The 576,716-nt window shown below is 33.5% G+C and overlaps 6 protein-coding genes and 1 long non-coding RNA gene across 29 annotated transcripts in view; 5 read left to right on the top strand and 2 right to left on the bottom strand.

Moving 5' to 3' along the window:
- lin-28 (protein lin-28 homolog) overlaps nt 1-8,168 on the top strand; it is an 8,996-nt gene extending 828 nt beyond the window's left edge. The window contains exons 2-4 of the mRNA XM_014248311.3: nt 7,042-7,160; nt 7,259-7,552; nt 7,656-8,168. Coding sequence (XP_014103786.3) covers nt 7,042-7,160; nt 7,259-7,552; nt 7,656-7,730 — 488 coding nt within the window. The 3' untranslated portion in view covers nt 7,731-8,168. The remainder of the gene's footprint in view (nt 1-7,041; nt 7,161-7,258; nt 7,553-7,655) is intronic.
- An 85,909-nt stretch (nt 8,169-94,077) lies between these two features.
- Nucleotides 94,078-98,864, bottom strand: Sse (extra spindle pole bodies like 1, separase). 4 transcript variants are annotated; one of them, XM_014248297.3, is made up of 12 exons: nt 98,816-98,864; nt 98,665-98,758; nt 98,399-98,609; nt 98,181-98,341; nt 97,811-98,115; nt 97,437-97,743; nt 97,262-97,356; nt 97,020-97,182; nt 96,755-96,890; nt 95,002-95,169; nt 94,648-94,805; nt 94,080-94,586 (listed from the first exon to the last, which is right to left on the bottom strand). In XM_014248297.3, exons 2-12 carry the CDS (start codon nt 98,732-98,734, stop codon nt 94,408-94,410), a joined length of 1,953 nt encoding a protein of 650 aa, XP_014103772.3. In that variant the 5' UTR covers nt 98,735-98,758; nt 98,816-98,864; the 3' UTR covers nt 94,080-94,407. The 4 variants fall into 4 exon arrangements, with proteins under 4 accessions (XP_014103773.3, XP_036220651.2, XP_014103772.3 ...); XM_014248298.3 differs by lacking the exon at nt 98,816-98,864 and having other exon boundaries at nt 94,078-94,586; nt 97,262-97,353; nt 98,665-98,809; XM_036364758.2 differs by lacking the exon at nt 98,816-98,864 and having other exon boundaries at nt 94,079-94,586; nt 98,399-98,597; nt 98,665-98,809.
- A 26,933-nt stretch (nt 98,865-125,797) lies between these two features.
- Nucleotides 125,798-150,994, top strand: LOC138857670 (uncharacterized). Its single transcript, XM_070111171.1, has 2 exons — nt 125,798-127,565; nt 150,896-150,994. Exons 1-2 carry the CDS (start codon nt 127,500-127,502, stop codon nt 150,992-150,994), a joined length of 165 nt encoding a protein of 54 aa, XP_069967272.1. The 5' UTR covers nt 125,798-127,499.
- Nucleotides 150,995-151,245: 251 nt separating this feature from the next.
- sif (still life) lies at nt 151,246-529,706 on the top strand. 16 transcript variants are annotated; one of them, XM_070111162.1, is made up of 33 exons: nt 151,246-151,352; nt 152,287-152,471; nt 154,499-154,617; nt 167,269-167,440; nt 171,297-171,461; nt 173,281-173,576; nt 174,930-175,303; nt 178,658-179,052; nt 181,437-181,493; nt 181,968-182,142; nt 182,227-182,475; nt 182,620-182,749; nt 344,340-344,485; nt 345,038-345,317; nt 352,571-352,702; nt 378,116-378,298; nt 384,556-384,756; nt 414,724-414,951; nt 429,790-429,976; nt 448,849-448,963; nt 462,464-462,615; nt 468,563-468,720; nt 477,644-477,814; nt 483,057-483,251; nt 490,718-490,826; nt 502,020-502,199; nt 502,963-503,100; nt 503,934-504,091; nt 504,163-504,525; nt 504,611-504,818; nt 505,260-505,488; nt 506,989-507,092; nt 523,552-529,706. In XM_070111162.1, exons 1-33 carry the CDS (start codon nt 151,246-151,248, stop codon nt 523,632-523,634), a joined length of 6,144 nt encoding a protein of 2,047 aa, XP_069967263.1. In that variant the 3' UTR covers nt 523,635-529,706. The 16 variants fall into 16 exon arrangements, with proteins under 16 accessions (XP_069967263.1, XP_069967262.1, XP_069967261.1 ...); XM_070111161.1 differs by having other exon boundaries at nt 152,278-152,471; XM_070111160.1 differs by having other exon boundaries at nt 152,278-152,471; nt 167,242-167,440; nt 477,671-477,814.
- A 1,008-nt stretch (nt 529,707-530,714) lies between these two features.
- Nucleotides 530,715-533,253, bottom strand: DnaJ-1 (DnaJ-like-1). Its single transcript, XM_014229672.3, has 2 exons — nt 533,042-533,253; nt 530,715-532,405 (listed from the first exon to the last, which is right to left on the bottom strand). The coding sequence occupies exon 2, from the start codon at nt 532,367-532,369 to the stop codon at nt 531,332-531,334; it is 1,038 nt and encodes a 345-aa protein (XP_014085147.1). The 5' UTR covers nt 532,370-532,405; nt 533,042-533,253; the 3' UTR covers nt 530,715-531,331.
- An 886-nt stretch (nt 533,254-534,139) lies between these two features.
- On the top strand, nt 534,140-562,053 carry Usp47 (ubiquitin specific protease 47). Of its 5 annotated transcripts, XM_036364768.2 has the most exons (11): nt 544,366-544,692; nt 545,686-545,810; nt 554,965-555,179; nt 555,238-556,979; nt 557,046-557,535; nt 558,279-559,226; nt 559,302-560,294; nt 560,359-560,485; nt 560,555-560,625; nt 560,707-560,840; nt 561,411-562,053. In XM_036364768.2, the coding sequence occupies exons 3-11, from the start codon at nt 554,985-554,987 to the stop codon at nt 561,640-561,642; spliced, it is 4,932 nt and encodes a 1,643-aa protein (XP_036220661.2). In that variant the 5' UTR covers nt 544,366-544,692; nt 545,686-545,810; nt 554,965-554,984; the 3' UTR covers nt 561,643-562,053. The 5 variants fall into 5 exon arrangements, with proteins under 5 accessions (XP_069967270.1, XP_069967271.1, XP_014085114.3 ...); XM_070111169.1 differs by lacking the exons at nt 544,366-544,692; nt 545,686-545,810 and adding an exon at nt 534,140-534,432; XM_070111170.1 differs by lacking the exons at nt 544,366-544,692; nt 545,686-545,810 and adding an exon at nt 534,141-534,447.
- An 8,071-nt stretch (nt 562,054-570,124) lies between these two features.
- On the top strand, nt 570,125-571,174 carry LOC138857790 (uncharacterized). The gene is made up of 2 exons (XR_011396974.1): nt 570,125-570,376; nt 570,450-571,174. It is a non-coding gene; the product is annotated as an uncharacterized lncRNA (long non-coding RNA).
- Nucleotides 571,175-576,716: the final 5,542 nt, after the last annotated feature.

The following is a 576,716-nucleotide window of genomic DNA, read 5'->3' as shown; positions in this document are numbered from 1 at the left end:
TATTTATGCATTTGAATGTTTGTGTGTAAGCACGTCGGGTGGTTTTCCGCGTCAACTGCATTTTAGGGGGTGAGGGTTGAAGCTGCAATTAGCACCATATGCAATATATGGCACCACCCCCATTTTAAAATGGACATATGTGCTTATATAAATGCATATGATGCACCTATGGGTCTAGTGGTGTGATCAGCAGCCCTATTTGTGATCATATATTTCTACTATAGAGTCAGAATGGTATTGTACGTGAAGATATACCAACTTCTTATACTCCGGACAGAGCATAAGTATTAAGTTTGCCACAAAAGTTGTTACACATTTAGCCATGTCCATCTGCCAGAAATTTTACACACGTTCTTTTTCCCAAAATAGCTGCTTATCTGTCGGAATCGCCGATATCGGTCCACTATAGCATGTAGCTGCTATACAAAATGATTTTGATCGTTCATTTTGTATACCAAGTCCGGCTTACTTTATACCGCATATATAGGCCATTATGTGAGTTATCTCAATGAATATTGTAGCGGTTTTTACTAGTAACAATGTATATTTATGCCTAACATTGACTAAATCGGGTATATTTTGCCTTAGCCGCCATATAACTAATATCATGATTTTCGAACATCCGGCTGACTTTACTCCACATACATTAGAGTGGGTGAAAAAAATGCGAATGGGTTTTTTTTTGTGCTTGGTAATCTGAAAAATTGGTTAATAGAAAGGCTCTCCAAGTATGAGCTCTTCATTGTAACGGGAACGTCCTCCGCCTAATGGTTTTCTATTTTTTTTCTTTTTATCGGATATAAAAATTCATATCTCGTTTCCTTGAAACTCAATGCGTAAGTTTTGTCATCACCTTAAAGTATTTCGGCAGCTTTGATTTATGCAAGTTGCAAGAGTATAAAATGGCAGCTATATGCTATAGTAACCAGATCTATGTAATTTGTGCGGAGATTGTTGCTTTGTAAAATAATTTAAGCAAAATTTTGCGCATATATCTTATCAAATAAAAAAGCTTTCCATATAAGGACTTGATATTGATCGTTCAGTTTGTATGACAGCTTTATAATATAGTGCTCCAATATCGGTGGTTCTGATACATGAGCACTTTGAAGCTCTGAAAAGCTCCTGTGCCAAATTTCAGAACTATATCTCAAAAACTGATGGACTATAACGCGTATATACAGACAAACAGAGAGCAGAACATGATTAAATCGGCTCAGCTCGACACGGTGATCATTTATATATATTTTTTTATCGAGTCTTCGACGTTTCTTGCTGTGTGTTACTCTCGCACTTTTACTACTCTTAGTATGAACCGATATCACACACTTTCGTCTATGTAATCAATGTGTACACTATAAAGTCAAGGTTGAGGGTGGACATCACTATCTATTAGCCATATGGGGCCTAGGGAAATTGAGGACCAATTTAACAAACCATAATTTCGATAAGTGTTATATTCAAGTTTTATTTTATTGAAAACTTTTTCTCAGCAACCGACATATTAATGTCAACCAGAAGGACGAAAAACATTACATTGAGTATATGTGAATTAAAGAAAATTGTAGACCGATCCATTGGTAGCAGATAACATTATTTCGTGCTTGGGAAAAGATATTTACTGCATTCCAATCAAAAAACCGAGTTTCGAAAATTATTATATTTAGTGTATAGGAGCTAAGAAATCATATTACATATTTTCGTTATCCAATTTCTGCACAAATTCATATTGAACTGTACAAACCATGCCTGATTAATAAATTCATTATCGTATATTTTCGTCTACTAACGAATTTTCTTCAGATTTTGTACTAGTTGGGAACTATAGAAAAGATATAGCTTGACATCAATATTTTCGTCGGCTATTTATATGCTCGACGCGATTTGCTAACGAAAACTATACATATTTGCTATCTACACTTACATGAAAGTTAACCTGGAAATGAATTAGTTCTGAATCTTAGAATTAATTCATTTTCAGGTGCTGAACCAGTTAGAAAAATTCCTAATACAAGTAGTGTATACATAAACTATTTCCCTGCTAAAGTAGCCTTAAAGTAAAATGTTTCTCTCTCACTTTTAACAGCAACTCAACTCAAGAGTTGTATAAAAATAATTTACGCATCTATAATTAAAGCGGTTGCATGCATAATTCCAGTAGAATTCATGCAAATGAGGAATACCTGCATAGATAAGCGTAACGTCATTGTTACCACCAGCAACAAGACAAGAAAAAAAAAACACAATTAAAACTTATATTTATGTAAATTTACATGGCACAAGGATTTACAGCAGATGCACTGCGAGCAGCCAACCGGTTTCATGCTTTCTAAGATATTTGTAAGGATATACGTATGTAAAGATATAGCAGAATATAAAGTTGGAAGCCAATTCAGGTTTCTTGTAAGATTTCAAATTGTATGGGAAAGGAAAGTGAGTTAGCTGGAATGCTAAACTAATTTATATATGTGTATGTTTGTATGTATGTGGGAAATATTTAAATTTTTGGCTAGGATAAAGCAATAGCCTTCTTAAAGCGGTGTAAAGTGATATCTTCACTGCATCATTCAATATAAATACAGCTATGACTTGCTTATTTCTTAATTAATCGCTGAACAATCAAAACAGTAAGCGTTGCCATGACGGATAAAGAGTAAAAGAAAATAGAGAAACAAATAGAATAATTGCAACACGCGCTGAGAACTTTATTATCCTTTAAATATTTATACTTAAAGGACATGGGATATAAGTAAATATACATACATATATATATACATACATTCATATATCCTTCGAGAAAGAAGTGCGTGGCTGCGAGTATATTAAATGACTGCTGACAATTATGAAATTGACGCAGCGCGGAGGAGTGGTTAATTTCAATAGCAGTGATATGAATAACCAAACAAGAAAGGCGAAACCATGAAAAACGTTTACTTCAGCTACACCGAAGCTATAATACCCTTCACAGGCGCATTTCTTAAAGCATAGAAGAACACAAAAATATTTGTATCTTGATTTTGATCTGTTAATTTCTAGGGCAGTTATATGCTGTAGTGATCCAATCTAAGCAATTTTTCCAGAGATTGTACGATTGAATTGGACAATAAATACTCTGTGCCCAATTTCGTGAATATCTCGACAACTAAAAAAGTTTTCCATACAAGGACTAATTTTTGAATAATCAGAACGATCGATATGCCAAAAACCGAAAGACTTAATATACCCTGTTGAGGGTATAAAACTAACGAAGAATACAGAATCCAATAAGTATTCACGAAAACCGAACGCAAAGAGCGTGTGAATACTTCACTTTACAATTGAATTGTTCTATTACAACAAAAGCGAGAAAAGCAAGTACAAAAATAAAATTCCCATATCTTGAATGAACCTTTTAAAGTATGAGTACTTATTGTATGTGAGTATTTTTAAGTCAGCAAGAAATAAGGCGCCCAAATTGTGGAGTCGTTCACCCGCCCTTTATGTGGGTTAGTAGATAAGATAGGGGTTCCAATATAAAAACACATCGTCATACAGACTCGTACTAACACACATATAAACACGCATACATACAAATATATATTTATACAAGAAATTCACACAAATATTTTTATACGTTTTCCTTCAATGAATGTCATTTGAAATATTTCTGACTGTATGTGTGTATGTATGTAGAGATATTTTTATACTTCAACTTTGAAATATGATATTTACCGTATAAAGCAAACAAAAATATGTCCGAATAATGTATGCGGTTTGTCCAAAGTTTTCATTCATAAAATTTAGTATTTATTGTGCGCGCTACATTTGTATATACACACATATATATGTACAGTGTGTATGTACTCAAACAAATATATAAAGCGCTAACAGATAACAGATTGATTGTGCTGATATGAGGTATTGTACGGACTCTTGTTTTTGTCACAAAAAGTAAAATATTATATTACGAAAAAGTTAATGAAGGCACATTAAATATACCCTTGTGATTTCGAAATTTATACACTACAAAAATTAAAAAATATTTGTTCGATTCATCATCATGTTTTGATCCATCATTAAGTTTATTTGGTGTGCCATCTGATCAAAATTGACTCGGACTGGTTTATAGTTATAAAATGCGCCCGCAAGCCGAATCGATAAAAATTTGCGACTAGTTTAAGCGTTTATGAGATATTCATCGTCAAACATTATTTATAAGCAGGATTGCAAATAATGCATTAGAAAAATAATTGAATTAAATTTTTTATATTTTGCAATCCCAAATACGTGCCAAAAAAATAAAAAAAAAACTTAATCCCACATACCGATTTAAAGATTTGCTTTAAATTTTCCAACATCGGAATTAAAAAATAAAAATTTAATTTTTAATTCAACATTTTTTAATACAAATTCACAACCCTGATTATAAGAAACCATTTTCGGAGAGCAGTAAATTGCCTACAAAACTATGAGTATACCGATTGAGTTATAAAATTCATAAGAAAAAACAAAATTTGCCTTAAAATAATCAAACATCAACCATTAATATCTTTTAAACGCTTACTAACCATCACACTGTTGCCATATGTTTGTTACGTATTTTGATTTAGATCATGATGGTTCATATCTTTCAATCATAATCTTGAAAAACTAGCCTGCATAGCAATAACAAATGGGCAAAGCGAAATTAATAAATCCACTTTTTAAAGTCGTAAGAAATATGCAAGAAACAGTTTTATTTCATTTAAGTAGAGCATTTCTATTGCCATAGCTATCTATTTGCCCTATTTCCACCCTTTCGAAAGCAATTGTTTCCTTCAAACCGGTTGGCAGCTGAAAACTCGCTTGATATGTAAAATCAAAGCTTACGAATCCAAAACATTTCCTTAACTAAGACGAAAGCAACTGAAATACCAAACATTCTCTCCTGTTTATGTGAATATGGAATGTTGCAAGACGAAGCAGTAGCAGCAAGGATTCTTTCTCCTTGCTAAACGTGTTCTATTCAACGAGTAATGTCAGTTAGATCAATGCGGAGATGTCAGGTAGCCGACAGTGGAATACAAAGGTGAAAAATGTGCAAGGATAATACTCGTCGACGCACACAAACAAGCAGCGCCTTTTGCATTTTCGAATTCGCATTGCTGTTGTTATTGTTGTCAGACATATACTTTTACATAATGGGGTACTCAGCTACCTGTATTGCTCCGTATTTGAGGAATATAATTACAAATTTCTTCTATTGTAGTTTTAATTAGCCAACAGTTTTGTTTTGCTCATGCGTTTTGGGTATATTCATATAGTTATACCATCTATATACTTATATATGCATTTATTATTCGTAACAAATAGGAAATCATGTTATTTTGTTGTGAGATACTAAAACATGAACTTCAAGAGTAATGAAATAAAAAAGCAAGTGGTATAAATTCAAAGAACTGGTAATGAAATAAAAAAGCAAGTGGTATAAATTCAAAGAACTGGTATAATTACATAAAGTTAGATAGGAAAAGATTCTATGATTATATAGGAATGTCTAAGCTCCCTCTTAGATTAAATTCTACTATATAATTTTGTTATTATTCTTATATTTAGATTTTTTTTTACAAGAGAGCAGCGGTCAGACATTGTCAGTAGAGCAATAATGAACCGAGGACGACTACTATCAAGTTTAGTAAAAAGAAATCCATTATTTTTTCAATAGATGGCTTTAGTCATATGTACCTCGCGTTGTATAAGTGATATCAGGCCACATTATATGGTCGAAGAAAGCTAAGATTTTGCACAAAAAAATCTTTTCATACAGTTTTGTGCTTGTCTCACTCTGTACGGTTTGAGAGCGGGTCAAAAACGGACACCAGCAAAGAGAGCTTATGCCATATTTCACAGCTTTTCTACGATTAAAACGCAATGCAGGAGGCTGAAAATGTTAAAAGTGAATTTTGGTTTCCTCTATTCCGTTTTTGGTAATTTTGATGTCAAAAATTATTCACGCTCTGCAAGGCCAATTGTCGAAAAATCGATAAAAGAATGAAAATCCACGAGTCCAACCGGTATGTAACACTGCTTCGATTACCTAGGGCCTAAACAATGCACAATAAACGTTTTGGAACCGTTTAAATAAGTTTTGATAGAAACAGAAGCACCATGTATGGGTGCCACACGAGTAAAACCAAAAAAAAGAAAAATAGATCAAGTTTCCATCTGCGAATCGCTGCTGAATCGCAACGAAATCGATCCACTTCTGTTGGGGATGCTTTACTGGTGATGAGAAGTGGATAATTTACGACAACGTCAAACGAAAATGGTCGTGATCGACTAGCGGTAAGCCGGCGCCAGAAGACTAATAATTACTATAAATATCAGAGACAACAATTATGGTCGATTAGAAAACAAGATTCTGTACTCCGAAAATTATTTTGTCTTTTCTAGTGAATGTATAACCGAACTCCGTTGGCTATTTGAAGTCTTATACCGTTGTTTCAGTATCTACTCTGCTTTGCAGCTATTTGTCTATTAAATGTTTGTATTAAAGAAAGTGCTCACGTACATAAAGTGGATATGGTCCTTAGAAATCATCTCTGAATTTAATAGCTCTAAGTTGTCAATAAATCATTAGAATTCCAAATAATTGCAAAGTCACTGTAGCCTGATCTCCACATCTCCCCAATAAGTATTGCGATTCAAGAACTGACTGACTTAATATTAAAACGATGGTTACATAAATTCAAAAATTACTAAACTAAGGATATGTAATTCAAAATGCTTCTAGTCTTTTGCGAGTTTTTGAGAAAACTTTTCGAATTACTTATGTTTGGTAAATCGTAAGTTTTTGTTTGATATTGTAGGTTGATTCCATAATCAAAATATTTGGTAGGTTTATCGAGATAAGAGTTACCAAAGTTCAACTACATTTTTTCCAACCCAGAAAAATGTTGGACCTGTGAATTATAAGATCTTTAACAAAAAGAAACCAATAGACTACGTTCCCCATCCTTGTAAATTAATACTCAATATTTTCCTGAATATATTTTATAGCATACTTTTCCTTTTATCTTTCAGATTCCAATCTGATAGAAACGGGTTGTGTGCGTTATGGCAAGTGCAAGTGGTTTAATGTGGCCAAAGGTTGGGGCTTCGTAACACCACATGATGGCGGACAGGAAGTGTTTGTGCATCAGGTAAATATTCTCAATACCTAACGCTTCTACACATTTCTCTATTAATGCTGTTGCTTTTCATTACCATTCACATTACTACTCTTCGCCAACTGTCACAGAGTGTCATACAAATGTCCGGCTTTCGGTCGCTGGGCGAACAAGAGGAAGTGGAATTCGAGTGCCAACTAACCGAGCGCGGACTGGAGGCTACACGTGTGAGCGGCAGCAAAGGACTCGACTGCACGGGCAGTACCTTCCGACCGCGCACGAAGAAGCGACGACGCGTACGCTGCTATAATTGCGGTAAATTTGCTAATCACATTGCCTCGATGTGCCCGCAGGAACCGCAACCCAAGCGCTGTCATATATGCAAATCCGAAGCGCATTTCTTTGCCGATTGTCCGATGCGGCAGGTGAGTACAGTGCAGAGGCAGCGCGCATGAAAATGCATTTAAAACAACAACAAAAACGTGTTTTAATTAAATTTCTTCCCCCGCCTCACTGTCATTTGCTAAGGAATCAACTGCAAACGATGAGTCGGCGACAATATCTAATGACGACAACAGCCAGTGCGACGATGCAGCGACGTGAGAGTGACAGATGGGCAGTGGCCGTGGGAATGCAATAGAAGGACAAAGAGTTATCTCAACATTTCTCCGATATAGTTGCTCGTCATTGCAATGCGCTTTAATTTACCACCATTCGCCGCCATTTTGAAGTATTTGCTTGGACCAATTGAATGGCTCCTTGGCTGAAGAATGCTTAGTACAAACTTGAAGAACTACTACATTTTTTCATATACAACATAAATTAAGTGAACATTAATGCTTAGTTCAAAAGACATTTTTTATGCAAAAAACTATAAAATTATTATTTATTTTAAGTATCCTTCAGGTATCATATACTATAAATTACTATCGACTTAGTTTTTTTTATATATATAAACGTATATAGATATTATATAATATTTACTTAAGCTAAGACAAGCAAGCATTTGCATGCAATTAAATGGAGAATTACAATGCCATTTTTAAGCGATTTTAAAGAAAACTGTACAACATACTACCTCGTAAATATTTGCTTAATTATATAATTTATGTAATTGTTAGTATATATTTACAAAAACAAAATATTTTTAAAATAAATTTTATGGTACAAAGAATAACTGAAAAATATGTGTTTACGTATACTTAGTCGTGCCATAAATTCTGTTACAAAGCTTACAATGCATAAAACGAGTACAAATAGAAAAATGTGTACCGTTGAAGAAGTTTCAAAACTACAAAATCTACGCTAAAACTTCAAAAGACCCAAGTTACTGCAATGGTTTGGTGGAGGGTCTCCTGTAAAGGTGTTACACCTCTTCACTTCTGTGAAAAAGGGGCCAAAAGTGTACAAGCACGATGTTTTAGAAATTATGGTTCTCTTCGATGGAGAGTATTGGAACTTCCAACAAGATCCGCTCTAGCACACAAGGCAAAAACCAATCAGGAAGGGCTTAAAAGCAATATCCCCGATTTCATAGATGCAGATGTTTGGCCATCTGCATGTCGAAATTTGAATCCGTTGTCAAAACTGTTTGCGCTGCTAATGTTCAATGATCGAACCATTTGAGGACTTGTGTGAAAGCAAAATGTGCTCATTTCGAATAAAACTTTGTACACCGCTCACTAAATATTAACATTATTAAAAAATGTTCTGTAGCATAATTTTTATAACGGCCTGAACTTGTAACAGACATATGGCAGTAGTACATACGTACAGAGTTCATTCATCTTGGCATCAAACTTACGGTATTTTTTAATTACTAATTACTCTTCAGCTGACTAATCACTGATAATGTAATCTGTACTTGTATGATCATAAATTCACTAACTGATTGATTTTTTAGTCACAACAAAGTTTATTATGCGATCTCTAAATATTGTCATCATAACCAAATTTATCACGTGATCACTACCAACTGATAATTTAATCATAAGCAGTTTTCTTATGTAATCGCTCACCTGGTTTACTTATCATGTGATCTCTAACTAACCCATCATGTTATCACCACATGATTAATCATATGATTACCAACTAAATGTCATCAAATTGATCGTGTAACTACTGCCTCACTGGTCTTATCCGTTTTATAATTAGATCACCAAATGTTCAAACATATTATAACAATCTATTTGATCATGTGATCACTAACTAATTTATCATCTAATCATAACATGTTTTATCTTGGATCACTATCTCATTCATAGGGAATCTTATCTTTGCTGATCATGTGATCAGTAATAATCATGTGATTATCAATGCGAATGCCATTGAAGTCTCCAATTTAAATTGATGAAAGGGCTGCATGTATAAATGAATGAGGTATGTAAAATATCACTATCATATATTTAAATGTATTTTCATATCACTCTTTTTTATCAAAGGAAGTATCAACGCTTGTTCTGAGTGAGCAAGCACTGCAAACGAATGCAATTTAACCTCAAAACACAAACCAATTATGATTCCAAAGCCATGCTAAGCTGTCGTACTATTTAAATGAGACTACCGATTTGAAAAAAAATGCTTTTTGTTCGATAAAGTTTAATATCAGTTTTGATTACTGATTAAGGATATAAATCTGAAGATGCTAAGCCACTTGCGAGTCTATACTTAAGACTAAAATTTAGTTAACTTTCCCACTCTCGATCTAGTTGAATAAGTTTCAACACATAAAAGTTAGTATTTTGGTTATGTGAGATCTTGAGAAGCTTTTAACTAACGGAAAATGATAATAATTTATAAACATAAAAGCAGTCAGCATGGCCCATTAGTTTCGACCGTAACAATTCACAAATTGGTATACTAAATCACATAACTAATGTTTACAGTCAAAATTAATAAAAATGTCTTGGTTAAAATAGTCGCTTGAACTATAACACATTTAACATTTACCGCGTATTTTCCTCCGAGCCTCATCATCGCATTGAAATCTTTTGAAATATACTATTATGATTTACCTAGCGGAAAATCTCTCTCCATATAAACACTCTTACTACAACTGCATTTATGTGTCTCTGAATAAACATGTGAACCACTTTTTGCAAGAGGAGAAGTATTTGTCAACATGCACTTAAACTTTTATGAAATACTTAAAACCCCGAACGAACATTTTTATGTCTGAATAGTAGTAAGTGCGGCACAAGGATTTGCAGAAATAACACGTGCCTTCATGTACAGAAGCTTATAGGCAAACATATTTATGTTTGGATTTTATTACACTAACAATTTCACTAACATACATATGAAAAACCTGAAAAATATAATATTCGTGCAGAAAATCGCAACTATTTGAAAACAACTTCATGTGAAACTCTTAACACTAGAGTTGCTACACTTTACACTTCAAAATCTTAAGATTGTTGGTAGATTTTTACAATAATATATCTAAAAGTACAAACATATTTATTTGCAGCAAGTGGTAACGACATCTCAAAAAATATTCTGTAAAACAATTTTTTTAATTTGAAGTTCGAAAATTTTAAAATGACCACAGAGGCTTTCGTTATCCCTACATACACTTATGAAATTAATGGCAGTCACTACAAAAACCATATAAAATCATATATTTAAATTCAAATGATTTTCATAACAGCTTGGTGGATAATTTGGTTTTCTTACTCGGCTTTAAATATTGGCATAAACGGCTTAACCCCGTTGTCTTATCACAATTTAGTTCAAACTAATCGAAGAAAAATACCCAAAAATCCCTCAAAAAACTTTTACTAACCATATCGCACTTTCTACTTATGTCTTATATGTCATCAAAAGGAACTAAACAGCACTTAACTAAAATGTTTTAATAGTTCTTCTAGCCACATTGTTTGATATAATTAATTTTCAAGTCGAATTAAGGTTAAGGTTAATAAGAAAAAAAAGGATATTCTATGAAAATCTTAATTTTTATTTTGATCCATCAGTTTCTATGAGACCGAATTGCTATAGTGATCCGATTCGAACAATTTATTCGAAGTTGGCTGCGGCAGTAATCCAATAAAATTTGGTGAAGATATGTCGTCAAATAAAAAAATTGGCCATACAAGGACTGTTTGTATGACAGCTATATGCTATTGTGATCTAATATTGCCGGTTCCAACAAATGAGTAGCTCCTTTGGGCAGAAGAGGACTTGTGCAAACTTCATATCGGCTCGCTTATTATTTTTATATATACCTTATGCCGTCTCCAAAGTTTTCTTCTAGGTGTTACAAACATCGTGGCAAACCCAGTGCTATTTAAACTACGCATAGTGAGTTATTTCTCTCTCACTGATTCCAAAATTTCTTAGTACACCTCATTCGCAATTCCACTTCCTATTAACTCTTCTGCCATCAAGTAGTTCCTATTTTAAATAAAAAATTATATATCACTTCAAGTAAGGCCATCTATTTTAAATACTAAAAACTATTTTTAGCTTATTAATTGCTTTTTGCTATTAATTATTACAAAAAAATAGATTTCGACACAAATTTATAATCGCCACCTTTCATCGACACTATCAAGCGAATTGAAAGAATTGCAATGCCTTTATACTGGTCCCCAGCTTCACTGGCTTCACTGACCCTATTGCAGCTACGTGATCATGTACTCCTTTACTCATTTTAACATCGCATCGCATACTTTTATCTTATTTCCGCTTCCAATGAACTATTCTAGCGATGGAAAGAAGAGAGCATTCTTTTCTCGTATTCCAATCTTGAGGCTCTCTCTTAAATCTACAAGCTTTCTCTCTCTTTTGAAATGTGTAACTAACATAAATGCGTTTGATCTCTTAATATTCACTGATATAAGTCTACTAAATCATTCTCACTTATGTTACTATATTCCGTAAATTATTTGTTTATACTTTCTATAAATTCATTTTACGCAATTAAATCATATTTCCTTTTATTAAAAAAATTAATGAATTTTTAAACTTTTGTGAGTTAATTATATATGAAACCATTGTTTCAAAGCTATTGATAATTTAGAAAATATATGAAAAGTAGACTGAAGAGAGACATTACACGCAGGTGCTTTAGTAAAAGGAGTTCATTATATTTTGTTTATTAAGAAGCGATTTAATTGTATTGATATTATTATTTTATTTTTCTAACACGTACTGCTTTATGAACTTTAGATTTTATAATAAAAAAAAATTATTTTAAAAACTTACCTTCTATAATCAGACTTTTCTGCCTTATATCCTGGAATGCAAATCGGCGACAATTGTCTATCAACACTATCATAGTCACAACTACTACTAACATTAGGTTGATGCTCTCTCATAAATACTTATTTTTCTCATAAAAGAATATTAGAATGTCTTCGTTCAAAAGATTCCAATTCCAAATTTATTTTCTTTCTGATTTATATCCCACTTCCGCAAACTTTTACTCCGTTTTTTTTTGCACTAATTCTATTTTTCACTTCAAAATAATTTTTCAACATTTATAACTATAAATTTCCAATCTCATTAAGAATACTCCTTTTTATTTATTCCACAATGAACCGTAAGCTTTAATTTATTTTCGCTTCTTATGAGCACTTCTCTCGCACATTTCTTTTATACTGTTTGGACTTCTAAATAATTGAGTCCCTGCTTGTAAAGAGAACATCTGCGTACTCTCATCCTTTTTTATATTTGCCACAAGACTACAAAATTATATGCGGTCAGTACATACTTATATGTATCAATTTCATGATATTTTATATATCTCTTAATCACTTTAAATAATTAGATTTGTAGTTAATAATACTAATAGGTGTATACCTATTAGTTATTTATTTCAGACTTTTTACATTCATTTTTTACAAAAAAAAAAAATTCGTCACAAATTTACAACTGCAAGTTTTCATCGACAATTACAGACTAACTGCAAGTCCTTCAAAAAATGTAAACCTAGTAATTTTCAGTATCACATAAACCAAAGTATATACTAATTTCCATTTATTAACCTACTCTCAGATCATTTGACTCCTTAATCATCAGCGGAATTAATATAATCAATATACCTTACATTATTCAGTCACATACTCATTTATATAAGATTACTCAAACTTTCGCTTTCTTTATTTACATTTATATTTAAAGTTCTGGAAAGTAGTTCTAATTCCAGTTCCGTTTCCTATATCTCACGAGTTCTATAAATAGTAAGAGTGATGGTAGTGAGTGTTAAGAGGGAAAGAAAGCGGAAATATGTTAGAGGCGTTATACAATGAGTACTGAATGAGAGATTGCATAGTTTTAGAATCACTGTATTTATATAATAAGAGATCATAATACTGATCGTATAATAGTAGTGTTGTAAAATGAAGAGAACACTAAGCAAGTGTAAAGGAAACGGAAGAAAATGTACCATATATATTTAAAAAAGAGTATATAATCAGTTTCATTGCGATGTGAGTATTACAAAAATTGCATAAGCAATAAGCGTGCATGTGTATTCTTGGATGTAAAACCAAAGCAGAGAGCGCTGAGTAGTGAGACTGTGTAGGAAGCGGAAATAATTTTAAGGAAATAGGAATAGCGCTGAAATAAGGGAGAGCGAATATGTTCAGGGGTTCTAGAAAATAGGAGTTCAAATGTTTAAATGTCTAGCGACATAACCGCTACTCCTCGATGGCAGTGTTCATCGAAACACGCGGTCTTAATTTTTATATGTAAAATTATTTCAGCAGCATATCGCAGGCGTTGATTCGATCCAGAAGGTTTTTTTGCGTCAAATTATGCGGCACCCAAACACTAAACTTTTTTTTGTATCCAGCCTTCTGCAGATGGTTCAAAATGGTTTGGTGACTAACTCCCATCTCCTGGGCGATGTCACGAGATGCCATATGCCGGTCTAACTCGATGTATTCCATGATTTGATCGGTATTTGTCGTCACAGGTCTTCCGCCGGCTGGCTTATCCATGGTGTCGTTTTCACCGGCTCTGAATCGTCGAAACCATTCCTCCGCGGTTCGAAGTGATAGAGTACCATCCCCCAAAACACCATTAATCTCACGGTGCGTTTCTCTAGCGGATTTGCCTTTAACGAAGGAAAACTTTAAAATAGCGCGAATTTCGGCGTTAGTGAACTCCATGTTTACACGTCTATAACTGTTGAACGCAATATCCAAACTAATCATGCATAGCGTTGTTTTGTAGGTTATGTCAAGACCTTTCAAATTATGTATAGTGTTGCCAGATACGAGCTCTGTAGCGCTTTGTACATAGCCGCGAAATTCAAAAGACAAAAAAGCGGAAGGGAAATAACGGCCAACCTAATATATTATATTGTAACGTATTTAATAAATGTATTAGTGCTTATTAGTAATATTGCGGATAAAAAACGCAGACAGTGTGAAAATATTTGTAAGAAAATAATATATAAGTGTGAAATACTTAAACAAGTTGTTCACATCGGCATACTAGTCTAAAAGGTTTGTAGTTTTGTAGTAAAGACAAACACATTGTAGAAAGCCATACATGCACATGTACAAATATAAGTGTGTAGTAGTATAGCATCAGTTAGGAAAGTGCAAAGAAGAATTGTGTGGTAAATGGATATAAATTTTATTCAGTGTAAGAGCAAATACATGTAAACATATACCATACATATGTATGTATATTTAACTATGGACTCGTTGGATTTAAGACATTAATAACGGATATCTATATAAGTACATACGTATGTACATTAGAGTGGGTTGATTTACATAGAGCCAAAAAAACGGAAAAATCGCATTTTCAGAAAATATTCTACGGATCATTTTGACCAACTTTGCCTAAGAGAATATGGTATGGAGTATATGGGTCCAGAATATATTATATGTAGTTGTCGGATTTTTTTATTTTATTTTCACTGTCATTGTTAAGTATGTGTTAGAGAACAATTCTGCAAAATTATGTGCGTTTAGCTTTTTTATGAAAGGCAGTATACCGAAAAATAAAAAAATATGAAAAATCGGTTGTATGAGAGTTATGTGATATAGTTGTCTGATCTGTCCAATTCCGACATATTGTCGATAGAATATCAAAATGCACCTATATAAATTTCATGAGAACGACGCTCTCTAATATACATGTTTCTCAGAGTGTATGTATATGTTACATACATATAAACTGTTTATGAACTCAATAGCATACAGTGAACAGAGATCTCAGATTTATACTTAAAGGTGTTAATAAGAGCGCACTGCTTTTGAGGGTAAGTTTGTTTTTTCTTTATAAATTTAGAAAAGTAAATATAATAAGTAGTAATAACTTTTAACGTTAAATATATTTCTAATAAATATTAATACACCTCTTTCGGTCAAAAATATATATGTTTTTATGGCTATAATTTCAATAGCTTTGAAACCCATATACCATAGCATATACAATACATATAATTAACATAAAAATGAGCATTTTATAATATAATATGAATAATTTAAGAAAGAGAAATTAAATGAAAATTAAAAAAAAGAAAGATAGATATATGCAATGTTAATAAATATATTTATAATTATTAAAATGGTGTCTAAGCAGCAAGAGCGCCGGTGTGCGCTCATTAAGCGGAGAATATTTTACTGAAAACTTTAGCATTAGAAAGAGCGAGAAAGGAATAGAAGAATTTGTAGGAAGTGAAAATATGTAGCAGGTGTACGGTATAGTTACAAATAGGCATTCTCTTTCACTCTTTACTGTTATCGCCAAAAAAAACAACTGCCGCATGCAATAATACTTATTTTTATTTGATCGTCTCATTATTGATCTTAAAGTGCCATTTCAATTGAAAGTACCAACTCTTTGACTTACTCCAATGTTATTTCAACCTTTTGAGATGTTTTTTTCCCTAATATCTCATTTATAATTGAGTACAAAATCATCCGATACATTGATATCGAATAGTTTGAGTGTCACTGTATTTTGACGAGTTTATGAAAGTTAGCTCTAGTTCCATAAATTTCAATAGGACATTGCATTATACTTGTAGTTAATGTATAAGGTTTGTTTTGTAGTAATGTAGAAAAACGAACAGAACCGCAGGAGAGTACTAGAAATGGAAGTATATCATTTTCAATGAGAGAGAAAGCTACTAACCTTGAGTGCGAATAATTAGGCGATCAAACTGTTTTGTGCACAAAGTACATACATGGCTAATAAAAGAGTTGCACGACACGAAAATAAAATAAGAGAGCACTAAGTAGGAGAGTTTGTAGGAAACGGAAATTAGTTTAAGGTGTACGGTACATTGCTGGAATTAGTGAAGTAAAGCATTTGCAACGATATGAAGATCCGTGAAGCCCTGGGATAATATATGTAAAGAGTATATATGTAAATATAGTCGTGATTTTAGTGCCACTGGTGATTCAATGGTAAAATAAGTAAAAGTTAAGAGTAAGCAAAAGAGAATATATACGTTCTGTCTTAAGTTGAAGCTGACTTACTTGGAAATATAATTAAAGAAAGAGCATTTTGTAAGAGTTAACGGGAAACGGAAATAAATTAATGAAAATAATTTAAAATTTAGCTGGAATGAACGAAGAGTAGCATTTTCAATGGCACTGGAATTTCGTAGCTCAAATAATTATAAACGTTTCACAGTTAGATTGCGGCGTCGCTCAAAAAGGCAAGTCATAATTTTTTTAGTGCGAATATATATTAATTAAAATATTCAAAAAATACATAACAAATAATTTACATAAATATTTTTCGGCGCGTTAGTTGTTATCAGTTGTGGAGAGCGATAAAATTATTTAAATATTACGAAAGGATATAACGCCCATACATACATATTTAAAGCCATTCAAATAGATAAATAGGTTAGTTTTTTAATTTTAAAACTGAAAATAGCACCTTAATTTTAATTTCATTTATAACACTTGAAGTGCATTATATAATATTATATAATGAATACATATATAAACCTTTGCATAGATGTAGCCCTTTCACTATCTTTTATCATCCATTTATTGTATATATAATATAAATATTCGACATTAGCTAACTCGTTTTCAAAACATAAATATAAGCAAGAAAAGCTTTTGGCTTCAAATATTTGCTTATCATATTGACATAAAATCAAAAAAGAGAAAGGTTTCTTCATTTTGAGAGAGTTACACGGGAAATTTAAATTATTTTTTACAAAAAGTTAGGCATGTCAGAATTGGCCGTCTCAACAAGTTTGTCATAGGCACAAAGCGCTTTGTCGACATGTAAGGGTCTATTGATCCGGCTCATAGGAGTTTTGGGTACCACAACGGACCGGCGTTTAAGCTGTCCAAGTGTGATCCTTCTTAGGATCGACCCTCTAACCTAACCTAACCTAACCTAGGCATGTCAGTGTTTTTAAAAGTTGTTACGAACTATTATTTTGATTTTTAGACTGTTGTCATATAACTGAATCATAGATTTCTAAAAAACGTTTAAATTTTTAATAAACTCGTTTTGTTTTCCTATTATAAAGCGAAGTTAAACTTAAAATAAATAAAATAAAAAATGCATGAAACCATTCTCGCGCTTGGTAAACAAAAAAGAATGAGTCTCAAAATATGTAAAATAGAATATAATAAGAACATAATATAATTCAATATATATTGTAGTAATAAAACTTAAATGAGAGAAATTATATTGTTATTTGAAAAGTGCTTAAATTCACAGTTTTATGAAAATTATAAAAACAAGAAAAACGTTAATTTCAGCTACACCAAAACTATAATATCCTTCACAGGTGCAGTTCCTATAGCATAAAAGCGTATGAAAAGATTCTTTATTTTGAGTTTGATCGGCCAGTTTATATGTAAGCTATGTATGGTATATGCTACACTGATCCGATCCGATCAATATCGGAGATTATAGCTTTACCTTGGGTAGTAATCTATGCCAATTTTCGTGAAGATAGTTTGTTAAATAAAAAAGTTGTCCATACAAGGACTTGAATTTTTTCGTAAACTCCGTATGGCAGCTATAAGCTGTAGTGGTTCGACATCGCCGATTTCAGCATCTTGTAGAAAAAAAAACAAACAGCCAGACATCGTTAAATCGATTCAGCTGGTCATTCAGAAAGTTTCCGGAAATTGTAAATAAAACAAAAAATGTTTAATCTTCATCAATATTTATTTTGTCGCCGTCAAAATATGCTCCTTCTGAAGCGATACACATATCAAGGTGGCGATTTCCATTGCAACGAAACATGCCTTGTAGGCGCTGTCCGGAATAGTCTTCAGTTTCCTCTGCGAATTTTCTTTTACAGCCTCAATCGAGTCGAAACGGGTTCCGCGAAGTAGTAACTTGAGTTTCGGAAACAAAAAAAGTCGCAAGGGGCCAAATCCGGTGAATACGGTGGTTGATCGATGGTATTGAACGAATTTTTGATCTTAAAATCGTGCATTATACTCTGTGACAATATGTTGTACATTAAGACCAGCAAGTTTCCGGAAATTGTTTTTTTTTTCGATATTCGCGGTTTGGTTTGTCATGAATACGTTCCAATGGGACAGACGGTCAATAATAAGGTTTGCGCGAAAACATCCGTCGTAAAAGGCCGAAAACTCTCTAGAGTCTTTTTGCAGTTAAAATTTTCTTGGCAAACTCGTTTAGGCTACAGAAATGCCCACACTAAAGTGCAACTGCAATTTTTTTACATTTATGTGTACATTCTTAAACCGTCTTAAAATGTTTTTACTCCAAACTTCATTTACAACAACTTACATAGTGCTAAAACTACTCATAGAAAGTTATTTGGCGTAGGCGAAGTGGCAAAGTGCATTCGCATTGCTTTCTACAACAAACATGCCAACAAACATAACAAAAACATAACAACATTCGTAAAAGATTCGTGAAAACTAAGTGTTTTCTTGCTTTTAAAGCCCATTGCAGGCGTTTTACGAATCTTCAATAGCAAACACTCAACACTCTTCCGCGATTTTATGTGAGTAGTTTTCACTTTTGCAACCACTCATCTGGGTTTTAGTGTTGTTGCAATAGTGAGCGCAACTTCCTTTAACTCCACTCTTAAGAAATGCCCGTCTGGATTAATGCTTTTTTTGCTTTTGCTTGTAATTCTTTTGTTGCTATTGCATCCCATAACTGTTCTGCTATGTGAGACGCTTCGCGCAGCCTATAAATATGCTAGGAATGCCATTTACCCCATCATCGCTACAGCTCATTGTGAAAGCGTTTGTTTGCACTGGTAGTTGTAGGTGTGTGTGAGTGTAAATGTGTGAGGGTTTTGCTCGTGACATGCAGTATCCGTTGACGGATGCATCTGTGACTGCTGCAGCAGCTAAGGCGCGGCTTTAAGTATATTTTATTTTATTTCATTTCGCCTCCACTTATCATTCTGCAGCCTTTTCTTTATCCGTTAGCCGCCATTTCGCAAAGCTCTGCGCTTTGTAATTTATTTCAGCTTACAGTTGCTTTAGAAAACTTCCTTGGAATCTAATTTGTGAAAATGCATTTATTTGCATTACAACTGAAGTGTCACTTAAGGAAGTGAGAGTTATGAGACATAGCGTTTAAGTTGGAGAGGGTGAAAAATGTCTTCTTGATGTATGATTCACATTGCTTAATATTGGAAAATAATATTTTATTTCTATACTTATTTTTATATTCAGTTTGGAAAGTAAAAGTTAGTATGCTATGGCCCGTCAGAAATAGTAATTCTAGGAGGTAATAAATTCATTGAGGATAGGCTACTAAAATTATTTGTTATGAATACAATGTTGTAAATAGAAAATATCAGCTTTGGCGTAGTGTCTCGGAACCATAAGGTTCCGATACTTCCTGCTGTAATTAAATTTTTCATATCATTCCAATTTAATTCGAAGAAAACTTTATAATACAAAGAAAAGCTCGAAATTTAAGTTGTTGTTTGAAAAAAGTTTTAATCTTTAGAACTATAAACTAAACTAGTTTCGAGCTTTTTGAGCTTTGGCGTTAGTATTTACCGACTAAAAGTAGGTTATACAGTAGGTACTGGTTAGAAAAAGGTTAAACCTACATTAATCGGGTTCAGACTGATGATATGAAACGTTTTTTCATCTAGAAATATTTGAGTTTCAGTGCAGCCGGCTTTTGACTTTTCTAAAGGTTTTCTGACATACTTTTAATAAGGCTTTTAGTTGAAGCATTCTCACGCGAATTTGACTAAATCATGTAGCAGTTAAGAAATCAATGGGCAGCAGTAGACTTATTGCAGCCGCTTTCATGATGGTGAGCATTTACTCCGACAGCAGAGCGGCAATAATAACCTTGAGCTCGCTCACTGTGCACCCAAAGTTAGTTAATTGGTGTCTGTTCTCACTATCAACAGCATCAAGCTACTTCATTATTAGACTCGTTAAGGTGCCTGCCCATAGCGGAATCGCTGCAAACTTTACAGGCGAAGAGCTCGCAAGAGAGAATGCAATTTCCTCATTATGGACCTCGCGTGAGCTTTGTAGCTGGTTGTCAACGATCTCGGACAAAGATTGTCAAAATTGTATAAAAGAAGATAAGGTATAAACATCAAGGACTTTTCTCCTCCATTATCCAGATTTAGCCTAAATGGGTTTGAAACATCCCACCAGTCACACTTTCGACGAATCGAAATTGATATTAGGCGCCTCAATAAATTTGTGACAGTCTCAAAGCGACTTGTCGATTTATGAGAGTCTTTATGAACAATACATAGGCATTGTAGGTATCACAATGACCCGACGTTCACAACAGTCCAAGTGAAAGCATTTGTAATTGAATCGAACTGATCTCTGTTTTTGAAACTTAAAAAAAAAAAGGTTTTTGTTTAGTCAAATGAAATGATCAATTGAAAAATCGACGTAAAAGGTAGAGAATATTTAATCCAAAAATAAATATTACATATGTTTCCGAAAATATGATATTTTTAATATCACTGTCTTATAAAATTGCATCTAAATTTTTATCTATGGTCTACTTTTAGGCCTTTTCAACATAAGTCTTTCATTATGCTGTCAGATATATCAACATTCAAAATCATATAAATTATCTACATGATTTGAACACTTTTTGTACTCACTGTTTTTCACTTTACTTAATTTCCTGCCATCCAGCCGGTCTGTGGGCAGCCGCAGTTCTTATCCGACCAGTTACTCCGAATGGTAATTAAGTCCCCTTTAGCGAATTATTCAGCAACAAACTGAGGACACATGTAAAGAGCACTTGGTTTTACGAAGCAACTAATTTTCAATTTGCATTTTTAAATTTAAAATATTCTACTCTCACACACACGCATACCTACATACCAGCATCTTTGCATACAACTCAGTGCATTTGTTCCTTGTCAACCGCATTAATGTGGCTGCTGTGTTGTTGTTGTTGCCGCAGCCGTAATCCTTTGCACTGCACCATCTTAGTGGCATTCCTGTATGAACTTAATATACAACTGAGTGAGCAGTTTTCCATGCATCCACTTACATACACATAAACTTACATACATATGCGAATGCACGCCAAAGAAAATGGAAATACAAATAAATGGAATCGCAGAGCGAAAAATCAGGTCACATAGTTGGCAACGGCATACTTGGCAAAAATTGCTAAAATATAAAATACGAGTGCATATCTTGCACGTTTTCGCGTTAAAAATACACTCACACACACGTACATATGTAGTATATGTATATACGATGTTGCGTGCATATGTGGAGTTGCAAGCAACTGCCGTGCGATGCGTTGAAGCAAAAACAACAACTAATAAAAGTATTCGCCCGAATAAACATAAGAAAACATATATTAAGGAGTATCTATGATTTAAATTGCGTATGCATTGCAAAGCGGTGTTGGAAAATGCAATGCAATTTTTGATTATAAATAGACAATAAAGTTTGGCAAGTATAGTGGTAAGCGCACGGTAGTGGAGTGGAAAATTTCAAGAATGGTGGAAATTCGGATAAATGCGTTGTCATGGTATAAGGACCAAGAAAAAATCTTAAGTTCGATTGCATCGAAGCAATAATACCCTTCACAAATTTAAAAGTTTCACACAAGAATTTAATGTTGATCGATCAGCTTGTATGTATGGCAGCTATACGCTATAGTAGTTCCTTCTAAGCCAGTTATTCGGAGCTTGTAACGTTGCATTAGACAATAATCTGCTGAAAAAGTTTTCCATACAAGGACTTGATTTCGATCGTTCAGTTTGTATCGTCGCTATATGGTATAGTAGTCCGATCTGAACAATTTCTTTGGAGATTACGCAGCTGCTTTGGCCAATAATAAATGCCAAATTTCGTAAAGATAACTCGTTAAATAAAGAAGTTTTCCATACAAGGACATGATTTTGATCGTTCAGTTTGTAAGGTAGCTATATACATATATGCTAAAGTGGTATGATATTTTCGGTTCCAACAAAGGAAGCTTTTTGAGGAGAAAAGGACGTGTACAAAATTAATTTCTCAAAAACTGAGAGACCAGATCGCATATATACAGATTGACAGACGCACGGAGAAACTTCGTGCCAAACTTAATATACCTTGTTCAGGGTATAAAAATTATAGGTTTGGATCGCTATTTAATATTAAGTTGATGTATTGTAAAGTTAAGAATTTTACCTATGAGGGAAACTTAATAACAAATTAGATACTTTTGTACGTCTCGCTCAACTTGAAAATATCTGAAAGACCCTTCACGATATTCAACTTTTAATATTCTTGGTGCAAAAAATTAAAAATTTTATCAGGCTGACGAGACGGCTGAATTCCCCGTAACTGTCTTTTAGTCCGTACCTCTGTCTGTCCGCGAAAGCGTTAACATGAGGGAAAACTGAAATATTTTGATGAAACTTGGAACATACTATATGTTTACTGGCACTCTGAGAAAGTTGGTATTGCAGATGGGCAAATTCGAACAAAACTAAGCTGAGCGCTGCCAAGCCACCGATTAAGATAGAAAATTGTAATTTTGTAGAGGTCATCGAAATAGAAACGGGTATCTATGGTTTTGAATTTTTTTAAAAGTGGGTGTGGCCGCTACCCCATTAGGTTTAATGTACATATACTCCAAAGCTACAATATATCGACCAAAAGTGCCCAGTACAGATATTTTCGAAACCTCTTACGACAGTGTGAAAATAGGTGAAATCGTATATTAACCACGCGCACTTCCCATATAACGAATATGTTGAAAACTACTAAAAGTGCGGTAGCTCACTAGCTAAGATAGTTCTGATTGGCTTTAAAAGAACCAGTGTCAAAATTGGACACCACCCCCCTAGGTAAAATTCTATATATTTTAAGCCATAACTTTTCAAACCCCCCCAACCTCCCATATGTTAATACCTGTGCCTATGTCTACAACTTTTTTTCCAGTAGTTTCCATAAGATTTAAGATTATCTGATGGCAGAATAAGAAAATGTATGTATCAGTTTTGTTTCTTAGGCTCTTTCGAAGAACTTTCGTTCTTCACTCTGTGTAAATTGCGCAGATATTCCAATATCCTCCTTGCCGATTTTGTTTTAATATTAGAAAACATTTTCACTATTCGTAATCTTTTTATGCTTCGTGTTCACAATTCCCTTAAGGTTTCAACAAATAAACTATTATAACTATATTGAATTAAGCCTGTATATAAATTTTATTTAAACTATATGCTTTCTTCCGAGTGGATCAGCTCCGTGCCCAGGTAAAAACTATAATAAAATTTTTTTTCGATATCAGTCATCTATCTTTAGACAAATTCAGAACTCTAATCGTATTTATGACCTCTTGCCTCAACTTCTCAGCTCTTCCCAAGCTTACTGAAACCCTGTAGAATTCTTGACATATCGACATAACCACCAATAATAGCAGCGGAAGCAAATAGTTAGTTTGGATATAAGTATCACTGAAAATTAAGTTCTATCGAAGGAAATTGCGACCGATTGAAGGAGGCTTCAAGCTTTAGGTGCTTTATAGCGTCAACATTTATAATTTTAACATTTTCGAACTGATAATTTTAACAACCGAAACCTCCAAACAGGAGGTCTAACTGTCAAAGATCATCGATCGAATGGCCATCCGGATATGATATAAAACTCACTTTCCCCAACACTAGTTTTCCTACTTGTATTTACATATACTTAAACAAGCTTTGTATATATAGTTGACCTACTGCATTATGACTTCAGTGTGTCTAAACCACCGTTCACTACAAGTGTACTTGTATACACATAAACAACGCATGCGCATGGGTAAACATTCCTACCTTGGCAACTGCACTGCACATAAATACTTAGAATGCTTCAATTGCGGTACGTCCATGTGTCGAACGCGCTGGAAATGTAATAATGCAACTGTCATGGCGATATTAAAAAAGCAATAACTTAACCGGCAACAACAGCTGCTGCAATAACAATAAGTAGGATTATTGCTAAGCAAATATAATATAATGTAATACCATACATGCAAATAAATATATATTTATGCAGATTATAAGTATGTAATAATGTTTTAGAATGCGAAAGGGCTTAAGAAAATAATAATATTCTAGGTTAGTAGTGTTGTGGCAAAGAGGTCGTAAAAGAGATGCCTGACAACCTAGCTGAGACCCAACATTCATCCAACGCATCATTATTGGTGACAAGACGTGGGTTTTTGAATATGACGTCGAAAACGTCCAACGAAAATGGTCGAAACTGATGAAACCCAAAATTCGCTAAAGGCACTGAAGGCACTGAAAGACATCCCAGCCGAGGCTTATAACAAGTGTATTGAAAATTTAATTCAACCATATACTTGTATTGGCTGAGGGACCTTTTTGGATTGTAAGAGATAGCAATGATTTAAATACGTGAAAATGTAGATTTTTTTAAACAGTCTAGGTAAATTTTCATCAAATGATATATATCTTTAGGAGTTTTATAAATCTTCGCTTTTGAAATATATAAAACTTTTTCCGTAACAAATTCGGAACATGTAACTGTGTGTGTGACTTTCAAATACTTACATTTTAGAGTTATTGTGATTCTAGGGTATTGTCTTCCGTAGTAATAATTTGAATGTTCCAGCGTCTAAGTTAGAGTAAATGAGAGAGGGGAAAAAGTTTCGCTGAGTATTTAAGTTATTTTCACTGAAAAACAATTTGGAACAAAACAAAAGCTTTCACCGTGATTCGAAGGAAAATTAGAAATGTACGAGATATTTATTCAGAATTATGGTCTGGAGTGTGTTTCGAATAAACATTGACCATTTTGAAAGCATATGATCCCACGTGGTACTTCATTTCCATTTGCTTCCTTAACAAAAAGTAGAATATATGAAGATATTTTATGATAGCGGTACGACAATGGCTTTAACTTTGTTCCTGATCTATGGAAGTCTACGCTAATGAGCAACAGTTTTTTTGAGTATTACCTTCTCACCTTTTTGAAACCGTGTTCTTTTTGAGATGTAGTTAGGTGACATCTATTGTTTTAAAGTAGTCAATATGTAATTTTTTTACCGAAAAATATCTTTCAACCGTCAACATCGTGAGAAAAAAGTTCTGTAAGTAATCCACCGATAGTTTTTCATTGATTCTGCCGTTTTTTTTCTGTCGTTACTGAACACAGAAAAAGAAGAAGAAGAAATTTGATATTGTAAAACTCAAGCCTTATATGGGAGTACCGGTCCTATAAAATTGATCCAACAAATATGGAATGGAACTAAGGCTTATTATAATCAACTTCATCAACAAATATGATTCAATCTATATAAAGTAGAAATAATTGTACGCAAAATGTAGACATATAGAGTTTTTTTTAGCTCCTGAAATAGAAGATAATATGGATGCCATAACTCTGAGAATATAGAAATAGTTCAGTTTAGCGGATCATTATATATGTTGTGGGCTTAGATACGAGTAATTCGAACTTCGAAAGTGTGCTGAAAAAGATTTAAACGGTGCGTTTCTTCGATCTTGCATCAATAATATATACCTGATGCTTTGGTTCTAAGTATACGTATAGGTTTCTTGATAATTCTCAGAACCTATCTCAGCGTATCATCTTTCGTGGGCGGTAGGACATTTCGCTGTAACAGGGAAAAATATGGTTGTTGATTTATTTATAATGTACTTTGTTGATTCTCTTCCCATTGAATGACTTTATTCACCTAAATTGATTAAAAATGACATTGAAATGTGAAACAAAGTTGCGTTAAGTTTCAGCTGCAGCATCGGGCATTCGGCTAGCCACTGCATTCACCACTCAATAATTCAAAACATTCAACCGCCTAACTTGAAGTTACTTCTGACATTGCACACATGAATTATAAATATTTTACGAATAAAACAATTTATGAATAACAAATATATGCAACACTAAATAAGTACAAAATATAAAATAGAGTGATGCGGTATGAATTTAAAGAAATGCCATAAATAGGAGCACTAAGAAAGTGTGGTGTAACATCAGCATTTGAAGTAGTAATAAAAGTTTAGCGAAATTTTCAGCACTTCAGGGCGTTTGCGCATTGTTTGTAAATAAACGAAAGCGGAAAAGTAAAATGGAATGACATATATTGTAGCGAACAAATGCCAAAGTAGAGCTCATAAGCGAACTGAATAAAGTTATGTCAACCATATACACGTATATACGTTTGTGTGTGTGTATGTGTCTGTGAACTGCCATTCGTTTGTCGTTCACGGAAAAATAGGGCAACAACTCAAATGTCAGTCATGTAGGGCATCCAATAGAAGATTCTAGGGTTTCGTATGCGGCTTTATGTGTGTGTGTGTGTGTGCTTACTATCATAAATGTGCTCCTTGTAGTAGGTGTGCCAACTCCGGCAAAACATATGTCTGTATGTCTGTTTGTATAGTTGTTCATATTTGTGTGTGTATATGTGTGCATGTGCATTACAATGCCAACAACAAGTATAATCAGTGCAACACAAAAGTGACAAAGATGACAGTTGTCGTTGCATTCATAGCTCTTGGCAATGAATGTGCATGTGTTGGTGAATGGTGCATGTGACATGTCCGGAAATTAATGCGAGTGCGAACTTTTAGAATGTGTGAAATTTCTAAAAATAAACGAAAAATCCATAAGCCATAACTGACTTTAAATACATTTTTTCAGATTTTGTGGCTATGAAGAGGATATTTTGTCAAATGTGTTGAGTGAATAAACTTATGGCGTGTCAAAATTTTGATGATAACAATTTGTCTCTAAATTTGTAAACTATTATTCGGTTTAAAAGGAAGGTTCCGAGGTGAACATTTTAAGTTACTGTAAACAACACAAATAGCACACGAGCACTCAAAACGTTCCGAGTATGTATAACTTCAAAAATGTCAAACTTTACGATAAGGTTGGGAGTTGCAAGATTGCAACACTAGGTTTGCTAAATCTCGAAATATAAAAGGCAACCTACGTATCGATGAAACTTCCTGGTAAAAGTGTGCCCTGGTGTCGAAAAAGGTTGAAATCATGTCTATACTTCTTATTGGCTACACATATGTACCAATATGCGATATCCTTTCGGTTGAAATTACAACATATCTATGGGTCAATTTGTGAGTTATCTCAATCAAACTCAGAGAACATATTTTTCTGGCAATAGTATGTGTTGATGCCAAAAAAGTGTAAAATCTGGTAAAAAGTTACCCTCACAGAAGGAGAAAAAATATATTTCTCACTTATATTATATATTGTATATATTGTTATTCAGAATAGCAGTCAATTATGGATTTTAGAATCAACTGATGTATTTAGTTCTATAGTCTTTCAGATCTCAACACCTAACAATAAGATAACACTTAACAGTTTCAGCAGAACTATGATAATCTAAGTGGGGATCACTTTCCAGATCACTCCAGCAATTTTTCAGTCAGACCAATTTTTTTTCTTGCACTTGTTATGTACTCTTTTCTGCATACCTATATATATATATAGATAGTTCTTATTATAGTTTGCCTCTTGTTTATTAGACACATTGCATTTAATGATTTCGCACGTAACTTACCAACTATCGTTAATCCTGCTTCGTTGTCATGGACATCCCTTCGCACACACACACACAAACACATGCATACAAAGGCTAAAGAAGTAAAAATATGAAAATTCTTCATTTTCTACAATTTGCTTTATGAAAAATAATCGAAGAAAGTAGCACAAGTTTAGTGAAATGCTTGTCATCAACGCTGCTTGCAAAGTTTTTGGATTTTTTCTCTCTACAAGAAACTATTCGCTCGTTGCTCGAAGTCATGAATTTCATTAAAAGTTCATTTTCAAATGCACACTTACTTACAGTTACTCATAAAGTGGCCAGTCAACAAAGCTTAAGCCGCCGCGCAAGTATGACAGGGCAAAGACAGTGCCAAGAATTTATAGAAAAGTTAAGCCGAATAGAAGTCCGATTATGAGTTGCGAGAGTAGTTGTTGTAATCTAATTTCATTAATTAAATTTTAGAGCTTAGTTATTTTGCAGTTTTTAAATTAATATTGAAATCAGCAAAAATTTAATTTGAAAGTTGCACGAATTTGTAACAGCAAAAGTGAGTTAATTTGGATGAGTGGGGCGGTTATAATGCAAAGCTTTTTGATTTAATACAAATTTTATTATAATATCTAAGAAAAGTTTAGTAATATTATTTTTTATGGCCAACTGTCATAAAATTGCCATAGAAATAAATGTACCCAATAAAAAATTCTATCCTTTATCAACATGTTGCTTAAACTTTTTGCCTCGCCACAAAAAAAAACTATTAGAAAATTTTGAAAATAATACTTTTATACCTCAAAATTGCCATAGAATTGTTCCCTGAAAAACATTTATATCCTTTATCAACATGTTTCTTAACATTTTTGCATCCCAACATGTTTCTAAACATAAGAAAATTTCATGAAAATACAAATTTTTAAAGCTCAACTCTCATAAATTTCTAGCAGATATGTTCTCCAATAAGCATTGCTACCCTTTATCCACATGTTTCTTAAATTTTTTTGCTTGGCAACATATGTCTAAATAAAATGTTTCAGAAACGCAGACTAAGCAGAAACTAAATGAACTAATTTTAAGAGTCATGAAAGCTTTTACTTAATTCTGCAATTTCAATTTGTAAACGAGGCTGGACAAGGTAGAAGTATTGTAAAAGTAATCAACAGCGACCCTAGACAAGCAAAGGGGATTTTCCAGTAAAACGTTTACCTGCATTTACATAGGTGCTAGTTAAATATTTAAACTCATGCAGATACCCAGTAGGAAAAATTTAGCAGCGATATAAGAACAGAATCATCAGAACCCTCTTAAATAACCTTCTAAGAGGTTTAGTTAGGTTAAGGTAGTATATGTTAGGTCAATTGTGAAGAAGCTGATTCTGAAGTGGCTGACAATTAGAAACAACAATAAACTACAAGTAGAATAATGGAAACCACAGGCTAACCGATACGGCCAATACAGGTTAACTGAAAACTTTGTAGTGCTCAAAAAACGTTGTCACAGGCAAAGAAGCGATAAAAGATAATTACAAAAGAGAATGTTTTAAATGTCTTCGCACTGTATAGGGATCGTCATCCCATGTGAAAGGTGTAGCCTTTAAACCTATCATGGATTACCCCAAGGACTGTTTTTGCATTACTTTGTGGCAAGATTTCAAAAATGGAGCTATGACAGATCAGTTTCTTATTTCCCTGAGTCCAGTATGTCTACGATTTTGTAGCCAACATCAAGTTGTTTGACTCGTCTTCTATTAGCTCGAACTTTACGGGGCCAGAAAATCTGTTTCCATGTTCTGTTGTTTGTTGTCTAAAGCTGTTCGTGCTTCTTTCCATTGGTGACACTTAAAAAAGGTATGAGCTGCAATGTCTAGTGGTTCGTTGTCCTATATACATGCAGAAATTTCTATTTTTCTCATGTTGTACAAATATTTTCGGGAATACCGTCGACAGTAGAGCATCTGTGTTATGTAGTAGTTTACCTTGTCGTGTTTCCTACTGTACTATATCTCTACAGATCTGATTAGTGCAGCGGCAGAGCCAATAATGATCTTAAGAAAAGTAAAATTATTAGGAAACATGCTTTTTCACTCAGTTTGAGGTTACTATATACCGCTACGAGTGAACTGGTCAAAGCTGAACTCCCACAGCGAAGAGAAAACGCAGATTGATCACTAAAAAGATGACACATAATATCTGCATGAGGATCTCAAGTCAGGAAACATTCAGAATGGATTTAAGATAAAAATCGAAAGAACCATGGCGGATCAAGTGCTCAATTTTGCGGTCTAAAAATAAATACGAAGTTAAAAAAGTTAATGAAAAAGTTGGGAAAAGGCGAAAAGTGTGGAAAGAAGAGCTTTTACAGAGCTTGAGAGAAGTTTAGACCCAGATATTACAAATTATCAGGGCCATATAAGGACCCTTTTAGAGACTATTCAATGTAAAGGTCTCATTCGGAGCAGTTTATTTTGCTGTGATGGCAAAGGACGACGAAAAAAGTCTTTATACTGTTTTTTTCTCCAATTCATTATTCTATGCCCTACAGGTTCTAATATCTCTACAAATGTCTTTTCGAGTGAGTGCGTGAATTTTTAAAGTGAACACGTGTCTCTACATAACTGCCACTTAAGGTTAACCAGCTTGCACAAGTTAAGAATATGTGAAAAGACAACAACCAGCGATGTGAGTGGACAATGTCAATAGTACGAGTTTGCCAAGTAAGACAAAACAAAAACACGAAATGACACGTTTCTTGGAGCCAACCATAGCGCCAAAGCGAATTTGAAAATGAGTGCAGAAGTGGAAATGTAATATGCTGTAGCAATCAGGCAATCAAGCGTTCAGGCATTCAAGCATACTGAATGTAAGTAAACGTAACAGAGTTTATTTAAATAGGCATTGATAGCACCAATTGTAGGAAAATAAAAAAGTTGTAGAGAAATAAAATTGATGACATGACAATACAGGGATAGACAGCAATGTTAGACTTCGCAAGAAAGAAGATAGAAAATTGCGAGTTTGTGTAGTTGTTAGAGGTTACGGAAACAACAAAGAATATACACGTCGACATACATTGTAGACTATTGAGAGTAATAGCGCTTTAGTAGTAAATCCTTAGGGGTTTCATCTGATAATTTGCTAATTTTTCGGTGAAAAATGTAACCTATTTTACGTGTCAGTCATTTAAAAAATAAAATGGGTAAAGAGATGAAGATGCCATTTTTTGATTTTGTTACAAATATTACGCGTTCGTAGGTCAGCGTCGGCCATATAGGCTCGTTTGAAAGAGTTGTTTCCCAAGATTGGGTGAGAAGCCGCCGTTTTGTATCAATGTAGTAACATAATATTTTTTATATACTTAAAAACATATTCAAAAAATGCTGAATGGAGAAATTCGATACTTTTTTCCCTACTCTCAGAATAATTTATGAAATTATGACATTATTTTAAGTGGCTCTATAAAATCAACAGCTTAAACTAGGGTAGTCATGCATTCTAGCATAAAATATGGTTTTTATGGAACTAACTATGGAACTTTTGTTGACAAAACAGTTATTAATTAAACGCCGAACTTAAGAAATATTTTGACACTAGCAACATCAATGATTTACTAGAATCGCTGTTTATACTTGATTCACAAGATACCATAAATATTTTCGTTCTCTTCTTAAGTAATGTTAAGTTCACGTTGCGCCATAAACTCGAGTTTAAAATTGTATCTTTATGAAAATCTGTTAAGGGTTCCCTTTAGCGTGTTTAAAAAAATTTGAGTTCTAGTTGTAGAAAATTTTTGTTTGGAGGCAATAAAATGATGTCTCCAAAAATGTACTTTTTAATAAGATTTGAATAAGTTGATAGCTTGATAAACTTCGTGTTTGCGAATTTTTTTTATTCTACAAAATTTTATATTTTTGAGTATTTGTTTTTGTAAGAGAAAGAGAGACAAAAGAAGAAGAGGTCTAAAAGTGTGTAGGCTGATATCAATGGAATATTGGAAAAATCTCGTCCTAATACTGAAGGAAATTTTTTGTGTTGTAGTTGCTTCAGCAAATTTTATTACAAATTTTTATTAGACTTTTTTATTAAGGAAGTACATTTCACTTCATCATATTGTATATAATCTACTAAAGAGACAACCTTTTAGTATTGTTGAAATGATCCAAGTTAGGTCAAATATGTACCGTTTTATTCCATAACTTATTGCTATATTGAAAATAATTTCATAATGCCGCTCTCATAAAAATCCTATTGTCTATTGGGAAAACACTGTGACAGTGAATTTTCATAAGCTTCTATTGAGGCGAATTTGTCAACAGGAAAACTATTCGCCATAGACAAGAACAGATAATTATCTCGCTGTGACAAGTCCAGACTAAAAGATGAATGCATACAAAACTCTTAATAAAGCTTCCGCAGCTACTAGAGAGTCACTCTCGATTGGTGTGGCCTGGATTGTTCTGATGGAATACAATTCCTTTACTATTCTTCTATACGATTGCTAATAGTAGATGATTTTCAGCCAATCCTACTAAACACATAAGAAAACCTTACTGACTACCATCTCCGGCTTGTTCACCGTTTGCGCCGGCTCATCGAGACTCGAGCACGACCGTTTTTCCTGTAGTGTTGTTCTTTTTCTTTTGTTTCCTCTCTCAAGTCTTACCAAAATTGGGTGATGGGTAACTGTTTTTGAAATGCAATCAAATCAAAGCATTTTGACTGGATTGACAAAAAAAAAATACATTTTCAAGTATTTTAATATAATTCTGTATTGTCGCCTTCAAAACAAGTTCAGTGCCTTAAGCGAATGAATTTTCATGGCTTCAATGAACACATGTCGCGTTACTCGAATCGGAGTTTTCAGCTACGAAAACAGAAAAACGTTTCAGAGAGCCAAATCCGGGGTATAAGGGGTCTGAGCCAAAATCACTCGAAATTATGCTAAAATGTGACGGCACATTCAGAACTTTTGGTAAGAGTCTTGCATTGGCACGCTGCATACTCAAAACAATAACTAAAATGTGTTAATATATATCTACATGCTAATATTTCTGTTTTCATTAGAATTATTAGATATATAACTACATTATTTGTTTAATAATTTTTCCGCAAATATGTCCAAATATTATTTATTTACTCTTAAGGGTCACATAAATTATTAAACCCGAACATACTCGCTTATATGTTATATACTAATACAACTATGCATATTTTATGGGCATCCACGTCCCCTTTTAGTTTAATTTGCCACAAGATAAGAAAAACTTGAATTTCATTATTACTTGACTTGAACTTAAATAGAATGATTTAAGACAAAATAGAGAGAAGAAAAGTGAAAAAAGTTTAATAAATCGCTATGAAAAGCAGGTCAACCAGCAAAGTAAGCAGTAAAAAAAGTGTAATCCTTGATGCTGGCGGTCATATAGCATAATGTACACGTGCAACAACAAAATTGCAACAAAAGCAACACTAAAAAGCGGCAACCAGCAAACCAAATAGAAAGGCTACAAAAAAAAAAAATAAATAAAATAAAAGCAACAAAAAATAGAAAAAAAATTAGAAAAAAGAGATATATAATAAATATAATAGCAGCGAGTTCCGTTGACAAATTGCGAGGCCGCTGCGGTTACGAACAATGCAAACGAAGCGAAATGTAGTGAGGACAGCTGGCGCATATTTTATTGCGCGTTTATAGGCGCACAAGCGCACGCACGCACACACACTCACACATACATACAGCAGAACACAATAATTTAGCGGAAAAAATCATAGTAAAATATCTAATATGTAATAAAAATGTGCAGCTCATAAAATATATGAGATATGTGCGCTTGATTGTGTGTGTGTGTGATTATGTATGTGTGTAGCTAGTTGTATCTTGCATTCTCCTTCTTTCATTGTGTGCGCATTGCAATACAGTTTATTTTGCAATGAATTTCTGTCAAGTTTATTTGAGTGGACGTTTGTGTGTGTGTGTGTGTGTGTAAGGCTGCCAGACGCGCGACAGCTGCCACGCTGACCGACCAAATTTTCATTCTACACACATACGCATACATACAAAAACCTGCTGTTATAACTCCTCGAGTTAATTTTTATACCATGAAGTGGCATATTAAGTATGCCACGAAGTTTGTAATACCCAGCAGGAAACGAAGAAGACGCTATAAAATAGTCATGTCCGTGTGTCTGTATATACGTCTTACAGTTTTCGATCTGAAATTTTGCATACGTGCTTTTCTTTTCAAGAAGCTGTTCATTTGTCGGAACCGCCGATATCGGTCTACTATAGCATATAGCTGTCATACACACTGAACGATCTAACTGAAGTCCTTGCATGGAAAACTTTTTTATTTAACCAGTTATCTTCACAGAATGTGGCATGCATTATTTTCCAAAGCAGCGGTACAATCTCCGACGAAAATGTTCAGCTCGAACTACTACTTGTATATCATATAGCTGTCATATAAACTGAACGATCAAAATGAAGTTCTTGTATTGCTACTTTTTCATTTGTGAAGGGTATTTTTTTCGTTTTTTTTTTAACTTTTTTTCAGCAAATTTGTGGCATCCACAAGCATTTATTAACTATACATTACTCTTTCTCGGCAACAATGTACTTGCGCTCTATCTCCCTCTCTCACGCTCTCCGTTCCTGCACGCATTTTAGCACTATCAACAGTTTACATTTGTAGTCAAAATTTGTCTTTCGTTTAAAGACATACACACACACACATAGTATGTCTCTCTGTGTGTCACTGGCTCCAACTGCCAGCTCTTATTGCACTGCAGTCTAAGCCCGTCTTTGTCTGCCGCAAACATACTTAGTTGCCACAGCGGTCGCCACAGCAAAGTTTTGTCAAAGAAATTGAAATAAAACTCTGCTTTATGTCTTTAAGAGTCGCAGTTGCAGCCGTTAGCAGTTGTTGTCCGCAGAATTTATTGCAATATCTACTACAACAACAATAAAATTTGTAAGTAAAGTTCGTAGTAGTCAGAAGAGGGACCGTTGACTGGCGATTAGTTTTTGGCTAGAGTTAATTTATTAGCATGCTGAGGGGTAAATGACATCTGCGGATAAAGAGCTGCTGAAAGATATTTTTGCGCTTACTATATTTTTGGTAGTTGTTGTAGGGAAAATTGTTAAAGTGCAGATAGCTTCGTTGAAATTATTGAATTATTGCTCATCGGCAGATAAAACGGCAAAAGCTGGACAAGACTCAAGGCTGAAGAAATGTACAAGAAGAGCATATATCATGAAGGGACTATTTGTGTTAGAATCTTTTCCATTTCTGGTTGGTAGGAATTAGGTTATGTTGGGGTACATTAATGGGCATTGAGAAGGAAGTAATTTGTAAAGCTAAAAAACTGATGAAAATAGATCTAAAACCCACGGGTATCAAACAAACAAAGATCCTTTATCTCTTCACAAATCTGATATAGCGATTAATTTCGATACCAGCTAGTTCGCTTGAATGGCTAAAGGTATGAGATCCATGATATTTCAAGCTTGGACTTTGAAGAAAGCGTCAGTCCAGAGGGAAGTACCGACATTATATTTCTCCGTCTTCTTCCCAACAGTTTGCCGAATATCTTCCAACTTGCGAGGACGGTATGATAAGTACTTAAGTACTTAGCCTTATCGCCCAATGGCGCCAATTTTCTAAGAAGAATTTAATATATAGTATACGAGTATGTGAAGCACATTTTCGTAGACTGCTGTCAAAATTTCACCGAATCGAACTCACATTTTGGTTTGGCAGCACGTGGACGCGGCCGTCTGCGGGTTTGTGAAAATTGGTTAAAGAGTATTATTGGTCGTTCATTTTGGATGTGAATTCGCTCATTGAAATACAAAAGTGCTTGAAGGTCGAAGTAGCGAAGGCGACCATTAAAAACTGGTTTAACGACTCTCTTTAAGTCTTCGAACTCGGTTTTTGAAAAACCATACCCAGGTAACTCTAAAATAGCTAAAATGGAGGATAATATGTCAAAAGTCCTGAGTCTCATATTGGTAGACCGCCAATTAAAAGTGAATGGATTAGTTGAGATTGTAGGCCTGTCGAAAGACCGCGTGAAATATTGGTTATGAGAAAACAGTCGGCGCGATGAGTTTCCAGTTCCTTACTCCAGACAGCAAGCACAACGTTCGAACCACTTCTCATTGAAGTTTGATGCTGTTTAAGCACAATACGATGGAATTTCTACGTCGTTTCGAAATTATCCACGAAACATGGATCTACCCATGCACACTTAAGGCCAAGGAACAGTCCAAAAAGTCGACTGGAAAAGTGACGACAACAGGTTTTGTTTGGTTGGAACGATCGAAGAGTTGCAGGAAAAATGATCTCGCTCAGTGAAGAGTACTTGTTTTATTTTATCAGGCAACGCACCGGCTCACACCTTATACTATCGCCACTGCGAAATGGTTCTGAACTGTTAAAAGGGTATTCTCCAGGTTGGTTCCACGTGACTACTTTTTGTTTCCAAACTTCACTCGCCGCGCAGAAATTTGATTCGAGTGAGAAGGTCCTCTTCATCACCGAGCCCTACTTTGCAGACTTCCAGAAAACATAGTATTTTTTTTACCGCCAAATGAAATTAACTAATGTTAGAGAAGTTCAGGATAAGAACTTAACTCAAAGTATGAAAATTCCGAAAAAATACTTGGCGAAAAATATTGAAAACTTCGCTTGTCACTGACTAGTACTATAGGGTAGGAAGGAAGAATCAGATGTACTAGAAGATGCGGCGGATTTGTTGGATAGATATTTTATTTAAGCTTTAAGTAGACAAATCTTATAGTAAGTTCTCAAAGTTTTTCCGTACCTTCAGTCGAATCAGACTGCATATCTTCCATGACTACCAATGTTCCAACTTAAAAGGCATTCCTTTTCAATCAACCAATCCATAGTTGAGGAAATAAAACAGCATGGCGAAGTAGAAAATGACTTGGTCAAGCTAAGAACCGCTTTAAACAGATCTAGATAACCGAAACGGAATTGGAGGTTTGTTATTGACCCGGGGAGTGGCCACAAAAGAAGCTAGTGCCGTCATAAGACCACTAATAAGTGCACTACTTCTTTCTTATGAGCTTTACAATTTAATATATTCTTACTTTAATTATAATTTCTGCATACCAGCACATAATGCCGTTATATAACGACTTTCCACATTGTCCTCCGCAGTCACGCAGCAATGCAATATACATATGACATTTATGTGTGTGTGTGTGTGTATGTGCCGCTTTGCATATGATATGTATGTGTGTGGCAGTCATCATTATCGACATTTTGCACAATGCGTTTCTGTGTCGTGTCAAATGTGCAGTCATGGCTCTATGCTCTTTTAACTTTTGGCTTTCACACTCAAACCCATGCCGCAGACCAGCAGCGCCCACATGCAGCTCATGCCTACACGCTAACTCTGCAAGTTTACTAGAGCTGGCTGCGCCCTCATTGCGTTGCCTTTCTGTGCTGATTTTATTTTCAATTTTTTGCTCTTTTGCTATTTTTTTTTTGTTGTTTTCATCCTGTTTGCTGTTCACACCGTAATTCAAGTCAAACGTTTGTTGGTTGCATGACACACTTGGCAGCCGCTGCTGCTCACTGCTGGCTGCTGGCTGAGTTCGCCTGCTTGTGCCGTCGTTCATGCTACATAGACAATATTTTAATTTGCCCCTGCCCTTTTCATTTCCGTTCACATACTTTTTTTCTTGTCATTTGTGTGTTTGTTTGTGTGTGTGCTTTCGCGTTGCTTTCTTTCTCTATCGCTTCGTTGCCACTTTTAACGCATTTTGAGTAGTTTTTATTGTTCTTGTTGTTGTGGTTGGCATTATGCGTTTGCCGTTTTCTTGCTGCAGCCGCCGCCCATTCGGCTTGTTTCTTAATTTGTTCGCCGCAGCGAATGGGGTCACGCGGGCTCAGCATTTGTGGATTATGCTTTATTTTATTCTCTTTTTATTATTATTTTTACTTTTTTTTTTTAATTAGCACGCAAAAATTTTGGCAAGACTGGCAGTGTACTCACTTGCTGGTGTATATTATGTAAAAATTTACATGCACATTTGTAAGCGGAAGGAAGCCTTGGTAGTAAAAAATACATATTCGTGTAGGCGTGTGGATCCCGGATGAACAATTTGCGTGTAATTCTTGGAAACATATAAGTTATGTATATATATAATGCTTAAGTTGACAACTGTTATATACTTAAACGAGTACGAACGAAAGACTTTGCGGAAATATTCCGGAACTCAAATAGGAAATGAAAGCAGACATGGTTAATGACAAAAAACATTTCATAGAGCTTTTCAGTTCGTTATTGACCAAGAATTGAGAGTATTACAGTAGAAGAAATTGTATAATTACGTAGTTTAAAAAAGGGTCTGTTACAATTGATTTGAGCGGCTAATATCAATTTCGGCCATTTAATCAGATTCACCGAAAGTATGACTGGCGAACTCTGTTATTTCTCTAGACTACTTACCTTACTCTATACTGCTTCGAAAACGAGAGAGTTTTAGTCTTACCGTCGGTAGGCCTTGGTGACAATATCCGGTAAGATCTCTTACGATTGCGGCAATAAGAATCTTACTACTTTTGTTTTAGAAGAAAGAGCTACGAATTCATATTGAAAGAAGGAGTCGTGAAACTGTGGAGCTTGCGTTGTCAATTCAGTAATGTTGAGGTTTTACTTGAGACAGCTCCGAAAACACGCTGACTGTAGCAGAAAAGGGGTCTTGGTTCGACTACTATAATACTATATATACTACTATATATATCCTATCGCTTGTCTTATCTTAAGAAATCGTCGGACAAACTTTTTGCATCGTAAAAAAACAGTCTCCAACTCAAACTAAAAGGGTTGGACCAATCTAGGGGAAAAAAAATTATTGGTTCGTTTTGCCCGCGTTATTAAGGTGGCAGACCTAGTGTAACAGCTAAAAAACGTAAATTTTTTGGATATTAAAAAAAAACTTATTTATCGATTGTTTTTTGATTGATTCGAATTTTCTGGGTATATTTATTCATGTTTTCAGAATACAAAGTGAAATTAAAATTAAATATTTCTTGAGTTATATAAGAAATCCGATGGTGCTAAAAAAGCGGTTTCTCCACTATTTCAGTATCTTCTCCGTAAATGAAAACTAAAAATAAAAAAATTTCGTTAAACTAGAAGACATTCTTCGTACAATTTAAAAAAAAAAAAAAAAATTAAAAATTGTAAATTTTTGTCATTTTTGCCCTGCCAAATTTCGATTTTTAATCAGATCAAAAAACCAATAAGTCAATATATGTAAAAATATATACAGAAGAGGCAAAAAAAATCATCCTGTCTTCGAGTTATCACTGCAGCAAATTAGAAAATTGCTGTTTCAAGAAAAACGAGTTTAAAGTTAAACTTATGGAGCTGATTGAATTGAGCGTTAACTTTTAAAAAAGTTGTAACTCAAAAACTATTAGAGATATCGATCTAAAATTTTAGTTTAGGGTTTCTAAAGCTTTATACTATCGACATATGCAAAAATATAATAAATGTTTTTTTCAAAATTCTACATTAGGTGTGCCCATTAAATGCGGGTCAATGTGTCAGTCCGGGTCAAATTTGATCATATAGTATTTTATAATATCTCTATTTTGACGAAAGTTTTAAAAATTCTCGAAATTTTATTACATTTGAGAATTAAAGAACAAGAAATCACAAAATGTATCCACTACTGTCACACTGTAACCTCGAAAGAACACATTTAAAATAGATTTTACAAACCGATTTTACAATTTCGCCTGCTGAGTTTCTTCTAAGCCCCAGCAGCTTTCGGAAATACAATAAAAACTTAAGTATTATCTCCGCATACTAACAAACGAAAACGCACACACTACTAAACCACAAGTGCGCATTAAAACACATACATACAGACGGACAGATTAAAATTGCGTGCAGCACCACATATACAAAAGCAAATGCAAACATACAAACAAAAGCACGGGGTGCGAGTTGATGGCAGGTAACAAAGCGATAATCTCCGCAATCACAGCGAAAGCAGTGCAAGTAAACAAGTAGAAAGGTAAATTAAAGTAAAAAACAAAAAGAAGAAACGGTAAAAAGAAAAGTTGTATAACGGTGGAAAAGGATGCCAAAGTAGTTCAGCTTGTGTTTAGAGAAAGTGAAAAGGGAACTAAGAAGCTTTCAAAAGGGTTAAGGCTAACCGTAAAGGTTAAGGACTTACAATGCCCTCGACAAACAGCCCCACACCGGCACTAAGCTGGTGCGTCGCACAGCCTAAACTGGCTCTAAATACAGTTAGCTGTACGATTTTCGACAGGCAGAGCAATTAGTTGACACACATACATACAAACACAACTCGAGTGTATGTTTGTGCGCTGGAGCGTTACCGCAAACAAAGCACAAGATACCAGTTCGCACAGATAGCGCCAGTAGTTGTCAATGCTTACTCATTCTCGCTTTTCTGCGCCTTTGTTTTGCCACCACTACCACTACAACTACTAGTACCGCTATAATACTATGATATAGCTATGCAGGCTTTTGTGTGCGGGCCACTGCTAGCCGCAAGCCACTCGAGCGGATATTTGTGCACTGCAGTTGCGGTTTTAAAAGTGCGCGTGTGGGTGGCGCGCGGAAGCGTAGCTTGAGCAGGCTCTTTTGTGTACAATTTGGGCTATTGGGTGTTGTATTAGTTGGGGCATTGCATTCGCAAGCTATACAGTTTTTGTCTGTCTATTATTGTTGTTGTTATGTAATTATTTAGTTGCCTACACGAGTCTTTTATGGAATAGTTACATTTTGTTGTAATAAAATTGGTGGCAACATGTAAAATATTTCCTTTAGTTGCTGAAGTTTTCAGTAATTGTTGTATTGGGGGAAATCAAAATGGAGGTCGTCTCTTTATAATTAAGATAAGGGTTTGAAAACACAACGCACACTTATATTAAATTTTGTCTGGCTTAAAGTTGAAGCTCATGATCAAATTTGAATCGAACTGGTAAACAATTATATTTGAAATATTTTAATAAAAATTTTGTTATCTCCTTCAAAATATGCTTTAAATTTGTATACACTTATTATAAGCTCCGGCTGGCATGACCTTCAGCCTTTCAGCAAATTTTGCATCTTTGGTTTCGGCAAATTTTTGATGGGCCATTCGCTAGCTTGTTGGATAGTTTCGATGTCATAGTCGTAAACCTTCGTCACGTTGGCATTATTTTCAATGATTCCATGATTTCATTGGAAATACAAAATTTCAAGTCAAGTCGTTTTAAAAATTTTTTCCTGGTTAAAACCACCTGACAAACTTTTGTCGTCACAAGCAAACAGCTGCCAAATACACACTAATCAATATATGGTGGTCAAACTTCACTAGAAAAAAGATGGAGCAATGTATGAAAAAATTACCGAGTCACATTTGAACAGGTGGGAGGCATTTCTATGTGTTCTTTTATTACTTTTTAGAATATTAAAAACATGACTGAATTGATGGAACGCTTAAAAATTATGTTTTTCTCTGTCCAATTCGCTGTGGTATCGAACTGTTCGAGGCAGTTTTCAAATCAGTTCACGACAGGATTCGGAGATTCAACTATGGCTTTACAGTAACACTATCTATTAAATATTCGATTTTTTTCTGACAATGGTTTGGTTCAAAATTTATCAATTTTTTGCAAGTCCACCATTTTGTGAAAAATTAATGTAGAAGTAAAAACATACGCACTTTACTGGCAAATCTTATGTAGATTAAGATTTCATATTTTATCTTGCTACAGATAGAACTAGTTCCTAGAATCATACGTAGAGGCCATCTTGAATAATGCCATTCTGATGATTTGTCTATTAGATATCAATATAAAATTTGTTTATACACTATAGTACCTGTTTAATTAAGGTTGAAAGAGACAAATTCCATTTATTTTTACATACTATCTGAACAAATTGCCAAATTTTATTATTTTTCAGATCACAAATTTGAAACTTAAATCAAAACATGTTAAACTTTTTTTAGGGACAGATTTAAAAATATTTCTATAGACTTCTAATGATTGAATACTATACGTAAAGTATAAAACAATTTTTGATGCCAGAGACACAGAGATTAAATCTTAAGATATACTCAGTTTCAAAACTCCTTTAATGTACACGCTTTTATAGAGGAAAAATTTCAGAATATGATCAGTTGAGAATTCCGGTTACTATAACTGCTTGGTATAAGAATTAAACTTGGAAATCAGCTATATCCAAAAGCTCTATTAATTTAAAATGTTTAGATACATTTTTTATGCCTCCACGTTTTTTAGTACACCTTTTATGAATTATTTATTAGGCTAGGCTCTTGAATTCTTTTTTTGGCAAATATTTTTTTCAGAATTAATTAAAATACTCAAATATTGAACCGATGTTAATATTAGGCACTTGTTTTTTAACTGTTATATTAATCTATATAAAATATGGAATTTTTTAAATTTTCATGGATACGAAAAATACTTTCAGTATAGACTCTCTGTAATTAGTAATGATATGCCAGTGTGTTTTTTGTAGGTCGCTTTTGAGCATTTTGTTATTTTGGCTAGTGTTCTTTTACCGCTTGCTTACAATATAGTAGGCTCCTAGAAGTTATTCTAAGCATTTATGCCCGTAGTGTTAAACAAATTTAAAAAATTTACTTATTATAGAAAATTAACCTCCTCGCGTTATAAATCGCGTTATAAATCTGTAATATATTCCAAGCAACCAAAGCACAATGTGACTCAAAAAACAAATACTCTACGAAGAACTCTGATTTATTTATTTAATGTTGCGTAAAATTTTGCAAAGGCAAGTAAATGAGACAATAAAATATGTAATAAAATTACGAGTAGAACAAAATCTAAATCTCATACGCTATACGCGCTGATCCCGGGCTCTTGATTAAGTAAACTATTAAATTATTATCACTGATATAAACGGCATTAAATGTAATGACCAAGAAATGTTTATAGGTGGATGGAGGTCAATCTGGATTAATGAAACCATGAACGAACGTGTATATATACATCAGTGCGCGGTACCAGTATTTGTTCCACCTCAGTAGAACGTATTGTTAGTTGAAGTGTTTACGTCAATATCTCCAATTATCTGCAATTAAGTGATGTACCATATGCACGCATGTGTTGATGAATTAAAAGAGAGAGAATGTTGAGAGAAAAGGACTTAGATGTCTAAGCAAATAGTTTTAATATGCAGTAACAGCAGTTCTGAACATATATGTTTTATATATTCATATTCATAGAATATATCTACAAAATCAAGAATATATTTGACCAAAAGACAAAACCTATAACTACAATTATTTTATTAGTACAAATTTGGCAAAACTAGTGTTGCAATCTAGCAACTCAAAACTTTGTCGTAAAGTTTGTTAATTTTGATGTTATATTGATGTAATTTACAGTAACTTAAAATATTCATATCGACCTAAAAATGGAAATAAATCGGGAACATTTTCGCGTGATAATTCTTTACAACTTTCGACGTGGATTAACTCAGCCACAGTGCTATGCAATTGTTTCTATGCAATTTGATAAAAAAAAAAGTATATGCGTTACATACTGAACAACAGGTAGTATGTATATGGAAGCTGGAGAAATTCGTGAACCGGTACGGTATAAAGACTGCCGGAAGTTAGAAATTATTATATTAGCTATATGGGTGGTAAGGGTAATATTATTGAACCGATCTAACTGATCTTATCCATTTTATGCATTATAACATACAATTACAAGAAAAAGATGCTCGCTGAGTTTCATTAAGTTTACAGACTCGCAAGGACCTATTAAATTGAAAATTATAAGATATGAGAAATAGGCGTGATTGTCGTCCGGTTTCGCTCATGTTTACACTGTGATATGGATACAAACAGAAATGTTAGGCACCAAATTTCGTCGATAAAATTCTGATTTATAGGATTTCACCTAAAGGTGGATGATGTCCGGTCCATTGTCCAATTTTGATGCCGGCTCTTTACTTATTAAGTTATCGCAATATTAATTATTTCCAATATCACCGTTAAATGGGGCGTGGAGGTAGTTATCATCTGATTTCACGCATTTATAATTTTAAACATATTCTCTTGTGCAACATGTTGCGATAGTTTAATTATGTTTCTATTTGTGATTCGAAGACACGCCTATAGTGCGAAAATCAGGAGTTAACTGCTTTGCTCTCATTCAAAGCGTAAATACAAACTTGAACTATGGTGTAAAAACAATAGTTATAAAGTTGTGCAACATTTTTAAAGTTGAGCAACATTTATGATATAATGTTGCAGAAACATGTTGCGGCACATAAATACATTTTTTCTTATCAACGCTCATCCAACATTTAAAATATTTCCCATTGTGCGCATGTCCGTTACAACGCTCACAATTCACAAATACTCTCAGTATCAATTGCTCACCAATTTCGAGCACAGCTAACGACTAGTGATAAGGAAGCTTAATAAAGTCACGTGCAATCGAATCCAGTTGGCAGTACAAATAGCGCGCCAGAGATGCCAATAAACTATGGCAACGCAGAAGCCTTTGCACACACGTACATACATAAACAAGTCTTCACATGTGTATGTGTGTATAGGTCTGTATCTATCTATGTATGTATGTGCGATAAGTATGTGTGTGCAATAACCATAATAAAAGGCGGCAAAATAAAACTGGCAACACAAAGGAGACTAAGGAAATCGTAATAACAACAAAAGCAATAGCTACTTACATATATATTGTACATGCTTACAACTGTATAGCTGTATTTTTGTTTGTGTGCATACACAAGAAGACTTACTGAGAAATCGTAAAAGCACAAGGTTGCTGGCACAGCGCGCGTTGCGAGCGCCAGCGAGGATTTTCGCTCAGCTAAGCATCCTAAAGGGATATACGAGGCTAAACCGTTACAGTTGCTATTACCGTTAGCGTTGTTGTTGTTGTTTGTATTTTTGCCTTTTTTTTTTTTGATACATTGCTCATTGTCGACTAAATTTAGGTTTGCAACATTTCCACAAGCTCTCTTGCCATTGAGTTTGGACGGGATATTTTTATCTGAATGTGTGTTTGTATATGTGTGAGGGTATATGTGTTAACAATGGCGACCAGCGCAGCATATTACCGCCTCAAAGCATACTACTATGCACTAAGTGATAGCACAAAGCGAGAGCGGGCGCACAGACCTTTCATATATGGAGAAGGGGCGGGGTGAGGGGGATTTACCGAGGGCCAGCACTGTAACACGCTTGAGGAGAGTCGCGCACGCCAAAGAAGTAAGGCCGTGGCCATGCTTTGCTGAAAGTTACTCATTGATGTTGTTGTTGTTGCTACTATTGTTTTTGTTATTGCTTCTTCTTGATGATTTTCCTACAGGTTTTTGTTGTTGTTGTGTTTACTACTACAGCCATTGTGTTGCTGGCCGTATACGCTTTGTCATAGCAATGGATGCAAGTTGTTGGCGCTGAATCGCGGCAACCATGTGGCTGAGCATCGCCGAGATGTATGGCATGTGGCAGTTGTAGTTTGACTTCGCACGGGAGCTGACAGTGGATCTCGATATAACGAATTTGGTCGACCAAAAGTAAGCGCGCTCCTCCCCGCGCGGATGTTTTTAGTGTGGATAAGAATAATAAAATAAAAAACAAAAACAAAAACAATAAAACTGTTACGATATTTATTTGTGTATAACGGAAATACTAGAAAGCGACAAAATATCACAGGAAGACAGCAAAAGTGTGCGGAAATGCGAAAAATATTTGTGAAATTCGAAAACAAATAAATAAATAAATTTAAAATTAGTTTAAGCGTGTCTAACGGTTTGTGTGTTCGCGCTGTATAACAGTAAATGCTTTAACTGCCAAATAAGTGTCGAAGGAAATCAAGTGCGGCAGTTGAAATTTGAAAATTTAAGCTTTGCAAGGTAATTCACGGAATATGTAGAAAATTTTTATTACAAAATGTGTGAGAGAGCAACAAAAAAAATAATTTGTAATACTAAGAAAATTAAAAAAATAAAACACAGATTAAAAAAAGTTTATAAAAATGCATAATAAACATTAAAAAAAAAATTTGAAAAAAATCACAAAAAAATTTAAAAAAATATCATACAATACATTTTTTTTAAAATATATTAATATTTTTTATTTATTGTAGGTATTTTGAAAAATTTTGTAAAAATAGATTTTGAAATTCTGAATTTTCAAATAAAAAAATATTTATTAAAACAAAAACTATTGGTGGCTATATTACAAGCTTGCAGGGCGTGGTACCTTGCCGATATGTGCGCGCATATGTCTTTATAAATATATCTATTTTTTTTTTGTTGTATGTGAGTGTGTTGAGGTGCCCAAGGTCATTGCAGTTAAATAGGCTGGAACAAATCGTTATTTGTTGCTTAATCAGAGTGTCACTAAAACAAAACAAAAAAAAACAGAAAACAAATTAACGAGGCTGCACAAAGGCGTCACTTGCGCCATATTGGCTGGGAAAAAAATAAAAGATTTAATAATTTTCGTTAGACAAAGGCTACAAAGGGAAAGTGACAAAGGCTACAAAGTTGACATATGCGTGAAAAATATTATGAATAAAATAAACAACAACAAATTTTGGTATAGCAAAGAATGCAGTTTTCATGCGCGATTGTATTTTAAAGTATAATTTGATTAAATGTGACTCATTAACTTATTATAATTTTTGCTCATATAAATATTTATTGGGAATATGATTTTTTTCAACTATTTATTTCTTTTCATAAATAAACATTATTTTTTTATAAATACTTAGTCAAACTGCATAAGCATTTTTCCGTCCGTCTGTCCATGCAACCGATAACTTGAGTAAAAATTAAGATATTTTGATCAAATTTGAGCGTGTCTTGGCACCGAAGGGACGGAAGTGCCCACAAATTCCCGTTAATCGAAAGTCTAAGCTCTATAATAAGATACATTACTGTAAATTGGTTTAAAATATTTGAAAAAATTGGCTTGTCCCTGCTAATAGTCTTAAAGTTATAGCTCACAGATCACGAGATCAAATTTGCTTAAAAAAAAAGTTTCTAGCTCCTTCTCTTACAGTAAAAAAAAGCCTTGGGGAGCACTACTCCGCTACGACAGTTCTGTCGCAGAGAAGACTAAATATGAGCTGCTTGAGGTTCGATTCCACCTCAAACTTTTCGAGTGCTTTAACTACTGTCTCTGGCCGCACGTTGTTGAAGGTCCCCTCGATGTCCAGAAAGATAACCACAGCAAAGTGCTTGTGCATAAGAGCTATTTTCAGCCATGCCACTACACCATGCAAAGCAGTGTCGACCGACCTGCCTTTGATTTAGTCATGCTAAGCTCGTAACTGTTTACTCTGCGGTATTCTACTCCTAATGTACAGATTCATAGGTCTTTCTAACGTTTTCAACAGAAACGAGGAAAGGCTATAGGGTCTGAAAACCTTTGCACTGACGTGAGAGCTTTTACCGGCCTTCGGTATAAACGTAATATGAACCTGTCTCTAGGTCTTCGGGAAATCGTTCAATGTGTAAGAAATCTTAACAAAATTAATATGTTCACTTATATATTATATAGCTTAATGCCAAAAATGTGTGAATAACCCCAGCTCCCATATACCACAAATAATGTTATCGGTTATGAATGTTGAGTCGTTACGTTTTGGATCGTTGCGATCAAATTGCGAGAGTATAAAATTATACATAACTAATTCTTCCTTACTTGTTTATTAAGATTTTTCCGGAAAATATCCCAGGGAAATATGTGCTTCTTCAGAATATATGTATTAGGTTTGACAGAATCAAGTCAGCATTTAAATATATTGCACCGTTCACTAAGTAATTTCGACAGCTGATCTTATTAAATTTTTTCGCAGCCAACTTCACACTTAACCGCTTAACCGTTATATATTTGAACAGCTGATATAGTAAGGCTTGTTTGTGAAGAATTTTCCACAATTTTTGGAATAGTTTTTGTTTGGAAGATGGATGATCGAAAATAGCATTTTCGGCATATTTCACTGTTTTACTATCAAAAAGGTAAAAATGCAGTCCAAGCAAAACGAAAATTATAAATTAATTATAAAATTAGTTTGCAAAGTTTCGTTCCAGCAATGTCTATCTTAAGGATACACCATGCTCTGGAAGGCACCTTGAAACAACTCGAGAGATTGACTTGACTAATTAAATTTGTCTAACGCGACCGTTTGCAAGCACATAAAACGTCTAAGATTAATTTCGAAGCTTGACATATGGGTTTCTCATGTTCTTACAGAACGAAATTTGGAAAAATGTTATATTGTTCCATCAGCATAGTGCGTAACCTCATACAAGTTTGATGACTCACGAAAAGCTTTTGCAGCTGCAGTTGAATGTGTTACCATACCCGTCATATTCTCCAGATTTGCCAACTTCGCACTATTACTTGTTCTGGTCTCTGCAAAATCGCTCAGTTAATTAGAAATATGATCCCAAAACTAAATGAGTAAAACACGAATATATACATGTATAAAATCCTTAATAACAATATCTGAAATGCAAAATTATATATACTATATATCCAAGCACACACATTCAACGGACGCACAGAAACAAACATTCAAAGCCTGGCTTAAGTGATTTGAATTTTCATTTGAATTCTAATATATTATTTTCACTGATTTGATGACCTGCAAAAACTGTAAATATTTGTTATGATTGACCTCAAAATCACAGCATTATTTGTTAAAAGTGATTTATTTCAAAAGCTGCTGTTTTATGGACTTTATGGACTTCTATTCCAACAGCAGATATCACTCAGTATATTACAAGTACTTGTATATAGTAAAATATACCTATTGTTAGCCTTTTAATCAGTGTGTATATTCCATTGTTTAATTTGTTATTTTTATGTGCCTGCTCATTGCACGCTCACACACAAGTCAATATTGCGGTCATTAGGCGCCTAAAATTGTGCTCATCCTTCCGGCAATGTGTAACTAACGCCAACCATCGATAATTTGGCGCTGCGCAAGCAAACACGAGCGTGCACATTGTTTACACACAAAGCGGACAACAAAAAGGGGCGTGTTTGTGTGCACAAACAGTGCGTGTGTACACTTAGAAAAGCTGTGGTTTTTTGCTGCTTGTTTTGGCGTGTGTGTGCGAAAATTTTACAAAAACAAAAAGTTATATAATATGCATGTTATTTCATCTGCATTTATGGCTTATAACTGATAAGTGTTATTTTTTTCTTTCTTTTTTTTTTTTTGCAGCTCCGCAGTTTTGAGGTGAAAATTATGAATAATAATTAATAGCACAAATAAAAATTTATTGCAAGCAGTTAAAAAAAAATATGTTTAATTATTACGAAATATTTAATAAGTTATTAAATAAGAATAAATATTTAATAAAAAGTGCGAAGAATTCAATAATTGTGAGCAAAGTGAAAAAGATCAACAGTCGCGTACTTGTAATTAACAAAACTGCCGCAGAATTTCTCTAAAAAAGTCAACATGTCGTATACGTAATATTATATTTCTACAGCTGTTCATCACTACAACAAATACTATGCAAGCAGAGGCCGCATAAAGTTCGTTAGTTCTAGGGTAAGTAGATTTTATAAAAATTAAATAGATTTACAAAAAAATTTATACGTAGTTTTTCAGCATATATTAACCCAAATCTTCTTCTTCGTATTCTCCAGTACTGTTTGAAGAAATCAGTTTAAGGGTCACACCTAGTGTGGCAACCTAAGAAATTCGAATTTTAGGAATTAAAAAAACTGCTAAACTCAGCGAATACACTTTACAATGCTAAAACTCAAAAATTATTTGAAATATCCATTTTTAATTTTAGTAAGTTATTTTCAAAAGCATAACCTGTAAAAATATGTGCGTACATATATATACTACAATACATACAATGTATTTCGTCTTTGAAAATGAAATATAAATTTCAAAAAACTTTCGTCTACTTCCTTTTTCTCGAACGTAGATAACAAAGTGCCTATCAATGCGTTAGCGTGATGCGGAATGAGACTTCAAAGCTTTAAAAAAAAATAAGAGAAATTACGAAATTTTTTCTTGTTTACGTTTACTTGTAATCTGCTAATGCCACGCAAAGCGTAGCAGCTTGTGTAACTGCAGCAGAGTTGCCACAAAATATAATTAAAATTAAGAAATATTTTTAAAAATAAAAAATCGTTAGAACATTGTAAAGAGCAGTTCCAGATATTAAGTTCAAATAAAATGTAATTTGTAGATGATTTAATTTTTCGCTTTAAATGAGTTTCAAGTTTTACGAAACTTACACTATTTCAGCCTAAATGTAGGCTAAGTTTCTGTTTCACTTTCAAAAAACCGTAATTCAATCATTTTCAACACCTACAATTTGGCTCAAACTTATATTAAGCTAAGGTCCATACCTCTTACTGTGAAGGTATATGTCCTAGCTAAATATTTGTTGCAAATAAACTCGTTTCTTTTAAACCTTTTTTATGGATAAAAGTTATTATATCTACTGGTAATTGATATGATTTAAAGAAAATTCGAAATACTGAAAGTGTGGCAACTCTGCTGAAATACAAAGCAAACGTACAGATTTCCACTCCATAGAAAACAATGACAAACTCCCTCGCTTTGCTACTTGAGTCGCCAGCTGCCCGCTGCCAATAATTTTCGCTCTTTTTTTTATCGAAAAGAGACAGATTAGGTTGGTAATAAGATTGCTGATACGTTTCAAATGATCGAATGCTGGCAACTAAATCTGTATAAAGAAAAACAGCTCGACAAAATAAAAACTAACGTAAATAAATAGAATGAAAATAGTGTAAGACGAACTGTGCAGTGAAAAGAGAACACAACGAGCAAATCAGTGTTAACAAAGGATGAACGAAAAAGTATTCCATTCAAACTTATAAATATATACAATACAGTTAAATGTCGACCTGCTCCGCCCAGCGGCTGAAACGACCCATACAGTTATACCGTTACCTAGGCAATGTTACAAAACCTGCCGTAATCGGTTGATAGAGGGTGGAGGCACACAACACGGAATAGCTTATACGGAGATTGTGTGAAGTGAGCGCACTCGAGATGGAAATTATAGATAAAAGTGGAAAAAAGGAAATGAGTAGATGACAGCCCTAGAGCCTATACTCAAACAAAATATGTGCTGGCGCATGGAATAGACAACGTTCATACCCTAAGCCACAATTATTTTGGAACCATCGCATAGCGGGTGTTTAACAAAAAGTATAACTTTACTGTTATAATTCATGGAAAGCATTCGCAGCACATTTTGGCTTGCGTTTGCTTATTTTCGGTTTTCGGAATGTCTCTCGCGCTAAATTGAATACATATGGAAATTTTTCTATGCAAAAGTCTGTAAAAGTATTCAGCCCTAGCCACAGGAATACCAAGTTACCAGTAGGGTTTTCATTATATTCTTAGAATCCTATTATAAATTTATCATATATTTTTTTGAACTTTTTTTAAATGCTTAGAAATTAATAAATTTAAGTTAGTCCAACTTAAAATTATGTTTACAAATACAATTTCAAAAAAATTTTTTTTGAAACCAGATTGGTTTTGGAATCGATTTGTTTTTTAGAACGAATATTGTTTTGGAGTGAAAAAATATATAATAAAATTGATTGAATAATCAGATATTAATACTAATTAAAGTGGATCTCACGTTTTTAAGACCATACGAGTACACAATTTCTCCTGATATACTTTTTAAATACCTTAGCTCTGTAAACGTTTAAGTTATTGCTTTTGCAAAAACTACAAAAAACTAATTTCGAAAACCGTTATGGCAGCTAGGTTTATGGTTCTCAAATTTGCTTACACCTGACTCAAGCTTTCCACAAATGCAGTAAATTCAGTTTCCGAAGTGATCTGATCTTCGAATTCGAGTCATTTTTGAAGCGTAATTCATTATTTTATTGAACAGTTTCAACATCGTGGTTATAAACCTGCGTGTCAATATTTGACAACGACAATCTGAACTCAAAAAAGGTGGATATGTGATAAATAATATATTTTTTTTAAGAATATTCTCCAATCAACTCATGTGTCTGCATTATAGGTATTCAATTCACTCAAACTTATAAATTAGGTGTGTGACTTTGATAGAGTGTGTCAGTATTAATAAACTATGCTCCTAAATGTAGTCAATATTATGTAAAATATGTGCGTATTTCCGTGTATACCAGTTATTTTATCTCAAAACTATGTTTGTAAATGAGTAATAAAAATAAAAATAGTTAAAATCGAAGTGGTTGGGAAACTACTCATTCTGTTTGCGGTCGGGTCGATTATGAAATAGAATACGCATATTTATTCAAAAAGTGATCTTGGACATGCCCAATTTCGATGAAACGATGTATTGACTTTTAAACTAGACTTCTTCTGCAGGTGACCCTCTCTGGATTCCACTGTTACACGATACCTATACCAAGGATCGGCAATTGTAGTTATTTTCCAATTTTCTAACAAAAAACCGCATCCTTTGTTGAATCCTTTTGAATATTCTTCTTTCGAAATAAATATGGAAAAGCAAAAAAACAACAATTTAGGCGCAAAATAAATTCATAAAAGCACGCACAACAAAAATAAACTCCCCAGCACAATCAGTACGTAAGTTTGTGCCTGATACAAGCATGTGATAATAACTCGCGAGATAACAACAACTCTTGAGATAACAACAAATGCGGATAAAGTCAAGCGAAGCTTGTATGTGGTGCTTTAGTGTTATTTTTGTTGTTTTAGCTTATATATAATATATTTTAACGGATTAGTAGGTGTGCTTGCGTGTGTTTTAACTGCCAACACGCTGCAACGTGTCGACAATCTAAATGAATATATGCAAGCACCGTAGTTTGGGGTATGAGCATGGCCCTCTAGGAAATTCAACAGTTGGTAAATTAAAAAAGAAATATAAAAATATTTATTATTTGAAATATAAGTTGAATATGACAAAATGAGAAAACTTTTAGAAAAAATTAAAAAACGGATATAATAATATCGTTGGAAAAAATATTAATAATGAAACAATAATTTAAAAATAAGCAAAAAAATATTTTTTAATATTATTTTTCTTAATAACAATTATTCTTTAAAGATTATTAATTTGCAGCTTTTATAAAAAAAAAAAGCATAGGCGGAAGAAATATTTATAAAGTTATTTAGAAATAAGAAGTACAGAATAAACTAACACGTCGGAGCAGCGCTGCCAGAATTTTAGAAAAATTAAAAAAAGATACTTAAAAAATTTAATAATGGAAACAGTTTCATGAAAATTTGAGAAGAAATGGAATAAAGAAAAAATCTCTTTCAAATTACTAAAAAAAAACATTAAGTAACAAAATATTTTTTTAAAATTGTTCCGAAAATTCAAGTTGAAAAAATCCTTCAATATGGAAAAAAGATGTTTACTTTGGTTGCAGCGTATTTATAATACACTTTATAAATAAAAAAAGGTTTTCATATACTTGATTTTGATCGATCAGTTTGCCTGACAACTGTACGTTATGCTATAGCGTATCTAAACAATTTTTTTAGGGTTGCCGAATTTCGTGAAGATAGCTTTTCAGATAAAAATTACTCAATACAAGGACTAGTTCAGTTGATTGTATGGCTATACAATAACTGAGCAATTTTTAGGGAGAAAAATTGAATATCCTATTGAGGGATATATAATATTAACATATATTTTGGGAAATTCATATTCATAATTTACGATATTAGCTAAAAAATATCTTTAAAATATGTGAGAGAAGAAAGTTTGATTACAACAAGTGGCTTTTTTCAATTCGCCTGAGAATTCATGAAAACTTAGAAAAATTAAGAAAAAATTAAACAAAAATTTAATAAAATCTTTAATTTTGTGATAAAATTTTTAGATTCTTCAAAAACAAAGCTCCTCAAATAAGTCTCTAAAATATTTTTAAAAATGAAACAAATGTTTTTGATTAAAATTTTATATGAAAAATATAATTTTTTATTATTTCTTCCGAGTAAATATTATACTTTCTTTTAAAAATTCTATCTCACACTTTGAATCTCCTCACTCACTTTCGAAACCATGCAAAGAATATATCACCCTTTCTCTACAAGGTCTGCTCTGTTTATTTTTGCTGTGAGCAAAAGCTATTGCTAAAATGTTACTAGCACTGATTTTTATAATTTGATTATTCCCACAAGTGTATGTATGTATGTATGTGTGTTTGTGAGCATATAGTGTCATCTACACTTGTGTACTTGTAACAAAATACAGTTAAGCGCACAGCTTTGGGGCATTTTAGACAACATCACTGCTCCTCACCGCTAATGCGCTGTACTGGTTTGTGAGTATGTGTGTCAACAGCGCATGTCAGTGAGTGTTAACACTTAAAGGATTAAAGTGTCGACACACAATTTTGTCAATGATGATTTTTTTCGATTTACTTCTTTTTTTTTTGTTTTTTTTTTTGTGTTCAACCATTTCCATTTCCATTTCCATTACTGTTTTGCCGCTTGACCATAAATATTGAAAAATGTGTATGCAACACACATACATATGTAAAGTTATTGTGTTTAATTTACATTCAATCAAATACAGTTACACCGGTTTGTGTGCGCCATATTTGCGGAAGGGCGACTAAAAAATGGCTCGATTTGTGGTTTCCGTTGTAGTAACAATTTGCCCGTTGTTTAAATACCGCACCACAATCTTCATTGAATGCATTGTTTTGGGGCAAAAAAAACACATCACAAATTAATTTCCATTCGCCCTTGAGCAAATACACATAACGGTTTGCGAATTGCCAACCCTCAATAGTTTTCGAGTGTTTACTGTTGTTGATTGTTTGTGCACCGTCAGCACTGGCGGTGTGGTAATTCTCCTATGTACATAAATATGTTACACATATGCACATCTATATATGGGTGTATGCATGTGCCTTTGTATGTGTGTGTTATGTGCGCTACTGCAGTGTGGACAATGTCCGGAAACGGCAGATAAACTGTATATGACGCCAGCGGCAAGGACGCACAAACTATGCCTGTGTCTTTGTTGTAGCATCTACATACTCTATGCCTACTTATTTATATACAGTGGTGGCTGCAATAATGGAAATAGTTAAGAATAAATTGTGGACATGTACTGGGGGAATATTGAAGCATGTTTTTAGTACTGATTGGAATAATTATTTCCTGTAGAAGGTATACGAAGTTTTTAACACCCAGAAGGAAACGCCAGAGACCTTATAAAATAAATACATAAGTGATCAGAATGATGATTTAGCCATGCCCAACTATCTGTATATAAGCGAACTAGTCCGTAAGAGATATCGATCTGAAATTTTACACACGTCCTTTTCTCTATAGGTTAGTTGAAAAATATAATTTGTTATCACTACTTAATTAGCTCTTAAAGAAAAAAGTAATACAAAGAAAATATTTTAGACAAAACTAAAAAATAATAAATAACAATAACTAAACAATTTATTTAATAAATAATTCTTGACCGAAAACAATTTTTGGAACTCGCTTTTAGTCCTAATTTGCTAGTATAACACTCACCCGATCGACCAGCATTTATTTTATTTTAATAATCTCGTGAAAAATACCATTCTCAAAAAAATTTGTAACCTCCAATTTATTTCTAAGAAAAATTAAATCATACTTTCTTTCAAAACAAATTGCACACAGCGCCCTCTATCGTTTTCACCAATCCCCCACTCTAAAACCGTTCCAAAATGGCCATCAACTGAAGCGGGTTGAGATTTTCTAATATAGTCAAGGCACAGTAAATTTAAATTTTAATTTCATTGCACATTTTGAAATATTGGTATGCCATCTGATCAAATTTGTTCCGAACTGACAAGAAAAAAGTAACATTTTCTTTAATATAAAGTCCGAAGCTAATGCCAGTATGCGAACGCTTAATCCAATTTCCCATACACTTGTCACAACCCCGGGAGGGCCTACAGTGTCTTCACCGAATTTTGGTCTTGTTTTTTTTTTTTTTTGGTTTCGGTTCACTTTTGGAGCACCGTTCGCTAGATTGTTGGAAAGTTTCGAGGTCATAGTCATTAAGCCACGTCTCGCCACTAGTAATGATGAGTTTGAAGAATGTAGGCTTCTCAGCTACGCTGCCAAGCATCTCTTTTATAGTATCTTCTCGACGTCGCTTTTGCAAAAGATGCAGGTATCTTAGTACGAATATAGCACTGACACGCTGCATGCTAAAAAGATTGACCACAAAGTGTTAAATCGATCTATAAGAGATGTTGAGAACCTCTGCTATTTTCGTGGGGACGATGATTTTCAAGGTTTCATTAACTATAATGATATCGTCATTAACAGAGGTGGATGGATGACACGCTTAGGTAAAGTTTTCGATGACTTCATGACCTGCACTAAGTACTTTTTGCCACTCAAATACTGTTGTTTGTGATAATGAAGACTCCAAAAAAGCACGTTTGTCATATTTTCAACGTCTCCGTAGCCGTGGTCCTTTTGGAATTACAAAATTTCACGCAAACTCGATGTTCTATTTTGTTTCATGGTAAAAATCGCCGAACAATCTATTCGATCCTGTATGGAAAACTTTTTTATTTGTGAAAACTATCATAGCTTCGATGCAAATGAAGTTAAAGCTCTATTATCTCTATAGCTATTGGATTGCACAATCCTTTCTTTATACATTTGTATGCGCATTTGTGCTCTTTCACGCTCACCACCAGTAGTCGATATTAATTATTATTAAACGGACATCATTTGTAAATATTTACGCCATTCGTAAATCCATTCATTAAGTAAAAGTGACACACACAGACAACCAGAGATGCAAAAGTGAATAAATTTAAAAGTAGATCTCATTTAATTTGACCATAATTGCAATTATATACTTAATCAGAGCGCCAGAAGCCGACATACACACGCACTCACATACATATAAATGTTTATATAGATCGGCTCAGCTCAAATATCCGCACTTCAACACATTGTGCGGCCAACGGTGAAAGTTGTGACAGTTGTTAAGGGCGGTAAGTGAGAAAAAATCCAACGTAATAATGGATGCAATGAAAACAAACGGGATAAATGCCATGGACGACACGGTAATTAATAAATAAAAATTCATATGAAGACGCGCGAATTAAAGAGAGTGAAAAAATCATGTTATGAAAATGCCGGGAGAAATAAATATTGCATGTGCATAACGGTAAACACATGCATTTATGTATGCTCATGCTCATTTATTACAGTAACAGAAGTCATGTACTTCGTATATGTGTGACTGTAATCGTAACTGTATCCTTTGTGTCACATTGTAGGTGGCGCTACTGTTATTATACCGGCTGCTGAAATTATTATTTTTGTTTAATTTTCGGACTTGATTTACAGCAAAAAGTGAAATGGATATAATGAATAAAGAGTGTATAAATATATAAAGTAAATATTATGTGATAAACTGTATTTCAAATAGTAATGAATTGTAATTGAAATGTTAATGCATTTATAGGATTCAATAAATCACACAAAAATTGTTGTCTGAAAGTTGAACTTTTAACCTTCGAACGTAATAAATAATTACTTAAGTAATACAGTTTCAATATGCTTTCAAGGCTAAATATGTTAATACGTATAACGTTATAAAAAAGTATTTTCGAAAAACTGCTCAATCTGCCAGCAAAAAAAAATATTAGAATCTGCGTGTGTACTTCTGTCATGAAATAAGAAAAATTTTAACTTCGGCTGCCCCGCAGCTAGAATAGCGCTATAATGCACATGAGAACACTTCTTGTTGGAACTAAATGCATTACTAAATCTGAAATCATGGTCGCCCAACGTTTTGCATACTGCTCAAAATTGACCCGGACTGGTTCATTTAAACTGTAAACAAAATCATTCGCTGAAGGCACTGAAGGTTGAGTTGAGGCTTTTGAAGGCGATAATAAATATTTATATTGAAATATGTGAAACAGGGTGGAGCGAAATTTTTTTTTTTTTTTACTTACCTGCGGGTAAAATTTGTACATTATAAAAAAAGAAACTTTTTGGAAAAAAATGTTTAACATCTCACTTTTAAAGTATATTTCGAGTTAAAATTTTTTTTTCGTAAAAAAATTTTGACAAAGTTTCTAGAAGCTGTGGTGAGTCCTCTTTCTAGCTAATTAAAAGTTATCAACTTAACAAAATTTTTTGTGGTCATTATTGGAGTTTTAAAAAAAGTCTTTAACGACAACATGCTTTCCTTAAGCGTTTAAATAAATTTTGAGTCAAAAGCCGTCAAATTTTGTATTTTGTATATGAATGTAAAGAGTTTAAACCAAAAAAAAATTTTTTTATTGTCCAAAAATATATTTAACTCGAAATTTACTTTTAAAACGGTCCCTCGATGTTAAACAAAATTTTTTTTTATTTAAAAAATTTTCTTTTTTTATAATCTACAAATGTTGCCCTCAGGCTAAGCAAAAAAACATTTTTTTTTCACTCCACCCTAATGTGAAAGTATATTGTTTTTGTCAGTCCGGTACAAATTGGATCTAGTATTGAATCGACAAGGTGATGGAAAATCTGTTCGAAAATTGTCGGTTCGCCTTCACAAAAAATACAGAGGTTCATCATGAGCCGCTGAAAGGTATGATAATAAAATTTTAATAACTACAGATATTAAATGGCACCTTAAAAATTATGTATTAGATGGCATGGTGTTGATAATACAATTTAGAGAATGGAATATTGTGGTTGGAAATATTGTTTAGAAGAAATCGTGGAAATTGTGCTTTGTGAAAAGGAACTTTCTTTTCACAATTTTCAAAATCACTCGATTACTCTGCTACTAAACAGAACACAGAGCACTACTATTCTGATCTCCTGCGCACTCTAACTCCGTCCTGTATAAGTGAAAGTCATTATATATTTTCTAGAGAGAGATACTTTAGTTTCCATACTGGTTTCGAATACACGGCGATACTGAAAAAAACATTTTTTTCTAATGCTGCAAAAAGTTTTTCTTCATACATTACTTTGACGAAGCAGTACTGATCCATAGCGAGATAGAGAAATTATAAATTGCAAAATCGGGCTACAACTGTTCTAGCCCCCCGCCACCAAATATTTGGACCCCAGTCGATTGCGAACTTTCGAAAATGTTGATCAATTTGTGTAATAACTTTGCTGCTTATACAATATATTGGTGATGGCAAGTGATGTAACTCAATCCAACTCAGAGAGCATCCTTTTCTGTTAATAATTAGTCGTAAAGCCAAAAATCGATAAAAATTAGGTCAATACTTCCACTATCTCCTATATACCTAATACGTAATGTAAGTTGCAAGAATACTTAGCCCTTTATACTTTTTTGTTCATTTCGTTTTTTTTTGTTTTTTGTTTTTTTTTCAGCTTTGAGTTTCTTTTAAAATATAAGAATGGTAAAGAAATAAATAAGTACTTGTAAAAGTAGCCTTTGCTTAAGTTTAAAATTGGTGAGCTCGAAATCGGTTAAAGGATCCCACAAAGTAAAGTCACAGGAGCATACGCTCATAACACAAAAGCAGTATTTTGTTCTTGTAGAGGTTAACACAACGGAGTTTGTGCTGTTGAGTATCATGTAAATAGAAACTTACTGTGTTGCCTGGGGACCGGAGCTATTTAATGATGTTTCGCCCACTATGCACGTGTGGCTAGTGTCTTTGTGGTATCTCTCATAAGCTGTCATATTTATTTAGTGAACTTATTTAAAATTCTTGGCTTTTTGTCTCAAAGAGCATCTAACAAACACTTTATGAATAGTCATTTCGCCTCCAAGTGACAGCATGGCAGCTTGCACTTGTGTTTTTCTCATAAAAAATATAAATTGCATAAACTTACATTTTAGATGACATTCCCTAACTTTTTCCAAATTCATTTATTGCCGTTGCGAATTGACATTTTGTAACATTTCTTTTCATTCCGGTTCCATTTTCAACGGCAACTTTTCACTGTTTGCTTTTACTTCGCTTCACTACATTTAACTTGGCTTGTTTGTTGATTTGCAGCGAGTCATTTGCTTGCTTAACGGCACTACACCCATACACACGCATACACATACAAGTATGTATTGTGTTATAGCTGGTTAGCTGTGAAGGACTCCCACTGGCACGAGTCGAGCAATAAGGCGCAAATAAATTATGACATTCGCTTTTGCTAAATTGAAATTCTATGCGCACCATTAGCAGAAATTTGTCTAATTTGTTGAGATGTTGTAATGCGTCTTCTGTTTTTCTAACTGTTGCTTTGTTAAACTTTGTTGAAGATTTGAAAGCTAAAATTAAGAAAACAGAAATATTTGTTTGAGTCATAATTGGAGACAAAGTTCTGATGCTTCTGTTGGAGTAAATTAAATTGGATAAATTATGAATAGCAGTCATTTAAATAGTCGAATTTTTCATTAAGCATTAGCACTGACTTACTCAGAAGTATTACTGAAAGCGATGCTTAAAATTTGTACAAGAAACCACTAGCTGAGTTTTTTCGAGTAGTAGTTCCACTCTACATTCCTGAGTAATAATTGTCGGCAAAATGCTTAAATTTCTTTAAGTAAGATTTATTTTAAAGTTCAACTCCAGTTTTAAAAACGGCTTCATTTGGCTCGTAATATGTTTGAGTGACTGTTGAGCAACTTCAAGTCCACCTCTTATGATCTGCGAACATTTATTGTGGTATGATATGTTGAACAGCCAAGTACAAATATTTTTTAATAAAAAATTAGTAAAAATTTTGCAGTAACGAAAAATTTATACGGAGACCAAAAAAGAATTAAATGGATTAGTGCGAAGGAATTCTAAAGAAAAAAAAAAACAAAAACAAAAGCAACTACGTACTTCTGAGAATGATATAAATTCAGTTAAATAAAAATATCATTTCGTTCTTTCAGAAAAGAAAACTGAAAAAGAAACCCGGACTATAGTTCCTGTAGATCAATGACGGCATTGTGGTAATCCCAACTCTCGGTCTCGTCATAAAACAGTAGGTTTCTTGAAGGACCAAAGTGGACAGAATTATAAATATTATTCGATTTGTTACTCAATGTTCAGTAATCTGATAGGAGTGATAAAAATTTAACAAAATCTGGTTTATTCATACAAAAAGGAAATTTTATAAATGAAATCATATAAAATACAGGGTGGTTATGTTTCCATTAATGGTTAAAATCTTTCAATCGCCAAGTCCTTTATAATTTCGTCGAAAGTCGGAGATATTATTTTGTTTTCACTTAAATATAACGCAACCTATATATACTTTTCAAAATTGATATAGCAAGGATTCCATATTCGACTTTCGGTTAATTTAATGATAAAACTAAAGGCTTGTTGCCTTCAAAATATCACTTTATTACAAAACAAGAAGTTTAATTTCATTTATTATTGACTGTAAAATGATGTTCATCATTTTATCCCCATCTAATCATTAACTGATTGATCATGTGATCACTAATTGATGATTTAATCATCATATGATTGATCATGTGATAATGCTCATGTGATCCTTACTTGATTCATCATGCAATCATTTTATAATTTATCATATGATCACGAATTGACAATCTAGTGATAACAGTATTAATCATGTGATCATCATCGCCAATATCAGAGTGAAGTCTTGAAGTCAATATACATATATATAGAATATTACTATCATTTACTTATACTTCCTCATCACTCTTTCATATCAAACGAAGTATCAAGCTTTTGCTGAGTGGACAAACAAGGCAATCTAATGCAATCTAACCTAAAAACTCATACCAGTTACGGTTCCAAAGCAATAGTGGTTACTTGAAACACATGGGTGATTTAAAAAAAATCTTAGCTTACTACATGTTCAGATCAAAATTTGTCTGATTAACGATAAAAATAGTTTCCAAGGTTTTGAACTAACTATAATTTAGTTTAATCTATTATTAGTAGAATAAGGTTCAATACACAATAGTTAGTATTTTTTAACTTTCAAATTTTGTTAAAAATTTAGATAAATAAGCAAGGTTTAAACTCGAGTGTATCCGCATATTTTTTTTAATGAAAAATTATATTTATTTCCTTAAACTAACGAGTTCTAGAAAAAAAAGTTTCCTTTTTATCATGATAACTCATACAATTGATGATTTATGCATCAGTGTCGACTAAACGAGTAAACTAAAATATCAAAAATTACTATACATATTATGGTATGTGGAGGCGGGTATAGATCACCGACCGATTTCACTCATTTCCGGCACTAAGACTCTAAAAATATCCAATATTTACGTTCACTCAATTCAAGTTTTATTTCAGTATATTCATTAAAGCTTGATTCAAATATTGTAAAGTGAAAGAAGCCGTTGGAGTCTAAAAATTGTAATCGTTGTATTTTTATTCAAAAAATAATCTTAAGCTCCAAATTTTGTTGAAATTAGTTGAGTAGTCGTTGAGATGTCCTCTTGTTCGGTAAAGTTAATTTTATCAATTTTTTTTAGCAAATTTTCTATATATTAAATTTATATTTGCTTATAATTTAAAAGTTTTCTCCACTGCTGAAGTTTCCCAATGGCACAAAAACCTCGCTAGGCTGAAATATATATTTTTTTAATCAATTTAATCTTCACTTCGATCAGGAAATATTGAATTATTTTTTATATGTATACATCAAATTTATATAAAATGGATTTTAGCATTTTTGTCACCTCTGAATACACGTGATGTGTGTATTTACTGAAAATTGCAGATGCATGGCACCAACATTGCTGCCTATGGAAAATTGTATGACCCACATTTACTTGGCACACGAACAAATTACAATACGACTTTAAAAAGCTTTCCTTTTTTTATTATTATTATTATTTTTTTTTTTTGTTTGTCTTTTTTTGTCAAGTGTTGCATGAGAATTTTTTCGAAATTCACTTTTACTAGGTGAACAGAATCTGCAGAAGCAAAGCTCGATGCGTAACTTTTTCCACAGACGCATCGAGCAGAGAGACAAAAAAGCGACAAGGCGCAACAATATACCAAAGTTTAACCAACATGTAGGAATGTACATATTTATATGAATATACATACATATATGTGTACATGTATGTATAGATATATCCACAAACGACTCTATAAACACCCATACATACACTGCTCTACGTAAATACTGCAGTTTGAAGTAAAAAACTTTGCTTGTGAGAATTTTGTTTTCCAGCTAACACACACATATACATGCATACACACGTATATATGTACATATATAAAATTGAAGGCAGTAAATTCGATTTGGTTACATGCCAACAGCAAAGGTTACGCATACGCACTGTACATCCGTATATGCTTGGCCACAAAAGGAGTAAAAATATGTACATACATACACACATACACTCATGCGCAACTGAAGACATGTGGCTATGAATAAATATATATTCATTATATATGCGCTCTTGTATGTGTATTTTGTATTTTTGGTGAATGTAAGGGAATTTTTCGGTTAAAAAGATTTGCTCTGCTACGAAATTTTTACGTTGTTGCTGTCTTTTCACATGTATTGTGCCATACCTTGGATATGAATGAGATTACAGTAGCGACAGCTGAAACTTGCTGAGCGCCTGGATGAAAAATTTTTATGAAAAAATTCTTAACCACAGGGTGGCATACGCACAAATCTACCAACATGAGAACATACACGCACGCTTATATCTACACTGAACTTATAGGAGACACAAGCTTGCAGCTTCTGACATGGGAGAGTATCTATATATAGTATGTGTTTGCTATGTGTGTGAAATATTGTAAAATGTTGCAATATATTCGCTTGAATGCAAGAAATGTGAATGAATTGTTATGTGGTAGCAGGGAACTGCTTGAAAATCCTTACAAATTTTCTGCTCCAGAAAGCATTGAAATTCAATACTATTACCTGGCTTTTATTTGACGCACATATGCATGTACACATACATATACATATATATATTTTCAATTGGTAGTCATTATAACTACATATTGGTATGGACTACAATCAATGGAGCATACTTATCTACTGAGTTGCTATCTGCCAGCATATCTTCGGCTGAAAGCAAAGACAGCACACACCAAAACTCGTAATTTCTTCCAAGAATTGGCATAATTGAATCATTTGAGTAACATACACCGATGCAGGTATATACAAGTGCCTATCTGCCGCTTCGTTTAAAGGCCTTTGAATTGCCTAATCTGCTTTGCTCGACGTTGCGTATGAGTAACATATACTTGGTATTATATCTCTGTTGTTGTTGCAATTTACGAAGTACAACAAAAGCATTGCTTTTCATGCTTCACTACATCGGTAATCTGCAATGAGATTAAATGCTGCAATTTCTGTGGCAAAAATATATGAGCAAAGAGAAAATCATAAAACGGATGTTTTTGTAATTTTTAATACTGCGGACTTTTTGTTGTAAAAATGTAAGCGCAAATAATTTACTTTTAAAAATTATAAAAAAAAAATTACTCAAGTATTTGAAAATATATTTTTTATCAAGAGGGTTGCTATATTTCTTAAAAACGTTAAAGTGGTATCGAAATGTTTTTCAAAATTATAGAAATATTAAACTAAGAGTAAAAAGTATTATAATCAAGGTTGCCACTTAGTTAGTTAACTAATTAAAAGTTTTCAAAAAAGAAATATTTATAATCTTTATATCGAGGAAAATTTAATGTTCTTAAATTATTTCATAAATTAAGCTTAAAATTTAAATTATTTTAAAATAAATATATTACATTACAAAATGTATTATTATTCACTATACCCTAATTCCGCTTTAAAATATTTCGGTATGCTAAAAGCAAGCATTGGCCACCTATTATAATGTTTTATTTAAAATAAACTAACGCATGCTTTCAAAAGTTTTCGCAATAGTTTCAAAAAACTTTTATAAGGGTTGCCAGCTTTTCAAAAGATATTTTAATAGAAAAATAATAATATTAAATTATTAAAATATATTTAAAAAATTAAAAAAAATAGTTACTACCTTTTTTTGTTGTTTTGATATTTTAAAAATCCTTCTTAATTTACGCGAAATATGCCTATAAATTAAAAAAAATTAAGTACTTTATTTTAAAAAATTCTTTATATTTATTATTGTTGTAAAATTTTTTTAAATTTTTTTCATATATTTTAGATTTATGCAAACACTTACAAAAATAAAAATAAAATATTAATATTTGAAGAAGCTCTTTTTTTACTGTTGTTTTTGTTATTGTTGTTGTAATATTACAAACCATTGCAACATTTAACTCTTTTTCAAAGTATTTATGTAGACAATTTTTGAAAATAAACAATCTTCGAGTCGATATTTCAGCTTTTCTATCGTTGTGTCAAGATCTCTTAATATCAGGGGCTCCCGGTGCTTTTTTAAGGACCGCAGCAATTTAGCATCATCAACAGAGTTCAATATTTGCAATTAGCTAAAATCTAATGGGTCTCCACATTCAACCTTAAGATAACCAAGCGGTGATTTAGTATGAGAGCTTAGATATACCGAGTCTCGAATGAACTAACCAAATAACTACCCAAACAGGCCAGACTACACAAATATTTACATACATGTAATAAACTCAAACTGTAGAATATTACTGCAATCTTTCTTAGTTTTGCATTCTATGCCTTGCTCTGCAATTATTCCCCTTAAAAAGTAATGCATAACTTTAATTAATCCCCGCTTCTCGGTAATATTAAAAATATTTCCAACTTTTCAAAAATTCATAATTTAAATGAAAGTCTTGCAAATTTAATACAAAAAGTATATTTTTCACGCTGCCTACTCCACAACACGTTCTACAAGGCAAACAATGCAGCAAACTGTTCCAGCTCATAAATGCGCGAAGCAATAACAGTAACAGTAAAAAAATTATAGCTGTAAGACTGGCCGTAAGCTACTCAAACAAACGCGCAACTATAAAAGAGAATACGAGTAGAAATTGCGAAAGTTAAACAGAATAAAGTCATCAAAAATCAGTCATGAAAAATGAGACGCCTTTTTATACACTCTCGCGTACAAGTTGCGGCAATGCTGACCCCACCTTTAACTAGCGCTTGATTGCCGGCATCTTGATTGACGCTTTAAGCGCCTCAGTGATTTCGTTTTTTCGGGAGAGGAGATATTACTTTTATATATAATATGTACATATATAAAAATATACATATATACATATATGTATATGAAAGTATATGGATGGAAGCCTATACCCAAGTTATAAATGTTTTCGTGTGAAACTGTTAAATATTTACGCCAAAGCGGCAGCAGAAGACAATTTTAATAACCTAGTTTGTCTACAGGACATAAGTAACTCGAATATTCTCTGCTTACAGCTTACTCTTCTTCTTCAAGCGCCGCCACTCGATCCTAAACTCAACGCTCTGAGATGTTGGCTATAAATTAAGACGGCACTTCTTTCAATTTTCTCTTTTGGAGAATTTAATACTACACATATAACTTAATTATCAAAACTTTAAAGCTTTGCTCGAACAAATCAGAATCGCAGCATGTTACTCTGCGCTAAAGACGCTATTGTATACCTAGTAGTAGTAGTAGCAGAAGAAGAAGGAGCAGCAGAAGCTTTCGCAGTGATTTGGCGAAAACAGAAATTTTAGCGCACCCAAGTATATACTTTGATGAAAGTTTACGTAAAACGAAACATAATAAAGCACACAATGCAATTACATACACAGAAAGTAGCTAAAGTGAGAAGCAAGAGCGGGTAGAAAACACGAACTAAACTCTGTGCTCATTGGCATGTAAGATTCAGCAGTAATTTGCCGCCTGCAGCTGCTGGTAACTTAATTTTGTCGATGCAGTGCGAAAATGCTAAAAACAGAAACGAATCAAATTAAAGGTGGCACGAAGCGAGTGTCAGGAGTATTTCGGGGGAAAACACTTGTAATTGGATGTGATGGTAGCCTGAAAGGCTGGTAAACAAGTTGGGCGCGAACAAAAGCGGCTGGTGGTTCAAATTGCGATTGTGTTGCCATAAAATGTGTCATAAATGTGCGAATGAATAGCGAATGTTGTGAAAGGAAAAGAGTTTGCAAAAGTATTTGGTGAAAAAGTTTGCAACTGAGATTTTTGGCGCAGAGAATAATGTGATATTAAGTGAGACTTGCATTTTGGAGAAAAGTTAGACAAATGTAATGTGTTTAGAAATTTAGCGGAGACAAACAAATATAGAAGTATTTGGATGTAAAGACCACTGAAGATCCTCACTTGCTATTTATATATTTTTTTCCATTTATTAATTAATTCATAAACTTTGATAAAGAATAAAAATATATATTTTTTTTTTATTAACTCACCATTTGACGCGTCCTTGAATGCCTCTATCTACCTTAGAAGTATGAGAAAAAAAATTTTTTTTAACCGCGAAGGTAGACGACCCGCTTAATCAAACATAGTGGCTAGAATTTGACTACTATCATGAGACAGTAAGCATTATACATAAACTTCTTAATAGATGGGGGCGACATAGTGAATGATGACAGCATTCAGTATGCACGGCAACACGCGTAGTAGTAGATATTTACGAGAAAAAACATCTCAAAAAGGTAGTTTTAAATATAAAATATTCCATAAACTATTACATTACGTTAGAAGTGCCTCCGAACTTGACCTCTACTCAAATATATATAAAGTGATGCACTTCCAACCTTTGGCCTCTTGTACCCTTATTTACTGCTTAAACATATAAACATATTTTAATTTCCAAGTCATATCCAAACTCACATCCTTTGCTTGCCAGTTGTTGTGGTGCTGTTTCTTAGACAACATGTCCGCTAATTACATATTCATAACCACAAACACTGTAACAGATGCCTAAATAAATAAGAGCCTGCGTTAACAATATTGAATAACTGCCATTATAAATGTACTGGTTGTGTCAATATTGTTGTACCACATAGAATGCCAGGGAAGCAATGGCAAATGTGCACCAAAACCGTTACAATTAATAGGCATACAAGCACTTAACACTATTGGCACGGCACTTTAAAATTTAGGCGGGGTCCATCCATACATTCAAATGTTACGAATCTGATGCAGCTATTTCAGGCAACCGGAATATTGTGGATGCACTCATACATATTTAATGCGCAAATACCCATCCAAATGCCGCAATATTGCCAAATATGCCGTTGAGTGCCGCACTGTGACCCATCCAGTCAAGCGCATGCATACACACACACACACTCAATCGCTGTCGGGTTTATCGTTTCAGCAAGCCAACAGCATATGGGCCAATGGTTCGGTCGATAGTAGGCCGATTTATTTGTTTGGCCGACGCTATTTCGGAGCAATGCGCATTTTTGCTGAACATTTTGAAAAATATGCCGCGATATCGATGTCTATAATTGAGTAAATGGCAATTCACCTGCATCGTTGTGCACAATTGAATATGCTCGATTTAAGAATAATAATATATTGAAATAAATGGTATTTATATATTTTAAGTTGAATTTGATAAATGTTATGTCATATTTACGAAAAATTTAATTATTTTAGTCATTTTATGAAAACAATAGGTGAAATCGGATAATAGCCACGCCTACACCCATATCATCAAAACTATAATACTTCAAGAGCAGTAAATACTTAATAATAGACTTATCAGTGGGGATAATACAGCACGGTTGTGTTGGTTCAAAGCCTTTAAAATGTGCCTGGCACCACCCTATTCATCGTATCTTCAAAACGGCTTGATCGAATGTCTTGAAATTCGTAGGATAACTCAGGATATATTAAACAAAAATTCTCAAGTTTTCGATTTTTTTATAGCAAAAAAACAAAAAAAATTAATATCTAAAATTTTTTTTTCAAATGTCTACCAAAATCCAATTTTTGGTGTATTCATCTGATAATAGTTCAATTCGTGCATTCAGGCTTTCTGATTAAAACGTCGCTAGCTTTTTTTTTTGTTTCTGATAAGCCAATCTACCAGAATCGTGAAGGAAGTGCAAGCCCAATTTTTCAAGGTGGGGCACTCAGAACACTGTAACTCATGTTCTTCACAATATATTTAGCTTAAAATGTATATCTTTACCATCGATATATATTTTACTGAATAAATAATATACTAAAATAATATACTAAAAGTTTCATCTATTACTGGTCGTAAAAAAAATGTAGAAAAAACAGGGCGTCACATGGGATTACTCCCTTAAGTCAAATCTTATACTCGATCAACTACTCAACCAATTATAACCAAACACTCTCTTGACATCTTTAACTTACAATTTAAATATTAGCGAAAACAGACTATCAGGATTGTATTGATTTCAACATTATTGTATAATGGGCCTGGCAACTCCCACTTTGAGGTGAAACCTCATACACTTTCTATTTAACAAACAATATTAAATACCATCCTAACCTAATACAAGAATTTCTAACGTCCGATCGGTATTTATCGGTGAATATAGATATTTTACTTAACAAATTTAAGTGAACATAATTTTTCAGATAAACTGTAGTTTAGTGGCGATGGGTGAAATAAACCCTCCGTGTCTTATCCCGGCTCATACCTATATGTATAAGTATATTATAGAACATATAAAGATTTTCGTTATTCTGGTTGACTTTATAATATATATGTACCATATGTCGAAAGCTGTATGATTGAGTGAAAATATTTTCTTAAATATGATTTTGTTGAATGCCAAGAGTTGACGAAATCGAATATAATGAATATGGTGATTTTCGACTCTTCGGTTGATATTGTACCGTATATATCGGTCAATATATGGGATATTTTAATGGCATTAAGTGAGCAAGTTATTCTAGATCAAAGAGCATATAGAAGGAAATCGGTTTGGCACCAACCCCTTCTTCGATAATAAAAAATAAAAGTCACTATGCGATAATATGCATGCTACTTTGAACTGAGTTATATAAAATTACGTATAAATTGAGCGAGACTTATTACCACTACAATACACAGAACACTTACTCATATCCCCACAAATTCAACGGCAATTAAATTTTAATTTTTTAACCCCCTCTTATTTTTGGTTGGCCCAATTTGTTTATGTACTACGTGTTAGGTGTAAGCGTTGACAGCTGTCTATTTTGGCGTTTAGAATACGAATGGCCACTGTAATTAATATTTGCTTTTGGTACGAAATTGAAAATCGTGCCACACAATGAGCAGCAATGCGGTTGCATAATTACGCCGGCTGCTGATTCTGAAGTTGCCAGCGAAATTATGCGGTTGAAATTCTGCGACGAGTGCCAGTGAATGCGGTAAAATGCGAATATTGTGAAACTAGTAGCTGCTGGGATGCTAAATTGTGTGCAGACGAGAAATAATTTTAAAGAGGGTGCAATATGGAGAGCATACATATAAGTAGTGTGGTTATGTTGCATGTGCGTTCACAAAAATTATTTTGTTTTTGTTTAAAATTTTTTCCATGAGTAAATCGAGAGTGGTTTGACCTTCAATGTGATGAAATATGTCAGCAAAGAGTATATACAAATATTACGAATTTGATTCAGCTTTAGAATTTGAACTCAGTTGTAACAAATATGTATACATGCATATGTTCCGCCTAAAATAAAGTACTTAACCTTCTACAAGAAGCTTTTATCACACACTGAAGCCGACTACACCAAAAGTAGCTACATATTTTTAAAATACCCCTTGGTGTACTTTTAGGAAAAATCCGCACAAAAACAAAACAGATAAGAGAAAGTTGAAATATGTTACAATGTCTAATATGTATGTATATTTATGTAATCTCCTTTTATCTCATAAATCAACACCTCCAACATGTGTACGGTATCTGAACTCGCTTTGCAACGCTTCAGCCACAAACACAAAGGCAACCCTACACACTTTTGTTCACATCTGATGATTTAACGCCTTGTTGAACTTGTGGAACAGTCAAATGAAAAGTCAGACGCACCTGCGAAATTCGCATTTCAGCTTACAGGCAAATACACACATATGTTTTGGCATACGTGTATATATTAAGTGAATTCGAAAAACAACATAGTAAGTTGTTTTAAGGTGATCTTCAAGATATTTTACGAACAAAAAATTATTTTCTTCAACATATTTATTACAAGAAGCCATAAGTGACATATTATATTATATTATTGGAAATTTTGAGGAAGTTTTATGGGTATATTTTGAAGATAATATCAAAAAAAATATCTTGAAGGTGGCTTTTAGTTTCAGAGATATCGATCTGAAATTTTGCACCCGTCTTTTTCTTACCAAGAACTCGCTTATTTGTCAGAATCGCCGATATCTGACCACTATAGCATATAGCTGCCATACACACTGAACGAACGGAAGACGAGTGCTTGTATGGAAAACTTTTTTATTTGATGAGATATCTTCACGAAATTCGGCAAGAGTTATTCTCTAAAGCAATAATGACATTTCCGAAGAAATTGTTCAGATCTGATAACTATAGCATGTAACTGCCGTAGAAATTGAACAATCAGAATCAAGTTCCTGTAAAGAATCTTTTGTATTTGTGACGGTTACTGTAGCACATACATACACAACTATCTACATAGAAGTGTAAAACTCGATATCTACAAAAGTCTGTATTCATCTCTTCATTTATATCAATCATGACGCCACCAGCCAAGATGTCGTGAAATAAATTGCTTTGCCTGTTCTCATGTAATATGCAAATTTCGTGCTGATATTTTTATTTGCAATTTTAAAGTTGTTGTTTGTGGATTTAGAAATATTCTTACTGGTACCGAAGAAAATTGATGGTTGAGGCAAGCTTGTACACAGTAAATATACTAGGGCTGTTGCTAATATTTTTAGGTTTGCGCTTTACTTGTCTTTGTCAGATACTGTCTGATATTTTTAAATGTTGTTTACAGAAGTTTTAAAAAAGTTTATATTTTAGATGGTGTGGTATAAGAGTGCAAAAGGAAGAGAGAATTTTGACCCATGCAATTAAAATCTCATTAAAGTTTAATCTTTCATCATTAATTCTTAAATATAAATAGCAACCCTCGTATTATGCCTTATCTACTATTAACATAAATCTCTTATCATAAAATTATATGTAGAAATTCATGTTATCATTATTAAAAATTTAGACTAACACCAGAAAACCAGTACATCTTATTTTGAATGTAAAAATTATTTCCCAATTCCAACCCTATACCCTTTTAAAATAACCCTAAATGTAGGCAATATTTTACAATTCTTCCTCATATGCTTTAATTATGCAACGGTTATATTACAGTTTATTATTAACTTACTGACCTCTCCCGTTTATATATTCTTATCACATTGTAAAAGCCTAGAAATTAGATTACAATATTATAAAAGGAAGCCTTTCAACAAGAAAAAGGAAGAAATCAACATTTGAGTTGGTATATTTTCGCTACATAGCACAGCTTTAGGCTATCGAGTAAAGAATGTAATAAAGAACTCAAACTATTCAAACTGTATCCTCTTAGGTAGACCAGAGTCAACATTTTAGTACTTTCATTTTAAAAGCAATTAGATTTACCAAATTGAGTTCATATACCATATGATCAAATATGACCCGGACTGTTAATTTTTTTCCTTGGTGAAAAACTTGGGAAAATCAAAAAAAAACTATCAATTCAGTTTGAGTGCGCAGTTTAAATGGTCCAGTCCGAGTCAAATTTGATCAGATGGTATATACTCCAAAGAATTACCGCAAAAAATCTAAAATTATACAATAATTCCAAGCTATATAACAAGTCTTCAAAAATACACTCGTGAAGGGAATATCTAATAAAAATGCATATGAATACTTTTAAAAAAATTAAATAAACCTAGTTAAGCGCTTATGCCCAAATAATAAAAATATATGCATATATATAAATATGTACACATCTACATGTCATAAAGTAAAATTTCTATGTAGACATATCAATTACAGTCTATACACACATACATATGCATATATGTTTATGTACGTGCTGATTTTTGGTACAAAGCGAAGCTGGTGTAAATTGTCAAGATAAATGTTGCGTATACGCCATGCATGACAAAATCCGAAGGAGAATAAATTAATTCAAAGCATTTGCATACACGTTAAAAAATATGTGTATAAGCACGTCAAATTCTAGCCAGAACATAGCTACACATTTGAATATTTTTCTATCCCTCATGAATTGCCTAGCCAAAGCAGTAATTCCTTTAAATAATAGAGACTGTCGCTTTCTTTTATAAGATAAAAGCGTAATCAACTTAAAGCCGCAAGTCGTGAGTAAAAAGTATAAAAAGCTAAGCATACTTAACTTGGAGAAACATTCAAGCTTAGCTGCTAATGTAAATTTATATGTTTTTAAGTGGCGCAAATTTTCCTTGAAAGTGAAACAATTTCGGTGTATAATAGAAATGCTGCAGTTTATTTTTACAACGCAGTCTAACGAAAAAGTTACTACTGTAAGTTGGTATGGATATAGCTGTGGATGTATGAAAGTCTTCAACCTTTAGAGAAACAATTCTTTCACATTGAAGACAAAGCTTTAAATTTTACACTCAAGATATTACGGTCGGTTGGCATATGAATCGGTACAAAAAATGGACTATGAGCGTAACACCGCCGACATTTATCTAAATCCCTTATGCCAACAACTATTCGACCACATTGAATCAAATTTGATACATAAAATTATTTTAATGGTTTGGAAATGGGAAAAAGTAGAACTAAAATCACGCCTACATACTTCCCATATAACACAATTTTAAACTCCATCTGACTCTTTAATGGTACAGTACACAAATCAAGCACCAATGAAAATGCTCCAAAAGTGTATTCAAGGTGTGGCCGCTTTCATCTAGCAATAGTCGAAATCTATTATAACTTTTAAAGACCCCAGATTCCAAATGTGAGGGCCTCAAGGTATTTGGAATTTATTCCTGATAAAAATGTCTGGTCTGATATTGAAAATGGTTAAAGTCGGTTCAGTGTTCCATCTATGTGATGTATATGGTTTTAATATTCTAGCTGACTTTAAGCATTTATATGCTGGAATATATATAGTTATGTGTATATTAAACACTGATATCTCAAGAACGGTAAACAGGCAACTTACTCAACTTATCAATTAACCCATAACACTGTCAACTCGTATACAACAATTTCATTAAGCACTCGCTATTATACTCCTAGCAATTGCTGTTATTGCGCCTCAATGATTACTGGCATGTACACAAATATAAGTATACATACATATAAATAAGTACATATATACGAGTATGTAAACACTCACACATAAATACATGCAAAATAGACCTCTTAACATTTAAGTGTCCCTTGCGGCCTCGTCTGTTTGGCATTTCGTTACAAATACACACAAACATGCATACATACACATACAGTACAAGTATATATAATACATGCAAGTGTGTGAACATGGGTTGGTGACGCTGTGAATGAGTCCTCTGAACGAAGATCAACATTAACCACAAGTTCACTCGGTGTAATGCGGTTGGAGAATTCGGTTTATTACATTTGTTGTTGGCATCGCATATGTGGAATTACGCAACTGCATATTAACAGATATACAAATTTTGTGTTATGTAAACAATTCCCACAACAGAATCTCATATACCATACATATGTAGGCATATACTTATCGAAGAAATACTGTGTGGAAGCACTTAGGTTAAATAGGTGGCAGTACTGTTTGCTGTTAATGGCATGTGCCCTCTCTAAAATTTGAACATTGTACAACTACAAGCAAATTTTTGTATGAGTAAATTAAAGCAAGTAAGACGGCCTACTAAATTTGAGAATTTACTCAATGAGCGAGAAAGTAATTTCTTAGATAGGTAAGCTTAAATTCCTTTTATTACAAAGAATAGTTGAAATACCCCAATAGTTTTATTGGCTACCTAATATACTTGATATTGGTCTCTATTTACAGATTTCTTGAATAATTTTATATGCAAATCAAGTGCGATATACAAAGGGTATAAAAAGAGCTTTACCTCGATTATGATCCGCAGTTTGAATGGCAGTTATATGCTATAGTGATTCGAATCGACCGATATGTTCGAAGATTATAGACTTGCCTTGGACAATAATCTATGCCAAATTTCGTAAAGTTGTCTCGTCAAACAAAAAAGTTTTCCTTACAAAGACTTGATTTTGATCGGTTAGTTTGTACGACAGCTATATGCTATAATAGTCCGATCTGAACAATATAGTCATAGATTGTAGCGTTGCCTTGAACAATAATCTCTGCCCAATTTCATGACGATATCTCATCAAAGAAAAAAGTTTTCCAAACAAGAATTTGATTTTGATCTGTCAGTTTCTATGGCAGCTATATGAGCAGCTTTTTGTTATCGCTAACAATAAATGAACAAGGCACATTGATTAGTTTTTCCTACTTGTAAATATAAATCATCAAAAAGACAAATATAAGCATTCTGACGCCAAATCAAAAATCGTCGAAATCAGTTCATAAATTTTGCACTTGGCTCCCTATAATGAATGTATATGATCTTCGTTCTACCGTTAGACTTTAACCATATACAATGATAGTATAGTCCTTCATAATCATATATATGGTCGAAATTGGTCTATATGTTTTGCTCTCTGAATATGATCATTTTAATCCTAGTCAATATATAATGCTTGCCGCTCCTTTGTTTGATTTTAAGTTGTGTTGAATACATCGGCTATTATATGGAATATCTTAATGGAAACTAGTGAGTATGCTTTCTCAACATAAAGCAGTGTAATTTCAAAAATGTGTGTTATGTGTAGGTTTGCTTAGCGCTCGTAGCCCTAATATAATATAATGTTCTTTACATTTTCGATAGAATTTATACTACTTCTGTATTAAGCGGCCAATATGTCGTACGTTGAGTAAAATTTCAATAATATTTTGCAAGTTTACTTATTTTAGCATATATTGATGTTGGAAAAAAATGCTCAAAATCGGTGTATTTTTTCTCATAAGCCAATTATAAAGTTTCCGATAATTTTCCCTAGAATTTAATGTAAATTTTTCGAAACTATGTAATAACATGTTAGCTATAGTATAAGCAAGCCAGTGAGTTTCTAATCTTCCACTGTACTCGGAGTTACTTGCTTATATAATATAGGAATTAGCTTGTTGGAAAAGTATGTATATACTAAAGTATGTATAAGTATGTCATATAATCGCCGGTGAAGTGGCAACAAATAACGGTGTAATTTTTTAACTGCCATCAACATTTATTATCCTTGCATGCGTGTATAACCTTATTTATATGTCATACTTTTTATTGATATCGCTTGGTGTGTAATAAATATTTATATGCCAACAGGACTTTCTACAACAATTTAGCATAGTTCACTATTTTTATGAAATATAAGAGAAAACGCTTAAAAAATTAAATGATGTTGGGTGCCAATGTTTTTATTGCAAAGTGTATACGCGACCAGATACATTTACGAGCAGCAACCTTTTAATGAAATTGAAATGTTAAAGTTCACATTATCAAATAGTTAAGTACAGAGAAAGAAAGCAAAAATTTGTTGGTTTAAAAATAATTTATATAATATTATTTTTGATATATATATAAGACCTGTGTAACACCTAAAAACGATTAAAATAATATTAATTTTTATTATAAGAGGAATTAGGGTGTTAAAATGTTTTAAACAATTTTTGTGTCATATTTTACTGTCATGACAACTGACTCAATTAAGCCTGACAACAGTAGCGTTTGCTGTCTTTAATTCTGCCACAACCACAGACACAGTTCACCGCAGCCTCTAAAAACTTATCTATTTTGCTATACAAACATATGGACAAAGTTGCCAATGAGTTGTTTGAGCAGTCATGATTTTTTTGGTTTTTTGTTTTTTAATCTACAAAAGTGGCTAATCGTCATTATTCTTAGGTGATCTTTATTTAGACTTTTATCAAGATTATGTGCTCAAAAGCTGCCTATATCGCGACTTTCATGGATGAGGATCACGCTGATCGTCTTGCTGTCGTTAGCCAACAAGACACTCGACCTAAGTACCTGTATTTCTTAGCCTTAAGGTTATGATCAGACTAATTCCCATTTCCTTAATATATTTAATAACACATTTCCTAACAATATTATATAACTTATTCTCGGCTCAGCTTCCAAACTTTAAAATGGACCCTGTCCTCAGAGTCGGTTAGAAAAATTTTTCCGTAACGGCTGGACCGACCAATTTGAAAATTTCCCAGGAAATTCTTAAAATTATTTGTCAGGAAATTATCGAAGAAATAAGAAAATAACTTCTCTATCCACTCAGAAGTTTAAGGCAGTCGACATTTTGTGTAAAATCAAAATTTTTGACTAGTTTTTGATTATTACATGTATTTATCTATAATAATTATAATATGTTGCTGTGTTTTGATTGGATTTAAGACAATTTTAAGTAGGAAAATCTTCTTCACCGCCATACAACTTTTTTCGGAGATCTTCCTTGAGTTCGGCTACGAGATAAAGAGAATTAAATCTTTTTCAAAATGAATTGCAGATTATTAAAACACGTTACATTTTGTAAATATAAGTTTTTTTATTTATTTATTAAATGATAAAAAACATAAAATACAAGTATATATGTTTGTGATTTGGAAATAATTACTTGACGAGCAATTTTATAAATAAATTTGTATGGCTTGAAGGACGAAGTTTCAAATAAATAAGAAATTCTAGAAATTTGGTATATAATATTTACTCATGGTCTTATAAACGGATCATCGATCGTTTTGCCAAATTTGGAATGAAATAATTTTTTAAGATTTTTGAATTAATGTTTTCTTTAATTATGTACTATAGAGTGAATATTTTTCTTTCTAGCCAAAATGAGTATATTATTATGTATTTCCTTTAAGACTAACTTACTACTAATAAATTTCAATTTTAAATCTGCTTAAGTAATGAAACCGTTTTCTTCTCTTTTTTACAGTTTAACAAGTGCGTTGGGTGTCAAAAAATCCCTATATACATACATATGTAAGTAAGAAGTGGGTGGTTCGGCAACAAATTTCGTTCGCAAATAATTGAATTAATACTTCGAAAGGTAACTAAAGAAAATTGGTGCAATAAATTAAAATTTACAAAAGCGACAAAATACGAGCAACTTAAAAAGCAACAACAACTGCGATACAGCAAGGCGCAAACACACACACATACGTTGCGAAAATCTGGTAAAATAACAAGCGTTGAGCACTCTTGTAAAAAACACGACTATGTTAAAGCGAGTAAGCAACACGCAAACGACAATGTAAAAATAATAAAAAACAACACGAAAAAAATAAAAGAAGAACAACAAGAATATAAAATAAAAGAAAAACTTAAAACGTAAAACGAAAAACAAAGGAATCAACGAAGCAGCGCCAAACGAAGCACAGAGATATTCAGCCAATATAACGGTATATTCATAGTCGGTTTTTCGCGCGTTACAATAATATTTTTAGTACAGTCTGCCGTAAAAATGTGCATATAAAATGCAATCAAACTACAGCGGTGTGTGTAAGCGAAGCAAAAAATGGAAATTATAAATTGTTTTCAAAAACTCGGTTGTTAAATTGAGACAATAAATAACGAAATACTATCGTAGAACATTTATAAATTCTTCAGTAATACAAAATATGTATATATAGATGTATATATTTCAACCTAACCTCAATGTAGTCGCATACAGCGTGTTTAAGTGTGTGTAAATTTAAGTTACTTTGTGTCGACTTTCATTATTTAATTAAATATAACAAACAGAAACTACAACTCTTTCAAAACCAACGGCAGCTTAAATATAAAACAACAACTACAATAACACAAAGGTAAGCAAAATTGAATGTCAAATGCAGTTAAAATAATAGAAAAATTGTAGTAAACAATTTAGATAAACTAAATCGGTATTCTCATATATGTGAGGCGTTCCTATACCGTATATATAGAGTGTGCAAAATTATATGTGAACATTAAGTAACTAAAAAACATAAGAACCGTTACCTTTGGCCGCACCTAGGCTTTAATAACATACCCTTCATTAAAATATCTTTAGCTTGATCGATCAGTTTATATGACAGCTATATGTAATAGTTATCCGATCTTTACAATTTGTTCAGAGATTATAGCGTTGCTTTAGCTAATAATTTGTGCCAAATTTTGTTAAGATACCTTGTCAAATAAAAAAGTTTTCTTTATAAGGAATTGAATTGTCAAATGAGCATCTTCTTTGTGAGAAAAGGACGTGTGCGAAATTTCAGAACGATATCTCAAAAATTGACGGACTAATTAGCGTATATATAGACAGACAAATAAATAGACGAACAAATGGACATGGCTTTATCGGTGCATCTCGTCACGCTGATTATTTATATAAGCATATACTTGTACTTTATAGGGTCTCCGATGTTTCCTTCTGAGTATTATAAACTTTGTGGCAAACTTAATGTACTCTGTTATGGGCATAAAAATAACTGTATTTGAAAAGAATTTAGATTTAAATAAGCGCTTTGCAATTTATTTGCCTTTTCAAGTCCAATATTTCCACTCAGCTTGCTCATGGTTCGAAGTTTGCTAATTTATACTTATTTTTTCAAAAAACATCAAAAGAAAAGAAGTCAGGCGAACTCGAAATTTGAAATCTGGTTGACCAAACAATATATCTCTTTTTGATATCAGACTTCCAGAGTATTTTTATTATAGAAACTTAATAGCATGAATAGCAGTGTGACATGGCGCGCCATCTGTTGGAAACCAGGAGCTATTAAGACCCGTATCGTAATTTTTTTGATTATACGGAGGCGTTTCATTGATCTCGAAAGAGGTTTTCGTTGCCTAAATTTCGCTTATAACTCCTTCAGACAATATGAAAAATATCGAATAACCCAATTTGTTTCATATATATCACCTAACCTTCAATCTACATTTTTATGCAAAAATAATAATGCGACCATGAAGGCAAAAGTTTATAATCGACATTTTTACTCATTGAAATATGTCGCAGACATATATTTGTAGATCGCATTTCAAAGCAAACGAAATCAGCTACTTTACACATATGTACTCATGTGTAATTCCATACTTGACGCTACGTATTAAATGTCGCTATGCCGATATTAGCTTGAAACAGCAAAGCTGTGGAAGAAATAGTGTCAGTGGACTGATTGAAAAAAAATTATACCAACAATTTGCTGTCTTGAATTCTCATAGTAGCAATATCGATTTTGTATTTTGACACACAGACAGAGACACCGCAGAGACACAAATACATACCGCAGCCTCTAAAAAATTATCTATTTCGCTTTACAAACATGTGGACAGAGTTGCCAACAAGTTGTTTAAGCAGTTGCAATTTTTTGTAAAATTTTCAAACAAACAGTATATGGTTTTTGTCATACGATGTTAAAAATGTTGACATTTTTCTGTATCAGAAACTTAATTCTTGGTCAAGCAATAAATTCATAGAATAAACTTCTGTCTAACAGAGATGAATTCTAGAAGAAATAATTTAGGACCTCACGCGAGTTTCATGAAAAAGTTTTCTCAAAAAATGTATATACCAGACATTTAGAGCTGATTTAACATTTGTAGGATCTTTCAGATGGTGAATTATATACATATCCTCATATCATATTTCTACCAGATATCATTCAACCCGTTCTGGTTTGTAACAATACCAATCAAAATTGTATCTGGTTTATATTAGTATCATCAGTATCAAAATACACTGTGAATCTATGTATATCTATATATTATATATATCTGTTTCTAGTCTTTAATATTACATATGCTTCTATATTTTCATAAACTTTTTGTCGATTTAGATCGGACAGATTTTTTTCAAAATTAATTTAGGCATCTTTTGGTTATGATGGACAGCGCTTTAATTTCGAAACAGAAAAAGCTTTCATCATTTTGAGTTTTGTTTAAGTGTGTTATACATTTTATTCACTTTTGTTTTCATCAAGTTTTTGGAAACTTTTCAAACTATAATATCTATAATTCTATTTATTTATACCTAACTGTCTTTTAAATCTACCTCGGCCCTCTTAAGATTATGATAACCAGAGAGATCTATTACCTGGACCGTGTAATAGTCTCTTATGTATTGTGTTGGCTTCTGCTTCTCAAACGTTTATATAACGGAGCTAGATCTACTCTTATGAAGGTAAAATATGTTTATGTTTTTGGTTCATTATGACCCATATTGGCTGGCATTGCTAAGGCAATTTTTTAGATTATGGGTTTTCAATTTATATTTTTAGATGTTTAGTTATAAAACTTGGCTAGATCTCTTGTGTAAGACCTAACCTCAAAAATATTTTTATTTTTAAGTTATATTAATTGAGAAACTATGCAAAATAAATTAGGCATTAAAAATTGCTTTGTTTCGAAGACATATTATTTTAAGTAAATGGCTTGAAAGAAATATTACATTAAAAATAATTAAGTTTGAATTTTTGAAATTCACTATCTACTAATTTTTCTGTTGCTACATTTTATTGGTAATAAAATTCCTGAACAAAATGTACACTAAACAGTACTTGTTATCAAATTTATAACAGATAATATTTAAAATACGAATATTTTTATTTAGTAAACAAAAGCAGCTCATTTCGCATTCGAATGCAACAAAAAAGTGAGATTATAGAATTTTCGAAAAATCTCAAAAAGGTTACCTTACAGAATACAAATATTAAAACAAAGTTGGTAACCTTTATAACGGTATACAAGCGTTATGTGTGGCTGAAATATGCGCATACAAATCAACAATGCAATCACTGCAGATTGAGGCCGAGTAGTAGGCCATACAACACTCAGAGAACCTATGCTGTAGCGAACTGCCATAAATGTATATATGTTTATATATGTATGTAGTGTGTACATGAGTAAATGCGCTTTAACGACACAGCTTTGCTGCAGCCCACTGTGCTCGCAGCAATACAATTTATCGACAATTTGCCATTTTCGCCCATTTACAGCAATTTCAGAATTTCCGAACTTTTTTCGCACCAAATTTTATTTCAACGCTACCAGCGAGCGCGAAAAGTGGGCGCGGAAGCCAACCGCCAGTCGTTCATAGTTGCAGTTGCAACAACGCGGCAGGACAGTGCCGCTAATAGATACTCGAAATAAAAAATGCCGACTTTTAAATGGTACTGAAGGGAAAAATAAATGGAAAAATAAAGAAAAAACAAATGAAAAAAAGGAAGAACATCGGATGGCACTCCGAATCACTGAGGCATACGGAATAGCGTTAAAGCAAGCGCAGTCGGCTGCGTACTCAGGCGTTGAAAATGCTGTGCGCCTGCTGGTCCTGCGCGACTACTCACACATGCGGGGAAGGCGGTAAGAGGATTTTCTGCATGTAAATGTGGTAAAAAAAAGTGCGGTGAAATGGCAATTGAGTAAAACGAATGAGATGTGCCGTCGAGGCTGGTTAAAAACGAAAACAAGAAGAAGCATTCAACTCTTTCGAGGTAATGCAAAAAAATAAGCAGAGGAAAAGCAAAAGGAATGGACCAAAACTGAAGAGGAAAGTGTCAAAACTTTTCTAGGTTTGGAATGTGGATTTGTATTAATAGTTTGAGCTGTATGGGTGTACGTGTGTGTGTGTGTGAAGCTGTCGCATTGCTGCCAAACTTGTTCTTTACGAGCACCTAAAAGTGGACTATCGTCACTAACAATCCCGCATTCTTATTAACATATACTTTATCTACATAGCATACAGCTATACATATAAACATATTATACCTTGTAGGAAAAATAGTTAGAGAACTTATGTACTTCGAATAGAATAATATGTGAAATAAAGTTACGGAAACGAACATTTATCTCGATCTGGATAATTTAATATATGCCAAATTTCGTGAATATACCAGAATAAATATAAAAGTCATACAAAGACCCACTGGTCCTTAGTAATGCCTGATTAAGGTTCAGATTAATTAGAGCTGACGTATTCGTCATTAAGGACGTCAACGGTTTTTGCGAACTTTACGAGCGATTTGGTATCTAATTTTGTTATTGTACTTCATCTAGTCCCTTGAACCTCCGAAGCTTCGAGCTCTAGATAATGCTAAACAGAAGCTTAGACGGTGTTTCAGCATCACTCTCGTGCCTACTTCCCTGCACTTCCTGCAAGTATCGTCGTTACTTATGCCCATCCGGCTCGCATGTGATCCCAGTAGGTTTTGACCTGTCATTGGGGTTGGCCCCTGGTCCTGCAGTCGTTTTGAGACCGTATAAGTAAAAGTAAAAAAATATTGACAATCCTGCATCTCCTTAATGCATTCCATCTCACCCTGATCCGTCTGTCAGCCCTTTCGGAAATTTCTTTCATAATAATGTATGCTAAATTTCGTGAACCTTGTCAAATAAGAAATTTTTACTTACAGCGACTTGAGTTTGATCGATCAGTTTGTATGGCAGTTATATCCTATAGTTATCCGATACGGATCATGACTATGATCACAGAAGGAATGGTCATTACGAACCTTTCGAACCGAGCTCAATGGCGCAATTGCTCTTGACGTCAAAGTGAGATCAAGAACACTTCATTTCTGATCGCCGCCACAAAGGTTTGGAGTTGCCGCTGGTACAGCAAAGAGGTCTCCAGCACATTACCAATAAAATCAAAAAAGTTACTGAACTTTACCGATAATGTTTCTCGGATGATTTATGTACCAACGATCTGAGAATGAGAAAATCGTCATTAAGTACCCTCCAATCCGAGATCAAGATCTCTGCATGCAGTCAAAAAAGTCAGGGAGTTCCCGCGCTTGAATATAAATATTTCATCGCTACCAATAAAACCACAAATTTACTAATTTCTAGCGTAAATTTTCCTAAGATACACGGTCTAAAGTTCACATCCGACCCAGTTATTAAGCTCATTCGCCTGGCCTCTGCCAGAGTCCTTTTCAGCGCAGGTGGCCCCATCTGATCGTCTAACAGCATATAGGCCGAGTCCAACCTGAGTTTTCTGGTGCTGATCATTAGTGGAGATAATGTTCCCATTGCTAAAAAGAAAGAAATTTGGTTTGTGGCTTAAGACAATGTCGGCTTTGTGTCTTCCATGAAGAAGCAAGATACTGGCGGGGACCGCTTTCGTATGCTAGGGATTACTGTAAATGATCCTCATCATCCAGACACCGACCCAGAAGCTCACTAACATCACAATCGGCTCGATCCTCTTAGAATAGCTGAAGACTCACCGTTTGGACCTCACCACCCTTCTCCTCCGGCACAATAAGAGTCTGCAGCTCAGCTGCCCTGGCCTCTATCGGTAAAACTCAGAGATTTTTACTTGCGTTTTAGCCGATAACATCATTCCATGAGGGCCAGTACTGCTATGAAATATATAATATAACCTTCTCACATATGCATGTAAGTATGTATTGGTGTCTACATTCGACACAAATCACCGCAGTGTAATAGGACTTTAACGCTGCCACTTCGTGGTCCATTTAACGGTTACTTAAGTACACACATACAATACATACATACATATGCACCTAGATAGGTATAGGTAAGAAAGTTCAAATGCGCATTGCAAAGTTCGTGTGCGAGATTTATAATATACCAATGTATATTTGTATGTACATATATGTATATATGTGCAGCTGAAATTGACTTGGACGGTCGGCTTCGTGAAATATGATTGAGATTCAAGCGTAATAAAATCAACTGATAATGGCTATTAAATTTGGATTTTCCGTTTGCCTTTTTACTGCACGGATTTACAGAAATGAATATTTTCGCAAGACTTCTTCATTTCCTTCACCACGTGGGAGTATATACACTATATATATATATATATGAGTGTGTGTTCGCGGAGGTATTCGCCAAACGAAACGGAAGGAAACGAGAGAGATTTAATAAAATATAGCTTGTCACAAGCTCAACGCTGAGAGCGTTAACATTTTCAAATTACCGTTAAAAAGTTAAGGATATGCGGTATGAATTTTGCATTTGTGTGCAGTGGAATTCCAGTGGGTCGGCGAATTTATGGCATAAAGTGAACTTAAACGTGCGGCATAAATATGAAAATGTACAAAGGCATTCTAACAGTATCTGTCAGAGATTTTTTTCCTGTGAAACTTGGCGTTAAATTGACATTTTGGTTTAAAAATATATTTTAAAGCTTATTAGACGCCGGCAAGGTAATTTTATATTTTGCTAACTAGTTTCAGTGAAGGCCTAGAAAAATTTAATTAGGGTCTTATATTTAAATGGAAGTTAAAGTAAGCTTAGGTAAATATTGTATGTACACATGTATTTGTACAGTTCAAACAATGTCAATGCGACACATTATGGTGTTTTAGATGAAGTAGCAAGCTATCGAAGAGTTAGACTTCAAGTAACTCTTTAAAAGTAGTTTAACAGAAAGTCGTTGCTTCAATAATTCTGGTTATTTAAAGTGGCTGTGAAAAACCATACAGAGCTATGAGATAACGTCGGGAATATAGAAAATTCGACTATTTATTCAAAGAACAAAGTGTTGAGACCAGTATTTACATAAACAGTAATAAACTTTAGGATCGAAACAATTTTAAATAATTTTTAAAAATAAATAATATGCTTAATTATATGGCAGAGGAGCGTATAACCTCACACAGTTAGCTCTTGAATGTTGGCTACTGGATCGCAAAACGAAATATTGACAAAGCGCTACCATAACAGAATTATCTGTCTATCCAGCAATAACCGGCGTCAAAATTAACTTCTATCTAATAACTTATAGGAGGTTTGAACTTAGGAAAACCAAGCTGATTGATATGCGAGCCCTACAGTGTTATGAAATATCATTTTATAGTGAGTAAAATGTGTTTTACTATGTCACATAGCCGATTGACAATCAATGGATTGAACAAAGATTTCTAATCATAGCTCAAGCTCATGCTTGATATTAAGCATCATTCAAATTTTCAGTAGCATACTCTGGCGGTTCTGAGCAAATCCAATCAATAATTCGGTTTCTTAGCGCGACCAACAGGCAAGCCAGTACTGAGATAGAGCCATCAAGCATTACCAAGGTCTTTTAATACTGAATCGCTTAACCTCAACACCTCAACTTTGTGCCTGAAAAAATGTTTCTGCGGGCAACTCTGCTTCATTACTCTAATGAATGAAAAACAAAACGTGGCTAACCATCAAAGGTGATGCTCTTTATTTGGCACACGACGTAATAATTTTCCATCGTGAGAACGCTCGGCCTTGCAATACCGCGACTGATTGTGAAAACATCGTTCGGAAAGTTTTGCCTTACCCGCCTTATAGCTTAGACCTTGTTAGGGCCTTAGTCTCAGTGATTATCTTCTTTATTGAATGCTCAAGATCTCGATCACCGAGAAAAGAAAAAAGTCGCTGATCTAACCATAAAAGTCGCCTATACTTTATCTAAAAGTGAGGAAGTGTTAAAATAACCAGAGGTTTTAGTAAAAGAAGGAGACTTTTTTTTATAAGAAACCTATATTTTTCAAAGCTTAACCTTTGAAGGCAAAAAAGAGACCAAAGGAACAATTCTGCTTTGAAGGTGTTTATGCGAAGCAAAAACAAATTTTTCTGTGGGAAAAAATATGAAAACGTCGTGCTAAAACTTAAAGTGTGTTTTTTAAATTAAAATATTACTGCTTCAATCTTAAGCTTATCCCCTACAAGCATAAATTAAATACAGGGCTAGGCAGAAATATACTTGTATGTATATCAACGCTTATATATTATATATAAATATACCATATACGCCTCCGCGAGTGTATCATTGTTAACTTAGTGAAGTTAAATTTAATTAATTCATTCATGAGCATGACTACGTTATTACACTTGCACCTATGTATATACACATTTACATTTTAATATATATATATATAATATATATGTATGTACTCTGAAATTAATGCATATAGTCGCAGTTAAAATGGAGTGCCATAAATTTGCATACAACACAGCACAGTTAATCACATTACACTAACAACGGCGGTGTTATCACTTCAACAGCAGCAGCAGCCTAGAAGAGCAAATGTAGGCAACAATAACAAAAACAAAAACAAGAAAAAACGTAACATTCGGTTGTACCGAAGCTATAATACCCTTTACAAACACGAAGGCTCCTTACAAGCACTTGATTCCGATTGTTCAGTTTGTATGACAGCTATATGCTATAGTGATCTGATCTGAACAATTTTTTCGAAGATTACATTGCTGCTTTAGATAATAAGTCGTGCCAAATTTCATGAAGATACCTCGTCAAATGAAAGAGTTTTCCATACGAGCACTTCATTCCGATTGTTCAGTTTGTATGACAGCTATATGCTATAGTGGTCTGATATTGGCCATTCCGACAAATGAGCAGCTTCTTAATGAGAAAAGAACGGGTGCAAAATTTCAGGCAGGCAGACGAACATGGCTAAATCAACTCAGCTCATCATGCTGATCATTTATGAATATATTTTATAGGGTCTCCGACGTTTCCTTCTGGGTGTTACAAACTTCGAGACAAACTTAATATACCCTGTTCATGGTATAACAACAGTATATGCATAAATCTGGTACATGCGTTTTATTTCATTCATTAATTGTACTCTGCTCGTGTCGCATTAAGTGTGCAAATTTGTAAAAAGCTTTAAGAGTTGTAAATGCGACAAGAAACCAGCGCGATAGAAGTCCGGGAGGTGGGTAGATGGCTGCAAGTGTCGGAAAATGTAATAAAGCACAAGAATACAGATGCCAAGGCATTAGTGTATTGACAGCAAATACAAATGCCCCATTTCCCACGTTCATTAGACGCTTAATTCATTTGCATTTGTGAGCGCTGAATATTTGCCGCAGCTGGTGTTGAAGACTCGTATAAATATATGTAGATATGTATGTATGTGCGAGGACATGCTATGGACTAAAGCTGCATGCAATAAATTTATTATCTGCGTTTATAATCTTCTTGCTCGTGTGCGCTAATTTGCTTCAGATAAATACATTTGAATATATTTATATGTATATGCTGGACAGTTCATGGCTTTGCGATAGTGCTGGGGATAATACAATCACATGATCGATGTGGTCGAAGAAGATGGCATTTAAATTGTTTCGTGTTCATCTCGAACCACCCTGTAAGGCAGCAAAATTATTTAATTTTTATTGATGCAAAAATCCGTTATTGATGTCATCTAACTCAAAATATAAAATTTCTTTGCTTCACTGTATTTTTATAATTTCCTTCACTAAAATTATGTTAAAAAATTTTCAAGCAATTTTCGAAATTTATTTCTATGTCAATAAATTATAATTTTTTGTTTACATATGGAGCTAGCAATAAGAAATAATTGCTATTTATCTAAGCATTAATTCCCCGTTTGTTTTCTATCGATTAGTATCATTTAATATCCTAAATGTAGGCAACATTTCATATTCAGTATCTTAGTCATTAGCTAAAAGTACAAATTAAAAAAAACATAGCCTACAATTACGCTCATTGCTTCTTAAAACCTGACAACCTATAAACTAAACTAAACTAACTTTTAAAACTTCACAACTTATAGATACATTTAATTTTCGATAACCTTGGTCTCAAAAAAAAAATTATGGAAAGCACTAATTGCTTAAAATGATACACGTTTATTTAAAAGAAATGTTAAATGTATACTAAAAGCTGTGGTCTGAAAAAGGTGCCATTTATATTGTGGCTCTTTGCATAGTTTTGCTCATATACCGACTTACGACCAGACGGTTGAATCAATTACCAATTTATATATATTGATTTTTTTTAATTGACCGATAGCTTGATACTAAATGTAGGCTACTTACTTCTTCGTTGTGCTTTTAATTCAAAAATGTAACATATGAACAAAACGTTGCCTATATTTAGGCATGTTATTTTATGAAAATTCTTTATACTAATCCTTTAAGAAACGTAGGCAGTCCACAGTTCAAATTGAATGTGAAGATTTTACTCACAGATTTCTTCGATTGCATTGGCGTCATGCAGCATGAGACTTAAAGGGGACAAAATAAATATTCATGAATAAATGAACACTTTCTTAAGAAATAAAAAACTCGCGATACTACTTGAACAAACCATAAGTATTTCGCCGCCTTTGATCCTTGCCAGTTGCAGGTGTATAAAATATTCGGTTACACACGAACTTAGCCCCTCTTTTACTTGTTTTATATATATTCAATATCATTCCTCCAAAAATTATGTAATTTAGCTTTACATTACACTTAAAGCTAAAGTATAGTTTAATATAGCTGCAACTACTTTTTGTTCGTAAATGTTCTTTTAAGCATAATGAAGTCATAACTCACACAACATTAAGTGAGCGAGTGCAGCGCAGCTGGTGTACCTGCCTCTCACAACCAGCCAACCAACTAACGTTAATAAACAAAGAATTACGCACTTAGATAAACGTAAACAGACTGCAATGGCCCGACAGGGATAAAACGAACAAACAAAGTCGAAAAGAGTTCCTGAATAAAAATGTTCAAGAGATTATGAATAAGTTCTTAAATTTCATATAACTACTTATATTCTAACTCGAACTCCTATCCAAGCTTTCTATTCGATTCTGCATTCAGCGCTTTATTCAGCTATTATTCTCTTAAGCTGAATAAATGCTGAAAGCAAGAAAGCATGTTCAACTTCAGCTATAAAGTTAAGTTAAGTGTGTTATGGTCTAGCTGAGCAGATTCTTTGAAAGTTTCAATGCGCACCATGCCTTTCAAGCAGCCGCTATATGGAAAACTTTTTTATTTAAAAAGATAACTTCAGCAATTTTGGCAGGGATTTTTATTTGAGGTAGCACTACAAGCTCCGAACAAATTGTTCAGATCACACCATTATAGCATATAGTCGTCATACAAACTGACAGTTGAAAATCAATATAAAGATCTTTTTATACGCTTTTATGATAATAAATGCTCGTGTGAAGGATGATTTAGCTACGCTGCGACTTAATGTTTTTTGTTATATATATTTTTTTTCAAATCTTATCTAAAATTCTTCTTCGTTAGGCAAAATATGAGAAAAGAAATCCATAAGAAATAACACAAGAAAATTGCTCGAATTTTTTATATTTTAATATTTTAATTTGTTTTATTACTAGAAATTGTTTTACACAAATGCATTTGGTTCCCTTTGAAGTCTGCACACCGCCGATTTCCTACATGGCCGCGATGACACATTTCTTCAGCTGCGTTAATTTTTCAACGCCACGCTCCACAACTGCAATTATTATATGTTTATTAAGATTTATTATTACTACGCTATGCTTTGCTAGTCTCTGTATTTTTTTTTTTTTTTGTTGTGGCAGTTGTTGTTGTTTACCTGTAACTCAGCCAACCGAGAAGCTGTGTATTTTGCAAGCAAAACGTGGTAAATTCCATATGCGGCACTTGAGGCTGCTTTAGTGCAGTTACAAGCACACACACACACATAAATATATATATGATATACTTACACATACATAAATAGCTACATATATACACTAAATGCATATGCATCTATTTATAAGACCCATTCATAAGCTTAATAAGCACTTCATATTAACTGTTGATATTTGCGCGCTGTTAAAGCTTAGCACAACTATTAAATCATAGATTATTCATAAAATGAGTCATTAAGGAAGTAGGGCGATAAACAATAATACTAATAATAATAACAGAATAATTGTTTGAGCGGATTAAAGCTGAGAAAAGCTTCATCATTAAATTGGTAGAGTGGCATATTCATATGAGAAAAATTTAAATTATATAATATATAAAATCAGCTCATTGACTAAAACTAAAAAACTTTAGATGTAAGTAGTAGAACACTTCTGCCAAACACTCAACCAAAAACTCATTGCAAATCAATTTCAATTCGCAAGTAAGTAAAACTCTCTCAAAATAATAACATTTCCAAGTGTATTTCAACTCAAATGACCCCATTCTATGACACGCCAAGGGTGCTGTGAACCAGAAAAAAAGTGAAGCTCTTGATATGTATGAAAGCGAAAAAAGAAAAGAAAAGTGAAATTGAAATTGAAAAGTACGAGCGTTATAGAAATGAGAATGAGTGAGTGAACTCACACACACACACACATACACACCGTCAAGTGAAATCAAAGTTTGAAGCGCATACTCATAACTGTGAAAAGCGAAAAGTTTACCATTTCATTTTATGCAATTTTCCGCTTTTAATACTCGCATTTGTTTACATTTGGCCGAGTGCGGGCATAAAAAGTTTCGCCTAACTTGTGTTATTAATAAATATGTACTCATGTATCAGTGGTAAATGTAAGTTAGAGGCTAGAAATATGCCATTCGCAATATTGCTGATGCGTAGGAAAGTAGAGGAAAACTTGGTTTTGTTGGTCACGGCGTATGAGTGATGTGTTTATTTATATGAGTCGTTTCAAATGACTGTTGGCGGCGAGTAAAGACAAAAATATCTATATTGGCTTTATCTTAACTAATAATACGATATATTTGTTACATTTCATTACAAAATTGCTTAGCTTTAAGTACATGCTTTTGTATGTGTATTTATATTGTATAAAGAACTAAGCTGACCTACTCATATTCCTATAAATTCTTCAATTATAAATTTCATTGATTGCCGTACAATGCTTTTCCAAATCGTTAGACTATGCTTGGAAATATTTGTATAAAAACATGATTTTGACGAAAAAAATTTTGAAATTTGCATCTGATCAAATTTGACCAGGACTGAAAAAGCACTACATTTAAAGTATTTTAACACAAATCTTTATTATCGCCTTCAAAATCGGCTACTGAGCCAACGCTTAACTCAATTTTCCACGCACTTGTTATAAGCCCACGGCTGGTATGACTTTCAGTGCCATCGGCGAATTTTGTTTCTTTCGGTTTCGACTATATTTTGGAGTGACATTCGTTAGATTGTTGAACAGTTTCGACGTCTCGTCATCAGTGATGATGTGTTTGCTGATTGTAAGGTCCTCAGCTACGTTGTCAAGCATCTCTTACGTGACTTGTACTTGACGTCGTTTTTATAAGAGATTCAGGTCTTATGTTACGTGTTTAGAATTGACACGCCTCGTTGAGTTGATCCATAAGAGATGTTGAAGCCGTCTACTATCTCTCTGATGCCAACACGACGATTTCACTGTCTTTTCAGTACTGTTTCTTTAACTGTTTGACGATGTTATCGTCATTAACAGAGGAGAATGAAGAACGCGCATGAAGCATGTTTTCGCTGACTTCACGGCCTTCTCTGTATGCTTTGTGCCACTAAAAAAAAACTTTTGAAAGATTTTTAACAAAGCAGTTGCCGTAATTGCATCGAAAACATAAAACTTACCAGTGCGGTTGGAATTCGATCAAATGGTATTTAGTAATCTTTTAAGGTTCTCGGAACGGAAAAATATTTTTTTTTTACGATTTTTGGCAGTGTGTCAAGTTGTTGGTAATTTATAATATTTTCGCCACTTTAGCCCACTCAACCAAAAAATGATTGTTTTCTTAGAGGCGCATCACTGTTTACTACTATTTCGAAATGAAATTCGTGGAATCATTGATATATTCTCTCATTATTCATGGTTCGATTTTTTGAAGCATCTGCTTTCCACAAGACTTTGGCAACTACGCCAGTGCTACTTTAATGATCGAGAGAAAATATTATTCTTTATACAGACAGATATAAACCGAATAGGGTTAGGACATTGTGTGCCGTCTTCTATTACAGCTTGTCATTACCTAATGTTGTTAGTGGCTTTAGACAAGGCGATTATTGGAGAATGGATTTTGGAAAAATCGACCAGTGGTTCCAGCTCGAAAAAAGTCAAGAAATTTAACCTAACCTAACATTTTGACTTAAAATTGTTGAATTTAACACTTCCATTGGACTTTTACTTGCTTAATAAGCTTCTCCAGGCAAGTAATTGAGTTTTGAATACTTGCCTTTCGACTGAATCATCTATTTATTCACACCTCCATTTTCATCACTAAATAATTGCAAAACTTTAAAAAGTTAAACGCCACAATAAAGCCATTAAAGCTCTACTTTGTTGTTGATACTTTTTTCAAAATCTTTTAAATCGGCGGCATAAACATTGGCTTATATGTCGTTTACAAGCCATTTGCTGCTAGTTGACAAACAATCTAGACCGAAAAAACAAAAACAATGCAAAAGAAAATAAAAACAATGAAAGCAAAAACCGTTGAAAAAATACCATTAACAGCGGCTGCTAGCACAGCATAAAGTGCCAGCGTGTTGCAGACCACAAACCGGAAGTGATTTATAAAGGCGTCCAAAGACTATTGACAAACTCTGCCAAGCGCATTAAAAGGCAAAGCGACCAAACTAAGCTAGTAAGAGCGGAGGAATTGCGCTTTCCCCTTTTAAAGCTCGCGCGAGTCGTGGTCATTTATATTGCAGAAGACTATTTGAAAATTCGGAGAAATATCAGTTTTGGTTGGTAAATGGAATGCAGCTTAAGGAGAAAGGATGAGTGAAAACCAGAAACAAAAACGTTAATTTCGGCTGAACCGAAGATATAGTGCATTTCTTATAACATAAAAGGGTATAAATAGATCTTTAAATTTGATTTTGGTTTGGTCGTTTATATGGCGACTATATGCTATAACGGCAAGATTTGAACAATTTCTTCGGAGATTGTAGCGTTGCTTTGGACAATATTCCTTAACGAATTTCATGATGACAGCTCATCAAATAAAAAAGTTTTCCATACTAAAACTTTATTTTGATCGTTCAGTTTGTATAACAGCTATATGCTATAGAGGTCCGATAATTGGATTAATGCGTTGGTGTATTTGTATGGGTTTGGGACAATTGAAGGCGACAATAAAAATTTGTTTTAAAATACCTGAAAATGTGTTTTTTGTCAGTCCGGTTCAATTTTGATCAGATGGTATAAATAATTTTTTATGCGTTAAAAATATTTTTTTCTGAGCAGAAGTATGATATTTGAAGAATAAATATTATAATTTAATAATAATTTTTTAAGAGTTCAAAATATATTTTTCTGAGAAACAGTATGATTTTTGAACAATAAAATTAGATAAAAAATTTTTTGTCTGAAAGAAAAGTTATTTTTTTCGAGCAAAACTATAAGATAATTAATTATTTCTGAGAAAACCATATTTTTTTTTTCACACACTGCATATATTCTAAGCTTAATTGGTTCTCTTATTATATTTAAACAGCTAAAGTTATATCTAATTGACATGTAGAGGCTTAAATATCTAACGCATGCGCTTTCAAATAATTTAACACAGTTGCAACTTTAACTAAAATCTCCTAATTAGTGCCAAAAAGCTAATAATTTTACATACAACTTACTAAAACTGTGTTGAATACAAACTTATATATACAATATGCAGCTTAAATCTGCCAGCGAGTGCGCAACACAAACACAATTTACATATTTATATAGAACTACTAGTGAGGCAACGGTTGAACATCACAATTCCAAACTGGCAAACCACGACACACGTACGGCACGGTGTTGTAATGTCGGGTTTCATAGCGGCGTTGATGTATGCGCGCCAAAATAGCGCACAAGCTGCCTTGCTGATAGCAGGGAGTGTCAGCGACGGAGGGTAGATCATTTTTATAAGCTGAAAATATTTTATTTTCATACAAATTGTGGCTGTGTGTTTAACTATCAAGTATGCTTACGCTTGATTACACCTTCCTTGAGCCAGCTGCAGCGATCGATGCATTGCCAAGCGTAGACGCTGCTCGATTTGGGCGCTATCCAGCGACTAAGAATTTCTGTGGCAACGCCATCCATATTAGCGTCCAAGCCAGGCATCAGTGTGCCCACCAAAGTGGGGCTGCAAAGCAGAGAATATACATAAATGTAAGTATGTCGAAAAAACAACAACACATCAAGAACAGCAAAAAAAAAAAAACTTTTTTGTAAAAAAAACAAATAATTTGCTGTTGTTGTTGTGTGCACAAAAGTTTTTTAATTAAACCAGCACGGCCTGAACTATTTCTCTGGCCGTCATCATACGGTATACTACTCACCACTTGGCAGCATGGTAATACAAATGCGAACCCACTAATTCGCTGTAGAGGCCATTTGAATGCAAACGTGACGAGTCACAACCGAAAAGGAACACCACACAATCCATTTGTTGACGGGCGATATATTTGCCATTGATATATTGCAAGCCGGAGCCGTGACCAGCGTACCTACACATACACACATACAATACATGCAAAAGAAAGTGGAAGCGTGCAATTAGTCTAATTGAATTTTGATGCAAACACAAAAATCCAAAATTGAAAAACAAAAAAAAAATCGCATGGAATTTTTTAATTTAAATGTTAGTGGCTGATAGAAAAATTTGGCGTTTTTGCTGTAACTAGCAAAAATTAATCAATAGCAGTAAAACAACAAGAAAAAGAGGTAACTTCGGCTCTACCAAAACTAGAATAACCTTCACGGATGCATTTCTTATAGCATAAAAAGATAAATAATAAATAAAAATAAAGATAAATGAAAAAAAAATATATTTATCTTAATATTGATCGGTCAGTTTGTATGGCAGGTATATGCTTTAGAGGTCGGATCTGTACAATTTGTTTGGAGATTATAGCGTTGCCTTAGAAAATAATTTATGCCAAATTCTGTGAAGATATCTTCTTGTGTAAAAAAGTTTTCCATAGAAAGACTTTATTTTTATCGAACAGTTTGTATGGCAGCTATATGCTATTGTGGTCCGATCTGAACAATTTGTTCGGAGATTGTAGCACTAACTTAGATAATAATCTATGTAAAATTTCGTGTTGATATCTTACCAAATAAAAAAGTTTTCCATACAAGAACTGATGATTGTGATCAGTCAGTATATATGGCTACTATATGCTATTGTGTTTCGATCCGAATATTTTGTTCGGAGATTGTAGCGTAGCTTTGGACAATAATTGATGCCAAATTTCGTTAAAATATTTTGTCAAATGAAAAAGTTTCGCATACAAGTACTTGATTCCGATTGTTCAGTTTGTATGACAGCTATATGCTATAGTTGTCCGATATTAGCGATTACGACAAATAAGTAACTTCTTAAGGAGAAAGGAACATGTATTAAAAATCAGAGGCATATCTCAAAAAGTGAGGCCGAAGGAATTCAGTAGGCGCGGTTGTTTTCTCGTTTAGCTTGGCTAACAAGTTTTTAAAAAAATATATTGCGAAATTGGTCGCAGAATTATAACATATATCATAACGAAACCACGCATTGTACAATACAAGAGTAAGGTCGTCTATATAAATGTAATATTAAACTGCTCAAAGATTGATTTTACTGCCGTCATTCGTTAGGGCCTTTTAGTAGTTTCGAAAATGCCGTTATGTGATAGGTGGAATTGAAACTTCCTAGTGTAAAACGCAGCTAAACTTTCGTACTTGGAAGCTTTGAATAACGGGTTTGTGGGCGTGGCAATAGGCTGACTACACCAAGTTACGAACACATTACGTCCAGACCGCGGTCGGACGAATCTTCTCTATTCATTCCAATTAATATAATACTACTTTGCCATATATATTACTGTTACAAATTACTACGATCATTTCCACAGAGTGTATAACATCGCTGACAAATTAAAAGCTTCTTTCGAAATACTTTACAAAAGCATAAAGAACATTTAACGATAATTAGATGAAAGGATTAAAGTTCAGAGACTACCAACTATAAACTCAAAAGTCGATTAACCTCTTTGTGTGTATTAAACTGTAAAGGTAAACGTGCAACATAATTAGCAACACCAAAATGCTTACACATAACAGCTGCGCTTGAAGAAGTCCTTAAGCAGTTCATCCTGTGTTGGCTTCTGTCCGACTTTTCGCTGCCAATGCGGTAGCCAATACTCGAAAAAGGAGCGCATGCGTGTCTCGGTTTTTGGCAAATTGTTATCTACAAAGGCATTAAGCAAGTAAATGGTTGCCACGTGGAGATGGAGATGAAGATTGCATAAAGAGGAAGCGCAAGTAATTAAAATTAATACCGCAATTAATTCGTGGTGAAGTGCAAAAAAAAACGTACCGGGATTCAGCAGGCAACCACCGTCCACAATGTTGACGGGTAAATAACCGCGATGCATACGCTCACCATAGAGACTGTGTAGACGCCAGAGACATTGTAGAGAATTGACACGGCAAAATTCTTGTTGAGTATTTATTTCCTCCCAAAAGAAATGATCAAGACGCTGTAAGCGACAGTAAATAGATTGCGTTAAAGCGCTTAATTTACAAGCATTTTTTTTTTTTTTGGATGAATATACACACCTCATCCACAATTAAAATGACGGGATAGTGATGAGTGGAGGGACCTGTTGGTGCGCCACTATTGTCGCCTTCAGCAATACCTTCAGCGCCTGCTGCTGTTTAGGGAATAAAATTATAAAAATTTAGTAAAAAGTTAGTTACAATGTAACCACAAATGCTTAGTAAAATTGCTTACGCGCATTTTGTAGCTTCAGTAGTAATTTAGCAGCGTTACTCCTTTCGCGTTCGCTGCTGGTGAGCAAAGCGCAAATTGCATGAATTTCGAGTTCAGACAGCGCATCGACATTCATGGCGGTCAAGGAGAGCAATACATGTTCCTTTACTGCCCAGCGATGCTCGTTGCAAAAGTCATCGACACTGGCGAATGCTTGCTTTTGCTGCGTCATTAGCGCATTGGCTTCCGGCGAAGGTCTCATGTACGATTGGCCAGTGAAGAGAAAACTCCAAGGGAAAAAGAAATTCTTCAACTCTTTCAGCACTTGCTGCAATCAAACAAATCATTTATGTATATAGTAAATTGCGCAGTAATATAGCTGTGTTTTTAATTACCGCAATATATTGATCTAATTCCGTCAGCATATCCCAATACAATTTTTTCGATTCTTTTGTGTTGTACTCTTTGGGATCAACATTAATGCATTGCCTAAATTGATTTGCAATATTGGCGTATTTTCGAAAAAGTTCCTTCTGCTCTGGACCGCTAAAGCGCAGGCTAATCGGTGTGGGATATTCAGCACTACGTACATGCCTTAACACAGTTACATAAATGCTCGCATCCAATTCATGAATTTGTGGATAAACTGAATATGTTGTCTCCGTACGCGGGCCTTTACACAATTGCAATATTGTCCACTCTAAATGTTAACAAAATTATAGTTTTCAAAAGCAACTAAACATCTTTGAAAAGTATGCAAAATACCTTTTGGCATTTCTTGACAAATTTCCTCTATTTTCTGCACACCTTTTAAAGGATTTATGATGTTTTGTAAAAAATTGCACGTTGTATTTTGTGATTTGCCATTGGCGCTTGGTTGCTTCCCGTTATATAGTTTTTTCACCACATACTGCATAAACGGATTACTAGAAATATTAAAAAAGTTTATTATAGAATTTACTATTTAATATAATTATTTTCACCTTTTCAAATCTTCTTTTTCCCACTCATTCATTTCACTACATAGTTTATCTGCCAATGTGCGTTTGCTATCGCCCTGCTCATTATTAAACTTCGCTTCAATTTGAAAGTAGCGTTCCTCTGAGGCTTGATATAATGCTCGCACTTGATAAAATATCGAATTCAACAGATTTCCATTATTAAATTCATTTTCTGCTTGATCTAGAAAAAACTCTGTGGAATAAACATGTCATTATTTTCAGTAAGTTTGCAATGCTCAAAATTTCACCTTTGGCGTTTGGCCCTGTATTTACAGCGACATTGTCTTTCAATAAATATTGCACAATATCTTCATCCATTTCCAACTGGTTGTTTATTTGTTGCTTAAAAATACAAGAAATATTACAATCAACAAATACTAACTAAACAATTTAAAATACTTGGCGCCGCACAATTGTAAACAATTGTCAGAATTTGATTTTGACAGATGCACTTTAGCACAGGGTACATGGAATGTTACAAAATAAATTGAATATGCAGGGTGGCACTTCTAAAATTAAAAAAAATGTGCATTGAAATCAAATTTGTTGTGGCGTTTTTTTAGCAGAAATTCTAGTTCCGTAAAAAAACTTTAATTAAAAACTTTCTAGTTAATTAAACAAGTGGGCCTTATCTTATATAGAGTATTAAACAATATCTATTAAGCTCAGACTGAATTGTATTCAACTCTTCCGAACAAACACCCTGCCTTTTTTTCTTTTTATCCAATGCCTTCCAAACTGTTTGTTATATAATAAAAAAAAATCCAATTAGCGTACACACGACCCTGTGTAACGCCGGTTCCGATCAGCTGGTCTAAATGGCGTTAACGCCTCAGCGTTAAATGAAAGTTTTCAAAAATTGTTAAAATCTACTAGAAATTATACTATCTAATTGATTTTTTTTTAATTTAAAGTAAGTGTAACTAAAGACAGTGTTAATATGCGTTATATAACCATCATTTTATGCATATGGAAATATTTGCTTCATACGAAAAGATAATTTTGAGCGCTGAGAACTAATCAACTTCTATGTTTTATCTATAAAGCGTTGCATTAAACTAAGAATTCGCTATGTAATCACGTTTAATTGGCGCTAGCTTTTACACAATCTAAGATTGACCCAGTTTAAAATACTTTTTGTTTTCACGTACCAAGAGCTATATTGGGCACTTCAGTTTTGCGACAGAAATATTTACCGGATACCTACAAACATGCACCAGTACATACAATTTTCAAAAATAATCTACATATTTACATTGCACTGAGACAAAAAAGCGCTGTCGAATGTAAGCTACAAACCTTAACAAATCTTACGACTACTTATTACTTATATATTTTTCTTTTCAGGTAAAATATTTATTACTAGCTTTTACCCGCGGCTTCGCTCGCATCGAATTCATCAAATAAGTACTTCACTTTTTTATTTGGAATTGGCTCGTTCGTTGTCGGATTGATGACTGAAATATTGAAATGATATCCTGATTCACCTTTACTGAAAATTAATGGATACTGCAAAGCGTCATAAAATTTATGAGTATCAGCTACGCGCTTTATCGCATTATCATGTGCTCGTAACACTATGTCTCTAGGTGAGCACGGTTCACCAGTAACCAAAACAGCAACTTCATTGACCATCGGTGCATTATAACGCCTCTCATGTTCACCACGTGGACTTCGATCAGCATGAATGACAACTTTGTAATTATCTAAAGGCCAGTTGTCTATCTCACTTTTAAAAATCTTCACCAAATCATTGTGACTGTGTAACATTCGTTTAATTCGTTTGTAATTTTTAATAATATTTCTCTTTCTACTCAATCTATATACTGGCAACGACGATTTACTTCATTCCCATAAAATACACCTGCAAAAATTTATGCTGATCATTATTTCCTTGAAATAGTGATCCAATTTGATGATATATTTATCATTGTACAGTAGAGGTTGGTGAAAATCCAGGCATTCTTATCACTTTATCAACTCCGAAGGATGTCATTTTAAGCAAGAATTATATTTCCTTATTTTACTTAGAAATCGTTTTAACTCATCTGTGACACTAAACAATAAAGTTTTTAAAGGTTATTCTGGTTCACCAAGTAATGGAAGTGAAACTTTACCAGTGCTGCAGCTTATTCCAGCAGGATGATTAGAATACTCAACTAAAGGATCATATTGAAAACCAGTACCATTAAATACAGACCAATCCTTAGTCATGAAATTTCGACGACGCGTAGTCCTTACTTCTGCATTGTGAATTCTTCTTGCCTGCAATTGTTCTTGCGTTTCCGTCGTTCTTCTAGCTTCCTGCTGCTTAGCGGTTTTTATACATTTTTGTTTTCTTTCATTTTTAAATTTTTCGACAAACAATCATATCTGCCAAACTTTTTTTTTCAAAATTCAAAATTTTTAAATTTATTTTACAAACATATACAATCCTTCAAAATAATTTTTATAATAATCCGTAAAAAATGTATAGATTTTTTAATAAAAAGTATCCTATGTCCATTCTGACACCTCCAAGAGTATGTGTACAAAGTTTCATGATGATCGGTTAAGTAGTTTTTGCGTGAAAGCGTAACAAACAAACGGACTTTCGCATTTATAATATTACTAGCTTTTACCCGCGGCTTCGCTCGCATCGAATCCATCAAATAAATAACTGATATCATTATAGTAGATATGGATCCATATAAAGAATATATTTTATATATATTCCAATTCTTAGTTATGAAATTACGACGACGCGTGGTTCTTACTTCTGCATCATTAATTCTTCTTGCCTGCAATTGTTCTTGCGTTTCCGTTGCTCTTCTAGCTTCCTGCTGCTAAGCTTGTCTTTTCGAACGTACTCGTGCCTGATGAGAAGTTTCAGCTGCTCTCAAAACACGTTGTCGATCTGCTTGCTGTTGCCTTCTCAGCTCTGCTTGAACTTCACATTCTTTATTTCGTGTAACTTTAGCCTTACCCACCGGCGTAGAATTTCTTGACAGCGCCGATTTCCGCTTTCGAGGCATTTTTATATTTAATAAGAGTAACTAATAATATTTGTGTTATTTCTCTGATTTACGTTTTTTATACATTTATGTTTTCTTTCATTTTTAATTTTTTCGACAAACAATCATTTCTGCCAAACTTTGTTTTTTCAATTTCAAAATTTTCAAATATATTTTCCAAACATATATAATCTTCTAAAATTATTTTTTTAATAATCCTTAAAAAATTTATAAATTTTGTAATAAAAAGTATCCTATGTTCATTCTGACACCTCTAAGAGTATATGTACAAAATTTCATGATGATCTGTTAAGTAGTTTTTGCGTGAAAGCTTAACAAACAAACGGACTTTCGCATTTATAATATTATAGTATAGATATAAGTATAGAAGTATAGATTTACAACATTCTGTGAAATTAATAATTAATATTAAGTTCATATTGTTCCGTACATGCCTTATGTACATAATATTCGCACTTCATCACCTAATTGACATTATGGTCCCTTGTGATAATGACGAAGTGTTACTTTTCAGAATCGCCTGTGTGTAGCCACAATGAAGGGTGACGAGGTAAACTTGTAAATCAAATTAATGTGGTGATTTAATGCTAAACATGATTAAAGCTAATCAACTTAAGTGTAAAACAAAAACACCAACAGCGCTGACATGAACCACAACATGACGCTTACCTGTGTTGCAGCATGAAAATCACAAACATACATACATACTCGTACGTACATAAGTACATACACACCTTACTTTTAGTGAGTTTGCAAAATGTGCACAGCTTTGCCGCCCCGAAATGATTTCCCTAAACATAGGGCACTTAACAGCGCCGGCTCGTAGTGCCAAGTACAAAACAGCCAGGTGGTCGCTATCAGCCAACAACAAAACGTATTGTGGCAGCAATCAAGTCATTAATCAAACTAAACACAGGACAATGTTGTTCATTGCATAGTCCGTCCCTCGAAGTTGCGCTGTCTTGCTCGGCTTTGTGTTTCGATGTAGTTTTTTGTTGCTGCTAAGAGCCAATTTACGTTTGCTTAAAGTTGTTGTTGTTGGAAAGTTGTTTTCTAAGCGAACGTAAGCACTTGTAGGGGAAATCGGGAATTGAAGTTGCTTTTTGTTCTTAATGGTCTAATTACGGCACTTGTGGGCGCAAATACTTTTGCACATTTAAAGCAAAACTAAATTATCTTTTAGTATACTAAATTGTTCAAAGCAATAAATAATTTTTATGATTGTTTTATAAAGAGGAATATTTTATTATTAGTTCAGTTCTTTCTGTATCTCTTCATTGTGTAGTTGAATGTGCTTTGTTTAGGTTTAAAATATACACTTAGGTTAGGTTCCCACTCAAGTTTATAATATTCTTTTTGTTTTTGTATTTGAAAATACGAACTTTATAGGTTAGGAAAGAAAATTATAGTTTTTAAATCATAATACTATTAATTATTTTCATTTGGAAGCAGTTCGAAGACTGAAACTTCATAGAGAAAATTGTTTTTATATTTATTTTAAAGCTTATATGTAGGAATTTTTTTAATTGCAGCTATTTAAACATTGTTAAGGAATATATTAGCTATTTTAGCATATATGTATATTTACAAAAATTAAATTGACAAAAAATCAGATTTTAATATTTTAGTTCCCATTTGTATTGAAAATTTTTATTCAGATTTTGAGATCCAAGATGTGATTAAAAATTAAATGAGAATTAAGACTAAGAATTTCAAGATATTTAAATTTTTAGTACCCAAACATCTTGGATTAAAAATTGAAAAAAATATTTTTAAATTTAAAAATTGGAGAAAATATATACATATATGTATGTATTTTAATTTAAAAATTATAGTACAAAATAAAAAATATATATATTAAATTAAAAGCGGTAATTAAAATGGATAAAAAAAGGAAATATTTACATATTTCTAACTGAAACACTAAAATTAACACTAGAACTACGAACCGGTCAAAATGACCCGTTGCAGTATTTATTTATACTATTTCCTCTTTATTCCTATTTAATATTTTACGATAATGTCATGATTTTTATTAATTTTGTGTATAGAATAATATTATAGATTATTTTGTTCTTATGCTTCTAATTTTCAGAGAGAGAGAGACCTATTTGAAATAGGTATATGGTAAATCTTCGTAGTTCTAGTGTTAAAAGGAATTGAAAATATATAAGGACTAAACTAGGTGGACTAAAAGGGAATGAATTCGAAAATAATTTTTCTTTTTTTTGAAATTATGATAATAAGCTTGGGTTGAACATTTTTTGAAAAAATAGTTAAAAAATAAATTTTATTTTCGTTTTTTGGAAATCAAATGTTTTTTTTTTAACGGAAAAAAAATTTTTGATTCCAAGCTTGTAATTAAAAATATTTAGATCCCCAAAAATTTAATAAAATTTTTTTTAGATTTGATCTTATTTTTAATTTAATAATGAAAATTTAAAATTTTATTTTAATTCCTTTGGATTAAAAATTGTAAAAAAATAATTTTATTTCAAAATCGAGAAAATATTTTTTTTTGATTTAAAAAGTTCTTATCACAAGTTTTTAATTAAAAGTGCTTGTGTCCCAAAAATCGAATTACAATTATTTTTTGGATTTAATTTTTTTTTTAAATTTAATAATGAAAATTTTAAATAAATTTTTATTTTCTTGGATTAAAAATTAGTGAAAACAATTTTTTTTTTTTTAAATGTAAATACGAAAACAATTTATTTATTTAACTTTTGATTCTAAGCTTGTATTTAGAAACATTTTTGCTGTTGTTTTTATAAAAAGGATAATTTATAATAATATATGTATATATATGTATCTATAAAAATAAAATTTTAAACCAATTTTTTGAACTCAAATATCTTTTTTTATAAAAACAAAACGGAAAAAAAATTTAATGCCAAGCTTATAATAAAAATAAATTTGATTCGAGACGAACCGGAAAACATTTCTAATTCGATTCTTGTGATCAAAATTGTTTTTTTTTTAATTAAATTTTAATTTTTAAACCGATTTTTCGGATTCCAAATTTTTTATCAATCCGGTATTTGGAAATTTTTAAAAATTATTTTTAATCAAGATTTCGAAATACAAATCAAAAGAAAATGTTCATTCAAATGTTATTTCAATTACAATATTTTTTTCATTTAATATTTGCAACCCTGCTGTCGAACTATATTTACTGTTTTGTTTCTGTGACTTTCAATTAAAAATTTCATATTTTGGCTATAAAGTGCTTATATATTTGTGTCTACATATACATACATATGTATGTTTCTATGTTAGCGCGATTCAATTCAACTTTGAACTCACTCTCCGCAACACTTAGTCGATTGAGCAGAGTTCAGAGTACAGTAATTCTAAATTCGCAGTTCACTGAGCTGTAAGACAAACACACCGATTTATAAAAGCAATTAAAAGTTTAATTAGTATCGGGTGTAACATTACGAAGATTTACGCGTGTTGGTGAGTAGAATGTAGATAAAAATTTGAAATGCTCAGCGCCAAAGTGAACGCGCGAGAAGTCAGCAAATGTGTCAGAAAAAGGTCAAGATAGGATTTGAAAGCACTTGAGTGTATATATATATATGTATATGTATGATACTTTTGTTTTTCGAACCTTTTCTAATTCGGCTTCTTTTACTTTCCTTTGTCTATTGCAGGTAAGCGCGAAATAATGGCTGAACTTTCTATATAGCGATTTTAGCAAGGCGTTCTGAAAGTATGCAAGTAAGTTATCATAATAAAATTAAAGAAACATAGAATACGAGTATATTGCAAAAAATCACGAAGCATGCGATTGCCAACTGGCAGCTTCGTGTCTATGCGCTCCAGCAATTTCCTAAGCCAACCACATTTAGGTTAGGTACGCCCACCAAGCGAAGGCTGTGTGAGGTTTACTCACTTTCGCTGTTTTTTAATAACAATTTATACAAAATATTTTCAAATTCTCACAAAAATATCATTTATGGGTCCCAAGTAAGCCAAATAATATGTAAAAATATACGCTGATAGCACGAGACAAAAGGGTTTGAGCCAAGTTATGTGAAATGGAGACGGCTAAGCCGCAAGAATTTGAAGCATAGACACAAGTACATACCTACCTTTATATATAGATAGCATACCATATATTGTATATACACATTATATATATGTCTTGATATATAGTAGTAAGCCAAACTTTGTTTGCATACAATTTTGCGGCGCTTTGCCATCGGTAAATGCTGGAACGCTTTGCGTTTTTGACTTCGGCCACTTATTTGTATAAACATTGTGTAGAGCGAAAATTTCTTTTATTTTTCTTAACTGGCTGAAGATAACATGCCTTTGCGCAGTAAAGGATTTTCAAGAGATAATACAGCCAAATGTTTTCTCTTCAAGCAATTATTATGTAAATTGAATATGCTCAGGCGATATTAGAATAATTTTGCCCCACTTACATACAGACAGACATATGTATTTATTCCTTGTATATAATATTTTCATAATAAAGTGCTTTCGTAGATTTTTTTTGGCTATTTTGTGGGTTCCTTTAAATGACTTCTTTTATGAACCTTCTCCTCAGCGTTTCAGATTTTGTGTTTCTTCTCGTTGGCTAATGTAATTGAGATGTTGATTCATCAGAATTAATTTTTCGAAGATGGCGTATTTTTATATATTCCCTTCAAGTAAGAAATAATTAAGGCTGAAAAAATTACTGTTAATTTGTAATATTGTTTATACACTGAACAGTTTGTAACACCCAGAAGCAAACGTTGGAGACCCTGTAAAGTACATAACTATACAAGTATAAATTATCATCGTGGCGAGTTGAGTCGATTTAGCCATATCCGTCTGTCCGCCTGTCTGTATAAACGAGAATTAGCCCCTCAGTTTTCGAGATATCGATCTGAAATTCTTCACACGTTCTTTTCACCTAAACAAAAGCTGTTCACTTATCAAAATCGCCGATATCGGACCACTTTAACATATAGCTGCCATATAAACTGACCGATAAAAATCAAATTCTCATATAAAAAACTTTTTTATTTGACGAGCTATCTAAATGAACTTACTCGTGGATTATTTCTTAAGGGAACACTAGAATCTCCGAATAAACTGTTCAGATCGGACGACTAAAGCATATAGCTGCCATGCTGATCGATCCAAATCAAGTCCTTGTATGCAAAAATTTTTCATTAAACAAAATATCCTTACGAAATTTAGCAGAGTTTATTGTCTAAGTCACTGCTACCAGCTCCGAATGTACGGTTCAGATAGGTTCCCTATAGCATATAGAAGTCATACAAATTGACTGATAAAAATCAAGGTAAGAATCTGTGGAGTGTATTATAGCTACGGCTATTAAAGCTGGCTTAAAAAGGGTATACAAGAATTTGAAAGCTTTTCGAACCTAAAAGCTTTACACTTTTAAATCCACAAAAAGCAATATGAAGTAACTGTTATCCACATGAAATGGTAAAATACAATGGAAAATTTGCCAGTCAACGCAAAACGTATTCACCCTGCATTTTGTATACCTACTTGTAGGTCTCAGCTTAAAGCTTTTTATACAAAAGCAACTTTTCAAAACTGTGCTATTCATTTTGTTAGTTCAATGAATTTAAAGCAAACTGTGCGAAAGCGCTTACAAGCTTTTAAGCTTCCGAAATCCTGGCATTTACGTCACATCTGTTTTCAAAAAAAAAAAAACAAAAAAAAGAAAGAAATATGCAGTTCTCCCGAAAGCTTGCCAGCCACTCCTCAGAGCTTTTTCATTCATAAAATTCAGCCGCCCTTAAAGCTTTTTTTGCAACTGCAACATCAATGACGCACTTCTATGCGTATACATATGTATTTGTATGTGTATGAGTATGCAAAGAAAACGCATGTGACCAGCACATGATTTCGCATAAGATAACCACAAACTTAAAGCATAAGGAAAAAACTAAAATTTCAAGGAAATATTTAAAGAAAGTTTAATTGAAAAAAAAACTTTTTTTTTACTTATATCTAATATTTGTGTATTTATTTGTTGTTGTGGATGACTTGCAATCCCCACTAACTGTTGCATGCACACAGATACACACATTTCATACGTCATATCGAAACACTTATATGTACATGTATATTGTGTCATTCATGCTCTGCGCGCTTCGGGTGCTTCTTGTGCTGCTCTGTCTGCTCTTTCTGTGTTCTTCATTTGTTGTCCTCTATCTTTTCGTTGTTTGCGTTAGCTTTCTACATTTAACGTTCGTAGAAGCTCCGGCTTTGAACCACACCCTCTTGATGCCCTAAAAATAATCTGCAAGCAAAACAATTTGTCGTCGTAAGCACTGCATTCAATGCACAACGCTGTCATCTCTGATCCAAGGCATCGTCGACAACTAGCCATGGAGCTTTGTGCAAGAGCTTTCGAATTTCGCACTTCTTGTTTTCTACGAATTTTCCTCAACGCATTTGTGTCTGTTTTGTTTGTGGGTGTTGCATGGTTTGCTGCAGCCGAAGAGCACTCTGGGTTTAGGCATTATTTATGCAGGGAGTATCTTTTCCATGCTATGGGTGCGCCAGCTGCGTGTATTACGCGTAGTTGTTGGGTAAGAAATACGAAAACTTGGTGACAAAATTTATTATTGTATTATTTGGTGTGAGACGTGTACCATTGAAAATTTAGAGAATCCATGGAACTTCTGTTCATTCCAACCGTTGTGCGATCCTGCTTACTGCCTCCTTAATTTTTGTTACCTATCTATGAATTTAGTACCGTTCTTGCTCTACTAAAAGCCCATAAAATTGTAAACTGTAATATAATGTATAACAATATTTATTCAATTTTGAAATCGGAATTATCTTCTCCAATATGTGACAGGTTTTAGCAATTTTTGCCTAATCAAATTCTGGAAAATCCATTGGGCCTTCAATTGGAATGCAATATTAAGAAGAAATTAAAAAATAAGCAAGCTGTAGTTTAGCCAATTATGCCCCTTAGCAAAGGGTGCTAAGAAACATCAGTTTTAGTCAAATGTTACTGCTATCCTCCCCAGCTTTACTGTGGGTTTCTTTATCTCCTCGATAATGACTTTGGAAGTACTCCAACTTCTCTCACCCCATACTTGTCTATAATAAAACAAGTTTCTCTTTTTACAACCAACGCCGCCTATGTACCGATATATTCCCCATTTTATGCCCTTGGGTGTCACTAAGAATGTCAGGGGTAGCATAATATATAAAATATCTCTCCTCAAAATTTAAATCCTTTGTAATTATTGATTTGAAATTTCTTCGATGCAAGACGCCGTAAATCACATGCATGCACTGATAAGTTTAATTTTCAGTGGTCGAATGTATATATTTTAGTAATAGCCTGAAATTTACCAATGCGCGCTAAATTATCTCTAAGATTTTCTCCAATTGAATGCCGTTTCGGGGTTAATACTACATACCATTGTAGCAGAAGAATTCACGATACTTTATTACCCAAGCGTAACTTTCACACAATTACGATCTGGATAATGAAGCACTTCCACCCCACAAGCCATTGAAGCAATCAGCTCTTGCATGTCACCTCGTTGCAAGTCTTCTTAAACCAATATATTTACATACCTTTTTTATGGTCATATTCCATGGAAATACTACGTTTCTTAGACCTACCTGTTCGATAAGTTGTTGTAACAGCTAAAACTGATCGCGTTAGACATGTATGTAGTTATATATATATAATATAAAAATGAATGATAAAAAATCCGGTGGGCTGCAAATGTTTAAAAAGTGGCCTGACCATGCCTCCTGATGTATCAACCAACCTTGCTCAGGACAAAATCCTTTTGGCTCTTCCTCAGACAGTATGAAAATGGGGAAAGTCGAAAACTACTTAATAGCGATAATCAATAAATAAAAACGTCATAAGCATTAAATTTTATAGCCGAGATAGGTTGAGAGAGCTTCATAGGAGTGGGTTCAAAATTAGATGGGCGCGTCCATGCTTACCTTTAGATAAATTTTATATTTCAGGAACTATTTGAAAAATTTCAATGAAAGTTGGTGCATAACAGTATTTCGAAACTCTACTATTACATTGTGAAAATAGGTGATATCGGACTACAACCACGCCTATTATCCATATATCACAAATTCGAATTGGATCTGATGCTTTCACTTTATAATTTGTAAGTCATTGACGTTATCGAAATAAATCTTTACACAAATAGTGTATTTGGGGTATGCAATCGCACATCTAAATTGGTGCATAACTTGTCAAGCTCCAGTTACTCAATATGTGGACTTATGTGTACTTTTTATTGTAAATATCGGTAAATCTGTGAGATTTATTATAGAAATGTCAGTACTTACGCTTACATGAGTAACAGTAACAGCAACGATAACTATTTTTTTCTATTCCTCGAAAAATGCACTTTTTCTTTGAAGAGCGCAATTGTAAATATGCGGTTTCGTTAGCAATACCATATTTTAAGGTTATGTATATGAAATTTATATATATGAATTTTTTAGGTTGTGTATATGCGATTTATATATGATATATGTTTAATAAATATTAACTCCCAAGTTTTTTCGTTTTCTTGACACCGACAATGCATAATTTTCCTTTATTTCTCCTTTACAATTTAAATTGTAGAGTTATGTTCTCTTTTCTCAATATTGGATCGCTAAAACCCTCTATAGTGTAGTCAAGCTCTTTGCACAGCTATCCAGCTATTCCAAGCTCTCGTGAGTTTGTATATCAATTATCATTAGTAAACCAGATATTTCACACGAATACATATACACACACGCCCAGTGACTCTTGGTTGCAGCGCCGTTGTTTACATTAACACAAATCTTTTCTAGCGCACGGCGTTGCCAACAACTTTACACCTACACACGTATGCATGTGACTACCTATGTATGTACTTGTGTGCGTGCTTGTCCGGATGTCAGGATGCCAACAACGAAATGCAGGAGCAAAAAGCGAGAACTTGCGAGACCCTCGAGTTTGCAGCGCTGTCGTGCACACGCCGTGCAACCAAGCCGCAAACCGGGTGAAAAAGCAGAAAAAGCGGCTGCCAACAAGCGCCAAAAACGCCCACGCAAGCACAAAGAAATCCAATGCACGCCAGTCATACAGCCAGCCAGCCAATGTTAGCAACAACCACAATAGCAATAAAAACAACAGTGCTGCTTGTGTGTTGCAAATGTTGCTTGTAGAGGTAGCGCTTATCTGCAGCGACAGCTGAGTGTGTTGCACTACTACATTACATATGTATATGTGTACGAGTATGTATGCTTGCACGTGCATGTAATCGTTTGCTCATTTCATCATCATCTGTACGCCCACTGGTGTTCCGTTCTTTTGACTGAGTTTTCGCATCATTTTCGGTGCAACAAACAATCCCCACCTCCCCTCCCACTCTGCATCGCGTGTGGGTGTGGCAAGCTAGTGCATTCGGCTGCCTGTTTACTTAGAAAAACATTAGCATGCGTGAGCTTTCGCTTGGCGTGGGCGTAGCGACAGAAGCGTTTTGCTTTTAACATAATCTTTGATTTCAAGTTAAAGCGCGAAGTATCAAGTGTCGATGAGCAGAGCGGTGATTTGTGGTTAATAATGGTGTTGTCGGCTAAAAAAAAAACCTGTTCGGCTGCACTAAAGCTCTATTTGCTTATACTATAGCACCAAAAAGAAATTTTTTTTTTGATTTTGATCGATCATTTTGTATGACAGCTATATGCTAGAGCGGTTCGATTTGTACAATATGCTTGAAGGTTATAGGGTTACCTTGCACAATATTTGATGTCAAATTTCGTAGAGATATCTCGTCAAATAAGAAAGTTTTCTATACAACAACTTGATTTGTATCGATCAGTTTGTATGACAGCTATCTGCTCCAGTTATCCGATCTGAACACTTTCTTTGAAGATTGTAGCTCTGCTTTGCATAGTAATTTATATCGAATTTCTTGAAGATATCTTTTCAAATAAAAAAGTTTTTCATACAAAGACTTGATTTTGATGGATCAGTTTGTATGGCAGCTATATCCGATAGAGGGCCGATCGGAACTATTTGTTTGCATATTGTAGCGTTGCTTAAGACAATAATCTATGCCAAATTTCGTGAAGATATCTTTTCAAACAAAAAAGGTATCCAAACAAGAACTTGATTTTAATCGATCACTTTGTTTGGCGATAACGATAATTAAGCAGCTTCTTGGGGGGACAAGTTCGCGTATATACAGACAGACATATAGACGGACATGGCTAACTCGACTCAGTTCATCGCGCTGATCTTTTATGCACATATTTTTTTGATTTTCCGACGTTTGTTTTTTGGATATTACAAGCTTCGTGGAAAGCCTAATATAGGGTTTAATCAAGGCATATTTACAAAAAACTCAAACTTAATGGGAAGAATCCAATTTGCGGTTTGAAGAAACTTACACCTCTTAACTCAACTTAAAAGTAAAACCAAACACACACTTTTTTTAAGAGATCTTTAAACTAAACCCAAAAACCCATATTATCGCACATTTTTTGGCAGCTTAACGCCACCTTTCCAACTTTGACTTGCTGTTGCTGTTGTTGTGTGATGACGTTTTCAAATGGCAAATGTCGTTAGTGTAATCAGCCTTCGTGTGCGTTACAATCGTCAGCATTCCTGCCAGCCCCGTTTCTCTTGACGGCATGCGTTGCGTATGCGTTCGCCAACCGGCAGCCGACACCCGACGTACTGACGTAATGACTCGCCTTGCTATTACGTCAAAATCAGCGATGCACTAAAAAGCTAGCTTTTTCCGGAGTTTTCACTAACATTTCCACTTCCTTACATCGGATTAAGCGATGCATAACGTAAAAGCGCTTAACCGCCGCTACCCTGGTGCTTGTCACTCAGCTGTCGCGATAAACTGTGCGTTAAATGCGTGCATGGGATTAGGGCGACTAATTACAAAAAATTGAAAAAATTCAGTTATTTGTGAATTGTGTCAGAAATAAAAATTTAAAAAAAAATTTTTTTTTTTATGAAATGAATCTATTAGTGACTCATTTGTATTATTTATATTTTGGTTTATTTAACTAAGAAATATGCGGTTTTTGAGATAAAGTACCGAAATTTTACACACATCCACATCCTTTTCTCGCCAAGAAGCTGCTCACTTGTTGAAACGTCCGATATCGAACCGCCATAGCATATAGCTGCTACACAAATTGACCGATCAAATTCAAGATAAATATCTTCCTAAAACATATTTTTTTCTTAATAAGTAATCCTAATCTATCAAACGTAGTTGGAAAGAAGTAGCAGGAAAGATAAAGTTTCGTTGTCCGTAAATGTTTTCAGATTTAGGTATACACATAATTCCTAGGAAGGATATTATAGCTTCGGTGTATGAAATAAGTCAATTAGTCGAATCAGGGTGATATGGAATGCCTTAAGGATATGCTGTATCGCCAAGATCTTATGATAGGGAGCGGGAGGAAAACTAGCCTGCTTTTTATCGCACGGTCTTAAAAGGACAGCAGGACGGTTGTTGGCCTAGTGACAGTTCATAACTTATTGGCTTCACATGCGAGACGTATGGGCATTATTAACGATGACACACGTAGCATGTGCAGGGAAGTAAGCAGGAGAGAGATGCTGAAAGACTTTCTCTGCTTCTCTCCAGTTTTATCTAGAACTTCGCGTAGATATCTAGATGATTCGCAATTTATTTTACTGGATGAACTAACAGAGTTAGATATCAAGTCTCTATTAAACTTCGCAAAAAGCGTTGACGCCCTGCACGACGTTAACTTGAGCTCGTATTATACTGATTACGTTATGTTATGTTATAGCGTGACAGCTGGCCGGTATAGCCTAACAACCAACCAACTTCGTGTCCGCGATATTTACGAGTATATTAAAATCAAGCTAATTAACTCAAATGAGATATCTGTGATATAAATTCAACCAAAGCGACTAAATTTAATATACTGAGAAAATAAGAATCATATTAGGGATGTGAGATTACGACCAAGATCTACTAGACTTGTCCACTTAATTTCATTGAAATATCACACATGTTGACCGATATAAGCGCTTTAAAGTCAGGTGGAAAGCCGTAATACATTTTATAGGGTAAATAAAAAAAATTTTTGGAAAACAAATTTTGGAAAAAAAAATTTTGGAAAAAAAAAATTTGGAAAAAAAAAATTTGGAAAAACAATATGGAAAAAAAATTTTTTTTTACCATCTAAAGGCTTCTTCACTTTTTAAGTAAATTTCGAGTTAAAATTTTTGATAAGTGTTCTAGAAGCTGTGAAGAGTCTTCTTTTTTTGTTTTTTTTTGGAAAAAAATATTGAAAAAAAAATAATTTGTTTTACCATATAGAGGCTTCTTCACTTTTAAAGTAAATTTCGAGTCAAAATTTTTATTTCGTAAAGTCTTCTTTCTGGCCAATTTAAAGTTATCAACTAAAAAAATTGTTTGTGGTCATTATTGGAGTTTTAAAAAAAAGGCTTAAACGACAACATACTTTCCTTAAGCGTTAAAATAAATTTTGATTCAGAAACCGTCAAATTCGGTAACTTTTATATAATGGTGAAGAGTTTAAAAAAAAAAACAAATTTTTTTTGTCCAAAAAAAATTGTAACTCGAAATTTTCTTTAAAAGTTTAAAACTGTGGGTATTATTGAACCGCATTGTTGACACAACAGCTCATTATTATCGGGAATATATTCTCTCTGACTTTTAATTATAATATATTTGCCTCAGATTGATTAATATTATCGCTAAACAAGAAAAAACGTTAACTTCGGTAGCACCAATGCTATAATACCCTTTACAAATGCAAAAGCTCCTTAAGAGAACTTGATTCCAATCTTCCAATTTGTATGGCAGCTATATGATATAGTAATCTGATCTGAACAATTTCTGCAAAAAATTTATTGTTGCCTTAGACAATAACTCATGCCAAATTTTGTGTAGATACCTCGTCAAGTGTAAGAGTTTTCCATACGAGCACTTCATTCCGATTGTTCAGTTTGTATGGCAGCTATATGCTATAATGGTCTGATATCGGTCGTTCCGACAAATGAGCAGCTCCTCAGTGAGAAAAGGATTTTCTGATCGATAGCTTAAAAACTGAGGGACAAGCTTGTATATATACAGACAGACTGACATGGCTAAATCAGCTCAGCTCATCATGCTGATCATTTAGGTATATATTTTATAGGGTCTCCGACGTTTCCTGCTGGGTGTTACAAACTTTGTGGCAAACTTAATATACCCTATACAGGGTATAAAAATTAGCTATAGGCAGCTAAGGCTCATATATTCGGTATATGGAATTTGAAAAGTTATATTCGGATTTTGACAATTTTAAGTCGTGAGATGACATACCTTCGATACAATATTTGTGCAAGGCTTTATTGCAATACAGCTTAATTTATATACTGTAAAGAGAAAGATTCATATGAAATTAAAAGTATGATATATAAGAAGTAGACGTGCTTGTTGTTTGAATTTTTCTCTTTTTTACAATGTAACAGAGGATTGCTGAAAATATGTTATGCGTCAAATTTGGTTGAAATAAATGAAGTAATTCCTGAGCTATAGGTTTTCATCTAAAGGTGCGCCTTGCCACGCCCCTTGTACAATTTTTGGACTGCGTTGTATACAGCTCTTTTGTGTTAGTTTGTATTGTCTTACCAACGGGCATAGGTACAAAGGTTTGGCTGAATGCTAACCTTTAGTGCTAACCAATAAATTTCTTTTCGTGTTGTGAAGAATGGAAATGTATCGACACTTATTGTAGTCTTACCAGCAAACTGATGCCAACATTCAATATTTCGAAAGTGAGATTATTAGTATCAGGATTTTTCTCTTACTCACCGTTAAATTTTCTCTAACTTTCGTTGGTTGCAAAAGTTAAATTTTGACCTTGTTTCACAGTGGAGGAGCGCTTAAGACCACATTGAGTAATTGAGCAAAAAAATTCGCACTTCATTTTCAGACCACACAAACTCAACCTATTTGAGTCTTAGCAAATGTGTGAGTGTGTGTGTGTGTGTAAAAAATGTTAAGGATATTTAACAAAATAAATACAAAATATTGTTGAAGTACAAAAAGAGCCGAATATAATTGAAAATCTGCAAATGAAGCTGCCGGCTCAGCACCCGATTAAAATTAAACTTACAAATAAATATTTGTGTATTTACATGCACAAATGCATATATGTATATGTGTATCTATGTATATATGCCAACCGCACAGATAATTATTGTTGCTTGCATGCTATTTAATTTTGTTAAATGGCAACACCCTTCCAGGTCTTAACTCCGCGCGTGTTGGCTGCTGATGCAGGTGCAATCGAATACACATATGCATGTATGGATAGATGTGTGTATGCATGTATGTATATACATGTGTGAATATGTGCATAAGTGTTTGGTTGAAAATCGAATGAGCTGGAAATTGCTCGGGAGCAGCAGCAGCCCTAAATGCACACACCTCCTGATGTATATAAGCGGATAAAGAAAACTAGCTTACATATGTACACACAAACACATATGTATGTGTAAGTACATATATGTACCGTTATGTGTGCCAGCAGCATTGCTCTTGTTGTTCGTATTATAACTGTTGTTATTGTTATATATGTAAGTAATGTGTGGCAGGTGTGGTCGCATCAAAGTTCATTTCGCAACGCACACACACACACACACAAACACATGTATACATATATATGAGATATAAATGCATGCATGTGTGAGTGTGTATGGACGTGCAGGCAGGCACCATTGTAAACGCTTTGAGTGCAAGAATGCATGCAGAGCATGTCCTTGTAACGATAAAATGGGGTAAATAGCAAAATGCCTGCCAGTGAAGGAATAGTGAAAGAAAAACACGACCACACCGCACCGCACCGAACCGAGAGCGAGAGGAAACGCACGCAAAAGGAAGGAATGATGGCGAAAAATGATAGAAAAGCTAAAATTAAAGTAAAACAACGATGTTGCTGTTGTTGGGAAAAATGCTAGAAAGGCTAAAATTAAAGTAAATAATGATGTTGTTTTTGTAGTTGTAGCGGATTGCGCATTCAAATTCGTGCCAGCAGCTTTCGGTGTTATCAAAAATCGTATGAAAGTTAATTTCGCTAGCCTTATCCCTTGTTTTTGTTGCAATAAAGCGTCGTTATATGCTTGTTGTCAACTTTAAGACACTTAACGGCATTTAAATTTCGTTTGTTTTTGGCTTTTATGCTCGCTACTTTTGCCAAAATTGTATGAAATCAAATGCGCCACGGCGAGTAACTTCATTTTGTGTCAAAGCACACGGCAAAACCACCTCCACCACCTTCTTTGTGCTACGTCAACCCCCATCATGTACCGTTAGGCAGGCAGCACGTTGCGCGTTTTCGTTGACGTTGCTGCTGCCAGCAAAACTTGACGAAGCCATCTGCTCTTTATTGGCTGCTAAAAGAGAATTTGATAGTAAAAACGTCGCTTTGACACTTGTGGCGCATGCGCACGTGGTGCTGCTCGCTCTCTGGCAGCTGTCAGTTGGGATGCTGTGCAAGCTGCAGCTGTGAGTAATTTTCTTCTTTATTCCAACTTTCCCTTTAACGTGCTGCTTTATACCATACATTAGTGTATGTATGTGTGTGTGTGTGCTTGTGTTCGTGCATGTATTTGTATATATGTCAAGCTGTAAGCCGCATGGCACTATTTGACATTTTCTATTTGCCTTAATTTCCCTCTGTTGGTATGTTGGCGACTCTCTCATGAAGTGTGCTTACACACCCACACAACAAAGGCGGCCCTCTAACGAGCTGTGCGCTCCGCTAAGTAAATACTTGTATATGCGAGCTTATTAGTGTTGGTAAATATGCACTTTTAGGGTGGTCCATGTCAATCATTTGTAAAAAGTTTTAAATTTTTTATTTCTTGTAGTTTTTACTAAGAATGCAAAATAATAAGAGTTTCAGGAAGAATTTTCTTTAAAACAGTAAAAGTGAAGTGAGAATGTTGAAATTCTGTTGCAAATTTAGTAAAATATAACAAATTATTATTACGGAATCTATAACTATATATAAAAACTAATTTCAAAACCACATAGCCGATTCCGCTGATAATAATTTCGATTATTCTTTTACATCACCTTTTTTAATTTTTTAATTATAATCATTCTCGTTTAACATTATATATTTTCCAAAAAAATATAGACGAAAAATATCATAAAACTCCTCAAGAATCGTTTAAAAATAGTTATTGTTTTAATACTAATCTTCTTTAATACAAATCTTTTTTTTTCATCTTCAAAATAATCTCCTTTTGATCCAATACAAGCATGCCAATGCTTAATTAATTTTTCTATATTTTATAAGCTTCGGTTTAGCTTATTTTTGGAGCACCATTCTCTATATTGTTGGACTCTTTTGGCGGCATATTCATAAACCCTAGTCTGTTAATCACAGATTATCCTTTTGATGAATTTAGGGTCCTCAGCGTCTCTTTTGTGACCTCTATTCAACGTCGTTTTTGCAAAAGTTCAGGTCTTTTGGTACGAGATTAGCTTTGACCCGCTTCATACCCAAAAAAATAACCAAAATGTGTTGAGTCGATCTATAAAAGATGTTAAGGCCTTTTTCCAACTCTCTGATACCAAAATGATGAGTTTCAAGAACTGTTTCTTTAACCTTTGCGATGTTTTTTTATTATGTTAATAGGCGACAGGCCTGAGGCAAGTTCACGACCTTCACTGAATGCTTTGTGCCTCTCAAAGAATTGTGTACGTGATTAAATAGACTCCGCAAAACACTTCGGCAACATTTTCAACGATGCTGTAGCCGTGATGCGATTAAAAACACAAAACCTCAAATAAACACCTAATCACTTTTTCCCTTAGGAAAAATCGCAGTCAAATCGCAGTAAACAACCAGCTGCAAGAGTCCGAGTTAAATTTGCTCAGCTGGTATTCAATTGTACCTACGTATGAACAAAAATTTCAAAAGCACACGGATGATTTAATGAGAGTTATTGTGTTTTAGATTTTAAATCCCTTTACAAAAAAAAATGTCTAGATGACAGAGATCATAAATCTTGCTTTATCTATATTTCAGTATATTAGGTGTGTGTCTTTGCTAAAGCAATGAGGTAGGATGAAAATAATTGAGAAAAGGTCAATATAGCCAGTATTTATTTGTTATTACAATGTATATTCTTAAAAAAATGTTTGCAAACCTTTAGAAAAATTATTTTCTTTTGGTAAAGCGCCTAGTTGTAGGCAAATTTTTGCTTTTTAATTTCAATTGAAGCTTAGTGTTGCCTACATTTAAAATGAAACTAATAGAAAGTAAATCAAAGACACTAGAAAAAAGACATATTAATGATTTTTCTGTTATTTCAATGGATATTTTTAATAAAAGTTTTTACAAACCGTTGCAAAGTCGTTGCTAAAGCATAGCACCGTATATTAATTGTAGTCCTATTTATATTAGTCTTTTTGTTTTAGAAGGCATCTGTACTGTTTCTTAATAGATCAAATTATCAAAAATTCTCTTGAGTTTCAATTAGTCAAGCTAAAGCATAACTTTAATATTATTATCTTTAACTTATTTTTACTTTCACTTCTCAACAAGCAACCCTAACCTTTACACTCTTTTGTAAATGTGATATACATATAGTTTTGTATCTCTCAAAGCATATTTATTTATATATAGACATGATGTTCGCGATTTTATTGTTGCTTCTGTTTGCATGTAAATTGTGTTAGCATACACCGAGCCATAAATCAACTGCTGGTGGATGGCTCTTCTGCGTAGTTAAATAGTTACTCGTCTAAATAGTGAGCTTACAACAGCATGATTTATATTACTCTAGCAAAATACGTGCATATATACAAAACTTTGTGCTAGTTAAGTTAGGTTGTGATAAGGATTAGGGTTTACTTCGCGCTACAAAAAATCCCAAATAATTCTCTTTTTCAAGGTTTTTTGAAAATATGTTTTGATTGATGTAAACTCGGAGTTAGCTTAGAATTTAAAATAATAGAAATCTCAACAGGTGAATAGCAATCATTACAAATAAATATTATACAACATTCAGTCTTTTTTAAATATTGTTTTCCAACCTTTTCCACTTGCTATATTTAGTGCTAAGCCAGCCAGAGTTCCCGCTCATTTCCAGTTCACGAAACTAACTATGTTGATATCTTCATAAAGATTCTACAACCCCTTATATGAACACTATTCCAAAAGCTCAATAGAACACGCATTATACCCTCTTATGATGACCATCTTAAGATACGTGGGTTGTGATTGTATTTATCGGGAGAGGCTTTATTTCTTAACTTAAATTTTCAGACTGAAATTTTTTCTTATATTGATCTTCCAATTAGTGATTATAATAAGTTAACGAAAGCATAAGTGCGTTGACTGTTTCTGGGACCCAATCAACCCACTTACCCTATACCTATGTTTCGATCTTTCGATCGACTTACTACTTCGCACAGGTTTGAAACTATAAAAAAGAGGATTAATCGACGGAAGGAGGAAGTAGCAGTGGTGTTTAATGCACTAAAGTTAAATAAGTTCAAACAAGAGCATTTTTCTGCAAGAAACTTTGAGACATTAGGAAATAGGTATAATACCCCTAAATGTATTCTTCCGAAAGTCACCATTTTTAACCATTTGATTTTGACGATGAACTAGTGTATTAAAGATCGCAATATATGTCACTTCGAAATATACCAAAAGGATTTTAAAACTGCTCCTAAATATATACCTCCATTACTTAAAATTTTAATTATTCAGCGTTCTAGATAATAGGATATTTTCAATGCAATTTGGCATAGAAATTTTCGATGCAACATATTTAACATTTTGGAAAATTAGAAATATAAATTCTAAAAAAAAAACTCAAAAATAAATGATATTCAATTCGGAACGTATGTAATAGGTATGAAGCTCCTAAATGTATGTTTGACAATTCAATGTTTTCTATGTGAAAAGTGGAACCTAGTATAACTGCTTCTAAATATATACCTCGATTACTTTAATTTGTAATTATTCAGCGTTTCAGACAATATGATATTCTCAAAGCAATTTGGCATAGAAATTTTCAATGTAATATATTAAACCTGAAAGTTAGGCCAAAAGAATAAGTTGAACATTTTGGAAAATATAGAATATAAATTCTACAAAAAAAACTCATAAGTAAACGATATTGAACTCGGAAAGTAATTAATGGGTATGATGCTCTTAAATTTATGCTTTAAAGAGCGTATGTTTGACAATTCAATATTTGCTATGACAAAAGTGGAACTTAGTATAACTGTGACAATTCAACACAATCGATACACTGCTCCTGAACGTATGCTTCACTCATCTTTAAGCAGTCTAGCACAGAAACTTTGGCAGAGAAGTATCAAACTATAGTATAATTGTATTCTAGACCGCGAGAAACTGTAAGAAAAAATTACATTTAATTGCTCCTAAATGTATGCTATGGTGCAAGAGCACAAATGGTGTAAGTTGGAAGCTCCGAGTTTGCTCTACTTGTGAGATTATACTAAGTCGAAGATTAAAGCGATTTGGAGCAACATACTTTTTTTCTTAGAGCTAATTTTTAGCTTAAGAAATGAAAGTGATTTAATAAATGTGATAACACAAAGAATTTTCCTTGTAGGTACACGTATGTATATATTATATCTACCTAATGACCCTGACCAACCGTTAAATTAATGAAAAGAGGTAAAAAATCAATAGCAAATTAAGCAAAATCAATATAAGTAATGTAAAAGTCATTGAAGGCTCGAACTTTATTGAATTAACACCTTCACTCATGCGCAACAACAACAACAAATACATTCAAATACAGCTATAATAACTGGTGCCCTACATTAATTTGAAAAATCATTATAGATAGATGGCTAAAAGTCCCTATTCGCTGCTCATACATATATACATAAACACATACAAACATAAGCTCATACATACACCCTCACATGCATACATACACATGTGAAACGAGAGACAATAGATACCAAGTCGAAAGTAAATTAAAAAACAAAAGCATGGAAAATAGAAAAATAAAAGGGACAAAACGTGCAAACGAAAAGTGCTAATAAAACCGGGATGCTAACGGTAAAAGCAGCCGCCATGGAATATGCCACAACAAAAATGTAAGAGTGTGTGTGCGCTTAGTGCTCCTTTACTTGCAAGCAGGCAACTTTACTTTCACAACAGAAATTTTGCAAGCAAAAAACAAAAGCAACAATAACAAAAAATGACAGAAAAAATAAATGAAAAACAACAACAAGAGCAAAAAAGTGACAAGTGACAGTGTTAATAGGGAACAACTTTCACCAGAGAAATGTGCAAAAAGCTGTGGGAAAAGTGTGTTCTACGTGTGTGTGTGTGTGCGCGAAACTAACGGCAGCAACGTTAAAACAACAAACCCGCACAACAACAATGCCACAACGCCCGCTTACAGGGAGCACAGTAAAAAACAAATAAAATAAAATACACACACACACAAACACACTTACACTTACGCACGGCATGCATACAGGTGCATGTAAACACATGCGCGCAAAAGAACAGCAACAACAACAACAAAAGAAAATATTTATAGAACAGCTACAGGAATGCTGAGGCTGTGTTGTGGCGGAGCAGCTTGACGTCCCAGTCATGGCATCCAATACAATCGAACAACAACAGCAACAACAACTACAATGGCAGCGAATTGAGTGCACTCGCTACAACAAAAATGTAAACACACAGTGCCAGCAAGTGTATTTAGCGAGTGAGAGTTGCTTAAGCAAATTCTCTTTATTTACTTTTTGTTGTTGTTTTTTTGGTTTTGTTCTTGTAATTTCATAATATTCGGAGCGTGATGCATAGGCATTCGATTTTTCGCATAAGCGCGGCGAATTCGCACAACAGCAGCTGGACCAAGTGCTCAGGCCACACACAGAGGCAGCGACGAGCCAGAGTTGGAGCTGCGGTCAAACAATTTCAAAACTTCGAAGGCTTCGGTTGTGTAGCGGTGTTGTTATGCTACTAAGCGAAAGCTGAGCTGTCAAATATAGAGAGCAAGGCATACATATACACAGATATATAGTAAATAAATATAGCTGCATATATATACATACAAACAAATTTATAGGTAAATTAAAGTGAAAAAGTGTGAAAAGGCCAAATTTAAAGTAGAATATTTTAGCAAAAGTGAAATTTAATCAATTTAAAGCAAAAGTGGCAACACCTCGCCTTAGTGCTTGCTTGTGCGTAGTGTGTGTGTTCGTTTGGCAGTCAATATAAATGGAGGCTGTATTTTATTTAATAAAAAGTAAACAACAACACTGCAATGTACAGCATTTTGCAAAATAAACTTTTAAATAAAAAAATTGCGCTCATTTGTGTGTGTTTGTTTGCCTGCAATTTTCGCTTTTAATTAAAAAAGCAAATTAAGGTGTGGTGATTTATGCAACTTCTACGCTGATTCTCTCATGCCACAGCACCTCGCACAGGACGCAAAGAGCTGGTACCCGAAATAAGTGATAAAGAAGCCAGAAGTTGCTTGAAAAATAAATGCTAATTTTTTTTAATGGAAAATAATATCTAAAAGAAAAGTGAAAATATATGAAAAACTTGTGCAATTTGTGTTAAAAAGAAAAAAAAAATGCTTACGAAGTAACTCATATAACAAGAGGGGAGAGCGGAATTGCGCTCTTGCAGCGAGCTGTAGTTTCGTTCAGTTTTGACATTTCCTTGGCAAATACTTTGAAGCAACTGCTGACAAACGTGGAGGTATAAACAATAATAATGAATAAAAAGAAAAATATTAATAGAAACATAGAAATAAAAAAAAATTAAAATACAACATAATAAAAAACAAAGAATAAAAAAAAGAAAAATAAATAAAAATAAAAATTTAACTTTAAAAAAAGATTAAATAAAAGTAATAATTAATCTTAAAATAAATAATATAAAAAATATATGTTTATATACATATGTATATATAAATATAATAATCACTGACGAGCAAATAGAGTGTACAACAAAAAAATAAATCAAAAATATTTAAAAATTATAAAAAAAAAATAAATTATTTCTTAAAAACCAAAATTAATAAAAAGAAAAAAAAAAGAAAATAAAAGGAAAACTAAAAAAATACTGATCGTGTTGGAAATAAGTAAAAATACTGACAATTTTACAGCAAAAGGGTGTGCAACAAAAAAATTAATATAAATAAATAAAAAAACAAAAATGAATTAACATAAAAATTAATTTAAATAAATTAAAATACTGAAAACAAAAAAGTTCGATAAATTGCCAATAAAAATTAAAATACGATTTACGATTGGGGCATTTGAATACATTCGAAACAGTGTATGAAATACATAAAATACTAATTAAATAAATAAAACTAAATAATAAATAAATATAAAGTCTTAAAGCATTTGAAAAAAATTATAAAAAACTAACTAAAATATAATAAAAATAAAATTATAAATCTGAACAATAAATAAAACATTTCAAAAAGTATTAAAAAAAATAAATTTTATTAAAGAAGAAATTTTTAAAAATTAAATAAATTCAATGCATCACTATATAAAAAATAAAAATAATATATATTAAAATATAATATAAAATAATATTTATTTATAAAATAAAAATATAATAAAAAAATAAAAAATTAATATAAAAAAATATAAATAAAAATAATATTAAAAAAATTAAATATTCAAAATAAAATCAAATACAAACAAAATAAAAAATAAACAAATAAAACTTAGTAATAGATAAAATATAAAGATTTTAGAAAAATTAAAAAAATTAAAAATAACTAAATTGTATAATAAAAAAAATTAAAAACAAGCTCATCTTAAAGCATCACTGAAAAAATAAAATAATATTAAAATTGAATAATATAAAATAACACAAAAATAAATTAAAAGAAATAGCTAGTAAAACAAATTTTTATAATTAATAATTTTGCTTTTAAACAAAACCATTGGAAAAATTAATTATATTAAAAAAAATTAAAAAATAATAATAATTGCAAAGCACTCCTGAAAAAAATAAAAATACAATTGAATAATATAAAGTAACACAAAAAAAAAAAATAATAATATTTAATATAAAAACAAATTTTAATAATCAAAATTTTTTAAAAACAGCATTAAAATAAATAAAAAATACAATTGAATAGTAAATAAAACATAAAGGCTAAAAAAATTCCACAACAAACAAAAAAAAAACAACAATTATATAATAAAAATTTAATAAATAAAAAAATTTTCAATACCAAAATCATTTCACAACATCCTGACGACAAAAAAAAAATAAAAATACAAAATAAAATTAAAAATAAATAAATAAAATAGAGTATTAAATAAAACAAAACTTAAAAAATCTAAAACCAAAAAAATTATTTGAAATAAAAAAATTATAAAAAAAAAAACATTTCAAAGTATTGTACTATCACTGATAACAAAAACTCCGAAACAAAAAATATTCTTGAATTCAACACACAACACTTTGTGCGCAGCGCCACATTGTTGTATCGATCGGCAACATTGTAATCATCATTATTATCACCAGCAGCAAAATACAACACACCAACCTCCGAACGTCAACAGTAAAACATCCCCAACTGTGCGTCAATGTTAACAGCGCACAGCTGACGTCGTCGTCGTTGTCAGCGATAGCAACAGCAACAGCACGAGTGTAAAATTTAACAGTTATCCATGCATAAGCATGTATGCGTGCCACAGGGATGCTGACTGTCAGTTTATGTGCTGCTGAGCGCGCACGTGTATTTGTGGCTGTGTGCGTGTGTGTGTGTAAGTAAAAGTGGTGGCCGCATCCGCCGAATCTGCTTTACCGTTCGTTGGAACGCTCAACGTGCGCATTTGTCGTATAGCCGTCGTGCTTACTAGCGGGAGTAGAGAGCTGCTGCTAGCTACGTGGAATTATACAGCAGATAGAAGACAAAAGAAAAAAAAAACATATATTATTGCATACTTTTCAGCGCTATTGTGCAGAAAGTGAGTAGTTGGATAATAAAAGTGCATAAAAAAAGTAGAAAAACATGTCTAAAGCACATAAAAATAGCAAATATTAGCAAAATATAGTGAGAATTGTGAGAAATTTGCTTTTGTTTTGCTTGAAAACAAGTTCGAATTGAAAGAAAATCGTATGTGCTGTGTATTTGTGCAGAGCTATGCGCAAATTTGCTGCAAAGTAATGTCTTTAAGCGTTATATAAAAGAACTATGCGTAGTGTGCTGCGCTAAAGTAGACTAAAAATATATTATAAACGCCTAAAAGTAGACTAAAATATATTTAAAAAAGGTTTGTGGAGTGAATTTTCAAAGTGTACGCCTTTAACTATGCTACAATTATTCTAAGGACGCTTAAATTTAGACTAAAGTACGTCTAAAAGCGTTAAATACGTGACGAGCGTCCTAAAGTATACTACACATTTTAACAACATACCTCAAAGTATGCTAACTTAAATTGGAAACTATTTACTTCGAGTTTTAATGAAACATTTTGCTGGCAAACAAATAACGAAGCGTTTTCCTCGCTTTGGCCAGCTGTATACGCCTGGCGGTATGCTAAAAATACAAATGTAAAGTGTAATCACCTATTTTAAATGAAAAGTAATTGCATATTTCGAGGCGCAGCAAATATTTTCAAGTTTTACGAAGTGAAAATTGCATATAATATGTGGAAATAAATCGAAAGACGTGCAGAAGTGTATAAAATATCTACATATATATGTTATTCAAAGGCAGTCGTTAAAGTTTTCGCATTCGTCGTATTTTCGTGTAACGGCACAACAGTATTGTATATTCGCCTACGTTTGTCTGTTTGACTTTTCTCGCTACAAAAGTCTATTCGGTGCAAGGGACAAAAAAGAAAGCATTAGTTTACTTAGAAAGAAATAATCGAAGAGTGGAAACGCGTGCGAAACAAGCAGCAAATAAAAGAGTTGATGAAAAGTGAAATTTCAGGCAAGAATTAGACAAGTGTGTTGATGACAAGTTACAAACAAATTCCTTAAGAAGCATAGAAAGCACTTATACAGGGTATTTGCCAAGTTGAACCGCAAAAAACTGTTTTTAAGAGAGAAAATATAATTTTTGAGAGCAAAAAAATAATTTTTGATTGAAAAAAACAATAATTTTTGAGATCGTAAAAGTTTTGAAATTGTAGACGATTTGAAAAAACCAAAAATTTTAAACCAAAACTCCTTCAAAAAATTATAAACAAATCACAAATCATCGTAGAAGCAAAATTACAAAACATTGAAAACACCCAAGAAACTTCAGCTGTCGCAGTCGCGTTGGAATATAGCGCAGCAGCAGCAAAAGCAACAACAAATTTAACTAACAAAGGCACTTAACGAAAACCCCAAAAAGCAATTACAATAACACACACCAACGATACGAAAGAGCGTGCCACATTGAAGAGTGCACGTGGAGCAGAAAAAGAGAGAGTTTCTGTAGCAGCAATCGCTTTTTATTTCATCAAAAACGAAAATTAAAATGTAAATTTAACGAAGGAGCAGCATCAATGTGGAACACTTAAAGTGAATGAATAATTTCACACACACACACACACACACATCCACACATATAACTGTAAGCGAATGGTATCAAAATAAACAAAATCTGACAGCTGAGTAGGACAAAGTGACAAAGCGAACTGCACCTGCGACAGACGCGCACACACACACACAGCTGCAACACAGTTGCAAACAGAAGCAAGATTCTTACATTTCGAACAACAAACGGCCGAGTGACACACGTTCTTCGCAATTTTGAATTATTTTTGACTTGTGAAGAGTTGAAAAGTAGTGGCATACACCGTAATATTCTAATAACGAACAAAGGCTACGCAACATTTGTTTGAGTGCTCTAAAGAATTCTTTTTTGAAAGCTTAAAATATCGTTTTTCAAACAGTTCGGCGTCTCCAATTACATATATATATAAATTATCAAAACTAACAAATTACAAAAATAAAAACTTCCACTTGAGACTATATTTGACAAAATCTGCAAGGTTTGCACTATAGTGTAATCTTCAGCGCGTAAGCAAAGCTAATACAACAACAAGATGGGCGCTAAAGAAAGTGTCGAAGCAGCCGCGAAAATGAATGCGGACGGTTGGGGTCACGTAGAGGTAAATAATTTCAAACCAGTTGTTTATATGCTAAACAAATGTGATAAGAGTTTTGCAAATAAGTTGAAAATAATTGAAGAAATATAATTCAAAATCTTAATATTTCAATACTATCTGTTTAGACCTCATACTGTAGCATATTTTTAGGCTATTCGTATGCTTATTATTTCTCAAAAATCACAAATTTGGGACAGTGGTTCATATGAGTGTGGTAAATAAAGGAAAGCTTAAAATATGGTATAGTTCCACCCACACAAACCAAAATCTCCATGAACATAATATATATTTTCTCAAATAAGTTGGTGAACAAAACATAAATTGTAGAATAAATATTTTCTTGCGTAAAATTTTTTTATTAAGATTTTTCAGAACCAACAAAATATTTTTCACAAAATATTTTTCATTGTTTTTCTCTTGATGCTTTATAAAATGACTACTCACTGGTTCGTATTCTGCTACTCGGAGAATTAGCATATACTATAGAAAATCAAAAATGTTTCTAATCACTTTTTTTTTGTATGAATAATATATGGTATATTTCCACTACTTTTCGAAAATAGTTATTCGTATTTTATATAGGTGGTATGTTCAAAAAATAACGGAAATTCGTCTACATTGATGTTGCCGCCTTCAAAATAGTCCCCATGCGTTATTATGCACTTATACCAGCGCTTCGTTCAATCCTCGAAACACTTCTCAAACACAAGATTAACAAATTTTTTTTTTTTGCTTAACCTTAGGTAAAATTTGTAGATTATAAAAATAAAAAAATTTAGGAAAAAAAAATTTTTTTTTGTTTGGTTTGAACTCTTTACATGTATATAAAAATTACCGAATTTGACGGTTTTTGACTCAAAATTTATTTTAACGCTTAAGGAAACCATGTTGTCATTTAAGACTCTTTTTTAAAACTCCAATAATGAACACAAAATTTATTTTTTTTAAGTTGATAACTTCTAATTGGCCAGAAAAAGGACTCTCCACAGCTCCTGAACTATTATCAAAATTTTTAACTCTTAAAAAAAATGTTAACTCGAAATTTACTTTTAAAGTGAGTGGACTCTAGATGTTACACATTTTTTTTTTCATTTACAAAAACTACTTAGCAAAGAACAAAATTTTTTTTTCGCTCCACCCTAATGTATATCAACATAATAAAAAATTTGACAATCGAAATTTAAAATTCAAAAATTCTCGTTATTTTCGAAACACCCCTCGTATCTTAAAACTGTTATAAAAGTAATATTAACTGATATGACTTTGCATAAAAACTACTGTTAACATAATTTTAAGATCTTTTGACAATAGATTTCTATTAAATATTTTTAGAAAGAACTACATCCTAGTAAGTCGTACTAAATTAACGAAAAAACTGCTTTCTATGTCACTATCTATGAGAGCATAAATAATTCGTTTAGCTGTAGATTTATTCCAACTAGAATCGCATCCCTCTAACCTTCTCATACTAAATAGGTTTCAAAAAAGTTTCAAGATATACTTCAATTTTTGTTATTTACATACACAGCGTCTACCAACAGGGATGACGTGATTTTGACAGCTCGTGGCGGAAAGTTGTGTCAGTGTGTTTAGTAGCGCTATTACGCAAATTTATATTCTCCGGAAATCTGAAAAATCATCTTCTCAGATAAGCTAACAATATCGTTAGCATTTCTATATTTTCTATGGTCTCGCTTTTGGCTAAAAACTATTTTTATGGCGAATTTAGAGAGCATGTTGTTTTGGCGGCATAAAAATTTCCGAAGAAGATCTAAAAAAAGGGCCTGAATAATAGCCATTGGCCAGATAATTATTCGGGTTTATTCTAATACCAACTATGTTCGACTATTAGAGAACGGTAAATTTCGTTTCGTGAGTATTGAAACTTGTCTCAATTCAGAAAATAAAAATAAACTCCATTCGATCAATAACTCGAGCAATAAATTAACGGTATCCAATGAGGTGGGATTATGATCTTAGCTTGAAAACTGTTTTTATAATAAAATACGAAGTCTTGAATTCATTGCTAGTCTCGCTGGTAGATTTTTATTTATTTAGGTCTCTAATATTTACAACTCCGGAGTTTTCAAAATATATGTACTTGAAATTTCGCTCACTGTTATCTCTAGCAGTATATTGTATGCAAAAAGATCTAAGTCAGCAACATTGAAAATTTCAGCATCTTCTTTTGAAGTCACTACAAGTAATTTTGCTTCCGCTGCTGCCAGTCTATTTCATTAACTTTGCAGTGGTTGAAAACATAACAAGATCTTACTCCAAAAACAAATTTACTCTTCACATTCATCAATTGTAATTGCATGTTCTACTGCCATAAAACTGTTGCTTAACGCATTGTACATAATGAAATGTATGGCAGTTAGTTTGTAGAAGAGGACATATTTTATGCATGTAAATGCAACTTCCCAAATGGATGTGTCAAAAAGGACGACACATTGCACAAAAACTAATCTGCAACGACAGCATACGACTGCACAAGTTGCGAACTAGAAAAGAAATACGACACAACAGCAGCGCTACATAGCACCGCATAACGGTAATCCAAACAAGCAATTGCAAATGTAACTTTCAGAGCTTTATAGGAATGATGTCAGTTGGAATTGTAGAAAAGCAGCTCGTATGCAGGTGAAAGGCAAAGCCAAAAGAGCAGAGACAACAAAGATGCATTGCCGAAGACACGACACCACCTGAATCTGTGAGTGTCACAGCTAATAACACTCGGATATTTGGCCAAATGCAATGCTGATTGCTTTGAAAGAATTGCAAAGGATGAAACATTATTTACGGTTTGTTAAAGTCGGTAAAAAGTATGTGTGAGTGCGAATGAAATACAAAAGGAATATTAAAGCAGTTACTGTGCTTTAGTGAACAGATTATTGCAGAAACAAGAGGCTTATTGGCAATCAAATTAATTGTAGTGAAGTGATGCCTTTTGAATCAGCTATATCGAGTCTAGTGTTTAATGAAGTGCTAGGAATGTATTGAATAATTTATTTCACTTGTGAATATCCGAAGATAATGTATAGAAAACTTTGGAAGCTATTTTAAGAGTGTGTTTTCTTCAAGTGATCGAGTTCTTTGCCTGTACTTTGCATTTGTGCTACTCATTTACGAGCTCTAATAACCCTTTGCATATGATGATGAGCTAACAAAAGGCGGCACCCTTACATCGGAGTGTGAACGAGGTGGACCCCGGTGGTCCTCCTGCGTTCTAAGATTGGATCTATAGACCTCGCATGAGCTTACCAGGCATTGATCGATGACCAGCTCTTGAACGACTGCGCAACCCGTCCGGTCTAGAGTAGAACGCAGAAGATCCACTTGACTACTTGATGTCAGGAGCTCTGCAATCGTAGGAGTTCTTACGAGCCATTGTCCAATAGGCTTCCAAGCGGTAAAGCAATATATATTATCATACATAAATTGCCAAAGTTGTAAGTAGGAAGTTGTGACAGAAACATTTAAGCACTTTCTTCTCCATTTTCCAGCTTTTGGAAGACTGAAGCTGAAGCATCTTGGCAGTCATACATTACATTTGGCGAGTTAGGAGCGATAGCTGAAACTATTATTAGTCGCCTCAAGAAATTCGTGATCGACTAAGAGCGATTTAAGGTGGTCTTTATTATCAATATATAGGAGTTTTAAGTACCACAAAGGACCGGCGTTCAAGGCTGTTCAAATGTAAATCTCATCTCTCTACAGTTTTCTGGCTAGTTCTCAAGGCTATTTAAAAATAAATATTAAATCTGGATCTTTTAATGTATTTTCTCATTTTGTGTGAAAGATCGAAAGTTTCATCATTTAATTGAAAAACATTACCTAAAAAAAAAATCTTTAGAATCACAAAATTTTATTTGAGTTGCAGGTGCCACGATCATTTTTTAAATGGCCTCTGTTTAAGTATATCTGCACAACAATTTTTTGGCTATGCATAACTCAGTTTGTGTGGACGGTACTAAAAATATGAAAGAGGTCCCAATTTCAAAACATAATACCAATGGACCAAATTAAGCGGTAAATAAGTATCGAGGTTCCAGAGACTGTAATTAAAAGTTAAGAAATATAGTTTGGAAAGACTTCCACCATCTCTAAATAAATATTTTCTTTTAAACAAGTAACTATGCCATCATCTTATTTGAAGCTTTTTTTGAAGCAAAGCAGCCTCATTCATTTATGAACTTGTGAAACATCAAGCTTACAGAGGGACATGATGACTTTTGCCATGTTTTTTTTTTAATAAGAATGTCTTTTGAAAGCAAATTAACGTATTTTGATTCGTGACTGGAGTTGATCTCCCATTTTCTGTATAATACTATCATTAGCTAAGTTTTCAACAACTTTTCGAGCCTCTCAGTGCTTCATATGACTCAAGCATTCGCTTTCACGGGTACAAGCTTTGTAGCTGTAAACTCGAAACATAAAGAAACGTTTTATTTCCCATTATTAAAATATACAGTGCAACTTTTTCCTTAATAAATAATTATTTATATATATCGCATCTGCAGTTTTTTCTATAGATGTGTACCAATAAATATTCTATATTGAATTTTCAAGCTTTATGGCAAATTTTATTTCAAAAATTTCTACATCAGATGCTTTTTTGTTATTAAAACTATAAATATGAATGAAGCTTTCAATTACAGCGACACAATGAAGACACGCCATTTTACCGTTTGCAATTAAATGGAGCGTAAACGTGTAAAAATGGCAAGCAAATGGTTGTGCCATAATTTCATTATATACAGTGGGGTAAATCACATCGCTTGCCAGCAGCAATAGTTCAACTGCACATTTTCATTATTTTTATACGCTAAGCAGGGTAACAGTTTATTACTTAATGAAACAAACCGGTTCCTTAGTTTTCGAGCGAAAAAGAGATCTGAAATTTTTTACACATCCTCACGAATTTTGACATGGTTTATTATCCAAGGCAATGGTGCATTCTCCGAAGAAATTATTCTGATCGGATAACTATAGCATATAGTTGCTATACAAACTAATCGAACAAAATCAAGTTCCCTTAAGGAATATTTTTATGAAGGGTATTTTAGCCATTATACAAGCCTTGTTGTTGTTTTGTGATTTGTGCAGGGGCTGCATTCCCTGAATAATGCGCTCCTTCCGAATGTAGTGCAATCATTTCGACACAATTATAGCAATAAAAGTTTTGTAGCTTCGCACATACACACGTACACACATACAAACACACCAAGTAGTATATTCCAAACGTTGATATTCCTTTCGTACCTTTTGTGGCTTTGGCGGTTTGTTGCAGCACCCACTCCCGCCAACACCGCGGCACGAGCGGAGCTAACAGTTAGCTAGGTTTCAGGCAAAAAAAAAAAACAAGTCGCATAAAAAGTGAAGTGCACAAAGGCAAAAGATTTAAAATGAACGAAACTGGGTCAAAGTACACCGAACCGCTACACGGAGTGCGCCACACAGACTCTCAATGCAGTCGTACTCTCTACATATGTATGTAGATGTGTGTGTGTATTCTCATATTTCCATTCGCGTTGAGGTTATAAAAAATTGCATTTCATTTGTAAAACATTTTGTGGTTGAATTGAGATTTACTATGGCGCAAAGATTGGGGAGTGTGATTTAAAATTAAACGTTGCAAATGCAGTTACTCATGCCTCAGCATATTTGTAGTCGTGTAAAATGCTTTTGAACTTTACTTCGTTTTCATATTTCTCATTTAATTAAACTGCAGTCTTATTTACCTGTCCTCAATAAATTGTATACGCTTGATTCCTTCGTGGCCTTATTAGTAATATTGGCCGGAAGGAACCCTATGAGGTACAGTAAACTGAACCAAATCAATTTGTGTGAAGAGAGAGAGAGAGAGAGAGAGAGAGAGAGTGGAGCAGCTTAGCATCTGGTTTTACAGCATATAAATTTTGATAACTAAATAGTTTAATATACAGTTTGGTTAAAAAATTTCTGCGCTCGAAATAAAAAAAAATACTGTTTTTGGTACAAAATATATTTTTTTATGCATTATAATCTCCCTTAACTTCAATACACTAATTTCAATGATCTTCCAATAATTTTATGCCATCCCTGTAATGAATTTCCGGAAGCTCTGCAAAATACCCGTCTACGGCTGTAAATGCTTCTTCATTCGACGAGAAACGCTTTCCACGAAGGAATTGTTTCAGGTTTCTGAAAAGGTAGTAGTCGCTGGGAGCCACATCTGGTGAATACGGTGGCAGCTCAAGCAATTCGTACATTAATTCGTTGTATTTTGTCGTTGTTTAAAAACCTTTCTGAGCAGGTGCATTGTCTTGATGAAAAATAATTTTTTTGCGCTGCAAACCAGGTCTCACGAATTTTTTCATCCAGCTAATCCGAAAGGCTGCAATAATATGCAGAGTTGCTTGTTAAACCTTTCTGCAAATAATCAATCAACAAAATTCTTTTTGCATTCCAAAAAACTGATGCCAGAACCTTCTTTATTGATTGTTGTGACCTCACCTGCTTTGGAGCTGAACAACCAGCTTAAAGCAAAGCATTAATTGACAGAATGACTTGTAACTTTGCATGTGTTTTCACGACAGATGTACCAACTTGAGAAAAATAAATTTGAAGCCCGTAGTGCTATTTTTTGGTGAGATCCACTAATTTTTTAACTAACCTGTATATTATTCACTCACTTTTTTTAAGGCATTCCAAACCAATCAAATGTGATTATACTTCTCAAGCTTCAAATTTTTATTGATTCCGTTTATGCTCGCAATTTTAATGTTCCAGTCCGGGTCAAATTTGATCAGATTGCATAGTGATATATTATATAAACACTATTTTGACACCAGCGCCTTCTAGCTGATATATTTTTCATGCACACATTTAATTAATTTAAGTTTTCCGAAGAGCTTTAATGTCCGCTCATTTTAGGCCGTGTGAACCAAATATAAACTGAGATGAGGTATTGTTCCTGAAGTTTTGAGAAAAATATGTGCGAATTATATAAGTGAAAAGCTATATATTCATAATAAATTAAATAACCGTTTTTCATCGAACAACAAAGATTGCTGCTGTCTACACCTGCCATGCGCCCTTGAAACTTTGTCAGAATCGTTTTTGCTGTTTTAAAGTAGATCTAACACGTAAATCACCGATATGTTTGGTCCATATATTTTTTGATTTATTAACTTTAGGCTTGATACAAACTAATTTTCTTAATTTCTACACATATTCGTGCGCATGTGCGCATGTTGTGAATATTTAAACATCATTTCGATGGCTTGCGCCAATAAACTTGAGTTTTAGCATTACTATTAAGTTGCTTAAGTACATATTTATGCATACTTAAATACATAACGGTGCATACACACACGCGCACATACATATATTCCTGTAGCTTTCTAGGATAACGAGACCTTCGCCCATGCACGAAAATTATCGCCAATAAAGCTAACAAATGGCGCTGAAGCCCAACAACTCTTTCACCAACGGAAGACACACACACACACACACATACACCTAAAGTTATCTAGCGTATATGTGCACGTACTTACACATTTATTGCATACTTTCACTTATCGCCGTTATTGCTGTTGTTGTGCTTGACGCAAAGCTGGATCAAAAATTGGCACTTTAGACAAATTGCTTGGCCTTTTTCCACTCGAGCTTTTAAACAGACGCGCAAGCATACACTTTTACACTTTCGTGAAAGTTTATATATTTGAGTGTATGAGTGCATGTATATGTTTGTGTATTTGCATCGCATTGAGGCGTGATGTTGTTTATCATCGCCTGTAGCGCATTTTGTCAGCATTCACTTCTCAATTCACCAGCTCATTTGACAGCAGCCCTGAGCTGTGTAGCGCTGCCTATATATAAACATACAAACAAACATGCATTTATACATATACATACAGACAGGCGTGCATATATAAATGTGTATGTATGTGTATGTGTCCACATTGCTTATCAACTTCCTTTCGCTTGATGTGTCACACGAAGAATGGCAATGGCAGCGGTGGCGCAGGCAGCGTTACAGGCAGGGCATAATATGCGCACTCACTCTATGAAATTATATTTTATTCATAACACAATCTACTTCACTCCATTTCACAGCTGCTTCGCACACGACATCGCCGTGGCTTACCCGATTTGCTGCAGCCGTAGCCGTGGCCGTTGCATTGATGGCCGCGCCACGCTCCAGTCATCATATCCTCTTTGCGTTTGGAGCTTTTTGCACTTCAGCATTTAACTGCGCCGCAATTTACTAGTTATCCACATGCATATATATATATATACATATACACACACACACACCTTTATAAAGTCGCTCATACTCTCAAACCAGCGCTAGCCTTGTCGACTTTTTGCCAGCGGCGCAAGGTTATTCCCTTGTTCCGTTGCTGCTAGTTTGGCCGCCTTTACACGTTGGCGTCCCGCTACCCAACGTACCACTCGTCGCCGAAACATTGAAGTGCCGCTTGCTCCGCTTCAAGTTGGCAGTTCGTGACATTAAACTGACATTTTACTACCGCACTTTGCTGCCACCATGCCACCGCTTTTATGGCTATGTCGTACGTAGTAAGGCGTAAAGTCTCGTCGCACACGTGCCTTGCTCGTTGCTTCGTTATGCCTTGGCCTCGTATGCTGCTGCATTTGTGTAATTTTTCACTTTTCTTCCACTTGTTATTGTAATTGTTGCTATTGTATGCATATAAGGGTAGGGTAGTTTGTCGTTTGGTGCGGCTCGTTGTCTTGTAATTAAAGATGGTTGCCAACACGGCTCCATCTTAAGTCATCTTGCGCCACTGTTGCTTCACCTTAAGATTTCAAAGCGTCTTTTTCAGTAAATTCGTTGACATCCGCAAGTCAACGGTTGTCACATTTATAACGGTGATTAAGATTTTAAAAGAAGTTTAAAACTATTGTTGTCACAAATAATCTTACAGTTAGCCTTACAGTAGTGACAGCTGACAGAAAATTTTATTATATAATACTTATTGAGAAATGAGAATGAAAGCAAGAAAAAACGTTAACGTCGGTGGCACCAAAGCTATAAAAATATCCTTCAGACTTGTATTTCTAATAATAACTAAATATATAATATAACTAAATCTGCAAACGCAACTGGCTAACGGTTCGTATCGAACGGCAAACGTTTTGTTATATTTTTTTTTTGTTTCATATAAACCACCTTCAAGTCGTATTTGGGTTACTTAATTAGATCTTGATTTCGACCGGTCTGCATACATGTCAGCTGTATGTTATAGTGGTCCAAACTGAATAATAACTTCGGAGATCTATGCCAAATTTTGTGAGGATTATTATCTTTATTAAATAAAAAAGTTTTCAATATAAAGACCTGATTTTGAACGATCAGTTTGTTTGGCAGTTATAGTAGTCCGATATCGGCAAATCCGACAAATAAGCAGCTTTTAGGGAATAAAAGGACATTTCAATTCAATATCTCGAAAGTTGGCGGACTAGTTCGCGTACATATAAGTACAGATAAATGAAGATGGCTAAATTGACTCAGCTCGTCACGTTGATCATATTATCTATACTACAAGTATAGTGTCTCCGACGTTTTCTGCTGGGTGTTATAAGCGTCGTGGCACACTTAGTATACTCTGTTTAGGGGTATAGTTAACACAAAGCCTCCTTACTTTGCTCCTGACAAGCAGAAGGCCTTGCGAGCCATTGTTTTTACCTTTACTTTAGCTTGTTTAGTAGTTAACAATATACCTTTCTGAGTAATTCGAAGTCCGTATCTGAGTTTTTCATCGTCTAGGCTTCCATTCGGACATATCCTAGCCTGCATATCGTTTTTATCTTATATAATATTGCTTTAAATGTAACTCCAAAGGTCTACTGTTGTCAAGAAAGAGATCGCGGAGATCTGCCCGTTTGTGAATAAAAACTATTACTGTTACCAGTTCGAGCCCTTATAAATATTGTTTGGATTCTATAGCTGCAAATTTTGTATTATCATTCCTGCCTCAAGAAAAGTTATCGATAAAATCATTTGAATGATATCGGGCGTTTAAAATTTTTCGTCGACATTGAACTTTTCTAACTTTTCTGTGGGAGCGACAAAGTTCTGTGATGCATTTTTCAACTTGAAAAAAAGGAAGTTTACCATATTTGATTATAGATTTGAAGTAGAAAATAAACGCGAAGACGTTATATAAGCCATGGTATGGAAAATATATATTTGGTACCTGTTCACGACCAAAAGTAAATAATTTAAACGCTTGATATTTCCTACCGGTCTGGTAAGGCACAATTCAGCGGAAGTAAAATTGTTTAAACATAAAAGAACAATACAACATGATGAAGGGAAATATAATTAAAAGTGCTATTTTGAGCTGTGAAATAGACAGAAAACTATGCATTTTTTTAGCTTACGAAGTGTTAAAATTTTGCAATGAAAAGTAATTGGGAAAATAAACAGATCTTAACAAATAATAACAAAATATTAAATTAAAGTTACTTTTTCACAAATCCGAATGAGAAAAAATTATTTTGTAGAAACCTATTAAAAACAGTCTAATATAGAAAAATATGCGCAATTTTAATCCACAAATTATAAAACCACTGGTTTTGAAATTTAACATCAATTATTTCCTAATGGGCTGCTAATGTTGTATAGAATGGATGTTAAGATTTTTACAAGTTAATAAATTATCATTTGTTTTTGTAAGAATCAAATAAAACCGTAATATTTTTTAGACATTCTATTATTTATAAGTAGCGTTAGCGTAAAACAAAACAACAACAAGAGTAATACAAGCAAAAAAAAATATATGATTCCTAAAATTTAATAATTTTTTATCAGTAAAGGAAAGCCAAAATTATAAATAAATATTTTCTAAAGACTAATTCTTTCTTCCTCGCTTAAATTGATATTTTTTTCATTTCCTGAGGGCCCTAAAAAAACACTTCAAGAAAACAACACAAATAATGCCGCTGAGAATATGTTAAAAATAATAAAGAAGCGTGGGCAGACTGGGCGACCGCAATGCCATGTGCAATCCGACCTAATATAAATTCTAACGGTACTACAAATGCAATATACAAGACAAAATATTAATCCAAATACGAGTCGCGCAGATTATTTTAATTACTTTTATCGAAGCATAAAAGCTAAAAGCATACGCCGAGCAACGGCGCCAGAGTGCTCTCAGCGATCTTGAGCGATCAGTAAAACACGAACCAATTCTTAAGCTAAAAGCAGCAACAATCGCTTTACTATGCACATAGAGTGCACTAACAACGACGCGTAGTGTTGAGCGAGAGCGCAGCGCTGTGCAGGTGTGGGCGCCTACTCAACTCGTAGCATTGAGCGGCGACGAACGAACACCTTGCATCTATGACGACTACAGCAGCGCTTTATCACTAAGAGACCGCACGACCACACAACAGTACTAATCATTTGCATACTCGTACTCGTACTCACACCTTTTCGAGTGGGCCGGCCGGTCCCATTCAACGCCAGCAAGATTTTGATTTTGTGGCAGCTTCAGTTGCACGTCGCGTGTCTCGCGTTTTTCATCGGTTTAGCGGTAATAGCAATGTCCGTCGCAATCAGCTGACGTTATCGCGTAATTCACGCTGTGTTTTTTTGTTGCATCCGTTGTTTTTGTCACAGCATAATTTATGTTTATTTTCGGAAGAGACGCATAGTGTGGGCTTTTGATTCAAATGTGATTTCATTGCATTTGTGATCTGTGAAAGCATTGAATATGATTCGTTGCCAAAGTTATATATATATATTTGTATGTATGTGTGTGCACATGTGTTGAGAAAAAATATTAAAAACAAATATGGTGCAAACAAAAAATTAGCGTCTAGCTGCAACAAGTGCGAAATTGCCAATTTTTTACATTCGTCAAAGTGAACCGGGTGTGAAGAGCGAATATCGCTTATTTATTTATTATTTTTGTATGATTATATATTCAACAAAGGAAAAATTAAAACTATCGAAATAAAAAATTAAATTTTGTGAATTTTGTGAAAATCGAGCATTGAAAGATTTGATCTCGTTGAAATCAGCTGCCAATTTATTGAAGTGCTTCTGTAAATATATGCAACAAAAACAATAAAACATAATAATTTAGGTAAATGGGTTCATTATTTATTATACCCTGAATGGGTGTATTAAGTTTGCCACGAAGTTCGGAGCACCCAGAAGTAACCGAACGTTAAAGTTTATATATAATGAGCTAAGTCCATATTGTCTATCTGAAATTTTGTACACGTTCTTTTCTCGCAAAGAATCTGCTAATTTTCTGTAACCGCCGATTTAGGATCACTATAGCATATAGCTGTCATACAAACTGAACGATCAAAATCCAGTCCTTGTATGGGCAACTTTTTTATTAGACGAGATAAATTTACGAAATTTGTAACCGAATACTGTCTAAGACAACGGTCCAAACTCCGGAGAAGTTCTACAGATCGGAGTGCTATAGAATATAACTACCATACAAATCCAGCGATCAAAATCAACACAAAGATATTTTCATAGCCTCTGAAGGTATAAGAAACGCAGCTGTGAACGTTAATAAAGCTTCGGTGTAGTCTTCGTTTTTTCTTGCTCTTATTTAGTATTATTCCTTATATTTTTGTGTTTGTGATAGATTAGAAACTGTCACATCAACCATTACTGCCCGCTTGTATGACTTTAAATTAGTAGTAAAATGTGTCCTTATTTAAAATGCTTTGGCCATAGTTTTGTATTGGTTGAAGGTGTTAAAATGTCATTTATCTTTAATGAGGTTCGATTCTTGTTCTGAGCAAAATCAAAAGCTTTTTTCAACAGCATATTTCTGTCACGTCACCAGTAATGAATTGTTTAATGAATGTAGGGTCCTCAGCTACGTTGCCAAGCCTCTCTTTTGCCACGTCTACTCGAGATCGTTCCCTCTTTTAATAGCAGTCTAGAAATGACACACTTCATACCCAAAACATTAACCAAAAGTCAATCCATAAGAGATGTTGAGTTTTTCTGCTATCGCTCTGATGCCAACACGACGATTTTTACCACGTTTTCTTTAACTATTGTATATCGTCATTAACAGTGGTAGATGGACGACTTGCATAAGGAAAGGTAGGGTCAAATTTGGTATTTTTATGAGATATTTGGTTGATTGTTTTTTATATTATCGTCCGTAGCGCGATGTTCAGGTAAACCTTCTATAGTATTCAGTAATGGGGGGAGGAGGGAGAGGGTGAATTTGGGACTATTCCTTACGGGTCCGATGCTCTCAGGGGGTTCGATGCTCTAAAACAATTGTCGTCGATTTTTTTCTTCAACAATTCACTGCAATTATGTCCGGATCCCGGATTTCTCTCAATGATCCTGATATTATTGAATAAATAGACTTGAATTATTCCTCCGTCCAGTCGCGCTAATACGCCAGGAATTTTAGTCGTTATTTCATACTCCTCTTCGCTCGTGTTTGTTCGTTTGCCACCAAAGTGTGCTTGGTTGGCTTACAGACAGACGAACATGACTAAATCGGCTCAGCTTGTCACGTTTCCTTCTGGTTGTTACAAACTTCGTGGTGAACTTAATATACCCTATTCAGGGCATAAAAAGAAGCTTTTGATTAATTTTATGTTTTTCTTTTGGTATTGAATTGATTTTTTGTTGGAAGATATTATATATACATATGTACTTTTTAGTAATCCGTGTAAATGACTTTATTTTTTGGTACACATTTATTAATGAAAAAACGTTTTAATCCATTTAATCTCAACATTTGTGTGTATTCATAAATTTTCAAAAAACAAATTCAAAACTATAATAATTTCATTCTTAAGAAATTGCTTTCATAAAAATTGTTAAATAGTTTGTATATCTTCTTTTTTTTTAATATTAGTATTTCATAATTACCTCTGTCTTGTTGAAAAGCGCATCTAAACAATATACAATACATTTATTTCGACATATTTTTCGTCGTTCACCCAAGTCCATCAATTTATGCTTCGCATTACCGAAGACTTCAACAATTTTGCTTATATTATTTTTGGCCATAAACATATTGTTTACTCACATGTTTTCCGCCACACAGATGCCATCAGGCTAATAGGCTACATAAATAACTTTCTGGACCCACGTCTAGATTTCACGTCAGTCATATAAATTATTATTAGAAATCACCAAGTCGCCCCAATATTGAAAGATTTTCATGGAAAACAAAAAGCTGCTAATAAATTTTGTATTTACATGCTCATATATATACTACATACACATACATACACAATGTCTGAGCATAATTGCTATGTCGACACCTTAGTTAGGGCGGACTAAACTATTTCTGTCGCTATGAGAATTTATGTATCTTTATTATTTGTATTGTGAAGAAAAAAAAAATAAAAATTATTTGAAAAGCTCTTTAGCTTTACAACAAAAATTGTTTTTCTCAAAAACTATTGAAAATTACTGAAATTTAAGCTTTTATTACTAACGAACATAATATCCGATAATATACATATGGCTTTGAGTATTCATGTTTATGATCACTTAAGTTTATCGGTCTGTATTTTGCTTCAACATATCCAATCTCTTCTGCAAATTACCAAACGCAAGAGTTCATAACTACTTTACATATAGTATATATGTATATTAGGGCGGGTCAAACAATTTTTTTAAATATTTTTTTCGCTTCGTTCTCTGTTGAATTGAGTAATATACACCTCTAAGAATAGTTCTTCAAGTATGAGCTCTAAATTTGAGCGGAAAGGTTCTCCGTCTAACGGTTTTCGGTTTTTCTCATATGGTGTTATCAATAAAAATAAGTAGGAAGCCAGACATGAAATTTTCTATCCGATAATAAGAAAAACATAAAAAACCGTTTGGCGGAGGAACGTTCCATTACAAGTAAGAGTTCATACTTGGAAAGCCTTTCTTATAGGTGCCTATCAACCAATTTTTCAGAGAAGCGAAAAAAACATTCGTTTTTGTTCCACCCTAATGTAGATACATATATAGCATGCAGAGTTTATTTACTCACTTGCCATGGTCTGCTGGTTAAAGACAAAAGAAAGCAGCGTTGCAAGATTGACGAAGTTAAAAACCTGAGAAAGCATAAAACATAAGCCACAAAATGCGACTTATTAAATTATCAACTAGTTGCTGATTAGGTAACGGTTTCATTACACCACATATTTTTGTTTGTGTAAAGAAGAGAAGCAAATTACATAACTGCAGTGTTTGTTGTATGACCACATATGTATGTATGTATTTTAGCTATATTTCTGATATATTCCCTAACTCAATGTAAAAGGTTTTCAAATAAACGTAATAATACTCAACAACCTAAAAATTATTTGTAAACTCTAAAAGAACATTAGTAAAAGTATTATATAATTTTAAAATTTTCATAAAAAAACTCATCAGCTTACATCTTCGCTTAGCAATCATACTGCTTTATGTTTTATTAGGGTGGGTCAGAAAAAATTAAACTTTTTCACTTTATACTTTGAAAAATGGTTTGGTAGACACCTTAAAAACCTTAACTACACTTGTTTTCAATAAGTGGCAGCTATATTCTCACATATGTTTCAATTTAACTACCGATTATTTCTCGAAAGTTTCTTTAAACTCCCATAATTTGGCAAACATGCGTAATATTGTAAACTTTTATAACATTTGATAAAATTTGTCCCGGACTGACACAAAAATTACATTTTCCCCTTTTTCAATACAAATCTGTATTATCATATTCTTAATATTTTCCTGCACGCCAAAGATTAATGCAATTTTCCATTCACTTGTTATAAACCTGGCTGAATTGGCCTTCAGTGACTTTCAGCTCATTTTTGGAGCACCATTCGATAGATTGTTGTCAGCTACGTTGTCAAGCATCTATTTTTGCTAAATTGTCAGGTCTTTTGACAGGCTTCGTACCCGAAACATTAACCAAAATGTGTTAAGTCGATCCATAAGTGAGTTGATATCCTCTGCATGACGCTTTTTAAGCTTTATTATTTTATTTTATTCGATGTAATCGAATGAGGCAAGTTTTCCATGACTTCGCAACCATTTTTCATTTATTGCAAACACCTTTTTTTGTAGGATTGCTTATGTCAGGCATACCTGTGTCAGCGACAGAAGTTCCGGCAGAATTTCAAATCCATACAATTTAATCCTTATGAATTTATGAAAAATTTTTTTGTCTACGTCAAGGTAAGCTCATCTTCAATTCTTATCGAAATTTCAAAACAAAAAAATATCAAGAACTTGTTTAAACCGTTCATTAGCTGTCAACATTAGTGTCTATAACATTGACTGTTCATAATGTCCAGAACGTTGCAATCTCGACCGTTCGTCCACAAATGGGGAATGTGCTAAAACATGCAACTTGATTCAAATATAATTTTAGTTTTTTTATAGATCTAGAACCTATTTTACAACGAAATCGGTTTGCAGGATTTTTAAATTTGACAGCGTTGTTTACAATTTTGACAGTTCCATGTCGTATACCTAAAAGTATCAAACTTGTGTTTCTCATTAAATAAGAGCACTTGACAACCGTTAGTAAACACAAATTTACAACGCGACTTTATGGCATTATAAGATATTGTCCATATGGTCTAAAGCGTAGATTCTAACAAAAGCTGGGAAAATTATTGAAAGCTTCTGAATTGTGTTTCTGTATAAAATGGTTGTGTTTCTTGTTAATGCTAACTTAAATTTTTGTAAACTTAACTTTTGATGGATTCTTTGTTTCTAGAGAATTTCAGTTTTAATTTAAAATTATTTGTATACCCTGAATCGGAAATATTATAATATATATATTGTATAGATGATCAGCATGACCAGCTGAATGGATTCAGCCATGTCCGTCCGTCTGTCTCTCTGAATATACGCGAACTAGTCCATCAGTTTTTAAGATATCGATCTGAAATTTAGCACACGTCCTTTCCTTCCCAAGAAGCTGCTCATTTATCGGAACCGCCGATATCGGACCACTATAGTCATACAAACTGAATGATCGGAATCGAGTACTTGTATGGAAAATATTTTCATTTATAGACGAGATATTTTTACCAAATTTGGGATTTGTTATAGTCTAAGACAACGTTGCAATATCCGAAGAAATTGTTCAGATCGGACTACTATAGCATATAGCTGCCACACAAATTGAACGATCGGAATCAAGTGCTTCTATGGAAAACTTTTTCGTTTGAGGAGATGTCTTCAAGAAATTCGGCATGGGTTATTGTCTAGTGCAACGGTGCAACCTACGAATTGTTGCAAACGATGTTAACCTTTTTGCTTGTTTTGAGATAAGTTAGATATGGTTTTTTCACTTCCAGTTTAGTTTAACAGTAAGTAGTTAAGTACAAAAATTATGTTGATTTTTTAGAGTAACCTTTTTATGACGTCATACTAGCCATACTCATGGAACGAATTGAGGTTTTAATTTTCTTCCAGCATACAATGAAGTGTCAATCAACTAACTTTTGCCTGATTAAATAGAAATGAATTATTATTATTAAAATTATATTAAAAAGTAAAAATTGATATAAAAAATGATTAAAGATTATTGGCAATATTTCTAGAAATTTAAAATATATTAAGCATTGGCAGGTTAATATTAACTTAAACAATTTTTTTTTTTTATTTATTGCAGAAACATCGATATTTTTAGATATACCTACTTATGCTTACACCACTAACTAATATTTACCTTAAGTGCATACACACACACATTTAGAGTTTTGTAAATAAAGATAGCTGTTAGTTGCATCTCCGAAGATATGGTGTATATCCTTTGACAGTCGGCCGCTGCTTACATGTGTTTATTGCGTTTTAGCATTTTCGTATTTTCTCCTCCTGCAGTCACTGTTGCTTTTCAAGCTTTCAGCGCTCTGCTACGACTTCGCTGCGTTACTAAAAATAGCCAACAAAGGGTGGCATCCTTTCGTGTTTGTATTTCAACGCTTTCGTCCATATGTTAGTGTGTGGTTGTATGTGTGTATAGAATTTTAGGGGGGGAAAATACAGTCGAGAGAATTTTCATTTCCATTTTCGTGCTTATTCGCTTTTATTGATGTGTACGTCGCATGCGGCGAATTTTCCAGCTTCAGATGTTTCCAACAACAATTTTTGGCATATTAATACATACATATATGTACCTATACATACTTAGATATATTTATATGTATGTAAATTTGTGCTTTGCGTTGCATTTGAGCTGGGGTAGGACATTTGACGCGCCGCATTTTATTAGATTTTGCGGTTATTATGATTTTATTTTTCGGAATTCAATGATGTACGCATCAAATGTATACACATACATAGATAGATACATATCTATATATATTTCTGTATAGACCAATATCGATTTTCCTTATTCGCCTGTTGTTATATTTGAGTGCCTGCGAGTCAATTCACCGTTGATTTTGTTGCACGTGCTTCTCGAATGACTTGCCAAATTTTAAGTATATTTTTCATTTTAATCAAAATAGCTCTGAAAATCATATAATAATATATGTTCGACACTACTTTTACCTGCGCAATTGCGTTTTCTAATTTTCTATAACTGTAAATTAGTGCCTAGTGTATTATAATCTTGTTGTAATTTGCAATAAATCTTACAGAAGTGCTCGTAGAATTCAGCTTATTATACGCTGTAGACCTGCTTTTATTGCCAACATAATCAAATCTTCGATTGAAAGTAAATTAAATTCAAGTTGCTTAATTTTTTTTTTTTGGTTTGTGGAAACCATCATAATATGTGTAGACTTTAGGCTATATACAGAGTAAATAATATCGTACTCATTCCAAAATATAAATTTAATAGTAATATTATATTTACCATGAAAGCCTCAATACTCCCAAACGGTCAATTATTGGGAACACATTTTTATAAACTCATTTGCACCAAGAATCTTTTAACTCATTCATTTATTGCTATTTCTACGTGAAAATGTGAAAATATGAAAATTATGGTATTTTTATAAGGTGTAGTCAAAATTAGGTGAAAAAATTATAGTGTATTTGGGGCTTAGAAACGTTAGTTTACCCCAAATATCGCAAAAGAAAAAAATCTTTTAATTTTTCAGATAAATTTTAAGATCATATGAGAAAAATGTTAACACAAAAGCTGTAGATATTTTTATTACCCACAACTTTTCTATTCAACTTTTTTCCATAGCATTTGTAATTTTTCTAGAAATCGACATAAACCGGTTTTTACTCTGAAAAACCTTAACATTATTATTTAACCTTTAGTTTTTTATATACTTTTCTTCTTCCAATGGGTTTGATCCTAATTTTGGTTTTTTTACGCTTTAAATGCTTTAGCGAGTATAATTTGCAGTGTAATTTTCTCCACTTTTAAAAAAGGTGTAAATATATTTAAATAATAAATCTAACAGCAAATATTCTCTTGATTAAGAATGCTTGCTTTTATTCTCCTTCAAAATACCTTATGCCACGTTCTGACAGGTCAAGAGCTGATCAAATGGATTTTGACGTAATTTCTTCGGTGTTCAAACAGACTCAATTTAGTTGAAAAAATTTAGATTATAACATCGAACTAAAATGTATTTGGATTTTGAAGCGAACTGACAAAAAAATACTAAATTTTGTGGCCCTACTGAGCCCATACAAGCATGCTAACGCTCAATTTTCTATAGACTTGTTATAAGCCTCGGCTGGAGTGGTCCTCAAAACACAAATAAAACTAGAAACATTTAAGGTTTTTTTCAACAAACTTCCGCTAACAATCTCAATAATAATAATCGTCTTAAATTTATTTAAATTCACTGTCTGAAAAGCAATTAAGACATGGTCCATTTTGCTTATCTGCTGGACATATTAGCAAAAACTAACACCAGCACATATAGACAGTCTTCTAATGCCTCATCTAACAGCTTCCCTGCATGGCGATAAAAAAAAAACCCACTTTATTATATAAATGTCTTGATGATTTCTCCGTGCGTCTTCGCCGCACCCGCCACCTACACTGCTGCTTTTGAGTCCCGCTTAATACTCGGTAATGTTGTTTTTGTGCGCATCTGCTAAGCTTTCCAAACTACTTGATTGAAGTTGACACTTTAGTTGCGGTTTAATTGTTTGTTGTTGTTGTTGCTGTAGTTAGTATTGTTTTCACAACTAGCGCTGTTGAAGCGTTGACTGCACTTAGGATAAACTTTTTAAAACGCTGCAAAAACATTGAAAATAGAATCGATAATCTTCTTGAATGCATGCGCTCACCCTGCGCCCTTTCTCTGCCTTGCGCTCTCTCACTCTCCCGCTCTCTCTCATGCCCTCTGCATGCCACATTGATTATGTTATTCTATCCGTTGGCGTCTTTGTTACAGCTGACAAAGTAAGAATAATGTGGTTGCCGCGTTCGGAACTTTCCTTCTAATGTTATAAATTGCCACCATAAGTTCAAGAGATTAAACAAAGAAAATAATTTATAGTATTGTTGGTAAGTGTGGGGCTGTACACACATCTAACGCTCAACCAAGCATTTGGAATTGAAAGCTTGCACCACACATGACTGTGTCTGTGCTTTTTTTAAACTTTGCAAAGTTTGTTATTGTCTTTGGCCTGATAACTAATTTCTTTTGTGCGAGATTACTTTGAGTGCTGAATTTTGGCATTAAGACAATAACAGTTGTGGTGCTGGCTAATTGAATGTGGAAATTTGAACGGGATTTTATTTATGGTAGATTTAATTTTATATCCAAAAGATTTTCTAATAATAAAAAAAAGTATTTGTTTGAGAGGCGTGCCGAATATTGGTTAGCGATACTTTTTTTTTAATTAGAAGAATTAATTTAAGATTTTCTTTTAAGACTACTTTTCGAGCTCTTATAATTCACTCTCTCTGAAATGAGCTTTTTGGACCTTCTGAAACTTCCAGTGTTGTCAGGCACAATATGATGTTTCTATTTCTAAAGCTATACATATTTATACATGCTTTATTCTTAAATTCATTAGTAACTGTTGTTATTACCTTTTTGGGTGATTCATGACATTCGAAGATCATGAGCTTGATGAGTCATGAACAAAAGACTGTTTTAGTACTTATTTGCCATAAATTTGAGATGTATGATGTATGATTTCTGAAAAAAACAAATGTGGACAATCCATCGATTGTCTCTCAGAAATGGCTGCTGAAAAGGCAATATTCGACCGAATCAAATACTAAATTACAAACAAATACGAAAAAAAACTGTCCACTTCTTCCTTGGCACTACAACCGTGGGTGGATCTGGGCCTGGAACACAATACTTTGCCAGTTGCTTCTAGCATTGTGAGGCTACGAGAGTTGTGCCCGAGTGCAGACAGGTTACTATGCAGGGTGCCCTGGCTTCCGTTGTCTACCCATGGGTCTCGAATCGAAGGAGCTTTTTGTAATACTCTAAGCACTCTAAGTGCTTTCTCATCTCGGTTAATCTTCGTAAATTTTTCTGCGCCGTATAATAGGACGGAAACGTTGAGAAGCGTATAGAGCGTAATTTTTGTTTGTCGAAAGTGGGATCTGCTTCTTAATTGCCTACTGATCCCAAAGTAGTGCCTAGTTTTGATCCTTTGCGGTAGCAAGGTAAGACAGAGAAGTTTTCTGCGTTGGTGTGATTGAGGAAAATTATCATATAGTCACTTGAGGTTCTAAGTTGGCTTTATGGAACTTTTATTAAACCAGCAAACTTCTAATGAAGTCCAAACTATTTTGGTTTATATATTATATAATATTATATACAATAATAGTTTTAGGATTCACTTCAGTTCTAATTATAGTCTGTGTACATATGAATTGTCAGTATTGCTTGTAGAAGGTAATAAAATTAAGCTCTTAGTCTGTAGACATAAGGTTTTCTGGTCACTAACTGGCGCAGATAAAAGGAGCATTAGCAAATTTTTAGAGTTTCAGGCATCATCTTTTCAAATGAACTTTGTTTTACTTTACATTAATTACTTTGACATTTTGAGCTCCATTCTTCAAGCTCCTTTCTCTTCTTAAGTATATAAAAAAGTTGATGAAAACATTCTACGCCTTTATAAAGAACTTCAAGAAAATTAATAGTGGACAATATGCGAGTATTAGTAACTACTAGTGTATATAAATATAACGGAATTGAAGGAGATGCATTAAAAAAAATAATGACAAAAAACGAGTTGAAAGCGCGCAAGGAAATAGTTAATTTATATAACAATGAATGCTGCAGCATTTCTAACATTTCTGGTAACAATGAAAAATTACAACGACAACAACAAAACGACGTCGACGACAGGCACTTAAGCTAACAAATGACAAACCTATTTACACAGGCTTCTTATGCTTGTACAGCAAGCGGGAATACAAAGAAGAACTTTCAGGGAAAAACTACACTAACTGCAGGCACATAATGGTTAGGAAGAAAGAAAACAGTTAAAGGATGAAAAATCATTGCGCTAATGTTGGAACTACTGCTATATTTAAAATTTTCAAGTTCTTTAAGTAAAATTAGAAGTAGTACTTATATTATTAATGGAGTTTATTAGTTATTGTATAGTGTTTGAACTATTGGCGGAAATATACTTTACTTACATACGTACGAGGCAGAGTGGAGAGATCGTTGCATTTTAAGAAAACTTAATTTTTTTATTAGATAAATTCATTTCATTTTATACAGCTGCCAACGAGAAAGATACACGGTATATCCAACTTTTCAATATGAGAGTTGCCTTTATATTTCGGGATTAGAGAACAAAAACAAATATTGATCAATGAAAAAGTCATTCGGTGCTAAGTCAAATCGTGCTCAAAAATGCAGTTGTTTCAGTCGATGTGTAAGAGCTCGCATTGTCATCATGAAGAGTGATCTGTTTAAGGCTGATCCAATATACTATAAACATACTAATGCATAATCCAATTTTCTATACACTTGTTAAAAGCCTCGACTCGGAAAGCCTTCAGTGTCTTCATCGAATTTTGTTTTTTTTTTCGGTTTCGGCTCATTTTTGGAGGGACACTCGCTAGATTATTGAACAGTTTCGACGTCCTCTTTATAAGCCCACGTCTCGTATCACTACTAATGTGTTAGAGAAATGTAATGTTCTCAGCTACCTGGTCAAGCATCTCTTTTACCACCTCTACTCGATGTCGTGTTTGCTAAAGATTCAGACATTTGGTACGAGTCTAGCACTTATACGCTTCATACCCAAAACTTTAACCAAAATGTGTGAATTCGAACCATAAGAGTTGTCGAGATACTCTGCTAACGCTCGCGAGGATTTTGAATTCAATTCAGAATGTTTTTCTCATTGTATCTTTGTAGAACTATTTAAAATAAAATATATTTTATTAAATTTGCATATTACTTCTTTTCAGCGCGGTAGTCGTTATCACGCTCATCGTCACAACCAACGTTCGCAGTCCTTAAATCGCGGTCAAGCGCTTTCACAGGCAGATGTAAGCGGAATGTGGTGACATCGGGGTGCCTCAGGTAAAGGTAAGTATTTCGCAATGAAAAAAACGGAATTTATGAAAATATTAATGGACAATAAAAAACCGGAAATATTTAGGATACAGGGTGACACTAAAATTTTGATTTTTTTATTGGCTTTAAGTTTTGTGTCTTTTGTTTGTTTCTGTGAAATATGTGTAAAAATAGTGAACAAAAACTAACGGCATTTCTTTTTGCAGCTGCTGGAGGTCAGGGTGGTTGTGCCAGCTGCGCCATGGGTAACAAGTTGAGCTGCTCCTGTGCGCCATTGATGCGCAAGGCGTACCGTTATGAGGACTCACCATGGCAGACATCACGTCGGCGTGACGGACATTTATTAAGGTAAATAAATAATTTGATTTCTTCAATATATACAACAAACATAAATGAATAGAAGTTTTAAAATTTTGTTATATAATTTTTTCACTTTTTACAAGTATAATAAAAAAGTACAACAATTGTCAAGCCAAAATTAATTTCTTTGTATATTTTCCTTCTTTCTTTTATCTCTTTCCTTTACGCCGGTTTATTTTTCCTGTGGTCTCCTCTATTCTCTACCAACGTCCACCGCTCTCCACAACCAACTAATCGACACCAACAATCGACTACAAAAACAACAACAAACAAACAAACAAATTGCAACCAAAAAATAACAACAAAATGTGCTAATTGAAAAAAATTATATTTAAAAACATATATTATTTATAAAAAAAAATTATACTTCTTTGAAATTTGGAAACCTTTCAATATGAATTAAAAAAATATATATTTTTATTGTACCATTATAATATGAATATAAATATTTTTGCTTCAAATCTTTATTTACACAAAATAATTTTTCACTATAAAATTATATTACTATTTTATTAAAAAATTTTCAAACAAAATATTTACATACAAATATCAAAATATGGAATAATTGTCAAAAAATCAACAACCAACAAAAAAAACTTTGCAACAATTACAAATCCAACAAACCTACAACAACTATTACAATAAACAACAACAACGTCCTGTCTTCCTTTCGTACTTTTCGTACTTGGTTTTCGCATTTTTTGTATATTTGTGTGAAAATTGCAACAACAAACATTATTCCAAATATCTACTTCCTACTTACACAACAACAACAACAACTGTTTGAATATGCATATGTAAATGGAAAATATATATATACATATATATATATATAAATATATAAATCTTATTCAATGCTTATATATAATATCGCTTGCAATAATATTCAATAAATGTGGTTAACCTGCGCCAGTTCATTCAGGTTGTGGGCTGAGGTATTTCATGTTTCGGCTAGCGGTGCCGGTACCGTTAAATGGCAACAAGTATCTGAAGATTTGGTTCCTGTTAATATAACCTGCATCCAGGATTCACCAGAATGCGTATTTCATATAACGGCATACAATAGTCAGGTGGACAAAATATTGGACGTACGACTTGTGCAGCCAGGTGAGTAAAATTTCATTTTAGAATTGTAAAAAATATTTGAAATTATTTTTATTGTTAATAAATTTAATAATGTAAAATCGCCATTTAGTAGAGTAGGTTTGGTATTTTTGAACTATCTCTGCACTTACCTTTGGCATAGGTCGAAACATAGAGGAAACATTGCAGAGTGAGTTTTCTGTAAGAAGCACTCCCTCAAGCATCGTTTTAGACTAATGGATCACTCTAGAATTTTTCGAGCAGAGTCGGCTGCCATTAAGGTAGCAATAGATTTATTGTTCAGCCACTTTCAGAGAGCTGAACATTCACTCTAACTGCAGATCGGCACTACTAGCTCACTGTGCGTTCAAAATTAGTCAATAAGTGTCTGTGCTCACAATCGATAGCATCAAGAAACTTTATTATCAGACTCGCGCATGAGTACCTGGTCATAGCAGAATCGCTGAAAACTGCAAGCCAATGAGCTCGTAAGAGCGTGCAACCTTGTACCAATTACAACGGTTTGGGAACGTTGTCTACTTGCGTTCTAGCGCTGGACATCTGCACTTCGTTTGTACTTAGCAGGTGCTGGTCAACAATCCGAAGTCTTAGGAGTTCTTACTGATCATTGTCTAATAAATGTAATGCGGTAAGGCTTAAAAATTGTTCGGATGCTAACTGCCATAGTTACATATATAGAGGAAGGGGAGGTATCTTCGGCGAACCTGACGAAAAAGTCAGAATGAATATTAGCAGTCTCAATAATTAACAAATTTGTGGCAGGCTCAAAGCGCTCTTTTCATTTTTGACAGTCTTGATCGAGTTTCGATCAATATTTAAGTGTACTTCGGTATCACAATGGACCAGCATTCTCAGCTGTTCAAGTGAGATTGGTTTTTGAATTGATCACTTTAACCTAATAAAATCTATTCGGTATTTATCTTAGTCAACAATCAAACATGTGAAAACTTACGGTCCTGGTAATGCATAGCCTTTACCTGCTTCAAAAACTTTCAAAAGGAATAGCACTTTTTTGGTTTATTTAGTATCATGTAGGAGAGAGTTCATGCTTTCCAATACCTTGATTTACCAAATTAATGTTCTCGGTTCCAAAGTCGAGATAGATTCCCTCAATTGTTTCATTCCTTGGAATCCATACAGTTACGGCGGTTAAGGCAGAGCGGAACGAAACATCTGGCAGGATTCCCCATGCACTATAGGCCCGCGGAATGCTAAGCTCTTCGTACTCCTTCATATATTTCGCATATTATTCTATATATCTAAAAAAGGCGGTACTCTCCATGATTTACTGTACTTTTTCACTTGGTGTTCGCATATCAAATTCTCTTAATATGGAGGTAATTACAAAAGCTCGAGTTGGTTCTATTGCTTTACAAGACTAGAAATTATTGCTAGAAAGATTCATCGATGAGAAATGGCTTCAAATAAGAGTGCGGTATCAAATATAGTTCACACGAAGGGAGCCAAAATGTCAAGTCTCAGCACCCTTTATAATATTGAAATATGCCAAAACTTTCATATTATTTAATCACTCGAAGGTTTTCGGTATATTATTTGCAGAAAAACCTAACTCTATGAAGGATTTATTATGGATATGACGGTTTAGACTTTTCCTTGCAATTTTATACAAACTTCCGGCAAAGCTCGCTTGATTTTTATTATAAAATCTTAATTGTAATTTTAACCTGTACCGGGTATAGTAAGTTTGCGACGAAGTTTCTAACATCCACAAGGCAACGTCCAAGACCCTTTTAAATATATACATATATAAATGATCAGCATGACGTGCTGAGTCGATTTAGCCAAATCCGTCTGTCTCGTATAGCGGCCATACAAGCTGACCTATCAAAATTAAGTTGTTTTATGGAATCTTTTGTGTTTGTGAAGGGTATTTATTGTTGCATCGAAGTTAACGTTGTTTTTGTCTACTTTTTATTTTATTCTTGACTTCTTGTAAACTTTATAAACTTACAAGTATTTGCATTTTATATTTACCAAATACCATAAATATTCCTCTCACTTTCTTTCAGGCACACGCATTGGTCAAGCATCAGAATGCTTTGTTTACTGGAAGGATCCAATGACCAATGATACATGGGGTCTCAATTTCACTTCACCCATTGATGCAAAACAATTCCGAGAATGTTGTGTAAGTATTCTCATGCGGATTAGCAAGGCCAACAAATGCAACAAAAGCGAACTGTTTGTATGTCAAAATGCATACGAGATTATTTAAGCCATTTTGCATAAGCACGTGCTCAAATACACAGAGATATATGTATGTAAACTTGTATATTACGAGGGTGGACGAAAAATAATCGTAATTTAATGTATGCTTTTGTTGTATCACTCATTCAGTTTGATTTGAACACACACATTCTTTCGGTGGTCATGTAGCCCAGTTTTGAAGATAAAAATTCCTAGTATCAGGCTTTTTTAAAAACCCCAAATACTTGTAGAAGCTTTAACAGTATATACTTGTATTGTAGCCTGGTATGGAATTTTCAATCTTTTTTTTAAACTTACTCTTCGATTATTGGGTAAAAAATTAAAAATTTGAGACCCCTGACTTTTCATATACTTCTAAAAAACTATTCTTCCCTTCACAAACTCATTACCGATCACTAAAGTTTATCGTATATCGAGCTATTTATTGTGAACATTATTCATGAACATGGAGTTTTTAAAACAAATCTCAATTAACTCGATTTAAGCCAAAGTTAACATACAATCTTGTGGCGATTCGTACAATTGAAATCTCCTGATTCCCTTGCTGACTTTTTTGACATTTTTTTATAAACAAATAATCTTATACACGAGTTTATTGTCCATATCTGTGCTTAACATTGAACACTCTAATACAATCATAATGTTTCTTGAAATAAAGCTTTCCTTTAACTCGACTTAAACACCACTTTTTGGTGTTTATCAACACTGATTTAGAATTTCTTTTCTGCACGTATGAAACTCTTGAGTTCCCTTTGGGAGCAACAACAATTTTTCATAAACTCTAAAACTTAAATTTCATCCATATTGTGTTTTTGAATTCAAAATCTCCCAGAAGCATAGAGTTTATAATGCGAGGATTATTGTTTAACTCGTTCCAAATAGCAATTTTTGGTGTTTATGCATTTACAACCCACTTATGAATAAAAGCATTGTTGCTTAATAGTTTTTCATAAAGGTGAAAACTTAAACTCGAGTTAGTTGTTCATATTTGTGTTCAAAATTGCACGCTGCATAAGAATGGAGTTTATCAAATAAATGTGCTGCTATTAATATTTTTCAATTTGTAGCATTTTTTTATAAACTCGAAACCTTAAACACGAGTTTATCTTTCATATCTGTATCTAGAACGCTAGTGGAGCTGACTAAAACAAAGGTTACCTTTAACTCTGTGTAAACACGATTTTTTGTTGAACGAATTAAAAATTTCTGAGTTTCCAAAGTGAACTCTTAAGAGTTTTTCATAAACTCAATAGCTTAAATTACACCCAAATTTGAGTTTAGAATTTAGAACCTCTCACAAGCGAGGGGCTTATAAAATAAGAGTTCTCCTTTAACTCGATCCAAATACCACCTCTTGGTGTTTATCTACATACAATACATTTAGTGATAACATCATTGTTTTTTGTTTAAATGTAAAGCCTTTAACTCGAGTTAAAGGCTCATATTAGTGTTTAGTGTTGTTGAGCACTACACAAAAATGGGGTTTGTAAAAATACAATTGTACTTGTATTAGGTTCGAAACTAATTTCCTTAATATTCTATGCTAAATTGAAATAATTTATTTTAATATTTTTTACATGTCAAGCTATTTATTATAATTTTGAAACAAGTTCAAATAACATTAAAAAAAATTTTTTTTTTCATTTAAAAACTTCACTCGTACCATTATTTTTCGACCGACTGTACATATATTTTACATATGCGTATCACTGCTTATGCAACTTGGCGACGGCAGCAACAGTCCGAAATGCTGATGATGTTTGCTTTGCTTTTACGTGTGTCCGACAAGGTTCAGTGCAAAATCGAAAAACCAAAAAACCAAAAAAAAAAAAATTAAAAAAATTAAATCCAAAAGTAGATTAAAAGCTAAAGCAAAATTAAAAAAAAAGAAAATACTAAAAACTAAATTAACAAAATCAATGCAAAATCAGTTATGTTTAATCAATTGTGATTGAGATTTTATTAATCGAGACGTGATTGAGTGAATTGGAAGATTATAAAACATTTTGTTTTTCTTAAATCAAACAGCATTGAATAGAAATTGAAGAGATTAGTTGAATTTTAATTAATTTAACAAATATATGAACTTATATAATCCTATCATAATATCTATAATGGCTAAGTGGTTGTTAACCGTAATCTTGAGTTGTTCATTGAATCATTGTCATTTCTTTGAAGTATATATATATACATTCGAAACATATATATTATATATACGAAGTACATATTTACATGCGTATATATGTATATGTTTATTTGCTTAAGTACTAACTTAAATCATATGTATTTCATGCCGTAGCTATGTACTATATTGTCGTATCCTTTCATGCATTCCTCACTCATCGATTTAATTTAGCATTGCCACATTTTCAATATGTTCATATAACTATAGATTCATTAACGCTGCTTTCTGCATTGTAATTAGTAATACTGTGGAGTTCATCGATGTTAAGATAGTTATGTGCAAGTACAAATTAATTGATGGCAAATAATAATAGACGGAGATTAATTTGTGGGTTAGTTATGTTAGGTTATGTTGATTGTCCCTCTCCACGTTACTTAAGATGCTTTGGATTAAGATTTTCAAATGAATTTGAACTTAATGTAGCTCAATTTCGATTCTTTACTCAATTTTGTTTAATTCTTCTTAAAAAACTCTATTGAAATTATTTAATAATTATTTAATTTTTCAAATAATTCTTAATGTGTATAAAAATAAAACAGTTCTTTAAGATTTTGAGAAAGATCTTGCACTACTCAACCGCATAGATGTGAGTTTCTGCGTATTCATAACCTCTAGGTATGAAAAAATTATTACATCTCCGGTGAGATACCAACTGATCAAATTTGACCCGTACTGAAATCTTTATTATCCCATTTCTAATAGGCTTCTGAGCCAATTCAAGTTTGTCCAGTTCTAATCCAATTTTCCATACGCTTGTTATGAGCATCGGTTGGAATGATCTTCAGTGCCTTCAGCGAGTTTTTTTCGGTTTGGGCTCATTTCCTGAGCGCCATTCTCTAGATCATTAGACAGTTTTGACGTCATATTCATAAATCTACTACTCTCGGCGTCGTTTTTGCAAAAGATGCCGGTCTTTAGATACGAGTATAGCATTGACACGCTTTATGTCAAAAATATTAACCAAAATGTGTTGAGTCGATCTATAAGCAATGTCGACATCCTTTGCTGTATCTCTGATGCTGACACGTCGATTTTCAAGCTTCCTTTCTCCTTACATTATTTAATCTTTTCGATGTTATCTACATTTACAGAGGTGAATAGAAGACTCGCAAGTTTTCAATGACTTCACGACCTCCACTGAATGCTTTGTGCCACCCAAATCTTGTGCTTGCGATTAAGTTATTTCCTTAAAACACTTTTGCAATATTTTCAACGATTTCATAGCCTTGATTCTATTGGAAACATAAAATTTGAAGCAAACTTGTCGTGAAGTCATTTTGACTTCAAGTATTCTTACCTTACTTATATCTTTACGTCACTCTCATATTCTTACCGTTCTTCTTCAGAGATTTTTTTGGTATATAGAATGAAAATTTGAGGATCTGTTCGAACAGTTATTTTTGAGAGATACTAAATTTCTCGGTATATAGAATAAATTGAGGTTAAGTTCCTTGTAGATGAAGTACTCTATGAAAATATTCTATCCCTTCTCAAGTTTTGCACAGAAACAAGCTCTATTTGCAATTGCTTGCAAAAGTTTTGACTACAATTTAAGTCTTTTTTTTTTATAGATCTTCAATATAATTCTTCTCAAACCGATGTAATAATCCACAGCTGTTGCTTAACTCATTTGAATATTTGCCTCACTAAAATCGCTTGATTTGTAATACGCCAAAAAAAATTGAACGCTATTAAAGATCATGTTACTTATATATGCATAACTAATTAATCAACGCTTAATCATTACTTGATTAATCATTATATGTGTATTTTTTCTTTTATTTTCAACATTTTCAGGTATCTTACATTGTAAAGAAATACGTTAGTATAACTCCATGTAACTTAACTTTCGCTTTGACTCCACTTTTGTTGTGAATTTTCCTTTTATGTGTAATCGTATTTTGTTTTTGGTAATCATTCCTGATTTCTTTTTCACCTGCGAAAATATTCTATTACTCAACCTTTTCAACCTACCAAGAAAAGGAACTGTGTCATTGCGGTTTAGTATACACATTGGTAAAATACTGTTATCTTTCTTTGTGCTTAATTTTCAAATATCATCTCTTTTGAGTTCCTTTGTTGTACTAACTAGTAATCTGGCATGTTAATTACTTGATATCCAACTGTTTCATACACCCATTTAAACATTACCTAGAAAGCACTTTTTCGATGTGTTCAAAAGCGTCCAGTCGTAGGGTTCAAATTTTCGTTGCAATGAAGGTCCACTAAAAATCAATATATATTTTAAAGAGTGTAGTCTATTTTTTTTCTTTTATTTTGGTTAGATTTTTGTTAATCAAAAAACTAATTTTTAATTGTTAAAAAAAGCCTTAAAAATGCTGAAATTCAAAATTTTCGTATACAATTTTTAGTCGAGTATTCACTTCACACATTTTTTGCAGTTTTCAGTACCTGCCTAATACATATGAAAAATTCTGAACTTCAAAAATTTTCAAATATACATTTATTGTGTAATCAGTACCTCCCTAATACATATAAACAAATTTTGAAATGTTAAAATTTTAAAAATTAAAATTTTTTTTTTTGTTAGTATTCAGTACAATTGAGTTCAGTTGCAAATAAAAAATTCTAACTTTCGCAACTTTCGAATATAATTTTTTTCATGTATTCAGTATTTTCCCAATTCATATAAAACGTATTTCCGTAATCAAAATATAAAATAATTGTACATATATCTTAAAATATGGCAACCACCCCGCCCTCTAACGCACTATATTCTAAATTACACTCAATCGTTGCCTCTCAGTAGCGCTCCATTGTATCTTTGCGCCTCCCTTTTCGTACATTCAGCTCCCCAGATACATATATTTCGACTTCAATGTATTGTACCCATTCACTTAGTGTTCTCTTCTTTTTTCTAATCGTCAATAATTTCTCATTGTCACATTTGTATTTTAGTCTTTCGTATTTTGTATGTTAATTGCTGCCAATAATAACTTCTCACACTTTCACTCACGTTATGTTGAAGCCGATTAATAATATAAAATATGATTGTATTATATTATATGTAAATAACAGCCTGTTTTGTTCTTTGTAAATAAAAATTTTTTCGAAAATGAATAAACACTAAATTATTTATATTTATATTGTATTCTTTCATTCTTTTTTCTCTTCTCCTTTCATCATTTTCGTACATTGATATGAACTAAAACCAAAAAAATTTTAATCCTCATTCATATTCATTTACTTTACGCTAAAAAAAATTCACTAAACATTTTTTACCCAAAATTCGTTTCACTCGTCTCACAATCACGCTCACTCACTCGCTCTCGCCCCAACTCGTTCACTCACCTTACTCGTTCTTGCGCTCTATATATATTATATATATATGAAAAAAAACCTTTTTTCTACTAATATATCTATTTTTTCCTAAAAAACAATGTTGATTAATGTATATAAATTTTAATATATAAATGTACTAAATAAATAAATAAATATATATATATATATATATGTATATAATTTTATTTATATATTTATATATATTACTCACGTATCTATTATATAACATAACACTTTTCAACAATCGTTTGCATTTTACGGTAACGCGTCGGTAAACTTACAAAATCCAAAAAACTAAAAAAAATTTTTTTGTTTAAATTTTTGAAAAATTTTATAAATTATATAAAAAATAAAAAATAAAAATTATTTAAAAAAATGTTTAAAAATTACAAAAATGAAAAATTAATTGCAAACCTAATTTTTGCAATTTCTTGCATAAAAATCAATTATTTTTATATTAAAATCCCTTCCGCCGTCGCTGTTATGCATTGTGCAATGAAATGCAAAAGAAAAATGCAAAACGATTTAAAACAATCGCACGCATCCTTTACTACAATACCCTCTCCTATCCCATACATCCTATGCCCGATGACGAGCCCTGAGGTTCGGCTGTTGCTGCCAGTCAGTCGCTCGATTCGCTCAATGTGTGTTGTCACACACACACCTATTCTACTCATAATAATTCCCTTCCGTTTTTTTGAATACAAACCAGCAATCAAAAAGCACTGGCGGTTTTGTTAAATATAATATTACATAATAACAAAAACAACTAACTAAATGGCAAATTAAAAAGTTAATATATAATATATGTTTAAATAAATGAACGAAATAAATAAATAATTATAACATGCTTTAAAAATTAAAAAGCTAATAGCTTAGAGTTCGAAGCTTTTATTACAATAAATCAAATCAACAAAACACCAAACAGCAATTTCAACACCAACACAATAACAACAATTACAGTTAAACAGAAAATAAGTATTTTTTCATGTCAAATATGTGGGTATTTAAGTAGGTCTGCAGTGCCGGATAAGCCTCGTAAAAGCATTTTGTTTTCTTCAACGAAAACCACTTACAATCCTATGAAAGCTTCTAAGTTTTTTTTTGTATTATTAGTTTTATCAGTATCCACCGAAATTTGAGAAAAAGTAAAAGTAATTCGTTTTTTCTACCGAAAACTACAAGTAGTTACCATCGTGTGCAAGCTTCAAAGCTTTTTTATGGAATACCCCTTTTTCCAGTATCCAGCAGGATTTAAAAATAAAAATTAATAAAAGTACTTCGTTTTTTTTGCCGAGAGCTATGTACTATCATTTACCACAAAAATTTCCTAGTTTTTTCCTGGAATCACAGTTTTTAAGTTTTAAACGAGATTTGAAGCTTTCAAGTTTTTTTTTTCTGGAATACCAGTTTTTGCAGTATCCACCAGGATTTAAACACTTGCACGTTCTAAAAAAGCCTTAGATATAAATTCAATATTGAATATTTTTTTACTATTTTCTGAGATCGAAATCGCATCCCCAATCGTTAGTTACAATACAATGAGCATTACTGGTGTTAACTGAGTACAAATCATAGCTGAATATTACTAAAATCTGTGAACAAGTCGCCTGCACCAACGATAACCTTCTCAATGTTCCTAGTAGATCCACAAAACTCGTCTTTTAAAGCCATTGAATGCATTGCGTCTTTAAACCAATAAGAGATACTCTACTCGCAGATAACTAAAGAAGTCAAATATCACTAGGTTTGACCCGAAAACGTTTCAATTCGACAGAACCAGACTAAAGTTCTACGTTATATTATTCCTGAAAAGCTTGGTTGGAAGTTGCTCTCAAAGGCTTTTGTTTCCGATTTAGTCTATTCAATACAGTAACCTTTCAAATATTTTTAAAATTTTTGTGGACTGTAATGGGTATATTAGTGGTTTGGAACTTGGCTTTCGAAACTACCTAAACAAAAGACGATTTTAGTTTCGGTAATTTTGCATTAAAAAACTATCTTGTTTTTTAGAAATCCTTAAAAATTCCCTAAAAGTTAAACTTCTTAAAGATTTCGTAAAAATTATATGAAATTTATGTATTCTCCACAGGTCATAATACCAATATCCTGAGTCTGTGTTTGCATGTAAAGAACGAGAATAACGTTTGACTTTGGTTATCAATGACACTAAGTCAATTCTTGCTCAGATTGATTTGGAAACGATTTATTTAACCCATAAATATCAGATATCTTGTATATTTTGACGTATTTCTGAATTGGATGCCTCGACTTAGGCACCTCTCTTTTTAGTAATTGAATTTAATACTTTACAATCACACTTTTACGAAAGCACGAAAATAGAAAAATAAACTCACACTTGCTTTTGAGGAGTTGTGTAGAGATGTTTGAGATACATATATTCTGCTTTCTCCTGAAACAAATTTAGTCCACATTAGATCAATAAACTTATGTCATCCCCGGTAATTAATTTTGAAAATAAATACAGTCTTCAAAACTTGTTGGTGCTATATATGTTACCAAAGGCGTCTTTCTCACGAATAAATATATATTAACGACTAGGCGATAATAATTAAAATTAAAATAACTATTGTTCCCCTGTGGTTAACCCGGCACTGTTAGCATAAATTTCCGAATTTTCTGGAATATATTTCTCTATGAAATTCAGCATACTTGTATAGATTAGGGTAACAGTTACTACTTACAAAAATTTAATAACACATCGACATACATATATATACATACGTATATATATATAAAAGTAGTCATGCGTATTAATACTTACATAATACATACAAACATAAGGTAATTTAAAATGAAAGAAGTGAGTTTTCTAAAGTAAAGCTAGAAAAAATCATGAGTTAGGAAAATAAGAGAGTAACTCCGAAATATTCAGGAATGAAAGCAAAGTTAACATAACATGAAATAGAAGAGCAAACATATATTTTTGTAAAAGAAATTTAATAACGTAACTATTTATTTTTAGATCAAAAATCACAGAAAATTTCCAAATTCAAAATATTCAGATCATAAAATATATACATATTATACATATAAAATATATTTTCATAAGCGGTTAGTTGAGGTTAAGATAAATGTGAAATATTGTTTAAAGTATGAAGTATAATTCTATATATTTAGTTAGTGTATAGCTAAGGTAACATCAAAAATATAAGCTTCCAAAAATAAATATAGTTACACATGGGTGGTTGATAGATATTACTATATAAATATTTTTTGAATTAACAAACAGCAGTAAACAATAACTTACAAAGTTACTGAAGAGAAAAAGGTGCTTCCTTAGAAATATACATAGGTAGATTATGTGAAAAGGGTATTTAAAACTGGGTCTGATGTTGTGTGTTTGCTATGACATGAATAATTGCTTGCGTTTTTCAATGCTTGTATTGCTTATAAGACACGTGTAGATCAAATTTCAATATTGAAAAAAAAAAATCTATTAAATGGCTGCAGTAACTATATTCATAGTTCGAGGTCCTCACTTGGTCAATTTTGAAAATTCCTTTGCGTTATTAGAGCTGTACTTAAGTTAAAACATTGTGTTTTAGCATACTTTTTAAATGTATGTTGTTCTCATAAAAATTTTATAGCAAGCGTCATTAAGCTTGTATTTTGTTTAAATGAGGGTTAATACATGCTTAAAATTGACAAACGTCAATTCCATATTCTGCATTATTTGTTATTGAGGAATATGCCTGATAATTTTACGGTTTGACCGCCAATTTGACTTCCCATGTGTCCGTAACAAATTCTATTATTTGAAAGCTCTTTAGCGTCATCGTTTTCCAAGACCCTTATCCTCATTTTCCTAGTATAAAGATAAAATATTATTGAATGATGATGCATTCCAGATATCAAAAAGGATTAATCTATTTTTGCCTGATAATTAAAAAATTTTCTAAGAAATCGAATTAAGCAGATATTCCAAATAATCTCAATTAAGCAGTAAAATAGATTTTTTGAATTGTGAAGAGGGAAAGGGGAAAGTTTCAGCGCAAATGTAGGCAACAGCAAAATAAACAGTATAATTGATTTTTGAATTGTGAATATAACGGAATGGGGAAAATTTCAGCCCAAATGTAGGCAACAGCAAAGATTAAAATTAATAAATATGAGATATCAGTAAACTGTCTATTTCATATTTAAAAATGCAATAAATTATGAGGTATACTTAGAAATATCGTTGTAGTAATAATATATATAAAAGTACTTAATTTAAAGGCATTATTAAAATTTACATTACAGCCCGAAAGTAGGCAACAGAAAAAAATATAAGAAAATAGTTATATCAACGTGATTGGGTTAGTCAAGTGACTTTTCAATATTAACTAAATTATAAAACAATGCAATTAATTCAAAGAGAAAACCAAAAACGAAAGCAGCAATGATTTCACAAGCTTTTGAATATATTGTTAACAAGTAAGGGTTCATTTTAAGTGAGTTATAAAAATGTAGTGCAGTGCAGAGTTTATGTTTGGAATAAAAAGTTAAATATATAATAAATACATATATTATATATAATAAAGTAAAGTAGTTTTAAAAATTAAAATTAAAAAAAAAACTGAAAAAAATACATAGTTCAAAAAATTAAATTGTTCTAAAAATTAAAATTTAAAATAAAAAAATATTTTTGGTAAAATAGTCTGTCGCTTATCTTATCTGACTATCTATTCGGGTTTCTATCTTACGTATATACAAACGCACATACTATACATATATGTAGTTCAACTTTGTTTATCTAGTACGGGTTTCAACTACAAGATGCGTTTATCTGCAAAAAAAGTTTCTTCAAATGAAATTTATATAAAATTTAAGTAAGTAGTTAGTCAAAAAAATAATTTAGCCGTCACAAATTGCACTAAATGTAATAAATTACGACTATATGTATACTGTACTACCTACTACAACATTTCAAACTATTTTTCTCTCTCGATTATTAATTCGAAAGAAATTTCACGAAAATTAAAACTATGAAATGCACATTTACGAATTTATTTTTGATTAGAAAAACAATAGCTAGCAAAAAAGTAGAACATATTAAATATAGGCAAGGTCTAAGAAACTAGTATAGCTGCGCCACCCTTACTATTATCCTTGAAGGACTCTTAGCAACTTAATTTTGAAAATGTTCGTTGACTAAAACAGTGGAAAAATTATTTTTAATATAGTTTCAATAATATATGTAATTAAGAAGCATATTTATAGGCGTCATTTGGTAGTAAATACTGATATATTACCTACCATCTGATCAAATTTGAACCGGACTGTAAAAAAACTACATTTTATAGTATTTTAATACAAATCTTTATTATCACTTACAAAATAGTATCCTGACCCAAGTATGACAACTTAATCCTATTTTCTATATACTTGTTATAATCCTCGGACGGGATAGCCTTCAATGCCTTCAGTGAATTTAGGTTTTCTTCTGTTTTGATACATTTTTGGAGCGCCATTCGCTAGATTGTGGGACAGTTTCGACGTCGTATTCATAAACCCAAGTTTCGTCATCAGTTTTGAAGCGCTTGATGAACGTAAGGTTCTCAGCTCCATTGTCAAGCAGCTCGATTGCGACTACTCAACGTCGCTTTTGCAAAAAATTGCAAAAAGAAATTAAACAAAAGTTGTTGAGTAGGTTCATGATAAATGCTGAGATCCCCTGCTAGCTCTGTGATGCCGACACGCCGATTTTCAAGTTCCGTAATTTTAACAATAAAACACAGAATTTCAATGAAACTCGTTGTTTTTTTTTAATTTTTTACTATATTAAATATCGCCGGACACACTTTTTGCGTCATAAATAAATAGCTGCAGACATATGGAGTTTAAACTTTACATGATTAAAAGAGGGTTGTCGAAACGAGTAACAAAAATTATAGATTAGGTTTCCGCGTCGTTTGTATGGAGCAGTCCGGGTCATTTTTGATCATTTGATTATCAGTTACTTGTAAAATTATTAGTAGTAACATTGAAAATAAATTAAGACACTCACAAATGCAATAAATTTACACACACACACATATATATAAATACACACAAATATGTTTACTGTTATAATAACACACGCAACACAGCGGATTCTTAAAGCTCTGGCACACCTACACACATACATATACTAATGCACACTTAAATGTGTACTAATATTTCCAACTCAAATCTTAGACGCTTCGGCTACTCAAAGAAATGACTATGAATATGAAAAAAGTTTGAAACTACAAGCAAAACAAAACAACAAACTTACAAACAACAAAAACCAGATTATTATTATATTAAAATATTGCTCCATGCAATTGCATTTGTACTCCTTTTATGAATGCTTGGTACACACACACCTTTTCGAAAATAATAGAAAAAATAGATTAAATCACTTTTCACTTTGTTTACAAAACTCTAAATCTCGCTCGTTTTCGCTCTCTCTCTTTCTCGCAAACTATAACCCACTCTGTCGCTCTATGTACGAATATTTGCTCTCTCTCTCACTCACTGTGTATTTATACTCTTTCAATTGCAATGCAAAAGCGTAAAAAAATTGTGTGTTACGTCGTGATTTTGTGAAGATATTCCATTTGTTTTCCTAACTTCGAAGTAATTTTGATTTGTATTTTAATGTGAGAATATTTTTGAAATAAGCACAAGGAAGGATGCATATTTGAGCAGCCGCAAACAGTTGTGAATGCGCTCAAACCAAATCCAGCGAACACACTAACACACACAAATAAATAGACTTTACCGATTACAGAGGCCGCATAATTTAAGTAAAGCTTTGTCATTTTTTTTTTTTTTAATCGAAACTATGTGGCAACACTAAGTGTACCTCGCATTAAAATCGTAAATAAATTTGAAGCAACAAAAATTTTGAAAGCATTGATAAAATTAAATTTAAATTAAATATAAAATAAATTCTAAAAAAAACATAAAAACAGTAAATGAAAAGACAAAAGAAAAAAGAAAAGAAAAATCGAAAATAACAAACCGCACACACAGAACCTTGTAACTCCCAACCAACTAACCTAATGATAGTGCGACGTTTTACAGTCGCCTTCTTTCAAATTTTCACGAAAGGCCTCGTCGAGTTACTCGCTGAAATTGGACCCGCCGGGCAAGGGAAAGATCAAGGCCAAACGAAAGCCGTTGAGTACACCGGCATCGCCGTCGCGCGTACGCAGCGAACCGCAATGCACCTGTATGTCGGCCGAACAATACGCACGCCTACGGACCGATCCACGTGTACGAGGTGAGGATCCACAACTACCCCACTACCACTAAACTACCCCCACTCCACTCTACTTACTTTAGCTAATCAACTAATCAATTAACTAACTCAGTACCCTTTAGAGTTGAACCAAAAACAAAAAGTAAAAAATAGAACAAAAATTTTGGAATTTTAAATATGCCTAGAGAAATTTTATATAAAACTATGATTTGCATGCAGCCACAGACATACTTACAGATAAATATATAGCACAAAAATATATATATATATATCTAGCGACATTTAAATGACCCACAAAGTTACAATCTATATATTTTTAAAGAATTCTGAACTTCCTTTCATTTTTTTAAATTCATTATTATGCTTGTTTTTATAATCCTGCAAGATGCAGCTCAAAAAGTGTTTTTTCACCTAACGGCTGCTTGTAATACTTTCAAATAATTTGGATACATACCATATCGAGCCAAATTCGCCGCAGACTGACAAAAAGAGAAAATAAATTTCTTTCGTATCTGAATAATATTTTTTGGTATGGCCTACTAATAAAATTTCTGAGCCAACCTATCAAATATTCCATACACTTTTTATAATCCTGGGCTGAGATGACTTTCGGTGCCTTCATCGAATTTCGGTTTTTTCGGTTTCATCTCATTTTTGGAGACCCATTCGATAGATTGTTGGACAATTTCGACGTCATACTCATAAACCCACGTCTCGTTACCAATTCTGAAGAGTGAATGTCCGGTCCTAAGCTACTTTTTTTTCGACCACTACTTCAGGTAATTTTTGCAAACGATTCGGGTATTTGGGTATGATTCTAGCATTGAAGCGCATCATACCTAAAACATAAACCAAAATGTATTGAGTCGATCCATTAAAGATATTGAGATCTTCTGCTATCTCTCTATTGCATAAGGTGTTATATTATTAAAACTTCTGAACGCCACGAAATTTGTAACACTCAGAAGGAAGCGTCGGAGACCCCATAAAATGTATATATAAATGATCAAAATGATGAGCCGAGTCTATAAAGCCATGTCCGTCTGTCCATACAAGTATATACGCGAGCTAGTCCCACAGTGTTTGAGATATCGATCTTTAATTTTCCCCACGTACTTTTCTCACCAAAAACTGCTCATTTGTCGGGAATCGCCGATATCCAACCACAATGGAGAACTTGTTTATTTGACGACATATCATCGAGACAGCGCTACAATCTCCAAAGAAATTGTATAGCTTATGATTGCCGTACAATTTGAGCGATCAAAACCAAATACTCTGGAGTTATTTGTAAACGTTTTTTTATTTTTATTATAATTTTGCAGTTAAGTCAAAATGTGTTACTCAAAATATTTTTTTAATATAAAACATATTTTATATATTTTGTGATGTTATAATTTTGCCTCTTATCTTCTGGTTATAGTGTAATTTATATTTAATGAAATACCTATATGGTCAAATTTATTATATTTTACATAAGCCGACAATTTTTTTTAATGTCAAAAATAAGATTTTTTAGTTAATTAATAATTTTATTTTATTTATTATATTATTATTTTATTTAAAAATAATTGTTTATTCTCTCAAAAAATTATAATTTATCATAATAAACATTTTTTAATTTTAATAATTAACTTTTTATTTAATTTTTTTTTTTTTTTAATATTTCCTGATCACGACATACAAGTAAAATTAATATATTTCGATCAAAAAAATTGGGACATGTTAATATTTTTTCAATACCATTTAATATTTATTATATGGCATTGGTGTTTAAATAATTTTAACAAATTATTTCTTTTTTTTTGCGTTTGAAAAAAAAACTATATTATAAATTATATTTTAGGATTTATAAAAAAATATATTATCAAAAATTATAATTAAATTATATTATAATTTATATTTGCAATATATATTTTTTAAACCAAAAAAAATATATATATATATTTCTTAATTTATGTGTTTCTTATACAAGTTTGTTTAAAAATTTTTTTTTTGGTTGCAAATAAAATAATTTTATCAAAAAACAAAAAAATTAAATTATTCAAAATTAGAAAAAAAAACTTTTTTTTAAATAATATGAAATTTTTCAATTTCGTTTAAAGAATTTCATATAAAAGACTTATGAAAATGCTATCAAATACTGAAGTTTAAATTTGTTATAATATAATATTAATAGATTTTTAATACATTTAATTGGGTCAAAAAACAGAATATTTTTTTCGCATGGTACTCTGAAGAATAAGTTCTTAGACACTTAAGAAAGTCTCTTCATGCATGAGCTCTTAATTCTAACGCTAAGGTCCTCCTTCTGTCTAACAGTTGTCTATGCTTTTTTGTTTATCAGAAGAAGAAAATTCAAGTCTTATTTAAAAATCATAATTATTGGACATTTTTTCATTGATTTTTAACGGTGAATATCTCGTAAACACTTAACTTAAGCGAAAAATTATAAGACAGCAATTTGTAGAGCAGCAAACTTCCTACCAGACCATGATCTTTGCAATTTAAAATAATTTTTTCCACTCAGTTAAAAAATTCATAAGTAAAAAAAAATTACCTTAAAATAATCAAACTTTAACCGTTAATATCTTTTAAACGGTTAGATTTACGAAAAAATCATAGGAGTTCTTTTTTGTAGAGCATTCAGTTTCCTACAAAATCTTTGAAAAGAGATATTTTTCCAAGTAGTTGGAAGTGAGATATGAATTTTTCAATCTGTTAATAGGAAAAATATAGAAAACTTTAAATTAGAAGAACAAGACCTTCTCGTTACAATTAAGAGCACGTACTTAGAGATGCTTTCTTAGAGTTATCTAAGAGAAGAGAAAACAAATATTCGTTTTTTTGACCAAACTTTATATACAAATATATGTATTTTTTATATAGATATATGCAATACTTTTTTGTTTTTTGTTAAGGTGTTTTAAAATTGTACATATTTTTAATATTTTATATTTTAATTTAAATTTGTTTAATATTTTATTAGTTTTATGTGAAATCCCCATTTTACATTTGTAATCCCGATTCTTAGTTTTTCACACGTTCACAGTTTTTTTTAAAGCTTTTACCACTACATATACAATTTTATTATTTTCAATTAAACTGAGCAAAGCAAATTTGTTTTTTTTTATTCTTCTCGAAACATTGAATTACTGAATTTTCAAAGAAAGAAACATAAACTTGATTTTGAGTTATTACACAGCATAAGTAATTGAATTGTGGGTCATTTAAAACATAACTAACGGGGCGCTACCGGAAATCGGCTAAAAAAGATTACTGTGATTTCCAAAGCTTTGTGCAGAGGAAATGAATATAATGTACACACACACACACACACTCATGTTGACATTTACACAGATTTTGTCAATTACAATGTCGTGGCTGGAAATACAGTTATATACGTATATAAAGTAGTTATGTAGTATGCAACACACACATATATACACATACATACACCGAACATCAACGCTCTGCCTACATACATACATAACACTATTATCGCCTATCTTTTATTTACTTTTCTACTTTCATACCACTTTATTCTACCAAACCAATATCCGTCTAAAATCCAATAAAACCCTTGGACACTTATGCGCGCACACAAATACACACACATACATGCGTATACTTATCACTCACTGACCCACCGCTTCCACTTACCACTTATTGCTGCCACCCCTCAACCATTCCACCGCAATCCAAAAACAAAAAACAACACAAAAAATACTGTCAAACGCCTGTTCATGCCTTCATACATATATTTACATACATACATACATACATATGCACATATACATGCATATATACATACAATACATACATACGTACATACTTCGCCATCGCAATCTCATCACACCTCATTCACATTTTGCAGGTTCATCCACTTTGCCACGCTCCGTAGGCTCTCGCATAACCGATGTCGATGTCGGTGGACAACAGAAAGTGATGGCGAACGCCACCAGCAGCACATCATTGTATGATAATGTAGCCGGCAGTGGCGGTGTTGGCACACAATCTATGAATGCAGTCGGCGGACAGGGTAAGTGCATAATAATATATTTTATATATACGAGATATACGCTATTTACCATGTGGTTACTCGTATATAGTTAGTTATGTATTTACATATATATATTATATGAGCTTTGAGAGCATTACATAAGAGCTTAGCAAAATCAAAGCACTGTGAAAAAGGAAATAGCGGAAATCTTAAAAATTATTTTATTGTCTTTTAAAAAATGTATTGCGATAGGTTAGTTAATTATGATTTCCGTCGTGAGCCTCAAACCTGAACTGTTGAAATATAGCTGCTATGTGATGCCACAGTATCCGAGATATGTAGCAAATCTCGCTCTAAGATTCACGATGCTTCAAACTCAGTCTGTCAAAACTGAATAGTCAAGAAAGAAGCGCCGCTATGTTTCCATCTTGCCTTCTTAAGAGGCAAACCTAGTGTGAAAATTAAATATTTTTCGAGTTACTCGCGATCTCCAATGGCGCGAAAAAAAGGTATACTGCAGTGACTTAGACCTTCTCGGTCGATGCAACCTAAAAATTGTAGTTAAATGTGACCACTGAATATTCTACTTTACATAAGTGAGTTCGTTCCGATTTTATAACTGCACAAAAACTTTCACTTCATCAAGGTATCGTTTTATGACCCACTAAAGATTTTGTAACTCTGTCAGTTCCTGCATTGTCTCAGCATTAACTAAAAATTTTGTAAAGCTCACTTGTTCAATAGTATGGTAAATCAGAAGGGAACTGTGGAGCCCCCTTGTCACAAGCCTATGTTTTATAAGCTTTCCTTTTCTGAAAAATACATAAGATTTTCGCGTAATAGCATCCTATATAAATCGATCTGTTAGTAAATTTATATCTTGGATTCCAGGCATCTCCCGAGCGATAAAATCTTCTTAAGCTTTTTTCTTCGAATATCTGAAGAAATAATTAATGTAATTTATATTGCCTTTTCCAAGTTCAAAATTGAGGCCAAAATATGTGCATGCTTTTTCAGTGCACAGTGGATGTCCGGATTTTCATTTATTGGAAAGAGAACACAGTTTTTGTCTCTAAAACTGCAAGAAATTCTTATTGATAAAAAAGCTTTTTTGCAAAATATGTATTTCAAGAAAATCTACAGAATTTATAAGGACTCAGTTTTATTACAGTTAGCTTGCATAAAAAGTTATGAAAAATGTTGGTCAAAAATGGTCTTTAGGTCACGAAGTCTGTAGATCAAAAATCTGAACACCGCGAAAGATTTGCTAATCATAGATCATTCTCTCTCTTTAGGTCTATATATTCATATCGTATGGCTCAGCGATTCGTCGATAATCAATCAAACCTTGTTAATATACTTACAATAAATATAGTTTTTAACTTTCATTTAACCCAAACGGTATAAGCTTTTTACATATATATATATATATAGGTACATGAAAAATCCAAAAAACATCTAATATGGAATAATATAACTGATTTCGTTCATATTTGAAATGTTTCTTAATTCGAAGTAAATATGTAGATATATACCCACCGACATGCTAGTAGAGCTTTTTCACAAGCGCCCCAACAAAGCTCTGAAAAGCTTACACAAAATCAGAACAAAAAGCATTAGCTTGTTGCAGGTGCTCTTATATTGCGCATGCGCACTAACACTGCGAGCTATTATAGCAAATGCAAAGCTTCTATGGTACAAAACTAAACTAACTATGCTAATAAGCTTTTAGAGTATTATAGCATAGTAACATACTTTTATATAAGCGCAACAGGTGCTTGATAGTTTTTGTTGCTAGATTTACAGATATCACTATGTTACTCTCTTGTTAATTATAATATACACTTCCTATTTACAGACACTTTGGGTCGCCAAGTCAAGTCACAGGATCCAAATATTGCCGCCGTAAATGCAGGCGTAAATACAGGCACACCCAGTGTTATGGTATCCGGAGTTGCCACTGGCACAAATGATTTATGCTCACAAAATCATGTTGGCTCACAGGTGGGTCCAGACGATGGACTCATTGGCGGTCAACAAGATATGGATGTTTCGAAGAATGAAGGCACACAAGTTGGTGGACCATTGCATCAGAACGTTGGCACATCCACCAAATCTACTGGCACACGCACTAAAGACTATATCGATGATATGGTGAGTAAATATAGTTCATAGTTTTTTTTTTTAAATCTAAGATTTATGTTGATGTTTCGTCTTAGTTACTCGGGTCTTGCATTACATTTAAGGTTTAATTTAGTATAGATATATTTAACCGATTTAGATCAAGAAGGCAGCGTTTTGTTAGATAATTGATTGCATTTTAAAGGTAATTTTATAATACCACTCTCATAGAAAACCTCGCCCCTAAACAGGATCTCCCAAGAAATCCCTTTCTATTTAGCTTAATAGGTATATCACTGATGTCAATATATATAAAGAATTGAACACTTTATTTTTACTTCCATACTACTTTTAGTATTGAATACGATTTCATAAGGGTGCTCACATTTTGCCGATATCTGTACATAACTTTATATAAAGCTTCAGGGCAAATGCCTGAGTAAATTTCGACAGACATATCTCGAATATTACTTAAATAGTTTTGTTAATATAGATCTTTGGAATTTTTTCATTCTAAGACCTCGAAAAGCGCCTCAACTGAAGTAAACTGTCCTTTTTTTTTATCCACGTACTGTCTAATGAAGAGCTAGTTACGCTGGAACTAGTCTGCATTTCATCAAAATAGATCTAGTGTGAATTAGAACTTTGTAAGAAACTTATTTCAGCTGGGACTTCCGGTCTTATGAAAACCTAATCCACTGGCACTGATCCAAACTTCGTCAAAAAAGAACAAGTGTAAATTTTGACTTTTTGGTCAACTTTTTCCTGCGGGGGTTTTATGCTTCGTCACTATTAAGCAAGTTGCGCTTGTACAACGAAATTAAGGCGACATTCATGGCATAACTGCAAATATATTGTCTGTGTTGATTAAATGTGTGGCACCGCTGCCAATTCATGGGGCTTGGTTAGTAGACGACAGGCTCAGGTGCACAGACAAATGTTTGGCGACACGCAAACAGCTAATACGAATGCAACAGATTATGGGGGGTCTACTACATATGAGTGACCGTAACCGTACACAGACTGCGTGTTCATGCCACACGAGCGCATACAGCTTACGAACTCGTGGTTGTTGCGGGCTTTGAATTCAAATCACCTGCTGCTTGCTGACAGTGGCCACCCACTTTGGCGGATTTTGCGTAATTCCGTGATTGCGATTACTGATTTGTCGCCTACCAACTCACTCGTCAATTAATTCAGCAACAATAACTGGTATGCTATGCTATGCTATGTGATAGTTGCACTTCTAAGCGCTGCTATGTACATATATACAATCTATATATATATCTCTGTATTTCTTTGTGTTTATGTATGTTTATATGAAAAAATCGCCAATAAATGCTTGTGCATTAGATTACATGCAATAACGGTATGTTATCGTTGCAGACACGAGATGCACGCGCACATGACATGCACCAGCACCAGCACAACATAATCAACAACAACACTAGACGCAAAACCAAGAGCACCGAGGATATGAATGTCGACACGAGCACCCTGAAACGTATGCTCAAGCCAATGCCCAGCACTGAGAGTCCCGTTACATCGCCGGAGATGGGACGGCGCCGTTATAATTACTATAATGCCAATGTGGCCAACACACTGGGGCCACAACATATGCATCAACATGGTGGCGGCATGGGCGTTGGTATGGGTATGGTACCGGGCGGACCTGGCGGTGGTGGTATGCATCACATAATGAACAACAACAACACTATGGGTCGTGTAAGCAGTCAGTCGTCGAGATTCTCGGGATCGAGGTAAGTTCGAAGGATGTTTTTTTTTGGCGGGGGAGTGTGTGGAGGTAGTTTTAGGCACGATAGTTACAGCAATTAAATAAATATATAGAGGAATTAAAGAATGGAAAATATAACAAAAATAAAGAAAACAAGAAAAAACGTTAACTTCGGCTGCACCGAAGCTTTAATACCCTATACGTTTGCATTGCTTATAGCATAAGAAGGTATAAAAAAATTTCTTTATCTTAATATTGATCGTTCAGTTTTTACGACAGTTATGTGCTATAGAGGTCCTATCTTAACAAATTTTTCGGAGATCGTACCACTGCCTTGGCTAATTTCCCATAGCAAACTTCGTGAAGATATCTTTTCAAATAAAAAGGTTTTTCATGCAAGGACATGTATTGGATCGATCAATTTGTATGACAGCTATATACTATAGTTGTCCGATATCGGCGGTTTCGACAAATGGTCAGCTTTTTGGAAAGAAAACAACATGTGCAAAATTTCAGATCAATACCTCAAAAACTAAGGGACAACTCATCACGCTGATCATTTTTATATGTATCTATTTTATAGTGCCACATTTCCGTGGCAAACTTAATAAACCCTGTTCAGGGTATAAGAAATAAAAAACAGTATAGCACAAAATAGAATTGGTAAATGAAACCGAATAAATACGGCACAATAAATGCAAAAACAGAAGTAAAAAACCACAAAATTGCAATGGAAAATCGCTTTACTTGCAACTTAATGTGACAAATAGCATAATGACCAGGCCAAGACCAAAGCAAAGCTAAGCAAAGCATCAACCAAAACACAACAATAACAACAGCCACCAATACTATTTAGCGCCTGTTAAGTTGTTGTGTTAGGCCGCTTAAGCCGGTCCGCACCGCGAAAATGTTCCGCAACATTTTTAGTGTAAATTGGTGACTTAGCCTTTCAACGTGTTCGCGCAAATATGTGGCAACAACGGTGTTGGGTGAGCATAGGCGGAAATTTAAACGCGAAATTAGCGTGTTGTTAAAGTGTTGCGGCTGATTTTGGTGGTTTTCTGTTCGGTTATGCCGGTATTTATGGAGAGGTGTTGTCTTAAAGAGGAGCAACAACAAAACAAAATGGTTGAAATATTGTCTAGTTATTGAATATTCTCTTTACTGTGCCTAAAAAAAAGTGAATGTAAATATTAACAGTGAATCACTAACCAAAGTTTATAACAACCTGTTGACCTCTAAGGTGTTTGTGCAAAATATTTGATTACGAAGTAGCGCGTGTAAAAATTTTGAGGATAGTGTCGCTAGTTTCGGCCGCAAATTTCGACTGGCAATTGTTTAGTGATAAGTGATGAAGTGATAAGTTCATTCTTCCGGATTAGCGTTTTCCAAATTGCATGTAATTCTGTGAGATTTTTAATTATGCTTTAATATTGGCTTATGGTATAATAGTATTATTCAAAGTATAGCCAATCTAAAGCTATAAGATTTTCTCCATTTTACTGGCAATTGATGGAGTCCATCCCAAAAAAACTGTGACGGCATGGCGGCCAAGTATAAATTAAGCCAAATTTTGATATTCTGTTTTGATGTGAACCGTATTCCCATGAGGACGTTCTGTATCGTCCGGAACAAATGGTAGTCAGAAGGGGCAAGGTCTGGGCTATAAGGCGCGTGAGTCAAAACTTCCCAGCCGCTGTTTTCCAAATAGTTTTAAAGCGGTCTTGCAACATGTGGTCTATCATTGTAATGGTGGAAAATTATTTCTGCATAAGTAGTCCCAAATTCTATGTGGTTTTCGGCAATCGCTCACTTCAATTCGATGAGTAACATTCGCAATTAATGGTTTCCCCCGGTTTTACGAGCTCATGTGCTATATTATGAGTCTTTTTGATCCCACCAAATACAGAGCATTACCGTAGTGTCATGTATATTCGGCTTTGTCGTTGATTTGGCCGGGCAGCCAGTTGATTTTTTGCGTTTAAGATTCCCGTAATGAATCCAGTCACAATCCTATACAAAAAGGACTTCGTTTTGTACCATTCAAGTAGTCTTTCTGAATTTTTTAAATGGCTGCTCGAGTGACTTCGACAGATTCTGCTGGCTCTTCCTCTAGTTTTTCATTTACAAACTAATTTTGCCGACCAGAAAGTTCTTCGTCAAAATCACAACTTTTAAATCATGCAAAGCACTTTTGACACGTTCGCTATGCTAGGGCATGTCCACCATAAACTTTCACCAAAATACGCAAACTTGCAGCTGAGATTTTCTTCATACCCAAGTAATGAAGAAGAGCTCCACGCAAAAACATATTTTCTGGCAAAAAGTTCGACATATATTAGAATGTGAGTGAAAAAATTATTATTGTTTACTCTTTAAATGAATGACATATACTGAAGAAGACGCACGAGGACAACAACTTTCAAACGGATGTTTGAAATATTGGAACAGAAGGTAATAAGGTATAGGTATAAAGTTACACCATCTTTTGGCAAACCGCACGAGTGTAGTCATAGTTTCTGCTCTTCATCTCTTTCTACAAGGTTTAAAAATGTTTTGATCACACTTCGCTCGTATCAAGCTGATTCGGCGCAGTAGAGCCCTGTGACCGTTTTGTCTTTCTATAGATAATCAATGGTGATTACATTTTGTGAATCCTAGACTGCTTCTCCTTTTAAGTCAATATAACAGTCTTCACATTGTTTGTATCAGGTTCGCCTCGTAAAATCCACTATATCAACTATTTCTTGGTATATAGTGAGTACATGCTTCGACAACGCTCATGAAACTTCTTCGGACTGCAACTAAATAGCTTCAAACACTGTTGCAAAGTGGTCTCAGAATTGCTCGTGTTGTTCGGACTGAGCAAACTCAACACACATCGTGCGGCCAACCTTCTCTTTCCCAATTCTTCAAGATAAATACAGCCATCCCCTTTTTTTATAGATGCATACTGTCAGCTATCCTGTGTAACTTCAATTGGTTTTCGGATGGTGAAGTTTTTCTACGTTCTCATCCGAGCTGAGCGTTTTCGGGTCACCTGGGTGTGGTGCATCAAAATTCGACCACGATCACGTGGAAAATATAATTACAATATAGTTTTTTTTTTTTTTTTGTGTATTTTTTGTAAAATCGCCGACACGACCTTTTCCATACGCGGTCAAATAAAGCTATGAGACCGAAAGTAGTCATAGTAGTCAATTCTTTACAAGTTACGGAATTGTAAGCGTCTATGTACGTCTATGTAACCCTACTGTAATTATTTCAGAATTTTGTGTTATTACGCACTTTGTTTATACACAGATATCGTTAAATCCATTTTGTCACTAAAACATTTTTATCGCTTATTTATTTCCATTTCCATCATACCCTCGGGCAGATCATCACATGAAATTGGTCGCGGCTATCCGCAACGTAATCTCTATTTGGAATTGGAACGCGAACGTAGCTGCATTGAGGGTTCGCCACCCTCCGACAACGTCATGTTTGACAATCAATGCTATGCCACTACGCCCAGTTCAAGTAACGGCAATTCCGATCAGGATCAATCGTATGGGCAACGCACCGCTGGCGGCGGCGGTGGAGGCGGCGGCGGTCGCCATTCACATCATCACCAGGCGCCAAATGTCACACCCACACCCGGTAGCCCCACATCACGTTTACTACTCGAATATGAAATGCATTTGCGGAACACCTTAGCCAAAGGCATGGACGCCGAATCGTACAGCTTGCATACATTTGAAGCTTTGCTCTCACAAAGCATGGAGAATCTGGGTAAGCTAAGCGTTGCGGCGCCACAACAAGCGTCACCATTTATTTATTTACCTCTACTAAGTGTTGTAGTTTATTTATTTTCGAGATTTCTTTTTTTTTTCATTTCGCTCATTTGCTCTTGTTAGTGATAGCGTTTAGTTGGTAGCGTTTTATATAAATATTAAATACAATTTTTATAAATTTTATATTTAAGTACTTATTGCAGCTTTAAGTAGTAGCAAGCTTTTATAAACCAAAAATAATTACAAATTTACATACTTACATGCATATATTTAGTAGTGAAAATAGAGCAATTTGTAGCAACCCCTCCCTCCCGCTTGGTCCGCCACATATACTCGTACATACTCCCGAGCTAGAAGTATACCAACAAAGCTTGCGATGAACATTCATTGCTTGGCTCATACCAAACTGTGCACAACAATTCGTACATATCTACTAATACATGCCGTTCTACATACATACATACTTCGAAAAATATAACCGTTAAAATACCTGTATACTTATGTAGCGTATGTATGTATGTATATGTCCAGTTGTAATGGCAAACTTTTTTGTGGTGAGTGTTTTCGATGAGCTCGACCTCGAAGTTGAGTAAGACTGCCTGATCTAGGTTGGTCACAGCTGCTTAATTGGATAAAAGTAGGGTTAATTAAAATCGACAGACATTTTAGCAAAAAATACACTAGTGCAAGGCAGTGTTAGCTATTTCTATTTACCTTTTTTGTTTCGAATTGTTGGACCAGTTAAATATTTGTTTAATTGCTAGAGGCAGAGAAGTTGGACGCAAAAGCTCTCATTAATTACGAACTCGAAAATATTGTTGACAAATCGTCACTTTAAATAACTCAGATATTCAAAAAGAATTAAAGAAAAGCATGCATGAAGCTTTTAAAAGTAGGTGAAAAAGACGACTTTTGTCTTTAGATGAATTGGAAATGTCTTGAAAGTTACATTTTAATTGATAGTTAACTTTTTTGCCATCTGATCAAATTCGAACCGAACTGGCAGAAAAGGAAACAACATTCACACGGTGAGATGGCCTTTAGTGCATCTAGCGAATAACTTTTAAGGGATTCAATGGACTTATGGTGATTTTACCGAGGCGGAAAGCAGAAAAAAATCATAGGTAGCCATATCACACGACGATGACTCACGTTTCGTGTTTGGCCAAAAAGTTAGTCACAATCATATTAGAATGTGATGGCGTATTATCGTGGTGAAAAATCAATGATAACGATCGACTCTGTGCAACGTGTTCATGGTGCAGCACACCACGGTTCATTTTGTTTTTTGACTTGGTTTCAACGTCATATTCATAAATTTGATGAATGTAGGGTTCTCAGTTGCGTTGTCAAGCATCTCTTTTGCGACCTCTACTCCACGTTTTTTACACAGGTCTTTTGGTATGAGTCTAGCTTTGACACGCTTCATACCCAAAATGTTTGATTCTACCCATTAGAGACGTTGAAATCTCTGCTATCCCTTTGATACCATCACGACGTTTTTCAGGTATCATTTCTTTAAAATTTTCGATGTTATCCTCATTAATATCCAACTGGTCGACTTCACGCCCTTGGCTGAATGCTTTGTGCCCCTAAATATTTGAGTTCATAATAAAATTGTCTCCCCAAAACACTCTTCCAACCTTCTTAAGGACTTCGTACCCGTAATTCTATTGGAAACACAAAATTTCAAGTAAACTCGTTGTTAAATTTTTTGCTAGACAAACTTTTCGCATCGTAAAAAAACAGCTGTTGTTAAATGAACCAATCCTGATCAAATTTGGTATACTTTTTTTTGTAGGAACCAGGTTGTATGAGTACCGTACGCATATACTATTATATTATATGTCTTAAGAGTACAGTTTCTTTACTCTTAGTCGAAAAGTTTTCAACTATCTCCTCTCTCTCCTATCTCCTCTGTCTGCTGGCAGGCAGGGGCTCGTAGTAGATATTGTGGAATTAATTCTAGAAATACTCTTAGAATTAATAATGCTAAGTTTTGTCAAGTTTCACAAACGCAGCGAATATAGCAATCGGATGGATTAAATAATTAAAAAAAAAAAACACTGTTTTACGATTTTAAGATTTTTGTTTTTAATTTTTGTTATAAGTCTTTTAAGGAATAATTTAATTCGTTATTTTATACTGTAAGCACGATTCAAATGAATTTCCGAACTTTTTGCAATCTAAATGTTTACATTTTCTATTCTATATGTAATTACTCAGCCGAAACGCTCATATCGCATTTTTCATTATTTCATTATATTTCCACGCACCAACCCAAACAAAAAAAATTATGATTCGAAAATTGAAAAAAAAAACTCGAAATAACCATTTCACTTTAATCGATAATTGATTGCCAAAACCAAAAAATATATAAAGAACTCGCCGAAAGCCTGCCTGGATCAACACAGCGCAGTCCATATCCAATGCGTAGGCGTAAGTAGCATCCATACCTACATATAAACATACAAGCATACATACGTCACAAAACAATTCTTTTAATTGATATAAAAAAAATTTCTGATATTGATAGTTTAATTTTATAAAAAAAAAATATTGAAAACGAAATATTGGATTATTTAAAAAATATGTTTTTGAAAAATTAAACTTTTAAAAATATAGTATTTAAAAAAAAAAAACACGTTTATGCAATGCTTTGAACGACTACCTAAAAAAAATAAAAATACTGGCTTCTTAGTGCTTCCCACGAACACTTGAACAATTCCCAAGCTAATGACCCAATAGATGAAACCTTACTCGTTTTGGAATGGTTCATTATTTTGAACGAATACAAAAATATTGTTAATTAGTATTGCACAAAATTTCTGCAAACTAAATTTTGACTAACAACTTCAGTAGCGTTTTTAAAAATTAATCGTAAGAAATTTTTCTCATTTCTCGCACAAACAGCCAGCGCCAAGTCCTCGACATTGCCATTGCCACCGCATCGCCCCTTGTCTACGCTGCGCGACAAAGAGCGCGATCGCGAGCGTGACGGTTACTATAGCGATCGTAATGAACTCATACGCGAAAGAGAGCGCGAACGTGAGCGCGATCGCGGCTATCTCTCCGATCACAATACGAGGTAAGTGCAATTATTAATATTATTCTCAAATATTTTGCCAACTATTTTTATGTGTTAAAATTTTTTTTTTTTTAACATTTCTAGCTTCTCAACATCACGTTGCGCCTCGTGCATTGGTGAATCGGCACGTGCTCAATGGTTTCGTCACTCGGATGGCTGGCGTTCAGGCAGCTCCACTATTGGTTCGGGCTCTGGTCAGGGCTTAATGTCACAACAGACTACCGGTTCGGGTCACAAACGTTCACCATGGGACTCGTTACCCTCATTGCGTCAAGATAGTAGTCTTAATGATTCCGGTTATAAAAGTGCACGCGCTGATTCGCTTGAACAACGGTGAGTTTAAATATAGAAGTTTTATATTATTTAAGAGATAAGTAGCAAAAGAAGACAATTTTTGAGTTTGTGATTTTAAAAATTTATTTTGTAAATGCCAAAAAATTATAAACTAGTACATTTCTTTATATTTCATGTTCTCAGCGCTGAATTCATACGTCAAGATAGTTTACGTTCAGATTATTTGAGTGATCGTGATTCACGTTATGGCATTGTACAACAGGCTTCTATCGACAGCACCGACTCTCGCATGTGCTATTTGACATCATCTGAGGTGAGTACCGCATTCACTTATACATTTTATGCTCGATACTTACTCTATATACTGTTATTATGTACTGAAATGAATAAGAATATGAGAAACTAGCTGATCCGGCCAACTTTGCATATACTAAGAAAATAGATCAAACCATTTTGATATTTTTTGACAGTCCTAGATAAAAATCGGTCTCCGTTAAGGATTTTAATATTTTGAGTTTTTGGCCAGCATGCGAGTAAAATTACCTTACCATATGGAGATTAAATATCTCACGAATATAAAACAAAAACTGTACCAATCTAGGAAAAACTTTGTTTCGATTCAGTTTACGTGTGCAGTTCATATGGACCAGTCTGGGTCATATTTGATCAGATGATATTTGTAATAAAATAACTCTTAGGTTTAGTTAAGCAAATCAAAGCTACAGTAACTGTATTAAATTATTTTATTGACAACCATTGTTGAGATGAATATAAAATTTGTCGCTAATAGATCTTCAAAACAATTATCATCCATTCTATTTTAACTATTTGTGCTGCAGCTTGTTAAAAACAAATAAAGCAACACAAATAAACTTATCTTCAATAAACAAGTCTCCATTCTCAGATTATCACAGAATGCCATTTCTACCATATAAAAGAGAATCAAAAAATCAGTGACACAACTATGTCAACAAAGTCTTAGTCACTTATCCACCGGTTTAATGAGCTAATAAATTATGAAAAGTGTAAAACTATTCGCAAACACAATTAATTACGAATGCAGCACCGGTAATAAGCGACAAGCGAGAGTATTCTGCTTGTACATAGGACAGCTGTGGCCTCGACCCGTTGCCGGTCAAGGCATTTCAGCTGTCAAAGGTGCACTGAAATTAAGTGTGACAAATTTCAGCAAATACCAACAAAAAGAAAAATACGAACAACGCAAAACTTTTGCCATAAAAGCTGTCACACGCCAAAGTCGGCCTGGAAAAGCTTTTTAATGTCGCTGTTGTTCTGATGTTAGGCCATGCTCGTTAGCCACTGGAAGTCAATTGGAAGGCATGGCGCATGGCAGAGCGTTGACTGTTCGCGACACACTCGTGTCGTATTTCGTGAAGGCAATAAATCAAAATGCTTACATATTTATATGCGGGCGAGCATTGTTTTCGTGAATGAATTTTGCAAGTTTGTCAGTATTTTGATTTATTGTTTTAATTTTTCTGTTCCATTGTTGTTATTATTGGTATTTAATGCGTGTTTATATTGCTACATTTTGTGGCAAAAAGCACATTTGTCGGCTTAATGTGGCATAACTTGGTTATTTGTTGTGTTTGCTATGCAACCAATACATATATTTAAATATTACAAACATGTATACTAATAATTAGTTTCTCTTTGAAGTATAAATCATCGTGGTTGGTCTGCTAATTTACGCACTTCTGATTTTGATAAAATTGGCACGATTTGTCGATTTTGTTCACTGTTATGCTTTAAGGATCCTTGAGTTCTTTAAACGAACAACATTAGTTAAGGTGAGCTAATTCCTTCAACTACTTCATGATACTGTAGCGGAATATCATAAAACTGGGAAATTGAGGAGTTTACAAGAAAATATACTATCTATCACAATATCTTCGGACTGGGAAGTAATCTGAGTATCGATGTTTAACTACCGGTTCGTACTTGCGTGGTCTGAAAGTTCTCAGCAAGGTGCCTTTTTGCTAGTTGTTGAAATGATTCTATTCGTTGGACTTCCAGTGGAGACTAAAAAACTTTCCGCATGTCAGTTGTCGAAATTTTTTCTGGATGATATCGAATAATTACAACAGTTCCTTCTCGTATGTCCAGATTTTGCGAAACTTAAGTTGAAACACCTTAGATCGCTTGCCTTTACTTAACCAGGTGAACTAACTGGAATAGAAATCAATTGCAGATTTTGTGATGCTATCGAAGAATTCTACTGAAACATGAGCGCTAAAGTCCATCTTCATAACTAATTTGAGATCACTAAGGGCTTTCTTTTAGCTTAATTCTTAATAAAGTACGGTTATCAAAACTGTTGGTTTATTAGAAAGCCTAAGCGGTATGCTACAATAACAAGTTTGATGGGTTAGGTATCTGTTAATCCAAAGAAGTTCCTCATAGCTATGCATACTTTAGTAGTTTTTCGTATCTTGCGATCTCAATCGACACATAGTGCCTTACATAGAACAGTTATTTGAATTTTAAACAACGAGAGGCTTGCATTATCGACTGACCCTCAGCTATATAGCTGTTAAGGCAAAAAGCCACCTTGATGTTTCCCGATGCCAGATTTATAGTCACTAAGTCTGAAGTCACTGTTAGTTGAAGTTCGCGAAAGAACCCTGCTACTATGTCTTTGATATCGCATTGAAAATGTGAATACTACTCATACTCTTCATAAGCAATTAATAACCCAATTTGGTATCCCACCTTCAAAGCTTGGGAAGTAAAAGTATATGTATGGTACTGCTTACTACTTTCCGATCTAAATAGGGTTGGATCACCGAAAAATTGTCTAGGGGGTTCCAATGTTGGAACAAAGTATTTTCAATTTCTTAAAATGAAACCGGTTTTGTGTTTGTGTATCCATGATCCCAAGACCTTTGACGAATCCAGGAAATGTATAATATAGTATTAGTATTAAGGGATTGAATTATGCGACATTAAAAACAACAGATTGCGAACTCACCCGGGTTGTCTGGGCGGAAGCTACAAGTATAGTAGTTTTCCTTATGAAGAATATGGTCGAATACTTATATGATCACCGGATGGAGAAAACTTAGAGGTCAACAGGGTATATTGAGTTTACTACGAAGTTTGTAATACCCAGAAGGAAACGTTGAAGACCCTATAAAAAATATATAGAAATGATTAGCATGACGAGCTGAGTCGATTTAGCTATGCCCGTCTGTTTGTATGTCCTTTTGTCTCTCTGTATATACCCAAACAAGTCTTTCAGTTTTTGAGATGTCGATTTAAGATATGGCAGATATCCTTTCTGCTCCAAAAAATTGCTCATTGCTCGGAACCACCAATATCGGAGCACTATTGCGTATAGCTGCCATACAAACTTATCGATAAAAATGAAGTCTTTGTATGGAAAACTTTTTTATTTGACAACTTAACTTCACGAAATTTGACATGGATTTTTTTTAAAGGTAACACCATAAGCTTTAAAGAAACCGTTCAGATCGAGCCACTATAACTTATAACTGCCATACAAACTGAACGATGTACCATAACTTAAGATAAAGATGTTTTTATGCCATTTAATGCTCTAAAATGCACTTGTGAGGGGTATTGTATATTTTTTTTGAAATAAAATTTTTTCCTTTTATTTTTAATAGAGCTTTTTTATGTTTCGTTGCGAGGTTCGTTAGCTAAAATAATAAAAATTAAACGAAGTAAATGAGCTACTCACTACAAAAATTCATAATTCATATCAGCAAATCTCCTTCTCAATTTCGCACAAAATTTAAAAATGTTCCACCATCCATTACATTGTTGTTTAAGAGGGACTTTCATATGGCAGCCAGAGCTCGGACGTTTCAAATTTTGCTTAAATCTCGAATATTTGTAATTTTCCCTCAATATACGTAGCATTTCGCTGTGTGTCATACAACTTTGTGTATGTGTTTGTGTGTATTTGCAGCAATAATTGTAGTTGTTGGTGTTATTGTTTGTAGACTTCCCTCAGTGCATTTAGCAGCAACTAGCAACGGCTAGTAGCGCTCATTTCGCCGCCCCGCCTCGCCTCGCCAGCATGCTTTTGCTGACTGACCTAGTTGTAATTTATTAAAAGAACCAAACACACACACACACACACACAGAGAGATGCATAGAAACAAATGCTTGCAAATGTGTGTGTGCGCGTGTGTGTATGTTTGTTTGCAGCAAGTCTCCATGTTTGCCTACATACCTATGCATATATGCAGAGATGAATATTTGTTTACTTGCATATATATATATATATATATATATTTGTATGTGTATGTATGTTTGTGTATGCGTTTGTTTGGTGGTGTATATGTGAGACCCAGGCGACAGCTTTGGCGTTAGCGAACTGCAATCACTATGAATATTTTATCGTTGCTGCTGCAATTTTTTCCTACTTTTTACCTTCGCATCGATGTTTATTGTTGTTGTTGAGTTTTTTTAACATACTTACATACATATGGTGTATATATGTTTGTGTGTTTGGAATTTATGCTGCAGCATGTCTTACTTCATTTTAGACTCATTCAACTGTTGGCAGTTAGGATTTTATTTTCATCAAACGTGCTTCTGCAGCAACTGGCTGTATAAGGATGTGACTAAATTTACAATACTTATAAGTATAAATATGTATGCATATATACTTGTATATAGTATACTATGCGATTTCGTTTTGTATGCATTTGTTGGTTGCTATATAAGTTTGAGACGTTTTGAAATTTTTTGACACTTTTGCAAATGTGTTTGGTACATATACATATATACCCTGGACCATACACCGAAAATGCGTTCGTCTGCCCTAGTTACTTACAGTCTAGTCGGCATACCGCATACTCGTTTATATATAATCTATTAGCGATGCTTTAATATGCACTCTCCAATGGAAAGGGGAAATGTATTTCACATTGTTAGGTTAGGTTGCGGTATGTTAAGTTAGGTTAGGTCAGTTTCAGTTAGGTTATCTCTCATAAATCGTGCAGAGTGAGCATAGAATTATCAGTTATTATCTAATGATTAAGAAAACCCGTTAACTTCTAATGCACCGAAGCTAGTATACCCTTCACACTTGCATTTCTTTTAGCAACTGTTCGTATAACTAAATCTGAAAACGTAACCGGCGACGTTTTGAGGACAAGGGGCTAAGGCTTCTTTCAAAAGTTCTTGTTTATTGTTGTTTGATATCAACAACCTTTGAGTTGAGTGAAATTATTTATAAAAATCTTTATTTCGATTATGATCGGTCAGTTTGTACGGCATCTATATGGTATGGTGCTCCGCTCTGAACATTATCTTTGGAAATGGGATCTCTGCATTAAGCAAAAGTCCCTGTCAAATTTCGTAAGGATATCTTATCAAATAAAAGAGCTTTCCATACAAGGACTTAATTTTGATCGATCGGTTTGTATGGCAGCTATATCTTTTAGTTGTCCCATAACGCAGGTTCCAACAGAAGCATCTTCTTATGGAGAACATCTTATTTTCGAAATTTTAGAACGTTCTGGGTGTTGCAAACTTCGTGGAAAACTTGATATATCCTGTTCCGGGTATAAATTCAGAGATAAGAAGCGTAAGCGTAGTCCCGGTGCACTAAAAAAAATTTATTAAAAAATTATGCTTTCATAAAAGGGAGAGAATGATTGAAAACTTATAGTTCAATCATGTACACCAGCTTCTGTGCCTCTACTAGGTCTACATTTAGACCCTTTTAAATATAATCCTTTTAGGTTTCTGATTAGAGATAAAGTCCTAAACCCACGATTTGGCGTGAATCTCTTCCCAAGTAGTTCTTTCAATTATAATTTTAATAGTCTAACAACAATTTCTAAAGTCGCTATCTCAAGAATGCTAGAATATAGTAAAACTTCTTCTAATACCCTCAATCATGTTCCGGTTAAAAAAAAATTTTTTTCAGTTACAAATGTCCCTTATAATATCTATTTGTGACTTTAAGGAATCATATAGCCAGACTGTTTAGCAATATTCCTGTGGAAAGTAGTACTCTACATCTATTTGTCTAAGAAAAATATTTGTAAAAACATCGATCTATATAGATATTCGCGAACTTTCACTGAAAATATATAAACTTAATCTGCTGCTGAAATTCAATTTCCAATAGACAACTCTATTCCTCTTTTCTCTTCTTATCTCTTCACTCTACAATCTATTTCGCTCGAGCTCTATAACTCCCACTTATTATTCTTCTCCTTCTCTACTTTATTTAATAGCATTTTTAACGTGGCTTTTCGACATACACAATACCTCTTTTGCCTCGCTCTCTCTCTCTTACCATGTATAAATGCATCGCCTACTATTTTAGTTAAATATTTGTGTTTCACTCACTCCATATTCATCTTAAACTGTTATTTCCCGCTCTTTTTACTTATATGTAGCAATATACTCTAATTAATTAATTTCTCGCGTTCTCTTTCTCTCCGACCGCTATAGATATATTTGTCTCATTTCTTCTATCTTCATGCGTATGCCTGTCCTGTTTTGTATTTCTATCTCACTCTCTCTCCCTCTTTATCATTATTACACTTAACGAAAATGCAAAAAAAAAAATAAATTGATTTTTTGAAAATTCTGACTACCCCTAACCCCTTAAACCAAAGCAAAATTCGACCTATCTGTCCCATATTTATTAACATCCGCTACTTCCTGATTCAATTTGTGTTTCCTTTGCTTGAACGCATCCTCATCCGTTTAACCAACCAATACCATATGTCCGAACATATGTACATACATATGCATATTTTTCCAACTTTCACACATTAGGTATGTGGTTGGAATAATTACGAATTAAAACAATATGACAAATCAATTCACTCCGCAACAGGAAACTGACCTACAGGCCAGATCAGTCGAGCGTTATTCATAAAGCTCTGTCCATAGCACATAACAACAACAAGCTGAAGTAGAACTACTGAAATTTGCTCGACTTACTCTAAGCATTTGGGAATTGTAGATAACATGCAGCTTCGTACCCCCCCCTTCCCACTCTTCCCTCTCACGAATTGCTTATGTAATGCTTAGAAGTGTATGTCTTCATTTGCATCTATGACAATGTTAACGAAAGTGAAACAAATTTACTGGCAAATTGACAATGTCCGGAGGTAGAATAAACAAACTCAATCACAATAAAAACACGAGCGACAGATTTATCGTTGCATTCATGAATGCATTTTCATATGCTTGTCGAGAGTATTATTTAAATATGCAAATAACCACATGAATATCGGAGACACATGGATAGCTTTGGTGTTCGAATGTGAAAGTGCAAAAGAGCTTAAGTCGGATTTGAGCAATTTGGATACCGCCGCGTTCAGGGGTGATTTATGGTGTTCGTTTTGCAATTCTTAGAAGAAGAAGAGCGAATTTTCAAGTATTTAAAACACGGGGAATATATAGTTTTATCGACAAAAATCTTGTAAATTTATATTGACAGTTATGAAACGTATAATTTAAGTTTGCTACGAAGGAATCGTCGGAGATCACATAAAGTATATATTATACATATATAAATGTTCAGCGTGATCGATATGGCCCGTCTGTCTGCATCTGTCCCTCAGTTGTTGGGATATCGATCTGATACTTTGCACATCTGCTTTTCTCCTCAAGAAGCTGCGCATTTACCGAAACTGCAGTCCTATATCTCTACTATAGGTCATGGCTGCCATACAATCTGATCCATCCAAATCAAGTCCTCATATGGAAGACATTTTTATTTGACAAGATATGCTTACGAAATTTGGCATTTGAATTCTTGTCAAAGATAGCGCTACGTGCTTCAAATATATTGTTCATATCGAACCGCTCTAGCATAAAGTTGCCTAACAAACTGATCAATGAAAATCAAGATGAAGATCTGTTTTTAACCTCTTGTGCTAGAGGAAATGCACTTGTGAAGGATATTATAGCTTTTCGAAGTTGAAGTAAGTTTAAATTTTTTCTTATTTTAATCTCAATTCAGTATTTACTTAATTGAGGAACTTTCAAAGTTTGGTGACAAAGGGTTTATGTTATGATGTTAACTTCGACTAATGGAAGTACTATTGCTCTCTTCATGCTTAATATTTTCTCTCTCTTGTTCTGCTTAAGAAAATATACGTATATTTTTTATTTTTTGAGCAAAATAGACAATTTTCAATCCGCATAGTCTAGACCTTGGCTTTATTCAAGAGAGTAATTATATGAGGTGCTTCATATCTTTAGTAGATTTCTAGTTAGCGAAAGCAGAAGAGAGGAAACTTAATGCTGCACTCTCTATACAACTTGTAAACTCCGTCTACTTTAGCAGTTTTAGAGCTGGTAAATGACTTTTTAGTGTTTCCAACAAATTTCTGGGAAAAACTAATTTAAGCTTTCCACTTATTGATCACCTACTACTTATGCTTTCGACCAGTTGTGCTCACGTCATAGATCACTTGGCTGCGCTGGGCTCCTAACAAACTCAAGTGGCTCCTGAGTTAAATTTTTTGTGCACTCCTGCTTTATACTTTTAAAAGTGTTGACCATAGTTTGTTGTTTTATAGCACATCTACATACATGGTTCAGTTTGAAAAACTGGATCCATCGGTAGCAATATTAGAAAGAGAGTCTCCTATGATTTCGTAAGACCGAAGAAGTTATGGGATTTAAGATCAGGTCATATGCCCCCTACTGCTTCTTTAAATTTATAGTTGTTGTAAATCATTCTTAAGTTACACTTAAAGTCTACACCTCAGCTCCTGGTGGGTGGCACCTTACCTTTGTCTATTGCTCTTTTATGGCGTCATCTCTATCGATAATTTTTTTCTATTTGAACTCAAAGACTGACCGCTTTTCTTTAGCTGTGAAGGCGAGTTTTTATTAATACAGTGGTAACTTTTTCTTCTTTTCACCATTCATCCTCATTTTGTTGCCAATTTTAGTGTCAACTTCTCGTTTTTGTTCCTTTAGCTCCTTGTCAGCGCAATTAAAAACCAGCTCATAGTATATTTTATCGTACTTTTTTTTGGTCAACACCAATGCTCTCATATTACAAAGACACCTTGCGTTTCTACAGTATAATTTGGCAACATCTTTTATATTTGTGTAAGACAAACCAACTGCAGTGCCACTTACTTTTCGGCAATGTTTACTTTTATGTGCATATACATATATATGTATGTACGTATCTATAGGGCTACTAATTGTTCTTCACGAGGGTTGTAGAGGCTGTCAGCTCATTTATGTATTGAAAGAAAGTTATAAATTATATAATATTATACTATTTTATTTAGTTTGGCGAGGTCATATCGATTTGCAAATCGGGTTACCTTATTTCTTAGACAAGTCCTAAGAACTTGTTAGGAAAACTGCTCTTTAGAGCAGGGGACTCAAATTATAGCACACTCGGCGCCATTCGGCTCCAAAAACATCTTTTACAACAAACACATTGCTTTTAAGCACAACACACAAGCTGGTCACAGCAAGCAAGTTGGTTTGCACTGGAGTCGTCTGTAGCTCACTCGAAACTGAAGGATTGTTCGTTATTCATTCAGTGTTGGCTGACATTGCCTCGCAGTCACTTAGCTATAGCAAATATTGGTTTGTTCTTAGTTCAGTAGGAATATAGTTTTGAGTTGTCGTATTTATTGTCCTTCTGAGAACTATGTTGTTATTGATGTTGTTGTCGTGTGGCTCCTGTACTAAATTTTTTGATCACTCCTGCTTTAGACAATATTTGCAATCAATGATTTAAGTTCTGTACAAAAAAGTGATGAAAGTAAGCCAAAGAATGACAAAGTGGCACAAAGGGTCGCAAAATACTTCTGATCATACTAACCACCTGAGTCCTGAACGACTTTTCAGCTCAGTCTAAGAATAAAGAAAAAGATAAATTATCTTAGTATTTCTTATTTAGTTGCTAAGCATTCTCAAATATTTTTCTTAAATCATCTGAAATTTACCTAAACTTAAGAACTTTACCAGTTGAATATGCAGTTTTTATAAGTTATAATCTTTGTCATAACAGATATATCCTGAAATAAAAAATAAATTATAAAAAACCCTTAATATTTATATTTTTTGCTCACTGGCAGCGTAACTGGGGTTCTTACTATTTGGGCGTACTGGTTTAAGCTTTATAACATTTTCTAAGCTATAAACTTCTAAACCTACATATTCCATGAGTTTATTGCTTTCTTAACGATATTTATAACAATTATTATAAGTCCCTCAGAGTTCTTTGTACCATATGCGGTATCTCTAGTAGTTTGAAAATTTTTTACCAAATAATCAGAATCGGATGTCTCAGCCAAAAGCTTACCTAGAAAGGCTTCAGGTTAGCTATACACTGTAGTAGAATGCAAACTCGAGAAAGTAACATTTCCGGTAAAAAACCAATAAGTTTTCTTTCAAAATTTTTTCAAACAATCATAATAATGTTCGTACAATTGTTTCTATTTTGTAGGCAGACAATTTTATTGCTTACTTCTACCTATTTGGGCGTAGAAAAAGTGAACAGCGGAAATAAAATTGTAAAATAAAGCGAATTTTTTCAAAGGGTTATTTTGGCCACAACCCAAACAACAGCAAAACTTATGTACACGCACACGTGCCAGAAAATATACAGTTAGTTTTCTATGTGATTCAAAACATACCCAAGTCTCCCGTAGAGACATGTGTAGGCTTTGTACTACATTTCTCTTCTGAAAGCTATGACACCCACAAGACAGAATTAAGGAACACGTTTAACTTTTTTGGAGCAAACATTTCTTGCTTGCGGTCTTTCAATATTTATGCGAACCAAAACAGTAGGTAAGACAAAAGCAAAACAAAACTATTCAAGTGGAAAAGCAATAACTGCATAGTAAAAAGTTTAGATGTGTTGTTGTTTTTTTTTATACTAAAGCAACAACACCAATATTTAAAGGAGTTGGTTATTTCACATGCTAAGTTGATTCGCTGAGATTCGCCTACAATGAAAGGTTGTTCTTGTAGGCATACACATAGGTTTTTAATATGAATTTATATTATTTTCTAATGAGTTGCGGTTGCGATTTACAGTACTTTTTACATAGATACTATCCAAATTTTGATTCCTAAAGCTTATGTTATTAAATGCCAACAATTATGATAGATTTCGCTAACGCTGACCAGCAAAAAGAAAATTTCTTCATATTAATAGAAATTTTCTTCCATATAGTGCATATTTGAAATCAGTTCACTCAAACTATGTTAAATAAAAACTTAAATTTTTTACAAAACTAATGTATATCTTTTTACCAGACCTAATAATCAAATATTATTATTAGCTATTGTCGTTTCTGTTCTATGACGTCTATACGAACCTTTTTTTACTTGCTCCAAAAGTGTTGCCTACCTTTAGGCGCAAATAACAAAAAAATTTTGTCAACTTTTAAGCGCAAGTACCAAAAACTTTTTTGATTGTTTTCGCTCCACTGCAGTTAACCAATTATACACTATATTTTTTTCAATCATAGACACTTAATATGGGGTTGTCATTCAAAATCCACCAACCTTTTATGAAGTGGTTTTTATGGCGTAATATTGAACTTTGGACCAAAGTTATATTTTCTAAAAGAAACCTAGTTTTAATCTTTAAAATGTTGCATAGCAAGTAATATATATATATTAGTTTACAATAAAAAAGTTAAAAAATTATTAACATTTCAATATACAAACCAAAAAAAAAATAATCAAAAATGAAGTTGCCGATATTAATTTATTAATTGTTGAGAATTACTTGCTTTCTTAAAAAATGCTTTTGTATACATTTTCATAGAGTACCGGAATTTTTACCTCTTACCTAAAATTTGGAGTATAACGTAGGCACGAAAACCAAAAACTAATTTAGCAAGTAGTCACGGCAACCCAGTTAGCACACAAGCAATAAGAAATGCATTTGATTACGTTGTCAGCTGCACACTGTTAACACCTCCCCTCTCGCGCGCACTTCTATGTAAATTAAATTCAAATAAAATGCGAGACACAAATTTATAGACCCAACTACATACTAACAACAACAATAGCGAATAAATACAACTTTCCCATCCAATTGAGAGTAGTGAAAGCAATAACTGCATCTAACGATATTTTGGCAACGGCATTTTAAGGCCAACTACTTTGGCTAAGCAGTGCACTGCAGTGCAAATCAACCAAGCCAAACCAATCACTTGCAGCGCAGTTCAATGCTCAGCAGTCAACTACGACGCGACGCTCTTAATTGCACGCTACTGGAATGTGCACAAACACATTTTTACTACGAGCTGGCGAGTGGCAAAGCTGGGAGTCGCACAAAAATTTAGTGGTTTCTTTTGGCTTCCTTTGGGTGTGGACCGGTCTATTGCAGTAAAATTAATTCTTTTGCAGTGTGTTTTCTGGAGTGTTTGAGTAGAATTGTGTTTGAAATTAACAAAAACTAGTGTTCGATAAGTAAGGTGGCACAATTTTCGGGAGGAAGCGAAGCTAAAATTAAAATTTTCTAAATTTCTTAAAAAAAATGTTTAAATCATAGTTTCAGTTTCGGAAAGGTATTAACAGTTTTTGTGTTTATTGGAGGTGTGCTCGCATGGTTTCCATTGTTACACTGACATACATGTTCGTAACTCTGAATCTGGGTAATAGGGAGAGAGTGGTTGACTTACTCGTGAGTGTAGTCGAGAGCGTGAGTTGAATAAAGAGAGAGTAAAACATGCAATTACTCTATCAGATGGAATGTAGAGAGCATACTAGAATGGAATACGCGACCCGTTAAGACAGCAAACAGCGAAATTTGCTTAACAAAAATGGCGAGGACATCACGAACGGCGAGCGATAGCTCGTGCGCAGGCGTCAAACGTGTGCTCACTCGTCAAATTTGCGCTCACTCGTAAAGTGCGTGCTCAGTGGAAAGTTGTTGAGGACAGTAGCGTGAAATGTTTGGTTGCTTTGCGAAAAAGAGAGCTTTAGTATTAGATGAAAATTATTTAAAATATATATTTTTTTATATTATGATAAAGAAACTCTCAAAATTGCCGTTACAGTGAGCATTTATGCATTAACCGTAACTTATTTTACTTTACGCGCTCTAAAAATGCTTTTTTACTGAGCGCAACATTTCCCAGCGCCGCGTCGGAGCTTTTCATTCCCATCCAACATCATGTGATTGGAAAAGCTCCAATGATGTTGCGCGCGGAGAGGCGCGAACACGGCGTGCCGACTCTCCGGCAGTCGCCTTGTCGCGCTTAATTTGTGGCCTAGTGTGGTATCAGCGTTCATGCGGTCATTTTGTAACTGAAAAATTTTTATTATCTTATAAAATTGCATGTGGCTTTTTTGCGTCTTCGCAGCAACGTTTCTTTTTTGACGTGCCCTTGTTTGTTGCTCTAAGCTCAGAGTTTGCCTCACGCCGACCAAGAATGTAATATGAATTAAAAATTCAATTAAAAAATTTGATAATAAAAGTGTTTTATAGCTTAGAAAAACATAAAAAATAGAAGACAAGTGCAAAAAGTGCCCATTAATGTGGTTAAAAGAATACAACAACAACAACAAAGGAATAAATCTATGCAACATATTTATATTTGTGTTTTTGTGCGTGTATCTGTAGGCACTCGCTGGCGCTTTCGCCTGTTGTTTAGGGCGCACCAATTTGTGTCAGCGTTTTATTTTTTCAGCGCTTGAGGCCATAAAGCGCGCGTATTTGCAGCAACAACAAAGCAAAGCGCAATGCAAGCAAATGAAATGGAAATGTGGCAATGTGCATAAAACAAATAATAATAACAACAAAAGCAACAACAACAACAACAGTGTGCTAATCAACCGAATATTGTGTTGAGGTGATCTAAGCGGCACGTTTTACGCCTAAAAGTATGCAGCAAAAAGCAAGAAAATAGAAAAAAATCATAAATGTGTTGTGCTATGTACCGTTATATGCGCTGCGATGATGATTTTATATAGTGTCTGTGTCAAAGTGTTCGTTTAGTGGCTACTGCTACTCACACCCTTACATGCGCTTACACGCACACACACATACACAGAAGCGCATAGTTAGCTAGTCTCACGCTGCTTCTTCTATAAAATTGAATACAATACAAAGTGCCTGGCAAAGAAATGAGGTAACTTTTTTTTTAACTAACTATTTAAATGTTGTTTGTGTTTATAAAATACTTTTTTTTGCATGCTTTGCGCTTTAAGGCAGAAAGGGTGATTTAAAAAATAATACAATATATTGTTGTGCATAATTTTTGTAAAGTGTGCAGATGATGGTCAAACAGTGCTCTACTTTTGAAATGCAAGATAAAGTAAATACAGCGACTTAATATGGACTGACTGTTGGCTTACGAGTACATGCCTTCTTTTAGTACTAAATGAGCTGAGTTCTTCATTACAAGGCGTTCTTGTGTTCTTTTCTTCTAAGACAATTAATCTGGTGTTCAAATCAATTTGTTATAGAGAAGAATTCTGCAATTCTCTAATTTGTTTTCGAAATATTTCGCTGGTCATAAACGATTTTTGCTACTATTTAGCTTGTTTTTATATAAAAGTTATCCTGACTTGATTTTGATCGGTCAGTTTATATGGCAGTTATATGCTGTTGTTTTTCTTATATAGTTTGATTTGAACAATATCTTCGGATATAGTAACACTGTCTTTAGCAATAATTCTTGCCAAATTTCGTGGAAGTATGCTGCTAAATAAAAAGGTTTTATATACCAGAATACTTTGTACGACAGCTATATGCTATAGTGCTGCGATATCAGAGGTCCCGACAAATGAGCAGCTGCTTGAGGAGAGAAGAATGTGCAAAATATTTCAGATATCTCAAAAGTTGAAGGACTAGTTGTTGTATATACAGACATACGGACATAACTCGAATTAGCTCCTCACAATATTGATTTTTAAATATGTTTTATAAGATCTCGAGAGTTTCAATCTGCGTGTCACAAACTTCGTGGCAAACATAATATATCCTGTTTATGGTATAAAAACACAACAAGAATACGATTAGCCCAATGTTTTTACCACTCAAATGAAACGTTTGGCTTAAAGCATTTAAATTGTATCATTATCATAAATTTTCAGGTACCGAACATGAGATGAATAAAAGTTATTTGACCTAAAATATTGGTAAAACTCTGATCTACCGAACATGAGATGAATAGAAGTTATTTGACTTAAAATATTGGTTAAACTCTGAGATTTATTATTTAACTTCTCAGTGAAACTTTTGCTGATAATAATACTTTCCCTAGCCCCGTATACCTCATGCAAAGTATTCGAGCTTCAGATTTGACTTTACATCGCTTGTATCGGTCAATATGTGAGATATTTCTTAATGAAATTGGCAGAAAATCTTTTTCAAAATATTATTTTTACTTAAAATGGGTAAAATCTGGTGCATACTTCCCCTGGCGCCCGTATACCTAATATAATGATTTTCAAACGTCCGACTATAAAATCATACAAATATTTTACTCAATATGTGAGATATCTTAATGAAACTCAGATAACACCTTTTAATGGCAATGATATATCGTAAGGGCAAGAATTGATCAAAACGGGTCAATAACACCCCTAGAACCCATATATGGTACCTACTATAAGCATTTCAAACTTCCGCTTGAGCTATAAGCGTATATATAGATCAATATACAAGATAGCTTAGCAAAATTAGCACAACGTATCATATTGGATATACTATAGTTTGATGCCGAAAATGTGTGAAATCGGTCCTCGTCTTACACTTACTCTGCCATATATCACATATTATAATTTTTGTTATTCTAGCATACTATCGGGTAGTGTGTGAGTTATATTTTTAAACTTGCTAGAAAATGGTTCTCGTGTTCACTTGAGTATTGCTAAAAGTTAATCAGTCCAATATGTCTGACTTTATGATTACCGATCTTCCCACTAACTTTAAAGCATATGATATTTTAATGAAATTGAGTGTATATATTTTCCTAATTTTAATGTGGCTTAGCGCTAATTATTAATTAAAGTCTTGTGAGTGTATTAGAAGTTCGATTACATCTAAACTTTGTTCTTCTTTATTTGTTTATTTTGAACACTGTTAGTGCAGCAACGCTTTAGAGATTTCGCGCTTGCGAGCTCGAATTAATTACTGATACCTTTTTCTATGTTTTTTTTCTATGCCGTTTTTAATATGCCGACTAATATTAAGTGCCATCCTTCTAAAAATGTTTAAAAGTTAACGAAACATAATTTTCTTTGAAAGTTCCAACAATCAGCGTTATACAATACTATTCATACTATTAGCTTAATTTGTTTTGAGTTTGATATAAATTTCTAATTTGTATCAAATATACTACTGCAACTCCGAAAAAAAAAATAAAATAAAATAAAATTAAAATATAAATGCTTACTTATTATTTATTTAATTAAAAAAATAAAATTCTCTAAAATTTTTAACAACTGCACCCACATTCTAATCAATATACAATTTTATACTTCTGCATGAAATTAAATTTCATATTAAAAATAATATTTAAATTACTATTACTTGACAGGTTATTTTAACTAAAAGCACAGCACTTACACATAAACACATACATAAGCATATGCATTGGCGCATAAGTTTCAGCACACTAGCTTATTTACTGCGTTGTGGGTTAATCTGAATTTCCAGCGAGTAACAAACTTTTGAGTGCCGACAAATTAACAAGCACATATAAGCACCAAAAATACACACATACACACACATATATGTATATTTGTATATGCGCGGCCGCTCATGCATAACTTTTGCCTTACCCAAATTCCATGCGCTAACGGTACCTATATGTGGGTGTGTTAGACATTCTTGGTAGACTTGCAATAGCAACGTGTGCTTAGCTCAAAATTTAACGTACCGAAATTTCGCAACAACTGTGGAGTAAAAGCAAAAGCCGCAGTGAGTCCGCACCATATGTTGTGCCGTGCTTCGCTGTGCGTTGTGTTGTATGTGTGTCTGCGTTTGTGGGCCCATGGGATGGCGCAAAGACATATGCATTTAGATTTGCGGAAGTACTCCATTTTTGCTTTACATATTATGCGCTTTTATGCAATTTGATGCATTTGCCTGCTGGCAATTAGTCGTGCGGGTGTTGGTGCACACTTGAAAGTGATAAATTTCATAGTGTGAAGGCACGTTTACTTTTTAAATTGTTTAAAATGTGTTAATTTTGGTGTTAGCTGTGTTGCACGTATGCGTTTACATGCTTTTAGTTATGTACGACGTGGCGTATGAGTGACATAATTTTTAAAGTTAACGCACTCTTTCACTTTTTACACCCTTTTTTTATCGTCAATTCTTGTTAAATACACACTTGATAATTTTAGTAAGCTAAAATAAATATTTTTGGTTTTGAGCAATAGATGCGAAAGCTGTACAGCAATTAATTTGATGGGTTTCTATGAATTTCAAACTTTGCGCTGTCGGCATTTACTTGCTTTGTTTTCAAATAAGTCTAAAAATGTTAAATTGCTTTGTTAATTTGCCGATTATTCTTAAAATTATTTACAATGTGTGAACTATCATCGCAGAATTTGAGACACAAGTACATTCCAATTCAATGCTGCAGCGCGTATGACAAAAAAATTAGTTTAGTGTGTTATTCGTTCTGCATCGCTATACTTACTTTCTTTATTTGTTCTATTTATGTCTTACATTTAGGCAACTACTTTAAGCTGGAAGAAAGTGTTGTTAAACAAAAATAAATTTTCAGTCAACACAAGAAAAAGGGTTAGCTTCAGCTATATAAGAGTATGAATTGTATGGCAGCTATATGCTATGGTGTTCCGATCTGAACAATATCTTCAAAATTTATGGCATTGTTTTAGGATCTAGTCTCAGCCAAATTTCGTGATGATAATATGTCAAATTAAAAAGTTTTCCACACAAGAACCTAATTTGGATCATTCTGTTTGTATGGCAGCTATATGCTATGGTGATCCGATCTAAACAATATCTTCAAAATTTATGGCATTGTTTTAGAATCTAGTCTCAGCCAAATTTCGTGATGATAATATGTCAAATTAAAAAGTTTTCCACACAAGAACCTAATTTGGATCGTTCTGTTTGTATGGCAGCTATATGCTATACTACTCCGATCTGAACAATATCTTCGAAGATTGTAGCACTGTATTGAAAAACAATTCATGTCGAATATCGTAAAGATATCTTGTAAAATAAAAAAAGTTTTTCCTACAAGAACTTGATTTTGATTGCTCAGTTTGTATGGCAGCTATATGCTAAAGTGGACCGATATAGTTGGTTCCGACAAATAAGCAGCTCCTGATGAGATAAAAAAATGCGCGAAAATTGTTAGATGGTTATCTCAAAAACTGAGAGACTAGTTCGGGTCTATAGGTTTCCTTTTAGGAGTCACAAACTTCGTGGCAATTTTAATATATCCTGTTTAGAGTATAATGAAGACTTATTTGCTTATTTTAATATTGTATATTTTATGTAGATTTTTTCAAAATAATTCTCTAATATTTATGGGGTACTTGTCTATGTTGCTAAATTTTAAAAATTTCGAAAGTTGAATAGCTTAAAAGAGCACTACTTAGATATGATAAAACTGATTTTCGAAGCCAATAATCGATCTCGAATAAAGTTTTAAGTATAAGCCAACACGTAGTTCCAGTATTTCCAATATAATTTATTATCAAAAATATGTTTTTTACGAAAACGCTAAATCTCTATGTAAATATATTGAATGTAACAAAGTTTGTAACATCGCTGCCAGCTCCTAAGCTACCAGCTTGAACTTAGAGACCCTGAGCTTGCGTTCACTCCAACAGCTATTTTAATCGGCTTAGAATTAATTAGACAAAATGTTGCGAGAAAATCACCACAAAATAGTGTTTAAGAGCGTGGGGAGTAATTTGTTGTTGTAACAATTTTTTATCATTAATAAAAAAATATCATTTATTTCACAAACACGTGCTTGTATGTGAGTAGTTGTGTGAGTGTGTATGTGGGATGCTGCGCGAACGACGACATGCATAATTAACCGCTAAATACCAGCAAATAGCGGAAATTTTGTTTAGAAAAAACGGCGCTCAATATAAATACAACTACATACTGATATATTGTACAATGTAATTACTTTTGTATATATATGTATGTATATTAGGGTGTGCTATTTCCCAAGTTTATTTTTTTTTATTGCAAGCTTCCCTGAAGTTTTAGTTTTTACCTTAGAAATAATGATCGAACGTAAACAAGCGCTTTGTTTTCAATTTAAAATGTGCCTAAATCAAATTTCTTGCCATGCGTATGAAAAGCTGGTTTTTGATGTTTTGCATTTAACATGCAAACCTATAATTTTGCGAAACTGATATTTTTATACAAAATTTAACGCGCTACAAAAAAAGTCGTAATAATCTTTTTCAAAAAATAATGCTTTAAAAGCTACACGCAGTTGAAAATAGGCATCCATTGTCTAAGCATTCATTCAAGTCATTTATGCATTCCGTGTTGCTCATACGGCCTGGTGTACCCTACTGTATGAATACAATACATTTGATGCATAACTTTAACTACGTGTAACTTTGAAACTAATGCTTTTGTATAAAAATCGTTAAGACATTTTTTGTAGAGCACAAAATTTTGTATCAGAGTATGTTTTTTTTTAAATTATAAATTAACTTGTTTAATGCAAATTATTACAAAATGTTCAATCATGGAAATTCACAGTTTAAACTAAAAGTAAAAAACTTGATAGGGCAAAAACTCATGCTTGAGGGGTTTGCAAAAAAAAAACAGCAAGTTTGGAAATTTGGGACACCCTAATGCATATACATGCAAACACATGCTTACCAATATGAAATGCTAAAAAATGCTAAAATAATAAATAAACACGAGACCGCATTAGTAGAGTTGCCTGCAACATTAGTTTGCACCAAAGCCGACTCGACATTGTATTTGGTTGTGGTTGTTGTTGCTATTTCTTGTGTTTTGCCAGGCGCCATGCATTATCTACAGTGCTCGCTCGCTGCACTGCACATAAACAAACAATTTGTTATGCAACTAACATGCTCGCATTCAGCAAATGTTTTGTTGCCATTCTTGTAATTGTTGCTGTTGTTGTCACGGCGACTGGCGCCACGGCGTTGCGGTTACGTTGCTACCTCGCACAACTTTCTAACTATTTGTGTGCGTGTGTGTGTGTGTCGGTGGGTGCAGCACCTGAAAAAGAAGCTGTGACTGCGGGTGTATATATATATACATATATATGGCTGAGTGTGTGTCTATATATGTGTGTATGTGAGAGTTATGAATGCGAGGCCACAAGCCATGTTACTCTTTTATTCTTATTCTTACTTTTTTTTTCTTTTTCCTTTTTGTTTTTATATAATATTTCTTCCTTGTTTTGTTTATATTAATGCTGGTTGTTTTGTTGTTGTTGTTATTGTTGTTGTGCCCATAATTTATGCGAGCATCAGCAATTGCCAACAATGATGAAGCAACAACAGTGCAACGAATATTGCAAACAACGCACAGCAATGCTGAATATTCATTACTCGCTACGCACACAGCCGCACGCGGAGTGTACCAAACACACACACGGTGGCTATTTGTGCATATGAAAGTGCGCGCTGATTCACCTGTGTGCCCACCACAGTCGGGGGTTATTAAAATTATCGGTTTGGCTGGTAAATTAAATGAAATAAAATGTTGCGCAGGAGAATACATTTCAAAAGCTAACCGTTTTTTTGGCATGAAGGGGATACATTTTCAATCGTTTTGACCTGGTAATATTTTAACAATTTTACATTATACATTCTAAATAATTTTAAAACAAGGGTCATAATTTTCATTCACAAATTTAGAGCAATAAATTTGGCAGAAACTAAACAAAAGAAGAAAAAAAATCGAAGTGAACGGCTGAACCGAAGCTATAACAGCACTCATAGCTGCATTTCTTGCAGCATAAAAAGACATAAAAAATCTTTATTTTAATGTTGATCAGTCAGTTTGCATGACAGCTATATGCTATAATGGACCGATCTTAACAATGAACTAGGAGATTTTAGCGTTATTTTCGACGATAATCTGTGCCAAATTTCGTTAAGATATCTCGTCAAATAAAAAGGTTTTCCATACAAGGACTTGATTTTGATCAGTCAGCTTGTATGACAGCTATATACTATAGTGATCCGACTTAAGCAATATGTTCTCAAATTGTAATGTTGCCTTAGAAAATAATCTTTGTCGAATTTGTGAAGATAGCTTGCCAAATGAAAAAGTCTCCACAGAAAAGTTTGCTTTATGTTCTTATAAATCAACTGCTTTCGACCGCCAAAAGTGCTAGAAGCCAAAAAGTAACATTATTTGGTAGTTCAAAGTAGCGTGCGCCACTAAGCTGGATTTTTGCTAAAGTCAAATGCAAAGCAAAGTTGCCTGAGACTCAAATATCTACAAAATTAAGTTATAAATTCGAAATCTGAAGATCTAAATATATCACTTTTGGAAACATTTGGCACTCAGACCATTCGCTTTTCATAACTTCCTTTAAAAGTGATCAATTCATTAATCGACAGAAATAATCGATCAGCTTTGAGGCAATCTGGGTTACTTTTATTAACACAGCAATATAAGATCTATGACACTATTTGGTATAAAAACGTCGAAAAAGAAGTTATTGAAATTTATACTTATTCGATCCACCTCCTGAAACTAAGCAGTAATATCTAGAGCTGCCGTTTACTAGCAGTAAACTATTAATTTTATGGTTTAGTAGTAGGTAGCTTAGGAATTTGGTTGCATAACTGAGACCTTTATTTTGTCTTTTTGTTATTCGTACCTATTGTTGATTAGCTTCCTAAAATAAATTCCCTAACCAAAAACCTAAAAAGAATACACAAAAAAACTCTAGGTGGTATCAGCGGAATCTGACGAACCAAGTCGAACTTATGAGCACCAACCGCACCAAACAAAGAGTTAATGTTTGAATGGGACTAGCGGTGAGACTTCCAATTTTTGCGCATTTTTGGACAAGTTTCTTTAACTCACCAATGAAGACTGTAAAAAGTTGTAATATTAATTTAAGATAAAGAGCAAAACACGAAACATCCATAGCAATCAATATACAAAAAGCTTTCTTAACTCAAAAAATATATATATTCTGTATATTTATGGATCGATATATTCATATTAACATTCACCGCCAATGCAGTTAAATCTGACAAATGCGCTATAAAATTGAAATAAATAATAATATACCGTACACATCAAAAAAACATACAAAAAAGTCAAGAGCACATTGCCCATTATATACTCGCCAAACATGTCATATCAACTCGGTTGCAATGCTTAACCTTGACTCAGCGATTCTCATGTGACGCCCACATTATAGCACCAACACATGAATGTGTGTGAATTTGTAGATATGTGCAGATTAATCTTTATTTATTGGTTTCCATGCAGATACCATCTCGGTACTTGGCGAGAGTGCTGTGTGCTCGTGCAATGCTTAAGCTCAAGGGTATATTAAAATAATAGAAGCAACAACAGCAGCAACAACAGGGGGATAGGTCATGCTTCGCCGCGATTTCGGCGTCTGATTTTTTCGCAACATGCCGTGCAATTTGAGTAGAAATTTACATATTGGGAGTTGAGAATGTGTTCGTAGTTTAACGAACAAAGAAGTGAAATTAACAGGAATTTTTATATAAAAATACAATGTTTCCGGTGTATAAAAAAATGATAAATTCACTTTCGGTATTTCTTTCGCATTTTTGCGTACTAATTTGTGTGGAATAATAAAAAGTTGCCTACATTAAGGTGTATAAGCATTAGGGTTTCAGCACCCTGATGGCATGCTAAGAATGGCGTTTTTGAATATTTTAAAAATAAACAAGTGAAATGATTTTTTGACAAGTTAAACGTTGGCTATATTTAGATGACTACTGGAGTAGGTTTTAAGAATATTAATTGCGATTTTTAACTAAATATGTTTTGTTTTCTGCTAATAATAATCTGAGATTTTTTAATAAGTATTTTTTTTTTCTGGTAAGACTATTATGAAAATTAAAAATCCGTGTTTCTTTTACACGTGGTTACTATTTTGACAGAAAAAAGAAATATTGCCTACCTTTAGGCGAATATTGGATTATATTCTGTCTTTTAAAAGTAAACAACAAGTGAAGCTAGCAGAAATTTTAGGACAGAAATGAATTGTTAACAGAAAAATAAAATGTTGCATGCTTCTAGGCGAATACTCAATTATAGAAATGGAAATTTTTAAACAGAACTGCAATGTTTCTAAATAAAGTAATACTACTAACTATAGATAATTTGTTAGAAAGAAGAAAATAATGCCTACATTCAGGCGAATAGTGAATTACAGTTATTGCGCCTAAACTTTACAAGGGAAAAATATGAAGAGGTTGCAGTAAATTTAGTGTCAATTAAAAAAAAATACATATTAGTACTTTTACATTAATCACGGTATTAGCCATAAAATAAATAGAGATTCTCAAAATATTTTGAGAAACGGCAATAATTCGCAAAATGGGATGAAAATTGGCATTAAATATAAATAAAGCGTTGATTATACCGAAACTACTAAAATATGGATAAAAGCTAATTGAAATAATTCCATAAATTTTTATACGCGAAAGGTTGAGAAGGCGTTGCGTGTATTGCATAACCTTGAATCTGGCAATTATTTAAATGAAATCACAACAACATGCGAAACTAGCATTGAATTAAAAGCAAAAACAAGCAACAAAACGGAAAACGTATTGAATAAGAGTGGCAGCAACAACAAAAACGGCACTTCAGCAGCCTTGCACCAGAGAGCGCGTGGTGTGAGGTGAGCGATGAAATAAAAACGAAAAAAATAGAACGTCATTGCTAAAGTTGCATTAATTGAAAGGTGAAATTATAATTTACTGCACAGCCACGTTGCATGCCACTTGACTTACGCAAATTAGTAAGAACTTGAACTGAGTGCGAAGTGGGGAGAGATATAGAGAAAGGGAGGGCAAGGAAAAAAGAAACAGCACACAGTTTTCTCTGCAACAGCAGCTGCCATACATGCCGACAAATGTAAAGCATATGTAAATGTGCACACACAAATGCACGTTTGTTGCATGCACTTTAGTGCACTCGTAAAAATTCAATTGCAAATAAAATATAAAATCTATTGACCAAATTGTTTTGTGCATAAAAAAATCTTATATGAATGCCACGTGAAACAGAATCGCAAAAAAAAGATACAACAAAAAACTACAGTTATAAAAGTGAAGCATAACGTAACCAACACAGGAAGTGATAGTGGGAGTACTAGGATAATTGTTGTATTTTGCAGATAGTTGTTGTGTAATTTCAATGCAGTTAACGAAAGATGTAAGCTATTAGCTAGCAAACGTTATAACCGTAAATAGTACCAAAAGTGTCAGTAGTTTTTTGATTTCATAATTTCATCAAGATTTTTTTGTTTGACCTCAATTTAAGAATCAATCTTCGAATCAAAGGAGCTACATAATCATTATTAATTGTAATCATTAATTGTAATGATTTCATTTAAAACAATTTCATTTATTGATTAACTACCATTAATTCTACTTTTGATTGATTATTAATTGTAATGATTATTGATGAGTTGTAATTATTACATTTTTAAAATTTTATTTTATTTAATATTTAATTTCTATTATATTAACTACACTAAATTTTAATTTTTAATGATTATCAATTGTAATGATTACCGATTAATTTTAGTGATATCATTTTTGAAAATCTGATTTATTTTTAATTACCGTTAGTTCTTAATTTTAATGATTATTTATTCTAATATATTATCATTATGATTCAAATAACATTTAATATATAAAAAATAATTTCGATCATTTAATGAAAACATTCAAAAATATCTTTTGTAATGATTATATTTTGCATAAGTACCAAATCTTTTGATAAGTAATTATCACTACCTCTGCTTAGTAAACAAATTAGATATATTGATTTTGAAATATAAATACTAAAAAGTAATCCCACGTAAATGGAAAGAAAATAACTTGATTTTGAAATATAAATACTAAAAGATAATCTCACGTAATTGGAAAGAAAATTACTTTGAATTAAATTTTTAAATAATCGTAATCAATTGTTATGTTTATCTTTAACACAAATTATTTCTTAAGCTTTTTTAATTTTTTTTTTTCTATCACATAATCATTAGTAGTTGATTGTCATTACACATAATATAAAAGTTAGTCACAATTTGTATTATTCGAAGCAAAAAATTAAAAACCATCAACGATGCTATAAAGTAATTTATCGGTAGTTCATCAATTGTAATTAATTCAAATGAAAGTAATTTCTTACGACTCTTTCTGGCAGACTATGGATATCAAACATATTCAAAAGTAATCCAAAACATAATTACATAGCAATTATTAATATAATTATGAAAGATAATGCTTTTTTAAAAAATCTTTGCAAGCACTGTTAGGTGCTTGAGCCATTAAAATTATGGAAATTTAAAATATATAATAGAGTAATCGAAAATATAATTACAGAACGATTATTAATGTAATTATTAATTACCATTCTATTTTGAATTCATCTTTGCAAGCAGTATTGAAAAATTAAAGAATTTTAAAATATTAAAGTGTAATCAAATATATAATTACCTAAAATTTATTAATGTAATAATCAGTGGTAATGCTGCTGATTTGCAAATATTTATAAAAGCTTTAAGTGATTTGTTTAGTTTAGTATATAATTGATTTCGGCTCACACCTAAAACCAGGAAGAGTTCTATAAAAGAAGTGACACCGATTACAATTTCCTATGAAATGTACTTCTATTTTCAAATAAATTTCAGCGTTTGGCTCTTATATCTCAGTGGTTCTCTTTGAAATCATTTAGTTAGCAAATAGAACTTAATTTATAAATAAAGAAAAATATATATATTACTTATAAGTATTTACCTACATAACTAATATATTTTTCTTCTTCTCTTTCAGGTATGTAAAATGATTGCGTTACAGAAATTTTAAAAACACTATTTCTTATACGGTATATATATTTATCATATATCAAGTTATCAACTGTTCTTTATAAAATTGTCTCAAAATGTTTATATTTCTAAAATTTGAAAGCACTTTGTAAAAACCGAATTCAAATTGAAAATGTAATTTTTCATCCCAACTTTAGTTTTCGAATCCAAAATTTTTCAAATAAAAAATTCTCAACCCTGCTTTGAAGATGTAAATCAAATATATACTAGATTGCCAGAGTTGTTCGGGAAGAATCGCATTTTCCTAATATTAATTTTCATTTAAGTGCTTCATTTTATCGCGAACTCAAAACAAACAACAAAAGAATTGAGAAAAAATCAAATATAAACTACCCCCCAATCTTAATGGATTCATGAATATGACATACTTATACATAAAGTATACAAATATACATACATTAGTGTGAGATGTTTTTAAGGTGTGACTATCAGTAGTAGGCGCAGAGTAATTAAGTTGAGTAATGAAAGTAATTAAATTTTTATAAGCATAATTAGGCGGCAAACTAGTCATGAATGCTAATGTAAGTGAATATTGAATCTCATATTTCAGCACTGTAAAATAATATGTCCCTATTTGGTAGCCTAGAGTGGGTAAAGTGTTTTACTCAAAAAAAGCTTAAAAACGAGAATCGCTTAAAAATGTTCGTGAAAACCAGTACAAATATTTTGAAATTCATCTTAAGGTAGCGCCTAAATGATATTTTTTTTATTTCATTTACATTATTCTGGGAATGATGCCATTAATTTTGGATACCTACTGTTTTTCAAATATATGGCAACCATTTGAAAAAACATCTTCATTAATCTCTTTGAAATTAAATTTTTATCCAAATTCCATAATATTCAATTATTTTCTCAATTACAAAAAAAAAAAAAGATTTTTCAAACAAGTGGCAACTTTTATCAAAACAATTTTTAGCTATAATACTTCATAAGCCACTCTAGTCCAATTTCTATATTATAATAACTTGATAAAACCAAGTTGTGGTAAATTTGAATTTTTAAACAGCTGGCAACTACGTAAAAGAAGTTTTCAATTTTACGCTTTTTAAAGCTCCACCATCTGATATACATATGTATGTAGGTATATATTGTAGTGTTTCTTTGTATTATGCAGTACTTTCATTTAAAATTTTAAATAGGTGGCAGCGCTTGAACTCTTTTTTTATTAATCCAAAATTAGTTTGATATTCAAATTACATAATTCAGTTATTTAGTTAATTTAAAAAAACTATAATTTTTGCCACAAGTGGCAACCTTGCGCAAAAATATTTTTAACTACAAAACATCGCAAACTTAAGAATGCTAATAAGCAGCTGGCAACTCCTCTACAAAATATATTTAGCTCTACGAATTTTTAAAGCTCTACAGTTGAATATTTATTATATATTGTATTCTTTCTTTGTATTATTGCAGTATTTTCATTAAAAAATTTCAAATAGGTGGCAAACTTTAAGCTTTTTTTTTAATATTTCATTATTACATCAAACAATCCCAATAATATTAAAGGCTGTTAGCCAGCTTCACTATGGTTGCACTCTGCACACGTGATCTCGTGACGAAATTTTGTTGCGTAACGCAATTTCGTTGCAGTCGAGCGTTTCAAAAAATGTTAAAATTTAATTCTTTAATTAAAATTACCGCATAGAAAAGTTGTCGATTCAATTTTTGTTATTTGTAACATGCATACATCGGTATATATATATCTACATATATATATGTACATATATCCGTAATTATACAGCTAAATATGTAACATGGATGGATATGGCACAGGTTTTATCCTTAATTCAGCTCAAGTTATGCTGAACATTTTTTACTTAACGCTCGACAAAACCACATTATCTATTTGTGATTAACATTTTAAAAACTCATTAATTTCTTGCTTCAATGCGTGGCTGATGGGCTGTCACAAAGATTAAACAACTGATAATGACAATGCTGTTCAAATATGAAAACAGTGACTATATTTGTGATGAAAAGTTCGTTTATATATTATATAGTTATAAACATATGTACGAGTATTTGCAAAGAGATTATCTGCACTTATATGTTTATAAAAGCGACCTTTTTGCTCCTGCTTGTCATATACTTCCCTAAAAAAAAAAAATGTGCGCAATATGTTACACAATACAAATTTGAATGCTTATAAATCGTGATTCAGCGTATTTTATTTGCGGCCACAAATGTTACTCATACGTCATGTGGAACTTACTCATACTCTGCTGACCGATCCAATTGGCTTGCCACTTCACATTTTGATACATAAAATTTGGCTAAATTTAGTTTGCTTGTAGTAAATCCCACTTTTTACCATTATTCGTCATTAAGCATATATATTTGATTTGACGTATTTTGGTAAATTTATGGCGTAAAATAATATGTTTTTTAGTTTTTTTATTATTACTGCCAACATTTCACAATTTTCTGTATAACCTTTTCATCTCATTCGTTTATTTAGTTATTATTTTATATTATTTTGCATATTGTTTTGTTCAAATAAATTTACTTTGCTTACCATTTTTCCGTTGTACATCCGCTGTCAGCCGCGCTTGTAACGGTGCCAGCAGTTTTTGCTCACGCGTTGTAGCTTTTAGACATCTAAATATTACCACCCACAGTGTTCGTTGTTTTTATTTGGCCATCAGCTGGAGGCGGCATCATGTAGCTGTTGTTTTATGCACAATTCCAACTGCGTTGACTTCTGTGTTTTTGCATGCGCCTTACGCTAGAACAGCCTTATTTGTGTGTTACCATTTTGGCTGACGTACAAGTTAGTGGTTTGGTTTTTTCACTACGCTTGTTGGTTTTCCGACGACCATGCATTTACGGCGCTCGAGGTATTGATTAGGTGGTTTGATCAAAATGCAAATGCGGAGCACAGCAATAGCTGCTAAGAAAAATAAATAGTTTGAAGTTTGAGATAAGCTATGTTTACTTGCAACTCATTGACATTGTATGTAGTTTTTAGCTAAAAAAAAGTTTGATTACTTCTTCTGTTTTTATATTTGATATAAAGCTTTCGTCTCTTTGTATCTCTTGTCGAAATTAGATTGAGGTACTCTAATTTGCAAGGAAGCTGAGACATTTAATTATTTTTCGTACATTTACTGCCATCTCATGCCAAGTGGAGTACTATTTATCGGATATGCTCTGATTTAGTCCGATATTTCTTCATACAAGCTGTATCTTCATATACAGAATAGGTCTAATACCGACAAACTGTATATATACAACTGTAGGTGACTATATTTTGAGTAGTTCTGCCTACTATAAAAGTTTTTTTATTGACATAATCACGGTGCTTCATACTACATATATTCAATTCGAACTTAAATATAAATTATGGTAAAAATAATCAATAAGTTTTTATCGATAACTTGTCAGCATTTTCAATGTAATTTTGTATTGCCACTCTTATAGAAATCCTCGTCGCTATTGGCAAAAATTGGAATTTTACAAGCTTCGCGTGAGTCGAATTTTTCCCCAGCAACCAAGCTCTTGGAGCTGCTGGCGAGTTACTATCGATGTGGGTGTCCTGGCGTTGTCCTGATGGTTCAAAATTCCGCTCCTATTTCCCAAAGCTGACCGTTTTTGGCTCCGGACGATTTAGTGTGCACTGCTTAGGATCGCCTAGGAGGATCATAACAGTGCTCGACGATTTCCATAAATTTATCGATAAAAATTTGTATTATAAAAACTACCGGACCAAAATCGACGAAACCAAAAGAAAACATTATTCACATTTCCATCCGCCTGATTCTCGTCTTAACTCTGCCATTTATATAGCGCGATTTATATACTAAAGAAATCTATGGGAAAACGATGGATGTCTTTTAACCAGAACTTAGGTATATATAATATTATTAATATGAGAAGCACTGAATCGTAAATTCTGTTCTTGAGCCATCTAACAGCCCGAAAATTCAAATAACTCCAGGTCTTGAGAGTTATAGAGAATGCGATTTTTAAGTTTTAGAGTCTATTGGTTACACTTATATATATACAAGTATACGTTCAGAAAATAACGAGAATTTTAAAATTTCGATTTTGATGATTTTTAGCGGTATTCATTGCTTACTTTAAGTATAGCAGCCGCTAAGGTTAGGCATGTTTATATGCATTTAACCCAGACTCCATATCCGCCAGACATGGCTCCGTGTGACTTTCCTATTGCCAAAAATAAAATGAACTTTAAAGGATCGTCGTATTACAATATAAATAAAAATTACTGAAAGATCTTTTAAAGGCTTTCGCAAAAATCGAGGATATAAGTGTTTCCACAATTGAAAAAAGTGCATAATATCGACTAAGGACTTTTTTGAAGGCAACAACATGTATATAGACAAATAAATTTTTTCAAAAAGGAAAATTCCTGTTATTATTTGAACACACCTCGTAAAGAGAAAAAAAATGCTTAGATTCAAACTATATTTGTTTGCTTGGCTTAAGGTAGGATAGGGCGCGAATATTTTTTATAGACGTTGAAGTATTCCTACTTCATTGCATTATACAATTTAATCGGTCTTAAAACTAATTTCAAAATATTATTTTTGCATTATTATATTATCTATTCAACATAATTCGCGTTCAAGAGTATTTGAAACAAATATAAACGTAGTCTTGTTAACACATTAGCCAAAAATGGCCTAAAATATGATATACAAATAATCGCACAACTGAACAATAAGTAACAGCATATTCGTGCCCAGCGAAAATTTTGTTTTAAAATATATTTTATAACTGTTAGTGCTACATTATTCCATTAGTTGTTTGGCGCTAACTGCCGAAATGACATTTAAAGCATTTCGGAATGCAATCAACGGCGAACACACACACATAGACATACATGCGTGCTTGTATATGTGTATTAGGGTGTTCGTTATTTTTCAAGGGAGCTGCCGCCACTAGAAGTTTCAGTTTATAAGTACTGTGTATAGTATACAGTACACCATGTCGTATGAGCAACACAGAATTTATAAGGCACTTGTATGAAGGCTCAGTATATAACTTTTAAACTTTACTTTTAAAGCAAAGTTTTTATGAAACAAATCATTAAGACCTTTTATGTAAAGTGCTTTTGTATAAAAATATAATATTTTCAAATCTGTAGGTTTTTTCTTGCATTGAAGATAATTTATTTAATGCAAAAGATCAAAAATCCTATGTTAAATACATGTGAAAAGTAAAATGACTTAGGCATGGTTTAAAATGAAAATAAAGAGCTTGTTTGCATTGGATAATATTTTTAGGGCAAAAATTAAATTTACGAGGTGTGTCAGTAATAAATAAAACACACCCTAATTTATATGCACACACACACATTATTGCACACATTCCTTCAACCAAATTACTGTAACTGGCACTACTAAATGCGCCGTTTAGCTACATACCAATACAGATGCATACATACATATATGGGTGCAAATATATCTTGATAGATGTGTGTGTGGGCATGTGAATGCGCCTAGTATTCATGCAGATTCCTTCAGTTGCATACAAAATACCGAAGCCAACCAAATAGTACTCATACACACATATGTACAAGTATATATATATAGATATACATGCATACGTAGGCACTAACAAATAGCGAAATTCTATCGACACTCCCGGCGCATTCAATTCCAATTTCATTTCCAATTCAACTATGACACTCCAGTACATGTCCCTTGTAGTTCTTCGTCGCTGCAAAATGGCAATGAAAATGTCATTAATAAAGCAAATGCAATAAATCATGCGAATGCAAAAAGCCAGTGAAGACTTGAATGAATATAAAATGGCAGGCACACATACTCCAACACATATGCACTTATGGTATATGTTTGTATGGGTGTTTAGTAGTCTCTACAACTGGCTGATGTGAAGTTAAAGGATGTGCGCTGCGACCTGCTTGCTGCGAGCTGTGAATTTTGCATTTACACTCGTCTGCATGCCTGAATGCAGCTATAAATATATAAATATTTATAAGTTAGTGTGCACGAAAATGCGTTTACTCGCTGAGAAGGTCGCACAAGGAGAAAGTTATTTGGTGCATAGTGCGTCGAAAGTTCGCTGCAGTCACAACGTTGTGCACCCAAAAGGTTTGCCTCTATAAATGTTCAAGTTATTAAGGGGTTAAATTAGTATTTCGACATGCAGCTGTGCTGACAGTTAGTGGCCTTACTAGTGCAAGCGCTGCATGTTTACTTTGTATATTTAAGTAAAAAATAAAAACGCGCAGCTTTTAAACGGTCAAATTGTAACTAGTTGTAGAGTAGTATTGATCTGTGTCTAATTTATAAAATGAGATATTTATATACATGTTTTTTTATCACGTATTTTACGTAGTTGTGTCCATTGTTCGATATACCAAAAAATATTTTTGGGATGAAGTGAATTCACACCTGTTACCTTGATGGCAGCTATCTCGGCATGAAAGAGGCTATAGCGGTCTGGTAGCAAGAGACTAGAGTTGATGGAAAGCTCCCGAAAGAAGACACTACGTCCTATCCTCCCTCTTAACGATCGATCCAGCCGTGAAAAAACTCACTTCACCTCTTCTCCAACGGCTTCGGTCCGCCCACAGATCCCTCTCAAGTGTGTGAGCAGAGAGATAACCTCTAAATTGCAGCGTTCTAAATTGTCAGAAATACAATCGAAGTAATGTATAATTTCAATGTATTACTACACGAGACCCCACTTGTACCCAGTATCCCTAACAGCAGCCTTCGCCGCAAAGCACCTACCAGCTCGATTGGACCCTTTACCCTATTTTCGAAAAAAAACACTTTGAACCGATGCTCTTCCAATTTTTCCAGAAAAAATTAGTTCTGAGGGTTCTGCATGTTTTGAATTCTATTTTATTCTTCTTTTCTTTACGTGGTCCTAAAATTTTCTCAAGAAGGAGCGGAAATAGTCTAAGAACCTTTCCAAAAGAAATTCCAAGATACATCACCAGAATGTCTACAATGTTCAAAGACTTTTCTTCTGAAATAATACAAATAGTAGCGAAAAATCCTGTGGTTTTGAAAGAAGCTCAAATTGATCTTAAATTGTTGCCAAAGCAATACAAATGTGAGCCTAAAATTATCCAACATCCTCAAATTTTTTTTCTAAGTATTCTTTATTCGAGGTTTTATGTGATTTACACGCGACAGCTAACAACCGTGCCCAAATTATATTTTATTAATATGGATTCATTTATTTTAACAATATAACCAGGTGGCAACTCTCTTAGATATATTTTTAATTGGACTGCTAGTATAACCCTTTTTTTAGATACATCTATTCCAATATTGAAACTATCGAATCGATTTAAATTTTAAAAAATCGAGCAGGTGGCAACCTTGTTTAAAAAATAATTTTAAGTGCCAGCTTTGTTAAACATTATCAACGTGATACCCATACGCAATGTTTCTTTGTCCTATATTTTTTTTTAAATAAAAATGTTAAACCTGTAGCAAGGCTTTACCTTTTTTATCTGCGAAAACCAAAAACATGCAAACGGGTGGCATCTCTGAAATTTTATATCTTACGAAGAGCTTTCTTAGACATTATGATATTTATAACTATATATAGTGTTTCTTTCCCTTAAAAATTGTTTAACTAAAAATTTCGAATATGTGGCAACTCTGAAACTTATTTATCTTACAAAAAAGCTTTCTTAAACATTATTAACTTGATACCCGCATGCAGTGTTTCATGGTCTATTAACTTTTTAACTAAACATATCGAACAGGTGGCAACTCTTTAACTTTTATTATATAATGTTACCAAAAAGCGTTCCTAAACCTTATTAACTTGAAAAACATATGTTTTGTTTGTTTCTCTTATACATTTTTTAACCAAAAATGTCGAACAGATGGCAACGCTGTAAGTGTTTTTTATATGAAAAAGCTTTTTTTACCAAAATCAACTAAATACATACATACCTATATGTATTTTCTTTGTCTCTTAAATATTTTAATTAAAAATGTTTAAGAGATGGCAAGGCTGTAACCTTTTTACCTTACAAGAAAGCTTTTTTAAACATTATAAACTTTATAGCCATTTCTTGTGTGTTTTTCTTTAAACTTTTTAACTAAAAATTTCGAAAGGATGGCAACCCTGTAACTCTCCCACCAAATATAGTCTTAATTACTAATTACTCTCCCTTTACCGAATACAACTTTCAAACTGCCACAAATATGCTATACAAAAGGTGACAAATGAAAAATGATGTTCAACAAAACTAAAAACAAACTTCACATGCGAGCAAAAGAAAACTAAATAAGTCAAACAGTCAGTTGTATAACGGCAAAAATGTCCGCAATTACCTCGACTTCATGCAACCGCACACTCTCCGCTTACATGTGACAACAAAAACTACAAAAACGACAAATATCCTTGCATACTTCCAGGCGCACTACATGTGCTCCGTTGTCCTCGTTATTGTTGCCACCATTATTGTTATTGTTGCATGGTATGCAGTGTGCACTTTCTTAGTACGAGTACTTGATGAGGTGTGCAATAATACAGATAGACAGACAGACACTACACTCGCCATTGTTGTAGTATATTATGCGCTTGTCATTGCTGCTGCTGTTGTTGTTGCGATTATATGCATGTGTGGCATTGTTTGGTATTGTTTGTCACAACTGCCACTTTTGCTATTACTCTCCTTTGCTCTTTAGCCCATATGCTCGTTAAGTTACTTGAAGTTTGCTGCGTTTTTGTTGTAAAATGTTGCCCACTTCCTACTATACATCTACTATACCATATACTTCTACACCAACAAGTGAGCAAGTTGAGCTGTATGTAGTTGTGTATTTGTTGTTGTTTTGCTGCAATTGTAGTTGCACTCTGACATATTTTGACATTAAATAGCGCAACGATTTCCACACACACACACACACTGGCATATACAAATATAAATTACTACTTCTACCACAAGTATGTTTATGTATGTACATATGTGTGTGCCGTGTAGAGTTTCCGTAGACTTCCCACTTTGACACGTTTAAAGGTGTTGAGCAGTCACTTTGCTTTTACTTCTTCTCCGTTTTTTATATTGCATCTAGTTCGCCTCTCTCTTTCCTGGCAAGCAATTTTTCGACGCGTTGTGCCCAATTAAAATTTAATTTTTCCTGTGTTGACTTTTCGCAGCTGCTTAAGTAGTTGCGACGTGTGCTAAGAGTTGAGTTTGTACACTTATTCATGTGACCAGTGAACCTTGTGAGCACAAGCGCCTTTCACAAGCTGTGCGAATACATTTTTTTTGCTTCTAAAATTTTTGAAGCGTTTTAAAAAATGTGTGACTTTACTCTATAATACCAGTTTTTATTATAATTCCATAATTGTTGTCATAATCCTTACTGAAAGTCGGTTAAAAACTCAGCTTGTTATATCTCTGAGAGACCATTACATATATTTAAATATAAAGCTTATGGCAACCCTGTAGTATAAATTTCCTAAAATAAAATTATTCTCAAGTGTCGGTTCACGAATCGCAACATTTTTGCTTGTAGCTGACAATACTATTAAAAAATATTTAATGGAAGCGTTGGAGAAATATTGTTATCTCTCATAACAATACTCAATGAAAATAAAAAAATTTTAACGGACAAATTTCTATAGATTGCTTCAATAATTTAGTCAAATGATAACTCTGTTCAAAAAACTCAATGGTAAATACCATCTGATCAAAATTGACCGGGACTGATAGAAAAAGTTTAGTTTTCACGTATTTTAATTCATGTCTTTATTAACGTCTTAAAAATGGGCTTTTAAGCCAATACAAGTATGCCAACGCTTAACCTAGTTTTCCATATTGTACTTGTTATAAGCCTCGGCCACGTGCCTTCAGTGACTTTCAGGTTTTTCGGTTTCGACGTTTTTTAGTGCACCATTCGCCAGATTATTGGATAGTTTCGACGTGATATTCATAAACACACATCTCGTCACCAGTTATGATGCGTTTGATGATTGTATGGTCCTCAGCCACGTCGTCAATCATCTCTTTTACGATCTCTACTCGCCGTTAATTTTGCAATAGATCCAGGTCTCTTGTTACGAGACTAATACGTTTCATACCAGAAAACAATAACCAAAACAGGTTGTGTCGATCCCTAAGAGTTGCTGAGATCCTCTGCTATCTCTTTGATGCCAGCACTGTACCTTATATTTCTGATAACTCAGATTTTTCAAAAAAAACACAACAACAAGCAGCTAGTATAGTTGAAAAATCGTATCCATACTAGAATTATAGTACAAATGACGCAATTTTCAATAGCCTACTCAATCCCTCAAACCATCTGCTGAAAGTCTTAGTAAATTAAATCAGGTTTCACTCTTTTGATCAAATACGATTTTGTTTCACCTCTAACATATTGAAAAATACGAAAACCTGCGAATTGTAACTTTTGTTAGTTGAGCCATGGCTTCACGCTTTTATTGCCTACTAGGACCACGTGTTGATAAAAGTAAACTCGCTTCCCTTAGCAATAGTGAACTTTGTCGACATAAAGACGTATTAATTAATTAATTGAAATGAAAATGTAAACGAATTTTCACGCCATAAAATGTGAACCCAATGATAGACTAAATTCTTCTCCCTAATTTTGAACAGAAATGATTTGTTTAATAGGTCTCAAAGCTGAATGGGCATATTCCAATGAATCAACTTTCTATTGTCACTCTCGTTGCTTTCTCGCAGAACTGTGAAGATAAAAATGAGTTTTCTTAGAAACGATAATTTTTCAAGAAAAGCGTTGCCCAACTTAGCTATTCAAAGACCTATATTGAAAGTTAATAGCCAGTCTATTGCTCTCTTGCAGGCGAGATTGTAGCTAGAATCGTCGGGCTTGTGTTGTTAAGCACCTTTTCGAAGACTTTTTCACACAAACGAAGAGCAATTTGATATATTTTGTTTCCAGGAGATATTATAGTGATTTTGTGCCAATATCTTTGCTGATTTTGGAGCTATAATTGTCCAAAATAGAAATAATATAAAATATAAGAAATTCATCTGTAAAGAGTACTATAGCGGAGTAGCCGAAGTTACAATATTTTCTTGATTAAATTTAAGATTTTCTATGAGCAAGCAAGAATATATTTATGGATACATATTTTCGGTACTTTGTATACATTAATATATATTTATTCTATATATCTAAATAGGTTTATATACACATAATGCATGAGTATCCATTAACAAGTTTCCTGCTCGAATCAATGTCATATACATATGCTCTACATGTCTACTCGTAAACTTGGAACTAAATTCCGTTAGTCGGCTATCAAATTACAACTAAATTAAACCACATCAATATTTTAATAATCTGTATGTAACATGCAGACGAAACTCAAAGTACTAACATGCGTATATGTATAGACAAGAAAGTTATAAATATATACACATGTAAACATGTTGCTCTACTTGCTGCTGTCAAACTCAAGTCATTGTATGTGTCTGCTTTACTAAGTATTAATGTATCGACACACACACACATGCACACCCACATTTGCAGTGTGTTCAATCTGGTAGCCAATTAGTGTCTACTATTAATCCATTTAGACTATAGTGCTAAAGCCAAAGCTACTCGTGCTCAATACACACGAATTTTGTAGCATATTGGACGAGACGCATGGACGGACAGCAGCCGTTTGCTTGCATTGCGCTGAAATAAAGCAGCTTAAGAGTTTGTTGTTGTGAACTCGAAACCGACACTTAATATGACTTGCAGTTGTATATATACATATACACAAACGTACATATGTATAAACGTACTAAAAGTTTTAACAAGGGCTATAAAATGCTTAACGGTAATTTGCAACGCAACCACATACCAATTTTATTTGACTACATATATACATACATATACCATATACACATATGTATATAATATATAAAAATATATATATATATATATAAATTTATATACTAATATACTATGAGACCTATGTGTATGTATGTAAACAACATATACTTAGTGCAAACTTACAAATTGTAAGCAAATATTAAGGTCCACGCTTGTCGCTTCTTGGCAGCAAAAGTTTTTTGTTTTGCGCTTGCAACCCTCTTTCGCCTACTTAACCCCAATTTCCATTGTCAACATTTTTTGCTCGTTTATCGCTGGCGAATTGTCACAGCCAGAACTCTGCTCAAATTTGTTGCAATCGCTGTGAGCAGCAATCTCCTACTGAGCATGACGCCGCTACAACAGGGCAAGTTATACCCAGCTGTGTTACCGTGGGTTGGAAAAGCAATCATGCAGAAGAGAGTCAGTGAGAAAGAGAGCAGCTTTTATGTAGCCAAATTGGCACACTTCCAACGCCGTTATTCCACTTTCCACTGGCTTTGTAGCTTATTTTGCTCATTTAATGGTTGCTCTTGCTAAAGGCTACCATTGCAATGTGGCGAAAAGCTTTTGCCTGTACCACATCCTGTTAAAGGACGTACTAGTTGTTGTTTGCTGTTAAATGTATATCTAAAGCCTTTTATTCTCAATTTTAGTTTATCAATTGAGAAAAAAATTTCAATGCATTTAATAAGCTCCTGAATTTGGCTGAAAGCTTTGAGAGCTTATTTCTACATATGGCTTCTGTGCTTTTGATAAAAGCTAATTATGCTGGCTGTGGTTGGAGTCATCGCTTTTTGGAAGCATATAAGTGGCTTCAAAACTTCGAAAAGAATTGTATGCGTCTCTCTAGCATATCATCTTTTTTTAAATACTTATAAATAAACATATACTATTCACAGCTAGTAGCCATTTCCGGGTAAAACAATTATCTACAATTTCAGAAAATTTTTTAAAAGATATTTTATTTCATACTGAAATTAAGTAAAAAATTAAAGTCATTATAAATCTTGAAAGATATTGAAACTATTTAAGTATTAATATGACGGTTACCCTGTAATGCAAATTTTGCAAATTAAATAGTTTTTAAGAGCTATAATTTTTTGAGATAAATGGCAACTATGTATATATGAAAAAAATTAATTCCCCAAGTATTTATTATCATTTATATTATCGATTCTTTAGTGCGCACATTCTGGTATACATTTTCGAGTTTTTCCTGCACATACTAAATAGTTTGAGAAAGGTGATAACCCTAAAATAAAATATGTGGTTAACCATTATTCACGATTATTTTAGAAAAATGTTAAATCGCTTTACCAAAAGTTTTCTCTGCCTATTATTAACATTTACATGCAAATAAATCTACCAAACGTAAGTAGACATTTGCTGTTATATGACTTCTTGCTGATTAGACCACACCGAATCGTTTCTCCGCACATCATATCGTAGTAGCATATAATACCTTATCATCACAAATCTTATTTTACATGTCAGCTAATTAAAGCGCGTTGAATATGTCATAACACCTTAACATACATATATATGTCACTTTAACACACATGACATCTCGTCATAATAACCCATCATCACCAATGAGGTCTTGTTACAATTTGCATAATTATTAATAACTATATTTTCTCCGCTTATATCATCGCATCCACCTCGCTATGTCACATTATTATATATTTGCTCGCATAGCGTATTAAGTCCATAATTTCGTCGTACATCAAAGCATTTGGTATCAAAGGGCATCACATCATATACTTGCCTTATCACATCATCTTCTATTGCTATCTAGAGTCGTTTTCAACACTTGTTCCTCATCAAGCTATTCAGAAGTATATAATATTACATGTAACACTATATCAACCCCAGCCTCTCACAGTACATCACTTTAACTGTTGCCACTTCTGACCTATTCAAATCACATCGCATTACCACAACTCATATGGTCTAATCTTTATAAATTCCACATACCACATCAACATTTCTTTTAACTACCTTTTAAAATTATATCAGTCTAATAATTATCTTATCAAATCATCGTATTCTCCCATCTAGAGTCGCTAATTTTATATTCTATTATAGCAAATTATCGAATCGCAGACCATCACTGTCAATGCTACCATTTCTGACCTCATCATAACAAATTACATTACATCGCACGATTGTCATATCGCAATGCCAAAACTCATGTTATTAAGTTCTTATAAATTCTAAACTTTTTATAATACCACATCAGATATTTCGCATTAAATATTTTATATCATCACTCCATGTAGTATTAGTTTATATATAATATTTATATGCAATATATTGCGATACAACTTTTCAATTAAGAATATCTCACATTAAACTATATCATGAGATATCACATTATGAACACATTAAATAATAATTTACGGCATCACATCGCTAGATACTACATCACTTTAAAGCAAATATGGTACATCACACCATTAGTCACATCACATCAATTCGCGACATATCACATCAGGCATTTCAAAAAAATTTCACTTCGCAGCGCCACACCTCATATATTTGCAATTTTATTTTCAAAAATCACATCAATACTTTGTATTTTTACATTGTATAATATTATTTTATATCAGAAATCAACACACCGTATATTAATTATCATACCAAATCAAGTCGTACCCCACTGCAATTTCTTGCATTATAACGAGATATTGCGATACAACTATTTACTTTACAAAACATCAAATTAAACTATATTATATGACATCACATCTTTAGAGTCACTGTCGACTATTTTACGTACTTCCAAATCTCATCACATCACACCCAATCGCCAAAGACTACATCACCCCAACATGTCATATTGCTATACATAAGTTACAGCACATCAATTTACAATACATCACATAGCTATATGTTACATCACCTCAAAACAAAGCACATCACATTAAGTATTTCAAATGAAATCATATCACATAAAAATAAGAAATCTTGAATGATTTTTTTTGTATGAAAAAATTTCGATTTCTTTTTCAAAGCAAAATACCTTGAACTTGATTGAAAAAATAATTTACACATTCAAACGAGCATTCTCGTGATTTTTACCTTACTACCTATATCACCTAAGATTAGCAATCACCTCGTAGATGCTGACTTTTATGCTGCTGCCGAAAAAAACAACAAATTCTTGTTTATTTCCAATCAAGATAATGCAAAAATCCTGCGTGTATATGTGTGTGCGTCCACACAGCTAATAAAAATCAAGGCGAAAGCAAAAGCAGAAAAGCAAAAATGCAAAGCAAAAGCAAGAATATGCAAAAGTTAGTATGCTTTAAGCTTGCAATTCCTTTCTTAACACTGACTGAATACTTTGGATTTATTTCATGCTGCCAGCAGCAGCTGCATTGTTCCATTGTTTTGCGCTTTGCTTTTGTAGTTAACTGATACGCATACGTAACGGTAACTGTGTCTGTGTGTGTGTGGGCATATGAGATTTGCCGCGTTACCTTCATTTTAATTATAAATGCAAAGTTGCTAGTGTTTACACACGTAACGGTATTTTTTTTATATATGTGTATGTTTTTATATATGTGTGCATGTTTGTTTGTGGTAGGGGTTTATAAACAAAATCTTTTTGACTGACGCGGGAACCTGAAACTTAAGCTGCTACTAAAATTACAATAGAAATGTAGTAGTCCTTTATACTCTTCACTGCGCCTGTCATGACGCAAGCCAACAATAACAAAAGCAACAAATAAACCACAAAACAAAAATGAACACACACATATGTACTTTTGTTTTCGCCAAGGATGCATGTGTGTATTTTATTTTGGCATTCGACTAGGTATTATACTTGTAGCATATATTTAGGCGCACAAGGTAAGCGGCACAAGCGCATTTCTAGGCGCATACAAATTATTAGCTGCAATAAGAGCGCCACTCAAATTGCTACTCTAATTACGCTAATTTTATTGCAAATGGCATAAAAGCGTGCCACACAAACACAGCAACATACACATATGTAAATTTAAGCTGGCATTCGAATGAGCTCGTAGCTGGACTTGCGCTTGCAATGCAGTTATATAATGAGTATGTAGTTATGTAACTGTGCTGTAACTTGAGCACACAGCTGTTGTAACTATAAATGCATGTATGTATGTGTGTGTGTGTGTTTGTTTGTGGTGGCACTACCAATGCCACCGCGATCATTATTATCATTTGCCACCGCAAATACCACTAATGGCCAACAGCTGCGTTCGCTTGTGCTCTTACGAACTGTACATATGTGTGTGTTAGTATGCGTTGGTGTATTTAATAAAACATTGCTGGCTAACCAATAATATCAATCAAATCAAGTTGATTAATACAACAAATATTGACACTCTTAATCATTCTGGAATGTGCAATTTGCTGAGCTGAAAGGTGAACAAATTTAATATTTTTACGGATAGCACTGTAGTAGTATGCTTTGCCGATTAATTGAGTTCTTTAGTGATCGAAAGTAAACTTGTTCGAGTTATTAGTCCATTTTATTAGTAATTATGTATTGAATTTTAAGGATCAGGTGCGAACTATGTATGCCGCGATACTCAGTTTCTCTTCGTTGCGAGTTAAATATTTTGATTTTCAGTTTTATAATTGAAAAAGTTAGATAGACAGTAAAATTTTGTCATCTTAAACAGCAGTTACTTGAAAGCTCTGTAAGTAAGTGTCACTTAGGAAGTGCTTGGCTCCGAAAATTAATGTATTTTTACCAATCAAACATTAGTACTTCAAATTACAATGTGATATCTTTGAATATCCCTCCCATGCCTTTCTAATCAGTTCGATCTGTTTACACAAAAACATCAAATGAAATACTGTAGACCCAAATAATATATTAAGACATTTTTTATCCGATCTAATATTCCATAAATTGTATATTTGGCAATGGGCGTGGCACCGCCCACTTTTAGTCGAAATCCCACCGTGTCCACGACAGTCGGGTTTATGTAACCGGACTGGACCCAGATGTTCATCCGGCCAAGAACTGTCCACTCGCCAGAACTCTGCCGCTACAACAACAAAACGGTGCAATTCTATATCTCAGGAACTACTTGACAAATTTTATACAATTATTGCTATTGTGCACTATGCAAATGGGCGAAATCGATTGGCAATCACGCCTTCTTGTCATATAACACACTTTTAAATTCCATCTGATTCTTTCACTTTACAGTATAAAAATCAAACATCAATGAAGTTATGAGACTAAAACTTTGCACAAATAGTGTACTCAAATTATTTCAGCTAACGCTCAAAAATTGAAATCGGACTATAACTTTTAAAGGACACAGATACCAATTATGCGGACCACATATGGCGTATGGCTAATTTTGTACCGAACATATCAGTCAATCTGTGAGCTCTAGTATTGAAATTCGATGAGAATATTTATGTGATGACAGCATACTCTTGTACCAAAAATGAGTAAAATCGAGTCAATACTTCCGTTAGCCGCCATAAACCGAATATAAATATTTTCGAGCTTTAATTTGACTTTATCCCACATATACTGCATGTATCGGTAAATATGTCAGAAATCTTATTGAATTTCCGAAAGAATCTCTTTTTTTTTATAATCGCTTATCTTCTTACATGTGTTTGTAAATAATGGATGCAATACTTCCTACTCTTTATAAAAATACATACGAAAGTCCTGTATATAATTTCACCTTGTGAGAGTATAAAATGTTTGTTTACACCCGAGCTTAGACATTCCTTACTTGATTTTTAACAAGAAATATCTAACGAAATATTATTAGAGTTGTCGCTGAGGAAGTCCAATCTAAGTTGTGTTATACTATTAAATGAAATTTTTTCATTAAAATCATTCAATGAGCACATATTATATAATAATGCTTTTAAAGCCACAAGAAAAATATATGTGTGTTCATTCCTGATACTTTACGACTCATAAAATGTTAATTAAAATCACACACTTCGCAATAAACAAGCCAATGAGCCATAAATTGGTTAAAATTATTATACTTATGATATGTCTCCACTTAAACAAATTTACATATTTTCAAGATTTTTAATCACTTTGCATTCAAAATTGAGTCACAGCACATAATAATAAAGTTATAACGGCTATGTATATATGTATGGCCAATGAGACCAAGGATACCAAATAAAAGGACCACTAGCTATTATGGGAATTATGTTTTATGGCGCACACAAAGCAAATTATAAACGCACAACTTTCCTTCGGCCACTTAAATTGCCGATACTCTTAATAAAAATGAAATAACAACAACAATAAAAAACTATTTACAACGGTTGCCTTGGCAATATGCCGCTTAGCCGAAAACACTCCACACACTTTTATTACTTTGTCTTTAAAGTAATGCCACCAATATACATATTTACATGTGCTTGTGAGTAAAAGAGCTTGTAAACAGTATGTAATACACAAATAACGGTTAATGTTTGTGTATGTGCTGTAATAATAACTTCAACTGAAAGCCACAAAATATATATAAAAAGTCAAAAATCGCTGGGACTTACGCACACACAGGCAAACACATATATTTCACACTAACACATACAAAGCTAGTAATATGCGTGTTTGTTTGCTTGTTTGGCAAACTGTAAACAAACAACAACAAACTGAATACAACTCTACTTGGCTCGCCTGGTCGCGCGTCCATTGCCTTCTGCGTTCTGTGTCAAAGGATTACACAAATTTTTATTATGACAAAATAGCGCCGACACAGTTTGGTGGCTATAAATAGTGAAATGTATTAAAATTGCACTTTACGGTGTTGTTATTGCCAACGTGCCACGACAAAGCGTTATTATAGAAAATTTTATTAAATCGAAAGGATAGAGCCACCGCAGCCAAAGGTATAATAGTGGAGTAGGCAGAGGCAGCAAGCGGAGAGAGGCGGCGGCTGTGGTAGCGGATACAATTTCTGGCGCTGACACTTTTAAGAATGCCATTTTTAATATTGCTTCGAGTATCCTTTTTAGGTTTTGTTGTGTCATAAAACGGGATTTATTAAGTGGATACGTAAAAAAAAAGGGGGAAAGAGCAAACCAACCAAGTTTATAAAAGATATTGTATACAAACACTTGTTTGAACATTTTAATATATTAATATTTTATGAAAATTGACGCAAATTGAAGTCAATAAATGATTATATAGTCCCTTTTTTATTAACTGTATTGAAGCTATGAAATAGTTTAATATTCAATAGCGATAAGAGATCTTTTCTAACTCCAAGCGAACTGCAATAGGATTTGTAATTGAATATTTAACACTTGACTTATATATTTTAATAGCTTGAGTGTTCGAAAATGCAATTGTTTAAGTCCATATGAGAAAGATCGCATTGTCGTGGTGAAGAGTGATCCATCCTAGGCGATTGATTTTCGTGATGTAAACTAGTAAACAAATGGTTGTATATCACTCGGAATTTACTATTCTGCGTTGTTCTAGTGGTATGGTTGCGACATGTCCAGTTTTCCACAAAAAAAAAAAAAAAAAACAGGCAAACATTTGCTTGGAAGTGCCTTTTGCGCGAACAATTTTTTTTTGGATTCGGCTCATCTGGAAACACCCATAAATTGGACTGTGGTTTATTTTTTGGGGTCATACAAGTAAATCCATGTTTCAAAACCTGTCACGCTGTCTTAGACCTGTATCGAAGCACCGCTATGTTATTTTTCTAACATTTATCTGGATCAAACGTCATAAGCCTTTTTTTGAGCGATTGACTAATTGTGTGGGATCCAACGTGAACACATTTTTTTTAAAGTCAAATGCTGATGCAATAGGTCACATGACGATCTTCCAATGTTAATTTGTGCACGGCATCAATGTTTCGATCATCGATAAACACCAGTCCTTGGTGGAGCTTCAAGCCAAAAATTTAATTAAGTTCATCGATGCAGTGTTGCTGAGCTAATTCCCGTCGAAAGTTATAAAATATAGAAAAAAAAATGTTGGTAATTTAATTTCATTTTCTGCCGTGAAGAATTTTTTAAGTTACTGTAAACAACATAAATGGCGCTCGTATGTCAGAACGTGTTGACTATGTATAACATCAAAAAATGTCAAACTTTACAACAACGTTATGAGTTGCCAGATTGCAACATAAGCGTTGCCAAATCCCGAAACAGAAAAGGCAACCTATATAGCATACTACTGCATACTAATATAATGATTATCTTTATTATAACAAAATTTATGCCGAATATGTCTGTCAATGTGCAAGTTATGTGTTAATAAAATTGCGTGGAAATATATTTTCATATATATTTAGGTTTACTTGAGTAATGCCAAAAGTTATTGCAGTCAGTCTAAACCCTTCGCTAGCGCCAATTAAAACCAATATAGTGATTTCGGAATAAAAAACGTTTGTGAACAACCGATCTTAGCTCTTCCTTAGTTGTTCAAGTTTGAAATGTGCGCTTTATTTGCTGGTTAAAAATGAATTGATTTAATTTATTGCATTTCTGTTTATTTAAATTACAAATTTTCCTCAGTATTGTTTTTAATTTAATTTCTATTTGAACTGACGTCTTCATGTTGTTCAACTACTACTCCATTTAAATGCATTTCACATATTCTATGGCATTATACTTGTATTTATTTGCTCAACCACTTCGTACTTCCGTTGCAATAAATGTAGCCTACATCTGGGCGATCGGAGTTCCTTCTATCGGCTGCCGCACGTAATATTTATAATTCCATGTGCAAACTCAACTTTAATGCCAATATTGTGGATGTTAATGTAAACATTAAAACCAAAAGAACTGAGTTGTTGTGTTGTGTTGTTGTTGTTGACACTGCAACGATTGCTCTTGCGTGTACTTAAAAGGCTATTTGCAGTTGTAAATTATAATAACACGATATCTAACTATATACCAACATACTATATATATATTTGAAAACGGTCACGTTTTAGCGCTACGCTGAGTAAATAATGCACGCAAAGCAAATACTAGTTAATAACGATAGAATGTACACAAACACACACACTCACACACTTGCAATTAGTTGAACGCCAAATAGTGCGACAATTGAATTTTAAGTGCAAAGGCATTTAGTATTGACATATATGTATATGTGTGTGCAATAAGATTGCATTGATATGTGTTTAAATAACATATTGATAAACGAATTTGTCGAATTCGCCTTTAATATTGAAATTATTATACACTAAACTGGGTATTTTAAGTGTGTTGCAGCCAGAAGAAACGTCGGATACCTTGTAAAATATATATGTAAATGATCAGTGCGACGAGCTGAATCGATTTAGACATGCCCGTCCATCTGTCCATCTGTCCGTCTGTCTGTAAGTCTGTATATACACGAACTAGTCCCTCTATCTGAAATTTGCACACGTCTTTTTCTCCCGAAGAAGCTGCGCATTTGTCGATACTGCCGATATCGGACTTCTCTCGCAGATAGCTGTCATACAAACTGAACGATTTAAAGCATGTATGTGTTCTTTGTATGGAAAATTTTTTTTATTTGACGAGATATCTTCACGAACTTTGGTATAGATTATTGTACAAAGCAACGATATAATATTCGAAGAAATTGTGCAAATCGCACCACTATAGCATATAGCTGTTATACAAACTGACCGATGAAAATAAATTTCTTGTGTGGTTTTTGTTTTATTTTATTTTTGTTAAGGAAGCAAACGAAGTTAACGTTTTTTCTTGGTTTTGGTATATAAAACGATCGTTATTATAAACAACAAGACCAGCATATTATAAATGTTGGTTATACCTAAATTATTTAAAATTAGTTAAATTGATAGTCACCAAGGCTTCTTAGATTTGTCATACTGCGACCAATGTAAAAGTAGTAAATTTAATAACGTTATTATCATTCTGAAATAATTTAATTAGCTGAAATAATTAGGCTGTTAATAAATTAATTGTAATTTACCTTAAACCCTTAGTATTTTACATCAGTCTAAAAGGTCGTATTATCATTGCTAGTTTACACTGCCGTTTGAATAAAATGTATAACAAGAGTGTGTGATTTGAGCAAAGCTTTGCACTTGTTACTAAGTTAGGCATTCAATTGAAATATTTCGAAAAATTATTTGATTTATTTTATTTAGATCGCGTCTTTAATTTTAACTTAATAATTAATTAGGGAAAAGTTAAGAGTAGACAAGATAATCAACTGTACATTTCTATTTACCTCTGTATATAGAGGGAGAAAATTTGAGGCAAAATTTGATAAAAAATTTCATTTTTAAGACCTAATTAACGAACTTCATTAGTTAGTAGCAAAGCTATTAGACTATTTTGCTTTCCATATTGTATGTATAAATCGAGAACAATTTAAAATTTAATCACTCAATTAGGAATGCTGCTATTAATATTTTGATTAAATTTTTTTTTGAAATCAACAAGGAAAACGTTTTGAAATATTTGCATATATGATCAGAATTCTACAAAGCTCGTGATCATATTCCATATTATTTGTGATAAAACTATATTTTAAATTGTTTAATTGACTTAAAACATTATGAAAAAAATATTTGCTTTAAAGTTGTCGAAAGAAAGCATTAATATACACTGATATTTATTCTGTTGGACTATCGAAGGTATCGAAAGCAAACTGTTTTTGGGACTCTCTTATCTGTAGGACTCTCCAGCTCTACTAAGGGACAGTTTCTCAAGAGATGCTTACAAATTTGGTACACTATGAGAGGTTAAATTTCTTACTATGCTTGGGATGACAAGTGAAACGCAGATGAAGAAGCTATATACGTTTTTGACGATTTTATAACTCTTGAAATTTGTCGAATATAAAGAAAAGAGAGTAGCAATGCTGGCTCTTTATACTTTCGCGCTTCTTTCATTAAATTTTTGTAATTAGTTTGCAAATTCCTAACCCGATTAGATCAGTATTTATTGCCTAATTTGTAATTAGCTCAACGCTTCATCTCTAATTGTTGCACAATTTGAAATAAAATTTCGAAAGCGCCATTTTCATTACGGAAATGCCAAACACCTAACGGTAATATGGCAGTTTTACTAATTCTCAAAAGCCAAATAACTTTTAAAGTCACACTTGAGTATTTCAGAGTTCCCCGGCAAAAGTTGCAATTGGCAAATGAGATTTTTAATTAATTGCACAATTAATTATGACAAAATGTTGCCAGATTTTACAGAAGCAATTCGCAATTGGGCGCAAATGCACGAGCACAACAAATACACAAAGCCATCTTGCGCTTTGCAGCTAGCCAGGTAAATCCAACTGCAGTCAAATGCGCACATATACAAACACATATGCATACTTACATACATACATACAAACATAGGTGTGTACCTTGTGCCTTGGAAATCACTCCTGCAAATGCAATGCAATTGAAATTGCATGACAAATTTTCTAATAAATATCATTGATATTGTTTGTTGTTGTGCCTGTTTGTAGTTGTTGCTGTTCGTAAAATCAGTTTTGGCTGACGATAACCAATTTCCCTGCGAACTACAATGCAAATTAAAGTGGAAATTTGCAACGGATGCCAAATTATTTCATTAGAAGTGAAGTAGGCAATTCATGTCACAGAACTTAACGTAATAAGCTACGAATTTATATAAAAGCTATTGTGACACATACAGCTGCAGTGCACATATATATATATATATATACACATACAAGTAGGTGAGTGTGTAGAGAGCGCTACAAGAGACAGCACAAATTATTGGAGCGAAATATCTCAATATGTGTACAATTAAGTAGACACATACATATGCGCGTACACATCTATACACATACACACACAACACACAGTCTATATAAACGTGTAGTTGTTGTTGTCGTAATGAATTGTTGTTGATAAAAGTTATCTATCAGCCATTGTGAGGACGTGGCGTTGAGACAAATATATCGATGTGATGATATTTGTGCAATTGTAAACTCGATTGATGCCCTCACGTATTGTCTAACTCCACAAGCGTTACCTGCAGGTAACTATATACAGACTTATGTATGCATGTATATACAAATCTAGTTCAAATGTTGCTCTTGCTAATGTCTAAATTGAATTGAGAAGAGATTGTGTTTAATCCTAATACACGCAAGTAAGCGCTTTAGAGTTTTCTCGGAAATGAGGTACAATATGTACAGTTAGAGGGGGAGCTAAGTAGGCAGAGCGCATCACTAATGTTCATTGGCTAATAAATTCTAAATCTAAACTTTGTTCTAAAAAAGTAGATGAAAGTCTCTGAAGAAATTTAGATTTTTTGAGAGCCCTATTAAACAAAAAAACTGCTTTTGATTTCCCTGTGCCCCCCCGAACACTTTAGAAACAACATATTTATGAAACTTTTTATCTCTACTGTTCTTTATTGCTAAATTGTATTGAAATTATTTCTCTTCTAATCTATGTGATTAGGTTTTCAACATAGTATTTTTTTAAGCTCGAAACACTTGACCACCGATACTCCAATTTTTTAACCGGTTTGCAAAATTTGTTAGAGGTTGTTCCGCAAAGTAGACCTCCATTACATCGATGACCTCCTGGTTCGACTTTATTTGTTGTCCAGCAGGTGATTTTTTCACGTTTAGAAATAAAAATAATTCGGATTGTCATGGTGAAAGAGAAATTTTTTCTACGCCAATTTCGACGACGAATCAGCCCAATAGTTTCGACTATTTGAAACCTGTAAACCAATTCTAGATGGTCGCCATCGAAGGAGAAGCCGATTTTTCAGAAGTCCGCAGAGTGGCCTTGTTTAAAAAAACTCCGATGTCGATTAGGCTGTATATATAACATGATAGTAAAATTCTTTTGCGATAAGGGCGCTATCTGTCGGTGGGACTAAGTACCTATCGTATCACCAGCATATTACAAAAAGTCCCAAACCGGTAATAAACCTGTTAATATAAATTATTTTAGCAAAAGATCCAAGGGCTCAGACCTATAAAATCAGGGCCACACAATTACCTAAATACAAATTTTATGTAGTTGGGTTAAGAAAAAAATTTACTTCAGTTAGCGCACATAACTGATTTCATACATATCTTATACTCAATTCAATTTTCATGTCATATTTTAATTGAAATTTAAAGGTTATTGCAAGTGTTAAGCGGCGAAGGTGCGGATATGGCGGCGATGCTATAAAAGCTGATTGGTTACTTATGCTTACGCCTATTTTTTGTTAATAACTTTCTTGCGCCGCCTCGAAAAAGGTCAAATTTAATACTATGTTATATTAATCCGCTTTCCGGCGAATATTCACACGTTCACAAACACATGCATACATATAGGCACATGTGTGTAATAAAGGCCAAAAGTTCACAAATCACATATGCTGAGCTGTATCATCGTTTGCGTATGTGTTAGTATATAGGCAGCCATTATAAGCACGTGTTATATTGTGAATATGCTTTTAATGTGTGTGTGCGTGTGCGCACGTAAATACATTGGCGACAAATAATAAATGTTAAATAAAATATAATATTTATTTATCAATTGAGCCACCTGTAAAGAAATTTTTTTTTTTGTAAAAGTAGGTGCTCATGTTGTGTGTTTGCTTGTAGGAGAATGTAGGTAAGGTTATATGGTCAGTTTTCTTTTACCTCTTAATGTATTTATATACGAAATTATTTTTAGTTTGGTAAACGTTTTTTATATATGACAAATTGTTCATATATATTTGGGCGAGTGTTGGCGTGCTGATTGTGGCTAAGAACATTCCAATTTCAGTGTTATTGCTCCGGAGATCATTCGGTAAAGCCAAATTTGGGTATTTATAGCTTATTTAGGCATTTCTAGACAAAAATCGTATTTGCCTATAAAATTTATTTATTTTATTTTATTTATTTATTAAATTATTTATTTATATTATCTGTCTAAAATAAATTTAATTTCAATAATAATATAATTTCAATCTTAACATTTTATTTGAAAATGAGTATAACATATTTGCTATTGTGAAGGAGTTCAGCTGAGGGCTTGGAAAAGGCTTAAAGCCTCCAAGATCATTAAGTCTTTTTTTAAAAAATTAATATCTCTTCTTTTAGAGCTCATATTTGAAACTTTCAAGCGTAGTATATTAATAGCCACTTCAAGCTCACTTATCATTTTGAAAGAAAAGTGTGTAGGGACTGAAAAATTTTGGTGTCAAAATGTGATTTGATCTCGACGTCCAACCATTCACAATGTAATATTGGTTATAGGCGCTGGAAAAATTTTATACACTTAGATTCCAGAAAGCACTAGGTCAAACATTACGGCTTTTTTGCTTTATGTAAATGTTCACATTCCGGGTAGTAAGAGATAATAATAAACTTAGCTTATGAATATATAGACACTATATGGTATTGAAAATAAAATATTTATTTCAAACTGTAATTTTACAAAAAAATATGATTACAAATACAAAAATAATTCCTGTTATTTCTGACAAAAATATATTGATGTAGGGTTGCCATTTATATCTAAAGTCAAAACTAATAATCACAAAAGTAATGCCAAATATCAGCTCTGCTTTATGCAATTTATTTATATTCAAAAAATAAAACTTTTATTTAGAGTTGCCAGCTATTTTTTATTCAAAATTATTTAATACATAGATAAGTTTAAATATGCAAATCTAATAAAAAATGAAAATTATTTATTTATTATGATATCAGAATCAATTTTAATTAACTTACATATTCCTAAAATAAAGACTTATCGCTGCCGTAATAAAAACCATGTTCAAATAATAATATTAAGGCAACACCCTGCTATGCAATGCGTCGGCCCACAAGTACAATAAATATATAATTTATGTTCATTGCATTGCCGAAATCAATTTTGCGCGCAAATAATAGGATTAAGGTGTCAAATATACCGATGCGCAGAGCTCAGACATAAAAGGTACACGTGGTTAAACGTGGTAGAATAGCTAAACGAGCATATGAATATAAAAAGTGTCTGCATTTGCCAATTCACTTCATCCAATAAATGATAACGATTTCCTTCCAAACGAAAAGCATTTGTAATATTTTTGCATACTTTTGGGCGCAATTCGTATTTCTTTCACTCCAGAAATAGAAGCTGTTCAGGTAGAAATTTATGGATGTGTATGCATGTCTATGCTTTGTGTGTGAAAATGATAAATAAAGCATTTACGTAAGACGCCAGTACTTGCCAAAATGGAAAAGCGTTTATCCTGGTTTTTGTATCGGCGCGTATTAAGGTGGTACTTGCGGCACGCATGTGTATGTGTGATTTTATATAGTACGAGTACTTGTTATAAATATAAACACCTAGCATACTTCCATTTTATATTTAGGAGAATGTTACAAATATAATTATTTGATGATGAGATTTGGCAGCCTTATTTGAGCGGCATCTTTTATATGTGTTTGCGTCTTATTGAGCTCAATATATCGTATAAAATAGATGTATTTATTTTTTAGCGCTAATCCGTAAAGTCATGTATAAGCAAGACTGGAAAGTCAGATCAGCTCCTAGTAATAACAGAAGCACTATTTTACAAACCAACCTAAGTTACATATTAAAAAGGCAATGATCGGCTTCTTCCGCACAAATTAGAGCACTGTCTTATCATCATGTAGACCCTTCAGTATTCTAGTAGTATGATATCTGAAATTCGTTCGGTCTCCTTTGGTACTCTGCTATCAGCAACTGAACCATTCAGTTTTCCACCAAAAAAAAAGTCAACCCTCAACATCCACATCATCTTCATACATTTTGTCGAACTTTCTACGGTTGTACTTCAATTTAATTCTCCAGCCTTAAAAGGCATTTTTAATCGCCGCAAACCAGACGATACTTTTTGTGAGATGCCTAAAACTTCAAAATCTTGCAAAAGTAAGAAAACTTATATTTTAAATTGTTTTACGTATTCATAGAAGTGGCAACCCTGATCAGATGTGAGCAGAAACTTTACTTTAATCTATTGTTCACTATATGACTACAGTTCACCATCTTTAGATGCTTTTAATAAATCTAAGTATGATTCAAATTTGATTAGTCCGCTGTTGGACTGAATGCTGTTCTCAGTTTGTTTGGGCGACAGCCTAAAAAAGGGAATTTTTGGGAATTAAAAAAATACGTTATCAATTTTTTTTTAATTTTAAGCTTATATTCGTACATATTTTATAAACACACAGTAAAAATTTTGAAAAAAAAAAATTTATATTTTTCGAGCTACAAATCCTCCACTATAGTAATGATTCGGTCCTTTTCCATAGGCTTAATTTTTTTCATCGTCTGCCGAGGGGCACTGAATCATATAATATGTGAGCTGGAATATATTCTTCCATTCGTGCAACATTTCCAAGCCAGCGGAGTCGCTGTACTTTTACATCTGGTACTCGCTTTCGTCCACGCATAGCGTACCAATATTCCTTCTGAGACCTTTTTTCTTGAAAGCTGCTGAAGACTGCTCATCGTTCGTCAAAGTCCATGCTTCCGCAAAATACAATACAGCAGTATCTAAGTGTTTTATCAAGTGACTTATATAAGCCTTAGTTTGGTTTTGCGAGAGAGGGCTTTATTTTTTAATTCACTGTTTAACAAATGATAGCACCCGTTGGAAAGAACGATTCTCCGATTGATTTCGTGGCTTATGTCGTTGTTAGTATTTATGCTGGATACCAGATAGACGACGTGATTTCCCAATCGTTGAGATCCTTTGCTTGATGATAGAAGGTACTTGGTCTTGTCCTCAATCAACACCAGACCCATCTGCTTCGCTTCTTTTTCAAAGCTTGAGAATGCTGCGCACACGGCCCTGTTGTTCCGACTGATTTTGTCGATATCATCGGTGTAGGCTAATAATTAGTAATTCTTGAAAAAGTTAGTGCCGGTACGGTCAAGATCTGTAGCGCTCTTTATCTTCTCAAACATTAGATTAAAAAAATTGGTCGATAAGAGGTCGCATTGTCTGAAATCTCGTTTGGTATCGAATGACTCGGACAGGTCCTTTCCTATTCTGATAGAGCTGATGGTAGCGCTCAACGTTAATTTACATAGCCGTATAGATTTGCACGGATTCCAAATTCAGACATTGCGGCATTGATTGACTCTATTCTCTTCTCTTTGGGCTTTCTAATTAAAAAAAAAAAAATACTATTAAAATTATAAAAATTGTTATTACACGTTGCACTTTAGTCTTCAACCCATTTTTTACTCTTACATAATTTTCTTGAAAAACTTTTGTAATTAATATTATTGCAAGTGAAATTTATAGCTTTTTCCTACGCCGCGCATTTAAATTGAAGACAATAAAGCATTTTGTGCAACGTGTTGAATTTGAAATTTTCCGAACTCTGCACTTTGATTTACAGTTATCCATTTTACGTTCATAGCATTCCTGTCGGATGCATAACTGTCGCATATTAGCTTTGCCGTAGCACGGAACGTTGTCATCAGTATGCAGCAGGATATCAGTAAACTCTTCATATATTTAATGGCTGTCTTATTTGATTTTACCGTTAGTTGATTGCTACAATTTGTTTGTAACCCAGTCATCTCTTTGTGAGTTTGTGTGTGGAGTTACATACGAGTATATAACTGCATTTCTTACCTTGCACTCGCTGCTTTGGTCGCTATTTTATTTTTGATTGGTTATTCAAAGCACCACTTGTTGTCAATGTGCATTACGTGTTTATCTTAACGCTTCGTTTTATATTCCGAAGATAACTTAGGTTTGTGGTCCATTTATTTGCGAAGCAAACGAACAATCTTCAATGATCTGCTGTCTGGTTTAACACTCATTCAAAAGTTTGGAACATTAAACTTTATTAATATTATACAATATTTCAAAAAGTGAACAATGCTTGTTCCCATGTTTCAAGTGGAATTGTTAATTTTAAGATGTTACATATTTCCACTCGAAAGTCAGAGAAGAACTAAATTTCCGTGAATTTTATTTTAAGATTCATTTCAATTAATAAAAATAATGTACAATATATACGAATTTTTTAATGTACTTTATTAATCGTTGATTCAAAAAGTTTCGGATTCCCTTGATCCCGTAGCCGGTCTCCAGCAAGACCTCCGAAAAAAGTTTCTGGCGGCGGAGGAAGAGTTCTCTGCTTAAAATTATCTCAAATCTAAAAACTAAAAAAAAATTAATATTACTATAAATGAATATTGACAATGTTCAAAGTACTAGTAAACATTTTGATTTTTGACACAATAGCGGCTTCCCAAAACAATGTCGCCTCTTCTGAAAATATTTATATTTCAGAGTGCCTCGATCATTATCTGTCAAATATATTTAGAAAAACCGTGTGAAAATTTTAAGTGGAATAGTCCCAGCCATTTAGGAGAAATTTTTCTCAGCGACTCTGAAAATAGCGTTTCGAAAAACACGCGCCTAAGATTTTTGAGGAGCCGATTACACTAAGTTCAAAACATCTTACAAATACGGTCATATATCCGACTCTGTTTGCTGCGTCAACTTCAAATTTTCGAAGACTATTTTTAAATATATATACTCCCGCTATATATGTATATGTATTATAAAAAAAATCGATTTTTTAAAATTCACATTAATTATAACTAAGTTCTGAGTGAGAAGCAACATTGAACCGGAGAGAAGTTCGTTCGCTTAACATTTTTTATGCTCTTTTCACTCTTATGTTTTCGAAGATATCTGTTGAGAGTGGAATTTTTTTATCTTATGTAGCTCAAAACGTTGTCTAAACTTTTTTTCCCATTTATGCTTCGGTGCTTGAGTTTTCTGAATTATTTTGCGATTGATTGCAGTGGAGTGGTAAATAAGATTTGAGACATACTGTTGCTGTATAAATATGTTTCTCTTCTACTTACGTTAATTGTTCAAATAGTACCTGAAAATCATATTGAAAGCAAAATTAGAGTAAATCAAGCTCTATTATGATCTAATATATTTAATATCTGGTTTTCGTAAATAATTAAGTATAATAAATTATCTAACGGTATACCTATTTCATAATAATTGCCTACATTTAGGCGCATTGACCAATTATTTAGCAAAGACACATACCTAGGTGATGCTCTTAAGATACCATAATAATGTCTTATTTTGTCTAACGCCTTATTTTTGTTGTTTTATTTATTTTCGAAAAATATTTCTATATTCTATAAAATAATTACAAACGATAATTAAAATATAGGTAGAAGAAGAGTTACAAAAATTCCAAGTATATTTACATTTTTCTTTGAATCAAGACAAGCTAAAGCGAAATTTGAAACCTCTTTCCTGTTTAGTCATACAATTGCGCAACTTGTGGTTAGAGACATACACACACAAAAAAATTTATATTTTCATTGGAATTCAATCAAAAACATTTCCGTTCAATTATTTATTCAATATACATATATTATAAGCCCAAGGAGTTATCAAGTTGTATACAAAATGCACATATGTACAAACTTTAACGAGTGTTAGCCTTTTCTGTTGCCAACTTTACGATTTCTGTTTCTGTTTCTTTGTCTTGATTTTCAATTTTTGTAGCCTCAACTCCCCTATCGGGAATGCCAAATAAACATATAAGTAAATATACATATCAATTAGTTTTCGAAACTCACAACAAAAGTTTTGGTGTAAAGCTATCTAGTAGTTTCTATAAGTCTCTAACGTTCTTCTTCTTGCTGTGCTTCTTCTAGCTTTACACTTTCTGTGGTAACTTCTTTCTTGGTATGTATTTTAACGTACTCCTGGGAAATTAATGTTTTAAATTTAAGTCGAGTTGAGTTGAGTTGAGTTGAGAAGACTTTAGTTTACTTTATATTCTTTCGATAGTTTGCTAATAGTAGACTGTGTTGCGCAAAGGGATATCAGAAATTGCATATATTTTTATATTCAATTATGTTGAAAAGAAGTTCAACAATTCTTTGTTGGATACCCATGTACAACTATGGCAATGTACAAAAGTATACACAAATTGAGGCTGTTAGGAGAGATGTTGGCACAAGTAGTAAGTAGGGATAGAATACTGTCTTCTTCTATGTGATGCGCCACTCTTTGGATGAATCATTTCAAAACATTGTTGTAATTTATTTCATTTATTTTTTTATATTAATGTTATCGATATTATGCATTTATGTCAAGCTTTCTCCAATCGTCGAAACACTTCTCAAACTCAATTTTAGCCTTTAACACTTTCAGCAATTTCATCTATCTCTTAAAAAGACGGCCCTTCAAAGTTTTTTTATTTTTGAAAATAGTAAAAAGTCACACAGATCCATGTCTAGCGATTACTGAGGCTGGGACATCGTTACAGTATTGTTTTTTTTGGCAAAAATTGGCAAGCATGCAACGAAGTGTAAGTTTTTAATAAACAGAAATCACCAAGCTCATAAAAACGCATCTTACCTCAGTTTTATTTGACTCTCCAAACCCGATAAATTTTAAATTTTAAAATTTTCGTTATTTTCTGGACACATCTTGTACATATTATATATGAATACTTTCCACATTTATTGTTTCCAACTGATTATTAGATGTAAGCATAGCTTACTCAAAATAGCTTACAGTTACCGTGATACCTAAGGCAAGGAACATAGTGGGGTGAACAGCAAAGAGTTAGAGATAACTCCACTAGATTTTATGAAACCAATCATAGTAAGAAAAAATCAAAATTAAGAGTTTCAACAAGTTATAGCCATTACTACTACTCTGTTTTCCTCGTTGAAATATAATACTTTCCGCACAACTATGTGTCCAGCCATATTCTTGCCTTTATAATATATTTACTATACACGATTAAAAAAGGAATTGCCATAGAAAATCGTGCTTAGAAATCTATATTATTTATGTTTGACAACAATTGTACTAAATAATAAATTTAATATCCGTAAATGAATATTCATTTGAAAATAAATTACAAATTTTTTTGGTACTTTTCTTTTCTTTCTAGGTAAGTGCAAGGAGTGTAAGCTTTAAATACTATATTATATTCCTGCCTGTATATTATTTTTATTCAAATCAAAGGTAAGTACATGTATATATATAATAAAATCTTATACTTTAAGCTGTTAATTTTGTTCGGATCGTATTTTTTCCGGAAGCTATAATTCGTCTACGGTTATAATTTTATATTATACGGTTTATATGACGGGAATTATTGTATATATAAGCTTATATTCAGACTCAACTCCTAATATTAACTTGATTCAAAAACAAAATGTATCGTTAAAGAGGTTTTACTGTTCATAGCAATAGTTCAATAGTTATTCTTTGAAATCTTTTTCTTACTTAACTATAACCAAGGTCTCACCTTTGTCCGAAATCGCCATTAACCATTAAACATGACTAAAATCATTTTGGAAGCACTGAAGCATAAGTTCCACTGAGTGCCACATTTTGTGATGTTATTCTCCAATTTTATACTCCTAAATCAATTCTAAGTACCTTTTGTAATATATTTTATAGAATGGAAAGCATAAAAAGCGAGGACACAACACCTGATTGATATTAGGTTTTTGTCTCTGCTTGGATGCGATACTGCAAAGCTCTGCTAATATATTATTTAAGTTGATAGCCCATCGGCGCTCTTAAGAATCGAAAATTCAATTTGCATACAAAAAAAAAATCCTTTTTTTTTCATTAATCTTAAGGTTATATTTAGCATAAGTAGTTAAAATTATCCGATTTAGTTCAAATATTTATTTAATAACTCGTTGCCATTTGAAAGGTATCTTTGCTAAGCTTATCTTGACGAAATTTTTCACTCCTCAATTCATTCGCCAATAACACGAACAGTTAGTAACGATTTGGTGCCAGGACATGACAATAAAGTCGATGCATAAAAACCTGGCGAACTGGCGTTGTCACGGTGGAACACAATTCTTCTCCTCCTGTCCAAAGCTGGACGCTTCTGGCAGATCGCTTCCTTCACACCGTCCAATTGTGGACAGTACATGCCCGAGTTAAGATAGATCCCTCAATTCAATAAGACCACGACCGTTTTCCATGTGTTTTCGCTTTTGTGGAAGAAAAACAGTAAAATATGGCGTATTTGGCGTTTACTGCGGTCCATATTTAACACCTAATCCAATAATACTCAGTCAAGCAGTCATTAAACTGTCTGAGATGTTTTTTTAACATGGAATCTTAACTTTTTAACGCCATTTAACATAACGCGATCGCGCTAATACAACGCGAGATACAAATTACTAGAGCCATCTATTGGAAAAATTATGGATTTATTTTTACCAGACCGTATAAAGTATAATATTTAGTCCTGCATATATAAACAAGTTTTTGGCATTTGCGATAGCAAATATTTAATAGTGTCATATCTTTTGTATATAAAATCAATTAAATAAATGCTTTCAGATAAATAATGCAGCGCTATTTCGCTCGTTAATAACAAGTAATAAATTCTTGGTGAATTTTATTTCGTTTATTTTCATCGCTTATATTAATGAACTCAAAAAATACTTGAATGAATAATACCCTCTATTGTTTTTTAACAATATTCACTTGAACACTTATTATTATTGCAACACTGCAATTTAAAATATTGAAATTATTGAATTTTAATCGTTTTAATGGCGACATATTAACCAATACCTTGTAATTGTACTTATATAAATATAACTGAAATGTTGTCAAAATAGAAATAAAATTTGTCTGTATATAAACAGAGCAAAGTACTTACAAATTTTATATAGTATTTAACTATTAATTACTCTCACTAAGCGTAACGAGCTGAGGAAATGTCCGATCGTCGATAATGAACCACACTATAGCATATAGCTGTCATACAAACTAACAGATAAAAATACAATTTCTTGTTTGGAAAACCTTTTTAGTAACGAAGTGTATTAAAATTTCGCTGCAACGGAAGTTAACGTTTTTCCCATATTGTCATGCCGTGTTTTCTACGACAGTCTAATCTAGCTAATAGGAACGAATACGGATTTTCTTTAGATCACGGGCTGTCAGCTCAGCAGCATTCCTTAAAAATAATACTGCAATAACTTTGCTAAAGTTTTCAGTAGAACTTTATCCAAAAAAGGCTTAAGTACAATATTATGATTTTATAAATATATTTTAAATCGATTCAGTAAGGGTTGAATAATTCATATATTTTTGCACAGAATATATATAATATTTATTAGGATAGAGCGAAAAAAATTTTTTTTTGCTTAGCCTGAGGATAAAATTTGTAGGTTATGAAAAATTAAAAATGTTGGCAAACAAAAAAAAAACTTTTTTAACATCTAGAGGCTTTTCACTTTTAGAGTAAATTTCAAGCAAAAATTTGTTTTGACAAATAAAAATTTTTTTTTGGTTTAAACTTTTAACATTTTTGTTAAAATTACCGAATTTGACGGTTTTTGACTCAAAATTTATTTTGACACTTAAGGAAAACATGTTGTCGTTTAAGAATTTTTTTAAAACTTCAATAATGACCACAAACATTTTTTTTAAGTTGATAACTTTTAATTGGCCAAAAAGAGGACTCTCCACAGCTTCTAGAACACTTATCAAACATTTTTTTGTCCAAAAAAAATTTTAACTCGAAATTTACTTTAAATGCGATTGGGCCTCCAGATGCTAAAAAATTATTTTGTCCCAAAATTTTATTTTTTTATAATCTACAAATTTTACCCTCAGACCAAGCAAAAAAAAATTTTTTTGCTCCCCCCTAATATATAGTCCTTACACGTTTTCCTATATGATAGAATTTTAACGTTTTAACCGCACAAATTTTAATTTTTTTTTAATACCGTTCTATACATGTTTTTATAACTTCTTTAAATAGTTATAACTACATGTTTGAACCCTATCTTACCCCAAATGCTTTATAATTGCTGAGTTTCGTTGAATTCTGTTATCGTGTTTTTCATGAATATCCGGTTATAATAAGAACCCATTTACAAAGTGGACTATATTAAAATATATCTTATTTACATATCTCTTCCGTTTATTGGAATGTTACAGTAACAAAATTATATTATCTTATGCAACATGTTGCACTTGGATATAAGAAATCAGTTTAGTCTACATTCATATGTTTGTTGTATATATGCTGGTTGCCGAGCGTCTACAAGCTATTCTCTTCATAATATTTTGTTTTTAGCATTATTTCACGCCTTTGTTGCCACGCAGCACTTTTTATTTGCAATTTACGAATCCGTTATTTTCTCTTATTATTTTCACACCAATATTTTATTTATCGAGTAATTTTATTTTTGTTTGCAGAACTTAGCAGCGTTCTTCTGCTTCCTCTACACTGCTTACAGTTGTTTCCATTTAGTTTCTTCTCTAATTGTAGCTCTGTAAGTGTGAGTGTGTGTGCGTTGGTGTGACTGTGTGTTGTGCGAGTATTGGTCGCTTGTCTTTTCCTATATTTTCATTATTTATTTACTGTTTTTTATTTTATTTTTTTTTGTTGTCACTGTGGCCGGACACAATGCACCGCGCTTAAACAATGCAACACTAAATTATTATTAACACTTCTTTGCTTTCTTTGCTTTGCGTCCAGTTTAGTTTGCTTTACCTCGCTGCAGCGCTGCCACAATGTCCTTCGGCGACGCACAACACTACAAATGCTTGCTAAGCGCGTTCCATTACTTATTGTTTTGTTGTTGCTATTTTTTTATTATTATTTTTTCTTTGTTGCTAAATCGAGCGTTTTTGTGCTATCTCAATAGTCTGGAACCGTATTTATATATGTAAGGTGTATCTCTTGCCACCATTTCAACACAAGCAACTCGGTTGTCCTGTGCGTATACAAATGTTTGTTAATATATTTATTTACTTGTCGCTTGTTGAAGCGGATTTCCTAGAGCAACAATACTGCTCACCATTCTTAGCAACACTTACACTTTGTAAATTATATTGCTCTCAAGTTTTTCCTCATTTCTTTGCACAAGTTTTAATTGAACGTATCGACTAACGGTTTTTGTGCAAACAGAGCTATGTTGAGACTTACATACATCTTGACGGATACATGGAAAATCTGTGCAAATATTTGTAGTTAGTATTTTGGGAAGATTGGCACGGTGTTTTATAATTACAATTTTGTTATTATTTTTTTTTAACGAAAGTATGACATTTCGTTGCAATTTTTTGAAAGTAGTAATATGTATATATCAAATACATGGAGTTTTGTGAAACACAAAATTGCAACAAAATATATTAAAAACATGACAAAGTGTTAACTTCGGACGCACTGAAGCTATGTATATATAATATCATTCAGAGATATATTTCTTATAGCATAAAATGGTATAAAAAGATCTTAGCTTGATTTTGAGCAGTTAGTTTGAACGAGAGCTATACGCTATAGTAGTCCGGACTGAAGAACTTCTTTAAAAATTGTACCGTTGTTTTGGACAATTATCCGTGCCGAATTTCTGTACGATATCTCGCCAAATAAGCGTGCTTTCCATACCAGAACTGGATTTCGATCGGTCAGTTTTTATGGCAGCTCTATGCTACAGTGGTCCGTTCTAATTAATTTCTTGAGAAATTGTATCTTTGCCTTGGGCAATATTTCGTGTGTATCGCAGCTTTATGTCATAAAATCCGATTTCGCCAGTTCCAACAAATGAGCAGCTTCTTAGAGAGTAAAGGACGTGTGAATTTCAGATCAGAATAATTCTATTATCTAGACATATTTTAATATTTTTAATGCCTCAGTTCAGTTATATTATTAAACACTTCTTCTTAAAATATGATAATAAAAAATTATTGTTCAATAACTGATAGTGATTTTCCTCCTTGTGATCGAAAAATGGCCAGAGAATGAGCGAAAATTTTTAGTTTTATAAAAAGCATTAATCTAGATGTTAGCTCTGATTATCAAGAGTTAGTTAAAATAATTCAAAACAAATCCGATACTAAATGTAATTTCTTTCATATTAGACTCTCTAATTATAATTTTATCAATCTTGAATCTCCCATAAACTGGATGGAAGTAGAGAACTCCACTCAGAATAAGTATAATGAGTTCGAAGTCTCTGCACCTCTGTAATAATGGTAAGCGTGAGCGTGACTTCTCGATATTCCCCATAGTTTCGAAGATGTGAAAATAATTACACTACTATCTACAGTTTAGCACTAAGTTTTGGAAGAGCAGGCATTAAGTGCATCATTATCGGTGGAATATGCACTATAAACCAAAACATTCATCGTTATCAAACAAATTATTTTTAGCGTAATTGTACATCAAAACATAACAGTCATATGATTTCTTATTTGTGTTCTTATTAATGCGGATTTTTTTTCTTTTAAATAGGGATTCTAAGACACATGATCCTAAATGTAGGCAACACATAGTAGATGCCACTCAGCAACAACCATTAAAGAGAATATAATTGTCTACAATTAGGGATGTATTTGATTATAAGACATATTTTGGTATAAAATTCAGAAGAAATATGTACAAATTCTTTAAAAAGAAGTTGATTAATTTTTAGGAAGAATTATAAAATTTATTTTTTTTCCAAAAATGTTTTGAGCATTTTTAATTTGTCAAAAGAGTTCTATAAAAAAAAAGATTTTCAATATAACTTTTTTTAGCGCTTATAATTTTTTATCTTCTTAAATTCTTAAAATTATTTATACTCAAAGGTTTTTAAAAGGAAAATGAGTAAGCATTTCAGCAAATGAGATACTGCTGCTATAATCTGTTGCACTATTCTCTTTTCGAGCTACATATATGAACATAAATATTTCTCACAACCTCAAAATTTAAATCTGTGCATATATTATTTAGTTGATAATAAATATTGAAACATTTCCAATTGGTTATTCGATGCATCGGCTGTCAATCAAGCATTTACTCGCCGACAATGCAACATATGGCGAGTGATTGCAATTAGTCAAACCGAACTTTACATGACGATCCATTGACAGCGACATGTGGTCCCAAGTGCACTAAGAACTAACAGAAAATGTCAACTTCGGCAGCCTGTCTGTCTGTCTGTCTGTCTGTCTTACAAGAAAATGATGAGAACTTCACAAGATGAGGACAACTCGGCTTCTCGTCTTCATTGGACCCGCACAGGAAATAGTATGCATAAATAAAACACATTGCGCTTTTCTAAGTAACGGTAAATATGTTTGTGTGTATATACATACACCCAGCAAGTGGTTTGATCACGAAATGTCCGCTGGCATTTCAACGAAAAGAAAATGGCTTGACAGATTGGCAGTAAGGGAGCTGGTGTCTTGTCTTCACCACTTGGCTCAATCAAAATGAAATCATGAAAATTGCAGCGAATCGCTTGCTAAATCGCCGTGAACTCGTTTATTGGCGCAGCGCAGTAAATTGATATGTGTTCACAGATAACGGTGCGTAATGAGCAACTGACTGCCGTTAGGCGGCGCTTGTGCAGCAAAACCAATACCAATATATCTAAGACACGTGTGCGTGTATTGAAAAATACTGATGCAGTCTCGTATTACAACAATAAATGCAAATATCAGTTGACGAAATAGAAATCGTGTTCTAATCATAAACATTTTTCTTTCGTCTTCATTTAATTTTTTTTTTTAATATTTTATTTCGCATATTTTAAAATATCACCCATTGAGCGGCGAAGCATTTATGGCGTTAATATGTACGCGTGTGTGTGTGTGCCTTTTTGTGCATATATGCATATTTAAGTATAACGAAGTCTAGACGAAATTAAATTTGTCTACAAGCACATACATTTGCATTATGTATGTATGTATGTGTATATGTGTATGTATTTGGAAGCCTTCCACATTACTATCACAAATATTTACAATTTTGCTCGAAAAAATTTGAAACACTTCTTTCGACTTCTATAAAGTACACGTGCATAATTATGCGAGACGCAATTATTATACTATAAAAGAGCAATCCTTCCTATTCCTTCCTAATAATCCTAATATCGTTGTCTAATGACATTTTTTTTAAAAGACATACATTCCTCTCACGTTTTGACTATTTTGAAGTAAAACCTTATAAGAACAAAAACAAACGTGAATCTTGGTTACACCCCAGCTTTAAAGCCTTCACAAGTACAAAATAGTCCTTACAAGAACTTTGATCGTTTGAATTGTTTCACAGCTATATGCTATAGTGATCCGATCTGAACATTTTTTTTCGCAAATTACACCACTGCTTAAAGGAATAAACCATGCCAAATTTCGTGAAGATACAATATATTGTCAAAAAGGAAAAGAGAAAGTGATGTGTTTAAAATTTCAGGGCGATATCTCAAAAACTGAAGGACTACTCCGCATATATACAGACGGTATTACGAACATCATGTGACGTTTTCCTATTTCCAAAAATAAAGAGAACCTTAGCGCCGTCATTTTACAAGATAGATGCAAATCGCTGAAAGATTTAAAATTTATTTCAAAAATCGGAAAAAAGGAACATGTAAAACTCACTATATATTAGAAAGTTCGCAGTTTTAAATATTATTTTATGAGCGTTGCCACCTGTTTAAAAAATGAAATATTTGAATATTTGAAAAATTTAAACAAATTGAAAATATATGTGAAATATGACGATATGCGCTTTATTTTAACTTAACTTAAGTTTACAATTTAATAGAAATGCAAAAATAAAATAAAATGTAAATTTAAAATGTTTTTAAAAGATTCAAATTCGAAAATATTGAATACTCTTAGAGATGGTTTGCCACCTGTTTACAATTGAAGTTGAAAATATAAAGAAAAAATTAAATTAAATTAAATGTAAGTGTAGACTGTTGTAGTCGAAAATATTTTTGAGAAGGTTGCCATCGATTTACAAATTTCAAGTTATAAAAGTTGAAAATATCAAGATATTTGCATCATTGTAAAGGAGTCTTTAAAAGGTTTATATGCAAAATATTTTTTGAAAAGGGCTGCCACCTGATTGTAATTCAGCTAAGTTGAATACAATTAAATGCAAATATTTTTAGAAGCGAAAATATATTTTTGAAAAGAATTGCCACTTATTAAAAAAATTAATTCAACAAAATTGAAAAAAATTAATATTTCCGCTATCGGAGTCACAAAAGCATATAGCTGTCAATACAAACTGACCGATCAAAATCAAGGGAAAAATCTTTCTATACCTATTTGGGCTATAAGAAAGGCACCTGAAGAGTCTACACAGAGTGCAGTCTATTATAGCTTCGGAAGTCAATGTATTTTCTTAATTTAAATATTTTTACATTATATTCTTCACAAATCGTTTAAAACTTTGCATTCTTACATCTACTATTCAACTCAAACTAAACTCAATTTTAATTAATATCTAACGGTACATACTGAAACTTTCTGCACAAACTAATGAAATAAAATATCGAAAAAAAATGCTGGAAGTAAAAACTGTAAATGCTTATTATGCTAAACTAATTTGAGAGAAACAGTGCGATAACGTCAACAACAAATTTGCTTTTGTACAAATTCATTTAAAACAAGATGCAAGTATTTGGCAAAAAGATAAGAAAGTGCACAAAAGCAAGAAATTTGAATGAGAAAATGCTGAAAATAAAAAGAATGAAGATGCAAGACTCAAATGAAATGAAAGCTAAATCGAGTGCCCCCAAAAAGAAATGTGTATGTGCTTGAGTGTGCGTGTGCGTGCGGCACTGGTGTGGCTTGAAAGGGCAGCGAGGCTAAAGAAAGTTGCTAAATCACTTAACAAGTCATTTAGTCGATTGGGTGAAACGCAAAAATCGACGAAAAGTGCAAAAATGCGAAAAGCAAACAAACTAAACGCTCGCGCCGGAGTTTGAAGAGAAGTTCGCAACGCGCTCGCAGACACACACAACGTGGGTCTGTGTAGTCAGCTACAAGTAGGTGTGCATAGAGGTTTTCGAGGCGTTTAAGTGAAAAAGCGTTGCTTGTCTACACGCTTAGACAGACAAATGGACTGCGAGCAACGCAGCGGCTAAAGAGAGTGCGAAATGGAAGGTAAAAGGTGTGGGACTTCGTTGTACGCAGTCAACTTGCAGTTGTATGTATGTGTATGTATGTCTGTAAGTGTGTTAGTGGTGGGTTGACGTGTGAATTGTAGTGTTTTTCCATGTTGAATGGCACGTCGTCAGCTCTAACTTGAGTCACCCGACCACAGTTAATGTGGCTTTCCGTTGGCGGATGCTGATTCTTCGCCGTTTACCTCAGCCATTTTTTTTTCATAAGTATTTCCATCTTTTTGACATCAATTTCATTTCATTATACAAATCTTACAAATTATATTATGAAGCTTCGTTTTAACTTACGCGTGGAATATTTGCTTGAATAGCGGCTACTTGAGTACATTCTGAAGCGACGCAATATTTCGAGGTTATATTTTTTTAAAGTTCAGCTTTGAAGTACTAGTCTGATAACTGCGTTCCTGGTGGTATGCAAGAAAAAAAAGATGATCGTGGAAATTGCAAGTAATTATGTTCATGCTGTTGAAATTCAATAGTTCATGTCAAAAGTTTACCTTTAAAAAACAGCAAGACGCTCTGATCTTGGTTATTTATTCCAAGTTTCCGTTAACATCACTATCGATCGTCTTATTACTAGTTTACGCAAGGAGTAAATGCCCTTATTATTAAAATATAAGAATCACAGCCCTCTGGCTGCTGCATCTGTATATTACATATAATATATTTAATTGCAAAATGTTAAGAGAGTAAATTATTTATGACATCCTCTAGGATAGTTGATTTTAACAAGCTTCGTTTGATTCGAATTTTTCACCAGCAAAATCATTTACCATAGACAGGAATAAATAGGTAGTAATCATTTGGTGACAGATTCGGACTTAAAAGTGACTACTAAGAACTACCCAACCAAGCGTCTGATGAGTCACTATTGCTTTGTGTGGCCTGGCTTATTCCTGCTGGAACACATCTCCCTCCTATCGGTTAAAGTTAGCCTCCTCTGAGTGACTGCTTCAGACGATCCAAGCTTCCAGCGTCTTTTTGTATCCAGCCTTGTTTGAAAGGTTAAACCGGTTTTTTACTGTCAAAAAATCAATTATTTTCTCTTATTTTCGTCATATAAAATACCGCCCCCCTACGTTTAGTAAAAATTTACAGTTTACACTTTAAATAGCCGCCAAAAATTTTTAAATGAAAAAATCAATTATCAGAGAACGTTGGGTGGGAAGATTTGATCATAATTTAACTAATTTTTCTTGGTTTTTTTTTCGGATAATTTCCATTCGAGTTATGGTGAACACCGTAAATTTTTTTTTTTCAAGACGTTCCTGGGGGAAGCTCTGTTATACGCTTATGCTTCAATATTCCTGCATGAAAAAATTACCCTATATGGTCGAAAGTATGCTCAATATTGTACAAAAGGTCCGAAGAAAATTACTCAATCCATATTTAAGAAAAAAGTTCGCAAAAAAAGTATTTTTTTTTACCTTGAAAACCTAGCCCCATCCCCCTTGATAAATACGTCTTTTTTTCTAATAATAAATATATAATGCAAACATTTTTTTGTTTTCTCTCTGTACCTTTGCAATATTGCTCCAAATGCCACTTGAAATTTAACAATTTAAAAATAGTAGCCTACATGCAGGCTTACATAAATTATCATCTTATCAAAGACACACTCCAGCTATTAAGAAGATCTAATATCAATTATATTGCCATGTTTCATTATTAAAAATATACATTGCACTCTGGCGAAGTGGTCCTTCGTCTTTTTATGTTAGTCACTAAATATTTAAGTGCTAGAAGCTGTAAAAGTTTTATTATTATTACACCATATTAATTATGTGAACATTACTGACATTAACTGTATTATTCTAGTTAAATACTTAGGTAAATTATGGTTACACCTGTACTCTTTTGTCACAAAATTTCTATATATATAACTTAAAAAGCTCTTTGCTGTGCTCTTTAATTTGAAATTATTTGCCATTTGGCTCTCTTTAAATTTTATAACGGTAGCAAAGAGCTGAAAACTCTAATCCATGGTTAGAAATGTTTTCTCGATATGCTAGATAAGAGAGCGAGTTCTTATTTTAAAAGAATAGTGTTTATAAATACTTTTAATATTTGTGTTTATTCACCACGAAGAGAGCGCAGTCGAGTGCAGGTATTTCGCAGTTTCTACAACCTTTATTGCATTAAAGACGAGTATTAGAGGGAAAGAAATGCGGTGTTCTCTATTTATTGTTTTTTTTTTAAGGTATAACACTTTCACTTGATGGGTGTTATGTTTCACAAATTTGCACAAGCGAACAGCTACTAGTGTTTGGCTTTCGGCTATGCCTTGCGGCCACAACTCAGCGAATAACTGGGTAGCGCGCCCAACAGTATGCCGCGTTGTGGTAGGCAACAGCAGAAGCCAACAACAAAGGCAGACAGTAAATGAAAGTATAGCATATGACTATCTATGTATATGTGCTTGCACGTATGTGTGTGTAATGAAAAAAAAAAAAACGCTGCCTGATTGTTATGAGGTAATTTCGTAATTGATAATAAGCAAAGCGCCTGAAAGTATGTCAACATTAAAAACACCCGACAGTCAAATATAATAGCTTTATTAGAGCAAGCCGAAAGCGACACACAGCCAAAAAGAATGTGGCATGCAAGAAGCATGCAAAAAAGCAAGAAATAAGTAATAAAAAAAATTCGACTAAAGGGTGCGCCTGCCGCGAAGCTTTCAAGCGCACAAACACTAAACTTAAACCTAAAGCTTTCGCAGATTTGTTATGAAGCAAGCGACGCTGCTGCTCACGGCAGACATACAAAATAACAAAAAAAACAGAAACCACACAACCAGCGAAAATAGTTGCCAAATTCCAAAGCATTTATCAAAGTGGAAAAAGAAATTGCAAAATACAAAAGCGCTTGCGAACATACGCCATCTCTTGGCTGCCTGCATAGTTGGCGGGTCGAAAACACATCAAATTTCGAAGGCGATCGGCTGGCTGGCCTATTGGCCTACTACCAGCTTACTGTATGACAGCCATTGAGACCACAATGCGAACAAAGGCATTATGCTTGTGACCTCCGTTGCGGTTGCAAGAGCCTGCTGACGTGCGTTCGAACCTTACATGGACAACAACTCGGGATTTGTTTCGACAGCCAACAACAAATAGCTCGCAAATGCTCTCCTTAATACTTATATTCCTCTTCTCTCTCTGTCTCTGGCTTTTCAATGTATTTGCTCTCCTTAACGCGTGCTACTAATAAATGTTTTCTTAAATCGTGCAATTATTCATTCGCTGTTGCTTACTCGTTAGTTTCGGAACTCAAAAAAAGCACTCATCATATATGTACAGCAACAACAGCTGGTCCGAATTTATGCTTACAATTCGATACGACTGATTTTGGCGCCCTATTGTATTGTTGCTGGTTTTGCCGCGCCTACAAATCACAACAAACTTCGTATAAATAAACATAAATCGTGTGTTGAAGGTTGCTCTTATAATCGCGAGAGCGTTGCGTTAAAGGCAGGAATTTTTATTTGAAAGAGCGCATTATAGTCAACATGAGATTTGCTCTTTTAAAACTGATATTTTTTTTTTTTAACTACGAAAAAATTTCGTAAAAATTTTAAACATAATAAATATTTTTTAATACAACAACAAGTTGCTGGTGATCTTCCAATGGACCCCATATTGGCTTGCGACAGCATCTGTAAATAAGTTCAGATATATAAGTGTCAAAAATCTGCTGGCAAAGTTATTATTAATAAATATTTACTTTCCTTGTATGTTATCAATCAGCTGTGCCATCACATAATGTCGCATCTTAACCGTTATTAATAACATATCTAATATATGTTTGTATGTTTAATGAATCCACAAATCAACCAGTTGCCTCTCTTCACACTCTCAGACGTCAACAGACAACCCTTTATAACCACCAGCTGCTGACATAAGTATTTTTTTCCCGCCAGTAGTTGAGCGCAAGCAATGTCTAACCTACTAATTTAATTGTTTTCACCCGAGCATTAATATATTATACCTGTCACCCACATCCTCACATTGGCACAGCAACGTCTTGATTCAGCTCATCTTAGTGCCTTAAGTAATGAAAAAGCTTTGACCTAGAAATTTTTTTATGACATGTTTTCCCATTTACTTGAAGAAAAGAATTGAAAAAAACACAGTATAGTTATTTTGGTGTGCCAGCAATTCGATATGAACTTGTGCCGAAGGCTGATACTTTGGAATTGTATTGAGATTTCACTATAAAAATATTGGTGCTCTCCGATTGACTTGCAGGATGTAGCAGGGTTTAGGAAAAGTTGTTTTTGTTAAAATTATTCATATATTTAATAAAAATTGAGGTCTGCGAGATTTGAATGGATCTTGTCTGTCATACTTTTTGATGGCCAAAATTTCATTTAAAATCAAACAGCTCTTTAAATATGGAGAACAGTTAAAAAATTCTTCCGAAAAAAAACAATTGATTGACTATTTCGTATCTGATCCTAAAGACAAAATGACCGGTCAGCAGTAGGCTTATAATTTATTCATTGCTATTGTAACAATAACTTTTACATTATTGCTCCAAATTCAGATTTAATTTTAAAAATTTCGAAATTGTTGCCTACATTTAGGCTCACATAATTTAACTTAGCAAAGACACACTCCAAACACAATGGCTTGCTAGAGATCTAATTCCAACACCATATGAATTTTAACATAACTAGAATAATATTAAAAAAGAAATCGGAGTTTTTTTCAATAGCAAATGAACATAAATATTTTTTTTATAAATAAACAATTTTTTTTTAATATTTGAGAAAATTCTATAAAATGGTTAAATTAATAACTAGGTCATCAATTGTTCAAAAAACATCCTCATATACATCATTTCATAATAGAAATCTCCTATTCAATCTTGAATGCTTATATACATACATTCACCGATATTTTGCCGACTGGGTAGCGACAATAATTTAATAATAATACAGTTGTAATCTCGGTCAGCATAATTAAATAAAAATTCATCGCAACCTAAAGACACACAATCGCTTCAAGTATTTACAAGCATACCTTTGCGCGCATACACTGATTTGCTAGCATACCTATAGGCGCTGGCACTGATTTGAACACATATACTCCCAAGTTAATTACAAGCAGGCAAACACTGTTGACAATATGAAGCTCTACGAAATTAAATCACGAAAACTGTGCTCTTTTTTTCTTTCCAACTCTTCACTGGTAGGAGACAACAAGAAGCAAAACAGAGAGAGAGTGAGAGCAAGTTGCTCGCTTCTTCTCATTTATAGCCGCCAACCACTTGCTAAGCAAATATAATGCTTGTATATATATGTAGATATGTGTAGGCAAGAAAGAAATAAAATTTGGACAGATTTTGCAGCTTCTCGCTGACGTCATAAGCTTATTGAGCACACATTCAAACCTTACTATGCTTTATTATATACCTACTTACATATAGGTGTGTCGATAGGTATGCGTTTTGGTTTATGCAAACAATTTTTTTAAATAATTTTTTATGTTAAAAATTATGCGTATCGTTTATTGTATGAATATTTTTATATATTTATGTAGGCTTTCGCTTATCAGTTCTAAATAATAATTACAAATTAATTCTTATTGTTAAATACATGCAAGCATTGCTGCATGCACACATATTTATGTACATATGTATATACAAATGTAATATATTCGTGTATACTCGATGTAGATCCAGTGGCCTTGACCGCATGTAGTGGTGTCTATAGCTGCGTCGTTTGCACTGTTCTATATATTTGTGTGTGTGTAAGCTCGTACAAAAGAGCAGCAGAAGCTGCCGACCAAGTGATGTTGCAATCGAACACAAGCGCACCAACATATTTCTATTGTATATATAATATATAACAAATATGTATGTAATCATGCTAGTGAGTTAGTGCTGAATTTTGAATAACGATTTTGAGGATATAATTTTATATAAATAATTTATACGACGACAGATATAATCAAAGTAGTTCCTTGTTTATGATGAAAGCCGCTATATTAGGGTGATAGAAAGCAGAACATAGTGTAATTTGAAAACCTAAAATCGCAGCTAAAGTGAAATATGAGAAATCTCTTTTACTTCAAATTAAAAAACGGTATACAAAATTACTCTTTCTTTCAATTATTTAATGTGTAAAACAACTAAGAGAGGAAAACAAGTTTTATTGATCTACTTGAACTCTATGTTATTATAAGATTCCACTGATTCCATAACGGATCTACGAAAACAAATGTCTGGCGGTGAGAAAGATTTGTCTGCTTACAATTATCTCAAATCTAAAAATCACAAAAAAATATAATTACTATAGATGAATACAGATAATGATTGAAGGACTAGTAAAAATTTTTACTTGTAATAAAGCGCCAGCATCCCAAAAAAGTATAATATTACACTTCAGAGGGACTAATAAAGTTAAAATTATTATCAAAAATCTTATTCCTTCCGTAGGTACTTAATAAAAATATGTATCTGAATAAATCGCGGTTTCAAGTCGATCGCTCCAGCCGTTTAAGAAAAATTTTCGTTTCGAGAAGGTAATAACGTTACGTTATGTCCAAAATCTTTTACAAGTACGTTCATATCTCCGTAACTATTGGCCGGTTTAACTTTAAAATTTTAAAGAAAATTTTCAAATATTTTTAAATTCGATATATATGAAAAAATCGATTTTTTTTAAACAACAAGTGTGTATAAAACTTTAAGTTAGGCTTCTTCACAGCGATTTCTTTTAAGCATATTTTCTATCAAAGTTGGGACATCATATTAGCGTATGATAAATTGCTGACCAAAATACACATTTACAATTTTTCTTCCTTTGCACCAGTTCCGGTTCCTTTCTTCACCGATTTGAGGTGTAAAAATCGGAGGTTCTACGATTTCTTCAAAATATATTTTTGTAGTATTGGCACCGATATAAGTGCTTCAATTTCTTAGACAGTTATTATATTGTAATATTATTACAGATCCATTTAAAATCAAAAAATTTGCCAATGTTATTATAAGTGGTATTCAACTTGATCAGAGTGTTTGTCTTAGCTGAACCTCTAACATTCAGGTGTGTGTCATGAATATTTATCTGCACAAGTTGTCACTTATGTAAAAATTGAGATATCGTAATGAAACTTGGTACACGTGTTCCTTGGCAAAAAGCTAAGATCTAGTTAATAGATGGGCCTAATCAGACCAATGTTCCGCCCACGAAATTCTATTAAATGAAAACTTATAAAGTGCCGTAACTAAGCACTACATTAATATATAGAAATGTAATTTGGCTTAATGGATCGCAGTAGCAACGGGGCACTTGTGGACAAACAGTCCAAACGGCTTGATTCGGATATAAGTTTTGCCAGCAGCTGAACGATTTTCCCGGATTACACCCGAACTAAGCTCTTCCTTACTTGCTTTATAATACACTCATATTCTTAGTAATATATTATGATCAGATTTTTTCTGCCAAAAACACACACGCATAAGCGTTTCGATGAAACACATACTTGAGAATTTTCCTGATATCTGGTTCGCTACTTCGCCAAATTCCAAATACTCTGAAGTAGCAGCTGATGAATACGGTTTTATTGTGCTGCACCTACTCGTAATGCTTCATTGGTTTTCGCGCTAATTCATTAGATTTTCAGCAACAAATGCAATTTATTCGATTGCTATTAGAGGCTTAGCCCCACTTACGGCAATGAGGCACTGATTGGGGTTTCGAAAACATCATCAGCCCCTCTGTGTATGCAACAAATTTGAAAGTGTCGAGCACTTGAAGTTGCGCCACATTTGCAATCGCATAGGCATACGGTTGACTTCGGCAAAGTACCGTTAAATTCGCTATGCCCCCCCTCACATTATCACTGTGTGTATGCAGACTTACAGGCATATCGAGTTGTAAGCGTTCGCAGGAAACAAGGTGTGGCACGCATCGTCGTTGCTGTGCAAATAATCGAATTTACAAACACTATGCGGGAAACGAATGAAATTCTCATAATATGTTTGTGTGAGTGTGTGTGTGTGCACGGATAAATACACAGCTTTGATTAAAGTGCAACGGCATACAATGAATGGTGGAGCGCATCAGCGGCTGGTTGGCGGTGTAATGAAATATATGTGTCTTTGTAATAAAAAAAGTTGTTGTTGTTTACTTTTTTTGCAAATGAAATTTTGGCGAGGCTTGAACAGACAAACACACATACACATATGCAATGAGTAGCTTATACATACTAATTATATTTCACTTTTTGGCTGTGTGATTAATTTTTGGCTTTGCGGTTAATTTTCGAAATTGGTGTGTGGTTGGTTGCAGCTATGCTTACGGTATATAGTGTTCGCTATTTAAGGGAAATGAAAGGATTTATTTTCTGTTGTATGTGCTAAGTATATTAAGCGTCTGCTTCTGCTCAACTTTTCACAAAGTATTGTTAATTTGCTTATTATTGTATACTTATATCTGAATGGAAGAACTAGTCACAATTTAGGTTTTCGAAAAAATGGCGGCGTTCCAAAAAAATAGGTTTTTGTAAAATTACACTTTATAGGGTCTTAAAAACCCAAAATTACTATATCTTATTTTTTGATTATTATCTGATAAATATATCTAAGAAAGTCGTGTAAAATTTCAAGCCTGTCGGTGCTGTGGTTATGAATAAATTACTTTACCGACTCTGAAAACAGCGTTTTGGGAAAATACTAAAATTGTACTAAGTTAAAAAACTCTTACAAATACGGTCATTTCCCCGAAACCATTTGCCAGATTGACTACAGATTTGTGTAGAATATTCTAAACTCGATATATATGCAAAAAAAAAAATCGATTTCTTTTACAATTTTAAATTTCTCTTAGCAGAAATTTTGTAGTAGTTTGAAGTAGAGAATTACTTCACATCGTACACCTTCTCAAGCCAATTATACAAAAAATTGAAAAACGAAAAATTTATTTCATCGAGAAAGTTCATTTCAAATGATTTTAAAGAGAAAGTCATTCTCAAAATTTGTAATAAATACTTGGCTAGCAAGTTATCATGCCCACTTTGTTGTTTAAATCAGAAGAAAAAAATATTTAGAAACCCATCACTGGCATTCTATTTCAGTCATCCAAAGAGTATTCGCAATCAAAATCTGAAAATTTTTAATGCCCATAGTGAACTTTTCTTCTTGGCATAAAAGTTGCAACAGCAGAATGTTTTGAACATTTTTTTATTTCTCCGACTCGTAACATATAAAATAAATTAATCTTCTAAAACGTCTAAGTATATCAAAATGACTAGTGCATTAAACATCCAGCTTTTTTTAGAGCTATAGAATTTCCTGAAAAGATAGCTTTTCAAAACATCTATTCAGTATACTTTGACAAGTGACCGAAACAACGTTTAAAAAACATACAAACCCATCCCAAAACTTACGTTCTTTGCGACAAGCGTACGCTTTACCAACCTGCTTTTAAATACAGAGTATGAACAATCAAAAACAGACCATTCAGTTTTCCTTGCATCTAGTAAAAAAAGTACTATCTCCTGGCAGCTAAAGGCGAATTATTCAATTTTTGTTAACCAATTATTAAGTGATTAATGGTGCCACAAAATAGTAAACAACCTATGGTAGGCGTGAAACCATCAATATATGAAGATATTGATCTCATAGGTCATGTTACTACGTTAACAAAATTTTAAGGGGTAAATGAAAACAATAGTCTCTGCTCATAAACCAGCTATGACTGACTATTCAGAAACCAAGTTTTTGCACTTCACGATTTCAAACCAACTCTGCTTGAAAAAAGTTGTTTGAAATTGGTCTAGCTGGAGCGGTTTCTTAAGATGCATTCGTAGTTATCATATGTTACTTTTTGATATAAAGAACTGGCTTTAAGAATTACTAAGAACTTTTGTAAAACATCGTTGTTACTCAGGAACTTTTATTGTCGACAGCATGCTTCCATGATTTGAGATATTTTCGTGTAGATACTAATATTTTTTACATTTACCAACCTTATTGTTATAATTTATTTGGTTTAAAAACCAAAATAAAAGTCCACCGAAAGCTTTACATATTCAAAATTCAGTAAGTTTGAAAGAAGTTAAATATCCCAGCAGAAGCTTTAAATTTAAATGCACTCTCTCTCACTCGTATTGTCAATTTTTTTTCCAGCACAGGAACCGAAATTGACATAACGGAAACAGAAGCGAAAAAGGAAGTTGTGAAGGCTCACTAGTGTTTCCCATAATGGCGGCGCGGTTGCAACAACAGCTGTTGTTGTTGGTTGCATTTAAAATTACATTTCTGTTTACTCGCTTTGAATGGCATTTCGCGGTTGCATTTTTCTAAGTCTACTTTTTAGCGCGGAAATCAATTGCTGCAATGAATTGCGCTTGCAGTTACATCAACATTACATTCAACAACATACCGCAAGAGAGTTGGAATTTCGAACATTTAACGATATTCGAATAGGTAATATTTATAGAATGCTGAATTCAAAGTAAAAGAGATGATTACCCAATTTTTGGCGAAAATAGGCACGAAACCGCTCACTGATATTTTATACATATAAAATTTTCATAATCCATGCGAAATCCCATTATGAAATATATATTCGCTCATTAGTTGACGCAATAATATCTACTTCATGCTTTTTCTTTACAACTGACAATTCTGTATACAATAATCTTAAAATCTTGACTCACAGTAAAGTATTCGATTGACAGTTGAATAATTTCCTCAGAGCATTTCAATGCCAATAGTCATAGGGCATATCTGTCAGCAGCATATTTTCTTGCGCGCAAACAAAGTGTATGAAATTTCTCGCTTCAATTCCCAGCGGCGCAGAATATGGCGCAAGGACATAATGCAAATTTACTTAGTTAGGCATAGTCTGAATACCGCGGACATTTATAGTTATATACATAGATATGTACATACATAATTCAATATAGATTTCTAGACATCTAATAGGAAGTGTTTGCCACCGCTGATTTATTTTTAATTTATGCTAAATTGTTTATATAGTTATTGTATTGGTTTAAATAATTATTGAAAAATTAAAAAAAAAAATTTTAATTTTAATTTTATAAAGCGCATATGCTACCTGTAATAAAGATCAGGGACTTGGTTTTATTTTACTGCAATAAATTTGCAAACTACAATAATACAAGTATGTCTATTTGAAATAGCATGTAACAAGCAAATTAAGTTGTATAAAATTTTACGATTTGTAAAACTGAAATTTCTCTTTCGGGTTCCCGAAATTTTTTTATCATATTTGCAAATTTCCAATTTTTTTTTTGGAATTCCGAAATTTCCAAAAGTTTTGTTTGCGGGATCCCGAAAATTTTAATCGCTCTTTCGGGTTCGCTTTCAAATGTTTTTTGCGGGGTCTCGAAAACTAAACCATATATGTACATATCTACATATTCTTCAAAATCCCGAAATTTCCAAACACTTTTTTCGAGATCCCGAAAATTTGAATCTCTCTTTCGGGTTCGCGACACTTTTGTACCAAATTTCCAAATTTTTTTTCGGGATCCTGTAATCTAAAGTGATTTTCTTCGTGATCCCGAAATTCCAAATATTTTTTCGAAATTAAAATTTTTCTTTTGGGTTGGCGAAATTTTTTGGAAATCCGAAAACGAAAGAGTTTGTTTTCGGGATCTTAAAATTATGACATTTTTATGTCAATATATATTTCATATTACAAAGTTATTTTTCTGATAGGTATAGTAATTTTTTTGTCTAAATGTTACTCATACGCTGTGTTGTCTCAGCATTATGTTATATCACTTTTTGCCAGCTATTTAGAAAAAAATACTGGCTGACAAATTTATGCTTGTAATATTAAGTTATATGAATGGAGTAACCACAGCCACATGGATGGATCAGATCAAAAATTGTATCATGGGCGTGGCACTTTTAGTTGGTAATTTAGAAATCTCATAACTCTCGAACTCTTCGTTTTTTATGGGCCCAAATTGTTACATTTTCATAGCACCTTTTTTCACATTGTAAAATGAGACCACAGTCTAGCCTTCTTTCCATAGAATTTTTCTTGTACTCCAAAATTGATATATAGACTTAAACATTTATATATACTTGTATATTGAGCCCTTACTTGGTACAATTCTTTACTAAAGTTTACATAGAGTCTTATCTAACCCTCGCTTATTTGTGCTTAGTATTTATACAAGATTTTGCAAAAACACCAATAAAAAATTTGTGAACAATTGGGCCCAAACCCGTCAGCAACAAAGGCTACTCTCAGCATCTAAAAGCATATCAGCAAATCAATCTCCATATACATACATACAAAAACTGTGTTTGTGGGTAATGCAACATCAACAACAACAATACAAATATCTAAACCAACATATATTTTCACCTTTCACAAATTCACTTTCACTTGACATACTGTAACAACAGAGAGCTTTTACGTTAAACGAGAACAGCACGAAGAGAACGCAAGCACAAAGTGGCGAGTAAAAGCTCACAAAATTTACAAACACGCCCAAAGGCTTTTCATTCTTGAATAGGCATAGAAAACAAAAACGAAAATGCAACTCAGAGCAAGGCCAACTAAAGGGAGAGCAGCAGAGCAGCGCGTGACGTGAAAGTTTACAATGTGTCCAGCTTACACGCTTACGTAAATAAACCGTTAAATGGAGAGGTATTGAACAATAGAGTAAAGTATTACAAAATGCGCTCTATGTTGCCAATGAGAGCGCTCTTTTTGCTAAGAAAACTGTTATAAATAAATTGCGGAGAGGAGACTACGCGTTCTCTATCGCTCTCACAGAATAAAAGCTTTTGCGAATATTTTGTTTTTGTAACAGTTGTATGTTGAAATGCTTACGAAGTTGCAAATTCGTTTCGAAAGCATCGCAGCTTACGCGAAGTGCCGCTTCAAGCATGTATATATATATATATATATATGTGTGAGTGTGTGCCTACTACAACGAATCGCGCCGATTACAAACGAAGTGTCCAATTTCAAACGAGCGAGTATTTACACGAAGCGCCATGCACACCAACGATTGTACTGCTGCCATGGAGCATGAATCGGATGCAAGGATGCGCCGATTTGGCAGGCTGCGTGGAGAGCGTGCGAAGCACAGCGCACGACTGTGGTATCTGCCTGTTCGCTGCTAAGGCGCTAACGAAGCAGCAGAGTTTTGCTTGAATGCATGTGGTGAAAATCAGTCATAACGAGAACGTCGTCGGGTGCTGTGTACGTTTTAGAGCAGAAGCTAGCAATCAGTGAAGCTATTCGCGCGCTGTGAAAAAAAATCAAATTTACCCTACACACGCACACACATACACACGCACAACACATACACGCGCGTACATAACGCATACAACAAGCAAACACATAGCAATCAAAAGCAACAACATGAAATTCCTGTGAAATATAACGCATTATAAATATCTCTATATCTACCTATATATATATATATATATATAGTAGAAAATGTAATATAATTTGTTGGCAAGTGCAAAGGATGTGCGAAATTCCGTGAATATACATATATGTGTCGTCGTTAGAAAATATGGAAAAAAAAATGTTTACAAGTGTGCAACAAAATCAAAAGGTTGGTGTTTTGCAGGTGTAGTGATGCCAGCAATTTATGAAAAGCTGGAAAAAACAGCAAAAAATTAATGCAAGAAATATGCATGTGGGCGAAAAAGTGCACGCGAGTGTAAAAAAAATAGCAAAAATTTAGTTAGAACAAAAATTTAATTACAACAACTTATTTGACAACTAAACGCTATGAGAAATATCGTTAGAAATTCGCAACAAAAATATTGACAAACAAAGTGAAAGCGCAGCGCAGAGAAGCAGCTCGAAGCAGCAGCTGCAAACTCAGCGGCAGCGCTAGCAATTATCGTTTTAACTTCAGCTGCAGCTACGTCAATTGCAAAACAATTTTTTCGGATTAAAGGCAGCGCAAGAAATCGCAAAGAATCAAAAAAAAAACAAAAAAAAAAGCAAATGAAATCGAATTCACTTACAACTGTATGTGTATGTATGTATGCATGTGTGAGTAAAAAAAAGCAAAAATAAGAATAAAAATCGAACAACAGTGAAATAACGCAGTTATAACGGGGGCGTATTGATGGATTAAAAGGTGGCAAACAAGCAGGCAAAAAGTGTAAGAGGACGAAGCAAGAAAAAATTAAAGACGCGAGTGATGCTGTGGGCCAACGGGGGAAATAGCAACAGTAAAACAGCAATAGCGGGCAATAAAAAAATAAAATCAACAACAACAAATGCGCAGTTCAGCCAGCAAATAGAAATGCCAAAACAAAAATAAAAACAAAACGAGTAGAAAGTAAAAAGCAAAAAGGAACGAGGCGAATTTGTGGAAAATAAAACGGGCAAAACTGAGCGGAAGAAGGCAGGCGTGAAATATAACGAGAAGAAATACAGCAGTGGCACAACTCGCTGGAAATATTAGCAACAACACAACAGCAACAAATTGATGGAAAAAAACCGAGAAAAATAGAAGAAAAAAACAAGCACGGCAGCAGCAACAACAACAATAAACAACGCGAACGTGCAACGCCAGCAGCGAGCGTGGCACAGTAAATTGTAATGCGAATAAGAATTAAAGAAGAAGCAACAAAACAAAATAAAGAAGCAGCAGCAGCAAAAATACGGGCACACATGTACATGAGTGTGTTTGCGTACATGTATTAGTGTATGTATGTGTTTGGCGTGCCTGTGCAGTAACGCCTTATATGCTGCAAAGCAAAAACAACAACAAGGGTGCTGGTCTGACAGGCAAATAGGGAGGCAGGCTCTGAGTAGGGCACGTCTCGATATAGTAGCGGGGGAGACGGGAGATGGCGCACTGCATTTCGGCTAGGCGAAAAGGCAGCAAGACGAAAAATAATAATAAAAGCGAGCAAACAGCAACAAACAACAACTCAAACGCACTTAACATAAATAACACACACACACAGGCAGGCAGGCAGGCATACGTGGATGCACACATGTTTGTATGTGTATATGCGCGCATTTTTTAAGGAACCATATCAAGACAAACGCTTTTTGCGTACAACGGCACATCGCTGCATGTTCGTGTGTGTGTACGAAATAGGAGCAGCGGCGACAGCGGCCGCGCGCACGACAAGCAACTTATAACACACTTTTATGCCATTTGCCTACATTTAGGCGCTACCGAGCACACGCCATAAAAATCACATATATACCCACATACATATGTATATGCATATATGTGTGTGGCTTTGTGAATAATTTTGCATATGTTCGCTTGTGTGGTTTTTCAAGTTTTGCACGCATACAAATATATAAATATGTGTGTGTTTGTGTGTTGTTGCCGCTTTTATTCCCGTTTGTTTAATATTCTGTGTTTTTGTTGTTGGTTTGTTGCATACAGTTAAATGCGCTGTTTTCCAAAATAAAATACCATGTAAATAAATGTAAATGTGTGAGGTGCGAAAATAAGCGAAAGTTTTCAGCCGTGGAATATATATGTTGTTGAAGAAAATGTTGTAGAAAATCATGAAAATAATGGAAAATAACATTTGGTGCAAGGCATAAATGTCGTATGCGGTAATAAGGTTAAAGTAGCTGGCATATATTTCCAAGTCGAAATTTTAGATCAAGCGCTGGGAAGCTTGTGTAGTGTGTGTCAATAAAAGTTGTTGTGCTTAGGTTGTTTTCTTATGAAACTTTAAGTAAAAATCGGAAAAAAAAATTAAGTGAATAATTTTTCAATAGAAATTTTAAAATTTTGGAGCTAAATTAACTTAATTTTTTTTTGAAACAAAGTTTAGCCAAAGTTGACCGCCTTTTGCCTTGAAAGAAGGAACTTTTAGAAAAAACGAATAAAACTAAGTACAAAAATATTGAATCTAAATTTCAAAACCATTTTTTTTTTTTTTTTGAAAATAAAATGGCGATTTTATAAAGAAATTTTTAATTCATTAAACCTAAACTCATCTTTGTCTCTAATTAATTTTTGTTGGCGGAAAACAACCGCCATAAACCAAGAAATTTTCCGAAATTTCGCATCAAACCTTTTGTATTTGCTTCCAAAATAAAATCTCTTAATAATTAAGGATTCATTACGAGTAAAAAAAAAATTTAAAAAACACTTTCTTCAGAAAAATATTTTTTTTGTAATAATATTTAAAGCTGCAAATGCATAACTGAGAAAACATAAATGAAATAAATAAAAGCCTTCAATAATAATATTTTTTTTTGAATAAATATAAAGTTACGTAAAAAAACGCTCCAAAACGAAATATAATAAATTAAATATTATGCTCAAAAAATTGTATTTGAGTACTTCAGCAGCATTTGTTGCAGGCTCTTAACAAATGCGTAAACCAAAAGTAAATTTTAGGAAAAATTTTCTCTACCAAAAGTAAAATAAAAAGATTTTTTTTTCTGAAAATAACGAAAAAATTCTTCAAAAATAATAGAATTATCAAATTTTTATCCTGAAGTTATAGAGGAGATCTTCAACAACATTTCTCCCAAGCCCTCAACAATTTCCAAAAAAAAATTTTCAACAAAGACTTCTCTAAAATATTTTATTAAAAATTTCCACTACAAAAATTAACAAAAACAAATTTTTTTATACATTTTTTTTTTTAATTTTAATAAATATATTTTTTAATTTTAATAAATATTTTTTTATTACATATATTTTTTGCAATTTGCACTGCAAGAACTTCAAAATAAAATTTTTTATGTTTTTAATTTTTGCCACAAAAGTTGTAAAAAAATTTATTTTTTCGACGAAAACAAAAATACTTGCAAACCTATATAAAAGCAAATAAAATGTTTAAATAAAAATTATTACAAATTTGTACTACAACAAATCAAAAAATTTATTTACCTGCGAATTTATTTATTTAAAATGACGAAATATTATTCACAAAATGAAATTCATAAATAAAATTACAAAATTTTACGATTTCGCTTTGCGTTTCGAATAAGCTCAAATGAATATTTCCAAAAACTGTCAAAAAAATTTTTGCGCCCCAAAAAACAATTACAATAATAACAACAAAAGCCTTAAGACAACAACGATAGACCCTGAAAACAACAACATCAGAAAACGAAAAGAAATCAGCAATCAACAACAAAGCCTAGCCACCTCGCTGCTCCATGCTGCTGCAACGGCAAACGGCAACCTTTGCTTCAGCTGCAATTGCACGCTGCTTCCTTCCTCGGTGGCCGAGCTGCTGCAGCAGCGTCATCAGCTACGTCATGCATACAAGGATATTATAAACGTCACAGCCTTCATGTTTTCATGTCGTGCACATGCGATTATATCTATATGCACACGCATACACGCACCCATTTGCATTTTTGCAACTCTTGCCCGCCGCTGTGTGGTGTATAAAAGGGTATGTGTGTCTGCCTGTGTATTTGTGCAATTTGGTGAATTTATCTGTGCTTGTATTGGTTATGGATGTCAATGCTGCTTTTCGGTTGTTGCTGTTGTTTTTTTTTTTTATTATGCACACACGTTGCAGCCAAGTACTACAATTTGATTAGAATTCGTTGATCGGCAAAGTTGGTGGCATGAATTTATGGATTGTTTACCGTTAGTGGACAGTTTTGCTATCCGAAAAGTTTATAAATTTAATTAAGAACTGCTTAAAGTAATCAAAAGTGAGCGAGGCTTCTGAGGACTCTACCAAAAAGTGAACAGTATTTTCTGAGGTGTGATAACGCTTTTTTGGAGTTCTTGTAGGATATTCAATCTGAACGAACTAAAAATAATATAAATTAATGATATTGGGGTGCGTGAAGAAATTTTGGAAATTATTTTGCGTATTGTGCTATTTTCATAAAAATTTGGCAGCCGTTTCTAGGCAGAAAGAGATGTTTAGTCAAAAATGAAAAATAAAAAAATAAATAAATAAATAAAAGTGTAAAATATAAAAATGTAAAAGAAAATAAAAGAAATGCAAATATTTCATAAATTCTACAACAAATAAAAAATAATTAATAAATATAATTTTTAATTATAAAATAACTATTTAATTAAATAATATACAAATATCGCAAAAATTAAAATTAAATTAATTAAAGTGAAGTAATATAACTCTAAACTAAAAATTAGCATAATTAATTTATGAAAAATTAAATAAATATTTAATTAAATAATTAATTTATAAAATATATATTTATAATTTATAATTCTTAATAATTTATAAAATTACTAAAATATAACAAATTATTGCAATTTAAATCACGAGGTGCAACTGTAAGTGAAACAAATGCTAAAAACGAAAAGAAAATAAATAAATTTCGTTTGAAGCTTTTAAAGCAAATAAATTTTTAATTAAATAGTATAATGTAATAAAAATTACAAAACTCGGACGTTACTATCAAACATTAATAGCTAAATTAAGTGAAAAACTGTGATATAAAAAAGTCTATATCTTTTGCACTACTTGTATAAATTAAACAAAAATTACTATAAATAATTTTAAAAACATAATTTAAATTCAATTGCAATAACTATTATGACTTTAGTTTATATAAAAATATTTAACTGAATTAAAAACACATTTTTCTAATAAATATAATATTTTTACGGACATTCGACCAAACAAACATAGCCCTATTTTCAACCTGTAAAGAAAATATTTTAAACAAGTTGCAACTAATTTACTTTTATTGAGCACTCTATTCTTCTGAAAAGCGGTGTTAAATATGAAATTTTGTATGAAAGCTCAAATCACATATATTTTAAAGTAATGTTTCTGATATGCTCATAATTAAAGTAAGTGAAATGTATCTAATACAATAAAAAATATCCTTCACAGGTGGTTTTTTAAAAGCTTTAGAGTGTATAAAAAGAAGTTTATCTTGGTATTCATCGTCCAGTTTGTATGACAGCTATTTGCTATAGTAATTCGATCTAAAAATTTTCTTCGAATGTCCTAGCGTTGCTTTGAAAAATAAGCCATGTACAATTTTGTTAAGATATCTCCTCAAATGAAAATTTCTTACATACAAGTACATGATTCCGATCGTTCTGTTTGTATCGCAGCTATATGCTATAGTGGTCCGATATCGGCGGTTCAGACAAATGATCAGCTTCTTGCAACATTTCAGATCAACATCTCAAAACCTGTGTAACTAGTTCTCGTATATACATACTCATAAACGGATACGACTAAATCAACTCAGATCATCAAGCTGATCATTTATATACGAGTATATACTTTATACGAGGTCTACGACGGTTCCCTATGGGTGTTAAATATTTCGTGGCAAATTTAATATAGCCTGTTTAGGGTATAAAACAGAAAATAATAAAAATTGGTGACATATAGATAACAAATAAGGCAAAGAAAAAATAAATATAAAGAAAATTATTGAACATGAACAACCCATAAATTACCAACATTTCAATGGCAAGAAATTAAAAATTGGATTTGATTTTCAAAAATAATATAATTATGAAATAAAGCCGAAAGAAGAAGTTAAAATTGATGAATGAAATTAAACAAAGTAACTAATATAAATGAAATTATAATAAATTTAATTGATAACCAGAACTAATTCAAATATAACTATTTGAAATTTAGAATATCTTTTACAGCTGCATTCATAAAGAATTTATAAAACCAAATTAATTGAATAGTAATTTAGAATTAATTGAAAACAAGTCAAATGAAAGCAAAGCTTAATCGATGTAATGCACATTAAGTAAATTTAACTTAATTAAAATAAATTCAAATAATTATGAAATAAATGGCTGGATTACATTTACTGGAAACAAAAGAAATTGGAATTATATTATTTCAAACCACGGCAGTATAGACAAAGTAATATAAATTTTGTAAAATGAAATAGAACTGAGTAAAATCAAGTTAAATAAAATGAGCTAAAATTAATTAATGAAGTGAAATGAAATTGAATATAATCGTATTTTACAACTACAAGAATAAAAGTCAAGCAAAATTGAGTATACTTAGTACTGCCATAAGTTCTGTTACAAGTTCAGGTTGTTATAAAAATGAAACTATAATCTGTTTTTCAATAAAGTAAATTTTATTTATTAACGCATATATTAAATGAATGTTGTACAAAATTTTATTGAAAATGGTCATCATGCTGCTTTCACACAAGCTCTCAAACTATTTGGCTATTGAACAATACCAGCACGCACATTTGCTATTCGCATTGATGACGCTGTACGCAGCAACTATTTTGAGGACGTTGTCCAAATTTCTAAGGGGTATTCGACAAGCACTGTTCTTTAAATCTAACCGCAAACGATAATCCCATGGATTCCAATCTAGACTTCCAGACGGCTAATCATCTACAGCTATGAAACCACGAGTTGCTTGACATTGATTTGGTTGACATATGCATTTCATTTGACATAATTTTCCTAAGGGGTTTCTGCGAATGCGTTCGCAAACAGTTTTTATGGCTGAATTGGTCCGAACCACGCAAGTTTACCAAAGGCGCTTTCGAACACAAAAAGCTTGAAATATTTTTTCAAAAAGACTAAACCTTATTCGATTTCGTGTTCAATGAACCCAACTGGCTACGTTTTGGTGAAGCTGCAACTGCAACAAAATATTTCAAAAAAAAATCATCGACTTACAAATTTAAATATTTGAAACTTCACATTTTTTTCATCAACTGATCGGTTATTAATTTGAGTTGAGTGATTGCTGGATGCAAAACCGACTTGCTCTTAACTTATTTGTCATTAATTGTTGGCATTTTGTGATTTATATTGGATACACATACACATGTTTGTATGTGTGTGTTGCCTGTGACAGTTGTCAATATTAAACGTTATATGGGAGAGAGTGCATGAAATATATATATTCTAGCGCTAACTATATATGCTATCCATACTACTTGTAGTTTGCTTGTAAGTGTGTGTGCGTGTACACATTTCCACATATAAGAACGCAATGTGCATTTGTATTAGCAATATGTCAGTGGGCATTTATTTGTTTGTTTGCAAACAAGGCTTGCTTCGTTTTCCACTTCCCTTTCGCAGCAATAATTTTGCAACAATACACAGCTAACAACAACGCCCCAACGGCCCACCGGCAGCGGCACCAACGCCTAGTCGCTGTTCAGCAGCCATAACGAAAGTAGATATACAAGTATATACATATATATATATATGAATGGGTTTGTGTGCGAGGCAACCAACAGCGACGACCATCAACTGGCAGCACAAACAACAACAACTTCGACAATCATTGACGATGTCCTTGCGCCAAAAACGTAAACGCAAAATAGAGAAGGTTTTTGCCTTCAATTTTTTGCATTTAATTTTCTTGCCTTTTTATTTAAATTTTTCCTCGTTTTTTTTTTGTTTTTTTTTTGCTTCTCTACCTTTTATTATTACTTTTTTAACATGCTGTACATTTTACAGTGCCTACACACACATACACATGCATACGCATGTGCTGAAATTATAACATACATGTGTGTGTGTGTTGTGTTGCGTTGTTTATATTGTTTTTTCGTCAGCTATTGCACGCATGCAAAGAATGTGTTATAAAGCCTCGCAGCGGATGTCCTTCACCGTTTCATATCGCCAACCAAGCAAACAAGCATACACACAGGCGCACGGACGTGTTTGTTGCGTTCAGCGCTGACTTGTGCGGCGGGCGTTGGGCTGGTTGCATGCGCAAGCGATATATGAAATGAAAATACGTTCGTGCGTGTATGTGTGCCTGCGCATATTGTTTGGTATTTTTCGTATATTTCCGCTCGTGCAATTTGAACTTTTTTCCTTTCTGCGTATGTGCAGTATTTTTCACGCGGCTACAAGTGCTTGCACAAATTTGAAGGCCATCAACTGACACACATGCATATTTTAATTTTTTTTATAAATTTGTTTTTAGTTTTTTAAGTTTCAGCTATTAAATTGCAAGAAAACAACTAAGAGGGAAGCTAAAGTTTAAAGTTCTCATATACTTAAAGGCCAACATATTTTCATAACCGTAAGGTTTTGTGTTACAAATTTAGTTCGCATTGATCGGAACTCATGTCAATTTAAAGAGAATCCTTTTAGGCTCCAAGTGACATTTTTTTTAAGGATGGCCGTTTGTATTTCTTAAGATACCTATTGATTAAGTGCAGTGATTATGGAGAAAATTTGTGGTTGATAATCCATCTTTACATGATTTTTCATATTCCACTTCACTTTACCATTCATTATTCCATTATAGCAATTGCTTCAATCCATCTATTATTTTATTCAAATTGGTACCATAAATTCTTTGAGACTAAATACGAATATTGATAAAATTCTTTTCCCCCCCTACAGCTTGCAAAAATTAGCTACTCAAGGCGTATTCACTTGCATACACATTTCTTCTCTACTATTTTATGCAAAAACGAGCGGCTTTACCTAAAGAAGAAATCCAAGATTAAATTTGAACCGTATTATTTCATATAAACTACGTGCGCAAATTGACTCAATACAATTTTTTTTTTACTAGATTCGTACAACCCTTTTTGATGGTTGTGTGATGCCTGGTCTCCATATGTGAATTATCATGTATTTGGCAGTTGTTAGCTTACGGCGCGAAGAGTTTGTCCTATGATTTTTGTATTCCCAAAAACCCATGGGATGGCTTAGCGATGACTCTCGTTTCTCGTTGAGTCAAACAGTCAGTCAAAATCATGTTAGTATGTGAGTCTAGCATTAATACGTTTTATTCCAAAAAATTAAGCAATTGAGTCGATCTGCTTGAGATATTGAGATTCTCTGCTATCTCTGATGTCAACTCTAGAACTTTTCGATGAGCTCATGTCCTTCACTGAATACATATGCTACTCGAATTTATACTGGTATTCGTTTTTAGTTTTAATGGGTCAGTCCTGGTAATTTTTCATCTTAAGTATATACCCAGAGTGTGATAACAGAACTTGTGTAAGTGATTGATTACAGAAGCAAATCGGAAATGCATTTTATAGTAGCCTTATTATGACATTTCCTAAATTTCTTAGGTATTATTTCTAATTACCGCGATTCATTATTATTATTTGTTTATAAAATTCTGTGTTTGAATGAATTTCTGATAAACTATCCATAAATAGGATTCGCCAACATTCAATTGCTATAATGAATCGCTGCTTCAAATATTATTTATTTATATAACTCATACTGAATAAATAACTTTTTTGAAATTTTGTGTTTGGGGTGTACTTAAATTTTTCTATTATCTCACTAAAAGTTTCTATTAAAAAATGTTAGTCAATTAATTGCACAGTATAATACAAATACTGTGCAATTAATGCTTGTACCGACACAATTTTTCGCTTTCACTATTTACCATAGAGACTTTCAAATCTCTGCAGCAGGAGTGAAATATAATACCTTCGTGTATTGTTAAAAATATGGGTTTCAAGAAGTATATTTGGTTAGCCTAAAGGTAGACTAGGTAGGTATCGTGCATAAAGGTAAATTTAGTTTGCCTAAAGGTAGATTCATAGAAGTAAATATGGTTAGCCTGAAGGTTGGCAATGTAGGTAGTTTCATATAAGTAATTGTGATTAGACTAAATATAGGCTAGGTAGTTAGTAGTATTGAAATAAATTAGGTTAGTAAGAAGTTTCATAAAAGTAAATTTGGTTAGCCTAAAAGTAGACTAAGCAAAAATGTTTATCCTTTACTATACTCGTACTTAAAGACTTCATACTGACTTGGCTAGGTTTAATTGACTTTCAAATCGGTTTTACAGGTTTTACTGTAAAATATTAAATAATTCGCCTTTGTTGTTGGTTATTGAACAAGGCGTTTCTACACACAACTACACTTGCACACATACTAAAAAAGAATTTCTTCATTTCAACTACAGTTTGGTCTTTCGAACAATTTGAAAATATGCGACTATCGAAGTGTAAGACACACACATAATAAATAATAAACGAAATAGAGTGCACTATTGTGCAAATATGGCACTGAATACAGTTAATCAAAATTTTACGAATACGAAATCTAGTTAGTGCAAAAAGTTGAAGTGAAAATGGTTGGATGTCATGCCAAGTGATTGAAAATATTCAAAAAGCAATGAAATTTATGCTAATATGTGCCAGAGTATAAATATATAAATCTATATAGGCGTGGTGCTTCACATAGAATACGGCAATGGCCACGAGAACTGCGTGTGACTGTATTTTAAATTAGCAACGATTTAAGGTATATTTTAGTGAAAAATAAAACAAATATTTATTTTGTCAGCGTAAGGTGTGTTATAAATAATAACTGAAGAGCGATAGTGTTGTTTTATGTTTCAATAATTAATTTAGCTATAAATGGCCATTATAATATAATAATAATCAAAACTAGCGAAAAAGAAATAATTCAATAAAATAGCAAAAACGTTCTTATTGGTGTCTATTAAGTGTTAAAATATAACAGTTAACTTATTAACGTATAATTATGCAAATATTATGCAAATAGTCAATAAATATATAAATAAATGTTTATTTAGAAATGCGAAAAAAACCGATAGCGCTGATCGCCTAATAATGGAAACAGCGAAAGTGAGCAAAAAATTTAAAATAATTTATAAACAACATTTTAAATAAGTGTTAGAAAAAAATATCATATAAGTAGTTAAATATATCAGACGCGCAAGAGCCAAAAATAGTAAAAAATAATTAAAGAAATTAATAAAAAATTGAAATAAACTACAAAAAAGGTGCTAATACAAAGTGTTTAAAAATAATAATAATAATTATAACAAAATACAATAAAAATTCATGAAATCAAAAATACAGAAACTAAACGTAGTGATTTTGTGGCTTAGCTTAAAAAATATTCATATATTTTTTTTTTCTTCGAACGCCTATAATTTGCATTGATTATAAAGCGCAGTGCAGCGTCAAGCACGCACGCACAACTTTTGAGTCAGCGCTTCTACGAGGTCGATAGCGCGCCGCTAGTGGACGACGTGCAATCATATCAGCTAAGAATAGCGACACGAATTGCCGCCTAGCGACGTTACGGTCAATGGTCGGCGACGTAGGAACAAAAGCTTGACGCGCATACACAGTTTTTCAGTTAACACTAGTGCGATTAAGTAGTTAAAGAGATTGATATTAATACGCAATAAAAGTATATATAAACATTTTTAATTGTAAATTAAAAACACAATTGGTGCTATCAAAGTAAGCGCTACGAAGAGCTTTTTAGAGTAAATTGCATAAACCCTAAATGTAGGCAACAAAGAAATAACAAAAATTAATAATTCAATTATGTGTTGAACGAAAATAAATAACATACATAGATACAAGCTTTGCAATAATCACAAACAAGTCTTTAGAAAGTAAATAAATTAAGCGCACAAGCTTGAAATGGCTGCAACGTAAACGTATACAGCTGCAGGACACAACGCACATTGGCATGTTTTTGGTTGCATTACAAGCGCGCCACAAATTGCCAAAAACAAAATCTATTAGAAAAATAAGCAAAGCTAGTACCCGCCGGAGTGTAGACATTTCGCACCAAGCAAGCAAAGCTTACCCGCCCCAACGGCAAGGACGCAGCCTTAACGCACACCTATCACACCAACTCCGTAACTTGAATAAAGCCTGCGCTCACGCGCGTATAACACAAACGTTCACAAAAAAAGCACAAATAAACCGCGCGTCATTGCCGACCAACTTCCACTCCAACGCACCACTAACCAGCGCCTTCGCCCAATCATCATTAGCTGCAGCGCTTTACCAGTTTCGGTGGCGCAACAGCAAATTGAACTGTAAAGCATCCGTAACCTATACAGCGCTACCGCAAACCCAGCGGCGCGCGGCAAAAAACAGCTATAAAAGTCGGGCAGCGAAGATAAACGCACGTAAGCGTACGCGTTTAGTAGCGCTTTGTAGACGCGCTGTTATACGACCACCATACATACAAACGCACAACACTACACTACGCCGCTGGACGTCGTACATACGCCGGGCACAACACATTCGACGTCGAGCCGCCTGTGCGTCGCCTGTACTGAATAGCCGCTCATTCTGGCCGCCTCACATAACAGCGAAAGCGATAACAACAATTCTGTTAGCGGCAGTGGCAGCGATAAGAAGTCCTTCTCGTTGCATTGCTGTTGCGTGATAGTCGACATAACGCCAGTTTCACAGTCCGCGCGTTTGACATCGGCAACAACGGCCTCGGGAAGGGATGTAACCGCTGGCGGCAGCGGTGGTGGTGGTGGCGGCGGTGTACTCGGTGATGGTGTGTCACAGCTAGCGAGTAGCCTTTTTCGTTTTGGCAGTAAAAAGCGCGGCGTCTGCATTTGTAATGCCCAGTGCCCAATGCAGTCGCTGGAACAGGCACAATTGGGTCAGCTGGACCCGGCGCTGAAGACACATCATGGCTCATTGGATCGCCTCTTGCAGCAGCAAGAAAAACAGCAATTAGCGCCACAACAGCAACTACAACAACGACCAAGCGCCTCAGCCGTGCACTCGATGGGCGGCGTCATTGATGGTGGCGGCTCAGGCGCGCAGCTCGGCTCAGCCGACTCCGATGGCGACGGCGATGATGAGAAGGAGCCTGAGTTGCCGCCACGTCCACCATCACGCATAAAATCGCAAACGCATGTGCGTCATATAAAGGAGGAATTCGACCGCGGCGTGGAAGTTGAGAAGTTCTATCACCAAATCAATGGCGATATATTTGAGATAACGCGGCGCGTGCGTGCACGTGATGAAGACACCATCGAGCAAAAAGTAATTAAGCGTAAAGGTTCTGTCCGCTTACCACCAGAGCCACCACCACGGCAAGCTTCGGTTGCGGCGTCAGCAGCGGCAGCGCATCCGCAAGTCTATCGTGCACATGGACACGGACATGTGCATCAGCATCATGTACACCGTCATGGAGCGGAGGGCGGCAAGCCGCAGTTGCCACCGCGCCGCCAGAAGAGCGCTGAGGAGGTGCCGGTATCGAAAAGCACGACGCGAGCACCTGAAGAATTGGAATGGTTCGATCGTAAAGCGCAACAAAGACATTCAGCACGTTCGGCAGAAAGTGGCGCGGTGCGCGAAGAAACTATCGAGTGGTTAGCGCGGCAGAGAGGGCCGGTGCGCACATCTTCTGGTCCTAGTGAGATTACTGTAATGAAGGATGAGGTACCCGACTGGCTCTTAGAGCATTTGCCACGCAAACGTTCCATGGCCGAAAGGCCAACTGAATCGAAGGCGAGCGCTGCTTCCTATGCCAAGGCGCTGAAGGAGGAGTTGGCTGAGCTGTTGAAGAAGCCATTATCTAGACAAAGCTCTGCTCAACATAGCGAGTTTTCATTGCTCAAAACCGACATTGTTGAATGGCTAACGAAATTGCAGACTTCATCACGCAGCTCGGCGCGTGAAGAAGCGCCACCGCCGAAAACGCGTCGCGCGCATCATCGACGCAATGGCAGCGGTGATACGCAACGTTCGCATTCGCAAGAAGATGCCACTGTCGCACAACAGGCGGCGCGCAAGCGGCACTCGTTGGGTCATAGTGACCGCAGCGAGGAAGAGATGCTCGATTGGATTGCGTATCCGTTAAATAGGCTGCAATCGTTAGGCAAGCCACCACAACAGGTCGGTACGATGGACCGACGTCAGCCTTTCGTCGAGATACATCACAAGCCAGCAGTACCGCCGCTGCAGTCACAACTACACCAACAGCCTATATGCACAGAACGCGAGCGGCGATCACATGAACGTTCGCGCCAACGCAAGCTGCGACATTCCGCTAGTGAAGTTGTGACTGCGCCCACCACCTCTGCCGCAGCGCAAAGCCAATTGGAGCGTTTGTATGCTAAACCACACAAGGAGCGTTATCAGTATGTGCCTAAGGATGCCAAGGATATAATGTTGCCTCCCAAGGAGAGCGCTATGACCACTGCCGCCACCAGCTCTACTGTACGCGAATCGAAGCGTGAGCGTTCGCGTCGCCATCAGACACAACGTTCGGCCACCGTCTCGGACATGTCCGGTCATCACAATGGCGGCCTTAAACGCAAATCGTCATCGGCGGAACGTGCGCCGCGTTCGCCATCGCCTTGCAATGATCCCGCCTGCCGTTTGCTTCCCATTTGCACTGATCCCCACTGCCGTTTCCTCGAATGTCAAACAATAGAACGCGGCGCCGGCATGACAGTGACCACTTCCGCCTCAACGATGAACCTCGCACGTCATCAACAAGTGGCGCGCGCACAAATGCACACAGTGCCTGCACACATAACGTCGGATGACACACCAACGCCGCCACCACCACCGCCTCCAACGTCACACCAACAACAACAATTTCAGTCGGCACCCCAGCGACGCCTCGTTATTTGTCATGAGTGTCGATCGTGTGCGCCGTTACTTACCTGCCAGAATCGTAAATGCTTCAATGCCGCCAAGTGCAACTCACTGCCCCGCAGCGCAGCGGATTTCAATCGACTGCGCACCACACTCGCTCAGCCGCCGACAACGCTCGACGACATCGAACCGGCGCCGGAGACGCCATCACCACAAATGCCACGCCATCCCGGCATGCAATATCGCAGCAATTCCCAGCCGAATACGCTGCAGCGTGGAGACTCAGCTGCCGCCTTATGGCATCAGGACACTATGGGCGCGGTGGGGAGCGGTCCTATGTTGACTACCGGTATAGCAACGCATACCATTTTGTCGAGCTCACAACCACCGCTGCCGCCTTCATTACTACACATCACGCATGCGGCCAATGGTCGCCACTACTATAACGGTCGCAACGGTAACGGTATATCACATCTGAACGGCACAAACGGCAAACTTATGAAGTCCGCATCGGCGGCATCGTTAAATTCCCGTCGACGTCGTCACAAAACGGTGCATTTCGGTGAGAATTTACTACGCGAAGTTTGTCAAAATCGTAAACTAATCAAAACTGAACAAGTTCCGTCCGGTTCGGCGCCGATGAAGGCCAACATTCAGATGCTGTACAATTTCGTTGAGGGTGTGTTGAGCGCGTGGGTGGACGACGACGAAGAACAAGTGCGTTCCGGTGCCGAATCAGAGCCCGAACAGGGCACGATGGCATTGAAACCGATTTACCGTTGTAATCGACTGCGCTATCAGTGCATCAAACGTATCGTCGAGGAAGCGGCCGAGTTGCATGGCACACTGAAATTGGGCAATTCGCGTTATCGACATAGACATTGGCGCAGCACCGCCAAGCAATGCAACGAAATGTTTCTGCGAAAGGTAAGTTTAATGAAATTAAATTGAAAAGGGTTGCCACATTTATCTAAATAAAAAAGTTTGATACAACAAATTTATTAAAAATTTCAATTATGCTATAAAAAAAACATTTGAGTAAGATTTTATTAAGAAATATACTAATAGAGTTGCCACCTGATTTTAAATATAAAAAATATTCAAAACATTGAAGTTAAAGGTGTAATATATAGTTTAAAACAAATATTTTAATATTACGAAAATTTTTGAAATTAGAAAGAAAACTAAAAAGAGCTTGCCACCCCTATAAAATTTTGTTAAGTAAGTAAACAAAGTAAGTACCAAATAAAAGCTATTTGTACTTACATCTGTGTTACTAAAAAATATATATCTTCCCGACCTTGCCACATAATAGGAAATATAGAAAAATTAAAAAATAGAAATATAGTGATTCACAAAAGCTCAATATTAATAATTATTGATAACTCTTTGCTTTAAAATTTTTAATCGATAAATTAATTTTTCACAATCGATTTCGAAAGAAAATATATATTTTCTTTAATTAAATTAATAATCTTACCAATTTTTAAATACATATGTATCAAATATATCAATAGCTATTTCAACAAACAAATATGAGCTACTAGAAAAATATAGCTTTGCGGCTTAGCCAATTAATCGGAAACATAGAAAAACTTAAATGCACATATATTTTTAAAGTAATTAATAGAATTTGCCTAAAATTTGTAATCGATAAATTTATTTTAAATAATCGATTTTGGTATTTAAGATTTATGTCGTTAATTAATTTAATAATTTTACCAACTTTATTTTTAAACTCGAACGCATTAATTAATAGTTATTTTTGGCTATAAATATTTGTTACTAGAAGAATAAATTCGCAACCTTGCCATCTAATCGGAAGTACAGAAAAATGTATATTAGAATAGAAGAAACAAAACGGTTCACGAGAGCTTAATTTTATTTATTGAAAAAATTTTGTCTAGAAATTTTTAATCGAAAATGTATTTTTACAATCGATTTCGATATTTTCTACTTCTTTGGTTAATTAGTTTAATATTTTACCAAGTGTATTTTTGGAACACGTAGTCGTACTTAGTCAAAATTCTTATTGTTTTTTCCACTCATTTCAATTTCTCTTTAAACATATTTTTCGATAATTTATTTTAATTTTTTTACCTTCAATTTTTAATTCTTGTTGGTACATTTTAGTATACGTATGTAAATGTTTTTATTTTATTTAACTATTAGTTTTAACAATATATTATATAAAAAATAATGTTTATTGAAATATACATACAAATCGATATCGATATTTTTATTACAATAATTTTATATGAAATAAATTAATCGATAATTTTTAATCGATATTTTTAATGTTCGTGGTTAAATGCAAATTTCATAGTAATATATTGTTTTTCGATAAATTTATAAGAATTAAATTAATCAACAATTTTTAATGAATATTTTTAATATTTTTATGTCGCCAAAATCCACAGGTTTTGTTCTGTACAAAACTTAGTATATACATATATAATTTAATTTATCGATATTTTGTACAGCTTTTTTTTTGTCGATATTGCCCTAGATTAACTTCGCAATAAAAATTCGCAATCTTGTGTCCCCAGCTCTTACCATAATTAAAATACTAATAATTTGATTTATCAGTGAGCACGAGTATGTACCAGTATTAAGGATTACTATAGTCCCCATATTTGCATATTACCAATTACAATATATGTATTATTGTACTTGCTGTTATTGTTATTTGTACAAACATTTTCTGAGAAAAATCAAGCATCGCAACGCCACCCACAATGCACTCGAGTGTCAAGCGTGATCGACTAAACGATAATAAACATAAATAATAGCAAGTCGCATTAAATGCCTAATCCAAGTCTTTGTCCTCCAAAATTCTGAAAATATATTAAACGAGTGTATGGTGAAACATTAGGGCTTTTGTGTTAAGTCAATGAATCAAAAGGCATTTTTGCATAAAAATATACAACCGTTTGGCTTGAAATACATCCGCATTAATCACCGCATTCTACATTTGTTTGTGTACTAGGGTGGTAGATACTCCAAAAATGGTATGGTGGATTTTTTAAGTCTTATTAATATAAATGTTCATAGCGGAAACAAATATCACGCATACAAATTTTGAACTGCCTATAAAACTATAAAGTTGCGTCCCAGAGAGTTCAAATCGGCATCAAAATTTTTATGAACAATTTTCGTTTATATCATTCAGTATCATAGCAAGAATTGAGTTTAGGAATTAAAAATTTTTTTTTTCATATTTCAGTTTCACCCTAATGTGTTCATGCCCATGCACAGAAGCTGTAATTGAAAAAGGCGCTATAATATCTATAGATACATATTTACAATGGGCATGAAGCATGAATACTATAAACCTCAGCGTATAAATACTTACATACATATATGAAATTGTGTGTATGTGCTAGTGTTTGTGCTTGCAATGCCATTATAATTCGCATAGAAATTACTTAATCCATGAAATGACATGACAGGCCGCAACAGCAGCGCACAGCATAAAACACTACAGCAAATTCACAAAAACAAAGCTTAAGTAAAGCAACAACAACAGAAAAAAATTAAAATGGCTAACGTATGAGCAGCAACAATAACGGTGTGTAAGAGTGTGCAATAAAGGGAAAAAAAATATAGCATGCGACATTTATTGTTGTCACATTGCTTTTATTCATATTTTAGCGTATTTCCTCTATGCCGACGCATTTGGGAATGTTGCTGCCATTGCCGCTGGCGTTTGGGGCTCTATTTTTCTAGCGCTGCCGTTCAATGTTCCGCTTGTACGATTTTGTGCTTGTGTGTGTTTGATATGCGGTTGCAGGGATTTCAGGCAGCCTTTTTAACAATTTACAGTCGTTTATAAAAGTGGTGGCATCTACTTGTATATGTGTGTGTATGCTTGTGTGTATATGTTTCCAAGCGAGTCTTCATATATCTTTTGTTTGTTGATTTGCTGGATTTTTATGTATTGCATGTGATTTTAAGGATTATGCAGCTCCCATTTGTTATGATTCTGTTTTCCGAGTTTTTTTTAATAACCAAATTGGTTTGATCGTTATTTATGTTAATCCAAATACATAATTTGTGAAATTAAGCATCGGCTATATTAACCAAAATTTTATTTATTCAGTACGATTTATAAAATTTTAAATCTGTAGCAAGTTATTTAATATTGAAACTATTGAAAAAAATAGTTTTCGTCATTTTTTAAATCATGGTTGTAAAGTTTGTCAGAAAATTGTCTTCTAAAATCTTTTGCGAACTCGCTAGAGAAGCTGGGCAGTGAGCTGTTTTACGAATGAATCAAATCTTATGGGGAGGGTTGACCGAGGAGTACTGTATCATAAACTATCCATCAGCTTCAGTTTTAGGCTTTCTGGCCTGAGATGTGTGCTCTGATGCTATCCTGATGAAATACAATTACTCACGTATTGGTTAAAGCTGACCGCTTTTGACTGATTACTTCTTTCAAACGCTCCAATTGTTGATACGACCCGATCTGAATTAAGAGTTTGGCCACAGGCGAGCGGCTCATAGTAAACGATTCTGCCCAACCCTACCAAACACACAGAAAAAACATTATTTTATCCTGACTTATTTAAGTGACTCCAAATGGTTTTTTTGTTTCTAGTCAATCGAAAGAGTGCCTACGTGGTAGTCGCCCTCGGTGCTTTTTACCATTTTAAATTAAATACATTAAAATTTCTATTTAGGGATATATTTAAAACAACTGCTCAGATACAAAATATTTAAAACAACATGATAATATGAAACATTTACCTATACTAATTTTCCATTGAAATTCAATTGACCCAGGCACTAACCCAACAGCTAGCAGAAAGTTCGTACTGAAAGTCCATTTAAAAAGTCTAATTTCCTATTTTTCAATATGTTGATAAACTTGATTGTTTAATAAACTCGAGTTTATGGGAATCTCAACTCGAGTTTATAAGAAACTCAACTCGAGTTTATGGAAAACCCAACTTGAGTTTGTGAGAAACTCAACTCAAGTTTAAGAGAAACCCAACTCGAGTTTATTAGAAACTCAACGCAAAATTGTCATTAAGCTCCTTAAGCAACTCTGAGTATAATAATTAACACTTCAAGAGATTCAAATTGTGTGTAACTGCAGGGTTGTATTTTCAAAAACGTTAAAAGAGCAGTGTTGGTTGCGTCAACTGAAAAGTTAATTTAACACTTTGCATGATTCATTCCATATACAAACTGTCTGGACCGTCAAAGCTAAGTTTTCAACAATGACGTAAAACTTTCCAACAAAACAGGGTTGTATTTTCATAACTATTTTTTTTTTGTATGCTTAAACAGATGTTTGTGAATAATGTTCCAACACTAAAATTTGCAATAAACTCGAGTTTGTGGTACATACATATGTACGTGTTATGCAGTGTTTATCATATACACCGTAAGATTTTCATAAGCCTTCTTTATAGATTTCTATGGTAGGTTATAAATTTAAATTGAAATCATCTGCAAATCTTATACTTGTACATAAACAAAACTACATTAAACTTCAGTTCCAAAAATCGCGTGGACCAAACCTTATATCCACAAAAAAGACAAACCAGCAACGAACTTCAATTCGAATTAAATAAACGGCAATAAGTTATGGCCATCAAAGACTATGAGCGTTGCCAAAATTTGGCCGCAAAACTAATCAAAATAATCACAGTTAAATGCAACATAAATCTTGCGAGTGGCTAAAACACAGACAGTGAAATTGTACAACCTAGAAGGGCGACGGGCGCTGGAGGAAGGGAAAAGAGCCGAAAATTGAACGAAACAGCCGCAAGCCAACAAAGTAGCAGCTGGCCATAGCGATGGGAACGATAGCTGAAGGATAATGGGAGAGCAAGAGGAAAAGAAAGAGAGAGAAGTAGAGAGTGAACGGCGCGTTTCAGCAAACTTCTTATATTACAAGCCTTGCCTACTACTAGGCGTACTTACCAGCATATGTTTCACGCGCCAAGCAGGCGTTTTATGAAATTTCAAGTTTTTCGAGCAACTATTTAGCACACACAAGTACACATGCTCAAACATACGTGTATAAATATTTATTGTACACACACACACACGCGAACACTCACATACACAAATAAGTGGGTGACAGCATAAGCGCTGTGAATGTGGTTGTGCTCTAATGACTTTTGGCAACATTGCGCCAAAGCGATTGGATTCAGCACAAAGTACAGCAATAATAATAAACACACACACACACACACACTAACACCAATATACATGCACAACAAATGGATGAGTAACGCGTTCTCAAATTTCTACTGCTGCCCATCAGTCAGCGCATACACACATACATAGTATATAGAAACGCGTCGACGATGACGCGGCCAAAGAGGCCAAGTGAGGGCAATTTGGAAAGTTAAGTGCAACCACACCCGTTTGGGGGCATGAGCTCGAAACGCAACTGCACATACACACACACACTCTTACACGCTTGTGTATGCAATGTATATATATATATATATATATATATATGTGTGTGTGTGTACGCGCCTAACGCCCAGTCGCTTAACCTCAGCACGCTGTGCGGCTAAAATTTAAAACATTTCAGCCAAGATTTATGGTTTGCAGCATCTCAAGAGCAGAAGCTGTACTACAAGAACAACAAAAGGAGAAACTTCAAGCCAGCACAACAACAGTAAGAAGCGCGTACGAAAATCACACAGCATCCTTGTAACGCCACAATTGTGTCATGCGGTGCGGCAGGGCGCGGCACGGCAAGGCAGCCGTTGTTGCAATGCAATTCTATGCTTTTCCGCCATTTTCCAAAGCAAATTGCACACTTTTGTTTCGTTCGACGTCAAAGTGAATGTATTCGCAACGCAACAACAACAGCGCGACTGGCGTTCATGCGGCCGAGGAGAGTGCGCGCCATAAGGGGCGCTGCAAACGCGCTGAGGCCACCGGAAACCACAATAACGATTACGCTCAACGCTCAACGCTGTCGCTGATGCTGATGTTGATGCGCTGTGCTGTGCTCTGCGCACTGACGTTGGCGTTGCCGCTGGCTTTGGCTTTGGCTGCCTTTCAAATTGAAACCGATGGTTGGCGGCTGTTGGCGCGTCGCCGCGGCCAAATACAATGTGCATTTCGAATTGTTTCAAATGTCTTTAGAAATATTTCGAATGCATGGGAAATGGGTGTGTTCAAAAGAATACATAATGAAAAATGAGAAACAGTAAAAAAACGCTATCGTAATAATAGTGAAATTGTATATCGAACGCTTGCTGTCATAAAATGTGACACATAATGGCCATTGACGCCTTAAAGCGACACAATTATTTCTGGAGTACTTTAAAATTGCTTGTCGTTTTGTGTTGTAGAGATTTAAAAGTACTCTTTCAAAAAGTTTCAAATATTCTTCATATAGTTGAAGTATTTTGCTATTTTCCTTATATGTTAGTACATATAAAAATCAAGTGGATACTCAAACGAAAATTCATTCCAACTGAGTTTATATTCACCCTCTTCAAACATAGTAAAATTCAACAAAATGCAAGTTAAAATTAAAATTCCATAAAAACAAGAAAAAATGCTTCACAAATAAAAAAAATTCCCTTAAAGGACTTAACTTTGATCGGTCAGTTTGTATTGCAGCTATATGTTGTAGTAGTTCGATCTAAAGAATATATTCGGAAATTGTACCGTTACCTTAGAAAATATTTCATGCCGTTTTTTTGTGAAGATATGTCGTAAAATCAAAACCTTTTCCATACCAGAACTTGATTTTGGTCGATTAGTTTGTATGTCAGCTCTACTTGTATGTTGTGTGGATTCGATCTGAACAATATATTTGGAGATTCTACCGTTGCACTGGAAGATAATATATGCCAATTTTCAGTAAGACATCTCGTCAAATAAAAAAATTTTCTATTCAGTTTAAATAAAAGCTATATCCTTTAGTGAGCTTCTTGGTGGAAAAAGGACGTGTGCAAAATTTTTTCTCAAAAGGTGCATAAATTCTTGAAAATGTAGAAACTTCTTTACATACAATAATTAAACAATTATGGCAAAACTAAAACTCAATCCCAAATCTAGACAGTTTTATAAAATATATAAGTACCGTTTTTTGTGGATATACCATAAAATGAAATTATACAATTCCGACCTTTAGTAGACTACAAATTATTAAATAAAAAGTTTATAGCAGTTAAAATAAAAATTTTTTTTGCAAAATTTTTTTTGTAAACTTAAGTAATAATATATATATTGTATATAAAGTAAATAAAAGTTACATCCAATAATTATTCTATATTTTTCATTTCAGGTGAGTTTCCCCTACAAATCAAAAAAATACTAATACATATCTATTATATTATATTAAGGTAAGTTGCTATTAATTATGAACCAAATGAGGACAGTGCGCTTATCAATTCGATTGAAAATAAATAATTTACAGAATAGGCGTCTATAATTGCGTCTAACTACCGCAGACAATTGTGTATACTTAGTCCTGCCATAAGTTTTGTTACTTGTTTAGGCCGTTATAAAAATGAAGCTGTAATATATTTTTATTAAAGTTAATTTTATTTAATAAAGCATATATTAAATGAGCGGTGTACAAAATTTTATTCAAAATGGTGCTACCACACAAGCCTTCAAACGATTCAGTTCAATAGCAGCACGCACAGTTTCTATTAGTATTGACGACGCTGCTCGTATCAAACATTTTTTGAGACTCTCCAAATTTTTATGTCGTATTCGATAGACCATATTCTCCAATTCTGATCACAAAGCTCAGGCCAGAATCTTGTTTCAGAAACATCCTGCTACTACATACACTTTTGTGCATTTTTTAAGCCATTTTTCATAGAAGTAAAGAGATGCAACGCCTTTTCAGGAGGCTAACCACCAAACTATTACAGCTGCTTGATGGTGACCACGTTGAACCCTTAGAATAACATTTTTTGCGTCTTTGAAAGGTTTTTCGTAGATTTTGTCATTTTGCTTATTAAAAACTTCTTCAACAGAAGAAATGAAAATATTTTCATCTGTAAACTTAGTGGTAGAATTTTTGGCATGACTAAGACATATACTCGTATAATACGATTTTTTTTCTTTGAATATATTGTATGAGAGATGCATGTAATTTTTTATTTTGGTCAAGCGATGCTTTAATAATTTATTTAAACATTACCTAATAACTCTAGGCTTATTCTGATACTTCCGCAGATTTACCATCGGACATTGTTTCGTTTTGACTCTCAAGTTAACTGTTGCGTCTGCCCAAAAATTGTGTAAATAATCAACTTACCCAATAACAAATAAACTCCATATTACTATAATCGGTTATTTAAAAATGTTGATGATTAGTTTAATTTAAGATTTTAGGTTTTAATATGACTAAATTTTTGCTATATATAACTATGTGATTCAATCTGTGCAAAGCCAGTAAATAAGAAAATTATCACATATACTGCTAGACTTGCAGATTTTTAATATTTTCAATCTCAGATTGATTTTAACTTATCTTAGACTTACTTAAAAAAAATTTAAGCTCAACATAACTGTTAATTCAAATTCATTGGAGATAAGCGAGCACAAAGTTTTATTCTTCGAACACTTTTCAAATAATTTTATATCTACGAACTTTCTGAGCTAAACCTGAATGTGTATGAACAACAAATTCAGGACTAAATTATTGATTATAGGTTAATGTGTTCAATTTTGAGACAGCAGACATTCATAATAATTTAAGACTTGAATTCTATGTAGAATTTTCTTAAGAGTTGGCTTTAATAATTTAATTAATGCAATTTTTTTTATTTGGCTTATAATCACTGATAATCGTCTCTGAAACGAATAGTGATTTACCACCTGTTTCATGATTTGACCCAGACTGATAAAACAAAACTTTATTTTCACGTATTTTATACTTATTATCGCCTTCCAAATAGGCTTCTGATCCATTACAAACTTGCCAACGTTTAGTGCAATTTTCCGTACTCTTGTATAAGCCTCGGCGTGGATGGTGCCTGCAGCAAATTTGGTTTTTTTCGATTTCGGCTTATTTAAATTAACACAATCTTTTTTTTGACAGTGTAATTGAAAAAAAAAAAATATGTTATAAAAAATTATCTTTATTGAGCTGCTCTAGACTACAACCACTGTCTTGATTTATTCAGATTACAGTAGCTTGCACTATTTCTCACACATTGCAAGATGAGAAATGCCTCGATAAATTTTATAAACTTGCAATTCATGTATTGCAATGTCACCACGTTTATTTACTGTTGCTTCTTGTGTTTGAAATAAACTGTAAGTTCACATAATTTTTCTTTGAATATAAAATTTCGTTCGCCTTACAGTGATTGCCATTAAACACTTTAACGTCTTAATACTCAAACTAGTGAGATAGGCAGCTGAGTAGAGCGTCCAAGCAAAATTCATGTTCTTCCCATTATTTACATAACTATCCCACCGCAGCAACCTTAGCTTTTCATATATATGCACATGTATATATATTTATATACATATATATATATTTTAAGTATCTCAGCATATAAAATATAATTGGTTGCAATGCAAAGTAAATATATTAATGCGCGCAAGCAATAAAAAGCGCTGGCTTGAGTATTGAAAATTGTGAAAATCGAAGCAGCAACCACAACCGTTAAGTAAAGAGAAATAATGCGAATCCGCTGTAAGCAAGCGAAAACAAACAAATATGTAGAACAAAGCGGAGCGGCTGCACAATATGCGAACAGCGGTCAGCAAAACATATTTACATACACACACACACACTATTTGCTTATAAAAGGCGAAGACTTCGACCGCTGTCTGACATTTATTATTGTGGCGACAGTAAATTCGTAAGGGAAGTGGCAACGACAAGACATGCAATAAAATGTATGCGTACACACATACAAACACACGCATTCATATAAAGAGGAGAAAAGCAAGCAGATATGAAAGTAAAGTGCGTTTGCGGTACTACAGACTGTATTTATGATTTTATGACATTAGGGTGAGTCGAATTATGTGCGGAAGATAGATTTTTAATATTGTATTTAAATCAAAATTTAATGTAATTTAAAAATCGGCTACTCATTTTGAAAAATTTTGGATTTCCTTGTTCACGTAACTGAAAATTATCTCAAATCCAAAATATATATACATATATATTGCTATAAATGCATATGGGTAATGATTAAAGGACTAGTCAAAATTTTGATGTTTAACAAAATGGCGGTGCCCAAACAAAAATTAACGATTTTTATTTTTTTAAAACTGTTCAAACAACGTTATTCTTATCTTAATTTGACGAAATTAAAAACTTGGGCTAAACTTATACACAACTTATATCAAACTTAAGCTCAACTTTGTGCTAAAAAACGAAGAGAAAATTAGTTTTTGTTCTTAACTAAAATGAAATGTTATAAAACTTTACTGAAACTTAACACATACTTATGTATAGCTTAAGTCAAACTTAAGTATATATAGTCAAAAACAAATCGCATATTTTGGTTATCAGAATAATGTAATATATCGTAGTTTCTTCTATGTGAAAACTTAAGCTAAACTTACTTTGTGCTTAATAAAAACTTAAGTTTAACGCCCATAAAGAAAATATGTGTAAGCTTCTATATCTATATAAATTAAAATGCTGTAATATTTTCTAAAGACGTCAGTACTTAAGCTACACTTACCTTCTACTTAAGCAAAACTTAAGCTAATCTACAGCACTTCTCATTTAATACTAATTTTAATAAATTTCCATTTATATAACAGAAAATCTATATTCTTAAACAAAAACTTAAGTTAAACTTAACCTCGACTTATGCAAAACTTAAGTTATTCGTCCATAGTGAAAAATATATGTTAATTCCAATATCTTCACAACTGAAAAATAATAATCTTATTTTATAACAGAATACTTAAGCTGCACTAACTTCCTGCTTATGCAAGAGTTAAGTTAAAATTTACTACATTTAAGGGGTTACTTCGGTTTCGTCGAGCAAAAAAACGCCCTATTTTCGATACTTTTTTTTCATATATTTTCATGAAATATTTTATTAAAACTATTTATTATTGCGTAGATAAATATTTGATACAAATTTTGTGAAATTTTCAAAGGAAAATATTCAAAACTTGGCCATTACGACGTCATTTCTAGCAGTACCTTGGGAAAAAAGATGTTTCTGCGTTGATTTTTTTCTAAGCCATGAAACCTATGTTACCCCTTAAGTAAATACAAATCTGCGTCGCTCATCCGCATAACAATATTACTTTAATCAAGTAAAACATAAATTCGATTTATGTAAAACTTAAGTTCACTACATCAAATGCAAAATATTGTAGTTATTAAAGATTTCCATATCATATATTTTAGTTCTTTTCATATAACTCAAAATGTGCACACACCCTAATGCACATTCATTAAATTGTAGTCGACTTCCGTTGACATTGCGATTCGTTCATTTTGCTTAACAACAAACGACTGCTGCTCTGCCAATACATACGCCCAATATATGCGTATGTACCATATATAAGCTGCTATGTACATATGTACATATTTTCGTCGTTTTCGCAATCAAATGGGAGCAATAAAATTGGCGTAAATCAAAGCGAAGCGAACTGCGGAATGTGGTTTGATTTGTTTGACAGCTGTAAAGCACTTCCGCAATTCACCTGCATGAGCTGTGTTAATATTAAATTTAAAAAGTAATTATGTCGAACAAAGGAGCTAATTTGGGAGTGTACTTAGAAAAAAAAACTTAAAATATAAAATATAAAAGATTTGAATTGGGGAAATGAAAAGATTTTGAAGAACGGATATTAATAGCTGGAAATTTAATTATTTTTGAGATTTTTGGGCGTGTGAGATAAAGGATAGCAGATTAATGTGGATGTTTTTGTAGAATGCGAAGCTTCAAGCTTTAAGCAAAGTACACTTGTAAGCTTATAATCAATTAAAATATATTTAACCTTCCTCTTTTTAATCAAAAATTATATGAAGTGACAAGGAAATATTGAGCATAATTTTTTGAAAAAGGTTTTGATACCTCCAGCCCTCGAAGGAGTGTTAATTACCTTCTAGTTGATCTTTCACTTATATTGTCGAAAAAAATTATATTTCTTACTGTACATGTACATATGTATTATATTAATTATCTACAAATTAATCTCCCACTAAGATTGTCCGAAATTTACTTTTAGTTCCCCATATGTTGGTATGGCAACTCTTCCTTGCTTTTAAAATTATTTACATTGCAGCACATGTATATATTTATTTATTTAAAGAATAACTTGTATTTCCATAAATTGCATTTCCACAAACACAGTTACGCCTGTGTTACATATCCAAAACAGCGCTCTATTATTAATAATTATGGCACCTATGTATTTTTCTAACCATTAAAATTGTTTTGAAGACACATTTTACTCTTCTCATTGCTCATTTTGAATTCAAATTTAATTTGATTATTTATTGACGTCATTATTATTTATAAACTGCTACCCACCTACAAATTTTCCGATGTGCTTGAGCTCTATGCTTAACTCAAAAATAAATTGATGTATAATACTTACGTGTATGTGTGTATGTAAACACTTTTCATATGCCTCAATGAATTAGTAATGATTTTCGATTTATTGTTATTTGTGCTTAGATATGAAATAATAGCACAAATGTGTACATTAACATTATTGCTTGAGGCAAATAGTAAGGAAAATATTAATTTCATGACTCAAGAAATATTTACACAGTTATAAGTATGTATTATGCTAGAATATATTTATATTTGCTAGTAAAATTATAATAATATGCCAAGTGTAGCTGCTCATAGTATGAAAAATATGTCATCTATTTTTAGTTGAGAAAGGCTTTCCTGCTTAAACTTATCTAAAATCCAAAAACCAATAAAAATTCTTAATACCATAGCTAATTACGGGTAATAGTCGAAAGGGCTAGTAAAATTTTTGATTTTTAACAAAATAGTCGAAGTGAAAAGTTTTCTTAATAATTTTGAAAAAGCAATGAATTATTTAAACTAAAGCTTTTAATATTATAAATTGATATTAAGTTTTCGGTAGATGCTTTCACTGCAATCTGGGAAGCAAAGCAAGTGACTTATTCGATTTCGACTGCTAAATTGAAATCATCTCGTAATTATAAAAAAAAAGAAAAAAAACATTTAATTTCTTATATATTTACCTTTTACTATTCAGTAAGATATAGCTTTGTAGGCTTTGAATGTTACGTATACGCTATGGCGGCCAATAATTTCGATTATACATGTACCACACTTCACTATCATTCTTACTCTAAGTATGTTTACACCGAATTTCGTGAGAGAATTTTTGTGAGCGATAAAAATAAAAGATCCAAAAATTAATTAATTGCATTTTTCAAATACAGTTTGATGTTAGGTGAAAAAAGGTGTTAACACAAAAATTGTGGATCTTTTTATAACCTACACTTTTCACTGCACTTTTTTTTTAATACAGCTTGTAGTTTTTCCGGAAATCGATATACAAATTTTTAATCCTTAATAACCCAATCAGCCACATCCTTTCATTTTCCCGACCACAGACGAACGTACATTACTTTTCCATTCAGATGTGTTATAGGTATTATCTTAATTTTCAAATGAGTTTCATCCTACTATTATATTTTTATTATTTTTTTTTTTGTTTTAAAACTTTTTATTTCAAATTTATGACTTATTACATTAGAGTTACTAATGGAGCCGATACAACGGTTAAAGCGATCTTTCGATACGATCTTTTCGCTATAATTTTTATAGTAGTGAAAATATTTACCTCAAAATAAGCCTCAGTCTGGACGATTATTTATTCAGAGTCTCCAAACTACTTTTCAGCGCGTATTCATACAAGTATACTTGTATTCTTTCCCCACACTTTCCTTTGTTAATATAAGAAACTCATTTTTCTATATATGCTTAATTTTAAGGTCATGCAAAATCAACCAAAATACTGTAGCTATGCATAAGCGATGGATTCGCTTGATTCGAAAGCCTTAGTTACGTATACGCAGTGTTGTGCCAAACCACTGTTCTGTCGTTCTACAAAATACTTGTACCCTGAACATGGTGTAATAAGTCTGTAACGTAGTTTATAGCACCAAAAAGGAACGTCGGGAGCCCTATAAAAATATGTATAAATGATGGGCGTAACGAGTTGAGTCGATTTGGCCATGACCGACTGTCTCTCTGTATATACGCGTATATAGCTTAGTTTTTAAGATACCGACCTAAAATTTTGCACACGTTCTTTTCTCTGCAATATTCTGCTTATTTACCGAAATCGGCAATATTGAGCCACTATAGCATATAGCTGCCTTACAAACTGACCGATCCAAATAAAGTTCTTATATGGCAAACTTTATTGTTTGACCAGATATCTACACCGAATTTTGCACGGGTTATTGCCTACGCCCACGGTGCAATCTTCAAAGAAATTTTTCAGATCGGGCTACTATAGCATATAGCTGCCCTGCAAACTGAATGCTTAAAATCAATTTGAAAATATTTGTATACCCTTTTATGCTCAAATTATGGTTTCGGTGCAGCCGAAGGTATATTTTTTCTTGCTAAATATAATATAAAAAAACTAAAAGATATTTTTAACAATTATATTAAAAATAACTTGCTGCTACGAACATAAATGACAGCGCGATTAATTTCAAAACTCTGTAGGCAAACAAGCAGTTTGAGGAACAGCTCACATTTTTATACACTTGCCACAAGTGTAGAAGCTTTAAGATGCTTGTCAGCTGTCACTTTTACAAATAACTGTAACTGCGGTACATTCCTCACTTTATAAAAGCTCTTTTAAACAGTTGTCGTAACCTACTCTTCCCGCTAGTCGGCCTTCCACCGCTCACTTTGTCTGGCACACGCTTTCATACCTGCGGATAACCGTTGGTGTGTGCGGGTATGTGCGCCTGCGGCATCAACGCCTAACACCTGTGTGTGACAAGCGAACCTGAAGTGTGTTCCAAAGAGAATACGAGCCTAAAAGCTCTTTCAAATATATAATATATACATACCTACACACATGCCCACACTTGCGGCTATAAAGTCAAATTTGTTGGTAAATTAAAATGATTATGTATGCGTGTGTCTGTGTGTGTCTAGCTAAATTTACATTAATAAAAATGAAAGACAAATGACATCATTTGTGGCGCAAAGCAACTCACTGTGACATAAATAGGCGTGTGTATGTGTGTTTCTATGTAAAGACAAGTTCTTAAAATATATCAAAGACATTATGCCGACTTGTCTCCAAAAAATCAATAAATGCAAATAATAATAGCACGAGGCGGCGGTGAAAGTGTGACATAGTAGGCAGCAATTTTCCGCTTTTCTTTTGTTATTGATTTGCCGCTGTTGTAAATTGTCGCTTATTTAGGCAGAAGACAACAACATACATACAGAATTGCTGTGTGAGAAGGCGGTATTCAAGCATGAAATAAATTACCTAGAAATCTTTCGACATTAATTTGAATATTCTTCATCGAACATAGTGAATAGCAATATTCCTAAGCTAACGGTGCTTAAGAGCGATAAGGTGAAACCAAAAAAGAATATACCTATGTATATATATTTGCACGAGTTCTAAATGACCATTATATAATGTATATAGAAATATAAGGCTCAGGGCCATGATTATTAATCTTGTCTTGTTCGGCTATGCTTTCATACTGCTAAGAGAAGAAAGCGTTCTTTTCAAACACCCTAAGCCAAATCTGCGATATCACAGCCCACCCATTGAGTTTTGTTTTTTCTATGGTCTTATAACCTATACACAATTTCTACTTTTGCATACTCAAGAAAGTTCATCAAGCTACTTGGCTACCTCAGGATCGAAATGTTCACAACCAGATCGATAATGTAGTGATAGATGGACGACATGTCTCCAGGAAGCGAGATATGAAATTTCCCATCTGATAATAAGATAAAAATAGAAAACTGCAAAATGGAGGACCTTCCCGTTACAATTAAGAGCTTCAACCAATTCTTCAGAGTACCAAGTGAAAAAAACATACGATTTTTTACCGATCCTTGTATATATATAATATAGCTTTAAAAATAAGATAAATTTATTTCCTTAAATATAAAATTATAATTTTCGAACATTCATATTTTCGATATGTTTCCATGTATTAAATTTTTTCTGAAAATTCAAGGCCACAAAGAATTCATAAATTTAAAATGTCTGAATCAAGATATTAAGATCTTTTTTATCAAGATTGTTAAAAAAAATATTTACATCAAGAAAATATTGACCTCTATCACTCCTCCACATATCTTGATATTATTGAGCACCAAAACTAAAAATTTCAATTTATTGGATCTCTAACTATATTCGTGCAGTGTTTTCAAAATTGTAACGTTTATTTAAAAAAAGCTTGTGAAAATAGTATTATTTAAAGTGTTGCTCATATAAAGCTACACAATTTTCCTATCTTTCTGCCACTTTCTGGTGGATTCCATCCTAAAAGAACTGCGTCCGCTTGGTGGCCAAGAGCAAATCAAGCTCTAATACCAGTGAGGGCGTTTTGCAACGACGGGTAGTCCGTAGACACAAAGTCTGAGCTATAAGGCGTGTGAGGCAAAACTTACCAGCTGCTGTTATCCAAATAGTTTTTAACCGATCTTGTAACATGAGACCGAGCGTTGGCGTGATGGAAAACTATTTTCTCGTATCTCGACGCAAATTTTGGGCATTTTTCGGCAAAACTGGTTTCAGTTTGGTGAAAAGCTCGTAATATATTCTTATCAACATGGAAATAATTAGTATAGTAATTTTTATTTGATATATTATTGATAACTTCAAACATATTTGAAATATATGTGCTTTCATGATATGCACTGAGAAAAGTGAAGTACGCAGACTTTTGTATTGAGAAATATAAATCCAATAAATATATTTATTATCAAAAAATTATTGAACAATATGTTACGCCAATATAACGGAAAATAATTCAAATGTAATGAAATAACCATAAACATCTTTTTTTTATAATATTAAAAAATATATCAAAATTGATCTTTCGCAAACTTTATTCTTTGTGTCCTTGAAATTTTAAAAATTAATTTTTTAATTAATAAATTAAAAACTAATATTTAAATTTAAATTTATTATTAATTAAAAAGGGATATTAAGTAAAATTCATTTAAAAAATGATTGCTCTAAATCGTTGAGATACAAAAATAATTGATTGATATATGTTTAATTAGAAAACGATATATACTAAAATTCTTTTAAAAAATTATTGCTCGAAATCCTTGAAATACAAAAAATTTAAATTTTTTAGTATACAATATTTAATAAAAATATCAATATGATTTTTTTTCAAATATTGAAGTTATATAATTTATCGTTCAAAAAAATTAATCCGCCATGTGCTTTGAATTCAAAACGGTTTTTAAAATAATATGTAGCATTTTAGCAAAAAAACAAAACCAACAAATTAATATGAATTTTTTTCAAATATAGAAAAAAATCTAAATTGTCGTTAAAAAAATAGTCTGCCATGTCTGTTGAATTCCAAACAGTTTTTAAAATAATATCTATCTATTTTTCGTAAATATTAAGTAAGGATATCAAAATATCGTTTTAAAAAATTAATCCTTCATGCACTTGAAACACAAAAAAAATAAAATCTTTATACCTTGATTCCAATAAAAAAAAAATAATTTAAGATATTTTCAAGTATCAAAAACTTTAAAGCACATTTTGATATGCTTCATTTCGATTTAAATGTAATTTTATTTATAGTAATATTTTCAAGAAAAAAAAACAGTCATATTTTGCAAAAATTAGTTATTTGCTAATTTTTCAATGAAATCCTTTAAATTTTTAAAATAAAATCGGCAAATGAATAGCCTCTAACGTAGCAGCATATAAATCACGGCCTCAGTGTGTATTCACTTCCTTTATTTAATTTTTTTATTTTTTGCCAAACAAATGAAGCGTAGTTAATTTAACGAGATTATTATTTATTTGACTGTAAATGCGCCGAAATCGTTAAACACCAGCGAAGACATTGCTAGCGCACCAACAAAGAAGAGATATTCTACACAAGAGAAGTGAACGTCTTACAGAGGCAGTAATGAGGCGAAGACGGCAGAATTGTTTACCATTTTTAGAGTGAGCAAACATACACGCTTGTAAAAGACAGGAAGTGTAGAAATGTAATTGAGCATAAAAATACAAAAAAGTCTACGAAATATTTTTAATAAAAGAGAAAACTTGCACACCAACCCACATATAAAAATTCACATGTTCATAAAAAATGAATACAAAAAACTTGAAGGTAAACAAAACCATAAAAGTAAACATGTTGTTTGGAGCAAACACCCATACATACTTATAAACGTACTTGTAAATAAACAGAAAACATGTAAATATGTATGGTATGTGTTTAATGCATAATTTTTATATAACCCTAAGTCCTTCTGCGCTTTAGATAAGTGGCGGTCGTTATGCGTATATGACACGCTTTCACTCAACTGGCATTTGCGCCAAGCCATATATACACACAGAGAGATACTAAATTAACTTATGTGTACGTGTAAGAACTGAGGTGTGTTTATGCATACATATGTATGTGTGTGTTTAGTTTCTCATTTTGTGTGTATTTTTCTGTGGTGTTATCAGCGATAGTGAGCGATTTATCATCATCAATTTAAGTTGCGCTGACGACACAACATACTGGCTTTGCTTTATTGTCGTTTAAGTCAACTAGAAAAGTAATGGCGATACGTGGGTGTATCAGGTGTAAGAACATATTAAATTGTGGGTGTGCGTCTGCAGTACACAGGTACAATTCGTCATTTGTGTAAGAGGCAAGTTTAAGATTTAATACTTATGTCTTTTATTATAACAGTAAACAAAAATAAAGTACTTTTGACAAATTTTGAGTTATTGCCGTTGTCATAATTTATATCTCACATTCTTTTTAATTTTTTATTGCCTTTCCTGAAAGGTTTTCAGCTAATGAAGTATGTTTGTATACTAAAAGTGTGAACTTGATTGCTATTAAATTACTTAATTAGGACCTGTTCTTATCTAGAAGTAATGGGAACTAGAACATAATTGTTATTTTTTTCAAATTTCATATTTTTTCATTCTATACTTTTTGGCAAAACCAACCTAACACGATCATTTTAATAAATCTTTATTACTTTTGAACATTGAATTTTATGAAAAACCATATTTGTAGAGAATTATATTTTTTTTCAAATTTTTTAAATCAAAAATTTCTGAGAAGTCTGAGATCTGAATTTTTCTTTCCAATAAGAAGGGAAAAGCGGAAGACCTTCTTATTGATATTACGAATATTTTGTGAGGCATCTACCAATCAATTTTTCAGAGCATAAATTGGAAAAAAAATATTAATCGATTTTTTTTACCCGTCTTACAAAATATAATATACTTATATAGTATTTCTGATGAGTTGTTTTTCCTGAAACAAAAATAGCCTCTTACTTAACACATTTTACACCTCGCGTGGTCTGCCACTCTATCCCTCTACTTCTATCTCGAATAGTCTTAGATAGCCGTTATTAATTATAGAAAAAGAACAAAAGGGTGAACTAGAGTTCTAACAAGTCAAAAATTGCACCCTATATATGTAATTCTGTTGGTGAGTTTTTTTTCTAACCAGCCACTCTTAATATAATATAATATACTAATACAATAATCTTCCAAAAATTATATAAGAAAATTATTTTTATTAATATTTATAATTGGAAAGAAACGAATTGGGCGCTGAAAGTGCCCTCAAATAGTATAGCAGTACATGTTATGCTCTCAAATACCGAAAATGAGCAGAAACATTTTATATTAGTAAAAATGAGTAATATTGCCGGTTTTTAACGCTGTTTTTCAAAAAATGTCTACGCTCTTCGGTAGTCTCAGTCTTCAATAGTAAGTTAGCGCCATCTACCGTTCTCAAATGTTAACGGAACTTTTTTCAGACATCTAAAGAGTTTTCTGGAAAATTTTGCCAGAACCGATTTAGTAGTTTTGGAGTATTAATATAATTATTAGCGCTCATACATACTTATCTATATACCCACTGAACACTTTTTGTCCGGACTAGTTCATTTAAACAGCCAGCGCAAGCCGAATCGTTAAGAATTGTTTTCCTGAACTGGTAAAACCCTTTGTCATGTAAGTGTAACCGAGCTTATAATAAGTGCATAGAAAATTTAATTAAGCGTTGACATGCTTGTATTGTCTCGGAAGCCTATTCTGAAGGCTATAATAAAAATTTGTATTCAAATACATGAGAGTGTAGTGTTTTTGTTAGCCCGGATCGAATTGTATCAGATGTTCTATAGCCCTCGCGTTAGAGCCGACTTTGTGCTTTTCAAACAGATGATGATAATCATAAAAAAAACACTTAGATGGCTACGATGTTATACCGATGATTTCGGTAAACACAACTGATATGAATTCATAGGAAAGAATTTAATTTCCAAATATTTTTGTATACATCGTTTATGAATGATAGATTGATTACAATTAAATTTTGAAAACTCATATTTATTTTTTCATGGTCAATTGTATGAAGCATGTGCGCGTATCGGCAAACCATTCGATATAATCGATATAATCGACCACTTAACAGGAGAAACCTGGAGCAATACAATCGAATATTTCTAAACATTATATGACTTCTATAAAAGCTTTCACGGTTCAAATTTAATATGCCACTTTTTTTTTGTAATTTTTTCTGCGGCATGGCAACACTGATTGCGGTTAAAGGCATAAATATACCAGTACTTTCTAAAACTTTCCGCTGTCGCTAGCACCCAAGGCGCTTGCAAGTCGCAGCTCTATTCGCCAGTCACTGCAGCGCTGACACCGTTGGCGGCCACTTCCGCTTCAAGTCCAAACCAAACGCCGCCAATCAGTTCGGTTCAATGCAGTGCGATGCATTATTTACTTTGAAGCTTCATTATTTCGCTGACTGTTGAACGCTTCCGTTGTACGTCAAGCTGTGCAGAGAGCGGAAGCGGCAAAAGCGTGTAAACAGAAAAGAATGAGAGAAGCAACGAAGGAGAGCGATCGGCAGTGGGCAATTGCAAGAGTTTGAAAGTTCGTTCGTGCAAACAAGCCAAAACAAAAACAAAAAGCAACACACAAAACTTTATTTAGCTGCAATCATATTCGAAACTTTGAATTGCACGGAAGCGGAAATGAAAATATTACATAATATCCGCTGATTTGCAAATGTGACGTTAGCAACACAGTTTCCAAAGCTATATTAACTTCCTGCATCATTTTGAGGTTATTTGTGGGGGCGTGCAGGAAAAATAGTATTATATTGTAAGTAGGTCTGTACTACTGTAGGTCTCTAGACTAGCCAAAAATTAATTTTAAAAAATCGCAAAAAAACCTTTAAATTCCTTCATAATTGTTTTTCGCTCCATTTCGCCTGCATTTGCTATGAATTTCCTTAGCCGACTACTTCACTCAAACAACCACCAGTAACAGACACACCAACATACCAACACCTGCAAGGTGCCGCCAAAGCCAATAAAATGTCACAACAAGCAGCAATATGGCGTCGCCTTTTGTCAACTGTCCGCAGCTAGTTAACAATTTTTCAATTTGGGGACACATCCATTTTGCAGCGCCAGGTTTTTGGCGACACTCAACAGCTAATTTCGTTCAAAAATTAAGTTAACACACACACACACAAACCTATACATATGCACTTAATTTCAAAATATCGAACGATGGCACCCACGGCGCCCAGCGCAGCGCTTACAGCATAACTGTAAATAAATATGTATGTGCGTGCGTGTGTGTCCTTCGTGCAGTACGACAAAGTTGCCAACTTCAATAAAAGAAAAGTTTTTCGGACAGCAGCCACGAAGTTTTTTGGCAGCACAATAATAGCAAGCCACCTGCTGTTGCAGCGCACGAGCTATAACTGTGGACAAATTCGCCGAAATACATAGATATGAATAGAAGTTAGGTTATGTACCATAGCTGTGTCTGAGCATACATTTCCGCTCTAACTTTTGTTAGTCCAATTTGGCGGCGCACGGCAACCAAATCAAAAAAAAAAGATCGAGAAAAAAAAACTAAAAATCGAGAAAAATCGGAAAAAAAGAAAATCGAGAATAAATGAAAATCGGTAAAAAAAAAATAAAAGTCGAAAAAAAATCATGTAAATCGAAAAAATTCTTTTATCTAACCTTTTTTCGCTTTCGCACCATTTTATACCCTGAACAGGGTATATTAAGTTACGCCACGCTGTTTGTAACACCCAAAAGGAAACGTCAGAGACCCTTTAAAGTCTATATTATATATATATTATATAAAAAGTCGTTTTAGTCATATCCGTCTGTATGTCCGTGCGTATATATACGAACTAGTCCCTTAGTTTCAGAGATATCGAACGGAAAATTTGCACTTGTCTTTTTCTTGGCAAGCAGTCGCTCATTTATCGAAGCGGCCGATATCGTATCACTGTAGCATATAGCTGGCATACAAACTGAGCGTTGAAAGTTCTTGTAAGTCGTCTTTTATATTTGGAAGGGTATTATAGCTTCGGTGCAACCGAAATTTTTATTTTTTCTTGTCTTTTATTATTTTTCCTATTTTCTTCTTTACTTTTGGTTTTGTTGTCCAAAAATCTATTCGATTTTGGCAAACAACATCGAACGCTGCCAATGCCAGTGACAGCTAAGCGCAAGTTTGCCCAGCAATATGCAACATTTTGCAGCAACAACAGTAATATATTGTATAATAGTTGCAACAAAAGTAACTGACAATCGGAAGTCCGCAATCAGTCCTTGGTAAAATTTCTATTGAAATGTTGTGTGAATTGTTGGCGCAGCTCACAGCTTTTTAAGTGCTCACACACCCCAATATATATTTGTACAAACATATATAAGTAAATATCGATGTATATATTTTATGTCATATGGTGAGACAGTAAATTTGTCAAAACATAAAAATTTCATATTTGGTGGCCAAAATCAGCACTTTATTTTTACACGCGGTTCTCTGTCGTTGTGATTTAGTTTTTGGCAACTGTGTGAGTGTGCGTTGGGTCATATTAAAATTCTATTCTAAAACAATTATTTAGCTTTTTTTAATTTTATAAAAATCATCACTCAATTTTGTAGAACAATATTGGATTATTCGGACATAAAATAGGTTCGGGTTACGTTCGATATTCTTTCACCTGCTTCAAAAGATTGCCAATGATTCCCGTGGGCTTTATTTTGTGCCTAGTTTCTCACTATTAATGTTATGTTTCCTTGGCAGTATAAAAAATGTGATAATGACGATAACTACAATATATATAACGAGTGTCCATAAGAAGCAGAGCCATGATACAAGTTTTTCGAATCAAATAATCAAGCTCACCTACAAAATCATTTCATTAAGGCCTAAGTAAACCTTAATGGTTTAAACTAAGTTGCGCCCAGTACATTTTTTCGTTGCAAATTTGTGTAGACTATTTAGTTCTATTCGAATAGTTTTGAATACATTTTTTCGAAAATTATTTTAGAACCACTCTGCTATCATAAGATCAAGCAAGTCGAGGTACTGCAGCGAACTTTGGTTTTTTCGATTACGACTCATTTTTGTAGCGCCATTCGCACGGTTGTTAGACAATTTCGGCATCATAATCATAAACTCACTTCTCATCCTCATCCTTAGTAATGATGCATTTGATGAATGTTCTCAACGACATTGTCAACCAATTCTGTTGTAACCTACACTAGACGTAATTTTTCCAAAAGATTCAGTTCTTTTGTTGTAAGTCTAGCATTGACATGCTGCATAAAACATTAACTAAAATTTTTTAAGTTTATCCATACGATATGTTGAGCTCTTCAGATATATTTCTGATGTCGACACTACGATTTTCAAGCACAATTTTTTTAAATTTTTTCGATGTTATCGTCATTAACAAAGATGGATCGACTAGTCCCATGAGGTAAGTTTTCGATGAATTCACGATCTTCACTGCATGGTTGGTGCTACTTCAACACTTTTGTTGGCGATAAAGTAAAGTTGTAAATATTTGAAGTAGCAACAGCCAAAATATCCAATTGAGTTCAAGGGAATATTGCAATTAAAAACTTATTTAAAAATTGGTCCAACACCATTGAATTTATATATTTACAGTGGTGTTAACAGTACAACTTTTACTTTGGTTCTCGTCCCCAGATCGTGCCTTTAAAATCAGTCCCTGAGTAGACATACTTTACTGATATTAACAGCGAAATCTTAAGGTATCCCCAGAGTAGTTGAAAGTTTAGAGCACAGAAGTTGTCTTTGCTTTCAGCTATTTGTATATGAAATTTTATCCCTAATAGAAATGTAGCAAATCTCACGAATTTCTAGGTTTAGGACAATACACAAGGTCAACATAGAATTAAAACGCCTTTAATCTTTTTCAACGCGTGCGCTGGACTACTCCCAATAACCACAACTGATTCCAATGGATTCGAGTAGCTAACAGATTTCGGAAATTTCGTGGTGAAAATGTGCTACGCCATGTTTTATGGTTACAAAGTCTTTTAAGTTGGTGTTTCAACGAAATGCAAAAATTCACAGCATACCACCGCTCAGTTGGTAATACAGATGTTATTTTTGCACTTTAGGGTGGTACTTCTAAGAAACTAATATTGCTTCATACTATTTTAGTTTGAATGAACCGATTTAAACAACGCAAAAGCAAAGCTGAAAATACTTAATTTGACACAATAATTGTATTACTTAGCAGAAGTTTTTTTTTTGTTTACATATTTTTAAGCAACGACACACTCAATCTTTTAAGTATCGGCTACCAATTCTCTCTCGTACATTCGTATGTAGTTTCGGAGAGCAGTTAAGTGATGCGCCTCAAAACTGTTTGGAGATAACCTTCACAATTAAAATCACTTTCAAATTAGGTAGTTAGCTCAGGTAAATATGAAAAATTTATTCAGTAGTGAGCTGAAGATTTAACAACTACTTTATTAGCATTCGAGTAGAGATAAAGCTTTTAAGCGAAATTGATAAGTCAATGCGAAGATTTTGAGTACTGATTTACTTTTTTTGACCGCATAGTAAATATATGGCGTCACACAGCGGAAATAAATAGATACGATTCTTTTATGATTTTCAATATGTAGAAAAAACATTATCTCCGGCCACATTGAAGTTATAAAACTCTTTCCAGGTGCATTTCTTATAGCATAAAAGTTTATAAACAGCTCTTTATCTTGATTTTGATGGCTAAGTTTATATGGCATCTATATCTTATAGTGGTCCGATCTAAATAATTTTTTCGAATATTGCACCTTAGACAATAACCCATGTCAAATTTGGTGAAGATATCTTGTTAATTAAAAAAATTTTCCATACAAGTACTTAAGTTTGATCGCTCAGTTTGTATGGCAGCTATATCGTATAGTGGTCCGATATCGACGGTGTCGACAAATGAGCAGTTGTGACACCCTAATATATAGTGGTAAACAGAGCTTGATTGGTTTTTAGATTTTTCGCCACTTTTTGCCATGCCACTAAATCATTTTCTTTTTTTTTTGGCTGCCGCGATTTATTCGCGCTTCAGAGCGACCACAAACGTGCCACTTAAGCGTAGCCTTTTCAAACATTCAAAATTTATACACGAATATACATATATATATACATATACAATACAATACACGTACCACATATATATATATGCAGTCATATATTCACAGCTATTTCCCATTTCGTCTGATGTGGTCTTTTTGGCATTGCACACGTGCAACTTCATACACATCTATACGCGTAGGTATGTATGTGTTTGTAGCCTTGTAGTTGGTTGTAAGTGTACGGGCGTATCTGATCGCTCACAAATTCTCTCGCGTTGTGGCTTTTGCCCGACATTTCCATAATGCCATTGTAGAAATTTAGAGCTTTTTCCCGCCTCCATTTGCAAATGCAACGTTATATCTTGCACACCAGCCATCTAAGTATGTGTGTGTGTGTGTGTGTATTTATGAACATTTGCATATTTTGTTTTCAACAGAGACACGTCTGTGGCAAGCACATCTGCATATTGAATTTTCTACATATGAATTTTTTCGGTTTACATAACTGCTCAGCATTCAAAATTTTCAACAGCAGCAACGTTTTCCCTTGTCTTGTTGTTGCTGTTGTTGTTTATGTCATTTTCGGGAGCAGTAAGCGTAGGGTAATCGGGGATCTCTTCATATAGGAACATTCCATAACGAAACAATTTTGTATTGAATACTAAGTATGAACTAAAGTTGTGGCTACATATGCATACTTGTATGATAGTGGATATTGGCGCATAAATATTAAGATGTGTGTATATGTAGGTATCTGTGCGTGTATTGGTGGTCCAAGTGCGCTGCGGAGTTGGTTGTAGTAAAAGTAAAGTTTGAAATTTTTTTTTTTTTGATAACGTGGTTGCATGTTCACAATTTTGACTGTAGTGGTGACTCAACTTGTTGTAACTAGTTGGGTACTAGTTCTTGTTTGTTTATTGCTTTAGAGAAATTCCTTTAGCAATATATAATTGTTTGTACAAATACATTATAATGATGATTGATTGTTGATTTACTGAATATGGAATATATTTATCTTTTTGTAACTAGTTTGGGACTAGTCATTTTAGCTTATTGTTTCTTTCAAAACTAATTTGATAGCATATAATTCTTTGTAAAAACACATCATAAAGTTGATTTCCTAAATTTAATAAGTTTACATACATTAGTATCTCAGTATAATAATAAGTACACTTTTGTTACGAGTATTTTCCACTAACATTTCTCCAGTGCAGTGCAATCTAACAATCTGTGCAGTGCTGGTATTGTATTTTGAAAAAATCGATTTTAATAAACACCCAACAATTTTTGGACTTATTCGGAACTAGTTCATTTAACATCATAGGTTTTGAAATTTTTTTCAAAGAATTTGAAATTTCGGATACTAAAAAAATGTTTTAGCAATACTCGTTCATTTTAAAATTTTTTAGAGTACTTATGGCTTGCTTCTGAACTAGTCCATTTAGTTGATTTTAAGAAAATAATTTTCAAATTTTGGAGTAGGTATGGCCTGCTTCTGAACTTGTTCATTTGAAACAATCGGATTTAAGAAAAAATTGTATGGAGTAATTTGAAATATCCATTTTGATTATGTTTTGGAGTAGTTTTAGTCCGATGTGCAAAATTTTTCTACTCTTAACATTACCTCATCCGTCTGTCTTTCTATTACTCTGCATATGCGGGACTAGTCCTCAGTTTTGGGTTATCGCACTGAAATTTTGCACTCGTCCTTCCTTTCTCAAATATCTGCTCATTTGTTGGAAATAACGATCTTGGACCACTATAGCGTATAGCTGTAATACAAACTGAACGATCGGCATCAACTGCTTGTATGCAAAACTTTTTTATTTGACAAATTATCTTTACGAAATTTAACACAAATTATTGTTCAAAGCAACGCTACGATTTCACAAGAAAAATTGCAAATCGGACCATTATAGTATATAGCTAAACTGATCGATCAAAATCAAGTACTTGTGTGGAAAACTTTTTTATTTGAGAAGATATCTTCACAAAATTTGGCATGCATATTTTTCGAAAGCAGCGCTGCAATCTTCGAGCATATTGTTCAGATCGGCGCACTATATAACATAGCTACCATTGATACTGACCTAACAAAATCCATATAAAGAACTTTTTATACTCTATAAGCATCTGTGAAAGCTATTTTAGCTTCGATGCGGCCGATGTTAATATTTTTCCTTATTTTAACAAATTTCAATTCTCAAAAATTTAATAGACACCAATGTATGCATGCATTATTCAAGAATTTGTTACTAGTCTGCAACCAGATACATAACCAAAACTCACCCAATTTTACCACCAACTCATTATTATTCAAAAATTTCATATTATAGCACTTTAGTTCGTGAATAAAGAATACTATAGCAATATGTGTGTATAAATATATGATTTCACCACGTTCACCAGATATTGTGCTTCGTTGGCATCAAAGTTATAGCGTGTTGCATTCTCAATGCATTTATTTGCATTTTTACTTCAAGGCATACACTGCTCACAGGGATATAAGTAATTTCTAGCATGTTTCGATTATAAGGACAGCAGCGCGGATTAGCCTGCATGCATGCTAATCTGTCTGCATGTATGTATATATGTATGTACAGGGTGAGAATTTTAAATGCATGGTCTTTTGGTGAGAACAAGTACGAAATGCAAATTAAATGCAAACAAATGTTTTATGAAAATATTTGTTTATTAAGTATTGCTTATTGCATAAGGAATTTATATGCTGACGCACACACACACACAGTTGGCATAATAAAAAAAAAAAAACATGCTTAAGAATGCAAAATGCTTGTGATATGCTAATAAAATTTTATTAGCCAATAAAAATGTACGTGGCTGCGAGAGCATTCTGATAAGCAGACGTATACAGAAATACAATATTAGTGTTATTCTTTAAGCATACACGAAATTTAGAGTTGTAAATTCAAATTTAAATCCAACGTAGAGAATAAAAAAATTGTGAGTATATCAGAATTATGGGATTTGATCGACAAACAGCTGAAGAGAGACTGTTGCTGCCGAAGGTATTGCGTTAAAGCACTTCAGCTCCCACGGATTTCAGTAGAGTACTAAATTTCCTCAGAACAAAAACTAAAGAAGTGAAGCCATATAAAACTCACGCAGAATTTTAACATTCAAAACTACAAGGCAACTTCAGCCTTAAGCTGTATAATTTTGTGCATCTGCAAATAATGTGCTACTCAAATGAGAAATCTGTACAATGAGTAAACTCTCTTTTACAAACTGTATTAGAAAGTAAAAGCAGGTGAAACGAACATGCCGAAACAAACTTCGAATTCGATAGGAATTTTTGCTTGAATACGAATTATAAATATTTAGAAAAACTAGTAGGGAAGGGCTACACTCGGGCGTAACCAAACATTTTATACTCTCTCAAAGGTAAAAAGAGATTATTTCTGAATTTCATTAAGATTGCTTACATATTGACCCACAAGAATTAAACTGAAGTTCGAAAATATGTATATTAGGTATATGAGCGCTTGGGGAGGTATTGACCCGATTTTACCAATTTTAGACACAAGGGCATGCTGTCATCAGAAAAATATACTTCCCGAAATTCAATACTATAACTCACAGATTGAGAGATATGTTCGGTAAAAAATTAGCCGAATGCACTGGGGTCCAGATATTTATTGTCTGAATTCTTGAAAAGTTATGGCACGATTTTAATAATTTATGGGCTTAAGATGAAATAACTTGAGGGCACTATTTGTGCAATTTTTTATTCCGATATATTTATTGGTGCTTAATTTGTATACTGGAAGTGAAAGAATCATATGGTATTTAAAGTTGTGTTATTTGGGAAGTAAGTGTGCTTATTGTCCGAATTCGCTAATTTTTACAGGTTAGGAATAATATATAAATATAATGTATATATTAGGGTGGAGAGAAAAATTTTTTTTTTTGCTTAGCCTGGGGATAAAATCTATAGATTATAAAAAAAGAAAATTCTTGGAGAAAAAAAACGTTTAACATCTGCAAGAGTATAAAAATAATCCCTGACTGGACTCCAAGAGATCCACTCACTTAACGGCTTATCACAATAGAAATAGTCGGAATTTTCATTACTAATTTTAGGCATATATTTTTCAATAATTTTACAAATAATTTATGAAATATAAAAAATATATTTATTTAAACCGTCTAACCCTAGTTAGCTCCTGAAATGGCAACTGTGTTTATTATTCAAAGAAAATTCCCAAAAAAAAAATTTTTTTTCAAACTTTTTGAAAATTAAAAATATATTTTCATACAAAGAGTTTTCTCTGCTTGTTCACATTCATCGAGTGATCTTCCACTGTATCAATGTCAAAAGAAGCTAGCTATATGCATGCAACTACCAGCCGCTCAGGCCGCCTTTGAACATTTTCATTTGAACATTGAAAGGAAATATATTTTCAATGATACACATTTACATATACACACTCAAACACATACACACACACACACAGCTGGTACTCCGATGAGCACTTGTGTCAGTCACTTCAAATAAACCAGAGCACGCGCTAATTAAAAAGTGAAACTGAAAGGCAACTTGATAGCTAATTCGCGAGCTGAAACGCGAAAAGAAATAGCTGCGCTGTTGCATGAAGTGCGTCTAGAAAAAAGGAAAAAAAAGTGCTGCATCGCATACTCCACCAACCGTGAAAGTAGAATAACAGTTTGATTGGCAGCTAGCCAATATCAATAGCCAACAACAACACCAACAAAATAGATAAAATAAGCCCAGCAAAAAATTCGCAGCAAAACAGAGCGGCATTGATTGCAACTGCAGTCATCACAACAGCAACAGCAACAACCAGCTAAGTGAGAGGCCGACTACATATTGCACAACAATCATGTATGTAGTGTTTATTGCTTCCGGTCAATGGATTGCACACTTTGTAAGCAACGTTAAGCTGGATTTTTGCTGAAAATGCGGCGGTGATTTTTTACGCAATCTTCTTCCTCTTCCCGCTCCCCTGCTATTTGCGCTTTGGACTCATCTAACACTGCGCCCCAATTTAGTTGCGTTGTAAGCGTTTCTACAGCGCATTGAAGCTGCTGCGATCAGTTACATGCGCGTAGACTATAGAAGAGGAAGCAGGGGGCAATGGCATTCAAGCTTAGTTATAGTAGACGAAATTTCTTTGAAAAGCCGATTTTGTGTTAGATAGTACGCATAGTTGTTGCTTTTGTTGCTGCGGCACCGACTGCGCTTGTAATTGCTGTAAATATACTCGCATAGCTCTGCTACGAAGAAAAGCTGCACTGTTAGTTACACGATATGGTTGCGTAAGGTTGTATGTAAGCACACGCGTGGCTAATACTACAACAGTGTGCTATCCAACCCCTCCTAACCTCTAACTAACGGTGAGGATGAGCCCCGCTGGGCAATGCCTTTTGGGCGAATTTCTTTGTTAAAACGTTTTTTTTGTTGTTTGTTTTCATGGTGCTATTTCGTTTCGCTGGCTTAGTGATACTTAGTCTAAACTAATTCTTGAAAAAGCAAAAGCTTTTGGGTGCTAGTCGAAATAAAATAATTATTTTAACGTGGTAACAGATGTGAAACTGTTAGTCCGAGTAGAAAGTTTAATAAATTATGTGACTCTGAGTTCATTAAATTAAGAATCAATTAACAAAGCGGGCAGAAAACAATATTTGTTATCCAATCATAGATATATACAGGATCCAAACTAGAATGCTATCATACAAACCACCAATAGAACGGATTAGTTTTATCTGAGAAAGAGTAGTGTAAGAAAGTAGAGTTGTTTTGCCTGAGTTCTACAATCTACCACTCTACTAATCTTGCCTCAGAATGGAACGATGAGAAGATTATCGCAATTCGGCAACACAGCATAATTGTTGCTGTTTCATAGAGTGACCAAACCTAGACCTTAACTTATTATTATCTTGGCCAAAATAAAGTGTTTTAAATGATAGAATGGCAAAGCCAAGTCGAATCAAGGTTACTTAATAAGGAAAGCAGATCTCTTATAAAGATCTTTATCTTGCTTTTGATCAATCAGTATGTATGGCAGATATATTATAGTGGTTCGATCTGAACAATATTTTCGGAAACTATTGCGTTGCCATGAATACTAATGTATGTCTAACTTCGTGAAGATATCTCGTCAAACCAAAAAAATTTCCATAGAAAGACTTCACTTGGATTGATCACTTTGTATGACAGCTGTGGGGTATAGGGGTCCGATATGACCGGTACCGTTGAATGAACCGCTTTTTAGGGAGGAAATAACGTGTGCAAAATTTTAGACCGATGTCTCAAAAACTAAGCGACTAGTTGTGTATTTACAAATAGACGAAAAATCAGTGATAGATGGCTAAGAACTTCTGGGAGATGCTCACAAATTTAACTAAAACTTTTTTATTAGATCTCAATACTACTAAGATATTTCGGTAAGGAAACAATACCGGCTTCGTGTACAAAAACTCAACTCTTTGAGAGCAAAGTGACTAAGTAAAGATTTCGTCTTACCAAATCAGTTAAATTAGATCCTTTAATATTTTTGATTTCATCTGAACACGTATATTGGACCCTGATTAAGTCCTGTATTATTATGAACATTTTGGTGTTCAATTCCCACTAACAATAGCATAATAGTATTAATTACTGGCGAAACCCTCAGCTTCCATCATCAATATTCCCAGCTGTCACCTCTGACGTCAATGTCTTTCACGTTTTAAAACATTTCATCTTCCCGTATTGTCACTTCTTAACGTATTTTAATCACAACCACCCATAAAACGAACGCGAAGTTATTTTTATCGCACTTTTCAATCAAAATAAGTATCTATGAAGACCACACTCATAAAATTGAACCATCCTTGCCAACACAAGCGCTTGTTGTTGCATTTTGACAAATTGTGGCTCAGATTTCGCAGATTTACATTCGCTTTGTCTAAATATAACAATCTATGTAATTATCGAAATGGCCGCAGGGCACTCGCTGCCGAAACGCTCAAACGACGGCGCATAAATCTCGCATATTACCACAAACATTAAGTGAGCGATTTTTCAAACTAACAAAAGAAAAAAGTAGAATAAGAAGAGCAAAAAGAAGCTATTTTCAGCAGCGAAGTGGTTGTAATTTCGGCCATAAATTGGTAAATATTTGCTTTGTCATGGTTAGAGAAGTTAAATCGCCCGTTAATGCTATGAAAATGGCTCGTCACTTTGTATAATTTTTTATTGTTGTGATAAGTATCGAAATATTAATTTCAACCCACCGCTTTAAGCATACAAATAAATGGACATTATTTACTTTTGCAATATTTTCCACTATTTATGGCGTGACTCACTTGCATTTACCGTTTTATATATGTATATGTAAATATATAATTTATATATTGTTTGCAGCTTTTCAAAATCCAGTAAATATTTAATGCTGCCACACAGTTTTTTTTTTATTATTTATTTATACGCCAAAGTGGCATATATTTTTTATGCCTTCTGCTCTTCTGTTTGTGTACTCGCAATATTTCATTGAAATATAATATATGGCAGTCATTTGGGTGGCGTAAATTTGTTAAACGTGTTGGAAGATATAATCCTGAAAAAGCTTAAGCATCGATTAAAATACAATAAATTTTGATAACCCACGCCTTTTATTTTGTCATCAAAATGCAGTTGAGAGGAATTTATGCCAATAAATATATGTATGTACTGTATGCAGATATGTTGACTTGCTCAGATATAGATATACTATTTTATATGATGGCAAGCATGTCAATTTAGACTTACATAATTTTTTTTTTTTAATCAAAATTTCAAAAAATGTTTTTACTAAAATTTTTCAACCATAATGGTAAGCATCTCAAATACCTAACTTCATCAATGGCTTTCTCCATTTGTTTAAGAAGATTTTCATTTGCAGTTTCTATCTCGTCCAAATTCAATGACAGCCTACGTCAAATAATGAAAAGTGTTGCCATTTCATTATTATATTAATTTGTCTCTAATTAGTCAATCACAGACACTCTATTGACATATTAATAAATTTTACTGGATGTAGTGAAAAGCTTATATGATAAACATGAAAATTGTACGATGTCACCTTAGCGTCATTGAATTTGACAAATGGAGCTCTGTGCCTTAGTTAATAAATCTATAAATCCAAAGTACTAAATATCCGTATATATTTTGCCTCCAATGCGATTTATGCGATATCTTTATGGACGGAATATTTTATTTCTTCTATTAATAAGAAATCTATATATTTTCTCAAACCAACGTTGCTGTAGGCAATTCCACAAAGCACATGTATTTCCGTTGCAAATATAAATAGATATTTTGCGAGCGTGAAGGTATGACCAGGTGTTTGATCATAACTCCCGTTTTTTTGCATAGGATAGAAAATATATTTTGTCGGTGCACTCTCGTAATATGTCCTAAAATTTCTCTTAAATTTCACTCAATCTGCTTAGCTGTTCTTAAATAGTTCTTTTGCATAAATTTTCGTAACAATTAAAAATGTAAAATATTTCGAACAGAGTACTTTGGTATGAATCATGACAAATGTATTATACAGTGGTGGTAATGAAGTAAGGAAAAAATTTCACTCACTACAAATCAATCATCGCATTATCTTATTGATTTTTGCCTGATCACTGTAGCTCAAAACGATTAGTTGACTTGATTTAAATATCACTTGACTTAGTTGGTTGTGAACCACTTGATTTTAGCGGAGACTTCAACCAGTCCGAGATAACGAGATACCTTAAATATTATAAATATAATACAATATGTTGTTACTGTAGCAGCATAAAGTATTCTCTAAATTGTATTGAGTATACTTTCTAGTTGACTAAACATGATCGCATATAACAGCAGATCTGCTTCGGTTAGGTAAATTACGACTATGAACATAAGTTTGAACTTATGAAAAATTGCAGAATCGTATCGAACAAAAGGTGCTGTGCAACCCTTTTCTATTTAAATTAAGCAAGCCGCATATCATGAGCATTGACCAATTTTGGTTTATTGCAATGCTAGATGGCGTGCCATTACGTTGTCCCTGAGAAGCAGTCATCCTTCAGAGTGCCAGCGCTTGACGCTAATACTAATAAGTACGTTCATAAAGTGGTACCCTGCTAATGCGGGACAAGTGTACAAGAGATGCTCCATTGCTTTCCTGGTGCCTTATTCTTGACAATGTAACTATTGAGTATTTCAATCATGTTCCAAAATTATTTTACTCTGTCCAAAACCGACTTTATCATAAGAACTTAATACAAAACAAAATTTGTTAAGAAAGCGAAAATAATTTCCGAATCGAGTAATATTTTTTTTTTGTAAAATGCATAGTATGGTTTATTTTGAAGTACATTTGTCAATAGAGGAGTATATGAAGTTCAGAATTATTGCCAAGGGTTTTTTTTTTTGTATTATATAACATCAAAAAGTTTTAAGTGCCAGGAAAGAGAATTATATAAAAAAAAAAATAATTAAAAGTTATCTACACAAAACTAATTGGAAGCAGAAGGTTGGCCTGTCACTTCAATGAACCGCTAATTGCAGCAGCAATCTTAACCTTACCTCAAAGTGAGCAAATACAAACACACCTAAATTAATCAGTTTAAAATGGAAATTTATGTGCATGGCATTAGCTAATTAATTAATTTATTGACGGTAGTCCAAAAACGGCTGATTGCGCAATGCCACAGCGACGATTAGAAATAAATCAAAAGGGTTTCCATGGAGAAAGGGCTGTCGCGACAGTGAAAGAAAAAAGAAAAGTTAAGATAATATAAAGTGATTCTGAAAAATATACATTAATTCTTTTACAATTTAAACCCTGACGCTTTTTGCTTTGTAAACAAGAAAGGGCTTTTCTACTCTCTGCGTCTCTCCCTCCATTCACAGCTTGCCGCAGGGTGCATACAGAGAGAGCAAACGAAAAAATATATGCAGAGACATTTATACGCACACCGAGCGTAATTGCTGCATATTAAATTGATTAATAGTGTCCCACAAAGAGCGCCCAAGTCTCCATCGCTCGAAAGCAAAAAAATACAAACGCTGCTAAGCTGTGGGACCGGCCAAAAGTAAGCTCGCCTAGGCGAAAGAAAGAGTTTGACGTTGCATACTTGTTGCCGCCCAATCAGTTTGTTCGCAGTTCAGTTTACAATAAATTGCTTATTACGCCTGCGGTAGTCGGTGAGTGAAAATGAAATAAAATAAAATGGAATTCAGCTACGGTTAACGCTTTGATTGATTGAATTATAAGCGTATTTGGTGCAGCGTGTATAAGCCAAGGGCGCAACTCAACTTCGTGACACGTCCTGCTGACGACGCTCCTTGACTGTGCGCTTGTTTACCTATCTATATATCTGTAAGAACTTCCAGCATCTTGAGCACTTTCTTAATTCGTATTTGCTTTTGCAGCAAAATTAAAAAAAGATGAAAAGAAAAGAAAAAGTAGCAAACTCTTTGTTTACGCTTGTCCTCCGCGCCACCTTCTAGTCCATGCCCAACAGGCAGACATCCGCATCCAATTTGCTACACTTTCATAATTGAATTGTTGGCAGATATTGATGTTTGTTCTTTCCCTTTGCCACAACACTTCGGTAATAAACGAACATACATTCTGCGAATGCTCGCGTAGCATATTGCTTGCGTACACACGACAGACAGTTCATTTATTCATCTTATTCTTAGCCTGTCTATCTCTCTGTCATAGTGGCCATTACTATGTGCCGTTACCCGGTCACTCATCTCCTTGCAACACTGTTTGTTCTTCACCTTCCACAACTCACTGCCGTAATGATCACACCATGCTCGCTGTCTGTCCAGCTGTCAGTTGGACTTGTTGTCAACTTCATGTTGCCTGTCAACTCGCTCGGGGATCGATGACTTGACGTCTCGTTGCGTGCTTACATATGTCCGCATATGTCGGTATTTTGTTATGCAAGCGCTTTCGTCGGCATGTGTAAGCACCGGGCATTCTGTGAATTTTAATTTTTCAATATTTAACATATCAGAATTATAGCCAATAGAAATAATTGGATATTCAGCTCTCGTATGCCCCGTGGTGAGAGCGCAGACAGCAGGGCTGTCAAGTAATGACAGGATGTTGCTGTTCTGGTCGCCTTCAATACTCGCAATATTTGATTAGGCGGTAGGTGGTAGTGCTGACCGACAGTGATGCTAAGGTATACAATACGGTACTGTAGAGTAGATAACATAAACTTTCAACTAGTGTGTGTTTGGCAACTGCTTCCTTATGATGCGATAGGTTTGTCTGGGCGTTTTTTATCAGGGAAAAAAGTACAGCAACGAATTTGCTTGAAATTTTGTAATAAAAATGCTACAAAAGTATTTTAGAGAGCCTGCTTTATCACAAAGACACGTATGTGAGCGGCACAAAGTACTCAGTGAAGATCGTAAAGTCATCGAAAACTTGGTTCATGCGAGTTGTCTATACAGCTCTGTTAATGAAGAAAATATCGAAAAAGTTAAAGAAATAGTCTTTGAAAATCATCATGTTGGCATTTGAGAGATGGCAAAGCATCCCAACATCTCTTATGGGTTAACTCAACACATTTTGGTTAATGTTTTGCGTATAAGGCGTAGTACCAAAAAAGACTGGAATCTTTTGCAAAAACAAAGTATAGGTCGCAAAAGGCATGCTCTCCAGCAACTATTACAGCTCTATAATACCAGAAAGACTTCATTTCTCACATATATTTATCCAAATCTTCTTTTTTTTGACGTTTTTTGATGGCAACATACATTTAAGAATTTTATGTTATGCTGAGAAAGTATGTTAGCTATTAACCACTCTTACTATCGTTATTGTAGGAATATGAAGCGATGTATGATGTGGAGCCGCCATTTTTAGTTGATGTTCAATACTTCAGAGACTGCTTACCTGATTTGAAGCTTATTTTGTTCGTAAAATTTTCTTAAGATCACTGTGCTACAGTAGCGAGTAATCGGACTGCAACCACGTATACTTTCTCTCACAACATGTTGCTATAGTTATTTTTAACTAACGGTTATTTGTATGACCTAAAGCTTGATATCGAGATAAATATGGAATAACATAAATATAAATGATCAGGATGACAGGATGAGTTGAACTTTGGATGGCTGTCTGTCCGTCCGACCGTCTGTATGCTTCAGCGATGACTTTTGTAAAAATTAAGATATCTTAACGACACATATATTTCTTGGCACTTGGAAGTTTTGTATGATAGATGAGCGTGCTTTATAATGCAATAACAAAGCCACAAATTAAGGGCATCGAAATCGAACTACAACCATGTCTACTTCCTTTATAACACAATTTCGAATTCCATCTAATCTAAACTTTACACAAATATTGCTTTCAAGTAAACCATCTCTTACCCTAACATGAGCGAACTTAATGTGTTTAAAATAAAATGTTTTGTTATAAAATAAACTAATCTAACTTACTTTTCTTTATTATTTCGTTTCAGGTATGTGAATAATACTTTCGCGGCTTTTTATTGTGTTCGAAACCATAGATGGTTTGTATATTAACAACTCGAATTTGGTAAAATATCACAGTATGTTTTTTAAGAAATACTTTGGTATAATATGAAGGTATTTTGTTTTTTTAGAAAATTAGTCTCTATAAAGAATTTAGCGTTGAACTGTTTAGTCGTAGAGATCGAAACCTATATCGCCGTCTTCTTGCTGTTTGGCTTCTCCCTTATTTTCGTTTACAAGTTTTTTGAACTACTAATTATTTTCAAGCTTTAGTACCCAGAATAATAAATAATTTACAACTCAAAAGTATATATAATATTAACTTCATACCGAAGTAAATTTCATAATTTCATACTTATTTTATGTTTACATCCACCACGAACAAAGCACTGACTGACTAAGTAAGTTAAGATGGAATTAAATAATTCTCTAATATAATAACTCTTCTACAAAGCTTATAAAATTGCGCATGTAACATCAAAACCCTAACACACCCCGCTGTAAAAGCAGGGAGCTAGCACACAGCGGGCGTTGTGCATCAAAAAAGAAATCACATTTTACAGTAAAAGCGACTCTGCCAAAGGATTAACAACCTTGCTCGCACTTAATTTTTTATTTTCTGCTTTTATTGCAAGCATTGCACTTGAGTTCATAACTGGGCCAAAGGTGGTGTGTGACCCTCATGTTAAAGCTTATTGTGTGAGTCAATCTTTTTCATTACTAAAATGACAATGCGAAACCGGGTACCGAATACCGAGAACCGTAAAGGCCGCCTACTGAAAGAGAAAGCTTTTAGTTGAGAGTGGATGGGTGCATAGTGCGACGTTTTTCTATTTTGCTGAATTTTCTTGCATTTCTTTTTATTATTATCACTTTTTGTTTTTCTATGTTGCTTTAGCATCTCAAATACATAATGCTAGCCAAATGAATTAATGAGCAACAGTTTATTATGACACTCAGGGCTTTTGTAGTTTACTGCAGCAACAATGACCACCATTATTCACTGGCTTACAGTGTTCAACCACTGTGGTTTGGAACTGTAAAGCGGCATTTTTTATTTTTGTTTTGGAAAGTGAGAAAGAGTATCACAAAAAAAGGCGTAACAAAGAAGCTGAAACAAATTGAGATAATTAGCAGAGCGGGACTGCAAGCATTAGGAAAATAACACAGCGGGTCAAGGAGAAAATTGTTTATAAAAAAAATGAGCATTTATGGGAAAAGAGTTTTGGAAGAAAACTTCTATGAAAATCTCCAGGAATACATTTGTTTCCAACTACTTTTTTCGTGGATTATTGTTTAATAACGTTTTCTGCAGCAATTTTTCTTTCTTTCTGTTTTGAAAGCGAACCAATAGGCAGTTCTTAGCTAGACTTCACAACTTACTGAAGTATAATCTCTTCCAAGGTGTAAACTAGCAAAATTGTTTATAATCTGTGAATTTTAATGACTGAGAGGATTACCCGAACTTTTTATGCTCAACAGTTCTGTTCAGGCAGTTCGTAGAAAAGCGAAGGTCAGAAGGCGTTAAAAGACGTCTGTCACTGTCCGAAAAGCAAAAGTGTTTCATAATTTTAGACCAACTACCTAATGGCTTAAGCGAAGCAGAAAGTTTGTCAAAAGTAATACCGACTGTTTTCCAGTTTTTAATGAGTTTATTGTTCAAATCAAGCCGGTTATTTTGAACCCCAGTCTGCCGATGAGCAATTTGTGGATTCCATCCGAAAAGAACTGTGTTGATCCCATCAAATACGGAGCATTATTTCGGCGCCTTGGTCATTCGGCTTTGCCGTTGATTTGACTGGTTTTGGTATTTTTCATTTACGCTTAAAAGAGAAGCTAAAAATAAACTGGCTCCAAAAAACTGCCGCAAATGCAATCAAATATTCAGTGTGATTAATCTAAAATATGTAGCCATTACTTATATTATATGGGAGTATATTTATATCAAAGCATAGCAATTGTGTATGTAATTTCTTTAATTACAATTACTTTGCAATATGAGAAAAGGAAATACAAAGTGACCCGAAAAGAAACCACAAAAAAGAGAATATTTGAATAAAATAAATAAAGCAACAAAAAAATCAAAAAAATGCCACAAAGCATAATGAAAGGGGATATGTCAAGCGAGAAGCTGATAACACATAAACACACCATCAAGCACTGCGGCAATATTCGACCAGCCGAGCACAAGACCGTGAACGGAATGACGAAGTGGACAGGCAACCGACCGACCTCCAGCCGAAGTATATATTTTTGAGCTCAATTAACTTAGCAGCGAGCGTTGTGCTTTAAAGCTGACATTAGTGTTGTTGTTGTTGTTTTGATTTTTGTTTGTAGCTGCGTGCCACAAAACGCTTTAGTGAATGGCCAACGAATGACAACAGAGATTTTTGCCATTTCTTTTACATTTGTATACCCTGCACATTGTTAAAATACCCTAAATTTGTACGACCCAGAAAAAATGATTGGAGACTCTACAAAATACATATAAATACGGTATAAATGATCAGTGTGACAAGCTTAGTCGATTTAGCCAAGTCCGTCTGCCCGTCTATACATAAACGAACTAGCCTCACAGTTTATGAGATATCAGTATGAAATTTTGCACACATCCTTTTCTCCCCAAAAAGCTGCTCACTAATCGGAATCGCCGATATCGGACGACTATAACGTATTGTTGCCATACACACTGATTTGATCAAAACTAAGTTTTTTTTGTAAAAATGTTTTTTGTTTGACAAGATATCTTCACGAAATTGAGCATAGATTATTTTCTAAGGCAACGCTGCAATAGTTGGAGAATTTTTACAGATCGTATCACTATATGATATAGCTGTCATACTAACTGTATGAATAAAATAAAGTACTTGTATGGAAAGCTTTTTTATTTAGCAAGATATCAACACGAAATTTTGCTTAGAATATTGTCTTAGTTAGTGCTACAATCTCCGACGAAACTGTTCAGGTCGAATCTCTATAGCATATTGCTGCCATACAAACTGAACGATCAAAATCAAGTTCTTGTATGGAAACTTGTTTATTATTATTCTAGTTTCGGTGCAACCGAAGTTAACGTTTTTTTCTGGTTATTTGTTCGATTTTTTTGTTGTTATATATATATATATTTCTTTTTGTTTGCTGCTCGTGTCTTTTCAAAGTCATCACTCGCCCCAGCAGCAACGAACTGTGCTTGATTTGCGAGCAACTCCAGGAATGTGGATAAAAGTCGGTTGAATAGAAGACACAAGATACCACCTGTGTGTGTGTGTGTGTATTGGAAGTGATTTTGTTGTGTTTTCAAGCAGAAGCGACAAGCCACACGCACACACACGAAGTTCTTTGTGTGATGAAGGGTGACATTACAAGCAGTCAGCGTAAACAGTTAGCTCTATTGGCAGGGAAGCCATAGCAAAAGCTTTGGTCATAATATTTACTAAGCACCCAATGGATTCTACTTTAGTTGTGTGGTTGCTGTTGTTGTTGCGCACGATAATTTAGCTGAAAAGGCAGCTGAAAAATGAGGTAACAAGCAACACTCAACACTGGCTGACTAACAGACCGACTGCCGGACGAACAATTCGGTGTAACTTGTTCAACTTCGGCCAGCTTTGTGTGACACAAAGGCCACAGAGGCTAACGGGCAAGCGCACACACGAATAGATGGATGGACAAAAGGACGGTTGGACAGATGAAGGGACAAGCGAACGGACGGACGTACGGACAAACGTACGAATAAATGAGGGCATGGCGCTCACAATGAGGTTACAGCTGAGGACAACAGCGATGATTTGTGCCAAAAATAAACTGTTGACTGTCAGGGGAAGGGAGTGACGACGAAAGTTTTTGCATTGCATTAGATCTGCTTTTAGGATAATTAAGTACAATTTCGAACACGCTTACACAACACAAAAATATTGTTAAGAAGTCGAAATATGTAAGCATGTTTCTGTTGCTGTTGTTGTTGTTGTTGTTGCGGTGTGTCAAAGGTTATTCCGTTTTTGTTGACCAGCATTTTGTAAGACCAAAACTGACAAAGACATCTTATTTTAGCAAATGAAAGACGACGTTGTGAAAAGCTGTAAGTCTGCGTGTCGGTGATTTTCAGCTGCTGTCAAATGCCGAAATTTTCCGGTGGCGTAATGGATTAAAAAGCAAACAAGAAAGTTAATTAGGATTAGTAAAGGTGCAGGTGTACTCATTTAAACTATGTACATGTAAGCTTTGAGAAATTTGTTGTTAAATTTAGTTAATGAAAGGGTGTAATGCGGTGGGGCCTTTTCGTTGGTTCATTAGTTGTGGTTGAGCTTCGTTAAGGTAATCAAGGGTGGATGGAAATTTTTACCTAAATTTTTAATTAAAGAAATCAGCGGTTGCAAAATTATGCTAGGGTCGTTATCGTTATAGCCGGATTAATCTAGTACAATTTTAACGAATTTCAGTTTGAAATGAAAATTTCATGTATCATTTTCTATAGCAATATTCCTGGCTTACCTATTCGGAAAATTTAAAAATTTACAAATTTTCTCATTACAAACCTTTTTGGCACCACCTCTGACTATGTGAGAATGGATGAAATTGGTTTGATAACCACGCCCACTTCCCATATAACGGAAGGGCATTGAGCACTGCTAAATACGTCAATGAATTTCACAGCAAACATTTCACAAAACGGACTCATGGGAGAGGGTAACAAAATTGAACAATGGACGTTGCCCCGCTTACCTTAAGTGAAATTTTATATCTCAGAAACTGCTTTACCAATTTCAACCAAATTTGATGTATAACATTATTTCCACATTCTTACGTTATGTCATGAAAATGAGCGAAATTTGACTTTTGGAATGACAACTTGCCTGTGAGGTATAATAATATAACTTTTCAAGTTCTTAGGTACCAAATATGTGAATCTCAGTGCGTATGTCTGACTTTATACCGAAAATATCGAGAAAACTCTGAGGCAAATTATTGAAATTCATTCAGGTTTACCCTTGTGGTCATATAGGTCAATAATTCCCCCTACATACCTAACATGAATATTTTCGAATATGTGATATGTATATATATCTTAAAGAAATTCAGAGAGCATCTCTCTCTAATAACACTGTGTCAATGAACCTACAATGGATAAAATTGGGCCAACTCTAGCCTCCATATACCTTATATAAGAATTTCACACTTTTCGTTTGCTTTCATCGTATATATCGCTCATATATTTAAGATGGCTTAGCAAAATCCAATGTAAGTTCGATTTGTAGCGTTCAAGCAGCATTTCTGTCATGAAATATCGTCTTTCTCTTGCCTTAAATTCATTCCAAGTTTCCTTGCTTTTGAGTGCTTTCAGCTGATTTTAAACGATATGGCAAAACTCTCTAGATCGAGTAATGCTTCCAGTTCCTCATCTCCAAAATTTTTTCAACCGCTTAGGACTCTCTTCCTCTTTTAAACCAAAATTATCATTTGTAAATAGTGGAAAGCTCTTTTGACACGTTCATGCAGTTAGAGCATGTTCAGCATAAACTTCTATCATAAACTTATGACTTTCCACAGAGGTTTTCTTCATAATAATGTAATGAAGAAGAACTCTCCGCAAAAAGACTTGTTCAGTCACAAAGTTCGACATATTTTAGTAGAAAAAAATTATTGTAATTTAGTTAGAATGAATGATATATGCTGTAAAAAATGTACAAGGACAGTAGTGTGTTCGGAATATTAGAACAATGACATAAAAATCAAAGTTACGCTTTCTCTTGGCAAAGGAATATATATAGTACAATATTTCATAGTTATTTTGTGCTGGCTGACTACTCTAACTAATCTACCAGATTCACCATCACAGCCAGTTCGTTGATTAAAATTTCTTATACTTTTTTTTATCAAATTGAACTCTTTAAGCGACAACAAACAACAAGAGTTCATCGAGTGAGTAAACAGAATGAAATTACTAAGGAGGCCGAGTCAAGGACTGTCCAAATTTTGAACGAGAAGTCGGGCTAAAAAATTAACATACCTATACCGCGCAATGTTTAGGATAATGTTTTGGGATACTTGAGTGTTGTTGTTTTTGACTATGCCACCAATTGTTCTGGCTGTGTATTGTTTTAAAATATTTTATTCTTAGAAAGTATAAAAAAATTAGAAAAAGCTCAGCTAACTCCACCAGGTAATAGAGAACTATCAAGCATTAATTAAAAAGTTACAAGCTTCAGCAATATTTTAACTATGAGCAATTGCTTTGAAATTTTTTTGTATCACCTTCGCATAAACAGAAATCAAAAGAACTTTTTCCTCTCTTCTATTCACACTCCATCTATAAAAACTAATGCAAAAGCGAGTAGCAACCGAAATTGAAATCAAAAAGAAATAAACTGCTCTGAAAGGGAATTTGTGTGCTAAAGGGTTAATGGTCATTGAATGGAGTTTACTTAACAAATTCCAAATGCCTGATTTGCCATTAAATACTTGCACATGCATGTCATTTAGTAAAGTTGCATGCCACAAGCTGCAATGTTACCGCCCGCCGGTCCTTGCCCAGCGTTGATTCACTTACCAATTACTTTGGCAAAAAGGCATTAAAGTCAGTCACCACAAAACGATTGTGATAACAAGTTACTTGAATTTAATGTGTAATACGACGATCAGCACAAGTATTTGTATTAGTAGTAGTGTGTGTCGATTGTATGGTGAGTGCATGTGCAACATTGTGTGCTGCAAAGTCACTTCAAATGGTAAACTTTGTTGTTTGTGCGTTTGCTCACTTTAAAAAAGTTGTTGTTGTGACTTTTGTTGTTTTTGTGATTTTTTGTTGTTGTTGGGATTTGTGGTTGTTGCTATTGTTGTTGCAATTGTTGTTGTTATATATTTCAGTATTGTTGTTGCAGTTATGCAGTCTGTCCGTCGGTCAATTACGCTTGTGAGAGTTTGAGTAGTTTGTTGTTGTTGTTTCTCCTTTGACCATATTATTGTTGTTATATTTAGTTGTTAACTCTTCGGAATATTGTTATTGCTCTACATTTTGTTGCTACTTTTGTGGTTACGAGAGATGCGTAGCAATGTTGAACATACACACACACACACACACATACACACAAAAGCGCATACTAACGATGTCACCACAACAAAAACACAAACAATGGCATTTCGGTGCAAGCGCCATTATAATCAACACCAAACAAAGTTTGCTGGGCTAAGTACAACAAAATGAACAATAAAGCACAAAGCAATGTTGCAACAAATAACGGTACACACCGATTGTTGCAACAAAACATATATATAAAATACATACACTTGATGCAACAATCAAATTATGTTGCAAAGCTGCATTCGAGTCCAGCAAGCGGGTGCACAAAGTCAGATTTACCGAAAATACCGTTACTCAGAATTGTGTGAATCAGTGAGATTTTACTGTACAGCATGCAGTCTCAATTTTCCAACCAGACAAGAATTGATGATGGCAAAACTATGTACTCCTTAGTCTCTTTAAACTTGCACGCTACTCCCAAAACTCCACCGCAACTGCGGCTGTTGCCTCTTCCGTTGGCGTACTGTAGAGCTTGCCGTACTTTCCATTATTGCAGCTATTTATTTACTTTTGCCATTCGCAACATGAAAATGCTTTCATTTTGTGTGCGAATATTTGTGTTGCTTTTGCCTCTTTATACTACTTTTCACTCTCGCTCTTCCTCTCTCTCCGCAATTTTGTACAGCTTTGTTGTATGGGTTTTAAGGGACTCTGCAATATTTATTCGTTCTTAACCTCAACCAAAATCAATTTGCAGTGCTAATGCCTTTTTGTTTTGATTGCTCTCCAAATTGGTCATAGTCGAAATTTAGGTGATAGACTTTTCATTGCAGGAGTGCATTTGCAGTTCTACTGAACACAAGACTTTCTATCAAAGTTTTCTACTATGAGCTGCAATCAGTATTGGTAGCTGCATTTCTAACTCATTGCACCTAATCTGAGTTTTCTCAACACTCCAGATACTGTAAGTCTTTCGCATAGTTTGCGCTTTATGCTAAAAGTCTTTCAAGACCATATTACGGTATTTCCAGAAAATCCCTCCCGTTTCTCTAACTGAAAAAGCAAGTATTCCAAAATGTTTAATATTCTGATTAAAAAAAAACAAGTAATCCACTATTTTTGAAGTGATCCCTATCAATATACGTTGAAATCCAGAAGTTCGATGTTCTATAAGTAGTATTGAACTTTGAGTTGAAACTTAAATTTCCCATAATACTTTAGATGGTTTTGGGAATCATCTTCTAGTAGAATTATTTGATGATCATGAAAATGTGTCCGTTCAGGAGCAAACGGTTTTTGTCAGCAAGATTTTCTATTCCACGTTAACCGTGACGAATAAATTGGTCAATCCGAAACTGAACGAATATAAGCCATACTTCGATTTCATCTCTATCTACTCTAACGTTCTTCCATCTTATGCCAATTTTGGTGATAGCATGTCCACAAATTTAATAACAAACCTTCTGATGGTTTGGTAGGAGAAAAGTTTCGCTAATTAAGTATGAAGCTGTATTAGGGGCGGTTAATGATCAGAGGGTAGAATCAAGTCATTTTGACTCTAGATGGATAAAAGTGTCGTGCAAATAACCCTTTGGAACCTATAATATTTAAAATAAATTCCTTCTATTAGCTCCGTAAAATACACTAACTGTTTTTTTACATTTTCTTAGGAACAAATGTTCCGGGGAAGACTTTAGAATACTTGAAGATTTCGAGCTTTAAAACTATACTTGTCTTTGGTGATCCCAAAGAATCTACCTCTATCCACTATGCTCTCAATGTCATTATCATAAAAACGATAGTTTATCTATTGGGTTTATTGCGTATGTATGTATTGTATGACTTGGTGTTGTCCTAATGGAACACAATTCCTCTACAATTGGCCAAAGCTCTTCTCGTCTCAGACGGTCTTTTGTGCAATTTATAGCTCCCAGGCAACAGCATTTCCATGAGTGTGGTACACCTTTTCCATCAACATTACCGAAACTGAATCAACGAAACCAAATTTGCGCGTGATTGAATCCATTCAGTATCAGGACCAGAAACTATTCACATTTTCAGGCGCCTAGTCAGAGTTTTCGCCCTAATCGAAAAAAAATTATAAATGTATATATTGTACATGGTGAATTTTCTCTTCGAATATGGATACCTAAACTTCAAAATAAGATAACTCTAAAATTATGCATAATTGGACTCTCTAAACCTACAAAATTTTAAAATTCCCGTTATTTTCTGCACAAACCTCATATAGTACTCAAGACCATATGTAGTCAAAAATAAAAATAAAAAATTAATCGAAGTTTATAAATTATATATAATATATATATATATAATATTGCATCAGCTTTAACCACACACGCTTTTCCTTTGAGGTCCAAGATACTATTCTAAATTCTTATCCCATCTTCAATGATGTCCTAATAGGTCACAATTAATTTAGAAGCCAGCAATTTGTTAACACCTTCCGACAACTTCCACCGCAAAACAACCACTAATATATTTCAAGAATTTCAGACTCCCACGAAATCATCTACATACATATGTATGTACATATATGTCTACAACACATAAATAAATTTCACATCCAACAATTTGTTAAGGCGACTACTAAAGTGAAGCACCTAAGTGACGGCTAAAAATTATCGTTTGGTTGTTGCCAAAAACAAACAAATAAATCAAACCAACTGAGTAAACAGCCAAAACAACTGCCTCCCACACACGTATATATACTTGTATGTATGTATGCGCAAATGTGTATATGTTTGTGAATATGCGTGATTTTCTATTCGTTGGCAGTGAGGACGCTATCGAGATATTTGCAGGGTATTCTAAACAGGCTCTTCGGCACAACGGTATTTATTAGTAAACACTACTCCTCAAAAATGCATATATAGGTATACATATATTATATATATATATATATATATATATGTTTATTTATTCATGTTTGTTTGTATGCATTTTCGTTGTGAAAAGACAAATTGTCTACATGCAAAGGTTGATAAGCTCTGAGCTTAAGCAGCGAGTGTGACGAGCAAAAGTTGAATTAAGTTTAGCCGGCAAAGACAAATTGTTTGATAAACGACGGTGGAACATGTTGTGGACGAGATATGAATATAACGCTATACGTATGCACACTTTTACAAGCATAACTGTTTGTAACAATTTATAAGCACTCGAAAGCAGACAATAAATTTACTTTTCCTTTACTTGCCGTTATGTGGGCATACATGTGTGCAAAAAACACACTTGTGCCGCTTTAAGTACAAAAATGCTTTGCTGTCCTGTATGTATTTAGCGGAATGTACATATTCGAAACACCGAAGTATCGGCAATAAGAACGAAAGAATAATTTGTTTTTATTTCTTTAAAATATATTTGTTTTTCTCTTTTATAAGTACTCTCAATATGTGGTTTAGTCCATTAGCACACTCCAGACTGCTCTCTTTTGAATTCTCTTTGATTTAAAATTTTCTCTTTCGTGCAAAAACTACAATTTGTTCCGGTTTTCGGAAAGTTTCTCGACGTTCCTTCATACTTTGAAAGAAGAAAGTTCATTTGGACACTTTATTTTTCGAGTAAACCGCTAATTCTGTTACATGATACGCCGTAGCTACAGCATAAAGCGTATGTATGTTATTAAAGCTTTTGTCGAAAGCTCTTTGAAGCTATGATAGATTTTGACGAAAGCTCTTTTGGGCTGTGTAAGCTTTTGTCGAAAGCTCGTTGTAGCTTTTAATAAACCTCAAATTTTATTACAGTTTACAAACACTCAGAGACTTGGAAACTCTTTTAGTGAATTTCTTTAATAAAAGGTGCAAGCGTTCCAAATAGAGCTAATTTGAGACTACTGTTTGTGCGTCGGTCCGTTTGTGTTTATATATAACTGAACGATCGGAATCAAGTGCCTGCTTGGAAAACTTTTTAGTTTGTCGAGATATCGTCACGAAATTTGGCACGTGTTATTGGCTAAGGCAATAATACAATCTCCGAAGAAATTGTTCAGATCGAAACACTATAACATATACAAGTAGCTGCCATATAAATTGAATGATCGGCATCAAATTCTTGTATGGAACTTTTTGTATTTGTGAAGGGTATCATAGCTTCGGTGTAACTAAGGTTAACATTTGGTTTTATCTTATGTCAATTCCTACACTTCTTCGCACAGTATTAACATTTTCTGGTACTCAATCAATGTGGAATTTGCTTTCAAATCTTCCAAAAATTAACAAAATTATAAATATATGGTATATACAAGTATTTGTTTTTGTTTCTGTCACTTTTTATTTTGGGTACCGTTTTACAAAACATCCACATTGCGTGATAATTTATATTTAATTGGATACAGCTGCTGCTGATGCTTAAACAATGGCCGCTGCTTTCGTAACAGCCGAAGCGAGACACGCAGACAAAACCCAGTTTGGTGGTATTCTAACGCTGATTAAAACACCAAACTAGTAAGGGGCGAAAAACTTCACGGTTAAAATTCTCAGAAATACTATGGAGAGAATTAGAAGAAAAGGACAAAATGGACGAGTGTTAAAAAGAAAAGTTTTAAAATTCAAAGTTTTAGGAAGCCCTTCCACTGTATTATTTTTTTTCACACTCGCATTATTATGCGTAAAAAGTTTTGAATGCACAAGTCATTAGAGGGCCTTCAGTCATTAGCGTTAAAAAGTTGCAAGATGACGTATGTAGCAGCCCAAAAGGTTCTTGACAAGCTTGTAGTGATTTGTGACTTTAAAAATTTTTTTTACAACTCTACTACAGTTATCTAATATAAGACAGAAAAGTGAAGATTCCCATTCCCATTCTAAAACTATTATATAATTTCAAATGATTCCCATCTTGGAAAGTGTAAAGTAGTGACTATTTTAAATGCGGTTGTTGTTGTTGACTGGTAGGGGTGATTCAAACAATATTTTCGCACTAGCTATTTACTAAAATTTTTGAATATCGGGAAGATTGAGTGCTTTAATAGTTTGCATGCTTCCTGCATTAACCATAGCTTCAAGCTGCCAGATCCCTGTAGCATTTTTCAAACAGATGTGACTACAATGAAGGTAGCAGTAGACACTTTGTTTCGAAGTTCAGCATCCTTCAGATATGTCCGCATTCATTTCCATAGCAGAGCGTCCATATAGACATTGAGCTCGCTGACAATGCGCTCAAATTGAGTTAAATTGTGTCTAACATAATTCGCAATATCATCAAGCTACTTCGTTATCAGACGTATTTGGGTATCTGTTCAAAGACGAATCGCTGAAAACTGTAAAGCTGATGAGCTCCCAAGAAAAGGCACCCTTACCTCAACCTCATTAGACTAGAAACAAGTCGGTACTGCGCCGGTCTCTTGCATACTGAAACAACTGTAGACCTATTGTGAGCTCAGTAAGCGTTGGTTAGCAACTAGTATCTGGACGATAGTGAGAACCTCCTGGCCATGATTTCGCCGAAATAATATGAGTTCTAACTGGGCACTGCTCTTATTGTTACAAATCCTGTGGGTTTAAAGATTTTGGAGTAGGCAAATTACTAAAGTTGCATGGGTGAAGGTGATGTATACCATCTGGACACTGTCTCATCCTCAGTTCAGCTTTCGCTAGACTAAGCTCCAAGCATCTCAGTATATATTCCTTCGACAAAACAGGCAAATTGGCTGATGGCGGCTAATATCAGCTTTAATAAATTTTTGGCAGACTAAAGGCGCTTTGTCGATATGCAAAGATATATTTAGAAGTTCCGGTCATCACAACGAACTGGTTTTTTAGCTGTTCAAGTGGAATCATTTGTGGCTTCACGACTATCAGCCTCTTTTCCTAACCTAACCTATATCCACACTGAGTATATTCCAGCTGCTAATGCCTCAGTCTGTTTTCATACATAAAAGTTTATATACCGCTTTGATAATCGGTCTTATATCATTTCTGCTCTATTATTGTCTGAAGCTTATAGATTCAGTTATATTTGCTAACTGAACTTTTATTGACGAATTCACCTTTCGCATTCAATGTAACATTTTTTTTAAATATTTAAATGTTAATGGAAGTATTTATTATTTCTATTTTTTGCATTGAGAATTTTAATTATCACTTTTGTTTTGTTCAAGTTTTACAGTTAAGTCTATAAATGATTCTCAATTATTTTCCATTGACTTTAACGTGACTACTTCATAGCTTTAAGCTTTTATATAATTATAATCACGTTATTTATAAGCTATTTAGTAAAGCATTTCTGCTATTTTGTTTGGCCAATTATGAACAAATACAAATTTGTTTCAATAGAATCCATTAAAGTATTTAACTCCCCTTCAAAGTTGCACTAAAATTGTTGCACTAAATTAAAATTTTGAAAAGATCAGAAGTAAAAACTAATTTAAGTGCAAATTTCCGAAAATTTTATTTATTATCAGACACATAGTGGGGTAAATAATAATTTGCAATGTAGTTTACGGAGGTCTATTTTGATTAGCATAACTAAATGAATTCGATTTATACGCGTGCATTTCATTGGCAAATAAATGAAATGAAAAATTGAATTTACTACAATTTTTATGTCTACAATGTTTCAATTTACAACTTTGTATTTCAATGCAATCACATTTCTATTTACCTTTATTATATATGTACATATATTTACTGTGCATAACATAATATTATTCAAATAGAGAAAAGTATTAAGCAAAGTTATAAATTGTGGCAGTGAAACCGTGTAATAAATATAAAGTAAATATGAAAATACAAGTATAATAAACAGAAAAAACCGTTAACTTTGGCTTTACCAAAGCTATTATAGCTTTATAGCACTTTCAAATTAAAAAGTTTACATAAAAAAGCTTGATTTCAAACGTTTAGTTTGTATGGAATATTATAGTATTCCGATCTGAACAGTTTTCTTCGCAGATTATACCGTTGCTTTGGATAACAATGCACGAAATTTCATGAAGATAACATGTCAAATAAAAGAGTTTTCTATACAAGCACTTGATTTTGTTTGTTCAGTTTGTATGGCAGCTATATGATATAGTGATTGCATCTTGACAATATATACGGAACTTGTGGCATTACCTTGAACAATAATCCGTGCCAAACTTCGTAAATATATCTCATTAACTAAAAAAGCTTTCCACACAAGAAAGAAAGACGCAACTGGCTGACAAAACTATATCAATTTCGGATGGGCATTTTTATTTTCTATCGGGAAATAAAAAAACCATCAACAGCGACTCTTATATAAAGTACTTCAACCTAAATATGATAGTGTGGTCAAACAAACCCATTCGAACAAGTGCACTTTTTACCTCAAAACATTAAAAATTATGAAAAAATTTTATCGTCTACCGTAATCTCCGGATCTGACCTCAAGGACTTTTTTCTCTTCTCAAATATAAAGCGAGTGCTCGCTTCAAATAAAATTTAGCGTCGAAACTGAGACCTATTTTGACACAAAACTCTTTTCCTAAAGTTGGGAAATCACTAAAAACGAAATAGCACTCTAAATGACAACTATGTTGAATTCAAAGATCAAATGCTTCCGAAAAAATATACTTTTATTTAAAACTTTATGAACTTTCAGCCTACCTTGCATAAACAAATATAAGAGTTTGTGATAAAATCCTAAAAAACTTCTATAGAGGCGTGTAACGGAAGAGAAATGCTGCACAACAGTGTCCTCTAACGCTATCCATAAAAACCATATGTGCTAAGGTACCTCGCTATAAGTGATTTCCAACAAAATATTGACTAATAGATGTCAAAATCACGTAACCAAACCAGTAAGGAGCTTGGTTGATGCCGAATTAAAAAGAAAAAGCGTTAATAATTCTCGTCTTTGAGTTCAAAATCGGGAAAAATTTTCATGAGATTGAGTCAGGTAGCAAAACCATGAGAAACGGAGCACACGCTGCTGGTAACTCGCAACGGAAGCATTATCTTCATTAAAAATGTATTCCATAAAAGAATATAGTTTTTGCCGCTTCGAACAAATGATTGATATACAAAAGTTTTGGTTTTGGTTTTGAGCTATTAAAAATAAATCAAAACACCCGGTATATAAAAAAAGACACTAAAACTCAACATAAACGTTATCTTACTTACCAACACCATTTTCCACTTATCCAAAACTTTAATTCCATATATTCACATAACACCAGCAGAAGTAAAGCGCCCAACAACAAATTAAGCACAATGTCAAAATTTTCCATTCACTATAATCACTCTGTGAGCACCTATACACATCCATACATACATACAGTTTTATCTACGCGTGCACAGATTTTCGCCTAACTATTACATTCAATTCAATTGTACAAAGCAAGAAAATCAGCGAACAATGAACGCGCCAACGAAATGCTAGACATTAGTGCGCCAATTTTCTATTTCATTCCACAGTTGAAATTTCGTTTACACATTTTAGGTTACAATTTAGACGCTAATGATAATTGGCATGCCAGCAAATTACAATTCATAGCGCATAGCCGAGTTGAGAGCATGCGGCGGGCGCGACGACGACTGACGACTCAGCGAAGCTTAAACAATGTGAAAAAAAGCGCTGAAAAGCTTGTTAGGCAACAGAGATCACGCTGAGCCGAAGGGCGAGATGGAGGGTGGTGATTTAATGTGATATTGTGACTGATGCTGCTGCTGGACTTTGAAGTTGTTAACATTTTCAAAGCAGTTGTTGTTGTTTTTTCGGCATTTTTGTTGTATTTGTTATCATTATTGCTGCTCAATGTGAAAGGACATGGCACTCACAGATGTAGATAATCATTTATGTACAGTAGTTGATTGGAGGAGTTTACTTGAAGGAGGGCTCCTCCGGTGCTATAAAAGCTTAAAGAGAATACGTTAAAGCTTTTTTATACCGTAACGAGGGTGTATTAAGTTTGTCATTAAATTTGTAATAACAAGAAAAATCAACCCTATAAAGTATATATGTATATGAGCTTTGTAGGGCTATAATAATATATCAGCGTATTTTTCTTTCCAAGAAGCTTTGTCGAAACCGTCGTTATCGAACCATTTCAGCAAAAAGCTGCCATATTAAATGATTGGTCAAAATCAAGTCCTTATATAACCAACTTCTTTATATGACAAGGTAACTTCATGAAATTTGGTACAGATTATTGTCGAAGACAACGGTAAAATCTTCAAACAAATTTTTAAGATCGGACCACTAAAGTATATAGTTGTCTTACAAAATCAAATTCTTGTATAAATAATTTTTTCTTTATGAAGAGCTTCGCTGCTGCCAAGTTTAAGGTTTTTTCTTGTTTTTAGATAAAATTGTTGTTGGTGTTTTTCATGCATAAATTTTCTTAAAATATCCTAATACAATATAACGGATCATCGCAGCCATCCATTACACACACAGTTACATGCCTGTGTGGTTTTCGAATATAATTGATTTTATTGGCAGTGAAAGCCGACAACAACAAAAGTGACATATGAACACATTCATTCAAAGCAACAACAACCAAAAAAAAAACCATCTCTGGTCAGCACTAACATTTAACATAATTAAACAAGATTAAATTCACTCAAATACAAAACAACAGCATGTGAATAATCGAAACGACAGACAGACAATCAGCGTGTAAATAAAGACATGTACAGCACACATACATATGTACATATGTACTAGCACACATACATGCACAGCATGTTTTGTCATTGCAGGAGAAATGAAACGAAAGGACATTGCTGATAATTGATTTTTCAGAGAAGTCAAGCATGTTATAGCTTTGTCAGAAATCGTGATTGCTAAGTGCAAAACATATGTACATATATGCGGACATACTCATATATATGGTACATATCTACAATACATGTACCTACACATATGTATCTGCAAGCTGTTCAAAGCAAAATTTCTCGAAAGCTATTCAAAGACATTTCAAAGCTCAAAAGGCAGTTCAATTGTAGTGGAATTATAAATTTGTGGTTAGTGCGTACACATACATACAAACATGTATGGTATAGTGGTACTGATGGCATAACTGTAGTTCATGTATATGTCTGCACAATTATGTCGTATTAACTTCCTTTGTAGCGGTTATCACAGTCATAGCAGCTGGTGAGCTACAAAATCCAATAAATTATTTTTTTTAATTTGAAAAAAGTTCAATTCATAAAATTTAAAATATTATAATATGTAAATATAATTTAATATTATATGTTGACGCTTTTAATCACATATTTCCTTCAACAATTTTTATAAATTTTGTTTTTTAATATGGATTCCTGAATTGAGGTTCATTCGTTGCTTCGATTATGAATGAAAAATTCGTGTTATCGGCAGACCCTAGTTGAATAGCCACGTCCGTCAGTACCTTAGCCGGCTAGGTGCCGTAATATCCTTAAAAAACTAGCTTTCTAGACTGGGTGTTAAACGCAAGAAGGCGAGTTTAGAGCTTTCATTGGCAAATTTGGAGCGAAGATGAATATACCAGCTCATCAAATTTGAACCGGATTGATAAAAAAAAAACATTTTCACGTATTTTAATACAAAACTTTATTATCAACTTCAAAATAGACAAAACGCCTCAAACCAACCAAGTAGTACTCCTTACTAACGGCTAGACCCTTTGGAACGAATTCATGGTGATTTTCGTGATACGATGAGCATCACCTTGCTTTTTGAGAGACTTTGATATTGTTTTTTCTTTTTTTTTATCTTAAGGCTCGCTTCAAACAGGTACACCTGGTATAAGAGTGAAGTCAGCCGGATGTTTCAAAATCCTGCATATCAGTTATACAGGGGTTAGGGCAAGTTTTTACGCGTATTTAGCCTTTTTAGACACAAAGATGAAACATTATTAGAAAAACACACTCACTCAATTTTATTAAAATAAATCTCATATTTTCAGATATTTGCGAAATAAAGTCAGCCGAAAGTTCGAAAACGTTTATATTAGGTATATGGGGGCTAAGGGAAGTATTGATGCGGTTTAAAGCATTTTTTACATACAAGCATAATACCAAAAGGAAAAGAATATAAAAATATACAGATATAGTTATTATTTACCAAATCGCAGTTCCAACATCCTTTGCTAACTAGATTATAACGACACCACTGCACAAATTTCATTTTGCACTCATTACCAGCGCTGTCTGGGCCAACCGCCGGCCAACGAGTGGCATTAACTACGTGATTACAATTCACTTTTACGTCTGTCCATGCAAATGTCGGTGCGACCAACTGGCCACTCACAAATATCTATATGCTCCTCCTGTGTTTGTGTGTGAGGCATGCCTGTGTGTCGTTGCACAAACAATTTCTCTGCTTGACTGAATGTTGCTATTATCTCAATGTCTGTCTAACTGTCTATACGGCTGCCAGCGCTGTCCAGTACGTTTATTTCTAAGCAGAATTTGTATATTCTCGTGTGTGTGTCTGTGGATTAGTGCTCATTCCCTCAGGCATTCGGCGTTGGGCGCCAGGACGCGCGTGATGTCCTAATAACGTTTCATTGCGCTTTGTTATTAAAAATTCAACGCTTGAAATTTATGGAGCAATGTTCCTGCGCATTTGTACGAGTGTGTATGTTTGACAGCATTTGCTGCTCTTTATCGAAGCGCTGTGCAAATTTGTATTCAATTTCAATTTGTGTAGTCGCGATGCTGGTGATTGACTTTAAATAGATTGGTGTTGGCGTGAATTGAAATGGAAATGGCGAATAAAGTACAAAGGCAATCGATATGATATGCTGTAGGAAAAAATAATAATAATTTCTTAAAATATTTGTATAATTATAGGACCAAATTTAGTTCCGAATAAAGCATTTTTTTTTTTAGTATTCTAGTATAACCTCTAGCCTCAACTTCTGAGAGTTTTTTTTTTACCCTGAAAAGTGTATATTTAGTTTGCCATGCAGTTTGTAATAACCAAATGGTAACGTCTATAAAATGTATTTATAAATCCTCAGCATGAGGAGCTGAGTCGATTTAGCTAGGTCCGCCTGTCTGTATATATGCGAGCTAGCCTCTCAGTTATAAGATGTGTATTTGAAATTTTGCACACGCTCATTTCTCTCCAAGAATATATGCATATTTTTCGGAATCGCCGATATCGGACCACTATTGCATATAGCTGCCATACAAACTTAACGATCAGACTCAAGACCTTGTATGGAAAACTTTTCTTTTTAGTATCTTCGCAAAATCTGGCATGTATTATTGTCCAAAGCAACGATAAAATCTCCAAAGTAATGGTTTATATAACTGCCATACAAACTGTAATAATTCTAGGATGAGCATCTGTGGTTTAAAACCTTTTAAAAAGTGGACATGGTCCCGCCCGCTAATAGGTTTAAAGTATATATCTAATATACGAGTAAGGCTAAACTCGCTGAGAACAAGTCTTTCTACTCGAACCATAAATTTTCAAGCCCCAAAAACCAAATTTTCACACTTCTGGTGTGCAAGGGTGCCAGGGTGCCCAGGCTCGCAGTCATCTAAGCGTCCAAATTCTAAACCTAGACAAAATGGATTGGAAATGTTTTAATCTTTATCATTTGGATTCATTTGAGTTTTTTTAAGTTCTAATAACTTTTTTCTACTCAACTGCACCTCCATCTCAAACTCACCAAACCTTACGGTGCTTACGTTGACTTGCAAAACTGTAAACTAAAATATCAATTAAATACAAATTACAACAAAACTCGTTTAACATACATTACATACAAACTTAGGGCAATATGAATATGTGACTTCCACAAAGAATCGAAAAAAACACTCCTCATGCGAATACGAGGGGTAAGCACCACCTTGCCACACATCCAGACTTATGCAAATCGTTTCCATTTTTTATTTTTTTTTCATTTCACTTTTTCCCATTCTACTCTGCAACCGAAGTGTTATTCTTATTCCCTACCACATACCATCGAAGCACCAATGAGGGTAATGCGAGCGACAGATAGCTAACAATGCGAGTTGTTGCGAAGAAAGCACCGAACAAAGTAGAATGCAAATTTTTATTTTCCCCAATATACAACAACTACAGCAGCAACAACATGCCTTCGTGATGGTATGAAAAATGCAAAATATCAACGCCATTGTCACGAAGTGCTGACCTCGGGGACATCGCGGTCTTAACCGCTTGCTCAAGCAGCATGAAAATTTTTGGTCAAATTATTTCACCAAAGGAGGCTCCAGCTCGGCTATTAAGTGGTGGAAAATGTATTGTATATGCAGTAAATGAGCGTGGCGAGAAGTCATAAAAAAGTGTTAAAATTAATTCAGCTTTGTTAACAAAATGGAGGGGCGCATACAAAATTTGTTTAAAAAAATATGGCTTTGCCAACTTTTATAGGCGAAAAAAGTTCTGGAAAAGTTTTCGCATAGTTAGCATGAGAAAAGTTTAAGCAGCCGCACAGGAGCAACAGCCGGTGGCATTGGCAACCGAAACAGCTTTGGAAAATAATACGAGTAGTTGCGTATTTAAAATTTACATGTTACATGTACTTTAGGGTTGTAATTAACAACAGGAGTTAGTTTTTTTGTGCACGAAACTTTATTTACAATACATATTTTTAATTAGATTAGAGGCGATCGAAAGACGCTCGCGTAGATTTTTACGCGTATCCTATTCTGCAAGAATTGAAGTCACACGACCATCAAGCCCGTCGCACGTTCGATGGATGTCACATTTGTCGTAAGCCATTGTTGAGATCCTCAAAAAGTCACTGCTTGGTGTGTTCTAAGGGCATTGCGAACTATCATTAATCCATATTTCTTCAAAAATGAAGCCGGTCATAATGTTACAGTCAATGGGGAACATTATAGAGCTGTGATTAATGACTTTTTTGTACCTGAATTGAAGGGTATTGATGTGGACAACCTTTGACTATGAGAAGACACTTATCGAGAAAATTGAAGCCTTGGGAGAGAATATTCAGTGCGTTATTGCTGGCATATGTACGTCACCAATTACTGATAAAATTTATTTGGGCCAGAAGCAAACCTTTATCTTTATAACGAAGCTTACATTTTGTTTTTTAATTACATTAAGTTATATGCCTTTTACTTTATAGAATAAACTTTATAATTTAAAAATAGATAGTTCCGAAGTTATGACGTTCGTTTCGGTATCAAGTACCAATGTTGTGTGCTGTTTTTGCTGTACGACTTCGTATGCCGAGTTCAAGAAAATATTCGTCGAAACCCAGCCTTATCTAATATATGTAATAATTTTTATATTTTATAGAACATTATCGTTATAGTGGTCTTATGGGAACATCTGCGATATCTAATGTTATAAACTGTAGCTTTTGGGCTACGTTATAGAAAAACCAAAACCATTTTATTATAATCTATGGATAGCTATTTCGAGAGATGAATGCTTCGAGTTTGTCCTATATTATTCTTTTTTCGAGTCAAGTAAGAATATATATATATTTGGGTAGGATATCTAAAAACTGTAGAGTTTTAACTAACGACGTTCTGTGATCTAACAAAGGATGACTCTTATGAACTACGTTATTATGAGATCTAATTTGGCCTTTGCTTTCTCCCCTGTGGAGACTAAAGACGTAAAATGGTGCACTAAATATGGACTTAACTATACCTACGCTGTAATATATCAGCATGAATGGGAAGTCAAGGGAATAAAATATTTTCAATTTTTGCTTTACTATATTAAAACTTTAGAAAAATATATTGCATGTTTTGACAGGTGAATGATTATCAAAAAAAAAAAGTGTATGTGACAGTCTAGTTGTCTATCGAATTTCTAAGAACCGTTAATTTTTGTGCTACTTAGTTCAAAATTTCACAACTTAGGGACACTAAAGCTGATGAAGATCTGCTTGGTTTCGGCTTACTAACCACAGTAATTACTCCAAAGTCCTCTGATAGAAATGATTTTAAGAAACTCGAAGGAAGATTTATTCTCATTGATATTGCTAAGGTAGTTGAAAGATCAATTTGTTTATTTCGGGATCACAACGCTCCGCTGAGATCATTCGACAACCTTTTTCAGTAGTTATGAATGAGATGATAGACAATATTGATGCAAATAGCCACAAGATATTGCTACAATTCTTCTAAATGGCTAAAAATCATATTTTAGCCAACAAATATTGCTTATTAGGCACAGCCAAATGTTTCTTTGATCTCCGGCTATGTAACTGTTCTTCTAAATATTTTTGTTTGCTAAAAATTCGCTAAATTTTAAATCAGCTCTGTAATAATATTTGCTTTGCTTTAGTTTTTTTGCCTATTTTTTTGCCAACTTTGGAACTCATTACGAGACTTCAAAAAGCTCACAGAAGTGCGATCGCATTTCTAGGTATTACACGTACTACCTTTCCCCCTACAAGCGCAGTACCTTTCCTCTCCTTGAATAGCCAAAACTTTGCCATAACATAAGCCTAACTCAAAGGCTTTATAGTTGTTGTCGTTATTGTTGTTCTTACAAAATAGTTATGTGCCAGCAAGTAGCTTGGCAAAAGCACTGACTGACAGCGGCGAAACGGTGGGGCGGGGGTTGGCATTGGTAGTAAACTAGCGGAAACGGAAGTTGGAGCACATGAAAAGGATTTCTGCTCGTTACTCGAATTCGCAACGAAATCAGCAACTGGAACTGGAAACCCAGCTAGAGTGTGTGGGGGAAAGGTGGAGTGAATATATAGCGGTAAATATCAGGTGTGTTATATATATATATATATATTATATATATATATGTGCGTGCATTTGTGACTGCCGTTAACTGCCTGCCAACCCGACTCTCTCTCTCTCTCACTCTATCTGTTTGTCAGCTGCCGCTGTTTGCTGGTTCGCTGTACGCGCACACTATTTTCGTAACAATTGCAATTACACCGGTAACAATGACATTTGCGCAAAGTTGATGACTTGTGAGAAATTGCAAAAGGGTGCGGGAGCCCCGCGCGTACAGCAGTGTCGTCAGGAAAGTTATAAGGAATAAAAGCATATAAAAATGGCGACTTCACGCACAGCAATCGCGTTGAAAGGTTTGCTGAAGTCAGCTTTCAGCACAAAGAACCCCTGCCAACAACAACAACAACAACCGCTTGGCGGCATGATGACAGCAGACACTCAAGGAGCGCTGCAGAGGTTGAGTAGAAGTGTGCCCGTAAGCAGCTAGTGGAAGGGGGGTAGCTGACGCAAACGCAGCACCTGATTATGAAAAGTTAAATGCAATCAACTCGTCTCAACTCAGCTCAAACTGAACTTGACTCATGTTGGCAGTCGGCTCAGCATTAATGGGCGCAGCCAGCGAGCTAAAGTTCAAAAATGGCTATAAACTTAAATTAAATTTGATTTGCCGTGAAAAGCGAACAAACTTTGACACTCTGCTTTACGACCATTGCAAATTCGCAAATTTTCATGCGTCTACTTTTATTTTAAAGATGGTAGGGGTGTGTGTGTTATATGCAAGTGATATGTTTTATGTGCAATTTTCTGTGTTTTTATTTTTTGTTCTTCTTAAATTGCTAGGCATAACGTTATAAAAACAAGTAGTGTCAAAATGAGACAGCAAATAAGCCAAATTAAACTGTTTAAGTCAGCGGGTGAAGTATACCTTTAGGAGCGGCAAAATATTTCTTTCTTTTTTAGGTAGTTAGGCTGACTTTCTGGCGCACGTCTTTTTGTGTTGTTATTTTGAGTACTCGAATTCGACGTGTTAGCTTCTTATATGCAAATATACTAGAACTCCGATTTTGAAAAAAGCCGTTATATGGTTGGAGTGTGTGTCTTGCATCCAACCGTCTGTAATTTTAGACACGGACTTTTGATGGCAAATATACTTGTGGGAACCAAATTCCAGCGAAATCACTTAATGTAGATGAAGCACTTGGTCTGATAAAAATAAGTATTATATAAGCGTTATATGGATGATTATGGCTGATGGGTTAAGTGTTTAACATACCATGCCCATTTTTAAATAGAGTCAAGAGTTGAAAAATTTGTATTTTAAAACCGAATTTCAGTCCATTTTTCGATGTAGTTGTTGTTACCAGCACCTAAAACTTAAAAGCCGTTATATGACAGGTGGGCGTAATTCACATCGGGCCATGCTCATTTTTAAACACATAAATTAATTGTGAAGTAAAAATTGCGTTACTTAATTTCACACTGATATCTTTAAATTTGCGTTCCGTTATATGGAAGGTAGGTGTAAATTTCAAGCGATCGCGCCCATTTTTAGAAACGATAATGTTATGGTAAAAATACTCCAAGATGTAAAATTTCAACTGAAAAACAAGATTTAGATTTGAAAATGAGGTATGCACTGCGACCTAGGGTCTATTGTGCCCTCTCCTCCATCACATGCATTCCCAAAGTCCCAGCACCCTGAAAAACTCCAGATACTTGCTGGGTGCTATTGAGGCAATGTGATCCCTGGTCACAAAAATGGAACCGAGGGCCTTGAACCTGCGTCTACAAATTGCGGTGCAATCTAGGATTAGGTGTTCTGGTGTTTCCGGTCCCATGTCGCAGAATCGGCAGTTGCCACAAGAAGCTAAGCCCATGTTTGATAGGTGCTTCTTGAGCCTGCAGTGCCCAGTGTAGAGCGCGACAAGGAGACGGAGTTTGTCTCTGGGGAGGTTAATAATTGCTCTGAACCTGGCTAGGTTGAACCCTCCCAAACTGAAAAACAAAAAAAAAAAAAAAAAAAAAAACAACAAAAAAAAAAATATATATATATATATAAATTTAGAATCGCTTCGTCCAAAAAACTCCATAATATGACTGGTAAGTTTTTAGCAGTTCAAATCAATTTCGGAAAACCATAACACGATGGTCTAAATAAACGTAAGCATTAACTCACATGCAAATAACTCAATATTTGTTGGTACAAGCTCCTTGAAAGGCTAACTTCTTGCTCTTATTCTCTAATAATCTAATAAAAGGGGTCATGTGTAATTTATCCAACCCTTTCATTGCATTTTTCATTTGAATTTTTACACTTAACTCCTAAGCCAAATAAAAACAACAAGCACGCAATTATACTGAAAATCAACATTAGAAACATCTACTTTATTTGAAGCTTTCTCAATTGCTCTATGCTTGCAAAGCCATAAAAAATGCGCTCATAAAAACAAATACACTTGAAAACGAGATGAAAGTTGCAGTTAATGAAATACGAAAGAGTTGTATGGTGATTTCAACATTTTTATTGGCAAAAAATAGAAAAAAAGACACATAAAAATAAAAAAAATACATCAGCGTTGCTAGTGAGTTGTTTGCACTTATTCTACTTACACACACGCTTGCCAACACAGAAGCGACACATGCGCTTTATACTCTCACTACCTCGACTCATATGCGTGCGTCATGGCGTATACGTAACGTCACTCTGACTAGCTGGTTGGTTGCGTGGGAGTAATGCTATATCTTTGCACATATACTACTACAAAAATGCATGAGCTAATGAAAATTTCGAAATGTTGTGCCAGCGATTCATTGAAAGTTAACCCATAGTGCTTTTTGTTGTTATTGCAGCTCAACTAATTTCACCTCATATTGCATTCGTCGTTTGCTTACCATGATCGCAATAGCACTATACAGTATAATTAAATTCAATTTATCACCCATCTGTTTTGTAATTAGTGAATTTTACTGTGCAACCACGAGCATCAATAAATGTCACTGACGATTTGTTGGCGTGATATCTTCTCTGTTTTTTTATTGTATACTCATATAGTTAAGTAAATAAAATGCTGCTGAAAATGACGTGCGAGAGTATTTAATGAAATTACAGTATTAATGTGGCTTTATGCACATTTATTGCGATAATTAATATTTCTAAAACTAATAACTGCTTATGACTTTTTATTAAATCAGTTTTGATGTAATTAAATTTGTATGTATATGAATTTATTTATTTATTTTTTTTTGAAGAGGCATTTTATTTAACAAATAAATAAAAAAATTTACATTAACTGAATTTAATGTGCTTTAATAATCGGTGATACATTTTGAAAAACTTTGAACTCATTTGAGCTCATAACCGATCTCTAGCGGTTAGAAAGAATTGTCTGCTAAATCTATCTCAAACCAAAACACAAAAAAAATTTTTTTTACTATAGATGAACAATCGTTTTTTTGTGAGAAACAATGCATTAAAAATCTTATTCATCCCGTCATTGCTTGACAAATACATATATTTAGGAAGGCGTGTGAAAATTTCAAGTGTATCCGGCTATTCGTTTCGGAGAAATTTTCGTCACCGGCTCTGAAAACAGTGTTTCCGAACATCACTTAGTAAAAAAATTCCTGCCAATGCGCTCATATCTCCGAAAATATTTATCGGATCAACTTCAAATTTTCGGAGAATATTCTCAAATATATGTTTATTGATAAAAAATTGATATTTTTTTATAAACACTTAATATAGATCTGAAATACATCTTTTAAAAGTCATCAGTTCTAGTTACTAAATATGAGTCGCAGTGAGAGTATGACGATACGATCATAAAATTTTCTTGAAGTCCTTGTTAACCAATCCCAACAATTCGATCTAAAATATATCGATGTAGATTTAAATAGAGAGAGAATATAGAGGTTATGTGCTATAAAGTGATATATCTTGTTTCTGCAATAAATATACTTAATTTGCACCAAGACAGCATTAGGAGTATATAAGTTATTTTTAAACTTTGCTAAGATACACGACATTTCAATGAAACCGTTTTAAAGCTTTGCGAAAAGAAAACAATTAGCACTGGCCTTTATCATTAGTAGTTACTGAAAAATTTAATACAATATATTTTCGATCGAATTTTTTAGAAAGACTCTTCGAACTTCTGGCTTTTTTTATTACTTCAACAACATATCAATTAATGTATATATATTTTTCCTTTTACAGATATCTGATGATGATCGAATGAGCTTAACTACAGCCGTATCTGATGAAGATGATGGCGAAAGTGTCATGGCGTCACCATATAAAGCAAAGGCAACTGGAACTGCTGCTTCCTCATTCAACTGTACTGGCGCTGTACGCAAAGCCGGGTGAGTAATACGAACCTTAAAAATACAACCCAGCGAATTGCATAAAACTTAAGTCCAGATACATAGATTCAATCTGTCGCTGATAATATTTATAAATATTTTGTTTAATGAAATGAGTACGCTAATTACTTCAGTTTACTGTAAATAGAGTATGTGTCTTTGCTAAACAACATTTGTGAATCAGTGTTCCAAACCCATATTCAGATTGATGTATCTTCGTGTGATATCACATTCATTCACTTTTAATTCAAAAAATAAATAAAAATTTAAAAGCAAACAAAAAGGAATTGTCATATAGTGGTGATTTATAGCCTTAAAAAATTTCATTATTAACGATTCGTTTTACTAAAGAAATCAAATAGTTATATATATAAAAATCGAAAATAAATCTTAAACTATAAGTTTAAATTATTCAACAATACATCTGCTCTTAAGTAGGCTAAGAAGTTTAAAAAGAATTTTTTGAAATAACTCCAAATCTATAATATTTTAAATTTATAATATCCAGAGTTGAAATGAAATATCTTAATGTTAATTTTATATTAATTTCAGTTTTTTATCGGTGAAAAAATGGCTACTCCGCAAAAAGCATCAAATCGAATTGGCGCGCAAACGAGGCTGGAAAGGCTATTGGGTTTGCCTCAAAGGCACCACACTACTCTTCTATCCATGCGATTCACGTGAGGGTCGTAGCGTTGAAGCAGCACCAAAGCATTTAATTATTGTTGATGGTGCGATTATGCAACCAATACCGGAGCATCCCAAACGTGATTATATATTCTGTTTGAGTACAGCATTCGGTGATGCATATCTATTCCAGGCGCCATGTCAGGTGAGTGCATTAAAAGGGAGTTAAGCCAAGCATATAAATGTATATATATCTTAACGAACATATTTGCTAGTAGCTGTCGCAAACATACAAACCTACAACTGTTCACGATGAAACCCAATAAATAAGACACGCGTCGGGGAGCATTATCCATTAGAGATATTGCTTTCACTATCACTATTATCAGTAGCTGTGTTATCATCTAGCTCAATCATCAGTCATATACTCTTATATACATGTATGTGTATTGAAGTTGGTATAAAACTTAAAGTAGACGAAAGGAAATAAGAGATTTTGCTTGTACTGTTAGGTTGACTACGCTGCAGTGTTGCTACTATTACTGATTGATATATTTTTTTATCCAAAGTAATTGATACCTACAACATTTTTACACTCTACTTCCGCTTCTTCATTCTCTTTTATATTTGTAAGAAAGTTTGATTTTTTAAATCGTGCTATCGATTTGTCATTCACTCATTCAAAATATTCCTAAAAATATATTAAAAAAAAACGGAAAGCAGAAAAACATTGCCTACTTTTAAGATCAATACGCCAACGAAATCATATTTTAGCCAAGATGCACACCACACGCTTCTATGAAATATTTAAGGAAAATATTCGTTTATAGATAAGTTTTGAAAAAAAATTTCTTAATTTTATCACTACAAGCTTAAGTTGGTCTAAAATGATACGCTATGAAATGAATATTTAACAAAATTATCAAAGTATTACCTAAAATCTGTCTCCTATTATTTTGTGAGACATGATTTAAATGCTTTCTTGCTTTTTCAGTGAATCGCTGATGATTGTTGATATCGGTCAAAACGTTTACTCGTAAACTCTATAAAAAATTTAATCTCTCTCTTAGTTTTAATTAATCCGAAAAAACCTAATTTATAGAAGATTGGATTGCTGTGATAGTATCGTTACGCATTTCATAAGAAAATTTTTCTGAGATTTTTAAACTCTGTAACACCCATATTAGCAGGCCATTTAAATCCTTTGTCCACTACGGTATTCCTTTAAAAATATTTCCAGATGCTTAAAACCGTATTTAAAATATTCCTCTGAAAAATATGGGTATATTTTCGAAAAAATTGTGGGTATAGGTAACCTAAGCCGCAGACTATGGCTCTACCTTGAGCATCATACCTTTTTCTAAAAATGATTTTTAAAGAGAGAGGGAGAGATAAAAATAAACCGCAGAGTGAGACGGCTAGATGACTAAAATGCGGCGGAACAGACTTAACCAAAACTTTTTTATTATAGACTCCAGATGATATTTGTTGTTAACAGGCGTTGAAAATGCTTGAAAGCTTTTTGAAGTTTATTTGAATGATCTAATATGCTTTATAAAGATTCTTCTAGGACTTTAAGTCTAGTTTAGGGTTATTTGGTATAAACTTACAAGTAAAAAAAATGCGTTTTTGGTTGATTTTTTAAAGATAAGCATTTTATTATTTAATATAATAGATACATAAAAAATGTACATTTACAGAATTTAAAATACTTTCATAATAGGTTTTTTATTTTAAAAAATGGTCTTTTTTCGGTTTAAAATTATCTCAAACCTAAAACCAAAAAAAATTTATTTATAAAACATACGAATACGGCTAATGAGGAAAAGACAATTGATTCGTGATTGTGATTTTTGACAAAATGGCAGATTCTCAAAAATGTTAGTACCTTTACGTGAAAAAATTTACATTTCAGATTGACTTAAAAATTACTGTCAAAATTTGTATTCCTTTAATTATTACCTGACTAATAAAATATATATAGGAAGATCGTGTGAAAACTTCGATTTGATCGGTTTATTTCGAAGAAAATTTTCTAATTGATTCTGAAAACATCGTTTCGAGAAAATCGAGTTTAAGGTTTTGGGAAGCGATTACAGCAAAAGAATTCATAGAAATGTGCTTAAGTCTCTGAAACTATGGCGGGATTATTTCAAATTTTCAGAGTATATTCTCAAATATATTTATATTCGATATATATGCAAAATAGTCGGTTTTTTGCAAATCAGTACTTGATAAAACCTCTTAAGTATTGTCTACCGCGTGTATTAGTTCTCCAGGCGAAATATTTAAATATTCGCTACCTAGTTACTTAGAAGCGGTAATGAGCGACTTACTTCTACTCTTACTCTGGAAAGCCCCCAAAAGCAATGTTTTCTATTTATCTAGCTTATCAGCAAAACAAGACAACCCTCTGACATTAGGTATTCCTCGTTTAGTATCCTTGTCTCTGACATTTAGAAGTATAGATTTAGCAAGCCTTAGTGCTATTCTAGCATTAGCATATATTCGTGCTAATTTTAAATGCATGTTGTAAAGTCAATTCACAAAACTTTTTTCTCTACTCAAATTTCAACTACAAAAATATTACAAAACTACTTAATTTATAGTGAAAATATCAAAAAGCGCTACAAGTATGGTATGTACTTATTTTCAAAGCGTTTTCCATTCAGCTGCATAGTATTATTTAATATGGATATCTTTATTCTTTGCGCCAATATTTGACAGCATTTTAGTTTCGCAATCACGAGCGACACGTACTTGCCTAACTGCCTTATGACACTGCGAATAAGTTCACTTACGAATAAGCGCACACACACACACACGCAAAAGCACTCACACTCAAGCAGTGAGAAAACCGAAATCTCTACATTCCAGCATAATAGTGAAATCATCACATGACTTGAATTAAATTTCCATTACAGATTTGTGCACAAATAAAACTGAAATGAAATGAAATGAAACGAAATAAAATAGAATAAAATCGAAATAGAGAATATTTCATAATAGCAGCAAAGAACTTGCAGAAACGAAATCGAAAAATTCAAGCTAAATTTGAGCGCTTTCAGCGACGTTTATGCACCAAACATAATCAAATCTGGTACGTGCATTTTTTCGTATTTGCCAATATTGCGATTTTCTCCATTTACAAACGAGTAATACGTTAAAAATATACACAGCATACACGCAAATGCGCACATTGACTTAAGTAAATATAAACACGCCGGTATTTTGTTATGCATTTCGCTCTCGTCTGCGCTGCTTAGAGGCGTAAGTGAGCTTTAGTATGCACAAATACACACGTGCATACATACATACAGTTGTGAACATATATGCGTATATCAGTATGCTTGCATGGGAAAATTTATTTATTTACAAATTCATTTGAATTTCAGCTGAGGCAAAGCAATGTGCATACATTTTAATCGAATTGCTATACATTTATTAATTTTTATGCAGAATAAAGCGTGCGTTTGTATGAGACTTTAAAAAATTGTTCAAATAAATAAAAATTATTTATTTTTTAAGGTAGTACAACAACTTTTGAAAATTGCAACAGTTAACGCTTATCTAAATATCAGTTTATAATTTGAAACGTAAATTTCCCCCAGCGCTTGCAATTTACACAGTGCTACCATATTAAAAGCTTAATATTTTTATATAATATTATTATAATTTTTGTTTGTACAATTTAATATTCGTTTTCAATATGTATAAAAATATTAATAGAGGGTTGCCAACTGCTTAAAATTTTTTTATATTAAAATTTAAAATATTAAAAAAATACTTGAAAACTAAAGCTGTTTAAAAAGCGTAAAGTTAAGATTACACATATTTAATTTTTATAATTTTTTGTTATAATTTAACGATTTAATATTCGTTATGTAAAAAACAATGTTCGGAAATTTTTAAACAATAAATTTTAAAAGTTAAAATCCTTACAAACTGCATAAATGATCTTTTTTGGCATCTGTTATAAATATTTTAAATAATAAAATTTTAAAATTAAAACAGCTGCCAAGTTAAAGCGGTCTAAAAAGCGTTTAGTTAAAAGTTTTTGTAGGAGGTGGCAATCTATATTATTATATTAATAATATTTTATATTAAAAAAATTTGTTTTTCTTGTAAGGATTAATACTCGTATTGTTTAAAATAAATAAAAAAGAAGGTTGCCATCAGTTTTAAAATTTTTAAATAATTTAATTTTAAATGTTAAATATTTATTATTGAGTGGTCTAAAAACGCGTATAGTTTCAATTTTTTGTGAAAAGTTGCCACCTATTTAAAAATTTTAATTCGATCAAAGTCTAAAGTTTTAATATTAATTACAACCTATGCAAAGCTAAAGAGAGAGAAAGCTTACTCATGAGATAATTATTGAAAGAACTTGCGCCGAGTTTGAGATATTTTCAGGTTATTTAGAAATATTTTTTTTTACTTTTAAAAACTCAACATTTAACGAAGGCTATCAAATTAGCATTTCTTTTAAATTTTACCGGGTGAGAAAGCCAACCGTTAATTCCTGCAAAATAGACTCCTTTTTATCAGAAGCAAGCATGCAAGAAAAATGCTTAATCCAATTTTCGTTGTTATAAGCCTGGCTGATTTTCACTGCCTTCAGCGAATTTCATTTTTTCTTCGGTTTTGGCTAATTTTTGGAACGCAATTTGATAGAAAGTCGGACAGTTTCGACTTCGTCTTTATAACCTTTCATCTCGTCACCGCTACGTGGCCAAGCATCTCTTTTGCGACTTCTACTCGGCGTAGTTTGCAAACGATTCAAGTCTTTTGATACCTTGACTCGTACCACTGCATGCAAAAAAATAAATATTAACTAAAATGGTTGAGTCGATACACAAGAGATGCTGAGATCATGTGCTCTCTCTCTCTCTTTGATGCCAACACGATGATTTTCAAGCACTATTTCTTTAACTTTTTTGGTTGTGTCGTCATTAGCAGAGGTGGAGGGAGGACTCGCATGAGACAAGTTTCCGATGAATTCACGACCTTAACCGTATGCTTTGTGCCACACAAATATTTGTGTTCCTAATAAATTGGACACCCAAACCACTTCTACAACATTTCCTAATTCCATAGGAAGCACATACTTTTAAGGAAAATCAGACAAACTTTTGGCCTCGTAAACAAACAATAGCCAAACCATACAGTTATTAACATATGGAGATTATTGTTAACACGAACATAAAAAAAGTTTGTACTAAAAACTCAAATAATTTTTTTTTTCTATCGATTCGGTTTGTGCGCGCAAAATAAATAGACCAATTATAGTCGAATTTGAGCATTTGGTACCAATTTTGTCTTAACCCGAAATCCCGAAATTTGGAGATTAAAAATATTCTCTATATTTTAAAGTGTATTGTATTCATAATGACTCTAATCTTTTTGAACTTAAAAGATTTCTTTCCTTAACAAAATTCAAAAGTTTTGTGGCAGTTTTTCCAAAAAATTTAAACCAACCTCTTCACCACACATATTAGCATATTACTGGAGGCCTCAAAAGTAAGTCACAATAAACTGACAGAAAATAACAACAACCACAACAGCAAAGAGAAAAGCAAAATTAGAAGAAAAAAACTGCTCCAAAGTCCTTAGCATGCAGCAGAGCGCACAATGGAAACGCCCAGGGCAAGTCACATGAATTTTCGACTATTTAAAAGCATAGCTCCAAGCGTCTACATGGACATAGCATAGCGGCTGTCATATCCACATACATACAAATGGACACAAGCAGCTTAAATGCAGCGAGTAGGTATTCATTGCCGAGTTGGTTTGTGGTGCCATTTTCAGTTTTTTTCTTCTTGTTTTCGAAGTCTTCTCTGTGTGAAGTGCGTTCAACAAGGACATTTTAGAGACGCTTAATAATGCATCAATGCACTAAAGCAGCAAGCTGCGAGCGCGATTGTGAGCAAGGATAAGTTGATATGCGTTCGAGTGCAAGTGTGTGAGTTTGAGCTTGTTTGTGTGTGTGTGTGTATGTTTGTGCGAGTTGACTGTCTGTAGGCGATGGCCACACTCATAATTAATGCTCATTGCACAAGCAGTGTGAAAAGCTCGCTTTAAACTTTCAAACACACACATACAAGCATGTGTGGAGAATTATAGTGGCGACGAGCGTCTAATTGTGGCGTACAGCACACACACACACACATACATGTGACATTTGCCAGTGCCGATTATGGAGTGAGATCCGCTCGCGTACGAGGCCGCCTGCACGTAAGGCCGGGTTTATGATTTCTCAGGCGTCGACATCGCTTCGGCGAGGTCATTTTTTAGTTGCGTGCAAAATTAAGTGGACGACCACCGAGCGTACCGCCCACCAAACGCGTTGTAACTCACTCTAAAATGCACCGCACACCTTGCAATGCCAAACTCTTGCCCAAACACACACATGCCACATACAAACACAAAGTTACATGTGTATGTGTGTGTGTTGTATAAATATCCTGAAACTATGTGCGCTTGTGTTGACCATAGAAATGCAAGCGCATGAAATTCAACTAACAAAACCGAAAATGACCGCGAGCAATGAACTTCTATATTACAACCTCCCCGCCTGTCCACCATTCTTACCTGCTGCACACTATGGAGGCGGTTTTTTGTCTTTTCTGCCGCCGGCAGCTATTCGCACAGCGCAAACAACTTTTCTATTCATTGCCTTGACATATGCGCGCTGATTTATACCGATTTAGCTGCTTGTAGATTTAGACCCATGTACATATCTGTATACATATTTTGGTAAATATACGAGCGCATACGTGTTTTTTTTATTGTAGCTACATACCTGAGGCTCAATGCTGCATAGAATGTTTTGAAGTTGCAGTTGGGAGCAAAAAATTCAAAAATGTACAAAATCGATGTATTTTAATTAGGCTGCATAGTTTGAAAAAGTTGCTTGCAAACGAAAATATTTGCATGTAGCCATAGTCTGAACTTTTCAGCCAAATTAGTGAGTTCCAGCCAACACTGTTTTCTAGCACTTTTCTCTGAGCGGAGAGAGAGATAGACAATTTTTTGTTTTTTTTTGTTGTTTTTTTTTCATATGCAAGAAGGTTATTTAGAGTAAAGCAGATCTTGTGTGAAAACATCTCAGTTATTGAGAATTTAGATTCAGCGATTCTCAGCAATATTGAAGGATTCTCGAAATTTTAGTAATCGTTGGTAATACTGCTTGGAATGGGCTTTCTTCTTGGGAGCATGAAATATGGTTGCACTATGAAAAAGAATCTTGTCTCCGAGGCATTTGAATTATTTTTATATGGGATATAATCTATACTCTATAGAGAGGTATTCTAAGTATACAATTTATTTCTGAGGATATAACAGTTGTTTGGGTGTTTTTATTTTGCCCTTATTGGAGTCTATAAGTCTTAAGCAATGATGTGAAATTACTAATAAACAACTAAACAAATTATTAATATGAATTATTTCTGATTTTAGGTTGAATTAGAAAACTGGGTAAACAGTATTCACAGCGCATGCGCTGCGGCATTTGCACGACACCGCGGCAAAACTGGAACTTTACATTTGTTACAAGAAGAGATTTTCCGCTTGGAGAAGGCCATCGAATCGGTAAGTCGAGATAATTATATTTACTGTATTGAAATTTGGCAAAATATCTAAGTATTTCTAAGTAAAGAAAATTAATACTTTTGCACATACATAAAGTTATTATAAGCGCGAAAGCGAAATGTATGGTATTTTTCTTGAAAATTATTTATTAATTTTTCAATATTTTAAAACTTTAAAGTAGTTTCTCTCCGCTATATTGTATATACTTGTGGCAATACTTTTTTTTCTGCTCTTAGTCTCCTTATTTGCTATTAATTTGACTTCGAATTCCGCTGCTTCTATCGAGTATTTTAATAGAAATCTTTATCAAAGCCTTCAAAATATGCTCCTCTTGAGCCATAACAAGCATGCCAGCGCTCAATTCAATTTACAATACACTTTCCGAAGCTTATGGCTGGGATGGTCTTCGATATCTTTAGCGAATAACTTTTAAATTCTTCAATGGGCTGATGGACGTTCCCTGAAATGCACTTTTCAATCTTGAAAACAGGAAAAAATCAAAGGGAGCCAAACCTGGTGAAAACTGTGGCTGAACGATGACTTTCCTTTCGTGTTTAGCCTAAAAGTCAGACATGATAAAATGTGAAGGCGTACTAGCGTGGTTCAAAATGCATACGGTTTTTGTTCACACATTTGACATTTTACGATATGTTAGACTACAATTAAACAAAACTATTAACCTTTTTATGAATATGAGATGGTCTCTGAGACCTACAGATCACTTTTGCCTTATAAAGTGGTTAGCTCAGTCTACATTGTCTCAAAAAAGATGTCTAACTTTGAAAATTTATTCCGAGCATAAGGTCAAAAATCAAGTTTACTTCTTTCATGTTTAATTAAACATTTATTTGAGTAAATAAAATACTTTTTATCGTGTTTTTAATACAAAATAACAGTTAATGGGTCAAACTTCAAAGTCATCTTTTTCAAAAGAGCTTCGACTCGGGCAACGGTGATACCAGGAACTCTTCCCAGCTAAAACAAAATAAAAAAGTGGGATCTTTCTAAGACTTATTAGTACAGTAACTACATTTTTAGCCAGCAACAAAAATTTTTGATGAGTCCAAAAACCGCGAATATTATTAAAAAAATTTAGATAGTTCAGAAGATTAAGCGAAATGTCTTTTACTTTCGATTTGAAAAGTTTGTGAAACGTGAAAAAATGTTTACAATTCTTTAAAGCTTTAATTGACCACCGAAGAGAGTCTTTAAGATTATTATTTCTCTATATACATTTAAATTACATTTAAAATCTTTAAAATTATCAAAATATTAGTGCTTCAACTGAAGTGTATTTTATGCTGAAGTTTTCTGAAAAATTATAGACCGACATTAATTCCGTTATACAGTTGCGTCTTGTCATAATCATCTTGCAATTAAATGCACGAGAAACTCAAGCGTTGCAGCGATATTAGTTAGTGCTCGGAACACTATTGTCAGTTGGCAGCTACGCACATGCATACATACAAGAATATATATTATACATATACATATGGTGAATATTAGGGTGAGCCAAAGTCAAACCTATCTATAATTCATGGATTAAAATGAAGCGAAATGAACCTATATACAGAACTTTTAGATAGACGAAATTGTTTAGTAGAAAAAAATTACACTGAGACAGATTTTATTAAGGAAATTTTATGTTAAACAAGAATGCGCAATGTAAACATGTGTATTCTTTTATCCTTATTTTTATACCCTGAAAACGGTAAGTTTGACAAGATGCTTGTAACACCCAAAAAGAAAGGTTGGAGACCCTATCAAATATATATGTATGTATATAAATGATCAGCACGACGAGCAGAATTAATTTAGCCATGTTCGAACTGGTACCTCAGTTTGTGAGATATCGACCTGAAATTACGCAGAAATTCGTTTCTCACCATTTGGACAACTACAAGTATAGCATGTAGATGTCATACAAACTGACCGAACCAATTCGAGTCTTTGTATATAACAAAAACCTTTTTTACTCTACAAAGTACCTTCACAAAACTCGGCATAGCTTGTTATACAAAGCAACGCTACAATCTCCGAAAAAATTATTCAGATCGGACAACTATACAACTGACATACCAACTGACCGATCAAAACCAAGACAAAGTTTTTTTTTATATCCTATTATGCTATAAAAAAATGCACCTGTGAACGATATTATAGCTTCGGCTTAACTGCCATTAACGTTTTTCTTGTTTTTATCTGAATATAAGTTCATTTTTACCCATCAATTCAATTAGCTAACTTTTGACTCACCCTAATAAGCACCACCCTGTACATAGTAAAAAGTTGGAAAATTGAAATGAAAGAGTTAAAATGAGAGCATAAAATAACGAGAGATCGCAAGAAAACCAACGAATTCGCTTGAAGTAATACAGTTATCTGACAAGCTGCAACAAATGTCCGAAGCACTTGCTGACAGCGTAGCTCGTTTGCGTAATAACATGCACAGCTGTGGCAGAATTTATGAGCGTAATTTGCTGTCCACAAGCGTTCATGAACTTGGTTTAATCAGCAGTTAGACGAAAAAAAAAAAAACAAGCATTGAAACCGCTACAACAACGATGATGTGGTGTTTTAAGGCATTCTGGGCCAGAGTGTGGCCAGCGTGGAGTCACACAAAAAGCTTTCTTGTTAGCGACAAACACTTACAAGCTAAGCATAACATAGTTTTTTACTGTTATTGGCACAATACAATTGGTCACACAATTGCCACTCACAAACACACACACACACACCGCTGCATATATGTTTGTGAGTGCGTAAATTTGTTGCCAGTCATCATTTACATATTGTATTTGATTACCCAATGTGATTTGTGCCACCGACTGGCCGCTTGTCCGCCTGCTCAACACATTTCTCCAATTGCGCCACAAAGTATGCTACAAATTATTCCCATGCCTGGTTGGTGCACAAAATCGTATTTTAAAATTACTAGAGGGAATTCTATTTATAGGTTTGTTTTGCTGTTATGTTGTTATGTGTGTGCGTCATGCGTTTGCTCTCAACGGATGTCCGAAAGGCAACGTAAATTTTCTACCAAGAAAACAAATCACAAATTGCAATTACAAAGTTACACACACGCGCAGAGACGCAGAGACACAAGAGCACACAAATGGGCATACAAACAAAGGCGCCATACACACCAATAAACACACACATACATACATATGTATCCACTACTCACCCCTTGGACTCCAGCTTTACTCTCTTTCTACTCTCCATTCCACGTGAGTTACTATTGCCGAGTTGAGTTTCAGGCGCCGTCATGTGGTCACATAATAGAAATACAATAGACAAATGTACGCCTATGTGTATGTGTGTTTGCATGCTGATATTGTCCTTCTGTCGTCGCAGCATAACTGTCAATGTAAGATTTATATGTTTGTATGTGCAAAGCCATTGGTTCCCTCGAGTGACCCAATCAGTAGAGTTGCTCACATCACTCTGTCGTCCACATGAATATTTGCCATGCAAGATTTATCGACCATAAATACAATATGTGTGGTGTGTAAAAACTTAGAAACGCATAGCATTTAAAGAGCGCTTTGGGAGTAGTTATCAAGTAAGTAGTTTGTAGTTGGTTGCTTTGGCACATTTTTATAATGAAATTCAGTTTTATATTACCTAAATCTCTAGAATCATCTATATAAAGTATGTTTTGCATTTTATATTCAAAACTCAATTTTCCCAGTAAATCTCAAAAAAAAAAAGGTTTTTCTACAGCTTTTTGTTCCACATATTATTCACGTTTAAAAGCACATTAGTTTCATATAGCCTTAAGCAGTTTTTGTCATTTTCAAAAGTTTCGTGACATTTGATAGCTGTTCTAACAGTTTAAACATTTCATACATTGTTTTTGGGAATACCGCTGAAATTAAAGTCTTTTGCCAAATATAAATTCGAGTCAGTTCGCGTTAGATTAAGTTGAGAGCGCGTTTCTAATAGCAATCTTACTTGGACAGCTTAAAACGCCAGTCCGTTGTGGTACCTAAAACTCTTATATTATAGAAAAAGAAATACCCTCGCAAATCAAGGAAGCGCTTTGAGCCTATCAGCAATTTGTTGAGATGGGTATTGTCAATATCACCTATGTTACCTGGTTCGCCGAAGGTAAGACTGCTAAGATGTTACAACCTGAGTGTTGCAAAGGTTGGGCATACAAGTAACAGGAGAAAGTGCCTAGATGATTCCTCCTCACCCTTCTCCATACAACTTTGACAACTTAGGTTTGATACGATTTTTAGCGCTACCGCATGAATGCTTATTGGACAATGTACAGTAAAAATAACTACGATAGCGGTAAGATCAACTTTGTTAAGGAAAAGTTGTTCAGTAGATATCCTGCATTTTATGCTAGACCAAAAGGAATTCGGAGTGGCACAGGAAGAGATGCGTCGAACAGCGACTACTAAGCGCTCGCAAGGTATATTACTATAATGCAAGATGCCAATGAAGATCTAACTCGGTTCCATTTCGTTGTGAGCGGGCCAAGAGTGCTCCCCGGCTAGCTCATCCTCTTTGCAGTAACCCGCGATTTACCAGAGGCTTTAATCCGACTTGACGGAGAAGTTCACTATTAATTTTCGATGCCCTTTTTAATTTTATCATGGGTTCATGCGCCAATAATGCTTAAGAAGCGATCTGTTTTGGCCAACTTCATCGATGATCTCACTGAAACTCTTAACGATTACAATAGAATAGAGTATACCAAATCTAAATCACATAAATCATTAGATCCGATTTGCCAACTATCGACCGCTTTCGCAAAATTTTGACAGCAGCGTTGTAGCATTGAATATCATTAGGCAAGAAACTTATTCAACCAGCGACAAACTTTCGCAAACTACTAACCATTGTCATACTATCGCACAACTCTATATTAGACCAAGCAATTCACACCAAAGCTACAAGTTAAGCAAACTAGTGACCACTTGAAGTGACTATCGAACTGAGATATTGAGTCTCGTTCCATATGTGGCATTTATAACTTTGTGCAATATTCATGCCCAAACCAGAAAAAAACCCATTTGTTTTCAATTTTATGCTAAGCCCATCGCCATTTCAGCTCCCTGCCACCTCAATCAGTACTCTTCGGGGACATTGTTTTATTTCTTCTATTTTTTGTTTTATTTTTCCGTTTCATTTGCATTTGCTATTGCCATTTCTTTTTCCTACGAACTTCGTAAAGTTTATTTGTGTATTTTTTTAATTTTTTATTTTTTGTTTTTCGCTTTTCCTTCCGTCTATTTCCATTTGGTCTCGGCGCTCTGTTCCGCATTCATGGCAATACCGTGTGAAAATATCGTCGGTGGTATGAAAAATTAAAACTTCCTGTGCATATGTGAATTGATTATTTAGTTGCTGCTGCCAGAAGCCAGAACCGGTGTGATGTCACTTTATCAACTTTCCATTTGTTTTTCTTTTCGAATTTACATTTCGGCACTCGTACATTCGTCCACTTAGATGTGGCTACTACATATGTATACATTTCGGTTCCAATTTAAAATTGTCTAAACTTCCTTTTAAAATAAATTTAATAAAGATAAGTTTGAATAAAATCCAATTACTGCTCAATTATACCTTTGACTTAATTTACCGTAAATGTATAATGCCTCACAAAATGTATTGAAAGAAACCTGGAAACAAAGAACACAGAGTTAAAGGTGAGACCTCTAAAAGCAGATTTCATTTTTAAGAGTTCAATCTAATACTGGTAACGAAATAATCGAATGAGTTTACGACGCTTTTAATAATAAATTTTATTTCTACCAAATTGGGTTGCCAAATTTAAACAAAAAAATTAAAAAATAATTTTATAGCAAATCTATGCCTGCATATAGTTTTCTACCTTTCAATAAAATATCCTAGTATTTACTGTCGTAACTTTAGGATTAGAAAAGTTGCCACCTTTCTAAAAAGTGTTATTAACAACAAATGTCTTAGTATATTCAACAGTGGTCTTCTTATAAACTACATTACAACATTTTCGTTATTTTCAAATTTAGAAGAGTTGCCATCTTTTCGAAAACATATATTAGCAGCAAATGTCTTGCTGTGTCTCACTTCTAAGACTACTCTTACCAAACGCAAATAAAAATTTTATATTGTTAACTTTTCTATTTAGTGAAGTTGCCAGCTTTGTCAAAAATCAATTTTTCACACAATATATAAGTTCATTTTATAAATATATATATTTATATTGTGTAATGAAACTAAATAATTAAACACTCTTCTCTAAAAAGGATTTAACTTAAGTAATCTCAATTTTTAATTTACATATATAATTTTTATTTAGACGAACCCTTAGACGAGTTAATGTCATTAAAAAAAATTAGCTATTTTAGCTAGCTGATTAGAGTCAATAGAAAAGTTTCAGTATTGCAGTTTCGGTTGAATTATACATATGTAGAAAGTTTTAATACAGAAGTTTTTGCCCGAAACTGTGTTGCCACGTAATTAAAAATATATGAAATAAATTAAAAATAAATTATAATATAACAAAATTTGTGTCCTTGAATTCATAAAGGCTTAAGACGTTTTTCGAGTAGAAATGTTGAAATATTTGTTATAATAGTACACCATATATACAATATAATAGGGTTGCTGTTGATATTAAATAATAATTATAATAATGTTAATGTTATAATTGGTACATATCGAGCAAATTTTTACATCTCAACGAAATTGGAAAAAACTGTAAAGTCCTAAGAAGTCGCCACGTAACGTTCGGTTATATTTTTATTAGAAACTATACGGTATTGACCTTATTCACATTAAGATATTGATATAACTAATGTAATATAATATTAATATAATATATTAAGTATATTTTTAAAGAAAAAACAAAAACGAAGTATAGCAATTTATATTTATTCAAAAAAAAAAAAATAAATAAATAAAAAATAAAATAAAAATATTGCCACCTTAATAATATTATCTGAATCTACTAATTTAACAATTCTGCTTTGAATAATTGTTAATTATTTAAAAGTACATTTTATAACGTCGTAATTTAAATTTTTGGTCTTAATACTTGTATTATAAAAATAAATCGATTTACAACTTAAAATTTTGAAATAAATTCACAATCACGTGAGAAAAATTTACAAGATTTTAGCTAAAAATTTATTTTTATAGTTGCCATCTATTAAAATGACTGTTAACAGTTGACAACTGTACGCAATTGCTGTAAATTGATAGGGTTGACATATATTCTCAATTTCATATTTATTTTCATTTGCTGAATGTAGGCAAAATTTACAAAAATATAGAAATGTATATAATATATATGAAAACCCCCATACGTTTTCTACGAAAAACTCAAATTCAGAGTTGCCAAATAAGTTTTTTTTTTTTTGTTGACAATTTAGTATTTATTTCAATTTGTTGAAAAGGGAGGAAAGGAAGAAAAAAAATTTATATAAAAATATCGAGTACAGGGTTGCTAACTTATTTTGAATTTTGGTTAGTAACCTAATATTCATTTGGATTTCTTGAAAGTAATAAAATGTATATAAATATATACGCATATGCATTCTCAAACTACATATTGATTTATTTCGTAAAAATTTAATTTCAGCGTTGCCAACTTTTGTTTTTTTTAATCATGAATATTTACAGCTAATTGTTTTAAGTGAAACTCTCTGTGATATATCTTTCAAAAATGATTTTAATACATCAAAATCTATTATGCAATAAGCAAATAAAGGGAACTCTTAATCAAAATTTACATACATATATTTTAGTTTTAATTTGGTAACTATATTTTATGAAATATTTTTAATTTAAGAAAGCATAAGCAATAGAAATATGCTTACTTTCGTTACCACAATTGCGTAAAATTCTCTTTTTCTGAGAAATTTTTTCATATTTTCAACTGCTAACAACCAACTTCAACACATTCAGCTGCTGTCAACAGATACATATACAAACATACATCTACTTATATATACACACATTTAATATACAACAATTCTTCACTGTTATCCCCCACTTTCCCACACAAACACACACACACACGTATGTGGGCTTTTACAGTCGTCTCTCATATACAATTCACTGTGATTCTCAACTCCCTGTTGGCTCACTTGCCACAGTTGCGTTTTAATATGACACTCGACCCATATTTCATTGCTAACAATACATGACGACTATAAACGCACAAATTACTTGCGGATACAAGTGTGTAGAAGTGTATGATTACAGTGGCAAATGTTCGGTGCGTATTTACATAAACAGTTGCGTGTATCTATATATATGTGTGCATGTGTATCTGGTTCAAAATTACATGTGTGTGTATCTTTCAATGTTTATAGTATAATGTTGATAAACGCGTTGAGAGAGTTTGGGCCCGGATTCCCTCGCAGTTCTTGTTTGGGAATTTGGAAAAGCTGGATATTCAGCTTTCAAAATGTTAACTTCCCAATTCCTTTTTTTCTTAAAATTTAACAATATTTAGCTAAAAAAAATAATTGGCACCACTGAAAAATTATTTGAAACAACATTTTATATATATTTTTCTACGTTAAAATTTTGAATTCGGCCTTTATTATTTAAAGCATGAAATTATCTCTAACAATAAACGGCAATCCTATATTTATATGAAAACTGACTCCTAATCAAAGTATGTATAGTAATTCAAAGTTTTTGAATCTTTTATATTATGGTTTTGGTATAATTCATTGTTAATAAATTCTTATTGGAAACTGTTAACAAAAATGTTAATAATAATATGTACATTAGCGTGGAGCGAAAAAAAAATTTTTTTTAGCCTGAGGGTAAAGTTTGTAGATTATAAAAAAAAAGAAAATTTATGGAAAATAAAATTGTTAACAAAAAAAAATATATACAAATTTTTGCTCCACCCTAATATATGTACATATATACATATATAATCATATGTAATTGTTTTCATATTTGAAAATATTATATTTTAAATTAGCTATACTCTTAGTAAAAATAAATTACAAATTGCAAATAAATGGCTACTCATTTTGAATCACAGCTATGAAATTAAACATTCGAAAGTGCAGTATTTGACAGTACTAATACTTATTATTGAATTTCCAAAACTAATTCAACATAATTCCAATATTCTCCAAACAAGTTGACACATTGATGATTTCTAAATTATTTTTGTGCTAATAAATTTTTTAAATGTGTCAACCCTGGCGAAAAGTTATGATAATTTTTAAAAAATATATATACAAACGGCTTAAGAACATTTTCTAGGGTATTTTTTAAATTTCGTAGAATTATGACCAGTTTCTGCGGACAAGTGCCAGCTAACAGTACACCACTTTTGTTAAGTATTTTAGACTTATACATTTTTAAAGTGTGGTAACCCTGCTAGAAATTTCTGCTAATACTTAAAACAATATAAACAAAAACTGCTTTTCCTTGATTGCTTTAAGCAGATGAAATAATTTACATTAATTGAAAACTAAATGGCAACCCTATGAATGTTAATGCGCAAATAATGCAATTTGTGAATTTTAAAACATTTCAACAGTAAACCAGTTTTTAAGTATTTTTGTACTAAAAAATTTTTAAAGTATGGCAACCATGGTGAAAAAGTTATGCTAATCCTTAAAAACTGTGAACAAAAACGACTTAAGGAAACTTTCTGAAAAATATTGCTAAAAATTCTAGAATTATGACGAGTCACTGCTGACAACTAACAACTGACAGTTGACAATTTAAACTTATGAAGTAGAAGAGAAATTTTTCGGCATTATTAATCGGCATAACTACTTACTACATACAAAAATATATTATGTACATATGTATTATATGAGTATGCCGCAACAAAGCAATACCAACAAAAATTGTATCACACTAGTGAGATACAGTCAAATACATATATATGTAGTACCATTACAATTCAGTATTTACATACAAACATAAGTCCACTTAAGCCAAGATACACTCACACATATATAATATTTTAATTTAAAATTCCGTGAAATATAGAAAAGAATACCTCGCAACCACATATATACAAACCAACAGCTGTCAGCTTACTTACACACACACCAGTATATTTTAATATAATTGTATTCATCTCTCGTGATTTATAAGCATAAAAATAAATTCCATCAAAGGACTGACACATATATACATATATATGCATACACACATCTTTACAGACATATGATCCACGTTTAATCGCCTGAGCCTAGTAAATAACATATTCGAACATATGTCTGCACAGATTTATACACTTCCTGCTATTTGAAAATCAAAATCACTCTATTCTCCGCCACTTAACTGCTTCCTCTACCACTTGTACATTATTGTTGCTGCTACTTTACTTTCCTTTTTTTGTTGTTGTTTTTGATTACTCATCCGCCTTGTGTCAAGGCGTCCATTCTCTCATTTCATTGTGAATTGTGCACGCGGCTGGCGCGGCTGGGGCGTCCACGTCATTTGGCCTCCATATCAACAGCAATGCTCACACTCGCATACGCACCCACCCACGTACATACATAGTATATTATGTGTGTTGGAGATACTCGGCCCGCAGCTCATGCGAATATCCTGCCACTGAACGAACTATCAAAATTCAATTTGTGTTCCCATTGTAAGACTCTATGCCAACCAAAATCGAAAAAAACAAGAAATCGCGTGTCTAACCAGTAGAACAGCCTGCTGCTAGTACGTTGGACTTTTGTGTGTCACTGTGCTGTGCGTGGATGTGTGTGTGTTTCTGGGCACATTCCCTCACTAGTAGTTATTGGGGAATTGTGGAGTTGTTGGCTATTCGCATTGGCAGCGAGCGCATAACAAGTGCCTGGCAGGCCGACAGCTCAGTAAGTTCAATGAATTTCAAGCCCTACGCCCACATACACAAGTACACACATGCATAACATAGCACAAAATGAGCAAAGCAGTTGATAGCAAATACATATGCACAAACAAGTGTGTGTTTGTATGTATTTATGTTCGCACTCATCACTCGACTAATGACTGCGTGGCGTTTGCGTTTTTCACTTTAAAACTTTAATATCAATTTTAATTGCTTTTAACATTAAAAATTGTGATTATAATTTTTATAGTTTTACTTTATGGACAGCTTGTGTTTAATTTCAATCGTAAAAGAAAGCTTAAACATTTTTTATTGATATTAAAAATTCATAACCGCAGTTTTACGGATTCGTGGCTGTTTGAACCAGCTCTCAATATGCGTGACAGACTTCAGATTTTCAATGTTTTTCAGCAGTATATTATTTTTAAGTATTTGTTTGCAAAATAATTTCTTTAATTATGGCAACCCTAGCGAGAAAGTTAGGCAAATCCTCACAAAATGTGTACATAAACGACTTAAGAAATCTTCAAAAACATTTTTTTTTCAAAACTTCGTAAAATATGACCAGTCACTGTGGACAAGTGACAGCTAACAGTTGACAATTGTGACAATGTCATGAAACTTTAAGGAAACTTTTAAATTAATTTTTGGAAAATAAAATTTAAGTTAAGGCATTTCAACAGTGTACTATTTTTAAGTATTTTTGTACCAACAAGTTTTTAAAATGTGGCAACTCTGCCGAAAAAGTTATGCAAATCCTCATAAAATGTGTACATAAACGACTTAAGAAATCTTCAAAAAATTTTTTTTTCAAAACTTTGTAAAATTATGACCGAGTCACTGTGGACAAGTGACAGCTAACAGTTGACAATTGTGACAATGTCATGAAACTTTAAGGAAACTTTTAAATTAATTTTTGGAAAATAAAATTTAAGTTAAGGCATTTCAACAGTGCACCATTGTTTAAGTATTTTTGTACCAACAAGTTTTTAAAATGTGGCAACTCTACCGAAAAAGTTAGGCGAATCCTCACAAAATGTGTACATAAACGACTTAAGAAATCTTCTTAAAATTTTTTTTTCAAAACTTTGTAAAATTATGACCAGTCACTGTGGACAAGTGACAGCTGAACAAAAACCAAATTTTTTTTGGACTGGAGGTTTTGGTTCTGTTCGAATGGAGAAGACTGAATGTCATTTGTATGGCCTAAGCTAGCTGGAAAGATGTTTTCAGTTGACTTTGGGTTCTAATCAAGTGTCTCCACTAGCAATATGAACACAGCTCGATAATTGAAAAAGTAAGCTAGATATCCATTTAAAATGTTGCCTTGAAATTACTACAGAAGACTCCATCGTCCAATTATCTCCAAGTTATCTCGTTTTATGGCACGGTAAAATTAAAGGTTGATTAATCAAACCAATTATTTTCGATTCGATTTAAATTTCTACTGATCCTCCGAATTCTCCGACTGATCCTCATTTAAGATAAAATCGAAAAACCATTATTCGAGAATGAAACGATTTCTTCTCTATGCAAACTGGTTCAATACGCTGTCGAAGTAAAAAGAACACTCTAAATTCGATCTTTTCACCTTTTTATTTTAAACCCATGAGGAGGGGCTAAATTCGGGTGTAACCGAACATTTTATACTCTTCCAGCTTCCAAGAACTAAAGCCGGAGAAAATTCTTTTCGAATTTCAATAATGACAAATATTTTCGGTAAAAGGTTAGCAATATTAACTGACGTCCACATATTCGGTATGTGGGGGCCTGAATAGTTTCTGTCCGATTTGCACAACTTCTGGTCATAGGGTGTTAAGCCTCACAGACAATAGTCAGGCAAAGTTTTATTCAGTTATTCGTATATTGATTGGTTTTTGGTTTGTATGATGGAAAGTGAAAGAATCAGTTGGAATTTAAAATTGTGTTATATGGAAAGTTAGGTATTTCGTCTGATTTCGTCCATTTTAGCAATGTAACGTAGGAATGTCAGAATAATAATACTTACTGAATTTGGTTTGAAATCGGTTGTGTAGATCAATGCTATAATCCAATTCCATCCCTCTGCAATACCAACCCTCTTTGGGTGCCAAGGAATTTGTGTACCAAGTTTCATCAAGATATTTCAATTACTCTTGATATGTTAAACAATTTTTAGGTTATAAAACTATTGTCAAACGTCAATATCACAACGTGAGCGAAAAAAAATAATACAATTTCCTTTTGAAAATTTTTCTATTCTTTTTTTTTTTTTTTGTTTTTGAAGAACCTCTGCATGGTTTCTTATTTCTTCAAGATTATGCCACAAACTAATTAGTACAAAAATGCATTTCTTTGCCACAATTGGCGTTGAAGAATGCAAAATGATGCAATCAAACTTCAAGCACGTATTATTAGTTACCAACGCAATCGAAATGTAAAAACGTAATTAAAAAAGCAGAGTCAACGAAAAAAAAACAAAGAGAATGAACAAAACTATTACAACTAATAAAATAATAAAACGCAGACACGAAGAATGGCGAAAATTTAAATAGAACTCTGTCAAGGCATTACAATGAGCGCTACGTGGAACTATTTACTACCCCGCTCCTCACCCGCGCTTGTAAACGTAAGTGTTCTTGGAAAAAGTTAGACGCTGTAAACTTCATTTGCGTTCGTTCGAAAGCGTTCGAATTCGGCAGCGCTGCTGACAGGCACAGACGATATGCCATTGCAGCTGCGGCATTGACTTTTTTTTTGAACTATTTCTGTTTTGTTTTTGATTTCGTTTCGCTTTTTACTTTTGTTAGCAATTTTCTTTCGGTTTTCATTGGCTTCGCGACTTCCTTTCGAGTGGTAATTAAAAATTTCGTTCATGCCACAGCTTTCGGAAAAAGTTCGCCAAAGGCAAAAACGACAAAAACAACACACAACAACAAAAAAAACAACAGCTACAAACAAAAACAAAAAAGGCATGAAAAAATCTTAAACATAAAAATAATACACTGAAAACACAAACTAAGATATGAAAAGCGTAGCGACGAAAGCTTGTGCAAAAAACAACAACAACAAAAACAGCATGAAATGTGGAAAGTCAGCGGCTAATTAAAGCATTTTACGCTTATTTTACTCTTTGTGGCGACATCAACCAGTTGCAGCAGCAACAACACGACTGCAGTTAAAACAACAAAAACATGCTGGTAGCTGTTTGTTTCTGTTGTTGCTTTCATTACTCCGTAATGGCAAAAACGCTAAAAAATCGCATTTTTTCGAAAGTTATGAAAAGCAATGAGCAAAGCGCGGCATAGTTCATGACCACATAATTTTACGCCGCCAACAGCAACAGCAACCAACTATGAGCGGACATGGTAAACTTTCGCGGCAGCAACTTTGTTTGGAAAAAAAAACTGAATTTTACCAATAGTTTACCGTTATTTTGCTGCTCCTGCTATTGAGAGCATCTGCCGTACTCACAACAATTATAACGGCACTACCATCGCCACAATGGTAATGAAATCTGAAAATAAACGCTCGCGCATAAGTTCGGCCAAGTGAGGCTTTAATGAAATCATTGCGCAATAATATTATATTTGAATGAATATTTAATGTTGTCTGCATTTAAAATTAGTTCAAGTTTTTTGATGATTTATTCTTGAAGAAGAGTAATTAGTGGTATTAGGCTTTAAAGGGTATTTTGGCCAAACTTCTTGCGAACCGTTTTCTGCATAAAAAGCGTTTCATGATAAGCTCCTTCGCTATAAATGGCAAAAATGCATTGTTCTTCCCCCCAAATTAAAATACCATTAACAATTAAGTGGACTCGTGGTCTGCGATGGTACATTCCCACCTCTAGAATTTAGCTTTCTCCATATTTTTCTCTCATATCAGTGCTTCTCATAACATTGACCACTAAATATGATCCCTTTCTGGTTATGTTTCGGTAAATAAAAGTTCATACCTGTTGGAACCATTTAACTGGTTTCTTCTTCTTCATTGGCAATAGAACAGTGGGTCCATCTGTGGCGAGAATACAAAGCTACCTACCTCTATCATTTGCGTGGTGACCCCAATTATACATCCCAAGTGTTGACAGGTACCTCAGCTCTGGATGCAATGGATGCGTAGAGGCTCTTATTTCCGTTTTCCAACCGTAAGGCTCAAATCCAACGATCTTTCCGCTGGAGCATCGTCTTTCATGACGTGACCAACGAATTCATTGCATTTTTATGCCCTTATATATTCATGTCACCGTAGAGCTCACACAATCCGTGATTCCATTTTGTTCGCTACTCATCGCTAGAGCTTGCATAAAGAGCTTCCGAATCACAGTTCTTTCGAATGAGCCAAGTGTTTACCCATCTCGTTGCGTCTACGTCTATGCTTCATAGGACCGTAATGATAAGAGACTTATACGAGTATAGCGTAATTTTTGTTCGTCGAGTGAGAGATCTGCTTCTCAATTGCCTACCGATCCTAAAAGCGATTCAACGCTTATTAAATTGACAAAAAGTTGCGAATAACTCTTTCATAATGCTCACCATTAATGGTTACATTGGCTCCATTTTTATGGCACAATTCCAGCTGCATAAAAACTACATCACGCAAAAACTTTTTCAGCATACAAAGTGGCTATACGATTGTACCGCCTCGAAATACGGAAGTTTTATTTATTTATGCACTCATTCAACCAGAAATGTACGCCACTCTTGATGACGCTGTGGTGGTAATAGAGTAAATGTTAGCTTGTAGTACAGAATGAGAGTTGTCTTCTTCAGTAAATTCTATACTCTTAGAAAACACTTCATATAATCGTGTGATCATAAATTTCGAATTTGCTATTCCTTTTAAAAAATATTTTTGTTCTGTCATAAGTCTCGCCTTCTTAATATTCAGTTTTCCTTCCTTTTGCGCTTAAATGTAGGCAACACTTTTTGTATGAAGCAATTTGTAAATGTGAACTAGTGGAACAGCTTTATTACTCAGAAGTACGCTTCGTTCAGCAGTCAGTTCAGTTCTCTTCCAGATTCCTTTTAATAAATTAAGGTTAGGATATAAAATTAATAATAAGATATTTAAAATATTACCGCCTTCTAATTTGCTATGAAAATTTATTTTGCAATATGTATTGCTCAATGAATGCTATACACTTTTACAATTTTTTAAGATCAATTCATAAATAAATATATTTCGACGATAATGCTTCAGAATGCTAGTATAATGTCTTTGATTTAGCTCAGTTCCAAACTTCTAAACATTTCCATTTTAATTTTATAACTTCTCCACTGATGTTAAGTCACCTCTCCTCAGCTTAACATTCGTTCTAATAAAACTAAAAGTATTTATAATCACCTCTGAAGTAATTACTTGCTTTCTACCAAGAAATAAAATTAAAAGTCACCCATTCCGTTTTTAACAGAAGTCAAACAATTAATTTTAAGTACGAGTACTAAAATAATTGCATTCTCTTCTTGGCAAGTATGGAAGAATAATTTCAAACGAAGTAGAATTTCTGACATCTGCACTTAACGCTTTACGCCTTTGTTCATCTCTTAATCTCCTCCACCACTTTGGTTGATGAATTGTTACGCGAGTTGGTTACTTACTTTTGTCGTCAACAAAATTGTTTATACAAAAATGAGCGCAAAGAATGTCAACATTATACAGGGTGTAACATTTGTGATATGTGTTGCCTTTTTCCTAAGGGGTTATATGAATCGCAAGTCAGAAAAAACACGGTTTTGTAATTTGTTTTAAGAGGCAAATAAAATAGGCATATGATATATGAATAAAAATAATGTCCAGTTACAAAATCTAATGTATTTTAATAATCAGTTATTCATTTTGAAAATATTTTTGAATTTCCTTGATCCCGTAGCCGATCTCCGAAAAAAAGTGTCTGGCGATGAGGAAATTTTTTTTTACTAAATTTATCTGAAAACCAAAATACAAAAATGAATTACTGTTATGAATGATTACAAGTAATGATCGAAGAACTGGTAAACATTTTTGTTTTTAAATGTTGGCTTCCCAAAACAAAGTAGGGAAAAAATTAAGAATTTACATTGGTTCAGAAATTCGAAATTATTATCAAAAATATTATTCCTTTTATCTTTACCTGACAAATATTATATATCGAAGAAGGTCATGTAAAAATTTTAAGTCTATCGGTCCTGACGTTTCGTAGAAATTTTTCTCTCCGACTCTGAAAAAAGCTTTGCGAGAAAATCGCAGTTAAAGTTTTAAGAACCGATTTAACTAAGTTAAAAAAATCTTCGAAACATGTTGCTGGATAAATTCAAGTTTTCGGGGATTATTCTCAAATATATGTACATTCAATATGTATGCAAAACCAAAAATCGATTTTTGAAATTAACAAGTAGATATAACCCCTTAATGCGAGCTTAATCATATCATATCTGTTATTATTATGCCTTTGTTGAAAAATATGAAGTTTACTTAAAAATTTATGAATTTAGAGAATTCTCCTTCCTATTTCTCTTCGCCAAATAAAAATTTACCCGAAAGCTTATCAAGTTTATTTACACTAATAGCAGGTTTTATTCTATTTCTGACAATATCCAGTCTTCCTAATATCTCAGAAAAGTTACACCGGTTTTACTTTAGTCCAGATATGCGATGAGAATTTTCATATTATTTCTCTGTTAAGCTTTTTAATGAAAGCTCCTAGTAGAAAGTATAATTCTGTGTCAGTATTTAATTTTAATTAGAAGAAGTTACAGTAGTTGTATTGTATCACCGCCTTCTGTAATGCCAAATTTGAGCGAAGTTGTGATTTAAATTTTCGAGTTTTTTTTTTATATTAAACAATTTTTACCCTGCAGAATACACCTTCTGTTTTTAGGGGTCAAAACTATCTTTATTCTTTAAAACTCTCTTGGTAGGTGGTAGGTGACTTCGCTAAATTTAGCTAAGTGCCTTCAAGTAGGCAATGATTTTGACTAAATATTTAAATACCGTGATATTTTTTATTGTATTGTAATTTAAGTGGTTGTAATTTATTAATAAAAACTCACAAAAATAAAATATATAGATTTTGCTTTAAAATATAACATTTTCTATCGTTTCTTCGACCCTTTACCTACATATATACCACATATGAGCACATGTTAAAGAGCGCGCCAACTTTTGACACATTTAAATCTTCTTTTTCCATTCTTTTAATTTCCAGAAAAGAATCAACAATAAAATATTAAACAATTTCATAACATTTTTTACCGTTTCGGGTTTATTTTTATTTTCTTGGTTTACCATTTTTATATAATTTCACTTTCCTCTTTGTATGCGAGTTGCAATTGTGAAGAACTTTTGCTTGTGTAGCAATCATTATGTTGATGAGTAGAAAGCAACAAATCAAAACACATGCGAAAAAAGTAGGAGACACATTCCAGTTTTTTTTTTGTTTTTGTTTTTGTTTTTAGACAGCTGCACCATATTAGTGGATACCAACTGTAATGTGAGCATACAAATTCGGTAGTGAGCAACACATGCAGAGCATTTGTTTCTTTTTTTTTTTTAAATAGAGTCTACAATGTGCAATTGTAAGCGCCTCTTCTGCTACTTTCCTTTTCATATAATTTCAACGTCATATGCGACGTTCACTACACTCATCCTCGCTGCCGCCTCACTGACAAGTTTGGCTGGCATTTTGCAGTTACACATGCAGCTTAGCTAGGCAATGTGGCAACCTGTTTAACGCTTTTGCGGCAGTTGCTCTGGTTTTTACGCTCTAATTATTTTGATGCTTTCAATTTATGTAATTCCTTTTTCCTTCCTCTACTGCCGCGCCTACTCACCCAAGGTACGATAATGTATGCCTACCTGAAGCTGTTAGCATTCTTCGTGCCTATATGTAAATAAGCCAAGCGGTAAATCGCACTATCTCTGAATTATGCATGCTATGGTAGAGGATGGAATCGCTCTCGATCTGAAGATGATTGTGAGCTCGTACAAAAGTTTAGTTGAAAATAAAATCAAAAAATATTTCAAGGGCTTTTAGTTACATTTTTAAAAACCCTAGGCAAATACATTTGGTCAGCTGAAGAGAGTGGTTATAAATTTCCCATTTTGAGAGTCCTTTACAATTTTTCAACCTCTAAGCTAAAGTTGGTCCGACGAACAGTTTCGGAGACACGACCATATTTGTAAGAAAATTTCTCCGAAACGGCTGAACCGATCGAAAGTAGATTTACGCACGACCTCTTAGGTATATGTGTCAGATTTTTTAATGAGAAGCCGCTATTTTTCCAAAAAGCCAAATTTTGACTAGTATTTCTGTCATTATCTGTATTCAACCATGGTAATAACAATTATTTTAGGTTTTGAATACTTTTAATCAAAAAATCTTCCTCTCCGCCGGACACCTGTTTTAGATATTCCTCCTAGAGATTGGCTACGGGATCAAGTGACCACAGAATTTTCCAAAATTAATCACCAATTATTATAGTAAATTAAATTATATTTTTATATTTATTAAATAAAATGTCCTTTCAAAACAAGTTCACAAAAAACGGGTTTTTTTACTTGCAAGTGGATATAAGCCCTTAAGGGAAGGTTCAAATCAAAAAATGTATAAATATTGTATTTTATTAGACTTGTCCGACATTTACCAAACCTACCTGCAATGCTTTGCAGAACTGAGATGTAATGTTTTCGTTTGTTTATTAATGCTAATGATCATACTTATCGCTGAGTCCTTTAAGCTAACGTATAATAAGCCTGTTTTATCTAAATATTCATCACCCTAAATAGAACGTTGCCTACATTTAGGAGCATTGCTCATATTTATCGAAGTCGTGCACTTAATGGTACCAAAGGCTGTTTAAAATTTAAAAATTTGTAAAAGTTGATTGATAGCAATTTTTAGGGTCACTTAGTTTCAAGTCAGTATAATTGTTGTCAACTAAAACTATCCTGGAAGAAGTAACTTATCGCTGATTAAAACATTAGCAATGTATTTCGACAGGAATATAAAAGTTTCAAAAAGACTTATACCAAATAAAAAAAGTAAGAATTTAATTTGCATACACTTTTTTTTAATAAAAAATAAAATAGATTGAAAGGTTAGTTTTCGAAAAAGAACCAATAATGCTCTACCCAATTAATAGTAGTACTTCACTAAGCTCAACAAGTATATATTCGAGACTCAATTTATATTTAAAAATTTATTTAAAAGAGAAAACGCGACTGCTTCAGAAATGCTCATTATTTCAATACTTTTATAAAAATAAATTCAAAAACATCTCAAAGATATGAAAATCTCAATTAAAATTTTGAAACTAAAACTTCGTTGCAACTTTTCAAATACAAGTTTTGGTTTCTACTTTCATAGAGAAAACCTTAAGGAGTCCTAATTAAAAATTTTCCTGCAACTAACAGCGCCAACATAGTGGCCACTCCATAGAAATATGTTCCAAATAAAATAAGAAAACCGTTAAGTTCAAAAAGTAGCTTTACATTGCAAAACTTAGAAACGAAACTAGAAGTGACTTATGCCAACATTCCACATCCTTCAAAGACGAACTTCATCAAGTCTTAATACACACATACTAACTTACATATGTATTTGTAATAGCAATCAACTGACTGCTAGGAAAGCGAACATAGAAATATCTGTGAGGAAAAAAATTTGTCTAGAAAACTGCATTTGTGGCCATCAAAGTGCATACACACTCACGTACATACACACATTTACAACTTCCGGCCGCTATTTCACAACTATTTACCAAACCACAAAAACAACTATGCGTTGAGAGCGCAGCGAAGTGTCAACAACAGCTTCATGTCATTATGACAATCATCAGAGAGCATAAGTAGCAGCCGAAGCAACAGGAAAAGCTGAAAAGAATGTGGCAGAGAAAAGAGGGAAAGCAGACAGTTAGCAGCTCATAGTCAGCCGCTAATAGCTTCTGCAACTGCCGGCGGAAGTTATATATTTTTATCATTACTGTGCTTGTCAGCCAAAACGCGTTGTCGTCCATTAACGTCAACATCACAGTAAGCAGCATCATGACATTTGGTCATTGCAACACTGTTGAAGAAAATATGTATTGCGGAGTTTAAGTGAAGTTTGGAAATAAAAGCAGTATATAATGAAATATATATTTGGGTAGTGGGGTTAGTCACCTCACTAGTCATATAAATATGTGGTAACTTCTTTCACAGTTTCATAAACTCATTCGCATTAAGAATACTGAGAGATTTCAAACAGTTTTGTTTTTTTTTCTAGAAAAAGGCGTTGCACTAGATTATTGTTTTTATATTTAAAATGTAATTTAAAATAAAAATTCTTTTTCGTAAAGCAATAAATTTAGTTATCCATCACTATCTCACACACTTGTCTTGCACTAATTTTAGGCTAGGCACACGAAGCTTCAAAACTGCTTTCTACTTGATTTTATTCTAAATAATTTTATTAAATAATAATCACCGGTTTGACTCATAGCAACAATAGCCAAATTTTAAATACAAATTTGCTTAGATTTCCTTTGCAAATTTCTATATCTATACTTTAGTTTGAATCCTTACCAAACACATCGAGCAACGATCAAAAAATGTTGCTGTCAATATGCAAACATTTTACTTTTGGTACTTTGGTACTGTCGGGAACTACCATATATAACAACTATTCTTTCAGAGTGGTGATTATCCACTCCATATCTCTGGAATCGAGTTATTAGACAGGTTTGTTGGTTTATCACAGCGGAATCGCAAGAAACTGCAAACTGCATTTGCCGCTGTTCATGTAGGAGTCCATTGGCTTCTTTAGGTTCACTACTGGATGCTTGGCGAGCTCGACAAGCGCTGGTCAGATACCACCAACCACGCAATCGCATAGTCCTTCTAGCCTTGGCTAAATCGTAATAGATTTAATGAGTTGTTCAAGCTCAGCAAAGTTCATCTTTCTACAGTTATATGGGTTCCGTCTGGACACTGCCCGATCGCCAACAGCATAAGCTACTTGGGAGAGGATAAGATAGAATCATCTCAACACTTCTTTTTCAAATTTCCCTCCTTACACAGATCAAGACTAAAATATCTCGGATATCACACTTCTAGATCTCCTTGTGAAATAGAGAAAATAGAAATTAAGTACCTAAGTAGATGTCTGATAAGTGCAAGGCGCTTTGACGAGAGTTGATATCCAACAGGATTTCTTATCTGGTTTTACAAAGAACTATATTTAGCAGTATAGGTGTGATCCCCACCTTTTTGGGGGATTAGCCATCTGACCCAACCGAACTATTACTATACTCTTTTCGAAGTTGGTTCGAGTATCGATAATAGCCAAGTTTCACACCAGCATATATTTTGGCCCTACGCTCCAATTGGAGTTAAAGGAAATGTAAAAATTTAAAGAAGATATTCCATAGAAAGATCAATATACAACCGATTTCAACTGAAATAAGACCGCGCGAGTATGTTCGCGACTTTCTTAATGGTTGCTGTCTCGTCTGGCGGTTTAAAGCTTGTTGATCAGGGAAGCGTAGAGCAGCGAACTTCCGCTCCGAATTTATCATTCAATTTCGCTGAATCTGTTAAGTAGTGACATGGCTGATTGGTTGATTGATTGAAACTGATGGTCGAAAGAATGTCGTATCAATAGCGATCGCTCTTTAGTGAGACCGAACTATGCACCACTCAGCAACCAGATGAATTTGATCGGTTTTTTTGCATCTCAAATGGCTGGAGGCTCCAAAAACTTCATCATTCCACCCAATATTATTAGTGTTCCTGGACTTGGAGTCTTACTGTTATATACAGCGTTTCATATAGCCTTCGAAAAGGTTAAGCGGCCCTGGGCAAAAATATTCTTTGCGTAAGCCGTAACCATATACCGTAACCGATCTGGTTACCGTTAAGCAAGGTTACTCTTTGTATATTTGATTCTTAATATAAAAATTATGTAAAGTTAACGAAATTCATAATTGTTATTGTCATTTTCTTAGAGTGCCGAAATTAAGTCGTACTGATGGGTTAATATTTACCAAAAATACAATATTAATATTAAACCACAAATTGAACTCCACCGAAAGTTTGGAAAAGATTTTTTTTTTTTTTTGTTTGTTGCCACTTAAAAAAGTTTCGAATATTTCCCAAGTACTTAAAAAACACACAAGCACATGCATATGCGCGCGTGTATGAGTGCAGGTCTCCAAAGTCCTATGCATGTGTTGCTATTGCGATGAAAGTCACGGCACTTTGCAGTTGTTTTTGTGCGAAAACTTTGCCTTGTTTGTGTCATTTTGCCAACGAGGCACACACTCTAAGTTGTTTTGTCCACAATTTGCCTCTCACAACAATGCCTCAGACACACAATCCCTCTACAGCACCCTCTCCCTACTTCTCTTTTTATATCCCTCGCTCTCTTCCCCTTTCTCTTTAATACTCGTTGTGACTTTGGATTCATATATGAGTATCGAACTCATACGTTCACATGTTGCCAGTAATGCCGTTTCTGTCTCCGCCTGGCATTTATTTCCCTTTGGAGAAATTACCAAGCGTTTAAATGCAAAACACAAAAGCTTAAATAATTCCCCTTACGATTGCGATTGTTTTGTGACTAACTAACTACTTTCGTTTTGTTCTTGTATATATTTGTGTTGTTGTGGTTTTTTGTTGCTTTTATTCGCATTTGCTCACAAGTGGTGGCACATGCTTTCCAAGTAACTGCCACAACTGTCTCTTTGGCCGGCAATTGCAATCCGACCGGTCACATCCGTTGCCGCCGTTACTAATTTTTTGTTTTGACTTTTTATATATATACCGTTATTTTTTTATTATTATTATTAATGTACTTTTTTTTTTTGCAAGTTTGTCGTTTTTATGGTATACTTTTTGCGGTTGCTTGTTTGCAACAATTTTACACAAGCCAGCCATCCGATCTATTCCAAACGCTCCCATTCATGTGTGTGTGTTTTGCATATGTGTGGAATTTTCTTTTCTGCATTTCTTTGTTCTTTTTTTCGGGTTATACTCTTGAGATTGTGTTCCCTACGTTCGTCCAATAACAAACTGGTTTTGGAGAGTTGGTCACACATTTGAAAGAGTCCTGCAGAAAACTTTGAATTCACCCATTCGAAATTGCTTTAAACAATGATTATGGAAATCATATTTTGATGAGAAAATCATACTTCGCCCATGTCATATATATATATATATATATTTATACATATGCAACAAGCATGACATATACTTTCCTGAATTTTCGCAATTTATAGGCAAATCGCTCTTCACGGAAGTTGCCGGCTCTGTAATCATAATTATTATTGATTTTAAAGCTAACCCGCCAGCACCGATACAGCAAATTTGTGGAATTATGTTCTCGGTAATGCCGCACATAACCTCATAAGATTTTCGTATGAAATTTAGAATAGGAAAATATTTTATAGTCAAATTGTATATTATTACAGAAAAATTCATATTTCGGCTTAAAGAGTTTCATCTATCGAAGCTTTGACGGTAGGGTGTTTGAAATAACCTAAATGCTTTTAAAGCTTAAAGTGGAACAAAATGAAATTGTGATGCTCAATTAAGAGCTGAAAAGTAAGCAGTCAGTGTCTGTGTATGTTTGCTTGTAACTGAATTCCAAAAAGAGATTAGTTAATATAGAGGTAAACCTTATTCAAAAGTTCATAAAAATAAAGTTTTTAAGTCCGAGCATTAATACGTTTTCCGCTTAAGCTTGACTTAGTTTTACTCACTAAAAACTAAGCAACTCCTTTTATGTATGTGGTTTTCCAATTTTTTAAAGCATTACAGATATCATAAAAATATAAGATATTAGAATTGCGAAGTGCTGAAATCTGACGGATCGTCTCAGCGGTCCCAATAAGAAATAAGTGTGGGTTAAACAATTTTACTGCAGGTCTAATAAGCAGCACCGTCTTTGTAGAATTAGCACCTATATGATCACTTTCCTTAACACAGTAGGAAATGTAAGAGGTCTCAAAGATTTATTTTGTCTTATTTATTTCATACTTTTAAGAGCTAAACTTGTAGTTTCTACTTCGCAGTGCTGCTTAGGTTGTAAGGTATGAAACTTGGTTACGAGGAGTAATTACATACGATATGCATTCATATGCAAAATATATTGCCTACATTAAGGCGCGTGATTAAAATCAACAACCGCTACAAACACACAACAGATGCAAGAATCCAGTATTTTGCACGAAACCATTATCCGAATCGACGTGCGCGTCTTCACAGAAAAACAAAAAAACAGAAACTAAATGAGAGAAAGAAAAAAACTTGGATTGAAAAATTTTACACCTGCTGAGCATGAATGACTGCACATAAAATGCACATTTTTTGTTTTATGTATTTTACGTGTCAGCAACTGAAAATGTGTAGTCAGCTTTAGTCTGCTATAAAAACAACAAAACCAACTGACCTATTGCACTTTTTAGCGCCTTCGTTGCGAATAAAATCTGAGTTTTATTACAAAAAATATCGCACACACACGGCCAGATCTGTTTTTGTATCCATGTATGTGCAAAAGTTTAACATTTTTTGCAATTTTTTTTTGCTTTTTTTTTGGAAATTTGCAACTTTTCGATTTCAACTGATTTGTCACTATTTGCTATTCGCTATTTTCTATTCCGCAGGATCACAAGCTGAAGCACATGGCTGAGCTGCAGCAATCCGTTGTCACCGACCAGGACACGCGCCATCAAATACAAACACAAATCCTACAATGGGAAGAGAATTTGGAGCGTCTACATTGCGAACAGTTCCGCTTGCGTTGCTACATGGCGTCGCTGCAGAGTGGCGAATTGCCAAATCCAAAAGTAAGTACAAACACGTACACATACTTTTTATAAGTTTATACAAGTGAACTCATAAAGTATACATGATAGTCCAAGTAACAAGCAGAAAGTGAAAGGAAGAGGAGGTAAAAAGCCGCGATAAGGACTTTATTATCATGGAAGTCCAATAAATATTTAATAGGGTACATAAGCTATCTGCCGCTTGAGATACCGGCTTTTCCGAACTGCTTAGTTCGATGGAGAATGTTTTCATCGAGAAGCAATAAATAGCAGTTTGCCAAATACTTTTGGTTTCCATTACTCGTGATTTTAATTTAAACTTACTTGAGTTCACTTAGACAGCCATAATTTTTTTAAAATGTATTGTTAAGTTTTTTTGAGTTTGCGGTATTCCTGCTTTCGTTATCTTCCCTCGGAATATACTTATTAATAACATTACATTCGAAAATATCCAGTGTTTCCCATTAATCACAAGGCTTTAGAGTCATTTTTGTTTTGAATAAAATAAAAGCAAATGTTTGTCATCAAAAATGTGTTCATATATTAAATCAGTTCTACGAAGTCGGTTTTCAACTTTTATGCCCTTTCATATAAAAGCCAACCAAATATCAGGATGTATGCATGTAACATATGTAACTAACCGCGTTCTTTCTCTTTCAAATCTCTATTTCTTCAAACTTTTTGGAGTTTTTGCTTTATGTGTGGCGTTCGTCTTATATTGTATTATATGTGTATATTATGCCCTCGTCCTTTGTTCATTGAATACAGAGCTCGGTTCCATTCTGGTTCATATATCTAAGTGAGTGAGTTCTACTTGTATTTCACTTGGTCTTTTACCTTACCCATTACCTTCGTTATTACCATTCATAAAACTTCTTTCAGATACGGTACCTATTTCTTGAGGCGAGCATCTCAAAGATCAACTACTAGAATCAGCTCATCATCCACATTTCTAATAAACCAATAAATTATTAAATTTTACTGATTTTAAGCTGCCATTAGTCATTTATTTATTTAATTCCGCATCAGATTTTAGACCTGAGATCGTTTTCAGACTTTGTGCTCATTTCTAAATAAATAAAAGTGCCAATAGCTTCGTAGCTATGAATGACATTATGTCACCTTGTTTCCATTCACCATCAATCCAAATTGTATAGATTCTTTACCCGATCTAGTAAAATAGTACCTGAGGCGCTATGGTTGTTACCGGCAATTATACCGACATCTTCAAAAAACGCTAACAGTATCCTAAACTATTGTATCTGCATGGTGTAGTGCCTTTGATACACTCAGAGAGTGTCCCCGTCTGAAACTTTGTTAAGTTTAGTTTTATGTCTATGTCTAGTTGGGGCCATTTAATAATTGTATGCATATATTAAAAGAAAATTTTCATATTCCCCACAATTAATTTGGGTGCACAACTCGCTGGAGCAAATAAAAATTTCAAATCCCTCTTTTCTTTGGAAACATTTAATTATAACCTGAAGAGCGTATATTAAGTTGCAATGCCGTTTGTAATATTCAGAAAGAAACCTCGGAGACCCTTTAAGTATATAAATTAATAAACAGCGAGAGGAGCTGACTCGATTTAGACATTTCCGTCTGTCTCTTGGTTTGCCTCTTGTTAAATATACGTTAACTAGTCCCTTAAGTTTTGATATATCGATCTGAAAACTTGCATACGTTTTTTTCTTCTCAAAGAGCTGCTCATTTTTTGGAACCGCCGATATCGGACCAACATGGGATTAGCTGCCATACAAATTGATCGTTCACGACAACGGTACAATCTCCAAATAAATAATTGTGATCGGACAACTATAGCATAGCTGTTGTTCAAAGTGACCGATCAAAATCTAGTTCTTGTATGAAAAACTTTGGCATTTGACGAAATATCTTCACAGAATTTGGCATGAATTATTGCCCAAGACAACCGTGTAGTTCCCGAACAAATTGTTCAGTTCCAACCACTATAGCATGTAGCTGCCATACTAACTTATCGATCAGAAAACAGTTCTTGTAAGGAATGTTTGGTATTTGTTAAGGTGCAACCAAAATTAACACGATTATGGGATTTTATAAACAAAATACTCATTGAAATTGTATAAGACGGAAAACTATAATAAAAAGAAGCTTTGCCTAAAGGTAGGCAATGCCTAACCACATACATCAAAATTTGAATGAGAGGATTTGCAAAAGGCCAGTTAATGATGTGCTCCCTCTTACTTTCTGTTATATAATGTATAGCAATATGGGCCGTGTATTGTCGAAGGAATTTCAAAGAAAGGGTAGGCCTTATCAATGTCCCAGCTAAGAAGTAATATTAGAAGTTTGGAGCATAGTATGTGAAGTTCAAAAAAATTTAATTATTGTATTTCAGAGCTGAATATATCTTTAAAGCTGCTTTTTACTCACACGTACTTCTTGAAGCTATATTTTTTCACCTCGCTGCTGCAGGTGTTCGCTATTTTTTTAAACAAATGTATGCAATATATGTGCCACGAAGACAACAATAAGTCTGGCTATTTGAATTGGCGGCAACACAATAGTAAGTTATGATTATCCATAATAATATGTCGAGAGTAAAATCGCTTGTGGGAAAAGCAAAAATGTATTTTATGAAAATCACGCCCCAGCAATGGCGAGAGGCAATAAAATATGCACACACGAACAACAACACGAGCACATAATCGGTTACATGGACTATAAGTATACCAAAATGTGTGTGTATGATCACCACTGAGACTTAGGTACACACCCGTAAAATATGTGCGAAAAGTATGCAAAAAAAAATTTTTTTTTGGCGGCAGCGATGTGGAGCTGTGATCTCAAGTAAAAATATGGCGGCAACGACTTACACAGAGCTTAGTAGCTGGTAATATATCAGCAAACATCAGCCGGCAGCTGCAATCTTTCATTCAAGCATTCAACCCGCCATTCAAGCCAACTAATGCAGCTGCCGTGACTTGTTGGCTTTGTTGTTGCTGTTGTGCTGCCATTGCTTCTGTTTTGAAAAAAACAAAAAAAAAACAGAATATTTTCGCACATTAATAATGTGAGCGCGCAAAGTGGAGATGGGAGATGCTCGGGGGAGTGATGGGAAGTTGTGAAGTGCTGGGGACTAAAGTAAGACAGACAGATAAACAGTTAGTCAAGAGTCAGGAGTCTATGCGCTCAACTTTGCACTCAACTCTACTCAGCTATTCATAGGAAATGTAAAGGCATTTGTGGCTGGTGTGGCAACGATTGCCTTTTTAGATTGCACGCTCATCTCGCACACCAATACACATACACACATACACAGGCGCACTTCGTAATTGTGTATGTGTACGTATGGGGATAACAAGCAGGATAAACGGCGCAATAATAAAACAACTAAGACACACACACATAGGTACACATACATATGTGGAGATGGCATTATAACAGCAACAATATGCAGCTAAATGACAGTCATGAAAGCGGCATGATTTATTATTAACAGTCAAACAAACAAACAGGCACCCACACATGCACCAACACATCGAAACAAACTCACACATCCATATACAGAGTTACGCCACGTTGCATACAATTAGGTGCACAGACAGACGACAGACAGCAGACAGCGCCACTACAGGCATGTGGAGTTGCGGGATGTCCTCGCATAAGCTGTGAGAAAGCCGCTTACTTCAGCTGCTGCTGCCTGTCACCCCCGCTGCTTGCTGTCGCTGCAGCTGTTGTGGCACGAAGTGCTTTTCCCGCAGGATATTTGCCTTACACTTCGTTTTTAAGTTGCCATGAAAGGGTGCACACACACATATGCTCACGAGTTATGAATTCATATTTAAATGCACACCTTTGTATCTGTGTATCTGTTTGCACTTATCTGCGTGTGTGCATATGTAAATAAGTCGCTGTCTGCAAAGCCGGCGACAGCTCACGAGTCGGTAAGCGCCGCTTGCAACGCTTGCTTTGTGCACTCTGCTGCATTCTTTGGTGTAAAGCATTAAACTCATATGTAGAAATGTACTTAATTTTTTTTTTAATTCGATTGTTATCATTCCGTCATCATTCTTCTGCTGTTATGTGCCAATAAATAATGTGTTAATAGGTTTACTTCAACTAAGCTGTGACGAGATTTGTTTGCTAATGTGAGAATTGGGTATTGAAGGATTTACCTCTGGCAATTTTTTGACCAGCACAACATTAACTGAAATGTAATAAATTAATTTAATTTAAATTTCGTAAATAACAAAAATGTTTCATATTTCAACAGGCTCTTGAAGGACATAGTTGCAAAATTCCCAACCTTCTGAAATTAAAAGAAACAAATTAGTGAAATTAAAAAAAAAAATTTTTTAATCTTTGCATACTTTGACAAATTTTACCTTAAAAAATAACATACTAAAATTTTAAATATTTATATTTCAAAAATTTAGTTACAGCCTGCTTTATTTCAATCCCCTCCATCGGCTTACCTTAAAACGCATTTTTCTCGAAACTACATACAAACGCTTCAATCACTATCAAATTTATGATCTGTTTATAGTTCTGCATACAATGACTTACCAGTTATTTAATCTGACCAAAAATCGAATTTTTTGTTTTTTTAATTTTACTGTAAATTTTTAGACTACTTAGAAATGTACCTCTAAAATTTTCGATTGATATAGTTGTTATTTTCAATCCGAAAATCGCCTCTTTGAAACTTTCACACTTTAATCCTTGGAAAGTTCTGACATAGTCGATTTTGTCAGTTCAGAACTTTTCATAAATCGCAAATATTTCAAAGCCGGAGATTTCTGAGAGGCTCCAATAAACGATTTATTACTTAGGTAGGTAGGGTGGTAGGAAGATAGAGTGATTTTCGGATGACGCACCTAGCTCTATAGAAAGCCAATTGTTATATATTATTTAACTTATTTTACTTTCTCCCGAATTATTTTAGCCAGAGCTTAGGAAATATTTTAATTACATATTTTTAAGGCAGGCTGTGCCAATGTCTCTTTGCAAGACTGTTCCATAAATAAAAATTTTAGTTTTTTATATAAATATTAATTTTTTATTTTAACGATATTCCTAGATATAAAGTGAAGTTAACATACGTTCGAAATATTCTGCGATTTTATATTCTGAACTTTTATATATTCCGAGTAGAAATTTTTCCGCAAAAGTCCCAAACTGAAGATAACCAAGCAATTTCTTACCTAATTCATCTAATTGCAACTCTCTAAAGGCTCTGTATATACACACTACTTTTGTAAGCACTAAACTATATGTACTCCTGAGCTCTTCGGATCTTCTGAAGAATTCGTATTTAGTTTTCGGTTGTGTGCCTTGCTGTGCTTGGAAACGAGTTAAGTTTACGATTTGACTTCTTGGTACACTCTTGCAGAAATGCTGAAATATCTTAGGATAATTTCTCTAGACATCGTCTCTAAAGTCTGCAAAGCCTTGACACAACACAAATTACCTTATTAAATAGAAAAGTAATATGCATATGTGTAGCAATATTAACCAGTTTCTCTATTTATTAATAATATTATCTTATACACATAATAGGGGTTTAAGGTTTTAAATATTTCCATGCTACTAAAAGAGTTCATTAGATCAGTATACGTAATTGAAAGAAATTCGTCAGAAGAGAATTCTTGTAAGAACAGATCCATGGTTGACTGAAAATTTTGTTGTACACTTCCTTTGAAGAAAATCTACTTGCACATATGTTCTTTTAGATAGATTTTGAGCTTGCAAGAATTAGTGGTGGCATCTGCCTAAATCTTTTTTTAAAACGATCTGTAATGGACGGCCAAACATGCCAAAATAAAAACTAATTAATTATTTTATACCCTCCTTCCTTGTAGTCTTATATTTTTAGTTTTTAATATTTATACCTCATTCCAACTAAAGTTCAATCATGTTGCTGTTATTGACCTCATTCTTCAAAGTCCCTCAACCTATCCATAACTTCAAATCTGAGTTCTCAGCAGAATATCTTTAATCCTAAGCAAACATTTTTCGCTATATATGCTATGAGAAAATACTAAAATTTGAGCTTTCAATAAAGAAGATGTATGTGCTCTGATTCCAACTCTTGTGAGTATCTATCGAAATGACTAAACGAATGCAACTTTCAGCAGAAAAATCTAGAAACCCAAGCACGAAAATTCTAACACATGCTATCAAAATTATTATTCTAAGCAACTGTTAATATTAACGCAATTTTATTGCTAACATTTTCATAACTTTTCTTGAATTTCTGTATAATAACTACGAAAATTAAAATTATCTACTTACAGTCCTTGCTCACACACGTCTCACGGCCAACTAAGAACACTTTGAATAAATTGGGCGTCTTCACTGTATCCTCATTTCATGCATTCATATGTGCTCGTTCGCCATCTTTGCTGAATAATTTATTGGCCGGACGTGGTGCCACAAAACGTCGACCACCGATGCTCTCGCGCTCGAATAGCGGCTCCAGTCGGCGTTCAATGCAGGTAAGTGAAAGTGAATTTATTATAAATATAGTGTTGAATGATTGAATTAAGTAAGATCGTAATAATCAAAAGTCACTAAAATTATGATAATTTGTTCATAATATTAATAAATAAGGATTTTAGATTTCGCAAATCTTGGTAAGAATTACCATATTTTGTCAATATGTCTAATTTTTATTGAGTGATGTTTTTCTGCTTTGATTTTCTGAAACCTTCAAGTCATGTGGAAATGACACTCCCTAAGCGACGTACACTGCAAGATTATCTTAAAGTTGTATAAATTAGTATTAGCAGAAGTGCATGTGGAAGATAGCTGACTTCCACACTTTCAAATAGCTCAGCTTGCTATTTCAAAAACTAAAGGAATAGTTCGCGTATATACATACAGACAAGCATGACTAAATCAACTCAGCTCGGCACGCTGAACATTTATAAATAAATTTTATAAAGTCTCCGACCTTTTCTTCTGAGTGTTCCAAACATTGGTACAAACTCATATACCCTATTCAGGTTATAAAAAGCGCTATGTATGGAATATAGAACTTAATTGTTCTTTCTTGATTTTAACACCTTTCTTCTTATGCTACTGTGCGCTTTTTAGTATGTACTTTCCTTCCATAATATTTTTATTCCTACAGCTCCTTTTATTATCTCTACTGTTTAGAATACAAAACGTGTTTAATTAAATTTAGTAAAAATGAATGACTGGAGACCTCACGTTTGCTAAATAAAAAAGAGCATAAACAAATATATGTAGAAGTCTTTGTATGTAAATTTTTCGTATGCAAAAAAAAAACAAAGTATTCTTCAATTGAATTTTTAATAAGCTTATTTAAATGTTGTGCAGTATTTACTATACTTACTTACCGCTTGTTAAAAGCTTAGTACACAGAAAAGATGCCAGCAATCCGCTTAGTGATTTTCTGCTTAACTTTTTGTTATTGAAATAAATGTATGTACATATATATGTGCATATATAAATATGCCTTTATAATTATTGCATTTATATATGCCAACTTTCTTTGAAAATTGCTTAGTTTAATCACGTGCTACTAAATGCTAAAATAGTTATCCTGCGCATACATACAAGAATAGTAGTAGTTCATATTGTGCGCCGGTGCGTATACGCAACCTCAGTTTGGATTTGATTATTGCACAGAAAACGTGTGTTTTGTGTTCAAATAAATGCTCATCACTATTCATGCAATATTTAGGCTTACGTTTTGGCATTTTTAATGCAAACTAAAATAAATAGATTTCTATAGCGCTCTTCATTGAATATTCGTTACCAAAACATAAGCTAACACGTACAAGTGTACAATCAGCCAAACGTTTGGCTTGATTTGTGTGTGTATTAGTCTGCCATTTTGCCATTTTGGGTTAACAATATCGCGTTGCACGTACACAATTTGCATATTTCAGTTCATAAGTGTCACTCTTTATCTGTAGCAAGGCAATTTTATGCAGCGCCAAATAAAGCAGCTGTTTACTCATGTAAGCATGTATTATAATATACATATATATGTGTGTATGTGTTTGTAAACTAACACAATTTGGTATTTGTGCATTTGCTGGCGCTGCTTGTGTGTAGACTCGATTTAATTAGCGCAACACAAAATCATAAACTTTCTCACAATAGTGTTAACGGAATAAATTTCGGTGCACTGAAAATTTAATAAAATATTGAAATACATAGGCATGTAAATGTGTATGTGTGCGTAATTGTAGCGTGTATGCGTTAGTATTAACTAGCCGACATTAGCTACGTTCCTAATTAAGTTGTTGGGTTATTAGCTTTTATGGCGAGCTTGCTTTAGTATATGTTTGTATGTATAGAATTTTATATGTGTGTATATGTACGTATATTAAACTGTTATTTTATACTGAAATCAAATTTTGTATTTCATTGTATTTTAACAATGCTCCACTAGATTAAATTAATCGTTTCTGAATTTCTATTATAAATAAATAATTAGTAGTTATTATTAAGCTTTTTTTCAATTACAACGGAATTAAAAAATTAAATTAGATAAAGTAATTGCGCATAATAATATAATAGCATAAACGCATAATTAATTAAACTGCACTCAATTAAAAAAAAATTAAAATAAAAAATTGTTTGAAACATCCTCATAAGGAAAACGCTGTTAAATATTTAATATTTTCTGAAAAATGTTCAAACAGGTGGCAACATTTATTTTTTAGTTTATTCCCAGAGATATATTGCTGAAATTGGATTTGTTTGTTGTCCATATTGTAATGTTGCATATATCACCTTTGTTGTTGTTGGCAACATTGCTACACAAGTTTTCGAATGTATGCTTCTTCCGCTCCAGTTTGATAGCTTTATTTGAAATCTTTCAGTTTTATATATTTTTTCCGACCAGCTGGCAACTCTGGTTATAAATATCTCCAGCTATAATATTATTGTCTGCTGGTCAAGTTATAAAATGCGAATTGAATTATTTTCTTAAATTTAAAATAAAAATATAAAGTTGGCAACCCTCCTCAGAAAACTAAAATGAAATTTACATTTTTTGGAATTTTTTTACATGCTCATATTGTATTGCTAAGTAATTTTTTAACTGAACTTTACTTTCTAAACATCAAAATACTATTTTTTGGAATTAAAAAAGGTAATATTTAATGTGTGGATTTAGTTATGCTAGTAATGGTGCTAACTGAACTGTGGCAACACTGGTATATATTTATATGTGCATTACAATTGTCTCAAATACATACATTAAACTTCATACCGCTGTTAAATTACCTCCATTAATTTCAGTAATAAAATTTTCAAACAGGTGGCAGCCCTACTTACAAGTAAAAGCCGCCAGATATCGAGATGAAAATTTTTTGTTTAATGCGCTAATTACATTTTTCCATTTATTTGGTTAATGGAATTCTTTTTAATTTTAAATATGTGGCAGCTCCCATTATTTTCGGTCATACTGAAAATAGCTTGATGTGCATTAAAACTACCTCAAATGCCTTTTACTTTATACCGGTGTTAAATTTATACCATCAATTTGTGTGAATTAAGTTTTTCAAACTGGTGGCACCCCTAATTACAAATAAAACAATACCAGATATCTAATTGAAATTCTTTTTGACGCTCCAATTAAAGTTTTTCATTTATTTGATTAATTTGGTTGAAGCAATTTTTTTTTAATTTTATATAGGTGGCAACTATCATTTTTTTCGTTCATACTAAAAATATAAAAAGTTTAACTTGTCTTAACATTGCCTCAAATGCATTTAACTGCATACCAGTGTTAAATTTATACCAATAATTTGTTTGAATTCAAATTTTCAAATAGGTGGCACCACCACTCATAACTAAAACAGATAGATATCTAGTTAAAGCTTTTCTCTTTGATGACCCAATTGTATTTTTCCATTTAATTGATTAATTTGGTAAAAGCAACTATACATTTTTCTGTAATATTTAATAAGTGGCAACTCCCAGAGCATTTTTTAATGATGTTTTATTAAGCCCCTTCAGTTGTATAGGAACAGTGTTGTGCTTATTAGTCTTTTTATGTGCTATAGTTAAACTTTTTAAATAGGTGGCAACCATTTTAAAATAACAATTTGAAATTTAAGCTTCTCTAAAATTCTTTCTACACCCATATTGAAGTGATTTTGTGGTATACCCAGATAAAATTAATGTGGTTTCTTTTTACCGCCTTGCTAGCATATGGTCCCCAAAAAGCTTGTTTTTAGCAAATTTCGGCTGCAATTAACGACAACGTCAGCACCCCCAAACAATGATGTGGCCCAATTTTTTTAGGTAAGAATTTGTTAGTCTTTATTAATTTAGTATGAGGAAATTTGTAAAGGCCTTGCGTGTCCAAATTCCACAGTATCTTTCAGACTTCCAACTGACTCACTCACCCTTAAGGAAATTATATTGACAAGCTCAACTTTGTAATACCAAGAATCGTTCAATAAATCTTTCTGAAATGTTAAAGATATATGTAGAAAGAGATAGTTTCAACAATGACCTTACTTTAAGCACAAGATTTCTGTTACTTGAAACACCAATCGTTAAAAAATCGAAAAGCAAAAAGTAAATTATTTAAAATATATTTACAAGTTTCCAAAAATTAGATTTTCTAAATTCTCTTTGCAATTTCACTCTCAAGCACACTAACCGCTTTATAAAAAGTGTTTAGTTAACCCCCAACTCCGAGTATCCCTCTAACAAACTACTCGTAAAATCATGAATTAGCGCCGAGAAAAACAAAAAAAAAATATTTTAAAAAATCGAAAAGGTAAAAATTAAGTGCAAATCACCACGAAACACAATAAAAAAACTTTATCCACACATACTCAATCACACACACACATACACATACAATACATATGTGATGTAGCAAAAACATATGTCCAAACAATAAATGAAAATAAATATCATTTCAACACGACTTAATTGGAAAAGTTTTATTGTTTTAAAATATGATTATCCGTTTTAACGGCAAGCGGTGTATTATCAAACTGCACACTGCTACTACTACTACAACAACTACTAAATATATCAGTGTGTTAGATTTATGTAGTAGCTGCGATAGCATCGCGGTCACTTTCTAATAAAAGTAAACAAATAAATGCACGCGTGCGTGTGTGAGTATACATATGGGTGTGTGTTTTTGTGTATATGTGGTTATGTCATAGGTGCGTATGCATGTGTGTGTCATGTTATTATTTTTACACCGCTTGGCGCGCACTCATTTCGAAAAATGTCAGCTGAAAAAACAGCGTTGTCTATTTTACATAATTGTTGCGTATGTATGCATGTGTGGCTGTGTGTGGAAAATTCAGCTTTACTGCTATTATTCCAGGTCCTCTTTTAGTTTTTATTGTGTTCGATTTTTAATGAATTTCTAAATGAAATTCAGATTTTTGAAATTTCTATTCATATCTTGGTCGTAAAACATTTGATGTTGAAAATTCGTGTCATATCAGGAATTTTAAAAAAATTTTTGGTTAAAGTAAGCGAAAAACAGCGAAATTTTCGTATGTTTTTTTTGTTCACTCCATGTAAAAAATCTAAACTAGTTATCTATGTTCTCCTCTCTTTTCTGTTCCAGATCATAGATGTCCCTTAACTATTTTCTTTAATGTTTGTTTTTTTATATTTCGTTCCCGATAAGTTTCCTCCTACTATAATTTTTTTTTTTTTTCAAAACTTATCTGCCCTATTCTATTTTGAGTACTCATGAAAGATATTGACGTCCACCCTCTCTAACTTTTAATTTTCATACCGATACAGAGTAATTTTTTGATTCAAATCTCGCTTAAATATCATACAAATCTTTAAAATAAACTACTAACTAATCTGGGAATAAAAATTAGAACGATTTCGCTTACGATCAATTATCGGTATAATCGGGAGGTGAATGATGTCTAATACAAAAATAGAAATACTATATATTCTCGAAAGCAGATATTATATTGTTTTGTTGTTCCAAGACTGCTAAGCTAAGCTAAGCTAAAAAAACACTGCTGTATAGCTATCTATCGAACAGTAGCGGTTGAAGTAATCAAATGCAAATATTTCGGAAAAATGTTGCCACCTGTTCACAGGAGGGTTGCCACGTATTTATATGTAATTACTTCAAATGATTAAAATATGTAAATTAGTATTATATTGTATGTAACTAAAAATCTTTAAAGCCCTCAAAATAAAATAATTTAAAGTAGTGTTGCCACCTGTTTGAAGAAGTGAAAAAACTAATATGAAAAATATTAAATATTGCAATATTATGAAATTAAAAGGTATAAACTAAAGTCTAAGGTCTAAAATATTTTGTATCAGTGTTGCCACTTATATAACGTTAAATTTTAATTTAATGGTTAAAAACAGATTTTTTCGTATATGTTTTAGCTTTAACTTTGTATTCCTTTTGTATAACTTTTTAATTATTTAGCTATTTAATGAAGTATCGTCTTTATTCTTGTTATTCTTAATATATCCATTTCGTGTATAAAACGTTTGTAACACCCAGAAAGAAACGTTGGAGACCCTATTAATGTCCTTTCCCTGATTTTTCATAAATCTACCCTTAAGTGCTCTCAACCTTTAATACTGCAGATAATTCATTGAAGTTTTCTCAAAAAAAAGTTACTTAACTCATCAGAGAGTACGGATTTACACACCTACCCACACACACACCCACCTACCCGCATACACAATCAAACTAAGTAGGATAACTTTTTTACTTAAAACGGGACTGCTTGTAATTTGTCATGCCCACTCCAACATAGAAGGCATAAAGAGCAACATTTAATCACCTTTACAATTGTACCTGTTGACCGAAGCGCAATCCCTGGTTCCAACTTCTGACAGCGACGCAAACACACACTCTCACATACATACACAAGACACTCGCACTTACTGGAATTATGGGCAATGCTTGTAATCGCTTAAAACCCAACAGCAGCACAGCGTACGGAAGTCTTTTTATTTCACATTGTTGTAGTTGTCCGCTGGTGTATGTATGTATGTGTGAGTGAGTTGTATATGTGGCTTAATGTCATGAGAATATGCAAAGTGTGTACTTACATTGATAACAAACATTGCAATTAAGCTGAGTTAAGCTGCCGCACAACTGTCCGAACGGCGCGCTCGCTCCTTGCCACCCGCCCACCCATACAGCAGCGTGCAGTTAGTCGCATATAAATGCTCAAGCACTTTATTATATGCAGGTAACAATTTAAAATAGTTCCAGCGAACTTTCAGCATTGAAATAAATCAAGCAACTTTTTCGTTCACACACACACATACACACATGCACTCGCCAGTTGGTCAACCACTTGGCAGTCTGAGTCCGCTGACTGGCGCATACACACATTCGCACTAGTTGACTAAACTATTTTATTGTTTCATTTTATTGCAATATCCGCATGCTTAGGGCGACGTGCGGTTCGTTTGGGTCACACAGCGGTCCTGTTGGTCAAATGTGGCGCACTTTTGCTTTATTTCCCATGAACTTTCTGCAAGCCGATGTAATATGCAGTTTCTGATTTGACCTCAACAAATTTTTGAAGTACTGAATTTTTGTTGAGTTGTGTTTAAAATTCAAAATATGTGTATTATTTTGACGAAATTTATTTTTTTCGCTATGCTTATTTCTATTTTTTAGCAATAGTAAATTTTTCTACTGAGTTGTTTCATAATATTAGAATTTTTGAAAAATAATTTTCAAACTGATTCAAAATAAAACTTTTCAGTATGCGCTTTTCGCTTTTTTTTATGTTTATAATAAAAGCTGCTGTAAAAATCTAAAAATCTTTAACAATAATCCAAAGTTTAAATTTGCTAAAAATGCCATATAAAACCAGTCTATAGAAAAATTTCAATCACAAAGTAACTTTAGTTATGAAATATTGTTTTATGTTTTTTATTTGCTTAAATATCTATTATTTGTTGTTTTAATATTGAAAAGAGCACGAATACCGAGTTTCAAAATATCCATACACAAATCCGAATTAATAATTAGATGCAAGAAAATATAATATACTAAGAATTATATATATAATCGGTTGCTGCTTGCTCAGCTTCACCAAGGCAATATTCTAATTCTACTGATGAATCTTATTAATTCGGAGAGGGTCATCGTAGTAATTGCTCATCTTAATTGACTTGCAAGCTTACTATTTAATCACCAAAATAACGCAGAAATATTTTCGATGCTAGAAAACCCGGGATTACTACCGAAAACAAATATGTTTTTTTATTTATTTTCTGCTTATGATTTATGTCATTATACCATATACCATACACCGACTGCTATTTTACAGGAATTTCTGTGGGGAGTATATGTGGTATAGTTTTGAGAATGCATTAGTGCCCTCATTCCTGGGGAACGCAACTGAGTGCAAGGCCTGGTAGTAGAGACAGAGAGAGACCCTGCTGCTAAGTGTTGTCTGATCATAGCGGCACTGATATTAGGAGACATAGCGCACATAGATCCACGCATATGAGCGAACTATGAGAAATATAGAGTTAAGCCTTAATGCTTAAATTCAATTCCTTATAGGCAGCCAAAGATCAGAACTTACTGGCCTTGCCTTGTTAAAATAAAAAGAAATTAACAAAGAGAATGTTTCCTTCAACATATTGTACATATGTATGTATATTTTATACTATCAAGACGAAGTGTACGATTTGAAAAATTCTATCTATGAATTTATTATTTAGTCTTATATATAGTTTAGCCTCAAATTCAGAAATTTTGAGGGATATTAAAAATAGTTTGAAAACTTGTTGTTATTGCCACTGAAAGTATGCTTAAATTTTTAAATTACTATATGGTCTTAGATAAATTTTAGCTTTAAATTCAAAAATCTTAAGCGATTTTAAAAATTACTTTGAAAAGTTTTTCTAATAGTTCCTCAAAGTATGCTACAGTTTTTGAAAAATGCTTTGGCGATTTAGGTATCTTTTCTAAATAAGTGTACTTACTTCAATTCAAATATATGTGCTTCTAAAACTATCTTTCACTGTCTCGCTTCTTATTCTATAAAAAAACAAGTAATCACAAGCATTAAAATTTTTTTCAAGAATTGCTTGAACGCATTATTTCTTTATAAAATTCAATGGCACTTGTCCTATATATCACTTGACAATTATTTTTTGTATTGCACGCTTAACAAATTATTCTGGGCAGCAAAATTTCTAAACTTCAAAGAGCAATTTTGATACATTTCTTAATCTACTTGAATATGTGAGTATCTTAAATACATACATATGTATATACAAGAGAAAACTATTAAAAAGTGAAAGTTCAAAGCGTGTGGCTTAAAGCTTTGTGCATTTTACTTCAAAAACCCCATTAATTGTAGATTTATTTCGCTTTGAAACAGCTTCAAAGAACAACAAGAACTGCTGCTTACCTAACCTCAAATTTTTTGCACCACTTTTGCGCTACTCACTGAACAATTGAAGCGCTTTAACTGCTCACTGACTAAGAAAAAGATAATTCGATCAAACCACCGGGTGAGATGAAGCAAACACAGAAAAACAGATTTTCGAGTTCAAAAGCGTAGATAAAGGTAGTAAGATGCGGCTATGCGTAATCTAACGGCAGGTTAAGAGAGTGATTCATGTATATTTGGTTGAAATAAGAGATGCCGCTGATTAAAGCTGTTCCCTTTTTGTTTGTTTGTTTGTTTGTTTGTTGGTAATACTATAACGTATTTACGACGTTTATATACAAAAGCACATAAGCGAACATATACATGCATATATACATACCATATACACTACCACATACAAAATGCCTGAAAGTGTTTAGTAGCTGAGTTTTGATAACGACTGCAAACTTTTTAGCAACAAAACAAATACAAAAACGGCAAAAAGATTATTTCGCTCGAGTCCCACAAGCCGTAAACACGGTTAAACGCTGGTAAGACGAGGCAATTTAGCAAGCAAGCCTTTGCAATGAAGGCAAAAAGGTAAAAGTCATAAAAGCACATAGTCCATAAAATGGGCATATGCCTATTTGACTTTAAATGTTGTTGGTAAAAAAGTGCGAAACAAATACTAAACTGGCGTGCCAAAGTAAGGCGCCGCTATAAAGTGAGCGTTGAAAAAAGCGGCAGCAAAGATTTTTACGACTCGCTTGTGACTGCTTTGGTTTTGTTGTACAGCGCAGTGAAGCTTTTAAGCTGTAGAGCTGCCACACTTAAATCCAAAGTTAGGAGTTTGCAAACGAATCAGGTAAGGGCGGTGCATTAGCGGTCAGCAGTGAATTGACAATTGAATTTTCTGGTATACCAGTCATGACTAGATATAAGACTAATATCTGGTTTATGCGAGATATTCTTATTAGTATTAAACAAGTTACTGACCCACAAAATCTTATAAGAAAAAATAATCCAAAAAGTACTCTTAAAAAATGTGTTAATGTTTACTTCACCCGTCGACCTTAGCATCAGAATTTTTCCGGGGATTTCTTCGTGGAAACAGTCAAAATGAATGCAGCAGATAGCTTCAATAAATGTAAATTTTTGTTCATTTGCTTCAGCTTATTTTATCCCATAAAAAATATGTATATCTTAAATTTGCAATCATATTTTTTGATTCGATTTTGAGCAGAAATTTGATCACTTTAACAATATTAGGGAATACTTAATTTACAAAAAAATATAATACCTATATATGAGCCTCGGTGATAATATTACTTAACACAAGAAGGAGTCGGGTTATCGGGACAAAAAATTCGACGAAGGTTAGCAGCTTTATCAAGCCTTTGTGATTCGACTGGGTTAAATGAAGTGGTGTGATATCAGAAGACGACAGAATAGACCACAGGTCGTAGTGCATCCCGCGACCTTCAATCTGGCCTTTTCGAGTTACAGTTGAAGTTATTAAAAAAAACTATACTAGAGGATACTGTAGTTGTAATGACCTGTGGTCGAAAAATTGACAAAAAAGCGCCGTTTAACAAAAATGGAATTTTACCAAAAATTTTGGTCGTTGCTGACCTGGATCAGATTAAAAAACTAATAACTAAATTTGATAACTTCTTTGTAATGGTACGTGGCTGCACTAAAAATACAGCATAGTTTCAAACCCATGACTTACCCAACAGTATTAGCGCTCTCACTCCTATATCTCTCTCTCTCTCTCGCTCTCTCTCTTTCTCTGTCTTTCACTTTTTCTCTCGAGCTCTTTTTCCCCCGTCAAATTTCTCTTATCACGCACGTTACTAGTATTATATGCAAATCTAACGGCATATTTCTATATTGCAACCAAGATACGTCTTTATTAGACCCACCTATACAGCAGAGCGGTGGTTTAAAAGCACACACACACACACATCGCCATTTCCCTTCAAACAACCAAATGTTTAATGAATGTGAAAATGCTTATTTGCGAGATGAGCGATAAAAGGCGGTGCGAAAAGGGCAAAAAGTGCCAAGTGGCAAAAGGGTTCTCCAGCTTTCAATAAGCTTATGTGCAACCGAAAAGAAGCTTTTCTTATCTAACATTGTAAGAAATTCGTGTTTGCCCGCAGAGAATTGTTAACGGAAATTGGCTGTCATTTTTCTCAACAAAACACTTTTTGCATCTCGCTTTTTCCGACAACAACAGACCAAAGCAATTTACGCCGTCATTTCCTGCCAACAAAAACGCAAATTTGCGCTAATAACAACACACGTCCGACGATTCGGTAACGAAATAAACGTACCGTTAGACAAATATTGCGCTTCCGCTATATAATAGTGAACGGTGTATGGCCAATTTGCCACCAGAAAGAGTTGCTTTCAAATGGAGTACTAATAAATAACGGTAATTCGGCGAAATGGCTATCACTTTCGAAATCATTATTTTCTATAGATGTGTATGGTATGTGTCTTTATGTGTGTGTGTGCGTGTGTGTATTTTTGCGGAATTTAATTTTTATGTGCAACATTTCTTACTCCAATGCTAAATAATATTGCGCAATTAAAAATAGCCAAAACTAAATGGCAATTGGCAATATATTTTGCTATAGTAGTATATATATATATGTGTGTATATATGTATGGCTGCATGTAATGGCACATAAATAGCCAACTGTAATGCAGCTATTAAATGTGGGTCAAATTTAATTGGCTTTTATGCAGTGAAATGGAATAAGTAACATTAAAACATTCAGCATTTATATTTCAATTAAAAGCGCTAGAGTTGCAAAATTGAAAATTTATGCATTCATGCGTATGCATATTTCAGCAAATAAATACACACGCATACATACACCCATACGCATATACGTACAGTGCAGCAAACCTCAGCCAGTTAGACGGTGAACAGCGCCTAGGCAAGCAATAAACCATAAGGCTCAACGGCAACCAGGCAAGCATATATATATATATATATATATATACCTATATGTATGTGTGTGCAATTGCTGCAGGATACCGCATGTATGTGTGTTTGCATGTGTATTTATTACAACCGAAAAGCAAGCCAGAAATCAAACAGTCGCATATACACGCAAACTCTCCAGCACATATACATACAGACACACATGAGTGTAATCGATACGATTGATTGCCATAAAATCAACTCGTTGGCTGACTGGCTTTAGCATGTATGTATGTTGCCCTAAACGATTGCATGTTGCTAGCAAAGCTGAAAACTTGCACTTTTTTTAGCTTTTCTAATAGACAAGTGCATATATAAAAGTTTTATAGTATTGCGCAAAACTTAGTAACTTCATATTTTCCAAAAGCTCAAAAATAATTTTAGGAATTTTTAAGCTACTTTTCTGTATAAAGGTTGCACCATCTCTGACGTCAAAATGTAAAGCGTCTACCAAGAGGGGTGACGTAATTTTGACAGCTCGTGACGGTCATGTTTGTTCAGGGATTTGTGTCAAATTTTGACAGTGTGTTCAGTAAAGTTTGCCATTCCATTATGTCACTTTTCACTTTGGTGCAAAGCGTGAAAATTGTTCAAGATAATTGCGCAAATTCACGTTCTCCGCTGGCTACTGTTTTTTTTTTTTGTTTTTGCTTTTTCATCGAAAAATCATCTTCTCAGCTGAGGCCCATTATTGGCTTAATAGCTTCGGCAACCAACAAAATTATCGCTATTAGCATGAGTCAAATCCTCGTGTGGTTCAGGATTGTGGTATTGTTGGTCTAAATTATGTAAATATTATATATAAATGCTCGGCATGGCGAGCTGAGTCGATTTATTTATGTCCGTCTGTATATACGCGAACTAGTCTCTCAGATTTTTAGATATCGATCAAAAGTTTTGCACACATCCTTTTCAGCAGCGGTATAGGAGCACTAAAGCATATAGCTGTCATAAAAACTAAACGATCAAATTCATGTCTTTGTATGAAAAACTTTTTTACTTAATGAGATATCTTCACGAAATTCATGAATTATTGTGGAAGGCAATAATTGAAAATATTGTTTAAGTCAGCCTATTACAACGTATAGCTGCAGTATAAACTGATCGATAAAAATCAAGATAAAGTCCTTTTTATATAATTTTTTTTTTTTTTTTTGTTAATTAGGCTACTTATAAATTATTTTATCATTATTCAAGTAGCCGCCTTTACTGATCACAACTGATGTCGTGTTTTCTATAACTTCTCACATCTCAGAGTGGTAACAATTTCTATCCGAATATTTGCCTTAAGCTAGCCTCAAATTCAAATTACTTGAAGGCAGAAGTCAGGTCGTATCAAATTTTGAGATCCGCCTCATAGCTTTTTCATGGATTCTGAGCAACACTCTATCTCTCTCTACACAACTACAACAAGACAATATGCTTAAATTTTTCCACAATTAGCATATTTTCACAAGTTCTTACTAATTTTCTTGATCTGCTGAACAATAAGGACGCTTCCGCAGCTAAAAATACAAACGAGTAACAGAAAATTAGTAAAAAAAATTTCTTGAAATAATTTATTGTTTTTATTCAAATACACAGCCAGTTTACTTAAAAATACCGCAACATTTCACTATACACTCTCGTTGCTTCTTTGACTTTTTATTGTTCACTGTTATATTCTTATGGATCAAGGCTTCGTTCCCAGTTATAATACAATATGTTGGCAAAAACCACATTGTTTACCTCAGACACAGTCTCCATAAATACATTCACTTCGTTTCTTTCTTTTGGTTTATTATCCTTGCATTGATTTTCTCTACGATCTTCATCTTAATACTTCAGTAGCTGTAAATGTAAGAGCGTTTTGAGTTACTCTACCATCTAAGATTATGCATCTGGATTATACAGAAGAATTTACTTGTTGTCATTGAACTGAAAAATACTTGATGTACATATTTGTATCTGTTATGTTTTGAAAACTGAATATGTGTAAATAATATTATATACTTGTAATTTCCATTATTTTTATTTTCCTCAATACTGTTCAAACCAGAAATATTCGTATATTCAACATTAATGTTTTCAGGCATTTTAGCTTTCAGCACTTATTCAGCTGAAGGCAACGATAGCTGAATAAAGCGTTTAGAAAATTGCCTATAAAGTTGCACACCAAAGTTTGCTTATTGGGTTTACATACATATGTGTATATATCAAATATGATACTGTATAAGTATATAAGGCGTATATTAAAAAATTTTTTTTTCATATTTCACTTGCCAGAGCTAAATAAATATGTATATTTGTGTATATTTGCTTTTAAAACACAAGCAAATATAAATATTTTCTGCAGTTTGATAAATCGAAATAAATGGTCATAGTTGCATATTTTCTTATTTCCACTTCCGTAGAACTCGTTATTTATTTAAAATTTATTTGTAGAAGACTGATAGAGTCTACAAATTTAAAAGTTTCTGTTATATTTTTGCCAATTTGTATGGATTACACTGACATATCGATTTTCAATTTCAAAAAAGTTTAGAATTTTGTTGCTGATGTAGTTGTAATAAAGTTACGTTATAATACTTATATTTGCATTTTAACAAGTTCGTATGAAAATTAATGCAGATTTTTTTCTCGTGAAAAGTACACAGCTTACTTTATCAAAAGCATGCCTATATGTATATTACAGTTTGATCCCTTTGGATCTGTTTCTTTTTGGCGGTTGCACATAAGGCTTAAATACAGCGTTTTCCAATAAGAGTGGTAGGATTTATAAAAAAAAAAAAAACACAAATTTTTATGGAAATGCAAATGTTTTTCACTTAATGTGATGTAAAATCGATACAATTAAGTTCTGAATATTATATCATTCAAATGCCCTCCGCGACTACTTTTGCAGAAACGAATTCGATGAACCCAATTTTCAAGTACTTTTTCCACTACATCAAGTCGTGTGTCATGAACAGACTTTTCAGTATTGAATTCTAAAGCTTGAAGAGAGTCTGGTTTATTGCTAAAAACCAATGACTTCAAATAACCGCACAAGAAGTAGTATAATGTTGTTGAATCACAACTTCTTGGCGACCATTCAATGTCCCAATTTCTTGAAATTATCGCATCTTCATACTTTTCCCGCAATAATTCGGTTGTTGCACGTGCTGTGTGGCACGTAGCCCCGTCCGATGTTGTCAAGGTCAACTTCTTCCAATCGCGGGCATTTAAAGTTGGTTATAATCGTTTTTTTCGCACTAGCATTGACAGTTTTGTTTATTTACCGCATCATGCAGATGAAAGTGAGTCTCATCGGAGAAGATGATTTTCATGAAAAAAATCTTTATCGTTTACAAGTTGTTCCAAGGCAAAATCAGCAAATTCACGACATTTACGGTGATCCAATGGCTTCAGTTCTTGTGTGAGAGCAATTTATATGTATGCAAGCCCAAATACTTTCTCATTATCCGACAGGTTATGGTTTGAGACAGCCTCTTAAGTAATTAGATAACAGAATTATACTTTCGTAAAGGCTACCAAACCCAGTTTACTTGAAAACACAAATAGTCAGCATATAGTCACCGTAATTGATGGTCTTCTATATTTTCGGGCTTAAGAAGCCAATTTGACGTATTTGTACCGTGAGTCAAGTTTCCGATTACTTCGCGACATTGACTCAAATATTTGTGTTCGTGATGAAGTAGACTTCTCACTCTAGTTCTGAAACATTTTCAAGGCTTCCGTACAACAACAAAGTTCTAAGCAAACTCGTTGTTAAATTCTGGTTTTTTTATGGTATAAATCGCCTGAGAAAGCGTTCGCGTCGTGAGCAAACAGCTGACAAACACATACTAATTGACATATGAAGATCAAATTTCACACGAGTATACACATTGTACCAATCTAAAACAAAAGTTATTACCGACTCGCGCGCAATTTATATAGACTAGTCCGAGTCAAATTTGATCAGATGTTGCAAACCCTGTGCGGGGTATAAAAATATATATATTTTAGTCGATAACCAAGAATCATATTCATATCACATACCAACGTATATATATTTGTACTCGTAGCTAGCTCGTTTCCACTGTTGAGCTTTTAAATCGCCAAATATAAAAAATATTCAACATTGGAAATCCATTCCAACAACAACTATAACATATGCACTGTTTTACATTTAGTGCTATTTATTTTTTTGTAAGCGTTTAAAAGTGACCGCCCAGAAAATTACACGCTTAGTGCACCAGGCGTCAAAGGCGTGTGTAAGCCGCGCCATAAATCGCCGACAGAGGGCGTTGCAATTGGCACAAGCAACAAATTTAATATTTAGTGCCAACAAAAATACCAAAAAAATTGCACAAATATTTGCTATGTGTGTGCTAAGGCTAGTAAGCTGGCACAACACTGCGATTATAACGGTAATAAAAGCCTTGGTTGACTGTGGCAAATGGTAAATAAATAGATTTTCGTTTATTAACAAATTTGCATAAATTGCAAAAAGAACACGCCCGACGCCGCCAGCGCATTCGATTTGATTTCAATGCATAGCACGGCATAGCATGGCGCAGCATAGCATAGCATAGTATCGCATTCCATTCCATTTCGTTTTGTTTTATTTGCGCTGCCAAATTACAGGCTTTGTATACGGTAAATTGCCACAAATTGCCGATAAGCACGTTGAGCCATTCATTCAATCACCCATTTTCCGCGACACAACACATACATACACATGCATGCGCGCAGCTATTAATTGTATTTGCATGTGTATGTTGGCAGCGCTGTAAATCAGCAAACACTTTTCATCAATTTATTTACACGCAAATGCACACATTTCACATGTATTGTTAATTGTTGCATGCCACATGCCACAAGCATCACACACACACACACAGTAGTTCAATTGTATCGCATGTAAATGTTATTTGTATTTATTTGAGCGCTTTTATGGCCTTCGTGCACGTTCGTATGTAGTCGTGTGTGAATTCACCTCATTTGCTCGTGTGATTTGCGCATTTTTGAGTGTGGAATTCGCCCAAATGACTTTCGTGCCTAATATTGGTTTCCAGCCACAGCGCACATTTGTTGCAAGTGTTTGCTAAGTGCCACAGCATATTATTTGCCCAAATTTATTCATGTGACAGTTTGCATGTTTTCCATTACTTTCAACATGACAGCCGCAATAACAACAACACAATTTTTTTAACCGTGTTTTAGTCATTCAAAATGTCGACACAGTGAAATTGCGTGCAATTTACTATTCGGGTGAGTAAATAAATAACGGTAATGCTTTTCGTTCGCAAAAAAGAATTTTTTTGTTTGTTTTTTAGCATTGTAAGCTTTTAGTGTCTATAATTACAATTTTATTCATTGTTATGCTCTTTTTCGCTACTATTTTATTCAACAACAACAATATAAGCTCAAACTTTGTGCCATTTCGCACGAGGTTTTGCAAAGAGGTTTGTATTTTGCGTCAGAACAAGAAAACAAGACTGACAGAAATCATGAAGTTAATCCTTTATAAGCCCACTTCGGACTTTTGCTCATAAATATCTCAGGCAGACTCTTCCAACCGATAAAAATTTCAAAATCGACAAAAACTGTACGATTATATACATTTTTTGATATGTTGATAGTTTAAGATCTTACCAACTTTCGTCGTAAGTATTCTGATCTGACTTTTTTTTTGGTACTGTAACCAACTACTGCTCTACGAGAATACTGTCAAAAATGACCCTGCCATTATTTCAGATTTTTTCACTATAGTCTATATATGCTTTAAAAATCGTATCGTACATAGTTCCTTCCGAAGGTGATATATCAATTATAGCGAATTTCTCCAACATTCCATATTATCTTTATAATACAATTTTCTTTCTGTTTCTGAATAGAGTGTGATATAACTACATAACTTTAGCCTATTACAAAAGAACAAAAAAGTAACACTTTGAATAAGCCGTGTCAGACAGTAGGAAGCAATAAAGAGGAGCGGTTCAAAAACTAGGAGGTTCAGGGCTTAGGAACTTGCTGAAAAAAAAATTATGGGCACAGTACACTACGTAAAGTACAAAAATAAATGTGTAATAATTATATGCTCTCACTTGCTCTCACTCTCATTCTCTCTCTCTGACACTCTCTGTCTCTCTCTCTCTCTCTCCTATTAGTTGATAATTATGACATTATTAACTGAATTATGTTCTTCGGCACATATTTACGTCCTATTCTTGTTTAATGTTCTTCTCGAATTTTGACCGACATGTTTGAACATCGAAATCAATACTTTAGCTCAAAATGTTTACTCATTTCTACTCCTTACAACTCCTACTCTCTTTATGACTACCATCGCATGATTATAAAAAATCTGTCAAAAAAACCGTTTGGCACATGCTATCTTCATCTTATTTCTTCCGGAGAAGTTATATGTTTGGACAGCTCATTTGCTTCTTCATCCCGTTTAACGGGTAACCCATAAGTATAAGGAATAAGTATTCTTCAAATATTTCTTTAAAGGAATTGGATGTTTAGAGTTGGTGCCAAATGGGAACCATTGGTTCGCTTATTCCATAAAAAAATTGTCTAAAGCACAAGAAGAAAAAATTATCAGCTATCCAAAATCCAAAACAAAAATTTTTATTAATATAGATGAGTACCGGTAATGAACAAAGAACTAATGACTCCCTTGATTTTTGACAAAATGGCGGACTCTTAAAAAAAAACAATTATTTTTGGCAAATTTACACTTCAAATGGGCTAAAACATTGAAATTACTATTAAAAATCTTATTCATTATCTGACAAATATAACTAAGAAGGTTGTGTGAAATTTTCAAGTCGATTGGTCCACTCGTTTCGGACAAATTTTCCTCACCGAGAAAATCGCGTTTAAAGTGTTTTAATATGATTACTCTTGGTTAAAAAGTTCTTACAAATACGCTCATAATTCCGGATTAACTTCTAAATTTTGGAAAATATTCTTAGATATATATTCATTCGATATAGTTAGGTATATCCAAAACAAAAAACGGTGTTTTGAAATTCAAAATGGAATATAACCCCTTAAATCGTCTTTGCACTGAAATCGTTCCCTGAGAGTTCAAAAAACTGAATTTTATTTCCGAATTAAATATGAATGCATTCGCCGACGCCCCAAATTGTAGACAGTCAGTGACCTATACATTGCGTGTTACCATTCGACTACCTGATAATTGGTGTTGTTATTATTATTGTTTATGCCAAACACCTGCACCGATTCGCAAACACTTGTCTGCTGGTGGAAATGTCCTTTTTCTTGTTTTTTTTTTTTTTGCGTTTTTGCTGCGCTTGGACTAACAATGGTAAATTATTGTAATGCTAGGCGAGTGCATATGCAAACACATGCGTACACACACACACACACAGACTCATGCTACCCACCTATAAATGTATATATTAACGCCCATTAAAGCATATATTTCCCTTACAACGGTTTTTTGCAAAGTTTCGAGTGCACAAATGAACGGGCAATTTTCGGTGCCCGCATTGTCCGGCCCAAAGGACCAAACGGGCTGTGCGCTCACTACGAGCGTATAAGTAAATTTGTTGTATGCTGCCATGTCAATTCATGCAGGCCAATGCACAATAGCTGGCCCAGCGACCTCTCTCCACTTTCACACATTGTCGTATTGATTGTCTATGTGTATGAATGCTATATGGGTGATAGGGTCATGTATGTGTGTGTGTGTGTGTTTATGGGTTAATTGCTTTATGAGCACACGAAATTTTCGAGTTCAACAACTGTGTTCGCTCACATACATATGCATGTTTGTGTGTGTGTGTGCGGCTGTGCGGCTCGCATGCCGGCAGTTTATCGGCAGCCAACTGAACGATAGCTAACTGTTCGCAAAATTACCGTTCTTTAGCAGCTGCAGCCCGTTACAGTTGAGAATGTAATTGCAGGTGCACAATAACATAATATTTGCACAATTGAAGAATGGCTCAGGCAGTGTTGCACTTGGTCAACACCTTGTCTCGGTTCGCTGATTTCATATGGAAATGGGAGACATATTTATTTGCTTAAATGTCGATTAAAATAAAAATAAAAAATATTAAAAAAATATATTGGAATTGTAGTTGTTAACCTCGCTTGAACACGGCAAATGCCACGCTTACTGATGGAATTTTAAGTTTCCTGATGTGTTCAACAACTGTTGAAATTTTAGCTTAGGAGGAGTGTTCAGAAAATAACGGGAATAATAAATAAACAATATTTTTTTTCAAAAAAGAAAATTCCCGTTATTTTTTCAACACATTACTAGTGAATTTTAATAAATATTTTCTAAGGTAATAGCTCTCATAAAGTTTTACTCCATCTCTGAATCTATGAGAGAAATCCGTTCTGTTCAAAGAAGCCTGCCATTGAATTTATGGATTGAAATGAACCTGTATACAGAGATAAATTTTGTAAGGTGTGGGCATTCAAAAATTCCCATTTTATAATTTATTTTACACTGCGGATTCTTATAGTGCATAAAATTTCCTGAAAAATTTACCGCAGACTAATTTTTTTCAATTCAAAAATTCGTATATTTAACACCGTTGGGAAGTGAAAAAATTGTTAAAGCAACGAAAAAACACGAGGGCGATTCGGTTAGTCGTGCACATTCTTTAAACCCACTTTGAGAATACACCTTCGAAATTTTCGAACTTCTGGCTCTGAACTGGAGTATATATATCTACAGATTTACGTTTTAAAAAAATCCACTCTATCAATTTTTTAAAATTATTAGGTATTTTATACATATTTTAAGAAAACACAGTAAAATTTTTGAAAAAAACAGTAAACATCTTTCGAGTTACACGCGATCTGCCATAGCGCTATGAAAGGTTTTCCACTGCTGCAACGGTCTTCGTGGATGAAATCTAAAAAATAAACTCACTAATAGATATTTTTCATAAAACGACCTACGGTCATAAAAAAATACAAAATGGTAGCGTGTTTCCAAATTTTGGTTGTTCTTGACCTGCCAAAACTCGATCAGATTAAAAATATTTTAGACCATTGCATGGAGCACTATATACAGAACATGCAATAATCTTGTTTGTGATCCGATCATTTGTCCTCAAGTAATCTCTTTAACGTTTTTGAAAAATGCTGTTGTAGAAAAAGGTCTTTAAAGGTAAACTGCTTGAGCTGATTGAACTGAGCAATTTGAGTATTCTAAATGTTCTTTATAAACAATAACATTCGTTAATAAGTGGCATTTTACTTGAATAAATCTTTTTCCCATAGACTTATTATAATCATACGTTGCTTTGGCCGTTTCTGAATATGATAATATACCTATATACACATTGGAAGGTAGTAGTGAAACTTAGCCTACTAAAAAATATTATACACAGTTATAACATGACAGCAAGGGTCTACCTCGGTAGCCATTCTCAAAAAATTAGGTATCCGCTACTTCTTTTTTTTTTAATATTTTTATTTACAATAAAAATAGACGTAAATCTAAGAAAAAGTAAGATATATATTCTAACGTATAGATAATTCCAAAACATTGTAATTTGTCAACAGAAACTGTGTGAAACCAGAACCAGAAAATGGTTATTAAAAATGGTAATAAAAATCATATATAAAATACTATCTTACTTAAGTGCCAAACACACTTTTTCACATTAACAAAAAAAAGTCACTTTTACTTCGGTTTTAAAATTTAAAAAAATCGAATAAGAAATGTATGAGCATATCATATTTGACAAAACAAATTATTATTTTTTATTATTATAATATATATTAGATAAATTTCCTAGCCAATTTCCAAGTTTTTGGTTGCTTAACATACATACTATAAAATTTCTCAAAAATCTACCTTTCAACCAACTACTACCAATTTTTGTTTTAGTAATATCACTATTATTAGTAACATGAAATTTAAACACAACAACAAAACAACGCTTTCTAGTTAATACGATAATAATGAGCGGTCAGCTGCATATTCATCCCATATCAAATACCAAGCGGCTAAAAATCATTAGTTGAGAAGAAACACAAATCTTCCATTTTGTGTGAAATTTGTCTATAATATATACAGATATATATATTACACTCCTATATATACAATATGTCACTATCATATAAACAAGTATGCTTTTCATAATAAGCATGCTTTAAGGCGTCAAAGCTTTAATAATATACGAGCACTTGTAATTAACCTTAATAACATGATACCACAATCTAAGGATTGCAATTTATTCGCCTTACAATAAACGAAAGAGCTACAGACATTCTTCACTCAAGTGCCACAAATTTCTAAAGTTACATACATGGATGCTTCTTAAGCAGAAAGGGTTAAGGGTTCTTCTTACTAATTGGTTGCTTGTATAAGTTTTATTGCTTGTAATAAATTATTTAACGATATTTGATCACTATAGAATTTAAAATGTGATTAAAAGCTACAAAAATATATGCATCGGAGCGCAATTTGATAGGGCAGTCATTGTCGTAACGTCAACTATTATTCGTTTGTTATATAATATGTGTATTCTATTTTCTGCAATCCTTTTCGTCATTATCGCCAGAAGGTCAGCGAACCTCTTTTCCATAATGTCCTTGTGTGTGCAATGTCAATTAAAACATTCTTCAAAAGACTGTCTTGCGAACATAATCACATAATATATTCGCAACAACAATAAAGTTCTTCGTGTAGTTGTTTCTCTAGTATAATATTATACAAATATTATAGTTTTAGATATACCTTTGGATTCAATTAATGTAAAACTTTCATATTGTATATATTCTTATGAATTAGCGCTAAATTTCGTGCATCTGCACCAACTTTTATCAAACGATTCTACGATCTACACTAGTACTCGGCTCTCTTCTCTCGGAAAGCTATTTTACTTTCATATTTAATATTTATCTTTGTATATTATATGTAGATGAGGGATAATTGAATACCTAGATTAGTGACTAGTCTGAACAACTTTCATCTTGGGTCTTCTTTAATAACTCTACATTCAGTTCTTCTGCAATCTCGGTATATTCTATATGATTTTTGAAGCTTTAATAATTCTGAGATATAATATCAACATAATGCTTTCAAAAGAATGGATTAATTTCAAGATTCATGAACTTTTAATTTTAAAGAGTGTCAACTCACACAAATGTGTCCAACACAGCACTATTAAAACACTACCGATTTATCTTTTTTTACGTATGGGTACACAACTACGATCCAATTTGATTCAATGCGTAAATCATCAGATCAGTATTTACAAATTTTGCAGTATATTTATTTTTTACAAAATCTTTTAATATGCCTGGGGTCACCATTAATCAATATACAAATGTATGTCGGTTGTAGAATATTTGTTTACAAAATATTCTCTATGACAAGGAAAACTATTTTATTTGTTTGCATCATTAAGCGAAAAAAGTATGAGGCGTCACATCAGAATCTTGAATTACATAACCTATAAGTTCAAAATTTTGCTAGGTCAAAAATTCTTGTTCAGTATCAATGATTTGAATTCGAGTAGAATGATTCTTCCCTTTTTGTCCTTTTTCATAAAAATATTTCTGATATGAAAATGTTTTGAAAAAATACATTGGCCATCGAGAGTAGTTTTTAAACCTATACATATGTAGTTCTCTCTCCAGTTAGTTATAGTATGCTGGTACTAGAAGAATAAGATTGATGAAAAATTCTCTAAATTCGATCTTATATAAGAGATATGCCTTAGCAAAATTAATTATTTTAATGAAAATTAATAAATTTATATTTTTTATAACCTGAGCCGATTATATAAAGTTTAGCAAAAAGCTTCTAACATCCAAAAGGAAACATCGAGGACAGCGTCTATCTGTCAGCCTGTATATACGCGAATTAGTCCTTAAGTTTGTAATCGATCTGAAAGCTTACACACATCCTTTCACCTCAAGAAAATGCTCATTTGTCGAAACCGCCGCTATCTGACACTATTGCATATAGCTGTCATACAAACTGAACGATCGGAATGAAGCGATTGTATAGAAAACTTTCTCACGAGATATCTTCATGAATATTGGCAAAATTTATTTTTTAAGGCATCGCTACAATCTTCGAAGAAATTTTTTAGTTCGCAACACTATAGTATATAGCTTTCATACAAACTGACCAATCAAAATCAAGATAAATATCTTTTTTTAAATATTATAAGAAAATAAAATATAATTCTATAAAAAATGCTCCTATGAATGATATCATAGCTGCGGTGCAACTGAAGTTTACGTGTTTGCTTGCCTTTTTAACTACTCATTCAAGGTACTTAATAAGGTGATCAGTATCAAAACCAAGTGAGTTTAATTTGCCAGTTTGTTAACCAAAAATTAAACATTTTGTTATTGCGTAATACTTTTTACAAAACATAATAACAAACAATTAATAAAGCTTAAGCACTTTAACACACTTTTTCATTATTTAAAAAACAATTTAGATTTTTTATTCAAGACTTGTTATTTTACTGCAATAATAATTTAAAGTAATTAATCATCAAAAGACTCACGGGTGCCATGACGCACATTTTAATTAACTTTAATAACTCAGTCATTTCAAATCTGCAGCGTTCTTTTTCTGTTTCAGTTAAATTACAATTAGTACAATTGAAAAAAAATATATTAAAATATGTATTTATGTTATTTAAAAAATTGGCGAAAAAATTGCAAATAAAGTGATGGATTCGCGTGAAAAAAAATTAGTAAAGCAAAAGTATAATTAAAACAAGGTATTGCAGCTGTAATTTATTAATGAATTAATGTATGTATGTGTCCAGTAATATATATTAAAAATGTAAATATTTTCTCTTATTTGCCCTCTTTACACTTTTAAGTTGATATATTTTTCATTGGCAGCCATAATTACGGTAATGAGTATTAATTATGAGAATAATTGGCAGTACATGACACAATTTTTATGATTTTTTTTTTGTGTTAGTTTTTTTTTTTTTTAATACACATTTTTAAAGCATTGCAAAACAGTTGCCGTAAGAACCCTTGAATTATTGAAAATTTATATTTTTTAGAAACTCAGCAGCTAAACATTTGTCTGAACTTCTACTTGTCCTATCAATACTTGCTGTGAGCTCACAGCGTTAAATTAGCTAGAATTCTAAGTGCAGTCTAAACTGAAATAGCTTTTGTGAGGAGCTTTATAGTACATTAGTTTATTTTTTACCTACAGAAATAAAAATAAGTCATTCGGTACCAAGTCAAGACTAACTTATACTGTGAATGACGCATCAAATCGATGTTTTGAGTGCTCAAAAAGTGACCCGTCTTCGGCAATTGGTTTTTCTGATTTCTTGAAAAACAACTGTCAATCAGAATTTACTGTGCTGCGTTATTCTAGTGGTTTTTTTTTGCGAAATGTCCAGTTTTTTCAAAAAAAACAGTCAACCATTTGCTTGCAAGTGCTTTAAGCGCGAACAGCTTTTGCTGTATTTGGCTCAGCTTGAAACACCCATACAGTCGAGTGCTGTTTACTTTTGAGCTCATACGCGTTAGTCCACGATTCATCACTTGGTTCAAAGCACTGCTATCTTCTTTTTTTTAACATTTCTTTCGACCAATCGATACGAGCATTTTTTTAACGCTTGACAACTTGTGTGGGATCCAATGTGAACAAAATTTTTTACAGTGAAATGTTCATGCAGTTGGATTGAATGCATGCTGGTGCCACTGATGCCCATAGTTGTTTCTATCTCACGATAGGCCACCTGACGATCTTGCAATATCACTTTGCGTACAGCATCAATAGTTTCTGGAACAACAACTGATTTTGGACAAAATTTATGAAATTCGTCTTGGAGTAATCTACGAACTCGATTGAATTCACCATATCATCGATAAGCAATGGTCCTTAATGGAGCTTCATGGCCAAAAGTTTAAATAAGTTCATCGATGCAGTGTTGCTGAGTGAATTCATGTCAAAGTTGTAAATATCATCGCGAAAATGTTCGCGAGTTAATTCCATTTATTGGTTGAGTTGAATATTTTAAGTTACTGTAAAAACACAAATAGCACTCGTATGTTAAAACGTTAAAATTTAGACATTTTTAGAATTTCCTAATCAAAATCACATCTTAATAATAATCATTTATCAAAATCAAAACCATTAGTAGTTATTACTTTAAATCGAAAATTATCTGCTCATTTTCAATAATTAAATAATAATTTAACATTTGAACAGTATTTCAAATTTTTATTCTATCCAAAATTGACAGTAGCGCCACCTACTTAAACCTAAATGAGTCAACAGAAATGAATTTCAAGTTTCATAACTGCAACACTGTCTAACTTTCGTAAGCGAATTGTGCCTTATGATGCGTTTGATAAATGAATGAATCCTCAGCTACGTTGTCTAGCATTTCTTTTGCAACCTCTATTCGACGTCGTCATTGCAAAGGATTCAGATCATTTGGTACGTGTCTAGCATTGACACTCTTCATATCCAAAACATTAACCAAACTGTGTTGAGTTGTTCCATCAAGGTGTGAAGATACTCTGCTATCCCTCTGATGCCAACAGGACGGATTTCAAGTAGTTTATTTAACATTCTCGATGTTGTCATTATTAACAGAGGTGGGTGGACGACTCGCATTAGGCAAGTCTTCTATGACTTTCCGACATCCTGAATGCCTTTTGCTACCCAAATACTTACATATGTTCGTCATAAAGTAGACTTCCCAAAACTCTTTTGGAACATTTTCAAGGATTTCGTAACCGGGATCCTATTTGAAACACAAAACTTCTATTGCCCTAACTGAATCGTGGTACATTTTTAAAAAATTACAAAAAGTTCTAAGTCTAATAACAAATCAGATCAATGTTTTGAGATCTGTCATCCAGGGAAAAATTCACTGAACGCTCAATACTTCTAATATTTACAATGTGCTATTATTTTCTATTTTATGAATTTTTCCTTGTTAGGAGCTTCATTAAAATTTATTAATATTTAAGGATAGAATAGAATAAGGATTCACAAGAGCGCCATCTACAGAAAAACTAAGCTATAAAATAATAAAAAATTACGAAAATATATAGTTTACCAAAAAAATCCATACATTTTTTAAAATGTATACAATTTTACTAAAAACAGAATCTAAAATATCGCTGAACCTTAAATACAAAAATTCCTGCCGAACAGCCTAACGAGCTGAACGATCATCAGCGTGAGCACTTTTCGCGTTTTCATATCAACTTTCACAAATCGCGTTCGGAACAAACTATTTTAAACCGTTATGTAAATAAATTATTGCATACACAAAGACACTCACATGCATATATAAACTTTGTAAGCCAAAACTATTTTAAAAAAATGTTGCCACATTTAATAGTGTTTTTCGCGCGCTTCGTTTTGTGCTTGTTCGGCACTTTGATATTGTATAACTTTAACACCTTCAATAAATATTTAATTAAACATTATTTCACGTATCAAGCTGTACACCGTTATATTGAATTGCAGGCTTTTAACATGCTGTGAAGTGTTTTTGCATAACGACTTTTTTTTTTAATAAAATTAAATAAAAATATTTGCGGAATTTTTAGGGACACTGTGTGTATGTCGGCTTCCGTTTACAGTGTTTCGTGAAAGCATTTTTATTTATTTAAAATATTTACGAGTTATTGAAATAATATATAATATCTATATACTATTTACTTATATAACTTTTCAAGTATAACCAAAAATTTAACTGTAGATGAGTTTAGATTAGTGGTAATTTTCTGTAAAAGAATTTAAATTAGATTATTAAAATATAACATTATTTTTATTACTAATTTTTTAATATTTAATTAATTTCATCTAATATTTTTTGTTAAAATTTTAAACAGGTGGCAACCTTTTAGAAAAATATTTTCAACTTTTTTCAGCCAATATTGTAAATGGATACCAATTTGGTAATATTTGTTTTATTAAACCAAATAATGTTCGTACAATATATAAACATGTGGCAACACTTCAGAATTTTTTTTAATTTTTAATCTAGTTAAACCTCTTTAGTTTGCTACTCATTTTAAATTAATTCCTTGATATTGAGCTTTTCAGCGATTAAATGTTTTATACAGGTGGCATCGTTTTCGAAAAAATGTTTTAGCTTTAAGCTTTTCTAAACCGCTTAAATTGGAAATTTATTCGTTTTTGCTTTTTATCTTATCGGTTCGATTATTTCAAATTTTTAAAGAGGTCACAACTAACTCCTTACGATGGCATCTCTTTTCAAACATTCTTTTTAAACTTTTCTAACACTGATCACGCTGAACATTCATAATTCGAAGTAATATGCCATTAACCATTTTTTTTTTTTGATTATTTTTTTAGGCAGGTGGCATCACTTTTCATAATATATTTTTACTTTAAACTTTCCTAAACCTCTTCAATTTGAAATTCATTCTTTTTTAGTTTTTATGTTATTGATTTTTACTTATTTTTACTCTTATTTCGCCATTCGGGTAGTGCCCCGAGCATGATCAAATTTTGTGGCCGTTATAATTTTGTAGATTCATTTCCAAAAATTTATCTGTTTATATACGCTTTTTGTGTCACTGTAAGCTTACTTTTATACATATATGCATGTAAATAAACATATCTGATTTATTTACTCAGTTGACAGCACTGGTTTACCGCCAAACCGTAGAGCACATAACTAAAATACCCTGTAAGAAATTAAAAGCTTCGAAAAAGAGCCAATGTAAAATATGCGGTTAAGTAGGGGACTCAATTCACAATTCATTTGTAAAAAAACTTGAAGGGAGAATATGCAAATGGTATATAAGGGCATTGAAGAATAATCTTAATACATAAATGGACATGAATATCATTTCGATGGATAATTATGCTGCTGTAGTATCTATCTATCCGTCTGTATAAACGCGAACTAGTCCCTCAATTTTTGAGATATCGAGCTAAAATTTAGCACATGTTCCGTTTTCACCAAGACGTTGCTCATTTGCTGGATCCAACAATATCGGACAACTTTAGCAAACAGCTGTCATACAAACTAACCAATCAAATTCATTGTATTGTCAATTTTCTTATTTGACAAGGTATCTTCACGAAATTTAGCACAGATTATTATCCAATACATGGCTACAATCTACGAACATATTGTTCAGATCGAATCACTATATAGCAAAAAGCGCTGCAATTTAAACTGACAAATCCAAATCAAGATCTTTTTATACTCTTTTATGCTTTTAAAAATGCGGCTGTGAAGGGTATTATAACTTCGATGGTATTATTTGAAAACTCTAAAAATTTCGTACAGGATCTGTTTATAAATATACATGTATGTTTATATATTTATTTGCATTTAAGTATGCAAATATTTATGCCAGCTATGTAGTGCGACGCTGGCACGTGCATTTGGCTTGTAGTTGCAAATGGATTGTAAACATCAATCCGGCCACGGCTAAATGGAGCACGAACGCGACGAATTTTCGCTTTAAAAATTGTGCTTCTGCCCCTGCAGCAGTCTCAAAGACCGGCTGAATGTTGATTTCATCACAAAGTAAATCAATTTGTTGGCATGCCTTTTTATTGAATTTTTATCGATATTTTTAGCATTTTTTTTTCAATATAATATTTTTTATTTATATATTATGACATGCTTCATATCAATAACGGTATTAAACAAATTTACATGGTCTTTAACTGTGGTAAATAACAATATTTTGATATAAAATTTATTTACATATGCATCATTCTTTATTCAGTTAAAAATTGGAAAAATTTAAAAAAGAGGGAGTAATGATTGGAGAGAAGAACTGTTATTCAGCTGATTTGTTTAAAATATTCTTAAAAGAATTCAGGAAATCTTTAAAGCATTTTTATACACTTACTTATTACATATTGGTCAGCGAAGTAGAAAATTCATACCTCACTTTCGTCACTCAATTCGTCGCAGACTTTCATTTCTATATTGAACATTTATGAAACTTTAAAGAAGCTCTAGAGAAGCAATATCGTGAAAGTGCATATGTATTATTAAGCATATATGCACATAAACTCCTCTCGTACTTATATCATCTGTCTTACGATTTTCGTACAATTTTTTACAAATATCACTTTTTTTCATCTTTCACTGATTTTTTCATGTTTCTCTTTTTTGCTCGCTTTTCAGATGAATTCACGTGACGAACCGGAAAAAACCTTCAAAGTTGCCATGCCTGATAATGCTTACGCCACGGTTTATCTACGTGACGCCATGTCGGTGGAGGAATTTTTGGCTAGCGCCTGTGCTCGTCGCAATCTCAATCCGATGGAGCATTTCGTACGTGTGAAGAAGCGACGTGACATGGAGGATCATAACTACTTTGTGCCACATCGTAATGATTTGATTGAAAATTACGTAAGTAGAAAACAACGTAAAACCTAAATATACTATAATATTTAATGTATAAAGCCATACAAGATTATGGAGGCGAAAATAGTGAGAGAAGTAATAACAATTATTTTGAGGTCGTTGAAGGACATGTTGATGACAAATTTTTGGTAAATGGGAAAAAAGACAAATAGTTCAACTGTCTTGAGTTGAAAGATATTAAAAAATGGCTTAGTAATAAAACTCTCCTCCAAAATGTATACAAGTTTCCATAAAAGATTACCCGAAAAATAATAGTTCTATGGTTTGCTATAACCTTTTTAGTATTTATGATGAACTCCCAGGTATATATGGCAGTTAATAAGTTTTTAGCTTTGCAATTTCACATTATTATGAGCACAAGGTTTTTATTGTTTACTGAGTTGTCAAAAAGTTTTCGGCTCTTTGATTTACTCTCCCCACTTTAAACCGCGTTTCAAAAAATTTTTTTACAAACTTGAAAAATTTTGAATTCTACACAAAGTTCTGTTATCTACTTCTATTTCTATTTGAAACACAAAATTTAGGTTCTCAGAAGCCTGAGTAAATGTTTCAATCCAACAAATCTTCGTTCCTACAAGTAGTACCATACAAGGCCATCAATGTATTACAATCACGTAAAATTTAGTTATTTTTTTCCAGCAAGAGATTTTTTCAAAGACTTAGGTGACGTGATTTACATTACGGGACATTGACATAATTCCTCGCTAACGATATAATAACTTTGATATTCATGTTTAATTGGTTGGTAAAACCCGAAGTCTCAAAAGCCTATTGAATTTTTCCGTTTCTTGACCTGTATAAACACGAAGTCGTTTTTTGTATTACAACTTAACCGATCACGTTGAATTTAATTGTATTTTGCTACCCGTAGAAGTTTTAATAAGCCCAATTATTGGGATTTAAGTTTCGGGATAGTGAAATTTTTTTTTAAATTTTGTTTTGCCTTCATAATACTCGTAGCTTTTGGTATTAATGTATTGGTTCCACTAGTATAAACTTCGACTGTCAGTTTTATTTATATACACAAATTAAAAGGCTACTAATCCAAAGACATTAAATGTATAAAAAAAACAGGTCAGCATAGATATTACAGCATAGTTGATCCAATTTCCTGACAATTTTGTATGCGATCTTGAAATTCTTCCTATCTGCATTATCAAGAACCTTGTCCTTACTTACTTCAATACGATCTTAATTTATCTTAATTTATTGGATGCGGCCCAACTCTTCTAAAGACTTTCTTATTTCTTGAGAAAAAGCGTTAATGAAGAAGTCTAGGTTATTTGAAAGCTGAGATTAGTTTATCAACACAATATACTATTATAACTCCGGTATTCAAAAACACTGCTGCCAAATCTTACTTAATTGACATCCCTACCACAAAATATCTTGGTCCAAACATGCAATGTTTCAGAGCAGCTCAAACTTAAAATTTTATTGTTAGACTTCTACCTTAGCAAAAAAGCATTCATATTGTTACCTCAAAAAGTATGAACAAATCAACAAAACTGGCTGATAAAATAAATGCTGATTTGTGTTCAGTGCTATAAAAGCATGCTTATTTTATGAATTCATTTAAATTTGATGTATCCCGATTTTTCGGGACTATCAATTCGGGATCCCGAAATTTCAGAAACAGTTTTAAATTTTTTTTAATTTCATATTCAATGTGAAATTCGGCAAAAATTTGCGAATTCAAATTTCTCAAGTTGGGTTAAGGGTTACAATCTCATTCATTTTTTCACTCTTAAAAAATATAAACGCTTCAATAAGACATCAAGTTAAGGCTAATAAACCTGATTTTGGGTCTAATATATTAAAATCATATGTCTATTTTATAAATTCAACTTTTCTGTAAGAATCTCGATTTTTCGTGACTGCGTTTTTAAAATCGGGTAATATCAGAGTTAATTTTAAGATTTTTCAAATTTCAAAATAATTGTGAAATTAAGCAAAATAATACAAATTCACGACACATTGAACCCAGCAACCTGAGGTCATCGCCAAAATAGTTTGAACGCAGGGAATTCCTTGTATGACAACTCTCCTAGTAAGCATACGGCATAATCACAAAGTAAACATTTGCTAGTATGTTTACAAAACAACTCTTTGCAACGCTTTCAAGAACAATAACATTGAAGCCAACAACTTCACTTCGAGTACCTACATAATGCCACGAATGAGACAAAAAGTAACCGCACACAAATAAAAACTATTGACCAGAAATAACCATAGAAGCCAAGCCAGTGACGACGACGACGACGATGACTTTATCGTCAACATTATCAAGTAACTACTTTTAATGGCAAACAATGGGGCAAACAACTAAAAACAAGAAACAACAAAACCAGAAGGAAGTGGTGGCGGATGTATGTAGTTCTAGCTACTATAAATACAACAAAAGTAAGAATCATGTATATGTGTGGCTGTGTGTGCCAACATGCATGCAATTCAAACTTTTGTGGTCAACTCTTGCTTTAAATGCATACTTGTCTATTTAATGGTCTCGAGGGTGGCTCAGCATATGTTCATATTTATATAGTCCCATTAATGTACATGTGTGTGTATGTGTGCCACAATTAAAGTGAGCCACCATCATTGTTGCTGCTGCTAATATTGTCACCAATACGTCCACTCTCACTCACTTGGATGTGGGCGGGGCAAGCGCTCGGTCGCCCACAAGTCAGGTTCAATGTGTTGAAATAATTGAGCGGCGGCGGCGGTGGCGGCGATGTCATGGCAACCAGTTCTTGTCACTGCCGCCATCACCACTAGTTGACAGTTGCCTATGTGCAATGAGACATGTGAGCAGCAGCAACCCACACACACCCACATGTGCACTCACAGCTACATATATATATAGAGACATATTGTTTTAACCCGTTCCCCCTCCCTCCCAGCGGCATGTGTTCATTCACCCTTTTAACTGCTGACTGCCGCTCGATGCTTGCTGTTTGATGACTGCCAGCTGGCAGCTGCCCTCGGAGCAAAAGTTTGCAATTAACAATTTCATTAAAGCCTTTATGTGAATATGGCATGCCACAATGTCGTCGCCAATGTTGCCAGCTCTGTCGAAAGTCATTGACATTTAAGAGTGGCATGTGACGGCAGTTGAGTTAAAGAAAGATAACAAAAAGCTGGCAAAATGCACACACAAAAAAGTGGAAAATTTTTGCATAAGTACACACCATACATACTTACATGCAAACATTACACACACACATAATATACTTGCTTAACAATTATGTCTATTAAATACAATAAATCGGAAATAAGTGAGCGTAGTACGAAGCATATAATTTCAATACTTTGGAGGGCATGCAGGTATTGGACATATGTATGTGTATGTGAAGTATGCATTTACCTATGTGTATGTATAAATGTGTGTTTGTATGTAATGATATTTATATCTTGCTCACAGAGGTCATCGATGCATATGGCTGCCTAATAATTACATCAATGCAATTAAGTGTTGCCGTCGACTTGCAAACAAACATATAATATATAGACATTTAAGCATATATATACAATACTTATATACAAACATATATAGACATTTAAGTATACACATAAAATACATATAAACAGTATGTAAGTATACAATACCTGCCAGCAATGTTACAAGTAGCCGCGAAAAGTTTTGGAGCGCTTTTGACAATGCATCGTCAAATTCCTGCATGTGGAAAGCGTATGTATGCTCTCGTTCTGGTTCTTTACTTCGTGAAGAGCGTCATGAAAGGCCATAAACAATAAACCGGAATGATATTAACGATGCTACTTTTATAACCAAAACATTAAGTAAAATTCAATAATTTTTAGTTGCAAAACGTTCGTCTTCGAAACTTTTAATAATAAGTAAATAGTATAAAAATAAGGTAGCCCTAATTCGGTTATAAACGATCGTTGTATACTCTTACAGTTTTTGAGGCCCAAATATTGATATATATTATATTGAGGCCAACATATTCGTAAACCCACGTCTCGTCATCAGTATTGATGCGTTAGATGAATGTAGGGTCCGTATAGGCGCCCTCTACTCAACGTCGTTTTTGCAAAAAATTCAAGTCTCTTGTTATGAGTCTAGCTTTGATACACTTCTTACCCAAACATTAACCGAAATGTGTTGAGACGATAACTAAGTGATGTTGAAATCCTCTGCTAACTCTTTGGCGATACCGTAGTCGTGATGCCATTGAGATATAGAGAAAAGAGATACAAATTTCTAAGAAATATTTCTTATCAATTCGGCTTGGCCGCGCAGTTTAAATGGTCCTGGGGTCAAATATAATCTGTTGGGTGCTTGAAAAGTTATTATCGACCATTTACCACGGAGAAACTATTTTTATAAAATTTTGTTCCGATATCTTAATAGGTGCTTGATTTATAAACTGTAAAGTGAAGGAATCAGATAGAGTTTAAAATTTTGATTGTAGACCAGAGTCTTCAAATTTCATAGTGTAAAATAAAAATGTCAGAATAATGCTATGCACTAAATTTGGTTCAAATAGGTGGAGTAGTTCCTTAGAGATAGGGTTTTGAATAAAGGTGGGCGGTGCCACACCCTTGTTAACTGTACCATCTTTTTTGTTTTGCGGCTTCAAAAAAATTTTTTTTTGTATTATCTTATTTAATTCTATAACATCTCTAGAATATTGTGCTAAATGCCCAACTTGTGCTGAGTAATACAATAGCTTGGGAGATATAGCCTTGAACAGTTACGCGCTTAAGGTCAGCCGTCACAAAATCGTTGAAAAATACATATCTTTGGCATCGTAAAAAGTTTGAATAAAATATTTCACTATTTTATGAAAAGAAAATTATTAAAATTAAGAAAGAGCAAACCCTTTAATGCCTTTTATGCTTTTCTTTATTGCGTAATCGCACTTGTAGTAGTTTTCAACATAAGCCTTATAAGGCAGTGAGCGTGTTCATCATCCATTTTAACACTGGATTTGAAGGTGCTAGCAGTACTTATGCTCAGCGAGTTTGGTTTACATAGCTTTAATGTTTTTCTAGATTTGTACATAAAATATAATTAACTTATTGCAAAAAAAAATTTCAAAAGCCAGAAAATTTTAATATTTAGAACTTCAATCAGGCTTTATAATCGGACTATTTACAACGTAAAAGCCACTGGTTCTTTTTAAAAATGATATTCATTAATGATCTAGTCTTTGTTAAATAATTTTTGGATAATATTTGACTACTATGTTTATAGTACATATAGTTTATTTATATTGAAATACCAAGAGTGTTATAAGTGTGAATCGCTCTCTATAGCTATCATATTCATGCCTATATTGACCTTAATTACTTTCATTTCTTTACAAATACATTTTTATATGTACATATCTATATATGTACATTCAATATATATTACTACTCTGATGTATGCACTACGTCAGTGCAGTTTCTGCATTTAATGTTAAATTCTCGCAATTATATGGTTTCGCTCGTGGTCGGTATTTACATTTCCATTTAAATGAAACACCATATAATGCCTATTTTATAATCACACAATTTAAAGCTTATGGAAAGCCTCTACACACACACATAGGTATATAGCGAAGGTACGATTGCATAAAACATATGCCGTTATATACTATACCTGAGTGAGTGCTTATATGATTGTAAATTTGTAAATTCATTGAGGTTTCAGATTTACATAACCTGAAAATTTTGAGCGTAAAATTTGCGGCATGGAATAATTGCGGTTTAAATTGTTTGAAATTTCATTGCAATACATGATATGTAAATTTCAAGGAGTACGGGTACAAAATAAAAGAGATTTTAAATAAAAACTAATACGAACTTACTCAGGTACACAGCTAGCTGGCAGATTTAGTTAAAGCGTTCATATCATTTTCAACTACTAATGTGATTCACAAAGCTTTGATGAAAGAATTTAAAAACAAATCCCTTTACTATTAATTTCTACGATTCTTCAATTTTTTCTATAATTTTTGATGAGGTGTCTTTTTAGAAGTTTTTCTGCTTACTAATATTAAAAATAAGTTTTCAAAATCGGTAAATTCTCTCTAGAGCCGCACTTATAATAGAGAAATAAGTCATTTCAGGTACTCGATAAATACACGAGTTGGGATCTGAATTTAGCTGACACTACCATCTGGCAGTACTATCACCATCACTGGAATAAAATTTTACCTTGATAAAAAATAATGAAGAAGGCTGCTGAAATAGTAGTTTTTTTTTTTTTTTTTTTGAAACGCCAAGCGTCAGTACATAGCGAATAGAACAGAATATACTGGCTATGCAAACAAACTGGCAGTAACATTGAGCTAACTTTGTATTGCGATCCTTTCTTTTGTGAAGAAATTCTTCTTTCCTCTCTAAAACAACATTTTAATTATCTCTTACCTCAGATCTTCTTGTACTATAAAGATATATTAGAGATTCGTAGCATTTGAGAAAGCGGTTATAGCACTTTAAGAAGCTACACTCTTGTTTCAATTTGAACTCGCTAACTTTATTGTTGCTTTAGCATGTTAATTTCTCGACAAGATTAGTGTTCAAAGGTAGCGAGCGGAGAAATAGACTGTTGACTGTTTACTTTATTTGAACTTATGGTAACCAAAGAAAATCAGTCGACAAAGCTTCTTGGGATATTTCTACCCTATTATAAAGGATATATTTAGTTTGCCACAAGATTTGTCGGAGACCCTATATAGTATATATACACAAATGATCAGCGTGACGAGATTAGTTGATTTAGCCATGATTATTTTCCATGGTAGCACTAATAGACCACGGTTTGCTCATATACATACATATTCAAAAGCTTCCGTCGTATATTCATAAAAATTACCAAAAAAGTAAGTATTTTTTAACAACAACAACAATAGAGGCATTGTGAGTAGATCAATTAAATTTTCAACGCCTAATATGGTGTTATTAGCAGTGCCACGTTCAACCGCATAATTTGTGCCACGGCAGCACACACATCCATGGAAATACATAACCGGTTTTGTGGTTGCAACAGTGAAAAGGCGCGCAACACCGACGCTTGCAACAACTGCAACATAATTAGTGATGTACTAAGTACTTGCACATACATGCAGACACATACACACTTAAGTAACTGGCGACTTGCAACACAGTGTGATTAATGTGCATGTTTTTGGCGCCTTGCGAGAATGTGGCGAACGTGGCAACACACAATGGCGCTGCCAAACACCAACACATTTCCGGTTAGAGTGTGTAGCAATAACAATAACAACAACAACAACAGCAACAATAAAAGCTGACGTTAGTGTTTTGCGTGACACGCCCAATTGTTGTGTTTGCCGCAATATAGCTTATTATAGAGCTTCTTTATTCGCGCACCGAAGTGTGTGACTAGATTTCGGCAAGTGAAGCTTAGTTAACTGAGTTGGAGTTACGCGAAATTTAGTTAGGCTAATTATATTTGAAAGTGCCGCTAATTATGTAAATTAAGCAGCTTTGACGACTTGACTAGAAATTAGCTGCTACTTTACAACTAAATCGGCGAGTAGTATATTAGAGCTGAGCTGCAAATGCGAAGAATTTGAAAGAGGTTAGATATGGTTATAGGTAGATTCTACAAGTTTCTAGATTCCAATAAGGCAAAAAAAATGTAACTTTCGGTTGACCTTCATAAATAAAAAGCTTTCATACAAGAACTTGATCGGTCAATTTGTATGGCAGCTATGATTTGTTCGGAGACAATAATCTGTGCCAAATTTCGCAAAGACACCTTTCCATATAAAATGTTCTACACGCATCAATTGCCTCTTCTGCGAGTTTAGAAAAACGTTGATCTCTTAGTTTATTTTCGGTGTCAAGTCAGGACTATACGGTGGGTGACTCATCATATCGGTGTTTTGAGTGCTTAAGAATATGGCAGATTCTCGCTGAAATATTCAAAGCTCTCAGCAGCTTTACCCCGCCTTCAAAAAATCATGCTGGCACACTTTTGTGTCTTTCTAGGAGACTATCCACCAAACCATTACAGCAGCTGATTGGTTCGCAAGCTTTTGTGCAGTTTTTGTTGTTTTGCTTATTAAAAACTTCTTCAAAAGTAAAATATTTTTTTTATCTGTAAAAGAATGCTTTTATGGCTGCTGACCGCGTGCCACTGAAGAAGCCGCTTGCATCTGTGGAGCCTAATTTGCTTCAAGTGCATTTTCAGAAGATGACCAATTGACCTGCTTTATTATGAAGATCATCTCGAATAAGTCTTGATAATGATCTGAACGATATATTTATTTGCTTTGACATAATTTTCTGTTTTTGAAGGAGATTTTTGAGAATACGTTTGCTAACAGTTTTTATGGCTGCATTAGTTCGAACCACGCGAGGATCACCACTTCTCTTTCTGTCATCAAGTGTAGACGTTTGGGAAAAGCGATCAATAGTGCGGTAAATAAACATTCTCGAAATATTGAGTTTTTGGAGAAGCTCATAAATTTCACTTGCGATTTTTCCACACTCATGTATGTAAAGTAATTACCGATGTACAATTTTGTTTAGCTCGCCTTTTGCCTACTCCTGCTTTTTGCGAATTTGTCCTTACTGTATACATATATGTATATAACCTTTGTAACAGAATTTATGGCAAAACTAGCTATTTACGCACTAATTCAGGTGCAACAACAAACATGTTGCAGTACGATTAAGTAGAGTTGAGTGTCATATTGTGGAATACTCATTCACAATACATATTTATATAATATCATTGTATAAAGCATGAGGAAAAAGAGCCGTTTGCGCTGCACTTAAGAATTTGCTAAAGCAAATAGTTACCAGGCATCTATGCTGTATTTTTAAATAAATGCGTCACTTCTTAAAACGAAGCACATTTAGAATATATTTTCTATGCAATTTGCTCTAGATGCCGCTCTACAATGCACAGCTGTTTATCAGGCGGCAGCGTCGTGTCTGCTTAATTTTCTTTATATTTTGCTGTTTGCAGGCCTCATAGTGCTCGGCAGACTAAAAGTATTAACTTCGCATGCCATATTGTGAATAGAACTCCACCATAAACGGGTACTCCTCTATATCCTCTTTACCCTCCAATACCCTCCATTTTGTGCTTAGCGAAAGCCTACTTCACCGTTTTCTAAAGCCAATTGCTCTTGTGGTTTTCGCTACTACTCTCTCCAGCAATTTCTGCCGCTTTAGACTTGCATCGGCAACTTCGTCAGACTTGGGTAGTCGTGTAGTTGTTGTTGTTGCATCTTTCATTTTATTATTTTCTTTACAGTTAAGAGCTTATCAAGAGGTTAAGTGCAGTAAAATTAAGTGTGGCGCCACCAACGTTTATCCATCGGGCTCGAAGTTTAATCACTTTAATGTGAAGTGCCACGATAAGCACAAGTGATGGTGATTTAAAGAGTTGGAGTACTGGGCATTTTTTAGTGAGTGAAAGTTCGTCTGCCACTCGTTCAGGTAGTAGATGTGTGTGTGTGACTGTGTGGTTGGGTGTTTAACTAAAGAAGTCATTGACGCCGACGAATGAGCGAGTAAACGTGGATACGCGCCTGTGTTGACTGCCAACCGGGTCAGAGAAGCTGATGTGGCATATCGGACTATTCTTGCCGCTAGGGGAAACTTTAATGGCATGCCATGATATTTAATTGCAATTTTAGTAAATTAATGTTAATGGCTTGCTTTAAAACAGTTTAATATCTATCAATATCTTACTGATCTACATACCACACCGTATTGCTTAATACCTACTACTGGCGATGCTTAGCTTACGTGCTATCTCTTTAACACTCGCATGACGATTTTCGAGCACAATTTCCTTCACTTTTTTGATGTTATCATCAGTGGTAGACGTCGAAGGACGACCGAAACGAGGCATGTCTTCGACGGTTTCTCGACCATCCTTAAAGGCTTTGTACCAGTCGTAGACTTGGGTTTTCTATTGAATAGATTCACCATAAGTATTTTCTAACATTCGCACCGATTTCGCACTCGAAATTTGGTTCAAAACACAAAATTTGATGCAAATTCTTTGTTCAATATTTTTTTCCATTGTAAAAATCGCAAAACACTACTGAGGTCGACTGATTGCAACAGTCTCTTCAAACAAACTGATTGACAGAATGCGCTCATTTTTGGCATAGTAATTAAGGACACAATGTATATCTTTTCATAGCTACTTGTCATTATTCTCAGTTGAAAATTTTTTTTCGCTTTCCAGTGCCTGACACATAGAGAATATGTCACATATTTCAACGGTAAAAATCGTGTGTGATTGAGATAGATAGATAGATATAAGAAACTAAAATACTCTATTGAATGTGAGACACTAATTAATAGAATAGCTTTCCATATGATTATAACATCTTTAATTTTTTCCAAACGTTTTTGGTAACACCTTTTTTTGCAAAAACTGCTTATTTCAACCAATATAAACTTTTTTATATAAACAAATACAGATATAAAGACCACTATAACTAACTTCAAACACTGGCAACGTATGTACCTTTCATGGATTTGCTTTCAAAAGCTAAACTTAACAAGCTTTAATTGGCCGACTACAAAGTACACATTTATTTTCATCGAAAAAGTTTTTACTTGATATTTAAAACTCACAACAAGTACAAAAAACTTTTAACAGTTTATAATTGGTTTTAAGGCAGGAGAATGTAGTGCGTTTGATGTTATTAAATTGGCAACTTTTTAGTGACACACTAGAAATCGATTGGAAATTTCATACGATTTCCAGTTTTACACTTTTATGGCCTTTTTTTCATGATACAAGCTTTTGAAAGCTGAAACGAGCTTTCACATTTTGATTATTGTTTAAAATTTATAAAAAAAAAAAATATAGATAAATGTGCAAATAGGCTTTCATTTAGTTATGTAGAGTTTCCAATTTCTTCAGCAATAGTTGAAATGTGTCAAATGAAGGTATAGTCATTTGAAAATTGCTAACAAATTTTTACCAGAAAGATATAAGATAATAAAAGTAATTTAACTGTAAATTACTGGTTAATAGACTCAATAGATATATACCTGCATGAGAGTAAAGTACTATCGTCTTTGTACTAAAAAAGTTTGTCATTGTCAGTGCATTAAATATGTATAAATATTGAGCACGTAATTTTAAAGATAATAAAATGCATAATTCAACTGCGACTTTACCCTAACGTTTGTCCAAAGTAAGCAATTTCTTACAATACAATTCGGTTCACCACTAAACACACGAAATTTAGCCAAGCTTTCTTAGGTTTAGTTCATATAAAAAACGTTGCCTACATCCAGGCTCATGTATTAGCCTAGACCCATACCGCATTTACTTTAAAAGCACTTTGGGTATAATAAATCGCTTGCCAATGGCCACTGTACATTCACAACAATTTATTTGTCTCTGTTCAAAGGGATACGCAGTTTGAGCAGTAATAAGTATTATATTTATAAATATCAGGCAATTTAACGTATTTTGAATAAAATGAAGGTGCTTAAACAAAATACCACTGCATTCGTATTCGATGATACATATACTTGTAAGAGCAGTTTGCTTTACTATATATAATTTTACAATCTGATGTCACATAATTAATATCATACAAAATATATTAATATTTATTCTATCTTAAGAGGCACAACTAGTTAGACAGCCTAAAGAAAAGTCTATTGTTGGAAATCCAAAAATAAAATTTTTTTATAAATTATTTTAAAATTTTTTAGTGTATGTTGATAGATATTTTAAGAGCATTAAGTAAATTTTTTAAAAAATTAAATATTTTTCGGATTACACGCGTTCTTTGACAGCGTTAAACAAAAGGTCCTCCACTGCTGCAATGTTGCTGGTTTTCTACGTAGCTGAAATTTAAAAACAAAAGTTCTCTACTAGAAGATGTTAACCGTACCATGACCTATGATCAACAAAATGGCAGGGGCTAAAGTTTAATTTTACCCGAAAATTTGTTCGTTTTTGGTCTGCCAGGTTATTGTATGGATCATTTGTCTTCAAGTAATCATTCAAGCAAAATCGAAAAAAGTGTTTGATATAAACTGATAGAGCTGATTAAACTGAGCGGATACGGTTCAAAAAGCTGTAACTCAAAAACTATTTGTGATATCTTTTCAAAACATAAAATTAATATTTTTAAGGTATTATCCATCGAAATATAAATCGATTTGAAAAGCTTCACACTAGCATGTATTAAAAAACGTTGCCTACATCTAGGCGCATACTAGCGAAGGCACACACCAGTTTTCATCAAAGAAGCTTTGAAACGGCTAGTCATAGTTATAACGAATAACTAATTTTTTATATAAAATGATATTAATTATCTTTTTCTTTTTATTATTTATCTTCAGATATTTTTCCGATAAAATTCGGTTCAGTGTCCCCTTAGTTCTGAAAATGTTTAGTGGTTTTGAAAATTCACAGCATTTTACCTTTCTAATATTAGCTCCTTCAACTTATCTGTGTACTATCCTGTATGCAACATGATTTCTTATATGTGTATATACAATACTCGTATATATATAATGCTTACACATATCCAGCAACATATTACGGTATATAAATATAAATGTCTACCCAATTACCACAAATCGCTTGGATAGTGACTGGTTATGACTGAGGTGTGTACGACCAAAGGGCAAATGTCATACACTAGGAAACACACACACACACACACAATACAATATGCGCACACACGCAAAGTCATCAGCATATCTATAATATGCTTACCTTATCTGCATATGTTTATTTGTTTACCATACTGATTGCCATATTATCATCTCAGCATTTTGCATGTGTGTGTGTCTAGCCGGCAATCAATCATATTTAATGAGATATGAGGAGGGGGCAGGCAAACGTCGGCCAACACCAACACACACACACACACATACATGTGCAAATTACTATAGATACCCATGGTCAAATGATCAGCCCAAAGGGGGCAAGCAGCAAGCAGTGCGGAGAAATGCATAAATTTTAAGATAAAAACAAAGAAATACCGAAAAAACAGCAAATATGTAAACATACTATTTATATTATATATATACAGCTATAATTTGCCATTATTACAGAGACATATATGTACAAGTACATATGCTTGTGTATGTACCATGCACATTTATATGTATGTGGCTTCCAGTGCTGATTTGTCTTGTGGCCAAAGTCAGTTCAATGACACTATGTTTACATTATCTGGTCTTTATTGTACTCTATATATAATATATACATAGATACAAATATGTGATTTTTCACATGCTTGTATGTGTGTGTGCACATTATTGCAATTTTGCGTTTGCTTCCACGTACTGCAAACCAAAGTTATTTTATTTATGCAAACACATTTATACTCTTATTATTTCTTTACTGATATTTATATATCCAAATTATAGCTTATTTGTTTCTATTCTCTTTTATACCGTGTAATTTAGAATGTATTATTCTACGTATGTTAATGTAAAGAAATTTTCCGGTGATGACTTGTGTGGTAAGAAAAATATATGCAAAAAATTACTGATTTAACATTTTTTAACGGTAAGGCAAAAACAGTTTGACACTCTTGCATTGGAAGCAACATTCCTACCTCTATGCTTAAAGGAAAAGTAATTTCCTTTATCTCTGTTATAGGCCATATTCGTACATAACTAACGTTGAGTAATTGAGGGACTAACTTAATGTAAAATTTGAAAAAAAAAAGTTTATATTTCGATAGCTTGTACCTTAAAAAATAACGACCTGGCTAATAAAGCGTTTATTTAGAGAACTTTACTTAAACCCTCATATACCGGCACATCGAATTTTTATTTAGTTGGGTTTCATAGTGGGGGTTTACTCACTCTTTAGGATGCTTTTAAGACACTTATATGAATAAATTTCGCAATCACACTTCTTTGGATTAGTGAGACCACACTTAAGTTCTCAAAATTTTCACAAAATTCCGCATTAAAGTTGTTACATAAACGTTATCAGTTATTGCTACCATATTTCAACAGATCAGTTTATAGTTTATCGAATATCTCAGTATAATTTTTATTATTCGAAAATATCCATGGAGTTCTTAATAATATCCGGCCACTTCTTCGTTTCGTCAATTGACGGATTCCAAACCTAAGTAAGCTCTAAATGTCCGAATCGCCTCTTTATTTCATGTAGAGGTTTATCCTGGTCTCGAAACCTCAAGCTTTTCCTGTTTCAATTCCGAGTAACGTTCTCCGATACTAAAGTACCATTTCTTATATTTAGGCAATCATCATGATATCTCGTTGAAGTTATCGGCAATATTTTAGCTTTCCAAGGATATTTTAGTTTTCCAACTACACTAAGTCATTAATATTTGTTCATATTGCACTCACTTAGGGCTTCAAATAATAAATAAATTTAAAACAAATTTATTAGTAGCGGTAAAAATTCACATATATATAAAAAAAAAAAAATAATTTTTAGACCATCGAGATTTTTTGCTGAAATTCGGAAACAACACCTTCTAAGGTTCCTCTGTGTTAGTAGCATTTTTTTTTTATAAGTTTTCCCGTCTTCTAAAATATCTCCAATTTCTAGAAAAGTTTTAGTAGCAATATCGAAAAGTAATGATCACCTAGTCTATCTTTCGGCGCATTATTTTAACGAAGTCGCACACATTGTTGGAAGTTAAAAAACTAATAACATGTGGGGATCTATTGAAAAAATTAAGTTTTTTAAAATTAATTTATATTGTCACAGAAATATTTTAACTAAATTAAGTAAATTTATTTTATATCTTCATTGTTAATATATTTACGCGCCATCACTGAAACAAACGACTCAACTAATTTATATATTAATTTCTCTTTTCTTTCTCTTCTGCCTTTTCCGGCGCACAGTTGCATAATCACGAATTCGTCGAGGTTTGCATGAAGATACTCTATCAAGTGGAATTACATCGCACCACACTCGAACAAATGTGGGGCTTCTCAGTCGAAGCGGAACTGATCGAGAACGCTGAACGGCAGGATGAACTCTGCTGCTATGTCAGCCGAGTGGAGGACAAGAGTGTTGCCATGCAAAATGGTAAGTACATTAAAGTAAGAGAAATTAAAGCGCAAAATAAAAATGAAAATTATTTAAGAATATTAAATACGAAAAATTTAAATGAAAAGACGCGCCTGCCGCAGTTGAGAAGATAAAAAGCAAATTAAATTACTCGCAGGCAAAATTAACAATACCCAATCCACATGCATGCGTATGTATGTAGCTGGATCTCTGCGCTGCATAAGTATATGGGTTCGGTAAAAATTACCGGTTTTTTTTATTGTTCATTAAAAGGAAATTGAATTAATGTCATGTAGCTGTACTCGTTGTATTAGTCGGCGAAATTGCTGTAGCAGTACAGTTATTTTCGCACATGATTAAAAGTGGCAGCGTTAGCACTTACATTGATGTGTTTGTAATCACAGGAATAAACGCGGGTAGTTAAGGAAGCTAGTGAGTTTTTTGACATTTTTACGCATAAAATAAATATAAGGAATATTATATCTAAAGGGCTGGAAAATTAAAAAGAAATGTATGGGTCAAAAACAAAAGTGTTTCAGAAAACTGCAGAGATACACCTTCTAAACTTCCAAGCTTCAACTATAGCATTTTGAAAGCATCCAATTAACGCAAACCAAAAAATTTTGTTCCACTGAACTTAAGGTGACAAAGCTTGGGACGAACTTATTTTAACGAATTCAAATTATGAAATTTCCTGCTGTTCTGGGCACTAGTTCGAAGCTGGTGAAGTAGGCGCTTACCAGGATGCCACCTCTACTTATATTAACAGCCATAAGCAATGCGTTTTATTTATATAAGAATTACTTAGACTTAGTCCACTTAATCCACTTTTTTTAAAAACTCAAGTATAAGACCAAGCTTATTTCCAAATCCACTTTCCCTTTTACGGCTTTCAGTTGAAAACAAGCTTTCGATATATTTTGTCCTATTTTGTTTGACAACTATTGTAGTACCTAAGTGATCTAACTTCATTGTCGAAACCTCAATTAATTTAGTAGTAAAAATTTTTTATTGTATGCCCAGGTTTCAAAAAATGGCTGTTACCGCTGCTAGGCTAGGTTTTCTTTGAAAATATTGAAATAATATTTTCTAAATATTTCACTTAGATTACACTATAAATCACAGTCTTCATTTTGATTTTGCTTTACAGAGGTTTAACCTTACGATTTCTACTCTAAGCTCTAGTCCCACTTATGGATTTCATTGAGCGGAGTGTCCATATTTAAAATGCAATTGAATTGATTTTTTTGTCAAAGCTTTTCTCATTATGCTATTGCTAATTTAGGATTGCAATTTGGAATATTAACTTTAGTCCAGACTTACTTAACGGAACTTTGGTAGTCTTTTCTTTCCTTTGGCACCATTAGCAACCAAAGTATTCGTACATTATAGACCACAGGATTCTAAGGCTCTGGGAAGCTGGCTATAAGAGGCTAGGGGAGAGAGTTTTTTTTAACGAGCTCTCCGTCCAACTATGCATTAGGCCAGACTTTTAGATTCTCGAAGTTTTCGCATTGGCACTTACAGGTGCAGGGATGATTTGCTTTGAGGAACTTTTCAGCATTAGACTTCAAACCGATTTTTCAACTTTAGGAATGCACTAAGTGCCAGAGAAGCATACCAAAAAACCACAGATTCATCAAACCACCCTCACATATTTATGTCTGTATCTCTGCTTGCCTGTAGAGCAATGATTTTGGTTGCTCCTGCTTGTTTACACTGTTGCCCGTCATGACTTGTCGGACATAAAAATTACGCGCAACAACAACAACAGCAGCACCAGCAACAGCAACAACAACTGTACAAAATTAAAAATCGGCAAATTAATTGCACGATAACAAAGTTATATGGCCGACACCGCTTGATGTTGTGGCGCAGCAATTGCAACTGCCCAGCAAGAAGAGAAAGGAAAGAGAGTGTGGTGAGAAGCATCGTGCAACTGGGCAGCCAGCCGGGCGTATACGTAATCTAATTGAAAATCGTACACGCTACACTGACATACCCCGCAATATTGCGAAAAATTGGTAGCAACAGCAAGAAAAACAACAAAAATAGCAAGTCGTCAAAGCGAGTGTGAGCTGGACTTCAGAACGCACAGACGCTGCGGCGACTTCACGCCTGTAATGCGCTGATGCTGTATACGCCTGACAACAGAAACGATGGTGCTGTGGCTGTTGTTGTTGGTGGTGGTTGTTGTTGTTGTTTGAGGCAGTGGGGGGAAAACTACAAAATTGCGGCTGATGATATTGTGAGCGCTTCGCTGAGCGTGTACGGCTTGTCAGATTTTCTTGTGCTTTGCACATGCTGCATGCAACACTATATGAGTGTGTGTGTGTAGCACAGCTGTAAGGCTTCCGCTGTAAGTAGACACTGTTGGGCCACCAAAGTGGCATACTAGTGATACACTTCAGGCACTACACACACACTTACATGCGCTTGCCAACGGTTAAAGTAAGCTGTCAGACGTTGAACACACACGCACATGCTTACATAGGTGAAAGAATGTTGTAACGAGACTTTCAGCGTCGGACTGTTGCTTTGCGTTGCGTTGAAATGCGAAAATGAAAATGATGCAAGGCAATAATCAGATTAACACCTGGAAAATGCTGCCACTTTCAGCCTTTCGCCTTGCCTGCCTCCCCCTCCCACCGCATACATAGCAATCAACAGCGCATTTCGTTTGCGCTCCGATATCGATTGCGTTGTTTTCGGTTGCTGTCGGGATAAAAATGTTGCATGCTGCTTGCTGCCTCCCAGCAGACAGGCCCGGCCTCGGCCGCAGCGCTTAAATGCGCCTTAATTGTATCGGCAATTTTGTTACGGCGCCGTTACTGTAGCACAGGCAATGCGCCCGTGTTACCACTTACGAAGACACTAATACATGAACACACACACATACCTTCATACATAAAAGCATAAAAAGCGAGTGTAGGCTGCGCTGTAGTACACGAATAAAACCCAGGGTCTCCAAAAAGCCCAAAGATACGCATATACACACACACATGCGCACACCATATGCTTGCCTCGCACCCGAATACGCACTCACACGCACGCACACAGCCACCCATGGTTGCTCACGTAATTGCGTTTCGCAGCATTTGCCTGCTGCGGCCCTTCATTCAGTCGACCGGCACAAAAGTATTTAGGCATAATACGATTGCTTCTCACCAACCCTGCCTCCGCGCACAAAATGTTGTACTCACTTCGTGTGTATACACATAAGTGCGTTTTGTACCGACAGCCTACTTGTTAATTGACAGTGTGATGTGCGAAAAGGTAAAAAAAAGAGCGAAAATTAAGAAAGAAAAAATTGCGCTTAATAAATAACAACGCGATAAAATTTTTAATTTAATTTCACATCGACGGAAAATGCAATTTACGCATTTCACCTGCAAAAGTCGCGCAATTATCGAAAATTTGAATTTCATAAATTTTGTGATTTTTCAGTAATATTATCTGCGCGCACCCAAAGGGCAAAGTAATTTGAGTGCAAATGAAATATGCCATATAAACAAATTAAAAATTGAAATTTCATATGAGGAAGAAGAAGAGATGTTAGCTAAAATTATATACAAAATATATATCATATATGGTATATATTAAATATAAGGTTTAATAAAATTCTGTTATTTTTGCATTAAGGGATTATATCCACGTGCAAGTAAAAACAACCAAAAAGGTTAACTTTGGTTACACAATAAAGAAGTTTCTATTCAAGAACTTCATTTTAATCGTGCAGTTTGTATGACAGCTACATGCTATAGCTCCGAACTAGAAAATTTGTGAAAATATCTTGTCCAAAAAACATTTTCTCACAAGAACTTAATTTTGATCATTCAGTTTATATGGCAGCCATATGCTATAGTGGTCCAATATCGCCAGTTCCGACAAATGATTCTTCAAAGAAAAGCACATGTGAGGGACTGGTACTAGTTTGACTCAGCTCGTCACGCTAATCATTTATATATTTTCTTTATACAATACGGTCTACGATGTTTTCTTTTAGTTGTTATAAATATCGTGGCAAAATTAATATACCCTGTTCAGTGTATTGAATTGCGTTTTCTTATTTTGTGATTTTATATTATTATTTTTTTAAGAGACATTTTATTCAATAAATAAATAAAAATAATGTACATTTACAGAATTTAATGTGATTCATTTTGAAAAATTTTGGATTCCCTAAATTCCGCAGCGGATATCCGGTAGAACCTCCGAAAAATGCTATTAGGCTGTGTAGAAAATTTGACCACTTAAAAATATCTCAAATTCCAAAATCAAAAACTTGATTATTACAATATATTAATACATGTAATGGTCGACGGACTGGGCAGCTTTCCAAAAAAAATTAATAAATATTTTTTATTTACCATACACTTCAAAGTGACTTTAAAAATCGAAATTATTATAAGAAATATGATTCCTTGATCATTACCTGACAAATACATATATCTCATAAAGTCTTGTGCAAATTTTAAGAGCTATTTTAAACAAATTTTCCTCACCGACTCTGAAAACTACGTTTCGAAAAAAACGCGTTTAAAATTTTATCAACCCATTACAATACGTTAAAAAATGTTTACAAAAACGCGCATATCTCCGAAACTAATTGTCGGATCCGCTTCAATTTTTTAGAAAATATTCCCATATATATTTACATTAGATATGTGTATACAATAAAAAATCGACATGTTTTAAACCCACAAGTGGATATAACGTCATAAATTGAAGACTGTATTTAGCGCAGCGAAAACGATCCGATTTAGAATTCAATATCATAGAATATTCAATGTCATAGAAACTCACGCCCCTATTGTCAATTACCTGGGACAGTGGGTTTTCGCAAGCTTCGCTTACTACGAACTTTTCACCAGCAAAATCACTCGTCGTAGACAGATATAATTAGTAATCACTTGGTGTCAGGGTTGGCGCTATAAGGTGGATGCCTTAGCTTATCGATATTTTAGACAATTGGTCTGACAGAGCGTGGTACATTTTTAATATCAAAATTACCGAATGGAATCGACGAAACCAAAATTGCACGTGATCACCATTACAGTATCAGAGCCATAAACATTATTATAAAATACGGCGTATATGATCTCTGAAAATGGTCACCAACTCTTTGACGCGTGCTCAAACAAATTTTGTATCAAGCAATCGCAAAACTGTCTGCGCATATTTTTTTTTTTACGAAATCTAACTTTATAGCGTAAATGGATCGCACGCGAGATACATATTACTAAAAGCATTTACTGGAAAAATAATGGATTTCTTTGTATTGGAACTTGTATATACCTTATAGGGCATCCGATGTTTCTCTTTTGGCTATTACAAATCTCGTGGCAAACTTAGTATAAAGTTCAGAGTACAAAATTATATATTATATGTCGGTAACTGGTATTCCACCAAGGAAAACTAACTTAAGGTTCATTAATTAACTTCAAAGGCCTTAACTATCGCAGAAAAAAAAGCAAAAATTATAAATAAATCACACTTTTTTTGTCATTTTGTAAATTCTCTCCTGTATTCAACACTATATACATACATAAATATGTATACAAATATGTATGTATGTATATATGTATGTATGTATGTAAGTATATGGAGGGAATCGTTGAAAGTAGATGATTTGATATTGCTGACGCTGAAACTTTTCTAATTAATTTGTCATCTTTAATGATGTATTTAGCTGACACGTTGTTGCAAGCAGATTCCCCGCTACATGCGCTGCATTCCACCGCTGCGCCGTTAAACATGCGAAGAGCAGCAACACAATAATAACAGCAGTAAGCAACAACTGATATAAGCAGCATAAATATTCAGATAATGAGCGAGTGCCAATGAGTGTTGCAAGCGTTGCACGTATTACTGTAGCGGGTTTAACGCTTAGTTGTTGTTGGCACTTCACCCTTTTCACGATTTTCATATAATTCATCTAATCCTTAACATTCTCCGCGACAAAAAAAAATGCATCTCCACGTTGACACTGTGAATGTTACTGAGTTTCTTGGTGTTATATTCAATTTCGCTGGTTTCTTTTACAAAGCGCAAAAGTTTCACTGCAGAAAGGTAATTTTTCTTTGTTTGCATTCCCCAAGCATAATTTTTAATCAACTTTGTAGCACATTTTTTAAGTCTGAAATTAAGACTTTTTATAATTAATTTTACCAACTTTGATTAGTTTAAAGTTTTGATTTTTATCTGGTATATACATATATATAACAGGTGTTGTAGTAGGTACATAACTCAATGCCTTTACTACCCTGAAAATTCTTCAATATCACTTTGAAAATCGCTCAGAGCTATTAATCTTTTAATAAAACCTATTTATATGCGTTTAAGTATAAATCCTTTAAAAAAAAATAATTTTTAATATTCCGGTGATAAGGAAAAAGAAGTCGAGTAAGGCTTTATTAAATATATATTTGACATTTTTAAACCAAACGGCGGCTACAACGCCATTCTTTGCTTTACCTATATCAAGAGAGCCTTTACAGGCGCGGTTATTCTAGGAGCTCAAGTTCTCTGAATGGAAAAATCTTAATATGTACAAGGTTTACCAGTAAAATGTGTACCCTGTATGCTTACATATACAAAAATCAAACTTAGTTTCAAGTTGATGACTTCGATAGCAATCGTCGCCGCTTTTGAAAACTGAGTTTTGGAATAAAAATGCATTTAAAATTATACGTGCTGAAACTGATCGACCCATACGTTTCGACATCGCAATGCTTGGTAGTAATAGATAAGAAGGCATTGCAAATCTTTAGTGAAAACTTTCAGATTTACCATAGATAGATATAAAATAGGTTAAAATCGTATATTTTTAAGTCAGTTAATGTTTTTCCAATAACACGACTATTTGGTGTTGCCACCCGATTTAAAAAAAAAATTATAAAAATGTTTTGTTCTGTTTTTAAATTTTCTACTCATAGAAAGATTATTACTTTGTGAAGTTGCCGCGAAATTTTCAATAAACAAAAAAAAAAATTAATAAAATGTTCTTGCAATATTCAGGTTTTAGTTTCTTTCGCTTTGAATTTTCGTCATTAATTTCATTCAAATTTATATATATATTATTTATATAAATTATATAACTAATTAGTTAAATTTAAATTCATATTTTTAATTTTTATACCCTGAATAGGGTAAAGAAAATGCCGAAGACCCTATAAAGTATATATATATGTGTACATGTAACTATCAGCGTTATGATCGGAGTCGATTTAGCCGTGTCCGTCTGTTCATCCGCCTGTATATATACAAACAAGTCCGTCAGTTTTTGTGATATCGATTTGAAATTTTGCACACGTCTTTTTCTCTTAAAGAACCTACTCATTCGTTGGCACTGCTGATATCAGAAACTACTTGTATAGCATATAGCTGCCATACAAACTGACCCATCAAAATCAAGACAAGGATCGTTTTATATATCTTTAGGCTATAAGAAATGCACCTGTGAAGGGTATTATAGCTTCAGTGCAGCCAATGTTAATATTTTTTCTTGTTTTATTTTTTTATTTTATTTTTATTTTTTTATTTAATTTTTGCTCTCCCAGTTGTTGTAGTGCGGCATTTATATACTATATTTAAGTAATTTCAGCATACTTATCTATTGTATAATTATTGAATTCAAGACACATTTAAATCAAAATTGCATAGAACTAACTTTCTGTTAGCCCGAACCTTCAAAAACAGCCGAAATTTATATGATTTAATCAAATAATTTACAAACCAATTGCGATTGCTATTTAAATAAATATTTTTGTTTTCAATAAACTTATGCGGAGCTACACATAACTACTTTAAATATATTTAAATATTATTGCACTTGCAACTCAACGCTGCGGGCCATATTGCCATATGATTGTTGTTATTCGTAGGCAAAGCGTTTTAACTGTATGCAAATGCAATACTGATCTTGCAATAACAGATGCTAAATAAACACCAAACACCGACACACGCACACACACAGCAGCGCGCTTAAGAATTCATAGCAGTGCAGATAACGGCTGAGGCATGACTTTAGAAGTTGCAAGTTTGCAACTTTATGTGTCAATGTTTGTGTGTGTGTGTGTGTGTGTGTGTGCGGCTATGTATCAGTTGCGGCCTAGTTTGCCTTGGCTTGTGTGCAACAATGTATCAATTTTTTAAGCCAACGGACAATAGACGCAAAATACAAGCAATTGTCGTCAAGAGTACACATACAACAATAACCAACAACACTGGGTAGAGTTATGTGCGTCCTATTGGTATGTAATTGCAATAGGTACCGCAGTGCGTATACGCAATCTCGAGCAATAATCACCTTGCCAACACGCTGGCACATATTTTAGCGCATAAACTCATTGATATATATATATATATGTATATATGTATATATGTATATACAGACCACATTACCCAACCGTGGCCTGGTTGCCTCTTGTGCGCCTACACATGTATGTGCGTTTCTGTAAGTATGTGTGTGTGTGACTGGCCTTTTGCCAACGGTATACCATGCTTCACTCTCTAGCTGCAATTGCATCATCTTGCATCACATCACAACGTGTCACTTAACATGCAACATACGTTATACGTTGTTGTCAACAACTCGACACGCACTCCAGCTCACCAACACACATACGCACACACACACACACAGGCAGGCAGGCACGCACGCATACTGCGGCAACATCGTTGCTTTGCATGTCGGAGTGGCCCTTCGGTAAACAGACAAACAAGTGAAACGTGTAGAAACGCAAATACTCCGTTGTCGTCGTTGCTCAGGCGAGCCAAGGTTGTGTGTTGCCGCAGCAACCAATGCCAGTTAGCCGCTGCTGCAGCCGTTGTACCGTTAACAGTGGCAAGTATGCCATGTGTGCGCTTTGATATAACCTCTGCTATTTTAGTATTCGTTTCGGTTTCAATGCACACACACAAGACTCACACATACACATGTCAAATACTCTCTCTCACACACATACACACAGATGCGCATGAAATTCCAGCCGAGTTGTTTGGTTTGTTTGCTTTTTGAGCGAGATCTGATGCGTGCACTGAGTTTTTATGCAACACTGCTCGCACCGTACATACACACACACACACTTAACCGCCTCTGATTTTTCATGCATACCGTTTACTGTTTTTTTTTTCTCGTTACTCTCGTTTAATTTCCAATAGTTCACTAACAATTGGTTTTTTGCTTTTCCCGTTATGGCAATTTATTGTCATTCGTTTGACTTGCTCCGCTCCATACAACCGTACCCCCTCACTGCCTAGCGCTCTCTTCAGCAATTCGTGCTTTCTCGTAAACAAGTCTCGTTTACAAGCGTATTTGCTTTCTATTTGCATTTGGTTTGACTTTTTCGTCTGCCAGTTTTTGCTGACTTCACTTGCTTACTATTGTCGCATGGCATTCCACTGATATATGCCAATTCGATATAGAATTTATTCATCGCAACATACATACAGCGTTGCATAAGCTCACGTTTATTAAAGCTCATTGAATTGGCAACGATATTGAGTATTGGCTTCGTGTGGCAAGTTGTATTGAATTTAAAATAATTATTTGTCAAAAAACAAAAACAAGATAAAAATTCAACACAATTAAGAAAGGGGTTTAATTCGGTTAAATGGCGTTGGTAAAATTTGAGATCCCTATGTCAAACACTGAGGGACTAGTTCACGTATATATACATAGTGTTACCCTCGGGCATGGCTAAATCGACTCAGCTTGAGACGCTGACGACTTTTATGTATATTTAATAGGGTCGAATTAAATTGACATTAATTATGATGAATATAATGGGGGTTGGGAAAAATATAATACAAGCTCTTAAATTTTTATAAAAAAATATCTCCGTATTTCTAAAACAACATGTTCACGCAAAACAAAAAAAATCATAATTTTTGGACCATTTTTTTGACTTTCTCAAATTTTTTAAAAATACTAAATTTTGGAATTTGGGGATGGAGCTAGCCCATGACCGAGAAGAGTCTATAAGCAAGATTCCCTGAAAATTTCAAGTCAATCGGCCCAGTAGAACTCGAGATATCATGGGTATCAGGTTGAAAAAGACAGTTTCGAGAAAAACGCGTTTAAAGTTTTGCCCACCGTTCGTTTCGTTTGAATGCCGCGCCAGCAAAATGCCTATATCTCCGAAAATAATCCGAATTTTCAAAAATCCTCTCGTACACACATTCTTGAATAGTTAAACTTTGAAAATATGAAAAAAAATTAATTTTTTGAAATTTCTAGACCAGAATACCCCCTTAAGAAATCTAGCCATATTTTCGGTCAAGCGTACGCCCTGAGCTCCTTATTTTCGATATCTGCGGGCTAGTAATGGTGTAATTTGATATTGACCATTTTTATTTCTGTTTCGAATTGCCATATTTTGATATCTTCATTTATGCTTGATTTATCATTTGTATAATCAGAAAATAGTAAAGAATTTATAGTTGTATAAGATGGGAAACAGGCGTGGGTATCACTTTATATTCACTTGATTTCAGAATCAGCCTCACAACTTTCTTCCTGTACTTGCTCTGTTGCCCAATCAAGCTTGTCATTACAGCAGTTATAATATCCCTTGCAAGTCGTGCAGTTCAATAAAAGCTGCCACTTTTCAATAAATTATTAAAATCACAAAATAACAACACTTAAATGTCTAAAATCCGTCTCACAGATGAACAAAGATTCTTATTGATTGGCAAATGGACAGCTTAAATGGAAGCAGCAGGTCTCTCTCGCGAAGAATTAACAGCTTATGATAATAGAATATTATAATAACGTCAAAGTCTCAAAATATCTGTTGCTTATGATTGATCACTTGATTGACATTAGTAGTACATCTACCTACGATATATTCAGCTTTATTAAAGTATAAGTTAGGGATAATGAAGTTAAGGACAATAATCGTAATTTTTTATGATCCTCAAGACAGAGTTGGCTTAAGTTTGTTCTCATTCGATAGACCAAGGCTGAAAAGCAACCACAAATGTAAAGTAATTTTATGGGCACATGGTTAACTAAAGAGAAGAGAGGTTTAACAGACCAGTACTTGCTTTTAAAAATTATGAGTTAGCTCTATTAGTTACTCATTTCCTTAAATGGATGGATATTTTCCTAGATTCATCATTCTGTATGAGATTCTAAAATCGTTCCTCGTATTTTTATTTAGTTTTGAAGTCCAATGCAGAAGTTTAACACTAGCAAACACTTACATGAAACGCTCGTCAATACAACTCCTATTTTAAAGTGGCTAAAAGTCTCTTAATGTAAATGAAAAATGGAATTTTTTGACCTCTCGCATATGCATTAAACCGACTCAGGTTGCAGCCCTATATTTCAGATTTTATTAGTAGATTCGTAACTTTTCCTTTCGTTAACTACTTTTGCTATTAATATTCGTACAAAACAATGGCGCCTTCCTCACTCTCTTTTTCTATTTTGATATCACCCTCTCTCCCCTTTTTTTAAGTCACTGCTGCATATATCTCTCTCTTCCGCTCTTACTCTCTGCTATATACCATATATCTCTCTCAGTGCTGCTATCAAAACCCATAATATAATATGTAACAACCTCAAAAGTGTCTATGACGGTTTAAGAGTTAGTAGTTAGTAGTATAAAATGCAAGATTTTTAAATTAAAAACAAAAATTTGAAAGAACCGTTATTTTAAGTTATATTCATATCAGTTATAGTTGTTTTTTTATAGTAGAAATTTTTCAAAATAATAAAAAAAAAAATTTGTTCATAAACCATAGTTATATAAATGCTTTAATATTATACGTTTTGTAGCACTTGAATTTTTGAAAATACATTTTTGAAGTCTTAAGTATTTTTTTTTTAAATTTTTAATACTAAATTTTTAAAATAAAAACTTTAGTTAAAAATAATTTTTAAAGCGTTGACGATATTACCTAAAGTACACTTACACACACACATACAAATTCACATACAAACACAAGTATTTAAACCGACAATGTATGAACTCGTGCTTTAGAATATTCTGAGTGCCGTTTTTCATCTTTGTCGCCGCCTGCCACTGCAGCCACCTGCTTACGAATGCAAATGCCACGCCGTTGCCTACATAGCACTAAGACGATTATTCAAATGAAAATCTCCAGTTGGCACCTCAGGCGCCGCCAACGGTGTCACTACAGATACTTTCACACGCTACGCCGGATGGCAAGCGACAACTAAGCGGAGTTAAGATGCAGACTAAGTAGCAAGTAGACACACACACACACACCTACATTTAAATAAGGTATGAAATATTTGTTGAAACAAAAAAACAAAATGAAAACGGCGAAAAAGAATGATGAATAACATAAATATATGCATTTACATACAATGCACAGCTGGAAAAAAACACTACTTTATTGTAGTCGCTTAAGTGGCAACGTTGTCAGCCGCAGGAAGTAGATGCGTCGCACAAAAGCATCACCGGTTGCTTATACGCACCGGTGGGCTGCACTGTGCTGAGGTTAAAGTGTGACAGCTGAAGTTTAAAGGTGGCAAGTTGATAGCCACAATTGAGACGGCGACGTAAGCGAATGTATGTGTGTGTTTGTGCTACTTCAACGGCCACGAAGAAGTTACAAGAATCACTGCTGCGTATGATGTATGTGTATATCACGTGACCACAACGTGCATGAGACAGCCTTGCTTATGAACAATTTATGGTAACTCATACGCACTGTTGAACAAGTGGAACATTCACCACACATACAGGTACACATTTCTTATGAATCTTTGTTGCTCACGGAAAAAATTAAAAACTGCGCGAAGTGCACCCACTATTATATCTCCACACAGTATAAAATGTCGAAATTGTTTTGAGTTAAGAGAGAAACACAACCCAGCTAACAAATAGCAGTGACCCAAATATTTCGGGAAAAAACGGAATTATATCAAATATTGGATATTTTAAAATATTCAAAAAAAAATTTTAAAAAAAGTTATATACAAAAAGTATTCTATGTAGATAACCTAGAAAATGTTGTTCACCTAACGGTTGTTTGTATCACCTTAAACTAATCGAGTTAGATATAGCGTTATATATATATACCTATATGCATATCTCCTAAACCGCTGAAGCTATAATAACAAAATTCTCTGAGAGCAAATGCTTTTAGCATCACTATCGACATTGTGAAAATGGGTGAAATCAGGTAACCTATATAACGGTACTGTCAAAAACTACTAAAAGCCCACTTTTAAGTGAAAACCCATATCTTGGTATCTGCTTAACCGATTTCAACTAAATTCGATACATAATAATATTCTCATATGTTATAGTGCTAAAATGGGTTAGAACCACTCCTATTTCCCCATATAACCCCATTTTAAATTCCATCTGATTCTTTCACTTTCCGCTCTGAAAATCAAGCAACAATGACTGTATCGGGGTAAAACTTCGCGTGAATAATGCGTTTAAAGTATGCCACCTTGTGACCAAAAATTGTCGAAATCAAACCAAAACTGTTCAAGCCCCTAGATACTGAATATGTGGACTACAGTGCCTATAGTTAACTTTTTGCCGAAAATATCGATCAATGTGTAAGATATATAATTGAAATTCATCTAATAAAATAAATAGATGAAAATAATACTAAGTTTACAATAAAAAGATTGCTATAAAATTGTTTTTTAACTTTTTTGCAATAAATTGTCTCCTACAAGTATAAATGTTTTCCTATAAAATATTTGCTATAATTTTTTATGCGAAAATTTGGATTTAAAACTAAAAAAAAACCTTTTTGATCTTACTTAAAACATGTTTCTTGAAATCAAGGATTTACACTCACCATCTCTATTACTATTTGTGAAAAGGTAAAATTATAACAATTAGGAAAAAAATCAAAATATACTTGAAAATTAAAAAACTATTTTTTGTTTTCTCAAAAAAAAAAATTTAAACTTTTATTGAAAATATTCGAACCTGTTTATTTATTTACTCTTTGAATATTAAAAATTGAAATTCCTAAATATTTAATTTCCAAATTGAAGTTTAAATTCTACCTCAATTCAAAGCTCTACATCCGCTTAGGTACCATTCGGTTTAGTATCACAACTGACTTAGCCAAATACTATTAGCATGATGAAGATTTATTTTTATATACATACCATATATATGATATATATACCAACATACTTATGTATATAACACGGTATCAGTTATGTCATACCTGAAAACCCCAAAACATACAAACATGCTGAGTGGTTGCACTTGCGAACCGAAAAATGAAGCGTAGCAGTGAAGTGAAGTGTGCTCTTTGAAGTGGTGTGAAGGGTGCGAGGGTTGTAAAGCGCGGATCAGTGCTGAGTTCAGCAGTATTAAGTGACATGGAGAGTAGCTGACGCATTATGGCTGTTGTGAAACTGTAAGGCTTCCTGCTGTGATTGCCCAGAATTTTTATATTTTACAAATTTAAATTTTATTTTTTAATAGAGACGGAAAACTTATCAGATATTTTTTTATGTTATTTAAGTTGGCATTCTACAAAATAAACAATCTTCAATTACTTAAAATAAATGGCAACTTTGTTCAAAGGTTTATAAATAATTAAATTTTTATAAATATTGCCGCATATATAAAATATAATGTTTCGTAGAGCTCTACAACGGAGTAAATATTTGAATTACTAAGTAGTTTAAACTTTTTTATTCAAAACTTTGACGTTGGCTACGCTACGCAGAGACTTCATATAAAGTTCTAGATTTTAAATAATTTTAAATACGCATTAAACATATAATTTTTTTCTATAAAATGTTTCTTATAAAATTTTTTCTATAAAATTTTGCTATAAAATCTTCCTATAAAATTTTCCTATAAAATGTTTGCGGTAATTTTTTTGCAATATTGTTGCTATAAAATTTTCTTGCAATAATTATTTTCTTATAAATATTTCCTGTTGGTATAAAATGTTTTCTTAAAATGTTTGCAATAATTCTTTTGTAACAATTTTTGCTATAAAATGTCTATAATTCTTTTGCAACAAAATTGTTGCTATGAAATTGTTTCTTAAAGTTTTTTGCAATAATTTCACTCTTATAATTTTTTTTTCAATAAAATATTTGCTATAATATTTTGCGATAACATTTTTGCTATACAGTTTTCGCTATAAATATTTGCAATAATTTTTCCCAAATATTTTATCTTATAAAAATTATTTCTAATGAAATATCTGTCCTATGGTACACTTCACTTTGCTGCTCCTAAAGCTATGCTTTATCTTTCTTTTATCAATTACTACAAGTCATGCTAGTCATTTAAGGCAAAAAATTAGAAAAAAAGCAGCCCACTTGTATTCGGCGTCAAATCCTGCGGCTGCTTGCTAACACACGTCAACACATGTTAATCATACAAGTAACTGTGAACGGATGGCTTTCATAAAATTTGACATATTGTAAATTTTACCAAGAGAGTACCGACCCATAAGCACTACATAAAAGTACAGTAGTTGCTTATATAGACATATGTAGATGAAAATATTGCACTTAAACCTAAGTGTTTTCACAGATGACAGACGTTTTTATGCTCACCCATAGTATATGGTATATGTTTGTAGAATAGTGTGTTCAAGCTCTTTTATGCACCGTTATACCTGTGAGAGAGTATTTAGCTGCGCTTCCCTGCTTTACTTTGTTCTTTCTTGTTCCCATAAAATGAACATCTTTTGGTATGTCAAACATTTTTCATCATCATACTTCAACTTCATACATATACAAACATGCACACATATGTGTGTGTATATATAAACAAACAACATACAAACACCTGGTGCAGTCTGCTTGGCTTTCTTTTTGACGACTCGCCAAATTTTAAATATGCACCCTAAATTTAAATTCCACACAACTGAAGTAGCTGTAAAACAGGTGCGAGCAAGTGGAGTGCCAAAGTGAAGTTGCGCAGAGAAAAGAGCGCAAAAAAATCGGAAAATATAAAACAAACATACGAAAGCAGTGATGAGAAGCGTTGAGCTGCTGTAAGAGTTGACGAAAGCAATTTTCACTTTCCACATTAAATTTCAAGATTTTTATTTGACATGCTGTCGTCTGTTTATTCTTTATACTTTTCTTACTTTTTGTTGTTGTTGTTACTTTTTCGCCGACAAAAGCACAGCGCGCACCGCAAATTTGCACACACATACCCACACAAACACATACTTTGTGGGATTTAAGTATTAAAAAATGTTTACACACACAAAAATACACGCACAAACATGTAAATTACATGTGTGTGTGTGTGTATGCGTGTGCTCAGCATACCGGTATGCCTTTAAAAATAATGTAAATTCATTTGCAAGCAACAGCTAAGCCTCTTAGAGAATGAAAAGCGTGTTTGAATGAATGCAGTTGCTCTAGTGGAGCTGCTTACAAATCACTCAAGTGTATTTATGTGTGTCAGAAAAGTGCTCGTTGGCGAATCACTCAAAAGACAAACTATTCAGCTATGAAAATATATTATAAAAAAACACAAACAAAAAAATCTAAATGAAAAAAGCAAAAACAATACACTGAAGCAGGAAACTATAAAATTCAATGCAGAAACGCACACATACATATTTATGATATAAATATAATATATGTGCGCATATATCTATATTTATATTTGCGTAAATACATTTGGTATAGATAACGGTAAACAAAAGCAAATATATACCGTTGACAGCCATAGTTGAGCAAATATAATATGCTTGGTTTTAAAACATTCAAACAAAAGCTTGTTTTTGAGACAGTATTGCAAGCAAACACGTAATCGCCTTGAAATATTAAATTTTTAAATATATTTATATTTCAAAATAAACAGGTATATATGCAGGAAAAATATCTTACTTTTCCCTAAATGTGGATTTGTGACACAAAATTGTATAACAATACTTTAATAAAAAGGACTTAAATGATATAGAAATTATTGCACAATCACACATTTTGTTCTTACATTGTAAGCAAATCACTGGATCAAGTAGCAGTTTTTGAAAATTTTTGGCATTTTTTAATTTTTAATGGTTATGTGTTTATGTAAAAATACCTAGGTACATATGTATATACATCGGTATAACTATACAGACCTTTAAAACTAACATGTATGAAAACAGCAGAGAAAGTTTCGAGTTACTTCGTCTAACGATTTTCTATTGCTTTTCTTTTTTTTATTATCTGATAGAAAATTTATATTTCGTTTTCAAATACTTGAAATTTGTAGGAAATAATAGTGTTCAATATTTTATGATCTTTTAAGATAAAAAAAACCTGCGGTTTTCATATTGAATATGAACTTTTATTTATAAAATAGTAAGACTGCAAAGCTGGCACGAAGTCATACCCCAATAGCATCGAATTGGGATGAAGTAAGCGTTTAGCTTGTCTCTTGCATTCTAGCGCTGGATCTGTCGACCACGTTTGAGCTCTGTAAGCCTTGGTAACCAAACACCACAAGTGCGATAGTGAGAGCCTTCTGCCACAAAGTTGAATGTAAGAAGTCCATTGAATTACTTGCTGTGATAGGAGTAATAAAAGAACATTGTCCTATTGGTACTCATTCGTTCAGACTTTATATATTTTGAAGAACTCAAATTGCCACAGCAGCATGTACAAGTATGAAGGGAGTTGGGAACATCAACACCTTTTTCTTTCTTGTTTTCTCTTTAACTTTGCAACTCTTATCTTGGTTAAGGTATCTCGTTGGCTGATGCTATATGAAATACTTAGAACAACTTTAAAATTAATAAAATCATTATTTGTGTCAAAACGAAATCACAACAATTTTATTCGCTTTCCTGGAACATGTTTGATTATTTAATGAATAGTGCTGAGATTTCCAGTATTATTTCTGTGTGGATCAAAATTTTTTCTTCGGGAGTTCACAGATATTAACCCAAAAAAAAAACCTAAACTTTTAATTACATTTTTAGAACTAAAACCTATCTTAACAGTTTTTTTGTATAAAAGACATTTTAAAGTACCGCTTAAATGCAGTTCAAAAACGATGTAAAAACACAACAAACACATTACAATAACATTGCAATAAATGTACAACAAAGTTGGAGTAATGCCTTTGTATTTCCATTTTCCGGCTGGTTACACCATGTCCACACACATCCACATATAGGTATGTACACATACATACAAAGCAATACAATACAAATTTTACACCTTTTCATGCTTCTTTGCATTTCCGTTTGAATAGCAACAACAACAATAGCAATAACAATGAGTGATAGCAGTAGTAAGCTGTTTAAGGCGCTTGCCTTTCTTTGTCTTCCCGTTGTATGCAACCACTTACAAGATGTTCTACCAGGCGCTGGGTCGTCTCTTATCAGCGGCACATGTGTAGGAGTATGTTAGTGTGTGTCAACAATAGTAACAGTGTCGTAATACAATGCAGTATAGAACAAGTGGAATTCAAATATGCGCACACACCTACACATGTACACATAGACACTTACAAACATTTATGAGCCGTGCTCTGTTCTACATATAACAGTGTATTCTTTGGCAGACAATGCGTATCAAGCTGAAATCAGTACAACCATAAATATTTTACATTTATTTTTACAAACACACATACATGTATAGACAAGCGGAAGTATATGTAGCTTAGTTTGATTTTTTTTCTATTGAATTTCATTGCTTGTGTCATAATTTTTACTCACACGCTGACAGCAGCTACCTTTTGGTATGTACTCCACTGCCTGTCAAACTGTCCTCTTCTACTTGGCTGCAAACACAATGCAGTTTATTCCAAGCCATTCTATTCAATTCTATTATCTTTATTGTGTCTTTATGTGTGTGTGTGTGTTTGTGTTACATTTCCATACTGATTTTCTTTCATTCGATGTAGTATTGTAGCATACTTCAATTGTATTCATATTTTTATGCATTTTCGTTTCAGGTATTATCAAGGGAGACGAAATAATGGTGATCAACGCTGCAATTGTATCCGACTTGGATATGATGTATTTGGAGAGTGTGCTGCAAGAGGAGCAATCACTATGCATGATGATGCGGTAAGTTCAAAAAGACACCATACGTGCTACTATATATTGTACATATATGTACACCTACATATAGAATTTAGTATGCATGTAGGTAATTGTTAACAAGAGAGTGGTGCACCTTTTCCTTGCTGACAACTGGTGTTGTACACTTGTCTTGTGTCTTCCACATTGACATAAAATTTATTTATTGACAGTTCCTTTATAAAGGTGTTGAGTTTGTGTTTCCTTCAACTTTTTTTTTTTACATATGTATGTAACTATAAAAATATTCATATATACAGGGAGTATTTATAATGAAGATTTAACTCCGATTTTTTATGCCCTTAACAGGCTAAACAGGGCATATTAAGTTTGTCACGCTATTAATAATACCCAGGGAAAAGATCCGGAGACCCTATAAAGTATGTACATATATAAATTATCAGCGTGACGATCTGAGTCGATTTAGCCATGTCTCTCTGTCCATCTATACATACGTGAACCGAATACTCATTTTTTGAGATATCGATCTGAAATTTGCACACGTACTTTTCTCACCATGTAGCTGCTCAACTGTCGAAAGCGCCGAGTTCGCTGACTGTGCGCTCAAAGTTATTAAAACAGTGCATGATATCATTAGCAATAGCATCAAGTCCAAAACGCTGCGCCGATCTATGAGAAGGGGGTGATCCATTTTAAGTAGTTTTAAGATCTCTCACGAGACCAATGTTCACAACTAACCAAGTGAGATCCATCACTACCCTTTGCAAGAATCAACCATACGACCTAACCCAACCTATTTAGAAACATGTGTATATCTCATCGAAAGGTAGACGGCAATTTATAGTAGGAGCTCACATTAAGGCATTTACATTATTAGGAGCCAGTATATAACTTTTATAACTCAGGCCCGCCTTCTGTTTTAGCTTGTGGGATATTGGGATGAAGCAATTCACATCGCTCAACACTCGTGTTATTCTGAGAGACATTAGAAAACCATACTTTCTTATCATGTCCTCCAATAATCCACTTAAACATAACTCGGAACTTTATACATATAAAATATATACTATATTCTCATTATATTACAGGTACCTTGACTTTTAATGCGCCTGAAGTTATGCAACATTTTTTTAAAATCATCTTGTGATAAACGAGCCTAATCTACTGACTCATTGTTGAGATTTTGTATAAGTAAGGTTATATTCTGAGCTCCAAACGTACATTAGTAAGTCTCTGACTATCAGAACTATCTCTTCTAAATTACGGTTTCCATCCTTATGTACAGTTGAGGGCTTTTCACAATTTGTTCATAGCTCATCTCTTACAAATTTGTTTTGTAAGCAGTTTCATTAGTCGGTTTCACGCGCTTCGACGAGCGAGTGTTTTATGCCCCTATGAGTCGTGTTCTAACAGAAAATTTCTGGGATTACACAACTATTATTGATTTTACTTCAGGTGCCTGACAGTACACGGTTGAAACTTGAATGAAAATGAAGAGTTAAGAAGCGTCCAGTTTACGCATCACAGTCATAAGATTCAATATAGTAGTGAAGCCTACTTTGAAGTAAAATAATGAACTTCGTGAGTCACATTGTTCTTCAAAATAACATATCATTTCAGTCTGGTGCAAGTTAATAGTGCCTTCGAGCTAAACTTTTCGTACTTCTAGTAGCCTAACTCGCTTGCAAATAGATTTAGGTGCCATTTTTTATCATGTAATTTCGTATGTCAACTACGCTAATATTGATTACAGCATTCTTTTGTAATAAATGAATTCCAAAATGGAAACAGAATATACTCGTATGTAGTATATGTATAGATACCTATCTATATATGTATATGTAGATAGAAGTGGTGTCACACCAGTCAATACATCAATGTCAAGGAAGTAGAGAAATTTCCGCTAAAAAACTAACAAACAATAACTGCTGCTCCCAATCGCACACAAATCAAAGCAGCTGGCATCTATGCGCACAACAATAACAAACGAGCAACCGAGAAACAAACAAAATATTGGTGCAATGTAAAAGTGAGACAAATGTCGCAATTCAATTGCAACTGCAATTTCAACAATGTCAGCAGAAAAGCATTTACCAGTGTGGAGACTCACACCATAGACTATGGACTATACTGACAAGAAGCCTGTCAGCAAAGCAACAAGCAACATAGTTTATCATTGCGAATATTTCCGTTTACTTTTGCCTCCAACTTGCTTATCTATTTATAAAGGCAGAATTTTTTTTAGTATTGTGTTTTTTTTTGTTTTTTTTTTTTTGGTTGAGAACGCCTGCCTTCAGCGTGCAGACACTTACATGAAAATCAGGCACTAAACAATTGCAATCGAAATTGCAGCGGCAACAAGACAAACAATAGCTTACCCAATGTAGCTTAATGCAACGTTAGTAATAAAATTGTACTTGTGTATCGATATGTGTGTGATTGTATGCGTATGCCAAACATATGTGGCTGCATTCAATCACAGCACAAACTCTTTGCGGATTTCTGAGATTGCGTGAAAATAAAAAGTTGCAAAGACTTTGAGTTTGAATTGTAGCGCCGCGTGCATTTGCAGTAGAAATTGTGTGTAACAGTTGTGTGCAACAGCAAAAATACAACAACATAAAAGTACAATAATTTGTTTAGCAAACCATATGAATCGATTTAATAAGCATTCATGGTTTTTTGGTTAAATGTATGAAATATGCATAGTCGCCTACGTATATAAATATGTATGTATGAGAGTAGCTTTTAAAGTGTCCGACAAATATTGAATAAATAAATTTTTTTTTTAATTAGAGACAAACTGTGCGTCCCTAATACTAATCGGAATTCATTACCAACTTATTGGTCTTCAAATACCAAATTCGGATGCGTTGATCATATCCAGTAGTTCACCGTCTGATCAAGTTTGATCCGGACTAACGACAACCTACATGTTTTTGTATTTCAATACAAATATTTTTATCGCTTTAAAAATAGGCGCCTTAGCTAATAAAACACATGTCAATGTTCAATCGATTTTTCCACACAATTGTTATAAGCTCGGCTCGGCTAGCATGACCTTCAGTACCTGCAGCGAGGTTTTATTTTTTTCTGTTTCGGCTCATTTTTGCAGCGCCATTCGCTAGTTTGTTGAAACAGTTTTCACGTCATATTCACAACTCCACGTCTCGTCATCAGTAATAATGATGAATGTGGGGTGCTCAGCTACCTTGTCAAGCACATCTTTGCGAACTTCTACTCGATGTCAGTTTGACAAAAGATTCAAGTCTTTTGATACGAGTCTAGCGTTGACACACTTCAGACACATACCATTAAACGAAATGTGTTGAGTTCATATACAAGAAATATTGTGATGCCACCATGATGATGTTCAAGCACAGTTTCTTTAACTTCTTTGATATTATCGTCATTAACAGAGGCCAATGGACGACTCGCATGCGGAAAGTTTTCGATGGCTTCACGATCTTCACTGAATACTTTATGCCACTCAAATATTTGTGTTAGTGATAGACTAGACTCCCCAAAACACTTCTGTAACATTTGCAACGATTCCGTGTATCCATTGCAAACACAAAGTTTCAAGCAAATCCGTTGCTTAATTTTTTCCCATAGTAAAAATCGCCAGACAAACTTTTCTCAACGTAAACAAACAGCTGCTAAACACAGTTGGTGACATATGACTTCACACGAACATAAAACATTTTCTGAGTGAAAAATATTTATCGATTTGACCCAGTCCGGGTCATATTTGATCGCATAGTGGAATCTACTGTCATAGGAAACAACTGTGTGTACTCGTATCGAATGAAGGTGTTGGCGACTGAGGATTCAAATACCGCTTGATGTGGACCTACACTTTCATATACTACAAATTACTGTAATTAGTGGTCTAATTTTAGTTATATAATACTTTGTCACCCCAATTCAAAATTTACCACGACTTTTTAAAATATTGCTTACAAATATAATTTATAGTTAGTAACTTAGTCCCAAACTTTTTTCTATCCTGAAGTGCTCTCATACGTCTCCGTGCCTTAAGAAAAAATTTCTTAAGTCCTTGCCTTGAACGAATTATGTACTTTCTTAGAAGCTAGCTTCGAATCACCACTTCTCTGATCAATATGCTTAAACCCTGCTCTCTTATCAAGTAGAATTTAATACAGAAGAGTATGTGGATATTTAATTTTAATGTTACAACTAATTTTCTATTATTTATTTAAGAACTTATTTACACAATTATATTTTACCAGTTTAAGTGATATATACCAATAAATATTCGATTCACCACTAAAGTCACACACTCTTCTATTTATACGCTATTTGCACTTGTTTATAAATCCATATTTTTCTCAAAGTCAAAATCACAATCACAAAAAAAATGCTATAATGTGCTTCGTGAATGAAAATTATTAGCAACTCAGCACACCAACAAATATATTCGTGCTCACTCATATTTTTCGCATATAACTTCTCAAGTACCAGCACATGTTCGTGTGCCTGTTGAACAATTCCAAACACATCCACTTGTGGGAATGTTCGCTACAATTCACTATGTATTTTTTTTTTTTTTTTTTACCCTAAACTCATACGAGTTATGAGTTGCTAAGTCTTACAATTACCGTTGCTCAGCTTTTATAGCTCTCTTGTACCTGAACTATGTGTAATTGGGTTGCTACTTGCGAGTCACTTAAGTGTTTTCTAGTTGCCATTGATTAATAAGTTCCACGCGTCGACTTGTGGGTGTGTGTGTGACCGTGAGTGGATATATATATGTGTGTGTGTTTGTCAAACTCATGAAATTCTTATTAAACGTGCATGCAATTTCTTCAGTATGCGGCTCTCATAGGAGCAGCAAATTGCGAAGACGGCGACGAAATGAATGCCGAAATTTGGAGAGAACTATAAATGAATGAGCAAACCAATACACGCATTTGGCAAGGTTAAGTGCCGTTATGTATGTGTATGTAAGTGCTGAACTACAAAACATTATACCGATGATTAATTTTTGCTGCTAATATTCGCTTGAAGTATCTTGGGTAATTCAATGAAATATTACAAATCATGGAAATTGAGATTAACTCATGCCATACGCGTCGTCGTCAAGTGAGTGTATTAAAAAATTCTTTAGGTGATTAAGAGGAGGTATGTATAACTAATTAATACAAGTTGAGCTGGGTTGTACCCTCAAGTGGCTGCTTGAAGCAATATTCTCAAATTCATATTTCCTTCAAATATTATATTTTCAGAAGTGATATAGTAAAAACAATCTTTCTCCGTATGCATATACATTCCGGTCCATCCTGGTTAGGTGAAGATGTGTATACCCAATTTTATTAAGAGAACTCACACATTTTGGTATAAATATTATATAAAATTCACTACAATAACGAATATCGTTATAACTAGTATATATGGCCTGAGGCATATCTTGAGTGCATTTCACCAATTTCGTCATAAAACTACATACTCAAGATATTAGCAAAAATATTGTGCTATAAAGTCAACCGGAGGTTTTAAAAAATTAGTAATAGGAGGTTTAGGGTAGTAGTTAACCGGTTTTATTCGGGTTCAGCACCTCGAAATATTATTATCAGCTAAAGATCCCATCATAATTTATTGAAAATATCTCAAATATCTTACCGATACATTTGGTATCTTGTATATGGGCCTGAGGTATATTTTGGACGGATTTCTCCCATTTTAGGCATCAAATAACATTAACAACGTAAGGCAATATTTGCACATAAGTTTGTTAAGATATCTTACATATTGACTGATATATACGAATACGACGCAAGTTTGGAAATATAATATTATGTGTGTAGGGGCCGAGGGCTGGGGTAAGCCGATTTTATCACTATGTTCGCCACATTATTATCAGATTTATCGCAATTTTAATATAACTAACATATCTCGCATGTTAACCGATACATATGGGGTTTTAAAAATTTTTATCCCGATTCCGTTCATGTTCAAACGAAAAGTGCCACACTTTAAAGGCACTATTTGTGCAAAGCTTGATACCAATATCTTCAAATTATATCAACAGAAAAGTAGGCGTAGCTGTAGTCCGACTTCGCAGCTTTCATTTTCAGACTGTAACCTATAGATATCAAGATCTTTTTCTGCACCAATTTTAGTTTAAGCTGGTCGAATAGTGATTAGGTTATGAGTTTGCACTTAAAAATGGGCGTGGTCAGTCTCTTTCACATTTTTATACACTGCACACTTAAACCGACACGTTGGAGACCCTATAAAATTCATATATAAGTGATCAGGATGACGAGTTGAGTCAATTTAGCTGGTCTGTCTAGTCCGTCTGTACATACGCGAATGTGTCCCTAAGTTAGAGTCTCTATAACATATAGCTGCCATACAAACTGAACGATCAAAAGAACTAGTTTTTCATAAACTCTCATTTCAGAATAGCGGAAAGTAATTTATTTGTCTTATTTATTACCGTTTCATGACTCTATTTCATAACTCCTGCGTAAGTACACCCATTTTACGATTACACAAATAAAACAACGCATATTTATATTCAGTACTGCCATAAATGTCAATGCAATAGACATCAGTGTAATTATCAGCTTCGGTTAGTGCCAACGGCAGCGGTGCATATGAAAAGCCGCAAATCGTGGCACTTTTCAAACAAAAGTCCAACGCGCCTATACACCCAGCCATACACCTGCAACTGGGGCGCTGTGGCCCTCATTGATGTCAAAAACACAAACATTCACACAATGCACCGCAGCGGATGGGAAAATTAAGTGTTGAATATTGCAAACTGCGGTTTTGCATAAAGCGAACCATTGCCATAATGAGTTGATTACGTCGACGCTGAAATCCCTCGTGCAACATCGTGGCCGCATAAAACATATCAAAATTCAATGACAGGAAACGCTCGAACATGAGTTTGTGGATGAAAGAGTCCGCCTACTACCTGTGCATAGTGATTTTGGGTATACTAAAAATCGATATTCAACTGTAAATGCAGTCATATAGTCTACCTTGAATGAGAATAGCCGTTTAATTTACCTCTAAGTGCGATTTTGACATCAAAATGCGAGATCTGCAAAAAGTAGATTTACCCCGGGAAAGTGGTTCCGAGATGAGTAGGTATAAGAGCCTTGATCAGTAATGATAATGAATACTAGCAGATTTTTTAATCGAAAAAAAAATATTTTTTGAATTATTTTTAAATTTCTTAGTAGTGAAGGTTATCCTAAATCTAACATTTCTTGCACAAAAATTTTCTGCCCGAAATTTGGTCGGAGATACTGAGGCGCAGTCCATATATTAATTACCCGGAAATCTATATAAAATCAAGTTCGGACAAAATAAAACCCTGCGTCTTACTTCCAGAGTTGTACCAAGATGTCCATATCAGGTAGTTTTTAAAGGATTTAGTGATGAATAATAAGTGCAAAGGCTTTCAGAATATAAATATGTTAATATATTCCTATTTTGAACAACAGATGGAATGAAGTATAAAGAAAAATTAGGAAACTAAATAATTTCATAGCTCTGCTTCCGTTAAGCAGCCTACAAAAAGTGTTCGTTCACTACCAATAATTGTAACCGAAAATAATTTTGCTCTAAAATTATTTGAGCTCATCCCACTGTGCAGCATTTTCATTTCGACAATTGCATTGCATTATTTGCTTTCGCTTGCTGTCGCCACCAATGTTGGTAATTTTTGATGTAAATTTTGTATTTACGCATTGCTCTACTCTAGTACTTCAGTTTAGCATTGTTCATGGCGAGTATTTGTTTTGCCACGTGACCAACTCATGCAACGGCAGGACACAATATTATACACATAACACCTAATTGTGCTGGCATAAACAGGCAACGCAGCTGTCAACGCAGTGAACAGATAACGATATTAGCGATGGGTTTGTACGCACTTTCGATTATCGATACTCGATAATGATGCGCTTGAAAAAATTTCTTTATTTTGGAACAGGTTTATGGATGTTATTTTAAATGGATTTAGTTTTCATAGGCAGCAATCAAAAATATTTTGAAGTAGTTTCTAATTCATTGAACATTTTATTTTTCAGCAATTTTTGTTGATGTCAATTCCGCAAACTTTCTAGTGATATTGGGTGCAACTGTCATCCCTATCATGAACATCATGACATGTGATTGAAATAAATATTTGTCAAATTTTGACATGAATTGACTCATTTACAAATTGGGCATTATTATCTTGACTCTTTTCATTCGCTTAGCTTACAGTTGATGCGGCTTATGGTTTATGTTTACTTGACATAACAGTTTTACGAAATATTGGAAAAGGATTGTTAATAGAGTGAACTGAAAACTGGGAGATTGTTTGCTTATTAACTTTGCTGTTGAATTTCAGTTGTAAATTTGCAAATATATATGTATACCAAAAAGTATTTTGTTAGGTTATGGTTAATATTCAACTCTTAAAATTTTAGTGAGCTTCATATTACACTATTTCTTTTCTACCTTCAATTTTTAACTGAGTCATTTAAATTTTTTCGATTAAAATTGTAGCCATACGAATGACTCTGAGACCTTTAACAATAACATCAAGTTTAATACAGGTTTTTATAGCGATTGCATCATATGATACCGAGTAATCACTAAAGCGAATGCGAAAACGAACCGTTTCGAGAAAAACACGTTTAAAAATAAATTGAGAGAATGATTTTACTGAGCGCCTACACTTTAGAAGCCTATAACTCAAAAAGTATTTGAAATATTCATTTACAATTTTAGTTTAGTATTTTTGAAGGTTTAAACTATCAAAATATGCTAAAAATAAACATTAATTTCAAGAAATATTTCACACTAGGTGGATCCCTCAAAAATAATTTATATTGGTTGACCTCGACTAATAGTCTTATCTAGACCAAAAGCCTTTCTAAGTTCTTCCTCTTTTTTTAAACATAATTGATTTATGGTTCAAAATGAATTATTGACTTAGGAGAACAAAAAGGAGAGTTCACCATTATGTTTGGTGAACTCTCCTTTTTGTGTCTTCAACAACCAACTCTTTCTTTCCTTTTACTCGACATTAATTTGACGAAAGATTCAAATATTTTACGAGTAGTAAAAATCTTATACCGACACGCTTCAATTGTGTGTATAGCATCAATTAAAATATACGAGTACATATATGTATACCAGTAGTTCCACCCACGCTTTTCTGTGACTATGATAAACATTAAATAATAATACTATAATTAACTATTCAATACAGTGAAAATATTATTTACGAATAAAGGCGAGAACATTATTGCCGATAAAAGAGGATCTCACACCGAAATAAATCTGACACGTATGTTTTCCATATATTATATATATAATTAATATATATAATTAATAATGAGGGATGCGAAGTATTTTTGCTGCCTCTTTATCGTATACACGGCGCATGAGGCAATTTATTTATCACAATTTAAAAATTATTGGTGACAATTTTTAATAAAAAATATCTATATGAAATGAGAAAATTTAAAAGACCTCAAGGTGTCATACGTTTTTGTTTTTTTTTTTCTTTTTTTTTTTTTGTAAAAGCTTACCACCTGTTTAAAAATTGTAATGTCATAAAATGAATACTGAATGATAAAATACAATAAGCGCACCATTTCAATAAAAAAATCAAAGAAGTTTTAACAAGCTACAGTTTGAATATACTTCTACATTTTCAAAAGTTGCCGCCTGTTTAGATTACTCAATAATTTATTTATTTGATAAAAATGTGAAATGAAAAATTGTTCATAGCTACATATAGAATAGTTTTATTAATCATAAGATTTTGCATTACGCCTCAATTATCACCATCAAAGTGACATACAATTTTTGTTTTTTTCAGTTTAAAAACATTTCATTGTAACAAACCGACAACAGTCTATGCAGGGAAAGTTTGTTTTTTCTCTGTTCCATATACACGATTCTTTTTACATAAATATGTGTCATGGTGAAAGACTATAGAATAAGTATTTACTCCACTTCCTTATGAAAGCAACACCATACTTATTGACATATGAATACTTATACCCTGAACAGGGATATTAATGTAGCCACGAAATTAATATCTCCCAGCAGAAAACATTGGACACTTTAAACATAAATGTATAAATGATCAGCGTGACGAGTTGTGTCGATTTAGTCATGTCCGTCTGTCTGTATATACATATGTATGTGAACTAGTCGCTCAGTGTTCGAGATATCGATCTAAAGTTTGCGCACATCCTTGTCTCTCAGAAAAATTGCATATTCGTCATAATCGCTTATATCGGTGCATTGAAAAAATCAACTTATTTTAATGAATTATCGGATTACCAAAACATCCAGCAGTATAAACTAATTTAACCAATTAAAATCAAGCTTAAGATCTTTTTACACGCCTTTATGCTATGCAATGCATCTAAGAAGGCTATTATAGCTTTCGTACAACCGAAGTTTCTTGTTTTTCTTTGTTTTTGTGTCACTTCCATTCTCCCCAATCTTCTGTGAACTTATACCTTACTCTATACAAAAAAAAACAACTTGCAACAATTGTTATAGCATCTCTTGAAGTTGTGAGCCTCTGAAAATATATGTCAAGTTGGTAGTGCTTGCGGCTACTTCGAGCAACAAATATGTATAGTTTATAGCAATAAGTATCATAATAACAAACCTATAAAATGAGCTTTGGAGCTAAGTCACTGAAGTTTTAAACTTAGTTCTATACCATCATATGAATACTTTTCTCCTTTTATTAATTAGCTCAGTATTTTTCTGTAAAATGACACAGTTATCTTATTATACAAACAGCAACCTTACAAACTTAGAAATCACACACACATTGACAAGCTCTTAAGTAAATAGGGTATTGACAATTTTTAATTAGGTATACAGAATTTAATACAACCTGCGAGAGAGGATGAGTCCAAAGTTTAGCTAACTAATAGAAGCAATAAGTTGGAATAAGAAAGTAGGAACATGTTCAACTCGCCCTTTAGAAGAAGTTCTAATTTTGCATAGAATAGAGAGTTCTTTCTTAATTTTTATAAAGTGTGTCAAATATCCGATGTAACAAACAAAAAACAAATAAGTATATAGAAAAGTAAATTAGATCAAACCAACCAATAGTCAAGGTGACAAAGCCGCTTTATACAAATTGAGCCTCAACGCTCTTTGCCTTTAGTTTCATACAAAGCTCAAAGCGTCTATAGCGGTACAAATGTTAACATTCCCGCAACACTTTTTAATACCCCGCATGCTTGCTCTTTCACTTCGCCAGAATTTGTTAACTAACTACACACATATAAGCCCGCTGCGTTAAAGCCATTGGCTTACTGTTTTTATTACACTAATAACCTTGTTATTTTTTTTATCATTAAATCACTCGCTGGCACTTATTTTATAATTAAAGTACATGATATGCAAAAAAAAATTAATATGCTGGAAAATACAAACGCAAATTGAACAAGGAAACTATTTCAAAATGGAAATGAGCTACTGCTTTTTCGAGCTACACATTTTGCCCGTTGCCCGTTCACTTTTTTCTGCTATTTCTGGTATTCGAAAGTAATTTATTGCCCGCAAGAAATCTAATTGAAGCATTTGCAATTTGTAATTGTGTTTTAATTTTTTGTGCATAACTTTAGTTGACGCTCTGCTGTTTAAATTAACTTACTTTTGTTATTTCATTAATTGTAACAGACGCAGTCACACAAAGCAATTGAGTTACAAAGTTGATATGTCAGAAACTCTGACATTTTATATAAACGCTAATTTTTTCCGAATGCACTGGCTGCACAAAAAATTTAAGCAAAAGTAATCCGTTAGCGAAAGGTCCACTGCGCAGTTGTTGACTGAACACGCACAATTTTAATGGCAGGAAAAAATGTTGCCTACATTAAGGCTGGAATTTATATAACATATATTAGTTAAGTCGCAACCCTTATAAACTGTTTAGAAATCAATCCTTTTTAAAAGTATTTAAAAATCTTTTATAAAATTATTAAGTAAATTTTTAATAAAAGATAAATAAATTAAAAATTTTCTTTAGAAAGATTTTGAGAATTAGTGCAAGTTTGCTCCGGAATCGTCTGAAATCTGGTTAGAAGTGAAATCGAAGAATAAAATTTTGTCTTAATATAATTATCAATATAATAATTGAAACATGCTTAGTTTAAAATGCTTGAATTAAAAATAAAATTGTCTTTTTTCGTATTGAATGACAATTTTTAAAATTTAAAGCCGACGAGTATATACCTAGATTCAATCGCTCTAACCTAGATTCAATCGCTCTAACAGTTTGACAAACTCCCACTTTTTCTACTGATATCATAATTTTTCTACTTCAGTCAGCAATTTTTCAAATTTTTCCATAATTATAGAAGTAAGTTCGGCATTCTAAAATATTATAATAATATTTTTAGAATTTGCTTACAAAAATTAAAATTTATTTACTCTTATGATTTAGAAAACTTTTCGGATAATTTTCAACCCTAAATGTTGAAAATTTCACGGAATGTATAAAAATAGTTCTCCTAAAGTTGTTGGACCCAACTATTGATACTTTTAAATTACCTTAAAAAATTACTTTCGATTGAATGATGTCCAAATAACATTAATATTATATAATTTTTATTTATTTATCACCCTGCTACAAATACACAGAATTTTTTTCGGATTTCAAAAAGAAATTATGATCTACATCGTTCACATTTATACTAGCGCGTTTTAATATTTTATTTTTTAAATAATAAAATTAATTTAAAATTATTTCTTTGAGTTATTACACATTCGAGTATCAAATGCTTGTTACTCATACGGCTTGGGCCACTTATTACCATTATTATGCACTTTAAAAGACTAAACACCAGAATATCTATTATATGTTACTCATACGCCATGTACTCCCTTTACTCTAATGAATGCTATTAAGGTAATAGCGGGCGTATGAGTAATTTCGCTTTGAATATGATATTTTCGTTAGTCATACGCCATGGGTTACTTATTAGCATTACCTGTATTGTACATTAAAAGAGGCAACACTAGAATATGTATTTACTCCAGCGCCATTTACTAGCTTTACTGCAATGAAAGCTATTAAGGTAATGGCGGGCGTATGAGTAATTTCACCTTCGAGTATCAAATGTTTATTACTCATACGCCCTGTTCTACGCATTGTTCTAGCATTATATTACACATTTAAAGAGAAACAGCCACATATATAAATCACACATATGCCCTGTATTACTTATACTGTTATGGTAAAACAGGACATATGGGTGATTCACACTTTGGAAAATATATACTATAAATATCGAAGAGCTACTTAAGAAAATGACCACAACTAATCATATATTATTAACTCCGCGCATCGCCACCACATCAAGTTACACTCTCGCAAACTAGCATCTATTAACTCGTTCGCTTATAAATATATACTCACACTCTATACGTAAACAGATCTACCGCTGCATATAAAACTATTTTAAAGTCTTCATTCTTCTTTTTTAATGCTTTGCAATTTTTGCAATTTTTCAGCTCATCACGCACTGAGCCACCAGATCTAGTTGGCATTATGCGCGTCACTGATGACATGATTGATTCATTGGTTTGTCCACCGCCACCATCGGATCCGCCCGTAATGAGCGAGGAGATGATATCCGGTTTAATCGTGCCGGCGCCAGGTTGGAGTAAGTACAAATATACAAACAATAATGCACAAATATATATATCTATATATATATATGGTTAAAAAGATATATAAACTAGCTATAAAAATATTTATGAAACGCCCAAGCAAACTCTTATATAAATATATATGTATATATATGCTATGTCTGTGTGTGTGTGTGCTTGTGTTTTCCCAGCTTATGCGTGCTATGTTGCCGCAACTATAGTGACGTGGCTTATTCGCTTGCTGCTTGCATAAATAGATTAAAAATATGTCAACTGTCAAAGTGCAATGAAGTTGCAATAAAATGACGCGCGCTCGCAAACGCACACACATATAGATTTACACACACACACAAACAAATTCATACACACCGAAATAAAAACTTATAGCCAGCAGTGTACTTTCACGCAGCAAACATCAAATAGCAGCGCGGCAGTAAATTCGGTTAGCGCTGCATCAGCTGGCAACGCCGTGAAAGCTGTGTGCGATTTGCGCTGCAGCCGGCTGGCTAAGAGGGGTGGCGTTATGCTCCTTGATTGTGTTAAGTCCAGCAGTAATTCGCTGAAATTGCGAAAATGTATTCATTAAAATTTCAGCGAACTGTTGGTCAAAGTGGAATAACCAATACGTATGCACATTTATACTATGTGTGTGAGTATGTATGTACCATATTTATGTGGGCTTACGTGTACATATACATATACGAGTATACACTTTTTGATGATTCAAAAATCAATATTTGATTAGCAGACGGGATTAGCGTAGGAAACATAGTAAAAAGTTGGTATGCGTAAATTTTCGAAAAGCAAATAGTAGTTTGGCAGAGTGGATTAATGGCTAAGGGTTTGGTCTAAAAGCTCAAGATTAAAAAATCAATAGGTTAAATATGCATAACAAAAGAGTGTACCAGTAGATAAGCATACCAAAAAAAAATTGTTATTTGATTAGTAGTTTTTTATTTATACGAGTAAACTAAAAATATTTTGAAATAGTCAACTCAAACAAACAACAAATCAGCAACAGTTAAAAGAAATATTGTAACAATTCCTAAGATTAATAGTAATAAATTAATAATATGAAGAAACTTGCTGTTCTACTACCTAAATATAGGGAGCTCACTATGAGAGCCAAATATTTAGAACAAATTTTAATTATGAAAATTTTATGTTACTCATTTATCATGCGACATCAGATAGTTCGCTATCAAATATGTCACTTATATGCCATGTAGAGCCGTTAACTAAATATAACTTCCCATATTGATTAATCGCTGAAGCTTTGTATTTACTTAGGTTGTTATAGAAATTTAATGAAACTTTAAGTGTCTTGGTAATGAATTCAGTAAAATATTGATTCATCCATAGTTCCGGCTTAGCGCAAGGACACCAACTGCGTCTTTTAATAAAGCTTTTACATAATCTTATTGCATTTCAGTGCTCAATTAACTTTTTGTCAGATTAAAGCAATAATCTAGCTTGCTAAAATGACACGCTGAAAACAATAAATGCGATCAGAAGAAGCATATTTCTTATTTTCTTTAGTTAAAGTGGACCACCATTTGCTGTGTGAATCCAAGATTTTTTAGGTCTCAAATTCTTGATTGCGAAATCATACTTGGACCAGCCCTTTGAGTTTGCAAAAAACTTCTGAAAATCTGTTGAAACTTTACTTACTGACAAGTCTTCTGAAACCCATCGCAAATCTGCTATGAACTTAGATTACAGCTAGCAGTTGACCTCAATGGTTGTAGTTGTGCGTGCCAAATAATGAATACTAGTATTATATTATTTACTAACTCGTAAGCTTCTAGACAATATTGAAAATTGTTCGCCGGAAAGGTTTCCAGCTGTGGGTGCGAAACGAGCCACGCACCTTGACTTACTGAAGGCAAGACGCTGACTCGTTCTTTTATGACTGCATAAGGAGAATGCCCCCTCCGAGCTCACGTATGGCCCACACGATCACGAAGCGTAATGGAACTCACACCGTTTGTCAAAATGGCCATAATGGGACCCCGAAATTGAATACTAACCCATTTAATAGTGATGAAATGCAATTATTTTTGCATTTTTGGCTTAGTAGCCATGGTTTTAACTTTTACCATTTGCATTCTTTCTATTTTCTTTAAATAAATAAACCCGAGATCTCAAAATTATAAATATTTTGAACAAAGTCTAAAATTTTAGGCACTTATTTCTATGGGAATCTATCTATCTATGAGCGCTCCTGAATTATTTTAGCAAGAAAAATTTCATAAGTACTAAAGTATAAACAAAATGCTGGGAGGCTTTTATGGAAGATGTGTACTCAGGGATTAAATATTTTATGTTCTAGTATGCCGCTTTCGTACCTGTTTTAATGTACTTGTATATTATAAAAGTGTCGAGACAAGTTAAAAAATTCAATAGTAATTTAGAATGTACGTTGTATGTTCATTTCTAAACATAAAAATATAAGGTTATTGAAAACGATAAAATAATTGCCGATATATATTATTCAAAGTACTTGGGAATATGCATATTTACAAGTATATGAACAATTGTAGAAAAAAAAATTAATTTTTAGTGAAAAAGTGTTAAGTGTACTCTACAACAACTATTCTCTGCTCAACAACTGGAAAAATGTCTTGGCTGGAGAATATTTTGGTGCAATTCAACGATTTTCACTGATAGAAGTATATTTCAAAACTTGGAAAAAGTGGTTATTTAAAAAGGAAATTAAAAAAAGTTTAAAAAATGACAACTGTGTGAGTTGAGTTGAAATAAAATATAGTTGAAAAATAAACCGTTTGGTTTTGCTAAGCAAAACCACTATTGCCAAGCTGTAATTGAAGTTTATGTACATCCTGAATGTTAGCAGCCTAACAAAATAGTAAAAAATAGTAAATTCTTTCCTTGAAGATTGAATTACAATTTTGATCGGTGAAGATCATACAACACGATTTCTGCTAGATGGGTCATACTTCGACAAATAAATTAAAGAATTTGTAGAAGAAACATAACTTTCTGGGCTTTTTAAAAAAATAATAAAAAAATAAATTGCTTAAAATTCCTTTTCGAACAACATTTCACTGACAAACTTCTCCAACTTAACACCGTTATTTACGTGCATTACTCACGCAAAAATAAAAAATACTAAAATTACAACTAAACATGCTAAATAAGTAACACACGAATGAGCGTAAATTTAAAATAACGCTAAGTTGAATGCGGTGCACTTATTTACATGCATGCAAGAATGCAACAAATTCAGCGGTAAACATATTCGTCCAACTATCCAGAAGTGCTTGCAACACACATACATATGAGTACACACACACACACAAACGAGCATATGCTATTTTTAGAGCTAAATAGAGAGAGAGCGAAGGAGAGAGAGAGAGAAAGAGAAAGTGGGCTTCCCAGCTTCTTGCTGCGTGCTGAAATAACGTTGCAACGCTAAAGTTGTTGCAAGCCGGCGAAGAGTTAGTAGTTGGTGTGGCATCATTAAGCGTGGCGAAATGTGGCATTTATCTTAACTGTATAAGCGGCATTAAGCGCCAACTGACATGCAACTAACTGCGGAGCACTAAAAATGTACTAGCAAGTGGCGAATGCTTCTGCTCCTAAAAGCACATTGGCATATGGGCAATGCGCCGCCAGGCGATACCAACGCCTCGAAGACTGTCAAATAATGCACTGTAGCTGCGGTTGCAAGCACACATATTTGCTGGTAAATATTTCAGGCAGGTGCGCGAGTAGCTGTGTAGAAGAAAGAGTGCAAAAAAAGTGAAGTATGTTATGTGTAGGAAAATAATAAAGTAGAAAATAAATAAAATGGAAGTAGTGCTAGCTTTGGAAGGGATGGAAGTTGCACACCAGCGCACTTTTAAAGTAATTACAATGCTGCGGGTGCATGTGTGTATGGCTGCGTGTAAAATATATATGAGGCAAAACTAATTACTGTTTTCCAAGTGATGACGATTACGGCATAGGTGCGTATGGTGAAGGTAGATTACACTAAAAAAAAAATCTGAAAAAAAACTGAAGCCTAGCTTATGTAATTATGTAAAAATATAATAACAGATTGTTACATTGTTAAAGAAAACTTGAAGATCCAAGCTCTATTGGCGAGAGAGAGAAAAAAGTGAGCTGATAGCAACCGTTGGTATTAAGCTTCTGCTCTTTCGAATTCTTCTACTATTGGTGGTTCACTCAGAAATTTCTTTTTTTAAAGCAATTTAAATACGATTTTTTATTGTGTAAAACATTTTATGAAATTATATATTCTCCATTTTGATGCAATACCTCAACTTCGGAATTAATCGTGTTGTTATCGGGGAAAAAACTCAAAATAAACGATGCCTTTGAAATTCCACCAAACAGACAACATATAGGTATATATATATATATTTTTTTTTTGATGACCATTGGCTTCCTAAGTGTGTTTAGCTGATTCCACCCTTTTAGACCATGATTTCTGGCTCTTGAGATTGTTGTAAACAATCCACTTTTCATCGAAAATTACATTGCGCTTAAAAAATTTATCACATCTTTGACGTCTGATAAGCAAATCCCAGTCGTTGGTGCATCCTAAAAATCGAAATTGCCGGAACGAAATTTTGCAAACCGATTTTGACATTGGCGTTTGGTCAAAACATCTTCTCCATACCCACAACATAATTTTTGCCTTGCTTGAACTGCATTTTTACCCTTTTAATAAAAAAAAAACTCTAAAATATGTCAGAAATGCTGTTTTTGATCTTCCTTCTTTGATAGGGCACTAAACAAACACTATTCCAATAAAATTTTAAAAAAAATATGCCCTACTATATTAGCTGTTCAAATAAATTACGGTAAAGCGGTTAAGGGTGAAGTTAGCTACGAAAAAGCTTTTTTGCCAATAACAGAAATTACTTAGTGAACGACTTAATATTTAAATTATTTACATCTCTCATAAATGAAACTAGCAGAGACACGTAAGTCAGCATTGATACTCCGACCAGGGTATATTATTATTATTAAGTTTATTATTGAAGGCAAATCTACAATATCCGAACATATTGTTCAGATCGGAGCACTATTGTATATAGCTGCCATACAAATTGATTAATGAAAATGAAGACAAAAATTTTCATAAAAGATCTGTTTTTCATATTAAGTAAGCTTAATTCGACTTGAAGATTGTTTATATTAAAAATAAGGCTCGGAAGAACTTGCAAATGCGCAGGGTGTAATAACCTCGGTTCAGAAGAAGTTTACGTTTTTTCTTGTTAGAGCTATATTTTAGAACCTATTGTCAATTGGAATCCATCTATTCTTTTAGATCCAAAATAAAATAATAATAATAATATATACATAGTTCGTTGTTAAACAGAAAACATTAATTAGCGGTTCTCATACCTTCGTGAAATCACAAACAGAAGACCAAAAGATTATACTGCTATCCAATAAAAAAATATATATATAAAAATAATAATAAAAACAGAAATAAATGTTACGTTTATACACGAAATAATCGTTTTGATACTAAAAACTTTTATTTAAGTAGTATATTTAACAAATCCCATGTGGCAAGTTAACGGCTCTATAAAGTTTTATTTATTATGTGAAGTTAAGTTAAGTTGCGTTGAGTTAAGTAGTATTTTCATGATTTGTGGAGATTTAAAGAAACTTTTCAGAACACACATTGCGCACAGGCGTTGACCAACAATGCCAGATTTGCCAAACTACAAATATACGCACGAAGCATACATATAGCTGTATATACAAAACCAATGTATAGCGGCAAAAATATATATATATGAGCATGCGAAGATCTGCACTTTGGGCAACCACTTGCTTTCAACTCCAAAGTCCATTTGCCACCACCCGCACTTTACACACACATACACATGTTTGCTTGTATGTGGTTGGTATATATTTATCTAGATATGTATATCTCTTCATTATGCTCATTTATTTGTATACATTTTTCCTTTACAGATGGCACCGGTAAAGATTTATATTCACCTGAGGCCGAAAGCTCACCGGCACCGTCATCCGTTGAACCGACACCAGCACAAATGGTCGCTGTCGCCACCAAGCCGACCTCACGTACGAGCAGTTTCGAAATTGAGAATCTACTCAAGACCGCAGAGCAGGTACGTGTAAGGCTAACGATCTCTCATGCATACACACACTCAAACACACACACCCAGCCATGCTCATAAACACACAAACACAGACACACTCATACCCATATATGTATATGTGCATATGTGTATAAATATGTGACCAACAACTGCAAGCACCGAGCGCCCAACACACAAGTCTGAAGTATAAAGTTGTTGCCGATTGCCAACAGAATGAACTTTCAACTGCGTTTATAGCTGTTGTTGCTATTATTGTGGTTATGGCTGTTTTTGTTGTTGTAGACGCACATGTGCCGGAAAATTGCACGTAAAACTTAAGAGTTTTAAAAAGAGAAATAAAATCGAGTAAAAAATAATAAAATTAATCTGCAAGTTGCTCCATAACTTAGCATTTGCGGGCGTTCTAGTATGTGTGCGTTTGTGTGCGTTGCTTGCTGTTGCGTTAATGTGTATATATGTATGTAGCATATGCGCATATATATGTGTCCCTGTATATACTCATGGGTTCACACGTTCATTTGGTGGCTCCTGGTATGTGCAAAATTGTCTTTAAGTATTTCAAAACTGGGTGAGAATTGCATAAACATTCAAATTTTATTTTATTTTGTTGTTGCATTCTTCTGTATTGTTTCAGTTTGTCGCCATTCTCCATACGTTCATATGCACTTGTATATACTGCATGTTGACTTTGCACGCTTTATTTTACTTCGAATTATATTTTTATTAACTTTTTATTATAAATATCGTTGTGAGCACATTCAATACATTATATATTCCATATAAATACGACAACCTATTTTTATTATCGGCAATGCATATTCAATATCTATCTATAGAGAGTTGTCCCCTTAAAATTACATTACAGTGTTATAATTAGTATTGCCATAAGTTCTGTTACAAGTTCAGTTTTATTTGAAATGGTCGCCTTATGCTTTCACACAAGCCCTCACACGAGTCGGCCATTTATCAGCAGCAGCACGCATATTGTGTATGGCATTGACGACAATGCACGAACCAAAGTTTTTTTGAGATTCAGGAAATTTCTGTGGGATATTCGACAGTCCAAATTCTTCAACTCTTACCACAAAAAGTAGTCGAATGGCTTCAAATCTAAACTTCCAGATGGCCAATGAGTTTCAGTTATGAAACCAGGAATATTGGTGCTCAAGCAGAAATTTGCTAGAGGATTGAATGCACGACATCGAACAGCCTTTTGCAAGAGGCTCGCCACCAATCCATTACAGTAGCTGGATGGTGATCATGCTTGTTAAAAACTTCTTCAACAGTAAAAATTGTTTTATCAGTAAAAAGCATACTTTCTTGGCCGTGTACCGCGAGCCACTGAAGATGTCGCTTGCATTTGTTAAGTCTAATTTGGCTCAAGCGCGTCGTTTTTTTTTTTTTTTGTTGAGAATCACATAAATTGAACTTGCGCATTACGATTTTTTTAGCTCCCCACTCCATTGTTCATAAGCGAAAGCAAACACTGAACTGACAATTATATATGAGTAAACATAGCATGCAAATAACAACACTTTTTCAGCGAATTTGTACTCGCTGCATGCTTTTGCACTTTGTAACAGAATTTATGGCAAGTGTAAATATGTTCTATAATTTTTAATCCATCTTTCTCGATCAACCCCTCACAAATAATATGTAGTGAATGGCTTAGTTGAAATTACGAAAAGTATAAATGTAAAGTATTGCCTACATTTAGGCTAAAAGAAAAGAAAAACTGAGGAAAAAAATTTTAGTTTGTGTGATATAAATATAAAATAATTTACAATGGCACTATAATTACACAAAAATGTAATAAGTTTTTTACTGAACAGTGACGAGTAATGTGAGCATTGACTAGAGAAATTTAAATTCTAACTCCATTTTCAATAATCCACTATACCAACGATGTTTGTGAATTCAAAATTGACACTGTGTTTGCTATAAACATCCAAAAATCTTATAAAGTTTCATAGAAATGTGTATTGATCTTTAATAGCTTTGTCGGGCGTTTGTTCCAATCTTCACTTACAATCAGAAGCCGCATAGATCTGTTAGCCGCAAGATTAACTAAGTAACTTATTCCCTGACGCATGCCGCAGAGAGACAAACCTTAGGAAGAAGGCAGCTGGATGATAATTTGAAAACATTTGCTCAAATTCAAGTATTTTCGTTCAAGTTTGGCAACAATCCGATCATAAAGAAAGCTCTTCAGCCTATCTCTCTAATGCTTACACGATAATGTCGAGTACATTTTCCTTAACTCCTAAATTATTTATGCTAGCTAAAGACATGCATTCTGAACAAATCACTCTGCTCACAAGTACTATAACCTCACTATTTTAGTAGAAAACAAAAAAACTCGAACCAACATTTTTTTTTTCATAATAAAAATGCTTGCGATAAAATGTTATAATGCTATTGCGTTCGTCACGAACAGGTTTTGCCTATCACCTGCATCTGAAATTTCATAGCAAATTAAGTACCGTTACCAGATATATGTACATATATATGCAGCACTCTTATAGTATATTGATCGCCTGGTAGCTTTTACTAAGTAAAGGTTCTTTGAGTAGAAACACTAACCCGAAAACCTTGCAAAGGCTGCTTGAAGCAATGAAACCAAACCCTTAAGTTGGCAGCACGAGGAAAAATACACAAAAATGTTCTTGGCAACATATAAGGCAATCGACAGGTCGTTCTTAACTACCAAGCATCGGTATGGTCGTGAAGAAACTTCAGACCTGTCAGAATACTGAACTTCCCATAATACTGTCTACCATCAAACACCTACACAGTGAGGACCGTACGCTTCCAGTTAACCTACACTACGAACTCCTCCCATTCATCTGCTTCGAACGGATACGCATCCAGTATCGTCAAGAGAACATTTTCTGATTTCGTCGACGATAACTTACTGACCAGACTGCGGACTTAACGGACTTCCGACAAGCACTTAACACGCTCCCAATGAAACGCGTTCTTAGAGTTCAAACCATCACCCATAGCAGAAGAAGAGCTTGAGTAGCCTCGCAAATCTTGAGTGACTCTTACGCAACTTTTTTCTAGATACTGTAGCAGGTTAAACTCGTACTTATTCTGACTCGACCCCAACATACCATATTTATGTTCTGCATGCAACCAGTAACCGATGATGATGAATAATAACGCGTACTTTCTACTCTTACGACACATAACCCTAAATTGTCGGCTGATCCCAGTCTGACTGAAAAACTCGAACAATTTAAGTGACAATTGAGTTCCATATATTTATAAGCGAATAACTTTAATGTATAATAAAAAATATAGCTTTCTGATGCATACTTCAAAAGCAGCATATTTGCCTAAAGCAACGTCGAGGGAATTAAAAAAATTCTCATTTCGTAAGAGACTCAAACTTTAATAACTTTCATACCGCTCTCAGCCCGTCTCGTTCTAAATAAATTATTTATGAGATCTCAAGATAATTCGCCAAGGCAAAGAAAATACAAGAGATGGACAACACCTTGAGATCACCATAAATAACTATTTTTCTTTTATTATGAATGCATGAAATTAAAAATTATGTTCACCTTTGTTACTACCACTCCATTCATGCTGCCTCCTTAGCCAACTAATGACAATACACTTTAACATTTTGCGACGCAGTTCACACAATTAAGCACACACTTACGTTTACACAGTGGGAAACACAGAGAAACTTAAGTGCAAAGGCCACAGCAGCTAAGATGTCCTTCGCTGCGCACACGAAAGGACATTTGTATTTTTAATACTCAAGCGCAGCCAAAATGCAACTTACTTCAAGCAGTCGTTCGTCAAACAACGGAACAAAAAAGAAAGAAAGAAATGCGCTCCTCCTCAATAGCTGCTAAGAATATATAGACAAAAAAAACAGTCACCTATCCATTCAAAGCCATAATGAAATAATAACAAGAATAGGATTGTCATGCAGCTACGTTGCAACAGCCATTTCCACAGGCCAGTAAGCGGGTGAAATAAATTTACAAAAGTGCCACTAAATTTGCCACAACGTCAACGAAATGTCAAAAGGCTATACAAACAGACCGGTACATGCGTTCACCAACAGACACACACACATGCACATACCTCCAGAGAAAGTGAGAGAGAGAGAGAGAGAGAGAGACATAGAGATGACAGGGCGAGCGGCGTCAGCAGCTACGCAAAGCGAGTTAAGCTTTACAAATTTAGTTTTTTGTTTGTGTTCTACTCACAAGGACCTCGCCTGCGTACTATAGGTACACTCGTGCCTCGTACCTCGTACACCTCAAGGACCTTTTGCGCCACATAACCACTATCGCACAATTTAAATTTGGCTCACTTACTCGCTATTCACTCACTCACTCGCTCACTTATAGTGTGCTCGAGCATCAATCCTTTAAAATAGAATCAAGGATAAAAGTGTACAACATAAGCCATGCAGCTTGGCTGCCAACAACAATATTGCAGTGAGAAATTTGAAAATATAAAATACAAAAACAACTCAAAAAATCGCAAAGGACAGCAAAAAAAAAACAGTAAAAAAACGCATAAAAGGTGAACAAATGAATCTCCTCGTAAGTAGCGTCGCAGGAGCGTACAGGTGAGCGGCTGAGCGGCTGAGCTGAATGGCAACAAAGAAAGCCACCAAATGCTCTTTGTTATGCTGAATGATAAAATGAAACCTTCCTGAAAGTGTTTCATCGCGGCTTAGGTGTGCGTACACGGTGCAGCAATTTTTACGATGGAGGTGAAAAGAAAATTGAGCTGAGTTACTTAAATAGCTTTGAGAAATCTCAGGAGACAACACACTTTGGTAACCACAGAATACGATTATAAGTTTAGTACTTTCCCAACATTAACAAATATTATTATTCATTCTTAGCGATCTTTATTAGAGTAACCGATTTGAATAGGGAAATTTCTGTCTTGAATATATGTATGAGTTTAAGAGGTAATATAAAAATTAGAAAATTTGCTTCATAACTTTTCAAGCTTTTTGAGCGGTCTTGAACTATAGTCTTAAGTGGTCAACTATATACGCTTAGATTCGGCAATTAAAAACCAAGACCACTTCTGCAGTCTCTTCCTAATAATACCCTTCACAGTTACACTTTTTTTATAAAATAAAAAATACACTCAGTGATTCGAAGAAATTACTTATGGAGACTTCAATTAGTTGAATATTATATATTCGATAAGAACTTGACACAAAATCTGAAGATCCGCAGAAGTATCCCTCATAACTTTTTGATGTGTCTATGCCTATTTAACTTTGAAAAAGTCGTAGAAAACGTTTACAGTTCTTGGTCTAATATAAATTCGGTGTCCGTTTCGATTACATACTTGTAGACCTATTTGTCATGAGAATGGATTTGCTTTAATCTTCGTTTCGCGTTCTATGTATCGATATTAATTTTTACCGTGAGAAGTTTCGGACTTTATAAAATTTAATATTTTTCAAGCTTTCCAGTTCAATTCTCTTTGCTTATGTTCAGATAAGAGTATAAAAACAGAGTTTCTAACTAATCTATGTAATTCTATAGGTCATTTTTGGATTATCAAGAAAAAGACACCGATGTCTACAGATCATCTGTGAATTATCAAAAAACGTTGCATTGAAAAATGCAAATATATTTTTTTTCAGTGTAAAGTTATGCATTTATCAAGGACTACATAAAAGTACTGACAGCCAGCGAAGAGTCCACTTTCTTTAATGACACTCTACTAAATAGGTGAACCTTGCACACATAATATTTACATACACACACACACACGCACAAAACTCAAGTGGAAGAATAAAGCCGATAAACCGAGATACATACAATAGTAAAATATCATATATGCCATGTGGCAGCACCTCTAACGGACGGATAAAGAAAAATATAAACCATAGGCTAAAGAAAAGCAGAAGAGCCTACTATCTAAAGTGGATACTCTAATCTCAAGTTGAGGTTTACAAGCAAGTGTACCAAGGAGACCGAGCACCAACACGATTAGACAAGCAAATATACATACATACAGACATATTTATGTATTATGCATTTTTTTTTTTTTGTCAAATCCATTTGTGCAATTTAAGCAGCAGCTTTTTCGGTGTGAACTCCTGGCAGACAGAGAACGCAAAGAGCAAGGCAGTCGCTCACTATTACCGACGACAACGTCGCCGCCAAACAAGCTACCGCTGTCACTTACGCGCCACCGCAGCGGCAGGATGACAATCGCATCGCAACGCAATCGCGGCTTGTTGCTGGCGCGCAGAAGAGCGACGGCATGAAAGAAGCGAAGGAAGCTCCAGCGGCAGCTTATGCAAATGAATGCCGCCAAAGCTGCAGAAACAAAGCGCGCAAATCATTTACATAATGAAAAAGCGTAAAAGGAAAAATGCCAAGAGGCAGTGGAGCGCAAACAAACGGCGGGCGGCATGTGGCATGTGTTATACATATGAGTCATGCGAATGATTGTGGACCACAATGAATGCATTCCACATCGCACTCGAGCAGGAAATTGTGCGCGCTCGCATAAATGTTGACTGACAAAAAGCTGAAACGGCTTTGCTTTTGTTTTTGTGTGCCGTACGTGGGATATTATGCCAAAATCAGTGAAGGAAGCGAAGGATGTTGCGGCAAACGAGGCACAAATATGCATAGGTATGTGTATGCGCCTAAGTAGAAGAAGGTGGCTTGTAAAGTGACAGCGTTGTAATGTGTTGTTACAACAACAACAACAACAACAAGCACAACAACACCACTGTATTGGAGTAGCAATCCAAAATTACAGTCAGAGGTACAAGTATGCCACACACACAACGCAACCAGTAAGCTTCGAACGTCAAACTGTCGACCTGTCTTGAACGTATGCAGCCTGTGTCATGTATGTTGCTGCCCCTAACCTCCAGCCAACCTGGCAGGCATCAACTGTCAGTGTCAAATGCACTTCGTCTTCGCATGCTGTTGCTCCCCCTACTATTGTCGCATTTGTTGCCGACCCCTTCTAACCGCAAAAATGCGTATTAAACACCTTCTATTTACACTGTCGACCAAGCGATTGTCAACCACCGCTTGCTTCCGGCTTTGTGCGGAGGGGTTTGAGAGCCCAACGAAACCGCAAACTGAATTGGAAATGTCATGGCAACAAAGCACTTTAATGTCGAGCAGAGTTGCATTGTGGTGGAGTGTAGAGCTTTGCCTAGCGATATGTGAGGGTCTATACTTATTGTGTGTACTAACTTATATTTAAAAGTAAATCATTGCAATTGAATTACTACAGTAGTGATTTCAATAATTAATTTACACACACCTGAAGTTGCTCTTTACATCAAACACAAGCTCTTATTCCATTTCACTATTATTGGTGAGATTCTTTATGCTAAAGGAGCAAAGGAAAGATCTTGCTGACAAGTTTGCCCTCAAAACACTTTCATTATATGAGCTTTCACTGAAATTTTTTGTAAAAAAATTTAGCAGTCAGTGTGGCTTGAAGCTCGAAATTCCTTCGATGATTACATGACAAATAATGATCAAATATATCTAGGGAGCTAATGTGAAAATTTCAAATCGGTCTATCTAATCATTTTTGAGAAATTTTGCTCACCGACTCTGAAAACAGTGTTTCGAAAAAAACACGTTTAAAGTTTAGATGCCGATTACACTAAGTTAGAAATTCATACAAATAAGACCGAATCTCCGAAACTATTTGGCTGTTAAACGTTTATGAATTTTTAGAGAACATTCTTAAATATATACATATGTACATTCAGCATGTGTGCAAAACAAGAAATCGATTTTTTGAATTTCACATATCGATATAAACCCTTAACAGCAGCCGCTCATAGCTGTTGCCAAGACAAATTATTCGCATTCGAATTTTTTTCGTATATCACCCTAGAAAAAATTGAAGAAATGTATTTTATGTATAGCAGACACAGGCAGAGCAATATAACGGTGCTACTGAATATACATACATATATAGAAGATAATAGGATCATGATCAGCATATAGATTTTAGTAAGCACGGTGTTCTTCAGTCGGAAATGAGAGTAGAGAAAAAAAAGAATGTGTCTACAGGCAAATAAGTCTCTTATTTTTCATTTAGATACATTATGTAATGTAATATAAATAATTAAATTCCAGTTGAATAAATTTGAATTATATATAAAAATTATATGTATGTATAAATGTACAAGTATATTTCACCTAGTATGTATAGTTTGAGTCTTTTTATGTATACAATAATTTTAAATATTTCAATCGCACCAAATACACCAAAAAAATGTGCACATATATATGTAGCTTTGTAGTCACCAAATCTCAATTTATTAAGCACATACCATTTGATTTTTTAAATTAGCTGCCAACCGCTCCTCATGACCCATGCAGTCAGTCACACTTGTTTTACAATTCGCAACTTGTCCCATCCCCTCTTTTTTATAATGAAAATTATTTGCACAAATTTACACCACTCACATTTTTGCTAACTTCACAATTTTCTTACTTTCTTCATCTACTTTTTTATCTCATCTTGTATTGAATCCAAATTAAATGAATTGTTTGCAAACACCACGTTTTACAATATAATAAACAAATAACAACAATTAATAATATAATGAAAATTTATAACAATTAATAAATGTACTAAAACAACTACAACAACAACACTACTACTATTACTTTTACAACAACTACAACAAACCAACCAAACAACTAACAAACATCACTACCAAAATACTTTCTAAATTATAACTGAAAATCATAACTTAAATTAAACAAAAAAATTAAAATTACTAAATTGATTGACAAATGCCAAAACGAAAATGCACAAACAAAAATTTAATTGAAAAAAAAATTCAAAAATACAAAAACAAAAAAACATCAATCAACCTTCTTCCATCGTCATCATCGTTGACTTTGTTTGTGTCGATGGAAACGCTTGATTGAAGGTTACCGGATTTTGTCGTTCACCTCAGGAAACCCGTAAATCCAGCCCGACTGGTTCTGTCACATCGTCAGTCTCGAATGCCGCACTGACACCGTCACGTCAGCTTACCGATGCTGAGAAATTGCGCAAGGTCATTTTGGAGTTGGTCGACACGGAACGTACTTATGTTAAGGTGAGTGGAATTTACTCAATATTTCTATATTCCTAGTGTAAAATTATATATGTTATATAAGAAGGGTTTCTTCATTTTTTATTTGACCTCTTGCGATGATTTTGGTTACATTTTATTTAAAATCCATTCAAACTGACGAAAACTCTGCCTGACGTTGAATGTCGGAAAATGAAGCAGTTCTGAGATATAAATTTTACGGACTTCCTATGCTAAATACATGCAATAAATATCTGCGGCCGATAAAAAGTAGCCGTAACTATAAAGTGTAGAAAAGAAATTAAATCGTCCCATGAATTTTAATTCGCTTGAAATAAATTTGAATCCTCGCCGAAATTACAAAAAAGATAATAAATATTTTTCTATTTGCTCATTTTGAAATGAAAAATCGTCGAAAAATATTCAAGACTGAAGCTACATAATGTAGTGCGGTTAACTTGTGAATTTTGTCAATCAATATGGATCCAATCCGTATCAGAAATCGTTTACAATATTTTAAAATTTTTGATTATCTTACCTTTCGTTGAATACCCAAAAAAGTACAGAATTGGTAGACTAAACTTAGAGCAACCCCCCAACTCAACTAACATACGAAATATCAAAGATTTGTATAAAGCTCTTAACTGTAAAGTCACTCTACTCATTTTTTAGCGTATACAGAGTATCTCAGTTCAAAAGTTGTCGGCCTTTCCTGATAGTTTTAGAGAAAAACGTATTTAAGGAATGAGTAGTTTCATTATAGAATTCCAAGATCTCAAAGCCAATTTAGTTAAGACATGCAGACAAAACTTGGCGAAACGATGAAGTAGATATTACTGACTATACGAGTACACTATTATCTAAAGACACGAGCAATTCACTTGGTTAAAAGCCAATGATATAATCTAACCAATACACCGGCATAGTAATGAAAAACCACTTATACACAGACACATTAACGTCAAATATCAGCCATTATGCAGCAAATCATCTTAAAATTAATTACTTTTCGCCTTAAGTGGGCCGCGGGAAGAAAAAAGAAAAAGAAATATTCTTACAAAGCTTATAATGTACGAATGAGTGGCGTTTTATAATGAAGCCAAGACTTTGAGCAAACGAGCCAATGAATGGAGTCAATTGGGTTTGAAGTGTTTCACCGAGCGATTGCGTGAAAGGCGAAGAAGAAGAGAGAAGTTGCTGAAGAGGCATAGGTACTTATATGTAGGTAGCTCAGGTGCAAAAACAGCTAACGGCAGATGTGGCACTTCATGTTTATGTACACAAACATACAGATATATGTACAGTGACTCCAAATACTAATTGACTGACAGCAGTTTGATGTACAGGTGACATTTTAAATGACAACCCACTAAATACAGGAGAACAAATTTTTGGTGTGTCACGAAAGAAATGTAAATTTTTAGGTTATGCCGAATTGCGATTAAGCAATAATGACAAAATGGTGGAAAAGTTTTACGCAAATAAATGTGAAGAAGCACAAAAAAAAGAAAAATAACGCTCGCGGTGCTTGAAAATTCTCAATGCCAAATTAACGCTTTTGAATTGCAAATAACGTTGAGGCGTTAATTTTATGCTAATTTCATTAAGATTTTCGCAATGAATATGCAAACGTACAAACGAAACAGTCGGCTGACAACTCGAAGCTATAACCAGCAGAACCAACAACACAACACACGAAATACGTGTACTTGTAAAATAACGGTAGTGAAGATACATTTTGTAGTGTTGCAAAGAAGTTTTCGTTGTAGTGGTAGCTAGTGATAGAGAAGTGGTGAGGTGGGGAGACGGTGGAGAGGGGCGAGCTGGAGTGGCGGTATGGGGGGTTTAGTACGCAATGTTGCTTTGTGCTCATTAGAGACGCCAGCTCAAAGCCGATAAGCAAACAATGAGATAATAATAATTAAAATTTTAATTTGTAAATTATGTAAGTTAAGCCAAGGCAGGACGGGAGAGACGAGATTAGCATGGTAACTAAAGTTATTATGAGTTAAAACTAAACCAATGCGGCCACTAAGTGCTTGTAGGAAGTGCGGACCAGCGCGAAATATGGCGAAATGCGTTTTTTAGCGATCGAGAAAGATGTGTTGTGATTAATATTATCTTAAATCCAAAAACCAAGAAATTTATAATTGCAATAGATAAATTCAGGTAATGATCAAAGGCATCGTCAAAATTTTGAACGAAAATGCGGCATCCCTAACAAAATCATGTTTTTTGAAAAAATTTACACTTCAGTGTGCCTTAAAAATCGAAATTATTATCAAACATCTTATGCTATATATCTAAGGAGTACGTGTGAAAACTTCAAGCCAATCGGTTTAGCAATTTCAGAAAAATTTTCTCACCCACTCTGAAATCAGTGTTTCGATAAAAACGCGTTTAAAGTTTTGGCAGCCTTACACTGAATTAAAAGGTTTTTTAAAAATGCGAAGTATATATACGAAGTGTGTTCAAAAAATAACGTGAATTTTTTATTTTTATTTATTTTTTTTTTTTTAATTCATTTATTCGTCTACATTCATGTTGTCGCCTTCAAATTAGTCACCATTCGATATTAAGCACTTATGCCAGTGCTGCTTCCAATTATCCAAACATTTCTCAAACATGGTTTTTGGGATAGACTTTAGCTCTTTCAGCAATGTGCTCTTAATGGCATCTAAATATTAAATTTTGAAAGTCCCGTTATTTTCAAAACACTCTTCGGACTCGAAACTATTTACCGCATCAACTTCGAATTTTATTAGAATATTTTTAAATATATATATATGCATATCTTTGGAAAGTTGACAATTCTATTGTCAAATATGTCTGTCTGCAGTGGCCGTAATCACTTTCTAGAAGGCTGTTTTAAGAGTATACGTTTATTAACACGCGTATTTCCAATTCTACTTTATCGGTAGATGGCAACCCCATATACGACGTGTGTAAAAATTTTCCAAATACTTTCAGCTTAGTAACCGCATTGTGCTAATTTACTACTACTTTTTCCTTATTCAAATACTCGGATACCACAATTAGAACGAAAACTCAGCTAATGACGAAGCGGCTAGGTTAACATAGTACAGACGTAAATATAGTTTCTTAGAGGTAATTACTGCATCTGAATCAAAAGAGTCAGTCAAGTCCATATACCAGATATAACCAATGACTATTATATATTTATATACATACATATGTATATTTTGAATACCACTGTGTTTGCATAATACTCGCAAATCCCTACAGAGGATAGAATTTCTGCTGCTTGTCAAACACAAGTGGAAAATAATGCGCTTCCACTATACAAATAAAATAATTATTACTTAAAGGAAATAAGACAAAATTATAAATATTAAAAAAATGCGAAAGGGAAGAGAGAAAAGAGTGAATAAAGAGAGGATACATTAAAAGTACCGCATTGTTGATTATTAAGTCAAGTTCGTAACTCGAATAAAAGTAGCGCATAAATAATGCAAAGCACAAAAAATTATGACTATCAGCGACAAACCACAGCAAAAGCAAAAAAAACAAAACAAACAAAAAATGAAACAAAGCTGAAAGCAGAAGAAAAAAACAGAGCACACTCGAAAGAATGGCGTGGTATGTTACACCTGGATTTGTCGGTAATTTTTATCATCACCAACTTTTCACGCCAATACATAAAACATACTCGTGCATGCATACAAACATATATTTATATATGGAAGAAGTATGTTTGTAAATAGAGCGCATTTCTCAAGGTATTCGTAATTTTCCACTGCCAGCGCCGACAGTCGACGGCAGCGTTTTAATGAGTTTGAGGAAGTTTTGCGCAACTTGGCAGAATTTATAAGGTACGATGCCAAAAGTGCAAACAGCAAACGCCAAACGCCACTAATTGGTTGCGTTGGTGGTGGCATCAACTTTTGCTGCAACCGCACGAGTCACAAAGCGTGGACCACACGATACCCACCGCCACTAACGGCGTGGCAAGGCGTGTTCGCTGGCAATCTCTAATTCAAACTTTTATTTACTGAACCACTATTGTTTCAAAGTTTTCACGCTGTATTAGCATACATCGTTAAATAAAAAATAATTCTCCGCCTTTATCTCTAATTTTTATTTTTCGTACTATTTGAGCGGAAAACACCAAACATTGCCACATTTATTGGAAATGTGTGGACTCCCACACATTCGTATCTCTCAAATGTGCAACTTTCCTAACGGCTTCCGTCGTCCGCTTTTTGGTAGCGAATGCCCACAGGCGAACTGCTGTCCTCTTTTGCCGATTCGATTGCCGTTTTGTACTTCCGTTTCACCACACCGCTTCTTGTCTTAGCACAACTTGGTTTCCGCTCTCCTTCTCATTCTAGCATGCCTTATTTTTCGGTTTATTCTAATTTTAATTAAAATATTTGTAAAGTTCATAATTTTTCATATCTTCGGGTGGTTTGGTTTCTTACATTAACGATTTGGGTCACACCCATGCTCGGACTATACGCGTGTAGCAACTTAAAGCCATAAGTTGGTGGTAAAAAAATTCTTTCTGGGTAATTTTTTCGGTCTTTAAACATACACGACGGTGTTTTTTTTCGTTCCAACAGAAATTTCGGACTAACTTATCTAGTTTGATTCGTACATTTTCACGTATTTTAATACTAATATTTATTACCGCCTTTTAAATAGACTCCTAAGCCAAGACAAGCATAAGCCTTGGCTGTAATGGCCTTCAGTGACTTCAGCTCTTTCCAAACACAAATAAAATCTTTACTACGAGCTAAGTAAGCTAAAGCCTAGATAATTATAATATTTATAGATCTTTCTCTCACATTGATTTCAGAGATCGTTTATTTCATACTTTAACAACATAAATTCAGAAACTTTCCGACAGTTCTACACACCCAAAATTACTCGGATTTTATCCGCGATCTACCATATTTAAGAATGAATTAGTTAGGTTAAATTTTAGGTCTTAGAGTCACCACAATGTTGTAGCACTTACACGCATTATTCTAATCCAGAGTGATCTAAGCCCTGTCCGCCGGCATATCTCCACTCTGTATGAATTAAATGCATCGTCTAGATAGATTTAAAAAACAACAAGTATTTACTCTTACGCTGAAATATTTAGCATGAAAATGTGACCCTTTCGATTGACTAAACAAAGAGAGAAGAAAATTATTAGCATTTATTAATTACTTGATTTTGAATTAAAAATTTTTTCTCAATTTAATTTAATTTCTATCAATATTTTGTGATTATAATATCTTATTATTACACCTTACAGCACTTGAACAATCTTTTGGAGCACTATTTGGAACCAATGAAACGCGAAACATTCCTATCGAATGCCGAAATTAATGCACTCTTTGGTAACATTCACGAAATTGTCACATTCCAAAGGCAATTTCTGCAAAATCTCGAAGAAGCGTTGGAATTGGAGCCAGACTTCCATAAGTTCGAGCATTCAAGTCAGTTCCGGGTAAGTAAATAATGCTTGCTTAAATATGTATTTGTATGCTTCATAGAACTTAAACTTAACTGTAGAATTGAAAAAAAAAGTATGGAATATTTTTATATTAACCTTTATAAAAAAGAAATATTATAAGATTTTAAGATTATTATTTAACGAATTTTCCATTCAAATAACACTTGAGAAAATGTGTTATTATTAAAAATACCATAACTTTTAAAAGAAATAAAATGTCGGAGTAGAGTAAGCATGAAATTTCCTAAAAGCCCTTCTGTTTTTCAAAAATTCACGTATTTAAAGCTTTGAAAAGTTAAAAAATTAAAAATCATCAGTCTTGCAAATTTCTGCAATTCCGCTAGGACCAGGCGCCCAAACCAGTATTAGCTGTAACTCCATGCTGAAGTAAAGTGTTCAAAAACTCTGCACTAGCCTTAAAGAACAGTCAGCTGGCTTAAGGATGCTATCGCCATGGATAGTCACCACTCTGTAGAATGCTGCTCATCGGAATAATAGATTCGCGGCTACTTTAATACAACTTCCGCTTGAAAGATGTTGAAATACTTAAGAAACCTGAAACTGGAGTTGATAGATGGTTCCCAATAGTGCACTCCTCCACCAATCCTTCACGGAAGCCTTAATTCATTAGTAAAAACGCTCACCGCTCATCTCATCCAGCGACTGTTTTCCTCCCCTCGAAGATATGTGAGCAGAGAAAGGGCTGCCAAGTCTAGACTCGGTGACCTGGTAATTCAAGTATATTGGATTGAAACTAAAGTGTGAGGTTTCCCGTGTGTCCACTCTCGCTGTCATATGAATAGGTACTCAGCTTCTCTGAGGCTAAGAGCAACCTTCACGTCATGTATAACATATGTAGCAAGGCATTGAGCGCCATAGTTGGTGTGGTTGGTAATGCTCCGCACATGCTGATGAGATCCGTTTAACTAATTTCTTCGCAAGCATAGTCTTTCACAGCGCCTGTCATCACACAAAAATTATATAGAACATTACAGATTATGGTTTTAAAGAGCCAAAAATAGAGGAAATTATATTTTTTTTTCATTTTTGACGCACCGTTAAAGTTTTTTTTGTCTGTAACGCCCATAAACATACAAATAACATGGTTTGCTTGAAATTTGATACAGTATTTCAATAAATTACCGTTAAAATGAGCAGGGTTGTATTTAAAATAATTAAACGCCTGCACTACTGCCTAGCTATTGAGTTTTCGTTAAACGCATAACTGGTTGGAAGTATACAGGCATAGGTATATAAGTGACTTATAAGCGCTTAGTACACATTCAAGTCTCAAGTTTTACTTCTCTGTATATTAATATTTATTTTTCCAATATGCAAGCATTCTTGCAATCGAAAAGAAACTGGAAACACTTGTGCCAGAGTTTATGAGCACAATACCAATTTCTTAGCTGACTAGTGAAGTGTGGGTTTCCGTTACATTTGTTGTCTGGAAAAACATTTCTCATGCAACTTTTCCACATTTATTGTAATCTTTGCTTAACTTACTTTCAACGAGCGATTCACCTCATTGATTATACACGGGACTGCCATGACTTTGCTACCTGGGCAGAGGCAACTCGTAGATTTGCCTATTAGCGTAACTCCAACTGGCGAATGTCTACATGACTCACTGCAACTGTTTTTCTTGAGCACAATTGCACACGCGTCCCGCCCCTGTACTTCTATGTTTCCTCACTGACATTTCATTAGAAACGATAATAAATTTTGTTCTATGCAGCAAAAGAGCAAAACAACAAAAACAAAAAAAAAAGCAAAGCAAAGAAAGGCGGAATGCAAATGAATAAAGGAGCGGAAATCGTAAAAATTTTCCAATTTAAACACAATAACAACAACAATTGCAATACCGAATAGAAACTTCAAGGAAGCACACCCATACACATAAAAGCAAACAAGCAGCGAACTACAAGCTAAAGCGCCGTAAATAATTACAAAAAAGAACACAATAGAGCAGAAGTTGTAACGAAATACTCATAAAATGGAGAGAAAGCAAACAGTAAATATATAAAAAAGCACAGTTAGTACTTAGAAGCAGCCGTTATAAATCCCGTTGCGGAGCACCAACCACACATCTACAAAGATGCTGAAGTGTGTAGTGCTAGACTATCAAGGCATGACGTTGTTGTTGTTGTAGCAGAAATACTAGCCGTGCCGGTTGGCAATCACGCATTTTCCACACTAAACACCAAAGGATATTTAAATTGTTGCACCAACTTGTTTGACCGTGTTAGCTCTGTTAGTTTTGCTTTGTTTGGCTGCTGGTAAGCAAACAAGCGCGGAAGTGGAGTAGTCGCAGATATACTAGAGAAATATCCATAAAACGCAAACAAGGGTAGTTGGAGAGCTCAGTGACAGATTTAATTTTTTGAATAGCCGAGTTCGAGTTGAGTGTATGACTACTAATAGAAGAATCATGGTTTCAAAATCCGTCTGAAGAATATTCTAAAATTCTACAAACTTGCAATCTATCGGAAAACTCAATAAAAATATCCATCGAAAATTCGTCAAAGTTTAGAGTTCATATGCAATAGAAATCCTCATAATTTCTGAAATAGACGTCATATTTGCCCACAAAGTAGATTTTTTAAATTTCTTTATATGGCCGAGTGCAAATAAGTACAATATGTGACTACTAATGGACAAGTAAGGGCTGCAAAATCCATCGGATTAGCATTCTACAAATTTTCAACGCCCCTCATGCATCGGAAAACTCAAGACACACATTTGAAATTAAATAAAAAGCTGCACCAAAAATGTTTCAAAGTTTAATCATCATTATATACAAGACTGCTCCCTTCAACTGTCAACTGTGAAGCGGTACTTTTGGCAAGCTACGTCATTACATAAACTTTTGACAGCTAGTGAGTTTTATTGTAGATAACTCTAGATGTTATATGACATGAGTACTTGGACGAAGCCGAGCCATATTCCAACCATTTGACAATTTTAAAAGATTGTTTTCAGAAACGTGGTTGCAATATGTATCTATATATATCCTTATAATTTATGAAAAACCAATAAACAATCAAAAGTTGTCTGGCGACCATATATTCGCATAGAAAGTGGGTCTTTTGAATGTACGCAGGGACTTGTCAAAATAATCTCTCGAAAAATATGAACTAGAGGATCTCAAAAAATAGTTGGGAAGCTAGGCGCGCTTTTAGGTGCGAAATTTATGGAATTTTTTTATAAACGATAAGCACCCAAGACTGACTACTTTTTAGCTTTAAAGAATCGAGTACTTGTGGAAAAATGTGTCCCCTTCTAGAGACGGTTGTATTTAAACTGAAGAAAAAGCTTAATTATATGCTATAAATTGCTCGCTCTCCTCTGTATATTCGACGGAATAGCTATGATAATTAGGAGAACTAATCGGGACACTATAAAGAGAAGATTATTCTTGCAGATTTCGAAAAAATATTAACAATGGTTTCTAAAGAGGGCTCACTGCATTCAAAATAAAACTGAAAACATTTCTGGGACGATGCGTAATAGAATAGATAAACTTGGATCACTAACCAAAAAATAAGTTACAAACAAACTCTAAACGAAATTCTTCAAACTAAAGAGAAAAGCGGTCTTCTAACCTTTTCTTATTCCACAAGCTATCAAACCACCATCGTAAAATCCTGCTTCTTTGTATGTAAAGACAAGCAAAACTCACAATATCCTAGTGCCTAGTGCCAACGCCAGCGCGTATATTCGCTCCCTCACACTTTCTTGGCACTCAAATGGACGACGCAATCTTTTTCCGATTTATGTATTTGTTACGACCACAGAGAATGGCTTCACTTGATTGCGTTATTTGTTTGGCTTATAGCGCTATAATTCTTCTATTGTCTGCTCTTAGCTGTTTTCTAATAAATTACACAATGTCTAACTTTCGTTGTTGTTGCTATACACATTTATTTTAAGCAAATATTGAGTTTAATTTGCTACTCAACGCGCAACAATCAACTTGTGCCGCAACACTTCTATTCATACACTTTTATTCATATTGCAACAATGTTTACCGAGCAGAAATTTCATTTGCTTCGCTCATTGCTTTGTAGCTCAAAGGCATCTGTATTTGTTTTGGGTTGATAAGAAAATGTTGTATGATTCCACTCCTAAAGGTATGCTATAAATTATGCTTTACCCTTTTTGTGTTAAGTTTAGTGTAAAATTTTTGGAGTTAAAGGTTATGATAATGATTTTTTACTGGGTCAAATTAGATATGCCATAGTGGAGGGATAATTTTCTTTAAGTACAGCGAAACCACAATTTTTTCCTTAAAATAGTTTTTTTTTTAAGTAGTTAGACTTTACAAGAGATAACTCAAGCATCAATAATGATATAGGAACATTTTATATGTTAATATATATGGTGACACCTTTTTCTAATAATCACCATTTACCGAAGATGCCCGATCATCAACTTCAGCTAGCTAATGTTATAAGGATATAACTTGCCGACTATTCATGAACAATTTTTTGAGGTTTCACACACAATAACAACTTACTGGAATGAGTTACAATACATTAGAAGTAAAACTACTAATAACAAATAATATATACTATATATATACATATATATATATATGGAAAGAATAAAACTATAGTTATGTCTTTCGTGTTGTGAACTTAACTATTTTCTTGATCGCCAATTCCTCAAACAATGTTCAGAATTTTCAAACCTAAATAGATTGGGATGCATAGACATTAATGCCTCCGAAGATTCACGATTCTAAAAACCAGCCACTGAGAAATTGTCATCATCAAATTTCTTAGTAACGAAAGCAGATTTTTATGTCTTAAAATTTTTAAATATTGAGTTGCTTATAAAAGAAAGTAATAAACCTTTGGACTACTTAATAATAGATAAAAAAAAGCGACAGCTTCGTAGTCAGATTCCATGGAAACCAAAAGCATAGTCAAAAGAATGATTTCAGCAATACTTATTTCATAAATACATACATAAGTCGTTTTAAAGCAACATCCAAACTGTCAGTCAAGGAAATGCCAACGACATATAAAGAATTTTGTGCGATTTAACAGTACTTGACAAAGGTGACATTAATCTAGGTAGACATTGTTTTGTATTTGAGCAATGATTCCCAGGAAGACAAAACTATTTACAGTTGTTGTTTAGTTCGTTTATGTTAATTTAGAGGAGGAGAACTAAATTGAGGTATGCTCACATTGAATGAGGCGCCAATGAAGAAGTGTGCTCTCCCTATTCAGATATATTAATTCAAAGGCTTTGCCGGAATTTGTCTCTGGAGAGGTTTATAGTAGTCTGCTTAAGCTTTGCAAGGTTATAACTTAACCGTAACTGCTTTGCCTGGCGCATGTCTGTAGTTATCTGAAAAAAATTTAAAGTATTAGCCGATCATGGCAGAATGTCCGATTTATGTAAATATATTTACACTAAATTTAATGGAAATGCCTGGAAATTCAAGATACATCATATAAAAATTAGTTAAACTCTTAACTACTGGCTCACCAAGAGAAGTTCAAAGCATAAATGTAAAACAATTTTTATACAAACATATGCAATACGAACACATATGCCTTTTTATGTAAATATAATAGGTATATAGTAGTCATATACTCGTTTTTTTAACCACATGTATGAGCGTGTGAGCGTTTGTGCTTAATATGTCGTCACATGAAAACTTCACTCCTCAGGTGTCTTCTATCGCTATTCAGGTATGCATTTGTTTGTTCTATCTCTTTCGTTACGTCACGGAACAAAAGGTTTCAGTTTAATTAAATTCGCATTAATGACATCATTATGGCTGGTGCTCGATGTGGTGAGTCAGGCGCGAAAGGGTTCGTACGGAGAGGAGAGATGGAGGCGCGCTGAAAAACTGCAATCAAGACAGTTGAATGGGTTTGCTGCAGCTAAAGCTTTCTCCGTCGTTTTACTTCCACTTCTGCCATCTATGAAGCTGTCTAATTTTTTTGATGCTGCCGTCAGTTTTTTCATTTTCTTTTTTTTTGTATTTTCCATTTCTGTGTGGGGATTTAATTTACTCCTTTTTGTTTTATAGTTTTTTGTTGCAATTTGGAACGACAGTTGCATGGAGTTGAAACAAAATGCATAGGAATGAATGGCCGAGCTAAGCAGTGGTGTAGTCTATATGTTTTAGCTATGTATATAGCCTTATATACTTAGAGTGTATTTATGCATGTATGTTTATCATATTACGGTTATATACTATATATGCAGCTGCATCATAATTACTTTAAAGGTAGCGAGTTTGATGGACTGAAACGAAGCTATATCTATGTGTGTGTGTGTTTGTTTGTATATCAGTAATCCTCGGTGTACTTAATTACACTTTCAATTTAAAGCTGTAGAGCTCATGAAATTACTTATTTGATTTAATCGAAGTCATTCTTTCGCAGTACTTCGGAAAATAAGTTCAATCAATAAACCAATTCAAACATTAAACATTAGCTCTATCTGAAATTCAATTCAATAAAGCCAAATCCAAAGCTTTCCCACGTTTTGACTTTTAGACCTAATCTTTCGGTTTATGGAATCGCCAAACCAAACTCTGACGGCATTTTTTCTAACCACATACCTGCGAGAGAGATTTGTATGAGTAAAAGCTGCTGACGGAAAGAGGCTGTGAATTTCTTTACGAATGAATCAAAGCTTTTGAAAAGGCTGATGGAGTGGTCAGGAACTCTCTATCAACTTCAGTCTCAGACTTATTGACTACTGTAGCGTTTTTCAAGTTGATTTTGCTACCATTAAAGTAGCGTTAGATTTACTGCTCTGAAGTGTAGCCTCCATCATAGAAGTAACCCAACATCGTTATCAATGGGATCGGCATGGCAATGACTATTTGTAATAAGACCATTGTGGAAACCAGGCCATAATCGAATCGCAGGTAACTGCAAATCTGACGAGTAGACAAAGAAAAGCACTCCAGGCCCTGCTATCAGTAGAATGGAAACTGGTTTATGCGCTGCTCTCTTCATGGACTACTACTACTGGATAGCTGGGCTTTGCGGAAGGTTGGCCAGCGCGGGGCTACCATCAGTTGTTACGTCGTCGCAAGATTCTTTTTGTTCAAGATCGATCGCAAGAGATCGAGTTAGCTATTTACCCTCAGTAAGATTAGCTTCTCGCTAGTTGTGGGGTATTTTTTTATGGCTTTTCAGGACTACATATAATGGTTCAAACGCTATCCTCATCTTGAGAACCAGCCATCGAACCTAATCGACCAATCGCCTCTTTTAGTAGTGCCAAAAATTTTAAACAAAATTTCAAATACGTAAGCCATTTTCTAAACTCAACCAAATCGTGACATAGAAACCTCTTAGAAATTCGTTAATTCTTTCAAATATGCAGCAACCCTCCAATGAATATTGAAGACTCTATATTGAACTCTACTTAACTATACAAAATTTGTATTAAAACTATTTTCTCTTTTTAATTATTTGCAGAATGTGCTCTTTGCGATCGGTTCGGCTTTCTTGTACTACGTCAACCATTTCAAGCTCTACTCATCATTTTGTGCTAGTCACAGTAAGGCACAGAAGGTTTTACATCCAAGTAAGTACAATTCTTGAATGCATTATATATAAAAATACTCTCTATGAAATATAATATGTAGCCAAAGTACTTGTGGTAAGCTGTACGATATACTTAAAGACTGTAGAATTTTCAAAATTTTAAGTCACAACTGTGTAGGCAATTAGAAAGTAATTTCCTGTTGATAGAGCTTATATTATGTGGTAAATCTCTTTGCTTCGCTTATTGGTTCTTTACTCAATCGATGTTTGGCTGCACCCTACGTAAGCTTACAGCCAATAATGCAGTCAGAGGTGTGCAAAGGACTGAATATTACACTTGATTTCACTTGCTAAGCTCTGTTCCAAAAGTTCATAAAATTGCGTAATAGTTACAATTAAGGATATTTAAGAACGCACATAAATTATATAAGTTTTTTTTTCTTAAAACAAAAATCATACGAAATCATTTTAATAGAAATACCTGCAACAAGTATAACACCGATTCCTAACGGTTAATGAAGTTAGGGGTGGCTTAGAGGTTTTTGATTACCTACTTAGGGTTGGTACTTGAAGTTATCAAAACCGGAAGTCAGAAGATTTATACAGAAGCAAGTATTAAGGTTTGAAATCAGTCAAAATATATGAAAGCTCAGTAAAAGCTCGTGCCAAAGTGTTAAAATGTATATATACGTACTAGTCCCTCAGCTTCTGAGATATCGAATTGAAATATTGCAAACGTCCCTTTCTTCCAAAGAAGCCGCTCATTTGTTGGAACTGCGGATAACGGATCACTATAGCATATAGCTGTCATACAAAGTGAACGATCAAAAACAAGATCTTATATGGAAAACTTTTTTATTTAACAACATTTCTTTACGAAATAAGGCATGCATTATTGTCCAAGGCAGGTCTACAATCTCCGAATAAATTGTTCAGATCGTATCGCTATATTATATAGCTGCCATACAAACTGATCGATCCAAATCAATTTCTTGAACGGAAACTCTTTTATATATTTGAAGGGTATTATATTTGCGGTGTCATTTATTCACGGATACTTATTGAACAGAAGTTGCGACTGTGAGTATAAATGTATTACTTGTTTATTGCAACAGACTGAAAATTCCATTATGTGAGCAACAAAATCGAATTCCGATTAGTTTACAAGAAAACACATCAAATTGGTGAGCAGAGGAAACACATATATGTATGCATGTATACACACATGGTACAACAACTTACATGCAGAAGCAACTCATGAAGCTATCGTAAATTTATAAGCAAAATCGTTAAACACTGTTGCTAGCATTTACCTCTACTGTGCGCCCCATTTGTGGCAGAATGAGGATTAGACTGCTAACGGCACTGCATCAGGCAGTCTAGTAACTATGAAAGTTTGGAGCACACAGGCACACACACATGCATATGTATTAGTATATGTACATATGTATAATATATCTATTGTAGTAATGTGCTTTGCAGTTGCCACCGTAGGTCTGCCGTGACAAACGTCGCTTTGTTGTTTTAGCCTTTCTTTGTGCCAGCTGTGGGAGAACATTTCAATTTCACATTTAAATTTAGACATAAAATGTGGAAAGTTAGTTTGGAGTTTAACTAAACACATATGCTGTCATCTACTTGTGCGAGATTCTTAAAACCGAATGGGACTTTGTTTTAAAGAGGTGCTATAGTTCAGTTCAAATAACGATTGTTTGCAAATGACTCGAGTATATTGACTTATGTACCAGGCAGACTTAAAAATTCACATAATTTTTATGAGCGAAGCCACTAGAGAAAATGTTATAAGATAAAAAAGAAAATTTGATGAGTTAACATTATAGTGAAGACACGAAAAATTGGTAAAAAAAGTAACTACATAAAGATTTTAAATGACCATAAAATAAGTTTGATCAAGTTCGTTGACACTCTAAAGATATCAAAAAAAAATAAGCTTTATAGAAAGTGACCACTAAATTAAAATTGAGACAATGCATGGTAAAATTACATAAAATTGCATGCATTAAGCTTCGAATTGACTCCACAACTATCGTATGCCCTGGGTTTGGCAACAAATGACTTTTCCTTTACTCAATACGAAATAAAATGCTCGCTTCAAAGAAATTTTGCGTTTTTGACGAAATAGTCGCAAAACAGTGAAGCATAGCATGCTGGTTTAACTACAAAAATAGTATCAGAAAGTTATCGCCCTCAAAAACAATTATTGTGAATAAAAAATTCGAATATATATATTTTTTAACCATGAGAAAGTATAGATTTCAATAAAAGAAAAGCCTACCGATTATTTAAAAAAAAGCAGATATTTTGATGTCAGAATTTTCTTTTGAAAATTAGAGTTAGAGTACTGTTCGACATTAACTCAAAATAAGGTGTAAAAATAAATATTTCAAATAACAAAATACGGTGTGTTTGAGACATATAAAAGATTAGTTTAAGCAAAAATTCGTGAAAGACAAAAATATTTGTAAAAGTTTAAAATAAAAACCAAAAACTTTGTTATAATAGTTTTTCACATACATTTTGAGGTTATGTGGAAAAAGTGTCTACGCGAAAGTTGTAAATTTTTTTATTATCAACAACTTTACCATATCATGCGTTTTTATAGGACTTGTAGTTTTTCCGTAAATTGAGATAAACCGTTTTTTATCCTTAAAAACCCAACCACCTTTCCTCCCAACTACTTTCCAGCTTCAGATTGAGCATTAATTATTTATCTTTTCCAATGGATTTCATCCTACCATTACTTATTATATTCGGAACAGGGTATATTAGGTTTGCCAAGAAGTTTGCGACACCCAGAAGAAAACGTCGCAGACCCTATAAAATATTTAAATATTTAAATGATCATGATCATGACCATGTCCCTCTGTTCGTCGGTCTGTATAAATGCGAACTTGTCCCTCAGTTAGCGCTCAAAAAGAGCAGCCATAAAAACTGAACGATCAAAATCAAGTTCTTGCATGGAAAACTTTTTTATTTGGCGAAATATCTTCACAAAATTTGTCATATATAATTGTTGAAGGCAAGCCTACAATCTCCGATCAAAATCAGGTTCTTGTATGAAAACTTCTTTATTTGTGAAGTGTATTCTAGCTTCGGTACAACCGAAATTTACCTTTTTTTTACCATTTTCAAATCTTTTCGAAAAATTCTATATACGCCTAAAATTGTGCTACTTAAATTTTGTTTGTAAAGCTCTACTGATTACAGTTGCCGCATACAAGGAAGTAAAAAAAATTGATTGTTTGCACAAGAGGAATACGAAAATACGCTGAAAAACGTTTTTTTAATACATTTTGATACAGCTTATGCTATTTTTGTGTATGCTTTTGAAGAATAAAGGTCGGAAGTTCAGAAATGAGTAAACAGCTAAGAAAATAGCGTTTACTTTTTGAATTATTGATTTGATTGCATAACTTAAATATTGTTTGTTCACATTAATGAATTGAAAGATATTTGCGAGTATGTTCAAATAAATTTTTCCCAAATTAAGTTTATACCGAAAAATAGTATTTGCTTCTCTGATATGTAATAAAACACAGAACACTTTAAAAAATTGCGCACTAAGTAAGAAACCTACAAAAATAAAATTTTAAAGTTGCTAAACTACTTAACTTTCACATACCTAAATAAACTCTTCGCAACTTTCGACAAGCACATATGTAATTTTAAAACTCCTTTAAAAACCTTTAAATCTTAAGAATGTGTTTGGCATTTGTGAAATTAAACCAAACCAACTTTGGGCAATTTAAGTGAATTTTATAACAAGAAAGCTTCTGCATTTGTAAGAATTTGAGGCTTTCAATATTCCATTGCGAATGCACTTCAATATTACACATACGCACTGCAGACCCGGTGAAGTATTGTATTAAATACACTAAGCCACCAACATATACTTGTATGCACTTTAATTGTTGTGCTGCGTGTGTGCATAAGTGGGCCTGTACATACACATTTGCGCTATAAATTCACGCTGAAACAATGCCTCGTGCGTATTTACATTTTTAAGTGCCACTTCGATGTAATTGTAAGACAATTACAAAATATTTACAACATGCTTTCACTGACAATTTGTTATGCGCCAACATGTGGCTGCATGATAAACTATATTAACATGTGTATATATCTATATATATATATGTGTACATATGTATATATGTTTCGAGTGTCTTGTGAAATGCATTCGGCTTTGTGGACAATGTGCAATATTTTACAAGAAACACACAAACATACATACGTATATGTATATAAGTGTATGACATGCATTTGTTGTTTGTAGTATGCTGCTCGGTTTTCGGCAGCGTTTCGTTGCAGCACAAAATTGCCACCACACATTAATTTATTTTAATAGGCAACTTCATCTAATTGCACAAGTCAGTGGTTCAGTGCAAACTTTTGCATTTTCTTCTTGCAATTGCACTAAAGTATGTCATTCGGGCGCTAAGAATAATTGCCGGCCTATTGCATAGAATACATATATGTATATTAGGCGTGTCTAAATAATATTTCTTTTCTCATCTGTATAACATAGGATTTTTGGAGATTTGCCATAAAGAACTAAACTTAAAACCTTGAGAAAATAATATTCTAGTACAAAATTTTCCCCTCTACAAAAACTGGTATTAATAATTTTTTTCGTAAAAATATTATTTTAAAAGTTATGCGCTGTTAAAGTTATACCTCAAATGATCCAAGAATTCATACGGGTACATTCTGAGTTGCTCATACGACATGGTGTACTGTATGCATGCAGTACATTTCATGCCTAACTTTAACTGCGTATAACTTTGAAAGGAATGTCGTTATAAAAAAAACCATTAGGACCTTTTTTGTAGAGCAAACAATTTTGTAATAGAATATCACTTTTATAATCTTGTGGGTTCATTTGTTATAAAGATACAAAATTTAATGCTAAAGATCAAAAAATCTCATGTTACATACAAGTACATGGAAAAAGTAATATGATTTAATCACGATTTAAATCGAAAATAAAGAGTCCGTTTACTTTAGATAATTTTTCTTTTTGCAAAAGACTGAAACTTCAGCGGACTTTTGCACAAAAAAAAATTACTTGAGCATGAACGGGCACCCTAATGTGTATACATATATGAGCAGTTTAAATGCTGCAATGCTCAAATAGTCATGCCATTTCTTATGAGATTTTCTGGTGTTTAAATAAATGTTTATTTCATGCGCAGTACATTTATTTGCTTGCAACAACATACCACACATATATATATGTTATGCGTACAAATATTATTGTTGCAACAATGACTTGAACACATATTTTATTCCATAAAAGCATATTCTTGTTGCTTTCAACTTTAACATTCTTGCTGCTTGTCTTCATGTCTACTAAACAAACTAATTTATGTAATTTATTTAATTAATTAATATAATTAATGTATAGTTGGCTGCAGTAAAGTGAATGCTATACTCTTTGGCATTGTGATACCGCAATTTAACAGCGCAAAGTCGCAATATGTTTGAAGACAATTTACTGAAATTTAATGAATTTTATATAATCAAAGCAAGCTGAAAATATGGAAACTAAAGCACACAATAATTTTTCAAACTTTATTCCTCTCAGCCGTATAAAAATCCAGATCCAAAACTGATTTCTTGAAAAAAATAGCAGCTTTTTTTTGATACTCTAATCCTAACTTGCCCCTATTTCATCGGATTAGGAACGAGTCAGTAATCCGAGGTCCTCTTGCACTCTAGCGCTAGATCTATCGTAACGGTAAACGCTGGTTAAAAAACCAAAACTTATGCGGCTGACCAAGAGTGAAGACTCACTGAACTACTTGCACTTGCCTCGCAGAAATTGTAGTATTAGACACTAGTTGTACATGCGAAGAAGCTAAAAATCTTGTCGGCTCCTAATTTCCAATGTTATATGGAGGAAAACGAGTTAGAATCTTCTATGCAATTTCAAAACTGTTTAGCTTTTGCCAGACTGAGGTTGTAACATCTCGGCAAACATGTATTTGGCGAGCTTTGTGGATTCGATGGGATTTATATTAGTTGCCGCTTGCGATTTGTCGATCTATGAGAGTCTCTTAAGCCATAACTAGTAGTTTTGGGCATCGGAAAAGACGAGCATTCACAGCTTTACAAGTGGGATTCTTCGTTATCTTTGATATGGAACTCAGCTCTACGGTTAGATTGGTACCTCATCTAAGGCAATCAGCATTCAATCTAGAACAATATTTAAAGGATTATCGGATTTATTAAAAAAAAAAAACACAAGAAAAAACGTTAACATCCACTGAAACTATAATGCACTTCGCAAATGTATTTCAAAAAGCATAAAAGAGTATAAAAAGCAAGGTCTTGGATAATTATCTGCAAGAAATTTCGTGAACATATCTTGTTAAATAAAAAAACTTTCCATATAAGAACTTGATTGTGATCAATTATCGGTTAGAAAGTCACACTGCAAGCGATCAAATAAGCTCCGAAAGGCATGATACTGTAAACTAAGATACAGGGTGACTATTAATTACCTTAATTTGAAAGAAAAAGTAACTTGTATGCTAATAAGTAGAAGTGCTTGACAGCTGATAGTTATTTTATTTTTGATTTGCTATGGATTTTATTTCCGCTAAATAGGCATAATTTCAGAGAAATACGCTTTAGGAACAGCAAATATTTTATGGAGGCAAACAAACAAACGCATGTAAAACGACGTGCTTTCAAATGTCATAATTAACAAAACATATTCTACTCATTTGCGATTTATTTGTACACATATGTCCTTTTGGCGCGATGTGATAATTTGCTATCGTCACCTGAGGCAGCACTAACGCACCACTAAACACGGCACCGCACTCCATCATTTGCATATTCAACTTTTGATTTGTTGTTACACTCATTTGCTGTCAGCTGTCAGATTTGGAAGGTGCGTTACATACCCGCTCTGCGCAAGGTGTCGACTTGTCAGCCTGCCGACGTGTAAAAAATATTGCCATGCACAGCATAAAGCAATTTACATACACCATACACATAAGCGTACACATGCGGTACATGCCTTTGTAGAGCACTCCACTCCACCCACATGCGGCGACACGCGTAACTTTGATGTTTGCTGGCCAACTCCAAATGAAATGTAAATGACACATGTTTACATCACACCACCAGCCTTTGCAGCATGTGTACGCCTGTATATTGCTTGTTGTTGTAAGTGTTGCTGTGGTATCTTCGCGGACGTCGTGCTATGTGACAGCTTTTTATTATGTTTGCCTTCAGCATACTTTCAGCGTTTTGTATAATTTTTATTTCGCTTGCTTTTAAATGAGGTCAGTCTTTTTGTGTAAATTAAATTGAAACTTTGCATTCCAGATTTCTATCAATTGAATTTTATTTTATTTGCTTATGCGCGACAAAACTGTAATTCCAAGTTGTTGTTATTTTTCTGTTTTCTGCGCTTCTTTCGCTTTTATCGTCAGCACTTTCAATGCAATTAGTGCTTGCGGAAGTGGCGTAAGCAGAAACAGTTGCAATTTTTGCGCATAAAAATTAAACGTGTTTTTGATTTATTTACAATTTTATATATGAAGAGCAAGGAAAATTTAAATTATTTTCAAAATTTTTTGTTTATCTTGCCTTAGATTACTCATACGCCTTGTATGCTCATTATTTTTTTATGTTGTTGGGTAAATTGCTCGGCAGCGCAAAAATGCCACGAAAAATTTTAAAGTTATCGCAATTAATCTAATTTTTTTAATCTTTTAAAGAATTTTAATCTGATTTCTTTATAATATGAAATTTTATTGCTCTTTTTACTAGCTTTGAAATTCAAGTCAGCAATAGTTACTTCGAAAGGGGCAATTATATTTCCAAACAAGTTTTATTCTAACATAAATTGACATTGTGTCTAAAACTATATTCGTGCGTATTGTTCGATTATTCCGAATGTGGTTTGGAAAGCTACTGTCCTTGTGCGTATTTTTCAATATATCGCATTTATTTAAAGACTAAATCACAAAATCTAATCCGCTGTAAAGTCGAAGCGTTCAAACATCAAGCTCTCGTGAAAAAAGTGATTCAGAAAATTGCTCTATAGCCGCTATTTCATATCAAAATTACAAGATAAAAATTTTGTTGTAGTAAACTCAAATTTATATTTATAATTTACTAAGGAAATTTAGAAAAAAACTCGATTCTTTGTTTCTTCCCTGCATATTGTCAAAATTAGGCCTTTTTTAAACTTGTTATCCGTTATAATCAACTTTTTCAACTGCATGTATTTCCTATTCAAATAATCATTTATATAAAGGGCGCATCACTCTTGCTCTCGGTATATAACCGCTTATACGGGTTCAGACACTCTTGGAAATCTAAATTCAATAGAATTGTAATCCCTTAATTCAACATGCATTCCGGTGTAGACAATTTTCATTAGCTAATAATAATTAAAATTACCTAAAAAAAAGTGTTATTAAATTATTAAAGATTCATGGATGAAATTCCATTTCATCACCAAACTATTTTGTGTCTGAACGTTTGATGGCAAAGAAAGTAACATTGACCGACCACCTATATTTGCTTATTTGATACACCTGGCTTCTTTTTGGCATCAACAATTATCCGATAGTTAACAATTTCAAAGTAAATATTAGTACTAAAATCATCGTTCTACCGTCAGAGATTGTCATTTGAGGTAAACGCTGTAAAACAAGCCAATAAGGCGAGCACTTGATGGAAGTTGTATTAAAAAATTATATAAATAAATTTTAAATGTCTAAAATTAATAAAAATAGATTAAATATAAGAGACATTTGATTTTTCCAAGACTATTCAATGTCTGTATACCATCATAATGGCTGTTGGATGTAGTGTTTCTAAACTCACAAGCTAAAAAATTTGCTAAATTTAACCAATTATTCAAACAATTTTATTTTTGCTTTGACTTCACAATTGTTTAAATAATTTTGTTTTGGTTGAAGTACAAAAACCTAAAATAATTAGAAAAAATTCGTATTCTTATGCATATGTTATACATATGGTAGTAATTTAAATGTTCAATATATACCTATATATTCTTATATCAGATATATGTAGATATAGCCTATCTTTCACAAAAGTACCTAAGAAAAAACGCATCAGATTTAGAAAAAATCTATTTTTAAAATTAAGAAAGCTTTTTGTGGGTATTCTCAATGAATCGTAACCATAGAAATCAAGGTGTCCTTAATACCACAGCAATTTTATTTAATTGTAAAAGTTGTAAAACTCCCACAAAAATAAGTGAGTGTAAATCTTCCTTCAAAAAACCTGTTAAAATACAAGACGAAGAAGCAAGGAAATTAAAAAAATGTATATATATAGATATATAATATTAATTAATTAATAAGCACACTTATGGTATATAATAATCAGCGCAAAGTCAAGCATACTTGCAGGCGCGTCTACAAAGTAATTAAGCCGTGTAATGAGTACGCAGCAACAGACGTGGGGTACTTACCAATACATATGTACATAGACACACACATACACGCAGTACTGTGTTGTGTACTTCAACAAAGAAGTTTCATCAACAAAAATTAACATTCTAATGAAATTCATCAAAGCGGAAAAATTGTTGTCTACTTTACGCAATCAAAAAGTTAAATATTGAATTGCTGGATAATCATTTGAGTAATTTGTTAAAATCACTTGAACGAGAAAAACGAGTGCTCATTAAACATTTATTATACATATTTACATACATACGAGTAGATATGTAAATTTGTTTTTGTGGAGATGGAATATTCACAGTTGTATGAGTTACGAGCATTCGAATATGTTAGGTCTATGTAAAAGTGCTTGAGGGTTGAAGCCGAATATAATTGAAAATATATTGAGCGAATGCTTTGAGGTTTTTTCACCATCTTTTTTTTGTTTCACTGTACTTCTGTAAAAATATGTTTGGTCTTTTGAGTACAGTTATTTCTTTGTGGAAATCTGCAGTGAAAGAGAGTGTAATTTCACGAGTTTTATGCAATTTTATAAAAAATTTGTAAAAAATAGAGAAAATTAAAGGAAATAGTAAATTTGGAGAATAAATTGTAAGCTCGAAACCCTAACTCAGAAATTCACGAGATCCAAAAACAAAATAAGAAAAAACGCTAACTTCGCCCACACCGAAGTTATAATACCCTTTACAGGTGAATTTTTTATAGCATAAAAGAATATAAAAAGATCTCTATATTGATTTTGTTTGGTCAGTTTGTATGGCAGCTATATGCTACGTAGGTCCGATCTGAACAATATATTCTGATATTAAAGCTTTTTCTTAGGCAATAATTTGAAGGAAATTTGTAAATATATATTATCAAATAAAAAACTTTACAAAGACTAGTGACCCGGTATCGGCGTTTCTGACAAATGAGCACATTCTTGGTGAAAAAAACGTGTGCAAAATTTCCGATAGATATCTAAGAAACTCGTAAGATATCGAAAAAAGAAACGTTGTAAATAGCTATTAGGAAAAACTTTGCTGATTGGTACAAGGATCGAGAGCTGCGGTGTAGGGACGTGTTATCCTCCGTGGATCTTAGGCAAGATACTGAAACCGAACATTTATAGCGACAGTCAGACGGCACTAGTAGTCTTGTCGTCACCAAAAATTAAATTCAAGCTTAATAAACAAATGCAGACAGGCTTTAAGCTCAATGGCAGGTCAACTCCACTTGTTCATAATTTCGGTTTCCGGTCACAGGAACATTTTCGGCAACGAAAATGCAGACGAATTGGCTTAGTCAAAGTTCTCTCTAGTAGAATCTGAGGCATAAAAAATAGATGGAAATCTACAACCAAATGCAGGATAGCGAAACAAAAACCAAATAGCAAACTTATGGAATCCATCAGATATCAAACATTGAATGTTGAAAGTAACCTTAGAAGATTGAAAAGTCAATCAAGTGCCGGAGAAAGGCTCAGCCTTCTCAGTTTTTCTCACTTACACTTTCTAGCTATTGGCTTATTGAAATTTACTCGATATCCTAAAAAAAATATTTGTATATATCTTCGAATATTAATCATTCCCAAGATAAAATGTATGTCATACATTAGCTACCAACTATTTGCACTCAACTGTATGCTAAGAACAAACACGCATGAGAAATTACAAATAAAAGATTCGATAATTATATAACCTGCACTCATTTATACTATTAATTAATATTTAATAATCCATTGCGTCTCTACGTGCGTCACTTTCTTTTCGCAGATGAGGGTAATCACGCACTACAGGAATTCCTTGCCGCACGCAATCCGAAGCAGCAGCACAGCAGCACATTGGAATCGTACTTAATCAAGCCGATACAGCGCATCCTCAAGTATCCACTGCTGTTGCAACAGTTGCGCAATTTAACCGATTCGCGAGCCGATGAACACTTGCACTTGTGCGGTGAGTACCACAGTTATGTAATGGCCTTCATATTCATATGTATGGTACCTATTATATATTAGGATGGAGCGAATTTTTTTTTTTTTTGCTAAGCCTGAGGTCAGATTTCTAGATTATAAAAAAAGAAAATTATTGGTTAAAAAAATTTTTTAACATCTAGAGATGGCCCACTTACTTTTAAAGTATATTTCGAGTATTTCGACTATTTACATTTATATAAAAACTATCGAATTTGATGGTTTTCGACTCAAAATTTATTTCAACGCTTAAGGAAAGCATGTTGCCGTTTAAGACTTCTTTTTAAAACTTCAGTAATGACCACATCAATTTTTTTTGTTGATAACTTTTAATTGGCCAGATAAAGGACTCTTTACAGCAACACTTATCAAAAAAGTTTTACGAAATAAAAATTTTAACTAGAAACCTTACTTTAAAAGTGAGTGGGCTTCTAGATGTTTAAAAATTTTTTTCCAAAAATTTTCTTTTTTTATAACTTACAAATCTGACCCTCAGGCTAAGCAAAAAAAAATTTTTTTCGCTACACCCTAATATATATATATATATATATATACATATACCTATATATGTATATATATATATGTGTATGTATGTGCCCACTTGAATTTTTCAACATAATTAATATCATTACCTTAATAATGTAAATCTTTTTATGTTCGGAACGTGCTCGTAATTTCATTTCTTGGCTTATCGTCATTGATTTGTTGCACTTATGTATTTATATATTTTTGTTTTTGCTTTGCAGAGGCACTCAAGGGCATGGAAAAGGTAGCCGAGCATATCAATGAAATGCAACGAATCCACGAGGAATATGGTGCTATATTCGATCATTTATTCCGACAACATCAGAAGTCATGCAAGCAGCCCATCGATTTGAGTCCAGGTGGGTTCATTAAAAGCGCTTAAATGCATATACATAAATTTATTTTTTAATATATATATAAATAGCATGTAATGCTTCGATGAATTGTGAATGCCAACTCAATTGAGTGCAACAAAATTGTATTAAGAAGAGGGGGCTTCAATGAGCGAATGAAATAGATAAATGTGAAGCACAAAACTCTTGCTCTAAATTCTTATAAGAATTCACTACTTTTTAGTGGCGATATAATTTTCAACCGTTCTCAAATATAGCAAACATAGTTCTATCCAAAAAATTGCTGAAGTGATCAGCGAATATAGTATCTCATGGCGTCAATCTAGAAAAAGTTTTTATCGAACCAGTTCGATTCAAATTTAATCATATGGGATTTAATAATAATTTTACAAGTGTAGTTAAATATCCAGCAGATAAACCTATTTTCCCACTCTGGAATCTAAAATTAAACATTTGGTCGATCATATGTGTATTACTCCATGGAAAAGCACCTCATCCACAAATTAGACTAAATGGATCAAGGCAGCTTACCACGTTACTTATGTCGAGGTGAGGTCTAGGAAAGTTTATCTAAATTCGAGCTCTTTATGAGCAATTGTAAAGTTATGACATATGATGTCACCATTTGGGGGAAGAAATATGACGAAACTACTGACTGACTCTAAATTATATGGCAATAAGAAAAAAATATCGTCAAAGAAGCATTCACAGATCTATAAGCATTACATGCTGATACAAAAATCTATTACTATATGTCATATTTTCACCACAACAACAACATCACTTAATCTATCCAAGAATTATTATCCAATATCAAGATCATTCGTTCCTCGATACAGGTGATCTGCTTTATTATGGCGGCGTTGAGTGGCTTAATATATCCGATTTCCTTGGTAAAATTAAGAAGGGTTTGGAGTTGCACGCCATGTGCTTCGTTTTTAAATCAGCGGTTGTGTTCCTTTGCAAAGAACGTTTGCGTCAAAAGAAGAAACTTATGGTAAGCATTCATTTGGCAATTTTACCTCAACTACATTTGCATACCTTAAAACTCTTTAAAATACTTTATAGGGTGTTTCGAGTAAAAACACACCCAACGAAGTGGAAATCATACGCTATCAAGTGCTCATACCCGTCACCGAAGTACAGGTGCGCGCCTCTTCCGCCAAAGATATGGACTCACACTTCCTATGGGAATTGATACATTTACGCTCGCAACTACAACGCCGCTCCGAGAAGGTTTACGTACTCTCGAACAGCACGGCCGATTTTCGTAATGCATTCCTCAAGACTATACGACAAATCATACGCGAAAGTGTACGCAACATGTCCATACCGATGAAGGGTTTCGGCAGTAGCGGCTCAGTATCAGGCATCTCATCGCAAGGTGGCGGTTCGGGCAGTTCGCAAACGCTCGAGCGACCAAAGCAACAGGTCTTGGAACTTAAGCAAAGAAATATTTGCATAAAATTTATATTTGCAAGTTCGCTGTATGCTAATTTTCGCTTTTATATTGCAGATAACAATCATTCAAGGCTCGCAGACCTTGGGTAAGCCCAAGAAGAAGTCCGGTTCGCAGCGTCATTCGGCCGGCAATATCGACTATGATAATCTATCGGGCAGCCAAGAGGCCGACGATGTGCCAATGCTGCATCATCAGCATCAACAACAACAACTACAACCGAGTGGTTTCCGTGGACGCAGCAAGACTGTGGGCGATACTACAGGTATTTCAGAGATATCCCGTTATTTTTTGTAAATAGTTTGGTGTTTAGGCACAGTTTATCAACTGTAATAAAATTCTATGCTAGCCAACAATTTTGCGGAGACAAGTTTACCAAAAATATTTTTAATGAAACGAAAAAAACTACAACTTTTGATTATAAAAAAAAAAATATACCAAAAAATTTAAAAACAAAAAATTATTTTAAAAAATTAAAAAAAAATGGTACACTCTTCTCCGCTCTCTCAACTCTCTCACAATCGTATTTATTCGCTAAACAAAATTTACTACCTGTTTTTTCTGCTTCTCTATTATTTTTTTTCTGTTGTTTTTATATCTTTCTCTCACCCATTTGACATCAAAAATCTTCGAATACTATTTTTACTGCAAAATTCTCTACCGTTTCAAATTCCAATTTGAATTTTCATTTTCACAAACTTCATAGAACTAATGTCCTCCTCCATAGACCCACAGCAACAGCAGCAGCAACAACATCAAAAGCATATGCAACACCATCAACAACAACAAATGCATCATCATCATCAGCAAATGCATCAGAGCGATATCGAACGCATGGATCCAGGCACCAAATCCGAAGGCGAAGAAGACTCCCAGCAGGGAACAATCAAAGCGAAAGCTACGCTGGGTCGTACACCCAATCATTTGACATTGAGGTATATAAGAGTTTTTGTTGTTTGCATATCAGAGTCACTTTTATAGCGTTAAACATCCTTTTGAAACTCATTAGTTTCTTATGAAAGTTTTTTTATATTTTTTTTGTGGAATCTTCTTCTTTAAATTGTTTTAAATATTACGCAATTCTACATGGAAAAATCCAGAGTATTAACTTTGTATTAAACAAAAATATTTTGTTTTGATTTTTAGTGAAAGTCTAAACTAAATATTTAGAACATCAACATCTTCTTAATTTTTTATTCCTTAGCATAAAGAGGTCTAAATTAAACTACACGCATGAACCAAGAAAGATTATATATAAAATAATAAAAAAAATATATATAAATAAAAAATGAGGAAGCGCAATGAGATTAATAATGGCTTACGTAAGGCCCCTTGCGGTCGAAATTCTTTCGACTTCCCCTTTCTAGTAACCAAGCAAGATTTTATGAATTCAATAATTTGTCTCGAGCGAGACTCGTTCATCATTCAACAAAATTTCTAAGGAATGTGTGTAAAGATCACGAAAATAGTCTATATACATCACCGTATAATATATCAATATTTGTTCTCATAAATATTGAAATAATTTTATCTAGAGGTAATACTAAGCAAGCACAATAATATAACATACCAAATAACAATTAATTATGCGATAAAAACCTGAATATAGAGACCCCGAATAATACACAGACCAACCCCTAAAGTTCTGTGAAGGCTGTCTTTCCTCATTTGGTCTTTAAAGATCAAAAAATCGATATAGACGTTTATTATGACTATTCTTACACTAATTTATTCCGAATCTAATTGTCTAAAGTCTAAAAAACGCAGCTCCAGAATCAAAAATTCACTAGAAGAAGAGAGAAAGTACGCAGGATGAGGGCTCTCTTTTCACATATGTGCTTCAGAGTTCAACAAATCGATATAGACAATAGTAATGACTATACGTTCCTAACCTATATATATAAACCGATCACAAGCGACTAAAAAGCAAAGCTCTGAAAACAAAACTTAACAACAAGCAGAGAAATCCACCGACTGTCCACATTTATCACCCAATGCAAAACAGTAAAATGTGTTTAGCTAATGGTTTGTCGAAGGAAAGAGAAAGTATAGTATATTCTTCAAAATAAATGATAAATCGAATAATTATAAGTAAATTTTCATAGTACATACTTTTATTCGCCACTAGAAACATTTTTCTTCTGACATTTTCTTAGCTACCCTACTTAAAATCAACCACTACATACACACATATATATTATTAAAGGCTAATCGATGATATATTTCGTTCTATTTCTTCCCATTTTTCTAATTTTGCGAAAATCGCTTCGTTAACTTTGCGCTTCATAAATGTCCGCTTCAAAACCTGTCCATAACCAACAACAATGCTACCACCACAATCAATAACGAACAACCATGACCATTACCACCACCACCACCAACCGTTTGAAACCAACTATCCAACACGTTATATTCGAACACAATTCACCATGCAGCACCACATCAACCCTATCGGTTGGCAGCACTGGTAGTCAAGCGCGTTTGATACAATCATCTCATCCGCCATCGAGCTATCAGCCAGTTCTCATGAAAGATTTAGGTAAGACTAACTCAATAACAAAAGAACTATCGTCTTCCCCTCAAGCAGAGTACATGGATGCCGCTGCCTCAGCGACAGTGAGCTCATTGTCGGCAGCAATGGAGGCCACCGATCAAATGATGTTTATGATCGAAGAGATGGGCATAGAAGTCCGGGATATGGACGAGCAGATGATGGAGCAGGAGGAGGACGAGGAGGACGACGACGAACAACAGATGAGACAGCAACAGCAGCAAGAAATGGATTACATACTCGAATCAGAGTTGCAAGCTGCATCCGTAGCAGCAGCTTTTAATTTAAGTTTAGGTAGTAGTAGTAGTGGTAGTGGTAGAGTAATATATACAACCAATAACGTTACTGGCACCACAAGTGGTTTAACAAGTAGAGGTAGTGGTAACGGTAACAATCATAACTTACATTGTGTGGCAACACCAAAACGCTTGTCACCACGACAATCGCCCAAAGCAGATATCGAAGTAATTGAGATTTTCGCCAATGAGCTAAGTCAGCTGACCGCCGCTCAGCAAGTATCGGTTGTGCATCATTCAGCAAAAGAGTCTTCCAAAAAATCGTCAAGTAGTCGTCAGGCAAGTGTCAGCAGTAGTGGCAGCGGCAGCGGTAGTAGCAGTAACGGTGCTAGCGCTGCTTCGCACACCCATGTCGTCGACAAGCATTTGAGTGATCTCGAGCATGAGCAACTCAGCGACACCACATACGATATCGCCGCCTATATGGCCAACCTTAAGGAGCAAGCGCTCGAATCGCAGGATCTACAAATGGACGCACAGGATCAACAACAAAATGATTCGAGTTTGTCGCCGGAACCGCAAACAGTTGTGGAGAATACACAACAAACAGTAGTGGCCGACATAGAGTCACCACCACGACCAGCTACAGAATCGGATAGCACAGGCACCACGACGGGCACTTCGGAAAAATCCGAAGATGAATCGGAAGATGCCAGAAGGTTGGCAAAACATCATGTGATCATCGACAAGAAGGTCGATAAAGTTTTCAAATCAAAATCTTCAGAGAAGGCACAAAAATCGAGCAGCGGCAGTAGTAGTAGCATTGCCAGTACCGGCGCAAAACCGAAGACAACGAAATCACCACGTCAAAGCATATACATTTCACCCGACCGCTCCAAATCACAAGGTAGTTCGCCCGTACGCATAATTAAAATAAAATCACCACGCACCAGTGTCAGCGATCAGGGTAAACGATTGAGCGTAAGCTCCAGTCGCGACTCCTCGGCCGATCGCTTGTCCAGCGGACGCCGCACACCCAGTCCACGTCGCAGCTCCGAGGGTAGTGGTATACTGAAACGACCCGCCAGTCCCGCCGGCGGCATACTGAAACCACCACCCAGCCCCAGTAAATCGAAAAGTCCCGACCGCAGCTGCCTCAAGAAACTCACACCCTCTCACGACTGCAGCGTCGAATCACTTTCGCCGCACATATCACCGCGCGACAGCATCGAACACCTGTCGCCCGATCGCGCCGGTAGTAGTCTGTGTCAGCGTCATTCGCCGCGCAGCAGCTTCGACAGCCGCAGCTCTGAACCGAATCTCGATATACCACGTTCGTCGCTCAAATCGCCACGCGGCAGTTTCGAATCGCGATCGCCGGAACGTTGCAGCCGTAAACGCAGTCAGTCGGCGCACAGTAGCTTTGAGAACGGACAACGCGCCGCCGCGCTGGCCGCCAACGAAGCCTACTACCAATATTATCCCATTTATGATAATCAAACTTGTAGCGATCATTATATATCAGCCGCTACAACAACGCATATGCCACGCGACATCGGCACCAATACAAGCACGCGTCGTCTTAGTAAATCTCTGGAGCGTTCTACGTCACGCGAAAGCACCACCAGCAGCTCGTACCGTTATGGCGTATCACCCGAACGTATTTACACAATTAACACGATGGGCGCCAGCGCCGGTCCACTGCGTTCTCAGTCAGCTGAAAATGCATTTGCGCACTACGCTTATGATCCACATACGGGTCAACATTATCAAATGCCGCCGCCACAGGAAACCATTGCAACAGCAGCACCACCAGCTGCCTTCATGTACGCGCACGAACCGCAATGTCCACACGAACACATGTCGGCCTATCAGTTGAGCTCGTCGGCACCCGAGCACACTACATGCATTGACTGTTTGTACCAAAAGCGACCATCCTAGCATAAGGCCCGCGTACGGCAGAGTCGTACGCGGAAGAAGACACCACGTGGCGTCGTACAGCCACCGATGGCCACAGCGTCAGGTATGATTTGTGCTGCGAGCTTTGATCCCGACGCAGCAGTGGCGGCGGGCGCCAGTGAGGCGAGCGGTTGTGTAGACTGTCATGACTATTATGAGATACATGTTTAAACGGGAGTGCGAAGTCGTATGGAAAATCAAAACTGAAATAAAAAAAAAACTCCCTCAAACTATGATATATTAAACTACCCGAAAATCCCCATAGCCTGTATAACAGGAAAAAACGTACGCAAGTAAACTCGTTGCCATCCAAAAATCCTCAACTGACAATTTACATGGACCATATATACATATACATATATTTATATATATATATATGTGTTTGCATAATCGTCATTGTTGCTTGACACAGGGATTTTTGAAACAAAAACAAAAGCAACAACAATATATATAATATATTATATATGTACATGTGCTTTTTCGTATTTGTGAATGTCCTTCCTTCAGAATTAAGACATAAGGATTAGCTTGTAGGTTGTAAGGAATCTTACTTATGTACACGCTTACATACATATGTATGTACATATGTAATCTCTGTTTAATTTTTAACAAAGTTTTTCATCTCTAATACATACATACATATGTATATCGTGTATATCGAAATTTAATATGAAGTCAACATTGATTTTTTACAAATCTGTTTACTTCGACATAAAACCAAAGATGTAAAACAACAAATATGATGGCATCGAAGTGCTGAAAATTGACGTTGTTGCTGTACTTCTTATAAAGTTGTGAAAATATACTTGTATGTATATGCACATACATATACATACATATGTTTTTGGTCAATACGTAATTAGCTTGTATGTGAAGAAATATTTAACGGTTATGTAATCGAAAGTATATACAAAAAATCCAACAGTAAATAATTATAATATAAAAAAATAATAGTATAGTATATAACGGTACATTGTAACACTGTACAGCGATAAGCACGTAAATTTAATAGTAACCCGCTAAAAATAACAACAACAACTCATTTAGATGTTTTTGTTGTAACGTATAGCTTAGTGCTGTTGAGTAAGAATTTTTTTTTTGGTTCACAAAAGACATTCTCATATGTCTTCCACTATAAGTGCTTAGATTTTGAGGTTAGAATTTTTCTCTTCATTGCAAAACCTTTCAGTATTTTTTTAAGATGGCCGAAGATACTTAGAAACATACCAAGAATATAAATATATTTTTTAAATAATTGCAAGTCTGTTCTAAACCAAACTCAGTAGCCATACCACCCTCATGGAAGTTAAAAATTTCAATCTATATCTCATTGAAACTGGCACCACAAGCTGATTTTAGACAAACTTATTAGAATCGTTCTTACTATGGAGTACCCTAAAATTTTACTTCGAAAGAATTTTGTATAACTGAATATAAAAGTCTCAAGAAGTAGAATCGTCGCTACTCGGTAGCAGGCCGAAGTTATACCTAAACAGAATAAGTATATCTGAAAATAAAGCTCTCATGTAGTAGGCATACAGTACAAAAACAATGAGGTAACATTAGTTCTCTATCAACGTATCAGTAAAATATGTGTCTTAAAGCTATCGGATCTTCATAAACGACACGACTGTCCTTCCAGCTGCATTTCTCGTATTACAGCTTTAAAAGCCTCTTAAGCTATAATCCTGAGTATTATTTTTCTTAATACTTACTTTCTTAGTACCACAGCTCCAATTCAAAAAATTCCAAAAAATTATTCTATGAATATCCTAAACTAAGCCGAGAAGAATTTTTCTGACTTTGTAAGAGTATCATTGATTAATTCAGACAGTGAGATCGCATATAATTTCGAATCGGAGTTCGTAGATTTAAGAGTCGGTAATATCCCAAGAATTTATATGACTTAAACTACGAGTATATGTATATGTAAGTGCAAACTTATATATTATTGTGCCAATTAGAATTTTGAACGCGCCTACTATGCTAATACGCTTCGAAAATAATCTCTGAATTCAATCTTTCGGTTTACAGTAGAGCTTCAGAATTCGAAAAGAATGGACCCTGACGATTATTTCAGATTTTTTCGAATATGTGCTATTTTTCGGAAATTCAGATCTATTTCCACTTTTTTAATCACTCCTTTTCAAACCCTTCCTCGTTATTAGGAATATTACCTAAATAGCTGCTGAAATATTCCTATCTTGAGCTTAAAGATAAATCAGATAAAAAACCAGTGGAAATAACAGCAGTTGGCACCATCACAAGGCTAACGGAACACACTATCACTAAGCTGATGTGGGGTTCGAACCCAATTCCGAACGATATCAGAAAGTATTTTTAAAGTTCGCCCCTTACCAGACGATGGCAAGTCTCCCAGTGCAGGGTGATTTTTAATTTCAATCTTAACTAACAGTTCACGTATAATTCAAGTATTTTAGATAAATTGTGCCCCAGGGAAAATTAGTCGAAAACAAACTACAATATATTAAATTTCGATATACGAAAAAGAGAAAATCATTTTTAGAGCATTTATGCACAAATATGTTATAGGCTTTTCTGAGACGATGGCAGCTTAAAGCAGATTTCTTGATAACATTTCGAAGTTAGCACTGCAGAAATTGCACAACGGTGCATTGAGGTTATCGTTAAATTGATTTCCATGGTATTGGATTGGCTTTGTGTTATTACGTGGCACACGGAATATAGGGTGGTGTGTGCTGGGAGGCATATATGATTAGAATGGATAAATTTTGAAAAATAGTTATGGACTAAAAATTAGTAATGAGTATTTTTGGATAACAAAGATATGAGATTCAAAATAATACCCATATTAAGAAAGAGGTATTCATAAATTCACCTACTCTATGGCGTGTTTTCATATATAATTTACTACTTGTAATTTCAGAATTATAGATAAAAATGTTGAGTTTTGAATTGAATTAATTGGAATAAAAATATCGAAACTATTTGATAGAAGTATAGAGTCACAAGGAAGAAATTCAGGTTATTTTACATAAGTAGCTATACTACAATATATTTGACTTGAATTTTATCTGATATATGCATAACGATGGACATCAAATCATTTTCGACATATGTATATATACGTATATGAACTCTCAAAAAATAAAATAAATAGGTTTAAAAGAGGTAATAGAGTATTAAGAAACGAGAAAGAAATAAAAATTGTATATATATACTGAGTTACTAGCATATACTTAAAGAAATCGATTCGAATAATTTAAGGAAAATCATGAAAACCCAAAGAAACTTTGATGTTAACATACCTGTCCTTGCAGTTTTGAAGTAAAACTAGTGTCTATAAATAAATTTACTCAAACGTTTACTCAATAAAAAGTGTACAACAATCAGGAATTTCCAGAGACGTATGGCAACTATGAAAAAAGGGATTGATTTTTAGTTAATTGAACAGAAATTTTACTATACATAACATATGTACATATACAAATTTATGTGACAATTAAATAGGAAAAAAAAATTCTTGAAAACTCAAATAACAATAAAATACAACAAAAGAATAATTCAAATATATTGAATATTTAAATACTAGCGAATATTAAATAAAAGGAGAATAAATGAGGAAAAAATATTAATAAAGAGAATATACAAAAATCAATACCGACGATCTCAAGATGAATTAAAGGTCAGAACACACTAATGGAAATGGAATTTAGAACAAAAATGTCAACAGTTATTGAAAAAGGATTTGAAATTTGGAAGTAAAACCTCGCTCAACAAATCTAGTTACATATATAAACACTAAACGACTACAGTCAGTCAAAAAACTATAAACACAAGATAGAGAGATACCCAGAAATATACAAACACAAGGAAATGAAGGTGAAAAGTTGTGAAAACGAATACAAGGACATACTCGCAAATTAAGGACACTAAGAAAAAAGGACAACCACAACAACAATAAAAAGTACACTATACCCAAATTGTGCATATACAAATGTATAGCACAGCAGCCAAAAATATAAAACAACAACACTAACTTATGTAGCTAGCAAGTGGAACAAAGGACATTCTTCAAACAATGAGTGAAAATGAAAACAGGCAAAGTTACTCATAGGCTAAGACAAAAATTAAAGAAAAATTTAAAAAAAAAATTATAATATAAAAAAAAAATTATTAATTATTATTAATAAAAAATAAAAAATAAAAATAATTAAAATATTATTTTAAAAAATTAATTACTACTTGTAGTAATAAAAATAAGTAATTAAATTTAAAAAAAAACCTAATTAATCAAAAATATTAATTATAATTAATAAAAATCAAATTATTAAAACAAAAAGTTAGTTTGAAAAGAATCAAAATATTTAAAGAAATTAGTTAAGATAATAACTAAATTTAACAAGAAAAGAAAAAAAATTAGAAACACACAAAATCGTCTTATGTATGTACATATAAATATGTATGTATGCTGTTCGTATTTTAGTGGCAATGTTAACAATTGTAGTTAGACAAATTCAATAAAAAATTACTAGTTTCCTAAATAAGCGTTAAACTCGCAGCACACATATAAATATTGAAATATATGTGTTTATAACGGTTCACATGCACATACAAACAAACATGCATGAGTGTAGCATTTAAGCCAAGGCACAGTATTCTATATTTAGATAATGTGCACAACTGAAAAGTAGATATAAAAGCGAAGACAGGTTTAAAATATGCGCGCATGCGCCAAAAATGCATGACAAATAGCTGAAAAAGCAAAAAACAAAAAAAAAAAAAACACTCGCAGACATGCAAAATACATTTACAGTATGTGTTTAAAATAAATCAAATATCTGTAGTTAAGTAAAAAAATTACAAGACTATGTCGATGTACTTCCAATTAAACATAAAAAATAAAAATTAAGTTAAAAAATAAAAATTTAATTTAAAAAATTAAAGATTAAAATCAATGATAGTAAAAAAAAAAAGAAATTAGCATCTAAAATAAATTAAATAAAAAATCATTAACATTAATATAATAAAACTTTAATAGTCGTAAGATAACAAGGAAGTTTATGAGCGATGTAAGAAATTGAACTATCAGGACACAATGGTTGGATGAGGCAATTAGCGTCTCTTATGTAGTTAGTCAAAGGCAGAAAATCAATGAATAACTAGTAACTAAATACTACTTGTACGAATACGAATGCAGAAGGCATGGAATTTTTATCAAAATTCATAGACAAAAATATACAAGCAGAAGCGAGAGACTAACTGCATGCATATATTTTAAATATTTTGAGCAGAAATATATTATATATGTCATTTATTTCCATAAACATTTTTTTTATAAATCTTTAAATAATTATTTACAATTTAAATTTTTTGTTTTCAACACAAAAATTGTTATACTGTATATAAACTAGGTTCAAAATATTAATTTTTCGATACGTTCATACACACATATGTATATGTATAGAACAGGGCGTCCCTAACATGAGATACATACATTTTACCAAAAACAAATCGAACCAAAACAGTATTAGAATATATTCTATTAAAACCGTTAAAATTTTTAAAACCGAAACCGAAATCGTTTTACGGAAACCAAAACGGAAAAATTAAAAAATTGTGCCAGCCTAAAAAGGGCGATTTTTTGTAGGATTCACTACATCAATTGTTTTAAAATTGTAAGGATATATTTAAACATATTTTACAATATATAATATAATATGCAATTTTTTTAAAAAATATTAAACATTTTTCGAGTCGCATGCGATCTTCGACGGCGCTAAAAAAATTATCCTGCAGTGCTGCAGTGATTCCAGCCGTGGATAAAACCTAAGAAACATCTCACTACAATATATTGTAAGTACAATTACTTATATACGACTTACAAAATGGCGGCGTTTTAAAAAAATTTTAACCAAATTTAACCAAAATTTTGGTCGTTTATCGCCTGCCATAATTTGATTTTTGATCAGCCGATAGGTCATTGTATGGAGAACAGATACAGAACATGCAGAAAATATAGTTTTGAGTAAAACGAGTTTAAGATATACTGATTGAATTGGCTTTGCTGAGTGGCTACCTTAGAAACCTGTAACTCAAAACAAAAAATATTTGAAATATTCATTTAGAATTTTAGTATGCTGCTTAGATTACCGCAATTAGCAAAAAATCGATTTTTAAAAAATTTCCTACTAGATATTAACCGTAAATCAGCAGCTCTTTAACTTTAAATATATTACTCTTGTTCAGTGTAGTATTTAAAATAATAATTTCAGGGCTGAAGGTTTAAGGTCAATATATTATGAAAAAAAGCATTTTAGTAGAGAATAACAGAGTAGTGTATAAAAAGTTCGTTGATTTCCTAACGAAACTGGTTTCTAATGTGCCACGGTTCGGTTCGAAGTTATACATACCTAATTTTTTTCGATGAGTACTGAAAACAAGAACAGCAGAAACAAAAAGTACCCGAATTTTATTCCTACTTTTGTGCACTCGAAATACCAGAAATTAGCTACTTTGACTAATACTGTTGCTCAGAGTTCTTAGAAGAGATGTTGAATAACAAGCAATCTTTAGTTGACCAGTTGAATGAACATTATATATAACATTATTACATAGTTTTGATACAGCTATGATAATGAACTGGAAAAAAGGTCGGCTCAAACGTATATATATATATGTATGCCTCACACATACCCTACAGATCGAAAATATTAATTTAGTAAAATACTGGACATAAAGCTTCTAAAGAAAAAATTAATGAGCACGATCTCTCATAAAAATTTAGAAATATTTGGAATTAAAAGAGAGTAATTTTGATTTTCTGGTATCTAATGAGCGATAATTCGCAATAAAGCATTATAGGGGCACCCCATTCTATATATGTATATACTAAATGTAAACCACGCTTAAATAATACCTCATTGAAAAAATTCATTTATGTCTCATTTATATTAAAATAAATCGAAAATTTCGCAAATAAAAACTGTATATTGAAATAAGTATGGATAAACAAATTCCACAAATCAAAAGTAAAATAAAACAAAAATCAAATATTAAATAATCCAAAAGGCTTCACAGCAATAAAATCAAAATTAACATTTAGTTATACCACAACAACAAGAACAAAAAAAGAACAACTAAAAATGACAGTAAATAAACGAAATAAAAGCAGAAACTCAAATATTTAAAATACTTAACGAGGGTATGCCTACATAAACACATACGTACATATTTCATGCAAAGGCAAAAAAAAAAAAAAATATATTTATATAGCAATAAGTAAATAATAGTTAAATATAGCAACTAACTACAAGTATACGTAAAATCAAGCAAAAAACAATATTTGATGTTTACAAACATACATACATACATATGAAATAAGTAAGAGTAAAATAAAAATTACAGACGACAGTTCCGAAATCTCAACGATCTCAAGATACAACGTAGAACAACTCGAACAAAGAGACAAAAAAAAATGAAGACAAACAAAAATACTACGAATTTTGCATATGTATATGTACTTATGTGTACTATATGTATGTAATTAGCATCGTATATTTATATATGTTCCGAGAAATCCAAACCTTACCACTAGTCTATAGTGAATTTTTGAAATTACAATAAATGTTTTGAATGTTGTTCGAGTTTACGAAATCAAAATAAGAATAATCACAATAAACAAAATGGAATACAAAAACAAATACAACAGTAATTAACTTTAAGTGTTAAATAAAATAAATCAAAAGTCAAATAAATCAAAATCGTCAAATAACGGAAACGCAGCACAAAACACAACAAAATAAAAACCAAATAAATATAAACAGTAATATCAAAAAATAAATTAATATATATAAATGTATAAATAAAATTTTAATTTAATTAAAAATATTAAATCAAAATAACCAAAACTAAGTAAAAACAACTAAACCAAAGAGCTAAAAGAATCAAACAAAAATAGAAAAAGTAACAACAGAAATAAAAGAAAAAACAAAAACTACTGCGCAGACTTGCCACACAACAACACAAGAAAGCAGCAGGATAAAAAAGTTATGAATGCTCAAAACACTTTCGAAACACATTTTCAAACAACAAAGCAATATGGATTTCAAAACATACGAAATTAACAATCACCGAACGAAATGAACCCAAACCATTAAAACTTATATTTTCGCTGATTTTGCACAAATTGAACTTGCTTTGCGGCGGCGCAACGTACTTACATTACATAACTAAGTAAGTGTAATGATTACCAACAAAATCCATTTTATTTGTGCCACAAATAAATGTTAATTAATTATCGATATTTTTAACTCATACTTACTTATTTCGATTTGCTGCTAAGGTAAGTAAAAATTTCTTGCAATATTAAAACACAAAACTATTAAGAATATTTTTTTTAAACACGTTAACTACACTGAAGTGCTAAAAAATTGGTTGAGTGTTAGAAAAGTTCAACGTTTCATAAAAAAAATAGAAAATTTAGGGTAAATTGGAAATCTTAGTAACACACACTGATAAAAAAGTACTTAGTTGTAACAATTTTATGAGTATAACATAATCTTTGATAGATTATGTAAAAATATATAGATTATATATGTATATTCTTTCTATTGGAGATATGTAGTAATTGAATTATTACAAAATATTTGATATCAAAAATGTGACTTCTTATTGGATACTTTAGTGAAAAAAAAAATTGGTGCCAATTGGTAGTTTTAAAATTTTTTTATATAAACGCGAAATTATTACAAATTTGAGAGAGAAAATATTACTTAGATAATATAAAATAATTAAATAGTAATATCATATTTTAGTCAACAATATACTTCCTTTATTTAATTTATTTATATATATTTAACTAATTCATTTGAAATTGTGATCTATTGGCGCTCACTTGCCGATAGTTAATGCCAAAAAATATGAATATAAATTTCTAACTTTAAAAGCCTCGCGTAAAAAATCATTCAATCATTGAAAATCCAGTAAAATTTGAAATCGATATTTAAAATTTTGCTTAATTTTATGCTAAAATCTATACAATTTTAATGAAATTAAATAGGAAATAATTAAAGCAACATTTAAAAATTTTTTAAATTTCAATACGGTATAAAATTTTAATTTACTAAATTGCAGAACTGTCTGAATGTTTTATAGCGCTTTAAAATTTCGCTTAATTTTTGGTCAATTAACAAATTTCGCCTATACTAATTAGTAAAAAAAATTTGTAAATTGACTAAATTAAGGATCTATCGTGAAAATTGTGTAAAAATAAACTTTTTAGACGTTACAGACTCCATCTTAGTAAGTCAAAAATTTAAAAATTTCTTAATTGAAAAAATAAAGCAGCTTCCAATGAACAATTTTCCCAAAATAATAATTGCATACAAATTTTTAATTGACTAAATTAAGATGCAATCGAAGTTACAAGCTTTAAAGACGTTCAGAGGGCTATAGTCAATTACCAACTTTAACTATACTAATTAATTGTAGATAATTTGTTAATTGACTAAATTAAGACGCCAACTAAAACACATTCCATCAAGATTTTTAAATATTCCCATAGTGTAGCCAATTATCAACTCTACTTATGCTAATTAGTTTAGATAATTTGTTAATTGCTTAATTTAAGGAGAATATTAAAAGTTTAAAAAAGTTTTAGAAAATTTTTAGACAAATTTTCTAATGTATAAACAGCTGTCTGAAAAACATGGTTTAAAAACGAGATATTTCCCTAATTTAGGCAATTTACAAACTTCTTCTAAAATAATTAGTAAACACAATTGGTTATTTGACTAAATTTAAAAGCATCCTGTAAAAAATACTTTCTAGACGTTACATACTTCAGTTTATTAAGTCAAAAATGTCATAATTTACTAATTAAGAAGCCTCCAATTAGCAATTTTCCCAAACTAATAATTGTATACAATTTTTAATTAACTTAATTAAGATTTTATCTAAACCAAATGTTTCGAAGACATTCGGATATTTAACTATACTAATTAATTGAGACAATTTCTCAATTTCTTAATTCACTAAATTAAGCAACTGCCTTAAGCATATGTTTTCAAGAGCAGACAACCCTTTAATTTAGTCAATTAGTAAATTTGCAGACAATTGGTTATTTGACTAATTCAGTAACCTTTCTAAAAGACTCGTTTTATATGCAATTTTTCTCTTTAATAAATATAAAATGTTTATTAATTGACTAAATAAAGTAGATGCATGAAGCACAAGCTTTCAAGAGCAGATATTTATTTTAATTTAGTCAATTATTAAGTTAACTGCCTGAATTCAGAAAATGTCTGATTTCGTTAGTTCACGATTTTACATTGATCAAACAGCTCTGGAATTAATCTTTTTAAATTAATATTATAAAAAAAACAACTTTTACTATTAATAACATCAAATAAAATATTCACTTTCATAATTGCTTTCCAATTATTGCAACAAAATATTTTCTCAAATTTGTAATATTTTCGTGTGGTCCGAAGCAATCATAGTTTTTAAAAAATAAATTCAGTGAGAAGGTGATTTTACCTTCAGTTTATTACACTGAAAAAAATTTATTATTGTAAAAAATTATATTCAATTTACAAAATTACATTATAATCTGTGAAAGTAATTGTAACGAAGGTAAAGTTTTTTTTCAGATATACTGAAAATAATTATTATTATGAGTTGAAGTTTTAACAGAGAAAAACTAAATAAAAAAACTATTAGTGCATCATTTTGTGATATTATTCGTGTGTATTTAAATTTAAATTAAATAAATATACTAATATATTATACATATATTTTTTAATAAATATTATGATATTTACCTTAATACTTAATAAATTAAGAGGAATGTGATTAAAATTGTGTAAATATAAAATTTAACTTAAACAACTTACATAGTACATAAATCTGACAAATTAATCATTTAAATTGTTATATAAAGACCTACAGCTAAATAAAATTAAATTCAAATTAACGTTAGTTGGCATCGCTTGTACGAATAAGTCAGCAAATACCGCTAATTGCAAAAATTCAGAGAAAAATGCAAGTTTTACACACACACACGCATACATGCATATATGTATGTACAAATACATACAAAGAAATGAACACACACAAAAACCAAAAAAAAAACGGTGTAGCTCCTGCACAAACAAGTCCAGTATTTAATATTTTCGCAGTTATTTATGCAATTAACTCCAGCAAAAATCCACTAACAATGCACAGCAAATAATCCAAAGTAACGACACTGTCAAAACTCGATAAGTGAAACTAAAATGCAAATTGAAATTATATTTTAGTATTTAGCAATACTTAAAATTTAGCGACTAGCTAATCTAGAGCTATCAAGTTTTGATTTTCGTGCACTTTTTCTTCCTTATTTGTTCGAAATTTGCATTTTTCCAGAAGACAAAGAAAATTCGAATATGCAGCAACGCGCAGAGTACCAAAAAAAAAAAACAAAAAAACTCGAAAAACAAAATATTTGGTTTTTCCGTTCAAATGTAACGTCCATAATTATTATGTCTTATGGTTAACACACCCCGCTCGTTTCTAAATACCACGTAACTAAAAACAATTGAAAATAAAAGAAAAAGTTTAAAAACGAATAAATGCTAGATTTTTCCGCATTTATAATTTCATTTAAAGCTTAAAACCTTTAATACTCCAATTTATTGTTCGCCACCACTTGTAAATAAAAATATTCATATTCACTAAACCCTACTAAAAAGAAATATTTAAAAATTAACGAAATGTTAAATGTTTTAAATTTAAAATTTGTTTTTTGTTTTTGGACTATAGTTTTATGCTAACAATATTTCATGCCATAAAATGCTCAACACATTTTCAGTTACCATTTTCATAATTTTCATTTAAAAAAAAACTAGTAAAAATTGAAAATAAAAAAATTATTTTAAAAATTTATATTATCTAGGTTTGAGTTCTTTTATTGAGTTAATCCATACTAAAAATTACTGATATTTCGTTAACAGATTCTTAAGTTAATGCATACAAAATATTTTAGATATTTGTTTCAGAAAATTACTAAAAAATTTAGTATAAACTTATTTAATGAAAACGATCCCACAACAATTTTAAAAAATTGTTACCTTCATTTGCAGACAATTTTTGTCATAAAATTTTCTTCAGTCTAACTCTTTATTAGCCAAAAAAATCTCATAGATAGATATGTATTGTAGTACTACTTCACGACCCTGCCAGTCATGTTTTTGTCGGTAATAAATTTGCTAAACTGTTTGTCAAACAACTCTTTTAACTCTAATATAACCCAGAAAAAGTGTTGGAGAAAAACTTCAATTTAAGATAAAATTGAATAATCATATTGAGAACTCTGCCCTGCTTAATCGATCACTGAAATTCCTTAGTCATAGTTAAGAAAGCGATATAGAAACCTGTATTTTACATAATTTAGGAATCAATTTATATTATCAACCCTTACTACCTATACGTGGTAGGATATCAATCAAAAATATTCAACTTGCTATAACTTAGAATATGGAAATCGTCTAGCCTTCCATGAATATGGGTATTCTGTTTACTATGAACCATAATAATTGAGTTCTCATAAGTTTTCCTGCTCATATTAGATTAGTTTCAGTAACAGGGATGCATTCGTGGGTAGTTGAAAATACATATTCTGTGGTGCTGTAAATAATTTTTGGCTAGAAATATGTTAACGAAATTAAACAAATTGCCAAAAAAGATACAGCATAAAAAGTAGACTATTTTATTTCCAGTTCTTGTACAACTATGCTGTGATAACAGTTCAGGGTTGCTCTGGTAATATGAACTTGACTGTTTTTGGAATTCAAAACTTTCGTATTTTGATAATATTTTCGTCTAACTTAAATTGGTATAGACTTCCGAAAATGCGAAAGCAGAGTCGCAGGTTATTTTATTTTAGCTGTCAAAAGAGCTATCACAACATTATTGACGAACAGATGACAATTCGGAGTTAATCCAGTAATATGAATCCGACAGGTTTTTGTGAATCGAGAACTTTCGTATATTGCAACTACTTTCACTGAATTTGAACAGGTACAGGCTTTCAAAAATGTCAAAAAAATCGAAGGTTTCTTCAGATGTCAAAAAACTGTCACAACAAAACGTACTGATAGTTTAGAAATTAATTTTATAAATTATTTAGTTGAATTTTCATAAACCATAACCATAAATTAATTAAGATTAAAATTTATTATTGTTTATTTTAATTATTTACAAAAATATTTTTAAAAAAACTTATGGAAAATGTTGGCATAAAAAATTTTAACAAACAAAATTGGCTGTAATTTGTAGTATATGAAGACACTGTAAATAACTTGTTATTACACAAATTATAAAAAAAAACGTACATTAAAAATGCGAAAGGCGCACAGGCAAGCGATGTCAACATTTTATCCAGAGAAAATTTAAAAAAAAGAAAATTTTTTTTAACTTGGATGCTGTCAAAAGTTTATCATTTTGCAAATTATGCATCTAGAGCTTGAGACAGCAAACAAGACCATATAATGCGATCGAGTTGAGTTTTGAAACTCAAAACAAAATTTTTGGTGAATTTTCGAAATGATTAACAATGCACAAATGTTTGGTAAAAATTTTTTTTTCATACAAAAATTCATAAATATTGCGCAAGAGTGTAAAAGATCACAAAATATTCAGCTCGATTGCATATTCTTGAAAATTTTAAACCAAAATAACGATTTCATATATCTCTAATCACAAAAAATAATCATTTAGATAACACCTGAATTTTTTTCACTGACAAATAAATAAAAATTGCATTAAAAAACAAATTTTTAAAAAATATAAATAAATTGCACGCACTAAAAATTATATGTTTAAATAGTTAAAACTGAAACTAAACTAAATATATTATAAGCGACTTTTTTAATTTAATTTTATCTTTTGCGAATTTCACTGCTCATAAACTATTTAACATATGTATATAACAATTGGCTAAAATCTAAGTGCTATCACCTCTCCAACACGCTCTCGTTCTCGTTCATCTCCCTGCTAAAACCAAAAAAAAAAACTTAACAAAAAATTACGTTTATGCTCTGTAAGTTATATTTTACATAAATACATACAAATAAAGCAAAATAAATCGACCATCGTATAAAATCGCTCAAAGCGAACCAAAAAAAACAAAACAAACAAAAATCTTAATGCAAATACAAATTCAAAAAATTTCAAAAGCATTTTTTTCATATGATTTCCATATTCTTTTCTTTTCTTTCATTTAATTGTAGGGTCCCCGGTGTGGAAACCACGAGACATGATTAATTTAGGCGATGCACAGTCGACAACGCGCAAAGACGATGCGAACAAATAAAGCAAGACAAAAACAAATGAACAAAATTGAAAAATATTGAACAAAAATTTCAATTTCGAACACAAAACGTAACCCTCAAATATGCAAAATGTCATAGTATATATACCAATTAGAAAAACATTAAAGCTGAACAAGAAAACCAAACAAACCGAATGTGAACTAATTTAGAAACTAGAACAAAAAGCCGAAATCTGATTAGAAGTTGAAAACACACAAAGATTGTAACTCAAAATTAACACAAGCGACAACTACTATTGTACTATATACTGACTCAAATCTATTGTAATTGCCGAAACCGAAACGAAAATGTGGACAAAAAACTAGAAAATATTCGAAAAAAAAATTTGGAAAATCGAAAAAAGATTAGAGTTTTAAAAGCATTAAAAGAACACATTTATGTATTTTACACAAATTTTGTTTCTGAAAATTTTCAGATCACTTCAATTTCACTAGAAAAACAGTGAATTGCCAAAAAAACTAAAAAATTTAGTAAACATTGGCGACAATTAAAATTTTTGAGTCATAAAAAATAACGAAACAATTAAAAAAAAGTTTTTCAAAATCGTTGAAAATTTTAATTGAACTTTCAAGACCTGTACTCATTTTTGAAAACTCTATACGTGATCATTTTTTCATTTCAATTCAAGGTTAATATGAAAATTAGTGTCATAACCTTAAAATCTACGAACTGCAAGTGATTTAAAAGCACATAAATACCGATTTTCGAAAATTCAATATTTTCGTCCGAATTCCATATAGTATGTGAATTTTAACGCAGACTTTATGCAAAAAAAAGTATATTTTTAAGTTTCTAAACGTTTCACTTTTTTCGAACAAAAATTATGTATTTTCTAAATAAAGAATACATTTTTTAAAAGTTTTTAAATTGATTCTTACTTCAAAAATGACTAGTTAAGTTAAAACAAAAAATATTATTGAACATTATGAACGAAAATTATAAATTAATAGCATCAGCATTACTTATAATACAGTGATTTCAAAACTTCACTAACCAAACGCAGTTGTCCACATGTTCGTCTCGGCATAAAGATCACTTTGCATTTAATTATTTGTATGACGGCGGAATACTGAGACGAAATGTCAGTCGAAAAGCACGAAATAACGGTGTTTAACTTTAAAATGACATAACTCAAAACATACAAATGATTTAAAGAAACAGCTTACAATTACAAAGGGAAAAAAGAACAAGACAGAAAAAAAGCATAACACATATTTACATACATACATGTATCAGTATGCTAAGGAGAAAATGCAAAAAACATTTACCAAAAATATACACAAACGGAAAGACCAAAAAACATGAAAATTAAATAAACAAAAATTAGAAAATATATGCAAATTCACATGTTGTGAAATTTTAGTAGTTTAAGGCAAACTAAAAGAAAACTGAAATCATAATTACATAAGTAAATCACTTAAGTTTAAAAAAAATATGAAATTTATGCATAAGAACATTTAAAAAAAAGAGTTAAGACACGAAAACTAAACAAAAAAAGTAGAGAACATTATAGCAGTGAGATATGCGATCCTTCATGATGCATAAAAATATATTATATTAATTAAATAAATAAATAAGAAGGCAGCAAAAAAACAAAGAAGAAGAAAACAAACAAAAACAGAAACAAAAGATTAGTGAAATTTCGAAAAGGAAAACGTTTTTAATTAAATCGAATTAATTAATTAATATGTAACTAACAAATTTAATTAAATTACAATGCATAGACACTATTAAAATAATTAATAAAAAAACACGAAGAAAATAATGATGAAAGAATAGCACGCGACAGAAAATCACGCTTAACAAATGTTTACGGCATTAAGTTTTACACAAAAACAAAAAACAACATTTAAAATTATAGAAAAAAAAGTTCAACATTTTTTTATTAAATGTTTATATGAGCATACGTTTCATTTAATTAAACTTAATTAACAAACTGACATACACACACACACACAACCTAAAAACCTGTAAACTCACTGTGAGTAACAATAACGGTAAAAAAAATTTCGCAACTCTAAAAATGTGACACAAGCTGATAAATTAACAAAGAAAAAATACCGTTAGAGCATTCATAACGTCAAAAGAAATTAGGAAAATGGTAAAAAACGAAAAAAGTTGCAAGATGCAGACACACACACACACACTTGAACAAACACACAACCGAAGTTAGAAAAAATTGGTAAAAGATTTCAAATAAAACGCTAAAGAGCCTGAAACGCTGACAAAAAACCTACAAACAAAAGCAGAGAGTAGCAAAAATTAAACAAAGATATGCCTAAAAAGTAATAAAATTAATTGAAAACTAAAAATATAAAATAAAAGCTAAAAACTAAAACTATTGACGTTTAACTGTTGAGAAAAAAGTAAAGCAAACGAGAGCCGAGGAAAATTGAAACTCCACATCCTAAACCCAAGTTTAAAAGAAATTAAAAAAAACCAAATAAATACACACACACGCGCACATAAATACAAATATAGGCACAACCAAAACTGTAACTTGAGAGAAATTGAATTTGAAAAACCAAAACAAAAAAAAAAATAAGAACAAACAATAGACATTAAATGCTGCAAAGTTGTGTGAACTAAAAAAGTAAGAAAATTATAGCAAAAATAAATAATAAAAATGCAAATAAAAGTTTAAGGCAAAACGAATAAATTAGTAAATTGAAAAGATCACTAATGTATGAAATGAAATATTATTAAACGTCAACACTTGAATTTATTTGGTTTCATTTTTTACAAAAACAAAGCGAAAACAAACGAAATTTAATCAATAATGCAACTTGCATCATAAGTCTACACACTGTCTACTCGCTACACTCTACGAGCAACTACTGTTACATGAAAAATAACGCATGTTCGGTTTTACATATTTACATACATAGAAGCTTTAGAATTTATGAATTTTAGAAGAATTTCTAATTTGTTACGTGTCCTTCGGTGATTTTTAGAGTTTTTGTGGTCTGCATTTAGGCGCAGGTAGGGACAAAGGCAAGTTGTAGAGTTGATATTTTCGCCAAAGCATAAAATAAGTAAACAGATAAGAAGCAGGCGGGGAAGTGAAGCCTACAGGAGAAAAATCATGAATAAATGCCAGTCTAAGAAGGCTGCTTAAAAGCAAGCTAGCAGTGTCTACGTGTAACAGGTCGTTAGATTGTCAAAAGTGGATATTATGTTAAGGTGATCGATCTAAGCTCTATATCAAGGCATCTTAACAAATTTTGCTCTCAGAATGACAAAACGATTTGATTCGGAAATGTTTTTCCAAAGAAATAATATAAAAAAAGTTTAAAAAGTAAAAATTATGTAAAGCAGAAGTGAATGATATTTTCAGCAAAGCAGTAATCAGAGAAGAACGTGTCGAAAAAGTGCAGCTTAGAAAGCAAAAGGCATTAAAGTGTCATTTACTAAGAAGACTGCTTAAAAGAATGTTTAAAATTCTAAACTGTTATCCAGCTCCAGTTATCGGGTATTTTCTCGGCAAACAAGGTTTGTAATCACTATAAGAATGGGAATGGATGAACCGATTTGGGTGCTATTATATTTCAAAGTGATTTTTCAACAATAAATGATTAATATTATTAACTGACATTTACAGTCATTTCAGATAGTCTGTTCATTAAATCAACTAACAAATTGTGTATAACAGGTTAGTCTAGCTTAGGTTAGGTGGCTGATCTCCCAAGATGCTGGGGGCTCATACTTGGACTGCTAAATACAATCTGTCATGAAGCCAGACTAAAATCCTGTCTTCGGTTATTAAATCTTGATACTTTATTTACATTTCCGCTTTTTCATCGGGATGTCTAAAAATGTGAGAACCGAAGTATTTTAGTCTTGATCCGGCAAAGACGGAACATACGAGTAAGAAGTGTTGAGATGATTCTATCTCATCCACTTCCGAGCAGCTTATATAACTGTCAGCCGATAAAATTTTCAACCATACCGCCTGAATGCCGATGTAGTTATACTTATAACAAAGTTTCGAGCAAAAATACTAGATGCTACCACAAAACTAACCTCACAATCTGCGCGAAGGACAGCCAAACAATTCTTGAATTATTTTCTAATTTCTACAGGAGGCAGAGATTACATGACAAAAATATATGATTATGCAATGCAAAAACAAATATTCAATCATTACAACAACAACTAACAACCAAACACACACGGAAACATACGAAATAAATTAATGCAACTAATTACTGTTAAACGTAGCATTTTTAAGGTGAATCCCAAAAACAAAAAAAAAACAAAAAAATAAAAATAAAAATCAAGCAAATGACGAATAATTAAGACTCGTTTTTAAATAACGTTTAAATACACGTCACAAAACTTAGATGAAAATACCAAATCAAGTACCGTTATTATGTATGTATGTCTGGTGAAACAAAAGCGTACAGAAAACAGAAAACAATTAAATTAAATAAAACCTTAGCAAAGCGAAAGTATTAGTAAGCGGAAGTGAGAGAGAGAGGGAGAAAAGCAAATGGCATAGAAGAGTCAATACATTACATACATACATACAAAGTAGCAAATACAAAAACCAAAATAAATAAATACTAAACAATAATAAATCAAATTGAAGCGATTACCGATTCTAGTGCAATTTCAATATACGAAACACCATAACAAATACATACAAACAAACAAAAATAAAAAAAATTTAAACCAAATATATAAAATTTATATATTAAATAAGCGCTGATACATGCCGTTATACACAAAACCACAAGGTGTCGTATGAATGCGAAAAATATAGTGAAATTGTTTTTACTCTAATTTTGTGTGATACACACACACACATATACATACACATACAACACTTGCATACATCTAGTTTATGTGAATTGAATGCCTTCAGTTATCGAAATCAAAAGTTTATCAACAAATATACACACATACAATAACATAGAACATTTATTAAAAAAACAAACAAAGCAACAACAAAAAACAAAAAAAAGAAAAGCGAATAAGCCAAAGCGTAATTTATACATTACTTATATACCTAAGTGCATACATACATACATACTTACATACATACAATATTAATACAACAACATAGCAGAAGAACAATAAATTGTTGCGTAGTACATACATACACACAAGCATATGTTTTGTGTAGTCAAATTTTTTATTTTTACAAAAAAAACATTTTTTGTTTTGTTGATAATCACCGTAAAGCAAATCGATAACTCGCTCAGCCGGTCGATAAACGACAGAGATACAACCATACATAATGATTTATATATTACATAAGTACATGCATACATATATGTATGTATATTGTATATGTATTTAAGCTTTAAGTGAATGGTTAGTTGATTTCTACTTTTAAGTACCACACACAATTAATGTATTTTAATAAATTGATTGATTTTTAAACAAAAAAAAATGCAATTCGCAATTGCATTTCGTTTATACATATTGAACTATTAAACTAAATGATAAAACAAATGAAGATAAATTCAACTAAACAAGAAGAAACAAAAAACGAAAAAAACAAAAATCGCAAAAAAACAACAAAAACAAGTAAAAAGTAAAGTAATTGAATTTTATGAAATTAAAAATAAAACAAAATGAGAAAACAACAAAAACAAATATTATAGTTGTAAATCAATTGAAACGAAATGAATGATAACCGAACAAATAAATGTATTAAATAATTGAAACTGTTTAATTAAGTATTTGAAATGCAAAAGCAAACACACACACACACCCACACAACCAAACACAAAAACAAACAGTTTATTGAATTTAAATTTGAAACGAAAGCAAGGTGGAAACAAAACAAATGAGAAAACACGAAACATAATAAATAATTGCAAACGCGAATGTCAACAGCAAAACATATACACACTTACACATACGCACACACAAAATACAAGAAAAAACACGCCTACACACATGCACAGAATTCAAATACGAATATGAAATTGATTGCAACAACAAAAAATGAGAACTTTCGAAAAATGATCAAATACACTGGAAATAAAAATAAAAACGCAAAGTTAATTTGCAAATTTCACTGAAGAAATGTAAAAACAAAATTCTGCTGTGTTTCATTTGAAATTTTCTGCCATTAAAGTGTTGTGGAATACCAATTACGTAATCTCAAAGGTAAGTATGCGCCAATTCAATGACATTTGTATGTACTATGTATCTAGAAGAATCTAGATTTCTGTTTATCAAAAAATCATAATAATAACAACAAGAAAAAACGTTGAAAGCTGGAATACCCAATGCAAGTTAAAAAATTTTCCATACAAGCACTTGATTTTTATCGTTCAGTTTATATGGCAGCTACATGCTAAAGTGAACCGATATCGGCGGTTCCGACAAATGAGCAGCTATTTGGGAGAAAAAGACGTGTGCAAAATTTTAGATCGATATCTCAAAAATTTAGGCACTAATTCACGTATATACAGACAACAGCCGGACGGATCATGGCCGAAGATTTGTCTTTGTAGCCATTCCTACGAGTCGGTTCTATGTAACCGGAATATACCCGAATACAGCCAAGCGGCGACAAATTAGCAGCATTGCTCAAATTAATTTGAAGAATGTTTTCTACCGCTACAACAACAACGGTGCCAAACAATTTACAAAAACAAACTACATTTTTTGTTAATAAATAGATTTTTATTTATTTAGGTGAACTTATTGCAATACTTTGTGGATTAATACAAATAAGTAAGCCGAAAAAATGGAAGTAGTCAATTAGTTATAACTGATTTAGAAAGCGGCAAAAAGTAAACAAATAAACCACTGTTAGCAATATTTATACTAGTTCTTTAAGTATTTATAATGAAACATACATAAAAACATGCTTGCACATATACATACTCATATGCGCATATGTACTAAAACGTACATCGTTTTCGCTCTTTTCACTTTTTTTTTACCTAAACCATGAAGACCGTGTTTCGACAAAAAGTCACAGGATATGTAGAATGTTTTTTAAACAAAGCTAGACATGATGTTCATGTAACAAACTTTTTATAAAACAATTTCTTATTGCAAATAAGTTAAGTATAAAGTAAAGAAAAAACGCGCTATTTAAAATTTGTTTCATTTTCGAAAGATTTATTTTCTTCATCAGTCTCCAGGTATATCTTTTTCCATTATCAATGTTTTCATTAGCATGCTGATGCTTATTGTGTTACAAAATGTTACGTCACACCACTTCCAGTCGACCACAATCAATTTGTGGACTGGAATTGTTGTAGTTTGTTGTTGTTTACAAACTTTGAATGTATGTACACCAATTCTTACACAATGTCGTGATTTTTAAGACATGTCTCATATTTGTTTGCTTTACAATGTTTTGCCTTTTGTTTAAATTAATCTTACAACTAATTATTAATAATACTAATATACAAATATTACTAGCTCTTGCTAACTTGTGTATCTCTAGTAGCAATTAACAGGGAGAAATTACAATAAGCATTGTTTAACTAATTTAATATAACATAAATAGTACAAACTGACAATGCATCAATTTCAGTTTTCTCCCTCAATTACAAGTGTTGCACAACAATGTGCACACAAATTTCAACCCCTTAATAATTCCCCCGGCAGACCCACCCAACTTAAAATACAACTAAGGACAACTTATCGGCGCTTTGCACAGCCCAATTGTGCAGTGCCTCATATCCCATCCTATCCCCCCTATTTAGTTTGGTAATACATCTCCCAGCAGTTCTCTTGTTGCAGGCGGCAGGCTATCGGGGAATTTAATGTCAAACGCCACTAAGAGATCTCCTCGTCTTGTTGGTTCTTTAGGGAAAGGCAATCCTTTGCCAGGTATACGCTTCACTGTGTTTGGCTTAATTACTTCTCCCACTGAATTCAATGTTATCCGATCACCTTGCAACGTTGGCACTTTCACTACTGTGCCACACAACGCCTCTTTCAAACTAATGTGTGCATTATATTTGATATCACTGCCCTCGCGTTTGAACAGCTGGTGTGGTTTGTCGCGTATTATGAAAATTATATCAGCCGGCACCTTTCCGGCCGTTTGATCGCCTTCTTTTTGGAAGGTTATCTTTGTGCCAGCCTTCCAACCTGGTTTCACCGTGATATTCAGTACTTTCTCTTCCTTTCGCGGTTGACCTGTCGCCATTGACATACGTGAAATCTTCATTTTCTTTACACAACCTTTATCGACTTCCTCCAGTGACACATATAAATCGTGTTCAATTGGTGGATCTTGTATTTGTCGTTTGCGATTTGGCTGTGCATTGAACGATTGTGAACGGAATGCACCACCACCACCGCCCATTTGCGCATAGATATCATCTTCATTGCCACCAGACATGAATATATTTTGTGAGTCTCCAAACATACGGCTAGGATCGCTTGAACTGAAGAAAATGCCAAATGGATCTGACGAGCCGAAGAACTGTGCGAAAGTGGCACGGGGGTCACCGTGGAATTGATAGCTGTAGTTGCCACCACCCTGTTCGTTTGGACCACCAGGCACACCACCTTTCAAGCCTTCTTCACCGTATTGATCATATATGTCACGTTTCTTCTTATCTGAAAGCACTTCATACGCCTCCGCAATCTCCTTGAAACGCTCTTCTGCTTGAGGTGTCTTATTTTTGTCCGGATGGTATTTTAACGCCAGTTTCCGATAAGCTTTTTTAATTTCATCGTCATTAGCACTTTTGTTGATGCCAAGAATTTTATAGAAGTCTTTGCCCATTTTGTATAGAAACTATTTTTCTTGTTGGTATGAAAACTGCAAAATAAACATAAAAAAATTAGTTACTTTGATTATACTTTTTCAATTTATTATGTATATTAATTTAATTATACTTATTTATATGGCATACGAGAAATTGTAGTTACAAACTTCTTTTAAGCGAATTTTTGCGATAACACGGAAAAATTTTCAAATTCTTTACTCATTTACTTATGTATGAATATAATTAAGAATTTTCTAGAATTTCGTTTTTTCAGCATTCCCTTTTGAAAACACAGGTCACGTTTGTATGAATGAAACGAAAATTTTGCTTACTGTTTCCTACTACAATATCCACAAGTTTCTAGTACATTTGCACGGTTATTTTAGCAGAGGCCGTCCTGCTTTAACAAACATACGGCCGATGCCAATGAGAAAAAAATAAATATAATAAAACTTGTGGGTTGCTGACGCGTTGGAGGGACACAATTCCAAATTTGTCGTAAGTGATTTCATCGACAATTCAAGAAAAAATCCCATAACGCCTTCAGATCAATATTTTATAAGGAAATCGTTTACAATCCAAATAAACAAGTTGACCGCTCCAATAAGATTTGCCCGATTATTGACCTTTACATTTTCTTTGTCTCGTAAACCATTTAAATACAAGTTTTTAAAGATGTATGTATTTACCTTCAGTTTCACTATTTATGTTTCTTTGTATTCAATTTTCTGCACTTCAAATTTTAAACAATTCCGAAAACTTGTAAGCAAATAATAAAATGTTAACTAGATTTACAATACGACTTCTTGTATAATTTTTCACTTAATTTCACTCCTTTTCACTTCTTCCAGCTGTAAAAGCAATAAGATGTTTCGTTTTCAAATGTTCTTTTATTAATGCGCTCATTCGCCAACCGACACTTCTATTTATAGAGGGATTGTTTCACGTATTCTAGAATGTTCCAGACCAAATTGACGTTTCTCACACATTCCGTTTCGTTATAACGACATTCCGCTGATAAGGTAGAGTGTGTTCGAGAAACTGATTTCATTTTTAAAATACGATTTTTAAGAAAACATAACTTAAAAACATTAACGAATGATTAAACATAAATTTATGTGTAATACTTGTACACAAACAACCTGTTCGCTCAGATCTATAAGTAAAACATAATTGGCTCCCTTTCTGGTAGAGAACATATATGTACGTACATAAGTATGTTGTGTAGTTGAGAAAGCCAGATAAACAAAAGAGGTGTGATTGGAAAGGTGATAACAGTAAATAGAAAAATAAAGCAATAGAATTTGTAAACAAAAAAGCCGAATAAAATTTTTAAATAATGTATTTTATGTATTAGTAAAATATGTGCATGTAAGTGAACGCAAAAAGTGAACACCATACAAATATTGTAATTTTAGTTAATAACAAAAATTTATAATACTATATAATCTGCTCAAAACTGGAGAAACAAGCTTAAGCATTATTAGAAAAGTCCAATATAGTTTGAAATATTTTTGACATTCACTGTGAAATCTGCTCTCGGTTCTGTATTGTTTCTTTCTACACAATAATATTTGTATATAGAATTATATAATTTTTTTTTTATTATTATATTATGCCAATATATTTTGTAATTATTGTTTACAGAATTATTACAGACACAGTTTTTGTGATAAAAAAAAAACATTAAATTATTGTGACTTGCAGCGCCCTCTTCATGTCATATGCATTACAGGAAAGCAAATAAATTCCACTGGCCGACAACACCTGGTGTGGAAGAAGAAACAGCTAAAAAGAAGATAGTCGAAAATATTAGAGAAGTTGGAAAATTTGTTTGTTGGAGAAAATAATTCCGAGAATGTATTTTCAAGAAAATCGACGTATTGTAACCTTGAGTGTTTTATGTAGATCAAAAATTTGTTGACACAAAACACCCAAATAAATATTCCTTAATATTATATTATGATTATTAAAATTCATTTTGCAAAGTGAACATTATTTATTCGTGGACGTAGAAAGTGACAGAAGTGAAAGATACGCGTAAACGAAAATTCATATAACTTATTTATTGACCATTGAGGTATGTAACACCAAGGTAATTAAGAAATTATGCTTTTGAGTTCGATAAACATACTTTATTGAAAACTTACATATATATTTACAAAAACCAAACTTTGTGACATGAATAAAAGTTTTTAACAAAAAGAGAAAACAATGCCAATAACAGAAATACAGCTAAAGTAGTCATAGCGGTATTAAGTTAAGTCAGATCTATTAATTCAATTGGCTTAGCTGGAATTTTTTCAAAATTAACTACATATTGGTTTTTGACAAGAAATTTTATTGAGAAATATGTAACGATGTAATGATTTTGTGTCAATTAGTTTCCCAGTGTAATACTCTATACTAGTTAAATCTTAAATACTTGATAAATTTACCGGTATGTACGAGTATCTTGACATGTAAACCGAAACAAATAAAGCTATTAATTATATTCAATTATTTTCAGCTTTAAGTGGTTTTGAAAGTGCACATATAGCGCTTAAATACCTAAAGCAAGCTATTCGGCACAAAGTTTCCATTAACTTAAAACAAAAAAAAACGTTAACTTCGGCTGCATCGAAGTACAAATGCCCTTTACGGGTTCAAGTGAACTTCTTTTTGATCGGACAATTTGTATGGCAGACATATGCTATAGTCGTCCGATCTAAATTGTTCGGCGATTGTATTGAAGATACATTGGCAAATTAAAAAGTTTGCCATACAAGAATTTGATTTTGATCAACCAGTTCCTATGATAGTTATAGCTACATCTGTTCAGGGTATACAAATAATTTTTGCCTTTTGAATAATTTAGTGCTTAATTTCACCGCTTACATTTAGTGGCATATATTTTCTATTTAATTTTTATTGTTACTATTTTCTCCAATTATAGTGCAGCGTATCGGCTAATTAAGTACTAGCGCCTTCGTGGAATATTATATTAATCGCCCATAGGCACCAATATGTTGTTATTACAGTGCAAATTTATCAGCTGTTAGTATCCGCAGATACAACTGAATAAATTATTTTTAAAATATATGCGCATGTATATGCTTGTGCTAAAAAGCGTAGTTGAGCCTTAGTTAATCTGAAACTGGCAAGAAAATATATAAATAAATATGTATAATATTGTAATCTTGAAGGTTGTACTATATTTTATCGTTGCAGACTCTTGTAAAATGCAAAAAAAAAATATAATTTTTCGATAATTCATGTACATTTGGGCTTAATCCTCTCATGGCATTGCCACTGCATTGATACATTTCTTATATGTATATTGATACATACATATGTATGCATGCCGTCGTGCGTAAGCATTGTGTAAACATACATACTTACTACATCGAACAGGTCAAAAACCTTCGATGCAGCGAATGTATTTTTATAAACGCATGTTGGTTAGAGCAATGTTGATCTTTTTGCTTTATAATGGCAATGCATATGCACTTCAGTTTGTGTTGCGCGCATTGTTACTTGCGAAAAAAAACGCAATCGTCTACATTTCCGTGCTACATCTTAGCCAAAGCAGTTGTGAGATTATAACACTATGTACATATATATGCATGTACATATCTAGATATGTTTGTACATTATGTTTACAAATATCAGTGCTATTTTTGATACATGGGAGCGTCCCTGATGTAATATTTAATGCATGTTTTGAATGCGTACGATGCGTGCAAAGTGGTCCAACAGCGCAAATGTGTCTTTAATTTGATTCTATTATATCTAGCAAAGGGAAGAAAAGAATATTAGGATGTGCGAACGAAGAGCACTTCAAATTAGCAATGCCTGTTTATAGAAAGGACAAGAAATTGGCAGGCAGCCATATTTTGAGAGCAAAATGCCAAGCCTTTATTTGTTGTAAGCAGAAAATCAGGGGTTTTAAAAAGCTGCACACCGCTTAGATATAACATTTATGTTTTAGCTAATTTTTAGTCTAGTACTGCTTTGCTCTCATCCACCTAAAATGTCAATTATAGTCAATAGTCAAATCAGCAAGTGGAACGCATACGTAATGATATCCAGTCGAGGGCTGTCAACTTAGCAGAATTATCGAAAGCTATTTGTTGTTCAAAATTTTTTGGGGAATGTTTTCGTCAGCTACAAAAACAATGACAAATCTATTTGGTGTATATTTTGTGTGATACAAAAACATCAGAAACAATTAGTCAACAAATTTTATATTCTAGAATGGCACTAACCTCTACGAATGTTCATTATTCAATTCCCACAACAGCCGGTTCTGCGATACCGGATTTTATCCGGCCAAGGGCTGTTATTTCGACGATCTAACCCTGTTTGGATCGGTAAGTTTTAGATTAAGTTTGTCGTCACTGGAGCAACGCCTAGCAGCAGGGTTGCTCCGTATCCTCCTGACCCGTGCTGGCATCGAGTCCAACCCGGGCCCCGAGGTATTCTACTGCTGCGTATGCGCAAAAAGGCTCCATCCAAATTCCACCTCGGTTAGGTGCAATACATGCAATGGATGGAGCCATCTTAAGACCTGCTCGGGCCTTAAGACACACAGGGAGTGGACCACGAGTTACGTGGCCCCATGCTGTCAACGCAATAATGCGACATCTGCCTCAACGGCCGTGCAACCTGCACCATGTTCGCGCACTGCGCTGCCACTCCAGTCGAGTGGCCAAAATAGGACCTCCACGGTCCTAAGGAGCTCACAAAGACAGCACAACTCCCAATCTGACCAACCTCCCCTCCCCCACCTTCATCCAGCTCCAATCCCCGTGCGAGAACCACACAGCAACTCCTGGTTCCTCGCACAGTCTGTTCCGTGTGTCAGACCATAATACGCCGGAATGTCACATCAGTCAAGTGCAATTCTTGTACTGGCTGGTGTCACTTTCTGTCGTGTTCTGGCCTGCGCACCACACGAGAGTGGAGTGCGTCGTATGTTGCCTCATGCTGTGGGAGTCTGCCCCCGCAATCACAAACAGTGGCGTCGCCAACCAACACCATAGTGCGACAACCGCCCATGCGGATAGCACAGCTGCAACAACCACCACCTACACGCACCCCACTCACCCCCAGGATCACGACTGGACACCCGCGACAAACGCGACTCTTACAATTTAACTGCAACGGACTCCAGAGCAAGATCGAGGAGATAGTTGCATTTATGAGCCGGGAGCGCGTAACGATAGCTGCGGTCCAAGAAACCAAGTTAAACAGCCGCTCAGATCTTCTGAGTTGTGCAGGTTTCAACGTTTTACGTAAGGATCGCGAGCGAGATAATGGTGGAGGCCTAGCCTTCATATTGCACAACACCGTGCAATATCGTCTAATCGATGTTGACATCGACCGCAGGGACACTACCCTAGAATGTCAGGGAATAGCTGTCCGGTCAGGCGATGTCGAGCTCGAAATATTTAATATATACATCCCCCCAGTTACATGTTGCCCAACAGGATATCACCCGAATATAGATGCGCTACTTCGTGGTGAAAACCGTCTGGTGCTAGGCGACTTTAACGCGCATCACGATCTTTGGCATTCCTGCCTGTCAAACGATCGTAGGGGGATGGAGCTGGCGGAACAGATAGACGATTCGACATTCTGCACAATGAATGACGAAGCCCCCACCAGAATTATGGGCACCTGTAATAGCTCGCCAGATATTACCATCGCTAGCGGTGGTCTGATAAATAGTATAACCTGGCGACCTATGCTAACTCTTGCATCAGACCATCTGCCCATAATTATCTCGATCGAGAAACCTCCTGACTTTATTTCTGTGGATAACCGCACCTATGTTAACTTTAACAAAGCTAACTGGGTCGGCTTCACAGAATTTACTGAGAGCACCTTCAACGCACTATCCATTCCTTCGGACGTCATCGTTGGCGAGCGTCAATTCCGCAAGGTGATCGCTGCTGCTACAGCTCGCTTCATACCGGCTGGAAGAATAGCGGAACTCCGCCCTAATTTCCCAGCCGAAGCAGCTGTATTAGCAAATGAGCGCGACACCTTACGCCATGCCGATCCCTGTGATCCCCGAATAAGGGATCTCAATTTGGAGATTCGGCAAATGGTAAACCATCATAAGCGGACAAAATGGATAGAGCACCTGAAGTCCTGCAACCTCTCCACCGGTGTGAGTAAGCTTTGGACTACTGTCAAGGCCCTGTCAAATCCGAGGAAACATGACGATCGGGTTGAAATCCAATTCGATGGCCATGCCTCCTCGGACCCGAAGAAGTGCGCGAGCTACTTTAGCCGGCAGTTTATACTGCACCCTTCGACCGACAAGGCCAAACGATGTGTTACCCGACGGTTGCGCAAAATGCCAAAAGACTGCGCACCACTTACTTTCACCGATGAGGAGGTTCAGAATGTCATCAAAAAGGCGAAATCGTCTAAATCCATCGGCCCTGACGGAATAAACATGCTGATGTTAAAACATCTAGGCCCAACGGGAGTAAATTACCTCACCAAGGTCCTCAACCTGTCGATATCCACTCTTCAAATACCCGATGTGTGGAAAGTCGGAAGAGTGGTCCCACTACTGAAACCTGGGAAACCCGCCAACAAAGGGGAGTCTTATCGCCCGATAACTCTCCTTTCCCCAGTAGTGAAGACACTTGAGGCCTTGTTACTCCCGTCATTCACCCACCACCTGAGCCTAGCAGACCATCAGCATGGTTTCCGTAAAGTGCACAGTACCACCACAGCACTTAGCGTCATAAACGCCCAGATAGTTCATGGCCTGAACCAGAAGCCACCCTGCGAGAGGACGATCCTCGTAGCGTTGGACTTGTCAAAAGCTTTTGACACAGTCAATCACGCAACGCTACTTGAGGACCTGGAACAATCAACGCTCCCTCCAGGGTTGAAGCGGTGGACCATGAACTACCTGAGCGGTCGACACTCATCCGTACTATTTCGAGGTCAAAACTCCAAACTCAGGAAAATTAAACAGGGGGTTCCGCAGGGCGGTGTCCTCTCCCCGCTTCTGTTTAATTTCTACATTTCGAAACTCCCCCAGCCACCAGCGGGTATTTCAATGACCTCGTACGCAGATGACTGTACGATATTGACGTCGGGCAATGGAATCGATGGCATGTGTTCAAAAGTAAACGGCTACCTCTCCGATCTTTCTCGCTTCTTTTCTGCAAGGAACTTAACACTCTCCACCACTAAATCCACAGCGACCATCTTCACCAATTGGACGAAGGAGTACAGACTGGACCTGAACATTTCAGTCGATGGCACAAAAATTCCGACAGTAAATAACCCTAAAATTTTAGGCGTCACTTTGGACAGTCTGTGCTCTTTCACTCCTCACACGACCGCGATAACTGCCAAAGTACAGAGCCGCAACAAAATCCTCAAGTCGCTTGCCGGCAGCTCATGGGGAAAGGACAAAGAAACGTTGTTGGCAACATACAAGGCAATCGGCCGGCCGGTCCTCAATTATGCAGCCGCAATATGGTCGCCTGGATGTAGTGACACGCAGAATAAGAAGCTCCAGACTTGTCAGAACACTGCACTCCGGACTATCACGGGGTGCCTCTTGATGTCCCCAATCGAACACCTACACAGCGAGGCCCGTATGCTTCCGGTTAAGGAACATAATGAGCTCCTCTCCAAGCAGTTTCTGCTGGGATGTTTTCGCAGAAACCACCCCTGCAGACGCCTGCTTGCAGCGGAGCAGCCTCCTAGGAACATCAAGAGGTCCTTCCTTGACTACGTCGACGACATCAGACAGCACGTCGACCAGACTTCGGACGCAACTAACTTCAGACAAGCACTGACCGCCATTCACAGTGGAGCCATTAACACCTTCACCGACTCCCTTTCAGTGAATGGCGTAATACGAGTCAAACCACCACCCATTGCAGACACAGAGCTCGAGTTGCCTCGCGAATCTAGAGTGACCCTCGCGCAACTTCGTTCTGGATACTGTAGCAGGTTAAACTCCTACCTATCCAGAATAGACCCCGACATACTAAACACATGTCCTGCATGCAATGAGTCTCCGCATGACACTAACCACCTCTTTGCATGCCCTACAAACCCCACTCATCTAACACCCCTTTCCCTATGGTCCGACCCCGTCGAAACAGCTCGTTTCCTGGGCCTTCCGTTAGATGACCTCGACGACAACGAATCTAGAATTTATCACCCAAACGGGGATTAGATAATCGTTATAACAACAACAACAACAATGTTCATTATTAAAATTTACTCAATAAAATATTAATCAATAAGTTTAGTTCAGCTGTTTCGAAATTTTTATACCCTGAACAGGTTACCATGAAGTTTGTAGCACGCAGATGGAAATGCCTAGGACCCTATAAGGGATTTGACAAATTATCATTACGAAATTTGACATAGATTGTTGGCCAAAGCATAGCTACAATCTCCGAAGATTATTTCAGATCGGACCACTATAGCATTACAAACTGAGAGCTCAAAATTAAAATAAAAATCTCTTTATCTCTTTTTATGCTATATGTGAAGGTAATTATAGCTTCGGTGTAGCCGAAGTTAACGTTTTTTTATTGTTTGGTATTCTCAAGACATCATTTTTGTAATACTCGTACAACCATCCGGCATAATTTTATCTACTCCCGAAATTTCTGGTTCATTAAATCAGATATTTTCTTTTCAACAAAAAAATGTTGCATTATTACAAAGTATGTGTAAGGATATGTACTATTAAAACCATTGTTCAAATAATTGTGTATATCAGATCAGTATTAAGTCGACTTACCCGTTTAAACTGTCACTTTGAATAATAGATAAATATTTTTTATGGAATACCGTGACATTTGTGGCGAACAGGTGCAACGTCGTTCTGTAAAAACCCGCAAAAAATAAAATAATTCAACTGCGAACAATAAAATTAAAATAAATAATTTGCTTAAAGCCGACATTTTTAATTTTCTTAAAAAATTCGACATAATATCGCACAAGTTGCAGAAGGCATTCTTTATGCTCATAAATTTTCACCTAACCATAGAAATGTATGTAGCTGCATTCATACATTTATCAAATTGGTATTAAAAAAAATAATTAATATATATTTTTTGCAATTTTTCTCTGCACATTTAAATGTTATTAATGGGTTGTCTTAAAATGACCTAATATATGCAGGGACACGGCTGTCACTCAACTTGTGTGGGAATGACCTCTTGTTTTGATTGTGATTCTTTTGTTTTTTTGTTCTTTTAAACAATTTCCATTTCTAGATTATATTAAAAATCAAAGACACCTGTCAACAGCTCAATTTACAGTTATAGTGAGGAAAATTTCACCGAAACGGTTGGAAATTTTCACACGGCCTTATTTGATATATGTATGTATACATATGTCAGTTAATAATCGAAGGAATAATAAGATTTTTGATAATAATTTCGATTTTTAAAGCCTTTTTTTTGGTAAACTGCCATTTTGTCGAAAATCTTAATTTTGACTAGCCCTTCGATCATTACTTGTATTGATTTACTGCTATTATAAATATTTATGGTTTTTGAGTTTGAGATAGTTTTAAGCAGAAAGATCAAGCTTATCGCCAGACACCTTTTTCGAAGATCCTCGTAGAAATCGGTTACGTGATCATGGGAATTCAATATTTTTTAAAATTATTAAAAAAAAAACTTTTAAATCGTATGTCTTTTTTTATACCTCTACAGCTATCATAGACCACAAAAAACATTATTATCATATTTGCTTCAAGTTCAAGTCTGAAGAGGTTAATCATCGATGATTTAAGTACATTAAAATCTGTAAATGTACAATATTTTTAATTATTTATTAAATAATATGTCACTTCAACAAATTTCCACGAGAAAACGTGTTTTGTCTGATTTGCTAATGGATATAAGCCTCTTAAATATTTGTTCCCACAACAGTCGCGTCTACGTAACCGGAATGGACCCGGATTTTTAACTGGCCAAGGGCTGTTACCCAACAACAACACCTACACAGTAATTGGAGAATGTTTTCTTCTGATTGAACAACAACAAAAACAATTTTTAAATGTATAACCTGTTAATAAAAATTTTCGCAATATTTGTATTATTAATTTTTAAATAAATTTTTTACAACTTCTTTACGTGCATCCGGTTCGTAAATGGTATATATTATACAAATGATTGACAAACAGCTTAATGCATTTCATTTCGATCAGACATTTCTGCCGTTGCCACGTCATTATCTAATATCTACCGTATAATGTAAAAGTATACAAAAATTTATTTTTAAACTCATTCAAAAATACTAAAATAAATGGGCGAATTGTACGCAGGCATATGAAGAAACCTATTTTGATTGAAGACACCTGCTTTTCTATTTAGTTTTATTGCCCGAAGTGAGCATCGTATCAATTAAGTTGTAATTTTGCATAAAATATTCATTACGAACAACCGAATATGTTGCAATGCTTACTCATTAGCTAACTAAATCATCCATCTGTGCTAAAAATTGAAAATAAAATTGCAATTTAAAAATACTGCACAATGCTCTCAATGAGTGTACTTTTCTGGCGTACAGTGGAGCAAAATCAAAATTTCTTTGTAATATATATTTGGCTGTAGTAAGAGCCTTATTGACATTTAGCATATTTTATTCTAGTATATTTAATTTTTTATTTCGCAAAACCGCTGAACACTGAATTTTTAATACTAAAAAATTGTATTCAAATTCAAAATATGCACAGTATTTTAAGATTCATTATTGCATACCAAGTTTTTGCATCAAGCGCCGTCATTTGCAAAACTCAGTCGCCCGAAACGTCAACGTCTGCTGAAAATACTTTTTGACGATAATATGAAGTGACAATTAAACGAATCATCGCGCATTTGAAATGAAAAACGCAATTCACACAAAACCATAAACATATGACATAAATTGAAAATTTTGCTGTCGGAAAAGAAGTTAAGTATAGGAAAATCTAATGGAGAGCGCAATTGCTCACGCTGAAAATCGAACGCGAATATTTGTCTATTTCTAGAGAAAAGTTTTCCCCGAGTCTCTGACAATTTGCTGCATTCATACATACATACATGTGTAAATACTATGCAAATACAGCCGAGTTCATACAAATGTGTCAACATGCTTACTCAAAGAAAAATTTCGTTAACTGACTTTTGAGATTTTTGACTTATTTGTATAAAATTAGTTAAGAATGTATTTTAAGTAATTCTGAAACAGTGTCTGTTAAATAACAAAAAAAATTTAATTTTGCGTGCATCCAAGCTATTATATCCTTCACAAATAAAAAAATTCCGTGCAAGAACTTTATTTTGATCGGTCAATTTGAATAGCAGCTATATGCTATAGTGGTACGATCTGAACAATATGTTTGGAGATTGAAGTCTTGTCTGAATAGTAAGCTTTGCCAAATTCGTAAAGATAAAAATATCAAATAAAAAAGTTTTCCATACAAAGACTTGATTTTGATCGATCACTTTGTATGGTAACTATATCAGATATTGGTCCGATATCGGCGGTTCCGACAAATAAGCAGCTTCTTGGAGAGAAAAGGGCATGTGCAAAATTTCAGATCGATATCTCAGCAACTGAAGGACTAGTTCGCGTATATACAGTCAGAAAGACAGACATGGCTAAATCGACTCTCAGCTCGCCACGCTGGTAGGGTCTCTCACTTTTCCTTTTAGGTGTTACAACTTTCAAGGCAAACTTACTCTATGGAGGGTATAAAAACAGGCATATTGGATTTCAAAGTACAAAATATTTAATGAAATATACATTTTTTAATATTATTACTCTATCTACAATATTTATGTAAATCTGTAAAAAAAACAACGAAATTTAATTTTAAAAAACTCAATATTCTCAAAAGTGTACTTATTTATAAGCACACAGCTGTCAATCTACGCCATTTCTTTGTATAAAAATGAGCGAACGGAAAATGGCACCGTATCTCCTTCGAACAACTGATGAAATGGCTCGAAAATTTTTCAGATTGGAAAATTCAAAAATTCGGCACATTTCGGTTTCGAAGCTCGGTCCGTGCGAATGGTTTTGCGGCAACAAACGATTGGCGCTGTTTAAAATATGTGAAAGGGTGCGCGTGTGTGTGTGAATGCTTTTCTTTTGATTTTGCGCAACAAAAACAACAACGCGACGCGGCGGCGCTACGGCAAAAAGGCGTAACAGTAGTGTGCACGTAATTTTATGTGCTAAACATACATAAAAAAAATATATAAATAAATTTAATACAAAATATTAGTGCTACCACCTGCACAAAAAGTGCATGAACGACGTTTTTGAGGAAATTCATTCAAATATTGTGTGCGATTTTGGAAAAGTGAGTTCAGAAATAAATGCATGCACTCGTAGTAACAGCAATTGCAAATGCGTCGCTTTCGTAATCACTGAAAATTTAGATACGCTTGAACTTACGAAAACACTTGTGGTTTTTTTTTTATTTTATATTATATTCATGCAAGCCCAAATCAACCAAAAAAGCCGCATTTAATAAAGTATAAAATAATTGTTTTTCAAATATTCGTAGGCGTGTGTGGTGCATGAAAAATATTCATAAAATATCTGCTTTTAAAAATAGCATGAAAATGTGTGCTCCCGTTGGTGAAATTGTGTCGCCACAGAGCACGGCGGCGTTGAACGGTGTCGTGAAATTATCATAAAAAATAAAAAAATGAAACATTTGGCTTTTAAGCAGCAGGCGTACTCATGTTCGGTTGTGTGTGTGATTTATTTATGAGTTGCGAATTTTCGAAATTTTTGCTTCGAAAATTTTAAAAATCTTTTCTGATTATTTTTGACTTGAAAACGACACAGTCTGTGCTCTTTATATGCAACAAAGTCATATTTTCTAAAACAAAAAAAAAAATTAATATATATATATATACAATATATTTTAGTGCTCGCGAACTTTTGTTAAGAAAAAATCAGAAAATTTAATTTCGAAAATTTTGAAATCGCCTAAACACAATTCGCTCATAAGTTATGCCGGCCGCAAAGTACATATATGTATTTGTGTGCAGACGCGCAACCCACTAACCGAGTAATATATTTAAGTTTTAGTATTTATTATATAGCGTATGAAGGCTAGAAATTATTAAAATGTAAATGCACAAGTGTGACTGACCATGTTCGAGAGTTTTCAGATTGTTAGGGTCCGATTTTAGCGCGACCACCACTTGTCAAAGCTATTTGTATGTATGGTATGTATGTGTATAAACATTTGGTCAATACGTAGATATATATGCATACATACATACATATATATATACAATTTTATATTTATATTATATATAAAACTGGCATATACTTGTAGCTAGCAGACTCTTAAAATTAACCAACGCCTCCAGACCGCTTTCAACCACATTCAACCACGCGTCTTCTCTTACCAGCAACTCGCAAAAAAATCACATAAATATACACTGGGCAGAAAAAGTCAAGGTACCATTTACAAACAAAAATAAATTGTTGTAAAAAATAACTTTATATACTTTTTTTAAAAAAAAACCAATTTATTTGATATTCATTAAAGGACATTAAATATTTAGTTTTATGAAAATCAAAGTGTTTAAATAGCCGACAGTAACATACTTGTATAAACAAAACAAAACATACGGATAAAAAAAAATCCATTAGAAAAAGTCTGCGTACAAGGTACATAAGTCGAATAAAGTTATTCTTCCTACGAATTCTTCTTAAAATCTAACGTTTTAAAACTTCCGCTAAGGGTTTTGGCATGGAATAGACAAGTTTAGAGGTAATTGTGCGTTGGCGAACTTAATGTACCAGTGAATCTCATAGACGCTATTTAGGATTAAAATCTGGTGATTCGGGTGGTGTTCGAAGCTGTTTGGAAACGTAGAGTTAGTAAATCTTAACTATGTCTGCTGTATGCTTCGGGTCGTTATTCTGTATAAAATAGGAGTCACTATGATATATAATATATTACTTGTATTATAATAGACTAATGTTAAAGCACTTAATATGATGATTGCCAAAAATTTAGTATTAAAGTTATTTTTTTTTACAAAAAAAAAAAAAAGATATAAGCGTGTACGCAAACTTTTTCTGACGAGTGTACGTACATACGTACATATATAATATGTTTGTTTGTAGATTATAAAAGCTAAAAACATTTAGCGCCAGAAGTATTAGTATCGAAAGTTTCTTACATCTCGCTGCTGTTTTATTTTTAGTCTTTAAATCAGCGTTTGTTTTTTGTTTTGCTTTTTTACTTTGCCAAATTTGCATTGATCATTGCATGCTTTTCTCTGGCGTGCATGTAAAAATAACTTTCTTGGGCGTCATTATTTTTAGCACATTTTCTCTAAAAAAAAAAACATAAAACATGCAAACATTTGCCCAAATGTTTGGTATATTTGTCTTGCTTGAAACTCTATCGTTGAAATTCACTGCAAAACTAAGTTTTTATACCGAGTCTGTACTTTCATAACGATTACAAAGTTTTTTCATATATTATATGTTTATACGTACAAGTATATAATATTTTTTACTTCATGTGATAATTATAAGGTTACCAGGTCAGCATCAATAACGTGAATTACGTTGACATTTGTCAAGTGTCAAAATAAGCAATGGTTTTATGAACGTCATTATTTAAAAACACACCCAAGCAATTGTAACCACTTTTTTAATTTAAAATATTTATTTATGTTTCATATACCTGTATCGAATGGAGAATATTCTCTGAAAATTTGAAGTTGATCCTGCAAATAGTTTCGGAGATATGAGCGTATTTAAAAGTTTTTTTTTTAATTTAGCGTAATCGGATCTTTAAACTTTACACATGTTTTTTAGAAACACTATTTGCAAAGTCGGAGAATAGAATTTCTTCAAAACGGTTGGACTCATCAAATGTGCATTCTCACATGACCTTCTTAGATATATTTGTCAGGTAATGAGTAATAAAATTGTTGACAATGATTTCAATGTTTCAAACCACTCTGAAGTAAATTTTGGCACAAGAACAGTTTTTCCTTAAGGTCGCCATTTTGTCAAATTGATTGATCTATTGTAATATTGTTTTTTGTTTTTGGATAAGACATAATTTTAAGAAGAAAAAACTTCTTTATCGCCACACACCATTTTCGGTGGTCCTCCTGGAGATCAGCTACGGGGTCAAGGGAATGCGAAATTTTTTTTAACGAATCGCCGATTATTAAAGTATATTAAATTCTGTAAATGTACATTATTTTTTATTTATTTATTAAATTAAACGCCTCTTCAAGAACAATTCACAAAAAACGCGTTTTTACTGACTTTCAAGTATGTAGATACATATACATATATATTTACGCGGTCAGTTAAATATTTATCTGATTTTTTTTCTTAATTTTGCAAATAGAGAGAAAACAAATTTCAAAAATGTTTCTTTTTTCAGTCGAAGGAAAAATGCCCTTTACCAAGTGTAAAATTTCGAAAAAACAAATTATTTTTATTTTTTGCATATTTCTATAGTGTATACCTTAAAATATAACATACTAAAATTTTGATTGATTATTTCAAATATTTTTTGAGTTACAGTCTTCCAAAATGTAGCCCTTCAGTTCAATCTGTTTATCGTTCAATGTGTTTTTCTTTTTTTTTTTTATAACTCGAAAACAATGCATTCAAGCATTACAAGCTTTAAAGCCATCGGATGATTGATCTTCCAGTTATAAAAAAAGCTAAAAACGGAAACTCACAGGAAAATGTACAACTCTGTAGGTATTATTGTTAGCTTCAGCGATCTAAGAGGAAAATATTTAAAATAATTTTAAGTTGACTTGGAAGCGTTTCCAAATAAATATTCTGCTTTGAAATTGAAGATTAGACTATCAGCTAGAAATCCGAATGAAATATCAAAACAGACAAATAGAAAATTATGAAAGACTTTCTATTTACTAATAATTCGGTAGCCACATAGTTCTTTAGTATTAAAAACGATCGTTTAGAAACAAATATGTTTAGAAAATATTGCATAAATTTACTATTTTTGCTATATTTCGCATTTGTAGTTTAACGCGAAAACTAATAACCGTTATGTGTTCACCATGTGATCCTGTTTTTTTTTTTTTGAAGATAAAATGTTTAATAATTAAATTATTTCGGTTTCGATATCCATCATGCCCTCGACTATTTTTGAAAAACTACTAAGCATTTGTGAAGTAAAAAAAAGTACTTAGATGGTGATCTGCTGAAATTAGCTCTTAATAAAGATGACTGCCTTGGCCAAGTGTTACTAAATTGTAGTAAAAAGCGATAGAATTTACATACATACCATCTGATCAAATTTTACCCGGACTGGTCCATTTAAACTGCACACGCAACCCCAACCGATACATTTTTCTTTCCTAAAATAATACCAACCTTTTAATGTTCGTGTGGAGTTTGATCTGCATACATAAGTATGTCAAATAGAATAGTTTGGCAGCGATTTTATTTGCGACGCAAAAATTTTGTCTGGCGATTTTACCATGAAAAAAGAATGGATTGAAATGTTTGCTAGAAATTTCGTGTTTCCAATGGAATCACGGATTCGTTGAAAATCTTGCAGAAGTGTTTTGTGTAAACTACTTTATCACGAACACAGGTATTTGAGTGGCATAAAGCATTCAGTAAAGGTCGTAATGACAATAACATCAAAGAGTGAGGACCATAGGACCTCCACATCTCTTATGGATCTACTCAACACAATTTAGTCAATGTTTTCGATGTGATGCGTGGTAATGCTAAACTCTTACAGAAAACCTGAATCTTTTGCAAAAGTGACGTTGAGTAGAGATCGCAAAAGTGATGCTTAACAACTTAGCTGAAGATCCTGCATTCATCATTCACATTATTACTGGTGACGAGACGTGAAATTGTATAGACAATTGGATTAAGCGTTGGCATGCTTGTACTTGTATTGACTCAGAAGTCTTTGTTTTTTTTTTGTGTTTTTGAAGCGATGATAAAGACTTATGTTATTTAATACGTAAAAATGTTTGTTTTCGGCATAAATTTCATCAGACGATATTTTATTTTTAATTATGTAAAAAATTTTCGTCTCTAACCACAATTTTGAAAACGTATTCATATTATAACTTAAAGGAATAAACACGAAATTTTACAACCACCACTTAATTAAGCACTATTTTTGTACCAAATTATTTTTTTATATTATGACTCAGCCAATAATATCAAAAGTTCAGCTAAATAAATACAAATGGGTGTATGTATGTATGTATGGTAAATAAAAACAAAATGACGATTTATAGCAACATTTTAGCAAAACTATTCCACTGCCCACCAGGTATAATAAAATACATTTTCCGTTTCTAAAAATACAAACGAACACATGTGTGGACTTATTTGTTTATATTCGTCATTCAGTTAGACAAAATGGAAAGATTTCATGTTAATTTCATTTTTCGCGCGAACTTTTACAATTTTTTACAAGGATTTCTAAAGTGATTGGAAAATTAAAATTATTATTCAGCAAAGAAGAAGAAAAATTGTATAAAATGGAAAACTTTTTATGTCACGTACTACATGCATGTATGTTTGTAAATATCATAAAGTGCATAATAATATAACCTATACCCAAAAATCAATACTTGAAAATTATTAATTTAGCTTCAAGGCCGCACACATATGCACAGCCACCCTTTGGGCTATAAATTTGTCGCCGTTCCGCATGTTTGAATTGTATTCGTATGTGGCGCATTTTAGTTGTGTTGTGTTGCATAGTTTGTCGGCGCCAGAGACCACCATCACCGTTACGTACCATATACCATTGCTGGCGTACTTACGTAAATGAGTGTCTATAGCAAGATTATCGTCCTGGCGGCCGGCCCCCAAGCGGCATTGATTAGCCTGCTGACGGTAGCGGAGCATGCCACTTAGCACATCGTCAACACGTTAATTTTTTTTCTTGCCACTGCAGTGCTTACTGAATAAAATACATGTATGCATACATAGGTATGCATGTGTGTGTAGTTGAAGTGCCACTTGTCGCCTCTTATATTGCAACGCTTTCGTATACATTTTCGCATATGTACTTACACATACATATATAGCTGTATACATATTTATTCGTATTCAATGTTGCTAACCACTTGTCTAATAAAAAAAAAAAAAAAAACACGCAAGTACACACCCACACGTCCTTCAAAAGTTGCCCTGCCACTCATTTATGTCCTCTTGCAGTTGTCTACATTTAATTTACGCTGGTCGTGTGACATTTTCAAGCTTGAAAAAATCATTGCGCAAAGATTTATGTGCAGCATATTTGTATGTGTGCCTATAATTATGACTCTTTGTGCATGTAGCTCCTAATCTAACAAGCTGCATAATGTTAAATTCTTTATAAACTGAATATCGCTTGTGCTATCATGTGGCATACGTGCATATTGCGAACCATTAACAGCATTACTTTTTTAGACGAAGATTCATCTCTTTTTAAGCTTTATGAAACCGATAGATTCTGAATTCAATTCACTAAAAACTCTAAAAGATGCGTAAATAATATCCAAATAACAAAAGAACCTTTCCGTTTCTGTTCCACAATAAAAGTTGGTGAACTTGCTTCAAAGGAACAAATCGTTGGAAACCAAGTCCTTTTTCTAGATACTAAATGAGAATTCTTCCCGTATTTATGAGCTAGAAACGCGCATAACATTTAACGTTATACCGCGAGTATTCCTAATATTATATACCACCTGACCAAAATTTACACGAACTGCCACCAAGAAACTCGTGACCAGTAATGATACGTTTGATGAATGTAGGGGCCTCAGCTACGTTGTCAAGCATCTCTTTTGCGTCGTCTACTCGACGTCGTTTTTGCAAAAGATTCAAGTATTTGGATACGAATCTAGCGTTGATGCACCTTATACCCAAAACATTAACCAAAATGTCGAGTCGATCTACAAGAGATGTTAAAATGCTTTGCTATTTCTCTAATGCCAACACGACGTTTCTCAGCATTGTTTCTTTAAAGAAACAGCTGCCGAGCACACACTTATCGACATATGAAAATTAAAGTGGTCAATTTTGATCAGATGTTATATTCCTATACAATCCTAATTAGATATTTACTGTGCGATAACGTGAAAAATATATTCTTTAGTCAAAATATAAGAATTCAAAGTACCAGTTCTATAATTTTAGCGAGAGAAAATTTATGCCAAAACACAGACGGATGGATGGACGGATTGACTTGACGTAATGAATTTCTCTTGACGTTCTGATTACTTTGATGAGAATTAAACTTACTTATTCAAGGATACCTATTTCAATATGAATCCTTTTTCGAGTTCCATTTCTGTGATATTGAGTTAATAGTGGTCCACAGAATGCAGGGTTTAGTCAAGGTGCTGTGACATCAACAGCCAATGTTCGCTAGTTGCGACCGGTCTGTCCATGGCTTCTGTCTCTCAGCAATGATATAATCTAAATATATCATATTTTTCAATGAAAATAGCAAATGGCGTCTCACAGCACTAAAGAAATACAGGACCAGAAATTGAAATGATAACCTACGTAACAGTTCTTACTTGGTTGTGGTTGTGGTTGTCGGGGGCGGATTCCGGACTCAAATTGACTTCAACCGTTAATATTAGACAATTTTGTAGAGCATTCAATTTCCTACAAAATGTAAGAAAACAAATAATTTTTTAAGTATTTCGAAGCGAGATATGAATTTTTCTATTTGATAATAAGAAAAAAATGGAAAACTGTTAGGCGTATGACCTTTCCTTTACAATTAAGTGCTCATATTCGGAGAGCCTTCCTTAAAGGCGTCTAACAATCAATTTTTCATAGTACGAAACGAAAAAAAACATACTTTTTTTTTACCCACCCTAATATATGGTATATATACTATGTACCACTTCCGTTAACTATTTTTTAGAGGAAGTTATTAATACTGCTACTTCAACAGAGAGCATTCAAAAAAGTAAATAAATTTTTCTGTAAACTTTTCCGTGATAAGTGTGTAACATTCATAACACACGTTACGGATGTCGTATACGTACATTCTTTTTTCGGCTACAGCTTTGTCTTCATGCTGAGAAATCTTTCGTACAACGCCAAATGTTCTGGGAGCGTAAACAAAGGAATACTGCTGATGCTATTGGCATAAATCTGTATGTAAGAGCGTTTATATGAAGTTATTGATGGACTTATGATCAAAATATTATTATATACATATGTACATATATTGTACATATACATATACATGCATTTACAACAATAATAAAATCGAGCTGAAAGCATTTTAAATCGAGTACGAAAATCTATATTATTTAAAATATAAAAATTTCGCAAAAATCACGAAATGCAGTCTTTAACTTTTATGTATGTATGTATGTAGTATATACATATGTTTGTATGCACGATTAAATTGTTGCAAATGGAGAATAATTCGAATTCGTTTAAAGTGTAGAAGGTCGAAAGACGTCTACAATTTGTTAAACGAAAAATACCAAAATGTATTATTCATCTAGTTGCAACAACAAAAGTGAGTTCTTGGAGGCACATGCATACATACATATATACTTGTATGTATGAGTCAGTAAAGCAAAAAAGAGAAAAATCCAAAATGAAAGTGTGAAGAAATGCCTACGCAAGTAATAGTTACATCTGTTTATATATATTATACATACATATGTTTATATCTACATACATACATAGGTACATATATAGCAATCGCAACGTGCACCCGGCACTTGAGTAGCTCAATAAATTTACCTCATATATTCATATGTGTAGTATATTTGTTTGTGTATGTGTATATTTGTTTGTGTATGTGTCTGTTTGTTTGTACACGTGAGTGCAGCCTTCGAAAAAAAGTCATCAACAAGACGTAAGAACACCTAATGGAAAGCAAATCATTACATTTTACATGTGTATTTGGCATTGCTGACGAAATTCTTAAAAACACATATAAACAAACAAACATATCCATATGTATGTATGTGTGTGCCATCAAAAGAATATTCATAAACATATTTATCTATTTAGTTACGATTTGTACATACGAGTGAGGTCGCTTGTCAGTTGCCACGTGAGGTGTTTCGCTTTTGTAGTAATGCGGTAATTTCTTCATTTGCCATGCTTGCTTCTATTTGGTTTGTTGCCGAAATTTTCCTCATTTGGCATATGGCCAAAAATTTTACCTCGACCTACAGCGGTTGCGACGCGTTTCGATATCGTGATTTTATTTCCTGTTTCTTTTTTCGCGGCTAATTTCTTTGCTTTTCTCGCAGTAAATCGGCGGTGTGCATTTACCGTTGACTGCCAGTTTGCACGCACTAGGTGTGTTTTTTGTTGTATTTGTTGTAAGTTTTTTTTTCTTTTTAAATTTTAAGTTTTATCTTTGTTTTTTTTTCAAAATTTTTTTTTTAATTTTTATTTTTTGTTTTGTAATTTTCTTTTAATTTTCCTTATTGTCTTTTATTTTTGTTTTCTTCAACAATTTGTTCAAAGTCATGCTGTTGCCATTATTTGGCCGCTCGTTGTAGCAACTGTTGCTGCCACACTTCTTTGATTTACATTGCCATTGTAATTATCCACCCACTTTTGCGCGTTCGTACTTCAACGAATTTCAATGGATTCGCAAAAACATACAAAAGCCGGATGTGTTTCAGAGATTTACATATTTTTATACATATGTACTTGTACATATAAAGTACGCAGAAAATATTATATATATTTACATATAAGTATAAACATAGGTACATATGAAAAAAATTCTCTCAGAAGAAAATCTGTTTATACTTTAACATTTGCATTTCATGATCTACTCCTAATGCCGTGACTTGATTTTGAAGAGTATACTCTATAAGACTATTTAGCCACAAATCTAGTATTAAAAACTATAATGAAAACATTTTGAAACAAGATATTTATAACTTTCGTCTTCCAAATCGTGCAAACCACTTAGGTTAACTGTATATTAAAGTGATGAAGTAGAACTCTACGCAAAAACCTTTTTTCAGGTACAAAGTTCGACATATTTGAGTGAAGAAAAGTATTGTTGTTTACGCTTCAAATTAATGAAATATTCGGAAAAAGACGCACAAGGAGAGTAGCTTTCCAATTTATTTTCGGGTTATTGGCAAACCGCACGAATATAATTAAAGACTCAATACAATGTTTACAATGAATTACAGAAAATTTAAAAATCCGTCAGAATAATCAAGAATTATATTTTATTATCTTTAGAATAGTAAAATTGAAAATACTCCAAATCTAAAGATTCCAGACCTTTTATGTGTGCAAGTATGTTGAACACGCTTATATTCTTACCTTTATATGGAAACTACAGTGATTCCAAAGAAACCCGTTAAATTTGTTTTAAACAATTTTCCGAGATTATATATGTATGTTAAAAAAGAGAGAGACGGGAATATAGATGAAGCTACTGATCCCTTCTTTGTACATACATACATACACTTATATGTATGTATATAGAAATATATTCTCCGATTTTCTTCCTTCATTTTTAAGAGGATTAAGTCATATTCTACAGGAGTGGAGACTGAATGTTAACTTTTTAATACCCATATTCCTTAATAACAAAGGTTTTTTGTAAATTTATTTTTTGTAGATTTCACCGTTTGCAGCGACATGGTCCAATTGGATCAAGAAAAGAGCACACAATGTGTAGTGCACGATCTTACACCCGGTTCAGAGCAAAAGAAAATAAATATTGTTGTGCGTTCACAATACACAATCGAAAAGGTGTTTCGCAATATAAGTACACAGTATCCCTACGAGGCGTATGATTTGTTACTACAGCCAAATGGAACGGAAAGTCCACTGGTAAGATTAAAATTTTAGGATATGTTTATCTGGAATTAATTTTTACTCACAATTGCAGCTACATTTGAATGCACGTAAAAACGAACTGCTTTTCGCCGCACCCGGCTTTTCGGCGCAGGAGAAAAATGTGCTTGTATTGCTGCCACCAGACGTCTGGGATGGTGATGTGCAGAAACGCTTCGATTTCACTAAAACATTGAGTAAAAAGAAATGCATTTCAAAGTCTAATGGGTCCACAGGAACGACGTCGCCGAAAAAGAGCACAATTAAAACAACAAAAACAGTTAAAGCAACAAGCGCAGACAAAGCTGTCAACGCAGTGAAAGCTTCAAGCACAGACAAAGCTTCCAACGGAATTAAAGATTCAAGCACAGTCGAAGCTTCAATCGCAGTAAAAGCTTCCAACGCAGTAAAAGCTTCCAATGCAGTTAAAGCTTCAAGTACAGCCGAAGCTTCAAGCACAGTTAAACCATCAAACGTCGATGCACTTAGCATTGAAGTTAGCACACCCCCAACTGTAACAAATGGTATTGATGCCAATAGTAGCACCGAAATCAACAACACAGCCAGCGGTGCAATGAATGGACACAGCGAAGTTGTTGACAACGAGCACAGCGCAAACCACAACAACATCAACGAAGTTATTGACATTATAGCTGACGAAAGCAACAAACACAACGAGAATATATTGACAAATAACATGATGAGCGATTTGATCGGTAGTGACGACGCTTCGTCCACCTTTGCCGAAGAGTCATTGCCACTGTATACAGCGACTGCCATAGCAAACACAAGAACCACGAATACCGCCTCAATGACGCATTCATTGAAATTGAGTCCACTCTCTGATCCAGAGCTTTTATCCGATGATGACTTGGCGTTGGGCGCTTCGGCCAGTCCCACCGAGACGGAACCTTTTGGTGGTGATGGCTTGTTGAAACTACGCAACACCTCACCACGTAGTCCCAAATATGGACCACTAACCGAAGGTGAAACGTATCAACAGATGACACTTGAACGTGATTTCACGCGTTTAGGCAAGAAACTGCAACCCATATCCGCTTCGGCTGTAATCAATACCACAGCTGCAACAGGCGGCAGCACAATGTCGACAATGAGTAGCGGTAGCAGCGCTAACGGTTATGTGGGCTTAGTGAATCAAGCTATGACTTGCTATTTGAATAGTTTGCTGCAGGCACTCTTCATGACACCGGAATTTCGCAATGCGCTCTATCGCTGGGAGTTTGATAATGACAACGAAGCCAAAAATATACCCTACCAACTGCAGAAACTCTTCCTCAATTTGCAGACATCAAAGAAATCCGCCGTAGAGACGACAGACTTGACGCGCAGCTTTGGTTGGGATTCAACCGAGGCGTGGCAACAGCATGACATACAGGAATTGTGTCGTGTTATGTTCGATGCGTTGGAGCATAAATTCAAGAATACCAAACAAATGAATTTGATCGCCAGTTTGTATGAGGGCAAAATGTTGGATTATGTCAAATGTTTGGAGTGCAATACGGAGAAGACGCGCGCCGACACCTTCCTCGATATACCGCTGCCGGTACGCCCGTTCGGCAGTATAGTGGCCTATGGCAGCATCGAGGAGGCTTTGCGTGCATTCGTACAACCCGAAACACTGGATGGCAATAATCAATATTTTTGCGAGAAATGCAACAAGAAATGTGATGCACATAAAGGTTTGAAGTTTAAGAACTTCCCCTATATATTGACGCTACATTTGAAACGCTTTGATTTTGACTATCAGACCATGCATCGCATCAAATTGAATGACAAGTAAGTGACTAAAGGCATGTGTGTAATAATAAGCACATTTTCCTTACATCCATATTTTATTTTCAGAGTCACTTTCCCGGAAATGTTGAACTTGAATAGTTTCATTAGTACGGCCGATCTGGAGAGTCCCGTCCCTAGCACTTCCACAAGCGCCGCCACCGCAAACACCATCCCCGGCAATATCGCAACTAATGGTTTTATACCCAACGTCGCAACTTCGACCAACGACGATTGCAGCACTACGGACAGCGGTTCGGCTATGGAGGAAGATTTATGCTGCAGCGGCACGGCCACCACAGCCAGCTCTAGTCAGCATGAAAATGATATGAATGACGATGATGAGGGCATCGATATGAGCACCAGCACTGATCATCGTATAAATAGTAGCAATGCTAGCGTTGAACAACGTATCAAACATGACAATGGCCCATATTTATATGAGCTATTCGCAATAATGATACATTCGGGCAGCGCTTCGGGCGGTCATTACTACGCCTACATAAAGGAATTCGATAACAATGGGTGGTACTGTTTCAATGATCAATCTGTTTCGCCGGTGAGTGTGCTGCATATATTTATATTTGTATATAAGCGTTAGTTTCAGTTAACTCAGGAAACGCTATTCAGTTTGCTCTTTGTCGAAGTTTTAATGGAAATATTTTTTAACAACGCTTTCAGCTGTCGAAATGAGTAAAACTGACTTCTTTTTAGTCTTTTCAAATATTGTTGCCACATATTAATAATTAAAGTGAGCTAAATATTGCGTAGCTCCTGCCAAAGATAAAGCATATTAAAATCTTCCGAATCTTTCGAAAATACAAAAAGTTGATTTTGATCGTTCAGTTTGTATTACAGCGATATACTATAGTCGTCCGATCAGAAAAATATAACGTTGCTCTGAACAAATATGTATGTAAAATTTCGTGAAAACATTTCGTCAAATAAAAATGTTTTCCATAAAGGACTTCAGTTTGATTATTAAGTTTATATGTCAGCTATATGCTGTAGTGGTCCAATATGCATGCTTCCGACAAATGAGCAGTCCCTTGGGAAGAAAAACAACGAATGCAAATTTCCAGATTGTTATCTCAAAAACTGAGGGACTAATTCGGCTATATACAGATAGATAAAAAGACAGAAGGATAAGGCTAAATCGACTAAGCTCGTCACGCTGATCATTTATATAATTATATATTTTATAGGGTTAGGTATAGTAAAAAAATTAATAAAATTGCTTCGTTTGGCACTTTCCCACCTCTTTCCCACCTGTTCGCTAACAAACATTTCCCCCTTTTATAGATAACCGAGGAGGATATAGAGAAGTCATTTGGTGGCGGTTCCAGTCGCGCTTACTACTCCAGCGTTTACAGCTCAAGCACGAATGCATATATGCTGATGTATCGTCAAATAGATGCACAACGCAATGAACGCGCGACAAAAAGCACCGATTTCCCCGAACATATCAATCAGCTATTGCCGAAATTGCATCAGGAAGAGGAGACACGTGTACCACGCAGCACTGGACGGCACGGCGTTGTCGTTTCCGACTTGTCCGTACAGGAGCTGATCAAGCCACGCGTTAGTTTCTACAATCCAGAATTGAAAAAGATAAAATTCACACGCGCCTATGTCAGTAGTTTCCATATAAAATCAGTGCTGGAGTCCGCCTATCAGTTGTTAAATGTGGAGAAATTTGCACCGCTATCACGTTGTCGTCTGGTCGTTTACAATGATATGGGTGAACAGATTTGTCAATCTTTGGAGCACATTAGTGATCCAACGCTCAGCGAATTGCGTCAACAAACGGACGGACCTTTGGAATTTTTGCTCGAAACCAGAGAAGAAGGTCAGGAATTTGAAGTTTACAAACCGGGTGGAGTCACATGGAATGTTTACATAGTTAATGTGGCAAAAATGCAATTGGATGGGCCACATCTGGTATATGCGCCGTCAAAAGAAGCGAACGCCGCTTTGTTACATTCGATTGCCGTACGCCTTAATCTAAATGAGAACCAATTGCTATTGGCCACAGTGAAGACTGATGCATTTGTTGCGCTGGACACAGCGTCATCAGAGAATGACACAGCTGAGGGTATGCAGCGGCAAGTCATAACGCAGGAAGATTTGCAAGAAATCGCGCAAGAGCAATTTAGAGGTTTGACATATATTTACCTAAATGTACCGAATACAGATGCGAGTACCTTGGAAATTTTGGATATACCCGCGCTGGAAACTCCTACAATTGAGGTAAAGTAATTTCATAATTTTATAATAAGCAGAAAAAAAACTTTAAGGCAAATTATTATCTCTCATATTCCAAAGGTTAGCACAGATGTTGTCGACGCCGTGCAAATGAATGCAAACGTCCTGCATACACTAAGTCCATCCAATAGTGATTGCACATCAAATCTTTCACAAAAGAGCTGTGCGCGCGAATCACCATTATTACCTGCCACTGCCGCTGCCGCCGGCACGACCACTTTGGCTGGGCAGGAATCCCATTCTGAAGATAGCAGTTTAAGTGATGGCGATCGCACCCTCGTCGAATCTTTGCACAATCGTTATGGTGGCGATAGTCAAATCTCATCGACCAATCATTCGCCTTACCTCTCCAGCCCTGAAGATGATGCATACAATAAAGCGAATTCGTTAAAACGCATACACGATCTCTTCCAAATGGCACCTGACCATGCAATGGAAACTGCCTCGATGTCACGCAGTAATACGCCACAATTCTTCTATGCTGAGAAAATCAATGCCGTGGATTGGATGACGATTTCGCCGCGAATTCTCAGTAGCAGTACCAATGACCCGAACGAGGAGTTGGGGCGCAAACCAACACATTCATATAAAATCATTGTGGATCCACGCATGAAAATGTCAACATTCATGCGACATGTTGAATCGCTAATCGGTGTACCATCCAACTATTTTAAATTACAGCACAAATACGAAGTCATTGACCTGATGTCGACAGTGCTCTTCGTCTGTATGGGTGAAACGTTGAGCGTTGAACTGGGGAAAGTGCTGCAGCCGGATGAAGACAAGGCAAAGATCTCATTTATGCGACTGTCAGAGTTGGACAACGATACTGGCAAATTGCCCTGTATATGTGAATGGGTGTGCAAGGCCAGCATGACGGTTGCCGAGGCAAAGAAAGAGCTGATAGCGAAATTGCATCGCATTGACGTCAAATATAAAACGCTTAATCTTAACAACTGTCGTCTATGGTTGAAGGGTGGCCGCAATCCTATTGAAATTATGGGCGATGATGAAACGTTGGGTACGGATTTGCGCTCAATGACTGGCGCGGAGGTATGCAAAGCTATTTGAAATAAATACATTTGTTTATTAACTAATTTGTGTGTTCCACTAACAGTTCCTCGTGCAAGAGTGTGAAGCTGGTGTTAGCCCACAGGTGCCCGCAGATAGTCTAACGATTTTCGTAAGACGTTGGCATGCCGACAAATTACAGTTGGATAAATTCCAGGAAGTTACACTAGAAAGTAAGTGCCACAAACAATTATAAACAATGTTTGAGCGCTAAAATGTTTTTTTTCCCATAATAATTGCAGAGGAAAGTGAAATAAGATCGGAGTTGGCAAAAATTACCGACATACCGCAAGAGCATATAGCCTATAGTAAGGTAAATAATATCGGCTGTACATATATTTTAAATTACAATTTGTTATCATTTCTAATCAAAATTTCTATTTTTGTTCTCTAGATAAACGGTTCTTTCCCATGCACAAACATTTCTCTTTTAAGTATCAACAGCACGCTTAGTTGGTTCTCAATACCGGCCACATTAAATAAATATCCACTAACGTCAACAGTCAGCGGAAATGTCTACTTTTACAAGTAAGTTTTGCTTTCTCTGTGTGCGCTCACTACAACGCCTAAATGTAGGCAATATTTTTCTTTAAACGACACTTTTGTTTTCCCCAAATGATTTTTCACCATGCTGTCTGTTGTTGTTGCTGCAAAAATCGCAAAATATAATTAAAACAAGAAAAAACGTTAGCTTCGTTTGCAGTGAAGTCCATGTCAAAGATACCTCATCAAATAAAAAAGTTTTCCTACAACACTTCATGTTGATCGTTCAGTTTGTATAATAGCTATATGCTATAGTGGTCCCATGTCACCGGTTCCGACAAATGAGTAGTTTCATGGAAAGAAGAGGACGTGTGCGTGAATTTCAGAACGATATTTCAAAACTGAAGGACTAGTTCGCATATATACAGTCAGACAGACGGACATGGCTAAATTAACTTTGCTCGACACGCTGATAATTTATATGTGTATTTTAGAGGGTCTTCGATTTTTTTTTTGGGTTCAGGGTATAAAAATATTATATTATTATATACATATGTATAAATAATTGATTTATATTCCACTAAACAAAAACTTATATATTCTACTCCCCTACAGAGATGTCACCAAAGCACCCAAAGAGCCAACAACCGAGGAGCGCCGTGAACTGGGCACTCGTGAAAAGTTACGCCTCGATCGTTTGGGCTGCATGTCAACGTCGCTTTACTCACCGCGACGTGAGCGTGCTCTCAAAATCTACCTTGATTCGCCGCAATCAACTAATAACAGTAGTACGACGTTGGCGTCATCTTCATCAAGCATATCGACTGTAAAAGCAGCAGAAGATTAACGGAGTTGCGAAAGCAAATACCAATAATTTTAAGAAAAAACCGCAACGCATGCGTATGTAGTTTTTCAGCTAGCGGAGGATTAACTCCTGTTTGTGATGATTTAGTGACAAAGCAGTTGAACGAGTATGTCGAGAATGCGTCTGGAAAAATGTAATATGTTGACTGATGTAAAAAAAAACAAAACCAATTGGCGACAAATGTATGACCGACAACATCATTGTTGGCGCTTAAGAAAAAGTGATATTGCAAATTTTCTTTTTGAATCCTTTTCTGCAGTTAAAAAACAAAAAAAAAAAAGTTTCTTCATTATTTTCATCAAATAAAAATAAAATAATTTAAAAAATAAGAAAAAAATGAAATAATACATACAATAAAGAGTCTTAAAACAAGCTTCATGCACTATTAAATAAGATTTGCTTGTTTGTTTTTTATGGATTTACATATATACGGAAACACTCTAGCGTCACAAAATCCGCGAGAATCGTTGGTTAACTTACTATATAGAACGGTAAGGCATTTTTGGATTGTTAACAAGGATCAATGTGATTTTGAACGACAGGATTTCTTTTGTTTTTGTAATAGAAAAAATGCCAATCGAGTTGTTTTTGTAGCGGCAGAATTCTGCTGAGTTGACAGTCCTTGGCGAGATAAAAATACCGGTCCGTTCCGGTTACGTAGACCCGACTGTCGTGGGATGCGAATTGTAATATTAGATGGCACATTTCAAGTAGCTTCACTGCCGATGTTCCCAAGGAAGTTTTTTTTATATGTAACCGTATCGAATGCGAACTTTTGTCGGCCCAAGAAGTGCTACCCTAACAACTCTATGCGACCACAACAGCAAATGCAACGTTTTCAAGGTTTTCTGGTCTACTATAGGAACGGTCCCGGATTTGTATTTCTTAAGGGGTTATATTCACTTATGAATTAAAAAATAAACGATGTCTTTTGCTTATATATCGAATGTTGATAATAATTTCGATATTGTAAGCCACTCGGAAGTGTAAATGTTTAAAAAAAAAATTTTTTTTGGGAAAGCCGCAATTTTACCAAAAATGAAAATTTTCAGTAGTCCTTCGATCATTATCTATATTCATCTTTAATAATAATAGACTTGGTTTTTGGATTTGAGATAATTTTAAGCACAAAAATTTTCCTCACCGCCAAATACCTTTTTTCGGACGTCCTCGGAAATAAATTTTGTAAATGTACATTGTTTTTTTTTATATTTATTAATTAAATAAAATAACAAACTAAATTATTTTAATGGGAAATTTATTTTTAATTGAAGAATATATCTTGAAGAAAATGTGCATATCAAATTAAGCTTTAGGATTGTCATTGAGAGTCTACTAGTGCTCTTGAAAACATTGCATACCAAACGATCAAATTTAACCCGGACCAACATTTTCACGTATTTTAATGCACATCTTTTGCCTTAAAAATAGATAATCTAATTTAAGATAAGTCTTCATTGATTCCACGACCTTCACTGTATGCTTATATTACTGAAATAATTTATAATTGTACATACATACATGTATGCACATATATACAGGCACCTATTGCCTAAACGGTCCTACAAATATGATAAAAAAAATTCTGATTAATTAATAATAACGGTAAATGGTTTTAACACTACATTCAGCTGCGAACTCGATGCAAAAATATAGCTTACGATTCATATGATTACATACATACTTTATACTAAATATTTCACTTTCTCATTTCATTGGTTATTTCTTTTGATCAAATATACTTTTATCAATTGTACTCGCAGTATATACATATATACATACTTCCATTTTTACCTGACTCATTTTATCTTCGTAGACAACAATTCAAAAGCTATTGAAATTGATTGTTGAACTCTTTTGTACATATAGAATATATTTTACAGAATTATTATTCTCCTTACTTTACACTGAGTTGAGAGTTTTTGTGTGAAATACTTTTCACTACTGGTATTAGTTCTAACTGTTAAACAAACAAAAATATTTAAGTATTATTAAATATAGATATACGTGTATAGGCAAATAGTCGTAGATTTGTCTGTTTTAGCTTCCATAAAAAATCAGATAACTACTTTATGGACTCCAGTCTTTAGGGGTACCTTAAACACTTTCACTCAGTTTTATAAGTGTGACGTTATCAGATGTTACTTTGAAATAATGAAAATCCTTAAATACACACTACACGTACATTCATATAAATATTTACATAGATATATTTTTAACTTCACGGATTTACTTCAATACTACGTCCATACTTTGGCTAATAAAGATAAAAATAAGTCGCACTTTCACTTGCTAATCTGGTTTATTAGGAGATGCTATAAAATAGATAAACATAAATATAGTACAAACGCAGTCACACTTTATTTTAACATTAATTACATACATATGTATGTACTTTTATAACGCCGTAGGGGTGCTAACTAAGTGCAATAAAGCGCCAAAGACACGCGACATGGTAACGCCGAGTATGATGCTCGTCAAAGCATTATTTGAGTCAACAAAAGCGTACCGAAAATAGCAAGCAGTCTCCAGCGCGAAACGAATACGATCCTTATTTGACTCTTTCCATCGTTTAACAAGCGGAACAAACAGTCTTTCGAGCTAAAAGTTTTAAATCCGAGCGCATTGATTGATCTTTGACTTAATCAGCGGCGCCCTTCGACAATCATTTAATGGACGCATTCAACTTCTGCCAAAAGTATGATAAAACCTCGCAATAAAAATTCAATATACATTCCAAAAACTTTATAAAAAACTATGAAATGTGCACACCTATTTCGAACCCTCAAAAATCTATTTTAAGGATGGTGAGTTTCAAACGAATAATATTTTATAATATAAAAAATATCCCATGCAGACCAGAAATCCCGACACATAAATTCCCGACACCATTGTTTAACAAGCGGAACAAACAGTCTTTCGAGCTAAACATTTTAAATGCGAGCGCAACTTCTGGCAAAAGTATGATTAAACCTCGAAATAAATATTCAATATACATTCCAAGACGAAAAAAATTCTATGAAATGTGCACACCTATTACGAACCCTCAAAAATCTATTTTAACGGTGGTTTTTAATCCATATTTTATAAGTGTAAGGTCTACCAACAAGAACGACGTGATGTTATAATAAAATTAAACACTCAAATTTGGTCAAAATGGGTTCTGTGTTTTTTTTTTTTTTTTTGTTATGCAGATAATTGTATGCCATTTATGATTTGAACAAAATGTGGTTTAAATGGCCACCACGGCTTCGAGTTCCTCGAGTGTTGCTGGTTGATTGTTGTAAGCATTTGATTTAACAAACCCCCGAGAAAATTATCCAGAGGCGTTAAATCCAATGATCTTGGCGGCCATTTGACTGGGCCATTTCTCGAAGCTTTACACGTTATGTGTCCATGGTTAGACATGAAACATGAGATGGTGCAAATTCCGGGAAAAAAAGTCAGCCGACATCGTGTTATATATAACGCTTTCCAAGCGTTGTACCGAAATGAAACGTGACATAATGAAATGGCAAACTTTACTGAACAAACTGACAAAATTTGGCACAAATCCGTAAATAAACATGGCCGCCAAAAACTGTCAAAATCACGTCATCCATATTAGTAGACGTTGCATATTGATATAGAAACAAACATAGCAACTAGCAACCATAATCAAAATTCTCATCTATATTCGAAGGTTTAATCCAACCAGCTGTGGGGCCGTTCTTGGTCGGTAATAAATGATGATTCTTTCCGTTTCAAAATCCTGAACACTGATCGCATTTGATCACCTATTGTGGTTAAAAGCTTACTTTATCTTCGTATTTCGTCGGTGTATTGCAGGAAAATTTTTTCTCCGTAACCACGATGTAGTGTTGCTATAAATATCCCTTTTATCGGCTTATTGAACACTATAATTTTTATAATTATTTAGCATAATCTTATCGCAAAACATATGCGCCATGAAAGCACAAAACAATTTAATTAAAGAAACTGTATCACATGCAACTGCTTTAGTGAAAATTCATGACGTCCATCGCCGTTAATCCCTCTCTGTATGCCTAGCTTATTTGCTACTTTGCGCACACAAACACACATACATATGTAGTTATAAAGTAATTAGGCGTGAAAACAGTGAAAGGTGAATCTAAATTTAGATCACACAATAAAGAATCGCAGAAGTGGTAGTGAGTACACACACCGGATGCTTACGCCACAGCATTATTGTTTTTAATGCAAACGTAGAATTTGTGTAATTAACACGACAAATATGGACATCATGCAAAACAGCAACAACAACAAATAACAAAAAGTATTGCTACGCTCAAACTGAAATATCGAAGCGCCTTAATAACTGTTATGTTAAGGTGGGGGTTCACAAGCGGCAATATAAATATGTTTTTTTTTTATCCCTTGAAGGAATCATTCACGTTTTAGACTAGTTCTTACCAATAAATATTCTGCGAAATTCCGAAATTTTTCTATCGGATTTTTTGAAAATCTTTTCGTTATGTGATTTGTGAGAACATTACTTATGTTAATGTTTTATATGTGATTCATAAATTTTTATTGTGCATCAAAATGTGCACCCTGTATATTTGGGGATATTTTTCTTTTATTAGCAACAACAAATGTTCGGAATTAATAAAGACAGCGTTCGCTAATGAATTTCCTTTATTCATGTATGATAGTTTTAAACAAATATTGACATTAATTACTCGATATATTGTACATAAACTCTATGTGCGTAGCTTTGTATCTATGCCTGAAATCTAGTAACTGGAATTGCAATATGCAGAATAATAAATAACAAGTAACTAAATTATTGTTTACTAATGATTTTTTTACTGTGTACTCGCACTTATTGTGTGTGCGTAGTATCTATGAAACCAACCAGGTGTTAGCGTGTACCGCGTTTGACATCGGGCATATTAAATCCTAGCTTGCCTACGTCTATGTTATCTCCGCACATAAATATATACAGTACATATGTATACCGTATACATATATGGTTAAGAGATGTTTAAACAAAGATGATTAATTACTGATTTAATCAAAATATGGTCCACACTTTCAGTTATATGGCTATGACGTTCGTGGTCTCAAAATACAATTATAAGTGTGTAAATAAATTTTGGAACAACTCCAGTCTACCTTACTAAAGAAAAATAACTTTTTATGAAGGTTGTTACTGTTTAGTCACTAAAATAAGTTGTTTGTGTGTAACAAGAAAGAACGTAGATCATCATGGATAGATGTGGTTAGTTGTAAACCTTTTTCTGTTTCTAGCTGCTAGGTTTTATGTATTTGTATCAGATATTGTTCTATATCAATATAGATATATTCAAAATATAACCCTCTTTGAAGTAGACGTAATCTTCGTTCATTTTGAATCCTTAAAAATTTTTCCAAAGCGGTTGATTTTGTCTGCCGATAATTCCCACGAATGGCTAAACGAGTGAGATTCAAGGCTTTAATCTTAGTCTCGCAACTAATCAAAGAGGAAAGCTGAGATAAATCTACATTGCTTTTTCCAGACCACTTCAACCTTAGAGCATGGATGCTAATCAAAATCGAGAAAGTTGAAACTTTCCGAAGGAAAAAAGCTCTTTAATATCTGGTGGGTTGAACTGTGTTAGCAAAATCTTGCAGTCACATAAATATTGACAGTTAAATGATGAGGTAAGAGTGGCCTTAATTGTAAGCTCATCACCTTGCAGTTGCCGGTGATTCCGGTTCTTGGAGCGCTCTTAAAATATTTGCTACAGAGTTTAGGAGAAATTTTAGCATTTATTGATGCAAAAATTATGAATTTGGTACACTCTTGTCTCTTTTACCAGATTTCGCTTCTTTGGAAGGCAAAAACTGTGCAGCCGGAGCCAAAGGTTACAGTTAAATCAGTTTTAAGGGTCTAGATGAATAGATTACTCCATATATTTCTAGTAACATCGGTTAAAATCGATGCATAAACCGATATCTTCTAAATATAATCATGTGTTATGTATAAAAGCAGTCATTCAGATAAATCTTAAATATGTATTTAAATAATCGATGAGCTTTTCCTCTTATTTGTGGTGTGTGCCTTGCTATTATCTGGTCAAGGGTTAGGCTAAAGTTTTAAGCCGGTTTCGATTAGTTAATAGATATATGTAAAGATATTTGTTTTAAGAAAAATATTATTTTATTTGATCAGAACAGAGATCGAACTCATATCATGAGACCAAATGGTCTAACTCTTGAAGCAAAATAGTAATGGTGGCAAAAATAAAATGAAAATAGTTTGCTTCTCGACTTTAAAGCATTTACCACACATTGCAACAACATAATCTTAATATGCCTGTCAGAAGAGACTCTAATTCTTACGAACAAACATAAATATTTATTTGCTAATGAGAGTATACAAAATTTTTTATTGATAGATTACTGATTGAATTCCATAGATTTGCGATGTCTTTGATGGATGAATGTTATTGAACATACAATAAACAGTAATTTCAGTAATTTCGATTGGTATATTTACACTTTAATTTGGCTTATCAATTGTTGTATCTGATAAAGGTGTGAATATTTTCAAACACACACTCATAAACTATTTATATGCATTCTCAATCAGTTCCACCTACTTCAAACGGCGCGCTACTTCATTTGACGAAGTACTTATATTTAATAAAATAATTTAATTTATTGACTGTCTAAGCTTAATTGCTTGAATTAAGATTGATACCTTTCGATTTCTCTAATGCGTACATTGAGGGTATTTACTTAAACTCCGGGCAATTATGTTATTGGTGAATTAATATACATATACGTAGGTTGCCTTTTAAGTTTCGGGATTTGGCAAACGTAGTGTTGTAATCTGGCAACTCACAACCTTATCGTAAAGTTTAATATTTTTTATGTTATAACTACTCAGAACGTTTTGACTTACGAGCACTATTTGTGTTATTTACAGTAACTTAAAATATTCATCTCGGCCAAAAAATGAAATTATTATTGTAAATCGCGAACATTTTCGCGCGATTATTTCTTAAAACTTTCGAAGTGGATTAACTCAGGAACAGTGTATCGATGAACTTAGTTCTATTTTTGGCGACGAAGCTCTATCACGGACCAGTGTTTGTCGATGGTATGGTGAATTCAATCGAGGTCGTAGATCACTCCACCAAGACGAACTTGGTGAAGATCGTCCGAAATCAGTTTTGGTTCCGGAAATTATTGATGCTGTGAGTAAACTAATGTTGCAAGTTTGTCTTGTTACATATCGTGAGATTGAGACAACTATAGGCATTAGTAGGACCAGCATATATTCAATATTGCAGTCGACTGTATGGGTATTTCAAGATAAGAAGAATCCAAAAAAAGTTGTATGCGCAAGAAGTACTTTCAAGTAAATGGTAGTCTGTTGTTTTAGAAAAACTGCATTTCGGCCATTGATCTATGACATCTTGCGCAATTTTTATGGATATTCAAGAATCTGCTAGAATCAAAGAATTTTTGAGACTCTTCAAAGTTCTGTGGAGTATCGAGAAAGCCTTGTTCTTCCAACTCTGCCTGTAGTTCAATGGATTCAAATCTGGACTTCCAGACGGCCAATCAGCTGCAGTTAGATTATGTCGTTTTGATTATTGAAAACTTTTACAACAGTTAACATTGTTTCATCGGTAAAAAGGTGAACAAAACTATTATTCTCTGTACTCTGTAGCAACATGTTGCAAGTATAAAAATAACGGCACTTTTTTTGTGAAATTGCCTTGCTGTATACATTGTAAACTTGGTAACAGAATTTATGGCAAGGCATGAACGAAAAACATTAAATTGTATGAAGTACGAGTATATGAATGTTCGAGTAAGGTTTAAATTGGTTTTATTAATTTTCGGCATAAAATTTCATATAAATAACCGGAAGGTTGGAGTTTCTGACGTTTGGTATGTGTACTAGGGAAGATAAAAATTGATGTATTGTACATACATATTTATATTAAACGCATTAGAGCGCGGGGACAGTAAGTGGAATGTGCGGAAGTGTAGGTAGATATTGCATATTTGCTCTGTGGCGGCCCTATATAAAATTAACAGTAGCTTTCCACTGAATGAATGCAACTGCTAGTGGACCTTGGAGGTAAATGGCTAGTCAAGGGGCAATCAAGAACAATTCAGGGAACATTATTTGGATCACCGGACATATGTATATGTAAGCATAGAGCGGAAGTTAAATGCATCGGTTCACGCGATCATCAGAAACTGTGCACTACCGCTCATATCTTTCTGAGTGAGATTTTTTAGCGGTATTTCCTTCGCATTCAATCGGGAGCCTGTTAATGACTTAAGAGCGACTACTTACAGTTAACTGTCTTTTCGATGACCTCCCCTTTCAGCAACGTAGCAAACATTAGGCACAATGCAAGAGAGAAAAAAATGTTTAGAGAGCCTATATAAAGAAAGTATTATAATAGCCTGCCACCTGTGGTTTTCTGGTATTATCTCGCTGGAGCATCTTTGTGTTGTCGCGCTGCTATCTTAAAATTCTAGCACTGAATTTTTGCTTAATGTCGAGAGAGTGGAAAGTTGTAGTTTTGTGCAAGTCTCTGCTAAAAGTTATTGCACATTCATACATACATACAGACACACTATTCATATATTCATATCTAGAGAGAGTTTTTAGGCCCATAGTTTTTTTTTTTTTTTTTTTTTTGAAACAATTGACTGACTAAATACCGCAAAACTGTTAAAAGTAAGTACAACAAATATTTAAAGTTGATAAGAAGAATACTTTTTTATCTTAATTCATTTGTGTCATTCAACAGTTTACCGTGCAAATTATGAAAGAAAACGTTTGAGTTTATTACAGTTGAAACGTGAGATTTTCAAAAGCATAGAAGCTGTCAGGTTAGATAAACTTGTTTGTGTGACTCACGCCCCAAAGGAACGAAAATCTTACGAAGTATTATGTATCTCGTGCAAACAAACAGACGCTGCAGTATAACAAATACGTACATACAAATAAATATATACTGGCATAAAAAAATAAATAAAAATCAAATGGGAATTAGATAATGTACGACAAGAAATACAAAATATTCGAAAATATGAGGTGCTGATAGGAAAGGTGAAGGCGAAAGGGCTGATTTGGTCTTAATTAAATTGAGCACCAAATTTGTGTGTGCCTTAAGCTAGAAAGTATACCATATATCTATACAGAGATAAACTGCACACTTAGACAACGTAAATTCAAGAATATTAAGAAAGATCAGACGGTCCGGCTTTGAGATAAGCTCACTGTTCATTAAATAATAATATTTATTGTATTATTTGCTCGACGGTTAGTTGGGCGTCTAAAAAAGAGCTATCTCTCTATGTACTCTATACACCCCAACACCGAAACTGAAAAAACCAAAATTCGCTGAAGACACTGAAGGACATCTAAGTCAAGACTTATGATAAATATATGGAGAATTGAATTAAGGTTAAAATGCTTGTATTGGCTCAGCAGCCTATTTTGAATTAAATATTTGTATTAAAATGCGTGAAATTTTGTTTTTGTCAGTACGCCTCAGTTTTGATGAGATGGCAAGTATTCGGTCCAGATAAAGACATTAAAGATGCATAGGCTAAATAATAACCATATCGACTCACTTTTAAGTTTATCTCTTCTAGGGACTGCCTCTCCTCACAAACAGCCAATTCCTGAGAGATTGGAGAATGCGGTGCTATGGAAGATATTCAGAGAACGGCATCTGCCATGTTTGACTACGATGTTATAGATGCACACACAGTATACCACATGAACCGTAAAGTCTTTGGCCTAACAAAAAAAGAAAAATGTGTTGGTTTGAATGAAAATATAGTTTGATAATCTCCATCTAGAGCCATTTCGATACGAACTCGATAGTGTGAAGCTTAAAGGTGTTATAACTATCTTCCTCCTCATTTGAGTTAAAACATATTTTTCAGCAAGCCACGAAAGAAAATAATAGTCGCTGAGGGTCAAAGCTGGTGAATACCGTGAGTTGGTGAATAGTTCATAGCGAAGTTTCTTTAACTTATCGGTCGTATCAGAGGTTGAACAAGCCACGACCAAAAACACGGCATTCGACGCGAGCAAAGCTTCTTCATTTGTAAAAATTCGTGATTGAAATAAATGATGTTGAGAACGAATTGATGAAATGTCTCGAAACGTTGACAGTATTATACAATAGTTAAGGTTAGTACATTAAGCCAAAAATCAAGATTCGTTATTTGTGGCGCACTCTCTTGTTCAAACTAAAGACTTTCCAACCCATGTAGTGCACATATTAAATATCAAGAACCTTCATAATCAGTGAAGAGGTTATAGACATGAACTAGCCACTCAGTTTTTGAGATATGAGATTTGGAAATTTGCACACGTTCGTTTTTCCACAAGAAGCTGCACATTTATCGGCACCGTCTATATTGCACCACTATAGCAGATAGCTGTCATAAAATCTGTTCTTTTTTATTTGATCAAAATCAAAATTAAGGTCTTTTTGCACCCTTCTATCGTATAAGCAATGTACCTGTGAAGAATATTATAGCTTCGATGCAGCCGAAGTTAAAGCATTTTCGTGTTTTGTCTTTTTTGTTTTTGTATAAAAAGATGTCTCATTTCTTCAAAATATGGGTGACTTATCAACCTGATTTCATATCTGACGCTACACGTTCACAAAAAGATTTATATATATATATACAATTTCATTATCATCATTTTTAAGTTTTTTACTTAATCTGTTTTTAAATAATTTTCCGTGATAAATTTTTAATTAAAACCTTCAGACTTACTCACAGCAACAAAAGCAGCCAGATCGTCTTCTTATATCGTATATTATTTAATAAATAAACTGTGAGTAATAATTATAATAGAAAAGATAATTGTAGAAATAGAAATAAAATGTTTAAATATTTACACCTATGTTAGTTTTGGTTCAAATTCCGTCACCAGCTACCGTGTGTATGGGTTCAAGCGACTTTGATAAACATAATTTTAAATGCATTCATTTATACATGCTTGCATATATAGATATCTACATACATACATGCACCTTTGTATTTAATTTGCATATAAAAGTGTATAGTGTTGTTGTAGCCGGTCGATTATTGTTTCGCAGTGATGACACTAAGGAGCAATAAACTGATATTGGCAATTTTTACTTCTGCAGATAGATAATGCCTTAAGGTCTGACATGCATTACATATTCATTGTTCCACCTAACTGCCATTCACTTTTCAACTAACTACAACAATAGTGTTTATGAGTTTATAATACACATAGCATTTTGTGGCGTTGTGCTAATTAAATGCGCGCCAACTTGTAGTTGTTGTTGCTTGCCTAATTTAGCATGTGGGCTGGTAAAAAACGTTCGCAAAACGTGTCGCTGAAAATTAAAAACAATATGCAAAATTTTATACAAACTTTTTGCCGTACATACATACCTATGTAGATATGTATATTTACAATGCGCAAAGATATGGTATTTGAAGATATGCTTGGGCGTATACGTAATTAGAAGGAGGAAGCTAATAAATAGCGAACTTTCTTATGTTCCATTTCAACTTTTATTGTTGCTGTACAGAAAGAATAAATATTTGTGCTGTACTTGAATCTAAAAAAGATTAAAAATGTAAATATTATGATTTAGCTCTGTGATATGATGATGCGTCTTACTCGAGCGCGCTGCCATCCATCAACAAAACTGATAAGCTCAATAAGAAATTTAATTAAATTTTTCAAAATTTAACTTAAATAAAATTAATTAAAAATAATCTGATTAAATTTTTGTGTTATTAAACGACCTACTTCTACTAAATGACGTACAAAATTGGTATTTTTTGTAGACCATAGCATAGTATTCTATATAGATTTTAGATCAGTTCTCAAATTTTAATTTAGATAGGTTAGTTAATCTTGTGAATCTTATGGAAAGAAAACAAAAAATAAACGTTAACTTCGGTTACACTGAGATTAGAATATGTTTCACAAATAAAAAAGTTTACATACAGGAACTTCATTTTGATCGATCGGCTTGTATGGCAGCTATATGCTACAATATATTGAAAAAAAAAAAAAAAATAGTTATTTATTTTCACTTATATTTTTGAGTAATGACTCCCGAGCTTGAAAAGTCATGTCAGGAAAAAGTTTTTTTAATATCTTGTTTAGACTAATATTACATTATAGAATTTTTTTATAATTTTAACTTAATCCAATTTTTTAAAAAGATGGCAGCTTCAAAAATATTTACAATAAAATTATCCTGTTTTATTTGATGACTATATCATAACATTAATTTTTTAATCAATTTAATAATATAAGGTAATTGTAAACAGGTGGCAATTCGTTCGAAAAAAATTTGCTACAAGTTTTTTAAAAGTTTAAATTTAATATAAATATTGTAATAATTCGTACATGTTATCGAAGCTATTCAAAAAAAATTATAAAACGTGGCAATCTTCTCTAAATATATTTTCAAGTCCCAGCAGTAAAACCTAAATATTTTCTGGTTTTTAATGATTTTTTCGGTATAATTATTTAAATAAGATTATATGCAATAATTAAACGATTTAAAAAAAGTAACAGTTTTGCATTTGAAATTATCGCAGAACAAACTTAAATGTTCATTGACTTATCGCATATTCCTCGTAATATATGTAATTGAATTATGGTTTTTTCCGTTAGACGCTTATTTGGCTATGTGCAATAGAGCTGCTTGAACTTCAAATTTAATTAAAACGATTTTTGATTAAATATTTATTTTGGTTATAAAAAACATTTGCAAAATATCCGAAGTACATCCGACATACCTACATATATATGTGTACATATATACTCGTACCAGTTGAATGACCGTTTTGATTTCATTTAAAAGTTAAAAAAAATAGTATTATAGTTATTACGTAGTGAGATACTTAAAGTGTTCTCGAATGCGTTCGAAACATCATACATACATACAAACCTATTTATTGTACTTATCTGTATTTTCGACCTCTAAATATTTCCAAAAATTGTTTCCATATTAATTATTTCAATTTCGTTAAAGAAAAAGCTAACATTTTATCCGTGTGAGTAATAACACGCGTATAAAACTAAATATTGTCTATTTGATCAGACGTCAGGCGATGGGACGATAATAACGAAAAAAGAAACATTGAAAATAAGAGAATATGTTATCTTAGATACATAGTATTGAATTTTTATACCTTTGACGACAATCTTTAGAAAACATTAGTTTAGAGAAGAGAGGAGAAGAGAGTTTAGATGGTAAAATTATGTCTTTTTGTTTGCCAAATAATTTTTTTTATTTGTTAATACCGGAAAAACTTTAAAATATCGTGGCCAATAGCAACGATTATGAGGCCGATATTGGCGAAAGACAATGGAATTGATGGCATCTATTCAAGTATAAATAACTATATCATTGATATATATTTCTCGCTTCTTTTCTGTAACGAGCCTAACCCTCTTCACCTCTAAATCGCCAGTGACCATATTCACGAGCTGGACGAAGGAGTGCATACTGGATCTTATGTTAATATCGCAGTCGATGGCATTAAAATCCGGACTGTTGACAATTATAAGATTTCAGGTGCTACACTCGACAATTCGTACTGTTCCACTTCGCACACGACAGCGATTCGCTTGTCGGCAGCAGAATTTTATGTGCTTTAATTATGGGTAATTCATTTTGAAAACTTTTGAATTCGTTTGATGCCGTAACCGATCTTCAGGTGGGTTTCCGAAAAAATAGAAATTGAAAAAATTTACATTTCAAAGTGGCTTAAAAAATTATTATCAAAAATTTTATTTCTTTAAGCATTACCTGAATCATTACTTGAATTATCTATCTAAGACGATCGTGTAACAATTTCAAGCCGATCGATCCAACCGTTTCGGAGTAATTTTCCTCACCGACTCTGAAAACGGCGCGTTTAAAGTTTTGGGAGTCGAATACACCAATAAAATTTTTGGAGAATATTCTCAAATATATGTACCTTCGATATATATACAAAACAGATATACAATTTTGGAAATTCCCAAGTGGATATAACACCTGAAGTTAGCACCGCACCTTGAATACTTGAAGTTGGCTCGACGAGATACTAGTCTACTCATATACCTATATCTTTGCCTTCAACGATTTAATTCTCAGACTATACCTAGCAACACTTATTCTCAATCATTCTGAGTTCACCCTGCCTTCCCACTTTTCAAGACACCTCAGTTTTGAAGTGTGCATCTTGATTTTATTTGGAATACGGACTTTTAACTATTATGCCAACCGCTTCAGAATAACTTGTAGATATTTATTTATGAAAGTTGTTTTTATAGGAGAAATATACTAAAAGGCTTGCCAATTTCTGCTGAGGAGATTTTGCTTGGAATGATTTCAGTTTACAAATCCGCAAAGAAGTAAGCTCCTCAACTAGAGGGGAAGAAGTGTGGCTTGAAAAAAGAAGGAAACTTAACTAGATCTCTAACCCTTCCCAACGAATATCGTAAAAGGTATATAGGTAAAGTCGCATCACGAAAGTAATATAGCTGAGAACAACGACTCACACCTGCACTTGAGCGCCTAGAAACATACATACATACATACATACAAATATACAATGTATCTACCAACTTATCAGTAAGTGAGAGTATCTTAAAACAATAAAAAACGGTAAATACAGCAATATGGAGTGCGACAAGCACACGTGTGTGTGTAACCATTGCTTGTATTTGTTTTTGGTTTTTTAATATTATTTCATGCTACCAACATTGCTACTCGGTAGATCGGTATTTCAAGCGCTACCAAGTAACGCTCCAGTTCAAATAGAAGTCGGTTACCGTAGCGAAAAGACGTTAAAAAATAGCGGTTGCGATACAAACACACGAGTAGACTCGAAAACGGGCGGCCGCGTTGCTCAATTCGAAAACTCGACAATTAAAAAACTCAAAACTCGATCGTTTTGGCAGTGAGTTTAACTGTTAGCATAGCGTCTGCAATTGCTAGCCATTGCTGGTGGAATCGATTGCTGCTGCATTTTGATTATTTTGTGTGAGCCGGTCAAACACA

Source organism: Bactrocera oleae, chromosome 6 (assembly GCF_042242935.1).
Source record: "Bactrocera oleae isolate idBacOlea1 chromosome 6, idBacOlea1, whole genome shotgun sequence".
In the NCBI taxonomy this organism is placed as follows: Eukaryota; Metazoa; Arthropoda; class Insecta; order Diptera; family Tephritidae; genus Bactrocera; species Bactrocera oleae.
This window is presented reverse-complemented; position numbering and strand designations above follow the sequence as displayed.

What these genes read in the sequence shown, in the direction of transcription:
- Sse (XM_014248297.3), bottom strand. Translation starts at nt 98,734, where the DNA reads ATGGATGAAGATATTGTGCAATATTTATTGAAAGACAATGTCGCTGTA. An exon ending in AATTAGATCAATATATTGCG is followed by an intron (nt 97,744 to 97,810) that starts GTAATTAAAAAC and finishes GTTTGATTGCAG; the next exon opens with CAAGTGCTGAAAGAGTTGAA. An exon ending in ACTGAAGCTACAAAATGCGC is followed by an intron (nt 97,357 to 97,436) that starts GTAAGCAATTTT and finishes TTCCCTAAACAG; the next exon opens with CAGCAGGCGCTGAAGGTATT.
- LOC138857670 (XM_070111171.1), top strand. Translation starts at nt 127,500, where the DNA reads ATGGGCGCTAAAGAAAGTGTCGAAGCAGCCGCGAAAATGAATGCGGAC. An exon ending in ACGGTTGGGGTCACGTAGAG is followed by an intron (nt 127,566 to 150,895) that starts GTAAATAATTTC and finishes ACTTCTTTTCAG; the next exon opens with CGCGGTAGTCGTTATCACGC.
- sif (XM_070111168.1), top strand. Translation starts at nt 276,437, where the DNA reads ATGCAGTCGCTGGAACAGGCACAATTGGGTCAGCTGGACCCGGCGCTG. An exon ending in CGTGCCGGCGCCAGGTTGGA is followed by an intron (nt 462,616 to 468,562) that starts GTAAGTACAAAT and finishes TTTCCTTTACAG; the next exon opens with ATGGCACCGGTAAAGATTTA. An exon ending in TCGAGCGACCAAAGCAACAG is followed by an intron (nt 504,526 to 504,610) that starts GTCTTGGAACTT and finishes TTTATATTGCAG; the next exon opens with ATAACAATCATTCAAGGCTC.
- DnaJ-1 (XM_014229672.3), bottom strand. Translation starts at nt 532,369, where the DNA reads ATGGGCAAAGACTTCTATAAAATTCTTGGCATCAACAAAAGTGCTAAT.
- Usp47 (XM_070111169.1), top strand. Translation starts at nt 554,985, where the DNA reads ATGGTCCAATTGGATCAAGAAAAGAGCACACAATGTGTAGTGCACGAT. An exon ending in CGCATCAAATTGAATGACAA is followed by an intron (nt 556,980 to 557,045) that starts GTAAGTGACTAA and finishes TTTTATTTTCAG; the next exon opens with AGTCACTTTCCCGGAAATGT. An exon ending in TGGAAACTCCTACAATTGAG is followed by an intron (nt 559,227 to 559,301) that starts GTAAAGTAATTT and finishes CATATTCCAAAG; the next exon opens with GTTAGCACAGATGTTGTCGA.